This window comes from Myotis yumanensis, unplaced genomic scaffold (genome assembly GCF_028538775.1).
Source record: "Myotis yumanensis isolate MYYU_CA2020_CCGP unplaced genomic scaffold, mMyoYum1.0.hap1 SCAF_13, whole genome shotgun sequence".
Lineage (NCBI taxonomy): Eukaryota > Metazoa > Chordata > Mammalia > Chiroptera > Vespertilionidae > Myotis > Myotis yumanensis.
The window spans coordinates 55552859-56129574 of record NW_027223764.1 but is presented as its reverse complement, the minus strand read 5'-3'; the positions used below and the strand labels follow the sequence as shown (position 1 = coordinate 56129574).

General features: G+C 44.5%; 8 protein-coding genes, 1 non-coding gene and 4 pseudogenes across 14 annotated transcripts; 7 read left to right on the top strand and 6 right to left on the bottom strand.

Annotated features, from left to right (window-relative positions):
- Positions 1-32123: 32123 nt before the first annotated feature.
- ERCC6 (ERCC excision repair 6, chromatin remodeling factor) lies at positions 32124-114710 on the bottom strand. 2 transcript variants are annotated; one of them, XM_070433176.1, is made up of 21 exons: positions 114655-114710; positions 110398-110833; positions 108458-108578; positions 106510-106621; positions 99483-100194; positions 78684-78812; positions 73247-73405; positions 64730-64865; positions 51739-51909; positions 51096-51272; positions 47064-47180; positions 44866-44961; positions 41545-41760; positions 40985-41095; positions 40470-40589; positions 39760-39854; positions 38342-38487; positions 37556-38257; positions 35461-35665; positions 34804-34882; positions 32124-33786 (listed from the first exon to the last, which is right to left on the bottom strand). In XM_070433176.1, the coding sequence occupies exons 2-21, from the start codon at positions 110817-110819 to the stop codon at positions 33364-33366; spliced, it is 4449 nt and encodes a 1482-aa protein (XP_070289277.1). In that variant the 5' UTR covers positions 110820-110833; positions 114655-114710; the 3' UTR covers positions 32124-33363. The 2 variants fall into 2 exon arrangements, with proteins under 2 accessions (XP_070289277.1, XP_070289278.1); XM_070433177.1 differs by lacking the exons at positions 108458-108578; positions 114655-114710 and having other exon boundaries at positions 32125-33786; positions 110398-110483.
- Positions 114711-160475: 45765 nt separating this feature from the next.
- SLC18A3 (solute carrier family 18 member A3) lies at positions 160476-162818 on the top strand. The gene has a single exon (XM_070431975.1). The coding sequence runs from the start codon at positions 160882-160884 to the stop codon at positions 162472-162474; it is 1593 nt and encodes a 530-aa protein (XP_070288076.1). The 5' UTR covers positions 160476-160881; the 3' UTR covers positions 162475-162818.
- Positions 162819-164015: 1197 nt separating this feature from the next.
- Positions 164016-219621, top strand: CHAT (choline O-acetyltransferase). Its single transcript, XM_070431939.1, has 16 exons — positions 164016-164075; positions 164390-164457; positions 166568-166670; positions 169811-170002; positions 170668-170786; positions 172366-172419; positions 178138-178318; positions 179336-179513; positions 203345-203514; positions 205753-205853; positions 206652-206777; positions 209010-209132; positions 211900-212041; positions 212150-212212; positions 215430-215567; positions 217273-219621. The coding sequence occupies exons 1-16, from the start codon at positions 164016-164018 to the stop codon at positions 217516-217518; spliced, it is 2064 nt and encodes a 687-aa protein (XP_070288040.1). The 3' UTR covers positions 217519-219621.
- A 6028-nt stretch (positions 219622-225649) lies between these two features.
- On the top strand, positions 225650-243319 carry CUNH10orf53 (chromosome unknown C10orf53 homolog). The gene is made up of 3 exons (XM_070431974.1): positions 225650-225746; positions 242450-242569; positions 243255-243319. Exons 1-3 carry the CDS (start codon positions 225650-225652, stop codon positions 243317-243319), a joined length of 282 nt encoding a protein of 93 aa, XP_070288075.1.
- Positions 243320-276918: 33599 nt separating this feature from the next.
- On the bottom strand, positions 276919-304599 carry OGDHL (oxoglutarate dehydrogenase L). Its single transcript, XM_070433175.1, has 24 exons — positions 304495-304599; positions 302235-302307; positions 300569-300773; positions 298310-298480; positions 292367-292469; positions 291874-291989; positions 291594-291748; positions 290678-290824; positions 288959-289049; positions 287633-287812; positions 287377-287505; positions 286416-286595; positions 286008-286160; positions 285426-285528; positions 284857-284985; positions 283733-283883; positions 282637-282764; positions 281591-281769; positions 280152-280223; positions 279950-280075; positions 279780-279852; positions 278338-278501; positions 278042-278196; positions 276919-277594 (listed from the first exon to the last, which is right to left on the bottom strand). Exons 3-24 carry the CDS (start codon positions 300770-300772, stop codon positions 277471-277473), a joined length of 3033 nt encoding a protein of 1010 aa, XP_070289276.1. The 5' UTR covers position 300773; positions 302235-302307; positions 304495-304599; the 3' UTR covers positions 276919-277470.
- Positions 304600-334112: 29513 nt separating this feature from the next.
- PARG (poly(ADP-ribose) glycohydrolase) lies at positions 334113-519773 on the bottom strand. Of its 2 annotated transcripts, none has more exons than XM_070433168.1 (18): positions 519575-519773; positions 514106-514172; positions 510029-511012; positions 508989-509172; positions 498919-499041; positions 498711-498794; positions 487043-487117; positions 434065-434157; positions 428123-428280; positions 405607-405686; positions 399124-399184; positions 391321-391396; positions 381061-381208; positions 369003-369081; positions 362944-363052; positions 350734-350839; positions 336082-336210; positions 334113-335305 (listed from the first exon to the last, which is right to left on the bottom strand). In XM_070433168.1, exons 1-18 carry the CDS (start codon positions 519618-519620, stop codon positions 335151-335153), a joined length of 2757 nt encoding a protein of 918 aa, XP_070289269.1. In that variant the 5' UTR covers positions 519621-519773; the 3' UTR covers positions 334113-335150. The 2 variants fall into 2 exon arrangements, with proteins under 2 accessions (XP_070289269.1, XP_070289268.1); XM_070433167.1 differs by lacking the exon at positions 519575-519773 and adding an exon at positions 519296-519553.
- On the bottom strand, positions 401963-403690 carry LOC139022152 (calcium/calmodulin-dependent protein kinase type II subunit gamma pseudogene; annotated as a pseudogene).
- LOC139021600 (protein SET-like) lies at positions 423686-425514 on the bottom strand (annotated as a pseudogene).
- Positions 494697-496169, top strand: LOC139022151 (RNA-splicing ligase RtcB homolog pseudogene; annotated as a pseudogene).
- A 74-nt stretch (positions 519774-519847) lies between the features above and the next one.
- LOC139022104 (mitochondrial import inner membrane translocase subunit Tim23) lies at positions 519848-546154 on the top strand. Its single transcript, XM_070433174.1, has 7 exons — positions 519848-520092; positions 522532-522590; positions 530328-530421; positions 530612-530696; positions 533840-533898; positions 534834-534944; positions 545652-546154. Exons 1-7 carry the CDS (start codon positions 519987-519989, stop codon positions 545765-545767), a joined length of 630 nt encoding a protein of 209 aa, XP_070289275.1. The 5' UTR covers positions 519848-519986; the 3' UTR covers positions 545768-546154.
- LOC139022288 (small nucleolar RNA SNORA74) lies at positions 533103-533305 on the top strand. The gene has a single exon (XR_011473663.1). It is a non-coding gene; the product is annotated as a small nucleolar RNA SNORA74 (small nucleolar RNA).
- Positions 546155-546880: 726 nt separating the features above from the next.
- LOC139022103 (nuclear receptor coactivator 4-like) lies at positions 546881-574735 on the bottom strand. Of its 4 annotated transcripts, none has more exons than XM_070433172.1 (10): positions 574488-574735; positions 557324-557472; positions 554774-554914; positions 554546-554634; positions 554146-554254; positions 553527-553616; positions 552057-552203; positions 549324-550322; positions 548776-548919; positions 546881-548432 (listed from the first exon to the last, which is right to left on the bottom strand). In XM_070433172.1, exons 2-10 carry the CDS (start codon positions 557459-557461, stop codon positions 548427-548429), a joined length of 1863 nt encoding a protein of 620 aa, XP_070289273.1. In that variant the 5' UTR covers positions 557462-557472; positions 574488-574735; the 3' UTR covers positions 546881-548426. The 4 variants fall into 4 exon arrangements, with proteins under 4 accessions (XP_070289273.1, XP_070289274.1, XP_070289270.1 ...); XM_070433173.1 differs by lacking the exon at positions 574488-574735 and adding an exon at positions 564423-564479; XM_070433169.1 differs by lacking the exon at positions 574488-574735 and adding an exon at positions 563583-563689.
- Positions 567312-568160, top strand: LOC139021599 (ADP-ribosylation factor 1 pseudogene; annotated as a pseudogene).
- Positions 574736-576716: the final 1981 nt, after the last annotated feature.

The following is a 576716-nucleotide window of genomic DNA, read 5'->3' as shown; positions in this document are numbered from 1 at the left end:
CTTCACATAATTCCCAGGTTCCCTCCGGTGAGCATGTGTTGCGTCTCCTTCGAACCTGGGGAGTGAACTCCAGCTCCCTCCTCGCCCGCCTCCTGGGTCACTCCAGCCACCAGCACTCATGCTCCAGCACAGCCTCCCGTCCCTCCTGACACCGTCCGCTCCCTGCCCAGCCTCGCCCTGGGCGGCACAGGTGGCAGCCGCCTTCCTGGGACAGGCCTGGCCTGCAGTGGGTGCCAGGGTGCATGGGTGAATCCTGCCAGGCGCCTTCCCCCTCCTCCCGGCACCCCTGTGAGAACCGCCTGCTGCGGCCCCTGGTTCGCTGAGAGCCTGTCCCAGGAAGGGATGCCCCGGTCTCCTGAGAACCTGGCCTTTGCCCTCTGGAACCTCGAGGATGACTAATGGTCCAGCAGGTGTGACCGAGTGCAGCGGGGAGGGGAGGGAGGTGCATTTGGGGGCGGGCCCCTTTCTCCCAGAAACACAGATGTGAGCCGGTGCCGCCTCAGTGCGGAGGCCTCTCCCGCCACGGCCTCCCCACGGCCTCCCCAGTCCCTGAGAGCGACCTCCTCCGCCGGCGCCAGGCTGGGACAGAGACCCAGGGGCAGCGTCCCCCACCCCCACCCCCGCTGGGGGAGCGAGAGCTCAGGGAAAGGCACGTGAACCCGCCCAGGCTGGTTGGCCCCTCCCAGACTCCACCCGGGCTCCACTGGGCCTCCGCCTCCGGGTGCTCCCCTCGCGGCCGCTCACCCGCAGACGTGGCGGCCTGTGGTGAGCAGGGCCCGGGGCGCGGGGAGCACCTGGAGCCGGTGCAGCTCAGCTCCCAGGACCTGCTAGTCTCGTGCCTGCTCACCCAGGTGAAGAAGACAGGACGGCCTCATGCCCTGCCCGTGGGGGTGGAGGGTGAAAGGGGGGCAGCGGCCGCTGACCCTGCTCTCAGCCTGGCGTGGGGCGGGGGACAGGCAGGAGACACAGGGGCTGGGCCAGCGGAGGACCAGCCAGGGGTCCGGGCTGCTCAGTGCCCCCAACGGGAAGGCAAGGCGGCTGCCTCGCTCCACCGCCCTTCCCCCACCGGCTCTCCTCTTGCCCCCTCACCCCCCACCCTCCACTCTACCTCCAGCCTTCCTTTCCTTCCCCCCGCCCTCCCCCGCACCCTCTACCTCCAGCCTTCCCTGCCTGCTCCCCCTACCTCCAGCCTTCGCTGCCTGCTCCCCCCACCCCCTACCTCCAGCCTTCCCTGCCTGCTCCCCCTACCTCCAGCCTTCCCTGCCTGCCCCCCCCACCTCCAGCCTTCCCTGCCTGCCCCCCCAACCTCTACCTCCAGCCTTCCCTGCCTGCCCCCCCAACCTCTACCTCCAGCCTTCCCTGCCTGCCCCCCTCCACCTCCAGCCTTCCCTGCCTGCCCCCCCCACCCCTCTATCTCCAGCCTTCCCTGCCTGCCACCCCAACCTCTACCTCCAGCCTTCCCTGCCTGCCCCCCTCCACCTCCAGCCTTCCCTGCCTGCCCCCCCCACCCCTCTATCTCCAGCCTTCCCTGCCTGCCCCCCCCCACCCCTCTATCTCCAGCCTTCCCTGCCTGCTCCTCTGCCCACCCCCACCCCTGATCACCCCTGTCCCAGCCCCCAGGCAGCTCAGCTCTCCCTCTGGAAGCCCTGCGCCACACTGCCAGGGAGGGTTCGGGGTCCTTGGTGACCTGGTTGGGTTGGCGCCTCTGGGAACGGCAGCGGCAGCGTGAAGCCCGGCAGACCTGGAGCGGCCCCTCAAGGGCGAGTACTCCATCTCCACCAGCTGCTACCCCCTGCGGGCCCTGCCCTGGCCCGCTGGCCCACCCCCGTGCTGAGCAGCGCCCGGCAGCCACTCTCTGGGCTGAATGCTCCCTGGGCCCTGGGACAGGCTGCCTGGAGGGTGGGCCCCCTCTGCTCTGTGTGACCCCCGGGGACTGTAAGATGGAGGGTGCTGGCCAAGGGGGAGGGGGAGCCAGCCTCAGTTTCCCCATTGGCAAGGAGCTGCTGAGACGCTTACAGGGACCCAAAAGATAGTGTGAGGCTGAGCGGGGCGCCAGCAAATATTAACTAGTGTAAAGGGTCCCCCCCTGGATTCCTCAACGGGAAACCCCAGTGAAGAGAAAGCAACCAGTGCTTGGCGGCGGGCCTCCCGTGTTTCAGGTCAGATGGTGTTTCTCTGAGGTTAATGGTAGGGAAGGAGCACCGGGCCTCTAGTTTAAAGATAAATGCTTGGAGATGTGTTTTTTATGCACATAATTGTGAGGAATAGAAACCTAGACTTGCAATTGCTGGGCCAAAGGGTATGCTTGCTTTTCATTTAAGTCAGGGGTGGGGGACGTCTGGCCTGAGGGCCCGTGAAATCATTTGGACTGGCCCTGCCAAGGCACTAGGGGTGAGTAATTAACTGTGTGACCAAACAGAGCAGCTGATGTTTAAGTTGATAATTTTGCGTGGCTCGCGAATGATGTTATAAGTAGCCAAATGGCTCTTGGCAGAGAAAAAGTTTCCCACTGATTAAGTGACCAATCCTGAGAGGCACATCAGCCTACACTTTTCTCACCAGATGGGGACGTTGTGCATTTTTTGGTATTTTTTTGCACAAACAGTTAACACGTGCAGGTCCCTGGTGGTGGGTGTGGCTGTTTGGTTCCGATCTTACTGGAATCGCACCTCTTCCCTGCTCCTGGACTGGCAATCTGCTGTTCCTCTGTTGGCTGGTTCCGCAGGCGGATCTGTTTGTCGTGGAGTGAGACTCTGTGTTCTAGAAGCCACAGATATGCCAGGCCCATCTTTTATTTTTGCATACAGTGTCTGCTGTGGCTCAAAAGTTTTCACCTTTTTTTAAAAATATATTTTATTGATTTCTTACAGAGAGGAAGGGAGAGATAGAGAGTTAGAAACATCAATGAGAGAGGACCATCGATCAGCTGCCTCCTGCACATCTCCTACTGGGGATGTGCCCGCAACCCAGGTACGTGCCCTTGACAGGAATCGAACCTGGGACCCTTCAGTCCGCAGGCCGACGCTCTATCCACTGAGCCAAACCGGTTTCGGCTCTTCTGTGTTTTTGTATTTTCTTGTGTGTGTGTCGGCGGGGGGTGGGGGGGGGGGGTTGTTTTGCTTTTGAAGGTCATTCCCATTCTAACTTGATAGACAAAATATTCAATAATTTCTCAAAATGCTTTTATAGTTATTTTTAGTTCTTTAATTTAAAATTTATTTTTACATGATCATCTAACAACTATCCACAGTATTTTAAATGTATATTTAGGTTTCCAGTACCATTTCTTAAATAATTCAGCCTCTTTTTCCTGGTCCCATCAATCATATACTGATTTCCCATGTATACTTGGGCTATTCCCGGATTCCATTCCAGCTTATTGATATATCTGTGTTTTTCCTGCACCAATGACATTATTATTATTATTATTATTATTATTATTATTATTATGGCTTTGTGCTCTGTTTTTGTGTCTGGTGGGCCTGGTCCACTCTCTCTGGCCTTCTTTCTCGAAGTGCTCTTGGCTACCTCCTCCTGTCCTGAGGGTCTGGCCGCCTTCTCACTGTGGCTCAGGCCGCCCAGCCCTGTGGTGGGATCCCCTTGCCATCCCTGGGTCTCAGCGGATCAGTGGGTAAGTGCTAATTAGCATAATTCCACTTAATCCCCAGGAGCCTGAATTGGTCCTCACCCCGAGGAAGCATCCCCAAGCCAGGCAGCCTCTCCCAGGTGGGGAAGGAAGCGGAACATCTTTCCTCAAACAGGAAAATGTTGCCAAAACCTGTAACATTGAATCTTTGTTTTATAGAGTCTGAGAGCAGAGAGGAGAGGGACTGGCCAGGCCACCCAGTGAGGGGCCCCTGCCCCCCAGCAGGACCCCTCTGGTCCCTCCAGCTGACAGGCGCCCGGGGCCCCCCTGAGCCAGGCAGGGTCCTCCTCACTGACTTGGGGGGACCCAGAGGGCCCCTCCAGCCAGGGCTCTACTCAGTGCTTGCTCCTCACACCATTGGCTACTCCTGGGCCACACTCCTTTGTGAGGAAACCCTCACTGGTCCCCTCCGCCAGCCCTAGCAGCTACACAAGGGGGACCCTGGAAGTCAGCCTGGGCCCCTTCCACGTCCTCCCTCACAATCCAATCTGTTACCCAATTACTTTGGTTCTCATCACAGCTCTGACTCGGACAAGGCAAGTTCTGAGGTCTCTGTGCCTCAGTTTCTTTGCCTGTCAAATGGGACAGCAGTCATACCCAGCTCCTGAGATGCTCTGGCTATTAAATAGGCATGTTTGGAACATGTTGAAGCAGCACCTGCCATGTGCTAAGACTTGCAAACTGTCCTTGTCACAGCTTCCTCTCATCACCCTCATTGTCATCGTCGTCCTGAGTGTGTCACTGCCTCTCCCAACCCGGGGCTGGGCCACCACAGCCTGGCTTCCTCCTAAATGGCCTCCTCACAGACAGGGCAACCCCAGTCGTGGCTCCTTGGTCTCTGGGTTCCTTCCAAATGCAAAGCTGACCCCTCTTCTCTCAGGATGAACACTGGAGTCTTGGCGGTGGCCCACAGTTCGGTACGGCCCCGGTGCCCTATAGCAAAGAGTGTCCCCTGCCTCCTCTCATCCAGCCACTGCCCTCCTTCCTGATCTTGCCAACACCACCTGCCTTTTTCTTCTGGCCCCATCCCCAGTCCCTCCAACTGCAGGGGCTGGGCCCCTGGTGTGACCCCCTCCAGGCCTTCTTCCCGCAGGACCTCAGAGAAGACTCCAGAATGCAGAGGCTACGCCCCTGCGGGAGCTCGGAGGCGCTCGGGCCTCGGATTGCCCACCACCAGCCCCGGGTGGGAGACATGCCCGCCCAGAGGGCCCAGGGCAGGTCCTGCTCACAGCAGTCGAAGCAGAAGGGCTGCTGAGGAGAAAGACAAGTGGCCCAGGGACCCTTCCGTTCACTCCTCTGGGGGGTTCCCGGGTTCTCCACCTGTACCCAGCCTTTACTTGGGACTAAAACCAAACCAACAACCCCACTGCCCCCGGGCCCTGGGCTTCCCTTACCGCCCACACACGGCCCAGCCAGTCCTGAGACCGCAGACCCACAGGCTCTCCTCATCCTCCAACACACCCAGCTCATCCCACAGCCCGCGGGGGTGGGAGACCAGGGAGTCGGTGTTGGGGGGAGGAGATGAGAGAGTTCCTCAGAGGAACTTTCTTTAACTTTAATTTTTAACAAAGAATACATGTATATGTTTAAAAAATCAACTACTGCTCCAAAGCTGATAATCAGCTTTAGCACCGACGCCTGGATTGGGGTAGGAGTGCCCAGCTGTGCACGCGACTTCAAACAGCAGAGCCCGCCCTTATCGCAGTGAGAGGAGACATCAAGAGTGGAAGCTGTGTGTGCAAGGGAGGAGCTGGCTGGCTGGGGGGCGCAGCAGGCGCCTGCCATTTGGAGCCCCCGCCTTGGAGGACCTGAACAGTGAGGTCTTTTCCCTGAGCCATCTGGTTTTTCAGAGGAGACTCTGTCAATTTCCTGCACACCATGCATACAGATCAGTTCCAGCTCGGGCAAGTACTTAAACAGCAAAAGCAACATTTTTAGTAAAAAATATAAGTAAATATCTTTCTGAATTGACAGTAGGAAAAGATTTTTCAAACAGCACATGGCAAGCACTAGCATTAAATTAAGAGATTGATAATTTGACTATGTCAAAACTAAGAATTCATATTCATCAATAAGCACCTTAAAGAGAAAGCAAAAAATGTTACAAACTGGGAGAAACTACTTGAAAAATATATACCCTACACGAGATTGGTATCAAGAATATGAGAAGGAAAACAACCCAATAAAAATGAACAGGAGAGACCCAAGAAGGACTCCTCCCAGCGCCAAACGGGAATTCAACTACGTTATAGAGCAATCCACCTGAATAACCAACTGAAGACTAGCTGGAGAGAAGTCTTATAACCAAGAAGAAGCCACGTGGAGACTGGGAGGAGGGGTAAGACGTGAAAGGGTCTGGTTCTGCTCCCACAGGCTGAGGCTAAGGTTCTGGAGGGATAGCTCAGCTGAGGGGTCCCCCTGAGAAGTGTGGGGTCTAAACCCCAGGGTGAGCTCCAAGCCCAGAGTACAAGAGCCGGGAGGAGGTGCCCACATAATATCTGGCTGTGAAAAACAGCGGGGTTTCTGTCTGCCAGGGGAGACAAGAGTCCCCTAGAACACAGGCACCCTCTTAAAGGGCCAATGCACAATATTTCATTTGCAGCCTCTCATCCTGGGCTCTGGCAAAGGGAGGATAGATTGGACTAGAGTTGCATGAGGATAGACTGGGGTTGTGGCTCTGGGCAGAGAGCTGAACAGAGAGCCGCTAGGATTCTGTGCTGAGTCACCCTCTGGCACTGCAGGCACCATCTCTCTTGGGTAGAGCATTCCCCTCCAAGAGGCATCAGCCTGGAAGAAACCAATAGCCCCACCCTCTGGACTCACTCTCACCCCACCCTGTGGAGCTTACACGCTGCTGAGGAGCCAGGTGCCTATCTGCAGAATCAAGAAAAATCTCAAATAAACTATACACTTAAAGGAACTTCAAAAAGAACAACAAAGGAAATAATAAAGATCAGAGAAGAAATAAATTAAATAGAATTTAGTGAACAATACAAAAGATCAATGAAAACAAGAACTGGTTCTCTGAAAAATAAACAAGATCGACAAACTTTTAACCAGATTCATCAAAAGAGAAAGAGTGAAGGACAGAGAGAGAGAAAGGAGACATAAATAAAATCAGAAATGAAGGAGGAGAAGTAATAACCAAAGAAATACAAAAAATTATAAAAAAATGTTACCAAGAAGAATCAGAAAATCTAAATAGACAGATTGCATCTAGTGAAATTGAAGTAGGAATGAAAAAATCTCCCAGTGAACAAAAGTCCTGGACCGGACGGTTTTACAGGTGAAATTTACCAAATGTTCAAAGAAGAGCTAAAACCTATTCTTAAACTATCCCAAAATATTCAAGAGCAGGGAAGACACCCAAGCTCATTTTGAGGCCAGCATTATCCTAATTCCAGAATCAGATAAAAACATAACAAAGAAAGAAAAGTATAGACCAATATCCCTGATGAACATAGATGCTAAAATCCTCAACAAAATATTAGCAAACCAAATCCAGTAATACATTAAAAAGATCAGACACCATGATCAAGTGGGATTTATTCTTGAGATGCAATGTTGGTACAATATCAGCAAATCAATAAATGTATACACCATGTAAACAGAACAAAAGATAAAAAAACATGATCATATCAATAGATACAGAAAAAGCATTTGATGGAATCTAGCACCAATTTATAATCAAAACTCTCAGGAAAGTGGGAATAGAGCAGGGGTCCTCAAACTTTTTAAACGGGGCCAGTTCACTGTCCCTCAGACCGTTGGAGGACCGGACTATAGTTTTAAAAAAAACTATGAACAAATTCCTGTGCACACTGCACATATCTTATTTTGAAGTAAAAAAACAAAACGGGAACAAATACAATATTTGTATTTGCATGTGGCCCGCAGGCCGTAGTTTGAGGAAACCTGGAATAGAGGGAACATACCTCAATGTAATAAAGGCAATTTATGACAAACCCAGAGCCAACATCATACTCAATAGACAGGAACTACAAGCATTTCCCTTAAGATCAAGAACAAGTCAGGGATGCCCGCTTTCACCACTCTTATTCGCCATAGGACTAGCAGTCCTACCCAACAATCAGATAAGAAAAAGAAATAAAAAGCACCCAAGTTGGAAAGGGAGAAGTAACACTGTCATTATTTGCAGATGACATGATACTGCATATATAGAATCCTAAAGATTCCACAAAAAAACTACTAGAACTGATTAACGAATTCAGGAAAGTAGCAAGATACAAAATAAATATCCAGGAATCAGTTGCAGTTTTATATACAAGTAGTGAACTAGCAGAAAGGGAAACTAAGAAAACCACACCATTCACAACCACTTCAAAAATAATACAATATATAAGAATAAATTTAACCAAGAATATAAACGACCTGTACACAGAAAATTATAAGACACCGAAGAAAGAAATTGAAGAAGATAAAAATAAGTGGAAGCACATATCGCATTTCATGGATAGGAAGAATTAACACCTTTAAAATGTCCATACTACAAAGAGTAATCTATAGATTCAACACAATCCCTATCAAGTTACCAATCGCATATTTCACAGAACTGGAACAAATATTTCAGAAATTTATATGGAACCACAAAATACCCCAAATAGCCTCAGTAATCTTGAGAAAGAACAAAGTTGGAGGTATTATGCTACCTGATACCAAACTATACTACAAGGTCATAGTAATCAAAACAGCATGGTACTGGCATAAAAACAGACATATAGATCAATGGAACAGAATAGAGAGCCCAGAAATAAACTCACAACTTTATAGTCAATTAATATTTGACAAAGGACAAAAATATACAATGTGATAAACATAGTCTTTTTAATAAATGTTGCTGGAAAAATTGGACAGATAAATGCCAAAAATTGAGACTAAAACTACTAGTTTTAGCACCATACACAAGAATAAACTCAAAATGGATTAAAGACATAAATGTTAGATTTGAAACCATAAAAATCCTAGAAGAAAACATAAGCAGCAAAATCTTGGACAGCTCTGCTGTGGGAATCCTGACCTGTGACACCTTCTACAGAAACGCTCTGCACAGGTGCCTCATCCTCTGCCTCACGCCAACAACCCAAGGAGGTTATAAGTGCCAAATTCTCCAGCATCACATCCTGGTACAGGCGTCTCTGAGCCTCATCACGGAGATCCCATTCCTCCAGGAGAAGTACACGGCCACATCATCAAAGGTCACACTCAGCCGGCCGTCTTCAGACTCTGTGGGCGGAGCAGTTGGGGGCTGCGGGTGAGGTGGGAACCCTGTCCCAGGCCTGGTGCAGGTCACCTGGGCGAGGTCGCCCAGCCTCACCCCCACATCTGTGTGGCGGAGACCAGGACTCCCCCGTATTCTTGGTCTTGTTACCTCAGCCTGGACCCAGCAATCAGAAGCCAGAACAGAGGCAGAGGAGCCAGAAAGGCTGCCATACTGAGGAAGCTGGAAGTCTGCTCACTAGTGATTTTAAACATTTCTTTATGTATGATTCCTTTCCTCTTCATATTTTTCCTGTTTTATTTTATTTTACCCCCATGCCCTCTTCTACCCACATCCATCTCCCCACAGTAATTCCCACTGTTGTCCCTATCCGTGAGTGTTTCTTTTTTTCTCAATCCCTCCCCAACCACCCGGACCCCAACACCTCCCCCACCCCCTACAGCTGTAAGCCTGCTGTCTATGGTTCTGTCTCTATTTTGCTTGTTAGTTCATTTTGTTCATTAGATTGCACATATAAGTGAAATCACTTGGTATTTTTTCTAATGGATGAGCAGCATTCCATTGTGTAAATGTACCACAGCTTTTACAATTATTCATCTACTGATGGGCACTTGGGCTGCTTCCAAATCTTGGCTATTGTAAATAACACTGCAATGAACATAGGGGTGCATATATTCTTTCAAATCTGTGTTTTGTGTTTCTTCAGGTATTCCGCCCAGAAGTAGAATTGCTGGGTTGTAGGCAGTTCCATTTTTAATTTTTGGAGGAACAACTCCATACTGCTTTCCACACAAGCTGCACCGGTCTGCATTCCCACCAACAGTGGCTTCTCTTTTCTCCACATTCTCACCAACACTTGTTTGTTGATTTATTGATGACAGCCATTCTGAAGGTGTGAGGTGATACCTCATTGTTGTTTTTTGTTTTTTTTAATAACAGTGATGAAAGCAGATATGCTTGTCTTTATATATATATATATATATATATATATATATATATATAATTGATTTTTTACAGAGAGAAAGGGAGAGAGATAGAGAGTTAGAAACATCAATCAGCTGCCTCCTGCACACCCCCTACTGGGTATGTGCCCACAACCAAGGTGCATGCCCTTGACCGGAATCGAACCTGGGACCTTTCAGTCCGCAGGCTGATGCTCTATCCACTGAGCCAAACCAGCTAAGGCCCTCATTATGGTTTTAATTTGCATTTCTCTAATGATTAGTGACAGTGAGCATCTTTTCATGTTTCTATAGGCCATCTGTATGCCCTCTTTGGAGAAGTGTTTATTCACGTCCTCTGCCCATTTTTAAATCAGATTGTTTGTTTGTTTTTTTGGTGTTGGGTTGTATGAATTCTTTATAAATTTTGGATATTAATCCCTTATATATTCTCCCACTCAGTGGGTTGTTTTTTCATTTTGTTGATGCTTTCTTTTGTTATGCAAAAACTTTTTAGTTTGATGTATTTTTTTATTTTTTATTTTGTATCCTTTGCCTGGGGCAATATACCAGAAAAAATATTGCTACAAGAAATGTCTTCCAAGAGGGCCCACCCATGTGAGAGGTATACCCTGGTGTTGAAAGGTATTTTGCTCTCAGCAAATGCCTGTGTGGGAAACAATTAAATTTCAGTGCAAACTTCCCTCAGCACCAGATACAGAATATTGGACAGAAACCCTTCACAATCAATGTGAACAGAGCTCCCATTGGGAATGACTGCAAATTTCATGTGTCTGGGAAACCATTTACCTGCTGGGAGGTTGGGAAAGACTTCCTGGCCACTTCAGGATTCCTCCAAGTACAAACCACTAACACTGAAAAAAATTCAAACACCGGAACCAACTGTGTGGCAGCCTTTCACAAGTAAAAGACTCATTACAACCTTCAGAACATACGAAAGCTTTGAGGTACAAACACAAACTTGTTCATCAACAGAGAGACAGAGACAGATGTTACATATGCAGTGAATGTGGGAAATCCTTTAGCCAAAGCTACAGCTTCATTAGATACTGGAGAGTTTACACAGAAGAAAGGCCCTATGAGTGTGGGGAATGTGGAAAATCCTTCAGCAAAAGCCATACCCTCAGTAACCATCAGAGAGTTCACACTGGAGAAAGCCTTATTAATTTAGGGAATGTGGGAAAACCTTTACTCATAGCTCTAACCTCATGAACACCAGAGTTCACACTGCAGAAAGGCTATATGAGTGCAAGGAATGTGGGAAATTCTTTATCTACAAGTCTCTTCTCTCAGAACACTAAAGAGTTCACACTAGAGAAAGGCCTTACAAGTGCAGTGAATGTGGGAAGTCGTTTACCCAAAGATCTCACCTCAATAACCATGGGAGAGTTTACACTGGTGAAAGGCCATATGAATGCTGTGATTGTGGGAAATCCTTTAGTCATAGCTCCAGCCTCATTAAATACCACATAGTTCACAGTGGAGAAAGGCTTTATGAGTGTGGGGAATGTGGAAAATTATTTAATAACAAGTCCAGCCTCAATAAACATTGGAGAGTTCATACTGGAAAAAAAATAAGATAAAGTAAAATAAAATCATTAGTGAATAAGGAAAATCAAATTAAGATCAGGATGAGATTTTATACTAATTTGACCCCCCCAAATTAAAAAGTCAGCTTCAAGTGTTGATATAAATCAACAGACTTTTTTAATACTTTGCTTGAAGGAGTGATATTTGGTACAATAGGTAGAATTCCTTGTTATATGTATAAAATGTAAAAAAACAAAAAAATAGCCTTACCAGGAAGCATATGTCAGAATGTTGATAGCCACAATGCTTATAATATAAAAACAGAATGTCTTTTGTTGACCCCAAGAAGAGCATACCTGACAAAAGGATTTTTCATGGTTCCCTGGACTCAAATTTATCACCAGAGTTTAGCACCCATTTGTTCACCAATGCCGGGAGCCGGTCCATCCTTGCTGCTTGACACAGTCGCTGCAGGAAAGAAACATCTGCACAGCATATGTTTCAAGGGACCTGGCATATATAGCATATTGTTCTTAATATGTTTGCTCTCTTTAGCGCCATGTGTTTTAACCAAGGTCACCTCTCTGAGAAAGGTTGTTTCCCCAGGTGGGGATTTTTCCCTGAGGTTAGGGAGGGGATACAACCCCTTAATTAAGTGCCAGGCGGGTAGTTAAGCTACATAATCTTTACTCCCTGGAATGGAGATAAGAAACACCCTAACCTTTGTAATAGAAATTGACAGGATTAAAATCGGCTGGTATAAATACGGATGTAACAAGACAATAAACATCACATCCTCATCAGAACCTCATCAGTTCCTAACCAGAGCTCCGACCAGAACTTTGGCTGGAGATCCTGGCTATAGGTCCTGACTAGGCTGCTGATCAACTGAAGGCTGTCTTCGTGTCATTCCTTCTTCGCCAACTCCGTCCACACCTTTGGGGACCCCTGGACCCGCTGGGATTGGACCCCAGCACACCAAGCTGCCAAGCTTCCTGCCCTGTACTCTGGCTGTCTGAGTCAACCCTTACAGAAGTCCATAAATCAACCAATGGGCTGAAGACCTGCCTCAGCCAATGGGGCTGTACTGCTGTATCTTCATTTGCATCTTCACCAACCAACCAGAGTGGCTGCATTCCAACTAATCAGGACAGTGCATTTTGGATCAATAAAACTGCGAGGCTTTGGAGTCCTCATTGGAGAACGGACCAATCAGGGACCAGAGGCTGGAACTCCTCTACATAGCCAGCTTCAGCTGTGTCTCTATGAAGCCCGCTTTCAGTTTCCAGTGAAGACTGCCTTTCCCCAGCTGGAGCTGCGAGGGCAGAGCGAGGGCAGAGCGCCAGTGGGGCGCAGCTGTGCCCCCAGGGCCTCCTTCGGGGCTGCCTCCTGTTCCACTACTGACTGTCCCACTACTGAGCTGTCCCGCTGCCATGCTCTCCCACAGCTGAACTGTACACCACTGAGCACTCTCACAGCTGAGCTGTTTCACAGTTGAGCCGTTTGCTCTGAGTCAAGGCTGTCCCCCCTTCAGTGTACCCCAAATTGGGATTCCTGTAGGCACTGAATTGGTGGCAGTGGCCTTCAGTCGACACTTTCAATAACAGAACAGATCAATTGTGGAATGTTCACAAAATGACACGTTGTACCATGGCGAAAATTAAAATACAGCTACATGCAGTAGCACAGATGAAACACAGCAGTAACACTGACTTTAAAAAACGAGTCCCAGAATATAATGTACTGTAAGGAGCCCTTTGTATTAAGAACTCAAAATAAGTAATGTCCTAGAAATACACTCACACATACACAAAACAAGAGAATGAACCGCACAGGAACCAGAGTGGTGGTTGCTCAGCTGGGGAAGTGGGAAGCAGGAACTGGGGGCGGGGTTGGATAAATAGGTAGCGCTGAGCTGTTGGAGGTCCTCTCTCTGACTGAGCAGCCGGCTCCCACGTGCTTATTCTTAAGGACATACACACAATAAAGTAGGTCAGGACGGGATCATGATGGGCATCCTGAGCCAAGAATTCTCACACATCCAATTCTGAGCACCTGAGGTTCTCTAGAAAGCTAATAACGTAGTAATCAAAGAAATACTAGAGAGAATGACAAAACCAAATGCTTTCTTTAAAAGGGTCCTTTGAACCGACTAATAAAAGAGACAAACCTCCAGCATGATATGAACATGAAGAGAGAAAAGTCACAAAAACAACCTTAGAAATACAAAGGAACGATTACAGATACAGTTAAAATTTCAATAACATTGGAGAATAAGATAAACAACTTGATGCCAATAAATTTGAAAACCTAAAGTTAAACATTATCACAGAAATAGAACTTAATAAAAGTAACATGAGAAGAAACAGAAATGCAGAAGAGATTCATATTTATTTGTTTAAGAAGAATCGGTAGCTAAAACTTGCCACAAATATATGCACAGCAAAACAGGTGCATTTTCCCAGATTTCAAGGAACAAATCATCTTATGCAAATTTCTTCAAAGAGCTGAAAAGCAGGATAACTCTCCCGATGCAACATAAGTTCAAATGAGAAAAGTACACGAAAGGAAAACCACGCACCGGATTCCCGTATGAGCACAGATGCAATGAGCCTACCCCAATCAGTGGTGAGTGGAATTGAACAGTATTTTCAAAAAAGTGACAAAGTAGACTTATCACAAGATACCAATGATAGCTTCACCTTAGACAACAGAGCAGTGTGCCCCATTAAAAGATTAAAGGAAGGAATAAAACCACTAGACCCTCAATAGATGTAGAAAGAGCATTTGATAATAATAATGATTATAATAGTGATTCTTAGTAAAATAAGAGAAGGAAATTTCCTTAGTCTGGTAAGGCCAGCTATCAGAACCTAAAGCAAACAACAGACAATAGTGAAACTTTGAAATCATTACCTTTAAAAGAAGGAATACAAACTTTTTTACAAAGGAAAAAGAGGAAGGATCTACAGATAAAACTAATAGATCTTAGAGGATTTAATTACCAAATGATAAATACATAAACAAGTCATGGGGAAATGTAATTTTTAACAATAAAATTTATAGATATCTTTGAATAAATCTAACAAAAAAATGTTCATGAACTATATTGCTAAAAGTATAAAACTTCATAGATGGATTTAAAAGACATGCATAAATGGAGAATTTTAATAGACTGTTCAATATCATAAATATAATAATTCTCAAAAAATAATCTATAAATCCCATCTAATTCTAATTTATATCAAGATATTTCCTATAACCTGAATTGCTGATCTTAAAATTCCGTGAAACCAAAGAACCAAGAAAAGACAAGTCCATTCTGAAGATGGAGATGGTAGAGTTTCTACTTCACAAATCAAGCCTCATTATAATGTAACAGAAATTGAAGCAGTATTTATATATTTACATATACACATGTATGTGTATATATAACATAATATATACATATAAAACTTATCTGGCAGAAGTAAAATTATAAATCGGGGAAGAAATTGTGCTGGGTCAATCAGCTATTTATATGGGAAGAGATAAAATTAGATTCCTACCTCACATCATTCACAAAAACAAATTCCACACATACTGAAAACCTAAATATGAAAAATAGAAAAAGAACAGACTGACAGCTGTCAGAGGGAAGGGGGTTGAGGGGAAGTAGAAGAGGCTAAAGGTGGGATAAATGGTGATGGAGGAGACTTGATTGGGGCGGTAAACATACAATACAATACATAGCTGATGTATTGTAGCATTGTGTACCTGAAACCTATATAATTTTATTAACCAATAAATTCAATTAAAAGCATTTTAATGAAGATATAGATGATTTTTATGACATTAGGGAGAAGGAATGATTTCAGAAACATCACATAATATGCTCAAACCATAAATAAAAAGGCTGACAACTGAAAACTTCTCTGATAAATAAATGTTATATAAAGTAAAAACACAAGCCACTCAGAGACATTTGTAAATACAGATGAAAAGATTGGTATCTAGAATATATGAGTCAGAATATCAGTAAGAAAAGGGTAATACAAATGAGCAAATAATATAAACAGGTAATTCACAAAAAAAGAACATGAATGATTTCTTGAGCAAATGAACAAACACTGAACCTTACTAATGATCAGAGAAATAAAACAAGGAGATACAATTTCACTATTTATTCATTTAAAATACATTTTAAAATGTGAATGTTTTGCCCTAACTGGTTTGGCTAAGTGGATAGAGCATCGGCCTGCGGACTAAAGAGTCCCACGTTCTTGGGTCCCAGCCAAGAGCAAATGCCCAGGTTGCGGGCTCGATCCCTGCCCCCTGCCCCTCGCCCCAGTAGGAGGCGTGCAGGAGGCAGCCAATCAATGATTCTCTCTCATCATTGATGTTTCTCTCTCTTTCCCTTCCTCTCTGAAATCAATGAAAAAAATATATATTAAAGATATATATTTTTTAAATATTAAAGATATATATTTTTTAAATAAGAGGTTTCTCTGAGGTTGACAGATACAAGATCAATGCATAAAAATAGTAGCATATTTTTACAATAACAATAAATATAAAATATAACTAAAAATTAACCACAAACAATAACAATAAAAGTATGAAATGTCTAGAAATTCTTAAATAATTCATAAATCCTTAAATAGAAAAAAATTTAAATCTATTGAAGGACTAAAAGAAGATAGAATTGATGAACAGTTATACTCTTGGTTGAGAATAGTTAAAATTAAGAAGAAATGAATCTTCCCCTAAAGAAACTAAAATTTAATGCAACTAAAATTAGAATTCCAGATGAATTTTTGGTGGATTTTGATGAATTCAATCTAAAACTTATTTTAGAATTTCAATAAAGTTTCAGTAATAGCCAGTTAAACACTGCAAAATAAATTTAAAAAATGTGAATGGATTTTAAATCTAATAACAAGTGTTGGCAAGGGTATAGCTCCCATGAATGGCAGGTGAGGTGCATCAGTACAGCTGTGCAGAGCACTACCAGTCCCTAGAGAAGATGAGAGTGCGCCCCCACATCCAGATGTCCATTGGGAGCAGCCCTTGCACATGTGCACTGGGGAGCAGGGAAAGCTGGTGAAGCATCATTCTTGGTAATAGCACAAAAATGTAGACCCCGTCTCTCAGGAGGGAATTGGAGCACAATGAACTCTTATACAGCAGTTAAAATGAACTTGCATTACCAACATGGAATAAATCTCAAAAGCATAATGTGTGGCCCAGCCGGCATGGCTCAGTGGTTGAGCATTGACCTGTGAACCAGGAGATGAATCCAAAAATGCCCACACCAAGACACAAAATAATTAAAAGGCCAAGGTTAAAGACAGAGAGAATCTTAAAAGCAGCAAGAGAAAAGCAGTCAGTTGCCTACAGGAGACCTCCCATAAGACAGCTGATTTACCAACAGAAACTTTGCAGGCCAGAAAGGATTGGCATCAAATATTCAGTGATCAAAAGCAGGGACCTACAACCATTATTTAGAATCAAAGGATAGATAAAGAGCTTCCCAGACAAGAAAAAGTTAAGCAGGTTTGTACCACCAAGCCAGTATTACAACAAATGTTAAAAGGAGTTCTTTAAGAAGAAGACAAAACGGTAAAAAATATGAATCATCAAATGGCAATAACTACATATCTATCAACAATTACTTTAAAGGTGAATGGATTAAATGCTCCAGTCAAAAGACATAATGTGACTGAATGGATAAGAAAGCAAGTCCCTTACTTTACATATGATGTCTACAAGAGACTTACTTCAGATTGAAAGACACAGACAGACTGAAAGTAAGTGGGGTGGGAAAAGATATTTCATGAAAATGGAGACAACAAAAAAGCTGGGGTAACAATACTTATACCAGACAAAATAGACTTTAAAATAGGGGCTATAACAAAAGACAAAGGAGGACCCAGCAATTACAACTCTGAGTATTTATCCCAAGAAATCCAAAACACTAATTTGAAAAGACGTATGCATCCATATGTTTATAGCAGCACTATTTACAATGCTAAGCAACCTACGTGTCCATCAATAGATAAAAGGATAAAGAACTGGTGCATACATACAATGGAATATGATTCAGCCATAAAAAAGAATGAAATCTTGCCATCTGCAACAATATAAAGAGTATTGTGCTGAGTGAAATAAGTCAGACAGAGAAAGGCAAAGGTCATAGATGTCATATGTGGAATCTAAAAGAACAAGATAAGTGAACAAATAAAACATAAAGAAACTTGTAGATATAGTTCATTTTGACAGTTGTCAGATGGGACGGGGGTTGGAGGAATGGGTGAAAAAGGTTAAGGGATTAATAAGCACAAATTGGCAGTTACAAAGTAGCCATGGGCATGTAAAGTATAGCACAGGACATATAGTAAATAATATTGTAATAACTATATATGGTGTCAGATGGGTACTAGATTTATTGGGGTGATCACTTCATAAGTTATATAAATATCTAATCACTATGTTGTACACATGAAACTAATATAATATTGTATGTCAACTGTAATTGAAAAATAAAAATTATTTAAAAAGAGAGGTGATTTTGAAGAATATGTTTTCACAGTGAAAGTATGCCTGTGCAATAATCTACACTAATAAAAGAGAAACATGGTAATTAGCGTACGACCGCTACCCTTTTCATTGGCTAATCAGTGAGTATATGCAAATTAACTGTCAGCCAAGATGGCGGCCGGCAGCCAGGCAGCTGGAAGCGAACATGAGGCTCGCTTGCTGCAGTGACTACGGACTCCAACGTTCCCCGCCTCACTTTCCGGCCTCTGAGTTGCAACTCTAAGCAACTATCTACTATGTTGCAAATAAGAAGATAAACAAAAGCCCAGAAACTGGCTTTCAGTCAGCCGGGCTTTAGCAACATTGTATCGATGTTTTCAGCGGCGAGGCCTCAGAGCTAAAGCTGGCCCAGAATAAAGAAAACAAGGAGCGGTTGGGAGCTTCAGTCACTCGCTTCCGGAAAACAGCCCTCAGCCCCTCACCCAGGCTGGCCAGGCACCCCAGTGGGGACCCCCACCCTGATCCAGGACACCCTTCAGGGCAAACCAGCCGGCCCCTACCCGTGTACCAGGCCTCTGTTCTATATAGTAAAAGGGTAATATGCCTCCCGGCACCGGGATCAGTGTGACAGGGGGCAGCGCCCAAACCCCCTGATCAGCCCTGCTCTGTGCCTGATAGGGGGGAGCTCCCCAATCCCCTGATTGCCCTGCGGCTCTGTGTTTGACAGGGTGCAGCGCACCAACCCCCTGATCCGCCCTGCTCTGTGTGTGACAGGGTAGAGCCATACCTCTCCATCAGCCCTGCCTCGAGTGTGACAGTGGTGGCGCCCCAACCCCCTGATCGGCCCTGCTCTGTGGGTGATAGAGGGTGGCGCCCCAACCCCCCTCCACGGGCCTTGCTCTGTGTGTGACAGGGTAGAGCCATAACCTCCCCATTGGCCCTGCCTCGAGTGTGACAGTGGTGGCGCCCCAACCCCCTGATCGGCCCTGCTCTGTGGGTGATAGAGGGTGGCGCCCCAACCCCCCTCCACGGGCCTTGCTCTGTGTGTGACAGGGTAGAGCCATAACCTCCCCATTGGCCCTGCCCTGAGTGTGACAGGGTGCAGCGCCCCAACCCCCTGATCTGCCCTGCTCTGTGTGTGACAGGGGGCAGCACCCCAACCCCCTGATGGGCCCTGCTCTGTGCGTGACAGGGGGTGGTGCCACAACCTCCCCATCGACCCTGCCTTGAGTGTGACAGGGGGCGGTGCCCCAACCCCCCAATCGGCCCTACCCTGAGCGTGACTGAGGGTGGCATTGCAACCTCCCGATCCGCCCTGCTCTGTGCATGACGGGGCGGTGCCCCAACTCCCCAATCGGCCCTGCTCTGAGCCTGACCAGGGCTGCACTTAGGAATTGGGCCTGCCCTCTGCCACCCGGGAGCAGGCCTAAGCCAGCAGGTCGTTATCTCCCGAGGGGTCCCAGACTTCGAGAGGGCACAGGCCGGGCTGGGGGACACCCCCTCCCCCCCCCCCCCCCCCCCCCCGCCGCCCCGAGTGCACAAATTTTTGTGCACCGGGCCTCTAGTAATAATAATAATAATAATAAAAAGATCCTCCCTAACCGGTTTGGCTCAGTGGATAGAGCGTCGGCCTGTGGACTGAAGGGTCCCAGGTTCGATTCCGGTCAAGGGCATGTACCTTGGTTGCGGGCACGTACCTTGGTTGCGGGCACCTCCCCAGTAGGGGGTGTGCAGGAGGCAGCTGATCGATGTTTCTCTCTCATCGATGTTTCTAACTCTCTATCCCTCTCCCTTCCCCTCCGTAAAAAAATCAATAAAAAAATATATATATTTTTAGAAAGATCCACTATGAGGCAAATCCAACAGACATAACAAAGAACAGCATGAATACCAAGAATGTCACTCAACACAATAATTGGATTGGAGATTCTAAAACTATTATGTTTAAAATTTTAGCCATAAAAGAAAAATTCGATAAGAAAAAGAAAAGTATGTGAAATAAAGACAGGAAGGTTAGGGTGAGGGGAATAAGCAGCTTTAGAAATAAATATCATAGTTATAAAACTCAAAACTTGATGGAGCTTAAACAGAAGATTAGAAAGAAAGGGTTCCAGAAAGCGGGGGCGGGGAGGAGTAGAGAAAACTGGGAAGAGGCAATATTCAAAGAAATAATTCCTACAGTTTTCTGGGGTTGTTTAAAGACATGGATCCTTAAATTCAGAAAGCAAAAGGTCCATATAGGATAAAATAAATTCACACAAATCAGAGCAAAAATGCAGAATGCTGAAGACAAAGAGACGATATCCACAAAGGAACCATTTTGAAAATTTAGACAAATGGACAATTTTCTAGGAAAAAAACTTACCAAAATTGACTAAGAGGATTATTGAACACCTGAAAAATTTTAGTGTACAATTCAGTGGCCTTTAGTGTATTCACAATATTGTGCAACCACCAACTCTATGTAATTTCAAAGCACTTTAGTCAAAGTGCTCCCCAAAGAGAACTGTGTACCTATTAAACAGTCCCTCTGTATCCACCACCCAGCTCCCAGCCTCTGGGAACCTACAATCTACTTTCTGTCTCCATGGATTTGTCTTTCTGGATATTTTATACAAATGGAATCATACAATATGTAGTCTTTTATGCCTGGTTTCTGCCACTTAGATTATTTTCTGAGGTTTCTTGATTTTGTAGTATGTATCAGTACTTCATACCTTTTCGTGGCTAATTAATATCCCATTGTTTGGATATACTATTTTTTTATCTATTCATCTGTCAATGGACACTTCAGTTACTCCCAACTTTGGCTATTGTGAATAGTGCTTCTATGAACATGAATGTACAAATATCTCTTTGAGACCCTGCTTTCAATTCTTATGGGTATACTAGAGGCCTGGTGCACAAAATTCATGCATGGTAGGGTCCCTAGGCCTCGCTGGCGATTGGGGCCGATCAGAGTCTTCCGGCTGCCGGCCAAGGCTTTTCTTCTGGCTGCTGGCTGCTGGCTGGGGCCTTCCTTCATTCCGCGCCACCCCCTGGTGGTCAGTGCACGTCATAGTGAGCAATCAAATTCCTGGTCTCCCAGTCAAACTCCCAAGGGGACACTTTGCATGTTAGCTATATATATATATATATATATATATATATATATATATATATACACACACACACTAGGGGCCCGGTGCATGAAATTCGTGCACTGGGGGGGGGGGGGGCGGGAATGTCCCTCAGCCCAGCCTGCACCCTCTCACATACTGGGAGCCCTCAGGCGTTGACCCCCATCACCCTCCAATCGCCTGATCGGCCCCTTGCCCAGGCCTGACGCCTCCGCCAGAGGTGTCAGGCTTGGACAGGGGACCCCCATCTCCCCCCGATCACTGGCTCTGACCCCCGCCCAGGCCTGATGCCTCTGGCCCAGGAATTATGCCTGGGCAGGGGACCCCCATCTCCCTCTGATCGCTCGCTCCACCCCCCCGCCCAAGCCTGATGCCTCTGACTCAGGCTTCAGGCCTGGTCAAGGGGACCCTCATATCCCCGCCAATCACCGGCTCCGCCCCCAACCCAGGCCTGATGCCTCTGGCCCAGGCATCAGGCCTGGACAGGGGACCCCCAGCCCCCTCCGATTGCTGGCTCCGCCCCCCGCCCAGGCCATATGCCTCGGCCAGAGGAGTTGACCCTCATCACCCTCTGATCACTGATCACCGGATTGGCCCCTTGCCCAGGCCTGAGGCCTCTGGCGGAGGTGTCAGGCCTGGGCAGGGGACCCCCAGCTCCTACCATTCCCGGCTCCGCCCCTGCCAAGACCTAAGGCCTCTGGTGGAGGCATTAGTCCTGGGCAGGAGACCCCCAGCTCCTCACGATCTCCCGCTCTACCCCTGCCCATGCCTAACGCCTCTGGCTGAGGCCTTAGGCCTGGGCAGGGGACCCCCAGCTCCAGGCAATTGCAGGCTCCGCCCCTGCCCAGGCCTAACACAGGGAACCCCCAGCTCCCCGCGATCTCCTGCTCTGCCCCTGCCCAGGCCTAACGCCTCTGGCCGAGGCCTTAGGCCTGGGCAGGGGACCCCCAGCTCCCCGCGGTTGCAGGCTCCGCCCCTGCCCAGGCCTAACGCCTCTGGCCAAGGCCTTAGGCCTGGGCAGGGGACCCCCCAGCTTCCCAGGATCACTGATTCCGCCCCTGCTCCCTGCGATGGCTGGTTCCACCCCTGCCCAGGCCTAACGCCTCTGGCCAAGGCGTTAGGTCTGTGTAGGGGACCCCCAGCTCCCCACGATTGCAGGCTCCACCCCTGCCCAGGCCTAATGTCTTTGGCCAAGGCTTTAGGCCTCGGCAAGGGATCCCTAGCTCCCCGGACTGCCGGCTCCGTCCCTGCCCAGCTCCCATTGCTGGCTCCACCCCTGCTTCCCGCTATCACTGGCCGGGGCGGCAAAGGCGCCTGGTTCTCTGATCAAAGCTGGGGGGCAGGGCAAAGGCGGCCCCCAGGGCCGCCTTTGCCCTGTCCCTGGCTCTTAGCTCCCCCCTGGGTTTCCGATCACCATCAGTGGCAGGGGGCTTCTTCCGCCCTTTCCCTTTCACCTCCCAGCATTGTGCCTACATATTGAAAATTAGTTGCCATCTTTGTTGGTGGTTAACCGCCATCTTGGCTGGCAGTTAATTTGCATATCGCCCTGATTAGCCAATGGGAAGGGTAGCGGTTGTATGCTAATTACCATGTTTCTCTTTTATTAGATAGGATATGTATATATGTGTGTGTGTGTGTGTATATATATATATATATATATATATATATATATATATATATATATAAGGCCCAATGCACTAAACCAGCAGTCAGACATCCCTCTTGCAATCTGGGACCACTGGCTACTAACCGCTCACCTGCCTGCCAGCCTGATCACCCCTAACCACCCTGCCTGCCAGCCTGATGCCCTCAACTGCTCCCTTGCCAGCCTGATTGCCCCTAACTGCTCTCCCCTGCTGGCCTGATCGCCCCTAACCACCATGGCTTTGTCCGGAAGGACGTCTGGAAGACGTCCAGTCTAATAAGCCTATTACCCTTTTATTAGTATAGACTAGAGACCCGGTGCACAAATTTGTTCACAGGTGGGGTGTGGGAGTCCTGCCTGATGGGGGCCCATTGGGTTGGGCTGGCGGGAAGGCGGGGGGAGGGAGGAGACATGGTTGGCCGGCTGGCCCCACCCACGTTCGGGGTGTTGGGGGCCAATCGGGGCCCAGATCAGGCTGGTTGGCTGCTGCAGTGCACGTCATAGCCACTGGTCATTCTGGTCATTTTGCCGTTCCAGTCACTGGGCTTTTATATATAGAGAGGCCCAATGCATGAAATTCATGCAAGGGGCTCGGCCCTCGCAGCCGAAGTGGCTTGCCTCGGCCCTTGCAGCCCTGGCTTCATCTGAAAGGTTGTCCAGAGGACGTCCAGAAGGTTGTTTGGCTGTCTGGTCTAATTAGCATATTATGCTTTTATTATTATAGATACCCAAAAGTGGAATTGCTGAATTATAGTGATTCTATTTTTAAATTTTTAAGGAATTGCCATACTGTTTTCCACAGTGGTGCTACCATTTTACATTCTCACCAACAGTGCATAAAAGTTTCAATTGTTTTGCATCTCTATAGACTGTTAGGTTCGGTTAGCTTACAGTGTTGGTCAAATCTTGTTTCATTGTTGAACGTCTACCTACTTGCTCCATCCATTACTGAGGATGGGGCACTGAAGTCTACAACTATTGTTTACTTCTCCCTTTATTTCCGCCAGTTTTTGCTTCATGTGTTTCGGTGCTCTCTTATTAGGGGCATACATAATCGTTATATGTTCTCTATGGGTTGACCCTTTACTATTATAAAATGTCTCTCTTTATCTCTAGTAAACATTTCTTAAATTTTGAAGTCTATATTGTCTGATATTAGTAATAGCACTTCAGCTTTCCTGTGGTTGCATGATCTTTTTCCATTCCTTTTGTCTTTGAATTTAAAGTTTTCTGTAGACAAGTTAGATTTTTCTTTTGCACAGAATGGTTTATAATGTAGTATTTTAATTTACCAATGATTTCTTCACTATGTTTTGAGTTGTTTTCTTAGTAATTGCTCTAGGGTTTACCATACATTTCTTAGCTTATCAGATTTATACTAGTTTAATTCCAATCCTGTATAGGCATTACTACCATAGAGCTCTATTGCCTTTCCTGTTTTCTGCCTCATTTTTTGCCTGATTATACATATTGTTAGAAATCCACATTATTGTTGTAACTATTACTTTACCATCTGTGATCATTTCATTAGCCCATTGCAGCCTTGCTTGCTCCCACCCACCTCCTTGCTGTTATTGGCAAATGTTACATTCTGTATGTGATAGTCCTCCCAGCAATATATTATATACATATTATTTTATATAATTGCTTTTGGAGTCAGTTTAGAGGTGAAACATATTTATAATGATATCTTTACTATAAAAATCTACTTTTACTGTAGCTCTTTGTTTACGTGGATATGCATTACTATCTGAAGTCACTGGCTTTCAGTCTAAGGAACTTTCTTTAGTAATCCTGTGAGGCAGGTCTGCTAGTAACACCTTTTCTGTTTTTATCTCAGGAAGTCTTCATTTCACCTTCATTTTGTAATACCTTTGCTGGATACAGGACTATTGGTTTATAGTTTTTTCCTTTGAGCACTTTGAGTGTTATCCTTGACTTCTGGCCTCCATTACTTCTTCTGAGATATTAACTGTTAATCATGAAGTTCCCTTGTAAATGATGCATAATTTGTCACTTTCTGCTTTCAAGATATTTTTTGTCTTTGATCTCAGCATTTTTACTATGATGTGCCTGTAGGTCTCTTTGTATTTATCCTCTTTGGAGTTCATTTAGCTTCAAGGATGTTTTTTAATGCATTTGGGATGTTTTCAGTCATTATTTGTTTGAATATTTTTTCTTCTCCTTTCTCACTCCCCTCCTTCTGGCACTCCCATTATATGCACATTGGTGCACTTAATGGTACATCACGTTTCTCCGAGGCTTGGTACATTTTTCTCCGTTATTTCTCTTCTACCTTTGGATAGCATCTCTATCAATCTATCTGCAAGTTGGCTGAATCTCCTGCCATTTCAGATCTACTGCTGAGCCTGCCTAGTAAATGTTTAATTTGTTGCTACACTTTTTAACTATATAAATTTAGCCCCTGAACCTTGAAGCTGGAGAGGATGAGAAATGCTGGCAGCATGCCCCTCCCAGTGAGATACTGTTCCCTTGATTGGGAACTGAGGGAGGGAACCCAATTTTCTGAGCTAAACATACCTGAATTATAGCATCTCGCAACACTGAGATGGGGACGAGTAAGTTGTGGTTCAAGGTGATGGACTCTCACTGTAGATTTCTTGACTAAGTGTTTCTTTGTTTGCAGTATTTCCTTAGGACTATTTCTGGAAATGTTAACTTTTGAAGTGGTGGTGGTGTTTGTCTTTTGAAATTTTGTCGTTATAGTTGCATTCTGAATAGCAAGTCCAAAGGGTCCCTCACACTGCCATTCTGGAGGTGGAAATCTAAAAGATGGTCTAATGTTGGAAAATGTACCTGTGTATTTTATAATACTATGAGAGATATTTAAAGGAGAAAAATCACACAATCAAATGAACAGATGCAGAAAAAGCATTTAATACAATTCAGCACTGTATTCTGGGCTGCAAGGAGCATTTCCTTAACCTAGTAAAGGCCATCAACTAGAAAAAAATAGCAACTGTATACTGGGTGTCTCCAAAATGTATACATACTTAAGAGCTAATAGCTCAGTTTTGAAAATGAAATCTATTTTAATAAACACTGCCTTTATAATTATCCAAGTGTGTATATACATTTTGGGGGACACCGTATATTAAACGGTAAAAACCTAGAAGCTTATCTTCAATGTCAGGAATAAGAGAAGGATGCCAAATGTTGTTTACATTCATTGTCATATAGGAAATATATAAAATATAAGTATTGGAATGGAAGAAACATAATTGTCATTATTTGCAGCTGATGTAACTGTCACATACAGGATAATTTATAGACTATCAGAACTAATAAAAGTTCAGGAAGATTGTTAGATATGACCAATATATAAGTCAACAATAAAACTAGAAAATACTTTTTAAATGTTACTGTAGCAACCAAAAGTATAGGATTATTAGGAATAAATGTAAGATGTGCATAATCTTATAAAATATCAGTGAAAGACAAAACGGAATTATATCTTCACAATAAATACGCATTATAAATGCCCTATTCATAAATGAAACTCAATATTATAAATAATCATTCCCAAGCAATCTGTGCAGTCATTACAATTTCAAAAACAACAAAATCCAAATATGATGAGGTGATCCCAAAATTTATATGAAACAAAGGTCCAAGAATACAGCATTTCTAGAGGATGACAGAGTTCATTCTATCATATACTGATAGCCAATTATACAGCTACAATGATTAAAACAGTGGGTTATTGGCAGTTAGATATGTGGACCAATTTAATGGAACACAGAGCCTAGAAACATTCCCATAATACCTGAAAATTGAATATAATGTAGAGGAGGAGAAAATGGCGGCCAAATAGGCAGACCTATCGGGCACCTCATCCCAGGGTCAAGCTGGAAATACAACTAAATTGGAGAACATTCACCTGGAATTTCCAACTGTGGTTCGGCTGAGGAGGTGACCTATATCAAGGAAGAACAGGAGGGACCTGGAGATTGGCAGGAAGGGCAAGATAATGAGAGGTGGGAGCCTGGAGAGGAGGGACCTGAGCTACAGGGAGAACTATTCCAGGAGCACAGGCAGGGCTCCACACACCTGCCCACAGCAGTGGCAGCAGCAGCAACCCAATGGGCAGTGCTTCCCGACCGACTACAGTGCCACCTGCAGTGCCCATATCATCTAAGCAGCTGCAAAAGACAGCAGGCCTGCTGGCAGCAGCAGAGTCTAGACCCGGCAGGCCAGAGCCAGTGGGGGAGAGAGGCACAGTTTCAATTGCCTTTTTTTTTTTTAAATCTCTAAACCCAGAGCACAAGTTTTCCTTTGTAACTACACACCTGAGGCACTGGCACAGGGAGGGATGCATGGGTTAAGGTGCCTGAAGACAGGAGTGGGTGGGGAGCAGGTCAGGCAGACTTGGAAAAGCAGTAGCCAGGAGTCCTGCATTGGGTCATTCATATGCTTGCAAACCAAACGGCCATTTTCCCTGGGAGGAGCTTCCTGCTCCTAACACCCAGAGGCAGGTCAATGAAAAACCCACCCGAGGTGGTGCAGCTGCCACACCTGCATTGTGAGCTTCACTGAGGAAACAAAGGCAGAGGCCAAGCTTACAGGTCTGAACAGTGACTGGAGTGGAGGAGGGGCCACCTGCCCACTATTCTAGGAACCAGCCTGATGAAACTCCAGGGTCCCAGCTGACCCCATGGGTCTCCATACAAGGATCTCTGTCCAACAAGGGCAAGTGTTGGTGAGGCTGTGGAGAAAAGGAAACCTAGTACACAGCTGGTGGGAATGCAGACTGGTGCAGCCGCTGTGGAAAACAGCATGGAGTTTCCTCAAAAAATTAAAAATGGAACTGCCTTATGACCCAGTGATCCCACTTCTAGGAATATATCTTAAGAACCCAAAACACCAATCAGAAAGAACATATGCACCCCTATGTTCATAGCAGCACAATTTACAATAGCTAAGTCTTGGAAACAGTGCCCATCAGCAGATGAATGAATGAATAAAAAAACTGTGGCACATTTACACAATGGAATACTGTGCAGCAATAAAAAAGAAAGAACTCTTACCATTTGCAACAGTATGGAGTGACCTGGAGAGCATTATGCTGAGCGAAATAAGCCAGTCAGAGAAAGATAACTATCACATGATCTCATTCATATGTGGAATCTAATGAAGCAGATAAACTGATGAACAAAAATAGACCCAGAGGCATAGAAACATGAACAGATTGTTGAGCCTCGAAGGTAAGGCCAGGGAGGGTGGGTGGGAAGAGATCAACCAATGAACTTGTATGCATATATGCATAACCCATGGACACAGACAATGGGGTGGTGAGGATCTCGGAGGTAGGAGGACAGGAGTGGGCTGGAAGAGGTTAATGGGGGACATATGTAATACATTCAACAATAACGATTAAAAAAAAGAATATAATGTAGAAGTGGCCTTATGAATTAGGAAGGAAAGGATGAATTTTTTTTTAAAGGCATTAGGAAAAATAACTATCTTTATGGACTTTACAAGAGAATTTGTGAGAATGTAATCATGACTTTAGGTCATTAAAGAGGTTATTAAATAAGTAAACAAAACAAAGTATGGATAGACTAAATTTTACTGTATTTAAATTAAAAATTTCTGTATAATAAATGACAGCATAAACAAAGTAGATACCTGGATGTTCTAATTTCTCAGATTTTTATGTAAAATTTAAAAATTCTCACCCCAAACTAAAAATCTATAAAATACCTAGAAATAAGCTTAATATAAAATGTGCAAGATCTTTATGAAAAAGTTATTTAAATGTCATCCAAGAGCATAAAATATTTTAATTAATAAAGAGACCTTATCATGATACTAATGGGAAAAATTATATTAATTATAAATAAATCTATTCTCCACAATTTTAGTGGAACTTAATAAATTGATTCTAAAATTCACCCAGAACAGAATATGTACAAGAATAAGACAATGGAAGAGGAGGGGGAGGGAGAACTTGCCTATAGACCAGGGGTGGGCAAACTTTTTGACTCGAGGGCCACAATGGGTTCTTAAACTGGACCGGAGGCCGGAACAAAAGCATGGATGGAGTGTTCGTGTGAACCAATATAAATTCAAAGTAAAAATCATTACATAAAAGGCTACGGTCTTTTTTTTTTTTTAGTTTTATTCATTTCAAACGGGCCGGATCCGGCCCACGGGCCGTAGTTTGCCACGGCTGATGTAGACAATAAGACGCATATGAAGTCAAATGACAGTGAAGAGCATGGTTGGTAGGATAGACATCTAGATCTATTGTCCAGAAACAAGCAACTTATCATATGATAAACTTGGTATTTCAAATAAATGAAGAAAGAAATGGACTAGTTAATACTAGTTGGGACAATTGCCGTTTCATTTTTGCTTGGAGGGGGGAGGAACCCTTACAGATAAATAACCAATAGTAAAACTAGGCAAATACGACATAAACAGGCAATACAATAGAGGATCTATAAATGACAGGGAATATGAAATGTTTAGTTTTAAAAGTAATCAGGGAAATTCAAGTTAAAGCAAGATTATTTCCAACCACAAGATTGGTCAAAAAAAAAAAAAAGACACTATTATCTACTGTTGTCAAGGGTGTAGAGTATGGTCCTTTGAATAGAAGAAACCAATTTTATTATGCTATGTAATAAAAGCCTAATATGCTAAGTGTCCGGTCGTCCATTCAACCAATCAAAGCATAATATGCTAATGATATGCTAAGGCCGCTCAACCACTCGCTATGACATGCACTGACCACCAGGGGGCAGACGGTCCAACCAGGAGGTTAGCTTGCTGCTGGGGTCTGGCCGATTGAGACTGAGTGAGATGGGCTGGACATGCCCTGGAGCCCTCCTGCGGTCCCTCCCCGACTGGCCAACCTCCCGCCTCCCTCCCCAGTCCTGATCGTACACCAGTGGGGTCCCTTGGCCTGACCTGCACCCTCTTGCAATCCGGGACCCCTCGGGGGGGCACATTGACTGTCAGGTAGTTCCATCTATATAATAAAAGCCTAAGTGACCGTTATGGCAGAATGACCAGTCACTATGATGCGCACTGACCATTAGGGGGCAGACGCTCAATGCAGGAACTGCCCCCTCCTGGACAGTGCACTCCCATAGGGGGAGTGCTGCTCAGCCAGAAACCAGGCTCACGGCTGGCGAGCATAGTGGTGGTGGCAGGAGCCTCTCCCACCTCTGCAGCAGCGCTAAGGAGCAGCAAGCAGAGCAGTAAGGAGCGAGCAGGTGGGCGGTAAGGAGTGAGGGGTCCCAGATTGTAAGAGAGATCCTAGACTACGAGAGGGCACAGGCTAGGCTGAGCCCCCACCCCCACCCCAGTGCATGAATTTTGTGCACCGGGCCTCTAGTCTCCATTAAAATTAAAAATATACATGATTTTTAATCCAGCAATTCTATGAAGGTAGAGGTGTCATTATAGGAATGAAAAGACATCTTGCATATAATGTTAAAGAAAAAGTTAATTGCAAAATAAGAATATAATCCCACTTACGTAAATCACATGCATTGAAAAAAACAAAACTAGCCGCTGTAATAGACTCCAAAGGACAGTGGTTTAAGCAAGTCAGGAATTAATTTCACTCTAAGTTACAGGTGAAAGGAGTTTTCCCATCCTTAACACGTGACTTCTGCCCATCCCATGCCACTGCTTAAGCTCGCACTGGCATCTCAGCCAGCAAGGAAGGGGCATGACAGGATTGTACACCCAACTCTTTAGTTAAGGACCTCATCTGGAAGGGCTACTCACATCCATTGCCTGGTCATGTGGCCACAATTACTATAAGAGGCTTGGAAACAGCCTTTAGCTGGGCAGCATCTGTCCAGATACAACTTTATCAGTAAAGGAAGGAGAACACAGGCATCATAGCAGCAGTCTCTGCCACATGTATTGTAAATAGGCTGGACGAAAACACACCAAATACAGTGCTTATCTTCGGAACAGGAGCAAGAGTGGTGGGGAGGTGGAGTATTTCTGAAATTTTATAAACAGTATTAGCATATTTATAGATCAACTAAGGAATTTTTAAAATTCACATTTTAAAATCTTTTACTTGGGGCTTGAAACTATTGTTAAACACACTAAATCTATCAACACTGTAGAAAGCATTTAAAGTTCCAAAAATTAGATTTTAATCTAAATGAGAAAGTTACTCTGTATTATTGAAACCATTTTACTTAGAGCATTTTTCTCCGAGCTGCTCACCCGGGAAGCGTGATGGCATTGTCTGTAGACAGTCACACGGAGGCCCAGGCAGGGCGGCGACCCAGCCGAGGTCACAGCATGCCAGTGGCCGGGACAACTGTGGTGTGGGCCACCCTGCCTTCTCTGCATCACGACTCTGCTAGTTTCCTACTTGTTGAGAGGCTGCCACTCCTCCAGCCCCGGACAGTGTAGCTTTCAGACAGCGCATGATGCCCACACACTTCCACTCACTAACTGCATCACCACTTCAATCTCTGAACAAGGGGACACAGTTCTCGTATAGGCTAATGATTACAACAATGAAAATACCAGAGGACTTTTCAGAAACTAAACAGTCATGAGCTGGACTGACTCCCTTCTGAGCCAAGTACTCAAGTTCAGGATTTCCTCATCTGTTTAAAAATCCCTTCCACGACTTCTAGATAATGATGGTGAATGAGGAAAATATAGAACCTTTCTCCTCTGATATATAATGGATCACTCTATAAATATGAAAAAAAAAATGAACAAGCCAGAATCCCCCAGAACAGCAGAAAACCCTTGTGGTAATCGCGACTCGACATCTCCTGCCAGAGGGGAGGGTCCTGGCCCCGCCTCCTGTCCAGAATCTCAGAGTAACTGATATCACACATCCGCCCCCAGAGCTGCCTGCTGCCTCTGGGGCGGCAGGGAGGAGCTTACAGACCTGGACACAGCTGCTCTTTCAGCAGGCGTAGAAGTAAAAGCAATGGAACAGGAGGAAGGCCAGCATAATACAGGAAATGAGAGGACCAACAGCAAGCCGGAGAAAACAAACCCAAGAAACAAACATGTGGCACTGAATAGTCTAGGGCAGTGATGGCGAACCTTTTCAGCTTGGCGTGTCGGCATTTTGAAAAACCCTAACTTAACTCTGGTGCCGTGTCACATATAGAAATTTTTTTGATATTTGCAACCATAGTAAATCAAAGACTTATATTTTTGATATTTATTTTATATATTTAAATGCCATTTAACAAAGAAAAATCAACCAAAAAAATGAGTTCACGTGTCAGAGGTGACATAGGTTCGCCATCACTGGTCTAGAACAAAAAAATCAAGGAATACAATGACTTTAAGAAAAGACTTCAGGCAGTTGTTGCTCAGTGTGAGAGCGCTGGCCCATGCACTGAAGGGCCCGGTTGGGGTATGTGCAGGAGGCAACCATCAGATGTTTCTCTCTTCCCCCTCCCTCCCTCCCTTCCACTCTCTCTAACAAACAAACAAACAAACAAACAAACGACTTCAGAGCTGAGATCTTATACATAATAATGAGAAGGAAACAAGGAAAAACAGACTAAGAAAACAAACTGAGGTTCAAAACAGCACCATCACAGAACTACAAACACATAAATACCAGCCAGAAAGAGCAGCTGAAAACCAACTCTTAAACAGGAGAGTCATCAGGAAGGCACAGGAAGCGATGGAAACAGGACAGACGACAACACCTAAGGAGAGCAGTGCTGCCTGACAGCCACCAGCACCACTAGGAGAGTGACCGACCACTGAAAGGAATCCGTGAGGTCACCTCCCATCGCAGGCGCAGGGCTGGGATGCGGGCAGATCTGGCTGGGCTCTGGAGTGATGTTTGTGAGCATGTGTGTGTTGGCTGTGTTATCTGCACTTTTGGTTCTGCTTGCTTTTTTGTTTTTGTTTTTGAGGATAACATTTCATTTTCCTAAAACCAACAGTCATCATAGGGACTTTGCTTGTTATAAAACTGAGTACACTACAACTTTCTAAAACATGTCTTATTTATCCCAGGCTACCTCATGCTTTACTAACAAAACTAACTGCCAATTCAACAGTACCTTAAAAGAAAGACTATTTATAGGCAATTAAGATGATTCAAAAGACAAATCTGATCTCTTTTGGGGTGGCAAATGATGAATTTAAACATTGTAAAAATTTAAGCACCGAAAATAATGCTGTTGTCAGATATTGCTGAATTAATTTATTGAACAGGTCTCACTGAATAGAAGACATGTTTTAGTGCAATAAAAAGAATTGTTGCGATTCCAGGTCCGCAGACTTCTCAATGAGCAGTAGCGTCTCTGGGACTGAAGTCCACAGACTTCTCAATGAGCAGTAGCATCTCCGGGACTGAAGTCCACAGACTTCTCAATGAGCAGTAGCGTCTCCGGGACTGAAGTCCACAGACTTCTCAATGAGCAGTAGCGAGCTCCAGGAAAGTGGCTTTTGGGAAAAGGAACAAATGTGTCCAAGGACTGTCAGGCCCCTGGTTTTATAACATAATTCAGAGCATCAAAAAAATCAACCCATGTGTTTATAAAACTTTTAAGTCCCAAAGAATTTCTTCTTCCTTAAAGTTTTAATTATGAGGTAGCTATCATTCAAAGTAAACATCAAATGCAGCCAACCTCTGCTGACAGACATGAGCCCTAATCATAATTATTGGAAATTGCCACTGGAAAGTCAATTAAAAGTTTAGAAATTAATGTTAATCAGCAGTATTCTGGCTTGAGTTTCCAAATTCCTTCCCCACCAGAAGTTCTATGAAAAGTGCAGAGGTTTCTCAACAGTTCTCGAAAGACACAAGACTGGGAAACTGTTAACTTGGACTCGAACTCCTGCAGAATCTCCTGCGTGCTGGCCTGGCCGTCCACGCGGGCCTGAAAGGCGATGAAGTTCCTCATTTCCACCAGGAGGTCGTCGTGCTCCGCGCTGGAGGGCGGCGGGGCGCAAGCCTCGGGAGGGTGCACGTTTTCACTTTCCAGCCGCTCCGGCAAAATCAGGTGGTTCCTGGCTCTCATTTTAGCCAACAGTGAGGACGAAGCGAGGGCCCCGGATGAGGACTCTGCAGCTTCCACGTTTCCACTAAAATGCTCAGAAATGTGATCTTTTCCATCCTTTTTCACGATGCCATCCTGCAGAAGCAAGAGCACTGCATTGATACGTATGGTCCACTAATCTCCCCAAAGCTTTGAGGGGCTATACAGTAACATGGGTGCCCGGGCCAGGGTGTCAAGTTCGTGGGGGAGAAGGAAACACCAGATACCACAAAGGGAAAGGAGAGTCGGCCATCCAAATCCACCCGTATTAAAACCAACAACAAAAAGACACCCAAAACTACACTATTCACTTGGTGGCCATTCTGCGTGATGAGGATGGAGGGAGAGCAGAGGGGCTGGGGAGCAGGCGCCAGGAAACTGCCTCTAGGAAGCTTGAGTTCTGTGGGCTTCTGCTCTTCCTTCCAAATTTATCCTGGTCTAGGTTGGCACTGTGAGCTAAGGAACAATATTGAGCTGTACTTCTTTTTCTTTATATATTTTATTCTTTACTACTTTATACCTCATATGTGTTTCCTAAAAAACAACAAAGTTTCTCTAGTCATATTCATCTAAAATAGGAGTCTGAACCTGGCAGTTCCAAAGGTTATCAGTAGCAGAGCCCTTAACCAGAAAAGACCAGAGAGAGCACTGAGTGACCGAGGCCCGAGGGAGCCAGGCCCGGCTGCTCTCGTGGAGCATTCGGACATTCGTTACAGGACAGGAGAGACCGTGCAGAGCACTGGCAGCTGGTGAATGACAAGCATCTCAGGCCTTTGCTCTAGGGCAGTGGTCTTTGGAACCACTGAACCTGGTACTGCTGCGGGGGCCATGCCTCCCACCTGTCACCCGTCCCTGTATGAACCCCCTCCCCCCACGCACATTAACTTTCTAAGGGCAAAATAGAGAATTTGCTCCAGATCGTGAGTTAAAGACTTTCTGTTAGGAAGTTAGCTGGCCTTTTAGATTCGAATAAAGTGGTTCATAAATCAGAGCAGGCAGCACAAATCGCAGGTGGCGTTAGCCAGTGACTTTTTTCACATCCAAATCGGGTTACATTTTCCTGGGAATCCAATCAAGTCTCCCAGGTGAAAAGCGGAAAGGCTATCACATTACCTGGCGTTTCTGCTTTGGGGACGTCGAAGAAGGATGCTGCACAGAGAAGCTGGAATTCCTTTTCTGACCAAATCTACTCCTAAATAAGGAAAAGAATCACAGATAAAATGGTTGTTTTTGTGACTAAGAGATGAAAATGCCTTTTCAACAACTAAACTCTTCCTGGAAAACTTTTGTTCTGCGTGATTCTTCTTTCACAGCCATGGCCCCGCCCTTCCTCTACTTTATTCCCCTGGGAAGAACTGTTGCATCTCGAGCAAGAACCACTCAATGTCCGTGTTAAGCATACGGGGGCCACTGCCTCCCCCCGGGGAGGAAAACCCTTCCAGGAGAGTGCACTGAGCAGCACAGCCACGCCCACTGAGGGAGCTGGCGAGATGTCTTATGAAGGCTTAACCGTGATTCTGCACCTCTTCCTGGTTTTAACAAGACAGCTCTCCTTCCCCCTGAAAGCTTGTCTTTGGAAAGTAGGGACCAAAGCGAAGAAGAAGGTAAGGTTACAAACGTGTTTCGCTGAGTCCCATAAGTTGGCTGCCCGTCCCTCCCTGAGGTTTCCCACTGCAGAAGAGCAGGGGGAGCGCCCACGCCTGCCCTGACCGTGCCCAGTGGGACGGCCTGGCCTTCTCGCAGCACGGCAGGAAGGGCAGCATTTCTTACTTTGTTCCCGCCGGTGCACCAGAAACGCCCCTGTGGCCGGTCCAGGTGGGAACACCAGACGCCACTCCCAGACACCTCTGCCGCGAGAGCCTCAGTGCCTTCAGGGCGTCCTGGGCCACTCGGTTGGCCTCTGCCTCCACCAGCACATAATCGGGGCTGGCTCCATCCATGATGGCGTCGTGCTTCATGACACTGTGCACGCCAACTAGCAGGAACACAGGAAACAGGAAACGTGTTATTTCAGGTTGGAAACAATTGCAGTTCTTCTTCCGTACAGTCTAGCATGTCACAGGTAGAGGAAAACGATGACTATTTACTTACCGAGGCCCAGCCACTTACATGCTGTGGCTACTTACCTTCACCACACGGTCCGAGGTACAGACTATTACTGTCCCTGTTTTACAACAATGGAAGCATGATGCTTCGATCGTAACTTCAACATCACCTCTTCCCCCCCTATCTGGGAATTTTAAAATCTTCTATGGTATGGTATGTGAATTATATCTCAATAAAGCTATCTTTCTGAATCAATCAAGAGAAAAAAATTCTTTACTGAAGGGAAAACTATAAACCAGAATTATAGAATTTCTACATGTAATGACCATGAAAATATTACATATTAGACTAATTTAATGCAGTTATTAATGGAAAATTCATAGCCTTAAATACTTATATCAATAAAAATAAACGAATATAAGAACTACATTACCAAGTCTAATGGTTTTATAAAAAGACAAAAAAATTCACCAAAACACAATAAAAACAAAAGCATAAGGAAGAAAGTAATGAAGATAAAAGCAAAAATTATGAAGTAGAGAACAATCATGGATCTAATTAATAAATCAAAATCTTGGTTTACTAAAAAGAAATTCACAAAATAGACAAACCACTAGCTTAACTTGATCAAGAAAAAAATGGTGTCTGTCGGGGGGACATAGAATATTAGAAATGACAAGGGGGAAATTGTCTTGAAGAAGAAGTAAATTAAAAAGAAACATTTCAAGAGTATTTTCTCTGTCTCTATGCAAATGAACTTGAAAACTTGACAAAACAGATAATTTGCTAGGAAAACAGACCAGTAACTGCAGAAAAGGCTGAGTTAACCAGTTACAGGAAAGCATCAGGCCCAAATGGTTTCTCTCTGAAATGCCATCCCAAGCTGCCTCCTTGAACAGAGAACCATCCCAGCGACCTGTTGAGGCCTGAACAGGACCACGCCCCACGGATGAGGAAGCTGGGCAGGACTGCCGTCCCCGGTCCTGACCCATTGCTGAGACTCCTTCCTAGTTGTTCTCCCTTGAGGTTAGCCACCAGCTTTCCTGCTTCCAGAGTGCCTGCCTCTAGCCATACCCCTGCCCTGGCTCCCCTCCCCTGCTGTTACTGCAATCTCCTGTGGTTGGAAAATCAGATAAATATAGCATGTAGGGAAATTTCCTATTAACATTCAGACAGCACAAATCCATTGAAAGCATTGCACCCCTCCCGTAAGTGGTCATGTCAAGTACTATTGTTCTCCAAAGTTTCAAATCCTAGGTCTTCAAAAGGGAGAGGTGAATAAAATTTTCAAAAATGTCAATAAATTTCAAATCTTAATTTTAGAAGAAAAAATTACTTCCAGTAGATAGCACTGTCAGCAGAGGCTGCTACTGCTAGAAACGGCCTACTCATGTCTGTCCCCAGCACACCTGAGGCAAATTCAGCAAAGGATTGCCTGACTTTTTTTGTTTGTTTATTTGTTTATCTTCACCCAAGGATATTTTTTTTCCATTGATTTTTAGATAGTGTGAGAGGAGGGAGAGAGGAGGAGTGTATATATGTATGTGTGTGGGGAGGGAGGGAGGGAAGGAGGGAGGGGGAGGGGGAGAGAGAGAGAGAGAGAGAGAGAGAGAGAGAGAGAGAGAGAGAGAGACAGCGCGTGCAAGAAACATCGATGTGAGAGAGACACATCTATTGGTTGCCTCCCGCACACGCCCCAACCAGGGCCAGGGATTGAACCTGCAACCCAGGCACATGCCCTTGACCAGGAATGGCACTCGGGACCCTATGGTGCACGGTTTGACACTAACCACTGAGAACACGGGCCAGGGTGGATTACCTGATTTTTTGAAGAGCTTTTCTAAAACATAGTCATCATTGTCCTGCTGCTTGCTCTCCTGCTCGTTTTCACTGTCCTGCTTCTGGTACTTTCTTTTCTTCACAAGGTGTGGAATTCGAGTTCCTTCAAACTTGGCGTCTCTACAGCACTTGGAGCTCTTGGGCTTTTGCTTTGGCCTCAGAAGCGTCTCCTGGGTCTCTTCTTCTGCCACACTATGTTTTGTTTTCGACTTGTGCTTATAGAAGTTACTGGGCATTTGTCCATTCTCCCAAAGAGGTTCAGTTTGGACCTGGCAGCTTTCTCTTTTATCAGAAAGACCTTGCTTTTCACTGATTCTTTCCCCACCAGGTGTCCTGGCCGTGTCACTGATTCCTGGAGAACGTGAACACTGCCCCTCTGCACTCGGCACTGGCCCGTCCTCCAGTCTAATCACTGCGTCTGTCTCCTCGGCAAGTCTGTCACCACGAGCTCCAGTGCCAGGTGTCCGAGGGGCCTCTCGCAAAGGGTCACCTTGATTAGAAGGCGCTGCATTTACTGCAGCTCCTACAGCTGAGGATTTCTCTGCCGATGCTGTGCCATCGCTGGCGGATGCATCAGAATCAGGGAACTTTTTGCCTATTGGAATGTTATGGTCTGCTCCGAAGGCCAGCTGAAGTTTTCTTTTTAAATGGCGTTTGGGTGTCTGAACATCTGAGCCAGTTCCTGTAAAAGGAAAAACACACTAATGTTACATTTTGTAATTCTTGTATCATTTATTCCGTCAAGTTAAACGAGCTTCTGTAATACCTGCAAAAATAGCACTTGTTTCCGTGCCCTGGGATGCATCAGGACTAGTCAGAGTGAACAGCTCATAAAGGTCATTGGACTTGAAGAACCTCCGTTGCTTCGGATCCTTTAACACTCTATTTGTCAGAAACTGCTTGAAGATTTGTCTAAAGATAGAAAGTAACTGGTATGAAACAAGTTAGCTCTACCTCAAAATCCTAATTATAAAACAATACAAGAGAGACATGATAACTGCAGCTGTACAGGTGTCTAAATAATTCCTAAAACTTCTAGCCTTGGAAATTACAATTCAAGAAGTACACAAAACATCAGGTGGTCTCCCATGTTTTACAGAATTTAAGTTAGAAATAATGCCTTGTTATTATTTATACCCCATGGGTTTCTGCAATTTCCAAGATTCATCACATTTCAAGAAACACCTTTTTCCACACAATTAAGTGGCGCACAGCCTATCTAAACTGCAAAGAGCCAGCCCCTGACTCCTGGACCAGGCCCCGTACCATGACGGGCTCCACAAACCCCGACCTGGGCTTTGCAAAGTTTCCACCTGGAGCTATCTCACCAGCTTCCACCTCCTGAGCCACACCCCAAACTAAAGCACCATGCCATCGTCACTCTTGCCCAGATCCCCCCATAAAGGAGCCCTGCCCCGCCCAGCGGCTCATTCCTCAGGCTAAGGCGTGTGTTTCTAAGTGGAGAGCTCTCCCTCAGGACTCGACTGGCCTCCAGCCCTCACACCAGGCCCCTGAAGAACACGCACAGCCCCACAGTGGCCCAGCACATGGTGGAGAGCAGGGGCCGCCCTTTAGAGCTGAGATGTGGCTCAATAAAGTCTCCAGCACGGGAGGGGCGGAACTGGCCATCTCTCCATTCCACTGCTGAAGTGCTCCTTGCTCAAATCCCTCCTCTTCACAGAGAGAAAGATGGAGGAAGACACAGGTATCCTGGTCAACCTTCCTCTGTGGGGCACCTGAGCCACAGCGAACAGAACACCCACGCCAGTCACACCCACATGCCATGTGTAAATACCAATACTGTTAGCATTTTAATTCTGTCACGTCCTACAGTTTTTCTGAAAAAAGATGGCACACTATAGTAGGTAGGAAAATTTCTCTCAAATAACAGAATGAAGTTTAAACAGAAGCAGTCCTTGAAGTTTAATAAAGCAGAACAATGACCATGTTCAAAGACATCTTTTAAAAACCTCACAATAAGCCATTTCAAAAAACTAAAATAAGGCTTATTTTAGAAAAATAAAATATAAAAACACAACAAAAATTTCAAAAACCACATTTTCCCTCAGGTTATAGCAACCATTGCTTTACAAAAGACGCCTGCCTGCCCGGGCGGTGGGTTCTGTCACACACACACACACACACACACACACACGGCGGGAGAGCGGGCCCAGCCGCACTGACCGGTGGTAGATCTTCTCCTCGATGGTGCCCGCAGTGAGGAGCCGGTACACCGTCACCTGCTTCCTCTGGCCGATCCTCCACGCGCGCTCCCGGGCCTGCGGCAGAGAGCACGCGTCAGCAGGGCCCTCCCAACGACAAGCACTGACAAAGGGACAGGTGGCTGGGTGCTGCCCTCCACTCCCACAGTCAGAGTGCTGGCTAATGAGGCTAACACACCTCAAGCCTGTTAGGAAGATAAACAGGCAAGTGACAGAGAGACCGCTATTTCTACCTGAAAAACAGTGAGTCTGTAGCATCCCTTTATCAGACCTGGTGATGAGGCTGTGAACAAACAGAAGCGCGTCCCCCTCAGGCCGAAGCCCGTCAGCAACACGGAGCCCTGCGGATACCCAGGTGCGGCCCATAACTGACTGCTGACCCGCACAAAAACCCGAGGTAACCTCACTCCACAACTTAACTACTGACAGCCTACTGCTGAGCTGACCCGTAATATAAACAGTCGGTAAACACATACTGTGTATGTCATATGTACTATATGCTGCAGTCTCACAATAAAGTAAGCTAGAGAAAAGAAATCAGAAAGAAGACAAAGGACATTTACTGTACTTATTTTTAAAAAGCCTCAGATAAATGGACTCATGCAGTTCAAACCCGTGTTGTTCAAGGGCCAACTATGTCACCAACAAACTCCTTTTAAAAAATAAACAGACCTGCGTGTCGGTGCTTGGGTTCCAGTCGGGGTCGTAGATGATGACTCTGTTGGCCCCCGTCAGGTTGACTCCGAGGCCACCCACCCGAGTGGTCAGAAGAAACACAAATATGGACGTGTCCTAGAGTAAGACACACAACACTGAGTGTGCACGTTTAGGACCAGAGAGAATCGTCACCTCTACCGCCCGTACTCCACCCACGGAACATGGCCCTGATATAAGGAATGGGCTGTGGACTAGAGACCCTGGTCAGTCAAAGATGCCATCTCACCACTCCTGCTCTTAATAGCAATATTAGTTGATATGTAAAAGTTGGGTTTTCAAGAAAAAATACACACACATTAATCATGTTACATGCACATAGACACACACATCAATAATACAGAAATGCAGAGTTAAAAGCAAAAACTCCCCTTCCCCCTGCTGCCCACCCGACCCCGCACGCTCAGGCGGTGCGGGCACGCCTGCCTCTGCACGCAGCAGCAGCTCCGGCATCACTGCCAGTCACTGGTCACCTCATTGTATCTTGTGATCAGCGGCTGTCTTGAAGCTATGGTCGTGGTGCCATCCATTTTGAGATAGGAATACTTCTGGGCTCTAAGAAAGACTTCAAGTATGTCCAACATCTGTTTGGGAGAGAGGATGGGGGGTAAGAGTTTAAAAATTAAACGCACAACCCCGTGAGTGCTTTCACATTTGTGTGAACAGTCACACCTTCCCAACGGTCACATTAAAAGGGTTTCTTGCTTTGAGGGACATAAATTGCTACGAGTATTTTGGGGATTTCTCTGCTGTTAATTTTTACAAGTTTTGTAAATAGCTGGGCATTTATTTGAGTTCAGGCCCAAACTCGCCCTGACCCAGAATCACATGGTAACTAAGCCTTTTTAAAAAGCCAACTTCTGAGCGCCAAATCTAGAGAGAGATCTAAGCTCCCAAAAAGATTAGCAGGCTGCCACCCCAGTATCAGCAGGTGGAGCTGCTGAGGGGATCATTACTCTAGATTATACCCCCTATTGTGAATTATAAGCCGTAAGGAACCAACTTGTCTCCTGCGTGAGCGCTGTCTGCTCACCTGCCTTGACTGGGAAAACAGCAGTACTCGCTGGCCCTGCTTGTGCCATATCTTCAACAAGGACTCAACAACGATCATCTTCCCAGAACGTCTCCAGTGTCCAAACTGGTCTTCCTCTGGTTCATTATTGGAAATGCCTCCGGGAGTCTTGGGGCCTCCAGAAAAGAGGTCAGGGTGGTTGCAGATTTTCCTCAGGGCGACCAGGCCAGAGAAAACCTAGGCATAAGAGAACATGTGCGCTCCAGACGACTTGGTGTAAACTCCGTCATGCAGGAAGGAGGGGAGGAGGCCGTTCGATATGGAACGCAGATTAAGAAGGAATTCTTCATTCGCTTCTTAGCTTCCTCCCTAATCACAGCATATGAGGAGCTAGAAGAAATCAACCTTCACTCATCTTCTTTTCCTGACAGGACAAGTTCTCCAGAAACAAAAAAAATTCTACTGGACCAAACATGTCTGTGGGGGTCATATTCAATTCCTGATTATCTATCTCCCTCACTAGGAGAAAAGGTGGGCAGCTCACAGCATCAGAAAAAACATGATATATAAAACTGACTCATCTTTTACGTACAAATAAAAAACGTCACGCCCATCTCAACTGGCAGAAATCAGTCACGTAACTTAGCAAATGCACTAAATAGTACACTTCTGAGGACTCACTAAAAGTTCTATAATTTAATATGAGTCAGAGGTTTCCACTAGAAAACCTATCAGAAATGGTATGTGCACGGGAAACACACAAATGGGAAAGACGTGCGGTGGTTCACTCTGCAGGACACACAGCAGGAGAGCGCTGCCTCCATGCCTGGCAGGAGGGCCTTCGTCAGTTTTCAGAGTGCGACTCACATCGAGCTCCCCAGTATAAAAGCTCAAGCAGCGCCCTAACTAGTTTGGCTCAGTGGATAGAGTGTCGGCCTACAGACTGAAGGGTCCCAGGTTCGATTCCGGTCAAGGGCATGTACCTTGGTTGCGGGCACATCCCCAATAGGGGCGTGCAGGAGGCAGCTGATCGATGTTTCTAGCTCTCTATCTCTCTCCCTTCCTCTCTGTAAAAAGTCAATAATATATATATATATATATATATATATATATATATATATATATATATATTTTTTTTTTTTTTAAAAAAAAAAGCTCAAGCAGGAAAAGATAAAGTCATAAACTGAGTCAGGAGTCAAAGACTATGATAGTTCTGACCAGTAAATAAGTTGAACAAATACACTATAAAGAATCTGCATAAATCAGGAACATTGTCAAAATACCCCAGAGTCACCTAATTCATCTTTCTTCCCCAGCCCTTGCCTCCAACACAGCAGTCACAGCCATGTGTGGCCACAGCACAGGAAGTGCGGCTGGTCCAAACTGAGAGGAGCCACAGTGTAAATACACTGACCCTTTCAACTGAAGGCAAACTTTTTTCAATAAATCAGTCAGCCCTCCGTATCCACAGGCTTAGCATCCTTGGATTCAACCAACCACTGACGGAAACAGTGTTTCTGATCCAAGACTGGAAATCATGCATGCAGAGGGCCGACTGTATGGATTGTTCTACGCCATTTTATATAAGGTACGTGAGCATCTTTGGATTTTGGTATCTACAGGAGTCCTTGAACCAATTTCCTCGGATACCAAGGGACAACTACAGTTGAGTTTTTTAGGAGTCAAAAGTTAAAAGCAGATTTTTGTGTGGGGTGGGGTACCGGCACCCCAACCCGAGTTAAAGGTCAACGATCCAATTTTGAAGACTTAACTACAAAAAAAAGAGTAAAATATCTCAATAACTATTGATTACATATTAAAGCATTTGGATATATCAGGTTCAATGAATGTACCATTAAAACTGATTTTGCCATCTTTCTTTGCCTTTTTTTAAGTGACTACTGGAACACTTTGATCACACATGTGGCTTCTATCCTGTATCTACTGAATAGTGAGAATCTAGACCATCTAAAGCTTCAAGACTTGAAGGCACCTGAAGATAAGGGGAGATTTAGGAGAGATAATAAATGTGATTGATTTAACAAACCTCCAATAGGAGACAAAGTAAGAAATTATGAGCCCTGGCCAGTGTTCTCAGTGGTTAGAGCACCAGTCCCTGCACTGAAGGGTGGCGGGTTCAATTCCAGGTCAAGGGCATGGGTACCTGGATTGCAGGTTCCATCACCGGCCCCAGTCAGGGTGTGTGCAGGAGGCAATCAATTGGTGTGTCTCTCTCACATCGATGCTTCTCTCTCTTTCTCTCTCTCTCTCTCAAACACACTCTCCTTCCCTCCCTTATATTCTCTCTAAAAATATCAATGGAAAAAACTTCCTTGGATGAGGATTAACAAAAATAAAATAAAAAAACAACTGAAATGACTTAACCTGGAGGAAAAGCATGCAGATGGCACGGACACAGGTAGCCCTGTCCCTGCACTCATCTCTGTCTACCCACGGATAAGCAGGACAGTGTGCACCTGGGAGCATACCGTGCTACTCCAGTGACATCAGGTCAAGGTTTACGAAAGTCTTACATGTCAAATAAAGCACAACTCACAATGTAAGATTCTGAAACACAAACGCGTTGAATAGTTTACATGAAGCTTGAGACTTAAATGCTGATTATAAACCTACTACATACACTTACTGAACAGACATTTCCTCACAGACTGCCGTGTATTACCAAAAACTAAAATGTTATCACGGAAAAATGGATAATGGTAATTCTTCCTCCAGGCGCCTGGTAACCCCAGCAGGCCAAGACTGCCCCCCCACCCCATCCTGTATGGATCTGCACCCCCAAAGGACTCACCATCAGATCTGTCATCTAGAGCTGCTCTCCCATTAGACCCCCCACTGCTGGGTTCAAGTCTAACAGTACTCCGCACAACCAAAGGGAGCGTGCCGGGGTATAGCGTGGTCTCTTACTTCTGGTAAAGGTTCTAAATGAAGTGAAGGCTTGCACCAAAATGTTTTGAAGAGCGTTAACAGTGGTGCCCTGGCAGTCAGCTCAGTGGTTAGCGTGTCGTCCTGTGCACTAAAGGGCCACGGGTTCAATTCCCGGTAAAGGGCATGTCCCTGGGTTGCAGGTTCACTCCCCATGCCCAGGTCAGTATGTGTGCAGGGGTCTCTCACATCGATGTTTCTCTCTCTCTCTCTCTCCCTCCCTCCTTCTCTCTCGCTCCCCTTTCCTTCTCTCCCTGGAAAAAATATCCTCAGGTGAGGATTAAACAAACAAAAATTAAAAAAGAGAGAGAGTGAGGGACAGTGAACCCTGATTGGTGCTGGTATCCGTTCCTTCCCGTTTCCCTTCCTTTCTCCAGCTTCTCTCACTTAACTGACCTGCATCTCTCCATTGAGAATTCTGTAAACTTCTTTGGAATCAATGAAATTTTGGTAGACTTTATGTTGCTCATCTGTAAGACGACAAAATAAGACCTACGGGGGAGAACATAAAACAAAAAAACTATAATTTCAAAAAACATTTTAACGGAATAAAATAATTACAATATCAATGAAATTTCCTAATCCAACAGCACAATGTATGCAATTTTAACAATGTATCTCTTGTTTAAAAAACAAAATGAAACCACATCTCAGAACTGAGCGATGAGTCCAGTTCCCTCCTCTCATCAACCCCTATTTCTGTCCTCTGTGCACCTCCTGGTCCCCACCCACTGTCCTGAGAGTCCCTGAAGACTGGCCTCCTGCTCACAGGAGAGCTCAGGACCAGGTGCTCAGGGCTTGCTCCATCCTAGCCACCACATGCTGGGAGGCTCACCTCCCATGATGCCCCCTTGCCTCAGGTCAGGCCCACACCTCTGCTCCCACAGACTCTGCAGGCTGACTCATCCCCTTCCTCCATTTTCTTTCCTCTTCAATGTTTGCAAACACCACTTGAGTAATCCTTCTAAAACAGAACCCGAGTGTTTATAATTCTTAATTTCTTAAATTCACGTTTCAGTCCTTTAAAAATGGCAACAGAAAAGCCTCCCCTCTCAATCGCAACAAGTTATTCACCAGGTACCTAGCGTCTGCAAATCACTGTTCTGGGTGCCATGCGGAACCCGAAGATGGGAAAGACAAAATCCCGATCTCGGAGTCCAGCCTAGGAGAGGCTCCAGCGGAGCCTAGTGAGGTCCCCAAGTGGAACCTCTGTGTGTGTGCGCTTGCAGAGGGGTGGGAACACCTTCAGGCAGAGGGGCCTCAGGTGCAAATGGGAGGAAAAGTGGGGCGTTTTTAAAAAATCGGAAGCAATTTGCCTTGGCTACTGCAAGGAATACAAGAAGTAGCATTCTAGGATTCCATAGTAAAAATAAAGTGTTGCAAATAAGCTAAATCGGTATTGCTGTTGGGGAGAGGGATATCGAAGGTATCCAGCAACACTGCAATACTGAGAGGACTGGGGAGTGCCGACGAGCAGGCCATCGGACGACCCCACTGACTTATGAGGATGTGAAGCAGAGAAGGAGAGAATGAATCACCATAGCAACTGGTTGATGGGGACTCAGAGGCAGTCAGAGGGCTGTGGCCTGAGCAGCCAGCAGGGGTGGGTGACCTGTGGGGAGTGCTAAAGCTGGAGATGAGTTCTGCTGGGAAGGGAAGAGGCAGCCATGAAGGTAGCCTTGATGACCAATCTCCCAGATCCGTTAGAGTTTCAACACTCAACATCTACAAGGGATTTATTTTTAGATGCTGAACAGAAGGGTGGTCATCTATTCAGAGAACAGGACACTAGGATGAAATTTAAAAGGATGATCCCTCAAAAGCCTGAGTCAGATGATGTCACTCCCCGCTCAGTATCTTCCTGTGAATTTCCTCTCAAGTCTTCCCCATGCCCAGTGGCCCTGGTGACCTGGCCAGCAATCTGACTTCTTCCACTGAACGCTCTCCTTGCTCCTGCCCGCCAGCTACACGGGCCTCCTTGAACGTACCCCCACTTTCCATCTGCCCAGAATGCTCTTCCTCCCAGATCCCCTCTAAGTCCCCCTTCACCTTCTTTAGGCCTCTGTTCAAATGACACTTTACTAGAGGTCTTCTCCACTTCCCTTATAAAAGTCGGCTTCCCCAAATCCTTGCTCTCATCACCCTACCCCCCTACCCTGCCTCACCTTTATCTCCACACTTATTAGCACCTGCCACCTGATGTGTGTCTTTGTGGCTGTCTCTCCTCAAGATGAATGTGAGTTCCGTGAGAACAAGTGTTTGCTTCGTTCACTGCTAACTCCCAGGTATGTGACTGGCACCGAACACAATTTATAGCACGAATGAATTGAGGACTTGGGAAATAGAGAAGTTTAGAAAAAGTAGCTGCAGGAATCCATGGCTTAATAAGAGATCTAAAACTGTGGACCACAGGAGGAGTCCTGCTGAGGGCAGATGCCACTGCAGACTCACCTGCCACACACCTGTACATACAGCCCGCCCACAGCCCCTGCGACCACGCCTATTACCCTCACCAATTCCGCACCTGAAACAGAGAGTGACGGACAGGTACACCGAGCTTTAGGAATATTTTGGCAACTCCTGGATTTACAGACCTGCTCATTTTTATCCGGTAAAGAAAGACTCATCTTGACATCTGACTTCATTCTCCGCAGAAGGTATGGATTTATGGTATCTCGTAAGACACACGCACACTTATAAGCAGTTTTAACCTTTAGTAAGACAAAAGAAGACACAATTACTGTATGTTTAAGGAATGTATTTGTTTCTAACTCTTGATTCCAATGCTTGAAAAAAGAATTTTCAAAAGAATGACTAATGATTATACAATATGTTCCAGGAGGTAGGAGCTTTCATAATATCAGTAAAAAACACATCTTATTAACCAAAATGTGCAAGCAAAAGAACAGCTGGTAATTTTGTACCCTATTTCTTTTCTATACTTTGCTTTAATTATTACTGTATAGTTAAACCCTAAAATGGAGATTTATTTGGTTCCCAACCATCCTCTAGGGAAAAAACTGCTTGCAAACAAATCTCTACTTACAATCTCATATTCTCCAAAAGCTACAAGAGAACGGCTACTCTGCAAGCTGAAGATCAAAAGGCAACCAAGGGGGAAGCTGCAGCAGTGGAGGCAGCCAGATAATCAGCAGAGATTACTGCCCTTTGGAGACTTCAGAGTGAGTTCAAGACAAGCCCTGATCCCAGAAATGAAAGGTCGCTCAGGTCTACCACGGAGCATATGGCTCTGTAACGGAGCAGCCACATGAGATGGTATTAACTACGTAGAAAAACAAAGACCCACAGCACAGAAACCACTCTGCATTTCATTTAAAGGCAAACAAAGAATTCAATAAATTATTGATATTAAAAAAATTTACATAGGCTTAACAACCTAGTGAATTACTATTTAATGGAAAAAAAATTCTAACTAAGTTTAAATTTAAGAAAGTTAGCTGCAAAATGAATGAGGTTGATCATAATACAGAAAAATTCATGTTACAAACTTAACATGGTAAAAAAGAAAAAATTTAAAAGACCCTAAGAACACCTCAAGTATGTATATATGTATGTGCATGTATGTGTGTTTATCTTCTGTGATATTTTTGCCAAAAATGCAAAACCTGAATCCAATCACAAAGAATGGAAGACAAACCCAAAGTGAGGCACATTCTATAAAATAACAGGCCTGTGGTCTTCAAAAATGTCAAGGTCATCGAAAGGCATAAGAAAAGTTAGAGAAACTGTACAAAATTAAAGAAGACTAAAGAGACACAGATACTACCAGAACTGGCAAAATGTAAATGACATACACATTAGATAACAAAATTCTATCAATATTATATTTCCTCCTCTAATGTTTATGCTGTGGTTCTGTTAAGAAAATGTCCTTGTTCTTAAAAAATACACACTGAAGGGTTTAGAGGAAAGAGCATCATCTGCAACTTGCTCTCAGATGATTCAGAAACTAACCTAATCTGTGCAGACAGAGGCGGGGGGAGGAAGGGAAGATCGAGAAAATATGGCAAAACGTTAGCTAAATATGAACAACTAGTGAATCTAGGTGAAGAGCATGTAATTCTTTCTAATTTCTGTTAAACTTGAAATTATTTCTAGCCCAGCCAGTGTGGCTCAATGGTGAGCACCTACCCATGAACCAGGAGGTCACGGTTTGATTCTAGGTCATGGCACATGCCTGGATTGCAGGCTCAATCCCCAGTAGGGGGTGTGCAAGAGGCAGCCAATCAATGATTTCTTCTCATCATTGATGGTTCTATCTCTCTCCCCGTCTCCCTTCCTCTCTCTCTGAAATCAATAAAGACATATTTTTTAGAAGAAATTATTTCTAAATAAAAAACCACTATAAATGAAGAACAATAGGGATTCAGTGGAGGAAGAGAGCCCTTACAAAAGTTAATTAAAAATCATTCAATCTCAAGATGTAAAAGGTATTAAAATTGTTGTTGACAATCCTCTAATTGTAAAGGTCTAAAATTCTATTTCTAATCTCAAGTATTTCAAACATGTGAACGTCGTTCGGTGAAAGGCTTTCTGTCGAGGCTCAGGCCGTCCCTGAGGGCTGTGCAGAAGCTCTGCCTCTCACCCAGGATGGAGCCTGCCCTCAGGTCGGCTTCCCGTCCTGCTGTCCTTGCCTGTGACAACCCCATTCTCCCAGTCACCCAGGCCTAAAATCTCAGGGCTCAGCAGCAAGCTCACCACCACCTATCCAATTTCCTTTATCTTAGCAGCCTCCACATCTCATTCGTTCTGCCTAAAAAACTGCCACCAGGAGCCCTGCTCACCACTTTCTTTCTCAGCATTACCACCCAGGTCCAGGTCCAGGTCCAGGCCCAAGTCCTCATTGCCCTCACCCCCAGGGGTCCTGCAGGGCCCTCAATGCAGCCTGAGTACCCACCTGCAGCCTGAGTACACCACCTGCAGCCTGAGTACCCACCTGCAGCCTGAGAACCCACCTGCAGCCTGAATACCCACCTGCAGCCTGAGAACCCACCTGCAGCCTGAGAACCCACCTGCAGCCTGAATACCCACCTGCAGCCTGAGTACCCACCTGCAGCCTGAGAACCCACCTGCAGCCTGAGTACCCACCTGCAGCCTGAGTACCCACCTGCAGCCTGAGTACCCACCTGCAGCCTGAGTACACCACCTGCAGCCTGAGTACCCATCTGCAGCCTGAGTACACCACCTGCAGTCTGAGTACCCACCTGCAGCCTGAGTACACCACCTGCAGCCTGAGTACCCATCTGCAGCCTGAATACCCACCTGCAGCCTGAGTACCCACCTGCAGCCTGAGTACCCACCTGCAGCCTGAGAACCCACCTGCAGCCTGAGAACCCACCTGCAGCCTGAATACCCACATGCAGCCTGAGTACCCACCTGCAGCCTGAGAACCCACCTGCAGCCTGAGAACCCACCTGCAGCCTGAGTACCCACCTGCAGCCTGAGAACCCACCTGCAGCCTGAATACCCACCTGCAGCCTGAATATCCACCTGCAGCCTGAGTACACCACCTGCAGCCTGAGTACCCACCTGCAGCCTGAGTATCCACCTGCAGCCTGAGTATCCACCTGCAGCCTGAGAACCCACCTGCAGCCTGAGAACCCACCTGCAGCCTGAGTACCCACCTGCAGCCTGAGTATCCACCTGCAGCCTGAGAACCCACCTGCAGCCTGAATATCCACCTGCAGCCTGAGTACACCACCTGCAGCCTGAGAACCCACCTGCAGCCTGAGAACCCACCTGCAGCCTGAGTACCCACCTGCAGCCTGAGAACCCACCTGCAGCCTGAGTACACGACCTGCAGCCTGAATACCCACCTGCAGCCTGAGTACCCACCTGCAGCCTGAGACCCCACCTGCAGCCTGAGAACCCACCTGCAGCCTGAGAACCCACCTGCAGCCTGAATACCCACCTGCAGCCTGAGTACCCACCTACAGCCTGAGAACCCACCTGCAGCCTGGTACCTGGGAGAACAGCCCTCTCCCATCTCCACTCAGACAGCCTCGGTGGCTCTTCCTTGCCTGAGCGCCTCTGCCTCCCTTTCAAGGCTCCCCTTTCTGGAACCCACAGCTTCCTGGTGCTTCCCCACAAGCATTTCCAGTCCAGCGAAGTGTGTCTCTTCACTCCCCATGGTCACATAAGGTGGCTGTTGCCTTGTTCTCGGGCCTGCTTTCCCAGAATCAGGATAAGGGATACCTTGTCTCATTAAGTCTTCCCTGAACAGTTCTCTCTGGTTTCCCCTTCCTAAGACTTTATACTACTTTATAATATGTACTACCCCAATTTGCACTAAATTATATGCTGTCCAGAACTGATTCACTCGTTTCATAATTTGACTGCTCTCAAATATTTCACAAGGGTCATTCCCTCCCTTCCCCGCCTTCACCTTCCCTCCCCTCCTCACCCTCCCTTCCCTCGCCGAAATTAAAAATATATATATTTTACATGATTTTTAAAAAATCATCTGGAAAAATATGAGCTATTAAGCAAACATAATTTTGTGATTTTTATCAGATACCAATTTATAGGCTTGGCTCTTTCCCTTATTTCTAAACAGCGTGGGTACAAAGTATAATAATGAAATCTAGAAATACTAACACTGTTACCTGTACTGGGGAGGCATTTGAATATCCCCCCATGGTGATGGGGACCGAGAACTGCTCCATAAACACAGGTAATGTGCCCAACTTCCCTGGGAAGACAAAGTCAAAGAGCGACCACAGCTCACGGAGGTTATTTTGCATCGGAGAGCCAGACAAGATGATGCGATGAGGGGTGCGGAACTATTTTGAGGAAGAAAATATTTTCTTATTAAATTCAGCTTTTAACAGATGATCACCGACCCTACCCCAAAACACTCCCACTCTATTTTGTTATTTAACACATTTACATATCATTTTGGTCTTTCCAAAACACAGAAGACATTTTATATAATTTTAATTCTTCAATTACATAAGGGGAGAATTATTTCTTATTGTTCTACCTGAATACTATGGATTTGAGTTAGATTTGGTTACATTCTAACAACTGATCCCTATAAGGATATTAATATGAACAATTAGAATTCTTTAAAAAACATGACTAAGAGCAAGAAGAATTGTCTGTATTAAAGCTAAATGTGTATTTCAAATCCCGTATGCAAAGGCACAAGGAAAGATTTAGTAAATGCGTTACTAAAATCGGGGAGTTTATTCTCTGTTAAATATTTATTACCCACCTGGCAATCCCCCTTGTTCCAAGAGGTCATACCTGTTTGCAAGCAAGGGTGATGGCAGCATTTGGATTTCGAATTTTGTGTCCCTCATCCAAGATCACGTAGTGCCAGTCATGCCTACTAATATCATCTTGCCTCAGTCGAATGTAGGAGTAGGAAGTGATCAAAATTCCATGACAATGAGCAATATCTCGAATTAGTTTCTCCTAAAATAATAATAAAATGGAAAAGCAAGTTTTAAATAAAAAGTTAAATTATATAAGCATGACTCTTAAAATGACAATCTTCCAATCATTGTGCAATCTAGAGAACTTTATAAATATGTATACAAACACAATACAGACAACTGTAGTTCTACATTAGCAGCAATGGAAGGTTACTGCATGTTTCATTCATCTGTAAGTAGCAAGCACTAACATAGCCATTACTGGGGGAAGGGGCTCAAAAGAAGACTACAAAAAATTATAACATACACTTACTCAATTTTTATTTTTCCAAAACCTCCTTTGTATCAATCTTTGTTAAACTTAAAATAACAAGGTAGATGGAAAATGATTTATTTTAATACAAAAGCTAGAAAATGAGAGAAAAGCCAACGAGACAAGATAAACAAATCCAGGAGTTCTAACAATTTATGGCATGAATTCCAGGAGAATAGAGTCGAAAGGATATAAAAGTAATCATTTTTTTTAAAGGTAGGAGAAAATCTGAGGAGAGACTTGGGTCTAGAAAGCAAAACATCCAAGAGTGTCAGGTAGAAGGAAACACTAAAAAAAGACATAGACCTACGCAAATACCTACTAGATGTCTGGATTCCAAAAATAAAGAAAAATAAGAGAAACTACTGTAGTTTTTAGTTAGAACAAAAAAGAGAAAAGATTTCCTTCAGAGGAAAGACTAACTGTGGTATCTTTTATGCAACATTAAAATTTTCAGAAAACAGCCCGGCCAGCGTGGCTCAGTGGTTGAGCATTGACCACCTATGAACCAGGAGGTCACGGTTCGATTCCAGGTTGGGGGCACATGCCTGGGTTGCGGGCTCCAACCCCAATGTGGGGCATGCTGGAGGCAGCTGATCAATAATTCTCTCTCATCATTTATGTTTCTATCTCTCTCACCCACTCCCTTCTTCTCTGAAATCAATAAAAATGTATTTTTAAAAAAAATTTTTTTTTTTCAGAAAACTGGAAAATCTTTCCATATTTCTAGGGGAAAGCAGTGACCTGGGAATTCTGCACTGATCCAAAGTAGCAGTCATGCTTGAGGGGAAAAGAAATTCCACCTCAGACAGGCAGGGGCAGAGCATAAAGCAGCAGGAGGTGGGCCTGGTACAGTGGGCCAGCGCAGGGCTGCAGTCACCCAGACAACACGGTGAGCCCGCAGACCTCGGGCCGGAAAGCTCATCACAGACAGCATGCTCCAGGCAACCCTGAGAGAGGACAGAGACCCCAGTACTAACCCCCACTTCACAGATGAGGAAACTGTAGCTTAGAGACAGTAAATAACACATCAGGTCACACAGCTCAGAAGTGGTGGGGTCAGGGTTTGAATACAGAAAGGCAGCCAACTCTAAAGCTAATTAAATGAATGTTACACAACATTGCCTCTTACTTTACCATAAAAGTAAAAGAATTTTAAGGGAAAATTACATGTAATATACATTCTAGTTCTTAAAATAAATTACTAAAACAATAATTAAGTAAATATTAACACTGTTAAATACTAATGAAACTGTTAAAAAAGGATTTAAAATATAAAAAGGGATATATTAAATGTTATTATAATTCCAATTTAGTTTACCAAAACCTAGAGTGACAATAAGGGAAAATAAAAGTGTACTAAAAATCTTACCCTGCCCAAGGGTAGAATGGGGCTTAGGTGATCGATATAGTTTAATTTCTTAACCGCAAGAGAAAAATACATTTGTAAACAATTTATGCCCACTTACTGATTCATATTTGCTACTCTGGCATGAATACGAAAAAAAGAAATAAGATTATAGAACTAGCAAACCACTGTAGGGGAAACAAGACGAAACATGCCAGGGGTCTCCATATGACAGTGGGTAATTAGCAGCTACACTTGCCACTGGGTAAATACAGCAAAAACATTATGGGACTTATCGAAGATATACCAAGGAAATGCAAACAAAAACAGGGCAGGATAAGAAAGATAAATATCAAACAAAAAGAAGTGAACAGAAAAAAAGAGGGATATTTTCTATTTTAAAGGAAACAACATAAAGAAAGAAGAGCCATGAACCTTTACCTACCAAAAAAGCACCACGAGACAGGAAAGCAAAGCCCTGAGCGCTACAGTGACAAAGTGGCCTAGCCACAGCCTTCAGGGGACCTGACCACTGCCTCTCAGAGTGTGACAGATCTGAAGAGAAAAAACATTAAAGAAAACAAAAATTTTAAAATTAAGATACAAGGGATCTGAGTGCACCATGGCTCTCAGCAGTGCTCAGATCACACGAGGAACACCCCTCTTCACACCTCAGAAGGGCTGGGATCAAACCCAGCAGTCACGCAATCTGCTGAATCAGGAAAATGGGAGGATGGATAACACAAAAACAAAAATTAGTGACTCTTAAAGAAAAAACCTGACAGAAATGATAAAGCAAAAAACTAAACAATTCTTTGAAAAGACAAAACAAAAGAGATGAACCTCTAAAAAGTTAACCCAAGAACACACAGACGCGGATGCACAGCACAAGAACTGGCAAAGCAGTGTCACCGCAGATGCAGAGAAGACAAAATGCTAGCCAACGCTGCGTGCAGTCTAATGTCAAAAGATCATCTGTCAGGAGATGACTGTTGACAAAATCAATCACCAAACTGGACTCAAGAAAAATGAGACAAACCAATCAGTCTACCACACCCAAAGGTTTCATGAGTGAAGTAAGAATCCATCCTGTTAAACTGTCCCAAAACACAAAAAAGATAGAATAAATTCCAAGTCATGAATATAAAGCTAGCAAAACTCTGTTTTCAAAACTGACAGACATACACATTAGAGATCCATTACTTTATAAATAAAATTTAGCAATTTATTAACCTAATCATGCTATTACAGGAACATAAGAATAGATAAATATCAGGAAACCTAATACAATAATTCATGTAATCACAATCATATAAATTTTTAAAAATTCAACATCTTCAAAAATGATATTATCTTAATAAACTATGCTTAGAATATTTTTAATTAGAGTACAAAAGGGTATAACAAGGGCCAAGAAATTTATGAAATAAAAATAAAGAGGAGTTTAATAAAATAAACATCCAGCGAACGAAAGCCCTGGGCCAGACAGCTTCACAGGGGAGTTCCACCAAGCATTCAAAGAAGAACTAAAACCTATCCTTCTCAGACTATTCCAAAAAATTCAAGAGGAAGGAACACTTCCAAGCTCTTTCTATGAAGCCAGCATCACCCTAATTCCAAAAACAGATAAAGACACTACAAGGAAAGAGAATGACAGGCCAATATCTCTGATGAACATAGATGCTAAAATCTTCAACAAAATTCTAGCAAATTAATCCAGCATTACATTAGAAAGATCATACACCATGACCAAGTGGGATTTATTCCAGGGATGCAGACTGGTACAATATCCGCAAATCCATAAATGTGACATATCATATAAACAAACTGAGAGATAAAAATCACATAATTATATCAATTGATGGAGAAAAAGCATTTGACAAAATCCAACATCCTTTCCTGATAAAAACTCTCAAAGTAGGAATAGAGGGATCATATCTCAATATAATAAAACTAGAGGCTCAGTGCACGGATTCGTGCACCAGTGGGGTCCCTTGGCCTGGCCTGTGCCCTCTCCTAATCCAGGACCCCTCAGGGGATGTATGACTGCCAGTTTCAGCCCAATTCCTGCAGCCAGGCCAAGGGACCCCACCAGTGCACAAATTCACGCACCAGGCCTCTAGTATGCATATAAGATCTTTGGTTAATCTCTTCCTGTCCTCCTCCCTGCCCCCTTCCCTCTGAGATTCATCAGTCTGTTTCCATGCCTGTGTGTTGAGCATCTGCCCCCTGGTGGTTAGTGCACGTCATAGCTACCAGTCGAACGGTCTCTTAGGCTTTTATATATATATAGATCTTTATATGACAATCCTACCGCCAACATCATACTTATGGGCAAAAGCTAAAACCATTTCCCCTAAGAACAGGAACAAGACAGGGATGCTCACTCTCACCACTCCTGTTTGACATAGTACTGGAAGTGCTAGCCATAGCGATCAGACAAGAAGAAGAAATAAAAAGCATCCAAATTGGAAAAGAAGAACTAAAACTATCATTATTCACAGATGACATGATATTGTACATAGAAAACCATAAAGACTCCATAAGAAAACTACTAGATTTAACAAATGAATTTGGCAATGTAGCTGGATACAAAATTAACACCCAGATATCTACGGCTTTTTTATACACCAATAATGAACTCACAGAAAGAGAAATAAACAAACAAAAAAATCCCTTTTATCACTGCACCAAAAAAATTAAGATACCTAGGAATAAAAGCTTAACTAAGGAAGTAAAAGACCTGTACTCAGAAAACTACAGGACATTGAAAAAAGAGATAGAGAAAGACAAACAAATGGAAGAATATCCCATGTTCATGGATTGGTAGAATCAACATCATTAAAATGTCCATACTACCCAAAGCAATCTATAGATTCAATGCACTCCCCATTAAAATACCAATTTTAATGCACTCCCCATTAAAATTCACAGACCTAGAACAAACTCTCCAAAAATTCATATGGAATAAAAAAAGACCCTGAATAGCCACAGCAATCTTGAGAAAGAAGAACAAAGTTGGAGGGATCACAATACCAGATATCAAGCTATATTACAAAGCCACTGTTCTCAAAACTGCCTGGTACTGGCACAAGAACAGACATATAGACCAGTGGTCGGCAAACTGCAGCCCCTTGAGTGTGGCTCTTCCACAAAATACCACTTGTAGGCGCGCACGTACAGTGTGATTGAAACTTTGTAGCCACACTCAAGGGGCCAAAGAGCCGCACGTGGCTCGCGAGCTACAGTTTGCCAACCACTGATATAGACCAATGGAACAGAACAGAGAACCCAGAAATCGACACAAGCCATTATGCTCAATATTTGACAAAGGAGGCAAGAGCATACAATGGATCAAGACAGTCTCTTCAATAAATGGTGTTGGGAAAATTTAACAGATACTTGCAAAAAAATGAAACTAGACTACCAACTTACACCATACACAAAAATAAACTCAAAATGGATAAAGGACAGGAAACCATAAAAATTTTAGAAGAATCAATAGGCAGCAAAATAGCAGACATTTGTCGTAGCAATAGCTTTATCGATACAGCTCCTAGGACAATGAAAACTAAGGAGAAAATAAACAAATGGGACTACATCAAAATAAAAAGCTTCTGCACAGCAAAAGAAATCATCAAAAACAACAAGAAAGCCCACTTCATGGGAGAACATATTTGCCAATGTTACATGTGATAAGGGCCTAATCTCTAAAATGTATAGGGAACTCATACTTCTTAACAAAAGGAAGATAAACAATCCAATCAAAAAAATGGGCAAAGGACTTGAACAGACACTTTTCGAAAGTGGACATACAGAAGGCCAACAGACATGTGAAAACATGCTCAAAGTCACTAATCATCCGAGAGATGCAAATCAAAACGACAATGAGGTACCATCTCACACCTGTCAGAATGGCTATGACAAGTGCTGGCGAGGATGTGGAGAAAAAGGAACCCTTGTGCACTGCTGGTGGGAATGCAGACTGGTGGAGCCACTGTGGAAAACAGTATGGAGTTTCCTAAAAAATTTAAAAATGGAACTCCCATTTGACCCAGTAATCCCACTTCTAGGACTATATCCTAAGAAATCAGAAACACCATTCAGAAAGGATATATGTACCTCTATGTTAATAGCAGCACAATTTACAATAGCTAAGATTTGGAAACAGCCTAAGTGCCCATCAGCAGGTGAGTGGATTAAAAACCTGTGGTACATCTACACAATGGAATACTATGCTGCTGTAAAAAAGAAGGAATTCTTACCATTTGCAACAGCATGGATGGAATTGGAGAGCATTATGCTAAGCGAAATAAGCCAGTCGGAGAAAGACAAATATCACATGATCTCACTCATTTGTGGACTATAATGAACAACATAAACTGATGAACAAAAATAGATCCAGAGACAGAGAACCATCAAACAGACTGTCAAACTTCAGAGGGAAGGCAAGGGAGGGTGGGAGGAGGAAGGGTAAGAGATCACCCAAAGGACTTGTATGCATGCATATAAGCATAACCAATGGTCACAGGCACCAGGGGGGTGAGGGCATGTGCTGGGGGTGGGAGTGGCTGGGAAGAGGTCAATGGGGAAAAAGGAGACATACGCAATACATGTAATACTTTAAACAATAAAGAATTAAAAAATAAATAAAGAGGAGGAAATTGTCTTCTCATCTGTCACAATAAACTTAACATTTCAGAGCCAATAACACTGCTTTAGAGAATAACTGTAACACCTGTACCTATTAAAGGTTCGACAGGTGAGAGCTATAACATTATGATTGGTATTTTGCCATCTTCCTATTCACCATTTTCAGTGCCCGCACAATACTACATTGAAGGCCACCCTGACTTAACCATTTCCTGACTTCCTACTTATGATGAATGCAGCAGTAAATACCTCCGGGCTCACACTCCTTCATTGCTTCCCCCTGACTACACCACTATTCTGCTGGCACCGCCATCAGCTGCTATTGAAAGATGCAGCGTTCCACCTCGAAGAACCACAGCCCACCTCCCAAGACTTCTAGAAGCAGTGATGATTTCAACAGTTCCTCCACATCTAGATTTTCCATGGAGGCTCTGGCTGCTAGAAGTCATGAAGCAGGTTGGGCATGAGACAGACAATAGCAAACGGAGACCTGGACTGTTCCAGGCCGCCTTTTAGTCCAGGCACAAAGCTGTGTGCATGCACAGACAGAAAAGGAAATGAAGACAACCACAACTGTTTGGGGCCTAAAATACACTGAAAGTTAAATCACCACTGTCACTTATACAATTGCCACTGGATCATGGCCCAGCCCTGCAAACATGGACCCTGCGACCCCGACTGCTGGACGAAGAATCCCCAGGATCACTCTGGACAGCACTTCACCAAGTTACACAAATGAGATTCCAACCTCTCAAATACCATGTTTAGCTTCTTTTGTATGTTTAAGGGTTAAAGTTTATTTTTTAAATTCTGTAATGTTAGCTATAAATGTATAATGAGTAAGGATTAAGAAGACACTTTTAGAAAAAGAATAAGTAAAATTTAAAAATGCCCCCATTGAAAAGATAACCGCCACACACAATAGCTACTGGCAAAAACACATGCAAGACTATTCGCTTTCACCTGATTCAATCACAGAATTCTGTAACTGCTAAGACTGGAGTTTCAATAATGGTGAATTGTTGAATATTACCGATGTCTCTATCCAAATACTTAAGACAAATTATCTCGGGCGGTTTCAAATTAAAAGCTTGTAAAATATGTAACCTCTCTCCTAGTTTTTGCAATTAATAGGGTACGTCTGCAATTAGCCTGACTTACTGAACGCAGTGCTGCTGTCATTAAAAGATGTCTGTGCAAGAGCTGCTGTTATAACGGAGGCTCAGGAGACCAATCGCTCCTAGAGGGCAAACAGTGGACTAGTAGGAAACAAGAGCCATAAATCACACTGTCAGGCGCCGAGAGCGGAGGGGAGCACCGGCACATGAAGGCCATTCGCTGCAAGCACAGCATGGCAGCTTCCCAGGCAGGATTTACTGCACCTGTAATTAATTAAAATTTCCTTCAAGCTAAATCTTTAATAAACAAGGATTTGTGCTGACAATGAAGAAAAAAAGCTCCAGCAACGTAATTTTACAATACACCTCACAGAACAAGCATAGCATCTATCATTCCTTGTATCAGGTGAACATACCATCTCTGAAGTTAATAGGAATTACATCACTTTGCGTAATAATCTGTGTACTTGGAATGGGTCTGAAATATTTAGGATGCTGGAGGCATGCACGGAGGCATGTGGCCCTTTTCTTTTATTTGTTATGGTTTCACTCTCTTCCAGCTTTTTAAAAAGCCACGTCTTTTTACTCTAATGTTTTAGAAAACAGGACTTTTAAAAGAACACACGATAACAGTTTTATCAGATGCCCATGTTTTGTGTGGTTTGTCCTTTAATTACACATTGTAGTTCTCAAAAAGCATTTTAACATTCTATTTCATTGTTTCCATTTGGGGCCAAGTGTCTGGACTCGAGGAAAGAAGGTCTATCCATGAATGACCATGAACATTTTTGATGCATTTATATGGAATCATCAGATATGCCACAATGTATTTTCTTTCTCAACAACTAAGATAGAGACCTACAATATTCTTTGTTTCTAATAGTAAAAATTCCCGGAGTAAATGTAAGCTTTGCACATCCCATTTCACAGGAATCAAACTGGGCTCATAGAGGCTAAGTGACTTGCCCAAGATCACAAAGTGATCAAATGATAGATCCAAGATTCAAACCCTGGTCTGATAATTGCAAAAATCTATGCTTTACACCAGGGGTCCTCAAACTTTTTAAGCAGGGGGCCAGTTCACTGTCTCTCAGACCGTTGGAGGGCCGGACTATAGTTTAAAAAAAAACTATGAACAAATTCCTGTGCACACTGCACATATCTTATTTTGAAGTAAAAAAAACAAAATGGGAACAAATACAATATTTGTATTTGCATGTGGCCCTCGGGCCGTAGTTTGAGGACCCCTGCTTTACACCTTTAAGCCATTGTATTTCTCACTCTTAAGCCTCTAAATGCCATGAATTGATCAAAATAAGGTAAAACTCTTAGAATTATCTAAAGTATTCCACAGAATTACTATATCCTACATAGAAGCATAAGGTGAGACATAAAGTGACAACTGTTTCAGAATATAAGCAAGAAACTTCTCGCTATACATCTTCAAACTGAAAGAAAGGTCCTTAATAATTAAGTAAACGTTTCAACAGAGTGTTAAAGATATTGCCACCCACTGTGAGTTATGGCAGAAGTATCACAAAACTACCTTCTTTTATTATCTTTTCATATATTTTCTTTCCCCAACAAAATGGTTACCTTTTCAAGGCCAGTTAAAACTATATACCCATTTTGGGAAGCCCTAACAGCATCAAAAACCTGGAACATCATGTTCATAATTATACAACAAATAAATACTAATTGACTGACACATTAGGTTTCTCTATAACAGAAAAAAAGGACCACAAAACATGAGAAAGGGAAAATGTTTGACTCCTATTAAATAAGATTTTAACTGACCATTGAAGGAGATTCAAAAGACTAGAAATGAATTCATCTGGTTGGACAATTTGGTTGAATATATTAGTCACACATTTTTTTTGTTTTTATGGTAGCTGGGTTTTTATTTGCTATCAAAGAGAATATTAACAAAGATAATATAAGAAGGTGATGGAGGTGGGAAGCTAACAGGCTATTCAGAGAAGAAGAAAAATAGATGCACCCCATTTAGAAATCGTTTGATCATTTAAATATGTTCTCTAAATGCAAAAATTTCAAAATTTTATGTCATACCAACTACAACAAATCATTATGAAAATAAAGATAATCTATTTGAATGGTAAACAGAACAATTCTGGCATGATTACTCTATTTAGTATTTTTAAGAGAAATTCTCTTCTCTTCCCCATTTTCCTCACCCTGAATGTTCCTATGCCAAAGCACCACTGTGACATTTAGACAGGACAACCAGTGGGCATAGAAAGCTCCCCCTGGAGAAAAGGAGTCTTAGCCAATAAGTATGGAAAGGAGGGCAGACAATAGATGCAGGGTGAGAAGCTGGACCGGCATTGACACAATGTTTGAAATGTGATTAAGAAACATAAATTCTATTGCAATTGAACACACCTCTAGACCAATAGGTGTGCATGTGATGGCAAAGATCTGTACATACAAGTATGAAAGAACAGAGCAGAGGGATCAAACACCACTTGGGTGCCTGAATCCAAAAGCCAGAGTTCTGATCTCGGCAGTGTTACTAACAGGCCTGGGTAAGGAATTAACACATTTTGATGTATCATCATCACAAATAACAAAGTGACATAAGCATTCAAAATAAATGGATTGTGTTTCTAAGTCGTATGGTTTGAAAGAGAACATCATTTTGATCTTTCGCTTGACAGCTTATATCTTTAGAGATCTGAGATACGTTTTCGTTTGTTTGTTTTTTAAAGAAACCTGAAGTGATCTGCTTTCCTACATAATCTCCAGGTTATACATATACTAGAGGCCCAGTGCACGAAATCATGCATGGGTAGGGTCCCTAGCCCTAGCCTGTGATCCGGGCCATCTTCCACCTGCTCGCCAGTCCCCAGTTCCCACCGCCCACCCCAGTTCCCCGTGGTTCCCTGTTCACCATCCAGCGATCGGAGCCTGCAGGCCAGAGGGAGGGACCGAGAGGTCTGCCTTCCACCTGCTTGCCAGCCCCCAGTCTCGCCGCCACCCACCCCGGTTCCCTGTGGTTTCCCATTGGCCATCCAGTGATCGGACCCTGCGTGATGGGGGAGGGACCCAGAGGTGGTCAATGCACCTCATAGCGACTGATTGATTGGTTGTTCTGTTCGTTACGCCATTATGGTCGCTGGCCTTTTATTATATAGGATATTTTTAAAATATATTTTTTACTGATTTTTACAGACAGGAAGGGAGAGGGATAGAGAGTTAGAAACATCGAGTAGAAAGAAACATTGATCAACTGCCTTCTGCACATCCCCTACTGGGGATCAAGCCTGCAACCAAGGTACATGCCCTTGACCAGAATTGAACCTGGGACCCTTCAGTCCGCAGGCCAACGCTCTATCCACTGAGCCAAACCAGTTAGGGCAGATCTGAGATATTCTATAACAAAAAAGGAACAGTAGAGTTAAGGGTCAGAATAAAAACACAAGTCTACTGCTTTTCCTAAAAAGTTTAGTAAGGAAGTTCAAGTTAAACTCCTTGGTGAACTGTAAAGCACTGAGAAAATTATGAACAATCACTTCGGCATGTGTCTGTGTACGCAAAACAACCTCAGAAGCTAGAATCACTGTAAACAGAAGTGAGATATCTGTCCTTAAGCTTTTGTCCTCTGAACAAGTTAACACATTGTATGCAGGAAACGTATTTATAAATGTGTTAAGGAAGCAAGCCTTACCAAGAAACACTGCCCAATGTCAATGCTACTTCCATTAATGAGTCAATGTATTTCATTTACATGCAGGTAGCTCTTCAGGTTACAATTACAGAAGAAACACAGGTAAGCCGTGATCCAGGTGAAGGTGTGAAATATACACACTTCACTAGCCCAAAGAAAAGCATAAAGATGGACATAGAAAAAATTGTCTTTTAAAGACAAACATCAACTAATGGATCTTTCCACAGAATTTTGTGAAACAAAACATGAAGAGATGTCAATAGACAATGGAAGTGAAAAAAGGAATACCCAGGCTTACAAGGGTGGTGACAGGATGGTTATAATTTATTTTGACTAGAAAAACAATAGCAACTCTTATTTTTGCCCTGGTGGGTTTGGTTCAGTGGTTAGAGCATCAACCCTCAGACCAAAGGATTGAGGGACCGATTCCCAGTCAAGGAAGCGGTTGCAGGTTTGCCAGCCCTGGTAGAGGTGTGTGTGTGGGAGGCAACCAATAGAGTGTCTCTCTCACATCCATCTTTCTCTCTCTCTCTCTTCCTCCCTTCCACTCTCTCTAGAAATCAATGGAAAAATATCCTCAGGTGAGGATTTAAAAAAAACCAAAACTGTTATTTCCATGCTGCTAAAATATCACTTTTTAAAATCACAGCATTATATTTTAACTCGGTTTGTTTTCCATTTATCATTTAAAATTCAAGGCAAAGTTGGTTGGTTTTAACAACAGCTAGTATAAGTAAGACTCCATCTCACCAAACTTGAGCTACCAAACTATGGATAGTACTGATTCACTTCCATCAAAAGATCTGCTTACTCATGATCACAATAAGTTGGGAATGTAGAAGAAAGGGGTATTGGCAAAATTACAGAAACCCTGGGGTCTAGTGGCTCATGTGTGTCTCCCTCAGAAAGGCCAACATTCACCAGCTCTTTCATGGTCCATGAGAGCTCGCTCAAGGGCTCTGACACTCAGGAAAGAAAGAACTCAGAATAAACTGCCATTTCCCGTCAATAAAACAACCTGCGAAACCACAGTGAAAACGTGTAATTATTATTTATTCCGCAAATGCTTATAGGGCACTTGGGATACAAAAATGCGGAACACACAGTCCCTACTCTACGCAACTTATAGTCTAGATGGTGAGACAGATGATAATAAAAAAAGCATAACAGAACACATCTATGCTACCCCTAGGAATACAGATAAACCTCCTTTTAGATAATGTGGTTAAAATTAGAAATAAGTGAGGAAACACACTATCCAAATACAGTGATTATAATTATATGACAATCAAGGATTCAGAGAACAAAAAACTAAAAAGCAACAATGCAAACTGCAAAATTCTCAAAATGGCATATTATTCTTTTGTTCATTGAAAACATGTTTTAAAAGCATATTAACAAATGGTTTTGCCAATTAAAAATTATGACCTTTAGTACCCACTTTCCTAAAACCGTTTGAAGCCACCAATGCCTTACGGCCCCTCGTGCTCCCAGGCTGAGCCCTGTCTGTGCCCAGCAGGGCAACCAACAGTCTCATCACCACTAGGGGCTGGAATGATAAGCCTTCGTTCACAATTGTTTTCAAAATACACAGCTCAAATTAAATCAGTAGCAGTTTAACGGCATGAGGACAAACACAGAAACACCCACTTGATATACATGGGTCAAAGAAAACAAGCATGTAAAATGGAAGGCTTTAAGATGAAACAAACAAAAAGGTGCTGACGTGGGTACTGTTACCTTTCTGTGGGTGTAGGAGCCAGTTTCGTGTAGAACTGCCACTCTGAACGGAGGCCACCATGTGTGAAATTCCTTCACCCACTGATGCATCACTGTCGTAGGGCAGACAATGATTGTCGGACCCAACCCCTCAAACCTGCACCAAAATGTCCAAGAAGAAAATACATAAATGACAGCGCAAAGATGATCAACTGCCAAAAAATAAAAAAAGAAACGAACAAAACGTAACAGTTCAAAAAAGAAAATCCAAAAAACAAAAAAACAAAACAAAAGGAAAATCCTAGCTATGGGATTTGATATTTCCTATAAAGAAAAAGCTGCTAAGGTTAAAACCCAGTCAGTGAAATCCCCACCATCCCATTCATCAATTGGTGAATGCAGGTATTAAGGGAAAGCACTAGCTAGCACATTGGAAGATAACATCTATGCCCAGCTGGTGTTGCTCAGTGGTTGGGTGTTGACCTATGAACCAGGAGGTCACGGTTTGATTCCTGGTCAGGGCACATGCCCGGGTTGCAGGCTTGATCCCCAGTGGGGGGGTGTGCAGGAGGCAGCCGATCAATGATTCTCTCTCATCATTGATGTTTCTATCTCTCTCCCTCTCTCTTCCTCTCTGAAATCAATAAAAATAATTTTTTTAAGAAAAGATAACATCTAAAGTAAAGGAAAATCAAACAAAAATCATTTCATAAAAATACTTTTCTCTCCTCCTCTATTCCAGATTAATGAAGAGATTATTATCAATGTATCTCAAACTAAGGGAACACAAGAGTGCCTTCCATTTGTTTGACCCTTTATAATTTACCACAAGTTTTCACCCACAAAATTCCAGCCAGCCTCACAGCCCTGGAAATAAGCAGGACAGAAATGCCCAGGGGTTCAGAGCCCAGAAGGCTGACGTGCCAGGGCCACATGGTCACAGGAGATGGGCACCATCTGGAAGTCAGTCTTCTGAGCGCTGCAGCCCGCTCTTCCACATGCTGCTCACTTCCCATGTGATAAACACCCGGAGGAGCAGCGTAGTGGCCGTCACTAGTGGTAAGCCCACGGCCATCGAGCGCAAGCGCCTGCTCCAGTGGAAACAACTGAGCACCACGAGCAAGAGCCTTATCAACAGCCCATGTCCACCAGCAATCCCACAGAAGCATATGTACACGGTGGGAAAAGGGAGCCTATTTTTCCTACTTACTTCCTCTTTGTACTTACACACCCACAAATAAAGGGAGGGTGGACTAAAGCATCCTGTTCTTTAATGTAGCATAGGTCAGTGGTTAGGACTGCCTGCATCTGAATCCCAGCTCTGGACACACTAATTCTGTCATCTTGGGTACATTACTTAATCTCTCTGAACCTCAGTTTCTCATCTTAAAGTGGGAATAACAGTACTGATCACAGGGTTTACATAAAGATTGAATCAGTCAATATCTGTAAAGTGCTTACAGTCAATATTGTACCACACAGTAAATACTATAAGTGCTTGTTAAAAAAGATGGAATATCATATAACCATTAATATTCTTTCTGAAGAATATTTTAAAATCTGGAAAAATGTTCATAGTAAGTCTTTTAAAAAAAGACTTACACATAGGTAGCTGATAGATGGCTCGTGACCACTATCCCAGCAAGCCTTTCTCCTAGCTCCTCCCTAACAGAACCAGTGCTGTGCAGCATCCACGCTTCCTTCCCAGGGGCGTCCCTGCTGGGACTCAGCACTGTCTGGCTGTAGTGAAGACGGGAGGAGCAGGAGTCCCGATTCATCTCAGATTGTCAGCACACACCACGCCGCTGGCAATGCTCACTAGTCCACTAAGGGGCCTGGGAACACTGGCTCACCCAGTGATGGTAGTCCCCCCTTATCTGCGGTTTCACCTTCTGCATTTTCAGTCCAAAAATGTTAAATGGAAAAGTCCAGAAATAAACAATTCTAAAGTTTTAAACTGGTCTGAGTAGCCGGACTGTGATGAAACCTCACATCCAGCTTCAGCCGTGCGTCGCCCCTTCGGCCAGTGTACCTGCGCTGTATACACTCCCACCCATTAGTCACTGAGCAGCCATCTGGGCTCTCGGACTGACTGTCGTGGTACCACAGGGCTTGTGTTCAGTCACCCTTACAGCAGCCTGCGCTATGGCACCCTGCCCACGCCACTCACCTCCTCTCCTCCTCAGCTACACACCGCACCATCCCACATCATCACAAGGAAAAGAGGGTGAGGACAGTAAAACAAGACGTTTTAGAGAGAGGTCACATTCACACATCTTTATTGTAGCACATGGTTATAACTGTTTGATTTTGTTATTAGTTACTATTGTTCATTGCTTACTGTGCCTAATTTATAAATTGAACTTTACCATAGGTGTCAGGTATTCACTGGGGATCTTGGAACACACCTTCTCAGCTGGGGAAGTGTTTCCTCTGTTGGTCTCCTGCTGCATGTGCACAAGGAACTAGCCCAGTGGCCACAGGGCAGCTGGGTACAGTGCAAAATCTTATGACACAAGGAGAAATGTGAGCACCTGGGTCCCTGACGACATCCCAGCCTACTGGTCGGGCAGTGTTACTGCCCACTCCTGCAATTTTCAAGGGATAGCACACGTACTGGGAGAGTTTAACCTATTTTGAAACCGGGCTTTATTTACTTACACTCAAACTATCCTGATGCACTGTAAACCACAGGTACCTGAGTCTACCCGTCCTGCCCGCCCTACCCTCCTGTGACAATAGAACAGTGTTCTTTCTCTCATCAGAGATCAGCCTCTGGGCCTTGCTATGAGCCGGTGCCCCACCACAGCCGCCCGCCATTGCTGGCTGCTTCATCTGCAGTCCTGCAGGGAGTCGGGTGCTAGTAAGTGCATAGTGAATATTAAGCAACTTGGGGGGATCTCTTAACACTAGACTCACGCAGCTCCTGCTACAAGAGGAGCCAACACTGTCCAGACCAGGGGTGGGCAAACTTTTTGACTCGAGGGCCACAGTGGGTTCTTAAACTGGACCGGAGGGCTGGAACAAAAGCATGGATAGAGTGTTTGTGTGAACTAATATAAATTCAAAGTAAACATCATTACATAAAAGGGTACGGTCTTTTCTTTTTTTTAGTTTTATTCATTTCAAATGGGCCGGATCCGGCCCGCGGGCCGTAGTTTGCCCACGGCTGGTCCAGACACTGCTGACCTCCACTGGCTCCCTCATTCTGGAGCCGTCTCGGGTACTTTTTAAACTGCCCTTCTTCCCCTCCCTTACCTTTTTCTGCCCGACACAGTGTAGACTACAGTTAGATGTACACTGCACATTCCTGCCCCATGCTATCTAATTAATTCCCATTGTTTCAATTACTCCCTCTAAACGGATGACGCCAAATCTAGGTCTCCAGCCCAGATCTCCTTCCTGAACTCCCAAAGTACCATATGCTTGGATGTCTAATGCTGTATCTCCACTCAGATGTCCCCACGGCATCTTCCCCCCCACACCTTGCCCTCTGCATGACTCCTAATCCAACGGAAAGAACTGTCACCTACTCTCCAGGTGCCCAATTTGGAAATCCAGCCCTCACCCCTGGTTAGCCCCTCTTGCTCTCCACCATATCCAACCTAACAAGTTCACGTCACGTCTGGCTCCTCAATCCCTCCACAAGCCACCTGCCTGTGCATCTACATGCTGATGCTCAGTTCTGGCCACTGTCATCTGACCCGGTTACTGTGTGTACTAGCATGATCAGTTCAAAAAAGCAAAATCTGAATGCTTCATCCCTTTGCTTAAAAAAGCCTTTTAACGTCTGCCTGTTGTTCCTGAAACAGTTTAAACACCTAATCTGGCCTATGAAACCACAAGAATCTGAGCTCTGCTCCCCTCATCAGCCTCACCTCTCATGACCCCATCCCAACATCTGCCCTGAGGCTCAGCACTCCACCTGCCCCCACTGTCTTCAGTTCCTACCAAGAGCACAACTTGGGCCTCTCACTCTTTGCCTCATCCCTTCCTATCCTTTTATCCTCGCTACCTCTATTTGTCCTTCAGACCTCAGCTGCTTCGGTAGCTTCTCCCTGTCCTTTCCTCTCCAGAAGGGCTAAGGACCTTTCCACGGTGCAGCACCCCAGTGAGACCTGGTACTAACTAATCATTCCTAAGTTCCTTCCTTCAAATCACCTCAATGCCTAAGGCACAGGAAGGAATTAATGAATATTGGCTTTATTAAATAAAAATATTTTTAAGGGTTGGCAGAAAATATATTGAAATAAAAGAGATAATTTCTGAGTTGGGGGAACATGCGTAATTTTTATTTTCTTGCTACAGCTCAATAAATGATACCTGAACTAAAAGAAAATTATAAATCAGAGTAAATCAAACAGTGCTTAAAATATTAAAAACAATATTGTGCAAAACTGAAAAATACCTTGTAGCTCTAATAGAAAAACAAGCCATAACCTAAACGAGGCTTACTCTTATACTCCAACGTGACAGAGTCTCCACCTGCTTCCAAACCCTTTCAACCTGCAGCTACAGCCCCTGCCCTGCCCTCTGCTCTGCACAAGGGCTGGGACTACAGAAGTCAGAGGCTGCAATCGACTCTGGCACTTCCTGCAGAATTCCCCAAACGTCTCTGCTTCTCACCAAGGCAGGTCCTGGGAGAGCGTGCCTCTGCCCTGGCCCCTTCCGAGACAATACTCCTTTCTAAAAGGATTAAATGCACCGGCTTCTATGCTCCAAGGGAAACAAGAGTTATCATCAATATGTACTTAGCAGGAATTAGGAAACAGCCATTCAAAATCTGTCTAAAATAGTTGAAAACAAATTCACTTTCAAATAAGCATAAATACACACATACGGGGTTTTTATTAGGTTCTACTGCAGTTTCTCTCTTTCAGCAAACTGCTACAATGATGACTCACATTTTGTCATTTAAGGTCAATATTACATTCTGGCTGAACATCTGTGTGAATTATTACACCCTTCAATTTCTGTCATTCTTCCTTTATTTGAAGACTATGGAGGTTTAGAGGCTGAGTAGACAGCTAGGAGCAATACCAACCTTGTTCCTGAACCAAAGAAGGCGCAATCAAATCCATTAACAGTCACATCTACTACCCTACCCTTTTCCAGCCCTCAACACCGGTGAGATGACCACTAGAAGTGCTTAAATATCCTAGAGCCGTGGTTGGCAAACCGAGGCTCGCAAGCCACATGCGGCTCTTTGGCCCCTTCAGTGTGGCTCTTCCACAAAATACCATGTGCAGGCACGCACGTACAATGCGATTGAAACTTCGTGGCCCATGCGCAGAAGTCGGTATTTTGTGGAAGAGCCACACTGAAGGGGCCAAAGAGCCGCATGTGGCTCACGAGCCACGGTTTGCCGCGTCGCAGTTTGCTGACCACTGTCCTAGAGGATTAGCATCAATTACCAAACTGGCTACAGTTCCTTTCATCCTCGATTATCATTGATTATGACCGCACAAATTTAAGACAAGCCAATAGTGTCAGGGTCAAATATGTCAACCTGCAGGATGGAAATCTGCTACTCACAGCCTAGAACTTACCAGAAATTACAAAGTAAAATATTTACCTTGAAAAGTTTATTAACTTTTTCAAGCCATTTATTTGTAACTAGAAATTTACTCAATGATAGCTAAGACTTTAAAATATTATCTGAAGTTTGAAAGATAATTTCTTTCCTCTCCATCATAAAATTTGGGGTGTGTCTATCATAATATGAATGGCAAAGTGAAAATAAGATAGTATGTGCATTATGAACTGGGAACACAGTGACCAGCATAGATTTTTATTAACCACATGCCATGTTTCTCCTTCTTATAAACAAACACACATACACAACACATTAAAATAAACCACCCAAAACATCTTTTGCCACAAAGTTTCTTCTTGCTATCACAGAGACCCACACTATTTTAACGATCATGGGACTCAAAACTACAACACTAAGACCACCTCAAGTTAGGGCCTCAAACTGCACAACTTGTAGGAGTTCGGGGGAAATGTGCACAGCCAATAAAGCAAGGCAGACTCATAGCACTTGACAACTCAATTTCATTTGAACTTCATTTGACTATTCATTTGACTCATTTCCTTAGGACATGAACACAGAGGAAAACTCTAAATTCATTCTGTTTCAGAGGAGGACATGTTATAATGCTGTTACATACCAGTAGTTTGCTCTGGCACACGGGAGTAGGGTGACCCTCAGTGCACCTCTATTCATACAGAGCCTCATTGTTCTGATGATATACAACCACATTCTGGGAAGCACTTGTACCAATACTATTTCAGTGAAGACGATCTGGGCTATAGTCCAACACGTCACACGATTTCATTATGGAAAAGAGGATATGCGCACCGATAGCTAATTGATTACAGCTGTTCTATCATTAGCCCTGACTTCACTCCTACAATTGTCACTGCTCGGGAGGCATGTTTTAATTTTTAGATCAAAATTACACTGCAGGGATGACTTTAGGTTTCCTAGGCCCAGAGGATGAGGTTCCATACAGGTTTCATGATAATAGGGAAGGGAAGGAGGAAAAGACATGGGAAATAAGAAAATCCCAGAAATCATTTAAGGAAAGAAAGACAGTCCTAGAAAATATCTGGGGCAGCTTAGGGCATTCTAGTTATCAAAACAACAACAACAACAACAACAACAACCCAAGTGGAGTTATAGAGCCAAGCCCACCTAAGAGCTATTTAGAACAGAGAAAGCATTTTACAAATCTGAACTAATGACAGTCTTAGAAAAGAAAACATTAAGTTCAACTCTGCCTTTTCCCTGGGCTGGAATGTCTTCACTTGATTCCAGGCAAAATGTAACAGACTTCTAATATATGAAGAAAAACCTCTTCTTCCTTGTAATAACAACAAAATATTTAGTATTTTAAAATCACCAAGTGATTTTCCCTTTCCCGCATTTACATAAATATTTCTAAAACTTTAAATACTCCTCATGAGAAGTGTTGACCTGGTAAATTAATAAGAGAGTAAGGGATAAAAACAAAGCACTATGAAGATAAAAAGCTCTTCACGCAGCAGAGTAGCCTATGGTTTGTATTTGGCTCTCTGCTATACACTGTCTGTGAAGAATTGGAGGACAGCACAACACAGGGACTTTCTGCAGTTGTGACTTCAGACACAGTGATATGATTTTAAAGGCGTCTCCAAATCATATCTAGAGCATGCCCGAGGTTTCTACCATATAACCATCCGGTAAATAGCTTGCTTTTACTCCTTAGATAAGCCTATTGTAATCTAAAAAGCTCTCAGTATTATGCTAAGTGAAATAAGCCCATCAGAGAAAGACAAGTATCACATGATCTCACTCATATGTGGAATCTAATGAACAAAATAAACTGATGAACATAATAGTTCCAGAGACATAGAAGCAAAGAAAAGACTGATGAATCTCAGAGGGAAGGTGGGGGAGGGTGGGTGGGTGGGAAGTGATCAACCAAAGAGCTTGTATGCATATATGCATAACCCGTGGACACAGACAATAGGGTGGTGAAGGCTGGGGGGTGGGGGAGGCAGGGAGGTAGACTAGAAAGGGTTAATGGGGGGAAGAGGGGACATAAGTAATACTTTCAACAATAAAGATTTTAAAAAATAATACGAAGCTCTAAAATTAACTGGCTTCAAGAATAACCCACATAATTTACCTAGCATTATTGTTCCCAGTACTAAACTATACAAAGCAAATTTACAACTTAAGTATGGAAACAGTCACCACACTTATTTTAAAATAAAATATTTCAGTCTTACTATACCAAACTAACACTTTAAAATTCTTATTCTTTCAGAGTACTAAAGCTTTAATAGTATTTAAATTCCTAAAGAAAATAAAGACTAAAATCTAAACAGTTTTCTATCATTTTAGCATTTCAGATAGTCACTTAGGCTGTGGCCTTAGAATTTCTATGAAGTCTTGGAAGAGGGGGTAGAAAGCAATAGTGAGCAGACAAGCAATGTCATTTTAAGAAATCACTGTCTATAAATGCTCTCATGCTCAACAACTATAAAAGAAATTCGGGAGAATTGCTTTTCCAAAGCTCAAACTTTCCCCATGAATAGACTTTGTACTTACTGTAATGCTTACCTGGTCTCATGCCAAAACAAATATTTTAATATAAAATTTAATAAATGGAACTAAAAGTATCATGTCTAATTTAATATTCCATATTGTGTAAACTATTGATATTAACATAATTGAGTTTGTAAACAATCCATTTGTAGAAGCTAACCTTAGACAACTGTATTGACCCAAAACATCTAGTGGGGCTCATCTGCAAAATGAAGCCTCAATGCCTAGAATTCATTAAAAGTGTTACATGTTTAATTTCTCCTGCCCTACAGCTCCATTGTCTCGTAAAAATTTTCCTTTGATCTCCCCCACTAAAAGAATTAAAGGAATATTGTAATTGAAATGTCATCAATAATTCACAAGACCCTCCTCCACAGCAATACATCTGATAAAATATTAATTGAGCTCCACAGACTGACAGTCTGCAGAGGAGCACTTGCCTGTAATTTGAACCACGAGTTCTGATCTTGCTGTAGCTCAGACCTGCCAAGAAGGCAATTATCTGGATGGTCTTGCCCAATCCCATTTCGTCTCCCAGAATTCCTCCTGCCTGCTGGCAGTGCAATTCCCACAGCCACCTAACACCTGTCTGCTGGTACCTACAACAACAAACACCAACAAGAAAAAGAAAATGGCAAATGGTGGATAATACAGATCATAACACAAAGTACTCATGAATTAATCATTTCGCTAAGTTCTAGTACCAGTTAGAGAAACATGCCGGATGTGTTTTACATAAGTATTATATTTATAAAGTCATACATTTTTTATTACATAGGCCTAAAATCACAAATTTTTCTTTACAGAACATTAACACATTTCTAATTAAACTGATAGATGGCATAATTAGGGACTATTTTATTTCCTTTACAACATTAAAAATAGCTTGGTAGATAAACATAAACTCATTATCTTTTTCAGTATCTTTCTGGAGGGGGAAATCTCAAATACTTTTAGTTTTTTAAGTTTCAATAATTTTCTATCAACAACAAGCATGAACAGCATCAAAAGCAGGCCATAGATTACCAATTTACAGCATATATTACTGAAAAGTCACTTGGTAATAATATTTCTTTTTTTTTGTTGTTAATCCTCACCTGAAGATATTTTTTCCATTGATTTTTAGAGAGAGTGGAAGGTAGGGGGAGAGACAGAGAGAAACATTGGCCGGGGATTGAGCCTGCCACCAAGGTACATGCCATTGACCAGAATCGAACCTGGGACCCTTTAGTCCAGTGGTTCCCAAACTTATTTGCCCTACCGCCCCCTTTCCAGAAAAAATATTACTCAGCGCCCCCTGGAAATTAATTTTTTTTAAATTTTAATAGCAATTAAACAGAAAGATATATGTATTAATGTTTCTACCTTTTTCGTAAAATATAGTAAAGAAAGGTGTAAATTAAAAACATTGAAGTTTGAAATTATGAAACTATTTATTGAACTCAGAATAGAAAGGTAATACAAAAAAAGTTAAAACAAATGCATCTGTGGCCATCACCGCCCCCCTGGATCGCTGCAGCGCCCACTGGGGGGTGGTAGCGCCCACTTTGGGAATCACTGCTTTAGTCCATGGGTGGACGCTCTATCCACTGAGCCAAATCAGCTAGGTTCATATTTTCTTTTTGTAAGAAAAATTAAATTAAATTGTAAGGTGATAAACAAGTCTGAATAATAGAGTTCCTCACAAAATTAATACATAACAGATGATTCTGCCATATTACTAGCATATGCAAAAAAAAAAAACAGTTTAAAAAATCAATAATACAAAAAAACTTTTTAATATTTTAAAGCAGAACTTGATTCAGGGACTTTTTCATAGATACAAAAACATCAGAGCTCTTGAAATTTTAAATAAGGAGTACAGGTCAAAGGTAATAATAACACAGTCCCCTCTACAAAAAAAAAAAAAGAAAGAAAAATGTTGGTATTTTCCTTTCTCAATAGCATATTTATTTAATCTATAGTCTAAAAATAAAGTTTAAAAAAAGGAATAATGCAAAAAGAATTTTTAAGAGTTAACATCATGGAAGAGTATAAAGATTCCATGCCAAGTTTAAAAAAAAGTTAAAAAGAAATCTAAAAAAAAAACAACAAAAAAACACAAAACACCTAAGTTAAAAGACAATGAAATCCAAAAGATTTTTTTTTCTTTCAGGAAAATACCAAGACTAATGAGCTTCCCACCTTAAAAGAAAATGATTTTATTTTACTGCCCAAATGTATTTGGTACATGACATGTCTACCTAAAATCTCATTATGAATTGCAGTCCTTGTTGAACTAGTTTTACTTAATCTTCTCTCATGTCATAATTAACTTTCCCCCAGTATTTTGCAAATCAATTCCAAAATTTGACTCCAGCTGTTGCCATTATTATCTATCACATAAGGAAAACTTAGAATGAGAATTTTACTGCTTTCTAAGTTTGCTAATCTATACTAATAAAAGGGTAATATGCTAATTAGGGCGGATGTCCTTCCAGATGTCCTTCTGGACAAAGCCACAGTGGCTGCCCGAGGCTCAGGCAGGCCATGGATGGCGGCTGCTGCTGACAGGGCCAAGGCTCAGGCAATGAGGGCCAGGCTGAGGCTCCAGGCAAGCCTCAGCCTGGCCCTCAGCTTAGGCGGGAGCGGGCCTAAGCTGTCAGTAGGACATCCCCTGAGGGTTCCTGGACTGTGAGAGGGGGCAGGCCGGGCTGAGGGACCCCTCTACCCCCACCCAGTGCACAAATTTTTGTGCACCGGGCCCCTAGTCGTAATATACAATTTGAATATGCACCCTGGAAAAAAAGGATTAAAAATCAAGACATAAAAAGTGCACTATGAATAAAAGATCATTTAATTTGGGAAGGACAAGTTCTACTTGCAAGTGGTATGCAATCAGAGAATAATGGCAACTACTTTGGGAGCCTAGAGCCTACTGCCAGGGAGGCACCAGGCCAGGTTGTTGGATGTAGCCTCAAAACCACCATGCAGGGAGATTGGCCGGCCTGTTTTATAGTTAGGAAATGAAGGCACGGAGAGGTTAAGTAACTTGCCAAAGGTCACACTGTTAGAAAAAAATGAGCAAGGCAAAACTGAAAATCCAGAACCTCTGATTCCAACCACTTGAGAGATAATCCTGACCAGCAGTTCTCAAGGAGGGGTCGCTCTGCTTCCTCGGGAACATCTGGCACTACCTATAGGCAAATGCCATTGTTCTCTAGTCGTGAAAGTCCGAGATGCTATCAGCATCCTACAAGGCAAAGGAACAGTTCCTACAACAAAGAATTATTCAGCCCAAAATATCATTGTGCTAAAGATGAGAAACCCAGATCTAGAATAAAAGCTGGCTGTGAACTGGCTAATAAACTAATTCCAGCTTTGGAAAAGGATGTATTCAAAAAACTCGCCAAAAAACTGATGTACAGAACTAACCCTTTATTTGTGGTTTCACTTTCTACAGTCCAAAAATATTAAAGAGAAATTCCAGAAATAAACGTAAGTTTTAAGTTTGCACACCATTCTGAGTAGCATGATGAAATCTCAAGCCTTCCCACTTCGTCCTGCTGGGACATAAGTCACCCCTTTGTCCAGCATTACCCCCGCTGTACACGCTCCCTGCCCATTAGTCACTTAGTAGCTCTTTCAGTTATCACATCCACTGTTGAGGTATTACAGTGCTTGTATTCAAGTAACCCTTAATTTTACTTAAAAATGGCCCAGGCACAAGAGTGGTGCTGGCAATTCAGACTATGCCAAAGAGAAGTGAAAAGAAAAGTTTGGTACTATCCACAGTTTCAGGCATCTATTGGGAGTCATTAGGGAAGGTTAAATATTTTTACAAATTACTGTACTATAGTAAATAAGTTATTATACTCTGCTTCTCCCATGAGACTAAAACATCACAAAATTATCATAGATAATTGGTATATTTTGGCATTGTCACACTAATCCAAAATTGCATTAACTAGTGTAGCTAAAAGTAAGGTCAAAAGGGTGAAGCTTGCCATTCGATTGCTAAATTATACAGATGAATGCATTTGCTGGGCAAACTTTCAAAACAGAATTTTAAAAGTTAAACATGACCTTACAGAAAATATCACTTAAATGGATAATTGTACCTTCTGACTCCCTTGTGTACAATTCCCTGTTAATCTAAATCCACAGAGTGTAGTAAAAACAGGAAAAATACATATCTATAGTTTAAAATTAAATTGCCTTACCTGAAATTTAATCATAAAATAAAAATGGAGACTATCAATCGTATTACTCTTTTTCATATAGCAGAAGAAAAGGAACAGAAGTTTTATAACATTTGTGAAGTATTTAAAACCCTGTTTTGAATGATGAAAAACAAATAAACAAAAAATACTTTCCAGGAATGTGCAATTAAGATAAATTTAAAAAAAAACAAAACGTGCTAACATTAACTACAATAAGGTAAATAGTCAATACAATAAATCATATACTTTCTTAGTAAGCAAAGTTTGGTTGTATTAACTGTGAAATTTTTTTGCTAGAAAATTTCACATTTTTTAAAAATGCAGATTCAACTTGAGTCTTGAGGATATTTGCCAAATCACTATACGTGTAGAAGTATCTTATCTTTGATAAGTCAACGTAATCTATAATTTGGCCTATTACTTAATAAGCAATCGCTTCAGAGACGATGAAAAGTTGCCAATAAACATCTTTATTTATCTTTCCATAGTTAATTTTCATTTTGGGAAAGCAATAAACAAAGTTGCCACCTCTCCAAGCTATAAAATCTACAAAAATTACTACAGAGATTCAGATTTTAATTTCTTTGCAGTTTTTTCTGTCTAGTTATGGTAACCCAACCAAGATACTTCAACACATCTTTAGGATTCAGCTTTTCTATATGTTTAGTGAGATAAAATAATTCTTCCTGTTCTTGTTTTCTCCCACACACTCCAAGAAAAATTAAAACTATAAATAAAAACTCTTTGAGATGAAATATAAAAAGCATGCTATTTTTAAATAGACATCTTGCAGAAGTTTGAAGCATGGCTGACAGGCAAATCTATGAAGATTAAACATAACCATTTCAAAGAAAGAAGTTTGCACCCAACTACCAACTGATGATGAGAGACAGAAAGAAGCTATTTAATGGTTTAACTTCCTATATGCATCTAAGAAGCCTCCTAAAGTACCTTGTTAAGCAAGTCCCAAGAGTGATGAGACTGAAAATGTGCCTCAGTATTCACATTCATCACGGGAGACTGCCCAGGCCTTGCAGGCTTTCTGTATGTGCCAGCCATGCAGCATCCGGTTCTAACACTGAGGCCACTTCACATATGAAACATAGTCAGTTTCAAAGAGCAACTCAATCCTGAAGGTGTTTTGCCTATATCTTCTTTTCTGACATTAGGACATCTACATAAAATATTTAGATGCACATTTGGTCAGCTCAAAAGTATTACACCCTTAGGTACAATATAGGGCACTCAGAAAATAATCTAAACAGTTTTTTTATTCTACATAGAAGTAAAAAACCTTCCCAATATTGATTTTAATATAAAACTCTTCTTAATTAATCTGATTTAAGAAATTAGAGGTTTGGTTCCTAAAAATTACTAAGAACAATAAAATAACTCAATGTAGATGGTTTTTAAATGTGCTGCTTTTAGTCTGCTAAGACGGGTCCATATAGATTCATCAGTTTACAAACATACCCAATGCGCACTTCAGTCAATTTATTATCATCTAATTTTAATGAACAGCATGTGGCTAAAATTTCACTTGACAGCATCTATTTGCAATAAATTGCTGCCAGTACCTAAGGGCCCACAGGTAACTGCTGGGTAATTCCTAAAATATTAATCTGCACACAATGGCTTGATGACAGAATAAAAGGAAAAAACACACGGCACATACTTGAAAAGCTTTTTGAACAGAAAACCTGGTACTTTAAAACCTTCGTCAAATTCAGCATCACTTTCCTCAGAATCATCTTCAAGCTTCAGACACTTCTCTTTGTCCTGCAGTCTCAGCTTATTCCATTTCCTACCATGAAAAGAAAAATCATATTTCCATTATTTTGATTATAAGACAGATTAAAATAGATCGGTCTAGATAATGCACAGGAAAAAAAAGGCAAATTAGAATGATCTTTTTTCACCCAAAACACCAATATTCAAAGAAGAAAAACAACTAATTCTCCTTTCCTTCCTTCTCAATTCAATTCTTATTTGAATTATTGTTGCTGTGCTAGAAATATTTTTGTAAGGTCCCAATTCATTATCAAAACTACCTGCTCCTCTTCTGGAATACACCCTGAGGGAAAATTTCTCTGCTAGTTCCTAAGATATGTGAACTTAATTTTACGAAAGAGTCAGTGAAAATTTCAATGTGGCTAAGTATCTCCAAAACAGCAGTATAACAAAAAATATTTTATTTATAATTACTATTTCTGTGCTAAAAATATGCTACTAATAGCACAAAACAGCACAATATCTTCAATATAAAGCAAATTTTTGGTCAATATGACTATAATTGGATCCACACATAGATTACTTAATGGGGGGCATCAATAATATAAAAGTACTGATAATTATACCACTGAGAAAAAAAGTGTGTTCACTAAATAAAATCTAAATTACAAATTTAGTACATAATGCTTTTCAAATATAAAATAAAAGGAATATTTATATTTCAGAAGGGTAATGCCATCTACTCTATCTAATAATAGACAAACATGGTAATTGACCATACCTTCGCTACGCCTCCCATTAGCTAATCAGCACAATATGCAAATTAACTGCCAACAAAGATGGCGGCTAATTTGCATACTGCAGGCAGGGCAGGACAGTGCGAGCCGCCAGCGCGCCACCATCCAGGGCAGGCCCGGCCCCGCCTTGCCGCCCGGAACCCCATCGGCAGGTCCCGGGCAGCAAGGAAGGCGGAACCCAGAAGCCCCAGAAGTCGGTCTGCCTTGCCCCAGAAGCCAAGACAGATTATGAGGGTGAATCAAAAAGAAAACCCACTTTAAGTATAAAGACACATATAGATTAAAAGTAAATGAATTAAGCTGCAGCCTGTTTTTCTCAGTGGATAGAGCATTAGCCCGTGGACTGAAGGGTCCCAGGTTCGATTCCAGTCAAGGGCATGTACCTCAGTTGCTGGCTTGATCCCCAGTCCCTATCAAAGCATGTGCCGGAGGCAACCAATCAATGTGTCTCTCCCTTTCCCTTCACTCTCTCTAAAATTCAATGGAAAAATATCCTTGGATGAAGATTAACAAAAACAAAGTAAATGGATTAAGTAACATTAAAGAGATTATAAGAAAAATATATTCCAAACTTTGTTAGTTGCATAATGGTTATGTTTAAATTATTAACACCTAAGAAATTGGGTGAAGGGTACATATAATATGCTGTAGTATTTTTATAGTTTTTTTTACATATATGAGATTATTTCAAATTAAAATATTAAAAAATTAAAAATTAATAAAATATTAATTGAAATGTATCTGCATTACATAAAAAATCTCCTAATTGCTTCTAGCATAATTTATTAAATTGTGCTAAAATTTACAAGGGTTCAATTAAAAAATATCTTAATTCTAAATGATATAATAGAAAATATATAATAGTGCAGTTATAAGCACTTATCTGAAAATAAAAATTTGAAGAAGTGAATTTAAAGAAGGGATTAGCCAAAGAAAATATATGCACAACCCATGGACACAGACAACAGTATGGTGATGGCCAGAGAGAGGTGGGGGGCAAGAGCTGGGTAGAGGGGGCAAAGGGGGGGAAATAGGGACATCCTATATAATAATAATAATAAAAGGCTAATATGCACATTGACTGAACGGCAGAATGACCGGTTGCTATGATGCGCAATGGCCACCAGGGGGCAGATGCTCAATGCAGGAGCTGCCCCCTGGTGGTCAGTGCACTTCCATATGGGGAGTGCCACTTAGCCAGAAGCTGGCTCATGGCTGGCCAGCACAGTAGTGGTGGCAGGAGCTTCTCCCACCTCTGTGGCAGCACTAAGAATGTCCAACTAATGGTTTAGACCTGATCCCTTGGGGGCCTAAGCCTTTAGTCGGACGTCCCCCGAGGGCTCCCTGGCTGCCAGAAGGATGTCTGACTGCAAGCTTAGGCCTGATCCCCCGGGGAGTGGGCCTAAGTTGACAGGTGGACATCCCCCAAGGGGTCCTGGACTGTGAATGGGTGCAGGCCAGGTTGAGGGACCCCCCCCCCCCCCGAGTGCACAAATTTTTGTGCACCAGGCCTCTAGTCTATATAATAAAAGCCTAAGCGACTGTTACAGGTGAATGACCAGAACAACTGGACGCTATGATGCGCACTGACCACCAAGGGGCAGCCGCTCAACGCAGGAGCTGTCCCCTGGTGGTCAGTGCGCTCCCACAGGGGGAGCACTGCTCTGCCAGAAGAGGGGCTCACAACTGGCAAGTGCAGCAGCGGTGACAGGAGCCTCTACGGCCCCCGTGGCAGCACTAAGGAGCAGCGAGCCAAGCGGTAAGGAGCGAGCAGGTGGGTGGTAAGGAGCAAGGGATCCCGGACTGTGAGAGGAATGTTCGAGGGGTCCCAGACTGCAAGAGGGCACAGGCCGGGCTGAGGGACCCTGCACCCCAGTGCACAAATTTCGTGCACCGGAACTCTAGTCCTATCTAATAATAGGCAAATAGGGTAATTAACCATACCTCCACTACGCTTCCCATTGGCTAATCAGGACGATATGCAAATTAACTGCCAATCAACATGGCAGCTGGCAGCCACGCAGCTGAAGCGAACATGAGGCTTGCTTGCCGCAACCCGGCTCTGAGCTCCTGAAGCAGCAGCTCCAAAAGCAACAATGTTTCAGTTATAGAAGCTAAACAAACCCCAGATACCTGCTTTCGGCCTCAGAGCTGGAGCCAGCAGGACAGCAACAATGTTTCAATTATAGAAGCCAAACAAATCCCAGATACCTGCTTTCAGCCAGCCGGGCCTCAGAGCTGGAGCCGGCTCTCAGCTCCAGTGACAGATATAGAAGGTAAATAAATCCCAGAATAAAAAGAAAAAGAAAAAAAGGAGAGGCTGGGAGCTTCAGTCGCCCGCCAGCCTGAAAACGGCCCTCAGCCCCTCACCCAGACTGGCCAGGCACCCTAGTGGGGACCTCCACCCTAAAGGGGGTGTGACCAGCTGCAAACAGCCCTCAGCCCCTCACCCAGACTGGCCAGGCACCCCAGTGGGGACCCCCACCCTGAAGGGGGTGTGACCAGCTGCAAACAGCCATCAGCCTCTCACCCAGGCTGGCCAGGCACCCAAGCGGGACCCCCCACCCTGATCCAGGACACCCTTCAGGGCAAACCAGCTGCCCCCCACCCGTGCACCAGGCCTCTATCCTATATAGTAAAAGGGTAATATGCAAACTGACCCTAACAGCAGAAAGCCTGGGAATGACTGGTCACTATGACACACACTGACCACCAGGGGGCAGACGCTCAATGCAGGAGCTGCCCTCTTGTGGTCAGTGCGCTCTCACAGGGGGGAGCTCTGCTCAGCCACAAGCCAGGGTGATGGCTGCCAGCACAGCAGTAGTGGTGGGAGCCTCTCCTGCCTCCTCAGCAGTGCTAAGGATGTCCGACTGCAGCTTAGGTCTGCTCCCCGCTGGCAAGTGGACATCCCCCAAGGGCTGCCAGGCTGCCAGAGGGATGTCTGATTGCCATCTTAGGCCCAATCCCCCAGGGAGCGGGGCTAAGTCAGCAAGTAGTCATCCCTTGAGGGGTCCCAGACTGCAAGAGGGCACAGGCCAGGCTGAGAGACCCCCGCCCGAGTGCACAAATTTTTGTGCACCGGGCCTCTAGTATATACATAAAAGAACAAAATGTGTAAGATCTAAAAGTCTCAGCAATACGCCAAGGTTGTTGAGAAGTTGTAGCCATTTAGCCAGACTAATTCTGTATTCATATAACTACAATGGACACTGGTGTCACAAGTTAAAAAAAAGTCAATAGCCTCACATTTTATTCACTTCCATTAATAAAAGGATGACTTTTTCAGTATGCTTGCAAGTGACATTTTGAATTTCACAAAATGGTAGAAATAAAGCACTGATACAGATAAATGCCTTCCAAATAAAAAGCTCACAGCAACAAATGTAAGAAGGCATTTATCTGCCACTCATGCAAGAAAAACATCACACATCTAAAGGAAGGTAAAGGAGAAAAGGGAAGAATGATATTGCACACGGTGGATTCTCCAGTATCAATTACCAAACCAGCACGGAGGCCAAACAGAGCAACAGGCGGGTGACCCCATCAAGGGAGCTGCTTAAAGTACCTCCTCTGATGAATTCTTGCCTTGATGAAAATTTCACGTCTTCAAAGTAGCAAAAGGAAGGGTTAGCTGAAGTTTAACTGAAACCACTGAGGAAGACTAGCTGGTGACCTGAAACTGCTTCTCAGGGTACTGAGAGAACCTATAAATCAGCATTATTGGTAAATTCCAGAGAACAGCAAATGGAAGAGGCAGTACATGGCCAAGTCTAAGGAAATAGCTGTTATGTAAGATTTAGTATGTGATAGTCTTTTTATGTAAAAAATTAATGACCTTTTTGTGCTTCACTTCTAAAGGCAATCTCTTCCTCTCTTTTATTTGTATTTTTCTTCCTTAATTTCCAGGTAACTGATTAAATGAAGAGTGATGTGGTGGGCTACAATAGTCTCTGCTATTCTGAGTTTCACTTCATCTATAAACTTAGTCACATGCAATGGCATCCAGCAGTGGTTCTCAACTGACTGTCCTCCATCGCCCCCTTGTCACAGGGGGATTTGACAATGCCTGGAGACATATGTGGTTGCTACAACTGCTGGAGGAGAGAGAGGAGATATACGACTAGCACTGAGGTAGCCAGGCCAGGGATGCTAAGCATCCTACAACGTACAGGACAGTCCTCTACAACAAAATATTATCTGGTCTCAAAGGTCCATAGTGCCAAGGCTGAAAAGCCTGGCTATCTAGGTATCCTTTACTAGTGGAACTTAAATATTCACACATTTTCTTGACATACATATATGAGTTCTTGCTACTCACTACCTGAAATTTAGCAAGCAAGCAAATTCAAACGAGGTATCTAAACTCTTACTATCAGAGCTCAAAACCAAACATCCGCATAACAAAGGACACTGTACTTAGAAAATCTGTGGATAATATAAAATTTGTGGAAAAATCACAAAAACTATCACAGTCACTGAAAAAGTACTTCATTTGCAAATACTCACAGATAATCTTATAAGAAAAAAAGAAAACACCAGAAGTTACTGGCTTTTTAAATCTGGTACAACAGGTCATTAAATACTTTATATACAAGAAATTCACATATTAAACTTCACTGACAGATGATCGCCATTTCCTTAGACTCAGCCAGTACATTTTTGTGGCTGTTAAATTTCCCACCGCATCACTTTGTACCAACAGGGAATCAGCTTCCTCCTCCCGCCCTGCTTCCCTCTTAAAATGCAGGCATCATGTCAGCACAGAACACACAGCACCTAGGAAACCACAGAAGCCACCATAGAAATGATTGCATCCCAGCATCATCCGCTTCATAAAGAAAGATGAAAAGAAAGAAACATTTATTCAGCTTGGCTAAAGGATGACTGAAGGTGGTGGAGAAAAATCATTATTACCTATAAATATTTGTATCATTGTGGAGACAAATCACCCAGTAGAATCATATACACATTATTAAAGACAGAAAACACCAGTTATAAAACCACATGCCCATGTGGCTCAAGCTAAGAGAGTCTTCTGTTACACAAAGCAGCAATTCCTAGGTGGCTTGTAGCCAAAACAGGCCTGCCCATGTCACTAGTGCCTACACAGAGCAGCGCCAAGCGCGGGTTGACAACAAGTACAAGGCACACTGTGGAGGTGGAGGAGAGCCGGAGCCATCTGAACCCTGAGAGAAACAGGTGCGTTTCCCATCCTCACTGCCCTCAGGGGCCTCATGCTCTTTTTCGTGTGCTCATCCACTTCTCCCAGCCTGGAAGGCTGAGGGATCTGTCCAGCCAGCAGATGTCGAGGGGACTCTGTGCTGTGAACAAACTGGGTTAGACATGCCGTCAGCACAGGCCCAAACACAGTCCTGGTCTCTGGTGGTCCAGAACCACATCCTGACTGCCATTTATTAGCTCCTTAAACCACAGCAAGTAAATTAATCTGTTTAGCATCTAAGTTGCCTCAACCGTGAGATGGGGAGAACAACAGCGTCCACTTCCCTGGATTTGGGGGAGAATTAAATGAGGTGTCACATGTAAAGCACTTATTAGCATAAGCCTAAAATAAGATAAATGCTAAATAAATTAATCTACCATTATATATAATGCTACCTATATGTGTGAAACCCTCCACAACCCTGAGGCAGGAGCCATTACTATGCCCAGAGGGGAATAAAGGAATCTGTAGTCCAATACAATTGCACACAATACTGAAAAAACACCACCAAATTTCACAGAACTTCTGAACAAGTCCATTTGAACTAAAATGAAACTGGTTCATCAAATGGATGCTAAGTAAATTATTACGAGTAACATGATCAGCATGAATAAAGGCAGTAGCCATCAGAGGGTACCTGCTAGAATACCTCAATTTAAAAATTCTGTAACAGGCTATTACAGTGAACTGTCGTGAAGTAGGTCCATCTTTTATAGAACAAAATGACTTTTACATAACACAGAATGACTTAAAATTAGTTGATGGCAGAAAAATAAGATCTGGACCCAAGTAATCTGAAATCTTAAAAATTAGAAATGGCTCCAAAATGTCTAAATTCTGTTACGAAGTAGTCCAATATTTACATTTTTGGAAAAGAAATAACTTTTTCCTGTTTTCTATTCTCTCACTTTAAAAAATCTACACATGTAATAGTCACAGCTGCAACCACATAAAACGAAGTGGGCCTGGTGTTTCTGGCAGTGTCTCTAGCTCCTCACACAACGACCACAGTCAGCCCGCTGTTGACTCCACTGGCAGCCACTTAGAAGAGAACCTAGCAATAAACATAAACTTCAATTCCAAGCAGATGCAAGCAGAGAAAACACTCCCTGGCTCCCCCACACTCACGCAGGAGTGAGAACCTGGCCCAGGCCGTGAGGCCCGGGGCTGATACCACAATAACCATCTATCAGAAGCAGCTCGAACCCAGAGCCATACTGCTAGCAATGACGACACTACATGACCAGTTGAACTGCACCAGGAACAATACTTCCTCCAGTTGTAACTTACTGGGGTACCTTGTCAATGAAACCCTAACGATACACTGGAGAGCTAGTTGCCACCACTTAAAGTTAATTTACTTCCAAAAGAGAAATTTCCAGCATGTCAAGAGTGTTCCATATACACAAGCGGAAAACACAGAGAGGTGGCAGAATGACATCCCTGTGGCCTCCTCATATCTGTGCATCTGCATTCCTGCACTGTCCCAACCTCCCCGCCCCAACACACATCCCACATCCGTGGGCCCGTTAGACCTCTGCCCGACTAGTGCCTCCGGAGAAGGACGCCTTTCCTCGCCAGCCAGTCAGCCATCGTGTCCCCCAGGTGCTCTCTCAGCCCCTTGGGACCTCAGGCATGCCCGGTGTCTCTGCTAGCATCTTTTGAAATCCGTATCTGTCTCCCCCTAAGGCTGGAGCCACTTGAGAATAGAGACTGTCTTAGTCATTTTTATATCCCCACAGACTAGTATAAATGCCCACCTCACCACAGACACTCAATAAATGCTGAATGATGAATGAGGTTCGGAATTGGGCTAGGAATAAGGAAAACATCAGGGTTGGAAAATGATCTGAGTGGGTCACTCAGAAATGGGTTCAAGAAACTTCCAGTTCCATCTCATTTACAGCCTCCCTCCCGCTGCATTTCCTTCTCCCACACACGTGACCTAAGGAACTCCTCCTGGCTGTAGCCACGGGATAACAGGGGTAAGGTCCACTGTGAAGAATCAGCCAGGGCAAACAGCAACTGCAAGGTCAGAGAAATTCTAATTTAGAATTTTATAACCAAAAATGTTATATTGAATATAAAAATGTTGTAAGTCATCTTCAAGTCCTGAATTCTGTTTTTTGGGTCTCCCAGGGGATGCACTTTGCAGCTAGGTTCTGCATAGGGGCTGATGGGAAGAATCAGAAGCTCCAAGGTAAAGCCCAAGCTTCCCTAGGGCCAGATGGAACAGCTGGGCAAAAGATTAAACTTTTTATGAAAGACTTTGTCTTCTGATAGAGGAAGAAAGGTGTTAACTAGCCCTAAAGTATATTTACATTAGCAGGAAGGAAATGCTTTTTATGTTCCCACCTACATCTTTTCCTTTAATCCAGACATATAATAGTCACAGCTGCAAGCAAATAAAATGAGGGGGTGTATTATTCACTTGGGGGGTGGTTCTAAGTCCTACAGTCCCCCTCCCTCCAATGGCAGCCACCAGAGGAGAACTCAGTAAAAAAAAAGATTTAAGACATCCAGTGAGAACTGGATATTGGCAGAGAGCTGCATTATAGATCTGCAACAGGTACGGAGAGGTCTGAACTTTAAAAACATCACTTAACCATTACTGCATTTGTCTCCTTGACCACAAAGTGAACAAATATTAGGTTTTTACAGAACTAAATGAGATTATATATGTATTATACCCTTTGAATTAAAACTGCATGTTTTGTTTCGTTTTTTACACAGCATACATGTCAGATGCTTTTATAATTATTGGCAGATTACACACAAAAAAAGGTAAAACTGAGAAATTTTAGTTAATTGCAGGTTAAAGGTGAATAAACAATGAAACACATATAGCAATACTGAGCAGGCAGGAGGCAAGTAGCCCCCAGACTAAAGGCCATCCTGCTAGCCTATCCCTACTGCCAGCCAAGATCAAGATCACTGTAGTCCCTAGGACAGCAAGAGTGTGTCAGTCAAGCCTTACGTGGCACAACAGAAGGACCTGGAACACTAACCTTAGAACAAAGAGATCTGTGAGGAAGCAAAGTGTCATCTTGACATACCCACACTTAGAACCAATGAAGTTTGAAGAGTACTCCCTAGGCAAATGTCTAGTGCCCCCTAGTGTGTTCAGAGGAGATATCATTTTTTATTTTTCCCCAAAACTACAGAAAATGTACTTATATTTGTCACTAAGTGATACTTTATCACTAAGTGGAGTCTTAATCATATCAATAAAAAATGTATGAAAGGTAAGAAAAGCCTAAAATTAAAAAAAAACTAAGTTTATAACAGCTAATGATTTGGCTAAGCATATTAATACCAATTGTGAAACTGCCTTTGACTTTAGAGAGAAGTCACCTTTTCGTATATGTCAATATTTATGATTCTCATGGACCCCTTACTGGCTTGATGGGATCTTTGTAGTAATGTTTTACCTAGTGGGCATGCAAATAACAAAAACAGCTAATATTTACTGAGTGCCTAACATATGCCAAATATCTTGGATATATTATCGTTCATAATCCTCATAATGCCCTTGAAATAGGTGCTGTTATGATTCCCATTTTATGGATGAGGATATGTACAAAATCTCAGAGCTACTAGATGAGACTTTGGCATTCTGATTTCATGGCCTGTGATTTCTAACCTCTATGCCAAATATCACTTCCTTAAGTAATGTCAGCTAGCTCTGGTCAAGCTGTGTTTTAGCCAGTTTGGCTCAGTGGACCGAAGGGCACCGGGTTCGATTCCATTCAAGGACATGTATCTCGGTTGCAGGCTCCTCCCCGGCCCGGACCCTCGTCAGGGCACATGCAGGAGGCAACCAATCAATGTGTTTCTCCCACATCGATATTTCTCTCTGTCGTTCCCTCTCTCTTCCACTTTCTCTAAAAATCAATGGAAAAATATCCTTGGGTGAGGATTAATAAAATAAATTAAAAAAGAAATTATACATACTTACATACATACACACCATAGTAGCCTGCCCAAGATCTGTAATGTGAAGATTCAAACCCAGATCATCGGCTCCAGAGTCTGCACTCCTTATTCTTACATAACCTTGCCTCTCAAAAAGTATTTTTCAAAATCCCCAAAACCACCTCTTTTCTCCTAAGTACCAAGCCAAGAGTAAATAATCATTTCTTTAATTGCTATACAATGCAAACAATTATACAAGAGCAAATCAAATTCTACTAAACTTCAATGCAAATTTGTCTCAAAAAATGTCAATGCTAAAGTTTAAGGAGGAGAAAGATGGCTTTCATTTTCGTGCAATAATGTGATTTCTTCCCGACCTCAACACTATGCACAGTGAGTCCAAACTCACTTTTCACTGGGCACCCGCGATCTTTCCAAGGAGCAGTAAAACCAGTTTAGTTCTTTTGACTACAGATAATCTGGGGTGAACAGATGCATAAGACACATTTAATGTTAGACAATCCAATATACTCAACTGCCTATACAACCCACAAAAATGCAAAATATACCTATTAATAGGATCTGTCAAATTATTAGTAACTTGAGAGCATATATTAACAAAATGAACATGCTCTCCCTGAAATGAAGTCACATACTGAGCTGCTTGATATCCAAATTTTACCTTACTGCTCCGTCTTCATTTTTACATTGAAGGCCACCAAGGCCAGAGCAGTTTGGATCCACACAAACTGTGCAGAAGTCACACATGATACAGTTAAATCACTCTTAATACAGGGTGCAATTTCAATCTGAGGATCATTCTCCACTGACTGCAATATCCATGAAAGAAATTCTACAACAGAAGCACAATAAGTACAATTTGATTTTTAAAAGTAGATTCAAGGCACCAAGCTGGGTATTTAATATAGTTTGCATTTCTGCAGCGCACTGGGTTCTCTATTTCAGACAGTTCAGAATCCCTTACAGATTACTCTAATTTGCTAAATTGAGATACTCGGTGTTTTACTTTTCTTATCTGCCTTTTTATGGTCTTTCTGGGTGGACTTAATTGGCACATCTAAGCAGATGAAATAGCCTCAGTTAGGAGTCCAGATCTCACAGAGTAAATTAAGACTGATGCAGACAATTATGCACTGGAGCTGAGAATGAGAGGTGTGTGCAGAGCACAAAGCTAAATTAGTCTTCATTTGTGTCTTAGCTTTATCATTTAAAAGAAGGCAAGATGCACCATAAAAAAATTCTTTAAGGCAGTAATTTTTGCTTCTCTTCAAAACACAGACTTTTTGGCCCTAGCTGGTTTGGCTCAGTGGATAGAGCAGGCTGAAGGGTCCCTGGTTCGATTCCAGTCAAGGGCACATGCCCAGGTTGTGGGCTCGATCCCCAGTGGGGGGCGTGCAAGAGGCAGCCGATCAATGATTCTCTCTCACCATTGATGTTTCTATATCTCTCTCCCTCTCCCTTCCTCTCTGAAATGAATAAAAATATATTTTAAAAAAACACAGACTTTCTGGTTGCTCTCTTACACCCCCCCCTCCCCTGCATGTGCTGGGGGGTGGGAGTGGCAAGGGAGAGGTCAATGGGGGAAAAAGGAGATATATGTAATACTTTAAACAACAAAGAATAAATAAAATAAAATAAATTTTTAAAAAATCACAGACCCTTAGAAGAAAATTAAAAAAGGACATAGTTTTATTTCTTGAGAAAGAAATTAAGTCCCAGAAACTGATTATATTAGGTTTCTAGATCAAGTCCATATTAAACTTTTACTAAATTCAGATTTTTAGGAATCAAATGATGTTGGTTATTTTTGTATGTTTTTTTAAATTGGGATATAATTGGCATATAATTGACATATAACACTGTATTAGTTTCAGATATACAACATAATGATTTGATACTTGTGTATATTGCAAAGTGATCCCCACAGTAAGTCTAATAAACATCTGCCACCACACATAATTACAAATTGTTTTTCTTGGGATGAGAATATTTAAAATTTACTCTCTTAGCAACTTTCAAATATGCAATACAGTGTTACTAACTTAACTACAGTCACCACACTGGTTTGTGTTTTTTGTGTTTTTAAATCAAGCTTTACAAGGTAATTTGGCCTTTGTGTAATTGCCACCTGAAGGTGCTGAATCTTCACCCAGGGCAAACCAAGATCCAAATGATGGACCACAGGGGACAATCCCAGCGCAAAGGGAGACATCTCTAGACCTCTCCAGTGCACTGCAGAAATGCAAACGATATGAAACACACAATAAAATGGAGACAGAGCACCTGGGAGAGTGGGGCTGGGGGCGCGGCCTCCAGCAGCATTTCGGGGGAGCAGTGGAAAGCCTGCAGGCAGGCCTCCATGGAGCAACGGGAGGAGCTAGTTGCTAAGGCCAGACTCTTTCAAGTCCACTGCACCAGACCAAGCACCTGACCCACAACTCAGGCCCCAAATTACTTCAGCTTTTTGAGCTCAGGTTCCGGTCTCCTAAGGGGTTGTGAGGTTTAAACCAACGAACCCACATAATATGAAGCACTGCAAAGTAGTAAGCATTCAGTAACATTAGCTATTATTGTTCTCATATAATCTCCTCCCATCCCTGCTCAGGCCACGGAGGCCTCCAAATTTCCAAATCCAAAAGTTTTTCAACGTTTATCCTACTTAGCTTGACGCCTCTCAGCAACTGAACATGCTGAGTTCTGAACACCCTTGTAGAATTATGTGTGTATACAGCCAAACCTTCTGAACAAGACTCAACTCACTCCTGGTCTCAAAGGGGAGGACAATGAAACAGTTTTCCCAAAAGATTAAGCCTTGCAGAGCATTGGAAGATATTCCTTAAAATTTACATAATGAATGGAGTCATCAGTCCTTTTAAGCTCAAAGTTATTCATGTAAAATAAAGTAAAAAATCAGTCAGAAGAAAAAAGTCTTTAAGGTAAAAAATGTATTAAAAACCAGTCACATCAACAGGCATCATGCTATGGATTCAGGTTATACCAGATCATAAGGCAAATTCTAAATACATGGCCAGCGTGGCTCAGTTGGTTGGAGCGTCTTCCTATGCAGCAAAGGGTTGCAGGTTTGATTTCCAGTTGGGTACATGCCTGGATTTCAGTTCGATTCCCAGTTGGGGCGCATATGAGAAGCAGGCTATTAATGCCTCTCTCACATTGAGGCTTCGCTCTATTTCTCTGTCTTTCTTTCTCCCTCTCTCTCTCTTTCTGCCTTTCTCTCTCGCTCTAAAATCAGTAGAACATATCCTTGAGTGAGGATAAAAAAAATTCTATCCACACCATACTTGTCAGGTCTGGACTCCCTAGCAATCTCCTCAAATCCCCATCCAACTGGCTTTTTTGGTTTGGTTTCTATCAGGGAGGTGGAGGCAGCTATGTGCTGATTCTTGGCACCACCTTGTGGTCACATCTAGATATTACACATTCCACATCATTCCACAAATGGAAGGAAACTGATATTTACACAACCCTGTCCTGGCTCCCATTCCCAGTTCTACCTCTTAAGAAACGGTTAAAACTGCAAAGACTGGAGAGACCAAGATGGCGGCGTAGGTAAACACCAGAGACCGCTGCCGCAAACAACCATTTCAAAAATACAACTAAAAGACTGAACGGACATCACCCAGAACCACAGGAAGGCTGGCTGAAGAGAGACTCTACAACTAGAAGGAAAGAGAACAGCAAATCGAGGCTCAGAGGCGGCGCAGTGTGGAAAATACAAAGGTACCGAGGTGCGCGCGCAAAGCGGGCTGGTGGCTGAGGGCGCGGTTGTCGTTTTCTGCCGGGAGTGAGTCTCAGACTCTGGGCTCCAGATCCGGGCGAGTCTCTAGGGACCCAGACTCAAACGGGAGAAGCGGGATTATCCGGCATCAGTTGGGACCTGAGGGCAGCTTTCTCTCCGAGGTTTGCAGCGGCTGCCGGGGTTTGAGAAGCAGAGCCTCTGGGAACGGGACTGAGCGTGGCCATAACTGCTCCCTCCGCCCGCCCTGTTGATCCCGCCCCGCCCAGGCCCTGCGCACAGCCATTTGCCGATCGCCTCAGGCAAAGGCTGGATTAGCACCTCCCCAGAAGGCAGACGTTTTCCACACAGCTGATTTCCACAGCCAGCCGGCCTGGTGGTCAAACCCCTCTAGTGTTAACTACAACAATTAAGGCTTGGCTAGAACAAGACTGCGCACAGAGACCACAAGGGGGTGCACCAAGAAAGCATAAAAGATGCGGAGACAAAAAAACATGACAGAAATGGAGGATATGGAGCTAAGAATCGCAATTTTGAGGGCTTGCCATAAATTTGTGCAGAGCCTCACGAAAACTAATGAGACCCTCGATGCTACGATAAAGAAATTAGAAAGTAAGCATACACGGACTGAAATAAAGAATATTATACCCAATAGCAGACCAGAGGAGTACAATAATCAAACCAAAGATTCGACAAAAAACACCCAATTGGAAAAGCAAAATGAAAAAAGAATCCGAAAGTGTGAAGATAGTGTAAGGAGCCTCTGGGACAGCTTTAAGCGGTCTAATATCAGAGTCATTGGAGTGCCAGAAGATGAGAGACAGCAAGATATTGAAAACCTATTTCAAGAAATAATGGCAGAAAACTTCCCCCACCTGGTGAAAGAAATGGACTTACAGGTCCAAGAAGCGCAGAGAACCCCAAACAAAAGGAATCCAAAGAGGACCACACCAAGACACATCATCATTAAAATGCCAAGAGCAAAAGACAAAGAGAAAATCTTAAAAGCAGCAAGAGAAAGAGGCTCAATTACCTACAAGGGAATACCCATACGACTGTCAGCTGATTTCTCAACAGAAACTTTGCAGGCCAGAAGGGAATGGCAAGAAATATTCAAAGTGCTGAATACCAAGAACCTACAACCAAGATTACTTTATCCAGCAAAGCTATCATTCAGAATTGAAGGTCAGATAAAGAGCTTCACAGATAAGGAAAAGCTAAAGGAGTTCATCACCGCCAAACCAGTATTATATGAAATGCTGAAAGGTATCCTTTAAGAAGAGGAAGAAGAAGAAAAAGGTAAAGATACAAATTATGAACAACAAACATGCATCTATCAACAAATGAATCTAAGAATCAAGTGAATAAATAACCTGATGTACAGAATGAACTGGTGATTATAATAGAATCAGGGACATAGAAAGGGAATAGACTGACTATTCTTGGGGGAAAAAGGGGTGTGGGAGATGCGGGAAGTGACTGGACAAAAATCATGCACCTATGGATGAACACAGTGGGTGGGGAGTGAGGGTGGAGGGTGGGGTGGGAGCTGGAAGGAGGGGAGTTATGGGGGGAAAAAAGAGGAACAAATGTAATAATCTGAACAATAAAGATTTAATTTAAAAAAAAAAAACTCTAAAAAAAAAACTCTAAAAAAAAAAAAAAAAAAAAAAAACTGCAAAGACTGACTTGAGGTCCTGGATTAAATCAGAAAGTAGGATCACAGTGCTATTATCCAGCCCCAGGAAAGGTTAAGCTGTAGAGGAGACTTGGTAGGAAAGCCCCACTAAGCATCAGCTTAAAAAGAAAAAAAAAAAAGATACCTAGTTAGAACTGATCTTGAGCTAATGAGAGACTTATGGCACAAGCTGAAAGCTTAAAGGATATGAGACGTCTAAGAGTCACCCACTTTCACGAATTTAAAAGAGCTTTATAATTAACATGACTATAATACAGACTTACATTCAAAAAATGTGCCTAGACTTTGGCACATAATGGGACGGGGTGGGGGGGGTGGAGGTGGGGGGTTAGGTCATGGAGCAGGGTCAGCTGGTTTGAACAAGACCAAGACAGAACTACAGCCCGGCACTACAGCTTAACAGAGAATGCTTTAATAAATAAGTGCCTTAAGAGTATTTAAAATATGCTTCCATATTTCAAAACATAAAAGGTTAACCTGACAGGAGAGCTTGTGTGTTTGACCTGGGTCCGGGAAGAAAGGGCCAGACCTTGGAAGCTGCTATTGACGGGCCTTGCAGGGCTGCTTGAATCTTCACAGGCCTTGCCTGGGCCTGGCCCTGGGCCCAGAAGAAGTTTAAAGCTTGCTCTGGAAGCCAGTTGGTGTCCTTGACCAACTGCATCCCTAAGAAGAGGCACTGCTGCCTGAATGAACTGAGGGTTTCAGATCTGAGATGTTTAGTTGAATAGACTGATTTTCATTGAGCATTTCTGACGATTCTTCCAATTACTCCTGAAATTTCTATCTACTATGTTTTGTTTTGTTTCTTCACTATGGGACCTGAATAAGGGTTGTGTCCCATTTTACTGTCTTTTAAGTTTAAATTTAGCCATGGCTGGCCCTGGTTTAGCCATGCTCAGTGGTTAGAACATTGGCCCATGCACCGAAGAGTCTCAGGTTTGATTCCCAGTCAAAGGTACGTACCTGGGTTGCAGGTTCATTCCCTGGTCCCAGTTGGGGCACATGCAGAAGGCAAAAAATTGATGTGTCTCTCTCACATCCATGTTCTCCCTCCCTCCCCCACCCTCGACTCACCTGCTTCCCTTCCACTCTCTAAAATATCAATGGAAAAAATATCCTCGGGTAAAGATTAACAACAACAAAATGTATATTTAACATGTTTCTCTTTTCTGCTCCCCTTGCCCACAGGGGATTCCACTTTGGCTCCTTAAAGTTTGCTGCTTAAGTCAGCTCAAAGAAGAAAGCAGGGACCCCCTCCCCCCACAACAAGGGGTTAAAAGGACCCTAGCCCACACTCAAAGGCAGAGCCTCCCACTCAAAACTTTCTTTCAAGGGTACTTTTGCTTTGCTTGCTGAATAAACCTTCTCTCGTGAGTTTGAATCTTGGCTCTGAATTCTTTTCAAAGCCAGAACTCAAGCACTGAGGTCTGCTTTCACTGTTTACATCTTGGTGCAGTGACTCGAATTGTCCTACTCACTTGCTGTGGTAAGTCATCCTCTCCGACTCACTCCTACCTCTATGCTCTCGGTCTCCTTTCTCAGGACCCGCAGCCTGGTAAACAGTAAATACTAGCAGTTTGTTAGTTACCTTCTGGGAGTCCGAACTAAACCTTTTGCTGGAAAAATGAGAGCCTGAACTTGTTCGGCTCCAAAGATAAGGGGCACTTCCTCCCTCCAGCTCCAATCTCAGGTATGCTGAGGTGACTAAGAAACTATGTGGCAGTCTCAGCAGGCATCCCTGTGATGTGCAAGAGCCCCACAGGAAATTCCAACTCAACTGTAACTAAATAACTGATTCCTCTGCGGATGCGCACATAGAGGCTGGTTACCTAGCGCTCCCAGTCCTTGCGGCTAAATTAGACAGCCGAGGAGAGAAGCAGAGACAGAGTGTTTGAGATGACTCAGGGGGAACAGCCCCTTGGAGCTCCACACACAACAGCACACTTCCACCCCCACACAATATCCCTGGAAATGTTGCTCAGACTCTACAGCTCTTACCAGTAAATTAAAACTGAAATTAATAGGAGAGCTTACATCAGTGATGAGAGAGAACCATTGATCGGCTGCCTCCTGCATGCCCCACACTGGGAATTGAGCTCACAGCCCAAGCATGTGCCCTGACCAGGAATCAAACCGTGACCTCCTGGTTCATAGGGTCCATGCTCAGCCACTGAGCCACACCTCCCGAGCAAGGTCCCGGTCTTTTAAAACAGCTTTCTGCATACTCTTTAAGGTCCCCGAAACAGGGGAATAGGACCACCCTCAATTCCTTCTACACTCTTCTAACGACCTTTTCTTTATTTCCAACTTCTATAAGAGCCCCAGGAATAACTTAACAGGGACTCTCACTTCCCTTCGAGAGGTGGCTGCTCTCTCTCTCCAAGGCCTCCACAAGGACCAGAGATCTTGGGAACATGAGCGACAAGGCAACAGGTCCCTAGCCCAACTACTGAAGACCAGAGTTACAGGAGGAGTTTTCCACCCCAGGTGATGACGGTACTAGGCACTCCTTGGATGGACAGACGTGATGGGGAGGGGGAAGAGGGCCTCCGGTAAGACTAGCTAAGGTTGGAGGCCAAGAAGCAGGGATGCCTGGCTTCGAACAGGAGCACTCCACACCTGGTGGCACCCAGACAGCAGGGTATCCTGCCCTATTGTGGCTCTCAGACCACAGGGCGGCTCAATATAGCCCAGATATTAGCAGGGATGCCTCTAACTGTTGGTTCAGAGTGCACCTGTCTCTCTGTAGATGGGGAACCAGTCCACAGTGCCTCGAGATACCCCTCTGGAATATATACCAACTGGGAGAAATTTGACCCTGAATCCTTAAAAAAAAAAAAAAAAAAAGGCTAATATTCTTTTACAACACGCTCTGGCCCCAATACAAGTTGGGCGACAGAGATGTTTGGCCAGTCAATGGCACCATTACTTTTAATACTATTTTACAGCTAGACCTGTTTGCAATTCTCAAGAGAAATAGACGAAAGTCCCATACATCCAAGCCTTTATGGCTCAGGGATGACCCCAGGCTATGCATTACCTGTAAACTAGATCCCTCCAGAACTGCTATACTGAACTCACAGCCCCTGCCTCCCTTGCCTCCCCAGGTAACATCTCTCCTTCTCCTTGCTCTCCTGTGACCCCAAAGGATGAAGAAAGAACTACCTGTCAGGCTCCAGTCCCTCTTCCCCCATATCTGGGGCCTTCTGAAGCTACTTTAACTGGTCCTTTACAAGAGGTAGCAGGACTGACTGGGATCCCTATGACAGTACATGCCCCTTTCTCTATGAAAGACTTACACACCAAATCCAACAGGACTTAGGAAAATTCTCAGAAGACCAAAAGCTTTGATCTGACCTGGAGAGACATTACTATAATCCTTGCTAAATCCCTAAATAAGGAAGAAAAGGTAAGATCATAAAGGATGCCATCCAGCTTGGGAATGGCATGCATATGATCAATACCCTCTAGGAGTGATGGCTGTACAGGTCACTGATCCTTTATGGGACTATTAACAGCCCCAGAGGACCTGGAACTGGGACCATTTCCTAAAAAGCCTTCTAGAGGGAATGAAACAAAGCTGATCTAAGCCTATTAATTAGCAACTATAAGCCAGGAACCTCAGCAAACTACCACAGCCTTCTTAGAGAGATTGAGGGAGGCCATCATGAAATATACTAACCTAGACCTTGATTTGGAAGCAGGCCAACGGTCTTATGAGACTGTTTTCTAACCTAGGCTGCCCCCGATATTCTGAGAAAACTTCAAAAGCTCTCTTAGGACCACATACCCCTACCCCAGGCCTACTTATGGCAGCTTCATCCGTCTTCCATAACAGGGATCTGGAGGAGGAGGAGAGGCTCCAATCAAGGGAGAGGCCTAAAGATCAGAGATAGGCTCAGTTACTAGCCATGCTCCGCCGTCACTACTCAGGTTGAGCAGATCCAGGGTGCCCTGGAAGAACACCTCCTCCCAGAAACGACTATATCTACATAAGATCTGGATATTGGCAGAACAACCGCCCCCAGCAAGGAAGACCCAGGGTCAGGGTGAGCCACCTGGCTGCTGTTCACTCTGCCATGAGCATGGGCACTGGAGGTGGAACTGCCCCAGGAACTGCAGGGATCCTGGGTCCAACTTGTCTCTCCCCATATGGTCTTAGACTAAAGGGGCCTTGGATACCATCTGGCTCCCAAATCCAACATCAACATCATGGGATGGAGCCCAGGGAAACCTTGGAAGTCAAAGGTGAGACAGTTAAGTTTTTACTTGATATGGAAGCTGCATTCTTGGTCTTGACAACCTTCTCTGGGTCACTCTGCTCTGCCTCTCACCTGGTGGCAGGTGTGGATGGTAAGCTGACCCATCGATGGCTCAAGCTAAATCTGCTGCCACTGGAAGGGTCGCTTATTTTCCTACCAATTTATAGTTATCCCTGGTGCCCCAGCCCCTTCCAGGTTGAGATCTTTTAGAAAACTAGGAGCCCAATTAATTTTCCAAGGGAGATAGGCATCTTCATTAAATTTTATAGCCATCGGTCCCCCTCAAGACCCCAAAAATTCTAAGAAAGAGAATGAGCTAGTTAGTTAATTTCCTGGACAAACCCTGAAGCTTGGGCAGCTAAAACACCTGGACGAGCTAAAACTGCCAGCCCAATTTAATAACCTGAAGGGAAGCCAACCTCCTCCACTAGCCCCTCTGGTCCAACATCAATAAACTTACCCAGGAGAAGAATGGCTACGAGACATCACCCAAATGCCAAGATAGAAGGGACTAAAACACCTTTTAGCTTTTATTGACACCTTCCCGGGATGGATTAAAGCATATCCCACTAGGACAGAAAGGGCCTCCGAAGTAACTGAGGCATTACGTAAGGAACTAATCCCCAGACTTGGCCTACCCCGGTCTCCACAGAGCAACAATGGGCCATCTTTGTATTCCAGGGCACCAACAACTAGCTATTTCCCTAGAAATTTAATATCACCTCCACTCCTCTGGAGGCCCCAAGCATCAGGAAAAACAGAAAGGACTAATCTTACTTTAGAGTCCATCATTAGAAAACTAAGCCAGGAAACGGCTCTCCCATGGGTTGCAAACAGTGTTGCTGCAAGTTTCTCAACCATAAAGTGACCGGGGGCGCAGAGGATGGGCTGAGCCCCGCCCCTGTGCCCACTGCAGCCTTGCGGCACACAGTTCCTTTCAAAGTGCACAAATTCGTGCATGGGCCCTTAGTCTAATATATTAAGCTGGATCTAGAATTCTTATTTATTCATAAACCTGCTGCCTAAGATAAAGCAAGCAGTACAACCTGTTTATAATAATCTCCCCAGACTGACCTTAATCGCTGTTTATAATAATCTTCATCTCCATCGTCTCGGCATCTCACTACTTTCCGACCTCCTCCTCCTTTGACAGCTTCAGCTTCTTCCCCAAAACTCTCGTCATCAATCTCCTGCACTGTGATTTTCTTCTGCCATTTCCGTCGCTTGAGCACAGGCCCCAGTTCAGAGTCAGTGCCTTCTGCAGACAGGTCCACCTCTGCTGCCGCCTCCCGCTCCTCCTCCTCGGTGGGTAAGTACTCGGACTCCTCACCCTCAGAATCTCCCTCTGCCTCTGGCCTCACATCAGACTCCAAGTGTTTCTTTCCCTTCGGCAATCCCACTTTCCCCTGGAACTGAAGAGCCCTCTTCTGGAGTTTCTTGATGTGCTTTTTCAAGCGCTTGTCGGTTTTCGAAAGAACTTTGCTTCTCTTGTTTGGTTTGTTTTCACCGAGTGTTGGGCTCAGCTCAGAAGTGACCAAGGCTGAAGTTTTCCTAGACGCCCTTTTATTACAAGCTTGCTTTTTCCTTTCAAAAGACAGTTTTGCTTGATCTGCCAAATACTTTTCAAAGCCTGATGCTTCATTAAGCATTAGTTTCCTAGGCTTTTTCTCCTGTTTCTGAGGGATCTGGGTACCAAAAGGTGTCATCTGGCCAGTGCGGATGAGCTCTTCCCAAGCAGTCTCCTGAGCAGGCATGAGCATGCTGCCGAGACAGGACGGCCCCGCTTCTGAAAGAGGAACAACAATGCTTGGGCACTAGCGTAAAACTCACCAGGAGTACAAGGGATATACTCAGCCATTCAATAAACAGTAGGCTCCTACAATTAGGGTTCATATTAAAAATACTGTATTCATATTAAAAATACAGTGGGGCCTTGACTTACGAGTGTCCCGACTAACGAGTTTTTCGAGATACGAGCCGTCTCTCGGCCGATTTTTTGCTTTGAGTTGCAAGCTAAAATTGGGGTTATGAGCCAGCTTCAGATACCCCACCGCTAGTTGGCGCAGCGAACGTCACAGTGAACACCACAACATCAGCCCAGCATCACGTGTCTCACTCATTCACTTTTTGATTTGACATACGAGTAATTTGAGTTACGAGCTCCGTCACGGAATGAATTAAACTCATAAGTCAAGGCCCCACTGTATATCATTAATCATTAATACCTAGCTAATGTGACTCAGTGGTTGAGTGTTGACCCATGAACCAGGCCATGGGTTCGATTCCCGGTCAGGGCACATGCCTGGGTTGCAGGCTCGATCCCCAGTAGGGGCTGTACAGGAGGCAGCCAATCAATGTTTCTAACTCTCTCTCCCTTCCTCTTTCTCTAAAATCAGTAAGAACATATTTTTTAAAAGTGTGTATATATATATATATATATATATATATATATATATATATACATACACACACATACACAATAAAAGGGTAATATGCAAATTGGTCACAACGCCCTCACAGTCACGACCGGATATGCTAATTAGTCACGACTGGGCATGCTAATTAGTCACCACTGGTATGCAAATTGATCATCACTCCAACACACAAGATGGCCACCCCCATGTGGCCACAAGATGGCCTGCAGGGGAAGGCAATTGGGGACGACCGGGCTGGCAGGGGAGGGCAGTTGGGGGTGATCGGGCCGGCAGGGGAACAGTTAGGTGTCGATCAGCTGGCAAGGGAGTGGTTTGAGGGTGATCAGGCTGGCAGGTAGGCAAGCGGTTGGGAGCCAGCAGTCCTGGATTGTGAGAGGGATGTCTGACTGCCCGTTTAGGCCCGATCCAGGGATTTCTCGAGGGGTCCCAGATTGGAGAGGGTACAGGCTGGGCTGAGGGACACTCCCCTCCCCCAGTGCACAAATTTCATGCACTGGGCCTCTAGTATATACATATATTTATATAGAGATATATATAGATATATAAATACATACACACACACACACACACATACTAGTATATATATCATTAGTATACTAAAGCATATGAAGAATAGAGTAAAATTTATCATGCCACTTTTAATATATTCCTGTTCAAAAAGGTGATTTCTCAATAACTTTTTCTAAAATATGGCATTATAAATACACTCTCATGCATCCAAAGACAGACCTAGTCATATGTAACATAACGATAGACAGGTAAATTTAGCTATGCTTCCTTACCAATTAAAGAGTAACTGGGAGGAAGCACTCTCCCCAGTTTCCATGTCACTGCTAATACCAGCATTCAGGCTGACTTAAATTCAAGAGACAGTAAAACTGAAAACAGACATCTAAAGAATCAGCATGCACTGAAATAGGTAAACATACATGTCAGATCTGCACTATCCAATAGTCACCATGTGGCGATTTAAATTTGAGTTGAAAATTCAGTTCCTCAGTTGCACCTGCTCAATGTGCTCAATAGCACATGTGGCTGGACAACACAGACAGACATGTCCATCACTGGATAGCACTATGCTAGGTGTGTGAAGTTAACTGGCCGAGGGATGGACTAAAATTGGCAGCTATGCCATAATAACATAAAGTAACCTAGAAATCATCCTTCTTTCATTTGTTGAAATTAATAATCTCTAACAAGATTACTTCAGCCATGTAGTAGTATTACTTTATGGTATAAGTTTTATTTCCCTGATGACTAATGAACTATGGTACCTTTTCATAGATTTATTGATATTTTGGATTGCCTCTTTTGAAGAAAATATTCAAATCCTTTGCCCAAAATATCCAAAGAAGACTCGACAGGAAGAAATTCAGATTCTAAACTCTATGTTTCTTGTAGGCCAATAATACCACAGCCAGTTTCTCAGTAAACCTGAACTAAAAACAAAAATCACTGAAGTGCACAGATCCTAATGTAGAGCTCAGTGAAATTTCAAAAAAACATACCCATACACCAGTATCCAGATGGAGAAACAGAAATTACTAGCATCTCAGATGTGCCCTTCTTGGTACCCCCAAGCCTCTAACCACCTCCCACCCCCTAGGATGACTATCAACAGTAAAGACAAGTTGTACCTGAAATTTGAACTTTATGTAAATGGAAATGTTCATACTCTTGTGTCTGGCTTCTTTTTCTCAATATTACACTTGTAGGATTCACACTTGCTGAATATAGCTGCAGTTTGTTGATTCTCATTGCTGTTAGTGTTCAATTATATAACTACACTGCAATCTTTCCATTCCACAATTCATGGACATTTGGGTAGTTTCCAGTTTGGGCTACTAGGAATAATGTTGCTAATACTATTCTGGTGCACATCCTTTGGATATGTTTATAATTCTTTGGGTTTGTTAAGCTTTAGTAGGCAGTGCCAAACAGTTTTCCAAAATGGTCCTATCCATTTTAAGTTTCACCAACAGTGTTTGAAAATTCCAATTGGTCCACATTTCTGTCATTCTATTTTAGCTACTATTAGGCATGTAGTAGTATTACTTTATGGTATAAGTTTTATTTCCCTGATGACTAATGAACTATGATACCTTTTCATAGATTTACTGATATTTTGGATAGTCTCTTTTGAAGAAAATGTTCAAATCCTTTGCCCATTTTTCCTATAGTTTGCCTTTTAAAAAAAGATTTCTAGCCCTAACCAGTTTTCTTAGTGCATAGAGCGTCAGCCCATGCACCAAAGGGCCACAGGTTCGATTCCCGGTCAAGGGCACGTACCTCAGTTGCAGACTCAATCCCCAGTCAAGGTCGGGCGCCTGCGGGAAGCAACCAACCAACTTGTCTTTCTTCCACACACACACACACCCGCCCCCGCCCCTTTCCATTCTTTCTGAAAATCAATGGAAAAATATCCTCCGGTGAGGATTTAACAATTTAAATAAATAAATAAATAAACAAAAATAAATAAATAAAAGATTTCTAGTTCTCTATACATTCTGGATTCAAGTCTTCTGATTGATATATGTACTGGCAATAGCTTCTCCTACTCTGCCGATTTTCATTCTCTTAACACTATCTTTTAACATACAGAAGTTCTTAGTTGTAATATAGTTCATTTATCAGAACTTCTCATTTTTTGGTCTCATTATGTCTTTGCCCCAAAGTCATAAAAAGTATTTTCCTATATTATACTGTAAAAGCTGTTCCACCAATCACATTTAGATATACAACTCATTTGGAATTTGTTTTTGTATATGTGGATTAACTCAGCACACATACTGAAAACGTGATTCTTCTCCACAGTATTACATTACCACATCTGTCATAAATCAAGTGACCATATGTGGGTGGGTCTGTTTGCTGGACCCTCTATTCTGTCCCATTGGTCTACTTGTCTATATTTGTGCCACTACTGCAGTGACTTAATTACTATAGCTAGATAGCTGGTCTTGATATTTTGTTCTTCTTCAATGTTGCCTTAACTATTCTTGACCCAATGAATTTTTACATGAATTTTAGAGTCAGTTTGTTAATGCCTTACCCTACACTTTCCACCCCACAATCTCTTCCTCAAAGACCCCTGAAAACATATATTGGGGTTGCACTGAAGCTATAAATGGATAGAACTGACATCATTACAATACCACATCTTCCAATCCATTATCACAGTGTGCCTCCCCATTTATTTAAGTCTTCTTTTTGAACAACATTTTCTATTTTTAAACATTTTTCTACTTATTTTAAAATATATTTTTATTGATTTCAGAGAGGAAGGGAGAGGGAGAGGGAGATAGAAACATCAATGATGAGAGAAAATCTCTGATCAGTTGCTTCCTGCATACCCCCTACTGGGAACTGAGTCCACAACCTGGGTATGTGCTCTAACCTGGCATCGAACCGTGACCTTCTGGTTCATAGGTTGACGTTCAACCACTGAGCCATGCCAGTTGGGGAACATTTTCTATTTTTTAATGTAGAAAGCATTGCAGGAAACTATATTTTTTGTTAAGATTATTTTTAGGTATTTGATTTTTATAATTGGCATCTTTATTAAATTTTACTTTTTGTTTTTGCTGGTACAAAGAAATATCTATATGAGTCCGGTCGCTATGATGCGCACTGACCACCAGGGGGCAGATGCTCAACACAGGAGCTGCCCCCTAGCGGTCAGTGTGCTCCCACAGCGGGAGCACCACTCAGCTAACCAACAGGCGCCAGATGCAGGGCTCACCTCTCCCGATCAGGACTGACTGGATGTGAGCCTGCAGCAGGCACAACAAGGCTGGGATGAGCCGCAGTAGCAGGCAGAAGTGGCAGGTGGCGTTGGACTGCTGGTTTTGGCCCAATCCGGCAGGCCATGCTGAAGGACCCCCTGGTGCATGAATCTGTGTACCGGGCCTCTAGTTTTTATATATCAGCCCTATATTCAATGGTATTGCTAAATTCACATATTAATTCCAATAGATTGTCCATTGATTCTTTTGGATTTTCTACATAAACAATCATGTATCCTATGAATAGTCATAGTTTTATTTCTTCATTTCAATCTTATGCTTTTTATTTCTTTTTCCAATACTACATTGTCCAGTACAATGTTTAACAGAAAAAGAGGCAGTGAGTACTTCATCTCCTCCAAATGAGGAGCAAAGCCTACTTCTAGGAATGGATTCTTTATCAGATAATTCCCACAACAACCTCTGAAATGGATCACTATGTGGAGAACAGGGGAAAGAAACCTCAGGTAAGCACGTGAGCAGAGAAATGAAGGTCTACCATACGTATGCCTAGCTCATAAGTTCAAAACAGGATTGCCAAGGTTCAGGAATGAGGTCAAGGTCTGTGCCCAGGCAATGCAGAGCTGGGTGGCACAAAGAGTCCTTCACACTCTGTTTTACTGCCTCTCCAAACTGGGCACTAGTGACCAAGAAAGGGCAGAGGAGGGAGGTCAATAAGAGAGACCAGGAATCTGAAGTGCTGGCTGGTGCCCCAATGGAGAGATATAATAGGAACCAAGAGCTCAGAAAAAAGGCAAGGCCATAGGTCTACAAATGTGTAAGATTCTAGAACCTAGGTGCCCGCAAAAGCCAAGGGGAGTTGGATGAGATTATTAGGGAAGAGGCTCGGCAAAAAATCCTGAGAACAATTAACATTTAAGATAAGGCCAGAATAGTTGGCCAAAAATAACTAAACAGGAATGGTCTGAGGGCCGAAAGGAAAGCCAGTTGAAAGACAGGAATCCTGGGGGACACAGAAGTATCCGTTGCTAATGTAGGGTGAAAAGAATCTTTTGGATTTGGGGAAGTAACTATTAATCCATGGCAAAGTTTTATCAAATAGGAGGTGAAAGATACCAGCAAGTTTTAGGCAGCCAGACAAGAACAAAAACTTGTTACCAGTGAGAACTATGGTGCCTCAGCAGCAGAAAGCTTGGCTTTAAAAGCACACATCTCTAATATTTTTTCTGTTGCCTCAATGAATTCTTCATAATTCTCTTGTCTTACTGAATACATTTCTGGAGCTAGTAGAAAATATTTGCTTGAAGAGCTTAAATGCTAAGAAGCCTTAATCTTTATTTCAAGTAATAAATGAATGACCAGCTACCAACAAGTTCTAAACATACATACATACATACACACTGACTACAGAGGTATTTCATTTCAAAGCTTATGCATTTTCTCAAAAGGTTTTCCAAAAGACGCCCATCTAAGACAGTGATACAAACAAAATCATGGCCATGGTATACCTGGAATGAAGGAATCTTTCCTTAAACAACAAAACTGATGTTTGGAAAGCCTATCAAATATGCCTCAAAAATATATGTGAAATCAATTCTATGAATGCTGATGATGTTGGGCTTACAAAATGTACCTCAATTAAGATGTTAGTTGTCTTTAAAAAATTAACTATACAAAAATGTAAGAGTTCTAATTTATTAAAATAATGTTAAATGTGGACCAGCAGCCAACAGTAGACTGAGTTAAAATTTCACTTTCACTCTCTAACTTTGGTTCTGCAGGTGTAGAGAATAAAATTTTCCTACATCAGTTTTGACACTAAGGCAAAGAAACATATTTTTCAGAAAACCTAGGCCAGGGCTCACTATTGGCATCAAGTATCAATTCAAGAACACAGAGACACTGTTCTCAGGCCCTCACCTGCATCCTCCTCCTCCACACTGGCATGACCTAGTTCAGCTCTCACCGCCACTCCTCCAAGGAGGGCCTGCAGACGTTTCTGTTTTGCTGTGATCTTCTTTAGTTGTTGTTCCTTAAATGGTAAACAGTGAATACAGAAAACATCAATGCAGTGATTTATTGTTACAAATACAAAAGACAGCATTACAAAATTTTTAAGCTTTAATCAAGAGAAAAATAAAACAGAAATTCCATATATTACTATTACCATAGAGAACCTTATCTGAGCCACTGCCATATTTCCAGCAGGAAGTAGGGCTCCAAGCATTTCCATCAGGCAGGTATCCCTGTCCCCACCCACACTCCCAGCATAGCTTTCTACATGCTCAGAACTGATGTCCACATGTACTGACTCTCCGCTGGTGTGGGGGTGGCACTACTCTACTTGGTTCCCCCATGACAACTGGGTCAATCACCACACTCCTCTGTGTTCGGACCTTAACAGCCAATGGGCTATGAGGTCAATAGGTTGTAAGGATAAGAAACATAAACGTGAATGTTCAAAAGTGGAAACAGTCAGTCCCCTCTGATAACTTACCATATTTATAATTGTCCTTTATAGAATTCTACACAATCACAAAATTTTAAAAGGAAAATATATTTTGATATACCCTTTTACCCCGATCACAACAGACTCCTCTTGGTCTTGTCACCCTCTATACCACCAAAGCTCAGATATGGGGATATTCCCACAGCCTCCTCAATTGACTAGGCCTGTGCTACTCGGTTCTTCCCAAGGTCAAGAATGTTTAAATACCAAATATGAATGTGGGGCAAGGGAAATCCTGAATATAAAGGCCATATTAGAATGACCTGTAATTTGTTTGCAGTTTTTCTCACCAAAATCTTATTTAAAACAGCCTTTCTCTCTGAATAGTCTATCTCTAAACATCAAAGAGCTATAAGGAAAGACAGGGATATATAATTGAGTGGGACTATAATCTAAAATGGTCTAAAAGTTGATCCTCTCCTCTCCTTGAAACTCCAGCCCACCGAAGCTCAAGGTCAGAGAAGGTCTCTGCACATTAAACCACATGCTCCCACAAGAGGCCAGATGCTGCTTTTCTGATTTGGGAAGACCAACAGCAGCTTCAAGCCACTACTAGCTGTGACTCTGGGGCTACTATTCTGGAGGTGAGAGAAGATGGGGTGGTGAAGACAATGGACTGGTGAGTGGAAAGCAAAAGGAGGAACTGAATCTACACACATCCCCACTAGCACAGCTTAAGTGAAAGATGCAGATTCTACTCGTTGCAATGAATCAATTGCAAGCACAAGGGTATCTATTAGTCACTTTGGATGGCAGAAGTAAAATGATCAAAACTAGTCATTCCTATCTTCTGCAATGTATTTCCATAAAGTGTACATAATTCTAAAAAGTGTTTCAAATCTCACCAAAAAAATGTCATAAGTAACAGATAGTCCCTATCCTTAAGTTCTACGACTCTAAATGCAGACGCAGTGTGGCTGGATGATGACTGTAATACCTGAGGCCAGCCTGTATCACAGGAAACAGTGCAAACAATCAGTGCAAGCAGGAGCTAAGCAGGAAAAAAGAAGTTCATACAAAACAAGGAGACTGAGTAGAGGCCTGCACACCAAGCAGGAGCCTAAGTTGGGTAAAAGAAAATAGTGAGGCAAGGAAGGCTATGGAAGTACACCAGTAAGAAGGCATGCAAAGCCAAAAAACCTTTTTCTCAAACATGTGTGTGTGTATGTCTGTATGTATTTTTAAAAATACTCTAACAAAGGATATTAAAGGGAAACAGATGAAAAATTAAACATACATAAAAACTCAAAGTTTTCTATTATAAATATTTGCTTCAAATCTTAGAAGTACTTTTCAGAATCCTTCCTAAACATTAAATGAGTCTAAATGATGACTTTTTCAAGTGTCATTTGAAATCACCTTGTTATATTTTTGCCGTTTTACAGAATCTAGTTTCCTGTTGATGTCTCTGTTGGTGGCAGCTTGAGGGCTAAGTTGTTCAATAATTTTATTGATTTGCCTTAGGGATGTCGTACATGACCTGAAAAATAAGATAAAACGTATATTTTCCACCCTGATAACATTTCTAATAGTATAATATAAAGATTGAAATACTAAAAACATGGCTCTCTTATTTATTATTAACTAAGATAAAAGAAACTAGACTAAAATGCATAGTCTTCTTGACCATAAACAGAACTTGAAGGGTTGTTAGACGTTTAAGATGACTAGTGTTTTCTTTTATCTGGCTTCTTTAAATCAGCTCATTCCACTTTGTAAGCTGATTAATTTATCTATAAGCATTTTAAGTGACTAGTTTATTCAAGAGACTACTAAAACAATGAGCAATAAGTTGTCCTTTTATATGAGAAGATGAGTACATTTTTTAAGACTACTTTTTATAGAAGTTTTAGGTTCACAGCAAAATTGAGAGGAAGGTGCAGAGATTTCCCATATACCCCCTGCTTCCCCTATTGTCAACCACCCCATAGATGGATTTTAAAAGCCCATTATGAAAGTCTCTCTAAGCTTGGAAAAGTACTAAAAATCTTAAACATTTTCTTGTATAAGTCAGACATCTGTGGCAATATTTTTCTTTCACATGACCAGAAAACACATTTGCTGTAGTATTACGAAGGGGGAAAAAAATCAATTTGTAATACATTGCTTCTAAAATAAACACCACAGAATTATAGCTCCCAATTTTCAAAACACAAATTCAGTCTTGACATTTGTGTAATTTGCTGTTGTATGCTTTCTGGATTTTAGCATAAGAAGATGTTATCAATGCAAGTGACTGGCAAGCTGAGGACCACATGCCACCACCCATCTGGTGCTAACCTGCCTGTGGCTCTGCAGCACTCTGCTCTGCCACCTCTGTAAGCAGTGGACACATTTCTAAGGTCAAATGTAAAAGGTGTGTTCATTACAAAGAGTTGAGGTGCTCACACCTGAAGGTCAGACTACAACTATTCGAGAACATCTGCAACTCAAGAGGCCTAAAGAACACACCAGGAAACTTAACAGAAAACATGTCCTTTCAGTGCCAATAGCCAGCTGTACTACAGGCCTCCCCAGTGGGTAACCAACAGCTCCATGTTCCTCCTTCTCCCCTCCCACAACCACCCCCAGCTAACACTGCACCACCCCTCCATCCAGCCCTCCCCTTCTCTTTCTTGCTTGCCTGACACTGCCTGGAACACTGGCCAAGGCAGAGAAGACTAGCAATGGAGTGTGAGCTCAATCCTGCACCCCCCCTAGCCCAGCCCAGAGCCTCTTCCTTCTCTACCAATGTGTTAATGTGTTATGCTCAAGAGGGCCCAAGTCTCTCTAAAACACAAATGAAATCTCCATGGGACTTCATCTTCCCTTACAGTCAAAAGTAGGACAGAAGAAAGGAAGAGCAGAGAGATATTTTCCCTTATTTCTAGAAATGCAAAATCTGAAAAATTACCAAAAGACATACTCATTTTAAGGGAAAGCAACTACAAGATAGAGAAAAATGTGAGAGGGCAGGTGTGTTCCTGGTTTCTCGAGCAGGACACCTAAGAACTGTGAGTACACTTCTCCTGAGAATGATTCTGTGCACATGCTTGTGAGTTCCGGGTCACTCCTCTCCATAATGCACAAACAGGCTGTTGTGAGCTGGACTGAAACTTTAACTACCATGTGCACGCTGCTCCAGAGGGAAGGGCTGAGGTTCGAACACAAGGTCGATGTGCACCCTTTTGATTCTATCCTCCATATGAGAAATGCTATGAATCTCCTAATATTTCTGGGATACTACAGCTAGTACCTGAATCTCTCCATCCCTTGTAAACACAAACTCTGCAATTAGAGAGAAGATGGTCCACACTCACGTGAGGTCATCCAGGACTGACTGATACTCCTTCTCTGCATCAAGGAGCTGGGCAGCATGGCTGGCCTCATGGATGGCACTGTCCACCTGCTGAAGCACCCCTTGCTCCAGCACGTCCTGGTCATAGACGTCCACACCCAACCCCTGCAGTTCAAGCGCCTGCGCACTGGGCTCCACCGCCTGGATCTGATGTCTGTCGATGTGCAGCAGTGCAGGCCTTCTCCTCGGAACTTCCCACGGACACCTCTCCATGGAGATGGATGGCCCATCGGCAGAGGAACAAGAGGGGAGGCTTTCCTCCATCTCTGCATCACCATCATTTTCTTGCTTAACTGTCATTTTTTCACCACCACTGACACACTGACTCTGTAAACAGTCTTGCTCCTCAGTTTGACTTGAGTCGGGAATTCTCTCATTCGGCATCCTTTATAGACCACCTAAAAGTAAAAAAAAACAAAACAACTTTCAATAAGCCTTTTCTGTTATATAGAAAGGATAGCTAGTTTCTTGAATATTTTATGAAGCAGACTGATTTTTCAAAAGATCAAGTAATAATCCTCCAATTACACAAACATGTTTCCAAGTATTACTTTTCTTAAAAGCTATATATCTTCTTGAGTTCTGATAATAAATAAGAAAAAATAACCAAAAGAAAAAAAATGCAGTGTCATTGACAAAGGACATTTGGGTAGCCAGCTAAAAAAGCTGACAACCAAAGCCCTGAGTAACAGCGAAGAGTCTTCTCCATCCAGCTGGCGCTTCCTACATTAGCCTCTTCACTATGTCATGGCATAAATGACTTACATTATAGTGGCATGATCAACTGTGATGTATAGATTTAGATTTAGTGATGTAAGGAGAGAGCTTCTATATGAATCTGACACTAGAAACTTTGAGGTTGAACATTTATTTACTCCAATAAAACAGAAACAAAAGATCATCATAACACCACTCAAATCAGAATCTGAGAAAAATTAAAATATTCTCAAAAATAACTCTATTTCAATGTGTGATATAATTTCTCACCCACTGGGTAGGCAAAAACATAAAGCCAGATAATATCCGTATAGACCAGGAAGATACACCCTCACACAATGCTGGTGAGAATATAAATTAGTAAAGCTCCTTTGGAAGGCAATTAGCAATATCTATTAAGATTTAAAATGCACCCGACTAGGTATTTATTCCAGAGAAATAATATGTGCAGGTATGTTTATTGTAGCATGTTTTAACAGTTTAATGTAGGCATTAGGCATATTCAGTGGTACTGGTATAAGTCTTGTAAAGTGAAAAGAGCCACAGTATAAACACATTTATGGAAAAAGCTGCATCTGCATTTGTGTGTATGGAATGCACAGATGGAGATAACACTACACCTACAATAGTTGGAAGGGGAAGCAGAAGGGGCAGGGAGGAATTACAGAAGTTTCACCTTTCCAAGTAGTCAGGAATTCCTTGAATAAAAATATATTCACTATATTGCCTGCATAACTCTAATAACTAGATTATAAAGCAACACACTGACCAAGAAACAGCTTGCTTTTCATTTAACTGTGAATAAACTAAGGTTTTTCAGCACTGAAACTTATTTCGATGAAATGACCACAAGTACCCCCAATAAGCCCCACTCATTCCTCATTAGATAAAAAGATCCCAGAGGCCAAGCACTGAGATACAGAGATGCCAGGAACTTGGCATCACCCTGCCCTGAGCGGCTCACTCTCTAGTGGGAAAGAGTGTCAAAAACAAGACAGCAGGACAGATCCATAGAAGAGACATGAACAAGAGGCCACGTGGACACAGAGGAAGTGACGATGAATTGGGTGATGATGTTCAAAAAACATGTACAAGATTTGAACACCTGGCCCAGGGTCTGATACAGAGGAGGTGCTCAATATATGCTGAAAGTCAGGTTCGGAGAGGAGTCTTAAATAACAAGTCTGGTCTGGACTACTGAGTCACCAGTGAATTCAGTCACAAAAATGAAATCTCTGAAAGGAAGCAGATGGAAGCAGGCGGAGGGGCTGGTGGGAAGTTATAAATGCCAGGTACGGGTGAGGGTGCAGTCAGAATGCAAATCTGGGCTCAAGAGAAAGAGATGACAGGTACCAGAGATTCTAACTCTGTGAACAACAGAGTAAGAAAGTCCCTCCTTTCTTTGGCCTTCTGATTATTTTCAGGAGAATTAGTTTAGTGCTCCATCATTAACTAGTTTCCACTTTCGACAGAGGCAGGATCCTTAATACTGGCTGAAATTTAACAATTGTTTTCATTTTTCTTACTTGTATGTATGCAAAGATTTGTTTTCCAGTTAAAAAACACATAAATCCAAATATATTAAGTAATAATATTGTAGAATAATATATGAAGTAATAATGTTAGATAATAAAGACAAGGTTAAATAATGTTTGCAGAAAACTTCTAATAGAAAAGAAGAGGGAATAGTTAAAAGTGGGAAATGAGATGACAAGTTCACATAAGGAAACTAGAAAGAATCCAGTGAATTTGGAAATTAGCAGGTCACTGGTTATCTTAGTTTAAAAAAAGTTTCAGTGGAGCAATGGGGACAAACACCAGACTATAGGGAGTTAAGAAGTGAGTAGCCACCAATGGGTAGCCTACCCTCTAAGCCTTAGAGTCTAAGGAGCTTGCCTATGTAAGGTTGACAGCTGGAATGATCCTATATGATAAAAGCCTAATATGCTAAGTCCGGTCAGCTGTTCAACCAATCAAAGCATAATATGCTAATGACATGCTAAGGGCACTCAACCGCTCACTATGACATGCACTGACCACCAGGGCAGAAGCTCCAACTGGTAGGTTAGCTTGCTGCTGGGTCCTGCCTATCTGGACTGAGCGAGATAAGCTGGACATGCCCTGGAGCCATCCGAGGTCCCTCCCAGCCTGATTGTGCACCCATGGGGTCCCTTGGCCTGATCTGCACCCTCTAGAAATCTGGACCCCTCGGGGGATGTCGGAGAGCTGGTTTCGGCCGATCCCGAAGGCCAGGATGAGGGACCACACTGTTGCAGGAATTTGTGCACTGGGCCTCTAGTAAAGTAATAATGAATTGGGAGAGGAAAACTAGGTCAAGAAAAACTATAACATGCAATAGCTGGAAAGGGAGCAGGGAGATAACCTACAAAGAACACTGTACAAGGGACGTATTTGTATATGTACATATAAAATATATATAGTATACACACACACACACCAATGTCACTGTGGTAACTGCTGTAAGAGGAAAGCACAGGATTCTGTATGACCAAATAACAGAGGGACCTAAGTGACACTGTGGAGGGCAGGGAGGCCTCTCTGATAAAGCGATGTTTAAGCCAGTATCTGAAGAACGAATGAGTTAATCGGCCACAAGTGGAGTGAGCGTTTTTTTGCAAAGAAACAGGATGTGTAATTCCTAAGGCTGGTAAAGGCTGGTGCACTTGGAAAATGGGAGTGGGCACAGTGAGCATTTACTTTACATTCATTGTGCAAATCTAGCGCTCTGCACGGCTTAAGGGGAAACAGTATCTTCGTTGTCCTCCCCTCACAGCACGGGTTCTGCGGGGCTCGGGGCTCGGGGCTGGAGTCTGGTTGCACGCACACAGGCTGAAGGCGGGGAAGCGAAGAGGAGGGTGGGCGAGGCTCAGACCGCGCGGCCTGGGTAAAGCGAGCGTGGACTTCACTCCAAGCGCAAGGGTCCGACTCTTCCGAGTTCTGCACACGGAGGTGATGGCATGATCATGATGGCTGTGCCATCGCAGACCCGAGGAAGCAGCGCGACGAGGAGACGGGAGGCACACGGTGAAGGGACGCCGCGTGGAACGGGCGACAGCAGGGCGAGGGCGCTCCGTGGGAAACCACCTGACAGGCTTCGCGCAGCCGGCTCTGCCCTCCCCACGCCAGGGACCCAACGCCCCAAGTGCCGACGTGCATTCAGCCCGATCCTCTCGGTCAAACAACAAACTGCTCTGATACTTAACCGACATCAAACTGGGCCGAGCTGACCCTGCGCGCGGGGCCGGCCACAGGGCCAAGAAGTGGGGCTCGGTCGCTGGCTCACCCGCCCGGGCCGGCCAGTTTGGGGACCCGCCACCCCCGGAGCGCGCGCCGCGGCGTCACTTCCGACCGCAGGTGGGCGGCCCGGGAGGCGCGCCTGGGGTCCGGGGCCAGGGGTCCGAGGGGCCCCGGCTGCCGGGCAGCACGAGCGAGGCCCAGTCACGACCCGCCCGACGCTCAGCCCGGCCGCGCCAACACTCACCCGGGGCCGCGAGGCCGCCAGCAGGGACACGCAGACGCCGCCGCAGCGTGCAGCCAGGACGCCGACTGGAAGCGGCCACGGCGCATGCGTGGGGACCCGCCCCCAGCACCGCCCCCAACGGTGACCGCCGGCCTGCGTGGGCGGGGCCAGCGGCGGCGCCGGGCGGACTTGGCCTGCGGTCGGGGCCCAGTGGTTGGAGGGCTGGTGCAGCTCCGCCTTTCCACCTTTGACCCGGATGTGAATGAGGATCGGCGTGTACCTAGTTGCGAGCGCTTCATTCTTGGTAAAAATGCCTCCAAAGTCAGATGGAGATGTGCATTAAAGGACATGTATACACACACACACACACACACACACACACACACACACACACACACACACACACCCCTGGGCGGGGGCGGTGTGTGCTCACAGCCTGCAGGAATGTCTTGATTGCATTAGTGATTCATTAATTTAATATCTGCCCTCAGATCAAAGATGAGGATTTTGAGCCAGATGAGAATTTCAGGTTGGAGCATTTGAAGAAACAAAATGCCAACACGTAGGTTCAGAACAAACGGAGGAAACTGAAATTCACCTGAGGAAGGAGTCGCCCCCGGGCGGGAGCGGAAGCGAGCGGCAGGGTCCGCCCAGGGTTCCAGGCCCGGAGTGGACTTCCCAGGGGCCAATGAGAGAGCCCCAGGGGGAGGGCCGGAACGATCGGGCCTGTGGGCCTGGTGGGAAGTGCCCCGCTCGCTTAGGGACTAAGGGACCAAGGGACAGGGGGTCGGGAATATCACCAAGCCCTCCTGTTAGCGACGTCATCCCACATACAAATGTAACTTGCTTTTTTAAGAGGGAATAGAGAATTGTATTGGTCTCCTGAATAAAGTATTGAGAATAGAAAGGCATTTGGTAAAATAGTAGTTTTCACGCTTGAATCTGAAAGCAGAATTTTCCCCAGATCTATAGTGGTCCCCAAGCATTTTAAGAATGAGGCCCCCTTTTTAATATGTACTATTTTGGAGAGTCCCTATATATCAGTCAGAATTTAGACAGGTGGTACATCAAACTGGGTAGTTAAGGAGAATTAATGACTTTAAAATATATATATTTTTATTGATTTCAGGGAGGAAGGAAGAGAGAGAGCGAGAGAGAAGCATCAGTGATGAGAGAGTATCATTGATTGGCTGCCTCCTGCACAACCGCCACCGGGGATGGAGCTCACAACCCAGGCCTGTGCCCTGAACAGGAATCAAACTGTGACCTGGTTCATAGATCGATGCTCAGCCACTGAGCCACGCCAGCTGGGTAAGAATTAATAACTTAGAAAGCTGTGGGCAGGGGTTAGGAAAACAACTCGGGATGGCACAGTACTCCTATGGCTAAAAGAGACAAGAAGCTGTTCCCATCTGTGATGGGCTAGATTGCATTCCCCCCAAATTCAATTGAATCCTAACCCCCAGTAACTCAGAATGTGACTGTATTTGGAGATAGGGTCTTTAAAGACCTTAAACACTTTTAGTTACATTAAAATGGTATCATTAGGGTGAACTTTAATCAAATATCACTAGTGCACTTCTACATATGTAATCAAGAGAATTGAAAGCATAGATACACACACACACAAAAAATGTACACAAAGAGTCATAGTAGTGTTATTTGTAATAGCCAAAAGGTGGAAAAATCCAAAAGTCCATCAGCGGATGAGTGGATAAACAAAAGGTTGCATATCAATACAATGGGAAATTATTCAGTCATTAAAAGAATGAAGGACTGATACATGCTACAACATGAAAACATCATGCTGTGTGAAAGCCAAACACAGAGAACCACATACTATATTATTCCATTTATATGAAATGTCCAGAATAGACAAATGCATAGAGACAGAAAGTAGATAAGTAATTGCCAGGGCATGGGGAAAAGGGGAGTTGGAGAGTGGCTGTTAAAGAGTATAGGGTTTTTTGGGGGGTGATGAAAATATTCTGGAATTAGTGACAATGGTTACACAATTTTGCAAGTATCCTAATAGCCACTGAATTTTACTCTTTAAAAGAGAATTTTATGGTGTGTGAATTATATCTCAGAAAAACAACTTGAAAAAAAATTCCTTAATGCCCACCCAGTAGAGACCCTTCACCCAGAGTCAGGCTCAGACCTGTGACTCCAGAAGACATATCAATAGCACATCAGACACACCAAAATGCACCATGACCTCCAGCAACTACTAGGCAGCACCATATAGAATCACTGATATTTGACTATTTTTTCCTATAAAAATGACAATACTATATGATTCTACTGAACATTTACTTTGCTGTAAAACCTGAAAGGATTTTTACCAATTTAACTTCAAAATCGTTTGGCAAATGGTAACTCATTAATGTACAATTGGTTAAGATATCTTGGCAATTATCATACATACTTAGAAATTCTTTTAAGTAAAACTAAGAAATAATAAATAAAAAATGCTGGAATGCCTTGGGGCTTGAACTGTTGTTTCTCTTGGAAATCTTGTGACAGCTGCCATGCAAATAAGCTCAGTGGACAGCAGGCCAACTTCAGAGGTGTGAAAGGCCGTCCTATACCATCCAATGTCAACAGAAAACTGAGCCTCCAGCTGACTGCAGGGGTCAGTGGAGCTGATGCAGACCAGAGAAATTACTTGCTGACTGACCCAAAGAATTATGAGAACGAATAAATCTATATTTATAAAAGCTGTGCCGAGCCAGCTCAGCCAAGGGTTCGCAAACCTGAGTGAGGGCGGTGAAGGATGAAGAAATGACAGACAAAGAGAATATGCTGGGTCTAGGTCGGGTGGGGGCAAACTTTTTGACTCGAGGGCCACAATGGGTTCTTAAACTGGACCGGAGGGCCGGAACAAAAGCATGGATGGAGTGTTTGTGTGAACTAATATAAATTCAAAGTAAACATCATTACATAAAAGGGTACGGTCTTTTTTTTTTTAGTTTTATTCATTTCAAATGGGCCGTAGTTTGCCCACGGCTGGTCTAGGTGGATCTTTCTGTGCCTGGCTTAGGCCACAGAGAGAGATCCAGAGGCAAGCTGAGCCTTTATTTTATAGCCAGAGGTAAACAAGGTAGTGGTCACCATAGTTACAATGTTCTTGTGAGTTTCACTTGTTTTGGCAGCACTTGCTGCACCTCCCTCAGCCCATTAGCTACCCAGAGAAGATCTAGGGAGCTTCATAAGGTCAAGCCTAATTATGCTAAGAGGACTGTGCCCTCTAAGCTGGGACTTGTTTGTGGCTTTGCCTACAGGTCAGTCCGAGGCTTAACCCTATAGCCACGCCCTACAAAAGCCTAATATGCAAAGTGTCCCCTTGGGAGTTCGACCAACCAGGAGTTCCATCGCTCGCAATAACATGTGCTGACCACCAGGGGGCAGTGCAAAATGAAGGAAGGCCCCGGCTGGCAGCTGGCAGCCGCTAGGGACCCTACCGTGCACGAATTTTGTGCACCGGGCCTCTAGTATTGGTTATATAAAGCACTGTGTTCTGGAGTACTTTGTTATACAGTAAAAGTTGACTGATATGGAAGGTGATCCAAATGGCTATACCAGAGATGGGGAAGACAACAAGATGAGGACCTGCCATTTACACAAAGACAATGGCAGCCAGCAGTCACTGCACCGTTACCCATGGAGCATGCAGGTCCACGGAGTCCACACACATTGCCAGCATTCAAAGGAGATGCAGAAGTGAAGCAAAAGAGACTCATTCCTGCTTCCACCAAGAGCAGGTGATCCCTAAGTGGGACCTTCTTCATACTGTCCCAGGGCACTGCCCTTATGGGCACAGAACCTGGGGCAGGGAGGGCAGGCTGGGATGGAGGGCAGGCCAAATGCTCTCCTCTGCCAGCAGCTCATGCTTCTGAAGGCCTGGGCAGAGGATCATAACACCCAGATAAGCTGAATATTTACCTGAAAGGACACAGGTTTTAATCCTGGATTCAAATACTAGCCAAGCTTACTAATATTTTGGGTAATATTTTCTGGCAAGAGATCAAGTTTTCTTTCCAGAAACAGAAAAAGGACCTGAAAGAGCAATGTTGGTAGCAGTGGTTATTAGGGAGGATCACATTTGCACATTGCTGGATTAAAACACCCCAATTTGGCCTGTTACGTTCTCATTCGTTTTTCTCACCCTCCTGTTTGGAGCTAGCAATGCATCTAGCCCTTGGAAAGTAAAGGAATGAATGTTTGAGTCTTTGCTCATGCCTTCACTTCAGGTGGTCAGCATGGTGATAGTCTATGAGCCCTTTGTGGGTCAGCTCCAGCTCCACCTTTTCATAAGCTTCCCAGCACTCTTCTTCATGGTGCAAGAAGTCCTCCTTGCTCTCTGTCCGTAACTCCAGCACAGCACTCACTGTTTTGTAGCTGCTGGGAATGAGATCTCTGCTGCACCCCCCCCCCCCCCAGCCCCAGGGCCCTGGCCCGTTCCCTCCAGGTACACAGAATGCCACTCCCAGGCCCTCTCCCACAGCCACTAGGACTGCCAGGCACTGCAGCTAGAGAGATGTGGCCACTGCAAGATCTCAGAGCCACTGGCTATTCCAAGGTTGTGTGAAGTGGTGAAGCTTCAAAGATTTGCCCCCGCTGGCCTAGCAGGAGCCCTGCCCGCAGCCCACCTCATTTTAGAGAGGTCCGTAGAGACCCTCGAACTCCTGGAGGTGCTTTTTAATACTTCCTGTTCTTTGCTGGCAACATGTTAATCCATTTGTGGCAGCATAAATAACATTAGAGAGTTTAATTACAACTAACGCATGAGTGAGTGGAGAGCAGCCTGGCCGCTTTGCTCTCAGCCCAGTAGTAGTAAATAATGAAAAGGTCGCACAGAGAGTGACAGGGTTAGCAGAAGTGTAGGGCAGCCAATAGGGCCCCAGAGAGCCCCTCCACCTGGTGCAGTTTGCCAGTTGGTGGAGTCGCCATTGGGTGTGTCTTATGAACTAATTCCACACGAACTGTTCCAGTTTCCTGGCCCTTCCCAAAAAAGGGAAGAAATGAGTAGCATGCCGGCTGCGCATTCTCTGCTTATCCTCTCTGCTTTCACAGGCTCCCCTTGGCGTCCTCATCTCGTGGAGCGAGCAGAGTAGTGGGCACAGTGAGGAGGCCGCTTGAGAGGTATTGAATGGGCAGCTGCCTCAGTGTGTAGAATACAAAAGGGAGAACTGTCCTACAGCCCTCCTGACTTCCAAGTGCTTTCCTAGACGGTCACATAGGTAAAGCCGGTCCGTAATTATTTGGGCTGAGATCTGAAATCATGTAAACATAAAGTTCTTTTTGCAGTTTTACTAAGGTATTTTCCAGATACGGAACGGAAAGGGGACAGAAATAGAATGTTGGGGAACCAGCTAGAATAGTAAGAAATATTGATCATGCTCTGTTAACCATTGTTTTATTCTGATTAAAGAAGGCACATTCTCACCTGGCTGGCAGCCGCACTTGGGACCTGAGAGCTCACCTGGAAATGCAGCCCCCTCCCCGTTTGGAGCTGCCGATTATCATGGAAAGATTAACTTTGCTGCAGAAACCAGAATCGCCAGCCCTTTGTGCACACCTGCAGGCCTTTGCAAATCTCCAGCCTGCTCACCTGTTAACTGCCCACCTGGCCCATCCTTTGGCTATTTTCCCTGGTAACCCCAGGCCTTGCATATCACTAAGCCCTTTGAACATCCCAGTCCTTTTGCATATCTGTAAACTGCCCATTTGCCCTTTTGCCTACTTTCCTTTGTACTTCTACTGATATAAACATCTGGCTTACGGGGGGAGGGGGAGAGAGCAGATTTTTGTGGATGACCTGCTGCCCTCCCACACTGCCAGCGATATTGGGGTAAACACTCATATATGATTCAACCCTGTCTCTGCTTAATTGGCTTGAGTAGTGACAGGCAGCACAGACCCATTGTTTGTCCGGTTACACAACTGCTGTGTGAGCAAGGTAAGCTGGGACTTTGGCTTCAACTCCTTACAGGTACTACTTCTCTGGTCACTCGAAACACCTCGCATTTATTCTAATATTGCCAGCAGTATGGGAGAGCAGCGGGTGGTCCTAACGAAATAGAAATTTATCTCTCACACATCTGGGTTGGGAAATCCAAGGCCAAGTGCCAGCATGGTAGATCTCATTCTGAGGCCTCTTCTCTTGGCTTGGGCATGGCTGCCATTTCACTGAGCTCACATGACCCCTTTGTGCACATCAGGGGAGAGAGAGGAGCCAAGCTCTCTGTGTCTCTTCTTGTAGCATCATTAATCCCATCATGGGGGCCCCACTGTCAGGACCTCATCTACTAGTAATCACCTCCCGAAGGCCTCATCTTTAAATTTCCTCACGTTGGGGGTTAAGGGTTCAACATACAAATTGGGTGAAGACACAAACATTCAGCTCATAATGTAATCCTTTGCCCAGTTTCTGGACTGGAGCCAGTTTGGTAATCTGATGCCCATTGACTGAAGGAGAGGCCGGGTCCAGTAGGAGGGACCCGGCAGCCCTAGGATGATTTCCCAGCCCGGAGGGAGCATTTCCTTGGGTGCTCTACCTTATCCCTAGAAGCAGTGGCAGTTCCTCATACTCACTATTCCTGTGTTCTTTAAAGGGATCTTTATTTTTTACTATCCAATCTCTTATTACTCCATTCCCCTGTTAGTGTTTGTAATTCTTTATATTAAACTCTCTGTATTCAAATTAATATGTCATTTCTCTTTCTTGATTGAACCCTGACTGATACAAAGTTGGTGCCAAGAATGATTTCATCTTCCACCCTCTGCTATATCTCATATTTGTTTAGATGTTACTAAGACACCTAAGAAATTTATTACTTCATGCTCATCAGACCTGATCAGCATAATATTGTCAATGTAGTGGACCACTGTGATGTTTTGTCAAATGTCAAGATGACCCAAAATCTCTGTAGACAATATTATGGTAGAGAGCAGGAGATTGGCAAAGCTCCGAGGTAAGTGTAAAGCTATACTAACTGTACTTATTGTGCAAGGTAAAAGGAAATAAATCCTAGTGATCTTTATAAATTAGTATGGAGAAAAAGTACTAGCTAGTCAATAGCTGCAGGCCAAGTGCCAGGAACTGTGTTTGTTTTTTCTAGTAAAGTTATCTGGGATAGCAGCTAAAATTGGAGTCACCATTTGATTAAGTTTACAATAGTCTACAGTCGTTCTCCAAGATCCTTCTGACCTTCACACAGACAAAACTGGTGAGTCATATGGGGATGTGATAGTCTTCATCACTCCTGTTTATTTCAAGTCTTTTTTGGTAAAATGAATGTGTAATTCTCCCAGGCATGTAGTACTGCTTCTGGTTTACTGTCTTGGGGAAAGTGGAAGTTAGTCCTTAGCCATTCGTATCATAATGGCCCTCACCTCATAGGTCAGAGGGAACATCTGGTATCCCACCAGTTGCCAAGTATGTCTAAGTCAAATATACATTACAAAACTTGAAAAATTACCTCAGAGTTGATCTATGGACCAAGAGGGCCCACTGTAATTCAGACTCCAGCTACAATTCCATCTATCACCTGACCACCATCTGGTGCGCCATCAGAGTCAGTATCTGCTCATCTTGGAGAGATGCGGCAATTTCCTGTCCCCAAATGCACAGTCACTCCAGTAAACAGCAATAGATATCTTTGGAGAAGGCTGGAGTAATATTTACAACATTTATTTGTGGAAATGATGCAGGGTTTTTCTCAAAAGACTTCCTCATTCAAGGGGCTGAGTGTGGGAATCACCTTAAATCAAAAAACAGCTTGAAAAGCCACAACTCCAGTCAGATTTTAGTTACCAGACCAAGAATTTTTTCTTATATAGATCAAGGAATACTGTAGTAGACTGTTGATGTATTTCATTCTTAAGAACAGTAACTAATTGGCCACAGCCAAAGACCTCTGTGGGTAAAGGCATTCTGATCGTCTGTGCATCCCTGCTGTCCTTTGCAGCAGATGTGTCTTTGGCCTTTAAGTGCTGCTTCTTGGCCTCCACTATTCTTAAATCTCATCCTTATTGCAACCAGAGAGCCCATCTCAATGCCTGCGTTCCCTGCAGTCATAGCTGACCTACAAAAGAAAGCAACCACAGAGCTGCTCAAAGGTGCAGCTGTTCTGATCACTAATGTATTTCTCGATGCCGCAGCGAAGGGAGCGTCTCTTGGGCCTTCTCCAGAACATGGGTGGAGGTAGAAGTAAAGGTACATGATAAATCCAGTCTGTAATTCCTCTCTGTCTAGCCTTTAAATTCTGGTCTCTGCATCATGCCAGGGCAGCTCTAGCACTGCAGCCTCATTACCAGTAAATGTAGGCCAGGTTGAATCCAAGTTTCAGTCAACCAACCAAATAGGCTGTTAGAATCACCTCTAGCTGCATGAACTAACACATTAAATAAAGATATATATACAAATATATGTACATATGCCTTATATACACAAACATATTATAGCAAAATAAAGAAGGAAATGCACATAATAATTGTAGTCCTCATACTAAGAGACACCCAAAGGGGTCTTCTACATTCCAGACATACTCTTCCTTACCTCCACTGGGGCAGTAGTCCAATTCCCCTTTGGTAGTCATGATCAATCACCCCAGCCAACACCATAACAGCCTATTTGCCTGCTGATTCAGAGGCATAAGGAGTCCAAAGTGGCCAGAAGACGATTTTTCCTTTTTATTGAATTTATTGGGGTGACACAGGTTAACAAAATTATACAGGTTTCAGGTGCACAATTCCAAACATCATCTGTACACTGTATTATATGTTTACCACACCAAGTCAAATCATTTTTTTATTTTTTAATAATATTTTTTTAAGAGTTGAGGTACATTATAGTTTCAGGTGCACAACCCAGTGATTAGACATTTATATAACTTACAAAGTGATTATCCCAATAAATCTAGTACCATCTATCACCATACATAGTTATTATAATATTATTGACTATATTTCCTATGCTATATTTTACATCCCCATGACTATTCTGTACCTGCTAATTTGTACTTCTTTTTTAATTCTTATTATTGAAAGTATTACATATGTCCCCTTTATCCCCCACTGTCCTCTCCCAGTCTCCCCACTTCCCAGCCCAGGCCTTCACCTCCTATTGTCTGTGTCCATTGGTTATGCTTATATACATACAAGTTCTTTGGTTAATCTCTTACCTCCCCCCCCCTGCCCCACAACCCCTTCCACCCTCCCTTTTCTTCCCTTCCCTCTGAGGTTGGACGGTCTGATGATGATCTTAACTTCCCGTTCAATGGAATTATTATTGTGTCTCCTGATGGAGGTGTTCCTTCCTTTGGGACCAAGACCTCTCCAACAGCAGAACATAAAGTCACAGGAACAGGAAGAAAAGTGGGTCACAGGGTCAAAGTGCGTGGTGCCGCTCTCATTTCCATCCCTTGATTCCTGAACCAGTCAATCCTGGCTATTGGAGACACAACACCAGAGTCTTCTGGAAGACCTACTCCAGCCCTGCAAACTATTGTCACCCAGCCGGCGCTGTAACCTCATCTTCGAAAGGCCATTCCAACATTCTCTCAAGCCAGTTGCTTCAGGATGGTGAGGAACATGGGAAGACCAATGAATTCCGTGAGCCTGGGCCCATTGCCTCACTCGCCGTGCTGTGCAGTGAGTTCCCTGATCAGAAGCCGTGCTCTGTGGAATAACAGGATGGTGAAGAAGGCATTCTGCAAAACCACAGGTGGTGGTTTTGTCAGAAACATTGCATGCAGAGAAAACAAATCCATATTCAGGTTGTTTATTCCAGTAAGGATAAAATGCTGCCCCCTCCACGATGGAAGTAGTAATCCTATGTAATCAACTTGCCACTAGGTATCTAGCTGGTCACCCCAGGAAATGGTTCCACACTGGGGACTCAGGGCTGATCTGTGCTGCTGGCAGATTGTGTTCTCAGTGGTGGCCTAGGACCGTGGTCGGCAAACTGCGGCTCGCGAGCCACATGCAGCTCTTTGGCCCCTTGGGTGTGGCTCTTCCTAAGCCTTAGGAGTACCCTCATTAAGTTAATAACAATGTACCTACCTATACAGTTTAAGTTTAAAAAATTTGGCTCTCAAAAGAAATTTCAATCGTTGTACTGTTGATATTTGGCTCTGTTGACTAATGAGTTTGCCGACCACTGGCCTAGGAGAGCAGAAGTTCTCATTGCTGATCCCATCCCTGCCTCCATGGCCAGTATGTGCATGGGCCACTGGAACTGACAGGGGTGGCTGAGAAAAGAGGCTGAGTGGGATCCACAGGAGGGGCCACCCATCAACTTGTTCATTAAAATCCTCCTCTGCCAAGATCACCCTTTGGTGAGCATTTACATGGGACACAAACATATTCACACGTTCTGCCCATTCAGAGAGTTCTATCTACATACCTCTTCCCCAAATTTCTTTGTCACTTGTTATTCAAACACGTGCTTTCCAAGTCCCGGACAACACAGTCAAACCATTAGCGACAGCTCATGAACCAGCATATAATCATGTCTGGACATTTCTCCTTCCAAGCAAAGTGGACAACCAGCGCATTCCTCAAAATTCTGCCCACTGCAATGCTTTCCCTTCGTGAGTATTCTTTGGGAATATCCCAGGAAGGACAAATTGTTGCAGCTGTCCACTTCGGGGTGGTGCCTGCATATCATGTGAAGCATCTGCAAACCAGACCTCAGTCTTTCCTTCCTCTGTCAATTGGTCATAAGGAACTCCTCCTGAGGCCATCGGAGCAGCAGGAGGGGGGGGGGGGGGGGCTGTGGGCATGTGGGCCACTTCTTCCTGTCACTTCCTTGTACCTTCAGAGGCTGGTCAGGCCTAATAATGTACATACCACTCCCATTTGATGTTGGGATGTTGTCATGCACACCCAGCTTCATGGCTTGGTGAATCAGATATTCCCAGTTCATGATGGGCAGCTCAAGTCAGATGGTAACTTGGTGACCTATGGTGAAGTGTTCCATCTTTACAGAGACCCGGTAACAGGCCAAGAGCTATTTCTCAGAAGAATAGTTATCTGTGGAACATGGCAGGGCTTCACTCCAAAATCCTAAGGGCCTGCACTGAGAATCACCTAGAAATGCCTGCTGAAGTCTCTAAACCACACCCCTATCTGCCACTGATGCTCAGTTATTTGAAAGACTAACACAATTTTAAGAAACATAAAGTAGGTAAGTATGGCACTTATTTTTCCACTTGAGTAGTAGCTTCTCCCATGCTCCATGAATAATATTTTTAAAATACAGCATCACACTGTGTTATAAGGCCCGAGTATGTGTTCCGCCCTTAACACAGCCCCAGGGCAGGGTGACAATGTGCCCGCTGTGTCTGTGTCCTCCCCGCCTAACACAACTCCTGAGATGTGGTTCTTTTTGGTGTCTATGGAATGAGTGAAAGGCTGGCATTGAGGCCTTGGGAGGATCTGCCAGAAAGTCTCTTTCTACTTCCAGAGTCCTGAACACCCTTGTAACTTGGTTCTCAGAGGGTGGATGGAGGCGCCTGCCCCAGCATCGTGAGTGTACTGGTTAAACACAGGTTCCGTGTCCCCTCAGACCACCAGGACTGAATCCTCAGGGTGGGCCAGGAACAGAGCTGTCGCCCCACTTCCCTGGGGACTGACACGTGTAGAGCAGAGCCTCTGGGACCTCCAGGCCAGGGGGAGGCATTTCTGACTCCTCCCGCCTCAGGGAAACGCTTCTCCTTCATTCTTATCCTCAGAGCGGCCTGTAGGGACAGTTTCCCTATGTTTACCTCCACCTCCTGGTTATTTCTCTTCCAACAGTCTGGCCTACCTCGTACACCAGAATACCAATCGTGGGGTCCAGTGGTAATATTTTTCATAGACTTACGCTGTTTCACACTTCCCACTCAAGAAATGGGGAATTTTCTCTGTAATCGGCTGTTCTAGCCCAGTCAGCACGAAGAATTGATACAGGTAGGGAATGAGAAGCAAAGGTACAGAAATCAACACAGGTCCCAGGAAGAATCCCAACTTAAAGCAATATTCAAGAAAACAATGCACCACACTCTCAAGCAATTAATGCCTTAGCGTCAAGCTTTAATTTTTCAAAAGCTAAAATCCTTATTGAGGATGAAGGTTGGGATTCATAGCCAGTGTGGTGTGAGCTGATGAAAGAATTGAGGCCCTTGGTCCAGGGGAGAAAATGGCAGGCTCAGCAAGATTCCAAAGTGGAAGCAATTTGGAAATGGTTGGGAGATCAATTCCCAGCCCAAAAGGTCCGAACAAACCCAAACCAGAGCTTTTTACACAGATGATTAGAAATGAAAGCGAAATTTTTGTCAAAACAAAGATGTGTGTGCAACATATTGGCCCCTTGGTGTCATTTGAAGGAAATTAATGTGGAGACCAAAGAAACAGAGTCTGCAGTATGCGGCGCCCTAGAGACCCGCCTGCTATTTTGTTCCTGGTGTAGCAGAAACGCACGCTCCCAGCAAGCCTTCAGGGAGAAATAAGACATGTGCATAAGTAAGATTAATCAGCAAAGCAGGCGGCAACCTAATGAGTCATCTTTGACATCACAGAGCTGGAAAAGTATGAGGTTGTGGCCTGTCAGGTCTGTGCACACTCAGCAGAAGCAGGTGGGCTGCCCAGGACACAGCTGGGTGGCTCTTGAGCGCTTTGGGCCCAGGAAACGGCTGCATGGGGTTATTGACTTATGTGAGTCTGCTTCTGTGAGGAGACTTAGGGTGAGGTCTGGGGCGGGGAAACCAAAGGTTTGGGGCTCGTGCTCCTTTCCCGCTCAGGAGCCCCCCTTCCTTCTATGCAAATGAAGCTCCCAGGAGGCTGTGTTTCCAAACCATCCATCCACCGGGCTTTCCTGAGACGCAGACCCCACTCTGGGAGACTAGAAAGCAGGGGCGCAGCGTGAACCCAGGACCAGCCTCCATGAGGCAGGGCCTTCCGGGCCTGGCAGAAGAGTGTTTGCAGTGGCCTGTGTCCCACAAGCGGCCAATTCTCCACCCCATTTGTCACCAGCCCCTGCGGGCCAGCCTCATCCAGCATTAGCCCTCCTTCCCACTGTGCACCCGCACCTGCTCACACTCAGCCCTTACTTCCCTTGAGTCTGAAAACTCTTCATGTCCCTCCCCTCCCAACCTGGGTTACCCCCAAACTCAACCAAGGCAAGGCCAGGGGCCATGGTGCTGTCCTCACAAAGTCACAGTCCTTGCAGGAGGGGGCCCACTTTATTCAGCGCCTCGGATGTCTCCAGCCCCCCACCCTTTGCTGGCAGATGCCAAATCTCTTCCTTGGGGAATTATGGTGACATGGAAGCCGGAGCACAGCTTCCCCTGGTACTTCCTGGTTCTAAAAGCTTTCTTTAATCACCCCACAAGCTGAAACCCATCTTTCCTTTGCTGACTGATTCCATCTAGATGGAATATCCAAGAGGCCTAGAAAGTTCCTCGTGGTTAGAGCCTCCTAAAAGAACAGGCAGGGCCCTCCACGGAGCACAGTCACCTTCTGTGGGGGCAGTTCTCCCTGCAGAGCTCACACCACATCATGGCAGTTGCACCCAGCCACACCCGGAGCTCTCCACCCACTGCACGCACTGCAAGTCCTGCTGCGTGCGCTGCCTGTCTGGCTAATTCCACAGGAACCAGCTACAGCATCCAATGTCGTGGGCACACAGACCCCTCCCCCAAGTGGCTGATTCCAGAAGTCCTTGGCCAAGGCCTCGGATCTGGCCCTCTTCCCTGGACCACGTGCTCCTTGTTCATGAGCACAACTGGAGCAGAGGTCTCTGGGCCTCTTCCTCACGACAGCCACCGAGAGTAGGAAAGGGCATGACTTTGGAGCAATGCGGCCGCGCACCAGCGGTGTCCCGGCTCAGTCACTGCTGTGCATCTTGACAAGTGGGGTTGCCCCTCAGAGCCTTGGTTTCCTCATCTTTCTCTAAGTCAAGAAATAGTTTCTATTCTACTCTGTGCCTGAACTCTTCTAGTCACTGAGGCTACAGCAGTAAATAGCAAAGGTACAATCTCCACTCTCCTGGGCTTCTATTTTTGTAGAAAAAACAAAAGACAAACAATGAACAAATGAACAAGTAAATAAGTACCGCAGCGCCATTCAGTGCTGAATGCCACGCAGGATGTGCTCACGACACAGGGCCTGTGGCTGAACAGCTGGGGGGACTTGGACAGAGTGGTCAGGAAAGGCCTCTCCCAGGGGGCGATCTTTGAGATGAGGCCTGATAACCAAGAGGGAGCCAGCCATGGGCAGCCAGTGAAGGAAGCGAGCGGAGACAGGGGGTGATATGGATCCAAGCTGTGGGCGGGGGCTAGATCATGTAGGGCAAGCATGTCAAACTCTCGGCCTGCGGGCCGCATGCGGTCCATAGCAAATATTTTTGCGGTCCAGTCAATATAACGGTATGTAAGAAATGTTTTAATAAAAATTTTGTAACTTAATTTTTACAATATCCTGTTATACATAATTATTAACGAACTACAAAGTTCGCTAATGACTGATTACTATAATCGTGTTGCATTCATGTCCCTTACACGCCTTACACACAGGCACACCATTTCTCTCCACTAATACTAGCAGCGAATATTTTGCAGCCGATTGCCATGTCATTAGTCTTGGACTGACTTGTTTGGTGTGCGCAACAGAAAATAATTCGCTTTCGGAGAACAAGAAAAATAGGTTTATTTGTGTTACGCTTATTAATTTGTGCAGTTATTCAGTGTCTGGTAAGTTAATGTTCAAGAAAAATATTAATTTTTATTAAAATGATCTATTATTTTATGTTAACGATGACTCATTTATTTCAGCCCTTTGTATTCAGCATGTCTCTATCAAAATAAACCTACGTTTCTATGAAAATAGAAGCTTTTGGGTTTTTTGCAGCCACATCAACTTACACCTTGTTTATTTGGCCCATGTTAGCCTTTGAGTTTGACATGCTTGATGTAAGGCCTTGTGAGTTACAGGGTACTCCCTGCTTCAATTTTATTCGAGATGTAATAGAAAACCATTGGATGGTTTTTGGTAAGAGAATGATACTAGGTTTCAGTTCCCAGAACTTGACTCTGTCTGCCTGCCTCCTGATGGGTAGAGGGTAGCAGGGGCAAGGGGTGGGAGTGGGTGGAGTAGAAGCAGTGACTACTAGGCAGCTTCTGCAGTTGTCCAAAAGAGAGAGTAGGATGGAAGTAGTGGAGACAGAGAGCAGGGACAGATTTAGATTACACTTTCGAATAAACCCGGCAGGTCTTGCTGAAGGATTTGATGTGAGGGTTAAGGAAGAAAGAATTAGGAATTAGTTACGAACTTTTGCCTGAGTCATTAGTTGGGTGGTGGTACCATTTACTGAGAAGGGGAAGCCTGGGAGTGAAGCAGAAGTGTGCAGGGGGGAGCAAGACAGGAGCAATGCTTTGGCCGGGTTATGTTTGAGAGACTTCCTAGACCTCTGAATGAAAATTCCAAGTATACAGTTGGATATATGGGCCTAGAGATAGGGAAGAGGTCCAGGGTAGAAAGGTAAGTTTAGAAGTCCTCAGTGCATGGATGGACTGTTAAGTCATGAGATCAGATGAAAGCACCTCGAGGCATGTGTAAACAGGAAAGGTGGACCAAGCTCTGGAGCCTCCAACATGTGAAAATGAAGATGATAAACCAGCAAAGGAGACTGAGAAACTGGGGTAGGAGAAGCATTGGGAAAGAAAGAATATCATGAAAGTCAAAAAAGGAGACTACTTCATGAAGCAGCGAGTGGTCCATTGTGTTTGTGCCACTCCTTTCACGTGACCACTTAAAGGACTAAACAATATGCAAAGATCCCTGTGGGCCATCCCAGAAATGTGCACAACGATTACTATTACTTAAAAGGCCCGTCTGCTTCCAGGGCCTGCTGTTCTCATAAGACGCCTCTGTGCCACTGTGAGCCATTATGCTCCAAATTGCCAATGACCTGTATAAAAGGGAGAGCAGTCACAGCGCCGTTTTCCTCATGAAATCCGATAGAAATTGCAGTGATCACTAGGTATTTAGCAGAATATGTTTGTGTACGGAAATTACCCAGGTCTGGGAAAAGAGCCATCCAAAACTATTAGAGGAAACAATGCCCAGCGCTCGCACAGTTGCTGAAATAGTGCCTGTTCCGACTGGGCAGACTGGGCAAACTCATAATAAACAATAGAAGTACTCAGGAAATGCTCCTCAACAATGCAAAATAATTAGCCTGAGACTGGGCACTGCCCCAATCCCACCAAACAAATAATAAATCAACATTTAAAGGCTCAAACTGTCTCCAAGCAAATTAACTGCATCCCAGGACAAAGCTCAAGATTTATAATAATAAAAATATACTTCACACCCAACAAAGTAAGCTCACAATCCAATCAAAGATCACCAAACATTCAAAGAGGCAGGAAAATTTGATCCATAACAAGGACAACAAAGTTATAAAAAATGACCCTTGTTAAATTCCTGAATTGAAAACTACAATATATAAAATGAAAAATACCCTGAATGGGATTCATGGCAGAATAGACATTGCAGAAGAAAAGGTTAGTGAACTTGTAAACATTGTGATAAAAACTGTCCATAATGAAACACAGAGAAAAAATGTTTTAAAAAATGAAAAAGCATCAGTGATTTGGAGGACAACTTTAAGCATCCTGGTATGTGCGTGATTGGAGTCCCTGAAAGGGGAGAGGGACAGAAAATGCAGTCCTCTCTTCTTGTCCATGGGTTTCCTTCCAGAATCCCCCCACACCCCAGAGATACCAAAATCCACAGGTGCTCAAGTCCCTTATATAAAATGCATAGTATTCATAGATAACCTACACACATAATCCCATATACTTTAAATCATTTCTATATTACTTATAATACGTAATATCATGTAACTGCTATGTAAATAATTGTTACACCTTATTGTTTAGGGAATAATGACAAGAAAAAAAGTCTGTATGTGTTCACTACAGACATAACCATTGTAGGCCTAACTACACAGTAGATGTCAGCAGCAATGTAATATTTTTTCTCTAATATTTTTGGTCTGTGGTTAGTTGAATCCATGGTTTCAGAGCTAACTGTGTTTGAAAAATAATGTTTGAAAATTTCCAAACTTGATCAAAACAATCTACCCACATATCCATGAAGCGTAACGAATTCTAAGCAATGAAATATGAAGAAAACTACACCAAGGCATATATAATCAAATTGCTCAAAACCAGTGGGAAAGAGAAAATCCTGAAAGCAGTCAGAAGAACAAGACATGCTACAGACAGAAGAACAAAGATCAAGATAACTGACCATTTCTCTTTGGAAACAATTTAAGCAGGAACACAGTGGAGGCAGAATCTTTAAAGCACTGATAGAAAAAAAAATCAATCTAGATTTTTATACCCAACAAAAATATCTTTCAAAAACAAAGGTGAAATAAAGACTTTTTCTGACATATGAAAAGCTGAATGAATTCATCATGAGCAAACTACCTGAAATACAAGAAATGTTAAGGAATATCCTTCAAACAAAGTAAAATAGTGTCAGATAGAAATCTGGATCAATACAAACAAAAAATACCAGAAATGGTGACTATATAGGTAAGTGTATAAGTCCTTTTTCATTATTTAAATTAATTAAAGGATAACATGTTTTAAATAATAAAATGACAATGTATTTTAATACTTATAAGACAAGTAAAAATAAAATGTATGACAAAAATAGCATAAGTACTAGGAAAAAGAGTAAGTATGCTATTACTTATTCTTATTCTTACTTATTTTTATACTGAATGCCAGGTTTTCTCAACCACACCACTATTGACATTTTGGACTAAGTAACTTTTTACTGGGGGGCTGTTCTGTGCATTGTAGGGATTTTAGCAGCATCCCTGTCTTCTGCTCACTGGACGATCCCAGTCTCTAGACATTGCCCACAGTTCTCCGGAGGACAAAATTGTCTCCAATTGAAAACCACTACTGTATGTGAAAATGCTTCATGTCACTTGAAGGTAGACATGATAAGTTAAAGATATATACTATAAACCTTAGAGCAAGCACTAAAATTACAAAACAGGGAACTAATAGGCCAAGAAAGAAGATAAAATTAAATGTTAGAAAACATTCAATTCAAAGAAAGTATAAAAATAATTTAAAAGGGAACAAAGAACAGACAGGATATATAGACACAATAAAATGATATAGTTGAACTTAACCATATCAAAAAATCCTATTAAATGTGGTTTAAACATTCAATTGAAAGGCAGAGATTGTCAGACTGGATAAAAAAAGCAATACCAAAACTATATTCTGCCTAAAAGAAATGTACTTTAAATATAAAGACAGAAATAGATGAAACCTCAAGATGGAAGAAAATCATATACCATACTGATCAAAAGAAAGCTGCAGTGGCTATATCAATATCAGACAAAGAGAATTTCAGAGCAAAAGGTAATATCAAGGATGAAGATCATTTCATAAAGATAAAGGAGTCAATTTATCAAGAAGATGTAATAATCATAAACATTTATGACCCTAATAAGGTAGTTTCAAATATATAAAGAAACATTGATAGAACTGTGATGAGAAATCAACAAAGCCATATTGTACTCTGAAGTTTAAATACTCCTTCAAAAATTAAAGAACAAGCACACAGAAAAGCAACAAAGATATAGTAGACTTGAGCACTCTCAACCAACTTGACCTGTTTGACATTATAAAATGCTCCACAGCCAAGTACTCATTCTGCTCAAGTGCACATGGAACATTTTCCAAAATATTCCAGGCTAGAAAATAAGTTGCAATACATTAAAAAAGATTGCAGTCAGAAAAGGTATGTTCTCTAACCACAGTGGAATTAGGTAAGGAATGCATAGCAGAAAGATATCTGGAAAATACCCAAGTATTTTGAAACTAAATAACATACTTCTGTGCCATCCATGGATCAAAAAAGAAATCCAATGGGAAACTAGAGAGTATTTTGAACTGAATGAAAATGAAGATGCATATATAGTATTGGGGGAGTGGAAGAGAATTATTGCACTAAAAACCTATATTAGAAAAAAAAAAAAAGAGAAAAATCTCAAATCAATGACCATAGTTTGCATCTTAAGAAATTAGAAAAGGAAGATCAAATTTGAAGATGAAGGAGAAAAAAGAAAATAATAAATCTCAATAAAGAAATCAATACAAGCCGAAACCGGTTTGGCTTGGTGGATAGAGCGTCAGCCTGCGGACTGAAGGGTCCCAGGTTCGATTCCGGTCAAGGGCATGTATCTGGGTTGCGGGCACATCCCCAGTGGGAGATGTGCAGGAGGCAGCTGATCGATGTTTCTCTCTCATCGATGTTTCTAACTTTCTATCTCTCTCCCTTCCTCTCTGTAAAAAATCAATAAAATATATTTAAAAAAAAGAAAAGAAATCAATACAATTGAATAAAAAGGAAAAAAATTCATGAAACCAAAAGCTGGTGTTCTGAGGAGATCAACAAAATTTGATAAACTAGCGGAACTAATGAGGGGGAAACTGCCAATATCAGAAATAAGAGAGGTGGTTTTAAAAGGATAATAAGGAGATATTATGAGCAACTTTATGCCAATAAATTTACAATTTAGATGAAATGGACACATTCTGAATAAATTTTGGCCACATTTTTGCTGGCTGTCTCCTTATCCTCTTTTGACTTCTAAATGTTGGAGTGCTCAAGAGCCCAGTATTTGGCAATCTTTTCTTTTCAGTCTACTTTTATTTTCAATGTGATCTCAATTATCCTATATCACTAAACACCATCTAAATGCTGATCACTCCCTGTTTTTTGTTTTGTTTTGTTTTGTCTTTTTCCTTTCAGGCTGATCTGTCTCCCACACCTCAAACATGTGTATTCAGCTTTCTACTCAACAGCTCTATTATGCTATCCCATAGGCATTTCAAATTTATTTATTTATTTATTATTTTTTAATCCTCACCGAAGGATATTTTTCCATTGATTTTTAGAGAGAGTGGAAGAGAGAAGAAAAGACAGAGAGAAACATTGATTGTGAGAGAAATACATCGATTGGTTGCCTCCTGCATGAGCCCCGAGCAGGGCTGGGGCAGGGGAAGAGCCTGCAACCAAGGTATGTGCCCTTGACTGGAATTGAACATAGGATCTTTCGGCCTATGGTCTAGCCACTGAGCCAAATCAGCTAGGGCAGCATTTCAAATTTAAATGTCCAAAATGAATATGCTGATTTCCTCCTGCTCACACACAAATTAGTCCCTCTCTCCGGCTTCTCCATCTCAATAAATGCAGCCATCATTCCTCCAATATCTTGGCCTAAAACCCAAGGAGTTCAGTTCCAATCCAACAACAAATCCTCTCTACTTTCAAAACATATATCCACTCTAATCTCTTCACCATCTTCACCACTACTACTCTGGCACAATCTACCATATCTTGTCCGGACATCTGCAATAGGCTCTTAACTAAAATTTCTACCTCTACTCTTATTCAATTCCTGCCATCTATCCTAGAGGCATAGATATTCAATGTCCACAGATTACCTGAGTGCTCCTTCACACTCTCCTGCACCCTTGCAGTTGAGCTGTACTGTAAGCAGAAGAGACGAAGGTAAAGCTGAAATAGGAACAGCCCCTATCTAACTCCTCCAGCCCAGAGGCCACATATTGAGACGGTAAGTTAAGGATGAAACCAGCCTGCTTCGGTCCTCAGTTTGTAAGGGTGTTGCCCTAGAGAACTACCAGACTTTGCAGGAACATGAGATTAATGTTATGCATCTAGACGCTGAGATTTTGGGTTTTGTTTGTTACTGCATCAAGCACATTCTATCCTGTCTAACCCAATCTTACAGCATAGTAAAAGGTGAATCTTTTTGAACATTTATAATCACATTTTTAAAACTTCTTTTGTTAAAATGTGATTCACATAACATAAAAGTAACCATTTTATAATAGAATTTAGTATATTCACAATGTTGTGTAACTACCACACTTATAAAATGCTAAAACATTTTCATTACTCCAGAAAAAAACTGTTTCATTAAACTATTATTCTTCATTTTCCCTTCTCCCAACCCCCAACAACCACCAATCTGCCTTCTGTCTCTATAGATTTATCTATACTAATTACATATATACTAGAGGCCTGTTGCACAAAGAGATTCGTGCAATAGGCCTTTCCTTCCCCTGGCTGCTGGCACTGGTTTTCCTCCAGCACCTGGGACCCAGGCCTTCGCTCTGGACGGAGCCTTCAGTCTTCGCTCCACCGCTTCACCCCTATGTATGCAAAATAGCCGCCATGTTTGTTGGGTTAATTTGCATACTCTCCTGATTGGCTTGTGAGTGTAGCAGAGGGACAGTTAATTTACATGTTTGTCTATTATTAGGTAAGATATATAAAAGCTGAAGTAACAATTACCACTGAACAACCTGAACTACTGGAACAACCAGTCACTTTGATATGCACTGACCACCAGAGGACAGACGCTCAACGCAGGAGCTGCCCCCTGGTGGTCAGTGTGCTCCCACAGCGGGAGCTCCACTCAGCTGACTGACCCATCCCTGCGGCCCACCAGCCCAGCCAGGCACCGATGGACCAGAGCTGTCAGCACGATCATGACACTGCTACCGGCCTCCTGGAAGTCAGCCTCGGGCACTGCAGCCGCTTTCCCTCCCTAGATGCCCTGCAAGGAAGAAAGGATATAAAAGCAGCCTCGAGGTGGCTCCTGACAACCGGCACAAACATCAGCGGGATGAATCTGGATCCTGGCCAGCAAAGGCATCCCACCACCCTCACAGAGGGCCGATCGCGCCCCAGGTCCCCCTCCCCCCACTCTCCTCGGGACCCCACCCATGCATGAATTTGTGCACCGGGCCTCTAGTTTCATATAAATGGGATCATAACTATGTGAACTTTTTGTCTGACTTTTTTCACTTAGCATAACTCTTTCAAGGTTTGTCCATATTCTGGCATGTATCAGTTCTTCATTCCTTTTATGGTGAATAATATTCCATTGCATAGAATTTTGTTGTATCCATTTATCCACTGATGAACATTTGGGTTGTTTCCACCATTTGGTTATTGTGATTAATGTTATTATGAACATTTGTGCACAAATATTTGAATACCTTTTTCAATTCTTTTTGGTCTATACATAAGAATGGAGTTTCTTGGTCATATGGTAATTCTGTAATTAACTTTTGGAGTAATCACCAAACTGTTTTCCATGGTGTCTGTACCATTGTACATTCCCACCAGAAATGCACTCCACACCATTACCAACACTTACATTCTGTTTTGGGTTTGTTTGTTTTTATTGTAGTCATCCTAAAGAGCCTGAAGTAGCATCTCTATATGGGATGTAATTTGCATTTCCCTAATGAATGATGATGTTGAACATCTTTTCATCTGCTTGTTGCCCATTTGTATATATATTTTGGAGAAATATGTATTCAAATCTTTGCCCATTTTTAAATTGGATTGTTTGTCTTTTTGCTGTTGAATTATAAAAGTTCTTTACATATTCTGGATACTATACTAGTTTCCTTTGTCATGCAAACCTTTTTATTTGGATATAGTCCTGTTTATTTGTTTTTCTTTTGTTTCCCTTGCCTGAAGAGATATATCAGAAAAAAAATTCTAAGAAAAATTTCATAGATTTTACTGTCTGTGTTTTCTTCCAGGAGTTTTATGATTTTGAGTCTTGCATTGAAGTCTTTAATCCATTTTGAGTTTATATGGTTTAAGAGGGTGGTCTTCTTTCCTGTATCTGTTCAATTTTTTCAAACACCATTTATTAAATAGACTGTCTTTACCTCATAATATGCTATTACCTCCTTTGTCATTTATTAACCGACCATATAGGTGTGGTTTTATTTCTGGGCTCTCTATTCTGCTCTGCTGATCTATATGTCTGGTTTTATGACAGTACATGCTTTTTTGATGACTATGGCCTTGTAGTATTGGTTAATATCAGGTAGTGTAATACCTCCAACTTTGTTCTTCTCTCTGAAAACTGCTGTTGCTATTCAGGGTCTTTTGTGGTTTCATATAAATTTTTGGAATGTTTGTTCTAGTTCTTTGAAATACACCATTGGTATCTTGATAGAAGTTGGGTTGAATCTACGGATTGCTTTAGGCAGTATAGAAATTTTAATGATGTTAATTCTTTCTATCCATGGGCATGGTATATACTTCCATTTATTTGTATCTTCTTCAATTTCTTTCTTCAGTGTCTTATAATTTTTTGAGTGCAGGTCTTTTACCTCCTTTGTTAAATTTATTCATTGGTAGTTTATTTTTTTTATGCAACTGTAAATAGGAATGTTTTCTTAGTTTTCCTTTCTGATAGTTCATTCTTCTATATAATAAAAGGCTAATATGCAAATCGACCAAACGGTGGAACGACCCATCACTATGACACACACTGACCACCAGGGGGCAGAAGCTCAACACAGGAGCTGCCCCTGTTGGTCAGTATGCTCCCACAGGGGGAGCGCTGCTCATCTAGAAGCCACACGCTGGCGAGCGCAGCAGTGGTAGCAGGAGCCTCTCCCGCCTCCAGGACAATGCTAAGGATGTCCGACTGCCAGCTTAGGCCTGCTCCCGCTGTCAGTCGGACATCCCCCAAGGGCTCCTGGACTGCGAGAGGGTGCAGACTGGGCTGGGGAACACCCCTGGGTGCATGAATCTTGTACACTGGGCCTCTAGTTGGTGTATAAAAATGCAACTGATTTCTGAATATTAATTTTGTCTCTTGCTACTTTCCTGCTTTCACTTATCAGCTCTAGTAGTTTTTTGGTGGAATATTTAGGGTTCTCTATATACAGTGTCATGTCATCTGCAAATAATTACAATTTACTTCTTCCTTTCCAATTTAGATGCCTTTTATTTTTTCTTTGTGTCTTATTTTTATGGCTAGGACTTTGAGTACTATGTTGAATAAGAGAGACGAAAGCAGAAATCTCTGTCTTGTTCCTGATCTTAAGGAAAATACTTTTAGTTTTTGCCTGTTGAGTATATGATGTTGGCTATGAGTTTGCATATATGGCCTTTATTATGTTGAAGTATGTTTTTGCTATTTCCACTTTGCTGAGTTTTTATCATAAATGGATGCTGTATTTTGTCAAATGTGTCTGTAGCTATTAATATGATTGTATAATTTTTATCTTTCATTTTGTTTATGTGGTATATCATGTTAATTGACCTGTGGATATTGTACCAACCTTGCATCCTCAGAATAATACCCATTTGATCATGGTGTATGATCTTTTAAATATAAGACTGCATTCAGTTTGCTAATATTTTGTTGAGGATTTTAGCATCTTTGTTCATCAGTGATATTGGCCTACACTTTTCTTTCTTTGTAGTGTCTTTGTTTTTTAAATTAGGATAATGCTATTCTCAGAAAATGAGCTTGGGGGTCTTCCCTCCTCTTGAATTTTTTTGTAATAGTTTAATTGCATGTTTTAGTTCTTCTTTTAATGTTTGGTAAAATTCAGCTGTAAAGTCATCCAGTAAAGGACTTTTGCTTGCTGAGAGTTTCGGGATTACTGCTACAATTTCATTAGTTGTAATCAGATTTCTGTTTCTTCTTGACTGAATTTTAGAAGATTTAATTTTTAAGTCATTTATCCATTTCTCCCAGGTTGTCCAATTTTTTTTGGCATATAATGTTTGTAATATTTTCTTATAATACTTTGTATTTCTGTGATGTCAGTTGTTACTTCTCTTTTATTTTTGATTTTTTTTATTTGGGTCCTCTCTTTCCTTTTTCTTGATAAGTCTGGTAAAAGGTTTATCAATCTTATCTTTACAAAGAACCAGCTCCTGGTTTCATTAATCTTTTGTATATTTTAATAGACTCTTTTTCATTTATTTCTTTTCTAATATTTATTATGTCCTTCTTTCTACTCACTTCAGTCTCTTTTTAATTATTATTCTAGTTCCTCTAGGTGTAAGTTTGGATTTTTGTTTTGTTTTGTTTTTAGATTTTTCTTCTTTCTTGGAGTAGGTCTGTATTGCTATGAATTTTCCTCTTAGGACTATTTTCACTGCTTTCCATAAATTTGGGGTCATTGTGTTTTCATGTTCATTTGTTTTAAGGTATCATTTGATTTCTTGCTTGACCTCATTGTTAGCCCATTCATTGTGTAGTAATATGTTACTTAGCCTCTATGTGTTCTTGTTTTTAAGTTTTCTTCTTTTAACTGATTTCTAGTTTCATACCATTATGATCAGAGGAGATTCTTGGTATGATTTCAATCTTCATAAATTTATTGAGACTTACTTTGTCGCTTAACATGTGGTCTAACCTGAAAAATTTTCTATGTACGCTTGGAAAGAATATATTCTACTACAGTATATTAGTATATGTTTTACTAAAGTATATTCTACTACATTGGTGTAGAGAGCACCTGGGAAGGCACATGGGCATTTCTTTAATTATTGTCAGCTGAATCCTGTGGCATTGGTAGAGCCACATCCTGGAAACACACCTTGCCAGAGGCAGGAGTGTTGTCAGCCTGACCATCAGCACAGGTGCCAGGGGGTGGGTTTTGTTATTTAAATCCAGCCAAGCACCAGGAATGAATATGACTCGGGCCCACCTAAGAATGCACATACTCTCCTTTGTCTTAACTTTTAGTAAAACTTCCTGTTTTTTTGCTGTATAAAATAAACAGGCTGCAGGTCACTATTTCTGTCCCTGTCCGGGTCAGAGGACAATGTTCCCACCCGGCCCCAGCTTTTTCTTTCCATCTCTGTGTCTGTCTCTTTCTTTCATTTTCTCAAACCCCAGCCGCCCCTACTCAGGAACCAGACCGCTCTCTAGCTGCGCTGGATGAGGAGAGGAGAGACATATTTACACATTGGGATGAAATATTCTAAAAATATCAATTAAATTTGTCTGGATTTAATTGTCTTTTAAGGCTATTGTTTCCTTGTTGATTTTCAGTCTGGATGATCCATCCATCGATCTAAATGGGGTATTAAAAATCCCCTACTATCAACACCTGGATTTTTAAATCTCCTCTAGTGATTTTAACTAAAGTCAAGTTTGAGAACCATTTACTTGCAAGATGATGGAGGAAAAGGATGAAAAGAAGCTAGATCTCTGAATGAACACATAGAGCAGAACCTCCTGCTGACTTGTAATATTTATTTGGGGCCTTAGTGTGAGAGAGAAAATTCTCTGTTCTTTAAGCCATACAATTGATGATTTTCCTGTTAGAGCAATTTTAGCTTATTAATAAGAACATGAGCCAGAGTTAGTGGTTCACCCTGCTCTGCCCAGCATTTCCTATCTTGGTCACCTTAGATATATTGCCCCACTTCAACTTAATCATGGGGTGTAAACTCTAGTGCAAGTCTAACTGATCCACCTCAGTCACCATGGAAGGCCTTCTAACTAAGGGAGCAACAGACACACTAGAAGAAAAGGGGCTGTACAGGTCTAAGTGAGTGAAAAGCAAATGAAATAAGAAGTAGGATAGCTTAAGAAATTGGAGTTCCTGGTCAGAGCGTGAGAGACAGATTATACTCCCAGGAGTGGAATAGGACCAGTTGGTGCAAGCTCATGGCAACAGCCATGGGTTTGAGCAGCCACCAGGTAGTGCAGGTGAGAGCTTGGGGTCTAGGGAATCAAAGTGCCGTGAGGCGGTAGGAGGATAACATTTCCCCCTGACTATTTCTGCCTCACTTTGCCCAGAGCTTTACCCTTATGCGCTCTTAGCCCCCCAGAAGGAGGGACAACCACAAGCAGATTATAATAAAAAGGGGCCTTTCCCTGACTTTAAATTTCAAAAGCTAAGAAGGCCCTTAGATGACATAGGCAATGAATTTAGGATAAAAACATGAATAAGAAAGAGTAGGATTCCACCCTTCCTTAGGCTATCAGGGGACAATAAGAGTAGATTTGGGTGGGTCTTAAAGAGAGTGATCCCGCATGTTGCTCTCAGGCATCAGAATCCAGAGAAGTCTGTGAGGTCTGTGAGCAGAGACAAGCTACGCATACCTCCTAGTACAGACCTTGGAGAAGCAGCAGGGGCAGCCCTACAATGAGTGGCTAATTTAGATGTCTAAGCAGAGGGGATCTTGGGCAGCCTCTCAACCCTGTGGGTGGGGGTAGAGATGAAGGACAGAGGTAGGGAACCAGCCTCTTAGCCCAGCAGCAGTAGGGAGAGGAAACCCATAGAGCAGAGACTACCCTCTGATCCTAAGGGTAAACCAGAGTTAACCAGACCAAAAAGGAGGGCAATGACATCCCAGGAGGAGGAACAGCCCTGGGGAAAGGGAGCCAGCTGTTCAGACACCCACAAGAAGTTGGGCAGGGCTGGAGCGACTGATTCCTGAAAGTCAAGGTCATCACAGAAGGAGACAGGAAGGCAGCCGGACCCTAAGAGGCCACCCAACAGGGATGAAGGATGCAGGATGCTTTTCTCCCCACCCTTCTGACCTGCATTCATAAATGACACCAAGGACCAGAATCTCTGTCTTCACCAAATTTTAGCCTCAGCCATAAGGAAAGGGAGTGGGATCTGTGTTGGCTGAGGTTAGGATTCCCTCACTGCTGCAGAGTGGGGGCTGGAATTAGAATAAAGAACATTCGTATTTCTTGTACGCCTGAGTGGTGGACTGTAACCTACCCGTTTGCAGGAAAGCACAGGGTGGTAGGAGAGGCAGAGGGCAGAGGGTGGAGGCAGGCTGGGCACTGGAGGGAAAGACAGGGACGGGGTGGACGTCACCAGGTCTTCCTACTCCACAGCCAGTGGCCTTGCTCTTCTGGAGACATGTAGTTCCCAAACCCTCCTGGAGCCGGTCAGGGTGGGTGCGGTGGGCAGGGGGGCAGCCTAGGATCTGGCAGGCTGGCAGCTGGTCTCTGCTCTAGGCTGCAAAAGGAGATTCAATTGCTACCAAGATCCCTTTTTGCTCCTTTCTTTTTTTTTTTTTCTTTTTGACTCTCATGACCCAATAGTAAGTCAATGGATCAGCTCAGTGAAATAACCAGGAAGTGACCACCGCTGTCTAGTCCAGTGATGGCGAACCTATGACAAGCGTGTCAGAGGTGATAGGCGAACTCATTTTTTGGTTGATTTTTCTTTGTTAAATGACATTTAAATATATAAAATAAATATCAAAAATATAAATCTTTGTTTTATTATGGTTGCAAATATCAAAAAATGTCTATATGTGACACGTCACCAGAGTTAATTTAGGGTTTTTCAAAATGCTGACACGCCGAGCTCAAAAGGTTCACCATCACTGGTCTAGTCCATTCATTCATTCAACTGACTTCTTTCCCAAGCAGCAGCAAAGGGAGCTACTGATGCTGCCGTGTCCGTGGGGAGATCACAGAGGAGGATGTCACTGAAAGGTGAGCCTCGAGAGGCGAGTATGATCGTGGACAAGAGGGGAAGGTGAGTGATTTCATCACCACGACATACGAGGGAAGGCTGTTGGATCTGGAACCTGGAGAGCAGGAGCCCTCGCTGCTTTCCTCTGTGTCCCCATCACTCAGAGGAACAGGCAAACACACAGGACGACGGAGGGGTGGACTAGTCCATGGAGGGATGAAGGTACTGAGGCCATTTCAAGCCAGGCAGAGAAGACGCGGGGAACCCAACAGGATAAAATAAAATAAGAAGCAAATTCAAATCCATACTAGAGGCAGCTGATCCCGCAGCTACCCTTGCTTCATGCTGTCCCCTCTGCTTGGGATGCTGCCTCTGAGGGGATGAGCTCCAGTGCAGGCTGAGAGCTGCGAGACGACGGATACGCAGGCTCCCTTCCACCCTCCCTCACCACCCGGCCATCGCACCCCAGCCTTGCCCAGCTCCTTGTGGGTGTGTGAATGTTCCTAATCCTGGGTGACCCAGTCAAAGCAAGATATTTGACTGCCATTTTAACTCCACCGACACTTTGACCAAATTGCCTGGGTGGGGGGAGAAATTTGTGAAAAATAGTCAATATGAAGTACAATAGTTAAAATAGCACAGGTAAGCATTTTAATGAACTAAAGAAATGGATGCATAAATAGCAACAGTGACGCCTAAAGAAAACGCACAGAGGTAGACGTTATAGTGGCAAAGTTTGTTGACTTTAAAAGCCCAATGCATAAGCCAAATCTTCACTGAGAAACTTACAAGGAAAATGATTTATCCCAGTGAAGGTGCTTTTAGTGAAATAAAATTAGAATAAAGAGGCAGATGGAACTGCCACGTTGGAGGGACAGCATGTCATTCTGCAGAGTGGCCAGACAGTGGCAGCAGAGACCACAATGGACTCATCCAGGACAGTGGCAGCCGCCTGCTGGGGGAAGGTAGGAGATACTTCCAGGAAAGGGCCAAGGAAGCCCTGCTGGGGACTTGGTAGAAATACAAATCCAAACCCACGGAGGCGAGGCTGCGGGTGCTGCAGCCCCTACTGTGCACTTTAACAAGCCCTTTAGGTGACGCCGCTGCCCACGCAGGAACCCGCAGCCAAGCCCTGGCCAGTTTCCTCCAAAGCCCTGGTCGGCAAACCGCGGCTCGCGAGCCACACGCAGCTCTTTGGCTCCTTCAGTGTGGCTCTTCCACAAAACACCACGTGGGGGCGCGCACGTAGAGTGCGATTGAAACTTCGTGGCCCATGTGCAGAAGTCGGTATTTTGTGGAAGAGCCACACTGAAGGGGCCAAAGAGCCGCATGTGGCTCTCGAGCCGCGGTTTGCCGAGCCGCAGTTTGCAGAGCACTGCTCCAAAGGGAGCGGGCTCTGCTGTAGGCATTGCTTGTTTCCTTAGTTCACCAAACAGCTCCTGCCTAGCCCCTGCACTGCGCTTCTGAAAGCAACGAGGCACAGCTGGTTCTGTCAGATGGAGGACCTGCTGCTTTAAACCTCTGTCCAGCTCGGATCAGGGATGGGGTCAGAGTCCTGTGTCTGTAAGAACAGCGCCCAGGCTGGCCACCTCGTCCCCACTGTCCTGGCCTGGCCACCGGCTGCCCTGTCTCAGGCCCGCCCTCCGCCCCTGCCTCAATGCTTCTCACACTGATCACGTGGAGGTGGCATTTTCCTGTCTGTCTCGGGTCTCCTCTTGGAAAGGAACCCTGTGGTCAACCCGGGGAGCAGGCCCTGCAGCCTGAGCCCTCACCCCGCCCTGGCTCCAGAGGTGAGACGTTACAGGCCCCGGAGCTCTCTTCCCATAGTTCTTCACTGGGTAAGTCAGAGGGAAAAGCCGGCCCCGCCCCACCGTCCACAGGTCTGCCCTGGCTTCTCCCGTGAAACCCTGGGCTGTGCCCACGTCACACTCCCTGCCGCATCCCTGCAGCAATGCCTGGAGGCAGGTGGTTCGATGGAGATGCTGTTGCCCGCAGGAGCCTTGGAACGAGGTCTGGGCACAGCAGTGGACAGAGCAGGCTCCGGCAGAAGACAGACCCGATCCAGGCAAGGCGCTGCCCCTTTCCGCAGGTTGGCACAAGTAAGTCACCAAGCCTGGCCGAGCCTCGATGTCCATACCTGTACGATGGCGCTAAAACCACCTTCCTCACGGGTCCGCTAATTCCGGCACCTGCAGCACCTGGCAGGCTGTCCGCACATGGAGATGCTCTCCCTTCCCTCCGAAAGCAGCGAGCCTGTGCCTGGCCGCGAGCCCAGATCACTGCCCCCTCGTCAGACACCGTAGAACAGAGGTTACAGCTCAGATTCCTACAGGGACAAGGACGCAGGAGACAGGAGTGAGTGTGGGAGCTCCATGGGCCTGTGAGAAGCTGCTGACCGTGTGTTCCGTCCGAGCTGCTCTACAGCCCAGCGAGCTGTCGTCAGGTGGACAAGAGGGTCCTGGCTTGTCAGGCTTGTTTTTCAGTAGAAATCGAGATGCTTCCATGAAGCCCGGCTACAGCCTGCCGCCTGAGGACCACAGCCGATGGGGTCCAGGCCCGGGCCTCTCAGGGCGTGACAAGCTGAAACGGTCACCTGTGCCGCCTTCCGGAGGCCACAGAAGGGGGAGTAGGCCTGGCTTTGCATCTGGGCTTGAGCACTCACCGGCTGCGAGGCCTTCCACCACGACTGCCACCGCGAGCCTCTTCTCCATCAGGCACACAGGCCAGCGATCACCCTCCGGTGCCGGCCTTCCCAGGGGTTAGGGAAACCGAGTGAAAGGGCTTTGGGACTTGGACGTGAGGTATCCTATTCATCAGCGACAGCAAACCCCGTTTGACAAAGACCACGAGGGCCACGCCATTAGAGTTGGGCTTGAACCTGCTGCGGGGGGGGGGGGGGGGGGGGGGGGGGAGGCTGCACCTGGGCAGCGGTGGCCTCCTGCCAGGGGGGTGCCGAGCCAGCTGAGGATTTGGGGTAAGGGCAGGATGTAGGAACAAGTTTGGATGGAGTGTTGGACACAGTTAAGACAGAGCAAGGCCGTAGGCAAAGGCGGTCTGTGCTGAGAGATGGGCCCAGGTCCTGTTTCCTTAGAAACCACAAAGGTAAGACAGAGTGGGATGTTGTGACTGAAAACCCCTTACCCAGAGCTCTGCCCTGGGGGGAGCTAGGGACCGGTTCTCCGAGCCACCGGGAGCCCTGGCTGGGGTTCTCCCGTGGTGACTGGAACGTCTCGTTTCTGGCCATCTTTGATTTGAGGGCCCGTCTCTCAGCACCGTACCCTGGCTGTTTCTACAGACGGCTGTCCTGCAGCATGGGTGCCCTCCAGCGCCGCACAGGCCGAGCCGTGGCTGGAACCAGAAAGCCCGGCCCCGAGCCCCGGCTCTGCCACCTCCTGGCTCTGTGATCTTTGCTCACCTACCCTCTCAGAACCTGTTTGGGGACAAGTACAGATCCGAAATCCCTAATCAGCAACTTCAAAATCCCAAAAGCAGTGAACGCCAAAGATTTTTGTAACTAATGTGGCTGTAAACCTGTCTTGACCTAATTCATTTGGTGGCAAAACCTGCCTGAACTGCCATGAGTCAATTTTTGTCTCCATTAATTCCACAAGTGTGAATATTTGCATATTTCCCTGCAGAAAACACTAAAGCAGTTGACTATGGGGCTCTCCCCCAGACCCTGCTGGGAAATCATAGAAGATGCAGTATATGCACCATCTTCTTTTTAGGAAAAGATGTTCAGTTCCCAGAACCACAAGGCCCCGGGTTTCGGGGAAGCATTTGCAGGCCTTTGGAGGCTGGCTCTCCAGGTGCCTGGGGAGATGTGGTGCCACATGGCAAGGTGCTCCGTGCAGGACTGGCTGTCTGCCGTGAGGCCCTCCTCCTTCCCCGGGATTCCGGGCGCTCTGCCCTCTCCCAGCCTCCGTGCCTCCTCTGGGCATCGCCAACTGTGGAGCTGTCCTCGGAGGGTAAGCCCCTCTTCCCAGGACAGCCTTGTTACCAGCTATGGCCCTCCCGTCCTCGGGGCACCCTCAGACCCCGCCCTGCAGCTCACCTCCGAGCCCTCAGCTGCCCTCCTGGATTCGGGAGCAAGGCCATACCTACTCTTAGCTTGGCAGCATTCTCCTTCCCACCCAGATCTCCACACCAGGCTCCTGGTGCTGCAGGACTGGTTACAGGGAGGGCCGAGTGTGGGGCCTAATCGCTCGGCATCTCTCCCATCACTCACCACTCAGTGGCAGCACCTGCTGGCCTGGCACCACGGAACCTGATCCGTGGGTAACTCAGCACATGGGAGGCCTCCTGAGCGAGCCATCCGGGGACCCTCTGCGCCTCCTCACACCAGCGTGACTGCCAAGGACACATGCATGAAGCTGAGACGGTTCGTTCAGAAAGCCGGGCCAGCTGCTGGGGGAGCAGGAGGGGTCTTTACCCAGGGGCTGTGGTTTCAGATTTTCATCAAATCAGAGCCCACCCAGGCTTCACCCCTGGCAGCGCTCAGTCCCGCTGGGCCAGGCACGGACCAGCGCCCTCGGAGGGTGTGGCTGGCTCTCTGCTGACGGGGTCTTCAGTGTGGGGGGAGCTGGGGAGTGGAGGGGAGCCACAAGCCCTAGGAAAGAAGGGCGCAGACCCCGAGGCAGGGTGCCTGGGGACAGTCTCGGGGAGCGGCTTGATTGAGATCCTGGACAAGCTGAGCAAGGCCTGGGAGACCAATGGGGTCAGAGGTCAGTCTCCCTGGGCTGAGGTCACGGCTCAGGTCACTGGGGTCATGTCCTGGCACATTCACGGTCCCACAGAGGGTAGATGTCGTCAGTCCTCCCCCTTCCTGTTTCCATTCTGAGTTGCACATCATCCGCTCAGCCTGCCACTTCCTCCCTACCTGGTTTCCCCACGTCCTCACCCCACCTCCACCTCTGGGCTTTCCTGCATCTTCACTTTCTCCACTCTTCACCCCCATCCCTCTGGTTATTTCAACAGCCCCTCAAGGGCCTTGGAGTACCAGCCCTTGCCACCTCCAGGACGCCCTCCCCAGGACTCCTCAGGACCCCCCATCAAAGGGACCTTGTATTTAGCTTTTGCTGCATGTCATGCATTGAGAGAAAGAATGGCCCAGAGGTCTTCCTGCATTAACATGCTGCTGGGCTAGGTGGGGGGGGGGGGGGGCGCGCGGGATGAGGGGGGGAGATCCTCCCTCCCAGCCCTCCCGGGAGCAGCAGGGGTCAGACCAGGAGGCACCCCATTCCTCCCCATCCTCTTCGCAGTGTCCTCGGCCCCCCTGTACACTCCAGCCCACCAGCCAGTGCTGGCTTCTCCCCTCAACTCTGCACCCTGACCCGTTCCCCTTTCCGTGTGCCCTCCTAGGACATCCATTCCAGGGAGGGGACAGGCAGTAAACTCACTCTATGACTCTGCTACGGGGACACACACACTGGAAAATAGTAACAGCCAAGGGGAATGAGAGGTGCGGGGGCCATTGTAAGCGAGGTGGTCTGGGAAACTTTATACCAGAGAGATGAGATGAGAGGGGGTGAGGGAACGAGACCTGCAGGTTGACTCCTTTCCTGGCAGAGGGGAGAGCATGTGCAAAGGGCCAGTGGGTGGAGCGGGCGTGCCAGGACCTGCCCAGGGACAGTGGGGGTGGGGTCTAGACCAGAGCACCCCGAGGCTGGTGGATGGGGTGTCACACTGACTTCTAATCATTAAACAAGGTGGCGCTGCCCCGGGTGGCTGGTTGAGTGTGGTGTGTGTGTTTAAGGTAATGGCCCTGGTGCTGCTGTGGGCGAGGGGGAGAGAAGCATTCATGGTTGGCGGGATTGGAATCTGGCGTCATGCTTTTGCAAAGCCACAGGCTCTATGCATTAAGAGCTGTGAAATGACCCTGCCCTTTGGACCAGTCTTTCTACATCTGGGACTCTAGCCTTTAAAAAATCCCAAACATGGGGATCCTATGGTTCCCTTCAGTTCTCCATGGACAGCTATTGGCTGCCCAGGGCCGGGCACACGGCCCCTCCGGTCCCAGGACTCTGCACGCACTGCCCCACCCACACCCGTCCTCTGGCCCAGCACCTGCCACAGTATGTGACCTCCATCTTCTCTCTCCTCCAGCTTCTGGCCATGCACAGCTCAGCCAGGCCCTGCCCCCTGCTCAGGAAAAAGTCCTCGTCCTCTACCTTTCGAGAAACAGCCAGGACTGGTCCTGTGCCAGGAGCCTCTCTCCATCCCTCCTACTGGGGTCTGAAGCTGGGCCAGCCTTCACTCCCGCCATGAATACAGGGTGTCGCCGGGTGGTGCTCCATGCGGGGTACAGCTGGGCTTTTCCTGGGCCCCAGGGGTGCTCAGTGGATCCCACCCCTCACCAGGGAGGCTAAGAAGGGCTCCTCAGGGTAAGTCTTGGCCCTGCTGTTCTCCCTGCTCCCAGCCACAGGGATGGGCAGGGGCCCTTTGAGCCCATCAGCCATGCAGACCAAACTCTCCACGAGGGAGGCTGGGACTGGAAATACCTGGGTCAGTAGAAAGGATGTCCCCGATCATGCAGTTTGCCACCAGATCGCATCCACGAGGTTCAGGTGAGAACATGGAGCTGCCCACCTGTCGCTTGTTCATCTACACACCCAGGACGGTCCGCCCTGTGCCAGCCTGGGCAGGCGCAGAGCCCCCGCAGATGCCAGGCACCGCTGGGGCCTCACAGCCCATGGGAGACAGACATTCCTCGGAGGGAGGCAGACATGTGCCATCAAGTGTTAGTTTGAAACCAGCTTTAAGTGAAGTTTAATTAATGGCATCTTCATTACCTGGGGAAACAATGCTTTGGTTAATCTGCTTACACTGAAGCTGATCATGTTTTCAACCCAAAGTGCCGGGCCACTGCCCTCCCACAGCCGCCGCCCCGCAGCTGGGCCCACACCTGTGAGAGGGGACCACCCTGGGCTCAGTCCCGGGTAGGAAGTCTCTGCGTCCCCGCCGCCTCACCGTTGGAGCTCCAGGACTCTTCAGGGGTTACCCACACCCCCCAGACAGCCTCGAGCTGGGCGTCTGTAGAGCCGGACTCAGGTGGCCAGTACCGCCAGAGTTGGGGCCAGTCAGGGGGTCCTGGGCCACCTGACCATGCCCCAAGGGACAGCGCTTCCCATCAATGTAGGCGTTTTCTCCAGAACCTTCCTCATCACCAGGAGTGAGGGGGTCCAAGTCCCCACCTTGTTGGCCCAGAATTTCTCCCTGAGACCCCTTCTCAGGGCTCACCTGGCCACACAGCCACGTAAGCCCGGGCTCCTCTATGTGTTTCAACATTGTTTTACCTCAACAAGAGTCAGAGCTCCAGTCGCCTGCCTCCCGGAGAACATGCACAAAGAGCGCCTTCTATCTGTTTGTTCCACACGTGCCAGGCACAGGCTGGGTGCTGGGACACGGAGGCGACAGGTCTGAGAGGGTCATAGCTCATGTATGTGCCGCACTGGCCATTGTCAGCACGGTCACCGGCAGGAGCGGGGCGTCGCTGTCCTGCGGTGCTCAGTCCTGCCTGCACCTCTACTGGCCTCCCAGGCACCCCACTGGGCCTGGTCCAGCCTCACTCCCTGAGAGGGACTCAGGGGAGGAGGGACCCCGCACTTCAGCACAAGCGAACTGCCCCATCTGGGTCCGAGCCTCCACCCACTGCAGCCAGGCCCCTTTCTTTCCTGCTGGCCACTTCCCAGGGCGTGTAGGGAGCTGGGAGCTGGCCCTGCAGTGGCTCAGCATGGCCTCCTGACCCCCCAGCACTGACCCATCATCAAAGCCACATTGGCGGGTATGGGGCGCCGGCTCTGCAGCCACTCGCCAGGTGCGAACCCCAGCTCTGCTGCTTGCTAGCTGCGTTACCCGAATGAATTACTTCGTATTTCTGTCTCATCGATACAAATGGCAGAGGACAACAGACTGGACACGATCAGGCTGTGTGAGGAATAAGTAAGCCAGTGCCAAGCTTTTCAAGCTGCAGGTGACCAACCATTTGTTGTTTATAAAATCAAGTTAGTGGGTTGTGACCAGCATTGAACATAAATACAGTGGAACCAGGCATATGCCTTGCTTCAGGGGTTGGTACACACATCCATATGTGTACGTGGCACAAACTGTTCCCAGATGCTTCTCCGCCTGTGAGGCCCACTGTGGCCTGGAAAATGTTAGTGGGATTGAATGTAGCCCAGGCGGGGAGAAGACATACAGTCAGGCCTGAGAGCCCTCCTCAGTGCCAGGGGGAGGCCTGTGCACGTGGACCAGGGTGCCCCCTGGGGAAGCAGTCTGCAGCCGGAAAGAGAACATGGGCAGCAGTGGGCACGGGCACCACAGGGCCCAGGGACCCTGACAGCTGTGCACTGCAGGGCGCTGGGAGGGCCAGCGTGGGCCTGGACCCTGGCAGCGGGAATTGAAAGCAGAGGATGACTAATTTAACAAATGCCCTTTGAGTGCTTACGATGGGAAGATTTATGTTTCCAAAAGTTGACCATGAGGGCAGTTTAGGGGTGAAGAGCTGGTGGCAACAGTGGAGGCAGGGATCTACCGAGAGGGCAATAGCGTTGGCCAGGGGCAGAGCAAGGACAGAGGTCAGAATAGAAGGCAGAAACGGGTACCACACGGCCTCCGTCCCTGGGGCTGGGTGGTCCCCGGCACCCAGCAGGGGTGGCATCTCAGGGGGTGGGGGGGAAAGAGCAGGGCTGTGACCGCCACAGGGAACGTGACTGCCACATGGTCCAGTGGGAAAACCAATGGGCACACAGTGTGCCTGTGGCACAAACTGTTCCCAGCTGCTGCAGCCAGACAGACAGGTGACTTGGCTGTTCCTCAGCCTCTGTGCTGCCAGTTTATGAGACAGGGCCCGAGGAGGACTTGGCTCAGAGGAGCGTCTGAGACTGGAAGCTAATAACGGTAAAAGCCTTCTTCCGGGTCTGGCCTAGGGCCAGGGCTCACACGAGGACGGCCTTCTCACCCCTCTCTCCTCACGGGTGTACCTGGAGCAGGCGGCCTGGGAAGGGGCCGACCCCCAGCCACCGGGACAGGTCAGGGACACTGGCTGCCCTCGCAGTGCCCTCCACCCTCCAGGCCCAGGTTCACAGCGCAGACCCGTCCACAGGCCTTGGAGCCGAGGACTGGCAAGGGCAGTGCAGGTGCCTCGAAGGCCAGCCCTGTCACCAAATGGGCCTCCTCCTCGACCTCCACCATCCAAACGGGCCCCTCTGAGAGGGAATCTATCCTCAGAGGCCTCAGGACAGATGACCTCGAACCTGTGGCCACATTACCCAGCACAGAGGGTTCCCACAGCTCTCAGAGAGGTGGTCACTACATCCCCTTCAGAAGGAGCGTCTGCCTTGGGCTTGCACTGAGCCCTGCCATGTGCAGAGGAGGGTGGAGCTGGGCGGCCTGACCAGCCTGATGCTGCAGCCCGAGCAGCCCGCACCTGCAGGGGCAGCGTCCCGAGGGCCGTCCTCTGCCTTCCCTCTGTGCTGGTCTCCGAGATGTCCCTGCCCCAAACTTACACTTTTCAAGTCTAACAGTGGAAGTGGCTCTGACTGGCTAGTGCTTGCTTTCCCGACCAAGACAAGCTTCCCAGACCAGCAGAGATGCCTGGCAGCCTTCATCTGTCTTCTTCCCCACAGAGCCAACCTGACCGTAAAGTGCAGCGTTTCCCTTAAGTATCGCTCTACCCACCCAACGAGTCAATGGGGGCGCTTTCCCTTGAGGCTGCAGTGTCAGCGGGCCTTAGCGAAATCTGTGTCGCTCTCCCCAGGGTGCATCTGGGAGACTTGTCAGGAACACTTTAATTTTCCTCTGAGTGTCCCTCCGTCCACTCCTGGCTCAAAAGGGTTTTGGCACGATGAGGAAGCTTATTCCTTCCAAAGTGACAGACTCCTTCCGTTGCACAGTGTTCTGCTGGGCCTGTTGTGTCCCAGGCACTGAGCATACCCCGCCACCTCAGCCCCCGTCTGCAGGGCGCACGCTCTGGAAGAGGAAACAGACATGTGCCCTCACCCTCGTAATAAACTGAGACAGTGCAGTCGTAGATGCATGGTCTTGGCACAAAGGAGAGAGAGACCAGCTTTATTGGGGGAGAGGGAGTGACACAAAGAAGCATGATTTGGTTATAAAAGGTGAATAGTGGTCATTCAGGCAGACAGGAGGGGTTAAATTAACAACCACATCAACTCATGTACTTCAACACCAAACCCTGTGAGGCATTGTCAGTGCACCTACTTTACAGATGTAAGCAAGGTTTAGAGAAATTAAGTAACTTGCACAAGGTCAGAGACTTAGAAGACTTGCAAAGAAGGAGCAATTCTGTACACCTTTTAAATGAAAAACATAGACCCATAGCATTTAAGTAAATTGGCTCAAGGTTGGACAGGTGGAAGGTGTTGGAATCAGGAATCAAATATGGGTATCATGCCCTAGCCAGTTTGGCTCAGTGGATAGAGCATTGGCCTGTGGACTGAAGGGTCCCAGGTTTGATTCCGGTTAGGGGCATGTGCCTGGGTTGCAGGGTCGATCCCCAGTGGGGGGCGTGCAGGAGGCGGCCTATCAATGGTTCTCTCTCATCATTGATGTTTTTATCTCTCTCTCTCTCTCCCTTCCTCTCTGAAATCAATAAAAATATATTTTTTAAAAATCTGGGAATTATGTTGAGACCACAGAGGTAAATGGATTACAGAAGCCCTTTTATATCCAGCTAAAGAGTCTGGATACTTCCCCGTTGATGCCAAGAGGCACTGAGGGGTCTCACTTGGTATAGCAGCTTCATGTCACCTCTAATTTATCCTGCCCAACAAGTGTAAACCACAAATTCTAGTAGTGAAAAAATAGCAACAGTTTTTAGCTGGACATGTCCAGGGCAAAAATATTTTCTTTAATGGTGTTATCCTGTTTAATGATGGTATTTTATCTAACAAGACTTCCTACAACTCAGAAAGAAAAAGACAATCTAATAAAAAATGTTGAAAGAAAGTAATGGGCAATTTACAAAAAAATACAAATGGCCATCTATAATGATAAAAGCATAATATGCTAATTAGACCGGACGTCCTTCCTGACCACTTTCTAGACAAAGCCAGGGCTGTGAGGGACGAGGTAGAGGCAGCCATGGTGGCTGCAGGGGGCTGAGCCCCTTGCATGAATTTCGTGCATGGGGCCTCTAGTTAAACATACAATGAAACATGCAATGAAAACAACAATGAATACCATTTTTCTCCCATCAGATTGACAAAGGGGATTAAGAAAGACGCGATCAAGAGTTGGCAAGGCATGGTGCTGGGTAGCGTGTCCTCTCGCCCTCGGATTGACGGGTATATATTTATGCAGCCACTTTGGGAGGCAATTTGGACATTTCTTTTAAAACTGAAAACGTGCCAAAACCGGTTTGGCTCAGTGGATAGAGCGTCAGCCTGCGGACTGAGGGGTCCCGGGTTCGATTCCAGTCAAGGGCATGTACCTGGGTTGCGGGCACATCCCCGGTGGGAGATGTGCAGGAGGCAGCTGATCAATGTTTCTCTCTCATCGATGTTTCTGACTCTCTGTCTCTCTCCCTTCCTCTCTGTAAAAAAATCAATAAAATATATAAAAAATAAAAATAAAACTGAAAACGTGCACAGATTGCTGGGATCAACCCCGCTGTTGGTGTGTCTCCTGGGGAAGCATGTCCACAAGCGCACGGAGACCCACCGCAACAACCTCACTCCTGAAAATTACAAACCACCTGAGTGTCCATCACAGGAAAATAACCGCAAGCGCGGCAGTGTGTTCATAACAAAAACACTATGTGGCGGCTAAGAAAGCTGAGCCATTTCTGCATCAGCTAAAGTGGATACGTTGCTGAGTGGAAAAGGAAAGAACCACAGAATGACACAGTTATAACACATGTTGGAATATATTTATTTAAACACAAAGGCTGTTTATCTTACATTTTATGTGGGTTCATTGATATGTTTAAAACACCCATAAAAACAGTAACAGTGGTGGTTTCTTTTCTTTTCTTTCCTCCCTCCCCTCTCCCCCAGTGAAGAAAGATTGGTTATTTTCTCGAAAGTCCCGTGATAGCTTCTGAGAGGTGGCAGAGGAGACGAGGCTTTGAGGCCACAAATGAACATTCATAATGTCCTAATTTCCATGAGCATCTCTATAAACAATGTCTGTGTGTGCATTACTTACGTGATTCATTTTCACGTAAAGTATTTAACAACCACTGACACATCCGTGCCTATGGAAGGCGCTGTGGCCAGTGCTCTGCATAGCAAGTCAAGCAGACACAGAGGCAGCTCTGGCTTCAGGGAGCTCCCAGGCTGGTGCAGAGAACATGCCATCACCAGGAAGAACGAAGTCCTGAAGGGGAGTCGACAATGCATGGGATTCATGGTGAGGGAGGAGGTTGTTCACAGTGTTTCAGGAACCAAGCAATGTGATCACAAGGAGAGCAGAGCTGGGCATGGGCTGGGCGCACTCCGGGTCCTGGGGGGCTGTTAGGAGGACAGGGAAGATTGGGGCACACTGTAAAAAACTGCGATTCTGGGACTCCAGTCCCAGGCAGCCAGGAGTCCTGTGAGGTCTGTGAGCATGTGGGAACTGGCCGCCTCTTTACAGAGGTGTGAGGGGGTTGGCTGGGTCTGGGATCGAGGGACAAGTAGGAGGTGACTGACTGCCACTGTGGGAGACGGTTGGGGTTGGGGGCTGATTGAGGGCAGGAATGGTGTCCATGGAGGAGGTAGATGACCCGGAGAGACTCATTGGATTGGGATGGGAAGTGAGCAGAGGGAGTGAGAAAACAAGATTTTGAGGCCCCGCTGCTCCACAATAATTCACAGAAATGTCAGGAGTCAGAAGGTGAGCAGGGAGGGACAGCCCCTTCTTGGACCCACAGAGAGGAAGGAGCTCCGCGGCCCATCCGCAGTGCAGGAGCTGCTGTCCTTTCTTTTCCCTTCATAGCTCAGCTACACTCAGGAGGCAGGTCTGGGCCCTGAGGACGGACTGGCCAAGGGCGGGCAGGCACGTAGTCCTGGCTTCCAGCCACCAGACTCACAGGCTTCCGGGAAAGGCTGACGGGGAGGCTCTGTTCCTTTGAGTCTGAGAATCTGTGGCTGGGGAAGCCTAAATTAATTAAGTGATGCTGCAGCCCCGAGGCGCTCCAAGGAAGCGCACAGGGTGGGTAACAGGGGAGGCCAGCCAGCTGCACGCCCTCCCCCCAGCACTGGAATCCAGAGAGGCTCATGAGCTTTGTTGGAACTAAGCCTGCACTTAAGTGCTTCCAGGGAAACAAAGAGATAATAAATCAGGAGCAGGTGCCCCGCCCACATGCTGCCGCCACCATCAACCTGCTTTTCGACGGAAACATAGTCATTTTGCTTCTCAGGGACCAGATGTCTCAGTGAAGCAACAATTGACAAGGCCCTGGAATCGACTTGGCCCATGACCTTCTCAGGACCAGCTGATGCCTTCCTCCAAAGTAGCACCCCCTCACACACAATCCCCCAAGAGCCCCCCCCACACACACACACACAAACCAGACCTCGCCCCAGCACAGATGCAGGAAGGTGATCCTTCCATCCCCTCCCCACGCTCCCATATCCCAGGAACCCCGAGTCCTCCACTAGCCCACTCCACAGGCACCGTCCAGCGTGGAAAGGACTTTGCCCCAGCAGACTGAAGCCACAACTATGTCCAGTGGATAAAGTGAAAAGCAGTCACCCAGAAATCACCAAGGTGCCTACCCCTTCAAGAGCAAAATTGAGCCTCGTAAAGTGCCAGGCATCGAGCTAGACGCTCTCAGTAAGTCAGCGCGTGTTCCTCAGCCATCCTGGAGCAGGGCGGCGTGGTGGCTGAGCGTGAATGCTGGGCTAGGCAGCCTGCATTGGAATCCTGTCTCCACCACTCGTGAGCAATCTGGGCACGGCTAAATGATCACACCTCAGTGTCCCTGCCTGCAAAAAGATAATATGAAGGTTGGTAAGATGATTAAATGAGTTAATGTTTGTAAAATATTTACAACTGTGCCTGGCACATTGTAAACACTTCTATGTGTCTAATAAGTAAAGTCTTTCCTTTATTCATTTGAATTACTTTGCATACCAGATAGGCTCTTTGCAGCAACAGTCCCTAAATCTGGCTGAGAAAGGAGAGGAAAAAATGCTTCCATTTTCCCCAACAGGATGGGAAGGGAAAGTCTCTTATGCCTATAAGTTATGCTCAGAAAAAGGAGTCTCCAGAAAGGAACTCACCAAGAGTTCTGTTGGAGAGGAAGCCACAGGCACAGGAAAACCTAGCGGCAGGGCCCTTGTGGGAGGCTGGTTGGCAAGTGCAGTCAGGGCCAGCACCCTGGACAACGCCCCAGAGGCCAGCGCAGGAAGAGGCGTTCCCCATGTCCTGCCAAGGCTCAGGCCCTATCCTTTTGCTGAAACAGAGGGTCCCCCCCCCCCCCCGACTCCCCTCCCCTGTAACTCCTGCACCCTAGCTCTTGGGGCTGCTGAAGGATGGGGGTCGGAAGCTGTCTTCTGATCTTGAAGTTGGAGGGTAAAGGAGTTTAGTGTCCCTGGGGCCTCAGGGAGCCAGGCAGGACCTGCTTCCTCCCACGATCTTCATCTGGCCTCTCCCCTACCCTTCCAGGCTGCCACCTTGCAGATGGAGGAGCAGAAGCACAAGGAGGTACAGGGTATAGGGCGGCCGTGTGAGGACCACGAGGTGAGTCATGCAGCCTGAGTTCAAATCCAGGCTCTACTGCTGGGACCGTGGGCCAGTGAGCAGCTTCTCTGTGCCCAGTTTCCCATCAGTAAGGCAGGAGGGATGGCACCAGGACGGAGTGAGGATTAAATAAAACAGCACACCTAACACCCCTGGCCCAGAGTGTGTCATAACTGAGTCTGCTTCCTGCCACTAGGGAATGGAGGACTGGAGAGTTAGGAGGAGCCCGGAGATAGCGTGGCTCCATGCTCAAGGACAGCCTGAGTTATGTGGGCCAGAGGGCTGGGAGAAGGGTCTGTGCCTTGAAGACCTGGGAAAGTTTCTCTTCTCTAAGATTCCACTAAATTCTAAATTCTTCAGTCACTGGACAGAACACATCTGCTTTAATCCCCCCCGTCCCTCCCCCCCCCGCCTTCTAATCAGACAGGGCAAACAGTATATGCATAAGCCACAACTGGTCTGCAGGCTGCCTCTTTCAGAGCCTCATAATGGGAGAGTCAGAAGAGGCCTGAGGTTTCAAACTAAATGACTGAACAGCCAGGTGACATATGTGTGCAGAGCCAGTTGGAGGGAGCCTGCCATGAGCCAGAGAGTGTGTGTGTACTGACTAAAGACCCTCAAATAAAGTATATAATAATAAAAGTGTAACATGATAATGAGACCTGACAGCCAAATGACCTTCCAGACATCCTTCTGGACAACCTTCCGGACGAAGCCAGGGCTGTGAGGGCCGAGCCCCTTGCACATATTTTGTGCATTGGGCCTCTAGTGTAAAACAATTCTGTCACCCCAATGGAGCCCTTCTACAGCCCCCATTTCTGCTCAAGGACTCGGGTGCGAGGGCTCCCCTCTAACGCCTTCCTTAACAGAGACCAGGCTGGAACCCAGGGAGAAGCTGTGACTTGTCGGTGATCACGCAGAGCCAGGCCTCTCCCTCCCTCCGACAGGGAGCAGCTCCACAGCTCCGAGCAGGCCAGCAGGTGCTGGCAGCTCCTTCCCTGGAAGAATGTCTCCTTCCCCAGGGCCTGGGCGAGTGGAGAGATGAGACAATAGGCCGCTCCTCTCACCGGATGCTCTGTCTCCATCACCTCATCCCACAGCCATCTCAGGGGCAGAGCCAACTTTCTGATGCCCCCAGCCCTCCACCAGCCAGGACAGAGCCTGGAGCCACAAAGCTCACCCACCGGAGGGTCTAGCCAGGAAGCCAGGCTGCCCCTGTACCCTTTCTCTGCTCTTTGCAAGACCTACACTGTGAAATGAAGACAAAACACCAATTTTACAGATGATAATAGTAACAATAGCAAGCACTTCCATTGCTCTTACGAGATCAGACACCCGTCAGTGGCACTATTACCCCATATTACAGATGGAGAAACAGACACAGAGAGGGAAGTAACTGTCCAGCACCCTGACTAGCAAGTGAGCGGAGACCCGCCTCAGCCGCCTGGCTGTGAAGCCGTCTCGGGGCATCGGGTGCTTCCCTGGGTGAGGAGCGCGCAGGGGAAGAAGGGAGACCTAACGCTAGTTTGCTTTTGAGGTGAGGACAGGAAGATGCTCTCGGACTCTGGAAGGGAGAGACGAACTGGGATCTCAACCTCGCAAGTCTCCCAACCTCCGCCGCCTCGGAGCCCCTCTCCTGCCAGCCCGCAGACCTGAACGCGGACTCGAGGTGCCACCCAGGGTCCACGCTCTTATGAGGACCCACTGGATCCAGCGCACAGCCAGGGCGTCTCAGTGGGTGCGGCCCTTTTGGGAGGTAAGGGAGCAAAGTGGCTGTGTCCAGCCCAGGAGGCGGGGGGAGGGGTGTGGGGAGGAGGAGGGGCAGGGGGTGCTGGGCGTGGAGCCTCAAAGGTCTTTCTTACAGAGAGGACTCAGGCCGCACCACTCCCGGAGCCCACCAGGGACTTGGAGGCAGCTCTGGAGATTAGGGGGTGCGGTGGAGCTGGGGGTAGGGAAAGGGCGGGACTCGCCGGAGCGCAGAAAGGGACCCTCCCGGGAGCACACTGCCCGAGGGGAAGGGGTGAGGGGCGGGGAGGGAGAAGAGGCGGAGCTGGGGGGCCAGGACAGTCACTGAGGAGAGGGGAATACTGGCTGGGAGAGGGTGGCGAGGGAGTGCGGGGTGTGGGAGCGGCAGGGCTAGCGCTCCGGGCCGGTGGGGGCAATGCCACTCCCCCCGCCCCCCCATCTCCAGACGCTCAGTCAGGAATCTCTGCGGGGACATTCTCCCGAAGGGCAGGTCATCGGAACCCGCCCGGCAGTCTCTGCGCCTCACCCTCCCTCTCCGGGGGCAGAAGGGGCCAGGGGGCGTGGCCATGGGAAGGCTCGGGGTCTCGGTACCCTGCGCCCCTCGGGTCCCCGCCCCACAATCCAGCTGCTAGAACAACTGGACACTCCGCGGCTCACCTCGGGGGCTCCCTGCGGGCTGCGCGCGGAGATCCGGGCTGAGGTGGAGGTCCGAGCCCCCGGCGCACCCTCTCCCGCGGGGCGGGCAACAGCTGGTGCTGCGCGCCCTCCCCGGGGGAGCGGAGGGAGCAGAGGGGCTTGGTCCTGACCGGGTAGGGGGGAGCAGAAAGCCGGGTCTTCGCACGGAGCACCCGTTACCCGCAGAGGCTGGGCCAGGACTCTTGACGCACCGAGACCCCTTTCTGAGGTTTCCAGCGGGTGCCGCTGGGAAGGAGACCCCCACAGGCCGCGCCCCGCCCCCGCCCCCGCCCAGCCGACGTCGCATTAGCATGAACGACGCAAGTGGCCGGGGCACCACTCGGGGGCCGAGACTCATAGCGTCACAGCCCCGAGTGGAAAGGGAAAAAAGAGGAGGCGAAGGAGGAGGAGGCAGGAGCCGGCGCTCAGGGAGGGGAGAGCGGCGGCAGGGCGAGCAGCCGGCGCGGGCGGCCTCTCCGCGGCTGGGGAGGCTCCGGGGGTACCGGAGGGCAGCGCGCTCCGCTCCGGCCCGGACCCCTCTGCGTGCTGCCTGCCTGGTCACCCCTGCACAGCGGCGGCGGGTCTGGGGTTCCGCTCGGAACAGCGGCGGCGCGTCCCCGAACAGGGTCCTTGCCTTCCCCGGGGCGCAAAGCCATGAGCCTGGCCGCCACCTGAGGCACAGGGGGCGCCGCGGGGCGCGGACCGCACCCCCGAAGTCCGAGCTCTCTTCTCTGCCGGCAAGGCGCCCGCGTCCGACCCCTGCGGAGGTGTCCTCGCTAGAGCGGCCGGTGGGGCGATGGAACCCGCAGGCCCGGCCCGGGAGGCGGCTGCCAAGCTGTCGGAGGCGGTGGGCTCGGCGCTCCGGGAGCCCCGCAGGCAGCGCCGCCTCTTGCTGGTCATCGTGTGCGTGGCGCTTTTCCTGGACAACATGCTGTACATGGTCATCGTGCCCATCGTGCCAGACTACATCGCCCACATGCGTGGGGGCAGCGAGAACCCCACCCCGACCCCGGAGGTGTGGGTGCCCACCCTGCCGCCGCCCACTCCAGCCAATGCCAGTGCCGGCTCCACGGCCAACAGCTCAGGGTCCCCGACGGCTGCGCAGCCCGCCGGGTCTGCCCTGAGGCCTCGCTACCCCACGGAGAGCGAGGATGTGAAGATCGGGGTGCTGTTCGCCTCCAAGGCCATCCTGCAGCTTCTGGTGAACCCGCTAAGCGGGCCCTTCATCGACCGCATGAGCTACGACGTGCCGCTGCTCATTGGCCTGGGCGTCATGTTCGCCTCCACCGTCCTGTTCGCCTTCGCCGAGGACTACGCCACGCTTTTCACGGCGCGCAGCCTGCAGGGCCTGGGCTCCGCCTTCGCCGACACGTCCGGCATCGCCATGATCGCGGACAAGTACCCCGAGGAGCCGGAGCGCAGCCGCGCGCTGGGCGTGGCGCTGGCCTTCATCAGCTTCGGCAGCCTCGTGGCGCCGCCCTTCGGGGGCATCCTCTACGAGTTCGCGGGCAAGCGCGTGCCCTTCCTGGTGCTCGCCGCCGTGTCGCTGTTCGACGCGATCCTGCTGCTGGTGGTGGCCAAGCCCTTCTCGGCCGCGGCGCGGGCGCGGGCCAACCTGCCGGTGGGGACGCCCATCCACCGCCTCATGCTGGATCCGTATATCGCCGTGGTGGCCGGCGCGCTCACCACTTGTAACATCCCCCTCGCTTTCCTGGAACCCACCATCGCCACGTGGATGAAGCACACGATGGCGGCGTCGGAGTGGGAGATGGGCATGGTCTGGCTGCCGGCCTTCGCGCCTCACGTGCTGGGCGTCTACCTCACGGTGCGCCTGGCGGCGCGCTACCCTCACCTGCAGTGGCTCTACGGCGCACTGGGGCTGGCGGTGATCGGTGCCAGCTCGTGCGTGGTGCCCGTCTGCCGCTCCTTCGCGCCGCTGGTGGTCTCGCTCTGCGGCCTCTGCTTCGGCATTGCGCTGGTCGACACGGCCCTGCTGCCCACGCTCGCCTTTCTCGTGGACGTGCGCCACGTTTCCGTCTACGGAAGCGTCTATGCCATCGCCGACATCTCCTATTCCGTGGCCTACGCGCTCGGGCCCATCGTGGCGGGCCACATCGTGCATTCGCTCGGCTTCGGGCCGCTCAGCCTTGGCATGGGCCTGGCCAACCTGCTCTACGCGCCTGTGCTGCTCCTGCTGCGCAAGGTGGGCCTCCTGACGCGCTCCCGCTCCGAGCGCGAGGTGCTGCTGGACGAGCCGCCGCAGGGTCTGTACGATGCGGTGCGCCTGCGGGAGTGCCCGGTGTCCGACCCGGACGGCGCGCCTCGCAGCCCGCCGGGCCCGTTCGCCGAGCGCGAGAGCGACTACACCGACTACTGCCCCCGCAGCTAGCAGCCCCTCCTCACCCCGCCGCCACCGCCAGCGGCTGCTCTGCGAGCGCACCGGCCAGCGCAGCCTCAGGGCCCTCCCCTCCAGCGAGTTCCCCGGCGCAGGTCCCCGTCTTGACTTCCTTGGCCGCGATCCCTCTCCATGGCCTTTTGTGTGTCCCCCTCCCGCTCATCCAGTGGAGTGTGGAGCACTGCGGCATGTGAAGCGATGCGCTTCTTGCACAGAAGAGGCGTGCGGGCCTCTACCTCCGGGCCGCCCTGTGTAGGGCTGTGTGTCTGTCTGTCCTCCCTTCCGCTCCTTGGCCCGTTGCACAGCGGTGCCTCCCGCCCAGATCAATAAACCAGATGTGTCCCAGACTGAGTCTCTTCACTGACGGGGTGGGCGGCCAGGCACAGGGCCCGAGGGGAGGGTGACTGTGGTCCGGCCCCAACCCAAGTCTCAGCGGGGAACACGCGGAAGCCCGTGTGGCTCTTTCACTACCTAGACAGGGAGATACAGACGGAAGAAGCACCCCAACAAGGGCTCTCACCCACGACCCCCATTCATGTCCCCTCAGCCTGTGACAGCTCCGCCTTCCTAGGCCCAGCTCAGCGCCCAGGGTGCCAACCCGGGAAGCCCGAGGACCCGCTCCCGCCCCGCATAGGCCCCTCCCCTCTAGGACACGCCCGGCGTCAGACACCGGCCTCGGAGGCACTAGGGAGGGGCTTCCCTTTGAGCTGGGCATCCTACCTGGTCTAGGTTCTCCAGAAACGGAGTAGGGCGGAGCTGTTCTGGGCAGAAGTCCCATGTCTGGAAACTCCCATGTTAGAGAGCCAGGCTCTATCCTAAGAGGAGTGGGACTTGCTGTGTCCTTGCCACGCGGGTCCGAGTGGGACCAGATAGGGTGCCAGTGCGGGATCTGATGCTAACCCCCACCCCTCCCCACCCCTTCCTGAGTGGAAACTGCCGTCCAGGGTTGTCAAAGAGGTCTCCCCACCTTGAGTGCGGGTCCCCAGGAGCCCCGGGCATGCGTCTGTGTGCCACTCCCAGTCCTAGAGCCGGTGGACTGCTTAAGGCGGCAGAGTGACCCCCGGGGTCCAGCACCTGTGGTCAGACACGGCCTGTGGGGACCTGCAGGGCTGTGTGTGCAGGGCTGTCCGGTGCTGCCTGGCTGGGTGTCGTCTGGGCAGGGTCTGTCTTTGTGGGTCAGTCTCTGAGGACCTACCTGGAGGCGGGGGAGCGCTTCGCCTGGAGGAGTGTTTGCCTCTGGCTGCCTGTCTCTCGCACCCCCAGGTCGGTGTCTCCCCCACCCCAACAGTGGCAGCAGGGAGGGGGACCTGCAGTGATGAACAAACAGGCCGCTACTATTATTATTATTATTATTTTTATTTTTTGCTACTATTATTTTAAAAGGAGTTGTATGTGGTAGGGCTTGAGCCTGGCCTAGACCGTGGGGAGGACGCAGATTTCTCCAGACTCACCCTCCCCAGAGCTTTGCAGACGCAGTGGCGGCTAGGATAATGGGGGGGTGGGGCTCGGGGCCAGGGGATGGCTGGGCTGGGGCCATGGGCATGGGTGGGGCAGTGTTCTGCACGCCCTTCGCAGCTGTGGATGCTGCTACCCTTGTACGAACTGGTCCGGGCTGGGCGGGGAGCTGGGAGGTGGGATCCCGGAAGGCTGCGGGGAGTGGGGAGGTGGGGGACAGAGGACAGAGAAGGAGGGAGGGAGGAAGGGAGGGAGGGAGGGGTGGGGCTCGGGGAGGGAGGAAAAGAAGGAAGGGCGGGAGGAGGAACAGGAGGAGAGGACCGGCGTGGCCGGATCGCTGGCAGCCGGCAGGTTGGGAGCCGCGGGAACCCGACCACGTCGTCGGAGGCTCTACCTCCGACAGAGGCAGCAGCCCCCACCCCCGCTCTGCTGACGCGCCCCCAGATCCCTCCAGCTCCCCTTCCGGCCCCCAGTGCTGCTCAGTGCGGCGAAGCTGGGCCGAGCGGCCGCCGAGGAGAGCAGGTGAGAGGGCTGGGCTGGCGCGCGGGGAGCGGAGGGAGGTTCGGTCCAGAGGCCGCGCCAGGACCTCACGCCTGGGACCCTCGAGTCCCACAGGTCCCGAACGGCAGCGGCCGTCGTGGGCTCGCCCGGAGACTGAGGGGTTCCTCCCGAGTGGGGGCAGGGGACGGGGAGCAGGACGATGAGACGTGGGGGGCAAGGGCTTGGAGAGGCTTGGCCATCGGAGCTTCGGGCTCCACAGGCATGTTCTCGCTTCTCCTGGACTCCAGCTGCTGCGTGCCAAGGGCTGCCCTTTCGGTGCCAGTAGGAGGGTCTGCAGGTCTCAGCCTGCCACCCTGAAGGACCCTCCGGCGCTCGCCTCTCTCCCATCCTAGAAGAGGCAGGAGGTGGGGAAAGGGCGACGGTAGCTAGCGGGAGCCCTGTGGGGGCTGGGGGAGGGGGGAGTCGCTGGAGCGCAGGTGCCGGCAGAGCTGGGGTGGGGTCCCTAGGGCAGAGCCGAGATCTCTGCGGGAAGCCTTTGGAAGCCAGGAGGGCACCAGACAGACACCTATGCCCTCTAGATGCCGGCCCAAGCCCAGGAGGAAGGGCAGCAGGCTCAGGGCAGGGACCTCCCCGCGGGCCCCCAGGGAACCACACTGCTGTGACCCGTGAGCCTCTCTGACCAGGGTCTCTGAGGTGTGGCTAGTACCTTCCAGCTCCGGCGCTGGCCTGGGGCTAGGGCAAGAGGAAGCATGGGTTGCACTGGCTCTAGAGCCTTTACCAACCCGACCTTCCCCTGTTGCCCCCTCAGAACCTTGCTGTGCTGGGGGTGGACCCTCGCCTGGATACTGCTGCTTCCTGGGTAGGCAGGGCCGCCCCTAAGCTTCATGGGCTGGCGGGTGGGTGACCACCTAGCCCGGAGCAGGCTGCTGCAGTGCTCTGAGGACTCTGCATGGAACTTCCAGGCGCCCCGGGCTCCTCCACACTGTACCGGAGTCATCCATCTTCCTGGAGGCTCTGTCCTCGGGTCAACTGTGCCCATGCCCAGCCCCCACCTGGACTGAACCTGGGGAGGGCGGTGCGGGGAGGGGGTTGGGGGGATGGGTGAGTAGAAAGCATGGGGGTCTCTACAGGCTTACCTTAGCGCAATGGTTCTCAACCTTCCTAATGCCGCGACCCTTTAATACAGTTCCTCATGTTGTGGTGACCCCCAATTTCATTGTTACAAATTGAACACAATTAAAGCATAGTGATTAATCACAAAAACAATATGTAATTATATATGTGTTTTCCAATGGTCTTAGGCGACCCCTGTGAAAGGGTCGTTCAACCCCCAGAGGTTGAGAACCGCTGGCTTAGAGGGATCTCTGAGGGTAGAGGTTGGGTCCTACTAGCCTTAAAACCTGGCCTTTGCTCCGCCTTGGTCTGGCTCCCTCCTGCTGCCCCTTCAAAATTAATCTCCAGACTATTAGGTGGCCCCAGGGGACGGGGCTGCACAACTTCCCTGGACCACCCCCTTAGCGCTCCTATGCCACCTACACTGGGAACCTACTGGCACAGCCCACCCCACGGCGCCAGGGCTTTGCATTCACTGAGGTGTGCACACGTGCACAAGGGCGTTGATTTCACTCAGCTCCCCAACATGCATTCTACTCATGCACCTGCTAGGTCCCAGAGATGAAGCATTGAGCATGCCGCCCTGGAAAAACTCAAAGTCTAGTGAGAAAGAGAGATTTTAATCTGCAAAGCACACAGCTATTGGGCCCCACGCAAGAATAAAGCAAGCACTCTGCCAATACCCCTTGTGGATCAGGAGTGGGCAAGCCCAGTCCTGCTCCATCCCACACTGCCCTGGCGGAATCAGTTGGGCCTGGTGACAGCAGTCTGATGGAGGAGGTAGCAGCTGGAGGCAAACTTCACGCCCCGCCCTCTCTTATTTGGGGGCTCAGAGAGGACACTGTGCAGGGCGGTTGGTCTGGAGGCGAGGAGATTGGGGCCAGGCCAACAATGAGACCCGTGCACACTACTGTCCAGCTCTGGCTCCTCACAGGTGCAGGTGGGTGTCAGGCTGCGGGAGGGGAAAGGCCCAGCAGGTCTATGTGGCTGCTGTGTTGATGCCTCTCTGCTCCAACAGATCTGCACCTCTGTTTCTTCAGCCAGAAGTCACGAAGATGCCCATCCTGGAGAAAGCGCCCCAGAAGATGGCAGCAAAATCTCTCAGCAGTGAGGAGGAGACTGTGAGTAACTTTTGGAGCTCTCTCTGTTATCGCTACTCTCCCCACTCACATGCCCTTGGCTTCCAGAATAGTCCTGAATGGGATTTGCCCTCAGCACTTGCCTGATCCCAGCCCGCCCCTCTCCTGGCAGGAGGCCCAGCTGCATCCCTGCCTGAGTCTGGAGGGCTTGGCGGCTCTAGGAACAGCTTCAAGGTGCCACAACCTTTTGCAGCGGGGGTTCAGGATCTGAAGAAGGGGCTGGCACACAAATGAAAACACTGGACAAGAAATATGCATTTAGAAGGCAGGGGGGCCAGGGGGAGACTCTCCCCCTCGGAGAGGCACACTGAAACCTGGCCTTACTCAATTTTAGATACACATCTTACCCTCAGTAAAGCACGGCAAACGGGTAGCATAGACCGTCTCTAAGGTCAATAAAGATCAGTAAAGATCAGTCAGGTTCAGTAAACATTTACTTTGAGGCTATTAGGTAAGGAAATTGCTTCGAGTCACCACTATCTCAACAGAACAATGGTGCTTGGCATTAGTCCTGCTGACAACCAAGGTCCATCGGCCTTCCGAGTGCCTTGATGCACTCTCATGATAGTATGGGCAGTGGTGGCTTCCCGCATCAACGGAAGTGCTCATAGGCACACTCCCTAACCCCACAGTGCAGGGAGAGCCCTTGACCTGGGCCAGATACTTTTATCTCTCAGGACTTCCCCCACCCCAAGTTCCACTTCCAATGGCTCTGAGCCCAGGGGAGCTGCCTTAAGTAAGCCGTGCCACATCCCAGCCCTGGCTATTGTCACTAGTTCAGCCCTGGAGCTGTAGGCACCATCTTCCCCACTGACTTGAGACAAGACACCCTCCCTGGGAAGGCCTCCTCCCTCCCTTCCCACTGACCTCCAGAGTGATAGAGCACATCTGATCCCCACAGTGTCACACATGTGTGTCCCTCTGCAACACTTGTCTTCTTGACATCTCCTTGACAACCACACCCCTCTCCACCCTCCCGTCCACCCCACCCCCCTTGCTTCATTTGAAACCCTGATCAGATCAGAACCTCCTGGCTTCTCCCTGTGAAGTGGCTCACCACATCGTCCTGTTTGCTACTGCCGACAACTCTTTTGCTGCTTCTGCTCCATGGCATGTCCCTCCCGTTGGACTGTGGCTGCCTTGTCTCTCACTGAGCCTGAGTCCAGCCCAGGGCCTGGCCCACGTGAACTGCCCAGGAAACTTGCATTGACCTGAGACCCCAGGGTCCAAAGACCCTCATTAGTGCTAGTCCCTGCCTCTGTTCCCACTGTGGGCCAGAAGCCCATGAGCTTCTAGAAGGAGCTGCAAGGGGCTGAGACATCCAAGCAGAGATTTCCTGCCCAGCTCCTTTTTACACATCACCAATTTCCCCTTTACCCAGGCTGAGTCCCAGGGCACTGACAGGGCTCAGGGAAGGGAGGCTTATTTTTAGTATGGGCAAGGGTCAGACATGCTGGCATCTTGGCGAGGCCACCAACTAGGCTGGGCTTTCTGTGGGTACTTACCCACTCACCCACCGCACAGATCCACGGCCCCAATAGAAGGAAGAGGGAACCAGAGCAGCTGGGGGCGGGGGAGGCCTGCACCTGGTTCTCTGGAGTGGACTAGAGAACCTGTCCTCACGAGGTCCCCGGGTAGCAACAGCACAGAGCACCCGCAGCCTCCTTCCTCCCCCTAGGCCAGTGAGCTCTAGGCACAGGGTCAGGCAGGTGGAGGATCCCCATTCATTCCTCAGCGCATGCTCAGTCCCATCTGCCTGGGCAGCCGTGGGGACTCCGGCCTGTGCAGCGGGAAGAGCAGAGTGGAGGAAAGCTTTCAACAGGCCCCTTCACTCCACCGCCTGCTGGGGCAGAAGGTCACCGCTCCCCCACCCTAGAGAGGAGAAACTCCTGAAAGAAGGCAGCCAACTTTGTAAAATTTAAGCGATAATATGAAAATTCCTGGTTTCCAAACTGTGACCAGCTAAGTGAGGAAGGAAGGGGGCAGAAAAGAGAGCAAGGGAGCCAGAAGAGAACAGCTGAGGAAGGAGTAGAATGAATATGGGATGAAGACTGACTTCAGGTCTCAGCTCTGCCACCAAATTGCTGGATGACCTGGGACTATCCACTCCCTGGGCCTGAGTTTCCTCCTCTGACTGCGAAGCTAAGCCATGACATGTGAGGTCCCAGTTGAACACAGTTGGTAAACTGGGAAGCATGGGGCCCATACTCCCTCCACACTTTGGGGCCCCCAGAGATTATGAGATTCCTCTTGGGAATTCCTCTGGAAGGATAAGGACAGTGACATTGTAACATTTAATGATGTGCCTGTTTAATGAAATGCTTCTCTCATTTCATTCTCTGCGGGCCCCTCTCAGGAAGGAATTGTCATTTATGTCCTATGGATGAGGAAGCTGAAACTGAGAAAGATTAGGAGAGGAAGGACTTCCACCTCACCCCACTCCCGTACCCACAGGGAGCAGAACCCCCTCTCTGGATTTCATAACTGCGAGGGATTTAATAAGGAGCCCAGGGCATGAGTCACCTTCCCAGGACACATCTTGCAGAATTCTGGTCATTAGGACAAGAATGAACGATGTCTCCCACCCTCTTCTGCCTGTCCACAGCTCTCCATTAGAGTCAATTGGATTCTAGAGCCCCAGCTGGGAACAGTTCCTAAATTAAGAATGACCAGCAATCACTATCAATTACAGGGCTATTTCATTAGACCCATTCACTAGAGTTGATGGGTCTTTCACATCAATGATCTCTTATCCTATAAGAGATAAAGGTTATTAACGCCATCTGACAGGGAAGGAAACTGAGGCACCGAGATAGGGGTGACTTGCTTAAGATCAAACAGCTAGTCAGCAGCGAGGTCAGGGATGAATCCAGGTCTGTGTGGGATCACATCAAGGTCTTTTCCTCTGCACTTTATTCCTTTGGGTCAGGGCTGGGGTGTGGGAGAGAGCAAACAGGAACCTCCCAAGGTCACAATTCTGCTGAGCTGAGCCCTGGAAACAGACGAGTCTCAGGATAGGGAACAAGGATGGTAGCAGATGGAGACAGACACTAGGCATCAACTTGGACAGGCCTGGGCCACACATGACAGGCACCGCAAGTACCTGTGACCCTCTTTTCCAGGAGCTGCCCAAACTCCCAGTGCCCCCCCTGCAGCAGACGCTGGCCACTTACTTGCGGTGCATGCAGCACCTGGTGCCCAGGGAGCAGTTCCGGAGGAGTCAGGCCATCGTGCAGCAGTTTGGGGCCCCTGGGGGCCTGGGTGAGACCCTGCAGCAGAAGCTCCTGGAGCGGCAGGAGAAGACTGCCAACTGGGTAAGCTTGGCTGGGAGAGGGCTGACTGGGGGGAGGGGGAGCAGGCAAGGGACCCATGGAGCAGGAGGCAGACTTGGAGAAAGAGGGATTTGGGTGAGAGGCAGGTAGGTGACAAAGACAGGGCAGATGGGGCACAAGGATGGGGGAGAGACGAGGAGAGCAAGGGGCAAGAGTGAGGAACAGACAAAATGTGGAATGTGAAGTAGGTATGGCTGGCAGATAGGGGAAAGCGATGGGGGGCAGATGGGGACAAGTTTGAGCAACAATGGGTGACAGGGATGGGGCAGCAGAAGATATTGATGAGGTCAGGGAAGCTGAGAGAGTTAAAGGCAAGAATGGGCCCTCATAAGGAGGGCAGGGGACATGGACGAAGCACCAGACACCAGGACGGGAACCTGGGATGGGAGAGGAGAGAGTACAGGGCAAGGCTGAAGGGCAGGCTCGTGGGCTGCGAAACATGGCCCTAGCACATAATGGCGCAGCGTATGTTTGTGGAATGAATGAATGAATGAATGAATGAAATGCATGATCCAGTGAAGTGTCCCGACTGGCCCGCAGGGCTGCCAGGATGGGATCAGTGCGCTCCACAGGCAAGGTGCCCTTTCTGGGAGGGGGTGTATGTGGCCCTTGTGGGTAATGGCTCCCCTTCCCTGCTCCTCCTGCAGGTGTCTGAGTACTGGCTGAACGACATGTATCTCAATAACCGCCTAGCCCTGCCTGTCAACTCCAGCCCAGCGGTGATCTTTTCCCGGCAGCACTTCCAAGACACCAATGACCAGCTCAGGTGAGGCCACCGGCTCCGGCTCAGAGCTGGGGAGCAGCCGGAGGAAGGGTCCTGGCCCCGGCACCAGGAAGGAAAGGCTGAAGCTCGCGTCCTGGCGGAGCTTTCTGAGGCCACGTGGCGCTGAGACAGGGGCCGTCCAGGCCATGAGGTCAGCAAGGAGGTTTGGTGAGGCTGCACCTGAGGAACAAACACAAGGCCTGCCTCCGATGCATTTGTAGGGGGCGGGGGGGGGGGGACTAGTGGAGGGCATGGGCGCCCAGGTGTCCTCATAGCCGTCTTGGCCTGGCTGAGGCCTGGGAGAAGGTGGGTCCCTTCTGATCCTGCCAGTACTTGAGGCTGGGACTTGTCTGTGGGACACACTGCCCCGGGTGATCTGAGAGGCCCCTGCAGCCCCCAGCTCTGAACAGAGGCTCCGAGGGGTTGGCAAAGGTTTCTTCCTGCCAGCCGCTTTCGCCAGAGCCTGTGCCATCTGTTGCAATCTCACAGCTCACTGAGCCACTGCAATGGCCTCTGGGTCTGCTGATGACGGTAGAGGGACCATTCACGCAAGGATGGGGCAGGAATGAAGGATCTCCCTGAAGGAATCACTGAGCTCCAAATCCCGTCTCTGGTTTTAAGACCTGAATGGGACACAGTGTGGGACAGTTCAGGGGGAGGACAAGAACAGAAGGCAGGGCCCGTCGCCTAGAGACGGGGCTCAGCTATGGTTGGGAGACCCCCCAGCCGGTCCTTCCTCACCAGGACCAGTCCAAAGGTCTGGGAGCACCTTCCCCCTCCCCTGCAGCCAGGGCCTCCCCTTGGCCAAAGGAAGCGAGTGAATGGATGAACAACTTCTGGGAACAGTTCTCAAAATTGCACCAGAGTGGGCATTTTCCTCCGGATGCAGTAAGCCGGGCTCAACATCCAGGAACAGTAACGGTGACACCACTCCGTGGCATGGTTCTCTGGTGTGTTTTCCTTCAGCACCCACTTTCCTTTTCATTAGCACTTAGGGGACCAAATTACTGACTTTTCCCAGGAGACTGAATTGCCCAAAACTCACGGTGCTGGCCCAGTCCAGCCAAGCAGGATCCTTTCCTGGGAAGAACCCCTGCTCTTCCAGCCCTTTCCTGTGGCTCTGTGGCCTCTCCTGGCTTCCTCTCCTCCTCCTTTGCCTCCTCATTCATATTCTAGTTCCCTCTCCTCCCCAAAGTTCTTTCCAGGGCACCATTTTTAATCCAAAGCTTGCCAAGTACTGACAGCATAGAGGTGGGTAGGGGGTAGCAGGTAGCTCATCTTATTAGGGCACCACTCAGACCTGGCATATGATGGGTGGTCATTGAGTTTGGGAGAGATAGAAAGAGGGAGGGGGAAAGGGAGGGATGGAGGTGGGGAGAAGAAAAAAAGAAAGAAAGAAAGTGAGAAAGAAAGGAAGAAAGAAAGAAAGAAAGAAAGAAAGAAAGAAAGAAAGAAAGAAAGAAAGAAAGAAAGAAAGAAAGAAAGAAAGAAAGGAAGGAAGAAAGGAGAGAGAAGGAGGTTGGAGACAGAAGGGAGCTTGGGCCCCATAGAGGAGAGGCTAAGGCCTCATCTCTCTCTGCAGGTTTGCCGCCAACCTCATCTCGGGAGTGCTCAGCTACAAGACCATGCTGGACAGGTAGGACTGGGCCCAGCCTGCGGAAGGCAGAGCCTTTGGTTCCCCTCTCTCCCGGCTACAATAGACAAGGAGCTCTAGAGGGCAGTGACCCTGACATTGTTCAGCTCTGTGTTCCTGGCTCCTGTCGGAGTAGGTGGGACCACACCCACCTCAGCATCAGGATGACCTTTACCCCAGCTGGCCCAACCACCAATAGCTCCTTTTCCTGATGTAAGCACTATCCTACCTGGATCCCTTTAAAATGCCCCTTCCTCCATGCCTTATGTGTACATGCGAGCATGTGCACCAGGAATCTAGGGCACACACGAGAAGTGGAGAAGAGAGAGTTGTAGGAGCAAGGCAGGTGAGTCAGCCTTGCCACCTGCTACTCGAGGGGCAGGTTCTCCTCAGTCCAAGCCTGTTTACTTGGCTTCAACCCCACTTTCCTTTCTGCCTCAATCAAACGATCTCTGGTGTGTGTAAATATTATGAAATGTTTGTAAAACACTACAAAAATTAATTAGTAAAAAGTGGTACAAAGTATGAGATCACTTTTTGTTAATTCGAGTCTTAATTTTATTTTTTAATTACAGTTTACATTCAATATTATTTTGTATTAGTTTCAAGTGTAAAGATGAGTGTTTAGACAATCATATACTTTACAAAGTGTTCCTCCTGATATTTCCAGTAGTCAACTGGTACCGTATATAGTTATTACAATATTACATCCCCATGACTATTTTGAACTACCAATCTGTACTTCTCAATCCCTTCACGCTTTTCCCCAACGCCTACCTCTCCTTTGACAACTATCAGTCTACTGTCTGCATCTATGAGTATGTTTCTGTTTTGTTTATTCATTTCTGTTGTTCTTTAGATTCCACATATAACTGAAATAATATACTATTTGTTTTTCTCTGATTGACTTATTTCACTTAGCATAATACTCTGTAGGTCCAACCATGCTGTAGCAAATGGTAAGATTACATTCTTCTTCATGGTAGAGTAAAATTCCATTGTATATATGTACCAACACTTTTACATCCATTTGTCTATTGATGGGCATTTGGGTTGCTTCCATATCTTGGCAATTATACATATGCTACAATGAACATGGGGGTGCATATATTCATTTGAATTAGTGTTTTGTGTTTCTTCAGATATATTCCCAGAAGTAGAATGATGAGGTCATAAGGCAGTTAAGTTTTTAATTTTTCAAGGAACTTCTGTATTGTTTTTTTTTTATAAGGCTGTACCAATTTTAAATCCAACAACAGTGAAAAAAAGTTTCCCTTTTCTCCACATTCTCATCAACACTTTTTTTGTTGATTTAGTGATGATAACCATTCTGACAGGTGTGAAGTGATATCTCACTGTGGTTTTAATGTGCATTTCTCTGATGATTAGTGATGTTAAGCATCTTTTCATATGTCTATAGGCCCTCTGTATGTCCTCTTTGGAGAAGTGTCTATTTAGGTCCTTCACCCATTTTTAAAATGGATTGTTTGTTTTTTTGGTGTTGAGTTGTATATGCTCTTTATACATTTTGGATATTAACCCCTTATCAGATGTATTGTTGGCGAATATGTTCTCCATTCAGTGGGTTGTCTGCTCATTTTGTTGATGGCTTCCTTTGCTGGGCAAAAACTTTTTAGTTTGAGATAGTCCCATTTATTTTTTCTTTTGTTGCCCTTGCCCAAGGAGATATATGTGAAAAAAATATTGCTATAAGAAATACCCAAGATTTTACTGCCTATCTTTTCTTCTAGGATTTTAATGGTTTCGAGTCTTACATTTAAGTCTAATCCATTTTGAGTTTATTCCTGTATATGGTGTAAGAAAGTGGGCTAGTTTCATTTATTTTTTGCTTATATCTTGTTCAATTTTTTTCAATATTATTTATTGAATAGACTGCCTTTAACCCATTATATATTCTTGCCTCCTTTGCCATGTATTAATTGACCATATGGGCATGGGTTTATTTTTGAGATCTTTATTCTGTTCCATTGATCTAAATGTCTGTTTTTATGCCAATACCATGGTGTCTTGATTACTATGGCATTGTAGTATAGTTTGATATCAGGTAGCGTGATTCCTCCAACTTTGTTCTTCTTTCTCAAGATTGCTATGTCTATGTGGGGTCTTTTGTGATTCCACATAAATTTTAGGATTATTTGTTCTAGTTCTGTGAAATACACCATTGCTATTTTAATAGGAATTGTGTTGAATCTATGGATTGCTTTGGGTAGTATGGACATTTTTACAATGTTATTATTATTTTTCTTAATCCATGAGCATGGTATATGTTTGGTTTAATTTTTATTTTCTCTTCAGTGTTTTATAATTTTCCAAGTATAAATTTACCTCCTTGGTTAAATTTATTCCTACATATTTTATTTTGTTTGATATGATTGTAAGTGGGATTCCTTTCCTAGTTTCCCTTTCTGATAGTTCATTTTTGATATATAAAAATGCAACCAATTTTTGAATATTTATTTTGTATCCTGCTTCTTTACTGAATGCATACAATAGTTTTAGTAGTTTTTGGTGGAGTCTTTAGGGTTTTCTACAGTATTATATCATCTGCAAATAATGACACTGTTACTTCTTTTTCCAATTCAGATGCCTCTTATCTTTATTTTTCTTGTCTGATTGTTGTGACTAGGACTTGTAATACTATGTTGAATAAGAGTGGTGAAAGCAGACATCCTTGTCTTGATCCTGAATTTAAGCTAAACACTTGTAATTTTTGCCTGTTGAGTATGATTGTTGGCTGTGGGTTTGTCACATATGGCTTCTATTACGTTGTGGTATGTACCCTCTGTTAGAAATAAGGCGAGCCCCCAAATTCAGGGGTCCTGGTAGAACACAAAGCACACTGGGAAGCCAGGCAGCAGGCAAACATCTTTCTTCCTGCAGGAAGGTGCGCAGCACATGGTTGGGGAACATGCACACTGAGCAGGAGGTCTGTTCAGCTTTTTAATCCTGATGCACGTGACCTGTCCCTCACTCTTGATTGGAGCTCAGGCACACAGTCTTTCACGATTGGCTAATTCAAAGAAAAGGGTGGGCCTTCGCTGTTTCAAGATGGTAACTCCCAGGGAGCTGCAAGTCATGCAGCTGACATGGCAGCTGCCAAGTCGCATGAGCCAAAATGGTGGCTGTCTAAACTGTTCTTTGACAGAAAAGATTACTTGTTTATTCTCACACCTCTATTCCCACTATACTGAGAGTTTTTATCATAAATGGGTGCTGGACTTCATTAAATGTTTTTTTTCTGCATCTATTGACATGGTTATATGGTTTATTTTTCATTTTGTTTATGTGGTATATCACATTTATTGATTTGCATATGTTGTACCAATCTTGCATCCCTAGAATAAGTCCTACTTAATCATGGTATATAATATTTTTAATGTATTGCTGGATCTGGTTTGCTAATATTTTGTTAAGGACTTCAGTATCTATGTTCATTAGGGATATTGGCCTATAATTTTCTTTTTCTTTTTAATCCTCACCTGAGGATATTTTTCCATTGATTTTTAGAGAGAGTGGAAGAGAGAGGGAAAGACAGAGGGAAATAATCGATGTGAGAGAAACACATTAATTGTTTGCCTCCTGTACAAGCCCCAAGGAGCCTGAAAACGAGGTACGTGCCCTTGACTGGAATCAAACCCAGGACCCTTTTGTCTGTAAGCCAACACTCTGTCCACTGAGCCAAACTGGCTAAGGCTGGCCTATAATTTTATTTCTTTGTAGTGTCCTTACCTGGTTTTGGAATTAGGAGAATGCTGGCCTTATAAAATGAGTTTGGAAGTCTTCCCTCCTCTGGATTTCTTTGGGATCATTTGAGAAGGTTAGGTGTTGTTTCTTCTTTGAGTGTTTGGTACAATTCACCTGTGAAGCCATCCATCTGGTCCAGGACTCAGGTTTGTTGGAAGTGTGTGAGTCCTGCTTCAATTTCATTAGTTGTAATTGGTCTATTCAGATCTTCTGATTCTTCCTGATTCAGTATAGGAAGATTGTATGTTTATGGGAATTTATCCATTTTTTCCACTTTGTCCAATTGGTTGACATATAGTAGTAGTTGTTCATAATATTTTCTTATAATCCTTTGTATTTCTGTGGTGTCAGTTGTTACTTCTTGGTTTTCATTTCTGATTTTATTTATTTGGGCCCTCTATCTTTTTTCCTTGAAGAGTCTGATTAACGGTTTGTCAATCTTGTTTATTTTTTCAAAAGAACCAGCTCTCAGTTTCATTGAGAATCTTAAAGATTCCACCAAAACATTACTATTAACTGATAAATAAATTCAGTTAAATAACAGAAAACAAAATAAATATTCAGAAATCGGTTGCATTGTTTTGTATATTTTAGGCTGTATTTCATATATTTCCACTCTGATCTTTATTGTTTTATTTCTTTTACTGTCTTTGGGCTTTTTTCCTTGTTCTTTTAGGTGTAAGGTTTGGTTGTTTATTTTATATTTTTTCCTGTTGTTTTGAGATAGTCCTGTAATGCTATGGTTTTTCCTCTGACGTAGGTTTGCTTTTGCTATGTCCCTTAGATTTTGTGTTGTTGTGTTCCCATTTTCATTTGTTTTAAGGTATTTTTTTAATTTCTTCCTTGATCTCATTGTTAACTCATTCATTGTTTAATAACATGTTATTTAACCTCCATGTGTTGTGTGTTTTTCACTTTTTTTAAATTGATTTCTCATTTCAAAACATTGTGGTCCGAGAAGATGTCTGACATAATCAATCTTCTTAAATGTATTGACTTGTTTTGTGTTCTAACATGTGATGAGACCACTTTTATTATTAGATTCAAAGACATAAGATTCCTGCTACAAATGTTTCTGTAAGCGCCCCCTGTTGTGGGTTGGTCTTTACAGTTCAGTTTAATACTCACACTTGGAGCAGCAGGGTGGTGGGACACCCACCCAGTCACCTTGATTGGCCCCAGCTCTTCTCATGGCTGCCTCTTACCCTCATGGCTCAGCTCACATGTCCCGTCATCAGCAAGCCTGTCCCTGGCCATGCCTCCTTGTCACCCTGGCTCACTACCTGAAACCCTCCCATTTACCAGTTTGCTGCTTGTTATCTGTGCCCCACTCCCATGTTCTAGGACCTGTACCCCTTAGAACAGGAAACTCATCTCTTGGTTGCTGCCATATCCTCCCAGATCCCAGAATGGTGCCTAGCACAGAGGAGTGGGCAATAACATTTGTTGTCTGAAAGATTAGAGGGAAGGAAGGGGAGAGAAACATGGGGAAAGAAAGAGAATGAGGAGGGAGAGGAAGAGGGAAAGGGAGGGAGGAAGGACACAAGACAGGCTGAGGCCACAGGGAAAAGAGAATATTCTGCCTTGAACTCAGAGGAGGCGTCTAGAAGAGGTGATGGAGTAGAAGGGGTTTTCTAAACAAATTAGCTGAGCACAAGGAGGGGGTGAAGGCATGCTAAGCAAAGATCAGCATAAGCAAAGGCAAAGGGGACTAAAACAGTAAGATCTGCACTGAAGTGCATGAGTCAGGGATGAGGGAGACTAATGAAGGTGCGGGACATCCCTGAGGATCTTCTTGGCCGTGGAAATGGGCATTCCACTCCTTTAAAAAGTGGAGATTTAAGCTCCTTGACTGCCATCACAGTGCCGTTCTCGTTTCTGTGCCCCCTTTGCCTAATCAAGTTGCAGTAGAACCAATTCTGACTTCCTGCCTCGCTCCCCACTCTCCCCCTGCAGTCACTCCATCCCCACTGACTGTGCCAAGGGCCAGCTGTCAGGGCAGCAGCTCTGTATGAAGCAATACTATGGCCTCTTCTCTTCCTACCGCCTCCCTGGCCACATCCAGGACACGCTGGTGGCCCAGAAGAGCAGCGTCATGCCTGAGCCGGAGCACGTCATTGTGGCCTGCTGCAACCAGGTAAGCGGCCCCCGCTGCGGCAGCCTCTTGGGCTCGGGGAGGACACATGTGTGCTCAGGCATTCCTGCTTTTCCAAGGGTGCTCACCCCCTCCCAGAGCCACACAGTGAGCTGGGGCAGAGTGGCCCCAAAGTGGGACCTCCGGACTCCCTGTCAGTTCCATTTCTCTCCACTGGTTAGATTTTCAGAATGAGGAGAGTCATCGATTAAGAACACCTTCAGTGGGCTGCCATTCCAGCCTGACCCTCCAGGTCAGGTCAAAGAGCTGCCTGGATAATGGACTCAGGGTCATTAATGAGACCCTGCAAGGCCTCAGAACTCCACATGCAGTGACCGAGGCCATGACCTTCCCAGAAACTATACCCAGACAGCTTTGCAGATGTTGGGACCTCCTTGCCTTTTTATCTGCACTCACTAGTGTGTTTGAGATCTATCCCTATATCTGTATATGCAACTAGTTTGTTCTTTTTCACTGCTGGGTAGGCATACACTGGACAAGTACATACATTTTACTCAGCCGTCTCCTACTGGAGACCTTTAGGTTCTCTCTGCCATTTTGCTGATGCAAACTGCTCATATGTACATTCCCGTATACATGTTTCGGGGCACAAGGGTATATGTTTCTCTAAGCCTTAGGCTAAAATGTGTATTTGTAAGAGCAATTGCTGAGTCATAGAGTATGCACATTTTCGTTTTAATAGACACTGTCCCCCAACAGTGGTTGTGCCAATTATACTCAATTGCCCGTAAAAGCAGTGCTTTTATAAGAACTAACAACCACAAAAGCAAGTGTTCATTTAGCTAAGTTTAATGTGAACTTCTTTGGATTGGAGCAGCTTGGAGTCCCGCACAGTTAACAAAGTTGAGGTGGTCCCCAAATTGTGACTACTCGGAGCCATGACTACATGGGAACCTTGGGCCTGAACATCTCCATCCATTCTCAGATCTGAAGGTTCAGTGAAGGCCTGGCACCTGGCCCGGCTGCCGTGAGTGATGTGTTTGACCTGTTTCCCCACAGTTCTTTGTCTTGGATGTTGTCATTAATTTCCGCCGTCTCAGTGAGGGGGATCTGTTCACTCAGTTGAGAAAGATAGTCAAAATGGCTTCCAACGAGGACGAACGCTTGCCTCCAATCGGCCTGCTGACATCAGACGGGAGGAGCCAGTGGGCTGAGGCCAGGACAGTCCTCGTGAAAGGTCAGCCGCAGTGCCCAGCGCATCTCCACGCCCATCTCATCCTCACGTCCATCGGCTTTCCCTCCACCAGGGTCGGGAACCATGCCTCATCCCCATCTGCCATCGCACTGGAGCTGAGGCCTCCCTCCAACTCAGGACCCGGTGGCAAGTCTTGCTGTCAGCTGAGGTTCCTTGACGCTGAAGGCACCTTTGGTACCTTTTATTTCATCTGACCATGCTCCAGCTCTCTGGGTGACACTGGCTGGAATCCTGGGATTTCTGGGAACACTGGGGGTGGGGTGGGGGGAGATTTTGAACTGGAGGAAGGCTGGCAGCAATTAAGCAGTTGTGCTTTACTTGTTGGCAGGGGTGGTTCTCATTTGAGAGGTCTGAGTTGCTGGGAGAGCCGTCAGATGAGGATTTGGGATGGAGCCCACCTCTGGGAGGGTAGTTGGCTGCCTTCTTTATATGAATTTTTGGTCCTAAACTTTTCATAGTTAAGCTGAGAGTTTCCAAGCACCCCTATAAGAAATCCAGTTATAGTCTTAACATTTTAAAATCATCCTTCTGGAAACTACTTTTCAAATCCAAAGCCAGCTCTATTCCCAGGAACTGGGAGAGCCTTCCTTTCTTGCCCATGTTAGAGACTCCTGGATGAGAGGTGAGACTTCCATAAGCCTCCATCTGTCCCCAGGTTTTTATCTGGCCCGGTTTCTATCTAGACTCCCCAAGTGTCTGCAAGCTGAGGACTTGTGCTAGGCCTGGGGAGTGTAAGAGATAGAGAGGATGAAGTGCCCTCCAGCCCACCAGATAAGAACAGGGGAAGAGAGGGCATGGGGGAGCAGGTTCAAATACACAGTAATGCGATATTTACCCACGTAAGGTAACAGAGACAGCAGTGCCAAATAAGTGCATCAGGACTTCAGAGTGGGAAGCCCTTCTAATTGGGAAGATTTCAAAAGGCTTTGTTGGAAGAGGTGGAAATTGTGCAAATCCCTGTGACATGAGTGAGAGCTGCAGGAGAGATAGGTGGCATACAAGCTGGCAGACTGGGGGTGGGCAAAGCGGACTGCCCATCAGGGACATCTGCTCTGCCCAGTACCATGAGGAGAGCAGCCAGGCTGGCAAAGTGACCATGCTGACCATACTGGTAGAGTGAGGAGGTAGCAGGCCTGGATCTCTGGCAATAGGCACTGCATTTTCTGGTCCCCTCCCTAGAACGTTCATCCCACAGGGCTGGCCGGCTCTTTGCACTACTCAGAGCTCAGCTCAGCTTCAACACCTCAGGACTTCCTTGAGCATTTATCCCCAATTATATTCTGCCCCTTGGTCCTGTTTTCTCCTCTTGATTGCATGTTTCACCCCCCAAAGTCAGTTTTTCATTTGCTTGATTCCTGCTGATTATCTGCTGCCCTCCCCCAGTCAATAAGGTCCAGGAGAACAGTAAGGGCCCAGTTGTATTTGTTAAATAAAAGAAGGAAGGGTTATTAGGAGTACTGGGGCCCAGACTTATTTCCCACTTACCAATGAACTATTCTTTCATTCAATTATTGGGCACCTGTGAATGCTTGGTTCTAAATCGGGGTTGCACAGGCCACAGGGAAGTTGGAGAGCTGAGCCTGTTCTCATGAACCTAGCCGCCAAATTGGAGAATTAATAACATCATTTGAAAGTGAGTTCATTCCCTCAGTAGACCATGGTCTAATCAAATCCCACTCTTCTCCCCTCCGGGGACAGTGACAGGCATCAAAATAATCACTTTTGCTTCCAGTACGGTTTCCACTTTATTAGCAGGCCAGGCCAAGCCATCTCGCTGCAGGACTGCCAGGGATTGCCTGGAGGTCTCAGTGCTTGGGCTGCCCTAATTGGAATTAATTTGTTAATGGCACTTGATCTGGTTTTCTGAATGGAAGTACTGTTTCTGTGGGAAACGTGACAGAAAGGAGGGGGTGCACACGCCTTCCCTTTGGAAATCCAATTAATCCAGTTAGCACTGACTGTGTCGTCTGTGTGGCAGGAAACCATTTCTTCCCAGAGCCCTCTTCTCTGGAGCAGCCCTTTCCCACAGAAGGCAAATGGGGAGACCATTTAGAAAACAATTTCAGTGTAAAAGTAAAAGATTATGACAGCTTGGGCTAGGATTAAGAGGGAGAATAGAAAGACATGGGTGGGGTCTAGATATATTTCAAAGTAGAAGAAGAAGGACAAAAGAAGTGAGAAGTGTTTCCAGGTCTTTTATTTGAGCAACTGAATAGATGGTGGTCCTATTCGCTGAGATGGGAATCAGGTTGAGAAAGTGGCTATGAAATGGAGAAGTCCTTTCCAAGTATGTCAGGTCTGAGATGCCTTGAGTCATCTAAGTGGAGACATCAAATTAGATCTATGTGTCTGGAACTCAAGAGAGAGGTCAACATGGAGATATAAATTTGAGAGCCATCAGCACATAAGTGATATTTAGTCATGGACTTGAGTGAGATCATCTAGAAGCAGAAGAATGGGGCGTCAGAGGTCAGATAGAGAAAGACGCTGAGGGCATTGAGAAAGCAGCCCTGAAATCAAGAGAAAACCAGATGAGTCACAAAGATCCAAGATGGAAGGAAGAAGTGGCCAGCCACACCGAATGCTGCAGAGAGCTCAAGGAAGAGTCACCAGTGACCTTCACAAAGGCCAGACTGGAGTAGTGGGAAGAATGAATGGTCATATGCTGATGGAAGTGATCCAACAGCAGGAGGAAATTGTGTTTGAGGTCAATGAGTAGAATTAGTAAGTGTGGATGACTCTTTTCAGACATTATGGGATTAAAAGGAGCAGAAAAATGAGGGAGTTGCTGGAAGAGGGTTGGGGTCAAAGGAAGTGTTTTTATTAGTAAACGCAAGGGCATGATAGTATGTAGACAAATACGTGGACATAATCCCATAGGATAATTGTTAATGAGAAGAGAGGTGATAAATAAAGGGGTAAAATGATTGCAAAGAAAGAAGAAGATGGAACCCAGATAATAGAGACCTTTGGTTGGTGCCAGGAAAATGGAGACCAGAGGTCCATAAGACTGTGCTGTGGTAGTGGAAGTATGAGGAGGTTTCCAACTGGTAACTTCTGGTCTCAGATTAGCAGAGCATGGCCATGAGCTGAGTGGCAGAGGATGGTATTCTGAAGACAAAAGAGAATGCATGAGTCCTAACCAGCTTGACTCAGTGGATGGAACATCAGGCATAGACTGAAGGGTCCTAGGTTTGATTTGGGTCAAGAGCATGAATCTCAGTTGCAGGCTCGATCCATGGCCCTGGTCAGGGTGCATGTGAGAGACAACCAATCAATGTGTCTCTCCCACATCTCTCTCTCTCTCTCTCTCTCTCTCTTTCTCACCCTCCCTTCCATTCTCTCTAAAAGTCAATGGAAAAATATCCTCAGATGAGGAGAGAGAGAGAGAGAGAGAGAGAGAGAGAGAGAATGCATGAAATAGCCTCTTGGAAAGTAGGAAAGAGAGCTTACTCATGAAACTTGATAAGATTTATGGACTGTGTCAAGCTCATATTTGAGAATTTGGGGTCATACATTTAGGAAAAACTAATTAGCATTGTTTTGCAGTTTCCCTCCACAATGTTCAGCTCCTCCGGTTCAGGCAAGGAGAAGGTATATCACCAGGTTTAGCCAAGTTTGGTGAATAAGACCTAGAGAAAGGGGGAAGGTGTGGGAAGGGAATGGTTATAATGTTGGAATCTAAACTGAGTCTGCTAGGGCTACCATAAAAAAGTACCACATTCTGAGTGCTAACCCAACAGAAATGTATTTTCTCACAAATATGGAAGCTGCAGGTCTGAGATCGAGGTATCGGGTCAGTTTCTTCTGAGGTCCCTCCCCTTGGCTTGCGGATGGCTGTCTTTCCTTGTGTCTTCACCTGGTCTTTACACTGTGTCCTAATTTCCTCTTCTTATAAGGACACCAGTCAAGTTGGATTAGGTCCCATCCTGATGACTTCATTTTACTTAATTACCTCAATAAAGACTCCATGTCCAAACACAGTCTCATTCTGAGAAACTGGGGGTTAGGACTTCATCTTAGGAATTTTGGGAGAACACAATTTATCTCATGATGGGAGGGAAGTGAAAGACAGAGGTGCATAATGGATAATGGAAATAGGTAGTGCAGTTCATGGTTTGTGGGATGTCATTGACACGAGTCATGTTGCAATGGGGGTAACCGACTGTGTGAATCAAAAGGTGACGAGTATGGTCAGAAGTTTGGATGCTTGAAACTGAGACTTCAGGAGATGTCCCTGGTCCTGAATTCCAAGATGTGATTATGGGAGTGGGGACTGATGTTGGACTGCCACTGTTGGGAGGTTGAGAGTCTGAGAGAAGAGGATGTGAATTGGGTATCCACATGGACATTGAAACTACCGGGACGGTGATTGGAGTAGTGATGGGGAGGAGGAAGCTGAACCAGGAGCCCAGATCTGCACGCTGATGAGTTGTGAGAAGGTTGGTGGAACACAGCAATTAAGGGAGTGTTGGCTGTGATGGGAGGGTGAACGTCTAGCAGGTGCAACTCCAAGGGAAAGGGAGGAGGAGGAGTCATTTGGGAGTGGGAACAGGGAGAATAAAGCCACCTACCTGACCTGGCCCTTGGGGACATGAGTGTCAAGGAAAAGAGTCTTTGAAAGGGCACAGGGATGTGTAACCCTGAGGGGATACCACCTTCATGTGAGGCAGAAGGTGAACAGAGAATGCGTTCGGAAGAAGTTAATGATGCAAGGGGACCAGCCATCACTAGTCAGGCATCATGAAGGGTTCAGCAGGGAGGAAAGGCGAGGGCAACAGACCCAAGAACAGCGGCCGTCATTGCAAACAATACTCCCCAATTCCTAACTCCTGGGAAGCTACTCTCTCCTGGTTCCAGGCAGGCCTGTCTGGTGGTTATGGGGCTGGGACATCTTTCCAGCCCATAGCGGCATCACAATTAACACCATGGGGTGAGTGCTCTTCAGGCCATCTCTGCTGAAGGCCCAAGGTCTCCACCTCCCTTCTGGGAATAGGGCAGAGACCAGTGCTGATGGTAGTGGGCCCAGGCAGGTGCTGTCCTGCACAAGGCCTGTGCTCAAATGAAATCTGCCCTTAAATTCTCATGGGGTCAACTGAGGCCCAGCGAGGCTATTGATTTCATTAACCCTCTCTCCTCAACAGAAGAGGCGGTCCACCCACCCCCAGGCAGGCTGGCTCCCTCTGTGAGGTCCCAGGTTCCTCAGCCCAACCTCCCTGCGATGCCATTGAGAGGGTGGAGGTCACAGAAGTCCAGTGGCGCCACTGTGGCACAGCCCACAAGCAGTAGGGCCAGATGTCTGCTATGAAGTCCATGCCCTCCCTATGTGCTCAGTGTCCCCACACCTCCACAGCCCCTCACACAGTGCTTCTCATACAGCGCTCACTGACAACGTGGTGCAGGAAGTGTGTGTATTGTCGTCTCCATTGGCAGCCCGGTCATCCACAGCCAATGCCAAGAGACCTCCTGGGAGAGTCAAGGCTACCAGCCCCACCAGGACAATCACTGGTCTTTATTGGGGAGACTGGAATAAGCAGGATTATTAGGACACAAATAGGATAAAACCAAAGGAGTATCTCCAAAAGGAGTCCGGAGGGCATTTGTGGACCTCACCCCTCTGCCTGTCCTAGCCCAGGAGGGCTTCCTGTGCCAACTAGGACTTGAGGCTTATGCCAACTGCTGTCCTTGTGACTGGGGCTGGCCAATGACATCAGGGTTCTCTAATGAACCCCTTAAAACACACACACACACACACACACACACACACACATACAACCAGATTCCTCAGGTCCAGTGCTTTCCCAGTAGGTCAGGGGGAGGCCGGGGATCTCCATTTTTAAGCACCACCTGGTGCAGCCAAGGTTGGGACCCCATTGTTAGTGGCCTCTGTGCATGGCGGTCCCCCTTGATGCTGGGCCCTGTCCTGGGCACTTCGTTGCTTTAGGTCTTCATTTATATCCCCGAGGGGAATCTCATCCCCAAGGAATGGAGGAGGCTGTGTCTCCCACGGGTTGAGGGAACCCCACCCTTAGAGGTGTCAGCTGCAGAGCTGGGCCTAACCCAACAGCAGGGCTTGGCAGGCGCCCATAATTTAGGGACCCCCGGAGGGATGTTCATATCCTCTCAGGACCTTCCTCCCCAGCGAGCTGTGGCTTTCTGAACCCAGAAGGAGCCAACACTGTTATCCTGGTCTGGAAATTTAATTATACATTCGGCCCTGAGTCTGGAAGACTACAGCGCCTGTCAATTTATAGGAAAAGGATAGCCAGCTCGGAGAGCCCCCACCCACCCCACCGCAGCCTGCTGGCTTTCCTGGGTGCTGCTGTGGAGATCCAGCCAACAGGCCTGGAGGCAGATGCCTCCGTTTACACAGTCCCGTAAATATTTATCCCCAGCAGCCAATCAGAGCTGGGACACTGCTGTCAAGGAGGGAGCTGACAGAAGGCGGCTGCCTCTGCAGAAGGCCTCGGTCATGGTTTACAACCACCACTCAGGATGGGACGTTTGGCTATTTAAATATTGTCAACCAGAGATAGGCAAGTCTGCTGATTTTAAAACCAATTACACATTAGCAGCCTCTCTGATTTAATTGGCCCAGAAATACCGCCTGGGCTCTTGAGGCTGAATGCTGTTTTCCGTCTTGCGGGGAGGTGAGGTTTAATCCAATGCTCCCTCCCACAGGGAACGCATGAAGGCCAGAGCACCCACACAAGCAGAGGCACGTGGTCTAGGGCAAGAGGGCTGGCCTTGACCCGACATCCCTGCTGTGCCCCGGAACCCGGCTCCCGAGGCTAGGGCATGAGGACAGCAGCCCTCCCTGTGGTTAGGACCATGGCGATGCAGAGGGCCAGCAAGCAGTGGTCTGGTGCCTGGCACACAGAGGATGTTCACTAAGTGAAAGCTTTATTAGATTTGGGGAAATACTCTGGGGACACAGCCTCTCTGGAAAAATCTGGTGAGCTGAAAATCGGCACCTGTTGAATGGGCACTGTCCATGCAGCAGTGACAGTGGCCTGTGGCCACAGACTGAATGGTCTGTACTCCTTGCCTGGAACCCCAACCCTCGTTAACTCTGGGATGCTCTCCTGCTTCCCTCAGGTCCGCCACGTACCACATGCCCCGTGTGCATAGGTTATAGACACCTCTCTTTCATTTCCCCCTGGTTGCCATGCCCTCACTTCCATGAAATCGTGGGCAGCACAGTGGTATTTGGGGTACAAGGCAGCTGGGAGGTGGTTTGGGTATCTCCTGCTTTTCTTCACTCACCACCCCTCCCCTGATCCCAGAAGTATGGTAGCTCTTCACATCTGCCTTTGTGGGAAGCATGGTTAGAGCACAGAGGGAGAAGCAATTCTTGGCTCTTGAGTCTGTTTTTTAAATTAAATTACTGTAAACATATTTGGGGGTAATTGTAGGTGCATATGAACTTGTAAGAAATAATCTTGACTCTCCCCTTTCCCTACCCAATGCTAACATCTCGCCAAACTCTAGTACAACATCACAACCAGGATGTCGCCACTGAGATAGATAAAATGCAGAACTTCTCCATCCCTTTATAGCTACACCCACTTCCTCCTGCCCCCACCTTTCTCAACCCCTGGCAACCACTAATCTGTATTATTTCAAGGATGTTATATAAATGGAATTATGTAGTATGAATCTTCAGAGGTTGGCCTCCCTCCCACCCCACTCAGTGTAATTCTCTAGATTCATCCATGGTGTTGCATGTGCCGGAAGTTCATTCCTTTTATGTAGTCCATCGCACGCCTGCATCACAACAGGTGATGTAGCCATTCACTCATCGAAGGACGTTTGACTTTTTCCCCCTTCATTTTGGCTATTACAGATAAAGCTACTATGAACATATATGTATAGGTTTTTGTGTAATTGTAATTTTCATTTCAGGAAAAATGCCCAGAAATGAAATTGCTAGGTCATGTGATATCTGCATGTTTAACTTTTTGAAGAGACTACATTCCCATCAACAATGTCTGAGCGATCTACTTTTTATGCATCCTCATCAGCATTTGGTTTGTCACTATTTTTTATTTTAGTCATTCTGATAGGTCTGTATTGATACCTTATTATAGTTTTAATTTGCATTTCTCTTTATGATTGATGTTGCTGAATATCTCTTCACCTGTTAATTTGCCATCTCTATATCCTTTTTGATGGAATAGTGGCTGTTTGGGTTTTTGTTATTGTTTTCTGTTGTCTGGTGAGTTCTAAGAGTTGTTCATGTTCCTTATTAGCCCTTTATTGGATATGTGGTTTTATATTTCCTCCCAATCTGTAGCTTATCTTCTCATCTTCCTAATAGGATGTTTCACTGAGTAAATGTTTTAGTTTTGATAAGAAGTCTAACTTATCAAATTTCCTTTTTATGGATTCTCCATTTGGTGTCAAGTTTAAGAATTCTTTGCTAGCTTTAGGTCCCAAAGATTACCTTTTTAATTTTTTCTAAAAGTTTTTAAATATTACATTATACATTTAAATTGATGATCCATTTTATTTTTTTTAAATATATTTTATTGGTTTTTCATAGAGAGGAAGGGAGAGGGATAGAGAGTTAGAAACATTGATGAGGGGGGGGGGGAGAAAAAAAAAAAGAAACATTGATGAGAGAGAAAGATCCATCAGCTGCCTCCTGCACACCCCCCACCGGGGATGCACCCACAACCAAGGTACATGACCTTGACCAGAATCGAACCTGGGACCCTTCAGTCCGCAGTCCAATGCTCTATCCACTGAGCCAAACTGGTTTGGCAATGATCCATTTTAAATTGGTTTTTTATAAGGTGTGAGATTTATGTCCAGGATTTTTATTTATTAATTTACTAGAGGCTCGGTGCACAAAAATTTGTGCACTCAGGGGGGAGGGGGGGTCCCCTCAGCCTGGCCTGTGCACTCTTGCAGTCTGGGACCCCTCAGGGGATGACCACCTGCTGGCTTAGGCAGATTGGGCCTAGGATGGCAATCAGACATCCCTCTGGCAGCCCGGCAGCCCTCGGGGGATGTCCACTTGCCAGCGGGAAGCAGGCCTAAACTGCAGTAGGACATCCTTGGCGCTGCTGAGGAGGCAGGAGAGGCTCCCACCACCACCGCTGTACTGGCAGCCATCAGCCTGGCTTGTGGCTGAGCAGAGCTCCTCCCATGTGAGAGTGCCCTGACCACCAGAGGGCAGCTCCTGCATTGAGCGTCTGCCCCCTGGTGGTCAGTGTGTGTCATAGTGACCAGTCATTCCCAGTCCTTCTGCTGTTAGGGTCAGTTTGCATATTACCCTTTTACTATATAGGATAGAGGCCTGGTGCACGGGTGGGGGCCGACTGTTTTGCCCTGAAGGGTGTCCCGGATCAGGGTGGGGGTCCCGCTTGGGTGCCTGGCCAGCCTGGATGATGGGCTGATGGCTGTTTGCAGCTGGTCACACCCCCTTCAGGGTGGGGGTCCCCACTGGGGTGCCTGGCCAGTCTGGGTGAGGGGCTGAGGGCCGTTTTCAGGCTGGCGGGTGACTGGAGCTCCCAACCTCTCCTTTTTTTTCTTTTTCTTTTTTTATTCTGGGATTTATTTACCTTCTATGGCTGTCACTGGAGCTGAGAACCGGCTTTAGCTCTGAGGCTCGGCTCCAGCTCTGAGACCTCGGCTGCTGAAAGCAGGTATCTGGGTTTGTTTGGCTTCTATAACTGAAACACTGTTGCAGCTCCAGCTCCGAGGCCGGCTGGCTAAAAGCAGGTTTCTGGGGTTTGTTTAGCTTCTATAATTGCAACATTGTTTCTTAGAGTGCAGCTCAGAGGCCGGCAGCAGCAGGCAGGGAACCTTGGCTTCCTCCATCACTGGAGCAAGCAAGCCTCCTGTTCACTTCAGCTGCCTGGCTGCCGGCCGCCATCTTGGTTGGCAGTTAATTTGCATATCGCCCTGATTAGCCAATGGAAAGCATGTCGGAGGTACGGTTAATTACCATGTTTGTCTATTATTAGATAGGATTTATTTTTGCCTATCGGTGTCCAATTGCTCTAGCAACATTTGTTGAAAAAGCCCTCCTTCCTCCTTTACTTTTACACCTTTGTCAAAATCAGTTGGGCATATTTATGTGGGTCTATTTGCAGGTTTTCTATTCTCTTTCATTGGTCTATGTGTTGATCTCTTTGCCAATACCACACATTCTTGGTTATGTGGCTGTATAATGTCTTGAAATTGGGTATACTGATTTCTCCAACTTTATTCTTTTTCAAAATTGTTTTAACTATTCTATCTCCTTTGCCTTTTCACACAGACTTTAGAAAATCTTGTCTATATGCACAAAAAGTCTTGCAGGGATTTTGATGGGAGCTGTATTGAATCTGTATATAAATTTTGGAGAATTGATATCTTTGCTGTGCTGAGTCTTCTGATGCTTGAACATAGTGTATCTCTCCATTTACTTAGACCTTTTTGATTTATTTCATCAATGTTTGTAGTTTCAGCACACAACTCCTATACCTTTTTGCTAGATTTACACAGAAGTGTTTCATTTGTTTTGCATGATAGTAAATGGTATTGTATTTTTAATTTTGGTGTTCGTGTGCTTGCTACTGAGATACAGAAAAACAATTGATTGCCGTATGTTTATCTTATATCCTGCAAACTTGTTGAACTCATTTATTAGTTCTAGGAGAGTTAGGTTTTTTCCTTGGGATTTTCTACATAAACAATCATGTTGTGAAAATAGGGGCAGTTTTTTCCCTCTCTGATCTGTATCCCTTCTACCCCTTTTCTTGACTGTTGCACTGGCCAGAGCGCCTGGTACTATGTGGAACAGCATTGGCAAGACTGGGTGGTATCTTTTCTTGTTCCTGATTTAGGTGAAAAGCATGTAATCTTTCACCTTTAAGTATGATGTTAGCTATAGGCTGTCTTGTAGATGGTCTTTATGAAGTTGAGGAAGTTTCCATCTGTTCTTAATTTTTTGAGATTTCATTATGAGTAGATGTTGAATTCTGTCAAATACTTTCACTGCATCAATTGATATAATGAAATTTTTTGCAGCCTGTCAATATGATGGATTACATTGATGGATTTTCTTGTATCTCTGAAAGAAGGCCCACTTAGTCATGGAGCATAACTCTTTTTATATGTTGCTTAATTCCATTTGTTTATGTATTGCTTACTACTTTCATATCTATATTCATTAGGATTATTGGTCTATAGTTGTGTGTGTGTGTGTGTGTGTGTGATGTTTTGGTGTCAGGGTAACACTGGGTTCATGAACTGAATTGCAAAGTGTTGCCTCCTCTTATAATATCTGAATAAATTGTGTACACTTGTGTTAAGTCTTCCTTAAATGTTTGGTAGAATTCTCCAGTGCAACTATCTGTGTCTGAAATTTTCTTTTTTGGAAGTTTTAAACTTACAAATTCAATTTCCTTAATAGTTATAAATTATGAAATTTTTATATTTTATGTTTGGTGTATTATAGTAGTTTATACTTTTGAAGGGATTGGTCCATTTCAGTTAAGTTGTCAAATTTATGTCTGTAGAGTCGTTCATAGTATTTCCTGATTATCTTCGATGTGTGCAAGGTCTGTAACGATAGCTGTTTCATCCTGATGGCGTGTCTTTCCTCTCTTGGATTTTGTTGTTGTTGTTAGACTTGCTAGAGATTTGATTGATCTTTTAAAAGAACCAGCTTTCTTCTCATTGATTTTCTATTTTTTGTTTGTTTTGGTTTCAATTTCACTGACTTCCTTCCTCCTGTTTGACCTGTGTTTATTTTGTCTTCTTTTCCTGGTTCTTGAGGTGAGAGCTTATATTATTCATCTGAGACTTTTCTCCTTTCCTAATGTCAGCATCTGTGCTGTACATTTTTTCTCAGCGATGCTTTAGCTGTGCTCACAAATTTTGATATGGTGCATTTTTATTTTCATTCATTTCCATTTTTAGAACATTTCCTTTAAGACTTCCTCTTTGACCCACGGGACTGTTCATGAGTATTTAAATATTTGAAACTTTTTCTGATACTTATTTCTACTTTGATTCCAGTGGTCAGAGAACACATTTTGTAAGATTTCAATTCTTTTCAGTTTGTTAAGGGTGTTTTATGGCTTAGAATATTGTCTACGCTAGCATATGTGTTCCATGGGAACGTGAAAAGAATGTGCAATCTGCTGTTGGTGTGTGGGGTGTTCTATAAATGTCAATTAGATCCTGGCGATTGATTGTGCTGTTGAGTTTTGCTATGTACTTGCTGACTTCCTATCCAGTTTTCTATCAATTATTGAGGGAGGGATGCTGGAGCCTCCAAATGCAATTGTGGGTTTGTCTATTTCTCCTTCAGTTCTGTCAGTTTTTACTTCACATGTTTTATCTTGTTTTGTGATATGTTTAATATATACACATTTAGAATTGTTATGTCTTCTTAGTATTGTTTGTTTTACATGTAATGTCTCTTGTCATTTTCTTTGCTCTGAAGTTTATTTTATCTGATATTAATATAGCCACTCCTGCTTTTTTTAAAATTAATGTTTGCTTAATATATCTTTTTTCCTCTTTTTTACTTTCAACCAACCTATATAATTATATTTGGTATGAGTTTCTTGTAGGTAGCATATATCTGGGACATGTTTTTAATTTACATTGTCAATTTCTGTCAATGTAATAATTGATATTCTGGGGTTTAATTCTGGCATTTTTTTTCTTTTTAAGTTCTTGCTTTCTTTTTCTTGCCTTCCTATGGGATACTTGAACATTTTCTAGAATTCAATTTAAATTTATCTGCAGTGTTTCAGTGTATCTGTTTGTATAGCTTTTCCTGGTGGTTTCTATAGGTATTACATAATTTATCATAGTCTACTTCTGTTAAAATTTTGCTACTCTGGTGAAGTGTAGAAGGTTTAACACCCTTTACATCTCTTTACTCTTCTCCATTTACAATATAATTGTCTTAAAATATTTTCTCTAATATAAATTTAAAACCACATCAGGCAGTGTTATAATTTTTGCTTCAACAGTGAAATATAATTGAAAAAAAACTCAAAAAGAAAATGAAAATTTGTTTATAAGATTGCTGGAGACAAATTCTCTTTGAGTTTTCTGACCTGAGAATGTTTTGATTTCCCTTTATTCCTGGAGGATATTTTGCTGGATGTAGAATTCTGGGGTGACAGTCCTTTTCCTTTAGCGCAGAGAAAGGTCACACCACCTCCCGCCAGCCATAAGGCTTCTGATGAGAAATATGCTGCAATTTCTATTGCTTTTATACTTCTGCATAGGTAAACCGTCATCTCTCTCTCTCTCTCTCTCTCTCTCTCTCTCTCTCTCTCTCTCCTCGACTTTCTTTTCTTTGTCTTTAGTTTTCATGAGTTTGACTATATTATGCCATGGTGTGCATTCCTTTGAATTTATTCTGTTTGAGATTAGCTGAGCTTCAATCTTTAGGTTTGTGTCTTTTGCCCAAGTTGGGAAGTTTCTAGCCATTATTTCTATTAGTGAGATCCTAATCTTTCCTGCCCTGTGAGATCTTTTGTTTCACAGATCCCTTAGGCTCTGTTCTTTTTCTTAATAGTCTATTTTCTCTCTGTTCAAATTGGCTAATTTCTATTGCTTTATCTCCAAGTTCACTGATTTTTTTTTTCTCTGCCCACGACATTCTGCTGTTGAGCCCATCGACTGACTTTTTTATATTGGCTTATATATTTCTTAGTTCTAAAATTATCATTTTTTTTATCTTTTAAAAATTTTATTGAATTTATTGAGGTGACATTGGTTAATAAAACTATACAGGATTCAAGTGTATACCATATGTTTATTGTATTGTGTGTTCATTGCCCCAAGTCAAGTCTCCTTCCACCACCATTTGTCCTCCCTTAACCCTCTCCTACCTGGTCCTGTTACTGCACTGGAGCCTGGTGATGTAGTGGTAAGTTTCAGAGAGGAGGGCATTCTATAAACTTATGATTAAATCTCAGTCTTTTAATGGGCCTATGTCCCAGTGTTTGTACTAAGCTGGAAAACTGTTGCTATTTTATTTTAACATGTTCAGCTTTATTGAGGTATCACTGACAAATTAGATCAATTAATTAAAGTGATGATTTACTATAGACTTACATTGTGAAAGGATTCCCCATCTAGTTAAAATACCACATCCATCACCTTATGTATTTTATTTTTTTGTGTGTGAGAACACATAAGTTCTACTCTTAACAAATTTTAGTTACACAATAGAGTGTTATCAACCAAGGTCACCATGTGATACAGTAGATCCTCAGACCTTATTCTTCTCATAGCTCAAAGTTACCAATCTCCCCTTCTTTCCCCTACCCCTTAGCCCATAGCAATCACTTTTACACTCTATTTCTATGAGTTTGCCTTTTTTAAAAATATTGCACATATAAGTGATACCATGCAGTGTTTGTCTTTCTATGTCTGACTTATTTCACCCAGCATAATGCCCTGAAAGACCATCCATGTTATTCCAAACAGTAGGATTTTCTTCTTTTTCATGGCTGAGTAATATTTCATTGTATGTAGACACCACATCTTCTTTATTCAGTCATCTGTTGATGGGCACTTAGGTTGTTTCCATATCTTGGCTGTTGTGAGTAATGTTGCTGTGAATATGGAGTGTAGATATCTCTTTAATATTCTGTGTTTGTTTTCTTTATATGTACCCAGAAGTCATAGGTTTATTTTTAATTTTTGGAGGAACTCCATACTGTTTTCCACAGTGGCTGAACCAATGACCATTTTCATCAACAGTGCATAAGGGTGCTTTTCTCCTCCACTTTCTAGACAACATTCAAGTGTCTCAGAAACCTCTGTGATTGTCCAAGCTGCCTTCTTTGTTCTTCTAGTGGCTCCCAGTACATAGTTGAGGGTGTCCAAGGCCTGTCAGTGCACATAGATGCAGACTGATTGGAAGCTGGATCCCTGGGCAGATGGGAAAGGGTGCAGTTAGGCCTGTTTCAGGGGGAAACTGGAGATGGACTTTTTGCCGGCGCCCTCCACACTGGGTTGATGGGAGGTGTGTGTATATGTGTGTGTGTGTGGGGGGGGGGGGGGGGGGGGGGGTGTACTCCTGCACCTTTTTAGACTGTTTATTTGTTTACTATGGTCCTTTGGGTCTCATGAATACAAGCCCTGGTGGCTTTCGGAGAATGTGATCCAGGGCCTGTCTCTTGCACAGAAGCCGAAAAAGCTGGGGTGCCCTTCTTGTATGTAAGCTCCTTCCAGGGAGATCCTGGTGACTGGGGGCCGGGGGGGAGCTTCAGGGAGAAGGCAGAGTGGTCCTTCTGTCTTCCCTGGTTTCCAGGGAGCACTGCGTTAGCCCTAGGTGAGTGCTGACAGATGCCTGGCCCTCAGGAAGTAGCAGACTCCCCCTAATGGTTTCCACAGCCAGATGTTATATGGATGCCTCTTCCCACCTCTGGTGCTCTGGGCTGGGGAGCCCGATGAGACCCATGCTCCTCAGGGAGAATTTTGCAGCTGAGATATTCCTCCCAAATCTCAGCAGCCACCCGAGGGAGCAGGGCCAGCCTTCCTTGCATCTCTGCCCTTCCTATCTGTCTGTGTGTGACTTCTTCTGTAAATCCTTCCTTGTAAAACTTCTGGTCAGCTAGTCTTCAGCTGGTTATTCAGGTTGAGTATTGTGTATTTTGGTTGTATTTCCCGTTTAATCCTGGGAGTAGGTGAGTGTAACTTCCATCTGCGCCACCACCACCTTGGATCACCTTCATATTTTTTACTAGAGGCCCAGCGCACCAAATTCGTGCACGGGTAGGGTCCCTAGGCCTGGCCTGCGATCAGGGCCCATCTTCCCCGGCTGCCAGTAGCCAACCCTACCCCCCACCACCACTGGTCGCCCTCTGTGTGTGGGGCAACTGGCAGGGTGATGGTTGGCGCCGCCCACGTCTGCCACCACTCAACCCCAGTCCCCAGTTCCCCTTGGAAGATCGGGTCCTGCGGGTTGGGGGCCGCACCTGCGTTGAGTGTGCTGGTGGTCAGTGTGCATCATATCCAACTGGTCATATATATATTCTTTGCTGAAACTCTGAGTTCTTTTTTCATTTTTCTCAAATGTGCTCATAAATGCTCTTTCAAGCACTGTTTATGAGGGCTAATTTAAAAATATTTGTTAAATAAGTCTAACATTTCTGTCATCTCAGTGTTGGCACCTACTGATTGTCTTTTTAAATTCAATTTGAGGTTCCCCTTGTTCTTGGTGTGACAAGTGATGTCCTATTGTATATATTATGCTCTGAGACCTGGATCTTATTTAAACCTCTTGTTTTAGGTGGCTTCTTCCAGTACTGCTCTGACAGGGGCAGGGGTGGGCTGCCTTGCTACAGTCAGGTGGGGTAGAAGTTCAGGGTCTTCACGTAGTCTATATTGACAAGCCATGGGAGGTGTTCTTTGCTACTGGTAGGGAGTTATGAATTTAACCGCCCCCCACATGGTCTCTACTGATGCTGTGTTGGGGATAACTGTGGTGGCAGTTACTGCCCAATGGAGATGGAAGTCCCAGCTTCCATCTGAGACCAGGCCTTCTCTGAAACCACCGAGATGAGATGCCTCATTACAGACCGGTGATGCTAGAAGTCTAGGCTCTCCACTTTCTCTTTGCTGGGGGGAGTAAGTTACGATCTAAAAGTTTTCTGTCTTGCAAGACTCTCTTACCTGGTCCTTTGGCTAAAGAGAGCAGGCTTTTATCAGGCTGCTGTTGTGTTTGTTTATTCTTTGTGCACTCTTGTTTGTATTTTTATGTTGCTGGCTACTTCAGCTCCAAGTCTGAAATTTTCTAAAACAGAAAACCTAAAGACTCAGTGGCTTGAACAACAGACATCTATTTCTCACAGTTTTGGAGGCTAGAAGTACAAGATCAAGGTGCTGGCAGGGTTGGTTTCTCCCGAGGCCACTCTCTCTGGCTTGCGGATGATTACCATCTCAGTGCACCCTCCCATGGCCTTTACTCTTTGCAAATCCATCCCTGGTGTCTCTTCCTCTTCTTATCAGGACAACAGGGATGTTGGTTTAGGGCTCCACCCTCGTGACTTCACTTAACCTTAATGAGCTCTTTAAAGGCCCTGCCTCAAAATACAGTCACATTGGGGGTAGGGTTTCAATATATAAATTCGAGGGCAGAGGGAGGGGACATAATTCAGTCCATAACAGCCAGGTAACACACTATCATGTGTTCCTGTGTCCTGAGGTTCTTAGTCATTCTGATTTCCTCTTTCCATCTTTCAGTCTTCTATGTTTGTTTTAAATATAGTGGGAGGAGTAGGGAAAAGTCCACTTGCTCTTCCTAGAAGTAGAAGTCCCTCCTTGTTGAGCTTCTAAAGAGCCTTTGTAACTCAAGTCAAAGCAGTTCTGATTTGCAAAGACCAAGTTTAATTGTGCAAGAGACAGATTTCTTAGAATTCTCATAACCTCCTGGGGTGGGGAGCATAAAGATTGCCCCATAAGCCATAGAATAGAGAAGTATATGGTATGTGTGATGGCGGGTTTCCCTCTCAAGGGAGGTACGACCCCTTCATCTGGGGAGGAAGGATGCTCAGATGGGGTTCACAATGATTTAGAACAGTGGTTCTCGGGTCGCGGCCCCTTAGGGGGTCGAACGACCCTTTCACAGGGGTTGCCTAAGACCATCAGAAAACACATATATAATTACCTATTGTTTTTGTGATTAATCACTATGCTTTAATTATTTTCAATTTGTAACAATGAAATTGGGGGTCACCACAACATGAGGAACTGTAGTAAAGGGTCGAGGCATTAGGAAGGTTGAGAACCACTGGTTTAGAAGCTAAAGCCTCTTAGGAGGTGCTAGGTGCCTCCATCTCCCTAGACCAGCCGTGGGCAAACTACGGCCCGCGGGCCGGATCCGGCCCATTTGAAATGAATAAAACTAAAAAAAAAAAAAAAAAAGACCGTACCCTTTTATGTAATGATGTTTACTTTGAATTTATATTAGTTCACACAAACACTCCATCCATGCTTTTGTTCCGGCCCTCCGGTCCAGTTTAAGAACCCGCTGTGGCCCTCGAGTCACCCCTGCGCTAGACCATGTGAAGCTGACCCAGGCCAACTTCCCAGAGCAAACAAGTGTCGCAGCGAAGGCTGTGTGTGTGTGTGTGTGTGTGTGTGTGTGTGTGTGTACAGCACCTGAGAGTTCTGCAGGCTTCCAAAGGCAGAGGTGCCATGCTGGTTTTCTCTTTGCTCACCTTAGTCACAGCCTGTAAGCTTTCCTCCGCTAACAGAAGCTCCAGGGCCCTCCAAGCCCCGGTGGCCTCTGGAATGTCTGCATCCCCAAAGCTGTCAACTCCCCATGCGTGAGTGGCAGGACAAGCTCCTCCTATTAGTCAAGTCCGGCTTCTCACTATTAAGCAGGGGCTCCTTGAGGAAGATTGATTTATCGCATTAAATGAGCCTCCGTGCGCTCGATGGCGATGTCACAAGACAAACGGCCCCTGCCGTGTGCCTCAGTCCTCGGCTCCGCGTTTCCAGCACATTTGAGCCAGAGTCATGGTGGATGAGTTTGGCTGGAGTTTATTTTCTGCCTCCCACGATAAACTTGTCAGCATTTGACCGATCAGCTCCTTGTATGCAGGGAGTTCATTTGCAAGGCCACCTGGCATCCCCATTCGGCTGTCCTGCTCCCATTTCACTCTGTCTAATGAGCCAGGACCTGGTTCCTGTTGGCTGGCGCTGAGTTCCAGGGCCCTGCACAACCAGCATGCCAGGAGTGATGGCTCAGCCCTCCCAGGAGTCCCCCTCTCCTGTCTGGAGGGGGGCGGGGCACCGATGCCTGGGAAGCTATCCTTTTTTCCTGCCCAGCTGGGAAGGAGTGTGCCAAGCCTCCACTTTCCTACTCAGAGGCTCTGTCAGGCCTGCTCCCTATCCTCTGACTGGACTCCTGTGGGGTTCCTGGGGAGCTGCAGCCTTCCCACCCACCTTGGCCTTGGAGCTGTTCCTAGGGTAACCTTGGTGTAGGCAGACACCAAACCTGGGTTCTCAGAGCTCACTGAGACATGGCCAACAGGGCCAAGGTGGGCAGCATTGGGGCTGTTCATGGCCCTGTCTGGGTCCAGGCCCGTGCCCTTTCCAAGGGTCCTTCCCAAGCTGTTGGCAACCTAGACTCTCTCTGACCACATCAGCCTCTGCCCAGACCTGCCAGTGGCTCCCTGCTGTGCTAGATGAAGTCCATCTTCCCAATGCTGCTATTCATCCTTGATGCTCCGTGACCGCCTTGGCATTAGGTGTGATCAAGGGCAGCTCCCTTCATGTCCTGGGTGACTTCAGGTAAGACATGCAGCTCCTCTGTGCCTCACTGGGGGTGGGATGGTAACAGTGCTCGTTCAATATTCACCTGTGTGAGAGCTTAGACTGATGCCTGGCACATAGCAGGAGCTCAGCAAGGTTAGCCAACAGCACCACTGTACTGGGTCCTGCCAGCCTCACCTGCACCCTGCACGCCTTAACCACAGCCTGCTCTCTGCCTCCCAGCCCTCAGAGCCTGTTCTCATACTGTTGTCCCCTTCCTGACATGCTTCTCCCTTCTTCTCTGTGTACCTGAATCTGACCCAGGCCTCTCCATGCTCTGAAGTCATTAGCCAGCCTGGGAGCCCAAAGGAACCCCCAGAACGGCACATGGTGCAGGACCAGACAACATGGTAACTGGTCAGGACTCCTACTGGAGCAGAGAGGGGTAGAGCTTGGAGCCTTGCAAAGCATCATCATTCCCTTCCCATCTCCTTTCCATGCCCCACTCCCCCATGAAGCTCCATGCCCCCCAAGGTAGTGGTTTTCTGACCGTCCAGCAGCCATGGCCTTTCCTGTTGGCCAGCTGGGCTCCTCTGGGCTCCCACTCTAAGCTGTGCACATAGATCTCACCCCTATCTGCCCATACACTATCAAGTCCATTGCCAGCCATAGACATTGCCTGCCTGAGCTTGGGGCCCAGATCACGCCCTCTGCAAGCTCATAGATGGGGGGAGGGGACCAGATCAGGGCTTCTGGGGCTGGACTGGCAGTGTCTGCTTGAGGCATGGATATCGGGGCAGGATGCACTGGAGGGTATGTGCAGTTGTGTAGAGGGAATCGGACCAGTCCTGGCTCAGGTGCTGTGTGAGGCTGGCCTGGTGGACAGAGCATGGGCTCCTCATCTGCACTGAGCAGGTGGCTCCAGGTGTGAGGAGTCCTGGAGGGCAGGAACTCTGTCTGGGCTCCTCCCCCTGTGCCTGGACACAGGGCCAGCACTGTTAGAGGACTGGGGGCTTGAGAGGGTCCTGGAAGAATGGCTTTGGTAGGCAGCCTGGGAGAAGGGCGCCCATCCTGGGGACAGCCTGCGCAGTGGTGAGGGGCTATGTGTGCACAGGTGTCCAGGGAGTGGCAGGAGGCTGGTGTGCGGTCCATGCAAAGAGCAAGGGGAGTTGAGCCCTGAGGGCAGCAGAGGCTAGCTCTGGACCCAGGAGTTGTGTTGAGAATTTCGGATTCTACCTGGTGGGCAGGAGGAGCTCTTTCAGGTTGAAGGGGTGACATGGCGACTCCACCACACTTAAGGAGCAGAGGGAAGGCAGGGCCACAGGTCTCATTTCTCTTTAGCTCCTCAGCTTCGTGTTCACGAGATTGAGGAGGAGAGCCTAGGCCATGTGGAAGGTGATTTGTCATCCTAGCCCCATAGGGATCAAGAGGCATCCTGAAAGTACGGTGCTTCCCAAACCCTCATTATTCTAGGAGGGAGAGGGTGGATGGCAGAGAATGGCTGGTCACCCTCCTTCCCAGAGTGGAAGTTCTACTCTGGGTGATGGCTCCTTCCCCAAGAATTTTCAAAAAGTGGGAGGATGGGGATGGTTAGAGACGGGAAACACCTTTCACAGGAAGATATGTGGAAACTTCTCATGAACCTGGAGGAACCGCCTGGGCAGGATAGGGGACAGCACAGGTAGCCTTAGCGTGGTGTGCCCAGCAGGTGCTGAGGAGACCTGGGGAGGGCCTCAGGGATTACCTCACTCGAGGCCCACAGCACCAGCAGGGGGGACTTTCCACAAGCCTGAGAGAGTGAGCAGCCAGAGAGGCTAGGGCAAGGCCAAGGGTAAGGAGGAGCAGACAGGACCTCACCTAGGACCACTCCAGGGCCCAGCTGGACAGAAGAAAGGACAGGCACCTTCTTGATGTGGTCCTCCACTGGCTTCATCGGCCATGCCTGGACTCAGCCCCCCACTTCTTGGGGACGGTGCTGTGTGCTTGCTGCGACCCACAGGCAGGGCCAGGCTGGTGGGCAGAGCCTGCGAGGAGACCTCGAGCCTGAGAGTGGGAGCTGCGTCTGCTCCCACACGTTCCCTTCAGGAGGCGATTCCAGGTGTCTGTGAGATGGTGGGCGTAATTCTTGGCTTGAGGCTCTGGAAGAAGACAAGGCTCCAAAGCCAGGCCCTGAAAGGGGGAGTCCCGACTCAGCAGGACCCCAGTGGGGAAGGGAAGGCACAGGAGCCAAGAGTGCAAGTGGCTGCACGTGCAGAGGGCTGTGCACCTGGGCTCAGAACCAAGGGGCACAGGAGATGGGAGGCCAGTGCTCAGGACCAGGGCCACCCAAGTGGGAGAAGGGAGGGACTTAGCTGTCATCTTGGAGCCCCCCATATTCCACAAAGACAACAGCCTTCTGGACAAGGACCTTGAATTTAAATACCTGCAGACTCCAGGGGGCTCTATTATGAGCAGAAACTATGTAAAGCAAGGGTGCACCTTCTCAGCTGCAGCTAATCCCTGCAATGTAGGAATGTGAGCCCAATGCACGAGGCAGTGCACATTAGGTTAAACATGGCCACAGGTGACAGAAAACCCACAATAACAGTGGTTTAAAAATACTGGGGCCCTTCTCCCTTTCACATGTGCCAGAAGTGAGCCAGCGCTGACGCAGGCGGCTGGGGCTCTTCCATCTCGCTGCGAGGGCATGGCCCTCACCCCCCTGGTCCCTGGTGGAGGCTAGAGCTCCAGTGATTACACCTGTGTTCCGGGCAGCAGGATGGAGAAAGGCGGGAAGAAGGGCAAAGAGCACATGTCAGTCATCTCCAAGGAGGTTTCTTAGAAGCTGTCAGGTAGTGCTTCAATCTAGATCCTGCTGGAAGGGCTTAGACCAGGGGTGGGCAAACTTTTTGACTCGAGGGCCACAATGGGTTCTTAAACTGGACCGGAGGGCCGGAACAAAAGCATGGATGGAGTGTTTGTGTGAACTAATATAAATTCAAAGTAAACATCATTACATAAAAGGGTACGGTCTTTTTTTTTTTTTTTTTTAGTTTTATTCATTTCAAACGGGCCGCATCCGGCCCGCGGGCCGTAGTTTGCCCACGGCTGGCTTAGACACATGGTTACCCTAGCTTAAGGGAGGCTGGGCAGTGCAGCTGTACATCTGGTTGCCGCTGTGCCAGCTGAAAACCAGGTGTCCTGCGGCTGAAGGCAGCATGGACATTGCAATATGCAGCCAGCAATCACACACTCGCTGCCCGTCTGCCTCAAACACCACCCCCACCTTCCCTGCAGGCAATATCCTGGGACTCGGGGTGGTGAGGGCAGCCCTCTTCCTGGTACAGCAGCCAGTCCGGAAGTCTGGCTCTCTGGGTGATGTGCAGCCTCTCCAGCGGTCCTGGTGCCACACCCCGTGTGGGTGGTGGAGAGGGACACAGCCGCCACCAGGAAGACTCCTGACTGGAGAAGGGCCAGGCAGACCAGCCCTGGTGCCCCGGGCAGGCTTTGTGGTGGAGGAAGCTGCCGGCAGCCCATCTGGCTGGCCTAGCTCTGCTCTGGGAGGAACCCCATGCCCAGTGTCCCTGGGGAGGGTTCCAGCTCCCTTGGCAACAGGCCTCCTACACAACTCGGTGGCTTTTAATCTGTTTGTCGTGATGAGTCCATTGGCTTGAAAGGGCCCCATGGGCTCATCTGGTCACAAATTTAGGGCAGCCTGGCCCTTCCATCTGCCCCTGCATGGACATAGCTGCGGAGGGGGCAGGGTGCGGGGAGCAGGAGGGCGGGAGAGCAGTACCCTGGCTCTCTTACTTCTGACTTCCATGTGAAACAGACTAATTTTAAAATTCTGGAATCTAATGTTTGAAAAGCATAGTTCAGGACAAATAAATATGCCTGTGTGGCAGATTGGGGTTGTGGTGTGGAGCGAGGTGCTGTGGGTGGGGAATTGGCGCTGTGGGTGGGGAATTGGCGCTGTGGGTGGGGAATTGGCGCTGTGGGTGGGGATTGGCGCTGTGGATGGGGAATTGGCGCTGCGGGTGGGGATTGGCGCTGCGGGTGGGGATTGGCGCTGTGGGTGGGGAATTGGCGCTGCGGGTGGGGGATTGGCGCTGCGGATGGGGCATTGGCGCTGTGGGTAGGGGATTGGCGCTGTGGGTGGGGGATTGGCGCTGTGGGTGGGGGATTGGCGCTGCGGATGGGGCATTGGCGCTGTGGGTAGGGGATTGGCGCTGTGGGTGGGGCATTGGCGCTGTGGGTGGGGAATTGGCGCTGTGGGTGGGGGATTGGCGCTCCTCCTCTGCGTAGAGTCTAGTGTCCATGCACAAAGCTCTGCACCAGCTCCTTTCACTTAGACAGGCAGAGCAGTGGCCACACATCTGGAGGCAGAACTGGCCACAGCTGGGGGGACACTCAGGCTAGTACAGAAGCTCAGACAGTCTGGCTGACTTCACAGCCCACCCACTGGGATAGGGGAGGGGTCAGGACTGGCTCAAGATCTGGGTGTCTGGGTGTGTGTCTGCCTGTGGAGTGTGAGGCGGTGCAGAGGGGGCCCCAGGCCCCGAGTGGGACAGGTGATGAGTCCTTGCTTGCCCGCCCTGCAGACTCCACCAACCGGGATTCGCTGGACATGATCGAGCGCTGCATCTGCCTGGTGTGCCTGGATGCTCCGGGGGGCTTGGAGCTCAGTGACACCAACAGGGCGCTCCAGCTCCTTCACGGCGGAGGCTGCAGCAAGAACGGGGCGAACCGCTGGTACGACAAGTCCCTGCAGGTGAGTCGCCCCTGCCGCGTGGCCAGTGGCCCGAGCCAGCACTGCTCACGTGGGGCTGACCCGCTCTCTGGCCTCTGCTGGCCAGGATGCTGCATGCGGGGCCCAGGGAGCTGGAGGGGTTGGAGATGTGGCCTTCGTGTCAGCCCAGGAGCAGGTGGCCAAACCCCACTCAAGCTCAGTAACCTTCCTGCAGCCGGTGCCGTGCTGGGTCCTCTGGGTCGGCCCTGGGCTCACTCCCCATCTCCCACCGCACACTGTAAGGAGAGGGCCTGCCAGGGCCCCCACCGAACACGTCCTCAACACGTTCAGCAAGAATCACATCTGACGCCCAGAGATGTTCCGTGTTTCTGAGTTTCTGTCACCCTGGCTGGCCGTTGGACACACCTCCCTTCATCCCTGGGAGGTAGGGCAGCCCAGCATCTCCACAGAAGAAAAATCATAAAGCAATTCATTTTTTTTTTTTCATTCGTATGACGTTAGCTCAGAAACAAGGCACTTGCCTTGGCCTGGAGAAAACACTCATGCACGTGGGGAGAGGGCGGGGGGCCACTCATTCCCGTTCTTACATCCTTTTTGCCCCAGCATGCCCACCCTAAATCTAATCTTGTTTGTTTTTAAAGCCACCGCACTGTCACAGTGACCCAATTAAACAGCAGAACGATCTCTGGCTTCGGGTTGGCATCGCTCACACGTAATGAGCGTTTAGGCTTATTTTGTCCTCCTCTGCCCTGCGTCCTGCAGTTACCCTCTCGTCGGGGTGCATATTGCTGCTGCTACTTCCGATGCGTCCTCGCTGCTGCACTGGCTGTCAGCCTTCGCGGCGATGCTAATGGCTTACCTTCCACGGAGCAGCTGTGGGAGGGAAATGATATAATGGAGGTACAGGACATGAAGCATAGTAAGGCTTGGCAGCCGTCGTTAAAAGGCCCTGTTTGCCTGCCTTTCTTTTAGTGGCAGGGACAGAAAAACATCAGTGTGTGAGTGGGCACCGTCCTCCCCTCCCTGCCTCATGTGGGGACTGTACCCACCTCTGCGTTCTGTTGGAGGTGGGGCAGGTTACCAGGCGAGCTGGAGAAGCCCGCTGGCTTCATGGACAGGAATTGGAAGAACAGAGAGCATCCTGGGACAGAAGGCAGGGGCACTGGGGGAGGGGCTAGAAAAGGGGGGAGCTCTGAGAGACTCTCTGTAGGAAGTTTGAAGAATGGGAGCGAAGACTGGGGCAGCTGGCAGCTGTGGGCCCCTGGGGGAGAGTGGAGACAGTGGGCCCGGTGTGTGCTGTGTGCCGTGTGCCCGGCAGGCTTCAGTAGCTCTCAGTAGCTCGTTCGCTCGCCTGGTTGGTTACGGCTGGTGGGCTAGTGTCTCCTGAGTGTGGCGAGCTGGCTGGGCTCCCGGTGGCCCTGCTTTACTTGGGTGATGCTGTAAGAGTCGATGCTCATTTTCATTCTTTTCTCCCAGTGTTTCTGTGCAGAGTGTGTCCCTTTTCCGTGCCAGCTGACTACAGCCTCTGTAAGATCATGAAAACCCATAAGTACCCATCCCAGTTCCCATGGTCCTTCCATGTGCCTTCTCTGGAGCCCTCAGATCAGTGCTGTGAGACAGCCCTGTCGGAGGCATGTCCGCCAAGAGCGAGCGGAAGCCAGAGGAGGTGCCTGTGGGCCTCTCCCAGCCGCGGCCCCAGCCAGGGTGGAGTCGGGTCCCCGATGCACCTTTTCCTCGCTCCCATCAGGGGAGGTTTTGTTTCTCCCGAGGAATCTGTGTGCCGTCCAGGTTGGAGTGTTATCTTTCATTCGGTCATCCAACAAAATCATTGAGCACCTGCCATGGGATGGACACTGGTCTAGATCCTGGGAATAAAACCAGTGGTGCCCAATCACACAGGGGCCACCAGGCACCCCCTCACACAGTGCAGTAAGGATGGTGGCCCTGCCACCCCCTGTGAAGGGGACTCAGGGCTCACAGACACCTAGGGAACGGGCCCACGACTGACGGAGAGTGTGACCAGCTGTTCAGGGGTCACTGGACCCTCGGCTGCGCCTGCCCTGCCCAGAGCATTTCTGGGAGGGCGCGCGGGGCCTTGCTGAGCGCGATGCCCACAGGCCCGGCCCTGGCAGCGGCGTGCAGTGTTCTTTTCGGGAGATAACGTGCTTCGGTGGCCTCAAGAAGGGGTCCCCTCCGGTGGCCAGGGGCAGGTGTGAAATGCTGACTCCAGAGGCCTGCTCACATCTCTTCTACTTGCAGTTTGTGGTGGGCAGGGACGGCACCTGCGGCGTGGTTTGCGAGCACTCCCCGTTCGACGGCATCGTCCTGGTGCAGTGCGTGGAGCACCTCCTCAAGCACATGTGAGTCTGGGGGCAGCACCTCCCAGCAGCCAAGCGGCCCACGAAACCGGGAGGCCACATGGGGCTGCGCCAGCCTGGAAAGTGTCAGCAAAATTGGATTTGCAAACCAGCTTGAAAGGGACATTTTACACCTTACCTGCCACGGCCAGCGGGTGTAGAGCAGGCAGGGAGAGGCGTGGCAGCGCTTGGCTAACCAGAATCATCTCTTCAGCCCAGGGAGGCTCCCATCCACCCTACTGTGTGCCCGGAGCCTGGGATGGCGGCCTGAAGACCCAGCACAGAGGGAAGGGCTGTAGCTACACCTCCTTCCGTCCATCGGCTGGGCCTCCCTCCCTCGCTTTCGAGCTGGCCAGACTAAGGGCTTCGCTGGCCTTTAAACACATCGCGTTCCTGCTTCATTTACGACTTTGCTCATGCTCTCCTTCTAGAACCTTCTCCCTGAATCTAAGTTCTAAACCTCTTCCATGATGTGGGAGCTCTTTAGGCTCACTGAAAACCCAACCAACCCTTGCAAACAGAACAGCACAGTTTGCTTCAATTTTTCTCCAAATGTTTTATAATTGTTAGTGGTATATGTAGTTGAACAGGAAAATTATTATTAATATTGGCTTTGGAGTCGGGTGGAACTGGAGGGACCCTGGCCTGCCCCTTGCTAGTCTGGGTGGCCTCTGAGCCTCAGGGCAGTGGCTGGGCAGCTCCTGCCCACTGACCCTCCAGCCGCTGGGACGGCTGCGGAGGCCCCGAAGCTGCTGCCCGCAGCCCCAGCACAGGCTGCAGGAGGGCCCTCTTTGCCTGCAGGATGAGCAGCAAGAAGCTGGTCCGAGCTGACTCCGTCAGTGAGCTGCCGGCCCCCCGGAGGCTGAGGTGGAAATGCTCCCCCGTAATTCAAGGCTTCCTAGCTTCCTCCGCAGAAAAACTTCAACGGTAAGGAAAAGCCCGTCTCCTTTGGGGTGATGCTCTGGGGTTACCCCGTGTCCTCCTTCCTGACCTGGCTGCTGAGGCTCCCTGAAGCGTTCCGCCCCCACCCCACATGGAAATGTAGGCAAAGTGAAGGGGGGTTATAAATTGGGGGAAATGGCCTTGCTGAAGGACCCATCATTTCCATAAAATGCAAACGCGCAGCTATTTTTTTCCCAAGGGTTCCACCTGACTGAGCAGAGTCGAGGCGGGGAAACCATCCTGTTGGAGGAGTAATAAACAACTGTTTTGAATAGTTCATTTGAATCCAAGCTACTTCAATTTGCTTGAGTTTACACTGCAACTTGATAAGGGAACTTTTATTCCCAAGGGCAGTTCAGGCCCTAATGGGACCCCAGCAGGGGGGCCAGGGACAGGTGTGGGCCCCTCTGGGGGTGGGGTGCAAGGTGTGGAGAGAGCCGTGGGCTGACAACTGAATCTGGACCTTGGTTAGTCATTCCCTTGTTCAGTGAGTGTGAGTGCATTCATTCGACCAACATATGCAGACTCCAGTCTATGCCAGGCCTGTGCTAAGACTCTGCGGACACAGAGGTGATGTGTCAGGGGCCTGCCCTCCGTACTTTAGTGGGGGAAGTGGACCCCACAGCAAAGGTATGTGATGCAGTAACCCAGACCCACAGAGAACACAGGAGCTGGGTTCTGTGAGGAGCCCTGGAGGACTTTGTGCAGGGGTTTTGAGAGCCAGGAGGAGCCTGTGGGAACAGGGTAGGTGAGCTGGATAGAGTGTGACTGGGCTTGGAGGCCGAGGGGTAGGGAGGACAAGGTCACTGGGAGCTGCTGGAGAGGTTGGAGGGCCTTTGTGGAGGAGGGGTGTCCGCTGTTCATCTCTAAGGTGGTGCTGATATCTCAACCTTGGGCAGCTGTGTGGGGATAAGCCGAGCACTAGGAGGGTGAGCTGGTCGCTGAGCCCAGGGCGAGGGGAGAAGCCTGCTCACTTTTAGGGGTTGGAGCAGGCCTACTTGATCCTGAGGCCCCTAGCTGCTTTCTGGAGGACTGGGAGCAGCCAGAGAGGCCTGTGGGTGGGGAAACAGAGGGTCCTGAGCTGCACATGGAAAAGGGTGGGGTCCGAATGGGCAGAGTCTGGGCAAAAGGTTTCCAGGGGGCCGTGGTGACCGTGAGCTCAGCCTGTGTGGGGCCGGTGAGTCAACGGGCCAGGCGTTCCCATGGGAACGGGCTCTCTGCGTTCTGAGGCCCCAGACCTGGCATGGCCCCACCGAGAGCTGAGGCCACGAGAGCTGAGGCCACGTGTGTGCGGCAGGAGAAACAGTTCCGGGGTGGGGAGGGGGGAGGACGAAGGCAGGGAGCGCCAAGACCAGAGGGAGCGAGTGTGTGAGTGGGGCCAAGGTTGCCCCTAGGGTTCTGCTAGCACATGGCTGGTGGGTGTGTGGTGTGGCACTGCTCCAGTGGGCAGTCAGCCCAGACCCAAAGCTCATTATGAAGGAGGAGATTGGTCATTATTGGGGGGCAGGAAGGGAGAATCCCATGGCCACTATTGGGGGGCAGGAAGGGAAAGACCTGTGGCCACATTGGGGGGCAGGGAGAGGCCAGTGCTCAGGGTTCAGTGTAGATTCGGGGAACCTTCCTGCTACTCTGACAATGACTCACGGGCAGCAAGGGCCTGGGTGTGGCATGGAGCAGCAGCAGCAGTTTCTGGGTAAAATGGATTTTAGGCACCGGCAGGCAGCCTTCGCTGAGTGCAACAGGGATGAGTCTCAGAGAGAAGTGCTACTCGCAGCCATCTGAGAACTGGGCTTTTCCCTGGACAAAGAGGGTTTGCGGATCTGGCAGAATGGCCCGGGTGCCAAAGGAATCCACAGGGAAGCTGGACACACCTTCCAAACAGGCCAATGAACGGCCTCTCCCAGGCTCACTTCTGCAGGGCTGCTAAGATTTGGTTTGTTGGCCGTGTTCTCCCTGCCATGCAAATACCTCTCCTGCCCTCCCTGCAGCCAGGCCCATCTCCCTCGAGCCAGGCAGGCCACCATCCACCCAGCCACGCCCCACCTTCAGTCAAGAGTGAGCCTGGCCCAGCATGCCCTGTGCCACGCTCCGTTCCTGCAGGGCAGGCACCGTCCTGGACCTCTGAGTGCTGGCACCGTGCAGGCTCAAGAGACTTGGTTAGACTCGGATGTGTGCATTCTTTTGCATGAAATCAAACATCTTCTCTTTTTTCCACAGAATAGTAAAGAATCTCGACTTCGTGGTTTATAAGTTTGACCACTACGGGAAAACGTTCATCAAACAGCAGAAGTGCAGCCCCGACGCCTTCATTCAGGTGGCCCTCCAGCTGGCCTTCTACAGGTGAGCGGAGCCGCCCGGGGCTGCGACAAGCTGCTCTGACTCCAGAGTCTAGAAGCACCGGAGGGAGGAAGGCCTCTGTGGGCTGGGGTGCGGGTGGAGAACCAGGGCGGCCTGCTTGGAAGGAGGTGCCACCTCACAGGGTTTCAAGGTGTAAAACCTTCTCAGAAGGGAGAAGGCGTCTCAGTCAGGCAGGTGCCTGAGCAACAGCCAGGGGCACAGAGCACAAAGGCAGGAACGAGCTAACCAAGGCCAGGCCGGCGGTGGGGACATCGGGTTGAGAAGGTGCACCTCCTCCTGAGCTCATCCAGTCCACCTGGTCCCTGTAGCTGCAGCACAACCTCCTGTTTTTCTGGCCTCAATAGTGAAATGGAACTAGCGTCCCTCAGTGGGTCAGGTCAAAGGTTTAGGACTCATCCTTGATTCGTCCTTATCTCTTGGCCCCCACCAACTCAGTTATTTTCCACGTGTCTCTTTGCCTTTCATCCCCATCCACCTCCCTCCCCCTCCGTTGGCCCCTCCAGAGCCCCTGCCACCTCATGCTTGGCCAACCACAGCATGCTCCCCGGGGTCTCTGCCTCCCACCTGGCTCAGTAGATCCTGTCTTCATAAAGCGTGAAGTTGGAAATACGCAAATGAGATTCTCATTTACCACCTTGGACCTCCCAGAGTCCAGGCTTAGCAAGCTCCTATGAGCTGGCTCACCTGGGGTCTCCCCGAAGCTCTCCCGTCTCTGGACCTTTGCTCTGGCTGCGCCTCTGCCGATTCACCTGTCACCACCACTCTTCTCCTGCCAGCTCCTTCCCACGACTCAAGGCCTTTCGTGACCCCTTATCTAAGGCAGGCACCTCAGGCCCCTTGCCACCCAGCCCTCTGTCAGACCATTGTGTCTCTTCCTTTTGTGGCGGTTGTGATTCATGGGAACTACCTTGTCCATTGATTTGTTGACTTTGCTTTCTAGACTGTCCTTCCCAAGCATGACACTCAGGGTACCTTGCACACCTGGCACAGAGTAGGCCTCAGGCACTGAGTCAAATGTGAGAAGACACAACGTGAGTGTCAGCTAGGGGTGGCACGGCCAGGTCTGTGATTTAGAAAAACCTCTATAGTGGTAGGGGGTAAGGGTTGAAGGCAGAGTGTAGACGCTAAGACTAACATGCAAAGTAGATCTTCCTCAAGATAGGGCGCTCCAGGGCTCAGGGCTCCAGGGGCGACAGCTCACAGGCTGGCATGACGGCAAATTGCAGTCGTCCACCAGATCTGCTTTCGGTTTGCAACATCCAGGGACACGAAGTGACCTTGTCTAAAGCTGAGCAAGGCAGTCTCCGCAATGAGCAGGCAGCACGTGTGGGTCCTAGTGGCCTGTGGGGCCATGACTCCTGGGAAAGGGAGCAGCCACTCTGACAATCTGTCTTCTTAACTCATTGGGGAAGTCTGGCGTCACCCCGCATTGCCAGGACACAGACCTTGTCACCATAGAACTGCGGCAGGACCTGTGTCTGGAACTGCAGTCAGTGTCATTCTGATACATAAAAATTGGCTGAAATGGGTCGTGAGGCCAGGGTCCTGCTGGAGCCATGACTGCCCGCCCTCCCCCCTCAGTGAGCACTTCAGAGCTTCAGATCCAAAGCCAAGAGGAACCTACACAGAGCACCCCCTCCGCATGCGATCGTTGCTGTCACTGGACCTGGGCAGGAATGGACGTGGCCAGAGGCTCAGGGGCTCATGAATAGCTAAAACATGGAGAACATTCTCCAGAGTCTAAGCTTTAACAAATTAAAAAACAAAAAAATATCTGCTCCTAGATTCAGTAAGAACCTGGAAGCTGCCTACAGGGAGGTTGACCAGTACCCAGCCAGTGAGGGCGTCTGTTTGCCTCCAGGGACATGGAGACACAGGGAAGGAGCTCCCTGCCAGTGTCCTGGGGAAATGAGATAGAAGGGTAATGGAAGCGTAGTCACTTGTACACCAAGCAAACAGCGCCAAGCACTGTGTCCAGTCGACTTGGCCTTCCGCCCTCCTGGAGGCCACCCAACGTGGGAGAGACAGACCTGAGGAGGCCGAGACCCAGGGCTGTCACTGCTCTTCTTCTCAGTTCTGTGTCTTTCCCTCCCCCAACCCCCAAACCAAGGACTTTACTGACTGGTAAAGAAAGGTGTGTGCCAGCCAGGTCTGCAAGCGCAAGCCTAGGGTGCTGGTCTGGTTCGTGCCTAAGGAAGAGAGGGCCCCTGGCTGTTGGGGGGAGTGGCCTGCTGTCCTGTCGCGGCTTTCCAGAGGAAAGGCGCACCCAGGGGTGCCCAGGGTTCTGTGGGGAGCCCAGGTGCTTCTGGACTTCACACCCATGACCACTGAGGCCCCTCCTTGCCTCCATCCATAGTCCATGCGTGAATTGTTTTAAATAAAACAGGATTCTCTCGGGGGCGTGAATGATTAATTACACAATTATTCTATTCTGTGCTATTAATCAAAGATTCATCAGGTCTTGCAGAAAATTCTAGGTTTCCCACTAGGTTGGTATTATTTACAGCTACTTTGTATTTTGCTTTATACCTGTGCAGTGTCACTACTGTATGGAAATGAACATAGCTCTTAATATTAGCGACTCCGGCATTCATCTTGGGAAGCCTCCTAGAGCTCTATTACCGTTAAAATGAAATACTCTGCCAAGCAAAGCCAGGACTGTAAAACTAAAGCCGCCCGGGCTATCTTTCTCCCTGTTTCTGAGTCCCTGAGGATGCATCACCTTTGCACTCATCCCTCATCTGTGCAGGCTCCATCGCAGACTCGTGCCCACCTATGAGAGCGCATCCATCCGTCGCTTCCGGGAGGGACGGGTGGACAACATTCGATCGGCCACTCCAGAAGCACTGAGGTTTGTGAAAGCTGTCACAGACCACGAGGCTGCTGTGCCGGTAAGCCCCGCTCCATCTGAGGGGTCTCCAGGGAGCCGCCCCTTCGGCCTGCTCGTCACTGAGCAGCCTCTTAACACCCCACATGCTTCAAGTCTGGTCTGTTTGCAGGATTCCGAAAAGCTGCTGCTCCTGAAGAGTGCCATCCGCGCCCAGACGGAGTACACAGTCATGGTGAGTGCCAGTGCACAGGCCGGGTGAGTGCCCAGGCTCTGCCACGCCTGAGCACATGACCGTGGGCTATGCCAGGACAGGCCCCCAGCACAGGCTGGGTGGCAGCTGAGCCACCAACTGTCCAGCTACTTGGCAAGGCCACCTGGCTCTCAGAACCTCCTCCCTCTTATTTTTAGAGCCTAGGTAACACACCACTCCTGCCTTCTACAGGGATTTCATGAGAATACAATGAATGGGCTTTGAAACAAGAACAATAATAATAGCACCAACTATGCATAGAAATTTTCACTTTATACAAGAGAAGTCAAATGCGAGGGGATTGCACCTGGGCCTGGTAAGCTGCAGTGGCCTGCACACCACGCACAGTCACAGGCCAGGCAGCGTCAATCCCACCCAGGCCTGATTTTGCCTTCTTATTCTCCATGCTTTTATTTATGCTGCCTATACTGGTAAATATAAAGTCAGTGAAAATTAATAGTGACATTAAAATTGTAAGGGAAATGTTTCCTTAGTTTAGAGAAATGATTTATTTTTTTAGCACTGCAAGCCAGCATACAAACAATAGAGAATAAGCTAGGGCTGGTGATCAATATATTAATTGCAAATCATTCTGATACAGCCTTTGAAAAGAAGTTGACCAGATTTCACTCTATATAGTTGAAAGCAAGTACAATGCAAATCTGGGTTTTAGAACTAGCCAATGTAGATGTTTCTCCTTTTCAGGGCACGGATCCTCTAGAATAGGTCCCTAATTCCTCTGAAGAGTGAAGTGTTTGTTCTGTTTGGGGAAAAGCAAGCTCACTCTCATGTATCCAATAGGTATTTTTTGGTTTCTGCTTTATGCCAGATAAAGTGCTGGGTGTTAGGAAATAAAAAATGCAGTCCGTAAATCCTGTCATTAGGGAGTTTCCTGAAGACTTCCTGGAGGAGGAGGTGCTTAATATGAGACTTGAAAGATGAGGAGGTTCTTGTAACAGACATAGAACAAGAGGATGGCCCAGAAGGGATCAGCATGTGCAAAGATTAAGTCTTGAGGGAACAAGACACATTGGAGGAAAAGCAATAGCTCAGTGTGTGCACGTTGGCAAGCACATTCTCACTCTTCTCATCTTTTCAGGGCTTTATTCTCAAATATAAACAGGCAGCCATAAAGCAGAACTAAGAAAGTCAATGCCAAGTGTTCTGAGTGGTTGCCTCTGGGGAGTGGGAAACAGTGCTGGCAAGGTGACATAAGCCTTTGGTTTATTTGGGTTATTAAACTATATAAATATATGACTTTGATAATAATTTCAACTTTTAGGAAAAATTTTAGAAAACTATCCTCCAAAGCATTACCATAGGGTTACTTTGTGTTAACTATTTTAAGTTGATGGGAACAACTAAAGAGAGAGATAGGGGATGGGGAGAGGAGAGCTATGAAGATGCTTTGTGGGTAAGTCTGGTGCCTGATTGGCCATGCCCGGGAAGGGACAGGGGAAGGCACCAAGGAGCCCTCAAAATATCTGGCAAGTATATTCGGCAGTGGCGGTGGAGAAAGGAAATTCCAGTGAAGGAGCAAATGTGGTCCAGGCCCCCATCCCATGTTTTCACAGCACCTATCGTTTCCTTCATAGCACTGACCTCGGTTGTTAATCACAGTTTATTTGAATGGTTGCTTAATATCTGCCTCCCACCACACATAAGGCTCCATGAAGGTTGAGTCTAGGACTGCCTTGTTCTCTCTTGTCACTCCAGTGCCCAGCCACATCAGGCACATAGTAGGCACTCAATTAAGATTCTCTGAATGAATGAAAGACTGTATGGTGAGTCATTGTACTCATTATTGCTCATGGCTCTAATCCAAATAATCTGTTAAATCAACACCAGTTGCTAAGTTCAGAGATGGTGAAAACAGGGGTGGGCTGGCTGTTGCACAGAGTAGCTGCTTCTATCAATCTACAGAAGTCAGCGATTACACAGAGAAGCCAGAAGTGCACTCTACTTCCTAGAGGGGCTCCGTCCTTCCCCTGTCCTACTGGGGCACGTCTAATGTGAGCTGTGGTTGTATAACATGTCTTTTCAGCCTGTAATTAGGTGCATTTGGAGACTGGGGCCTCTGAGTCATCTTTATGCTTTCATTCCCAACTGAAAGAGAATAGCTGTCAAATCCAAGCGTGCCTTGTAAACCGGAACAAAGTTCACTGTGATGGGAGGTTTCCTCTTATGTGGGGCTTAACAGCTAAGTGACCAACTTACGTAACTGTGACCGCGCTCCCCCCCCCCCCCCCCCCCGCCCCACGCCAAGAGTTATTCACAATTGCCTTGATGTTGACCCAGAAGTTTTCACTGTCCGTCAGAGGTGGCTCCCACCAAATTGTCCCAAACAGACATGTAATTCAGGCAAAACCAGTGTGTGTGCTACACATGCAGCCTCGAGTGGGAAAGCTGTAGAATGAGTGGGCCCTGGCCCACTGCCCACTCCCAGCCACACCATCACCCTGAGCGCCTCCGACAGAGCATCTTATCCTTTGATAAGAACTCAAATACCTTGTGATGATAAAAAGAAAAAACGTTTCTTCATTCAACAAACTTTCCCCTTGAAAATGTCAGCTGAGCCTCTGATAAGATGTCCACTTTCTGTCTCAAAATGACTTCTTGGATTTTTAATCATTGAGTTGAATTGGTCCTGGGCCCATGAAATAGCTGCCAAGATTCAGGAACAGATCTTAACACACTCTGTCCTCATTCCTCGGGCTCCCGCTGGAGGCTAAGGTGTTGGTTGTGGTGAGAGTCTGCGCAGTGACAGCCTGGGCATCCCTCGCCAGGCCTGCATGGGGCTGGGCGGTCCCTGGGCCCTGCACTAGGCTTCTTCTTCCCAGACTCCTTCCCTTCCCTACCCGAGAAGGAGTGGGATGGCCAGGCCAGCCTGCTCCTTTCACTCAGAGCCCCAAGTGGCTGTGATGGCACATGTCAGCAGGACCACGGGAGGGGACTCAGACGCACATGAGAAAGCAGCCAGGTCTGCACTCATCCTGGGGACGTAAAGTGCACAAGGGCCCGAGGAGCAGAGGCCACACGGTAAAGCGGTCAGCCGGGGCCGCCGCCCACACACTGCCCGCAGCAAGCACTGCGGTTACTGTGGCCATTGGAGTCCCGCTTAGCACTGCGGACGGAGAGGAGGGGAAAAGGCACGTGGGAGCCACGTCTCGTTTCCTATTCTTTGTTCCCTGCTGCCCAGGCCATCACAGGGATGGCCATCGACAACCACCTGCTGGGGCTGCGGGAGCTGGCCCGGGACGTGTGCAAGGAGCTGCCGGAGATGTTCACGGATGAGACATACTTGACGAGCAACCGATTCATCCTCTCCACCAGCCAGGTAAAGCCCCGTGGTGCCCGTCGCCCAACAAGCCACTCAGTGTCACGAGTGGGCTTTCTAAAGAGCTTGGTGAATAGGGCCCTGGCTGAAGTCAGGCAAGACCGTATCTCAACCTCACGAGCTTTGTGACTTTCTGCAAAATGACCTAAATGATCAGAGTGCTGGGTGTCATCTTCTAAGTGGGGGTAATGACAGACGCCCCCTTAGCAGAGGTGGACAGGACAGGCAGCACCCAGTCTGGTGCCCTAACCATCACACTACTGTCTTTCAGTCTGCTACCCCCCCAAGCCCGACAGGCCCAGAGTGAAGCTCTGGCCCAGCGAGGTGCGATGAGGGAGGTGGAAAGCCCAGCCCAGGGCCCGGCCGACAGGGCCCTCCAAGCAGGACACAGCTATTGTTATAAAGGCCGTGCAACCCGCAGCAGGTGTGAGCTGCCAGCCGGCGGCTCCTAACCAGCACCGCAGGTTATCCTGTGGAGGATCACTGTCACAGAGGCAGGATGAAATCATTCGAGAAAGGCAGCCGTTAGGAGAGAAAGCACCCCCTCCCCCAATACATCAATTTACTAAAAGTCCACCTCATCTGTGAAAGGCTGGACATGGGCAATAAAAGGAGCTCATAGCACGTGTTTGAGGATAAAAGCCCACGCAGTAATTTGATTTTCTCATTACTGCAGTGAGCTCAATGACGTGGTTAAACGAGGGCAGAAAGAACATAAATTCTTCAGGAAGCCATCCGTGGGCGAGAAGTGCTTTGGCATGGCTTTCTGGCCTGCGGCTGACGCATGGCAAATTTATCTGACAAGGCGGGGACTCTATTAGCAAGACTAATGGTTTGTTCTGCCCGTTAAAAAAAAAAACAACAACACAAAAAAACAGTGTCATTTCTGAAGGCCCGAGTACATGGTGCCCAGACCTATGGGTTTAAAACAGACCGCCCTGCACCTGCCCCCGAATGTGGTCCATTTCCCCCCAAGACACGCTAATAAAGTCAAGGGGGTACGGTGGGTTTTTTCCATGGAAATGAACATTTATGACTTGAATGCCTTCAGAAACACATTTTCTGGGTTTGTGATCCGGATTACAAAATCTCGACGCTCTGAATTAAAAACATATTAGGTGCATAACTAAGTGTCCAATTGATGGCAAACTTTGAAACACCAGAGCTGAGTAACTGTGCGTGCCAGGCCATGGGGAGAAAAATCAGACCAGCCAAGCAGTGCTGACAGTAATTACGGATGTGGGGGGATCGACAGAGGCGACGGGCCAGATTTCCTCCAGTTCATCAATTACCCCCTCTGGGAAGCCACTGAGCCGGTGGGTGTCACCAGGGTGCCATTTAGTAAATTACCCTGATTGCCTCGGTGCCTCGAACGGCCCCCAGGTGAGAGAGAGACTCAGCCGAGACCCAGCGGCAGGTGCATCTGGTAGCTCCTGACTCCACACGCAGAGCAGATTTCACACCAGGGAGTGGCTGATGGCCCCTCTTCTCCTGACGTCGTGCGGTGAGATGGGCTTGTTATGACTCTGGCCGTGGCCATCATGCTGACGCAGTCGGTTGGTTTGGTTAATTCAGTCAAACGCCCGGGTGGAAAATAGTCCGAGAAGCAAATATTCCATGGAGGCCACCGTGCCAGACGCCCTTCACTCCAGCGGGCTGCGGGTGGTATTTGGGAGCCAGGGCTGCTGACCTGTCCTCTCCCCAGGTGCCCACCACCATGGAGATGTTTTGCTGCTATGGGCCTGTGGTGCCCGACGGGTACGGCGCCTGCTACAACCCCCAGCCCGAGAGCATCCTTTTCTGCGTCTCTAGCTTCCACAGCTGCCCGGAGACCTCTTCCACCAAGTTTGCGAAGGCCGTGGAAGACAGCCTCGCGGAGATGGGCGGCCTCTGCAGCCCGCCCCCATCCGCTGCCAGCAAGCCGCTGGTGACAAAGGAAAAGTGCCACTAACTGAGACTCCCACAGCCTAGCATTCTGCAGCTGCCAGACCCTTGCTGAACCCCTCTCCCAACCCTCGCCCCAGCTTTCTGCAGCTCCCCTGTCCTCGGGGCCCCATGCCAGCACAGTGAGATCCCCCAGAGCGGAGTGTCTGCAGGAGAGTGTCCCTGTGCGCAGGAGTGTCCTCAGCTACAGAAGGCGGCTGGCCGGGCACTGATAACATTGCACAGGAGAGAAGAGCAGCCTGGCTCAGAAGGGGTCAGGTGAGGTGGGACGGGCACACTGACTTCCCTCACTTGCTGCCAGCAGGACCTAGCACGGCTGGGTCATGTTTTGCCCAACGGAAGGAAGAATGAGTTGCCTTATTAAGTGCAATGTACCTAGTGAATCATGAGGGAAGAGGCTAATCCAGGTCATTGCCTCTTTTCTTTTGGGGAGAAGTAGGGGCTTTGTTTTTGGATTCAAAGCAGCCTAATCATTCACAGGGCCTGCGCTGAGCTCACATTTAGCTGGGTAAGCACCCCTCCCCGCCTCCCCTCCCCTGACACACACGTACACAGCCCAAGTTAATGTAAAATAGGGACCTGGGCCCACGAAAACATTGCCCCTTTGCCTCCCAGGGGCAGCCTTCCATGGAGCTCAGCTTCTGATCTGGCTACTCTGGAGGGAACAACTCCCTGACCCTGCCCCTGCCCCGGGGACCTGCTGCTCGCTGCCTCCCAGGGCCTCGTGCAGTCCCGGGTGAGGAAACACTCAGGCCGGGGCAAGCACGGAGGGAGAGAGGGCCCTCCGCTGCCCACAGGCCCTGCACTGGCGTTTCCTCTGGTTGCTTCCTCACTCCCCTTCACTCAGAACAGGCCCCGCTATGGGATCTGCCTTTTAGAGGAGATGAGAGAGGGTTGCGTTGGGAGTTTTCTGTTGTTTACTTGTTTGTTTTATTCATCCTTAGAGAGGCTTTTAAGAGCACTGCTGTGGCATCCATTTCAAGAAATGATCGTAGTGGCCCCAGCAGGGCATCCTTGGAGGATGCTGTCCGGGGATTCTGACTAAACCCATGTGGAGGTCCCTGGGCAGGGCTCTCTGCCGGTCTCGGGGCTGAGGGGCCAGCGGGCCAGGAGGGGGACCTGCCACGTCCAGAGCCAACCCTGATGGAGGGGCAGACAGTCCACAGAACCTGAGTACAGACTGTCCTGGAGGCTGTGATCAGCGAGGAGGTCTCCCCACCGGGGCACATTTTTATGGGAAATCTAAAAGGCACTGAGCAGGGAGAACAATCAAACTGCACGTCGCTGAGGCAGCTGCCTCTGTCCAGAGGAGGCTCTCGCCACTGCGGGTTCCTGGGTGGGGCGGGTCCTGAGAAGTCACCCCGAACCCCACCTGCCCATCCTGCTGTGCTCTGTGCCGTTCTGAGCACCCACTCTGGCCCCTTTATGGGCCGCTGTGCGTGCTGCCTGCACTCAGCCCGTGCTGAAGCGGGCAGGGCAGGGAGGGGGCAGGCATTTTGACCTTTGCTCAGCTCGTTGAAAACAAGCAGCCACAAGCAGTCAAGTCCTTGAGGCCCAGGTTTTGGATTGAGAACTTGGGTGGGAGATTCCGGGACTGCCCATTGAAGTCATGGGTCTGTAGGTGCTCGCTCCTGCCCTCAGACATCACCTTCCTGCTCCCCTTGGACGTGGCAGCCAAGAGTCCAGGGCACACCGGGGAGCTGCTGCCCCTCTGTAAACGGACCCAGAGCCACTGGTCTGTTCTCACCGAGGACCACCGTGCAGACCTGCCTTCTCTTCTGGTTTCCCTCCGAGGGTTTCTGGGCAGACAGAGATCTCCAGTCTGGGGCCCAGGGAGCCTCCTCACAGGGGAACGAGAATGTGCCAACCTTGTGAGGCTGTGAGGATGGTAGATGGTGTGTGTGAAGAAGGGCTTACACAGCAGGTGGGCACTGGTGCCCACTGTCAGGATGGGGTTCCCCAGTGGGCACTGTGAGAGGGATTTTTATTTCAAACTTCTTATACTGATTTGACAGAATCAAACTCACACCTGCCATTCTTTGAGCTGAGGAAGGAAACCGACTCAGGTATCAGGTATCAGCCATGTGCTGCGGGGGCTTCGAGAAGTGTGAAGGGCCATGGGGGGGGGGGAGGGATCCCTCCGCTTGGGGAGGGGCTGGGAGCTGGTCTTCCGCCTCCAAGCACAGGTGGGTGCACAGAGTCTTTATGCAAAGGTGACAGTGAGCCATGGTCACGGGCATCTCTGTGGGGACCCTGGTAAAGGAGACCTCCCCAGAAAGAAGGCAAATGAAACCTGGAGACAGTCATTTGGGGGGCAGTGCTGCATCATAAAAGTGCATTTGGCCACCTTACAATATGCTATGTTGCCAAAACATGTCATTATTTGAGTTCTATTTTTATAAGATAGTTTTAGATTTATGGCAATAATCATATGTGCATTTATAGCCTTTCCATTCTGAATTATAGTTTTGTGCTTTAAATAAATCTATATATGACTAAAGAACTGTATATTTAAAACACTATATTCAAATTACTTAAAGACTATAAGTCTGTATTCAATAAAAAGTAATGCCAAGAAAGATGGTGTTGGCCGTTGTTTCTTCCCAGAAATGCTATTAAAATTTTGGCATAAATCTTGTGAGCTGGGTCAGCAATTCATTTGCCTTTGTCTGAGGTCTGTCCGCAGCAGCGGTGGGTGTCCCAGGTACGGGGACTGAGAAAGGGGAGGGAGGAGCTTTGTCTTCCCTGGTGTGTGGGTGTGGCACGCCACCCTGGGGCTGCTGAGGGGCAGGGAAGCTTCATTGGGTGTTTGTGATAAGGTTGGCAGCAAGCTGGTGTCGAGTTGGGTGCCTCCATTTGGGCTCGCACAACATGCAGAGGTACAATGGAGTGGAGGGAAAGCACCAGGCACAGAGGTGGGATGCCTGAAATAGGAACCCAGCTCTGTCTCTAACTTACCATGGGCTTTGGGGATATCATTTCATCTATCTAACCCTCAGCTTCCCAATCTGTAAAATGGGCATGTTGATATCAGCACTACCCACTCCCAGGGTTGTGATGCGATGACATAAGATGGTTATTGTATGAAAGCTTCCTACAGGTCCCTGTGCACACAGGTGCCCTCAGCCTGCAAAACCCCAAGATACATTCCGAGCTGCAAGACCTCTGTAATCCTCAAAACCAGAACAGAAATTCCTCCAAACAGAAGCCCCAGCGCTTCCCAATCAGAGCCTAAAAAGAACCTCAAAGTGTATGATTTATGTGATTGGGATGAGGAAAAGGCATTATCCAAAAAGATGCGGGCTAGGATGTTCCACAGCGAATGGAAGATAGGAAGGCCCAGGATCTAAGAAACCTGGGTTTGCTCTTATCACATATATCACAACTGGACCAGAAATAATCAGCTGTAGACAGCAGAGAAGGGTGTGACGGTCAACATACAAAATGCTGCCACCCGCTCCTTGTTGTCTCTGCAGGTCCTGTGGGGTGGATGTTGGTCAATTCAGGTTGAAATGCAGGGAAGAGTCCTTCCCAGTTTCACAAGAGGAACCAGAAGTTTCCAAATTACTCCTAAGCAGTTCTCCTTGGGGGTCAGGTGAGAATCAGGGTCAGGTTTCCTTTATAGATTCAGCCCATTCCCTGGTTGTGTTTCTCTGCGTTGTCCTTCTAACGTGAGCAGGATGGGCCATATGCCACCCCAGGGGGCCTCCCACCGCATAAGAGGACCTTTCTCGAAGCTCTGGTCTTCTCTGCTGCCCAGGACCAGCTCTCTCCTTGTTTTTTGGGTTTTTTTCCTACTGCTTCTCCCATCTCCTTGTGGGATTTCACTTCCTATTTCTGTACCTTATGTCATTGGGACCCAGGATTCTGTTTGGTCTCTAATTTCTTATATTAAAGGAGCAGGAAAACAGCCAGCTGAGCTGATGCAGACAGGCCCCCTACCCCTACAAAAAAAAACATACAAATAAAGAGAAAATTCTTTTAAACACAGAGATCACTTCGAGAAAGAAATCCTCACATGCCAGGAAAAAAAGAAGGATGTGCAACACAGAGCAGTGAGCAGGAGCTAAAGGTAAATACAACCAGATACAGACCTCAGAGGCTGACGCCCTGCAAGTTTAAAAGGGCATAACCTCAGCCCATGCAAGGTGGGAAATACAGCCCAACTCCCCAGGTAAAACTGTAACCTCAGAGAGGCATCCCAGCCCTACAGAAAGGACCAGAGACCTCTTCCCACCAACCCAGGGGAGCACCGGGAAACCACGCCGTTCACTCAGAGCTGTAGGTAATGGAAAAAATGCATCAATGAGAAATTTAACTATAAACTGTGTCATATGTGGATGTGGAGTCTGAATTTATACAAGTTAAATGTAAAGCTGGAATTACAAGCCAATAATTTGTTTTAATTGCCCGGGTCAATAAGACCCGAAGGGTCTCAGAAGAAGCAAATGCAAAACCACTTTCCACAGCCACGAACACCACAAACACCCACAGGGGGAAAGTCCTCCATTAAAGATGAGCTCACAATCAAACAATACAAATGGCATAAGAATGGCTCACTAGAGGGAAAGTGGCAGATAAAACAAACAGGAAAATTAACATCATAAAGACTGGAGATAATAGATGACTCAAAAAAATGCTATAAAATCAATGTCTAACATTAAAAATAAATAAAAATAGAGAGAAGATACATGTAGGAGTTCAAAGGGGAAACAGTAGAGAGAATGGGGGCAGGGGGAATGGAGGAGTACTGTTCAAAGAGAAAATGGCTAAGAATATTCCAGTCAGAGAAACACATCTTTCTAAAACTCATGGTTCAAAGAAAAACTAACACAATTTTAAAATTTAGAGCAGAATGATAATAAAGATACTGCATATCAAAACCTCTGGGATATAACAAAAGTCATGTTTTCAGAGAAATTTATATGTTAAAATACTTACATCAGAAAAGAAGTCTGAAAATTGATGAACTAAGTGTAACTTAGAAAGTAAAAATTTTCCCTGCTGGCTTGGCTCTGTGGTTGAGTGTCAACCTATGAACCAGGATGTCACGGTTCAATTCCTGGTTAGAGCACATGCCCAGGTTGTGGGCTCGATCCCCAGTGTGGGGCGTGCAGGAGGCAGCCAATCGATGATTCTCTCTCATCACTGATGTTCCTATCTCTCTTCCTCTCTGAAGTCAATAAATATATTTTTAAAGTAAAAATTTTTTAAAGGAGTCAAACAATAAACTCAAAGAAAGCAGAAGAAACAGTAAACTCAAATAAAGTAATAAAGATTAAACAGCTATCAATACAGAATTAGAATATTCCAAAAATTCATATGGAACCACAAGAGAACCTGAATAGCCACAGCAATCTTGAGAAAGAAGAGCAAAGTTGGAGGAATCATGTTACCTGATATCAAACTATACTACAAGGCCAAAGTGATCAAAACACCATGTACTGGCAATAAAACAGACATATAGTCAGTGATGGCGAACCTATGACACGCGTGTCAGAGGTGACATGCGAACTCATTTTTTTGGTTGATTTTTCTTTGTTAAATGGCATTTAAATATATAAAATAAATATCAAAAATATAAATCTTTGTTTTACTATGGTTGCAAATATCAAAAAATTTCTATATGTGACACGGCACCAGAGTTAAGTTAGGGTTTTTCAAAATGCTGACACGCCGAGCTCAAAAGGTTCGCCATCACTGATAGATATATGGAACAGAATAGAGAGCCCAGAAATAAGCTCACAATTTTATGGTCAATTAATATTTGACAAAGGAGGCAAAAAAAATACAATGGGGTAAAGACAGTCAATTTAATAAATGGTGTTAGGAAAATTGGACAGATACAGGCAAAAAAAAAAAAGAAAAAGAAAAAGAAACCATTATCTTACACCATACCCAAGAATAAACTCAAAATAGATAAAAGATTTAAATATTAAACTCAAAACCATAAAAATCCTAGAAGAAAACATAGGCAGTAAAATCTCAGACATTTCTCATAGTAATATTTTTTTTCTGATATATCTCCTTGGGCAAAAGTAACAAAGGGAAAAATAAGCAACTAGGACCACATCAAACTGAAATATTTTTGCCTAGCAAGAGAAACGATCAGCAAAATGAAAAGACAGCCCACTAAATGGGAAAACATATTCGTCAATGATACATCTGATAAGGGGTTAATAACCAAAATTTATAAAGAACTCATACAACTCAATGCCAGAAAAACAAACAATCCAATTAAAAAATGGCAAAGGACCTGAATGAACAAAAGTAAAAAACAAAATAGAAACCGACTGAGAACAGACTGACAGCTGTCATAGGAGAGGGGTGTTGGGGGGCTGGGTGGAAAAGGTGAAAGGATTAAGAAAAAAAACATAAAACTCATAGGCACATACAACAGTGTGGTGATTACCAGAGGGAAAGAGGAGTAGAGGGAGGTAGAAGAGGGTAAAGGGGATAAATGGTGATGGACGGAGACCTGTCTTTGGGTGGCGAACACACAGTACAATATACAGATGATGTATAATTCTAGTACACCTGAAACTGTATAATTTTATTAATTAATGTCACCCCAATAAATTCAATAACAAAAATTTTAAAAGCAGCTATCAATGAAGGAGAAAACAAAAAACAATAGAGAAGCTAGACGAAGTAAAAGTTGGTTCTTTAAAAAGACTAACAATATGCACCCCTATGTTCATAGCAGCCCAATCTACAATAGCTAAGATAAACACCCTAAGTGCCCATCAGCAGGTGAGTGGATTAGAAAACTATGGTACACCTACACAATGGAAGACTATGCTGCTATTAAAAGGAAAGAACTCCTACCATTTGCAACAGCATGGATGGACCTGGAGAGCATTATGCTAAGCGAAATAAGCCAGTCAGAGAAAGATAAATATCACATGATCTCACTCATTCGTGGAATATAAAGAACATCATAAACCAATGAATAAAAATAGATCTATATAGAGAGAAACATCAAACATACTGTCAAACTTCAGCGGGAAGGCAGGAGAAGGGAGTGGATGGGGGTAAAAGATCAACCAAAGGACTTGTATGCATGCATATAAGCATAACCAATGGACACAGACACTAGGGGGGTGAGGGCATGTGCCAGGGGGTGGGGGGTGGAGGAGGCCGGGAGAGGTAAATGGGGGGAAGAAGGAGACATATGTACTACTATTTGTAATACATTAGACAATAGTAAAATAAAATAACTAACAAAATAGACGTTTCTGGTAAAACAAACTTAAAAATGAAAGTCAGAAATAAATAATACTATAAATCAAAAGTTGACATAACCACAATAAAGTAGACATTTAAAATAAGAGAATCCATCAACCACTGTATGCCAATAAATTTGAAAACTTACATAAAAATAGAAAAATTATTAGGAAAATATAATTTGTTGAAAGTGATGCAAGAATAAAATTTCTGTATATTTTTATAAATCTTAAATAAACTAAAGAAGTAGTTTAAAATCTTCCACTCAGTGAAAAGGTGGGGAGGGGAATAAAATTTTATACAGATGTGCTACCAAACATTCGAAGAAGTGATCAACAAGTCGCAGGCAAGATAAATAAGGAGAAATCTATACATAGACACCTCACCAGGGTTTCCAATCCGTGCTGCACCCCTGAATCATCTGCGAAGGTTACTTGGCCCCTCTGAGCCCCCGTTTGATAAATACTAAATAACAAAGTACAACCTATTTTATAAGAATGGTAAAATGATTACATGAGCTAACATATGGGAAGTGCTTCGTATGTTGCCTGATGCATACTTTCTGTAATTGTAAATACTGGCTATTGTTATTGATCAACACTTTCCATACCAGATTAAAATCCCGTGTTTACCTGACTATGAGCGTTGCTGGAGCAAATCATCTCTGACCACCACCACACCTTTTTGCACCCAGCAGTGGGCGCACAGTAGGTGGTGCAGGCATCCAGGAGGGAAACTCCTCACTCTCACCCATTACACCAGGCACCGCTGGGTGGGGGTGGGAGGAGAATCCTCAAGCCCCACCCTCCTGACCACGCCCAGCTGCGCATGGCCACGCCCACTCCTAAGGGCATAAAGAGCAGTTGCCCAGCAGTGTGTGCTGTGCGGTAGCCCGGGCAGGAGGCCCAGCCATGCCCAAGAACGCAGTGGTCACCTTGCGCTATGGTCCATACAGCGCAGTCGGCCTGTCCGTGGAGCACCGCACCTTCCGCCTGGAGGGCCTGCAAGGTGGGCAGCCGAGCGCTGGAGGGCCGGCAACACGCGTGTGCCCAGGTATTGCGAGCCTCTGAGCATCCAGGAAGGTTGTGCTTTCTGTCTAGACCTCCTTCCTTCCTCCGATCCAGACCGAGTTCCACCTCCTCTGGAGAGTCTTCCCTGCACCCCCAACACCCTGGGATGCGTTAGCATCGTCCTCCGCCTTCCCCTGCTTCAGTAGAAGGATGGGACCAGTGAGCATGCTCTGTGCGCCCAGGAGGTGCCAGGCAGTGCGCACGCTACCGGGATAAACAGAATTGCAGACCCCGTTTTACGCAGTGGAGCCTGCGGATCAGGGATGGTAAGTGACTTCTCCAAGGTCATATGGCTGACTGGAAAAGGCGGGGACGCTATCCCCTGATCATCCATTCATGCAGCAGACCTTAATTGAGCACCTAATATGTGTGGACACGCTTGTAGGTACCCGGGACACGCTGGGGAACAAAGACATATGTCCTTGAAGTGATGTATGTCCTTCTCATTGATGACTACTAGCTGACCGTAGTGCTAAGGCTGTGACAGAGGAACGTAATCATAGTGGGCCCTGCCACTGCCAGAATTGGAGGGGAGAGGGGAAATGTCTGGAAAGGTTTACTTGCTGCAATTACATTTGAGTTCAGCTTTAAAGAATGAAAAACTAATTAGGTAAAGAGAAGAAAGTTCATTCTCAATGGAGGAGCTAATATCTGTAAAGACTGGAAGCATGAACAAATGATGTATTTGTTCAACTTATGGGAAGATGTGGTTGGAGAGGTAGGCAGGGTCGTGTGAAAGTTCTAGGCAGGGGGATAAAACACTGGCTGCTGTGCAGACAGATGAAAGGGGTCTAGGATGGAAGCATGGAGACAAGTCGGGGGCCATTGGAGTGCCCGTGGGAGCGATGACAGTAGCTTGTACCAGGACAGCCAGAAAGGGGTGGTAGATGAAAGTAAAAGCAATGGTACTCCCTAAGAAATTGTAGATGGGAGGCAAGGGTGAAGAGGCTGCCCTCTGGATCCAGTCTGTTCTGACTTGAACCAAGTGCGGATGGATGGAAGTGCTCTACATTGAAGTGACAACACCAAAGATATTCAATTGGAGGAACATGCTTTATTTTGGACATTATTGAACTTAGTGTGCTTTCAGCTATGTAAGCAGAGATTCTGAGTCAGCTCTGCAGTTCTGGAGTTCAGAGAAAAAGTCTGTTTTCTGGAGAGAGAAAAGTATGAGTCGTTGGCTTAGGGAGAACACATAGAATGAGAAGAAAGCCTGAGACTGAGTCTTCATGAACTATATCATATGACCCAAACCCAGAATCTTCCAGGCAAAATGCTATGGGAGTCCAGGGGACACAAAGTCAGCAATCATGGAAGGCCTCCTGGAAGAGGTGGCACTTGCATTCTAGTTTAGAGTGTGGGGAGAATTTCAGTGATCAGAGAAAACCACTTTCTCAGAGAGAAGAGTTGATTGAGAAATTTCTGTTGTAAATAACCCAGTATTGCTTGGTAATGCTTAAAATGTTTGTAGTCTTGGCTAAGGACACTGCCTAAATAATTGAATTTTTGCTTCCTCCCCATCTGATGAACTGGGCCCACTCACCAACTCTTCACCTCATAACCCACTTTTAGTTTTTCGTTTAATAAATAATGAGACTAAGCAACTACAGCATTTCCTTAAAAATAAGGTAGATCTGGCTTCTGATCAAGATGGCAGTATACTTGGATTGTGGTACTTGGAAACTCCCACAACCACATTGAAATTACAACCAAACTACAGAAGAACCATCATTCAGAACTGTCTGAAATCTAGCTGAACAGAAGACCTCTAACTAAGGTATAAAGAAGAAGCCACATCAAGACTGGTGGGAGGGGTGGAGACACAGAATAGGCTGGTCCCACACCCACATATACGTGGTTAAAAATTGGGAGGAATATCTTGGCTGCCAAGGTTCCCCCTAAAAAGCCAGAGGTCCCAGCCCCACACCAGAATCCTCAGTCCAGGGTTCCAGTGGCTGGAAGAGAAATATTCAAAACTTCTGACTGTAAAAACCAGCGGAGATTGTGGCCGAGCGAGACAAAGGGCCCACACGTAGACCGACTCCGTTCCACTGGCTCTGAGCTCAGCACTGGGGCAGCAGCTTGAAAGACACCAGGGGCGTGTGGGAGGAACTGAACTGTCCGGCTTCAGGATGAGTTCTGGAGGAGCAGCTTTCTCCCAGGCAGAAGTGCTGACAGAGGCCATGGTTCCTTTGCTGAGCCCTCCCCGCACAGAGCCAGCAGGCAGGCACCATATTTGAGTCTCCATCAACCTGGCTGACACCATTTCCCTGACCCTGGTAATTCCCAGAGGTCTCCCCCCATCCCACCACCCAAGCCCTTTCCAGTGTCTTTCCATACAAATAGCCTGTCTTGGCTCATGCTGCCAACTTTCCTAATAGCTCTCAAACAAGCAACATCTGGCCTCTGTGTACCCTGTACCTCTTGCTAAGTGGCCCCAGGCCTGGCACTAGTGGCAGCTGGCCATGGTCCTCAGCTTGGGCTCTCCCAGGCACCTCCAAGCCCAGCACAAGTAGCAGCCATCTGTGGATTGCTTTGTAGCTCATGCTGTGTGGCCCTGGGCAGGACACAGGTGGCAGCTGGCCTTGGCCCACACCTCCCAGAGGGCCCCAGAGCCAGCCATGTGGTATTAGCTTCAGAACAAACTGAAGCACCACCCAGTCACCTCAACAAGCAACACATTCAAGGTGTGGACTCAGTGGGTACCTGAGACTTAGTAAAGTGAGTTCTGCTCTCTGGGGTTGGCCTCTGCACTGCTGATTCTCCACGGTGGTCACAGCCAATATTTGCAGCTGATTGGCCTGGAGGTAAATCCACCCCATTGACTTGCCAATAGCAATCAAAGCTCAACTATTACAGGAGGATGCACACAGCCCAAATGGGAGGCACACCTGGAGCGCCAGTTTGGGTGACTGGGGAGGCTGTGTGAGACCTACAGTGGAACCTGGGTTCTCAAACTTAGCTCATTCCAGAAGACTGTTTGAGAAGCAATTTGTAAGAAAACTGAAGCATTTTTTCCCATTAGAAATAATGTAAATTTAATTATGGTTCCAGAACCCCAAATGATTCCCTGTTTTAACCTTTCTTGTATACAGTGCATGTCTAATGTACTGTTTAACCTATAAATAAACACATTTAAAACAAAAAGGAGATGAAATATAAATGAAAATTTTTTTAAAAGGGAATGAAATGTACAGTAAAAAATGAAAATTGATGTCAACACTAGAACTTAACTTTAATGTTGAGAGCTCTTGCCTCTGAAGTGCTTTCACTGGCTAACTGCTTTTCATTTATCCAAATCAATAATTTTTCTACCTCTTCAGCATGTGATCATTGTTTTATGAGCACTTTTACACCCTTAACATCAGCACTCTTGATGGCTTCTTTATGTTTTAAAATTCAGCTAATCAGCAATTTCTCCATGCCATACTAGGTAACCAGATTAGACACATGAATACCTTGATTATACTTTGCAATTATTTCTTTTGTAAGCTCTATTGTTGCTCTCACAACTTTCCTTTTCACTTTGCTGCTATCACAAACCTTCTTAGGACCCATGGTGACTTACTGTACATATTTAATAATAAGCAGCAACAAAAGCAAAAAAAAAAAAAAAACACAAAAATATTCACAGCACAATTTCCTGAGGGTTTAACAATGCCAAATTTAGCAGTAAGCTGACTCATATAGTACATTCTCTCCTTTGTTTGTCACCTGAGAGGTATCATGCAGGTATCAGCATGAAAGGGTTGTTGGGTGGGGAACCAAAGTTTTATTCAACAACCAGGAGATTTTTCCATTGATAAACTTGGTTGAAAACAAAATTGTTTGAGATAGGAGACGTTCAAGAACCAAGGTTTGACTGTACTCCATAAGGTCACTCTACCAAGACTAGGAGAGGTAGCAACTCTAACCTTATACATAGAAACAAACACAGGAAGGCAGCCAAAATAAGGCAACAAAGAAACATGTCCCAAAGGAAAGAACACAGAAAAACTCCAGAAAAATAACTAAACAAAATGGAGACAAGCAATTTACCAGATTCAGAGTTCAAAACACTGGTTAGAAGGATGCTCAATGAACTTAGGGGAAGAGTAGAAGAACTTAGTGAGAACTTTAACAAGATAGAAAACATAAAAAAGAACCAGTCAGAAATGAAGACTACATTACAAGGAATCAACAGTAGAGTAGATAAATCAGAGGATCAATCAGTGATTTGAAGGAAGCAGAAAATACCCAATCAGAATAGCAACAACAACAAAAATTATTTTTTATAAAATGAGAATAGTGTAAGGAACTTCTGGGACAACTTTAAGTATACCAAAATTCACATCATGGATGTGCTAGAAGGAGAAGAGAGAGCGCAAGAAATTAAAAACCTATTTTAAAAATAATGATGGGAAATTTACCTAACCCTGTGAAGGATATAGATCAGGGGTCCTCAAACTACGGCCCACGGGCCACATGCAAATACAAATATTGTATTTGTTCCCATTTTGGTTTTTTACTTCAAAATAAGATATGTGCAGTGTGCATAGGAATTTGCTCATAGTTTTTTTAAACTATAGTTCAGCCCTCCAACGGTCTGAGGGACAGTGAACTGGTCCCCTGTTTAAAAAGTTTGAGGACCCCTGATATAGACATACAAATCAAAGAAGCACAGAGAGACCCAAACAATATAAACCCAAAGAGACTCACATCAAGACACATCATAATCAAAGTGTCAACGGTTAAAGACAAAAAGAGAATTTTAAAAGCAGAAAGAGAAAAGCAGTTAGTTACCTACAAGGAAACTCCCATAAGACTGTCAACTGATTATTCAACAGAAACTTTATAGACCAGAAGATAATGGCATGAAATATTCAAAGTGATGAAAGGCAAGGACCTACAGCCAAGATTATGCTATCATTTAGAATTTAAGAACAGATAAAGAGCTTCCCAGCAAGAACAGCTAAAGAAGTTCATCACCACCAAACCAGTAGTATAAGACATGTTAAAGGTCTTTAAGAAGAACAAGGAAAAAAAGATTAAAAATCTGAATAATAAAATGGCAATAAAGACATATCTATTAACAATCACTTTAAATTTAAATGGATTAATTGCTCCAATCAAAAGATAGAGAGTGGCTGAATGGAGAAGAAAACAAGACCCATAAATATGCTACCTACAGGAGACTCACCTCAGACTAAAAGTACACAGAGACTAAAAGTAAAGGGGTTGCCCTAACCAGTTTGGCTCAGTGGATAGGGCGTCGGCCTGTGGACTGAAGGGTCCCAGGTTCGATTCCAAACAAGGGCATGTACCTTGGTTGCGGGCACATCCCCAATAGGGAGTGTGCAGGAGGCAGCTGATCGATGTTTCTCTCTCATTGATGTTTCTAACTCTCTATCTCTCTCCCTTCCTCTCTGTAAAAAATCAATAAGATATATTTTTTAAAAAATAAATAAAAGTAAAGAGATGGAAAAATACATTTTATGCAAATATATATTTAAAAAGCTGGGGTAGCAATACTTATACCAGGCAACATATTCTTTAAAACAAAGGTTATCTCTGGCTGGTTTTGTTCAGTGAATAGAGCATCAGCCTATGGACTCGATTCCGGTAAAGGGCAAATGCCTGGGTTGCAGGCTCAATCCCCAGTGTGGGGACATGCAGGAGGCAGCTGATCGATGATTATCTTTCATCATTGATGTTTCTGTCTCTCTCCCCCTCTCCCTTCCTCTCTGAAATAAATAAAAATGTATTTTTTAAATGTTATGCAATTATCATCTCTATGTACTTCCAGAATTATTTAATACCCCAAACAGAAACTCTGTATCCACTGATCAATAATTCCCTGTCCCGCCCTCAACTCCTGCTAACTTCTAACCTACTTTCTGTCTTTATAACTTTGTCCAATATAGATACTTTATGTAAGTAAAACCATACAATATTTGTCTTTTGTGCCTGGCTTATTTCACTTAGCATACTATTTTGAAGTTTCATCCATGTTGTAACATGAATTAGTATTTTCTTTCTTTTTATGGCCAAATAATAGTCTATTATATGTATATATCACTTTTTTTTATCCATTCATCTGTTGATGAACTCTTTGCTTGTTTCTATTTTTTGGTTATTGTGAATAAGCTGCTATAAATATAGGTGTGTAAGTATCTGAGTTCCTGTTTATAATGTTTTGTGGGCATGTAACTAGGAGTGGAATTGCTGAGTCATATGGTAATTCTATGTTTAACTTTTTGAGGAACTACCAAATTGTTTTTACAGCACCTGCATCATTTTACATTCCACTAGCAATGTATAAGGATTCCAATTTCTTCTTATTATCTCCAACAATTTATATATTCTGGGTACCAGAACCTTTTCAGATAAATGACTTGCAAATACTTTCTCCCATTCTATAAGTCACTTCCTTAATATTGTCCCTTGATGCACAAAAAGTTTTAAATTTCATGAAGTTAGGTTTTTCTGTTTTCCTTTTGTTGCCTCACCTTTCATGTTTAAGAAATCATTGCAAAAATCTAAGGTCATGCAGAATACTGTTTTCTTCTAAAAGCTTTATAATTTCTAAATTTAGATTTTTGACCCATTTTGAGTTAACTTTTATATATGATCCTAATAAAGAGGGAATATGCTAATTGACCCTCACACCATCACAAAGATGGCGGTGCCCACAGCCAATAAGGAGGAAATATGCTAATTGACTGTCACACCCTCAAAGATGGCAGCAGCCACAAGATGGCCTGCAGGGGAGGGCAGTTGGAGGCAACCAGGCCAGCAGGGGAGGGCAGTTGGGGGCGATCAGGCCAGCAGGGGAGCAGTTAGGCATTGATCAGGTTGGCAGGGGAGTGGTTAGGGGGTGATCAGGCTGGCAGGCAGGAGAGTAGTTGGGAGACAGCAGTCCTGAATTGTGAGAGGGATGTCCGACTGCCAGTTTAGGCCCAATACCCTGTGGGGTCCCAAATTGGAGAGGGTGCAGGCTGGGCTGAGGGCTTCCCCCCCCCCCCCCCCCCAGGTGCACGAATTTTGTGCACCAGGCCTCTAGTATAAGATAAGAGTTCAATTTCATTGAAAAGATGTTCATTTGGGAACTTCTGGTAAAGATGGCAGAATAGGTAAATGCTGTACTCACCTCCTCCCATGACAACATAAAAATCACAACTAAATTATAGAAGAATCTCACTTCATAACCACCTGAAGATTAACTGAATTTCTATAACTAAGAATATAATAAAGATGTCACAATGAGACTGGTAAGAGGGACAGATACATGGAACAAGAAGTCCTACCCACATCCATGGCATGACAATTAAGAGAGAATTGGAAGGGGTACACCAGGTTCCCCAGCCCAGGGCACCACTGCTGGGAAGAGAAGTCCCTATAACATCTGACTGTGAAAACCAGTGGTGTGTACAGCCAAGTGAGATGGAGGGCTGCTGGAATCCTAGACATTCCTCTTGAGGAGCCTGTCTATGGACTCACTCAAAAACTCACTGTAGGATCCAGTGCAGGGAAAACAGCTCAAAATGTGCCAGGGACCTACAAAGAGGAACTAAATTGACTAGCTTCAGGGTGAGGGCTGGAGGGGCTGGGCTCAGGGCAGCTCTCTCCCTAAAAGTGCTGGTAGGTGCCATTGTTTCTTTGTTGAGCCCTCCCAGTATTCAGCTGGCCCTGGTGCAGGCAGGTGCCAAATCTGTTCTCTCCATTAATGTAACTAACACTGTTCCCCCGATGGTTCCCTGAGACCCAGCTCCACCCAAGTTGTGTGCCCAACCTGCACTGCTTCCAGTGGCTTTTGAACACAGTGGTCTGCCTCAGCTCATGCTGGGATTGTCCTAAAATCTTTCAGAGGTCTACACACCCCACATAAGCAGCAGGCAGCTGCACCTCTTGCTGAGTAGCCTTAAGCCTGGCACAAGCACTGACAGATCTCAACTTGCATTATAACACCATGAGGTTGGCCCCAAGGCTGGCAAAGCTGTGGCCAGTGGTGGCTTGGAAAGTAGCCTTAATTAAATGACCACAAGCTGGGCCCAAATGCAGCTGACCTCAGCTCACATGTCCTGGAATTAGGTGCAGCTGGCCTCAGTCCACATCATGGCTTTGCCCAAGCACCTCCAAGCCCAACACAACTGGCAACCGAATGCATATTACTTTGTAGCTCCCACCAGGTGACTCCAAGCTGGCACAAATGACTATTCCCCTGGCCTGTACTATAACCCTTCCAAAGAGGCTGCAGAACCAATATACTTACTGGCTATCTTCAGACCTCACCAGAGCACCACCCAAACAGCTCCACAAGCAAAGCACCTGAAGGATGAATTCAATTGACACCAGAGCCCTACAAAAGTAACCCCTGCTCTATGAGTGTCAGCCTCCATACAACAGCTTTCTTGCTATAGTTACAGCCAGCTTTTGTAGTCAGTAAGCCTTGGGGTCAGTCCCACCCACTGATGTACCAACAGTAGTCAAGCTCAGCTAGAATAAGAGGGCACACACGGCACACAAGAAATACCCTACATGGTCAGGGAGAGTGCACAAATATGCCACACAGAACACCTACTACATAGGGCCACTCTGCCAACACTTGGAGATACAGCAGATCTATGTAACACAAAGAGGCAAACACAGAAAGGCGGCCAAAATTGGAAGATGGAGAATCATAACACAAATGGAGCAATAAGACAAAATTCCAGAAAAAGAACTAAACAAAATGGATACAAGTAATCGACTAAATACAGTGTTTAAAACACTGGTTATAAGGATGCTCAATGAACTTAGGGGAAGAATAGATGAACTTTGTGAGAACTCAACAAAGAGATAAAAAAATTACAAAAGAATCAGAAGTAAAGACTACAATAACTAAAATGAAGAATACATTAGAAAAAATCTACAACAGATTAGATGAAGCAGAGGATCAAATCAGTGATCTGGATAACAGGGTAATAGAAAAACATCAATTGGATCAGCCAAAAGGAAAAAGAAATTTTAAAATGAGACAGTTTAAGGGACATTTTGGACAATATTAAGCAAGATAACATATCATAGGGGTACCAGAAGGAGAAGAAAGAAGAAAGAAGACCTATAGGGAGAGATAATGACCAAAAACTTTCCTAACCTGGTGAAATAAGTGGACATACAAGTCCAGGAAGCACAGAGAGTCTCAAACAAGATCCAAAGAGGCCCACGCTAATACACATCATAATTAAAATGCCAAAGGTGAAAGACAAAGAGAGAATCTTAAAAGTAGCAAGAAATAAAAGCAGTTTCCTACAAGGGAGCTCTCATAAGACTGTCAGCTGACTTCTCAACAGAAGCTTTGCAGGCCAGAAGGGATTGGCATGAACTATTCAAAGTGATGAAAGGCTAAGACCTACAACCAAGATTGCTCCACCCAGCAAGGCTATCATTTAGAATCAAAGGAGAGATAAAGAGTTTCCCAGACATTAAATAATGTAAGTAGTTCATCACCACTAAATAAATATTACAAGAAATGATAAACGAAATTCTTTAAGAAGGAAAGAAAAGATAGTGAAATATGAATACAAAATTACAGGAAAAAGATAGTCATGGGGCTGGGGGAGTTCTAAAACGGCGGTGGATTAAGTAGAAGCCACATTGACACTCTCCCAGGACCAAAGTGGAATTACAACTACAATACAGAAAAAACATCCTGAATAATCAACTGAAGAGTAGCTGGAGAAAACCCTGATAACAAGGACTGAAAGTGGAGACCACAAAGAGACTGATAGAAAGTGCTGAGGCTCAAGAGGACTGGCCGGGCTCCCACAGACAGCAGCTGGAGTTCTGGAGGGTTATCTCAGCTATCAGAGGTTCCCATTGAGAACTCTGGAGTCTAAACCCCAAGCTTGGCTCCAGAGCTGAGAAACCACCAGAACTGAGAAAGGTACCCACATAAGATCTGGCTGTGGAAAGCAGCAGGGTTGCTGTCTGCTAAGGAGAGATGGCTGGGAAAGCAGCAGCTCACCTTGGGCTCTGGCAGAGGGAGGGCAGAGGGGACTGGAGCTGTCTGCGGAGAACCCCAGGGTTCAGGGCTCTGGGGTTAGAGCTTGGGAGGCAGCCACCCCGGTTTCCTGTGCTGAGTCATTCCCTCACACTGCAGAGGACATCTTTCTCAAGACATTTTCCATCCAGGCAGCTTTTGCCTGGGAGGGAAGCAATTGCCCCTCCCTGTTGGAAAACCTCTCACCCACCCTGTAGTAGAGTCTATGCCTTGCTGTGGCCTGTAGCCTGAGACAAATGAAGACTGAAAATAACAATCAATCAGACCACAGGCAGAGGTTGATCTCCGGAGGCTTTGAGCCTTTGCCTGATCTCTTTTTGGACCTGGGGGTTGGAAAAACAGAGTTTGGTGCACATCTTGGTCCTTTCCAAAGGCACCCAGCCCAGCAGAGGGAGGCACAAGCTGTGGACTCCGGATAGCTCCACACACTGCTCAGGGCCAGCCACAGTGTCTGACATTGTCCTGCACCAGAGACTGGGACTCCTAGCTGATCTACCTAATACAGAGACTCAAACCCAAACAGGCAGCCAAAACGGGGAGATTAAAAAATGAGCCCAACATGAAAGAACAAGAAAATTCTCCAGAAGAAGAGCTAAATGAAATGAAGATAAGAAATTTATCAGATATTTTCAGTTTTTTTATTGTAATTGATTTCTAGTTTCTTACTGTTGTGGTCAGAGAAGATGCTTGATATTATTTCAATCCTCTTAAACTTACTAAGCCTTCTTTTGTGTCCTAATGTGTGGTCTATCCTTGAAAATGTTCTATGTGTATTTGAAAAGAATGTATTTTTGCAGCTTTGGGGTGAAATGCCCTGAATATATCAATTAAGTCCATCTGGTCTAGTGTGTCATTTAAGGCTGCTGTTTCCTTGTTGATTTTCTGTTCAAAAGATCTTTCCATTGATATCAATGGTTTGTTAAAATTCCCTACTACGACTGTATTACTCTTGATCTCTAAGGGAGCAGGGATTCTTCTCTGTTCTGTTCTCTGCTATGTCCCAGTGTCTGGAATTGTGCCAGGCATGTTTTAAGGATTGAGAAATATTAGTTAAAATGAACCTACATGGAGCTGAATGCTGGAGCCACCAGAGGTGAGACTGCAGGGGAAGCAAGGAAATACAGAACCGGGCAGAAAGTAGGACATGACAGTGGTCCCTCAGGTGGGTGCTGATGTAGGAGAGAACCTGGAGGCACAGGAGGCAAATGAGATGAGAATTGCAAGAAGAAAATGGCCAATGGGCACCAAACTGTTAAGTAGGAATTATCTTTAGAAAAAAGTGAATTCATAGTTGATGAAGGACCTGGGGAAAAGGTGTTCTCAAAGACTTGAGGAGGGAGGGTATACTGGAGGGCAACTTGGCAGTATCTTAAAATTTAACATATGCTGTGGAATCCAGCTATGCCATTTCTCAATTTTACACACACACACACACAAACTTGCACATGTACATGGAGGCATCCTCTTCCTTTACATTTCTCGATTTCTTGACTGAAAAATGGGAAACAATCAGGAAAAGGAATGGCTGAATAAATTGCAGTACATTTGTCACATGACATGCAAAGTAGCTGATCTATGTATATTGGCAGGACTGGATCACCACACCACAGTGCTCAAGGAATAAAGTCTGTTCCTGAATCCCATATGCATTGTGATCCCAACTCTCCTGAAAAAAGACAAAGAGCAGGAGGTGGAAGAATTATGTGTAATTTAAAATTTTTGTCCATTTCTATACATGTAAGGATTTTTTTAAGTCATGGGTCTGCATCATAACCTGTAAAATTTTAGCGTAAAAGTATTTTATTTTATTTTATTTTTTCTTATTTTTTACAGGCAATAATAAAAAGGCTATTTATTATACAACAGTTCAGTGAATTTTACCTAGTTTCAAGAATAATGCAAGCAATTACAAATGAGAGGTAGAAACACTGTATTAAAGACCTAAGAATACAAACATCATATAAATAAGTGTTCAAATTAACTGCTGGAATTTCATGCAGATAAATAAGGTAAATTACATTACTTTGTCAAAGTAAAGGGAAGCCTTGTTTATGTTTTTATCATGTCACTGAATTAGATTAATGCCAAAGAGCTTCTGTGCAATTTGTCAGTTCAAATTTATTATCTAAAAGGATTAAAATAAAAGGACTAAAACTGGAGAGTGGTTTATTCAAGTATTCAAGCAGGTAAATAAAAGAAACCAAATAATGTACAAGGTAGGAACCATTTCTGGAGAAATGTTACCTGCCCACCTTCTCCATAACCAGCTATTTGGTAAACTGTCAGGATTCACATGAAAAACACGTATTAGGCTACAGAGCTGCTGTTTTCCTGAGAGAAAGCAAACCTCACTTCTCACTAATTTCATGTAGGCACTCCCCATCATTAACAAGCCTTAGATCCCCAACATGACTTGGCCCTATTAGAATTCTAGAGGGTATCCCTTGATTGACATTTTTTTCTAATACTGCCCAAATAAACCAGCTGTTAAGAAGCCAAGAAGTCCCGGCCATCAATGCACATCCACATGCACAATAAAGAATGCAACCAAAGGCCAACAGCTGCAGCTCAAAAACTTCGCTGAGAAAACCTGGGGATGCAGATTAAGAGGTTAGACAAACGGCAAAGGGTCACCTGAACACAGGCTCTTACCACTGAAAAGTCTACTAGCGACTACGTGTGATGCTGGAAAGGGTGTGTGTAGACAATCAAGTAAAGTATTTTTCAAAAAAAAGTATTTTAAAGCAATAACGGAGATGGGTCTGAGCGTTCATCTCCTGAGGGGTAGGAGAGACGGGGTGAGCCCTTGACTGTGCGGGCGGTTCTTCACCTCCGAGAGCGCAGGGTCAGAGCGGGCAGAGGAAGCAGAGGGCACAGGCAGCTCATCCGCCAGCAGGGGAGCAGAGGAGTGTTCTGAGAAGATCAAGGGGAGAGTTTTCATGGTTGAAGGAGACTTGAGTATTGCAAGGTATCAGCAGGTGGTTGATTTTTAAAGTTAGCTTTGTATATTCCTGAATGATGATTCGTATTACACTGGCAGCCAACATTCACTGAGGGCCAGTGACACATGCCAGAGTGTCAACCGAAGCCAGGCTGGCAGCATCTGCTCCTCCTCCCTCCCGGACCCACCCTCCCCGACCACTGTAGCCTCAACACTAACACCAGAGCAGGCACAGAGCGGTGCACTTGCAGACCCCCTTCTGTAAAGTCTGCATCGCAATTCTGTGTGTTTCTTTAAAAATCATAGCTCTTTATCACTTCCTGAAGCCTGCTGGCTTTGGTAATACATTTGATCTTTCCTGAACTTACTATGCCTTAAGCAATCTGAACCTTTTTGTTCTTTCTTTATTATAATAGCTCAGCAAAAATGTCTGCACTATGGCTTCAATCCTGATGAAACTAAACTAACTAATGCTTAACAAAAAGTTCTAAGTAAGTCCCCTGGCCATGTTGCTCCTTGCCTGGGTACTTAAGTTTGCCAAGTGACCCACTGAAGGGAACTAGAAGGAAGTGAAACTGACCCATACAAACCAGTCTGCCTTATTTAGTTAGGATGCTGTGTGACATCCACCGCCCCTCGCTCTGCATTAGCTACACACACTAACGGCTCATCAGCATTGCATCTGCATAAGTAGAGAAGGGGGACAGGCCTGTCGTCTGTTTGCCTTGACTTCCTAACCAGCGTGTTTAAATCATTCACAGATGGTGCACGCTCCCCCAGCACCAAGAAGAGGGGGGGCTTTTCGTGTCCCTTCCGTTACCCAGATCCCACTTGAAGAATGAGGTGCCACTTCAAAGAAGCAGGCATTCTGCGGGCGGCCTTACAGCTTCTGGCTGATTTATGCTGGAGGTTCACCACTGCCTTTGCAGAGACTTTGTTGCATGGAGTATATTTATCTGACCTTTCTTTGAATAGACAACCCATGGCAGTTCACAGAACAAATGCATCCTCCATGTAGAGAAGTTGGCATTTGCATGAGCTGCAGGAATTCTGGTGCTGCTTCGAGTTTTATCCCTTAAGCCTGCACTGGCCGCCCTCCCACTGGGCTCAGCACATCCTGGCCTGAGGAGAAGGGATGGGTGTCCTGAGAGTAATTTACGACCCAGACTCAGATGGCTTATCGCTTTAATAAGTCAGACTCGGGTCACTCAGGGTCCAAAACAGACCTTGGAGGTGCCCAGCGCCATTGTGAGCGTGTTTATTCCTTGAGTTTCATTAACACCAGGCACCTGGGGGCGGTGGGGAGGGGGTAGGAGGCTGCTGTGGTCAGTGAGGGAGAGGCATGCTTTGCGACCATATAGAAGGTAAAGCGAGGAGTTATTGCTCTCTTAGGATTTCTTCTTGTTGGACTTCAGTCACTTAGACCCCATTAGTCGGCACCCCCACTTCCACAGGTGGCTTGACTATCTGATGGTTCGAATCCAGAGTCTTAGCTGCACCCTGCCGTGAAGTGTGCGCTGTTCTCATAAAACAAACCCCAAGCTCACATGCTGCACGAGGCTTGGTCAGCGGGGCCCCGAGGCAAAGGGTCGAGGCAGCTGCAGGGTGCACAGCTTTCCGGGTCGCCCCTGCAGCGCCCTCCTCACTTACACTGTGTTCGCTGTGACCAGCCCCAGAGCCTGCAGCCCCCTCCCCGAAACCCCAGGCCTTAGCTCCTAGCCCCAGAAGGGGGTTGGGAGTGGGAGCGGAGAAGCTGCATTGTTCCCGATTTTTCTATCATGTTGAACTCCATTTTCCAGCTACATCTTCAGACAAGGGACAGTCAAGGTCACAGAGGCTGAATTGCCTCCTATCTACCCCCTGGGAGCTCTTCCTTCCCTCTCCAGCTACACCCCGCCTCCTCCTCCCCCGACTCAAGAGGGTATGGTCCCCAGAAACCTGTAGAGATCTATGCTTTCTAGACGACCCACTGACCATTCCAGACCGGGTGGTCTGCTTCATTTAAACCAGTCCTGGGTCCAAGCTGAGTGCCTTCCTCCAAAGATATTTAAGAACAAGACCTTTGACCAGGATACAATAACATAAACATGCCGAAGAAAACGATGCGGTGTCTGCAGAGATGCGGTTGGCCGACACAAAGTCAATTAGGACCGCCACTGGGTGCCCGCGGAGCGCTGTCTTGTTAATGGAGATCCTCGCTGAGTTACTTTCTGAAGTTCCTTTCCAGAAGTGAAATTAAAATCACGCAATTAAAATGCTCACAGTCGGGGCTTGCTGTTCTTGAACTGATTGAAAGATGAAGTGGGCATGCCAACATTCTGAAAAAGCAATTGTCTCTGTGATTAAATACAATTAGCTGACATAACTGTCTGCTTTTCGCCACGTAAGACTGATTGAAATGCTAAGGCTTTAAAAAAAATGGTCCCAACTGATTTCTCTTTCCAACCTCACCCAACTTCTCGCCGGCTCTAACCCCAAGGTTAGAGGGGAACACATCGAAAAATCGGGGAGAAACGTGTGGGAAACAACAGAGCTCCAGGCTGTTCCGGCACTGTTTCTGCTAAGCCCACACGCTCTTGCGTTTCTACAACAGAGAATAAACCTAACAATGTTTCTGTAGCTGATCTCTAAGGAAGGAGCCATTGAATGTGATAACCAACAGGCAGGTTCCGAAGGTGAGAATAAAAGTTTAGTCCATTAGCTTTATTAAAATATTTTAGCCGAAACCGGTTTGGCTCAGTGGATAGAGCGTTGGCCTGTGGACTGAAAGGTCCCAGGTTCGATTCCGGTCAAGGGCATGTACCTGGGTTGCGGGCACAGCCCCAGTGAGGGGTGTGCAGGAGGCAGCTGATCGATGTTTCTCTCTCATCAATGTTTCTGACTCTCTATCTCTCTCCCTTGCTCTCTGTAAAAAATCAATAAAATATATTTTAAAAAAAGATTTTAATCTGAAAACATGATAAAAGAATAAAGAGAAAAAAACTTCTCATAATCTCACCAGAGAAAGATAATCACTGGGTATTTTTTTTCTATTACATATACATTTTAATTAATGTGGAATATGTAGTTTATCTGTAGGCTCATTTTTGCTTATATTACAAATATTCTTGCAATTAAAAATTCATAGTATTGGGCATGTTAGTTACTCACAGTATTTTGCTATTATAAAACTACAGAATGAAATATCTTGTTGCCAAAAATTTGATATTTTCCTCAGGAAGACTTCTTATAAGTGCAATTTCCTTGGCCAGAGATAAGAATTATTTTTTAATTCTAATTTTTTGAGGCTTTTAAGGTTTTTGTCATGTACTGTCAAGTTGCCCCCCAGACAGGTTCCATCAGCAAGGTCAGAAGTTACCTAATTTCACAAATTCTCTGAAACACTGAGTGTTGTCTCTATAAAAAACTCAAAAGCTCTTCCTAGAGAAAGCTCATATTTTCACAATCATGTGGGTCTGGATTAAATCACAACCGATCCTGAAACGCTCGGGCCTAGGACTATGCCTCTCAGAGAAGGAGGGAGCATCTGGGGCCAGCGCCAGGCAGGTGCCCACCGGGACGGCGGAGTTACAGCCATGAGCAACTGGAGAGCAGACCAGCTGCTGTGACCGTGAGGACATCTGCATGCCATGGCAGTCGGCAGTCTGCCCGCCACCACACCCCTTTCTCTCTTTTGCAGCTGTGCTGGCTGCAGATGGACACCAGGTCACTCTAGAGAAGATGGAGGACTGGAATGTGGTGGAGCTCAAGGTGAACGAAGAAGTTGTCTTCCACTGCAACATCAAAGACTTGGAATTCGGTAACCGCCCCCCCCCCCCCCCCCCCCCCGCCCCAGCCCACCCGCCCCGCAGCGTGGCCTTCTCTCAAGTGCCCTCAGCTTCCAGCTGAAGGGGTCCGTGTGTCGTGCCCAGATCCAACCCGGGTTTCTTTCCGAGTCGCACACTCTTACTGAAAGCCCCGTGCCCTGTGGCACTGAATGAGCGCATCCTAAACCACATACAGTGAAGTGCTTCTCGGCTTCTTCCCAGAACACTGGGAACACAGAGAGGCAGAAAGAAAATGAAGTTTTAGCTCTAGGCTTCAAATACATGGTGGGAATTTAGGGGTAATCGGTTGTTGGGGGTGCATTTTAACAATGTGTGTTTTATTATGTTATCTTCAAAACAAATTTTGTTTCATTTGACTGTTCTGTCTAGGCTTCGTAAGACAGAGTTGATATGCCAGTCGTACAGTTTGTCAGCGATATTCTAAGGATGTCTTTGCACTGGTGAGCTGCTGGCCTGGCAGGCTGACATCAGGCATACCTCACTCTGCTCAGAAGTAAACGCTTTTGCAATCCACGAATGCTCTATTAAAGACCAACTAAGCAGTGCCGTGCCTGTGCACTTAGAAAATGCTCTCCTAGTGGAAGCCATACGTGTGTCTTATGTGACATTAAATTGCATATAAAGCTGGTCACAAGAAAAGTCTATCTGTTTCCCTAGGAGGTGATGGTAAACTAGACCCTCTGTGCCAAGAGGCCAGGATAGCCGTGCTAAATGCCTACTGATCTCCTGGAAACTGGCACCTCAAGCCAAACAGCAACTGCCTCAGGCGTTCGGTGATGCAAACAAAAGCAGCAATTTGGGCCATGGACGCCAGCACTACCTTCAGAACGAGGCCACTCCAAACTGTCCTTCCGCCTGCACAGGGCTGCGCACCTGGCTGCAGGGAAACGGGTCCACACCGCAATCAAACCACACCATTTGCTGTGTGTCTCAATCCGAATCCATAGGGAGGCCCTCCAATATCAGGTACATGTCGAGCTGAAGGAAATAATAAAATGCAATCTCATACCAAAGCGCCGTCTCTTACTAATAAAGCACAGCCGCCGGAAGCACCAGGGATTCCATCCTATAGTTAGCGAAGCGCTAGGAACAGGCGAAATTAAAGACGGACGGGGGTGGGGAGGGAAAATAGTGGCCTTTGAAAATCTGAACTAACAGTCAATTTCAATATTTGGAAACCTGGCTAATCCTACAGGTTTATTTCTTGTTCCCAATGGAATCCTACATAAAATGCTAATAGACAATTACCTGAAGCCAAATCTTTGGTTATTCGCCTGGCCAGCATGGCTCAGTGATTGAGTGTTGACCCAGGAACCAGGAGGTCATGGTTTGATTCCCGGTCAGGGTACATGCCCAGGTTGCAGGCTCAATCCTGTGTAGGGCCTGCAAAAGGCAGCTAATCAATGATTCTCTCTCATCATTGATATTTCTTTCTTTTTTAATATATTTTTATTGATTTCAGAGAGGACAGGAGAGGGAAGAGAGAGATAGAAACATCAATGATGAGAGAGAATCATTGATTGGCTGCCTCCTGCACGCCTCCCGCTGGGGATCAAGCCTGCAACCCGGGCATGTGCCCTTAACCGGAATTGAACCTGGGACCCTTCAGTCAGGAGGCTGATGCTTTATCCACCGAGCGAAACCAGCTAGGGCCATCATTGATATTTCTATTTCTCCCTCTCCCTTCTTCTCTGAAATCAATAAAGAATATATGTTTTAAAATCTTCAGTTATTCTCCTCTCACACAAGAAAATGACCTGCCTCCTTTTGCATTAGACAGTCCACAGGCTGTTCTGAGGGCCCAGTGGAGGCAGGGCCCGAGGGGAAAGGGGCTCCCGGCCCTCTGGAGGAAAAGACAGCCCTCGGAGCTAAAGAGGGGTTTCCTTACATCAGTGTAAAGATCTATCATGTCAAAATGACGCTCCTTTTCCTGTCAGGCCCATGCACCAAGCCGCAGCCATATTCCTAGCTATAGAGCAGAGAAGAGGGAGAGCTGCAGATACTGATCTAATGGTGCTAATGTGAGGTCCCGGGAAGAAAGCAGCGCGCCTTGGAGAAGACGCACAGGAGCCTGGGCGTGTGGTGACAGAGCGGCTCTCAGGCTTCTGGCGCTGCTGCGCTGGGCTCACCCCGCCCCTCGGGAGTGGCCGCCCCGCCCTGGGCTTCCCCTGGGCTTCCCCGCACCCTGGGAGCTACCCTTCCCTTTGCTCCAGGCAGCCCAAACCTCACTTATCAGATTGTACTCGGAGCTGAGGACTCACTTAGGGCTCTTTGGAAATAGTTCATTATCCTTCCTGGGAACCTGAAGCTAAAGCATTCTTCCTGGCATCCGGCGCCTGCTTTCCCACGGTTAGTAGCCCTAGAATTAACCCTCTTTCCAAAAGACCAGCAAGTTATCTCAGTATAGCCTTCTATCTTTGTCTTCATATAAACATATTATTACCAAAGAAGTGCATTTTCACTGCAGTAAATGGAAAAATATAGGTAAAAGTAAAGTGTAAATTTGCTAACATTTTGGTATATTTCAATTTGGGTTTCTTCTATTTATGACTGAATACTTACCAAGAAATAGGCATGTATAGAAGCTGAATTCAACAGTTTGGGATCTTGTTGCATGTACCAATTATGTATCTTTTTTTTAACTTAAGATGTTTATGTTGAGCTTCTCCCGTGTGACTAAAACAGTTGTTGCCTACGAATTCCATCTTAAATCAGGAAATTTCTTCCTCCTCGAACAGTGACCCCTATTTTCTGCTGAGAAATGCAATGGCCGCTTTCCCATCTGCACCTGGTGCTGAAACTTCGGCTCCCAGGACGGTGGACCCGCCCAGGACCCTGGGACAACAATGTTGAACTGGTGAAAGCGCTCCCTTCAGCCCCCTTGCCCTCCTCCTACACGGCCCCTCCACCTGTACTGGAGCCTCAGGGCAGCCTCCCGCGTCCACCAGGGCCTGCTCTCCGCTCCATGACCAGAGCGGAAGGGCAGTGAGACGAGATTGCACTCAGATTCCACGGAAAACCCAGGCGCAGATAGCTTCTGAGAGATGCCTGTGCACAGGGCACCGTGTTCCAGTTTAAATGAGTTAAATGATGTGTAAATCAGCATCACCAGGAGAGGTTACAGGGTTAACTCTGGGTGGTCCTTGGAGAGATGGACGGGTGGGGAGAGGGGGGAGGCCTGCAAGACCATCATTTCTTCCATACTAGAAATATTTTTTAAAATACGTTTTTATTTATTTCAGAGAGGAAGAGAGAGAGAGAGAAACGTCAATGATGACAATCATTGATCAGCTGCCTCTAGCACACCCCCTACTGGGGGTCAAATCCTCAAACCAGGCATGTGCCCTGACCGGGAATCCAACCATGACCCCTGGTTCTTACGTAGGCGCTCAACCACTGAACCACGCTGGGCTGGGCATACTAGAAGTATTTTCAGGGATGGAATTGATTTTATTTTGCATGATGTTCAAACATTTAAAATAAAATCAATTAAGCCAAAAATAAAGCAAAACTTTGACATCGAGGTCATCTGTCTATATGACCCAACCCTTCTCTGTCTTGGATTAGGAAGAGCTTTGTCTGAAAATGTAATCATTTTTAGCCTAAAGAAATGTGCGCTCACCTCCTCTGCCTTCCTGTCTTCTGTCTGCTTGCTCGCGTCCCTGCCAAGAAACAGGAAACACGCTTGCTCCCAACTAAAGACAAAACACAGACATTCAGTGCCTTTTAATGCTCTTAAAATACCACTTAATTAGATCACATTTTAAGTTTTGTAAGATGCCAAGCAATTTTATTGTTATTGGATCAGGTAAAGGAAGTCTTTTTAGAATAATGCTATCTTAGTTTTTATTCTGAAAATTTGGAATCTCTAAGCTTGTTCATATAGTTTTAAAATTTTTAAATAATGGAGATTTTTAGGGGCCTCCCTGGGCTTGCTGCCTGGGGCGCACTGGCTGCACCTGCTCTCTTGGTAAGCTCACCTTTAAAACAGTAAGAAACAATACTCGTGCCCGGCTGGTGTGGCTCACTGGTTGAGCGTCGACTTACAAACCAGGAGGTCATGGTTGGATTCCAGGTCAGGGCACATGCCTGGTTTATGGGCTCGATCCCCATTGTGGGGCAGCCGATCAATGCTTCTCTCTCAGCATTGGTGTTTCTCTCTCTCTCTCCCTCTCCCTTCCTCTCTGAAATCAATAAAAATATATTTTTTAAAAGAAACAACACTTGTGACAAGACAAGGCCATCTATAGAAGAAAACTGTGTTAAAAAATCAGTTCCCAGTGTACGCTGCTGGGACATTTGAACACTGGGGGATGGAGAGGACCCCGGAGAACACTGGGAACTGATTTTTTAACACGGTTTTCTTCTATAGATGGCCTTGGGGGCAAACGCTACGCCTGTGGACACATCCCCCAGGCAAAGTAGTACTGGGTCTTGGTGCTCAAGTTCACCTGTGTCAGACGCTCAGCCCCAGCTTGTGGGGTTGTGGGCACCATGGGGAGAACATCCCCTGTGGGTGCCAAGCTTCCAGGGGAAACACAGTTGGCAAATACAGATGAAAGACAAGAAACTGCTAGCCGAGGTCCCTGGCATAGGCACGGAGAAAGTTTCTTCCCAAATGGCACGACCATTCCTTGGGAAAGAGTGGTTAATTGGATAGCAGTGTGATCAGGTGCTCCTGTCCTGGCTCTGAGCTGAGGTTCTGGCTCAGGAGGGGGCCAGCGTCCTCTCCTCACCCCTGAGGTTTCAGACTCAGGACAGGGCAGGCTGATGGCCTAAACTGGGGAAGGGGAACAGCATGTTGACTACCCATGGACACGCCTGCCAGGTGCCGGGGGGGGGAGGGGGGGGGGGTGATGGCCCCGCCGGGCAGGCACCCCGCGACACTGCCACTGTGAGACAGGACTGGTAGTAGTAATCTCCTGAATTTTTCCAGAAGATCCAGAAATCTGGATTTTTATTTGAAATGTTTGGTTTTATAGTGTTGGCTCAGTTTTTCTTTTTCTTTTTTTTTTTAATTAAATCTTTATTGTTCAGATTACATTTGTTCCTCTTTTTTTTCCCCATAACTCCCCTTCTCCCAGTTCCCGCCCCACCCTCCACCCTCACTTCCCACCCACTGTCCTCATCCATAGGTGCACGATTTTTGTCCAGTCTCTTCCCACATCTCCCACTCCCCTTTCCCCCTCAAGAATAGTCAGTCCATTCCCTTTCTATGTCCCTGATTCATTGTAATCACCAGTTCATTCTGTACATCAGATTATTTATTCACTTGATTCTTAGATTCACTTATTGATAGATGCATGTTTGTTGTTCATAATTTGTATCTTTACCTTTTTCTTCTTCCTCTTCTTAAAGGATACCTTTCAGCATTTTGTACAATACTGGTTTAATGGTGATGAACTCTTTTAGCTTTTCCTTATCTGTGAAGCTCTTTATCTGACCTTCAATTCTGAATGATAGCTTTGCTGGATAAAGTAATCTTGGTTGTAGGTTCTTGGTATTCAGTACTTTGAATATTTCTTGCCATTCCCTTCTGGCCTGCAAAGTTTCTGTTGAGAAATCAGCTGACAGTCGTATGGGTATTCCCTTGTAGGTAATTGAGTCTCTTTCTCTTGCTGCTTTTAAGATTCTCTCTTTGTCTTTTGCTCTTGGCATTTTAATGATGATGTGTCTTGGTGTGGTCCTCTTTGGGTTCCTTTTGTTTGGGGTTCTCTGCGCTTCTTGGACCTGTAAGTCCATTTCTTTCACCAGGTAGGGGAAGTTTTCTGCCATTATTTCTTCAAATAGGTTTTCAATATCTTGCTCTCTCTCATCTTCTGGCACCCCTATTATTCTGATATTAGTACACTTGAAGCTGTCCCAGAGGATCCTTACACTATCTTCGTATTTTCGGATTCTTTTTTCATTTTGCTTTTCTGGTTGGGTGTTTTTTGCTTCTTCGCATTTCAAATTTTTGACTTGATTCTTGAGCTCCTCTGGTCTGCTATTGGGTATAATATTCTTTATTTCAGTCTGTGTATGCTTAATTTCTAGTTTCTTTATCGTAGCATCGAGGGTCTCATTAGTTTTCGTGAGGCTCTCCTCAAGTTTATTGCAAGCCCTCAAAATTGCGTTTTTTAGCTCCATATCCTCCATTTCTGTCATGTTTTTTTGTCTCCGCATTTTTTATGCCTTCTTGGTGCACCCCCTTGTGGTCTTTGTGCGCAGTCTTGTTCTAGTTAAGCCTTGATTATTGTAGTTAATACTAGAGGGATTTGACCACCAGGCCGACTGGCTGTGAGAATCAGCTGTGTGGAAAACTTCTGTCCTCTGGGGAGGTGCTAATCTAGCCTTTGCCTGAGGCGATCTGGCAAATGGCTCTGCACAGGGCTTGGGCGGGGCAGGATCAACAGGGCAGGCGGGGGGAGCGGTTATGGCTGCTCTCAGTCCCGTTCCCAGAGGCTCTGCTTCTCAGAACCCCAGCAACCGCTGCAAACCTTGGAGAGAAAGCTGCCCTCAGGTTTCAACTGATGCCGGATAATCCCGCTTCTCCCGTTTGAGTCTGAGTCCCTAGAGACTCGCCCGGATCTGGAGCTCAGAGTCTGAGACTCCCTCCTGATTGAAAACGACAACCGCGCCCTCAGCCACCAGCCCGCTTTGGCGCGCACCTCCGCACCTTTAAATTTTCTACACTGCGCCTCCTCTGAGCCTCGGTATGCGTTGTATTTCCTTTTAGTTGAAGAGTCTCTCCTCAGCCAGCCTTCCTGTGGTTCTGGGTGATGTCCATTCCGTCTTTTAGTTGTATTTTTGAAATGGTTGTTTGCGGCAGCAGTCTCCATGTTTACCTATGCCACCATCTTGGTCTCCTCCAGGGCCTTGTCTCTTGGCACAGTGCCTCACACTGTAGTGAACACTGGGATGGAGGGTAGCAGAAATCTGAGCCAGACACTGCAGAGCCTGTGAAGCGTTCTCAGTCTGGTGGGGAGGTGGACATCAATCTTGGCTCAGTTTTTCGAAGAACACAATGACAACCACAAAACAAAAAGCAAAACACACTACATCTGGCCTATTAGCAGGACAATCGTCTGTTCCTGTGGGCCCGGGACCCCCCTGCTTACACCTGTGGCCTGGGTGTAATTGTCCCCATAAATGGCAGGGCCACCCTCTCACCAGGCCCATAACCCTCCTGCCCACAACGCTGGTGTGTGTCCACTGCTCTGTCCCAGCGGAACCACTTGTTTATGCAAATGAAAAGCAGAAGCTGTCTGCAGATCTGTGAGATGAAGACACTTGGGAAGCTGAGCCCCTATAGAGGCCAATTGTTCTCTGTGATGAAGTACCAGGGGCCCAGGTGGAGGCAAAGCTGTGTCCCCTGACCCCATTTCCTGATAGGAATGGTCCTTCTCTAAGTGAGGGTTCGGGCTGCCTTTACCTGCCCAAATGGTTACAAACCTCTTGAATGTGTGTTGCTGTTTGAGTTGTTACAGAAGACCGGAGAAAAACCAAGCCACGCTTAGAGAAAGGGAAATTATTGTTAAATTCTGCGCAGGCCCAGAGAAAAATGTGTCTTTCAAATTCTGGGCCCCCCAACATGAAGGAAATTCTCTTTATTTATACTTTTTCCAGTCCTTTGTCTCCCAAATTTGGAATGAGACTTCCGGGCCTTCTGAGAAAGAAGGCCTGCGTGCTGGGAAGGGGCCATGAGACCATATCTCAAGGCCTGGCCTGGCGCCAGCACTGACAGCTCTGTCCGGGGCTAGTTTACGGCCTCTCTGGAATTGGAGTAGTCTTATTTTCCTTATTATTTAAGCCAGCAAGCATTTACAGAAGCCATACTATCAGGGTTAAAATTTCAAACAGCAGTTTTTATATAAGATGGATGCTTCAGAGTGGCTGTTCAGAAGAGAGCAAGAGCTAAGGCCCAGAGGACGAAGGAAGAATGGTGAGCCCCAGGACCCTCCTCACACAGGAGCAGCAGGTGGGAGATGCTCAGGCCTGTCTGTGTGACCGATGCCCCTATATAGAGCATTCAAGACCCAAAATGTCTGACTCCAAGGAATGATGTTGCAGTCTCTTCTAGCAAATTCTGGGTCCCAGGCCCAGGCATCTGCATGCTATACGTGCTTCAGCTGATTCCCATCATGTAGCGCATCTTACTCTGAGAAAAGTGACATTGGGATGTTAGGGCAAGACCACATTCCTATAGAGCAGTGGTTCTCAACCTTCTGGCCCTTTAAATACAGTTCCTGATATTGTGACCCAACCATAAAATTATTTTCGTTGCTACTTCATAACTGTAATGTTGCTACTGTTATGAATCATAATGTAAATATCCGATATGCAGATGGTCTTAGGCGACCCCTGTGAAAGGGTTGTTCGACCGCCAAAGGGGTCGCGACCCACAGGTTGAGAACCGCTGATCTAGAGAGAGGTGAGGGTTGCCCCATGAAGGAGATGGAGTTGCCCCCTCAGTCATCCTGGGCAGGCTAGGAAGGCTGCCCCTAACAGGTGAGATGGACTGTTTCCTCCTTCTGGGCCCCCTGTTCTGGATCTCAATTCAAGGAACGTAGGAGGCCTGGAAACCCCCGTAGGCTGTGAGAGAAGCTGGTCTCGGAAGCAGGGACGGGGGCTGGGGATTAGGCCTGGGAGTGTCTTGTGGCTGGTACCCCAGGAGTGTGACCAGCTATCCCAGAGGTTCCAGAAAGCTCTTGGCATCTGGACAGTGGGGTGGGGACTTAGGGACTTAAGGGACTCTTCTTCTAGATCTACGCCTGCTCTGGGGCTTGAGGGAAGGACGGGGGAGGGAACATATCCACAGGTGAGCACCCAGCAGCAGAGGCCTTCAGGAGCGTGGTCCTGGAACATGCTGGAGGTGACTCCGGGCAACACGGACAAAAACTTCCCAGAGGCCAGAGAAGTGTGGGAGACCATGGAGGTGCCCCTGCCCCCACAACCTGTGCAGAGAAGGGGCACACGGAAGAGTGCCGTCTTGTCCGTAACCACGCGGCCGACACTGCTGAGCAAACTCGGGCTTTTGTTGCTAAGCTTTCATTTGTACCCACGACCCCAGAAGGGGCAGGTAGCATTGGGTTATGCATGTTAAACTATTTGCCTGCCTATAAACATCTATCAAAATCTGCACTCACATTACTAGGTCTTACACTTTGGATAAAAATTAATCCTTCTCACAGCAGAATAGGCCGGCTACGGCCAAGAGCAGTGATCCGAAAGTGGGGGTGGCTGAGACGGGGGGCAGCCTCCCCAAGGACGGTCCAATTCCCGGCGTGTTGGATCCACAGACACCTTCTGTGGAGACTGAGAGGAGGCGTTGCCCCTCCCAGGAGCGAGCCTGCGGCTACATGAACCACGATCACTGATGGGAGCATATGTTGAGAGAGGAAAACCAGGTTGAGAAACACACTATAAAGTGCTTCTTTTACCGTTAATTCTATGTTAAATTAGGAGTCTATGTCTAACCGACTGTAAGTACGGTGCTACAAGTTGGTCCCCAAGTATATTATGGCTTCGCGTTTCTTTTAAGTCCTACCACTGACCTAGACTTTTATCCTATGTACAGTCAACCTGGATGCCCCACATTTCTCACAGTTCTCAACAGAAGCCCCGCCTTTCTTTTCTCTGCCTGTCTCGTGCTGCTGTCTCCTCCTGGAGTGTCCGTGCTGTGTCCTCTGCTGACAAACTCTTGCGTAGACTTCAGGTCTCTGGTCACCTACCAGGCCCTCCTCACAGTGTTTGAAGCCAGTTAGAAACGGGAAGCTGTAATGGTTACTTTTATGTGTCAACTTGACTGGGACACGGGCTGCCCAGATGTTTGCTCGGCCGTTCTTCTGGGTGTCTATGCGGGTTTGTGGGTGGGATTAACATTTACATCTGAGGACGGAGGGAAGCACTGGCTCTCCCCGGTGGGGTGGCCTCATCCCCTGGTCCGGGCCTCAGTGCACAGGGCAGGGGAAGGGAGAACGTACTCCCGCCGCCCGACTCGTTCTGAGCTGGGGTGGTGGTCACCTCCTGCCCTCAGACTGGACCTTACGCCATCAATCGGGTCTCCTGGTCCTCACGCCTTCGCACTCGGACTGGAAGCCACACGCTGGCTCTCCTGAGTCTCCGCTTGTGGACGGCAGGTTGTGGGACTTCTCAGCCTCCAAAGTCACGTGAGCCAATCTTTAATAATAAATTTATATACACATACATGTAACATACATACTAGTATATCACACATAAAATACACATGTAATACCCTGTATATGTGTACACATACATTTATAATATTTGTGTTTAGTGTGTGTAGATATATCTATATCTGCAGATTAAAAACATAAATGTATTATGAGGACTGGGCTCACGTTATTATGGAGGCTCAGCAGTCCCACGACCTGCGGTTTGCAGGCTGGAGACAGATACAGTGGGGCCTTGACCTACCAGTGTCCCGACTAACGAGTTTTTTGAGATACCAGCTGTCTCTCGGCTGATTTTTTGCATTGAGTTGACAGAGTAATTTGAGTTAACGAGCTCCTTAACGAGCTCCTTAACGAGCTCGGTCTCCAAACGAATTAAACTCGTAAGTCAAGGCCCCACTGTATGTGCCTCCTGTTGGGTCGGCTTCCTTGGAGCATCCTGACTAACACAGACCCTACACCGTGTCCGCTCTCATTCCCCAGCAACCCCGCCTCCACTACTTCACTGCTCCATCTGCTTAGCACAGAGCCTCCTGGTCCATAATGGCTAGGCTGCAGCCATCGGGTTTGCGTTGCAAGCCGCCAGGAGGAGGAAGGGGCAAAAAAAAGGGGGGTTCCCCTTCCCTTTCAGAAGAATTCTCAGAGCCCTAATCAGTTTGGCTCAGTGGCTAGAGCGTCAGCCTGCAGACTGAAGGGCCCCAGGTTCAATTCTGGTCAAGGGCATGTACCTTGGTTGCGGGCACATCCCCAGTAGGGGGTGTGCAGAAGGCAGCTGATCGATGTTTCTAACTCTCTATCCCTCTCCCTTCCTCTCTGTAAAAAAATCAATAAAGTATATTTTTTTTAAAAAAAAAAACGCCATTGTTAACATGTAAAGTGTATTTCCTCCCTTCTCATGCAATAAAATGCCATCTATTAAAAAAAAGAGAGAGAATTCTCAGAAACCCCACATGACCCTCCATTTACATGGCCAAACTTCGCTACAAGGACTGGGAAATAAGGATGTTTAGCCCAGTAGATGTGTGCACTAAAACTCTTATCACTAAAAAAGACGGGAGGCATGGCTCATGGGAGGCGATTAGAAGCCTCAGCCACATGCTGGCAAAAAGTAGGTGCTCACGGGATGGCTGCTAGATGTGTGTATTAAAGGGGGACCAGTCATCACTGAAGGCTCATGATGCCTGATCTTGTGATATGTTGAGTGTTGTAGGTCTGGGAACATTTCTATTCATCGTACCTCCTTCCTCCGCCAAGGCAGGCTCATGATAAATTATCACGTCCCCTAAATTAACCTATATAGGTAATGTTAACCCAATTAAGATGTCAACAGGATTTTCCAAAACAAGAAAACTGATGATCAAGTTTATATTGAAATATAAACTAACTATAGCAGTAAAATAATAATAATAATGGTAATCTGTAATATAGGACATAATAAAAAGCTTTTCAAATTAGTAGGAAGAGTCATTCTAAAAAAGTTGTTAAACAACTGGATTGCCATCTGGAGGAAAGCTGGATTCCAATTCTACCTTATTCTAGAATAAATTCCAGATGGATCAAATATTTAAACATAGTAAATAAAATCACAAACTTGAAATCTTTTTTAAAACTCTGAGTGGAGAAGGCCTTTCTAGGTACAACTCAAAACCCAAAGACATAGTAGAACAAATGGATAAATTCAACTCCATAGGAATAAAAATGATTTTGTATTTGAAAACTGTAAATAACCTCAAAAGTTAAAATACAGATAAGAAAAAGCATTTTCTGCGCATATCTTTAATCTACACAGTGCTCTCACAATCAATATGAAAAGAACAGAAAAAAGGCAAGGGATCTGAAGAGACAATTTATAGGAAAGGAAATATAAGTGTTCCTTAAACATAGGAAAAGGTATTTAACTTCACTCTTAGTAAGATCAATGCAAATGGAAACTGAGGTAATAATTCAAAAACGGAGAAAAAAATGGCGGAGGCTTAGACGGACGTGTTGGTCCTTCGTCCCGGAGCAGATAGGGGCGAGCAGCTGAAACGGGTAACAACCAGCCCGATCAAGCTGGGGAGGTTCAGCTGAGAGACAGTCTGCAGCCAGGAAAGACAGAGAACTCCTGAAAAATGCGGATGGTTAGAGATTGAGGCTGAAACTTCCCCCTGGGCGCCAGCGCAGCGGCGAGACCACGCCATCTTGGGAAGCGGTTACCTACCGGCATCCAGAGATCGGCTACTAACCCAGCGGCTACTAACCCGGAGGCGGCGACTTGCGGGCGGCGTGACTGCGGGAGCCCAGAGGAGGCCTGCGCCCCTCCACGGAAGGGCGGCCACTCCTGGGCGGCCAGCAGAGGCACAGCGACCACGCCATCTTGGGAAACAGAGCTGCTTGAGACTAGGATCCTGGCCTCAGCACCACCCAGTCTGATCTCAGACGCATACCAGGACCCTGCAGCCACTGGGGACAGAGACCTGTGACCACAGCTACAGACCTGCAGACACGGAAAGTTCGGAGATCCCTGCTGCAGATCCGTGAGTAGCAGAGCCCATCCCCCCTTCCCCCAGGATCGCGGGCAGTGCCAGAGTAACTAACTGATAGACCTACCCCTTGCCGGGGCCTCAGCGCTGCAGAAACTTTGGCCTGAAAGTGCGCGAGCACCTTAGAACTGATCCTATGCGCACTTCGGGCTTCAGAGCCCTGGGCTGGGAGCAAAAACGCGCACAGCACCAGGAACTAATCCTGTGCGCACTGCTGGCATCAGAGCCCTGGGCTGGGAGCAAAAACGCGCACAGCACCAGGAACTAATCCTGTGCGCACTGCTGGCATCAGAGCCCTGGGCTGGGAGCAAAAACGCGCACAGCACCAGGAACTAATCCTGTGCGCACTGCTGGCATCAGAGCCCTGGGCTGGGAGCAAAAACGCGCACAGCACCAGGAACTAATCCTGTGCGCACTGCTGGCATCAGAGCCCTGGGCTGGGAGCAAAAACGCGCACAGCACCAGGAACTAATCCTGCGCGCACTGCTGGCATCAGAGCCCTGGGCTGAGAGCAATCGAGCGAACGGGAGTTTGTCCGCCTAGCACAGGCCCAGGAACCCCGTTTCTCAGGGCAGGAGGCAGCACCAAGCACCAGTGACTTGACTGTGTTTCTTATCACCTGCGCCTGAGATCCTGATTTCCTGTGCATTCATACTAAGAGCCAGTGAATCCAATTCCTGGTGCAAGGGCACACAGGGACCCTGATTCTCAAGGTGAGGTTGCGCGAAGCAACAGAGACTCTGATACTGAACTCTTGGGGAACTCTGACTCCTGGCGCAAGCTAGGGGGCTCTGCTCTGGTGCTAAACACGCGTCAGGGGGGCCTCTATTTCAGCACAGTGCAGGCAGGGTCCCTAATTCTAAGGGCACGCGCGAGGCCACATTGAGTGTTGGCAACACTGACACAGAGCGAGCCTGGTTCCCACCAACCAACAACAACCACACATCTTAGTGTCAGAGCTCTTCAGTGACACTAGGGTGGTGGGAGCCTCCCACTGCGCACGGCCCAGGCCCACGCAACTCAACCTTTGAACCATCAGGAGATAATCAGAATGAAGAGACGACACAATACCCAGAGGAAAGACAATGAAGAATCACCAAGAAAGGAAATTAATGAAGCTGAAGCGTGCAACATGACAGAAAAAGAATTCAGAATGATGGTTGTACAATTCATTCACCGGATGGATGAGAAAATCAACAACCTATGCAAGAATCAGGAAGAAATGAAAAGTGATATAGCTACAATCAAAAACACCATGGAAAGTTTCAACAGCAGACTAGAAGAAGCAGAAGACCGAATTAGTGAGTTAGAAGATAAGGCAGAGAAACAAGCTCAATCTGAACAGCAACTGGAGAAAAGAATTAAAAAACAGGAGGAGAGCCTAAGGGAGCTTCAGGACAACATGAAACGAAGTAACATACGCATAATAGGGCTGTAAGAAGGACAAGAAGAGCAGCAAGGATTAGAAAATCTATTTGAAGAAATAATGACAGAAAACTTCCCAGATATGGGGAAGAAAAAAGTTACACAAATACAGAGAGTCCCAGGCAAGATGAACCCCAAAAGACCGACACCAAGACACGTCATAATAACGATGGCAAATGTACAAGACAAAGAGAGAATCTTAAAGGCTGCAAGAGAGAAACAGAGAGTTACCTACAAAGGGTCCCCCATCAGATTATCAAACGATTTCTCAACAGAAACACATCAGGCCAGAAAAGAATGGACGGAAATCTACAAAGTGATGCAAAGCAAAGGACTGAATCCAAGAATACTCTATCCAGCAAGGCTATCATTCAAAATTGAAGGGGAAATAAGAAGCTTCACAGACAAAAAAAGGCTAAGGGAGTTCATCACCACCAAGCCAGCAATGCAAGAAATGCTAAAGGGACTGGTGTAAAAAGAAGAAATAAAAAGCCCAGAAAGAAAGCAGCCACAAAAAAATAGAAATGGCTACAAACAAGTACCTTTCAATAATAACTTTAAATGTAAATGGACTAAATGGTCCAATCAAAAGATATCGAGTGGCTGAATGGATAAAAAAACATGACCCATACATTTGCTGTCTACAAGAGACCCACCTCATTAGAAGGGACTCACACAGACTGAAAGTGAAGGGATGGAAAAATATCTTTCAGGCAAATGGAAATGAAAAAAAAGCTGGGGTAGCAATACTTATATCCGACAAAATAGACCTCAAAGTGAAGGCCATAACCAGAGATAAGGAAGGCCACTTCATAATACTAAAGGGATCAATACAACAAGAGGATATAACCCTGATAAACATATATGCACCCAATGCAGGAGCACCCACATACATAAGAAAACTCCTGGAAGGTATCAGGGGAGAGATCGACAACAATACAATCATAGTAGGGGACTTTAATACACCACTAACATCACTGGATAAATCCGCTAGACAAAAACTCAGCAAAGAAACAGCAATCCTAAATGACTCACTAGATCAGATGGACTTAATTGACATCTTCAGAACACTTCACCCCACAGCTGCGGAATATACATTCCTCTCAGGTGCTCATGGGACATATTCAAAAATAGACCACATATTGGGTCACAAGCAAAGTCTCCACAAATTCAAGAAGATTGAAATCATAAAAAGCATCTTCTCAGACCACGATGGCATAATGTTAGAAATAAACCACAATAAAAACAACCCAAAATACTCAAACACTTGGAAGCTGAATAGCATGTTATTAAATATTGATTGGGTTACCGATGACATCAAAGAAGAAATTAAAAACATCCTGGACACTAATGACAATGAAAACACAACAATCCAAAACCTCTGGGACACAATGAAAGCAGTCCTGAGAGGGAAGTTTATAGCTCTACAGGCCTACCTCAAAAAACAAGAAAAAATGGTAGTTAATCATCTAACTCTACAACTCAAAGAATTAGAAAGAGAGCAACAAGAAAAGCCCAGAGTGAGCAGAAGGAAGGAGATAATAAAGATTAGAGCAGAAATCAATGAAATAGAGACCAAAAAAACAATACAGAAAATCAATGAAACCAAGAGCTGGTTCTTTGAAAGGATAAACAAGATTGACAAACCCCTAGCCAGGCTCACCAAGAAGCAAAGAGAGAGGTCCCAAATAAACCAAATCAGAAATGATAGAGGCGAAATAACAACAGACCCCAAAGAAATACAAATGATTGTTAAACAATACTACGGACAACTCTACTCCAACAAACTAGACAACCTGGAGGAAATGGACAAATTCCTAGAAAAATACAACATTATAAAACTCAATCAGGAAGAATCTAAAAATCTCAATAGGCCAATAACGATGGAAGAAATTGAAGCAGTCATCAAAAAGCTTCCAGCAAACAAAAGCCCAGGACCAGACGGCTTCTCAGGGGAGTTTTACCAAACTTTTAAGGAAGAACTGAAACCTATCCTCCTCAGATTACTACAAAAAGTCCAAGAGGATGGAACACTTCCAAACACATTTTATGAAGCTAGCATCACCCTAATACCAAAACCAGGTAAAGATAACACAATGAAAGAGAATTACAGGCCAATATCCCTCATGAACATAGATGCCAAAATCCTCAACAAAATCTTAGCAAATCGGATCCAGCAGTACATCAGAAGGATCATACACCATGACCAAGTAGGATTTATCCCAGGGATGCAAGGATGGTACAACATCCGTAAATCAATAAACGTGATACATCACATAAACAAATTGAAAGAAAAAAACCACATGGTCATATCAATTGATGCAGAAAAAGCATTCGACAAAATCCAACACCCATTTTTGATAAAAAAAAACTCTCAGCAAGGTGGGAATAGAAGGATCATACCTCAACATAATAAAAGCCATATATGACAGGCCCACAGCCAACATCATACTCAATGGACAAAAACTAACACCATTTCCCCTAAGAACAGGAACAAGACAGGGATGTCCACTCTCTCCACTCCTGTTCAACATAGTCCTGGAAGTATTAGCCATTGCAATTAGACAAGAAGAAGAAATAAAAGGCATCCAAATTGGAAAAGAGGAAGTAAAACTGTCCTTATTTGCAGATGACATGATATTATACATACAGAACCCTAGAGACTCCATCAAAAAACTACTAGACTTAATACATGAATTTGGCAATGTAGCAGGATACAAAATTAACCCCAAGAAATCCGAGGCATTTCTATATACCAATAGTGAACTTTCAGAAAGAGAGATTATAAAAACAATCCCATTTACCATCGCACCCCAAAAATTAAGATACCTAGGAATAAACTTAACTAAAGAGGTAAAAGACCTCTACTCAGAAAACTATAGGACGTTGAAAAAAGAGATAGAGGAAGACATAAACAGATGGAAGAACATACCATGTTCTTGGATTGGTAGAATCAACATCATTAAAATGTCCATATTACCCAAAGCAATCTATACATTCAACGCACTTCCCATTAAAATACCAATGGCCTTCTTCAAGGATCTAGAACGAACTCTCCAAAAATTCATCTAGAATAAAAAAAGACCCCGAATAGCTGCAGAGATCCTGAGAAAAAACAAAGTAGGTGGGATCTCAATGCCAGATATCAAGCTGTATTACAAAGCCACTGTTCTCAAAACTGCCTGGTACTGGCACAAGAACAGACATATAGATCAGTGGAATAGAATAGAGAGTCCAGAAATTAGCCCGAACCAATATGCTCAATTAATTTTTGACAAAGGAGGCATGAACATACAATGGAGCCAAGATAGTCTCTTCAATAAATGGTGTTGGGAAAATTGGACAGATATATGCAAGAAAATGAAACTAGACCACCAACTTACACCATACACAAGAATAAACTCAAAATGGATAAAGGACTTAAATGTACGACAGGAAACCATAAAAATTCTAGAAGAATACAAAGGCAGCAAAATCTCAGACATATGCCAAAACAATTTCTTCACTGATACAGCTCCTAGGGCAGTTGAAACTAAAGAGAAACTGAACAAATGGGACTACATCAAAATAAAAAGCTTCTGCACAGCAAAAGAAACCATCAACAAAACAACAAGAAAACCCACCTCGTGGGAAAACATATTTGCCAACGTCATATCTGATAAGGGCTTAATCTCCAAAATTTATAGGGAACTCATACAACTTAACAAAAAGAAGATAAACAATCCAATCAAAAAATGGGCCAAGGATCTAAATAGACACCTTTCAAAAGAGGACATTCAGAAAGCCAAGAGACATATGAAAACATGCTCAAAGTCACTAATCATCCGAGAGATGCAAATCAAAACAACAATGAGGTACCATCTCACACCTGTCAGAATGGCCATCATCAACAAATCAACAAACGACAAGTGCTGGAGAGGATGTGGAGAAAAAGGAACACTTGTGCACTGCTGGTGGGAATGCAGACTGGTGCAGCCACTATGGAAGGCAGTATGGAGGTTCCTCAAAAAATTGGAAATGGAACTCCCATTTGACCCTGTGATCCCACTTCTAGGAATATATCCCAAGAAACCAGAAACACCAATCAGAAAGGATATATGCACCCCGATGTTCATAGCAGCACAATTCACCATAGCTAAGATCTGGAAACAGCCTAAGTGCCCATCAGTAGATGAATGGATTAGAAAGCTGTGGTACATCTACACTATGGAATACTATGCTGCTGTAAAAAAGAAGGAATTCTTACCATTTGCAACAGCATGGATGGAACTGGAGAGCATTATGCTAAGTGAAATAAGCCAGTCAATGAAGGAAAAATACCACATGATCTCACTCATTCATGGATAATAAAGACCATTACAAACTTTTGAACAATAATAGATACAGAGGCAGAGCTGCCTCAAACTGATTGTCAAACTGCAGTGGGAAGGCCAGGGAGGGTTGGGGGGGAGGAGGGAGGGGATTAAGAGATCAACCGAAGGACTGGTATGCATCCATATAACCATAACTAATGGACATAAGACACTGGGGGGTAAGGGAGGGCAGGGGTCTGTCAAGGGCGGGGGGGAAAAAAGGACACTTATGTAATACACTTTGTAATACTTTTAGCGAAAAATAAAAAAATAAAAAAATAAAAAAAATAATTCAAAAACTGAGATAACCTTAGCCCAGGGGTGGGCAAACTTTTTGACTCGAGAGACACAATGGGTTCTTAAACTGGACCTGAGGGCCGGAACAAAAGCATGGATGGAGTGTTTGTGTGAACTAATATAAATTCAAAGTAAACATCATTACATAAAAGGGTACGGTTTTGTTTTTTTTTAGTTTTATTCATTTCAAACGGGCCGGATCCGGCCCGCGGGCCGTAGTTTGCCCACGGCTGCCTTAGCCGGTGTGACTTAGTTGGTTTGGTATTGTCCCATGCACTGAAAGGTTGCCAGTTCGATTCCCAGTCAGGGCACATGCCTGGGTTGTGGGTTCGGTCCCTAGTAGGAGGCATGTGGGAGGCAACCGATTGATGTTTCACTCTAACATTGATGTTTCTCTCTCTCCCTCTTCCTTCCTCTTTCTAAAAATCAATAAAAATATATATTTTTAAAAACTGAGATAGCATTCTGTGTTGGCAAAGCTGTGAGGAATGGGCACTCATGCGTTGCTGGCAGCAGTATAAATTGACTACATGTCTGCAGAGCAACATGGCAATATCTGTTAAATATTGAAAGCATCTAGATTCAATAGATTCCTCTTATCATAAAGATTTATATCCATACATATAAATTTCCATATGTACAAAAAGTCTGTACATCATGGCTTGTAATCAAAGATTAGGAAATGCCCCATAACTGCTAACATAAGACTGATTAAATGAACCACAATTCCTTCATCAATAGAGCCCTGTGTCCTGTAAAGAGACTGAGAGAGGTTTTTGGAGTACTGTTCTGGAACAATCTCCAAGATATATTGCTTAAGTCAAAAAAGCACAAAAAGCATGCTATAGAAGGTATATATGTTACAATTTGTGAAAAAAGGAGAAAGAACATATGTATATACACTGAAAAACAAGAATCAAATGAAAGACTGTACTAAGGAGAGATTCCAGTATGTGGAGAAAGGTCCAAAAGTCTGTCTCCTCAAGAAATGGTGCTGGGAGAGCTAGGCAGCCACATGTAGAAGGAAGTTTGATCCTTACCTCACCCCAGATTCAAAATGGATGAAAGACCTGTATGTAAGACCAAAACTATGACACTTTTAGAAGAAAGTATAGGGGCAAGTCTTCATGGCCCTGGATAGCAATGGTTTCTTAGCTATGACACCAAAACTATTTAGTTGCTTATGCAACTAAAGAACAAAATAAATTGGGCTCCATCAAAATTAAAAACATCTATCCTTCAAAGGATTCCATGAAGAAAGTGAAAACACAACCTACAGAATAAAAAAAGCCATAAATCTGTTAAAGGATTTCTATCTAGCATACATAAAGAATTCTTATGACTCAATAATCAAGATTGAGTTCATATTAAAATAGACAAAGGATTTGAATACACATTTCTCCAAAAAAATATATACAAATGGCCAAGAAGCATATGAAAAGACTAGAGGCCCGGTGCACAAACATTTGTGCATTTGGAGGTGTCCCTCAGCCCGGCCTGTGCCCTTTCACAGTCTGGGACCCCTCGGGGGATGTCCACCTGCTGGCTTAGGCCCGCTCCCCAGGGGATCAGGCCTAAGCTGGCAGTCAGACATCCTTCTGGCAGCCTGGGAGCCCTCAGGGGATGTCCACTTGCCAGCAGGGAGCAGGCCTAAGCTGCAGTAGGACATCCTTAGCAACATGGCAATATCTAGTGTGGTGTTCTTGCCTAATAACCCAATTCCTTTATAACCCAAACCAGCCAGAGTTGGCTCTGCTGCTCACGGCTTGCAGGCAGTGTGGTGTTCTTGCCTAATAAAGCATGCTGGAAAGTGCTTCAATGCCTTGGAGAAAAGTGCTCATGTGAACGTAGTGTCTCCCTTTAGGAATCGGTTGACCTGCTGGAGAAAAGTGTCTTAGTGCTGGCAGAGCTGTTCTAGGGAGGGAGAGGGAAGGCAGAACAAAGAGGCCAAGGCGGGGGGGGGTAGGTGGGAAAGTCCTGCTCAAGCACAGCCCATTCCAAACTGGTCACGTGCAGTCTGCTGTGAATCGTCCTGGTTCCACGTCATCCTGGCTTTACAGTTGAAGGCCAGCCAATCTCCCAGAACAGGGATGACTGAAGGTTGGAGTCTGTATCTTCTGAAGTTAGTTCCTGGGATTCTTATAAAACACTAGTGCCCCAGTGCACAGATTCGTGCACTGGGAGAGGCTCCCGCCACCACCACTGTGCTGGCAACAATTAGCCTGGCTTGTGGCTGAACAGAGCTCCCCCTGTGGGAGCGCACTGACCACCAGGGGGCATCTCCTGCATTGAGTGTCTGCCCCCTGGTGGTCAGTGTGTGTCATAGTGACCAGTCATTCCCAGTTGTTCTGCTGTTAGGGTCAATTTGCATATTACCCTTTTATTATATAGGATAGAGGCCTGGAGCATGGGTGGGGGCCAGCTGGTTTGCCCTGAAGGGTGTCCCGGATCAGGGTGGAGGTCCCGCTGGGGTGCCTGGCCAGCCTGGGTGAGGGGCTGAGGGCCGTTTTCAGACTGGCCACACCCCCTTCAGGGTGGGGGTTCCCGTCTTTCATCCAGCCTGCTTCTCCAGCCTTCCTGGCAGCTCTTTGACTTCCCTGGTTTCTCTTCAGACAATTCCTTTATAACCCAAACCAGCCAGAGTTGGCTCTGCTGCTCACGGCTATGACCTTAACTGAGAACCCCGCGCCCCCAACACACACACACACACACACACACACACACACACACAGCCTCAGGATAAAGTAAACTCTTCAGCCAGGCCTCTGAAACCCTTTGTGATCAGGGCAGCAGTGAGTAGGTGATTCAAGTCCCAGGCTGGAGCAGGTATGCTGGGGACCGCCCACTGTCTCCTCCACGGCCCTAAGTGACCATGCCAGGTTCCCTCCTGTCATACCCTACTTCCCCTGGTAAAACGGCACACAACTCAAGTGGCTCCTCTTGACATAATCTTTCCTCATCCCTTCTCTCCCATCCTCTGGTCCAACGGTTCTCAACCTGTGGGTCGTGACCCCTTTGGTGGTCGAACGACCCTTTCACAGGGGTCGCCTAAGACCATCCTGCATATCAGATATTTATATTACGATTCACAACAGTACCAACATTACAGTTATGAAGTAGAAATGAAAATAACTTTATGGTTGGGTCACAACATGAGGAACTGTATTTAAAGGGCCAGAAGGTTGAGAACCACTGCTCTAGTCTCCTGCAGCCGTCACTCCCCTGAAGGCTTTGGACCTGTGTCCACATGCCTCTGTCCTGAGAGGCCCATGCAGCTCCTCAAAGCAGCAGCAGGTCATCTTTTACATCCTGGTGCCTCCCTGCAGAGCCGAGCAAAGGAGGCTTCACACAGTGAGCCCTCAGCAAACAACCGAGGGCTGAGAAACCAGCCATCACTGCCCCAGCCTACCCTTGCTTGCGGGCAGTGTGGTGTTCTTGCCTAATAAAGCATGCTGGAAAGTGCCTCAATGCCTTGGAGAAAAGTGCTCATATGAACGTAGTGTCTCCCTTTAGGAATCGGTTGACCTGCTGGAGAAAAGTGTCTTAGTGCCGGCAGGGCTGTTCTAGGGAGGGAGAGGGAAGGCAGAACAAAGAGGCCAAGGGGGGGGGGGGGGGGGGGAGTCCTGCTCAAGCACAGCCCATTCCAAACTGGCCATGTGCAGTCTGCTGTGAATCGTCCTGGTTCCACGTCATCCTGGCTTTACAGTTGAAGGCCAGCAAATCTCCCGGAACAGGGATGACTGAAGGTTGGAGTCTGTATCTTCTGAAGTTAGTTCCTGGGATTCTTATAAAACACTAGTGCCCCAGTGCACAGATTCTTGCATATTAAAGGAAATTAATAAGAAGATGGCTGATGGGCGAGATGGGCCCGACAAATCCTGGAGCCAACCGCCCATGGTCCCTCCCTGGCCGGCCACACCTGGGGTGGCCTGTGGCTTGAAGGGCATCTGTGGAGTGAGTGGGGCCCCTCCGGCAGGTGGGGCCTCTCAGCCTGGCCTGCGGGGATCAGGCCGAAACCGGCTCTCCGACATCCCCCCGAGGGGTCCCGGAGTGCGAGAGGGCACTCTGCAAAGTTGCTGTCGTACAGGGTGTGGAACGCAAGCACAAGTGTGCAGTAAACCAGATTCGGGCCGACAGTGCCCCAGCAACAACATAACCCACAGCTGAAGGTGGAATCACATGGCCCCGGGAGGAATCAGGCTCCTTCCTCTCTGGTTCTGGGGTGCATCACCCGAGAACCTCTGCTGCCAAGTCACTGCAGCTCAGTAGCTCCTGCATTGAGCATCTTCCCCCTGGTGGTCAGTGCATGTCATAGCTACCAGTCGGATGGACACTTAGCATATTAGCCTTTCATATATATAGATGCGATTCATCTACAAGCTACACATTAGTCAGACTCAACATTTACAGAAACAGTGTCAAAGGAATGGTAGGTGGGTTACAAGCCCCACTGTGACACCATTCCCCAACTCTGTTTAGCTGTCACCACGGTTGTCACCGTTTTCCAGACAGTGTGACTTGCTCCAAACATGAGCTGTGCCCATCCTGGACTCAGTCACAGGCAGATGGAGACTTTGTTGTTCGAAGCACATGCCCCTTTCCTAAACAAGACAACATTGTGCATATGAGTTCGAGAAAATGCTTTACAGGCTACTCAAATAGAAGCACGTGTGTCATTTTATGGATGGGGCCATAGCAAACAAAAACCAAAAAAACGGTGGGGTGTTTCCTTTGTCAGCAACGCAATGTGCACAGCCCAGGGTGGAGATTTGGAGCTGGGTTAGCCCCCACCCCACCACGATCTGTATGGCCTGAAAAATTAACCTCCCAATTCTCAATGTTCTCATCTGTAAAACAGGGTGGTAAGACGACCTTCCTCGTGGCAGTGTTCTGAGGATAAACACGCAGCAATGTGATGCGCAGGGCCCAGCTCCTGGCACACTGTTAAGCCACCGATAACTGTTGGTGATTATTATGCTTTATTGTTATGCTGAGTGTCTCGTTTTCACTCACATGACATATGTTACATTGCTCCTCTGAAAAAACATAACTTCCGGCTTTTCTGATCCTCCCAATCAGCAGCAGCTGTTCCGTGGCCTTTCCTCGGGCCCAGCAGTTCTGAGGAGAGGACCACAGGCTGTTCCATTGGCAGCAAGCAGCTCAGGAGGCAGACGATTTGTCACCCAGTTCAACTCTGGCCTCTATTGCTGAGAATCCCCTCTCATTCCGGAAGTCCCCTTGGGTGTTCAAAGAGAAAACTGTTCACATCATCTCCTCTCACTCCCCACATACAGAGAAAACCCAATGAGCCCCAGTCGGATCCACATGGACCAACCTGGTCAGACACTGAGAGATCCCAGGGCCTGGCACTGTGTCAGGGGCTCGCTGCACTGTCCCGCTTAATGCTCCGTCACCTGGTAACGAAGCACCGAGTCCCGAGGCAGTGTGGCTCCGGGGCTCAGGGTGAGGACCCCGCCCGCAGGACCTGAATCCCAGCTATGTGACCTATAAAAGTCGCTCAGCCTTTCTGAGCCTCAGCATCTTAACCAGTAACATGAAAGCAATGCATGTCTCATGGGGTATGGTAAGGATTAGAGGTGTTATTAGATGGGAGAGACCAAGAGCAGGGACTGACACATAATAAGTACTTGATAAATATTGTTATATTGTTCTCACACCTGCTTAGTGACAGAGCACCTAAAATGGGCATATGTAGTTTTTTCTGCCCAACATGCATATTCCCATCTTCTGAAAACAACACCCCAACTTTATTTTGGGGTTTCTTCTCCATTCATCACAATAGTCTTGGATAGGCTATCAATCAAATTATTCCAATAAAAATATGAATGGCCCAAGAAATGCCAATCAGACATTCTTTCATGAAATTTGACTCTTGAAGATAGTAACAGAATGACTGAACATGATTCTAATCATGTTCTAGGAATTAGATCCAGGGACAGCATGAAGCAGGCTCTCCATTATTTCCTGCTGCCCAGATCCCTGGATCTACTCATGGGCCTCCCTCCGCCCCATGTGCCACCTCCCAGGCTCCCATGTGCAAATTCCAGAGATCATTTCTGTGGCTCGAGATCAAAGAACTCTAAGATACCGTTCAAGAAATCTTCCCACTTCAGCACAACCCTCTGCTCCAAATACATAACAATGACAGAAGAAAACTTTAAAAGAGGAGCACTCTAAGATACAGTCATCTCCAAAAAAAAAAAAAAAAAATGTTTGGAGCCAGAAACAGGATAGCAATACAACATTGTAGATGGCACAGAAGCCGCAAGGCTGCTGAGCACTGTAGCCCAGAACAGCAGAACAGGCAATATTCCTGGGAGTTTGGCTTTTTCAGAGGAAAAGAGACCAAACATTTCCATGTGAGGTGGAGGATGGGCTCCACTTTCTCTGCTTAGAGTCGGGTGTTGGGATTTGGATTTCCAGGTAGGAAACAGGCTGAAACAAACTCAGCTCCACTGCCTGGACCACCCATTTATTTGAGGTTCTGGATCTCAAGGGAAGGACGAACAGAGAACTGAGGATTAATCAAAGCTGCCTGCTGGCTTCTTGTCTGAGCTGAGGATTTCTCTAGCATCACCAAATAACAGGATCTGTAAAACCCCATCACAATGCTCAGTCCTAGACGGGAGTAGATGTGGCTTAGTGAAAGACAACTATAAAAATGAAAAACTGATGGTGAAGGAGGAAAAGAGAAGAGAGGAAAAAAAACCAAAGCAAAACACGAGCCCTAAAACATTTTACTCAAAATAAACTAGCAAATTAATATTGCAAGAAATAAGGGAGATCCCAGACCCCCCCCCCCCCCCCCCGCCCCAAAAAACACTGAAGGAGTTCATTACCACCAAACCAGTGGTACAAGAAATGTTAAAAAGTTTTCTTTAAGAAAAAGAAAAAATGCCGAAACCAGTTTGGCTCAGTGGATAGAGCGTTGGCCTGCAGACTGAAAGGTCCCAGGTTCGATTCCGGTCAAGGGCATGTACCTGGGTTGCGGGCACATCCCCAGTGGGAGATGTGCAGGAGGCAGCTGATCGATGTTTCTCTCTCATCGATGTTTCTAACTCTCTATCTCTCTCCCTTCCTCTCTGTAAAAAAATCAATAAAATATATCTTTTTAAAAAAAGAAAGAAAAAGAAAAAATATAAAAATCTGAATAACAAAATGTCAATAACTACATACATATCAATAATTACTTTAACTGTAAATGGATTAAAAGATCCAATCAAAAGACATAGAGTGGTTGAATGGAGAAGAAAACAAGACCCATACATATGCTGCCTACAAGAGACCCACTTCAGATAGAAAGACACACAGAGACTAAAAGTAAAGGGATGGAAAAAACATTTCATGCAAATAAAAATGGGGGAAAAGCTGGGGTAACAATACTTATGCCAGACAAAATAGGCTATAAAACAAGAGACAAAGAAGGACCCAGTATTTCCACTTCTGAGTATTTATTCAAAGAAACCCAAGCACTAAATCAAAAAGACATATACAACCATATGTTCATTGCAGTGTTATTACAATAGCCAAGATATGGAAGAAACCTAAGTGTCCATCAGTAGCTGAATGGATTAATAAAAGTGGTGCATATATATAATGGAATATGACTCAGCCATAAAAAAGAAATGTTGCCATCTGCAACAACCTGTATGGACCTAGAGGGTACTGTGCTAAGTGAAATAAGTCAGGCAGAGAAAGACAAATACTATATGACGTCCCTTACATGTGGATTCTAAAACAAAATAAACAAACAAGTGCAACCAAAATAGACTCATAGATACAGAGAACATTTTGAAGTTTTCCAGATGGGGGGAGGGGGCCCAGGGAAGGTAGGTAGGGTGGGTGGAAAAGGTGAAGGGATTAAGAAGTAAAATTTGTAGTTACAGAATAGTCATGGGAATTTAAAGTACAGCATAAGGAGTATAGTCAGTAATCTATATATACAAAAGCCAAGCAACTGGAACGACAGAATGACCAGAACAACCAGTCACTGTGACACACACTGCAGCAGCCAACCAACCCGATTGGGGCCCCAATCGACCCCCCCCAACCTCCCATGGCCCCTCCCCCTGGCCGGCCCTGTCCTCAATCAGCCCCCCCCCCCCCGTCCCCCCAAACCCCATCATGCAGGCCAACAGGACCTCACCTGTGCATGAATTCATGCACTGGGCCTCTAGTATTGTAATAACTATGTATGGTGTCAGATGGGTACTGGAGTTATCAGGGTGATCACTTAGTAAGTTATATAACATCTAATCACTGGGTTGTACATCTGAAACTAATATAATGTAGTATATCAACTGCAATTGAAAAACTTTTTAAAAAATTAACTAAGAAAAAAGGAATTGCATCCAGTAGAGAGGGTATATTTTAGTACCTGATCCCAGAGAGACCCTAGACTTTCCTCCTTGACAACTGATCTCCTTCCTAGATAAAAGGTGGGGGGAAATGACCAAATCAGCACAAAGAATAAAAGGGGGGAGTGGAAGTATACTATAGTAAGATAACTAAACTATGTATGATGTGTTACAATAATACCATCTGATGGTAGATTGGTGAAATAACGGTGTATATGGTAAATCCTAAAGGCACTACTCAGAAAAATCAAAACAAAAACTAGTAAGTGAATATAACTAGTAAGTGAAGATAAAATAGAATATTAAAAAATACTTAATTCGAAGTAAGGCAGAATAAGAGGAAAGGGAGAAGAATGGATTAAACAGGGGGAAATAGCAAGATGATGAGTTTGAACTTAACCACATCAATAGCCACATTAAATATGACTGGCTTACATATAGAACTTACCTATAGACTGGCTTACCAGTGCTGCCCTATAGAACTTTCTATGTTGATGAAAATGTTCTGAACCAGTTCCATCCAATACAATAGCCACTACCCAAATGTGGCTACTGAGCACTTGAAATGTGGCTGGTATAACTGAGGAATGGACTTTTCATTTTGTTTACTTTTAATTATTTTAAATTTAAATAGCTACATGTGGCTACTGGCTACTCTATTGGATGAAGATCTAAACAATCCAATGAATAGGCAGAGAAAATCAGATTAGAAAAAATATAAAGGTCCAACTATATGCTGTCTACAAGAAAAATCACTCTAAATACATAATGATACAAGACAAGTTAAAAATAAAAGACTAGAAAATATATATCACACACACAAAGCAAAAGATAGCTGGAGTAGCTTTATTAGTATCACACAAAGCAGAATTCAGAGAAAGGAATATTAGCAAGAATAAAGAAAGATGCCATGACAAAGTGATCCATTGATCAAAAAGATAACAAATCTAAATGTGCAGGCATCTAAGAACAAAGCCTCAAAACAAATAAAGGAAAAACTGATAGAACTGGGAGGATTAAATAGACAGAACCATAAAAAAGAAGGCTCTCTTACCCTTTGAGACAGCATGGAGGGACCTGAAGAGTATTATACTAAGTGAAATAAGTCAGTCAGAGAAAGACAAGTATCACATGATCTCATGCATATGTGGGATCTAATAAACAAAATAAACGGTTGAACAAAATAGGTCCAGAGACATAGAAGCATAGAAAAGACTATGGAATCTCAGAGGAAAGCCGGGGTGGGTGGGTGGGAAGAGGTCAACCAAAGAACTTGTCTGCATATATGCATAACCCATGGACACAGACAATAGGATGGTGAAGGCCTGGGTGTGTGTGGCTGGATGGGGGGTGGGGTGGAGGAGGGTTAGAAGAAGTCAATGAGGGGAAAAGGGGACATATGTAATACTTTCAACAATAAAGATTCTTAAAATAAAATTTAAATTTAAAAAAATAGACTGAACCATAATTATATTTGGACATGCTGACACTCATTTTTAGTAGAATAGACTCAAAAAATCAGTAAGAATTTGTCTTAAACAGCATTATCAACCAACCTGTCCTAATTGGTATTTGTGAAAAAGTCCACACAACAGCAAAATAAACATTCAAGTTTACAGGGAACATCACCAAGATAGACTACATTTGACGAATAGAACAAATCTCAGTAAATTTGAAAAGGATGGAAATAGAGACATGTTCTCTAATCAAAACAGAACTAAACTAAATACCAATAACAGAAAGATATGAAAAAAGACCCAAATATTTGGAAATTAAACCATACTAGTATGTTCCTAAATAACTATGGGTCAAATAAGAAATCACAAGGGAAACTAGAGAATATTTTGCACGAAATGAAAATACAATGTATTAAGATTTGTGGGATGTAATGAAAGCATTCCTTAGAGGGAAGTGTATATAATTAAATATTTATATTAGAAAACAATAAAGGTTTAAATATCAGTGATCCAAACATCTACCTGAAGAAACTTTTAAAAAGAGCAAATTAACCTTAAAATAAGAAAATAAAGATGAGAACAGACATCATTGACATAGAAAGTGAAAAAAAATAGAGAAAAGTCAATAAAACCAAATAAGTTTCTTTGAAAAATTTTTTTAATTGAACAACTTTAGTCAGAATTATTGGGGGGGCGGGGGGAGAAGACACAAATTGCCATAATCAGGAAATTTGAAGACAATACTTCAGAGGCTACAAATATTATAGGAATAAAGAAAACACTGTGGACAATCTTTTATTGTGTATAATACACATAAAACTATCTTGACCTTTTTTAAGTGTACAGTTCAGTGGTATTACATTTGTAATATTGTACATCACTACCATCCAGCTACAAAATCTTTTCATCTTGCAAATCTGAAACTATACCCATTAAACAATAACGTTCCATCCCCCCCTCCCTCTGCACCCTGGCAACCACCATTCTCCTTCTGTCTCTGTTATTTCAACTGCTCTAAGTATCGCATAAGTGGAATCATACAGTATTTATATTGTTGTGAATGGTTTATTTTACTTAGCATAATGTCCTCAAGGTTCACATTAAAACATACATCAGAATTTCCTTCCTTTTTAAGGTTGAATATTCCCTTGCATTTATAGACAGCATTTTTCTTATTCATTCACCCATTAATGGACACTTGGGTTACTGTCACATTTTAGCTATTATAAATAGTGCTCCGTCCCAGCTGGTTTGGCTCAGTGGATAGAGCATTGGCCTGCAGACTAAAGGGTCCCGGGTTCAATTCCAGTCAAGGGCATATGCCCAGATTGGGAGCTCAATCTTCAGTAGGGGGCGTGCAGGAGGCAGCTGATCAATGATTCTCTCTCATTATTGATGTTTCTATCTCTCTCTCCCTCTCCCTTCCTCTCTGAAATCAATAAAATATATTTTAAAAATTAATAAATAAATAATGTTCCTACAAAAATGGGTATACAAATATCTCTTTGACACCCACATGTCTATTGTTTTGCATATATACCCAGAAGTGGAATTGCTGGTTAATTCTATTTTTAATTTTCTGAAGAACTGACATACTGCTTTCCACAGTGGCTGTACCATTTTACAATTCCCATAAGAAGTGCACAAAAGTTCCCATTTCTCCACATTCCCATCAACATTTGTCGTTTATTTTTTATTTTTTTATAGTAGCCACCCTAATGAGTGTGAGATGGAATGTCTTGTAATTTTGACTTGCATTTCCAATGCAATTTTATGTTACAAAATTCAACATCTTAGTGAAATGGGCCAATTCTTTGAAAGATTGTATTACTTCACTAGGGCTGACATAACAAAGCACCACAAACAAGGTGGCTTAATCAATAGAATTTTTTCCCTCACAATTCTGTAAGCTAGAATCTGAGGTCACGGTGTGGACAAGGTTGATTTCTTGAGGCCTCTTCCTGGCCTGTAGCTGACCAACTTCTTCCTGTGTCTCCATATGCCCTTTCTGTGTGCACGTCCGTGTCCTCATCTCCTCGTTTTAGAAGGGCACCAGGCTTATTGGATTAGGACCCAATCTCTGAACTCAGTCACATTGTGAAGAACTGAGGGTTAGGACTTCAACATTAGAATTTGGGGGGGACAATATTCAGCCCATAACAAGCTACCAAACCTCACTCAAGAGGAAGTAGGTACAATATCTAGCCCTGAATTTATTACAGAAATTGAATTCATCGTTTAAAACCTTCCCATAAAGAAAACTCCAAGCCCACATATCTTCACTGGTTAACTCCACCAAACATTTAAAAAAGACAAAAAAAAAAGCAGTACCATGCCTACACAAACTCCTCCAGAAAACGGAGATGGTGGAACACTTCTCAACTGATAATCAAAACCTGACAAGAAAAACGCTACAGAACAATATCCCTCATACCTAGATGCAAACATCTTAACCAAAATCTTAACAAATTAAGTCCATCAATATACAAATGGGTAACACATCATGACCAAGTGGGTTTATCCTAGGAATGCAGAGTTGGCTTAATATTCAAAAGTCAAGCAATATAATCTATCATATTAATAGACTAAGAAAACTATATGATCATATCAATATCTTTGATGCTATATAATTTACTACATATACAGAAGGTGTCAAATTTATTCAATGAATAAAGGATAGTCTTTTCAATAAATGGTATGGGATCAATTTGGTGTCATATGGAAAATAACTCAAAGTTATTTTACTCGAGAGTTAGAACTATAAACTAGTAAAGAGCAGAAAGTACAGGAGAAAATCTTTGTAACATTAGGTTAAGCAACAATTTTTATAATAGTTTTACTGATTTTTAGAGAGGAAAGGAGAGGGAGAGTGAGAAACATCGATCAGCTGCCTCCTCCATGGCCCCTACCGGGATTGAACCCACAACCCAGGCATGTATCCTGACTGGATATTGAACTGGCAATCTTTCAGTGCATGGGTAGACGTCCAACCAACTGAACCACATTGGCCAGGACAAGCAACAATTTTTTTACTTAAGATTCAAAAAAATGCAAACTATTAAAAATGATGACTTGGACTTCATTAAAATAAAAACCTTTTTTGCTCTTAGAGAAAATTAAAATATAAGCCACAGACAATATTTATAAAACATATCTAATATAATAATAGAGGAATATGCAAATTAACCAGGATGCCATAACGTCATAACCTATCTACAAGCGGTCGAGAGCTATAGGAGGGCAGAGCAGGGGTGGAGAGCTACAGGAGGGCGGGGCAGCAAGCTATGAGCAGCAGATAGCTACCAGTGGCAGTGGGCGGTGTGGCCAGCTTAGGCAAGCAGCAGCGAGCTACTCTCGCACGGATTCGTGCACTGGGCTACTAGTATCTAATAAAAGATTTGTATCCACATTATATAAGGAGCTCTTATAACTCACTAACAGGGAGCAAACAATTCAGTTTTAATTAAACTTTATTTGACTTAATTGTATATTTGCATGCAGTTGTAAGAACTATAACCCACATGGCCTTATCCAGTTTCCCCGAATGACAATGTCTTATAAAACTATATTACAAGGTCAAACCAGGATGTTCACATGGGTACAGTCAAAAGAGAACATTTCCGTCGCAAGAATCCTGTTTTCTCCTCCTGGGACCCTGTTAAGATGCATTCAGAATTGTGGGATCGATGTTCATTCCATGTCGCCTTAAACAAATTCAAAAAGTACATTTTTGCCCTTTGTTCTACTTTCTTAGAAGAATTCCCAGGCCTTGTGTCCAAACTTATTACTTTACATTTCAGCTGTGTCCATTCTGCTATTCAGCCCATTTTTGAGGTTTTATATAAGCAATATTTGGTATTTTCTAAATATCTGATTTTTATTTTATTTTATTGTTTAAAGTATTACAGATAGTAGTACATATCTTTTTTTTCCCCCATTGACCTACCCCTGGCCTCCCCTACCCCCTGGCACATGCCATCACCCCCCCCCCCCTTCAGTGTCTTGTATCCATTGATTATGCTTATATGCATGCATACAAGTCCTTTGGTTGATCTCTTACCTCCCCCCCGCCCCCCTGCAACACTCTGATTTTTTTAGTTTGTTACTGTATCACAGTAGCAATAGCCCCCTTGCCCTCTTAAAGTTATTCGTTTAAAGTCTTTGTTTGGCCCATGAGCTCCATTTTACGTTCAGTGTCAGTTCTTACATTTGTAGTTTGCAGCTCTTTTCATGTGGTTGGTTTTCCTGTTGGATCACAGCAGATGGTCCCAAGCAGTCATCTGCAGCCTTCCTGCATGCGCGAGTGAAGAGGCAGTGTGTGCCTGGGACAGGAGGTGCCCACCTCCCACTGCAGGGCATGAGGGCACCCTGCGCAGCCCAGACGCCTGTGTCCCACCCACTGCACAGCCCAACAGCGGGGAGAGCCCAGACGGCTGGATCTCTATGGCCAAGGATGCATGATACAGGAAAAGCTTGCTTCCCAAGGGAAGCAGTGTGGGCTTAGGGATAGAGGTCAAGGTCAGCTGGCAAGTGACCCTAGACAAATAACTTCATGTGAACCTTAATTTCCTCATCTGAAAAAATGGGGATATTCCCAGCATGCAAAGCCACAGTGAAGGTTAAATAGTATTTCGTAACTAGAGGCCCGGTGCACGAATTTATGCACCAGTGGGGTCCTTCGGCCTGGCCTGCAGGATCGGGCCAAACATCTCCCAAGGGGTCGCAGATTGTGAGAGGTCTCAGGCCAGGCCGAGGGACCCTACCAGTGTATGATTGGGGTTGGGGAAGGACATGGGAGTTTGGCCAGCTGGGGAGGGACCGTGGAGGGCTCCAGGGCATATCCGGCCCATCTTGCTCAGTCCCAATTGGCCAGACCCCAGCAGCAAGCTAACCTACTGGTCAGAGTGTCTGCCCCCCTGGTGGTCAGTGCATGTCATAGTGAGTGGTTGAGCGGCCTTAGCATATTATTAGCATATTATGCTTTGATTGGTTGAACGGATGACTGGACGACTGGACACTTAGCATATTAGGCTTTTATTATATAGGATGTCTGCAAGATGCCCAGCAGAGGACCCAGGACACAACAAACACACTATAGGCAGCTGTAATTACTTTTACTTTGTCACTTAAACACTCCTGCTGTGTGATTCAAAGTGTGCTCCAGCAGGCTGTGCTTGAGACTAATGGACGGTAACACTGTTCTCCAACTGTCGACTGATTTTTCTTTAGGTTGCCTCACCATGGCCAGTATTTCTGGGTCTGCTCCGTGGAAGGCTCATGTCTCCTGTTACTCTCCTGTAAGACTCTTCTTCCTTCAAACAACACCTCCTCCTGCTCCCACAGCCCTCTGCACTAACGTGTAACTCAGTGAATAAACTGTTTGCAGGTCTCCCAGCTGGATGCCTGACCTGGAAGAGCCAGCGGCAGGCAGATGCGCCTCTTCACCCCGGGCCCAGCATCTAGCACCGAGGAGGCACTCTGAGACGGGCATAGGTGCATAAATGATTTGCAGAAAACAAATCATCCCTCCTGTGCCACTGCTCCCCCAGCAAAACCAACAGAAGGCTGACGGGTGGAGGTACCAACAGATCTGCACGCTCAGTGAAGGGCTAGTTTACCCTCTACAGTTTAGCTTTTCCTCTTCTCAGCTCATGCCTTCTCTAAACCATCTGACTTTCCCCTCGATTTTACAACAGGAAATGAAAACAGACAATCTCTCTCAAGCATTTTTTATTTCTGTCATTTGGTGTTCTGGTTTGGTACACATGCGCTGTGGCTGTATCTCACACTCATCATGACACACTCCATAAATCAGCACAAGATAAATCACCAGGCATGGTTTTGCTTCACCTGGTTGTCACACTGAAGTCTCTATTTCTAAGAGCACAAAAGATAGCAGTCCTTGAATCTACAGATGAACAAGGACAGGGTGAGTGGCAGCCAGATCTACCAGGAAGTGGGAGACCAAAGTCAGGCACCGGGGTGCTGTCTGCAGACAGAGGTGGGAAAAGCTACACAGAATCTCCAGGAAGGCCAGGGCAGCTGGGGAAACACTCCTGATGCATCCCACCTGTCACCTCCTCTGCTTTCTCAGTCCTAACAGATTCTGGAATAAACACGAGGGCCCATGGAGGCATAAGACCAAAGCCAGTGGTGCCTGCTCTACGGCCTCAATCGCTGCGTCAGTGTATTTTACCCTGGGGCCTGACAGACCCTCCCCAGCCCCAGCCAGCCCCGTGGGAAGACCCAGGCAGGCCCTGCCCAGCGCTAAAATGTCTTGCCCTCAAAGGCCTTCAGATTGAAGGCAGTATCCAGAAACTTCTTCAGAGACACCAGGTGAGCGTTCCTGTTTCCCGTGGCCGGTGCAGCCGCTGGGTCACGGCCAACATACCTAGGGGAGGAGAGACAGTGAGGGGAGGGCTGGGCTGGGCTGGGCTGGGCTGGCCTGGCCACTAGCCCAGGGCTGCATGGGGTCTGATGCCTCTCGTCCTGCTATAGAGATGAAGAGCCCGAGGCACCATGAGGCAAAGTTACTGGCCTAAGGCCAAAGGCAGGAGAGCTGAGAGCGTGGGAGGTGCCCTGTGTCAGTTCTGGCTGCAGAAGGTTTTGCTCCGTGAGGTGGTGCTGATGGGGGTCCCTGATGGGGAAGCTGACCTGTCCCCAGCGGTCACAGAGCCAACAGGTACTATGGTTCCCAATGTGGCCAGAGAAGGGCAGCGGCCAGTTCTCAGTGACACACCAAACGAGCCAGGCAAAGCCAGGACGGGCCTCAGGCCCCCACCCCGCAGGCCCCGCAGTGAAGGGTAGGTGGCTGGCTTCCCTGCACCCAGCCTTGTACCATATGGGCCGTGTCCGTTTCAGGATGGTCATGAAGCGTGGATTGATGTAGTCATAGTAGCCCATGTTCTTGTGCTCCTCCTGGCACCACACCAGCTCTGCGCCTGGGTACTTCTCCGCCTCTCTCTTGATCAGGTCGAAGGGGAATGGGGAGATCTGGGGCAGACAGGAAGAAAGGGCAGCGTAGCCCGGGGGAATGAGACAACACAGCTCCCTCGGGCCCAGATCTGACCAGGCCAGGCACACTGCCCAGGGGGCTGGCTATTTGACCTCGTCCATCTCTCCAAGGAGGTGTACCTGCTCCAGGCGCGTAATGGCCACTTGGTCATCCAGGCACTGGTTGCTCCGCTCCTTCACCAGGTCGTAGTACACCTTTCCCGTGCAGAAGATGAGCCGCCGTACCTTCTCAGGGGCCCGAGCCGCGACCCCATCCTCAGGAATGACCCGCTGGAAGCTGGTCCCTGGAGACCGACAGGGCATGGAAGAGGCATCAGCTTCTGGAGGGGCTGGAGCAGCTGGGGAACCAGGCCTGCGGCCCCAGCACCCGCAGGCTCCCCTTGGCCATTAACACTAGCCCATGTTTAGATCTGCGGCTGCACTGGGTACCTCTTGAGCCAAATGATGGAGAAAATGACAAATGAAACCTGAGATGTCACAGGGAAAGAAGTGGAGATGGGAGCCTGAGCCAAGGGCAGAGCCCGGGAGCATCACCATTCAGGGGCAAGCGGGGTCCAAGGGGAAAGCCCCTGGCGGGGAAATGAAGGTAACATCGTGCCCCTCTCATGAGCTCGGTCCCTGAAGCGGAGCTGCTCCCCATCCAGCCCCGCCCATCGCTGTGTGCACTGTAGTTACCCATCACCTAGCTGAAGGTGAGCAGCTGTCTCCAGAGACCACCACACATCCCTCCCTCCCTTAGCCCCGCAACCAAGCCCCCAAGTCCTAAGTGCTGTCCGTCTTCCTTCCTGAGCTCACGTCACGTGCCCGGCAGCAGGCCAAGCTCGCTGCAAAGATCTCTGGGAAAGCTGCCGTGTCCTGGCATCCCAGGGAGCACAGTGAGCAGAGAGGGAACAGGCTGCCAGGTCCCACCAGAGAAGAGCCAGCACCGGGCATCAGCCCAGCCAGCCCAGCCCAAGGCCAGAGCTCGGAACTGCCGGCTCAGACCTGCCCTCACCACGGGGACACCCAAACACACGCTGCCCACACTGCGGACACCCTTCCTGGCCAGACCGCTTTCCGGGCAGCTCTACTCTGCAGCCTCAGGGCCCCACGCCTGCACTCCCTGACCCTCCACTGGCTCACATCTCAGTTCCGACACCTGGTCCTTCAGGCGCTTTATTAGACTGACCCCTGACTCCAGGTGATGAGGCTGAGAGCTCAGGAGGGGACACTGCATCCCCAGGGACAGTCATGTCTGTTTGGCTCATGAGTGGGGAAAAAAGTATTAATGAATCAGTGATATTTACTTTCCTGCAAACGAGGCAGACCTCTACCCGGCCTCCTGCCTCTCAGCTCCCCCAGCACAGCCAGGCCAGCCCTGCTGGGACCAGTGCACCCCTGCCCCTGGTACTGAGCCGTCCAGCTGGCCACCCGCCACCTCCCCACCCAGCCACAGGTGGGGACCAAGAGGGAGTTGCTGCAGAGCTCACAGAGCCACAGACTGCGTGAGCACAGAGTCCCAGGAGCAGAGGCCGCACCGGGCCCCAGCCTCCCCTCGCTGCCCAGCATGCCCCGGCACCTACCAGATACCATTTGGTCAAAGCTGGACTTGGCCTTCGGGTGCCTCAGCAGAGATTTGGGAGTGAAGATGATCAGCTGGAAGGGAAACACGTGCCGAGCTGCCAGCTGCCCCCGGGACAGGCTCCGGGTCTGCCCCGCGTGGCTGCGGCCGCGACCAGGGCAGGCGGCTCACCGGCTTGCGGAAGGGCAGCAGGATCTGCCGGCGCAGCACGTGGAAGTAGTTGGCCGGCGTGGAGCAGTTGACCACGATCCAGTTGCAGTCGTAGAGCTGCCTCACCTCGAAGTCCTCTGAGAACGCCTGGGGGGACAGGGTGTGGCTGGGAGGTGGCCCCTGGTGCCCAGGCCCTGTCCCGGGGGAAGGCAGGTGCACTCACGGGGTAGGCATCCGAGTCATCATTGCTCATCTGCAGGAACCTCTCGGGCCTCGCTGAGGAGTGCTCCGGCCCCTAAAAGCAAATGCCAGGCGTCCAGGTTGGCCGAGGGGAGGGGGACGTCACACAGGACAGAAGTTTGGCCGTGCAGGGACCCGGGTCTCGGGAAAGAGAGTGGACGGCTCTGGGAGAAGGTGCCCTCACTCTGGAGCCCAGACGACAGGAAAGACCCAGGAAGCGGGAGCGGGGTTGGGAAGGCATCCTCAGAGGGGCCCGGGGAGCCAGCACGTGTGGGTGGGCGTGAGGGCCAGGCCGAGGCCTGTCCCTAGCACATCCGACCCAGGCACAGCTCCGCGGCCCACAGGTTAGCCACTGGCCCTGAACCGAGCCCCATGATGCAGACACTCGTTTCCTCACTTTACAGATGAAGATGGTGAGGGGCAAAGAGATTAAGAAACAACCCCAAGATCTGTCAGCCAGAAGGACAGATGTGACCCAGAGCTGACTCCCCGCCCACCAGGGCCCAGGGGCTGCTCTGCTTCACGAGAGCAGACAGCTCAGGGACCTCCAAACTCGCTCCCGTGCAACAGGGGTGACCTGCCCCACGGCTGCCACCCGCCGCTCCCTTAGTGGGGACTCACCGAGGACCCAGTGCCACAGGCTCCAGCCAGGCCACCCCAACCCTCCCCACCCAGCCTGGCTCAAGCTCCACCAGGAAGAAGCCCTGGCAGCTGGTGACCCTGCGCAGGCCACGCCCCTTCTCCCCTCAGGTGTGAAATGGAAACAGGACTGAGGCAGGTCCTTAGTGAGGACTCTGGCAGGGTTTACAGGGCATGAAAGTGCTCAGCACAGTGAGTCCTGGCTCTACACAGCCACGCGGCGGTGCCAGTAGTGACCAGCTCCTTACTGGACCCGAGCCGAGTGGGCCCTCAGCACAGCCCCGCCCGCCCTGCTCAGCACTCCACTGCTCAGCCTGCACATCTGCCCTCCTCCCCTGGGAGGGGACCGGAAGGCAGGCAATGCTGCACAGATCGGGTTCAAGTCCAAGCTACTATCTGAGTGACCTTGGACAAGCTAGTCCACACCTTTGTGCCTCAGTTTATCTGAAAAATGGGAACAGGACTCACTTCGTTACATTGTTGGAACGAAGAGTTGTGAGACTGGAAGAGTTAATACACAGAGAGGGTTTGAAACAGCCTGGCTCATAGCAGGCTCAGAGGTGTCAGCTACTTCCACCGCTAGTGACTAGTGTCATCATTTCAGCCACAGCCACCCAGACCTATGCAGCCCCCCCTAAGCAGACCCCCATGTTCCATGGGCCCAGAAGGTGCATACACTCCAACGATGCATGTGGCCAAGGCCCCCCCCGCCCCCCCGCCCCCCCCCCCCCCCCCCCCCGTCCCCCGCAGGCCTGTCAGAGCCCCGGCCCCGGCAGCACTCACCATGCCCTCCATGCCATGGGGCAGCAGAAGCACAATGCCATTGTGTCGAACCCACTTGGCCTGGCCGGTGCTGATGAACTGGTCGATGATGCACTGGGCCGTGTTGTGAAAGTCGCCAAACTGAGCCTCCCAGAGGACCAGGGCGTTGGGGCTGGCCATGGCATAGCCCAGCTCGAAGCCTAAACGGAAGAAACCAAGACAGCCTGCCACACACTGTCCCCCGTGCCAGTGGCTCCGGTCAAGCCCAGCCCTTTCTCACACACCCTCCCTGCCCCACCACCCCTCCCGCCAGGCCAGGGGGAGCGGGACTCCTTGGGGCCCACGATCTTGCGTCCTGGGAACGGAGGACACGCGAGGGGCGCCCTCAGCCGTAGCTGCACGTGGCTAGCTCAGCCTCATCGAGCCAAGTCCAAAGATTCCCTGGGGAGGCACCAGGGGCCATCTACCAAGAGGAGCCCCCAAAACAGGTGCAGGGCTGCTGAGGGGGAGGGGCAGGAACTGGCCCCTGGGGGTCCTGCCTCTAGGAGGAGGCAGTGAGGGAAGAGACCAGCTCAAGATCAAGCCGAGGGAGAGAATTCTGGGTCTACAGTCTGGGGAGCCCTGAGCCCAGGGAGGGGAACTTGAGACAGGGCTGCGGGGTGCAGTGTTGAGGGGAAATGACGGTCAGGAAAGTGGGCGGGCCAGGCCAGGCTCAGGGCCAGCCGGTGGCTATGCCCACAGTGGACTCTATTGGGTTTTCTGGTCCCACTGGGCTCAGGAACAGGGCTCTGGTAGCCAAAGAACCCCACCCCCCATATCCCCAGGCAAGCAGGAGCCTCCTGCTGGACTTCAAGTCCCATGTGGCCTCAGCATCCCCATGACTGTGCCAGGACCCAGATCCACCCCACGAGCCTCTGAGCCTCTCAGTCCCTCCTGGGCCCAGACCCTGCCCTCTCAGCCACAGGCCCCGTCCATGGTCACAGCGACAGGGCACCTCAGGATGCAAGCCCCTCTTTGGTCCCCAGGCATCCCAGCCCCGCCTGACCTGCCTGGAGAGTCTGACCCACCCAGGACGCCATACTCCGAGAGGGAGCTGTTGCACACGGTATACGGGGCCTGGTCAGGCCAAAGGTGGTTCATGGGGACACATGTCCTCCGGTCAACTTCCTGGTCGTGGAGAACGTGGTGCCGGTGACTGGAGAGAAACAGAGCAGGAAGGATGGGGAGCAGGAGGCGGGCAAGCCCTCGTCACTGTGCCCGGAAACCTGAGAGTCCCACAGGACAGTGACACCGAGGCCTGGAGAGCCAGGGCGACCGGTCCCCTCCTCCAGGCAGCCCCCCAGCAGTGCCCCACACCTCACAGGCCTGACTCTCAGCTTCTACCTCAGAAAGGTCCCCGAGAGACCGGCCTCAATGACCTCCCCAACCAAGTGCTGGGTGGAGCCCGAGACCCCGAGACCCCAAGACAGTGCCACACCCCTGGGGCACTCTCCCTGCCCAGGTCCACAGGAGGTACTACCTACACAATGAGGGGACCGCCTGGCTGACCCCCACTCCCAAGGAGGACTAACACGCAGCTCAGGGGGCAATGGAGCTGGACCAGGGCCAGCACTGACGAGCCCCTGGGACCCAAGAAAGCCGCTCATCGCATCCCGGACGCCACGGTTCCATGACTCACCAGCATGGCAGTGACCACATCGGGTCCAGAACCTCTGGGCCCAAAGAGGAAATGAGGTGGGGACACTGACAAGTGCAGTCCTGTCCCTGGACTCAAAAACTCAAGGAAAAAAGCAAATGGGGAGGCTGGCTGGACAGCAGTTCACACGCACCATGAGGCCACAGATGACCCAGGCCTAGGCCAGGCGGTCTGCTCTGCATGCTTCTCCCCTGGGGTCAGAGAGGTGGCCCAGGGTCCCCTGATGACCTGGCCCAAGGGCAGGGGCTGGGGTGCTGATGGGGTTACCAGTGATGCCCCCGCCAGACAAGGGCCCTCCCTGGGCTCCTCAGAAAAGGCCCAAGAAGAGGAGGAAGGGCCAGCTCCACCCCAGAGCTCCCACGATGACGCTGGGGTCCCCAAGCACGGCTGGCCCCTCAGCTGCCCCACAGGCTCAGTGCTGACAAGGCCAATGCGCACGAGGCCTGGGTCGGAGCCCCTGCCCTCACCTGAACGTGCCCCTCTCCACGTCCTGCCCGCTGAGCCGCACGTGGATGCCCTCCTTGAGCAGGGAGCCGAAGGCCATGTACTCCGCCAGCGCCCAGTCTACCTCCCGCTTCTTGGTCATGTCCGCACGGCCCCACAAGATTCGAGAGAGGCCTACAGGAGGAAAGGGCCAGCCTGAGGTAGCCAGGACTGGGCCACCCTGCCCAAAACAGCCAGAGCCCAAGGGGCCAGGGCCAGGTGTGTGTGTACTCAGTGCACACGTCTCCCACTGAGCCGGCCCTGGCAGGGCCCTCCTCCAGCACAGCCCTCCAGCCAGTACAGTGGGCGGCCTCCCTCCCGTGGAAGGAGCAGGTATCAGTGGGCGGGCACCGGCACTGCGCACATCTGAACGCCTGGGGTCGGGTGCGTCCTCCACCGCCCATGGGTGGACGGTCCCAACTCTCCAGGTGGAGACAGGAGCCATAGAGGGAAGTCATTTACCCACAGTCACAGCTATAAGATACTTGAATTTGAGCCCCGGTGACCAGGCCAAGCTGGGCTCCTGGGGGCTCTACAGCTGCACAGACCCCGTGACATGCACACAGAGTGGTGCCTCAGGACACCTGGGCCTCCGGCACACTGTGGAGGAAACCCTCGGAGCACCCACAGGCTGGTCAGAAGGGGCGCAGGTGCCCACCACCTCCAGGGGGCTCTCCAGGGGCCCCAAGTAGAGGCCACAGCCACAATTTACAGCCAGCGACCACCCCCTAGCCCAGGCTCACCAGGAGCAGCAGGGTCACTCTGTCATCCATGCAGGCTGCTGGCAAGCCCAGCGTTCCTGCCCGGTAGGCCAGGCCCAGCGCTCCTTCCACAGGAAACCCTGCTCCCCTGCTCTCCCGCCTGCCCCAGGGATCGACATCAGTCTGGTCTCTAGAACCCACCGGGAGTGTGGCACCACCTCAGCCCACCCTGAGAGGAGCTAGCATCAAGGGCACCTCCCGGGGTGCAGACAAGGCTCCAAGAGCCCAGCCGACCCACCAGGGACAGCGGGGATGCTGGCCAGGCCTCCCGGACCCGCGATGCCATCGCTCTTGGGGCAAGACAGCGGGGACCGTGGCCCACGCTGCAGCCCGCACAGCAACCTCACCCGTGTGGATTTTAAAGTCCTCCAGGGGCACAGAGCTCGCCACGTTGCCAATGTGGGTCAGCACGTCCTCAGGAATGCCCGTGGTTGGACAGGTCATGCTCTTGGGCTCCCCGTCCACGGTGAAGAAGCCTGAGAAGCAGAGACTCTGTGCACTTCGGGAGGCGGTGGGGCCTCAGATCCCCGCCAGCCTGTGCCCCCAGCCCAGTCTTCCTGGGCCCACCTGCTACCTGAAGACTGAGCCCAACCTCAGGACTGTGGCAGCTGACGTCACAGCTCCAGCTCCTACACCTGCTACCATCCTTCCCTGGGCCCTTGCGAGAGCCACCCCAAGCCCAGGGCCATCTAGCTCTAGGGAGCCGCTGACCATCCCTCTGTCCCCAGCTCTCTCTACTTTGGCGTCCACCAGCCCTGCTCAGCCCTTTCTCTCCAGAGGTTGCTGGTCACGGGTACTTTGAGGGCGGTGCCTCCCAGCCTTCAGGAATCAGCCCCACAGCCTTGGGGCCTCGGGGCAGAGTCGCTCAGTCCTGGCCTAGTGCCAGGAGCAGTGTCAGCCCACACCCGCCACTCACCGGGCCAGGGGGAGTCCAGCCAGTGCTTTATATGCAGGATCTTTTTATCTTTGGACCTGCCGTACGCCTCCTCACAGATCCGGTCGTATTTGGCGATTTCTTCCTGGAATCAGAGAGAAGGCAGGGACGCTGTGAGCAGCCAGAGCCTGGGTCAAACTGGACTCGAAAGTCAGTCCCCCATCACCACGTTCTAGAACTCTCTCTGCTGGCCTGCAGGGGCCTTGTGGCCAGAGACCAAAGTCTCAGAGTTCAGGGGGGTCCCATTCAGCAAGGGACTTGGGGGAAACTCGGGAGACTGACAGTCCTTGCTCTCAGAGCCCCCTCGAGGCGGGAGGACCAACACATCCACAGATAACTGAGGGGACAAGCCCGTCTCAGGGGGTTGCTGCATCCCGCCAAGCTGTGTATGTCTTGGGCCCTCTGTCCCCCTTGTAACTGGAGGCTGTTTGGGACAAGGGCCATATTGGCTGCTTCTGTAAATCACCAGGTCCCAGCACTGGGCCAGCAACATCAGCGACTTCCCCAGGGTCCCGGCTCTGAGGCGGCGGACCCCAGGTGCTCACGAGGCCCGCCACCACGCACCTCGAACTCCTGCAGGGTGACCGTGTCCTCGGCGATGAGCTTGTCCGCGTACCTCTTCAGCACGGGCACCTGCTTGTGGATCTGCTTGTACATGAGCGGCTGCGTGAACATGGGCTCATCCATCTCGTTGTGGCCGCGCCGGCGGTAACACACCTGCAGGGACAGCGAGGGAAGGGGGCTTGGTCCCTGTGCCCAGGCAGTGCAGGCTTAGTCACTGCACAGCTGGGGCACATCTGCAGGGCACACCCTTCCAGGCCCCTGAATGCCCCCCGACCCCCCTCACTGACTGTCCCACGTTTTGCTCTTGGTAGCACTGAATCTTCTGTCTCCCAGGACTCCCAGCCCCGACTGCTTGGCACAGCCAGGACAGGCTGCACACCCCGGCCCCGGCCTCAGCCCCAGACCCACCAGGTCCACAACCACGTCTTTATTGAAGGTGTTCCTCCACTCGGCCGCCACGCTGCACACGTATATCACAGCCTCTGGGTCATCCGCGTTCACGTGGAAGATGGGCGCATTGACCACACGGGCCACATCGGTGGGGTACGGTGAGGAGCGGGCCATCCGAGGGTCCGTGGTGAAGCCAATCTGCAGGAGCAGGAGGAAGCGGCAGTGCCGTTTACCTAGAGCTAGACCCGTGGTCCAGGAGGCCGGGAGGTCTTTGCCTCGAGGTCCATCAGGTGTGCCCAGGAGGCATGTGGGACGGGAAGGGATCGCTGGTGAGCAGCCCCAAGAGCAAACAGCAGCGGGTGCCATGGGGGTGCCCGCTCTTCTCTGCCATCATTTCATACCGTGGCAGTGAGGAGCACGGGCCGGGTAAACCCGTCCCACCAGTTACTAACTGTACAACCTCGGCAAGGCACTTAAATTCCCAAACGCTGCTTCCTCGTCTATGTAAAGGTCTCCTTAATCCCTACATCACAGGGTTATTCTGTGAAGATTAGGTGACTGAGTGCAAATACTGCAGCTAACCCTGGGCTGCCCAGGCTCAGGGAAGAGCTGCTATCACAGCTACCGGAAGCAAAGGCTGTGAGAGCTGCGCGCTAAGGTTGACTGCCACATGGAGCTAAAGGCAGCATCTCACCATGTGTCCAGCCTCTGTGCTCGTTACCCTGTGCTCCTTTGTCCTGACAACTTTCTCCAGAATGACAGACAGACAGACAGACACAGTACATAGATAGATGGATGGATCTCCCGGTTTCACAGACAGGCACCCAAGGCTGGGAGAGCCGGCAGTCTGCCTGAGGTCGCACCCTGGGACACGCGGCAGTGGGATCAGAACCAGGATGGTCTCACTCTTCCCCTCAAAGTGCTGCCTGGATTCAGGGATGGGATGCTGACGAGGCCGGGCATGCAGCCAGACCCTCACCTGGTTGTTGACAACCACATGCACGGTGCCGTTGGTGGTGTAAGAGGGCAGGTCACTCAGGTGGAAGGTCTCATAGACCACACCCTGGCCGGCGAAGGCAGCATCCCCATGGACCAGGATGGACATGACCTGCAGAGCAGAGGGCGAGCTGAGAGGAGCCCCAGGCCTCAGCCTGTGGACCCCAGCCCTGCCCCCTGCACTGCAGACTCAGGGCCCAGCCCTCAGAGCTCACCCCTCAGGACCCAGGGGAGCTTACCTTCTTGCCCTGGGCGTCCCCGCGGTAGAACTGCTCGGCCTTGGTCTTCCCCTGCACCACAGGGTCCACGGCCTCCAGGTGGGAGGGGTTGGCCACCAGGGAGAGAGTGATGTTTCTGTTCGTGACCCGGTTGATCCGCTCATGGTACATGCCCAGGTGATATTTGACGTCTCCAGAGCCCTGGGGTTGAGGTGGACCATGATGAACCCAGCCCTCCCGCCTCAGACAGGGAGACAGACGGACGGACAGACAGATGCAAGGCCAGTGTGGCTGAAACAGTCCCTGGATTCTGCTCTAGAAAGGCTTGTGCTGGGCCTGACCTACACCCTCTTGCTGCCGCCTTCCTGCCCTGCACCCTGCCCCTCCTGCCATCAGGGTGGCCCTGCATTTCAACCACCGTCCTCTTTTCACAGATGATGGCAGGGTGGACAGGGAGGCCTCAGTAGGAGGCGGCCGGCCAGCGGCAGTGACAGCAAAGACGTGCAAGATGGCTCACTCACGGGGTGGAGACCGCTCGGCAAACACCAGGCTGGGCCCACTAACTTCCCCGCCACGTGACGGAGCCACAGTATCAGGAAAGCGTGGCATATTTGATGATCCTGGAGCAGGGAACATCTTTCTACACAATCTACAAACCTCGGAAGCTATGAATGATGAGAGAGCTAAAACCTAATACATTTGTCATGGGGGCAGCAAATCCTGCACAACATTAGGGGAAAATCAAGCTGAAAGAATAGTCATAAGACAAATGCAGGCAAAGGGCTAAGTGCTCCCATATGTAAAGCACTTTTTACAAATCAGGGATATACAGCCCAAAGCCCCACAGAAAAATGTGCAAAAGCCATGAAGAGAAATTTATAGGGAAAAAAACCCATACCATACATGGCTTAAAAACATGAAAAGATACTCAAATTCATAATAAAGAAATATGGTAGAATGCAATCATTTTACACCAATATATTGTCCAAGAGGGAAGGTCAATGAGTAAGGGAGCATGGGGCCCTCCCACACGCCGGGGTGGGCTCCCTAATGTCTGCAACCCTCTGAGCTCCGGCCACGCATCTGCAACGCACTCAGGCCCATGTCCCCCTGGAAACAGGGCGGCTGGCCGCATATCCCAGGGTTTTCACCACCAGGGGCCTCCTGCCAACACCCAGCCTCTCTCCCACTCCTCTGTGTGTCTGTCCAGCCTCTCTCCCACTCCTCTGTGTGTCTGTCCATTTCAAGGTCTGTCCAAGCCTGGAAACTCCTGGCCGGATTTCTCCCCAGTCCACCTCCCAAACACCCAGCTCTCCAGGGGCCCTGAGACCTGGGCTTGGTACCCACCTCATCCGCTGCCTCCAGCTTGGGATCAAATTGGCAGAAGATCTGCTCCAGGTCCTTGCGGATGACGTTCGCCAGCACGTTCAGCCTGCCCCTGGAGCCAGAGGGGTGGGCTCTCACCTGGCTCAGAGGCCTTCCCTGACGGGCCCTGCTCCCTGCCCACCGGGGACCTATCAGAATCAGCATGCAGTCTGGGGCCCACCCCCTCTCCAGGGAGCCCAAAGGAGGCCCAGCCCTCTCATCCTGACTCAGTCTACAAGGCATGTGAGTATCCTGGCCAGCCAGTCCCCCCTCCTCCTCCCAGACACACCTATACGTCTCTGATTCAGGAGGCCCTCATGAGCAGGGAGCCACCAGCCTCATGCAATGCCCACCCTCCCCACCCAAAAGTTGAACCCAACCCAGTTCCTTGGTCCCAATCTGCTGATGCATCCCAGTGGCTCAAACTACCCCCCACCCCAGCCCAGCAGCATGTTGGAGCAGGACAGAGAAGGAACCGGACGGACCCTAAGCCAGGAGTTACCAGAGGACCTGTCCAGAGGAGCTGAGGGAGGTCTGAGAGGTGGGGGTCAGGAGAACAGCCAGGGACCAGGGTTCTCCAGTCCAGCCTGGCCCCCAGCAAGGGGCAGTTTACCCAGGGGTGGGCACCAGCCCATGGGGGTACAGTGCATGATTCACCCCAAAGCTCATCAACAGATGCCAGCCCGACACACACATGCCCCGTCCAACCTCTGGCCCCACTGGCCTGTGGCAGGGCGGCCCTCGTCCAGGTGGGCCTCTCTCCTGTTCTGTGGGTCCTGGGAGCCAGGGAGCCATAGGCAAAGCCCTGCAGCCTCAAAGGGGCCTCAGCGACTATGGAGCCTCGACCAGAACACCCTCAGCTCCCAGGGCCTCCGCAGGTCAGAGTCTACCCAGCACCACACAGAGCCTGACCTGACCACCCAGTCCATCCCCTTCCACAGGGCCAGCCACTCAGACCCGGGTCCAGCTCTGCCTGACCCTCTGACCGGACACTGGGCACTTCCAGGCCCTCAGAGCAGGAAGCCTGTGGCAGGCAGGCCCCCGGCTCCTGGCAGCCAGCCCACCGGAGGGGCCTCCACACTCATCGGGACTGCTGAACACCCCACCTGCTGGCGCAGCCCGGCCTGGCCCAACCGAGAGCAACCGGAAGTGGTCAAGGAAATGCTGGGGCTCTGCCCCCGACTGTTCAGCCCATTCAGCATGAACCCACCACCTTCATTTGTCCGGGGCTGCATTCCTGTCAGACCATAGGCTCCAGCCCAGAAGTAACTACCCGACTGCCAAGCCAGTCTCCCGTCTGTATCGAGGTCAGCGGGCAGTCAGCCTGCAGCCAGAAGAGACCTCCAGATCCAGCCAGGGCCGCCTGCCCAGGCCCCGCCCACACTTCCCTAGGACTGGCCCCTGCAGGGCTCCTTAGCCACAGGAACCTCAAGAACAACACAACCCTTTCCCGGGATCCTGACCCTCCTAGGAACAGCAGCAACCTGGTGAGACACTGATCTGGGAGCCCCGTCAGGCCCTGGCTCCATGCGCTGTGACCATGTGCTTGGCTCTGTCTGTGATGAGCAGGGATCTGAGAATGTTCCAGGCCACTCTGCCCCTACCCTCGTGTCCCACTAACAGCCCTGCTGATTCCCATCCCTGCCTCCACCTCGGTGCCCGGCCCCGAGAAGGAACAGGCGGGGGAGGAAGGAGGCCCACCTGTGTGGCATCCCCAGGATGACATTCTCAATCCCCATCTCACTGGATTTGTCAATGATGGTCTTGAGGGCAGGGATCATGACCTCACAGCCCTCCAGGCCAAAGCGCTTCTCAGAGGACCACTTCCGGGCCAGGAAGTCTTCGAACCTGTGTGGAGAGAGGAGGGAAAGAATGGAGAGGCTGCGGCTCATGGGCCATCCCTGGTGGCTTGGAGCAGGGCGCCCAGAACAGGGGAAGGTACAGAATCGCCTCCCTCCACATAGTCCGGCACCTGCCTCAGACAGCACCAGCCAGGAGCACAGGTCTGAGGGAGGCGAGGGGTCCTCCCAGCTTAACCAGAAACCTCTGCCTGCACCCTCCTGATCCCAGCTACCACCCTCTCCCCTCTTCCAGGCAAACTGCTCCGGCCCGCTGCCCTCCTGCGCACACATGCACTGCACATGCCCTCACCACACCCAGACCTCCTCATGGCTCCACTCAAATTCCAGCCCCCACACACTGCTCAGGGCGCCGCGGTGTGCCCAGTGGCTGGGGAGCTGCTCCTCCAGGCCTGGGCACACCCAGCCTCAGAGAAGCCAGCAGCAGAGCCAGGTGGTGCCCCACCAGGGAGGCCCTGCTGTACGCACGCCACACAGGACATCTTTCGGCCCAAACATTCCCACAGCCACTTTCTGCCACTTGTGCCCTCGCTCGGCATGCCTCCTGGAGCCCCTCCTGGCCACCTGCCCAGCTCTGCCTGAGCACCTGGCCCAATGCTCCTGCTGAGGGCCTCTCCCCAGCGAGGGGCGAGGCCCATGCAGTCCTGCCTTCCCTTGCCAGGCATCCTCCTGGTTGCTCAGTCAGGGCCTGGGCAAGTCGAACAGCCCTGGGCAGGCCCCTCCAGCCACTCAGCTGCGCGGTGGTCTGAGCGCCTGACCTCATGGAGCGCACCAGCCGGGCCAACAGCCTCCGCTTCTCCTCACTGGAGAACTGCATCACGCCAGGGGTCTCGAACTTCTGCCGAATCCACTGGCACTGCTCCACGTCGTTGATGAACATGAACTCCAGGCCGATGTGCTGGCAGTAGGTGCTCTGGGGGGACAGCCAGGAAGAGGGACAAATGCCCCGGCATCTGGAACAGAAAAGGCAGCACCTCCCGCCCCCTGGCAGGCTTGAGAGCTCCATCAGGCGTGGCCCCCACACCTGCCTGTGCTCACCTCCAGGCGCTGAATGATCTCCCGCAGGGAGAGGGTGTGCTCGGAGCCTCCGATGAAGGTGGTCGTGGGCAACTGGAACTCCTTATCCAGGTCAGCCTCCCGCAGGTCATAAAAGGCTGGGCAGAGCCCAGGAGGCACAGAGGAAAGAGGGATCAGGCCCAGGTGGGGCCCAGCAGTATCCCTCCTGCCAGGTCCCGCCTAGGCCCAGGGAACCTGCTGCAGGGACCGGGGAGTGAGAGTCAGAGCCCAGCTGCCACCACGGGAGTGAGCCCAGCAATGTCTCCCAAGCTTGCCGAGCACGGTGCGCCCCTAGGGAAGACGGGAGACGCCCTCGCAGGGACACTGTGCAGTAGATGGGCAAGGGTCTGAGAAAAGCTTCCTGGGCTGCTTGTGGGGCCCCAGGGCCCACTGTGGTCCCACAGCCCCTCACTGCGCACAGGCACCAGCTGGCTCTGGCCTCACCGGGGCGACAGAGAAGGGTACCAACTCTCACCCAATTTATCGATGCTTGTGATTAAGTCTGAGGGTACAAAGGAGTCCAGGTCTGCATCCAGGATGCCCAGGGGGTCCAGCTGCGCCACATGGTGGCCCCGGATCTGGGAGAAGGGAAAATGTCAGGGCAGGGCTAGGACACAGCTGGACAGACCCTCCCCAAGAGCAGGGTTCTGGGACCTGGCCCCCCACCTCGCACTTGAGAAATTCAAGTTTCCACATGTCTCCAGCACCCAGCACCGTGCAGGTGCCTCTAAGCCACTGAGGTGGCAGGAGCTCAACTCCACTCCAAGGACAACACGCAGCTTCGAAACCAGGAAAGGATGCATACACCAAGGCAGTCACTACAGCACTGTTAGGAGCTGCGAAATCCTAGCGATTTCCCAAGTGTCCGTCACCAGGAGACTGGCACACGCTATGGGAAATCCACAGGGAGGGCTCGAGGCATGAAGAAAACCCCACCAGCTGCAAGGAGGGATCCCCACAAACAAATCGCAGAAAAGTGTGTGCCCTAAGCGCCCATTGCCTATGAAAGGGGAGCTGCAGTGAGTGTTTGCATTTGCATATATTTGTATATATTTATAAATGTATACATGCATCAGAATAAATTATAAAATAAGAAAACTATGAAGCCTGAAAAATTATTATCTATGGGGAAAGGACGAAAAAGGGTAGAGTGGCTGGGCTAGAAGCTAGACTTTTAAGGATATCTTGCTTTGAAGACTTGAGCTTGGAATCTTGTGAATATTTTATATCACTATAAAACAAAATTAATTTTTAAAATTGAAAGTAAAACAAAACAAATGAATTAATGCATCCATTTGGTGGCATGACTCACAGAAAGGAACTATTCCAATTGACTGATAGACTATTCCCTAATGACACACAGAACTGCGGGGAAAGGCTCAGAAATTCATTTCTACTATCAATCAGTGGGGTGGTGATAGAATTGTATTCTAAGGCTGTTGTATGGGGGTTGTAAGAAAATCAAATAAGTCATTGTATTGCTTGCTGTCTTGGAGAACCTCTGTTTTTGTCAACTTTAAAAAGAAATGATGGGCCCTGGCCGGTTTGGCTCAGTAGACAGAGTGTCGGCCTGTGGACTGAAGGGTCCCGGGTTCTATTCCAGTCAAGGGCACATGCCAGGGTTGCGGGCTCGATCTCGAGTAGGGGGCGTGCAGGAGGTAGCCAATCAATGATTCTCTCTTATCATTGATGTTTCTATTTCTCTCTCTCCCTTCCTCTCTGAAATCAATAAAAATATATATATTTTTTTTAAAAAGAAATGGTGGCATAAGGTTGATAAGGTCAAGGGTAAACCCTAAGTCCCACATTTGACACATACAGAAGCATCAATATAAACCCATAAGTATGTTATGTTTTTTAAAAAATACATACTTCCTGGCTACAACCATGGAAAGGCCCAGAAGTCATGACCAAAGCAATGGCAGTGACCTGCCAGCACTCCCTGAACGGCTGGTACCAGGGCTGAGCAGAAATGCACAAGGTGAGCTCGGGGCACTTTGCTATGATAGGTAGCAGAGAGGAGCTCAAACACCGCGGGCTGAGAGCAAGGACACTCTGAGCATGATAAGCATAATAGCTGCAGCAGGCAGAAAGCGAGCAAGTACATTTAAATCTATGCATTCACATCATACTAAAAAGATGGAAACCTTCACTGGACATTTTTGAAGGATGCCAGGGAACCACCTCATAATTTTGAAAATTTATCAATAAAAAGAAAAATCAGACATTGATCTTGTCTTTTCTATACAATTTGTGCCTCAGAAATAAATGGAGTTACAAAAGGCCATTTCTCTTGATAGCAGTATTCCAGGTAATAAACAGAGAAAGACTGAATTAGAATATCACCATTTTTACCACCCCTAATGAATCAATGCGTCCAGGAAGTAACCATCCATAGCTGCTGTCCGATAAAATGCCATCAGCACCAGGAAGCTGATTTTGAAATAAAAATAGAGTCAGATCTATACTGAATAAAGCTTCTAGAGCTAACTACCGATGTACAGAAATTACATAGGACAAAGGGACCAATGGAGTGACACCAGGGTATGTAATCAGTAGAACCCAGACTCCGGATAATTCTAGAGGACAAACAACCTGGTTTCTAAAGAAAGACAGAAAGGAAGGAAGGAAGGAAGGAAGGAAGGAAGGAAGGAAGGAAAGAAGGAAGGAAGGGAGGAAAGAAAGGAGGAGGAGGCGGAGGTGGCGGCAGGGAACACACACAAAAAAAATAGTGAGCCTCGCCCTAACCGATTTGGCTCAGTGAATAGAGCATCAGCCTGCGGACTGAAAGGTCCCAGGTTCGATTCCGGCCAAGGGCATGTACCTTGGTTGCGGGCACATCCCCAGTGGGGGGTGTGCAGGAGGCAGCTGATTGATGTTTCTCTCTCATCGATGTTTCCAACTCTCTATCCCTCTTTCTTCCTCTCTGTAAAAAATCAATAAAATATCTATCTATATATATAAAGAAATAGTGAGCCTTAACCAGTTTGGCTCAGTAATAGAGGGTCGGCCTGCGGACTGAAGGGTCCCAGGTTCAATTCCGGTCAAGGGCATGTACCTTGGTTGCGGGCACATCCCCAGTAGGAGGCAGCTTATCGATGTTTCTCTCTCATCGATGTTTCTAACTCTCTATCCCTCTCCCTTCCTCTCTGTAAAAAATCAATTTTATATATATATATATATATATATATATATATATATATATATATATTTTTTTTTTTTTTTTTAAGAAATAGTGAGGAACCCACAGAGTACAAGAGACTTAAGGGCCACATCACCACATCAACTTATCACAACCTCTGGCTTTATTTGGATCCTGATCCAAAGAAGCAGTAGAAAGAAATCATAAGACAAACAGGCAACATCAATAGCACCTGAATACTTGATAGTGGAAGGAGTTTAAAGACAGGAGGCAGTGTTAGGGAAGGGGGCCCATGGGAGAGGAATGCATCCGTGATGGGCAGAGACGCTCCAAGCCGTCAGGTTGTTTATCTCACACACACAGAGGATGGAGGAATGTTACAAGAGAAGGGGAAGAAGAAGAGGGGGCACTGGTGAGCTTTGAACTTTGAAACTGATACCATACAGGGGAAAGGGGGAAAGTGGCCAATTAGGAAAGCACGGGGACATGGATTAAGGAAGGGTCCAATTAGAAAGTGGAATGAACGGACAAAGAGCCGTGAGCATTTATAAACCCATAGACAAAGAGGCTCACTAGATTGGTTTTTTCCCATTTTAGAGAGCGAGCAGGTTCTTTTCCTTTGGGGACCCCTTCCCAGAGGGAGTTTGTATATGCTTGCAATAAACTTCTACACCGTTGCTTAAAAATCTTTTAGTCCGAGAATTTATTCTTCAACGTCGTGAGACAAGAACCCACAAGGAGAGTCCATTTGCAATTCCACATATCAATAGCATTAAGAATTACTGTTATTATTTTTAGGTGTGATAATGCTATCGTGGCATAATTCTTTTTAATATATATTTTATTGATTTTTTTACAGAGAGGAAGGGATAGGGATAGAGAGTTAGAAACACCGATGAGAGAGAAACATCGATCAGCTGCCTCCTGCACACTCCCCACCGGGGATGTGTCCGCAACCAAGGTACACGCCCTTGACCGGAATCGAACCCGGGACCCTTGAGTCCGCAGGCTGACGCTCTATCCACTGAGCCAAACCAGTTAGGGCAATGTGGCATAATTTTTAAAGAGCCTTTATCTTTAGAAATATATGCTGAAATGTTCAATTAAGGAAATATGACATCTGGGATTTGCTTCAAAATAATCGGTGGCCAGTGGGTGGAGCCAGAGGTGAGTAATAGGTGAATCAAGGCTGGCACTGTGTTGTGTGGGGTTCGGTACACAATTCTCTACCTTCCAGGTTTGAAAATGTCCATAATAATAAGTTTGGGGGTTTTCAGGACTGTGTGCAGGTGAGTCAAATCAGAATTCTGCCTCCTACTTGTGGCCCCTCCCCCGGGTGCTCACCATCAGGCCCAACCTTGGGCAGGTACAGAGTAGGTGCCTGAATCCAGAGACTAGTCTTGGCTAAAGAACAAAGCGCAGCTGGAAACTTTGCCTAGAAGAAAAGGCCCTTAGGCAGCACTCTGTTACTTTGTGTGTAATATAGTTTTACGTTCCTTGCTCTTTGTTTTCAAAATCAATGGTTAAGATCATTTTCTGCTTCTTTCACCCAGTCAAAACCACAATTACAAATACTGCTGTTTGCTCCAAGGTGTCCCACGATCCACTAGTCCTCAGGCCAGCTAGGGAACCCAGTGCTAGTTCCCTTCCCTCTCCTGCACACAGGCATGCAGCTGCCATCCCACACAGAGTGCTTCCTTCAGAGGCAAGGCCCTATCCCCATTGGCCAGGGCCTCCCACCACCAGCTTCTGCACCAGCCTGCTGCTCCCTCCCATAGAGTACCTGCCAAAGGCCCCAGGATGCCCCTGCCCTTCCTTCTGCATGTCTGTAAGACGTCTTTCGTAGCCAACACATTCGGCCACTGATTCCCAGAGAGATCCCAAACAGTAACACTGGTTTTGCAGTTAACACCCAGAGCAGCCCTCCAATTAGTCCTGTTCAGTCATGACTGGGAATATGGACTGTCATCAGGGCTCTTTGGCAGGGCAGGGGCCCAACCTGGGGACCCACGGGGTGAGCATAAGTCTCCAGAGCAGAGCAGCTGGTAGAGGGAGAGTTGTTTACTGAACTATTCATTCATTCCATAAACACTAAGCAACTGCTTTATACCAGCCCCTTTAAAATGAAAGAAAAGGCCTTTCTTTTTCTTTGCTGTGACCATCCACAGTTTGAGAAGCACCTGGTAATTAAACCCCAAGATTGTTAGCTCCTCAGCTCCTCTGTTCAAACTGCAAGACAAGTTACTCTCGAGGCTAAATTCTTACATACATCTCCTCCCTGCTGGTTTTACAACCCAGGGATAGTTAATAGAAAGTTCCCTTCTGCCCTCCTCTTCAAATAAGCCTCTTTAAACTCTTCCTAACTTTTGCTCTAAGAATGTGTTACAGGCTTGGGAAAACTACTGATAAGACACCTCCCTAGGACATCTGCCCGGACCATGTCCTGCAGAACTAACAAAGACAATCCCTCTGATAGCTGCTCAATTTCACCTAGCAACAGCAGCCACTGGAAAATCCCCCTCCCTCCCTTGTATGGTTTTTGTTCTTTGCCTTTTGTATTGATTAGCAACTCACTGGCCCTTTTCCTTCGGGGAAAGTAAAGTAAACTATCTCTCCTCTCAGTTGTGAATTCTTTCACAGCCTGCGGTCACCAGCCAAAATCCTGACACCTGCCCTCTAGAAATGTTCAAGAGAAGATAATAGACATTAACAAAAGCCAATCTAGTCAACTTTCTTCTTTTTTTTAAATATATTTTTATTTACTTCAGAGAGGAAGAGAGAGGGAGAAATAGAAACATCAATGATGACAATCATTGACCAGCTGCCTCCTGCACGCCCCCTACTGGGGATCAAGCCCACAACCCAGGCATGTGCCCTTGACCGGAATCAAACCTGGCACCCTTCAGTCTGCAGGCCAACGCTCTATCCACTGAGCCAAACCAGCTAGGGCTACTCAACTTTCATTCAACATTTACTGAAACGGATTTTTTTACTAAGTCCTTCCCTATACTTGGGGCACAATGGTGTGTGAGACAGATAACATTCCATAGAAAGACCACAAACAAACAAATCAGTAGGCACAAGCAAGGCCAGGGGGTGGTAAGTGACCTGGTAATGTGACGAGTAGCAGCAGGAGTGAGGGCCATCGGACAGAGGGCTTAGAAAAAGGTTCTCTGAAGAGATGCCATCGGAGCTGAGCGCATTCCCTTCCCTCAGCACCTGGCCACGCCCCAGGACCAGTCCAATGTCGCAGCCAGTGCCCTCCCAGCCACTCACCTGGTAGGCCCGAATCAGGGACTGCACAGCCAGGTGGTCCTCCACCAGCTTGCTGGTCTTGGTCCGGCTTGAGGCGGCTGGCCTGCTCTCAGGTACAACAGAGGGGGCCTGTGGCTGAGGCGGGCCACACGACGCGTCCTTGTTGACATTCCGGAAGAAGCTGTCCCAGGACTGGGCAGGGATAGAAGCAAGGAAACAGCCAGGTCAGGGCCTGGGAGGAGTGGGGTGGCCCTGGTTTGGGCTCTGGGGACCTTGGGTGTCCTTCACCATCACAGCTGTCAGAGCCCTCCCAGGACTGTGCCAAGAAGACCCCTCAAAACCAGGCCAGGCCCTCCACCCAGAGCCAAGAGCCCTCCGGGACCCAGGCTGGCAGAGGGATGGGGGCTAAAACTTGTAGGCCAGAGGCTTCCGATGTGAAAGGAGCTTCTAGTCCTGGGGTGGGTCAGAGGAGGCCTTTGCAGGGGGCAACTAGGCAGCAGGCCCTCCACATTGCCAATGTATCTAGCTTTCGAGCTAGCAACCACTGCTGGTAGTTTACTCTACAGATGTACTTGTACAGGTGTGCCTAGATGTATGGACAGGATGTTCCCTGCAGGACTGTTCATAAAAATGACGACATAAAAACAATCCCAGTGGTAAGCAACAGCAAACTGGTTAAATAAATGATGATACGTTTAGATGCTGGGAGATTATGCAGTCCTCACAGAATCTTTGCTACTTTATTTATGCAGAAGCAAAAAACAGATATGCATACGCACAAGCACCTCCGTGTTCTAGCCCAGTGATCTGCAACCTTCATCTCACGGCACATAAACCAATTACTAAAATTCTGCAGCATACCAAAAAATATATTTTTTGCCAATCTGACAAAAAAATACATATAATTTTGATTCATTCACATAGGATGGCGATTGTTTTGTTGGCTGTTGTCATTTTTTTATTTGACAATCTAAGGGAAAAGAGGTCATTGCCCCTGACTAATCAGGTACTGTACGTTTTAAAAATTCTTGCAGCACACTGGTTAAAAATCACTGTTCTAGCAGAACACATAAAAGAGCATACAGTGTGGGAGAACAGGGTAGTACAAGCCCTATCGGAAGCAATTTGTCAAAACCCATCAGTATTACATAGACAGATAATCTGTGGCCCAACAATTCCACTTTGGGGAACTTCAACAGATAGCTGCACACGTGCAAGAGGGGAATGTTCAAGATTATACACTGCAGCACTGATCGCGACAACCAGAGAAAGGGAAAGAGCCAGATGTCTGTCAGTGGGTGGGGGTGGCATAGCCATACAATGGGACAGTACGCAGCTGGGAAGAAAGGAGAATGAGGCTCTGGATGCACTGACATGGAAAGAGCTTGGACATGTATGCTAAGTGAAAAAAGCCCGGAGCAAACAGCGCCTGTTGCATGTACCTTTGTACACAGAGGAAAGCTAAAATTATGCTGCAGTAAGTTTAGCTGAAGAAATTCTCTGCAAGACAACAGAAGAAGCTAAGACTAAACTGAAACTGACGAGGGGGAGCTGAGCAGATGGATGGACTGGGAGGGAGCCTTACTATCTAGGGCAGCCGTGGGCAAACTACAGCCCGCGGGCCGGATCTGGCCCGTTTGAAATGAATAAAACTAAAAAAAAAAAGACCGTGCCCTTTTATGTAATGATGTTTACTTTGAATTTATATTAGTCACACAAACACTCCATCCATGCTTTTGCTCCGGCCTCCGGTCCAGTGTAAGAACCCATGTGGCCCTCGAGTCAGAAAGTTTGCCCACCCCTGGCCTGGGGTCTAACTCCTTGTTTCCGGACCACGTGAGTCTGAGTAAAGAGAAGGAAGAGGAGCTTCACTTTTCAGGTTCACCTGTCATCTGATTTTTTGTTTTTTTAACAATAAACAGCTATTTATTTTGTCGGCTCAATACATACCTAAACACGTGTACCCCTAACTACATAACAAGGGGCCCTGTGCAGACAGCCCAGCCTGACGGAGGGGCAGGGGCAGGTCTCGGGCCAGGCGTGGCTGAGCAGGACATTCTCGGGACTTCCAGGTCAGCCCACCCCCCACTAGTTGGTTCCACAACAGGAAGGAAGCGAATTTCCTCACCAAAGAAGGACAAGGCTTTCACACACAGGGATGACGAAGGACCCGGAAGACAACGAAACCTGCCCGAGATCACACAGCTGGCAAGTTGCTTCTCCCCACTCCCCTCCGGCCCCAGGAGCTGCCCTCCCACCGCGGGCAGGGTGGGTGCCAACCTTGTGGACACTCTGGGGGTTTTCCAACCAGGCGAAGTACATCTCCTCCATGTAGCTGGAGCCTCCTCCATCTCTGCTGCCTGGGAAGGTGGTCTGTGGCCCAGACGACCTGCTGCGCCAGCTGGATATCTGGACGTCATGTTGGGCCAGAAGCCTCGCAGCCTGTACCCCCAGCCGGGATGTCAGCAACCTCAGCTGACTCATTCTGGACACAGGCGATGAGGGAGAGGCATAAACCACAGGCCAGGGCAAAGGGGGCTCTGGCAGCCACTCTCACTCATCTGGCATTTGTTGGTCCTACTAGGCAGGGGGCCCTGCGGCCAGCTATAGAGAAGGAGAACGCTGCCAGCCCTCCTGGGTTCACTGCCAGTGGAGATCCCAGCACAATAAATCCACCAACAGCTTCCAGCATCCCTGAGCCCTGGTCCTGCTGTGCCCACCCACCCCAACCTTGCTCCCTCCCGGCCGTCCCCCCAGCCTGGTGCAAAGACAAGTACGACCCAGGCCCTGCCTCAGGGAGCACCCAGACCAGATCCTGAAGCCCATGAAAAGGCATAAGGCACGTGCATGCAGAACCCCCAATAAGGAGTAAGCCACGAAGCTGGACCCTGGAGCTTAAGCAGGGGAGTCCTCCAGCAGGGTGTGCTACGTCTGGTCAGTAAAAAGCCAGAAAAAAGGGGTCTGGCTGCGCTGCACTATATCAGGAGGCCCATGGCACATATGGATCTCCAGTCATTAAACCCAAAAGTCACCAGTGACTTCCTGTAACTGCAGTGCTGACTCAGCGCACCATCCCAGGCCAGAAGGCCAATGACATGGGCCTGAACTGCCCCACTTCACAGCAGGGAGGACTGAGGCTCAGAGAAGGGAAGGGCATGGAACCAGTGGAGGGTAGACCAGCAGGCCCCACGCCCATCTTAGCTAGAGCCACTCTCTGGCTCTTGTATCCTTCCCAGAGCTTACACTCAGTACCAATGTCACTCAAAACATCTAACAGCTCAGAGGGTCATAAAGGCCAGAAGCCCACCCCGATGGAGAGGAACGAGTACCTGGAACGCATCTCACCCCTATTATGTCACCTGCCCTTTCCCAGGGGAAATTCCTGAGTAACAGTGGGAACTTCTTCTACCCTCAGAGGACAGAAGTTCTAAGAGCTTCCTCTGACCCTGAAGAGCCTCAGGGGTCCCTACCAAAGCAAGCCGAGGGTGGACAAGGCCCACTGAGGCTCCTGCTGTCCCTGACCTCCTGTCCCCCCACCCCAACAACTATGAGCAGAGCTGCTCCCCTGCCCCAGCCCAGCACTGCCTGGACATAGAACAGCTTCCCCTGAACACTTGCTAATGCTCTTCTGCCCAGAGCACCCCAACCTGTGAGCAGGGCCCAGCACTAGAGCCACCCCACCAGAGACAGTGTAAGCAGGAAGGGCCAGGCTCCCATGTTCAACTCAGGCCCCAAAAATGTGCCTTCTGAGCATAACTGGCTCCCATTCTGCCTGAGCATGGCCCTGAGCCAATAGGCCTTTGGTCTGGTGTGCTCTCCTGCTCCATCAGCTTAACCAAGTCACCAGAACCATCAGGCTGGGCCCTTCTACAAAGAGTCAGGCCCCAAGGCAGGACCGGGTACAGCCCTCCCAGCCTGCTTCCTCCACCTCTCCCTCCAAACTCACATGAGCCAAAGAGAAGGGGAGATGGTCTCCTCAAGCAAGGGAAAGTGGGCTCCTCAGGCAACCAGCAGTCAGTCTAAACAGAAGAAAATTAAAAAGCAAAAATATATTCCAGGAAGGAGGTGAGATCAATTGGGACCTGAGCACCAAGTGCCCCAAACTTCCTTCCCACGTGCTCAGCCCCTGAAGCTTCGGACCAGATGCCCAGCCCCACCAGCCAGTGATGCCAGCCTACACGAAGGCCACTAGGGGCTGGCTCTCCCTGGAGCAGCACCTCTTCAAGTGCAGAGGAGAGCTCAAGGTCCAGGGTCCCAACCACTGCTCTATTTCTGACCCCCCCTGGGGCCTGAGCAAACAGTGCTGCCCCGGCCCAGGAGCCACTGGCCCAGGAGCTGCTGGCCTGGGATGTTTGAGAATCTAAACAACCCACGAAGCTCTACCATCCCAAACCAAGACCATCCATCACGGGAATAAAAATAAGAGCACACAATAAGCACTGATTCTGGAGCAGGCACTCTGCCCATTTAACCCTCTCAACAATCTCATAAAGTGGGCACCAGGATTAGCCCCCTTTTATAAACAGGGAAACTGAGGCACAGAGAGGCTAAGCTGGTGAGTGATAGGGCTCTGTGTGGTTCCAGAGCCTGCACCCTCCTCACTGTGGAGTCAAGATATAAACCCTGATTTTGTTGGGACAATGCATTTTCCGCAGGCTGCAGCCCGGGGCATTCTGCCAGCACAGGGGAATGGGACGGCTCCAGGGAACAGTGACAAAGCCTGGCTGTACCCAGCCAGCTCGGCTCAGGAACACTGTGTTTTACAAACAATGAACTGTCTGGGCCAGCCACTGGACACTGCTGTGGCCTTCACCCGCCTGGCAGGAGGGCATTCAGCCAGCCACCCCTGCTCATCCCAGCAGGGCTTGAGGACCCAGGAGCCCGGAAGGACAGAACAAAGGTAACCTCAGTATCTGGAGCCAGAGCCCCCTGCCAGTCCTGCCAGGTTCTACCTACACAGGTGAAAGCAGGAGTAGTCGGTCAGCCCCCTGCACATCCCCACCCTGCCCAGCTCCCAGGGCACTACCAGCAGGTTGCTCTGGGCAGCTCCTGGAATAGGGGGTGGGGGGTACCAGGTCTCTTCTCTAGGGAAAAGGTCAGTACCATCCCCACTCCCAGCCCCAGAACAATCACAACTGCAGACTTCCTCAACCACTAGCCTTCACACACTAGGCCCTGACTGCACTGCCCAGGTGAGGACTGCTCTGCCATTCTCCGTAGAAATCTGTTAACAGGATCCCAAGAGGGGAAGGGCCCTCCCCCAGACATTGACTCTGGGCAGCAGAGCCTGCACTCACATTCCGAGAACCGGGTGGGCTTTTCACAGGAATAAACCCCAACACTAGTTTGCTGAAACCAAAAGAAGGCCCGGGAGGCAGACTCCAAGGTGGGAAGGCAGGGTATGCTTATTTACTTGGCAGAGATGAAGGGCCGGGGCTAAAGCCCAGAGTTGGGCAAAGTACAAAAATAGATGGGCCAGTTCCAGTGAGCTAAGGCCAGCGTGGGGAGGAGCTGCAGGGCAGTCCGCAGCGGAGGGGTGTCAGGTGGGGCCCTTGGGGTCTAGTTAATTAATGCCCATTGCACCCTGCAGGGACCTCTGAGTAAACCCATCCCCCTCCTCCTCCATCTCCCTGAGAGTGGTTGAATCACTTCCCAGGTTAGCTGTGACGTCAGGCCAGTCTTGCCTCTCTCAGGGCCTCAGTTTCCCCATCTGTGAACGGACAACAGTGGTTAAAACCGTCTGTAAGGCCTCTGCTCCCACGAGATCCAGAGGCTATGAAGCCGACACCGGATCACCTAGCACAAAAGGCGGGCCCCTCCCCATTTTAGTGTGGCTCCGCAGTTCCGGCCTTTGAAGGGACTAAGAGTAGCAGGCCCTGCACCGACCACAGGACAGTCTGTAGTTTTCGAGCTGGAGAACCCCAGCTGATGCCTGAAACCCCACCATTAGTGCGTCACTCCTGCACGCAAAACACTGCACTCGCAGGGTCGGACCTGCGCAGAGGGCTGGGAGTCCTAGGGAGCCGCGATCAGCCAAGGGCGAAGCCAAGGTCACGCTCCTTCCCCCTCCCTGGTTCCCCCGCGGGGCCCCGTAAGACTGCGGGCAGCAGCTCCCAAGGACCCGGGAACGGGGAGCAGAGTGGCCGCCCCCAAGACGGCGGGAGAAGGGGCAAAAGGACCCAGAAGGGAGGGGCCGCCGCGCTCACCCGGCCGGCGGGTTCCGCGCGGCAGAGTGGTTGGTCCGGCGCCTGCAGGTGAAGAGTGAGCGCAGGAGGTGCGCAGCCTGGACAACTACCTGGATCACGTGACGCGGCGGCGCCAGCGGCCCGCGAGCGCGCCCGGGAGACTCCGGCGCGTGGTGACGTCTCCATGGACACCACGCCCCGCCCCTGCCCCGGCGGCGCTGTCCTCGGTGCTGACCGCCCGGGCCCGAGGCCGCCCGGGCCGGGAAGAGAGAAGATCCTGCCAACCACAAGGCAGGGCGATCCCATGGGGCTGGCCGTCTGCTGAGCCCCGGACCTCAGTGTCCTTGTCCAAACACTAAGAAGTGTGTACCAGGAAATAAGCAGCCGTGTGTGTGTACGGGAGAATGGTTTCCATACACACCGTGCTATTTAAAAGTGGGGATTTCACAAAGCCTAATACACATTTTTCCCAGTTCTTGGCCTTCACTTCCCTGTTGCTACAAACAATGCTACAATAAATATCTTTCTTCACATTCTCCATGAACGTGTGTGGAAATTTCTCTGGAACATATATAACCAGGAGCTGAATTGCTAGGTCAGGGGTATGTGCATACAGGACTTGACTAAGGGTGTCACATTGCTGCTCGATTCTACATTTCCATAAATGGAGCAAGAGGATGTTTAAGTCTTCACAACTCAGCTAATAGTTGGCAGTGTCCAGCTTTCTAATATTTGCCAGAATAACAGATGCAATGTCATGTTATTGTTTTAATACACATTTATCTGATTATCAATAGATTGCATCTCATTTTCTTTTTAATTTGGGGGTTTTCTTGTGTTATTTCTCTTGGGCTTTTGTTTGTTTACATACAGGATTTCCTGCCTTAGCCGAGTTTTCTCAGTGGTTAAAGCGTTGGCCAGCAGACCAAGGGTAATGGGTTCAGTTCCCAGTCAAGGGCACGTACCTCAGTTGCAGGTTCAATCCCTGGCTGGGTCAGGGCATGTGTGGGAGGCAACCAAACAATGTATCTCTCTCACATAGATGTTTCTCTCTTTCTTTCTCTCTCTCTCCCCCCTCCTTCCTCTCTTCCACTCTCTCTAAAAAAATCAATGAAAAAATATTCTTGGGGGAGGATTAAAAAATAATAATAACATTTACAGGAGTTCCTCATGTAGGAACATATACATTTGTGGTTCAAACCACCATCAACCCTCCATGATTATTGCAACAGCCCCCTAACCAGCCTCCATGCTTCCACACTTGCACCCCTGAATTTTAATCTCAACACAGCAGGCAGACTTTCCCTTGTAAAACACTGATTCAAATCATGTTTCCCCTCTGCTCAAAACCCTCAAATGACTTCTCATTTCACACACAGTAAATGCCAAAATTCTTACATTTGCTTCTAAGGCCCTTTATCTCATCTCAAATACTTCAGGCATGCAACCATGCTGAATGAAGAAAATTAGGAAACCAAAAGAAATAAGCCATGTAATACTCTTCGTGTTAATTAAAAGCACATGCCTACAAAACTACAATATACATTTCACAATAAAACATTAAAATATATATCAAACACATCAATATGGTTGCCTATGGGGAGGGGGAAAGTTGGGGGAGATAGAGGTAATTAATTGATTACCCATACCAATACTGACAGGGTGCCATGGATGGAGAGATATGATTAACTCTGTCCTTTGCACCTAAAGTCTCTCCCCAAAAGTTGTTTATTTGGAGACATTTTAAAGTCCATATGGCAAAACCATATTTATTTAATTTATAATTATATCCCCAGCACTTTTCATAGTGCCCAAATCATAGTATGTTTTCAGTAAATATTTATTGAATGAATAATTGAATGAGTAAATGGACATTTAACTTGGATCTTGGAAGATAAGCATAAATAAGAGTTTCTCTGGTGCAGAAAGATGGGGTTCATTGGGAGTTATTTCATTAAAAGCACAGTAAGAAAATTACCTGGCTATTCATAGGAAGGGTGTCTATAGCACAGCTTACAGCATCAGAGGAAAACTGAAGAATTACTCTTGGAAAGCAGGACTGAGCCAGAAATGGACTATCTCTTCAAAGCTCTTATGATGTTCAAAATTCAAAAAAGAAGCTAAATGATCTGGCTTGGCCTAAAATGGGGGAGAAGGGGCCTGGAGCCACCCATCTGAAACACATGGATTGAGAAGCAAGGTAGATGGTTCATGGGATGCTGGTACCACAAGAAATAGAAGTGATTGTCAGGGAGGAAAAATCAACACATGTGCACTGAAGACCTCCAGCAGAAAAGCACTGTATGCAAAGGCAGAGTTGTATGAAGGTCTAGGAGATGAAAATTGCCTGAATGTGGACAAGGGGTTAGGGGCAAAAATAGAATATTGGGGACTAGCTGTGATTATGGAAAATATTAATCATGCTCTGTTAACCATGTTCTGGTTAAACAAAGGACATTCTAATTTGGCTGGGGGTTGTATGCCACCAAGACCTGAGAGTCAACTTTGGACTTGGGAGTCAACCTTGGAATGCAGTTCACTCTCATTCAAGAAGGCGGGGGAAAGGTGAGTAGGTGGGAGGTAATCAACCAAGGACCTTGTATGCATATATGCATATATGCATGGCCCATGGACACAGACAATGGGGCAGTGAGGGCCTGGGACCAGGGATGAGAGTGGGGGTGGGCTGGAGGGGGTCAATGGGGGGAAAGGGGGACATATGTAATACTTTCAACAATAAATAATAATTTTTTTAAATGTGGAGATTGGAATGTGCTTTCAAGTTTGCGAATGTAATATGACAATATTAATGAAAATACCACCCCCCTGACCCAGCAATCCACAGTGGGGGATATCTCCCATAGAAATAAGAACTGGAGGGGAGGAATATGTAAGGATGTTTATTGAAGCTTCATTTGTTATGTTGAACTGGAAACAACCCAAGTGTCCATCAAAAGAGAAAAGACTCTGGGGCCAGCGGAGAGGGGACAGGGGTGTCGGGGGAATCAGGAGGGCTGGCTAGAAGGGGTCAATGGGGAAAAAAGGGAATGTCTGTAATACTTTCAACAAAACTAAGGATAATTTTTTTTAAACTGCCTATTATCAAGGAAAGATTAACAACCTTGTTGTCCAAACAATGGAGTACCACTACAGCCTGCACAGCCTGCTTCCCCATACTTGTTCCCTACTTCCCCATGTAATCTTTGTCCTACCTATATAAGCAGCGGGCTTATGGTGAGCAGATTTTTGTGGATGACCTGCTGCTCTCCCATACTGCCGGCAGGATTGGAATAAACGCTCATATATGATTCAACCCCGTCTCTGCTTAATTGGCTCAAGTAGCGACAGGCAGCCTGGACCCACTGGTTGTCCAGTTTCAAAAGGACTGGTAACTTAGTCCAGGGGGGGACCCAGTTTTGTATACCATATCAAGTTTGAACTTTATTCAGTAAGCATGGGACACCAGCAACATTTTAATCGCTGAAGAATATGATCAAATTTGCTTTTTAGAAAGCTTTTCCTGGTACCCGGAGGAAGGACATATCCACATATAAGTGAGATCACGTGATACTTGTCTTTCTCTGACTGGCTTATTTTCCTTAGCATAATACTCTCCAGGTCCCTCCATGCTGTCTCAAAGGGTAAGAGATCCTTCTTTTTTTCATCTGCATAGTATTCCATAGTATAAATGTACCACAGCTTTTTATCCACTCATCTACTGAGGGGCACTTGGGCTGTTTCCAGATCTTAGCTATTGTAAATAGCACTGTTAGGAACATAGGGGATGCATATATCCTTTCTGATTGGTGTTTTGGGATTTTTAGGATATATTCCTAGAAGTGGGGTCAAATGGAAGTTCCATTTTTAATTTTTTGAGGAAACTCCATACTGTTTTCCATAGTGACTGCACCAGTCTGCATTCCCACCAACAGTGTCACATGATCTCACTCATATGTAAAATCTAATGAACAAAATAAACTGAAGAACAAAATAGATCCAGAAACAAAGACGCATGGAAAAGACTGACAAATCTCAGAGGGAAACGGGGAGGGGGAGGCGGAAAGAGAGTAACCAAATAATTTATATGCATCTAATCTAATAAAAGAGAAACAAGCAAATTGGATCTAGCCCAAAGGGGCGGGGGGGTGGCCGGGTTTGGGCCTCACACGATTTTGAGGCGCACATGAGTGGGCGAGTACTTGACTCTGGGTCCCATGGTGCACCCCAGACTCTGACAGGAGAAAGATTTTCATATACATTTTACTAATTTTCTTTCATCCCTGACACTTCTATTATAGAGAAAGGGCAAATAGCAATATTAAAATATTTCCTCTAATAATCCCCTTTTAATATGCACGAATTTCATGCACTGGGCCACTAGTATAGTTATAATTGTTCTATTAGTTATTGTTGTTAATCTCTTACTGTGCTAACTTATACATTAAATTTCATCATAGGTATGTATGATCTGTCAACTGAAAGTCATCACCACCACAACAGCAGTCCCCAATGTGGAGTGCAGTGAAGGGGGAGAATTTATTCACTACAAACAGCTCCATGTGATGCCGCATGGCTATAGAGCAGCATGGCTGTGAAACAGCCTGGGCAGGGCAGCCTGGCCCAGGTGGCCCAGGTACAGCCTCAGTGCTGCTCTACCCTGGTTACAGCTCCAGCTCCAATGTTTAGGTCCTGCTGTGGAAGCACAGTCTTCAATGGAAACTGAAAGTGCGCTCTAGTGAGGCAGAAGAGAAAGCTGGCTTATACAGAGAGTAGTGCCCGCCCCCACTTCCTGATTGGTCTGGTTTTATGCAAATGAAGACTTCAAATCCTCAGAGTTAGAGCCAAAAAAACACTGTCCTGATGGTTGAAATGGAGGAGCTCTGATTGGTTGGTGAAGATGCAAATGAGGCTATAGCTGTGAGCTCTGATTGGATGGGGAAAGCCTGGGTCCTATTGGTTAAAATAGATCCTAGGAGCTCTCTTATAAGGGTCTACTAAGCCAACAGAACACAGGGCAGGCTTGGCAGCCCAGTCTGTAGCTCCTCACTGAAATGCAGCCTGCATGAGGGACCTCTGCAAACAATGACTGCTAGACTCTGCTATGAATTTGAGTCCAATTAACCCTGAGGTGTCCTTTTTGGCAGGTATATTCTTCTTGAGGTCAACAGAATGTAGGAAAAACAGTAGTATCTTTAGGGACTGGTACTATCCATGGTTTCAGGCAACTATTGGGGGTCTTGGAAGGTATCCCCTGTGAATAAGGGGGGGGGGGGGACTACTCTATTATCTGCACAACTTGCAGAGTTCCTTTCACTTCAAAATATCTCAAAAGCACTTCCTGTTATGTAACAACCTCTCCCCATCACTTTGAACGTTGCAGTGTTGAACAGCTCACCCCATCCTGGCCTGCCAGGTTCAGCTTAACCCCTAATCCTCAGATTCCAGTGACTCTACCAATTTTCAATGCAAATGCCACTTGGTTTACTTGTCTTTTGCATTATTACCAAAGTTAAGAAACCTGGCTTCCTGATTATTAATTTTTTTTTCTGAAAAAAATTTAGGCAATTATAAGTACAGTGACTTAGAAACTACAAAAAAGAGAAAGAATTCATGGATGCAGACAACAGTGTGGTGATTTGGGGGAGAAGGGATATGGGCGGAACTAGAGGAGGATATAGGGGGGATTAATGGTGGTGGAAAAAAACAAACAAACATATACTAAAAAATTATAAACCAAAAACACCAATAAACACATTTAGTCCATACAGCTGATTCCTACAGCCAGTCGGCCTGGTGGTCAAAGCCCTCTAGTGTTAACTACAACAATTAAGGCTTGGCTAGAACAAGACTGTGCACAGAGACCACAAGGGGGTGCACCAAGAAAGCATAAAAGATGCGGAGACAAAAAAACATGACAGAAATGGAGGATATGGAGCTAAGAATCGCAATTTTGAGGGCTTGCCATAAATTTGTGCAGAGCCTCACGAAAACTAATGAGACCCTCGATGCTACGATAAAGAAATTAGAAAGTAAGCATACACGGACTGAAATAAAGAATATTATACCCAATAGCAGACCAGAGGAGCTCAAGAATCAAACCAAAGATTCGACAAAAAACACCCAATTGGAAAAGCAAAATGAAAAAAGAATCCGAAAGTGTGAAGATAGTGTAAGGAGCCTCTGGGACAGCTTTAAGCGGTCTAATATCAGAATTATTGGAGTGCCAGAAGATGAGAGACAGCAAGATATTGAAAACCTATTTCAAGAAATAATGGCAGAAAACTTCCCCCACCTGGAGAAAGAAATGGACTTACAGGTTCAAGAAGCGCAGAGAACCCCAAACAAAAGGAATCCAAAGAGGACCACACCAAGACACATCATCATTAAAATGCCAAGAGCAAAAGACAAAGAGAAAATCTTAAAAGCAGCAAGAGAAAGAGGCTCAATTACCTACAAGGGAATACCCATACGACTGTCAGCTGATTTCTCAACAGAAACTTTGCAGGCCAGAAGGGAATGGCAAGAAATATTCAAAGTGCTGAATACCAAGAACCTACAACCAAGATTACTTTATCCAGCAAAGCTATCATTCAGAATTGAAGGTCAGATAAAGAGCTTTACAGATAAGGAAAAGCTAAAGGAGTTCATCACCGCCAAACCAGTATTATATGAAATGCTGAAAGGTATCCTTTAAGAAGAGGAAGAAGAAGAAAAAGGTAAAGATACAAATTATGAACAACAAACATGCATCTATCAACAAATGAATCTAAGAATCAAGTGAATAAATAACCTGATGTACAGAATGAACTGGTGATTATAATAGAATCAGGGACATAGAAAGGGAATAGAATGACTATTCTTGGGGGGAAAAGGGGTGTGGGAGATGCGGGAAGTGACTGGACAAAAATCATGCACCTATGGATGAACACAGTGGGTGGGGAGTGAGGGTGGAGGGTGGGGTGGGAGCTGGAAGGAGGGGAGTTATGGGGGGAAAAAAGAGGAACAAATGTAATAATCTGAACAATAAAGATTTAATTAAAAAAAAAAGAAAAAAAAAAAAAAACACATTTAAAAGGGGAAAAAATACATGAAACTACACCATCTAATTACTATCAGTGGAAGCAAGGAGGAAGTGTGGGCCGAGGTTAGTTACTAAGATTGGGATTGTCTCCTCTATTACGTGGAGCATGTGGGCTAGAGGTGGCAGCCTTGGGGGTATCCAATACCATTTTTGGTTGGGTTCAGATTCATTTTGTAAGGAAAAACTGAGCTATTGAAACATCAGATAGAGACGTTGCCTCATTATTTAAACTCCACCAAAAAGAAAAGAAAGAGTTTGCAATATATTCTCAGTGGATAACCCCGGAGAGGGAAGGCGATATTTGTTGTTGTTCACACTGTGAGTCACAGTCTGGAAGAGGGCCTCTAGGGAACAGGCCTATGTTTTGAGCTCAGAAAACCAGAAGCACAAGTACATCTCCTAGGAACTGGGCTCCATCCTCATGGTCGTTCTCACTCCTCTGGTCGGGTCTATAAACTAGAAGCCTGGGCACCCCCCGGGGCTTGTTGGCAGGCCTCACCCCACACCTACTGCGTCAGACTCTGTATTTAAACAGCATCCCCAAGTGATATGACCTTAAGTGTGAGAAGCGCTGCTCTCTGTCACATCAAGAATCCTTCAGTCCTTTACCTTCAGAAAAGTTGACTATATGTTCAAAAATTCCAATCTTTGAGAATATCTTTCCTTTCCCTCTTTCCAGGATGTTACTTTTCTACCCAGTGCCTCGGAGAGGGGAGATGGGAGGCGAGTGAAATGTGAGGTCTTGCCTGTGTGTGACGTGTCTTCTTAGGAAGATTTGCATCGACTTTTTCTGGATTGAAAGGCAACCAACAGCTTTGGTTGCCTAAAAGCATAGTGACCCTGGAATGAACCCCAGTTGATCGTGAGGTATTATTTTTTTGAGTTACTGTTGTATTCGATTTGCTAGTATTTTGTTTAGGATTTTTGCATCTGTATTCATCAGAGATATTGGTCTGTAGTTTTCTTTTTTCGTGTTATCTTTTCCAGGTTTTGGTGTCAGGATATTAGGTCTCATAGAATGTGTTAGGAAGTATTGCCTCTTCTTCATTTTTTTAGAGTTTGAGAAGGATAGGTTTTAAACTTTCTTTAAATGTTTGGTAGAATTCACTGGTGAAACCATCTGGTCCTGAATTTCTATTTTGGGGGAGTTTTGTTTTAATTTGATAGGAATGTTCTATTTTATTTTTTTTTAAATATATCTTTATTATTGATTTCAGAGAGAGGAAGGGAGAGGAAGAGAGAGATAGAAACATCAATGATGAGAGAGAATCATTGGTTGGCTACCTCCTGCACACCCCCCCAATGGGGATTGAGCCCGAAATCTGGGCATGTGCCCTTGGCCGGAGTGGATCCTGGGACTCTTTAGTCCACAGGCTGATGCTCTATCCACTGAGCCAAACTAGCTAAGGCATTTTGAGAGGTTTTTGATGGTTGTTTAAATTTCTTCACTGCTGATTGATCTATTAGATTTTCCAATTCTTCATGATTTAGTCTAGGGACATATCCATTTCTTCTAGGTTATTGAATTTGTTGGCATATAGTCTTTCATAATATTCTAGTATGGTCCTTTGTATATCTGTAATGTCTGTGGTGACTTCCACTTTCTCATTTCTGATTTTGTTTATATGTCTTTTTTTCCTTTCTTCCTTAGTGAGTCTAGCCAGAAGTTTTCAACAAGGATGGTTCAACATACACAAGTCAATCAATGTAATACACAACATAAAAATCACATGATCTTATCAATAGATGCAGAAAAAGCATTTGATAAGATACAACAGCCATTTACTAGTACTAGTATGATTAAAACACTAAATAAAATAGGAATAGAAGGAAAGTACCACAACATAAAGGCCATCTATATATACAAAAGGCTAATATGCTAAGTGTCCCTCCCACCATCTGACCAGTCTCTATGATGCACACTGACCACCAGGGGGCAGACGCTCAATGCAGGAGCTGCTGAGCTGCAGTGACTTGGCAGCAGTGGTTCTCGGGTGGCGCACCCTGAAACCAGAGAGGAGGGAGCCCGATTCCTCGCAGGGCTGCGCAATTCCACCTTCGGCCGTGGGTTATGTTGTTGCTGGGCCACTTTCGGCCCTGAATCTGGTTTACCACACACTTGCATTTTTGTTCCACACCCTGCATGACAGCAGCTCTGTAGAGTGCCCTCTCGCACCCCAGGACCCCTTGGGGGATCTCGGAGAGCCGTTTTCAACCCAATCCCTGCAGGCCAGGCCAAGGGACCCCACCTGCCAGAGGGACCCTGCTCCCTCCGCAGATGCCAGGGAGAAACTCTGGGAGGTTGGCTCCAGGGCATGTCCTGCCCATCTCGCCCAGTCTCTCCCTGCCGGCCACCTTCTAATCAATTTCCTTTCAATGTGCATGAATCCGTGCACTGGGTCACTAGTATATGATAAACCCTCAGTTAATATCATACTCAATGATGAAAAACTAACAGCTTTTCCTCTAAAATCAGGAACAAGACAAGGATACCCACTCTCGCCACTCTCATTCAACATGGTGCTGTGTGTCCTAGTCCGAGCAATAAGACAAGACAAAGAAAGAGAGGCATCCAAACAGGGAAGAAAGAAGTCAATCTGTCACTTTTTGTGGATGACATGATGCTGTTTATAGAAAACCCTAAACATTTCACCAAAAAACTATTAGAAACAATAAACAAATACAGTCAAGTTTTAGGATATAAAGTCAATGTGCAAAAATCCATTGCCTTCCTGTACACTAACAACAAAACTGCAGAAAAAGAAATTTTAAAAACCCACAATTCCTTTTGCAATTGCAACCAAAATAATAAAATACCTAGGAATAAACTTAACAAAGAACATGAAAGACCTATATACTGAAAATTACAAAGCATTATTAAAAGAAAATGAAAAATATTCGATGCTCATGGATTTGAAGAGTCAACATAGTTAAAATGGCCATATTACCGAAAGCAATATACAGAATTAATGCAACCTCCATAAAAATCCCAATGTTGTTTTTTAAAGAAATAGAACAAGAAATCATCAGATTTGTATGAAACCGCAAAAGACCCTGAGTGGTCAAAGCAATCCTGAGGGGGGGAAAAACAAGCTGGAGGTATCATGCGACCTGATTGAAAATTATACTACAGAGCTACAATGGTATTGGCAGAGAAACAGACACACAGATCAATGAAACAGATTAGAAAGCCCAGCTATAAAACACATGTATACGGACAGATAATTTTCGACAAAAGAGCCAGAAACACACAATGGAGTAAAGATAGTCTCTTCAATAAATGATGCTGGGAAAACTGGAAAGCCATATGCAAATGAATGAAACTGGATTACAGTTTTCCCCCCAAACAAAAATTAATTCAAAATAGATCAAAGACCTAAATATAACACCCAAAACATTGGGGGATGGGAGAGGCTGGGGAGGTCAATGGAGGGGAAAGGAGACTTATGTAATATTTAAACAGTAAAGAATTAAGGGGAAAAAAAGACCCAAAACAAGAAGTTACATAGAAGAAAATATTGGTACCAAACTTATGGACCTGGGTCATAGAGAACATTTTATGAACTTGACCCCAAAGGCAAGGGAAGTAAAGACAAAAATAAATGAATGGGACTAATCAACCTAAAAAGCTTCTGCGCAGCAAAAGAAACTGCCAACAAAACGAAGAGGCAGCCAACCAAATGGCGGGTGATATTCGCAAATAGTAGCTCTGACAAAGGTTTCATTTCCAAAATATATAAAGAACTCATAAAACTCAACAACAAACAATCTAATAAAAAAGAGGGCAGCGGACCTGAAAATACACCTCTCCCTAGAAGACATACAAACAGCCAATAGATACTAGTATATGAAAAGATATTCATCTCACTGGCAATTAGGGAAATACAAATCAAAACTGTGATGAGATACCACCTCACACCTGTTAGAGTGCCCATTATCAACAAGATAAGCACTAAGAAGTGTTGGAGAGGTTGTAGGGAAAAGGGAAGTTTCATTCACTGCTGGTGGGAATGTGGACTGGTACACCGCTATGGAAGGCAGTCTGGCGATTCCTCAAAAAATGAAGAAAATAGGGGCGCTGGAGAGCATTATGCTAAGAGAAATAAGTCAGAGAAAGATAAATCTCACATGATCTCACTCATTTGTGGATTATAATGAACAACATAAACTGATGAACAAAAACAAATCCAGAGACAGAGAAGCATCCATCAGACTGTCAAACCTCAGAGGGAAGGTAGGGGAGGGTGGGGTAAGGGGGAGAGATCAACCAAAGGACTTGTATGCATGCATGTAAGCATAACCAATGGACACAGACAACAGTGGGGTGAGGGCATGAGTGTGTGTGGGGTAATGAGGGGATAAGGACACATATGTAATACCTTAATCAATAAAGAAAAAAAAAAAGAATAGAGCTACCATACAACCCAGCATTCCCACTCCTGGGTATATCCCTGAAAAACTCAAAATCATGTATTCCAAAGATACATGCACCCCCATGTTCACTGAGCATTATTCACAGTAGCCAAGACATGGGTAAAAACGAAGTGTCCTGCGACAGAAGACTGGGTAAAGAAGATGTGCTATGTTTACACAATGGAATACTATTCAGCCATAAGAAAGGATGAAATAGCACCATTTGCAACAACACGGATGTGCCTTGAGAACATTATGCTAAGTGAAATATACCAGTCAGGAAAAGCTAAGAACTATATGATTTCACTCATGTATGGGATAGAAAACTGAAACTCGTGAACACAAACAGGAGTGTGGTGGTTGCCAGAATGAAGGGGTGAGGGAAGAAGGGGAGTCCCAAAATATAGTGACAGGAGAAGATTTTACATTGGGTGATAGGCACATGGTACAATATACAGAAACGCACACCTGAAACCTATATGATCATGTTGACCAATGTCATCCCAATAAATTTAATAAATAAATATATAATAAATACATACATACATAAATAAAAAAGTGAATACACATACAAAAAATAAATAAATATAAGACCTACCATAAAGAAAAAGGAAGAAGACAATGGCATATGAAGTGTTTGTAAAGATGGAGGAGAAGCTGATGTTAGAAAGTGTGAGGGGGAGGAGTCCTCATTCAGCAAATATTCAGAACGGTGCTGTGAGTTCTGCCCGCAGTGCTGAGCACTCAGAGGTGAAACAGCCAGTGGCTGCCCCGCTGAAGCAGCAAGAAGACACACACACACACACACACACACACACACACACACACACACAAGAACCAAACCCTGTTCAATGTGTTGCCATGGACCACCAGCTTCAGAGCCGGTGGGATGTTATTAGAAATGCTCCAGGATCAGAGCCTGCAGGTGTGGGGAGCCTTGCTTGATGTGAGGGTTTGTGGGTAGCATGGTTTAGGGAGGAGGGCTGACTCTGGCTGGGGGTCAGGGCGGCTTCCTCGACATAGTCACGTCTGGGCTGGATCTTCAAAGGTGGGCGGGAACTTGGGAAGCCAAGTCGGGGAAGGGAGAGGATAAAAAGGCAGCCGACTGAGAAGGTGAAGCAGAACCAGAAACACTGGCTGGGATCTGATTTTGAAGAGACTCATCTGCCGTGTTAGGAAATGTAAGTTGTTTTCTTTCCTAAGGACGGGAACAGAGGCTCCCCGCACCGTGCTGTTGTTGCTCAGCTCAGGTACTGAGACCTTGTTCACCGGGGAGGTATGTTTTCAGGGGAGAAACCAGGACAGACCATTGCCCTCCAGGTTTACTCACAGGTAGTGCAGAACGTCCGCAAATTTGAAAGGAAACAGAAAAGAACATTTCCATCTAAGAACATTTTTTTTCTGAGGGCAATAAATGCAAGGAAGTTATTGATTCCTCTAAATAATATTAAACAAACACAGTGCCAAAGGACTGGAAATTAATTTTCCTTAGAGGCAAAGTAGCAACTGTTTAATCTTTTAAACAACCTCATGAAAAGCCAAAGATATAGAGAATTCTTACCTCACTTTAGCTGAAACTTAGTTCCAACTCAGGACTCAAAAGTCTGGTGTTCTGATAAGGATGGTTGATCAATACGCCAGATCAATCAGATGTTGAATGGTGGCCCAGAATCTTGCCTCTGGGTGTGATTGCCATCCCCCAGCAGGCCCAGGCCTTCCTTCATGATCCAGTGGGCTAGATTATCTCAGCGATGAGCCAGAGAAAGGCATGGGGCTTTAAATGTGCAGAAGACATTTGTTCCACTCTCCTATTATACTGATTATTGATTTCTTAAGTGGTCCTATGAGTGTGGAATAAGATAGTACGTCAGATCTAGCATGGACAATTCAGGCAGCTTCTGCCTTTAGAGATAAATGTATTCTGGCATCTGACGGTGACTTATTGTAGCAGAAATCCTGGGGCCATTGGGGCTGTTAAGAGGAGAATAAAGCGTGTGAGAAGTAAAAGTCATGCTGCAATGTATAGACGTGAAAGCTTCTAGCACTAGCACTGCTAGCTGCTGGCACACTGACGGGTGCCCTACAGTGCTCACCTCTAATTCATTCTGGAACCCTACAGGACAGCTGTCATCAGCCCCAATTCCAAATTAGGAACCTGGCACTCAGTAAAGGTGGTGGTTACTTTAGGTCTTTGAGTTTGCAAGACTGCCACGCAGGCCTTCCCATGGGATGGGCAGCGCTGTGATGCAAGTGCAGGTTAGACTTTTATTGACAATGGCCCCACTACCCCAATTCTAGAGTGTACTGCATAGCCACTCAGAAGTCCAGAGTCCACAGGTTTGCTGCAAGTTTGTCTGGCCTTCAGAAAATTCACCAAAATGGCAGAACAACATGCAGAATCCACATAGCTAAAACAGATTAGTAAGCAGTGATCTTTAAATGATATAAAATGTGTAAATTATATGTAATCATCCTATCTAATAAAGAGGGAATATGCTAATTGACCCTCATGCCATGGCAAAATGGCAGCGCCCACAGCCAATAAGGAGGGAATATGCTAATTGACTGCCCCGCCCTCAAAGATGTCAGTGCCCAGTCCCCTCAGCCCCACCGGGACAGCAGGCGCACAGCAAGGCCAGGCCTGCCTCCTGAGTCCCCCAAGCCCCTCAGCCACCCAGCCACCCAGGGCCAGCCCAAGGTGCAGGCAAGCCTTGGATGGTGGCTGCCCAGCCTCCCAGGGCTGCTTGAGGCTCAGGTAACCAGGGCCAGCCGAGGCTTGCGCTGCTGGCAGTGGCAGCAGCAGAGGTGTGAAGGGGCGTCGCCTTCCCCTGATCGCTGGGTCACCTCCTGCCCTTGAGGGCTCTCGGACTGTGAGGGGGGCAGGCTGGGCTGAGGAATGCCCCCCCTCCAGTGCATGAATTTTCATGCACCGGGCCTCTAGTCTACACTAATAAAAGAGAAACATGGTAATTAGCGTACGACCACTACCCTTCCCATTGGCTAATCAGCATATCCTTATGCAAATTAACTGTCAGACAAGATGGCGGCCGGCAGCCATGCACTGAAGCAAGCAGGGAGGCTTGTTTGCTCCAGTGACTGGCGAACTCCAACTTTCCCTGCCTAACTTGCCGGCCTCTCAGCTGCAACTCTAAGCAACTATGTTGCAAATATAGAAACTAAACAAAACCCCAGAAACCTGCGTTAGTCAGCTGGGCTTCAGCCAGCCGGACCGCAACATTGTATCAAATACAGAAGGTAAAGGCCAGAAACCTGCTTTCAGCAGCAAGGCCTCAGAGCTAAAGCTGGCCCAGAATAAAAAAAGAAAAAGAAAAAAAGGAGCGGTTGGGAGCTTTAGTCACCCGCCAGCAGGAAAACGGCCCTCAGCCCCTCAGCCAGACTGGCCAGGCACCTCAGTGGGGACCCCCACCCTGATCCAGGACACCCTTCAGGGCAAACCAGCCGGCCCCCACCCGTGCACCAGGCCTCTATCCTATATAGTAAAAGGGTAATATGCCTCCTGGCACTGGGATCAGTGGAGCCGCGAGGCTCCCGGCACCGGGATCAGCGTGACAGGGGGCAGCGCCCAAACCCCCTGATCGCCCTGAGGCTCTGTGAGTGACAGGGGGCAGGGACAAAACCTCCCTATCTGCCCTGCTCTGTTTGTGACAGGGGAAGGCGCCCCAACCCCCTGATCAGCCCTGCTCTGTGCCTGATAGGGGGGAGCTCCCCAATCCCCTGATCACCCTGCGGCTCTGTGTTTGACAGGGTGCGGTGCATCAACCCCCTGATCGGCCCTGCTCTGTGTGTGACAGGGTGCGGCGCCCCAACCCCCCCACCGCCCCCCCCATGGGCCCTGCTCTGTGTGTGACAGGGTAGAGCCATAACCTCTCCATTGGCCCTGCCCTGAGTGTGACAGTGGCGGCGCCCCAACCCCCTGATCTGCCCTGCTCTGTGGGTGATAGAGGGTGGCGCCCCAACCACCCCCCCCCCACGGGCCCTGCTCTGTGTGTGACAGGGTAGAGCCATAACCTCTCCATTGGCCCTGTCCTGAGTGTGACAGTGGCGGCGCCCCAACCCCCTGATCTGCCCTGCTCTGTGGGTGGTAGAGGGTGGCGCCCCAACTCCCTTATCGGCCCTACTCTGTGAGTGACAGGGGGGGAGCTCCTCAACCCCCTGATGGGCCCTGCTCTGTGCGTGACAAGGGGGGAGCTCCCCAACCCCCTGATCGACCCTGCTCTGTGTGTGACAGGGTACGAAGCCCCAACCCCCCTTGATGGGCCCTGCTCTGTGAGTGACAGGGGGCAGCGCCCCAACCCCCTGATCGGCCCTGCTTTATGAGTGACAGGGGGCAGCGCCCCAACCCCCTGATTGGCCCTGCTCTGTGAGTGACAGGGGGCAGCGCCCCAACCCCCTGATCGGCCCTGCTCTGTGCGTGATGGGGATGGCACCACAACCTCCCCATCGACCCTGCCTTGAGTGTGACAGGGGGCAGTGCCCCAACACCCCAATCGGCCCTACCCTGAGCATGACTGAGGGTGGCATAGCAACCTTCCGATCCGCTCTGCTCTGTGCATGACAGGGGGCGGCACCCCAACATCCCAATCGGCCCTGCTCTGGCCCGACCAGGGGCTGCACCTAGGGATTGGGCCTGCCCTCTGCCACCCGGGAGCAGGCCTAAGCCAGCAGGTCGTTATCTCCCGAGGGGTTCCAGACTGCGAGAGGGCACAGGCCAGGCTGGGGGACCCCCCTACCCCCCCGAGTGCACAAATTTTTGTGCACTGGGCCTCTAGTACATATATAATAACAATAGCTTTACTTTTAAAAGCCTCACTATATAAAAGGCTTTGGGATAGGATTTCTTTTTTTAAAAATATGTTTTATTGATTTCAGAGAGAGGAAGGGAGAGAGATGGAAACATCAATGATGAGTATCATCGATTGGCTGCCTTCTGCACAACCCCTACTGGGGATCGAGCCTGCAACCTGGGCATGTACCCTTGACCAGAATCCAACCTGGGACATTTCAGTCTGCAGGCAGACGCTCTATCCACTGAGCCAAACCAGCCAGGGCTATAGTTTATTTCTGAAACAGTTTCAGTAGTCTGTATTTATTCAGAAATTTGTCCATTTCATGAAAGATAATTGAGTCTTCTCTCCTTTCTCTTTGTCAAAGTAACTAAAGGTTTGTCAATTATGTCAGCCTTTCAAAAAGTCAGCTTTTTGTTTCATTGATGTTCTCTAGTGTTTGTTTAATGCTCTATTTCTTTTTGTTTCTGCTCTAATCTTTATTATTCTCTTCCTTCTATGTGTAGCTTTAGTTTGTTCTGCTTTTTTCCAGTGTCTTTCAGGAGTAAGTGTAGGTTATTGATTTAAGATATTTTTCTTTATTGTAGGCATTTAGAGATATAACTCCATCTCTACGTACTGCTTTAGCAGCACCTACGTTTTTGTATATTGTGCCTTGATTTTTACCACAAAGTATTTTCTGATTTTCCATTTGATTTGTTCTTTGACCCATTGGTTATTTAGGATCATCAATTATTTAGATTATAAATATTTATATATCTTTATTCTTTGAATGATTTCTCATAAAATTTTTAACATCCATAGTAGACATTTATATTTAACAATGTCTCATACCTCCACTTGAAAAATACATATTATTTTGTATCACTCCCCTCCAAAATTCCATGATATTGCTATCCAGTACTTTAGTTCTTATTTTTAACCTCACAAATTAGGCATTAATGATATTCTTGTTATACCAACATTGTTTTTAAAAATTATATTTACTTACACATTACTATGATATTTGTTCATCACTTCTTCTGAAATCATTTACCATCTTTCTAAGTATATTCTTTTAGAATTTGCTTTAATAAAAGCATAACAGGTAAACACTTAATTTTTGTTTTATCTAACAATGTATTTCCATTCTTCAAAGATGGTCAACTAGGTTAACAATTGTTCTTTCAGCATTTAAAAGTATTATTTCATTAATTTTAATTCAATAATATATTATTTTACTCATTATTATTAATTACTATATAATTTGCAACAAATAAAAATCAACACACAATATTCCATAACTTATTACCATTATATTACTAGAGACCCAGTGCACGGATTTGTGCACCAGTGGGGTCCCTTGGCCTGGCCTGTGGGGATAGGCCAAAACTGGCTCTCTGACATCCAAGGGACCCCACCGGTGCACCATCGGGCCCAGGGAGGGGCTGTGGGAGGGCTCCAGGGCATGTCTGGTCAATCCCAATCAGCTGGACCCCAGCAGCAAGCTAACCTACCAGTTGGAGCATCTGTCCCCTGGTGGCCAGTGCATGTCTTAGCGACTGGTCGAAAGGTGGAATGGTTGGACACTTAGCATATTAAGCTTTTATTATCTATACTAATAATAGAGGAATATGTAAATTGTCCAGGACACCATCACAGTAACTACCGAACAGCAGGCTGTGTGCGGCAACAAGGCCGGCAGGGGGGTTAGTGAGGGACGACCAAATGACTGAACAGCAGGCTGTGTGGGGAGACTGGGCCAGAATGGAGGGAAGTTGGGGGCGACCAGGCTGGCAGGGGGGGCAGTGAGGGGTGACCAGGCCAGCGGGGGGGGGGGGGGCAGTTAGGGTTGATCAGGCAGGCAGTTAGGCCCAATCCCTGGGATCAGGTGAGCAGTTAGGAGCCAGTGGTCCCAGATTGTGAGAGGGATGTCCAACGGCTGGTTTAAGCCTGATCCCCAGGATTGGGCCTAAACTGGCAGTCAGACATCCCCTGAAGGGCCCCAGTTTGGAGAGGGTACAGGCTGGGATGAGGGGAGCCCCCCCCCCCCCACACATGAATTTTATGCACCAGGTCTCTAGTATAGGATAATCCTAATATACAAAAACCCTGGGTCATAATGACCGGTAACGACCGTAGCTCAACCAACCGGAAGTCAGTCCTGCAGCCATAGCAACGCAGCACTGACTGCTTCCACTGCAAGCGCAGTGCCCCAGCACTGACTGCTGAGGGGGCTGTGAATCAGGGCCAGAGAGAGGCCTGAAGAGAGAAGCAGGGACTGATCCGTTGCCTCTATGGCAGCTTTTGATTAGCACTTGCCTTTCTCTTTCTCTCCCAGTCTGGCCAGCAGCCGCGCCTCCATTTCTCTACAGGCCTCCACCGGGGCTGCTGATCAGACCCACCTTTCTGATCAGGCCCGTTAATAATCCCAGAGATGCTGACTGGCATAGAAACTGACCAATCAGAACCAAATCTGGGTGAAGTGTGAAGAGCCAATGGCTGGCGAGGAGGCGGAGCTTTTGATGCTGACTGGAATAGAAACCGACCAATCAGAACCAAATTGGCCAGCAGAGGAGGGCAGTTGGGGCAAGATCAGGCCTGCATGGGAGGGCAGTTGGGGGCAAGATCAGGCTGTTAGGGGAGAGAGCAGTTGGGGGTGAGATCAGGCCCGCATGGGAGGGCAGTTAGGGGCGATCAGGCAGGCAGGCAGAGGCAGTTAGGGGTGATAAGGATGGCAGGCAGAGGCTGTTATGGGCGATCAGGCAGGCAGGCAGGTGAGCAGTTAGAACCAGCAGTCCCAGATTGCGAGAGGGATGCCCAACTGCTGGTTAAACCGGCAGTTGGATATCCCCCAAGGGGTCTCTGATTGGAGAGGGTGCAGGCTGGGCTGAGGGAACCCCCCGTCCCCCCACCGTGCATGAATGTCGTGCACTGGTTAATTATATTGTGTTCATGTAAAAACATTCAAACCTGTAAAGAATTTTTGTTAGTTTATTTGAGCCAAACTGCTAACAATTGCTGGGAGCAGAATCTTAGCATATTGGGATAATGCTATTCTGGAGCATATTCCAGAGAATGGCAGTTTTTCATCTTATTTTATACATTACAATCAAAAGGAGATACAAGTGGGCTACATGAAATCCATGGTGATAGATTAGGGAGTCCAGAGAAAGCAAAGCAGGAAACCTCTGGGATTGTATAAAAAGTAAAATGATAGGCACATACTTCTTTTATTCAGCTGGATGCACGATAGTTAACAGTCAACAATTAACATGGTAACAATAACAATGAAGGAATTTATGGTCTCCTGGGCATTTGGTTGTGCCCCACGGGGTCCAGAAAGAGGGAAGTTACAAGTTACTCAGACATCTCATAGGTAGGTTATCTTAGATGCAAAAAGACAATAGACTCAGTTAAAGTAAAGATTGACCTTGTCAGGGAAGATACCGGCCTAGGACATGACTGCCCTCTATAACTGCTTTTAGTTAAAGTTTGATTTCAGACCATCCTTTGTGGTTTCTTTTTTTTTTTTTAATAATTTTTTTAAAAATATATTTTATTGATTTTTTACAGAGAAGAAGGGAGAGGGATAGAGAGCCAGAAACATCGATGAGAGAGATCGATCAGCTGCCTCCTGCACGCCCCCCAGTGGGGATGTGCCCGCAACTAAGGTACATGCCCTTGACCAGAATCAAACCTGGGACCCCTGAGTCCACAGGCCGATGCTCTATCCACTGAGCCAAACTGGTTCAGCCTTTGTGGTTTCTTTAGGTCTCTGAGTTTGCAAGACAGCCATGCAGACCTCCCCTGAGCTTGTCGGGTTATCACGTGGCTCCTTTTGTCCACAAATCTTTAATAATAAAAGGGTAATATGCAAATTAACCACCACTCCGCAATAAAGATGGCAGCACCCGTAGCCACAAAGATGGTGGCACCAGCCGGAGCCACGGAGCTGGCTGGAGCAGGCGGGGGGGCAGCTCCGGCCCAGAGTGAAGGCAGGAGGCGGCTCCAGCCTGGAGCCAAGGCGGGAGGCCGCAGCCAGAGCAAAGGCCCAGGTCCCAGGTGCCAGAGGGAAGCCGGTGCCAGCAGCCAGGGAAGGAAGGCCTATTCTTGCACGAATCTTCGTGCATCGGGCCTCTAGTGTTATAATAATATTTTATCTCATTAATTGTATTTCTTTACAGAGTATCGCTCTTTTCTACCTTGCTGCTTTTAAGATCTGCTTTCAGGCTCTGCTGTTCTGTGAGTTCACACTAATATGTTTAGGTATGTATTCCATTAGTTCTAGGAAATTTCTGTCAAATATTTTCTCTCCTCCATTTCCCCTGTTCTTTTATGGTACTCTGGATAAATCTACTTTACATATATTCTGTCGTCCACTTATCTTAATTAAATTTAAAATGTTTTTCCGCATTAAAAAAATGTTATGGTTTCCACCTGTTCCACAGCTTGGAATAATGTCTGGGGAGTGTGTAAGCAACTGCCCTGGGGATGAGGGCAGAAGTTCAGGTGGAATTCCCAAGGCCTAGGGACTGCAACAGCACCCCCTCATGGCCACTGATTTAAGGAGGCCTCTAATCATGCCCAAGAGTGAGCCTTTTGAAGAGGTCCTACCCAAGCTTGGCCTGTGGAGGCTGGTGAGGTAGAAGCCCATCTTCTTGATGAGTTTCACTTCCTGCCCTAGGTAGTGGATTCAAGAAGTCACAGTCATGAGGGGCTGAGCTAGCAGAGCCCAGAGGGTGCAGATCTGGCAGGGTCAGCTTCAGATTCTTTCCTAGAACCAGGAAGGCCTCCAAGGCATCCGACGTGTGACCTGATTCACCTTGAGAAAGCTTCTGGTTATCTTTTGAGAAGGCACTGTCGCCACTCAAGATTTCCAGAGACACTTGGTACCCTTGTATTTCTGCCTTGCCAAGTCAAAGAAGTGGCACACACCCTTTAGAGCCATGCATGTAATCCCAAGAGAGTTAGATGTTGGAGCTTCACAAATACAGATTGTCCAGGTAGTGAATGGTGGCCTGGGCTTCATTTGAGTAATTCTGAAGGCTCTGGGAGCTTTTGCTGGAAACAAGGCTCTAACCACAAAAGACAGAATTAGCTGGTCTTACATGCATGTGCTATCTGAGAGGTAGCCTAGACGCTGAGGTTGGACAGGAGATTGCAGGGTGATCAGAGCCTAGAAGTAGCATATGCCTGAGGTATCTTCCATCCAAACACTGTTGAATCAAGAGACAGATCTGTGGGGGCCTTCAAATGCACCATCTCTTAGTTATTTTACATTTTGATCTACTGACTTGCCTCTCTGTATCTCACTTTTAGTAATTTCTTCAGATATATCAACCAGATCTCAATTATTTAACCAATTTTATATTCCATTTCTTTAGGTTTTAGTAGATCCTTTTCCTAATCTTCCTAATTATTCCCAATTATTCCTTATTGGTCCAAAATTTACTAATGCAAATTATATTGCAGTTATCGGCCCCTGCCCTTAGGATAACCTTGTCTCCCCCATTTGCTTACTATTTGCTATTTGGGAGATGGAATGTTTCAAGAACAAAAAAGCCATAAAACTATGTTATACCTATATAGTTTTTTTCAACTATATGTTCACCATATAGTTGTTTTGAGCATTTACTCCACCTTATTATTAGAAGAATTCTCTGGGTCCCTTCATATCCCCAATGTCAGTAAACTAAAAATCCAGTATATGGAGATGTTTATTGAATTGAGGCTTATTACTTTTGAAAAAGGAATAGAGGAGCTGCTATTTTCATAGATCCATAAAGGTGTAGAGAATTACATTTCAATAGACTAAGGAAAAAGTCTCATGACCGTCATCATCATTAAAAGGCCCCAAAATACAGGTGTTCAATAACAGAACCTTAACAAGGGGCACTTAAGGCCTACCAATGTCTCCTAGTTGTTCTTAGAGACGGAAATCTTCACTGCATTTCAAAGCCATGCCAAGTCTGGCCCTGTAATCAATTCATACTATTCTCGCTCTCTTTTCTAAAAGACTTTATTTTCTAGAGTAGTTTAACATTTACAAAAAGCTAAGCAGATAGTACACAGTTAGTTCCCTTCCCCTAGAGTTTCCACTATTCTTGACATCTTGCATTAGTGTGGTATATTTGTAACTGATAAGCCAATACTGATACATAATTATTAATTAAAGTCTATATTTATGTTAGTTTCTCTGTGTTGTACAGTTTGACAGGTTTGACAAATGCATGTCATGTATCCACCATCACATTATCATAAGGTTATAGTCTAAATACCCTAACAATCCCATTCTCCAACTTTTCACCTCTTCCTACTCTAGATTCCTGGCAACAACTGATCTTTCCACTATCTCTACAGTCATATATATGGAATCATACCATATGGAGCAATGTGCATTTAAGGGTATTCCATGTGTTTTTGTGATTTAATAGCTTATTTGTTTTTGTCACTGAAGAATATTCCAATATATGGATGTACCACAGTTTGTCCACTCACCTACTGAAGGACTGTGAATATTTCTCTCTTTTCTGCACCCAGTGCGGCTAGAGAGCAATCAGGTTCCTGAGTAGGGGCTGCTGGGGATTAAGAAAATGAAAGAAAGAGACAGACTCAGAGATGGAAGGAAAAAGCTGGGGCCGGGTGGGACCACTGTCCTCTGATGGAGAGACAGGGACCCAGAGCCAATACAGCATGTTTATTTTATACAGCAAAACGCCAGGAAGTTTTACCAAAGGTCAAGACAAAGATTATGCGCATTCTTGGGTGGGCGCGAGTCGTATTCATTCCTGGTTCTTGGCTGGATTTAGATAACAAAACCCACCCCCTGGCACCTGGGCTGAAGGTCAAACTGACAACACTCCTGCCTTTTGGCAAAGTGTGTTTCCAGGACGTGGCTTTGCCAATGCCACTGGATTGAGCTGACAATAATTAAAGAAATGCTCATATGCCTTCCCAGGTGCTCTCTACAAAGGACATCTTGGTTGCTTCCAGTCTGGGCAATAATGGATGAAGCTGCTATACCATTCATGTGCAGGGTTTTCTGTGGACATACGTTTTCAAATCATTTGGGGAAATACGTAGGAATGCAATGACTGGATCAATGACAAGACTATGTCTACCTTTGTAAGAAACTGCTAAACTGTCTTCCAAAGTGGCTGTACCATTTTCATTCTTACCAGCAATTAATGAGAGGGCTTGTATATCCACATCCTCACCAGCATTTGGCATTGTCAGTGTGGATTCTAGCCATTCGAATACATGTGTAGCAGTGTCTCGTTTATTTTCAATTTTATTTTTTTAATTAAAAAATTCAATTACATTTGACATACAATATGATGTTTCAGGTGTATAGCTTAGTGATTAGACATTTATGTAACTTATGAAGTGATCACCTGATAAACTAGGTACCCATCTGACACCATACATTTCACTGTTGTTTTAATTTGCAATTTCCTAATGATATATATAACATTGAGCATTTTTCCTTTTTTAATTTATATTTTACTAGTAGCCTGGTGCACAAAATTCGTGCACTGGGGTAGGTGGGGAGAAGGGGCCCCTCAGTCTGGCCTTCACCCTCTCCAATCTGAGACCCCACAGGGAATGTCCAACTACCTATTTGTGCCCACACTTTTAACAGATAACAGCTCCATTGTTGTTCCTTTCTTATGCTTAAAACCATTGGAATTAGTAGGTATTCAAAGTGTGTATATGTTTTGGGGGGACACCCTGTATATCTCTAGTCAGTGGTGAAAGAAACCAACAGCAGATTTGGAACCCCCAGACAGGAAACCTTGCTCATTCCCCACATGTCTCCCCACTTCACTTTCCACCTTCGTGGGCAACAGGAGAATCAATGTTTTCTCTCATTAATTCGGAAAAGCACGTCCTGTCAACCGTTGCCCGGCAGGAGTGCGCTAGGCCCCAAGCAAGCGAGGCTCAGTCAGGGCAGCCTTCGCTCATGGGTGCTGGCACCCAAAGTGCACATTCCTCCTCTACAGTCGCCCCGACTATCCCACTGTTTCACTGAGAGGACGGAATTCCTCTCTGCCTCTGGGCTCTTGATCTTGAATGCTGATCGAAGGCACCTCAGAGAGGGCCGCCCGCGCCCACCAGGTGTGTCTATCTGCACCTGCTCCTGCCTCAGCACCTGCATTAACTCCCCAGAGGTGATCTCGTAGCTGCACTGGCCTCTGTGGGAACAGGGCATCACCACTCCGCCCTCTCACTGTCATCTCAAGGTGCCCACTCTCAGCACCCAGAACACCCAGACACTCTCCAAAGGACGTGAGCGCATCAGAGGGGATGTGTGCACATCCTGTGGGGGTGTTAGGCATGCCGGGTTGATGGAAGTGCGGTGAAGAGGCGGGGGGAACTTGTGCAAGCCTTGGTTTGCAACTGTTGCAGGCGTGGGAGGGTGACAGTGTGCTGGGGGATGTTCGCATGCCAGGGGGGTATGTGCACACCGGAGGCCTCTGGCTTTGCAGATCCGCAAACCCCCGTGGTGCGGCCAGGAGGACGTCAGTCTGGCCCGCCACGGTGGCTGTCCCTGCGATCCTGCACCTTCTGGGCCAGGAGGCGGATCTTGCGCAGTCACTCCTGGGCACTGATGGCTGCCTCCCCGCCGTGAAGGGTCACGGACCGGGACCGTGCACAGCCTCAAGCGCTGCCCCCCCACCCAGCAGGGTCACAGATCCGTGTCTTGGTCCCGTGGACAGCCTCAAGCACTGCCGCCCCCCTTGGGAGGACATGGATCCAGGTCCCAGACGGCGAACAGTCTCAAGCACTGCCCCCCGCCCGACAGGGTCACGGATCTGGGTCCCGGGACAGTGGACAGCCTCAAGCACTGCCGCCCCCCTTGGGAGGACATGGATCCAGGTCCCAGACGGCGAACAGTCTCAAGCACTGCCCCCCGCCCGACAGGGTCACGGATCTGGGTCCCGGGACAGTGGACAGCCTCAAGCACTGCCGCCCAGCCCGACAGGGTCACAGATCCGAGTCCTGGACTGCGGACAGCCTCCCGCAGTGCCCCCCTTCTGGCAAGGTCACAGATCGGGGTCCTGGGAACGCGGACAGCCTCAAGCACTGCCGCCCCACCCACGAGGACATGGATCCAGGTCCCAGACCGCGGACAGCCTCAAGCACTGGCCCCCGCCTGGCAGGGTCACAGATCTGGGTCCCAGACCACAGACAGCCTTGCCTGCTGCTGCCTGCCTTCAGTATGCAAATTAGCCGCCATCTTGTTGCTTCAGGGTAGGGGTCCCCACTGGGGTGCCTGGCCAGTCTGGGTGAGGGGCTGAGGGCTGTTTTCAGGCTGGCAGGCGACTGAAGCTCCAAACCTCTTTTTTTTTTTTTATTCTGGCATTTATTTACATTCTATGCCTGTCACTGGAGCAGAGAGCCGGCTTTCTCTCTGAGGCTCGGCTGCTGAAAGCAGGTTTCTGGCCTTTGTTTACCTTCTGTATTTGAAACAATGTTTCGGTCTTGCTGGCTGAAGCCTGGCTGACTGAAAGTGGTTTCTGGGGTTTTGTTTAGCTTCTATATTTGTTACAATGTTTCAAACTGCAAGCTCAGAGGCCGGCAAGGCAGGCGGGGAAGCTTGGCTTCCTCCGTCACTGAAGCAAGCAAGCCTCCCTGTTCGCTTCAAGCTGCCTGGCTGCCGGCCGCCATCTTGATTGGCAGTTAATTTGCACATCTCCCTGATTAGCCAATGGGAAGGGTAGCGGCCATACGGCTAATTACCATGTTTCTCTTTTATTAGATAGGATTTTAATTTTTATTTATATATTATTTTTGATCCTCACTCGAGGATATGTTTTATTTATTTTTTGGAGAGAAAGGGAGAGGGAGAGGTGGAGAGAGAGAGAGAGCATGAGAGAGAAACATTGATCAGTTGCTTCTCTTAGGCACCCCAACTGGGAATCTGAACCTACAACCTTGGTATGTGCTCTGATCGGGAATCAAACCCGCAACCTTTTTGGTGTACAGGATGACACTACAACCTGAGCCAGGGTGAGGAGTATTTTTTAAAAACACAAGTTTTTAGAGCAGTTAGTCTTACAGCAAAATTGAACAAAAGGTAGAGATTTCCCATATATCCCCAGTCTCCATATATGCACAGCCTCCCCCTCTAGCAACATCCTGCACCAGAAAGGGACATTTATTATAACTGCAAAACTGACATGGACACACAATAATCACCCAGAGCCCGTGGTTTACATTAGGGCTCACTCTTAGTGTTATAGCTACTCCAATCTATAATAATAAAAGCATAATATGCAAATCGATCGAACAGCCGAACAGCAGACGACCTTACCGATGACCTTCCAGACAAAGCCGGGGCGGGGCTGTGAAGGCCAAGGCAGCCAGGGCTTGGAAGGCCTACTCTTGCACGAATTTCGTGCATCGGGCCTCTAGTAAATTTAATAAAATGTAAAAAAAAAAGAAAGATGCTCAATGTTATATATCATTAGGAAACTGAAAATTAAAACAAGTGATATGTACAGAGGTGGGCAAAAGTAGGCTTACAGTTGTGAGTACATGAAACAGTTTATTCTTAATTATTATATTACTAGAGGCCCGATGCACGAAGATTCATGCAAGAATGGGCCTTCCTTCCCCTGCTGCTGTCACCGCCTTCGCTATGGCCCGGAACTGCCTTTCCACCTTCCCACACTGCCCAGAGGCCCAGAGCAGCTGGGGCGGTGCGGAGCGCCCCCGGCTGCTCAGTGCCTGCAAATGCAAATTAACCCATCTTTGTTGGGTTAATTTGCATACTCACTCCTGTTTGGCTGGTGGGCATCACGGAGGTGAGGTCAATTTGCATCTTTCTCTTTTATTAGTGTAGATTTTCCATGTGAACAACTGTAAACTTATTTTTGCCCACTCCTGTGTGGTGTCAGATAAGTGCTAGATTTATCAGGGTGATCACTTTGTAAGTTATGTAAATGTCTAATCACTATGGTGTGCTCCTGAAACTAATCTAATATTGTATGTCAACTGAAATTGAAGTTTTTACGTTCTATGGGTTTTGACAAATGTATAATGGATACATACATCTCCTTTACTGGTATACTAAGAAGTGTGATTGCTGGATTGTATAATAAGAGTATATTTAGTTTTATATGAAATCACCAAACTATTTTCCAAAGTGGCTGTACCATTTTATATTTCCACCAGCAATGAAAGAGAGTTCTTGTTGCTCCAATTTGGAGCATTTGGTGTTGTCAATGTTTTGGATTTTCACCATTCTAATCGGTGTGTAGTGGTTCTTCTTTTTAACTAGAGGCCTGGTGCACAAAAAATTGTGCACTCGAGGGGGTCCCTCAGCTCGGCCTGTGCCCTCTCACAGTCTGGGACCCCTCGGGGGGATGTCCACCTGCTGGCTTAGGCCCGCTCCCTGGGGGATTGGGCCTAAGCTGGCAGTCAGACATCCCTCTGGCAGCCCGGGAGCCCTCGGGGGATGTCCACTTGCCAGTGGGAAGCAGGCCTAAGCTGCAGTCGGACATCCTTAGCGCTGCTGAGGAGGCAGGAGAGGCTCCCACCACCACCGCTGTACTGGCAGCCGTCAGCCTGGCATGTGGCTGAGCAGAGCTCCCCCTGTGGGAGCGCACTGACCACCAGGGAGCAGTTCCTGCATTGAGCGTCTGCCCCCTGGTGGTCAGTGTGTGTCATAGTGACCAGTCATTCCCAGTTGTTCTGCTGTTAGGGTCAGTTTGCATATTACCCTTTTATTATATAGGATTGGATTGTTTTCTTATTGTTGAGTTTAAGAGTTCTTTGTACATTTTGGATTCAGATCTCTTATCAGATAAATGTCTTGCAAATATAGCTTGCCTTTTCATTTCCTTAATAGTGTCTTTTGCAAAGTTATTCATTTTAATTAGGTCTAACCTATCTATTTTTTCTTTCATGAATGGTGTTTTTGGTGTTGTATCTAAAAACTCATCACCAAGCCAAAGTCACCTAGGTTTTGGCTTGTTATCTTCAAGAAATTTTATAGTTTTGTATTTTACATTAGTTTATGATCTATTTTTAGTTAATTCTGTGAAAGGTATAAGGTCAGTGTCTAGATTAATATTTTTTTGCATGTGGATGTCGTTTAAACATTTGTTGAAAAGACTATCCTTTCTCCATTGAATTGCCTTTGCTCCTTTGTCAAATATCAGAAGGTTTCTTGTTTTAGCTGGAATTACATTGTCTTAGTCTGAACACTGCACATTTAATTGATTAAAAATGAAAACAATTAGCTTAACAAATGAATTTTACTTGATATCAAAGTATTTCAAAATATGGGGACTTTGAGAACAAAACAATAAAAGGGGTCCTTGGTGAGAAGGTGGAGACCATCATGTCTGAGTGTTGTAATTTCTATTAAGGTTTGTGAGAGTAATCTATAAACTTAGACATAAAAATTCAGTATTTAGGAAGAAAAATAATCTCTCTAGAATTGGTAGTAGCCTAAAATATACTCTAATCTGCTGCTGAACATGTATGAAGCACAGTATTTCAGAGTATACATTTATTCCACAGATACCATATTTCATTAATTCCAAAATGAACTTTTTCTTCATATTGTGGCATCTGAAATCCAAATACTTACAAAATTAATGGAATATCATATTCCAATTTGCAGTAATTTTTAAAAATGGTACATAAAAGAAAGGTTTTATAATCTATGGGAGGACTTCTTAGCTGGATATAACGGCTTAGCTCCCACATAAATCATCCTATACTTTTCACAGTGCTTTAAAGAACTTTTCACTTAGTCTTGGGGCTGGGTAAGAAGGGAAAAATATGGAGCTAGAATAAAGAAATAAAATATAACTATGAATGTTTACCAAAGCACAGAATGGGTTAGAGAGGAAAGAGGAAACTTTAGTATCAACAGAAATACAGCCAGACACTTCGGATCTAGGGAGATGAATAAAAATCTTAGTTACTATGGCAAAAAACTTGGTTAATGGTAAGTGGCTGCCTTTAGGTTCCAAATCCATTAACCTCTCAATCTATGCAAACAAAAAAGTTACAGACATTGGCCAAGCCCCCTTTTTTCCCTGCCAATGCTGACACCAGGAGTTTGGACCATCTACTCAAACTCCTCATTATTAGGATTTGACCTCCAATAGCTTTTCCTGACACTGACTATAAACCAGAACTTCTACGGTATGGTTTACAATTATTTTAGAAACTGAAATAAATGCTTTTGTGATTAAACTCTACTCTCCATTAACACAGAATTGGTATTGGTTTTTACTTGAAACCTTCAAAAGACATTATTAGTTTGTTGCCAGTTTTAAAGGGACACAACTGTAAATAAGATTTGAAACAGAGGCCCTGATAAAGCTTAAACGGAATCCTTTTCCACAACTCCAGTTTTATTTAGACTTTATGTGGTTGCACAGACACGCTTAGAGAAGATATATTTATATTACATATAAATATAGATAATGAGTTTCTGACAAATGATTGTTAATGAAAATTTATTAACTATATAACCTTGAATACCAGAGAAACTTCAATATGAACAAATCAACACTAAGTTCCCAGTTCATAAACTTTGGTTGTATGATGATGCCTTAAGCACCAAGGAACAAACAATAATCCTAATTTAAAAAGAAAAAAAAAATCCCAAGAAACAAAAAATCCTTCAACTCTCTTGAATCTAGTTTTTTTTAAACATCATTTGGGGAAATTCTCTCTTATTCTACCTTTTTTTCCATCTTGGTCAGTTTCTATAACCATTATCAATAAAAATTGATGAGGGAAAAAAGGACAGAAAAACTATAACAGATAAAGGTGATGTCTCAAAATAGGTATTTCTGGAAATTATTCTGTCTTAAATACAAAATTGTTTTAACTTAGGAGATTTGAATTATATAACATGAATGAAAAAAGCCCAGCTCTTAGTTTTCTAAATTCAAAATCTCAGACAATGTAATCTTAACAAGAGCTGGGATGAGAGGCCCCTGGAGAGAGCTTTAGCAGACCCAGTTGAAGAGATTCGTGGACTGCAACTTCTTCCCTGGCGCTACTGGGTCTGTGGTACAGAGGCCATTGGTATAATACACAGGCATCAAAAAAGAGACCTGATGGGATGAGCCCAACCTTTCATGGGACTTCCCAAGACATCTGATGGGCAAAAGGAAGAACAATCAGAGTGGAGATTGAAACAGGAAAAGTGAAAAAAATATATATCTAAGTTTACACAAGTCCAGATGGAGGGGACGTGGATGTACAAACTGACAACTGCTTACTCGGAGAAGGGATGGCATCCTCGCACACGAGTGTGGATTATACACACATTCTATTAAGTCAGGTCATATATTACACCTGACAATTCACACAGGATGTTTCTGCAAGGAGGTGGAAGGAGGTTCTAGTCACTCTGCTCCTCAGGCCCCAGTCCTTTGTCCTGGCTGGTTGGTGGTCTCCGCACAGGACTCCGCGGCCTGGTATATGAAGGGGTAAAGCTTCATGTCTGGTCCGGGGGTGGAACAGTTTCTACATTCTTCATTGTAATAGCGTAGCAACAGCTTATATACTTCTCCTGGGGAGTAAAGGGCAAGACCAATTTGCACATTAAGGTATATAGATGGATGAAACTACTAAACAACACTCAGTTTTATCTTAATCTAAATAACATGTTTAAATCTGAAAATAGAGTATGAATTTCATATGCCTGGAAGGCTTTCCTGACATAAAGATAAAAATTTAAAAAATACCTTAAAGAAACTATTTATTAGCTCATGATTCCAACAGGCTATATACAGGGTGGGGCAAAAGTAAGTTTACAGTTGTGGGTACATGAAACAGAGTTCATTCTTGTATTATTATGCATTCATTACTGTACTATTTTCCATCCGAACAACTGTAAACTACTTTGCCTCTGTGTGTCGCACATTATCCACGCATCCTTTGGGAGGCTGCAGCAGCTCTGATTCTGCACTGGGCTCTCCTGTCCAGTGGAAACACTAGGTGAGCAAGCTGGCATGTCTGCTAAGCAGAGCTCAGAATGAGGCTTCTTAGGATTGAACTTGCCCCCTACGCTTCCTTCCTTTAGTTTTCTGTATACACAAACATAAAAGTGGACACTAAGCCCAGCTTCTTAGCCTTTACTTTAATAAGATGATATACCCTTTCAAAACTGTGAATGACACTTTGCCAGAAAACAATGATCCTACCAATGACGCCTCTCTAAAACTTTGCCTCCCCTCCTCAAAAATCACACTTGATTTTTTTCTTATTCACTGTGATCCATCCAGATGTGGCAGGTGCCCCTCCTAAATCCACTGGACAGCAGTGTCAAGACTGTCTCCTACTTACCAACAGTCAGTTTCCTTTCGGTAAGAAAAGTGTGCATGCTGTAAATGTCTCTCATCAATTCCGAGTCCCCAAAGGTGAAATAAACCACATCCCGCTCAGCTACAGCAGCTGCCAGTATCTGTATTAAGGCTGCGGCAAGAGAGAAAACACAGCTATATTATGACACTTCCATGAAGACACTGTTAGTTCTTTCAACCAGCTAAATTATAGCTGGTGTGCCTGAGAGGAATCCTGCATTGAAAGATTTATAAACCCGATAGACACATTAGAAATGGCAAATACAGGGTGGGCATAAATCATCTACTTGTGTGACTGTTCAGACCTGCTGCCGAGACTAGCATTAAGCCACAGAATTCCCATCAAGCTCCTTTGTGGGAAGACAAAGGAAGAGGCATTTTGAGGCAGCAGAGCTAAGGCACTAAGGTGGTATTTCTTCTTGCTTATACTAATCTGGAACTAAATTTTTTGTGTTTGCTTACCTGATTATTTTGTCTCATTACACAGCCACTGGTCTTTGTACCACAGGAGTCTCTGTGATCTTCCTTGACCAGTATTCTTGGGAGGCTGCAATGCTCTCATTAACCCTCAGCAAGCATCTCACCCCTCCTGCACTCCCACCCCTACCCAATCACCACAGCCTGGAGTGATTGCTACTGAGAACACTGGACATAACTCTGCGTGCTGGGATGGGAAATCACTCAGAACCACTGTCTCCAGGAATCAAAGTTACAAATCACTGAGACTCAAGGATGTTTTCAAAAATTAAGTTTCTTGTAATCTTTATCTCAATAGACAAAATTTAATTTAAATAACAACAAAACTGAACACAGGTATAATAAATGCCCTTTTCTAGTTATATATCTTTTTCCTTAAAAAAAAAAAAGGTGGAAATAAAACTAAAAGTTTTAGTATGGTTTTGAATTTTGAGAGCATGTTAATATTATACACTTCAAAAAATAAAATTAAAACATAAGAATGGGGCCCTAGATGGTTTTCTCAGTGGTTAGAGCATCGGCCTGTGAACTGAAGGGTCCCTAGTTCTATTCCAGTCAATGGCACATGCCCAGGTTGTGGGCTCAATCCCCAGTGGGGGTGGGGGAGGGCGCACACGTGTGGGAGGCAGCCGATCAATGATTCTCTCTCCTCAGTGATGTTTCTAACTCTCTCTCCCTCTCCCTTCCTCTCTGAAATCAATAAAAATAATTTAAAAAAATCAAACCCAGAAAAAATGGGAATGATGCCCTAGCCAGTTTGTCTCAATGGTTAGAGCGCTGGCCTGTGGAGTGAAGGGTCTTGGGTTCTACTCTGGTCAAGGGCACGTCATACCTCGGTTGCAGGCTCACCAACGGGTGCCAGATGCCGAGCTCACAGGTGGCCAACGCAGCTGCAGCGGCGCAAGACTCTCCCACAGACACTCCCCCTGTGCGTTCCTCCCCCATCAGGACTGGGATCAGGACTGGGATTGGGACTGGGATTGGGACGGATAGGGACTGACTGGGGTGTGTGTGTGGGAGGCGATCAACCAATGTGCCCCTCCCACATCAATGTTTCTCTCTCTCTGTCTCTCCCTTCCATTTTCTCTAAAAAACCAATGGAAAAAATATCCTCGGGTGAGGATTAACAAACAAAAAGAATGGGAATGAGGAGAAACCTATAATGGAAAGCAAATGAAAACAAATGAGCCAAATTTTATTTCAAAAGAATAACATAACTACACCGAAGGGAAAGGAAAAAGGAAGGATGAAAGAAAGAACAAATGTAACTTATGAACACAATATTTGACTACTATACCCTCAGTATTGGGCATGAAGGAAAGAATTACAAACTCCCCACTCTTTTTACTAGGTTTGCTTACCATAGTAGTACAGACAAAGCAATTCTGAAAGTATTTTAGATACATTTCAGGATTGAGCAAATGAGTAAATGTTGATACTGTTGGGAGCTGGGGTTCTCTCTAATGGGAAAAGACAAATAACTCTGAAAAAGTCTAAAAGCGGACATCCCAGTAGCAATGAGCATACCTAGTGCCCAGATCTTGGTATCTAATACCATTCCCCCTAAAAGGAGCAGGACTCCTCAGGGAAATGCCTGATTCCAGAATAGGGACAGGACAGGTACAAGATGAGTTCAAAATATTTTTCTACACCAGAAAGTAAGGATATGTTAAAAAAAAAAATGGTGGGAGAAAAAATTGGTGGGAATGTGTCACATGGATACAGGGACCAATTTGAAGAAGCTCTCACTAGCCAAATCTGGAAGCTAAGTACCAAAATATTAAGTACAGTAATAAATTACAAACTACTGAAAAAATATGAATTGCTGAGTCCACACTGATAATACATAATAAACAGAGAAGAGGAAGGAGAGCTCTTGCTCAGGAGAAAGCCAAAGACTAATAATCAGTAAGTTGGAGAGACCACTAGAATGAGATAATCCTCTTTTTGCAACCATCATGGCAAAGATTGGATCCAGCAAAAATCATTAAAGGATGCTAAATCTACAGTAAATTTTGTCTTCAAGTGTCTTATTAGCTACAAGAAAGGAAAAAAATCCAAAACCTACACAGTGGAGAGATTAGACAACATCTTTACTGGATGATCAAAATTAACATCACCAGTGGGGTCAGATGGCCATCATGTGCCTTAGACACTATCACCTGTGCAATGCTCTGAGCATGCAGAGACTCAAGCTAATCAAGAGCAAACAGCAAACAAACCCAAGGAACACTGTATTCTTAAAACATGTCGATGACAGAGAAGACAAAGAGAGCTGTGGAAACGCTCCATATTCAAAAGGAGGCTACAAGTCATGACAATTAAATGTAATATCTGTCTCTAGACCCTGTACTGAAGGGCAAAAAGGCTATCCATGATTTTATTAGGCCACTTGACAAAACTGGAACATTGATGATACAGTAGATAAAAATATTCAATCAAGGCATAATTATGAAATTAATCACTATAATGTGTTTTATATAAAAACTAGAGGCCCGGTGCACGAAATTCGTGCACTTGGGGGGGGGGGGGTGGGGGGGGGAGTCCCTCAGCCTCGCCTGTGCCCGCTCACAGTCTGGGAGCCCTCAGGGGATGTTCGACTGCTGGCTTAGGCCCACAAGGAGCGGGCCTAAGCCGGCAGTCAGACATCCTTAGCACTACTGCAGAGGTGGGAGAGACTCCCGCCACCACTGCTGCGCTGGCCAGCCATGAGCCCACATCTGGCTGAGTGGCGCACCCCCTGTGGGAGTGTACTGACCACCAAAGGGCAGTTCCTGCATTGAACGTCTGCCCCCTGGTGTCAGTGCGCGTCTTAGCGACCAGTCGCTCGGCCGTTTGGTTGATTTGCATATTAGCCTTTTATTATATAGGATGTTTTATTCTTTTCTTTTTAAAAAATATATTTTATTGATTTTTTACAGAGAGGAAGGGAGAGGGATAGAGTTAGAAACATCGATGAGAGAGAAACATTGATCAGCTGCCTCCTGCACACCCCCTACTGGGGATGTGCCCGCAACCCAGGTACATGCCCTTGATCGGAATCAAACCTGGGACCTTTTAGTCCGCAGGCCAACACTCTATCCACTGAGCCAAACCGGTTAGGGCAGGATATTTTATTCTTTTAAATATGTATATATATATATATATATATATATATATATATATTGATTTCAGAGAGGAAGAAGAAGAAGGAGAGAGAGAGATAGAAACATCAATGATGAGAGAGAATCATTGTTTGGCTGCCTCTTGCACACCCCACCCTGGGGATTGAGCCTGCAACCTGGGCATGTGCCCTTGACCGGAACTGAACCCAAGACCCTTCAGTCTGCAGGCTGACGATCTATCCACTGAGCAAACTGGCTAGGACAGAAAATATTTTATTCTTGGGAAGCACAAACTAAATATTTAGGAAAAGGGGCACAATGTACATAACAAGCTCAAATGATTCAGAAAAAAATTATATGTGTGTACATATATGCATACATATATACATACACGTATGTATATACACACACAGAGAGAAGTGTGTGTGTATAATTTTACTTTTTGTAACTTTTATGAATTCAAAATTATTTTCAAGTAAAAAATTTTAAAAATTAAATAGGAAGGAAAATATTTTTAAATTAAACTAGTAAATTTGATATATTGAGTTTCCCCAGATTTGAGAAAGAATATAAGACACTATACTACAGGCGAGATTCTAAAATACCAAAGTATTTTCTAATTTCCAAACTAATATTTATTGAGTATCCACAACATGACCAGGCCTCATTAATCTCACAGTACTGAAAGCAATTAATCTCAAAATAGAAATGTTTTAATTAAAACTGCTCAACCAACTTGTGCATACATTAAAGCTTCAATACACTCAATTTCAAAAGGGTCCTAATTAACCTTAACTACACATAAAAATGGAAACTAATGAATCGTCATCTTCCTCTACCAAGAGGTATCACTTGTTACCTCTTAGTTTGAGAATTTAGCTTTAAGTATTTCCTATTTAAAATAGAGAGAGGCTGGCCGGTGTGGCTCAGTGATTGAGCATCAACCTATGGACCAGGAGGTCACGCTTCAATTCCTGGTCAGGCCATATACCCAGGTTGCAGGCTCCATCCCCAGTAGGGGGCGTGCAGGAGGCAGCCAATCAATGTTTCTCTCTCACACTGATGTCTCTCTCTCTCTCTCTCTCTCTCTCTTTCTCTCCTTTCCCCTCCTCTCGCTCTAAAATCAATTAAAAAAATGCTTCACAGGCCATTTTTCCCCAGTGGACAGGCTCTTAGAGATAAGCCTGACAGAGCTACCAAAAGGAGGCCAGTTTCTAAAAGAGACACCAAGTCACATTATGTTCTTGAATTCACATCTATTTCTATTTGGGTGCCCACTGTGACATAAACATGTGTTAGACAAGTTGGGTCTGGAGATAGGAGCCCTAGTTCAGCCCTCACCCTTCTCTACCGATCAGCTCTATGACTTTCACCAAGTCAACTCTCTTTCCAGCATTTTCCCCAGCTATGCAATGGAGGGCAGATCCCTAAAGACTCTGAGTGTAGAATTCCATAATCTCTGCTACAATTTTTCTCCTTTCATTGGCTATTAGACTATAAATTCACAAATAAATTTTTCAGAAATATACATTACTCTTGACCTGAGATGCATCAGTAATCACTAACAAAATATTATTTTAACAGAATTGTCTTTAGGCCCCACTAGGCACAACATCCCCAAGGCCTTGTAAATTGAGAGAATTGTGTTCTCGGAGTGAAGTGAACTCTCTTGCATCACAAGTCTAATAGGATATGTGGACTGACTCCAAGTGTGATATAAAAGCATCAAATTTTAACTTCAAGCACAAGTAGGTGCCAAAATAATCACTTAAATTAACCTGCAGGGAGCTTGGTTTTAATTTTCTTTTTGGCATCGATGTTAAGCTATGAAAGAAGTTCAAATAAATATAACATAAAAAAACCACAATTCACAGTGTCCTCCTGCATCAGATGAACCAAATAAAAATTGAGTAAAATGATGGATATTCGTACCTAGGTGTGGGTTGTAATATCAGCATGCAATTATTAGTAACAACTGTTAACACTGAGCTCCTATCTCATAGCATGTTGGACGGTAAGCACAAACTCAAGATTTACAAAGATTAACTCACTTAATCCTTACAAAAACCAAATAAGGTAAATATCAGTATTATCTCCATTTTGAAAATAAGGAAATATAGCCACCAAAGGTTAAGTAATTTGCTTAAAGTCATAGAGCCAAAAAGGAGTGGACTGAGAGTCGACCCTGGCAGTCTGACTGAAAACCTCCCGCCCTCACTCACTATGCTGCAAAGCTGCCCCGTCATTCTGGTCTACTCCAAGCAAATTTACCAAATGTCAGTCAGGAGAATTGCCTCAAATTGTTTATTTACATTATTTAAATGCATGCTGGCAAGCAGGCTGAAATAGTATCGATGTGCAAGTACTACTGACGTCCTTCTTCATTAACCCCAGCTGTTTTGTTAGCTCACGTGCTCGCTTATCTGAAAAGCTACCAGCCCACAGGCTTTGGCTTACTCTTCCAGGCCAGCTCCTACTCTCTAATTGGTCTTGTCCTCTGGTGCGGTTCTTAAGACTTTTAATCTTGACACCACCTGCCCCCCGCACCCAAGCCCCCAAAGGACATAACTAAAGGCTCAATTGTTGGTCCTTTCATCTGCTTTAAAAGCTCTCTCTCTACAAGAACTCAACCACCATCTCTAGAATGCCATCTCCAAATCTAGATCCAGATACAGAGTTTGGCCAATAAAGTAATAGCGAGAGCACAGACACTGGGCTCTTGGGCATCAATCCTGCTTTGAATCTCAGCACTGCCACTTGGTATCTTTGTGACCACAGGCTAGTTACTTACTTCTCTATTCCTTAGTTATCACACCTCTAAAGCGACAAATAAACCTACTGAATAGGCTGTTATGAGCTAATGTAAGAAAAGCGCTTAGTACAATTCCTGGAACACAAAATACATTCAACATGTTTAAGAACAACAACAACATATTCTGGTTTTTGAGGATGACAGGCCAAATCTGAATGTGGCTCTGACATTTACTAGCTGTCTCTCTTTGAACAGTTTATTAGCCTCTCTAAAAACCTTGGTTTCCTCATCTTAAAAATGAGGCTACAAACTGAAGGGTAACTATTCAAATTAAAGAACAGAACGCAGCATTTCTTAAACCTGCCTGATTGTCAGCAACTCCCAGAGTGAAAAAAAAAATCCAAAAGGCATTTTCCAGATTCACTAACTCAGTGGCATCTTCCAGGTGCTCATAATAACTATTCCGCTACTTCTAGTCACTTTGAATGCAGTTATCATACAAGACCCCATTCTAGGCCCGGATCCATAGAAGAGAGCAATGCAGAAAGATTAAGAAAGGAATATCTATCAAGTGTGTAGGTGCAAGGCTGTGAGATAAATGGAGAGTATGATGCGTTCTGACAAAAGATAACAAAGAGAAGAGGAACCTGTGGCAGACAAACTGGGGTGACCTGGCCCATAATTCTATTTTTCTACCTTCCATTTCTAAGTAGGCACCCCTTTCCCACTTCCGCAACCAGACCTCCCACAAACGCCAGCCAAAGGGATAGGCAGGCCAACCACAGCATGGTAGCAAATGATTTATCAGCACTGTCCTGGTTCCAACCTTTTCTAGAATATTGGTTTTTCTGGAGTTTAGCTAGCTTGATTCCAAAATAGCAAAATAACTAGTAAAAATATCATTTAGGTTTGATATAAATGGGATATAAATTATGAAAGAAAACAAATTTATATACATTTCTATAATCTCAGAAAACTTTTTGTTTAATGTAAATATATATGTATGTATATATATATATATACACACACACACACATATATATATATATATATATATATATATATGTGTGTGTGTATATATATATATATATATGAAAACCCAACTAGATGTCCTCTTAACATCATTAGGGGATGTGTTCAGTGTTTAATGACTCCCTGATTACAATGATTTGGTCCAAGGGAGGGGAAGCTGATCCAAGTTGGTCAAACTAGAATATTTCCAGAGAATTTTTAATTAAAGGAGTCCCCTTTACCTTAGGGACTCAACTGCAATACTGTAGGCCTGGAACTATTCGGTCCCGGCTTCTGCCATGTGGAGATGACCAATGAAAGAAGAGAACGAGGTCCATCATCTTTAAACAACACACACGAAAGGAAGCATCTGATCTCAGGATGCCAACTCTACACTGCCTCTCAGCCACATCAGCTAATAAAATTCCCTCTCATACTTAAGTGATAAGGTACACGAGTGTCTTTTGTAACTGAAAGAATCCTAACACAGAACTATTTTGCAGGGTGGGGGAGTGGGGTGGGTAAGAAAGGGAGATTTTTGTGGAATAGTTAGCACTAGAGTGGAGTCTTAAAGAAAAAGAAGAAATTAGCCAGATATAGACAGTTTAAAAATATGCAAAATGGAAAAAAATGGGCAAAACTGTAATCTAACGAAAGGCACACAGAGGTTGTTGAGTAAGTTTGTTAAATAGAAATTCTTCGAGCATATTATATTTGCAAGTCACTTTTGGGTAGTGAAAGTCAACATGAAGATACATTTTAATTATGCTAAACTAGCAAAGGCATAGTCTCCCACAAGTTAGGTAATACAATATGGAGACATAAAAAATAAACACTGAAGGAAATGCAAAAAGAAATAGACAAAAACACAATAAAACAAAAAGAACTTTAGTCACCACTCTACTGTTCTTGCTGCACTCAATCCCTTCACAAAGCAAAGCAACAAAATTAGAATGACAAAGGTCTGATCTAATGGTGTAGAATCTAATAGACATAGAATAAGTGCTACACCATTCAGAGGCAACTTTCAACTGCCAACATAGTATCTGCAACAACTGACTATGTTAGGCCACAAAGAGAAGCTCAAAACTCTGCAAAAAGTAGAAATAATATTACCTACATCTTTGAATACCATGCAATAAAATCCAAAATAAGGGATAAAAGAAACATTAAAAAACACAACCACCATTTAGGAATGGTTTTAAACTACCTCCTAAATATCTCATGGGTGCCAGGTGGTACACTTAGGGCAGGAGCCCTCTCCACAGTCTCCACTGAGATGAGATAAATAAAGCATCAAAAAACCACATTGCTTCCACCTTAATAATGAGAAAAGGCCAAGTGAGCTACAGAATCCTAACTTTTCCTGAGTCTAGCAGGGAGCCGAGTTTGCAAAGTAACTGAAGTATGACAAGCTCTTTTCAAGACAAGATGAGACACAGATAGTATTATTTCTGAAAGAGCACAGAAAAAAAGAGGTGGCCACCATAGAAATGGGTAAGAATAAATCAGTTAAAACTAACAAAATGTTAAAAGTCTAGTATGGACTGAGGGGTCACTTTGGAACAGCTAGGAGCCCCCAAAATAAGAAGAGTTCATGGTCACTCAGAAGCGTTTCTGCAGGGTGCTCAGAAAGATGGGGGATCAGGCGGGAGGACAGAGTGCCCCTTTGGTTGCACCGGTGTGCAGGAGGTCACTGGCTGCTGCCGGGGGACAGGCACCAAGCCTTTATTCTTGTATTATTATTTATTAATTATTGTATTCAAGCAAATGATTCAATGATTATTCAAGCAAATAAAGGGGAGGGAATGATCAAAAATTCGCTCCAGCCCTAGCTGGTTTGGCCCAGTGGATAGAGCATCGGCCTACGGACAGAAGGGTCCTGGGTTCGATTCCAGACAAGGAATCTCTCTTCCCCATGTCCCTTTTTTCCTATCCTCTGGTTGCCTGGGGCAGAAAGTTGTTAATAAGTGCTTGTTGAATGAGTAAATCTGTGAAAAATATTCTCTTATTAGCTGTAAACATAATATACGACAGCAGTTCAAAATTAAGTTTTTATAAATTGCAAAACTCATATACAATTGGACAACACACATATTAAAAACACTTTTGCCTTATTTCTAAGAGAAATACAAGTTTAAGGATTTACATATCCCCCCCGTTTTCCCTCCTTTCTCTTGTAAGGTAGGGAGAGCACCTGATAGGTCAGAAGAGACTTCATGAGAGGGTGAGTGAGACCTAGGGACAGCTAAGGATGGCAGTAGAGAATGTTAACATTGGCCCCGTGTTTAACTGCTCTCAGGGGGTTTTAGCTCCCCAAATTTGTGTCATCTATCAATACTCTGAATTGGATAAGAACCTCTAATTCTTTATGTATCTGCTCTATCTCCCTAACATGAGTTCATTAGCAAACATCTTTCTTGGTGCTCTCCTCCCTTGGAGATTAATCTAGGATTTAAATGTCCCCTTGCTCATGTCTGTGATGTGACCAATGAGAAGGTGGGCTTATAAAAGAGGAGCTTATACTATTCTGATGGCTGACTTGTAAAAATTGTAATATGACTGACCTATAACATTATATTAGTTTTAGGTATACAACATAATGTTTCGATATTTGTATATATTGAGAAATAAATGATCACCACTGTAAGGATAGTTAACATTCACCTCCATACATAGTCACAAAAATTTATTTTCTTGTGATGAGAACTTTCAAAATCTACTCTTTTAGCAACTTTGAAATATACAATACAGTATTATTAACTATAATTGTTATGCTGTACATTGTAGCTCCATAGTTTATTTTATAACTGAAAGTTGGTACCCTTTTAAAAAAATACATATTTTATTGATTTCAGAGAGGAAGGGAGAGGGAGAGAGAGATAGAAACATCAATGATGTGAGAGAATCACTGATCAGCTGCCTCCTGAACATCCCCTACTGGGGATCCAGCCCACAACCCATGTGCCCTGACCGTGAATTGAACCATGACCTCCTAGTTCATAGGTCGATGCTCAACCACTGAGCGACACTGGCCAGGCATGAAAGTTGGTACCTTTTGACCCTCTTTAGCAGTTTCAACCCCCACTCCCACTTCTGGCAACCACCAATCTATTCTTTGTATGTATGAATCTATGAGTGTGGTTTTTTTGTTTTGTTTTTAGATTCCACATATAAGATCATATGCCATTTGTTTTTTTCTATCTCATTTATTTCACTTAGCATAATGCCCTCAAGACCCATCTATGCTGTCAGAAATTTTTTTGTTACAAAACTGGTGTATAGGAGAGGCAAAAGTAGGTTTATAATTGTTTGTATGGAAAAGAATACAATAATTAATAAATAATAATACAAGAATAAACTATGTTTTGCATCCCCATAATTATAAACCTACTTTTGGCCCACCCTATATGCTCACAACAGAAAAATACAGATTGAAAAGAAAAATAACATCTATATCACACAGCTAGAGACACTTAAGTTAATCTTTTTAAAAAAAAAATTTGTTGATTATTTTACAGAGAGGAAGGGAGAGGGATAGAGAGTTAGAAACATCGATGAGAGAGAAACATCGATCAGCTGCCTCCTGCACACCTCCCACTGGGGATGTGCCCGTAACCAAGGTACGTGCCCTTGACCAGAATCGAACCTGGGACCTTTCAGTCCGCAGGCCAACGCTCTATCCACTGAGCAAAACTGGTTAGGGCTAATTAAGTTAATCTTTACATACAGATAAACATAGAGAATCTCAAATTTGTGTATCATACTTGATGCTCATAGTTTGATTTAAAAAGTGATTTATATTACATATATAGTACATTTCCCCCCAATTTGGCAGATTCCAAAAGAATCCTTCCATGTCATCAGTTATATTTCAGCAATAGATAATAATGGCTGCATAATATTTCATTACATAGATGTACCATAATTTCTTTCTTTTCAAAATTAGTTTTAGTAAATAATCCCTCACTGAAGGACACTATGATTACTTCTAATTTTTTTAATGATTATTCAAGCAAATAAAGGGGAGGGAATGATCAAAAAATCGCTCCAGCCCTAGCTGGTTTGGCTCAGTGGATAGAGCATCAGCTTGCGGACAGAAGGGTCCTAGGTTCGATTCCAGACAAGGGCACATGCCTGGGTTGCAGGCTCGATCCCCAATAGGAGGTGTGTAGGAGGCAGGCAATCAATGATTCTCTCTCATCATTGATGTTTCTATCTCTCTCTCCCTTCCTCTCTGAAATCAATAAAAATATATTTTTTAAAAAGTCACTCCAAAGTTTTAAATCTCGATAATTGAGAAAATGAATTACATAATGAAAGTCTTTAAATACTATACTTGATAGTCACCAGCAGAAGCAATCTGCAGTCTGAAAAGCTTTATGCCATAAAGAAAGAAATGGAAGAAACACATTTATAAAGCTTCCTAAATGGTCCAGCACAAACGACCAAGGCTTATGGCAGACGTGGCTTCTGGATTGATGATACAAATGCACTCATTCATTTCACTTCAAAGAAAAACAGAAAAAAGTGTCTGTCATAAGATCAATAAGTCCAGAGTGAAAAACAGGTTTCCTCAAATTCAGGATGATAAAGAATTTCATAAAATAAAACCCAGAAATTTTTTTCTATAGACTTCAAAACACTGAAAATAACATGAAATTTTTGAGTTGAAGAAAATGTGGGCAAAAGTCTTTAGAATAAAAAAATAGAGAAGATTTTTCTAAATACATCACAAAACTGCAAACATGTACAAATTAACTTCATATGACAACAACCCAACAGGCTGAAAATAAGTGGAAAAAAACTAAGAAAAATACCTGCAACATATGACAGTCAAATAATTAATATTTCTTAATATAGAAAGAGCAAATGAAAAATCAAAATAACTCCTTACAAGCTAAATGGGCAGAAGACATGAAAAAGCAATTCACAAAATAAATAAAAATGGCCAATAAACACATGAAATATGTTGAATTTCAGAGAAATTAAAATGATTGACAATCTCATCTTTGTGAGCATGCCTGTGCAAAGGAAGACAAAGTAATTCAGAAGGAAATTTGCAATAAGTATAAAAATACAAACATCTTTTGAGTCATTAATCTTACTTCTAGGAATTAACCATAATAAAACAATTATATGTATATACTGCAGTATTGCTTTTCATATAAGATAAAGAAAAAAAATCAACTGTGTACAATGGAGAATTGATGAAATAAATTAAGGTATATAGGTACATACAACAGACAAGCATTTAGCTATAAAAAATGTCAACAGCAGGTCTACATTTGTTGGTGTTGAAAGCCATCCATGAGACTGTAATGTTTTTTAAATGAGGCAGTTTAGAGCATAGACTATATGATGTGGTCTTATTAATGTCAAATGGTTACATAGATTATTACATAGAAATATCTGAAAGGGTGGTCACCAAAATGTTAACAGTAAACCCTGGTGATTTTCACAAACATCAGGATAATTTTCTGAATTTAAAATATAATAATAAGTGTTTTTTTTTTAAAGTATATTTTTATTGATATCAGAGAGGAAGGGAGAGGGAGAGAGAGAGATAGAAACATCAATGATGAAGAGAGAATCATTGATTGGCTGCCTCCTGCATGCCCCCTACTGCAGATGCAGCCCACAACTCTGGCATGTGCCCTTGACTGGAATCAAACCCGGGACCCTCCAGTCAACAGGCTGACACTCTATCCACTGAGCCAAACCAGCTAGGGCATAAATGTGTTATTTTTTATAAAAATAAGAGATTCATTTATGACAGCTCAACTCTTTTACTCCCAACAAGATGGATTTTGTCTATCTCTCCTTTGGCCATCAAGGCCAGCTGGCCATTTAGTGTTTGCTTTGTTTTCTTGTTAACTTGATAAATGTAGTAGAACAAAGACTCTGTCTGGTCTTGGTCCTGGGTTCGTAGCAGAAGCTTCAGAAGCCCTGGGAATTTCCTGAGTGACAGTATCTTTGTTAGGTGACTCCTATTGGCCCCGAGATAGCTTCAGCATTGGTACTTTCAGCCTTTGAACTTCAGGGAGTAAACAGAGGGTTGAAAATGATGTGACCAATGTTCCAATCAATGATGCCCATGGAGGAAGCCTCAATAAAAACTTTGGACACCAAAGGTCCGTGGAGCTTGCTGGTTGGCAAACACCTTGATGTGCTGGGAGAGTGCCCTGACACCACAGGGAGCGGGCATGGGAGCTGTGTTCTCTCCCAGATCTCACCATCATGTACCCTTTCTAATAAAGTTGTACTAGTGCCCTCCTGGCTCTGTGAGTCACTCTAGTGAATTGTTACACGAGGGGAATCGTGGACACCTCTCAGAGCCAATTGGTCAGAATTGTGTGTGGCCTGGAGGACACCCACCCCCACCTCAGACATTTGACTACAGTCTGAGGTAGGGGTGGTCTTGTGGAGGACTTTGCCCTTATCCTGTGAGGTCTGCACTAACTCCAGGTATTTAGTGTCAGGATTGCATTGCAGCACACCCAGTTGGTTTTGGTGTCAGACCAGTTGAGTTGACAAGACCAGTAACCATCCTAAGTAATGATATAATACTATTTTCTATAACTGATACTTTTGAGAGTAGAGGACATGTCATAATCTGGTAAATGGCCAAAAGCTTTGTTGATCACGTTTTGTGATTTTTATACACAAACAATAAAATTCAGGAATTGTTTATCTTTCTTGGGTACTCAAATGCCTCCTTATCTCTGCCATTCATGCAGCTCTCCCAAGCATTATTCCCATACACTGTGCACCCCTAGTAAAGCACGTATCACTGTGTGCTGCATTTGTCTATGCCTCTCTCATATGCTAAACTGTGAATTCCAAAGCAGGAACCACATATTACCCACCTTTATATTCTCAGAGCCAGCCAGTGCCTGGTCTTGAGCATGGTTTTGAGGCCAGAAACCTCAGTATCTACCTTCCTGTCTGTCTGGGTGATGCCCAATCTTGCTGGGCCAAGAGCACAGCAAATGCCCCATAAGTTTGGTAAATGAATGACTGAGTCAACAAAACAGCTCTGAACACACACAAAAATCACTTCCGTGAAAGAACATGGTAGATCAGAGAAATAAGTAACCTCTGAAGGGAAACAGTAAATAAAAATAAGATTCCTTTAAACACAATAAGAAAAAAGGGGATAGTGTCAAGTATTCTTTTTCTCTTCTCTTAGATCTTTGTGGTCTTTTATTATGATAGAAAATCAGTTTGAAGGACTAACTTTTCTCCCTAGTCAGAATGCTATTATCCTTCTTACAACGTGTCCACTCACCTTTTAATCTCGCATCGCCCCCAAAGGCACCGCAGCCCCAGTTTCCCGTGGCCACTGCAGAAAGATTCTCTGAAGAAATCCCAGGACGGAGAAATCCACAGTAAGCCTGCAGGATTAAACAAGTATCAAAGCGCATGAGTGACTGGACACTGGCAGTCTTTCTAACTAGATGGACTGGAGCAGTATCCATTAGCAAGCTTATGTTATCTCTCTATTTTTCCTTAGGGGACAAAATAAAGGGAAAAACAAAAAGTTGTGGGATTATACAAGAAAGAGAGTAAGAAATGATTAATTCTAATACTTATTTGCTTTGATGCTGGGCAAATCAAAGCCCTAAAGCCAGGGGTGAGGGACGTCCAACCTGCGGGCCTTACCAGCCCTGCGACACCATGTGCTCGGCCCTCCATGGCATGAGGGGTGAGTTAATTAAATGTTTGACCCAACAGAGCAGGCTAATTTTTAAGTTGATAATTTTGTATGGCCTGAGAATGATGTTATAAATATCCAAATGGCCCTCGGCAGAAAAATAGGTTCCCCACCCCTGCCTTAACCCAACATGGGCCTCAGTTTCTTTTTTCAATTCAAAGACATAGAAATGAAAATATCAGCGACATTTCAAGAGCTGATAGCATCACAATGACACACTACCAGGAACTAACTTAAGATAGGAAAGGCACGTGAAACACTGCTTTATTTGAAGGCTTTTGATCACCATTTTTTCATTAAGGTAAAGAGCAATTACTATTATGTTTTCTTAGCACTCTCTCTGAATTATTGGAACTAGATTAATAACTGTGAATAGCTTTTTAATGTGCCTCCTGCCACTAAAATGCTTAACAATGAGAAAGCAGCTATATTATAAAAGGGATTCCTACACCTGGTTACAAAATAATCCTAAGAACCATTCCAGCTCCAAGATTCTCTAGTTTCAAGCTGTTTTAAACGAGAATATTTTAAAATGTATTTCTCAGTAACCTGAGAAAAGAACAACATATCCCAAGGATGCTGACTAAGTATTAATTACATGAACAGTTCATTTTGTATGAGAAGACTGCAGTTTAAGGTCCCAGAGTTTCTGATGTCCATTTTTTTTCCTATCAGCCTGGTTGGTCTCCCTGCTTCCTAAGGGTTCTTAGTTTTCTAAAACTATCAAACTCTATTAAGAGGTTGAGTACAATAGCAAAGCAAATCTTCCTGGGTTTTCTCAAGTAAGAATCAAAGTAAAAAATATAGCTTATGCATAATCATAAATAAAATAAAAATGACCTGTGACAGATGTTCCCAGAGAAAAACCAAGTATAAAGAAAGATGCTCTATGAAATCCACACACAGATATACAGTCAATTGTTCTGTGAAATTTCCACAAAGGTATAAAAATTTTACCCACTGTCTGGATGGATTAACAAGGCAGTTCCTTCCACCCCTCCTAGGCTGTAAATCCTGACAGATACTAATTATAAGCTGCCACCACACCATTATTCAATGATGCGGTGCAGAGCTTACACCAGAACTCACAAATGACCTGTAAAATTAGATGCATGGAGCTTCTGAAAATCCCTTTCAGGTAAAACATATCAAAAAGCTCGATTTTTTTTTTTTTTTTAGCAGATTCTTGAGAGATATTCTCTCCCTCCCTTTATGCCAACAAGAAAGGGAGCACTCTCTGTCAGAGTAGATGTAAGTTTGGTTGCCTGTCAAGTTCTCCTACCATGCCTCGCTGAAGAGGGAGACCTCTTAGCTTCCTTGTTCATGCCATTTCTGTTCTATATGTCAGACTGGCTTTAGTCTCTTCTCACTACTATCTCTACATATCTAAGCTAACTTTTCTTTAAGGAACAAAAATAGCTTCCTGAAACAAAAGCCTAATAACAGAATTTTAAATATTTAGATTAGAAGCAAAATCTAATATAAAGTATTAACCAATTTTACCAAAAAAATCCTATCCTAAAAAATAGCCACAACTAAAACAAACTATATGACTGAAATTAACCTGCATTTGGTGTTTTTATCAAATAAAACTTTAAAAAGATAATCAGAAATTAAATGATATAAAACAATTACATGATAATTAGATATAAAAATAACTGTTTGTAATAATTAATTATAAAATTCTTTTATTCTGTTAGAGCCAAACATTTCCAAGGTCAGAAAGAGGAGAGAAGCAGCAAGCCCCTCTGAAGAGGGACAACCATGCTCCTTCTCCAGCGAGGACAGGGTCCCTCAAACGCTAGAACCAGGGCAGCGTCACTGTCAGGGAGTTCTTTCCTTTCACAGGAGTAATTGAGCTACTTCAGTAAGAAAAACCATCGGGTAAGGATAGAGACCTTAAAACAGGGGTCCTCAAACTTTTTAAACAGGGGGCCAGTTCACTGTCCCTCAGACCGTTGGAGGGCCGGACTATAGTTTAAAAAAAGAACTATGAACAAATTCCTATGCACACTGCACATATCTTATTTTGAAGTAAAAAAAAACAAAAAAAAAACGGGAACAAATACAATATTTGTATTTGCATGTGGCCCGCGGGCTGTAGTTTGAGGACCTCTGCCTTAAAAGAACTGCCAAGTTCTTACTTCATGGGGAAAGGTACCAGGAGTTCTCAAGAGCTCCACACTGGCAACAAATACTTTATATTTTCCCCACCCAGAGCCACTTGAGGAGAGTAATCAGTACAGTAAGAGTAATAGAAATCCAGCTTAAATTTAATCACATCCTGATATGACCTTCACCAATGACAGAGCTACTTATTTTTTATTTTTATTTTTATTTTTTTTACTAATAAACAACTTTAAACTTGGAAAAAGGGGAAGCATTTATATCTCAGGACAGTAAGTAGAAGATATCAATGAACACTTTAAGAAACAAGAGGCAGGAGGAAAATACTGGTATCTAGAGTAAAAACCTAGAGCCCAACCAGGAAGTGGTAAAGATAGAGATGTAGGAAGGAAATAAAGAAAACTGAAGTGATGCCTGGCCCACATGGCTCAGTGGTTCCGTGTTGACCTATGAACCAGGAGGTCACAGTTTGATTCCTGGTCAGGGCACATGCCCTGGTTGCAGGCTCGATCCCCAGTAGGGGGCGTGCAGGAGGCAGCAGATCAATGATTCTCTCTCATCATTGGTGTTTCTATCTCTCTTTCCCTTTCCCTTCCTCTCTGAAATCAATAAAAATATATTAAGAAAAAAAGAAAACTGATGTGAGAACCTACAGGCCCAGAAATGAGTCCAGGAAATAGATGATCCTCAGGAACAGTGTACCACAAATATCCATGCACCCATGTGCAGAAGCACACACACACTTTTGTAAAAACTCAGTCTGCAACATTAATTTTAGCAGGCTCAAGTAGATATAATTAAACTATGTCTTTCACTATACTATAAACATATTATTTTACTTGCTAGATTAATAATTTAATTAGGAATAATAATTATTTAACTTAAAGTAATATAGTTGGTACTGATACTGATTTTCTGAGGTTTTAGAATACTGTGATTTCTTAAAAACAAATACAACAACAAAAATTAAAAAGGAAAGAAAAAACAACAAACATAACATAAAAAATCCCTTAAGAATCATGGGAACATATGTGTTAAGTTTGCACAGTGACAGATGATTACTAAATTTAATGGGGTGATCACACTGTAAGATATAAAAATGTTGAATCACTATATTATACACCTGAAAGTATTACAACTAATATAATACTGTATACCAACTATACTTAAGAGAATCTTTTGGAAGATAATCAAATAATATTAATTAATAGTCTTAAAACTATCCTTAGATTCAGTTAATCAATTTTATAAACTTCTTTTGCTACTTTATTAAATAGCAACTGTGTAAAGTTGTTTATTACCATAGTATGTATATGTACAATAGAGAAAAACTTGGTACCACTTAATTGTTCAAAAAGTAGTTAAGTCACAGTATATCAATCCCACAGATTTTATGCCTATTAAACGTATTATTATGAAGATTATTAGAAAGTATGAAAAATATCTATAATATAGGGCTAAAATAAATAGGTAAAATACAAAATTATAGGTACTTTTTGAACAGATATATATGAAGCTAAATATTCATGTAGAAAGACCTATACAAATGAAAACATTTAGATGATTTTTTATCTTTAAAATAACTGTAAGATTGCCCTAACTGGTTTGGCTTAGTGATAGAGCGTCAGCCTGCGGACTGAAAAGGGTCCCAGATTCGATTCTGGTCAAGGGCATGTACCTTGGTTGCGGGCACATCCCAGTAGTGGGTGTGCAGGAGGCAGCTGATCGATGTTTCTCTCTCATCGATGTTTCTAACTCTCTATCCCTCTCCCTTCCTCTCTGTAAAAAGTCAATAAAATATATATTTAAAAAATAAATAAAATAACTGTAAGATTAATAAATTGATTTTGCTTTTTAAAAAATGCAATATAAGCCCTTGCTAGTGTGCTCAGTGGTTAGAGAGTCGCCCCAAGCATCAGAAGGGTCTTTGGTTCAATTCCCGGTAAAGGGCAGGTACCTGGTTTCAGGTTCAATCCTTGGTCTGGTCAGGGTGCATACGGGAGGCAACCAATCAGTGTATCACTCTCACATCTATCTCTCTCACATCTCTCTCTCTCTCTCTCTCTCTCCCCCCCCACCTCGTTCCCTCCCCCTCTCTCTCTGCCCCCTCCCCCCACCTCCTTCCCTCCCTTTCACTCTCTCTCTAAAAAAAAATCAATGGAAAAAAAATATCCTTGGGTGTGGATTAAGAACAACAAAAAAAGCAATATAAAATGAAAGAATTATGCAGACTGTAGTTTTCTTTCTTATGTGTAAAACAGAAGATTAGAATAGGTATCTGTTTGGTTATTCTGATTCTATATATTGAGAAACTTAGGGGAAAACTCACTTGAACTAATATTTCTGAAAAGTAGTGATACATTTCAAGAAAAGATTATAAATGATCAGATGTTGAACTTCCTAGACATATCAGCAGCAAGTATTGATTGGTTTTGTTAATCAAGCTCTGGGTTAATAACAAGCCCCTTCTAAATTTGGTGATAAGCAATAAAAAAAATCAATAAATGAATCAATTTTTAAAAAGTTAAATGGTAGTGATTTCCTGCTGGGGTGGTCTCTTCACTTTGTTAAATTTCTGACCCCGAAGCCTCCACAAAATACATTCATTACTTAATCTTACCTGAATGAGTCTAACCATGGCTAAATGCAGCTTTCACAGATGATCTCTCTCTTCCCTTGCTGAGCTATTTGCCACTTTTGCAAGCTGGAGTCGTAAATCTTCCCAATCACAAAAATAACTCTTCTCTAGAATGTCACCCAGCTGATCTCTCAGGGGATTAAACACTGCTTCACAGCATCAGTTAGCTAAAAGGAGACTGACTTTTCCTTTTAAAAACCAACTCTACTTACAGGCCACATGTCGTCCAATAATACGAGTGGAGCCTAGATGAAGCAGACTGTTTCCAGAAGTAATCAAGCACTTTGTGGGATTGCCCTTCAATTATTATCTGGTGACAATGCCCCAAAGTAGCAGATAGGCCTCTAGAGTTCAAAGATCCACACTGAATTCTGATGGTGAAAACTGGTCTTATGTTTGTTGCTTCATTTAGAAAAATAGAGTTTTTCTATTCATTCCTACTTTCTCTCTGGCATGCAAAAAAAAAAAAAAAAGAAAGAAAGAAAAAGAAAGTAGAATTGTGCAAGTCATCTCTAAAGTGATTTAATATAGACTTCTGCTTTAAACCCAAGTTGACAAAACACAATGAGATGTAAAACATTTAATACCCTCTCCAAGTTGTGCTGTCAGTTTCTGGAAAACTTCCTGTTGCATCTACTGAAATTTATTATTAACTCTCTTTTAATAGCTAAGTGTACCTAATAAGTTATGAAATGCTTTAATTTAGAAAGCCCAAAGTTATTTGGATTAGTTTTCTAATTAAGTTATTAGTAACATTTAACAAAACCACTTACTGCTTTCTTATTTGTCAATGAAAGAATTAGAAAACTGATTCTTTGCTAAAAGGGCAAATGTTTATGAAAATAGTAGTAAATAAAAAGCCACACATTTATTAAATGATTTCCCGCGTGCCAGGCCCTAAGTGCTTTCTCAATGTTAGCCCATGTGGTGATGGGCTAACTTTACGCTTGTGGTATTTCCTTGTCTCATGGGAATTTAATAAAATTAAATTGTCAGGGGAAGCAAGGAGGAATCCTCAAATTTTCTTTAAAAAGTGTATCAAACAGAAAGGGATACTGAGAAAGGTATTCACTGGAAGCTTGCTTACAGTATAGGATTATGACTAAAAAAGAAGAGGTAAGCCAGGTGCACATGCTTGTAGATCATATTTTAACAAGTGCAGGATATACTCTTTTTTTAAAAAAAATACATATATTTATTGACTTCAGAGAGGAAGGGAGAGGGAGAGAGAGATAGAAACATCAATGATGAAAGAGAATCATTGATCAGCTGTCTCCTGCACACCCCCTACTGGGGATTGAGCCCACAACTCAAGCATGTGCCCTTGACCGGAATCGAACCCGGGACCGTTCAGTTCGCAGCCTATCCACTGAGCCAAACTGGCCAGGGCAGGAAATATTCTTAATGATTTAAGATTGAAACAGGTAAAAAGTCTGGAAAGACAGATTTAGTTATAGTAATCTTTATGTATGAGGAGTTAGATTTTTAAAAAGTAATTAAGGTAAAATTTTATTTTATCAGTTGCCCTAACCACATTTCAAATGCTCACTAGTCACAATACCATCATCACAGTAAGTTGTATTGGACTTTAGGCCTTAGATTCTTTAGCTGAGTGCTACTCAGTTCATGATTAGTGACTAAATTAACCCGAGGCCAGAAAAGGATCACTACAAAGCAGTACATAGAACAGTCCCTGTTATACAGGGCCATATATACCTTGTGTTTCCACTCGCTAAAGTAGAAACAGTGCCTCAATAATGGCGTCAAATTAGCCCTGGTCTAAAGGATTTACCTAACAAAGCATAAAAGCAAGCCTCCGAAGGATTAAGTTGTCCAAGTCACTTATTTCTAAAACAAGCTCAAAATTAAAGAACATTTTAAAAAATTCCAGCAAGAAATGCAAAATTTACATTTGCATCCGATCATAAATTATCAGGTATACAAAGCACAGAATACAATGCATATTGAGGAGAACAACCAGTCACTAGAAATAGGCCTAGAAATGACACAGATGACAAAATTAGTAGACAAGGACATTGTAATAGTTGTAGCTATTTCATAAGTTAAAAGCTAGCTTAAAGACTGAGCATATTAAATAGAGACATGGGCCCTGGTTGGTGTGGCTCAATTGGCTGGAGTGTCGTCCCATGCACAGAAGGGTCACGGGTTTGATTCCTGGTTAGGGCACATACCTGGGTTGTGGGTTTGGGGGTGTGTATGGGAGGCAATTGATCAATGTTTCTGCCTCTCTGTTTCCCCCTTTCCCTCTTCCTCTCTCTAAAAATCAATAAAAACATATTATTGGGTGAGGATTAAAAAAATAAATAGAGACACAGAAGATAAAAACAATGATCCAATTAAAACTTCTAAAGATGCAAATTATAATTTCTGAAGTGAAAAATATAGTAGACAGGATTAGCAGTAGACAGGCATTGCAGAAGAAAAAAATCATGAACTTGAAGACATAGCAATAGAAACACCCAAAATAAAACAGAAGAAAAAAATCATAAATATAAATATACTATGATAAATGAATGATGAATGAGCAGTGGGACAACATTAGGCACTCAAGAATACAGGTAATTGGAGTCTCAGGAATGTGGGGGTGGGGATAGAAAAAGTTTGGCTCAGTGAATAGCAGTGCATAGAGCAGGGGTCCTCAAACTTTTTAAATAGGGGGCTAGTTCACTGTCCCTCAGACTGTTGGAGGGCCGGACTATAGTTTAAAAAAAAACAAACTATAAACAAATTCCTATGCACACTGCACATATCTTATTTTGAAGTAAAAAAACAAAACGGGAACAAATACAATATTTGTATTTGCATGTGGCCCGCGGGCAGTAGTTTGAGGACCCCTGGCATAGAGTGTCGGCCTGGGACTGAAGGGTACTGGGTTCAGTTCTGGTCAAGGGCACGTACCTTGGTTGTGGCTCGATTCAGGCCCCACTGGGAGGCCTAGGCCTGGGAGGCTGGGAGGCAAGCAGTCAATGTGTCTCTCTCACATCAATTTTCTCTGTCTCTCCCCCTCCCTTCCACTCCTCTAAAAATAGATGGGGGAAAAATATCCTCAGGTGAGGCTTAACAAACAAATAAACAAAAACTAAGATACGGAAATCTGGACACACATAAGGACACCAGGGGCATGCTTGCATAGAAGGACAGTGAAAAGGTTGCCACAGCAAGCCAAGGAGAAAGGCCTCAGGAGAAACCAAACCTATGGATGCTTTGATATGAGACTTCTAACTTCTAGCCTCCAGAACTGTGAGAAAATGAACATTTAAGCCAGTGGTTCTCAACCTTCTGGCCCTTTAAAACAGTTCCTCATGTTGTGACCCAACCATAAAATTATTTTCGTTGCTACTTCATAACTGTAATTTTGCTACTGTTATGAATCGTAATGTAAATATCTGATATGCAGGATGGTCTTAGGCGACCCCTGTGAAAGAGTTGTTCGACTGCCAAAGGGGTCGAGACCCACAGGTTAAGAACCGCTGAAAGTGATAAAAAGAAAAAAAGAAAGTCCTTTGAAGGAAGGGCAACCTGGCTTCTTTACTGCCTATCTCTTTGGCCTGGGGCATGTTAGTCAACTTCCTGAGGCTCAGTTCACTGTCTCTAAACTGGAGATAAGAACAGTGTCTACACTGTGAGGTTAGGATTAAATCAGACATAGCTTTTTAAGTGTGAAGTAGAATGCCTAGCACATATGCAATCATTTAACATTAATGATCAATTTTACTACTGTTACTTGTATAATTTTTTTAAAGTTTCTACATGCATTTGGCTTAAGCTTTTATGAAATATAAATTAGGCTGACCTGCATACTGACATAAGTAATGGCAGGTTGAAAACAAATAGAGAACTGCAACACTATACATTAAAAACCAACCCATCTGCTTCATGTAGTTTCATCTGTGTCACACTTCCATTTACACTGGGATTTACTGGGCTTTAGTTACTTTATTTAGCATTTATATTTAAGAAATATCCATAAATATGTAACATTTTGAGTGATTTGAGATAATTTATTTATATCTAAACGTTTATCTTTAAAAACTGTATTAATAATATATAAGAAGTTTAATTAATCATTGACTAACTCATTTAACAAATATTTTTGAGAAGTTCCCTTAAGCAAGGCAGTGTGCTAGGCACTCTTTTCTTTTGGTATGAAGTTTATCTTATAAGGTCTCTATAAAATGTTTTTCTATGTTGGTAACACAACTAACAACTTATTCACATATACCAAGGCTTCACATTTTTAAAATTTCTGGTGTTTTTGAGGATGGGTAAACTGAAGGTTAGTGCTATATAAGTAAATTTATAGAACATCAATTGGCCATGGGAAATTAAAAAAAGAGTTATGTATGCTCAGAGTTATCTTTTAAAAGATAATATTTGTTGTCTGGCCAGAGTGGCTCGGTTGGTTGCAGTATCATCCTGTGCACCGAAAGGTTGCTGGTTCAATTCCCAGTCAGGGCAAATGCCTGGGTTATGGGTTTGATCCCTGGTCGGGGGTGTGCAGGAAGCAGCAGATCAATGTTATGCTCTTGCATTGATGTTTCTATCCCTCTTCCTCTCCCTCCCCACCCTCTCAAAATCAATGATATATATAACTCTAGAATAGAAATGTAATGGGAAGATGATAATGCAGTTTTTCTAGCAGATACCCTTCGTCCAGCTGATTTATGTTTCTCACACCTCTCTCTCTCTCTCTCTCCCTCTCTCTCTCTCTCTCCCTCTCCTTTCCTCTTTCTCTCTCTTAGTATGTCCTCTGGTGAGGTTTGAAAAAAAAAAATCATACTTGTTGATAATTTCTAAAAGTTAATTATCTACCTCCTTCATAAGGAATGTGAAAATATGGACTTTATCCATTAAAAACTGAACATTTAAATCTGTGTTAATTAATACATGATTGTGCTTAAATACATTTCCTTTTTATATATTTCTCTCCACACTTTCTACTGCTTATATAAAGGACTTCTAGTATCAATGAACATGTGAAAAATTCACATATACATGTTTAATAAGGTACATCTAAATATAAAATGAAAATCTAAATGATGAAAATCTAAATATAAATTTTCTTATCCTATTGATATACTAAAAACATTGTCTTGGAAACAACTGCTACAAGGCAAGAGCTTAGAACAGCAAAACAGGCTTACATTTTAAAACATAGTTAATAAAAGATATCCTTCAGGCAAATTCTGACTTTCAGAGTCAGGTAAGAGAAAGTATAGCTGCTAATATAACAAAAAACAGTCTTTCTGGATAGTGAAATTACTTTTTTATTTTTATTTATTTATTTATTTATTTTTTAAATATATTTTATTGATTTTTTACAGAGAGGAAGGGAGAGAGATAGAGAGTTAGAAACATTGATGAGAGAGAAACATCGATCAGCTGCCTCCTGCACATCTCCTACTGGGGATGTGCCCGCAACCCAGGTACATGCCCCTGACGGGAATCGAACCTGAGACCTTTCAGTCCGCAGGCCGACGCTCTATCCACTGAGCCAAACCGGTTTCGGCTGAAATTACTTTTTTAAAAAGGTAAACAGCCCTAGCCGGTTTGGCTCAGTGGATAGAGCGTCGGCCTGTGAACTGAAGGGTCCCGGGTTCGATTCTGGTCAAGGGCACATGCCTGGGTTGCGGGCTCAATCCCCAGTGGGGGGCATGCAGAAGGCAGCCAATCAATGATTCGTTCTCATCATTGATGTTTCTATCTCTCTCTCCCTCTCCCTTCCTCTCTGAAATCAATAAAATAAATAAATAAATAAATAAATTTTAAAAAAGGTAAACAAACAATATCTATATAAATTCAACTTTGGGAAACAGTGCATTTAATCTTCAAACTTTTTATGAGATTCCTTTGAGAATGTTAAACATTAAAACAACCTAATAAATTATATATAAGAAAACATGTGCAATAAGTTAGATTCTCATGTAGATTAGGATATAAGATAATAAATGTAATAATTACATTTACAATGGCTACTAAGTTGTTAAGATTATTTGGTTGTTTATTTTACTAATAATCTGAAAGGCAAGGTGGTTCAGCTGGGATAAGAAGACCACCACAAGGAGGGACCATTCCTGTGGGGAGACCCAGAAAGATGTGAAGATGACACACTGAATGCCGACATGCCAATCCAAAGCACTCCAACCCCTGCAGAGACACACCCAGCCTGTTCCCATTCTCGGAAGTCGGTGCAGGGAATGGCACATCTGTAACCATGCAGAACCACAAACCTCATAATCTTCATAAACAATCTCATACTAAATCCTACCGTAGGAGTTAAACCATGGTTTTCAGAATTGGGCCAGTGTTCTTAGCTGTGAGAGTAGGTTGAGGAACTAAAGAAAAAGCCAACTGTTATGGTAAGACCCTAAAGCTAGAGAATAGTATCAGCAACCCTATATAATAGTACATTTATTATGGTTAACAGTGGTGAAAACGTAAACTAACAAGAGGAATGGCTCATTTTTATATTTCTGTAATACAATTTAAAAGAAAATGATTATAGTAGACAGCACTAAGCATCATAGAAAATCATAGATTCCACAATAAATATGTCTAATTGCCAAAATCAGTAAATAATTCACAGGAATCTTATGCACAATAGAACAATTTTAACTGGACTTTTATGGTTTACCTGTTTTAATTCTGCAAGTATACCTGTGGAGAAAAATGTCATTGGGTAGGTCTAAAAAATGTTAAGGGTTCATTCACATCTCTATAGTTTTGCAATAATGTTCCAAAGCAGCTACCAGTACTTGGTGAGATAAATGCACATGTGGGGCTTCATGTCAAGCAACAGTTTATCTGGCATCAGTAATCAAACAATTACGAAATGGAAAGTACATCTTGTACAAGCTGACAGATCCATTAAATCAGGAGAGCTATGGGCAGACATACTGACACTGCAAGAATTACCAGAAAGCATTAATTTCAGCATTAATAAAATGACAGTAAATAGATGACAGCTGCCAGATGAACTAAGAAATAAGGTTGCTGGCCTTGTTAAGCTCACGTCTGATTTTCTCAGGCACAAACTGGTCGAGGTAGCGTCTGAAGTGAAGGGCATCGATGGCGACAATTTCAGTGCTGCGCCGCTGCCAGTCGTCCCTGGGCAGGACAGGAGGGAAAGATGAGGGGCAGCGAAAAGCACTCACAAAGTAAAACCCTCAGGTTTCCTAAGACACTGGGAGAGTTAAAATATTAAAAACAAACCCATGTCATAGATCTCAGAAAAACAGGAAGGCAAAAAACACTATTTTATTTTAGACTCCAAGGTACACATTGTGGACTGTCAGGCATTATACAGCAAAATGAAAAATTATGGAGAGACAAAAAATATGATATATTGTAAACGGGTACATCATTTACAGTGAGTCTCAGAGGTTAAAGGATTTGGGGGAAAACAAAAAAAACCTTAGGTCTTTGTTTTCCTCTAATATTAAAGATATGGCATTTGTATTTTGACAAGAACTCATTCCTCCTGTGTTTTGAAAGATCTCCTCTAGGTCACTGGGTCTGTAACATCACCGTACATCACCCAAGAAATAATCCCAAGAAGTCAAGTGTTACAACATGTGTAACGATTCAGTACAACATTCTACCTACTGTGCTCAATCGCTGACTGTGGAAATATTTTTAAAAAGACAAAAACAGCAAAGCAGACAATAACACAAAGCAGCACAAATAACACGTTGCCTGTGGAAATATGAAGGAAGCGCTGAGATGATTTTGAAAACATAAAATTCCAAATATTTCATCTCATAAATTTGCACATATTGATATGCCAAGCAACTTTCCACTCTGAAGAACAGCAATAAAAACCTTCATGTTAGTCTGTAAATAACTATCATAAGTTAAGCATCCACACAGATAACTACTGTAACCACATGGTTTAACCAAAACAAAGGGAGAGGCCAGGGGCTGGCCTGAGATGACAAAGACTAAACCTGCACTGCTGCAGCGGCCATGACCACAGGGGCGGTAGCTGGTGATTTCTGCCACTTGGCTTTTTTTTTTTCTTAATTCTTTCTCCTTTTTCACCCAGTCCCACAATGCTCTTCTCTTCTGACAGCTGTCAGCTTGTTCTCCATCTATGAGTCTGTTTCTATTTTGTTTGTTAGTTTATTTTGTTCATTAGATTCCACATGAGTAAGATAGTCTTTCTCTGACTGGCTTATTTCACTTTGCATTAATACTCTCCAGGTCCATCTATGCTCTCACAAAGGGTAAGCTTTCCTTCTTTTTTAAGGCCCAGTAGTATTCCATTGTATAAATGTACCACAGCTTTTTATCCACTCATCTACTGACACTTGCATGCTTCCATATCTTGGTACTGTAATGCTGCAACAAACATAAGGTTGCATATATTCTTTTGAATTAGTGATTCAGGTTTCTTAGGATATATTCCTAGAAGTGGAATCTCTGGGTCAAAAGGCAGTTCCGTTTTTAATTTTTTGAGGAAACTCCATACTGCTTTCCACACTGGCTGCTCCAATTTGCATTCCCACCAATCCCTTTTCCCCACATCCTTGCCAGCACTTGGTATATGACAGCCATTCTGACAGGTGTGAGGTGATATCTCATTGTGGTTTTAATTTGCATTTCTCTGATGTTTAGTAGTGTTGAGCATCTTTTCATATGTCTATTGGCCATCTGTATGTCTTCTTTGGAGATGTGTCTATTCAGATCGTCCGCTCACTTTTTTTTTTTTTTTAAATATATTTTATTGATTTTTTACAGAGAGGAAGGGAGAGAGATAGAGAGTTAGAAACATCGATGAGAGAGAGACATCGATCAGCTGCCTCCTGCACATCTCCTACTGGGGATGTGCCTGCAACCCAGATACATCCCCTTGACCGGAATCGAACCTGGGACCTTTCAGTCCGCAGGTCGACGCTCTATCCACTGAGCCAAACCGGTTTTGGCTCGTCCGCTCACTTTTTATTTGGGTTGTTTGGTGTTTGTTTTGGCATTGGGTTGTTGGATATTAATCCCTTATCAGATGTATCATTGGGGAATATGGTCTCCCATTCAGTGGTTTGTCTTTTCATTTTGTTGATGGTTTCCTTTGCTGTGCAAAACCTTTTTAGTTTGATGTAGTCTCATTTGTTCATTTTTTCATTTGTTTCCCTTGCCCAAGGAGATCTATTAGAAAAAATATTACTATGAGAAGTGTATAAGATTTTACTCCCTGTTTTCTTCTAGGAGTTTTATGATTTTCGGTCTAACATTTAAGTCTTTAATCCATTTGAGTTTATTCTCATGTATGATGTAAAAAGGTGGTCTAGGTTCATTTTTTTACATGTATCTGTCCAATTTCCCCAACACCATTTATTGAATAGACTATCTTAATCTGATTGTATGTTTTTGCCCCCTGTGCCATAATTGTCCATAAAGTGGGCTCATTTCTAGCCTCTCTATTCTGTTCCATTGACCTATATGCCTGTTTTTATGCCAGTAACACACTGTTGTGATTACTATAGCCTTGTAATATAGTTTGGTATCAGGTAGCCTGATATGTCCAATTTTGTTCTTCTGTCACAAGGTTGCTGTGCTATTTGGGATCTTGTATGTTACCATATACATTTTTGGAATATTTGTTCTAGTTCTGTGAAATATGCTATTGGTATCTTCTTAGAAATTGCACTGAAATCTATGGATTGCTTTTGGTAGTATAAGCATTTTAATGATGTTAATTCTGCCTATCCAAATGAACATGGTATATGCTTCTACTTATATCTATCTTCATCAATATCTTTCATTAGTGTCTTATAATTTTCCAAGTACAGGTCTTTTACAGCATTGGCTAAACTTATTACTAGGTTTTTTCTATTTTTCTTGATGCAATTGTAAATGGGACTGTTTTCTTAGTTTCCCATTATGATAGTTCATTATCCTATATAATAAAAGCCTAATATGCTAAGTGTCCAGTCGTCCAATCAACCAATCAAAGCATAATATGCTAATGATATGCTAAGGCCACTCAACTGCTCGCTATGACGTTCACTGACCACCAAGGGGCAGACAGTCAAACAGTCGATCAGTTGCTATGATGTGCTCTGATCACAGGGGGCAGACACTCCGACCAGTAGGTTAGCTTGCTGCTGGGTTCCAGCTGATAGGGACTGAGTGAGATGAGCCAGACATTCCCTGGGGCCCTCCTGTGGTCCTTCCCAGGCTGGCCAACCTTCCACATCACTCCCCAGCCCCGATCATGCACTGGTGGGGTCCCATGGCCTGGCTTACGCTCTCTCGCAAACCGGGCTGAGTGGCGCCCACCCCTCCACCCTCCGAGTGCATGAATTTCGTGCAGCAGGCCTCTAGTTGGTGTATAAAAATGCAACTGAATTCTGGTATTTATTTTGTATCCTGCTACTTCACTGAATTCATTTACCAGTTCTAGTAGTTTTTTGTGTGGAATCTTTAGGGTTCTCTATATACAGTATTATGTCATCTGCAAATAATGGCAGTTTTACTTCTTCCTTTCCAATTTGAATGCCTTTTATTTCTTCTTCTTGTCTGACTGCTGTGGCTAGGACTTTCAGTACTATGTTGAATAAAAGTGATAAAAGCAGACATCCTTTGTCATGTTTGCAATCCTAAGGGAAATGTTTATAGTTTTTACCCACTGAGTATGATGTTGGCTGTGGGATTGTCATAGATGACCTTTATTATGTTCCCTCTATTCTGCCTTTGCTGAGAGTTTTTAACATAAATTGGTGCCAGATTTTATCAAATGCCTTTTCTGTATTATTGGTATGATTATGTGGTTTTTATCCATTTTATGTATTTGGTATATCCCATTTATTGATTTGTGAATATTGTACAACCTTATCCCTGGAATAAATCCCACTTGATCATGCTGTATGATCTTTTTAATGTATTGCTGGATACGGTACGCTAGTATTTGGTTGAGGATTTTACCAACTATGTTGACCAGGCATATTGGCCTACAATGTTCTTTCTTTGTGGCACCTTTATCTGGTTTTGGAATTAGGATAATGCTGGCGTTGTAAAATGACTTTGGAAGTCTTCCCTCATCTTGAGTTTCTTAGAATAGTTTGAGAAGACTAGGTGTTAATTCTTCTTTGAATGTGTGGTAAAATTCACCTGTGAAGCCATCTGGTCCAGTACTTCTGCTTGTTGGGAGTTTTTTTATTACTGTTTCAATTTCACTAGTTGTAATCTGTCTTTGTTCAGACTCTCTGATTCTTCCTGATTCGGTTTGGAAGATTGTATGTTTCTAGGAATTTACTCATTTTGCCCAGATTGTCCAATTTGTTGGCATATGGTTGTTTATAATATTTTCTTATAATCCTTTCTATTTCTTTGGTGTCAGTTGTTACTTCTTCTCTTTAATTTCTGATTTTATTTATTTTGACCCTCTTTTTTTCTTGATGAGTCTGGTTAAAGGTTTGTCAATCTTGTTTATCTTTAAAAAAAACAGGTGTTGGTTTTATTTATCTTTTGAATTTCATTTTAGATTCTATTTTATTTCTACTCTGCTCTTCATTATTTCCTTTCTTCTATTCACTTTGGGCTTTGTTTGCTGCTCTTTTTCTAGTTTTTCTAAGTATAAAGTTAGAATGTTTATTTAGTGATTTTTCTTATTTCTTGAGGTAGGCCTGTAGTGCTATGAATTTCCCTCTTAAGACTGCTTTTTCTGTGTCCCATAGATTTTGGGTTGCTGAGTTCTCATTTTTATTTGTGTCAAGGTCTCTTCTGATTTATTCCTTGATCTCACTGTTAACCCATTCATTGTTTAGTAACATGCTAGTTAGAGTCAATATCTTTGTGTGTTTTTCAGTTTTTTTTTCTTTTGATTTATTTCTAGTTTCAAAACCATTCTGGTCAAAGAAGATACTTGTATGATTTTAATTTTCTAAATGTATTGAGACTTATTTTGTGTCCTAACATGTGGTCTATCCTAGAAATGTTCCATATGCACTCAAAAAAAATGTATATTCTGCAGCTTTGGAGTGAAATGCTCTGAAGATATCAATTAAATCCTTGTGATCTAGTGTATCATTTAAGGCTACCATTTCCTTGTTGATTTTCTGTTAGGAAGATCTATCCATTGATGTCAATGGGGTGTTAAAATCCCTTACTATGACTGTATTACAGCTAATCTCTTCCATGATGTATGTCCATCTAGTTTGCTTTACAGATTTAGGTGCTCCTATGTTGAGTGCATAAATGTTTACAAGGGTTATATCCTCTTGTTGGATTGTTCCCTTTATCATTATGTAGTGTCCTTCTTTGCCTCTTATTATATACTTTGTTTTAAAGTCTATTTTGTCAGACATAAGTATTGCTACCCCTGTTTTTCTTTCCTTTCCATTTGCATGAAATATCTTCTTCCATCCCTTTACTTATAGTCTGTGTGTATCTTTTGTTCTGAGGTGAATCTCTTGTATACAGCATATATTTGGTTCTTGTTTTCTTATCCATTCAGCTACCCTTTTGATTGGAGCATTTAAGCCCACACTGGCTCTTCTTCATTAGAACACACACACAAGCATCCAGGTTCCAGTTGCATAAAAATTCACCTCTGTTAAACCAACTTATTGGGGAAGCAATATCATGTAAAAATATATTTCAATAAAAATAGAAGATAGCAGCAGCAAAGTTCACTGTAATTTCTGCTGTCAATTGTTTGTAGCAGTAGGCAAATTGTCTGAACATAGATTCCTTCACCTACCTAGCCTCCCAGAAAACGTAAGGATAACTACTTATGCTGTTTAAAGGTTTTAAGCTATAACTATAACCAAGTCTAAATAAGTCTGTCCTTGGAAGTTAACCTCCATTGACTGCTTAGAATTGGCAGCTAAGATGCAAAAACTGTAAAGAGCTCTGCTCGCCCTGTTCTTGATTTAGACTTTTGGCTTTCATTTCTTTTTGATATATGGTAATGCTGTTTTAACTACTAATGAAGCTGTAATACTGAATTTTAGAAGAAAGTTAAATTTCTGAAATAAGAATAGATGGCAGACAGAACATACGAGGCCACATTCTTTAGCTTCTGGCCATGCGATAATCAAGTCAGAAATGAACTCACCTTTCATTCCCATCTTCATGGCTCCGGGCCCAGCGATAAGTTTCAGCATAGCCTGTGTATTCACTGTACTGTTCAGTACCTGAAAAAAAGAAGCTTCCAATACTATTTTTCAGAAATATTTTCTTAAAAGCTTCACCTTCTAAAAAAAAAGCCAACAATAAAAAAATTACTGGTCTTAATGATTTATTATTTTTCATGAAGAAATAATAGAATGCCTCCAAAAATCGCTACAATGTTTATCACACGGTGACTAAATGTCTCAACCAAATACAGTAAACAAAACATGTTTTCAAATTTATTTCCTTCTTTTAAGAGGAGTGCATAAAGACTGTGTTTTATACAAGTCCACTGTTTTGAATGTCAGTAATCTCATAATACTTACTTTGTATTGTTGAGAAAAGAAATTTTACATAAAGACATTCCCTGCTTCCTCAACAAAATCCTAGCAAATTGGATCCAGCAGTACATCAGAAAGATCATACACCATGACCAAGCAGGATTTATCCCAGGGATGCAAGGATGGTACAATATTCGCAAATCAATAAACGTAATACATCACATAAACAAATTAAGAGAAAAAAAACACATAGTCCTATCAATTGATGCAGAAAAAGCATTTGACAAAATCCAACACCCATTTTTGATAAAAACTCTCAGCAAGGTGGGAATAGAAGGATCATACCTCAACATAATAAAAGCCATATATGACAAACCCACAGCCAACATCATACTCAATGGGCAAAAATTAAAATCATTTCCCTTAAGAACAGGAACAAGACAGGGATGCCCACTCTCACCACTCCTGTTCGACATAGTACTGCAAGTATTAGCCATTGTGATTAGACAAGAAGAAGAAATAAAAGGCATCCAAATTAGAAAAGAAGAAGTAAAACTGTCCTTATTCGCAGATGACATGATATTGTACATAAAAAACCCTAAGGACTCCATCAAAAACTATTAGACTTAATAAATGAATTCGGCAATGTAGCAGGATACAAAATTAATGCCAAGAAATCTATGGCATTTCTATACACCAATAGTGAAATTACAGAAAGAGAGACTAAAAAAGCAATCCCATTTACCATCACACCAAAAAAATTAAGATAGCTAAGAATAAAGTTAACTAAAGAGGTAAAAGACCTCTATTCAGAAAACTACAGGACGTTGAAAAAAGAGATAGAGGACGACATAAACAGATGGAAGAACATACCATGTTCATGGATTGGTAGAATCAACATCATTAAAATGTACGATGGGAAACCATAAAAATACTAGAAGAATCCAAAGGCAACAAAATCTCAGACATATGCCGAAGCAATTTCTTCACCAATACAGCTCCTAGGGCATTGGAAACTAAAGAGAAAATAAACAAGTGGGACTACATCAAAATAAAAAAGCTTCTGCACAGCAAAAGAAACCATCAACAAAACAACAAGAAACCCACTGCATGGGAGAACATATTTGCTAATGTTATTACCGATAAGGGTTTAATCTCCAACATTTATAGGGAACTCATACAACTTAACAAAAGGAAGATAAACAATCCAATCAAAAAATGGGCAAAGGACCTAAATAGACACTTTTCAAAAGAGGACATTCAGAAGGCCAAGAGACATATGAAAACATGCTCACAGTCACTAATCATCTGAGAGATGCAAATCAAAACAACAATGAGGTACCATCTCACACCTGTCAGAATGGCTATCATCAACAAATCAACAAACGACAAGTGCTGGAGAGGATGTGGAGAAAAAGGAACACTCATGCACTGCTGGTGAGAATGCAGACTGGTGCAGCCACTATGGAAGACAGTATGGAGTTTCCTCAAAAAACTAAAAATGGAACTCCCATTTGACTCTGTGATCCCACTTCTAGGAATATATCCCAAGAAACCAGAAACACCAATCAGAAAGGATATATGCACCCATATGTTCATAGCAGCACAATTTACCATAGCTAAGATTTGGAAACAGCCTAAGTGCCCATCAGCAGATGAATGGATTAGAAAACTGTGGTACATCTACACTCAAGCACTGCCGCCCCGCCCTCGAGGACATGGATCCAGGTCCCAGACCGCGGACAGCCTCAAGCACTGCCCCCCGCCTGGCAGGGTCACAGATCCGGGTCCTGGGACCACGGACAGCCTCAAGCACTGTCCCCCGCCTGGCAGGGTCACAGAGCCGGGTCCTGGGACCGCGGACAGCCTCAAGCACTGCCCCCCGCCTGGCAGGGTCACAGATCCAGGTCCCAGACCGCGGACAGCCTCAAGCGCTGCCCTCCACCTGGCAGGGTCACGGATCTGGGTCCCAGGACCGCGGACAGCCTCAATCACTGCCCCCCGCCCGGCAGGGTCACAGATTCGGGTCCTGGGACCGCGGACAGCCTCAAGCACTGCCGCCCCGCCTGCAAGGACATGGATCCAGGTCCCAGATCATGGACAGCCTCAAGCACTGCCCCCCGCCCGGCAGGGTCACAGATCCGGGTCCTGGGACCGCGGACAGCCTCAAGCACTGCCGCCCTGCCTGCGAGGACATGGATCCAGGTCCCAGACCGCGGACAGCCTCAAGCACTGCCCCCCGCCTGGCAGGGTCACAGATCCGAGTCCCGGGACCACAGACAGCCTTTCCCACTGCCGCCTGCCTTCAGTATGCAAATTAGCCACCATCTTGTTGCTTCAGGGTGGGGGTCCCCACTGGGGTGCCTGGCCAGTCTGGGTGAGGGGCTGAGGGCCGTTTTCAGGCTGGCGGGCGACTGAAGCTCCCAACCTCTCCTTTTTTTCTTTTTGTTTATTCTGGGATTTATTTACCTTCTATGGCTGTCACTGGAGCTGAGAGCTGCCTTTAGCTCTGAGGCTCGGCTCCAGCTCTGAGACCTCGGCTACTGAAAGCAGGTACTGGGTTTGTTTGGCTTCTATAATTGAAACACTGTTGCAGTCCTGCTGGCTGAAGCCCTGCTGGCTGAAAGCAGGTTTCTGGAGTTTGTTTAGCTTCTATACTTGCAACATTGTTTCTTAAACTGCAAGCTCAGAGGCCGGCAAGGCAGGCGGGGAACATTGGCTTCCTCCGTCACTGGAGCAAGCAAGCCTCCTGTTCGCTTCAAGTTGCCTGGCTGCCGGCCGCCATCATGGTTGGCAGTTAATTTGCATATCGCCCTGATTAGCCAATGGGAAGGGTAGCGGCTGTACAGCTAATTACCATGTTTCTCTATTATTAGATAGGATAAAGCAGTTTAAAAATGTAATCTAACTCCCTCACTAGACTGTCGGCTTCTTGAGGGTAGGGATTATAAATTATTAACATTTGTGTCTACATTAACAGCTAGTAACACAAGAATATAGAAGCAGATGATTAAGTACTTTCCATAGAAACATGATAATTAATGAGAAAAACAGGAAAAAATTGTATTAACTGAGGTTAAAATAATGAATCCAGAAATACTTAATTCACATTTACACAACGTGTGGCAGGCTAAAAAGAGTACCACACTGAGATTAGGAGATATGAGGAACCCAAAGTGAATCCTTAAGTGACCAAATCTCATTAGACTTCATTTCCTCATCTAAAAATCAGACTTGTTAATAATTCTTGTTTGTCTAATAGAATTGCTTGGAAAACCAAATGAGATTAAAATCCTTCAAAACCATAAAGGAGTTAGTACTGGTGTCTAGACTTAACTTTGTAAGGCGGTAGAAAAATCAAAGATACATGATTCCAGGTATGTGGGGTTTGAAAGCAACCTGGTCTACTGGCCCGGCTGGGAATAAAGACAGCAGAACAATTGTGTTCTTGTCTATTTTCTGCCTTGCAATGGCCGTGCCTTATTTTTCAAACAAACAAGTCTACTCTGATCTCTTAACTATGGAAAGAAATAACTCTTCTGTCTTTTGAAAAGTGGTTGAAAATTTTATATCAATTATATTTCTATTTCAAGTTAGATCGGTTTCAGTCTTCTTTCCTAAGACAAACAAGGTTAGATTCATTTCCTTCGGTAATGGGAAGTTAAAAAATCACATGTAGATGCTTTTACTCTAAACAAATTAAATCCTGGGTTTTCTAAATAGACTCAAAATTATGTAGACTATTCTGAAAAATGAATACCTATAACTTGTTTTAGAATAAAATGTATTGATAAACTATGATGAAAATACAAAGGTAAGCAGTGATAACAGCAAACAACAATCAGAAGCCTGAATGAACTTTATGGCAAGCTCTCTCCACCTTCATTTAGGGAAATAGCTAGAAGGAACCCACTAAAATCTTTTCAAGAGTTCCAGTTTTTGGATTTAGCAGTAAGAAACATTCTTATTTTCTCTTACTAGTAATGAAAGTTTGTGATGAACATAGAAAAAATATTTGGAGATTAAAAATATTCTACTTAACAATAGGTGTCCCCTTAGAAAGAAAGATTATATGAAAGTCACTGACTCTGCTTTTATTAATATCATTCATATAGAGGTAATTATGTGGCAGATAAAACAATCTTGCCTTACATTCCCATGATTAACACGAATTAAGAAAAGCCAAACTCCAAATGAATTTGGATCTTTCCCAGTGACCTTGTATCACTGAGTTAGCAATGGACTGTTTTTGTAGTAATGGGCTCCTCTAGTGCTGTTATTAAAAGCACCAGTACTATAGGCAATGGTTTCCACTTTTGTTCTATCAGTTCTGCTGACACTCATAAAAGATATAAGGATCTGTGATGTCTGGAACAATTTGATTCAGTAGAGTGCAGGTTTTATGTTAAATGTACTACCATTCTGCTAAGTTTCACAGCTAGGCATCTTCATATGCTCACCACACAGAAACAAAACAATCTCCTAGAACTCTTTAGTATTGAAGCTATTAGCTGCTGGTTGTTGTAGAGCAGTGGTTCTCAACCTTCCTAATACCGCGACCCTTTAATACAGTTCCTCATGTGTGGTGACCCCCAACCATAAAATTATTTTCATTGCTACTTCATAACTGTAATTTTGCTACTGTTATGAATCGTCATGTAAATATCTGATATACAGGATGTATTTTCATTGTTACAAATTGAACATAATTAAAGCATAGTGATTAATCACAAAAACAATATGTAATTATATATGTGTTTTCCGATGGTCTTAGGCAAACCCTGTGAAAGGGTCGTTCGACCCCCAAAGGGGTTGCGACCCACAGGTTGAGAACCTCTGTAGAGGACCATGAGAGAGGGAAAAAAGGAAAAAAGAAAAGGAAAGATTGGAGTTTTAATTCTTTCCCTCTATCTATACTTACTGAAAGGTTTTAACTCATGGCTGCCCTATGGATCATAGAGAATAGAGGAATAACACTGTCTGGATAAAAGGATTTGGCTGTTTGCATGACCTGTTTCATATTCATTAAAAGTCTGATACCAACCAGATGCCCCACAATGATGATAAATTTAATTTATTTCCAATTTCTCAAACTCATCTACAGATTCAGGCAGCACAGTCACAGCCATTAGCTAGTCACAGCCACTGAGCCTAGATGAATCATTGAAGGAATGGAATTGATCCGGCAGATAGATTGCAGTGCCCAGTTAAGAGTCTCCTAAGAAGGGAGATGGCAGAAATCCAACATCAAATAGATGATGAAATGGCCATTTCCATTAAGGGAACATCACATCACAGATATTAATTAGGAGGCTCTATAATAGAGTTAAGAGGATGGGGGGGGGGGGGAGGGAATGCTGAGTTAAAAGTCACCCCGGATGTCCTTAGCCTGAAGCAATTATAGATATGAAGGTGAGTCATGGATCTGCAATTTTCCATCTATTTTACCGTGCCTGTAGATAAGTTAGAGACCAGACATAGTTCCAGAGTGATGGAATTTTTCAGATTGGAGACAAACTATCTTTTTTAAAATTGATTTGAGAGGGAGAGCGGAAAGGAGAGGGAGAGGGGGAGAGAGAGAGAGAGAGAGAGAAAGAGAGGAAGAGAAATATCGATGTGAGAGAGAAACATCCACCAGTTGCCTGCCGTCATGCCCATATGTGCCCTGGGGATGGAACCCGCAACCGGGGTATGTGCCCTAACCAGGAATCGAACCCACCACTTTCTGGTGTAGGAGATGATGCTCCAACCAACAGAGCCACACCGGCCAGGGCTGGGGACAAACTATCTTTAAAAAGAGGAAAAGAGCCGAAACTGGTTTGGCTCAGTGGATAGAGCGTCGGCCTGCGGACTGGAAGGTCCCAGGTTCGGTTCCGGTCAAGGGCATGTACCTAGGTTGCAGGCGCATCCCCGGTGGGGGATGTGCAGGAGGCGGCTGATCGATGTTTCTCTCTCATCGATGTTTCTGACTCTCTATCTCTCTCCTTTCCTCTCTGTAAAAAATCAATAAAATATATTTAAAAAAAAAAAAAGAGAAAAAGAAAAATCTACTGTTTTCCTTGTACATGGAAATTACATCCTTTATTTACAGCAACATTAATATAGGTGGCAAGAGACTTACTTCTTTCCCAGTATAAGAGAAATGAAGGAAATAAAACAAATTAGCTTTGAGCTTAAATGCCCAGCATTCTACCAACTTTTTTTATTTCATGTACAGCTGACCTTTGAACAACATGGGGATTAGAGATACCAACTCCCCCACATGGTTATAACTCTTGACTCCCTAAAAACTTAACTACTAATAGCCTGTTGACTGGAAGCCTTGTCGATAACATAAACAGTTGGTTAACATATATTTTGTATATTATATACTGTATTCTTATAATAATGTAAGATAGAGAAAAAATGTTACTAAGAAAATACATAAGGAAGAGAAAATACATTTACAGGACTGTACTATATTTATTGGTGTCATAAGTTTATAGTCTGTTTACAAAATGAATCATCTGTCAGTACCTACATCGCATTGTCTCGTATGATATAAAACACTGTAGATATTATATGTATTACTAACACTAGGCATCAAAAATGAAAAGAGGGAGACATGTAATACTTTCAACAATAAACAATTATTAAAAAAGATAACATGAAAAGATTCATGCATTAATAACAAAGAAGCAGCAAATATGATTGTTTTATGGTAGCCTTGTGCAACTGATACAATTGCTTCACAATAGTAAGGAAATCTCCACAAAATTTTGATATATTTATGTTTTAAAATCCATGTATAAGTGGACCAGTGTAGTTGAAACCTGTATTGTTCAAGGATCAACTATAGATTCATCTAAAGTATTGATGAAATATTGTTTTCTGAATCTTCAGTTCAAATCTAGCTTATCTGCTTAAACTTCTTTTAAAGTATTAATTAATACATCTAAATGTTGGAGATGATCACATTCCATACCTTCAGAGCTCTCTAAAACATTGTAAGACCAATATTCAAAGTATTTATTAGCCCAGCAATGGAATGAAGACAGTTTAAATTTTTGTTCTGTAATTCCTTGTACTCTCTTCTCTCCTCATGCCTTTCAACTACATTCTTTGTATCTGCATGTGTAATAAACAACATATAAATATAGCTAAATCAATGAGACAACACAGAATAAAAGGGTTTCATATCTTTCCATTCCATTACAATTGGATCACAACCTCAATCCAAGAAGAAATTCCTTTGCCAAGGTTCAATTTTTATTTCTTACACACACTCAGACAATTAATAGTTGTTATTTTTTGCCTTACCACATCAAAACAGCAGACTCACAATTCCTATATAATAAAAGCCTAATACGCAAATTGACCGACCGGCAGAATAACCAGTCGCTATGATGCGCACTGACCACTAGGGGGCAGACGATCAACACAGGAGCTGCCCCCAGCCTGCAGGCCAGCCAATGTGGGTGCCAGTGGGGGACCCGATTGCCCCGCTGGTCGCCCCACAGATTGGCCCTGATTGCTGGCCAGGCCTAGGGACCCTACCCGTGCATGAATTTCGTGCACCGGGCCTCTAGTGATATTATAAAAAAATAGCATAGGAATTCTAAATGATGTGGAATAACTTGTTGAAAGCCTTTTTACAAACAAGTACTTGTGAAAGATAACATATCAGCAAAAATGATGGTGTGAAACTTCTGAAAATTCTCCCCTCTGTAATTTTTACACTGGTAAAAATTGTGAGGATCAACAATTTCTGAACTGTGGGAGTTAATCAAAGGCTAAAAGCAATCCAAGTAATGTTTATTAAAAGAAAATTGGCTAAATCTTGGTAAAAAGAGTGGGTTTTGTGGTGTTTTTTAACTTGCCCTCCCACTCTCCGAAGCTCTGTGGTAGCCTTAGAACCCAACAGCCTATAATCACAGTGAAAACCAGCAGCCTGGTAGCCACGAGAGGTGGTAGAAGAGGGCTGATGCTCCTTCAAAGCCCCATTCTCAGAGAATTGCCATCATATAACCTGTCTGGTGGTTCCCTGGACGACCTCACTCACAAGACTATCTTTATTTGACCTGAATTAGAGCTTGCCCAGTAGAAAAAGCCTAATACAGACAGTCCTCGGGTTACGTCGGACTGGACATACGTTGTTTCGTGGTTATGTCGCCATCTCCCATTTATTTATTAAAAAAAAAGTTCCATCATTTCGAAGTATGTACATATGTGCTTTATGTTTTTTACTATTTATTTACCATAAGCAAAGGTCAGGAATTATCTTTCTTTTAAATTTTTTTTGCTGTTTGACTTCATTACTGCTATGTATGTGCTCCATGTGAGTGACTTAGGTGCTTATGTAGGTGGGTTCCGACTTACGGCGAAAATCACCTTACGTTGCATCGTAGGAATGGGTCTCCAAGGTAACCTGAAAACCTACTGTATCTAGGGATGTTTGTTGAAAACAATTATAAGCAATTGTTTAACATTGTGGTTCTCCCTGAGGCAGTAAATAATAATTGGGGCAAACAATAGGCTAACTAAAAAGTTTCAAAGAAAAAGCTGAGGAATAAGATAGATGTCCATAGGGGCTTTAAAAAGTTCTAAGTATCCCCAGGAATGTAAAAGGTTACACACATGGCCATGGCTATCCACATGCTCAAGAAAAGAACTGAGAAGGTCCTGGGATCTCTTCTCAGTTTGACCTTGGGCTCTGTGGAAGCAGGAAGTGAAGTGTCAAGTACAAGCAGGAAGTGTCAACTGCCTGGTGGAATATTAGGTGAGACACAACAGCAGAAAGAGCCCTTCAGCAAAGACTGACTTATTGGTTCTAGGCACTTAAGGAAATCTCTGCTCAATCATTAGCTGACCACTAATCTAACTAAGCAGAGACTTCAGTGGCCACTTATAAAAAAAATATAGACTTCAGAGAATTAGTTTAGAAAAGTGAAAAAGCAAATAACACCAAACAGCAACAAAAACACACTCTGATTTCAAGTTACCACATTATTTAAAATGTCCAATTTTCAACAAAAAATTGAGACATGCAAAAAATTAGAAAGTAGTTTTTTCCATACTCAGAAAAAAAAAAAAGTAGATAATATAGTACCTGTCCCCAAGGAAATCAGATGTTGGACTTACTACAAAAAGGTATTAAGTCAGCTACTTTAAATATGTCAAAGAAATAAAAAAAATTATGTCTACAGAACTAAATGGAAGTATGAGAATAATGCCTCACAAATAGAAACTCTCCACAAAAAGATAGAAATTAACTGAAATAAAAATTTCAAGCGCAGATTGGAGCAGGCAGAAGAAAGAATTAGCAGACTTTAGGTACCCAGTCTGAGGAATCCTATATAATAAAAGGCTAATATGCAAATCAACCAAATGGTGGATGGACCCGTCACTTTGATGCGCACTGACCACCATGGGGCAGATGCTCAATGTAGGAGCTGCACCCTGGTGGTCAGTGTACTCACACAGGGGGAGCGCCGCTCAGCCAGAAGCCGGGCTCATGGCTGGCGAGAGCAGTGGTGGTGGTGGGAGCCTCTCCCACCTCCATGGCAGCGCTAAGGATGTCCGACTGCTAGCTTAGGCCTGCTCCCGAGAGGGCCTAAGCCATCAGTCGGACATCCTCCGAGGGCTCCCTGACTGTGAGAGGGCACAGGCCAGGCTGAGGGACCTCCCCCTCCCCCAAGTGAATGAATTTCGTGCACCAGGCCTCTAATAGGAAAAATAAAGAATAAAGAAAAATGAACAGAGTTTTAGAGAGCAATGGGATACCATCAAATGTGCATAATGAGAGCTCCAGAGGGAGCGGAGACAAAGAGGCAGAAAGAATATTTGAAGAAATGATGACCAAATATTTACCAAATTTATCAAAACATTCAAAAAGCTCAATGAACTCCAAAGTGGCTAGTCAAATGGACCCATACCTAAAAACATCATAATCAAGCGATAGAAAGACAGAGAAAAAGAATCTTGAAAGCAAAACAAAATTTAGATACTCTCCTGAAGGTTGCCTACAAATGTATCTGAGGGAAATAGTGTGGTTTTAAGATGAGACTTCCGAGTCTTAGTTCTGTCTTGTACCCCTTTGGAGGTGAATCAGTTGAATATATATTTTTTTGTTTTCTTTTTAAATACATTTGTATTGTTTTAGAGAGAAAGGGAGATGAGAAACATCGATGATAAAGAAACATCGATCGGCTGCCTCCTGCACTCCCCCTACTGGGGATCGAGCCTGAACCTGGGCATGTACCCTGATCAGGAATCAAACCTGCGACTACTTGGTGCATGGTATGATATGCTCAACCAACTGAGCCACACTGGCCAGAGAGTTAAGTATAAATTTGATATAACTCATAGGGGATGTTTTTTCTCCCTTTATAATCTTTGGGGCTAACAATCAACCAAATTCTCCAATGCAGTTGAATGTTTGGTCTCCTACATTACTCTCAAAGCAGCAACAGATTAAAAAATAAAGTAACAAATTCTCTTTTGCAGGAAAAAAAAAGTATCATCAATTGATGAGTGATGTGAGAATATTCTTTCAGGTACTTGAATTAAAGGCTTAACTTACCTAAGGTAACTAATTAAGAGTTTCTTAAAGAGCTATTACTTTTTGTAGCTCACTCACAAGAAAATACTAAGACATAGTGATATTTCAATTTTAAAAAAAGTAAATAAAGATAAAAATTTTAATCTCAATAATAGACCTAAAGTATAAATTTGACTTTCTTTTTCATTAAATTAAATCAAGGATAGGTACTAAGAGAGTCATACTTTTTCTCTTAGTATTAGAAATGAGGGTAACCATAAGGTTCCTGATTTATTTCTCTTCTTTATAGCTCACTGGTATACTAACTCTCTCCAAACACTGTAACTTTGCTTTCTGCATTTATATATTGTCATCATATTGAATTATAACAAATCACTTTGGAAATACAATGGAAGAATAATAATAGAATACATGCTCAAAGTCCTATCATTTTCTTATTTTTAGGGCATTACATCATAAAAATTCAAACTGGAAGATAATTGAATAGTTTTTATCCTTGTTCCTCAGATAATGATGCCTAGGGGAAAAAAGGTGAGGATAAAATATCTTACTCAAGATTAGGCAAATAAAACTACAGTTGATGGTGGGGGCTTGCCTGGGCTGGGGAGGGATGAGGGAGGGGATCAATTGGGGGAAAAGGAAACATATGTAAAACTTTAGACAATAAAAAAAATAAAATAATAATAATAATGAAAATAAATAAATAAATAAAATATTCAAAAACAAAACAAACAAAAAAACTACAGTTGACTATTGAACCACAAGTTTGAACTGCCTGGTGCCACTTAATAGTATATGTGGATTTTTTTCAGTAAATACCTGTACTGTTTTTGACCCCCGTTTGGGATTCTGCAGATGCAGAGGGCCGACTGTATGCATTGATCTATGCCATTTTCATAGGGGACTTGAGTATCCTCAGATTTTGGTATGTGCAGGGGGTCCTGGAACCAATACTGAGGAACAACTTAAATTTTGGGGAAATAAAAATTATACGTGAATTTTTGACTGCATGGAGTTGGGAGTGTGGGTTGGTATTCAAGGGCCAACTGTATAACAATTTCAAAACACCAAATATAAATTAATGAATAACAATATTGGGACTAATGCCCATGGCAGAGAAAAGCTTATCTGAGTGGCCTCTAGTTTTCATGATATATATTCATAGATTATCCCAAACTAACCTGTGATGATAAGACATTCATTGTGATCCAGCACCTCAGTAAAGAGCCGGGAAACAATCAACTCGGGGTTGATTAAAAAGCGAATTTCTTCTTGCACAAGTCCAGCACTGGTTACACCACCTCCAACAAAACGGTTTGCAAAATCCACCTATTTGGAAAAATGTGGCATGTTAAATGATGATCTAAATTACCTACGTTAAATGATACACAAGTATACCACCTCTAATCTCTAATCTTGCTTTCCTTTCCTATATAAATCAACCCCAAGTTAGTAATCTTTTCAGGAAGAATAGGTTGTGGTTGGCTGCACTCTTTCCATCTCACTGCACTTAACATCTCTGCATATTTCTTTAGATCCAAAACCTTAGAAGGAACCTAGAAAATGGAGCTTTTAGGCAAAAGACTCAATGTAATTATATGGATTTTCGTTTATAAACCTTTTGTGTTCCAAGGACCACAAATCAAGAAAGGCTTTATCTGGAAAGTTCTCAAGATCATTTCCCCACCATTCACTACTCAATTTCCATTTATGTATTTCATAGACTTTAATATAACTATACCTTTCTTATATAATATGGCAATCAAAAACTTGTTCTTAAAGAACTTTAAAGTTCGGTAATTGACCTTTTTTGGGGTAAACTTTCCTTCTATGGAAGAATAAAGGGGTAGGAACTTTGTCCTTCTAAATTCAGTTGCAAACTCCCAACTACATGAACATTACAAACTATTTTTTAAAAATCTACCTAAGGAAATAAATGAAGAATAAAACCTAGTTTAACGATAAAGATTCAACAAAATATTTCCAATTTAGTTTAAAACTATACATAAGCTTCCTGTGGAATACTAAGATTGGATCCCCAAGCTCCTATTAATAATGATGATTATACAATCCTCAAGAGAATGCAAACTCAACTTGCCATCATTATTTGTTTGTCTTAGACTTACTAAGCACTCCAAGATGTCACACAACGCTAGGAATGAGGAAATATGTAAGAAATGGTTTCCAACTTTGTGTTAGGTTACTCTATTTGAGGAGTTATATTACACACTTATATACAACTGTGCATACACATAACCATACCCATACAAAAAAAAACCCAGAATTCAGTTAAGTAGTGTTAAGAGAGGCTTATATACTGTGTAGGAAAACCACATTCCTGTATCTCCCCTTTAACTTCACACTGCTACCAAACTCACTACACTCTGACACCAAATGTGTGGTATTTGACACATCAAGCAATTCTGCGACACCACCTAGGTGTCCTATAATTCAATTCAGTTCTGACACTATCTGCCTGGCGTCAGCATTGGATTTCAAAAGCTAAGGGTTCAGTCCTACAAGACTGCCCAACGTCAGATGCCAATTGTAAGTCCTAACTTCTAGTTGATTGGTTAATAGGGGTTTCCATGACCCCCTCCTGGGGTTTGATAATTTGCCAGAGCAGCTCACAGAACTCAAGATAATGCTCACTTACATTTACTGGTTTATTACAAGGTTATAATAAAGGACACAGATGAACAGCAAGATGAAGAGATACACAGGGCAAGGTATTTGGGAAGGGGCACAGAATTTCTAGGCAAGTCATTCTTCCCACAAGTCACTCACTCTCCTAGTACCTCCACATGTTCACCAACCTGGAAGCTCTCTGAATTCCAGACTTTTGGGATTTTTATGGAAGCTACAGAATGTAGGCGTGATTGATCATGAACTCAGTTTCCAGTACCATTCCCTTTCCCAGAGGACGAGAGGTCAGGTAGAGAGTTCCAAACTTCTAAGCATGGCTTTGGCTTTCTGGTGACCAGCCCCGTTCCTGAAGCTATTCAGGAGTCCACCAAGAATCACCTCATTACAACAAAAGACACTCACTCCTGTGACACAAAAAATTCCAAGGGATTTAGGAGCTCTGTGTCAAAACCAAAGACCAAATCCTATATAATAAAAGTGTAGTATGCAAATTGTCCCCTCTACCGGGAGTTAGTCCAGGAGTTTGACCAGGGGGTGGGCCAGCTGTGGGAAAGGAGGGAGGCCCTGGCAGCAGCAGGCAGCCAGGGGAAAGGAGGGAGTATCCAGGCAGCAGCCGGCAGCCACTAGGGACCCTACCAGTGCATGAATTTCGTGCACTGGGCCTCTAGTATTAGAATAAAAGATGCTCCTTGTGCTCTCATTACTTACATAGCTACCCGGGTTTTAGGAGCTCTATGCCAAAAGCTGGGGCAGATATATATATATATATATATATATATATATATATATATATATATTTATTTTATTTTACATATCTTTTCAAATATAAGATTTCTTAAAATTTGTTTATGTTCTCTAAAGCAATTATGACATTATATGATCATCTGAAACCTATTTTACAAAAGAGTAAAACAAGAATATGAATCTTTTGATATGGAAAAATATGAGAAAAGACAGAAATTAACAGAAGGCAAAGTATTATTTAAGTATAGAACTTGGAAAACACTGAAAATTACAATTAGACAAGTTCTTGAAATGAGTTACCACAGAGAATCATATACATTTGGATTTATATTCTGGCATACTAAGTCAATGCTAAAAAACAGTTACTCTTTAGCTATCATAGAAAAACTAGAGGCCTGGTGCACAGATTCATGCACACTAAAAGCAAATTAATTAGAAGGTGGCTGGCGGGGTGGGACTGAGCGAGACGATCCAGACACACCCTGGAGCCAACCTCCCGCGGCCCCTCCCTGGCCCGCCGCACCTGAGGCCATCTTCTTCTTCTTTTTAAAAATATTTTATTGATTTTTTTACAGAGAGGAAGAGAGAGGGATAGAGAGTTAGAAACATTGATGAGAAAGAAAATCGACCAGCTGCTTCCTGCACACCTCCTACTGGGGATGTGCCCGCAACCAAGGTACATGCCCTTGACCAGAATCGAACCTGGTACCTTTCAGTCCACAGGCCGAGGTTCTCTCCACTGAGCTAAACCGGTTAGGGCACCACCTTCTAATTAGTAGCAAGTGCCACCTGTGGCTTGAAGGTCATCTGTGGAGTGCGCGGGGTCCCTCTGGCAGGTGGGGTCCCTCGGTCTGGCCTGTGGGGATCGGGCCGGAACCAGCAGCCCAACATCCCCTGAGGGGTCCCTGAGTGCAAGAGGGCACCCTGCAAAGTTGCTGTTACTCATCAGCTCCTGCATTGAGCGTCTGCCCCCTGGTGGTCATTGCATGTCATAGCTACCAGTCAGAGTGTCTGCCCCCTGGTGGTCATTGCGCATCATAGCTATCGGTCGGATGGTCGAACAGTCAGACCAGCAGTCGCCAACCAGTGGTCCCTGGACTACTGGTGGTCCGTGATGTCCAAAAGGTTGGTGACTGCTGGTTTAGACAGTCACTTAGGCTTTTATATATATAGATAATTTTTGTTAAACTAGTCCATTGATTAGAATTAGTTACCTACTACATAATGAGGTCTTTATGCACTGGGTGATTTATGGCTTAAACTGTTCAATTCAACAAATATTGACTGAATCTTGTGCTGGGAATCATAGGATGCAAAGATGAGTAAGACAGTTTCAAAGCATTTACAATCTAGCCAGGACAGGAGTCAGGCACATAAGCAGAATGATAGAATACTTATTAAAGAACTTATTAGCACTAAATTGATACTGCCTAAATAATATATCCTATCTAATAATAGGCAAACATGGTAATTAACCGTACCTCCGACATGCTTCCCATTGGCTAATCAGGGCGATATGCAAATTAACTGCCAACCAAGATGGTGGCCGGCAGCCAGGCAGTTAAAGCGAACAGGAGACTTGCTTGCTCCAGTGATGGAGGAAGCCAAGGTTCCCCGCCTGCCGCTGCCGGCCTCTGAGCTGCACTCTAAGAAACAATGTTGCAATTATAGAAGCTAAACAAACCCCAGAAACCTGCTTTCAGCCAGCCGGGCCTCAGGGCTGGAGCTGCAACAGTGTTTCAATTATAGAAGCCAAACAAACCCAGATACCTGCTTTCAGCAGCCGAGGTCTCAGAGCTGGAGCCAAGCCTCAGAGCTAAAGCCGGCTCTCAGCTCCAGTGACAGCCATAGAAGGTAAATAAATCCCAGAAAAAAAAAATAGAAAAAAAGGAGAGGTTGGGAGCTCCAGTCACCTGCCAGCCTGAAAATGGCCCTCAGCCCCTCACCCAGACTGGCCAGGCACCCCAGTGGGGAGCCCCACCCTGAAGGGGGTGTGACCAGCTGCAAACAGCCATCAGCCCGTCATCCAGGCTGGCCAGGCACCCCAGCGGGACCCCCACCCTGATCCGGGACACCCTTCAGGGCAAACCAGCTGGCCCCCACCCGTGCACCAGGCCTCTATCCTATATAGTAAAAGGGTAATATGCAAACTGACCCTAACAGCAGAAAGACTGGGAATGACCGGTCACTATGACACACACTGACCACCAGGGGGCAGACGCTCAATGCAGGAGCTCCTCTCTGGTTTTCAGGGCGCTCTCACATGGGAGGAGCTCTGCTCAGCCACAAGCCAGGCTGATGGCTGCCAGTACAGCGGTGCCTCTCCCACCTCCTCAGCAGCACTAAGGATGTCCGACTGCAGTTTAGGCCTGCTCCCCGCTGGCAAGTGGACATCCCCCGAAGGCTGCCGGGCTGCCAGAGGGATGTCTGATTGCCATCTTAGGCCAAATCCCCCGGGGAGCGGGCCTAAGCCAGCAGGTGGACATCCCCTGAGGGGTCCCAGACTGCGAGAGGTCACAGGCCGGGCTGAGGGACCCCCTCTCCCCCCTGAGTGCACAAATTTTTGTGCACCAGGCCTCTAGTATATATATAAAAGCCTAAGTGACCATTACGATTGAACGACCAAAATGACCAGTCACTATGATGTGTACTGACCACCAGGGGGCAGATGCTCAATGCAGGAGCTGCCCCCCTGGTGGTCAGTGCACTCCCACAGCAGGAGCGCCGCTCAGCCAGAAGCCGGGCTCATGGCTGGCAAGCACAGCTGTGGCAGCGGGAGCCTCTCCCGCCTCTGCGGCAGCACTACCAAGTGGCAGCACGGCAGGGGCAGTGGGGCGGGATGAGCGGCAGCAGAGCTGTGTCCAGCCCCAGCTGGGGCTCCTCCCAGCCGCCTGCTGCTTGGCACTGCTACATCCCTCGGACTGCTGGGTTTTGGCACGATTGCAAGAGGGCACAGACCAGGCCGAGGGACCCAACTGGTGCATGATCCCATGCACCGGGCCTCTAGTACAATGTAATAAAATAAGCATGGGAAGGAGAATAGAGAGCATTACAAGAGGACATGTCATTCAATCTGGATTTTGCTGATTTTCAGGATGCGGGACATAGGAGAAACCAAAAGTAAGGAGCTGTCTGAGGAGAATGGAAGCAGACTCCTCATGCGTGTTTGTAATGTAGAGTATGGGGAGGGTTATATTGGTGATGAAGTGATCTGGGGTCCAGGAAATTTTTACTTAATTCTGAAGGTTCTAGAAAAGATTCTAAAAAGAAAAGTAACAACAAAGAACCTGGACTTTAGGGAGATAATTCAGGGTAAAGTTTAAAGAATAAACCGAAAAAGTATAAAATTAAAAGTGGAGGCTGATTAGGTGACTACTGGATAGTTTATACAAGCTATATTAGTTCCTCAAATAGGTCAGTGGGAAGGAAAGTGAAGGAAAGAGAGATGCAGCAAAGAAATAAAATGGACAGCACTTAAAAATTGAGAAACTGACTAAGTATAATGGTATTATAAATAAAAATAAAAAACAAAGAAGGTTTGAGATTAGCAAAACTTAATTTTTACTGTTAATTTTTACTGGAACAAGGTAAATAATCAAAATAGAAAGATAAGCTCTACCCAACTTATGTACTACTTGGTAATGATAAATGAAATATATTCCGTGTACATGCTATAATAAAAGGCCAACATTTATTACTTGATAGTTATTCACACAAATAAATACACTAAACTCAATATGCCTGAAAGCAGGAGGAGTCTTTTAGAAAATCAAAGTTTCTACTACATAAAAAGTTCCTAATAAAAGGCTACTACAGGTGAGAAAATGGTTCCAGTACATGAAAACAGCATGTGAGTGCTTCTTTATTTTTAGCTAGTCATTTTCCAACTCACTTTAAAGCTACTTGTTCAGATTACTCAGTTTCTGAATTATAACTTGATGAAAAGAGAGAAATGATAACACTCCTTAGAGGTTTTGTTGTTGTTGCCATTCAGCATAATGTAATTAGTATGCTACACAAGAAGCTTTGTGGCACTGCAATACAATATTCCTTGACCTCCTGGGGATACATGGCATGAGGAGGGAGCACAATTAATAGAAGCCTTTATGGTATTCTCTTAATCTACTGAGGTTTCATATTTCTTCTATAATATGTTCCAGGAAAGTGGGGAGAATCTCAACTTTGAATGTTGTTAAGTAATTCCTTGTTGAATTGTACTGTAATGAAAGGTCAGCATTCCTGCAGTGCTAACTAGCAGTAGCTTTGTTAATTTTTGTGTGTATTAAGACTCCCTCAGTTAATATAAGACTTTAATGTAGGAAAGAATGTCATCAAGATGAAAATGTGGGAAAAAGTGATATTCATTTGAAACAAATTTTACCCATATTTTAAAATTATTGTTTTAAATAGAAAGGTACTGATTAAATACAAATTTAAAACAAATTTTAAGTATAGGACAAATATTAATTCAGTTTCCTAAGCATTTTCATTATCTCAAACTAGAGGCCCAGTGAATGAATTCGTGCACGGGTGGTCCTTGGCTTGGCCAGTGATCGGGGCCGATAGGGGCCATCTCGCCCAGTCCTGATTGGGGCAAGCCAGCTGGGGGGAGGGACCATGGGAGGTTGGCCGGCGAAGGGAAAGGGGGGGAGGGGGACCGAGGGAGGTTGGCTGTGGGAGTGCACTGACCACCAGGGGGCAGCTCCTGCGTTGAGCATCTGCTGCGTTGAGCATCTGCCCCCTGGTGGTCAGTGTGCGCCATAGTGACCAGTCGTTTAGGCTTTTATATATATAGACTAGTGGCCCGGTGCACGGAATTCGTGCAGGGAATGGAGGGCTCCTCAGCCTGGCCTGCACCCTCTACAATCTGGGACCCCTCGAGGGATGTCCGACTGCCGGTTTAGGCCCATAGGGATCGGGCCTAAACTGGCAGTCAGACATCCCTCTCACAATCTGGGACTGCTGACTCCCAACCACTCGCCTGCCTGCCTGCCTGATTACCCCTAACTGCCCTCCCCTGCTGGCCTGATCGCCCCCAACTGCCCTCCCCTGCCGACCGGTCACCCCCAACTGCCCTCCCCTGCCAACCTGGTCGCCCTCAACTGCCCTCCCCTGCAGGCCTGGTCGTTCCCAACTGACCTCCCCTGCCAGCCTGGTTGCCCCTAACTGTCCTCCCCTGCAGGCCTGTTCTCCCCCAACTGCCCGCCCCTGCAGGCCTGTTCCCCCCCACAACTGCCCTCCCCTGCCGGCCTGGTCGCCCCCAACTACCCTCCCCTGCTGGCCTGGTCGCCCCTAACTGCCCTCCCCTGCCAGCCATCTTGTGATGGTCAATTTGCATATTACCTCTTTATTATATAGGATTATTGTATTATTTTCCATACAAACTGCAAACCTACTTTTGCCCCACTCTGTAAATGCAACAAATAAGGATTGAAGAAGAAAAATCAGCCATTCCCACTATGAGATGATATACAAAATTCTTTCAGAGAAAATTGATATTACAATGCTCTTATAAATGGAATAAGAACAAAAGTCACTAACATTTTCTCTTATTAGTGATTGTAAGTAAAAATCACTTTAAAGCAAAGGAAAACAGGTATTCAGGTTAGGTTATATCAATTTAAAGCTAGATACACAGGGTGTTTTACTTGTTGACACCTTTTCCCAAAAATATTTTTTTTTTTTAAATATATTTTTATTGATTTCAGAGAGGGAGAGGGAGATAGAGACATCAATGATGAGAGAGAACCATCGATTGGCTGCCTCCTGCACGCCCCCCACTGGAGATCAAGCCAGCAACCCGAGCATGTGCCTTGACTGGAATCCAGCCCAGGATCCTCCAGTCTGCAGGCCAACGCTCTACCCTCTGAGCCAAACCAGCCAGGGCATTTCTTATATCTTTATAATCTAACTCTGCCATTTCCCTCTACCCACCCAGTTGCTAGACTTCAGGATTTCAAATTAAAGTAAAAATCCATTTTTTCATGAGAATTTGTTGTTGTTGTGCCAAACCAAACATGCACATGGGTTGGATTTGATCAGTTTGCGGATGTTCCAGTAGTTACGAAGACGGACTCTGGAGTCTTGGGTTTGAATCCTGACTTCAACTCATCCATTCTCAGCCTCAGTTTTCTCATCTACAAAATGGAATTCTACCTCACAGCATTCTTACGAGGATCAAATGAGATGCTGGAAGCACTTAACGTGAGGTGGATTTCTCATGAAACTTATAATCCAGCAGAAGAGTCAATAAGAGAATCTCAAATGGGAATTACAGGAAGCTTCGTTGGGACAGTGGCATTTAAACAGAGACCTGAGGGTAATTATTTGGGTGGAGAAGTGGAACAGGAGGAGGGGAAGGGCCTAACAGGCAGAGGGAACCGTTCCCAAGCTTTCCTGAAGTAATCGTGCAAGCCGAAGCTAAAACAATGAGGACACAGAGACAATCCTTCTGACAGCATGACTTCCTGACTGATAAACGTGAGCTAGGAGGAGCCTCTCAGTTCAGCCCCTGCAAACTTAGGGTTTCACACCTTACTGGCCAGCGCCAGACCCATCGAGTCTTTCGAAGGACCCTTTCCCAGGTAGAAAAGGCAGGCAAGAAGGCAGAGAGGTGGAAAGCAGTTCCGTTTGCTTTGGCAGCTGAGGTTAGGAGGATCCCTCCAAAGCTGGCAGGAGAGGAGAGGAGGCTGGGCAGTAGGCAGCGCCTACAACCTCAGATTGAAGTGGAGAATGGGCGCCCCCTAGGAGCAGTGCTCGGTAGTGGACGCTGGAGGACCAGACCGAGCGGGGTGCGGGGAGAGAAGGAGGTTCAACTGGGGATAGATAGCCTGCCCGCCAGGAGCGCACTTCCAGCATGATGGACTCCTGGGAGCCCAGAACAACTGGGCTAAGACGGAGCTTGAAACTGGGACCACCACTACGTGCCCCATGGCAGGCCCTGAGCTGGGAACTCTCGTAACCATTGTCTTTACACTCCTAGCTCTGCTTGGAGGTGGGTAGCATTATCCCCATTTTTCAGATGTGAAAACTGAGAGTTGGTGACTTCCGAAGGCGGGGCGGGGGTTTTGCATGACCTCAGGGCCTTCTCCCTGGAACCCTCACGACTTGAAAGATACCGATTCCCTCATGAGATCGGCTACTAGTCAGGTTGTACGCCCCTCTGCAGCCATCTTGTTTGTAGTCCTCGTTCCTTTTCACCTTTCCATTGTTCCTGAGAAGTAGAAATGGCAGCGGGAAGGCAGCAGACGGACTGCGACTCCCGTCAGGTACCACACACGCGGAGGGTTGTGGACAGGAGGGCGTGTGAGTGCCTGGGAAGGAGGTCGGGTCGGGGAAGAAGGCCATCTTGTTTGTAGTCATCGTTCCCCCTCCATCTGTATGCTCTGCAACGGGGAGCCTCCGGGCAACCGGACTATCCAAAAATATTTTTTTAAATAAAGGCAGTAACACAAATTAATAACAAAGATTGAGAGATGGACAAAATTACCTGCTCTACAACTGGGAAAAGACAGCAGATCTACAACAGAGAAAAGTCAGCAAGCATAGTTGGTTCACGTGCCTATAATGATTACATATGGGAGAAAGGACTTTCTTATCAATCAGTTTTAGACGTCTGTCTCCTAAACCTAAACAAGGTTGGTGGCAGAAAAACATCTCAAGCTGGTCATCATTTAGGGCAGAGCAAGAGCCTTTAAAGAAAAAGAACAAAACCATCCTGTGACAGCTTGTCAAGACCATACCCTGGGAACTTCATCCACTGTCAATCCACAATCTATGTCTGAACCAAGAGGTCTGATGTTGTCCAGATCTTGAGATTTACTGTCAAAGGCTTTTTTAAAAAGAGGCTCATGTAAGAAACAGAGAATGTACGCTGGCAAGCAACAATATTACCACAGCTGTCAAGATGATCTGTTTGGTGTTTTTCTCCATTCTGCTATCGTGCTTTTTTGCATTAAATTAGAAGATAAATAAACAGCTTTCAAACGCTTTTTGCTGTCAAAAGCTTGACAAAAGTCCCAAACACAAGCATGCTGCTGGGATTCACCCACCTGTAGCATGCCTTGACCATTTCCTTCTATGGTACCTTCATAAGTGACATGCAGTCGAGTCAGGGGTTTTTCACACCTATAAGGAAAAAAAAATTCCCTTATTTATTTTTTTAATGACAGGGATTCACTACTGAAGAATTTTAAAATATAAATTATCTACTAAAAAATTTGAAAGCACTCCAAATTTCAAAAACCAGAAACAGATGTCTACTGTTAGAGTTGACAACCTAATAAAAAATAAAGAAAAAGTTGGTAATAAATCACATATGATTCTCAGATGGGCTCTATTTTCACTAGTTTGATAACTGTGTGTGTGTGGGGGGGGATATGTCTTGATGAAAATATATGCCACAGAAATTCTGATCTATAGTATTTTTATATTAATAAAATTGACAGATGAACCTACTACTGGTAAGTCACAATTATTTTCTTTCATTTCCATACACCATGGTCACTGAGGTGTTTATGAAGTTCAGGACACGCTACACCTTAGCATATTCAATATTTTAAGCGGAAGAGGTTTGAGAAAACAGCAGAAGAAGGTCACTTGAACCTCCCTTCTTCCCTGAAACAGGCTATGAACCCTCATGTGAGAGGTACCCTCCTTATACCCAGAGGAAAACAGCATCCTTATCTTCAAACACAAATGGGTTCCCAAAAAGAATCCTAACAAAGACAAAGGGGCCATGGTATCTCCACCAGTTTACTATAATTGCCTCCTATCCCTCAATCCATCCGCAACTGTCTACTCTCCATCAAACCTAGCCTAAAAGTACAGACGTCTATTTCTTTAGGTCTTCCTTTCCTTATGAAGGCTCCCATGTCATGTAAACTTATCTACACTAATAAAAGATAAACATGGTAATTGGCGTACGACCGCTACCCTTCCCATTGGCTAATCAGCGTATCCTTATGCAAATTAACTGTCAGCCAAGATGGCGGCCGGCAGCCAGGCAGCTGGAAGCTAACAGGAGGCTTGCTGTGGACTCCAACGTTCCCCCCGGCCTCTGAGCTTCAGTTGGAAACATAGTAACATTTACAGAAGATAAACAAAACTCCAGAAAGCTCCTGTCAGTCAGCCGGGATCTCAGAGCTGGAGTCGCAACATTGTTTCGAATACAGAAAACAAAGGCCAGAAACCTGCTTTCAGCCGAGCCTCAGAGAGAAAGCCGGCTCTCAGCTCCAGTGACAGCCATAGAAGGTAAATAAATGCCAGAATAAAAAAAAAAGAAAAAAAGGAGAGGTTTGGAGCTTCAGTTGCCCACCAGCCTGAAAACGGCCCTCAGCCCCTCACCCAGACTGGCCAGGCACCCCAGTGGGGACCCCCACCCTGAAGCAACAAGATGGCGGCTAATTTGCATACTGAAGGCAGGCGGCAGCAGGCAAGGCTGTCTGCGGTCTGGGACCCGGATCTGTGACCCTGCCGGGTGGGATCAGCGGAGCCGCGAGGCCTCCCGGCACCGGGATCAGCGTGACAGGGGGCAACGCCCAAACGCCCTGATTGCCCTGCGGCTCTGTGTGTGACAGGGGGCAGCGCCCCAACCCTGATCAGCCCTGCTCTGTGGGTGATAGAGGGCGGCGCCCCAACCCCCTGATTGCCCTGCAGCTCTGTGTGTGACAGGGGGCAGTGCCCCAACCCCCTGATCAGCCCTGCGGCTCTGTGTGTGACAGGGGGCAGCGCCCCAACCCCCTGATCAGCCCTGCTCTGTGGGTGATAGAGGGCGGCGCCCCAACCCCGATTGCCCTGCGGCTCTGTGTGTGACAGTGGCGGCGCCCCAACCCCCCCACCGGCCCTGCTCTATGTGAGACGGGGTAGAGCCATACCTCCCCATCGGCCCTGCCCCGCGTGTGACAGGGTGTGGCGCCTCAACTACCACCCCCCCCCCACGGGCCCTGCTCTGTGTGTGACAGGGGGCGGTGCCCCAGCTCCCCTATTGGCCCTACTCTGTGTGTGACAGGGGGGAGCTCCTCAACCCCCTGATTGGCCCTGCTCTGTGTGTGACAGGGGGCAGCTCCCCAACCCCCTGATCAGCCCTGCTCTGTGCATGACAGGGGGGAGCTCCCAAAACCCCTGATTGACCCTGCTCTGTGCATGACAAGGGGCAGCGCCCCAACCCCCGATGGTCCCTGATCTGTGTGTGACAGGGGGCAGCGCCCCAACCCCCTGATCGGCCCTGCTCTGTGCATGACAGGGGGTGGCGCCGCAACTTCCCTATCGACCCTGCCTTGAGTGTGACAGAGGGCGGTGCCCCAACCCCCCAATCGGCCCTACCCTGAGCGTGACTAGGGGTGGCATCACAACCTCCCCATCCGCCCTGCTCTGTGCATGACAGGGGGTGGCGCCCCAACTCCCCAATCGGCCCTGCTCTGAGCCCGACCAGGGGCTGCACCTAGGGATTGGGCCTGCCCTCTGCCACCCAGGAGCAGGCCTAAGCCAGCAGGTCGTTATCTCCTGAGGGGTCCCAGACTGCAAGAGGGCACAGGCCGGGCTGAGGGACCCCCTCTTCCCCCCGAGTGCACAAATTTTTGTGCACCGGGCCTCTAGTATAAAATAAATTTGTATGCTTTTCTCCTGTTAATCTGTTTGGTCAGTTTAATTTTCAGACCCAGCTAGGGATCTTAAGAGATTCAAGGAAAAACTTTTTTCTTCATTAGAGTGTTTATCAGGCTTACATTATATTAAAAAGCCAATTCCCTTTGATTAGTTTCATGATGACATTTTTCCTTAGATTTTTCCCTATTAGTTATTATATAAAAATATAAATTATAACAGAATGTAAAAGATGAAATCCAAACCCCTAACTTTTATAAGGGTGGCATTAATTTGGGAGGGGGATAAGGGAATTATATATATATATATATAAACACACACACACACACACACACACACACACACACACACACTCTACAGGCCGTTGCAGGAAGATTCCTGCAAGAATAGGGCTTCCTCGGGCCTATTCCTGCAAGAATATGGCTTCCTGCGGCCAGAGCGAAGCCGAGAAGGGAGCGAAGCCCGCCCTTCTCCGCTGCCTCGGCTCTGCTCCCGTGTCCGCTGCCTTGGGACACTCCATCGGCGGCGGAGTGGCGAGGCTGGATCGGCCGCCAGAGTGGGCGGACCGTGCCTCGCTGCTCGGCCCTGCGGCCCCTGGCCAGGTGACAGGCCCAAACACTCCAGAGGCCCTCTGGCAGCCCAGGAGCCCTCGGGGGATGTCCACTTGCCAGTGGGAAGCAGGCCTAAGCTGCAGCTGGACATCCTTAGCGCTGCTGAGGAGGCGGGAGAAGCTCCTGCCACCACCGCTGTGCTGGCAGCCGTCAGCCTGGCTTATGGCTGAGCAGAGCTGCCCCTGTGGGAGCACACTGACCACCAGGGGGCAGCTCCTGCATTGAGCGTCTGCCCCCTGGTGGTCAGTGTGTGTCATAGTGACCAGTCATTCCCAGTCATTCTGCCGTTAGGGTCAATTTGCATATTACCCCTTTACTATATAGGATAGAGACCTGGTGCACGGGTGGGGGCCAGCTGGTTTGCCCTGAAGGGTGTCCTGGATCAGGGTGGGGGTCCTGCTGGGGTGCCTGGCCAGCCTGGGTGAGGGGCTGATGACCGTTTTCAGGCTGGCCACGGCCCCCGGTTACCCAAGCTCCCAGCCTCTCCTTTTTTTCTTTTTCTGGGTTTTATTTATCTTCTATAATTGAAACTTTGTACCCTTGAGCATAGCCCAGGGCTGGCCAGGGCAGGTGGGAAGCTTGGCTTCCTCCATCGCCTCCTGTTCACTCCAGCTCCATGGCTGCCGCCATCTTAGTTGGGTTAATTTGCATACTCACTCCCAACTGGCTGGTGGGCGTGGCTTGAGCGTAGCAGAGGGATGGTTAATTTGCATGTTTCTCTTTTATTATATAGGGTGTGTGTGTGTGTGTGTGTGTGTGTGTAATTGTTGCCAATCCTCACCTGAGGATAATTTTTCCTATTGATTTTTAGAGAGAGAAAGGGAAGTAGGGAGGGGGAATGGAGAGAGAGAGAGAGAGATAAAGGACGATAGAGATAGAGAGAGAGAAACATTGATGTGAGAGAGACACATTGGTTGGTTGCCTCCTGCATGTGTCTGGACTGGGTCAGGAATCGAACCTGCAACTCAGGTATGTGCCCTTGAGTGGGAATCGAACCCACGACCCTTGGGTGTGCAGGCCAATATTCTAAGCCACACTGGCCAAGGCAACAATTATATATTTTTAAAAACAGTTTAGCTGAGGAAGCACTATTTACTTACTGTGACTTGCTTTTTTCTTGGTTTCAATGAGTCTAAATACATTTCAGACTGATAGCCTTAAACTCAGAAGGTAAGTCAATATATGTTCTGTTATAAGAGTCTAATTTGTATTAACTCATTTAATCCTCACAACCCTATCACTCCCTCCTTTCACAGATGGGAAAACAAGGCACAGAAAGCAGTCAAGTTACCTGCCCAAGGCTAGTAAATGAAGCAATAAAGATTTAAACCCAGGTAGCCTAAATCAATGGTTCAAGCTCTTAACCAGTATGCAATACTTTTAGAATAAATTACATTATAAATCTCTCGTAAAAATTGTATTATAAGTTTGACTTTTTAACTTCCTTTTAGGGGGGAGTCCCCATTTTCCTAGTCATTTTATTCCAGAGGAGACCACCTTTGAGGATACTACTGAAAAGCTAAAAAAGCATGATCCAGAAACCTCTGGTTTGTCAATCAGGATTTCAAAACAGAAATCTCAACTGTTGTCAATGATTCTCTATGACTGAAGTTGTCAACTTACAGCACAGTTCTCAATAAAATTATGAAATAGCTAAAAACGGGGCAGAGATTTTGTTTTTTTTAATATGTATATTTTTTTATTTTAGAGAGGAAGAGAGAGAGAGAGAGAGAGCAATAGAAACATCAATGATGAGAGAGAATCATTGATTGGCTGCCTCCTGCATGCCTCCTACTGGGGATCGAACCCACAATCTGGGCATGTGCCCTGACCGAAAATCGAATCATGACTTCCTGGTTCATAGGATAATGCTCAAACACTGAGCAATGCCAGCCAGGCAGGTTTTTGTTTTTTTTAAGCATCCTTCTAGCTTTTTAAAGCAGGTCTCTCCTTCTAGCCCTAGAAAATTCTCCATTTCACTGTTCCAGGAATCAAAGACACAGCCTATTCTGGCTGTTGGTGATTAACTAAGCCTGGCTAAGGGATTTACTGATAATCAAAAGGTTAACTATAAGATGTCAGAAACTTGGTCATCAGAAAGCCTCTAACTTCCTGGCACCCATTTAGCCCCTTACTCTTGAAACACCAAGAATCCTCATCTCCTCTTCATCCTTCCTCTATAAGTGAATGCATGTTTCTGGTTCTGTGGAGTCTGGGAGATGGATATTAATTATATTCTCTAACTCACTTATAAAGCAACTAAAACAAAACAGAGAACAAAAAGCTAGAAAGGCTACCAAGTTAAATTCTGTCTATCAAAGTTAAGGGGAGTATCTTGATCGTATTTAGGGGCAAAATTATCTCACTGACACAACACCTTGCAGATTTCTGCATTTTGACCTATCCCTTCACTCCCAGATGGCAATGTGTAAACGAGTGTACTTTCACATTAGAATCAAATAAATGACGAATGCAGAGGCGATCCTGAGCTGAACTGAAAACAAGCCCTCTGAATGACCTATAAAATCTACATGGAAGTGACATGAACAAAACATCTGTATTCCTATTACAGACTAATTGAAGATCTAAGAAGAGCAATCCTCTGTACCCTGACCTGGGCAGAGAACATAGCAGATTGTTACTTTTAGATCTAGGCACCATATTTTAAGAGGGACCAATGGTCTGGGGTATGTAAATAGCAGAAATAAAGCATTTAGAATTCACATTATATGTGAAATAGAAGAAATGAATAAGGTTTGTATGTACCTGTGTGCATTGTTATAGGTGTGGTGAGTCAAGAAAGCATTAAGATACATGAAGGAAGGCTGAACGTTAAAGAAAATTAAATTTACTTATTGTAGCTCTAGAAGAACCAGGAATGGGAAGAGAGGGATTATTGGAAAGACAGACTTTTTTAGTGAATGACAGTATTGGATAATAACACAAGCAGCCGAGTGAGGTGAAGTTGTGTACTTCCCACCACTGAAGCTGCCTAGTCTCCACCTGTCACAGGTAGTATAGAGCTGACAATATTTTTAGTAGGCCCCGGACCCAATGATTTCCTGGGATAACTTTAATCTCTAATATGCCATGACTCCAAAATGCTGTTCATGCTCTCTTCCTTTTTGGCTCAATTTTGCTTCTGTTTTTCTTCAGGTGTTTGGTCTTTTATCCATTTCCCCCTATTAATAATCATCTCAGCCATGCAGTCAGCCTCCTAAAGTAAGTTTATTTTTCTTTCACCTCACAAATAAACATGTTTGATGAACGAAGACACCATGGGAGAGCCACCTAAGCAGATGTGCCTTCTTAAGTTAACTCCCTTAAGAGTGAGTCTCTTTCATCACTTACTCCAAACAAAACAATTCAAAACTACAATAAAAATTATTAGACCTGCTAGTGTGGCTCAGCTGGTTGGAGCATAGTCCCGTGCACCAAAGGGTTGCAGATTTGATTCCCAGTCAGGGCACATACCCAGGTTGTGGGTTTGATCCCTGTCTGAGCTCGTATGGGAAGCAAGAGATTCTCTCTCTCTCTCTCTCTTCCTCTCCCTTCTCCCTCTCAAAAATCAATAAAAACATTTCCTCGGGTGAGGATTAAAATAAATTTTATTAGAATGTGAAAATGAGAAGCACTGGTTAACCAGAATGCACTCAAAATATGCATTTAGTATGTCTAGTCATGTCCTCACATGCATTGAAAAAGTCGATCCATTCTACTTTAAGTGCTTTGGAGATTTGCTCTAGACTAGGAAATGTGTTAACTATTCCAGGACACTAAAAATGTACAAATCTGATGAACTCAGATTGGTTATTATTCTCCTCAGTATTTACAGATAAATAATAAGAACAAAACAATAAATTAGCAACTTCCACAAAATTTGCCAATAGTACACATGGACAGGCAAACCTCAAAATTCTTATCAGGCAAATTCTAGGTAACTACTATTTATATTTTAGTTTAATAAAAATTTTTTTCCCACCCTGGCCGGTTTGGCTCAGTGGATAGAGTGTCGGCCCACAGACTGAAGGGTCCCAGGTTCGATTCTGGTCAAGGGCATGTACCTCGGTTACACGCTCGATCTCAGGGTCCTGGTCATGGCGCGTGCAGGAGGCAACCAGCCAATGAGTCTCACATCGATGTTTCTCTCTCTCTGACTCTCCCCCTCCTTTCCACTTTCTCTAAAAATCAATGGGAAAAAATCCTCAGGTGAGGATTAACAAACAAACAAACAAACAAAAAATTTCTCAATCTTGTTCTCCAGGAAGAAAAGCCATAAAATATAAATACTAACCAAAAAAGGAGCATATGAAGGAACAACAAATATTGGTGTTCCATTTAATATCAGTGTCTTCATGCACAAAACTCCTTACCTCTAAACAGGACTTTGTTTCAGAAGACAAAACTAAGGCAAAACAGTAGAAGAAGTCAAAGGGTTGCAGACTTTGATTCAAAAGGCATAACCTTTCTAACAATGAGAGCTATCAATGGATTTTGTTAGGTTCTTATGAGAAGAAACTGCCTAGCAAAACAGCAATTAAGAGTTTGGAAAACATCTTTCCAGGGGCTGTAAAATAAAATCCTCTCATGGTAAAAACAGTTCTTCTAATTCTAAGATTGCAGCATTGTTTTTATCATTACCTTTCCCACTCTGGAAAATCTTCAAGACTCTGTCTTGTAAATGTCACCAACCCAGTAGGTTCTACAAAAGCAATAAAAGAAAAACAAGTTTTGATTTTGAAAAGATTATACATATATTCAGTAAAAGAATGGGTCTAACAATGGCTATAAAACTAGTTTTGGAATACAACAGAAGATTGATTTAAAATAATATTATCCTTACAGTAGGAACTCTGTAAGTTGAAACTCTACAGTATGAAATAGCATGTCCTCACTAAAACAAAAAACTACACAAACAGCAGCACAACAGGAGGATGTGAGTGCTGGTACTTTTTAAATGTCATTTTCTAAACTGCAAACACTTTTAAGAAATAATTTGGGGAAAAAGATGCAAATGGGTGTAGCTTACACAATAAAGACAAAAGTGGATTTTAATCTGTAGATGGACTCTTTCTCAAAGAAGAACTTTAACCCTACATCTAAAAACTGGTGAATGTATACATACTTATGTTTTATAATGAAAAAAAAAATGTCTAGGATTAAAAAAAGAAAATTGTTGGCAAGCCTTTGGAGGTGACATAGCCAAATCCAGGGCTTAGATGATATGCAATTGCTCTTTTTATAAGGTGCCTTAGGCGGAAGGAGGAATTACTGTGTTCTAAATGATTAGAGAAGAAAGATGACATAGTTTTCAAGTAGCAATACATATAAGATCAAAACACAGTAAATTTTAAAGGATATGATCCTTTTTTGTTAGGTTTATTTTTTAACTAGTAGCAAAAGCAACAAATAAATCAGCTGGCCAAAAGTAATTTGTTTGATTCGATCAAAGAATAAACTAAAAAATCCAGGCCATTTTTGTTTTCTCCTTTTGTTGTTGTTTGTTTTGTTAAGCTCTTAAGCAAAGAGAAATGTCAGGAACTATTAGGGATAATGGTGGTAGAGTTCCAATGAAAGCTTAGCAATCGTTTCATTCCTTTGGATGATTCTACATTTCTGTACTTTCAGTCACAAGCATTAATAACTCAAAAATCATATGGAGTATTTATATTAAAAAACAGAATTTTGTTAACATGAGTTATAAAATATTTAGATGTCTATCTTTAAGACAAATGGATAGCATATTTAAAACTCACAAGAAGTCAAACAATTCAAATACTAGAGAAGTAATTCTATTAATAGAAAACTAATGTTAGTATTATCAGTCACGAACATCAGTCAGTAAGAGAAGTAAGAACATTAAATGTCCTTCATATACACTAGGAAAGATCAAAAGAAATTCATAAATGAACACTACTGGCAAAGCAAAAGTAAAAGCATATAAACATGGTTCTTAAGATATCTATACTAATAAAAGGGTAATATGCTGATCTCTTCCGGACAAAGCCACGGTGGCGGGGGCCAAGGCAAAGGCGGTTAGGGGTGATCAGGCCGGCAGGGGAGAGCAGTTAGAGGTGATCATGCCAGCACGGGAGGGCAGTTAGGGCCGATCAGGCCGGCAGGAGAGGGCAGTTAGGGGGTGATCAGGCCAGCAGGGGAGCAGTTAGGGAGCCATCAGGCTAGCAGGGGAGCAGTTAGGGAGCAATCAGGCTGGCAGGCAAGTGGTTAGGGGCGACCAGGCAAGCAAACAGAGTGGTTAGGGTCAATCAGGCAGGCCAGCAGTTAGGAGCCAGCGGTCCAAGATTGTGAGAGGGATGTCCAACTGCCGGTGGGATCGGGCCTAAACCAGCAGTCGGACATCCCCCAAGGGGTCCCAGATTGCAAGAGGGTGCAGGTTGGGCTGAGGGACCTCCCTCTCCCATACACGAATTTCGTGCACCAGGCCTCAATTAATAACAAAAACACCTTGAGAGCATGCCTATTACCTTTCTTCTATAAAAAGGCACCTTTCATGCCAGAATAAGTTACTTTGGTTGATTAAATGTTTTCCTTAATAATTCAAAATATATACTGCATATGAATCATTAATTTTTAAATACTCCACCTATAAGATACTTCATTTAAAACTATATTGAAAATAATTTAATTCAGAAAGCCCTTTAAAATCTTTCAGTCTCAAGATTCTCATTACAAATATTGATGTTTGGCAACACTCAAAAGTTGGTACTGATGGAATTGTATTTTATCAATTCTAAAAGCACATTTTTTCATGTATTAAATTTCTGAAAATGAAATACATCTTTCATAGTCCAAGGTATCTATCCATCGCATTTGGTCTGGATTAAAGTCAAACCTTTCCAGAGAAGATGTGCATCTGCTTCTGCCATCATCTAAGAGCACCACCAACCTCAGATCAGTCTGAAGTAAGCCCTCTGTTGCAGGCTTTTGTGGATCACACTGGTAATATGACTTTGGACCCCAAACTTGATTCACATTCTCAGAGGATATTTTTCCCCCTCTCTACCCAGTGCCAACACTGGCAGTGGTTTGCTTACTGTCCCTTTTCTGCACAGCCAGGTTAACTCCTCATGTATCCTTAGACTAAGGGTGTAGACTTTTGGTGTGCCAGCTTTATCAGAGAGGTCTCCAACGATTCCCCACCTTGAGTGTTTTTTCCTTCTTAGTGGTACATAACATAATGGCACTTCCTACCATCTATAATATCCTAGATTTGATGAAATATATGGTACTTTAAATACATTTCTTTTTCCATCTTTTTAAAAACAATCTTTTCTCCTTAAATGTAAAACACTTCAGTTACAGCAGAGACAGACACAAAGGGCAAGTGGGTGGGTTTGTAATTTAATTGTTTTAAACCTCAAATGAACAGGACTGCTGCTGTCGCTCGGGATCCTCTAGAGACACTGGCTGCAAAGGTTCGACCTCCAGCTGGGATCTCCTAATGACCCTGTGGCTGAGCTCACTGCAGTGGTGGGGCAGGGGCCCCTGAGCAGTGACAGTGGACAATGAGCCCTTGCCATCCCAGCGGTGCCAGACCTGGGTCTCCTCTGACTGGCTGGTGGGAGGTGGACCCTGCCCATCGATGTATTGAGGTGGATGTAGGCTATTCAAGCTGTGTCCTCTCTGATCACATGGACATGTGGGTTCAGGATGATGGCATGAATGCACTTGCTGTTCTTGGACAGAAGATTCTCAAAGCAAAACTTACGGAAATTCATTCCCTCCACAAGGTTACCAAGGCCTTCAGGCTCAAAGGAAGTGAGTCCTGGATTACAAATCTTTGTGCAGGCCTCAAAATCTCCATTGTTGATGGCCCCAATCAGTTGTTCTGTGATTTGGATGATCTCCTGTTTTCCCATATTGAGATCCTTATCTTCAGTGGTGGTGTTGCAGTTCTCTGTGGAGTCCTTGATCCCATCTGTAATGTTACCCACCATAGTGCTTTATGGCGCCTTGTCACCGCCACCCGACCTCTTGCTCAATAGGCTTTAGGCAGCTGAAAAGTTCCTGGAGACAAGTAATGGTCTTGAGGATGCCACCCTTCAGTTTCCTCCGGGCACCAAACTTACGCAAGCACTCCGTAGTCTCCTGATGATGTATCATGGATACCACCGTGGACCATTAGCAGAACCATGGATGCTTGAGAGCCTAGTCAGCTGAGATATGTTTTGCAGGGTTGTGGTTAGCATCTGGTTGATCAGTTCTTGGCTTCAGGGGTCACTGTCCCACTCTGGATGGGAAATCATAGACTCCAGCCTTGATCTGCTGATAGAGCTTCTGTTGATCCTCATCCTGAAAGAGAGGATATCCCACCAGCAGAATATACAAGATGACTCCACAGGCTCTGAAATCCACTGGTTTTCTATAAGGATCTTTCCTCAAGACTTCAGGGGACAGCTCTAGCTTGTTTGCTCAGTGGATAGAACATCGGCCCACAGACTGAAGAGTCATGGGTTCAATTCTGGTCCAGGGCATATACCTCAGTTGCAGGCTCAGTCCCCAGCCCTGGTCAGGGCACATGTGAGAGGCAATCAATCGATGTGTTTCTCTCACATAGATGTTTCTCTCTCTGTGTCTCTTCCCTTCCCTTCCACTCTCTCTAAAAATCAACGGAAAAAATATCCTCAGGTGAGGATTAACAACAAAAAAGGCTTCAGGAGACAAGTAAGCTGAGGTGCCAGCAAAACCAAAGTAAGCCTGCTGTTCTCACTATACTTGGATGGCTAGGCCAAAATCAGCCAGCTGCCCGCAGCATCCTTGCGTTTACACACCAGCAGCAGTTTCTCGGGCTTCTGGTCCCGGTGGACAATGTCATGCTGGTGGATGTAGTTAACGCTCTCCAAAATCTGATGTAAATAGTGGCTGGCATCAGCTTCATCGTAGGATTCTTTGGATATGATGTCTACAAACAGCTCTCCACCAGTAACAAGGTCAAACACAAGGTAGTGAAACCCTTTTTCTGAAATACTGTGATGGGAATGCACAATGGATGTCTCCAAAGTCAATATATCCAGGCCTCACGTTCTAGTTTCTGGTGATCCCGGGCAGACCAACTTCTTGGTATAGATTTTTGCTGCATACTGCTGCATGGAGGTTTTCTTCACACACCTGTGGACCACAGGAAGGCACCTTTGCCAAGCTCCTTGAAGAGCTGGTAGTTGTCGGTGAGTGTAGCCCATGCTGACATTGGTGCACAGTCACCATCACCCCACCAAGGGAGCAAGAGGAGGAGACCTAAATACATTCCTACAGTTCCTATTCAGTAGACTCTAGAACTTCTATATAAGGTAATTATTAAACTGCAAACCTCTTTTATTCCACTTAGTATTTCTTCCTTAAGCCTGTAGCTTTACATCCTGAAAACCTATAGCATGTTTCTCTATATTTCTACAAAGAACTACATTACCATATATAGTAAAAAAGCCAGAACATAAAATGTCTAATTACAACTTATTTTTTCAGTGTGATTAATTTCTAACACTTAGGATGGTTTATAAATTTCTAGTTGAAAAAAAGAAAAACACACAAAACTTTAGCCTGGCCAATGTGGCTCAGTGGTTGAGCATCGACCTATGAACCAGGAGGTCATGGTTTGATTCCTGGTCAGGGCACATGCCTTGGTTGTGGGCTCGATCCACAGTAGGGGGCGTGCCAGAGGCAGCCGATTAATGCTTCTCTCTCATCATTGATGCATCTCTCTCTCTGAAATCAATAAAAATATATTTAAAGAAAAACAAAACTTTAGCTTTTTTTCCTCAAATTATTTAAAATCCTAAAATGTAGAAAGGCAAGTTAGCTTTTCTACAGGAGACATAGAGAAGCCTAGAGAAGATATACATGATTTGACTCCAAGGACAGAAAAGTAAACACTGAATTACCTAAGTATAATAATGAAACTCATTCTATTTAGATTTAGAATAGCAAAAAAGTACTTTTTTCTAACGAGTTATTACAAATTTTAATTTGGTGTTATGTATCATAGCCTGAATGAGCCTTCATTTTCCTTAATATTTTATTCTGTACTGAGCACAAAACTAAAAATTGATAAGCTAAGAAATAAATAAACCCGTCAAAGAAGCATATAAAAATTTTCCCTTAAATTCCCAAATCCTAATAATTGATTCCTAAAAAAAAAGGGGGGGGGGGGACAATGTCCAATAGCAATACACTGGGGGTGGGGGGTGGGGGAGAGGTGCCAATTAAATATACTATAATGAGAGATACTTACAAAAGGAAAAAATGACCTTAAAATGATTCAATGATATGTTTCAAGATAATCCCACAACCTGTATGACCAGAACTAAAAAGAATTCATTACTCATTTCACTTGACCAGAGTTAGCAAAAGCAAGCTTTTGAGAAGTTTTGGTTTGCTTTAAAACCAACTTGTAAGAAAAGCCACCCACCGGTAAAAGCTAATATTTATTAAGCATGTAACTTCATTTAATATTTACAACTAGCCTATGAGATAATTATCATCATTCTATTAAGATGAAGAAATTGAGGCTTAGAGATGTTAACAAAGTGTCTGTAGCTACCCAGCTCCTAGGACAGAAGTGACAATAGCAATCTAAAGTCAGTGGTTACTAAGAGCACTGGTTAGATATTTACCACCACTGCCTTAGGAGCTGCAATTAGCCTCTGGGGAAACAAGATGGTTGAGGTTCAACAGAGGAAGACAGACATGTGAACACTAAGTGAAACACTGCTTTATAAGAACCCTGCAAAGGGTTTAAAGGGGACACAAAAGAGAGGGACCTGCAGGAAGACAATGAATTGCTTGACTTCTACAAATAAACTAATTATAAAAGTCAATGCTTCTTTAAATAAAGAACACCAAAAAATGCATTTCCTGGTCAACATACTTCCTTTTGAAAATATTAATTTGTTTTTATTCATGAAAACACATTATGGTATGTTACGCTGCTCTAATTTTAGAACATATAAGACCCACACACACTCATGGCACACATGTATATAAAATCTAGATTATAATGAATTATTTGGTTTGGGCAGGAAGGTGTACTTTGAGCACAAAATGTTCTTGATCTGAACTGTCCCCCATCAGTGATAAAAGTTATAGTTAAGAATGAAAGGAATTTACTTTTCTCTGTGACTCTTCTGAAGTAGCAGAAGAGCGTTTTAAGCTTCTCTGGTTTTCTTGAGGAACGTCCTTCAAACAACCTGAAAGAGACCAAAAACAAAGATTCACAAAGAACTAAATCTATATTACTACCCAGTAATAAAATAATTAATTCTTTCAGAAAGCAATTCTGTAATAATAGAGAACTGAAAACTGTTTGGATTCAAAAGGACTGAAAGCAACTAGAACCAGGCTTCTTAAAAGTTGTTCAAGTCAGATGGTACTCTAACAACTCGTCTCTCCAGTCTACCTTCCTCCAGGGAGAAGGCACCACCTGGTCCCCCAAAGACAATTAAGCCAGTGAATTAATACTTGTTTTTTTCCCAATGGCAAATATATTTATAATTCCCAATATTACTAGGCAGTTAAATGACTGAACAAAGACAGTATCTGAAAAAGACTGCACATGACTGTTTGTGTTGGGGAGGCAAGAACAATAAGGACAATGACATGCAGTATAACAAGATGTTAGATTAGAGGAATGACCAATCCTTGGTAATTAAACAAATATACTCTTTGCGTGGTGACCTGTTAAATAGCGCTATCCACCCGCCATCTGGTTTCCAGAAACCTAGACTTGTACTACTTTAGTTTTCTTTGAAATGATGTGGCGTTGTTATTGGTAACACATTATACAATTTATCCCGAGGGAAAGAAAAGAAGGGCTTTAGAAGCATTTGACCTGAGTAAGTAGTTCACTAAAAGATTTCAATCACAAAAGCATGCTTTTAGGCACAAGATCTACTTTTCCAAAAGCACTGAAAAATTAGAGAAATTCTGTGACTATAAATAAGGAGCTATTATTTATCTGCCTCTGGTCATATATCCTGGCTTTAAAACCAGAAATACTTCAAGTAAAAGTTCACTTTAACAAGCGTCAAAATGGATAAAATTTTTCATCAGAAAAGCACGTTTATATAACTATGCAGAAAGGAAAAAGTTAATTTCATGAGAAAATCCTATTGAGTAAATAAAATGAATCAGAAAAAGGGAAGGAAATACAGATTTCAAATGACCTGTTTTCAGTGATCTGAAATTCTGTATTCAGAGTCAATTTCTGAGAAAACAATTTATCTGAATACTTATCTCCTAAAAAGAATACTAATAATAGAAAGCATTTTAACCAAATCTAAAATCTAACCGATTTTTTAAAAGAATTGTGCCTATGTAATAATTTTTACTCGCCTAACTTATTTTTCTAAAATGTTTATTACAAATATTCTTAAAAATCCAGCTGCCTGCCCCCGAAAAAAGGATATCTGACAGTGCAGGTTTCAGCTTAGTTTCTTCTGCAGTGTCAACCAGAATAGAGTTTGTTTAAATCAAAATGATGGTCAGAATGAAGAAGAAGCCACTTGGCAGTTTAATTAAACATCCTGTATGAAATAAATATGATTTACTAAATGAATACCTTGGAATCCATTGCAAAATCCTTTTCTAGGTTTACTACTTAGTAGAGGGAAGCAGTATTAATATAAAGGCAGCCACCACCTTTCTCAGAGATGAACTGAGGACTATACAATTCAATTAAGGAGGAAAAAGTTCCACTTCCACAGAACTGTTGCACTACGAGAAGAAAATGGCTGCTGAACTTAAAAAATAATTTCCCAAAACATAAAAAATATCCCTAATTTCTACATGAGATCAGCTATCTGCAAAATCACATACAATGTCACATATTTCATAACCATGATGACAAATTATTAACCTTAGGAGCCTCTTGGGACTGCAGATTTATTAACCTAAGGATATGACTTCCCTGAAAGATGATGTGGCTATTACCACCAACTACAAATGAGCACCACTGTTGATTTTGCAGGTCCAAACCTCAGAGGTACAAATCAAGCAGAATCTCAATGTATTCTGATTAATCATTGTGTGTGAGTTTCACAGCCTGATTTCAAATCACTATGTAACCAAATATGCTTTGCCATCTTCCTTGTGGAGCAAGGACGTATGTGGGGGTTGGAGGCACAGAGGAAAGGGGGAGGTGGAAAGAAAGTCCGGGAAGATGAAGCAGGTTTAAAACTTATGCCAATTCTCAGACTTCACTGCTGTGAATTTTTATAGTACTATGTATAGCCACCCAGATAAAATGAATTACCCTGGTATGGAAGCAAGTGAAAAATAACACAAAAACACAGGCAAACAGCATTAGTGAAAGTTATCAGAAGAGTGATGTATTATCTGAGGAACAGTTCTGGGGAGAAAGAAGGAAGACAAAGGAACTGAGAATGGAGCCAGAAAAAGGAGAGCGACAGAAAGATGCTAGTACAGCAGGGAAGACTAAGGGAAGAAAGGGATAGACAGAATGGGGCTGGAGACCAAGGGAGAGTTTGAGAAACAGAAACTCACATGCAAAGACACTCAGAGAGACAAACACAGAGCCTTCAAGAGAGACAAGAGACTGGAGACAATTAGATTTCTCATACTAATCAAGCACCATCCAATTTTTTCTTTTTTTACTTCCTAACACCAATTTTTTTTTTTAATTTAGATTTCCAGGTCCTGGGTACGTATATTTGAAGGCATATTTTGAGTCAGCAGGCATGCATGTAAACATGAACATAAACTATGCCAGAATAACCCCTCTGCATATAGGGAAGACATTTTGGCATTTAACTGAATAATTACAGATTATTAAAGAAAGCAAACAGGAAAAGTTAGTCAGGCAACCTCACCTTTGTTCTAAAAATACTTTTTATTTTCAAGGGAGTAAGTCAATCAGAGTTGATACTTATTAACTGGTATTTTTCTTTCCATACATAGAAACATCTGTAATAATAAAGAGCTAATATGCTAATTAGACCAAATGGTGGAACGACCTTCCGGAATGACCAGTGAGCAGGGCAGCAGAGCTGTGGGGCCACAAGGCAGCCAGGGCCAGGAGGGCCGAGGTAGCCAGGGCTGTGAGGACCGAGCCTCTTGCACAAATTTTGTGCATCAGGCCTCTAAAATCTTTCCCTGAATGACATATTGATAACATTACTGGAATTGGATTATACACACACACACACACACACACACACACACACACACGTGATTTAAAGTTAAGGATTAATTCCATTAGTACACAGTAAATCAAACCCAAAGCACTATAACCTCCACTATAAAATGGAAGCAAATGATAATCTGAAACCTAGCCAGAAAGTCCTTTCTGCCATATGGCCCCAGCAGCATTTTCAATCCAGAAGAGGCAGATGTAAAAGCCTCCTGGGCTGACCACTGCTGCAGCACACAATTAATCTCTGACCATCAGTTTCTAAGCAATCTTAGAAGCATCAATGTTAATCACATTGGGAGCCTTTATATGAATGTTTAGGCCCTGAAAGGCAAGCAGGAGAAAAGGTCACGGACATTTAACATAACTAAGCAGGGCTGGAAGAACACAACAATAATTTAAAAAGGAAGACTTATTCAATTTATTGACGTCAGCCTCCCACCACAAACTCTTAACCATTTTTCTTATTCAATCAACTAGTGAGGCATATCTCTTTTGAGACTAAATATGCATGAGTGCTCACACACACATAGATTCCAACTGCCAGAAACTATAATCATAAATAGCAACTATGCAAAAATGAAAACACAACAACATGTTCCATAATCAGCTTACCAAATGGCTCATCAAATTAGGTACTTGATCTTTCATAAGCCACATAAAAAAGGGGAACTTTGGGTTGTGTTCTGTTTCAGGAGCACACTCAGAGCATTTTGTTCTTGAGAGGAAGCAAGACATAATGAAAGAGCACTGAGTTTGAACAGAAGACAATATTCAAGTCCCAGTTCTGCTGACAAGTCATTTACTCAAACTGAGCCTATTAGGATAAAGCTTCCCCACCTAGAAAAGTGCATCGATAGAATCAAAGTGAGCTGCTGTCAATAGACTGCATCAATGATCATGTATAATCCAGGTTCTTGTTGATTGCTAGTTTAGGCTTATAAAAACCCCTGCCATCCCAGTGAGAGGCAAGTGCAGACATCCTGGCTACTGAAGAGTCCCTAAAACGACTATATAGACTACCACGGGCTTAACCTGCCATAGTTAATTTTCAATGTTCTGGTGACCAAAAGAACAACTGTCAGCCAGGAAGACAAGAGTATGCCTGTTTCAAATCATCAGCAGACCTGCTTAAATTCTAATTTGGTAAAAATGCTACTTGGATACTGTGAGTTTCAATTTCTCATGGTCACTTTGGATTGACAGATGGCTTTGGTTCATTTTACAGATCAATAATTATTTCTAAGGGTAGTTCTAATTTCTTATTAGCTCTGAGGTAAGAAGTATTAATACAGTTCATTGAAAGGAGGCTATATAGTAGAGTGATTAAGGTAGTGGTTCTCAAACTTCCTAATGCCGAGACCCTTTAATACAGTTCCTCATGTTGTGGTGACCCCAATTTCATTGTTACAAATTGAACATAATTAAAGCATAGTGATTAATCACAAAAACAATATGTAATTATATATGTGTTTTCCGATGGTCTTAGGCGACCCCTGTGAAAGGATCGTTCGACCCCCAAAGGGGTCGCGACCCACAGGTTGAGAACCGCTGGATTAAGGGCTACAGCTTCTAGAGGCTGCCTATGTACTCCTGAGTTTGAATCCCAATTATACCAGCTAGCTCTAAGCCTTCATCTCCTCATATGAAAAAATGAGAAAAATACCTAACTTATAAGAGTAACACAAAGGTTAAACTAAAAATAGCACAGTAATTGGTAAATGGAAAGTACTTAATATTAGCTATAATAAAGAGATCATCTCATGCAGAAAAATTTTCAGATAATGTTAAGTAAGCCAAGGGATCTGTGCTAGAGGTAAGGCATTCTATAATAGCCAGCAAAAACACACAAGTCATTTACATAAAATGCTCACATTGTTCTAGTCCATATTCCCTTCATTAAGAAAAGTGGCTCAGCCCTGGCCGATTTGGCTCAGTGGTTAAAGGGTTGTGGGTTCCATTTCTGGTCAAGGGCATGTACCTCGGTTGCAGGTTCCTCAGCTCGGGTAGGAGTGCATGCAGGAGGCAACCAATTGATGTGTCTCTCTCTCCTGTCAATGTTTCTCTCTCTCTCTTCTCTTTCCTCCCTTCCATCTCTCTCTCCCCTCCTCCCTTCTGCTCTCCCTTCCACTCTCTGGAAATCAATGAAAAAATTTCTTCGTGTGAGGATTAAAAAAGAAAAGAAAAGTGGCTCAGCTTCTTTTCTCATCAAAGCCTAGCATGCTGACACTCAGAACCAACCAGCTTAATCTTTAGATAAATGACCATGCACAATGAAAAAGATAAAGATGCTGTTTCCAAGAAGTCCCAACATTCCTGTTCAGAAGTTTAGCTGAAAAACAAACCTGTGGTTCATTTTACTGTTGAGAGAAGAAGGCTGTCAGTGTGGCAGGTGCTTAACCCTCAGAGGGCCCCTGTGTTTCTTTTACATGCTAAAACAGAAAAATTAGGGTAAAAGGGAGGTAATGATACTGTGTCTATGGGGCGGTAATTAGGAAGGAATAAACTACCCACACTAGCTGTTTAAGAAAGGCTCAAAAAAATCTGTGGGATGAAGCATCTGAGAGAGAAGGTGAGAGGGTCGGAGTGGGGGGAGAGGGGTGAAATTAGGGAATATATATATATAGAGAGAGAGAGAGCCCATGGACACAGACAGTAGTGTGGTGAAGGCCTGGGAGGGGTGGGTGCAGGGTAGAGGGGGTCAATGGGGATTAAAAAAGGGGGGGGAATATCTACAATATTTTCAACAATAAAGATACATTTTTTTAAAAATCTGTAAGATTCCACTCTCAAAATCAAATTATAAAAATTGTCCATTCTTTTTAGTAACTGTGTGTCTTCAGTTCCATTTCTGATGATTGACTTGTTCCTCCTCTTAAGTAACTATTTTTCTTCTAATTATAAAAGTAATATATGCTCACCTGGCCGGTGTAGCTCAATAGTTGGTTGATCGTCGACACATGCACTAAGAGGTCACTGGTTAGATTCCCGGTCAGGGCATATGCCTGGGTTGCAGGCTCGATCCCCAATAGGGGGCGTGCAGGAGGCAGCCAATTAAACTGTCTCTCTGATCAATGTTTCTATCTCTCTCTCCCTTCTCCCTTTCCCTTCCTCACTCTCTAAAAATCAATGAAAATATATTTTTTTAAAAAGTAATAAATAGGAGAACCAAGATGGTGGAGTAGGTAAACACCTGTACTCGCCACCTCCCACAACTACATCAAAATTACAACTAAGGGTAAGGATTAAAAAAGGATAGAGAAGCTGTATAGCCTCAGAGGCCAACCCAAAAACACTGCCACCCAGAGGCTGAGCCACAAACTGACTCTTAGGGGAATACAAATTAAGGCAGACTGGATCACAAATACGGCCTGCTTTAAAATCAGGACTGTGATTTACAACACGGAGGAACAGTGTAATGCAGGGAAATTCAACACTCTCCTAAATACCTGGCAGGACTAAGGCGAACCAGGCTGAAGAGTAGAAGAACCGAAAGACCATCACTACTGCAAATTTTTTCTTTTTCTTTTTTTTTTATTTTCTTTATTTTTTCGCCTTTTTACTAAGAAACCAATTTTTTTTTTCTTCTTTTTCCATCACCTGATTTTACCCTTTCAATTACCACATTTTTATTTTTAACCAGTATTATTACTGCTACCATTTTACCATTTTTTAAAGTGCCATTTTATTTTCTCTTTATTTTCTTTTGGGATTAGTGTTCTCCATTCTATTTTCATCGTTCCTTTAGCATTAATTTTCCCTATCTCAATTTCACCTCTTTGCTAAAACCCTCTTCCTTACTTTTCCCCTTTTGGTGTCCTGTTTCTCTTACCCTATTCCTGCTTCAGATTTTCCCAATTCCTTCTTTTTACCCCCTGTCTAATTCCACCCTACTTATATATCCTATTTCCAATCTACTGCTCTAAATCCTTATACACCTATTCTTTATCCTTCTTCACTTTCCAAACATTTTTTCTCTTATCTTTCTATTGTTTTCTTGATTGTTGAATATATTGGGCTTTGTTTTTTTTTTTATTTGTTTGTTTGTTTTGTTTTGTGTTTTTTCTTCTTTTTTAGGACTGGTTGTGAGGTTCTTTTTCTTTTTCTTTTTCTTTTTTTTTTCTGCTGGTTTTTCCTTTCCCTCCCCCATTCCACCCCGGTTATTTTTGTGCTTCTGTTTTCCCTTACCCCTCTTGATATTATTGGTGGTTTGTAGTTTGCTTTCATCTCCAGGGATCTGTTGCTGGAATTTGTTGAGATTAGTGGCAGTTCTATTGGAGTTTGCTCCTCATACAAATAGTCTCTTCTCCGCTTCTACTTCATTCTCTTTTTTCGCTCTCTTTTTTCCCAATTCTATTTTTGCACTCCTTTTTTGTTTGTTTTTTTCTTATTTTTCTTTTCTTTTCTCTCTTTTATCTTCTTCTCTTCTTTCTCCCTTATCCCCTAATTCTCTTAATTCGGGTGGTCACCTTTATTTGGGGTTATTAATATTGTGAATATACTTGTGTTCAGTGCCTGGTACTTTGTGCCTTGCTCTGTTGTATTTTGTGCCTTTAAATCAACGCAGCAGATCCAAGCAACAGCAGCCCCCTGATCACCGCAGCCTCCTGATCACCACAGCCTCCTGATCACCACAACCTCTGTCTGTGGAACAGCAGCTGTATGTGAAGCCTCCCCCCACCAGCTAGAAGAGCCAACACAGCTGTGAACAACACCCACCAGAGGAGCTGCTGCCAACTGGAAAGCAGCTGCCACCGCAACCGTCTGAGCAGCAACCACAACCCAAGGAGCCCCTGCCACCCAGGGAGCAGCCACTGAACATCTCAACATCTACATATGTCAGCGAGATCAAACATGGGTAGGCAAAGAAACCCCCAAAGGAAAGAAAAGGAGGACTCGCCAGAAAAGGAGCTAAGTGAGACAGAGGCATGCAACATGACAGAAATAGAATTCAGAATAAGGGTCCTAGCATGCATAAACCGGATGGAGGAAAAAATCAACTACTTATACAAGAAGCAAGAAGAAACAGATGAAAAAATCAATAACTTATGCAAGACCCAAGAAGAAATGAAGAGCGATATAGCTACAATAAAAAACACCATTGAAAGCATCAACAGTAGACTAGGAGAAGCGGAGGACCGAATTAGTGAATTAGAAGACAAGGAAGCAAAACACTCCCAAACTGTACTGCAATTGGAGAAAAAAATTAAAAGACAGGAGGAGAGCCTAAGGGAGCTTTGGGACAACATGAAGCGAAACAACATACGAATAATAGGGGTGCTAGAACAACAGAAAGAGGAACAAGGATTAGAAAACCTATTTGAAGAAATAATATCAGAAAACTTCCCTGAGGTGGGGAAGAAAAAAGTCACACAAGCACAGAGAGTCCCAAACAAGGTGAACCGGAAAAGACCCACACCAAGACACATCATAATTACCATGGCAAGTGTTCAGGACAAAGAGAGAATCTTAAAGGCTGCAAGAGAGAGACGGAAAGTTACATACAAGGGATCTCCCATTAGACTATCAAATGATTTCTCAACAGAAACACATCAGGCCAGAAAAGAATGGACGGAAATCTACAAAGTGATGCAAAGCAAAGGACTGAATCCAAGAATACTCTATCCAGCAAGGCTATCATTCAAATTTGAAGGGGAAATAAGAAGCTTCACAGACAAAAAAAGTCTAAGGGAGTTTAGCACCACCAAACCAGCAATGCAAGAAATGTTAAAGGGACTGGTGTAAAAAGAAGAAATAAAAAGCTCAGAAAGAAAACACCCACACACAAAAAAAGAAATGGCTACAAACAAGTACCTTTCAATAATAACTTTAAACGTAAACGGACTAAATGCTCCAACCAAAAGACATCGAGTGGCTGAATGGATAAAAAATCATGACCCATACATTTGCTGTCTACAAGAGACCCACCTCATTAAAAGGGACTCACACAGACTGAAAGTGAAGGGATGGAAAAATATCTTCCAGGCAAATGGAAAGGAAAAGAAAGCTGGGGTAGCAATACTTATATCAGACAAAATAGACCTCAAAGTGAAGGCCATAACCAGAGATAAGGAAGGCCACTTCATAATACTAAAGGGATCAATACAACAAGAAGATGTAACCCTGGTAAACATTTATGCACCCAATGCAGGAGCATCCAAATACATAAAAAAACTCCTGGAAGATATCAAAGGAGAGATCAACAACAATACAATCATAGTAGGGGACTTTAATACACCACTGACATCTCTCGATAAATCCTCTAGACAAACTATCAGCAAAGAAACAGCAACCCTAAATGACTCACTTGATCAGATGGACTTAATTGACATCTACAGAACACTTCACCCCAAAGCCACGGAATATACATTCTACTCAAGGGCTCATAAGACACATTCAAAAATAGACCACATATTGGGTCACAAGCAAAGTCTACCCAAATTCAAGAAGATTGAAATCATACCAAGCATCTTCTCAGATCACGATGGCATAATATTAGAAATGAACTACAGAAAAAACAACCCAAAATACTCAAACACTTGGAAGCTGAATAGCATGTTATTAAATATTGATTGGGTGACCAATGAGATCAAAGAAGAAATTAAAAGCATCCTGGAAACTAATGACAATGAAAACACAACAATCCAAAACCTATGGGACGCAATGAAAGCAGTCCTGAGAGGGAAGTTTATAGCTCTACAGGCCTATCTCAAAAAGCAAGAAAAAATGGTAGTAAATCATCTAACTCTACAACTCAAAGAATTAGAAAGAGAGCAACAAGAAAACCCCAGAGTGAGCAGAAGGAAGGAGATAATAAAGATTAGAGCAGAAATCAATGAAATAGAGACCAAAAAAACAATACAGAAAATCAATGAAACCAAGAGCTGGTTCTTTGAAAGGATAAACAAGATTGACAAACCTCTAGCCAGGCTCACCAAGAAGCAAAGAGAGAGGACCCAAATAAACAAAATCAGAAATGATAGAGGCGAAATAACAACAGACCCCACAGAAATACAAAAGACTGTTAAAAAATACTATGGACAGCTCTACTCCAACAAACTAGACAACCTGGAGGAAATGGACAAATTCCTAGAAAAATACAACATTCCTTTATGGGCCCAGCACGCTTCCGCTGCGCCACTCTGCTCAGACATAGGAGTATCATGTTTTAAAGAGCCCTGTCTGAGCTCTAAAGACTTGAAGCCAGTAAAAATGCCACGAAGAAAATCTGGTATCCTGCTTGGGAGCCCTGAAGATGGCTGGCGCTGGAGTGTCAGGCCCATGCCCTACCATCACTGGCGGTTGGTAAGAGTAGAAGGGGAGCAATAAGGATGCCTCTGCATCCCTGTGGAACCCCCACACACTCTGGGCCGCAACGAGTAGGAGGGCTACTGAGATGGGCCTTAAAGCCTGGAGCGTGGGCTCAGGTGGAGTTGCTACAGGTGAAGGATTCACCTAATTCAGCAGATACTACAGGGAGGCCTGATGGCAACTGGATGGCTTGGCTTCCTGGCCCTATGGGGCACATTAAGATTCAACCATGAGATTCCAGCAAAGGTGGTCGGTTACCATTCTTGTTGTGTTTATGCAAACATCAGGCCAAATTGAATACAGTAGATAAATTAATCTTGATTTGGTTTTTTTGATAGCCATGGAGGAATTTTAAGAAGAAAAATCCTATTTCAATAGAAGTTGTTAAAGCTAAAATGGTTTCTTTCCCTTCCACCAGACCATATAGGGATAGTTCAGTTGATAGTTCTGTGTGCCCAGTTCGGGCCTCTAGCAACGGTGGAATAGAAATGCAGTCCGTCTCATGATTGAGCCGGAAGTTCCAAGACAAAGGGGGGAATGAAAGGGCGAGGGCTAGGCCCTCCACCTTGCCCCAGGGTAAAGGCTACGCCCTCCACCTTGCCCCAGGGTAAGGGCTACACCCTCCACCTTGCCCCAGGGTAAGGGCTACGCCCTCCATCTTGCCCCAGGGTAAGGGCTACGCCCTCCATCTTGCCCCAGGGTAAGTGCTCCATCTTACCTTGGCCACGTGGTTGGCAAGGAGCTTCTTCCCGGAAGTCTAAGCCTCTGCTAGCCACACCCAGGAACAAGACACTGACTTGTGCCTGGCCAATCGGCAGAGCACAGTCCTTTCTCCTCCCCTTACTCCAACTCCCCCTATATAACCCGTCTCCACACAGAGTTATCTCTCTCTGCTTCCTGCTGCTGTGTTGGCAAGGTGGGGGAGCCGAGCTAGCTCGAATAAAGACTCTTATGCTTTTGCATCGGACATGGCTGGCTCCCTGATGTGGTTTCTTGGGGATCCTGAAATCTGGGCATAACAATATGACACTCAAGAAACAATTTCTGAATAAGTAAGAGGTAAGTGGGAATTGGGTCATGTAGAGGCGAGTATGACAAACATGGAACTTGGGACTTAATTCTCAAGCATATATAGCATGACAATCAAGGATTTCCGGTGGTGGAATGAAATAAGACCTGTCTTGAAAAGAATCTATGTTGGAAGTAAAGTGATAGGTTTCAATGGTTGTAGCAGGCCCCGAAATGGGAAATGGGGCTGGAGTTAAATTTGTGTTAGTTCCTGCTCTTTTTGTAAATTCTTCAGTGTAAACCAGGTTAGTTCTCAGCTTTCCCCACTGCTGGTTTGGGATTTGGCTCCCATGGCCTGGCTAGTGAATTATCCTTGTTCATGTGTTTTCTATCTTCCAATATGTTGCTGCTATTATTTTATTTCCTGTTTTTGTTGATTTACTTTTTAAATCCCTTTTGTTTTCATTATGAAAATTCTTTGTTTATGGCAATAAAATTGCTTTGTACATTGGCAAAAAAAAAACAAAACAGAAAAATACAACATTCCAAAACTCAATCAGGAAGAATCTAAAAATCTCAATAGGCCAATAACTATGGAAGAAATTGAAGCAGTCATCAGAAAGCTTCCAGCAAACAAAAGCCCAGGGCCAGACGGCTTCACAGGGGAGTTTTACCAAACATTCAGGGGAGAACTAAAACCTACCCTCCTCAGACTACTACAAAAAATTCAAGAGGAAGGAACACTTCCAAGCTCATTCTATGAAGCCAGCATCACCCTAATACCAAAACCAGGTAAAGACAACACAATGAAAGAGAATTACAGGCCAATATCCCTCATGAACATAGATGCCAAAATCCTCAACAAAATCTTAGCAAATCGGATCCAGCAGTACATCAGAAAGATCATACACCATGACCAAGTAGGATTTATCCCAGGGATGCAAGGATGGTATAATATACGCAAATCAATAAACGTGATACATCACATAAACAAATTGAAAGAAAAAAACCACATGGTCATATCAATAGATGCAGAAAAAGCATTCGACAAAATCCAACACCCATTTTTGATAAAAACTCTCAGCATGGTGGGAGTAGAAGGATCATATCTCAACATAATAAAAGCCATATATGACAGGCCCACAGCCAACATCATACTCAATGGACAAAAACTAACACCATTTCCCCTAAGAACAGGAACAAGACAAGGATGCCCACTCTCACCACTCCTGTTCAACATAGTCCTGGAAGTATTAGCCATTGCAATTAGACAAGAAGAAGAAATAAAAGGCATCCAAATTGGAAAAGAGGAAGTAAAACTGTCCTTATTTGCAGATGACATGATATTATACATACAAAACCCTAGAGACTCCGTCAAAAAACTACTAGACTTAATACATGAATTTGGCAAAGTAGCAGGATACAAAATTAATGCCAAGAAATCTGAGGCATTTCTATACACCAATAGTGAACTTGCAGAAAGAGAGATTAGAAAAACAATCCCATTTACCATCGCACCAAAAAAATTAAGCTACCTAGGAATAAACTTAACTAAAGAGGTAAAAGACCTCTACTCAGAAAACTACAGGACGTTGAAAAAAGAGATAGAGGAAGACATAAACAGATGGAAGAACATACCGTGTTCATGGATTGGTAGAATCAACATCATTAAAATGTCCATACTACCCAAAGCAATCTATAAATTCAACGCACTTCCCATTAAAATACCAACGGCATACTTCACAGATCTAGAACGAACTCTCCAAAAATTCATCTGGAATAAAAAAAGACCCCGAATAGCTGCAGCAATCCTGAGAAAGAACAAAGTAGGTGGGATCTCAATACCAGATATCAAGCTGTATTACAAAGCCACTGTTCTCAAAACTGCCTGGTACTGGCACAAGAACAGACATATAGATCAGTGGAATAGAATAGAGACCCCAGAAATCGGCACGAACCAATATGCTCAATTAATATTTGACAAAGGAGGCAAGAACATACAATGGAGCCAAGATAGTCTCTTCAACAAATGGTGTTGGGAAAATTGGACAGATATATGCAAGAAAATGAAACTAGGCCACCAACTTACACCATACACAAAAATAAACTCAAAATGGATAAAGGACTTAAATGTACGACAGGAAACCATAAAAATTCTAGAAGAATCCAAGGGCAACAAAATCTCAGACATATGCCGAAGCAATTTCTTCACTGATACAGCTCCTAGAGCAGTTGAAACTAAAGAGAAAATGAACAAATGGGACTACATCAAAATAAAAAGCTTCTGCACAACAAAAGAAACCATCAACAAAACAACAAGAAAACCCACTGCGTGGGAAAACATATTTGCCAACGTCATATCTGATAAGGGCCTAATCTCCAAAATTTATAGGGAACTCTTACAACTTAAGAAAAAGAAGATAAACAATCCAATCAAAAAATGGGCAAAGGATCTAAATAGACACCTTTCAAAAGAGGACATTCAGAAAGCCAAGAGACATATGAAAACATGCTCAAAGTCACTAATCATCCGAGAAATGCAAATCAAAACAACAATGAGGTACCATCTCACACCTGTCAGAATGGCTATCATCAACAAATCAACAAACAACAAGTGCTGGAGAGGATGTGGAGAAAAAGGAACACTTGTGCACTGCTGGTGGGAATGTAGTCTGGTGCAGCCACTATGGAGGACAGTATGAAGTTTCCTCAAAAAACTGGAAATGGAACTCCCATTTGACCCTGTGATCCCACTTCTAGGAATTTATCCCAAGAAACCAGAAACACCAATCAGAAAGGATATATGCACCTATATGTTCATAGCAGCACAATTCACCATAGCTAAGATCTGGAAACAGCCTAAATGCCCATCAGTAGATGAATGGATTAGAAAACTGTGGTACATCTACACGATGGAATACTATGCTGCTGTAAGAAAGAAGGTACTCTTACCATTTGCAACGGCATGGATGGAGCTGGAGAGCATTATGCTAAGTGAAATAAGCCAGTCAATGAAGGAAAAATACCACATGATCTCACTCATTCATGGATAATAGAGACCATTATAAACTTTTGAACAATAATAGATACAGAGGCAGAGCTGCCTCACACAGATTGTCAAACTGCAGCGGGAAGGCCGGGGAGGGTTGGGGGGCAGGAGGGAGTGGGTTAAGAGATCAACTGAAGGGCTTGTATGCATGCATATGAGCATAACCAATGGACATAAGACACTGGGGGGTAGGGGAAGCCTGGGTATTGTCAAGGGCGGGGGGAAAAAAAAAAGGACACATATGTAATACCTTTTGTAATGCTTTAAGCAATAAAAAAATAAATAAATAAATAAATAAATAAATAAATAAAAATTACAACTAAAATACAGAACCACCATCATTCAGAACCACCTGAAAGCTGGCTGAATGGAAGTCCTACAACTAGAGAAGTAAAGAAAAAAGCACAGGGAGACTGGTAGGAGGGGCAGAGGCACGGAAATTGCTGGTCTAACACCAATTTATGCTGTTTTTTAATACCCCAACCCAGGGTTCCAGAGCTGGAATGAGAAGTCCCCGTAACTTTGGGCTGTGAAAGCCAGCAGGGATTGGGGCTGAGTGACATGGAGGCTGCTAGAGACACAGGTGTTCCTTATAAAGGGCCGGCACACAAACTGACAAGCTCCTGCTTCCTCTGAGCTCCAGAGCTGGGTGCCGGGTGGTGGCTCTGGGAGACCCAGACACATACAGGGAGGAACTGGATTATCTGGCATCAGGGCAGGAACTTGGAGGCGGCTTTCTCCCAGACAGGGGTGCTCCCAGGGGTCACTGTTCCTGGGCTGGGACCTCCCCAGTGGCAGGGCTGACTGGCAGGTATATCTGTTTGCTCTGCCCTGGTGATTCCCTGAGACCCCGCCCCATCCAATTTGCAGCCCCACCCAAACGGTTTCCAGCAGCTTTTCCATATGAATGGCCTGTACTTGCTCAGGCTTCAGACTTTGCTGAAATATCTCAAACAAGCTGCAACTGGTTCAGCATGCCCCAAACCTATCAATAAAAGGTCCAAGACCCTGCACTAGCACCAGCCTGCTTTGCTTCACAGCTTGCCTGGTCACCTCCAAATTCAATACAAATAGCTCCTGCAGGGTGTCCCCAGGCAGTGGCTGACTTTGCACCTCCCTGGAGGTGCTAGAGCCAGTGCACCTGGTGGAAAGCTTCAAACCATAGCAGGTTACAACTCTACATATCCATAAGCAACACACTCAACAGGCAGACTCAGTGAGCACCAAAGCCCCACTGAAGCAAGTCCTGCTCCATAGGGGTGTTTCTTGCACAACAGCTCTCCCACTGTAGTTGCTGCTGGTCCTCACAGCCAATTGGAATGGAGGTCAATTCCTCCCAGAGACATGAAGAGCAATCAAGGCTAAAATATAAAACTGAGTACACAGGCCACACAGGGCTGCACTTACTACACAAGGCCATTCTACCAACTCAAGGAGACATAGTAGCTCTGTCTAATATGTAGAAACAAACACAGGAAAGCAGTCAAAATGCAGAGACAAAGAAACATGTCACATATGAAAGAAATGGAAGCAAGCAAACTACTAGATACAGAGTTCAAAACCATGGTTATAAGGTTACTCAAGGATCATCATGATAGCTTCAAGGGACTTAGTAAGTTATTCAAGGATCTGACTAAGGTCCAGTCAGATATTAAGCATACACTCACTGAAATATATATAAAAAATAAAAATGGCAGCAGAGTAGGAGGATGCTACACAGATGTGCTCTCAGGAACAAGCTGGAATTACAACTGAAATATGGAAAGGCTTCCTGAATAATCAATGGAAAACTCACAGGAGAGAACCCTGATACCCAAGGACCGAAGGTGGAGATGGCATAGAGGCTGATAGGAGGGGCGGAGGCACGAAAGGGCTGGCTGGGCACCCACAGACAGCAACTGAAGTCCCGGAGAGATATCTCAGCTGTGGGGGGGTGCCACTGAGAACTCTAGGATCTAATCCTGAAGCTGGGCTCCCCAGCAGAAAGCACCAAACTGAGGAGGGTACCCACAGGAAGTGGCAGCTTAAAGTTCGGGCATCCTTTTAAAGGGCCAATGCACAAAAATTCCCTGTGGAGTCACCCACCTTGTGCTCTGGCAGAGGGAGGATGAAGTGGACCGAAGCTGTAAGAGCGAACCCAGGCCTGGGGTCTCGGGGGATAGAGCTCAGAAGGCAGACACGCCAGGTTTCCTGGGCTGAGTTATTCCCTCACACAGCGGAGGACATCTTTCCCACATAGACATCTGCCTTGACTGGGGGAAAGATGGTTGACACACCCTATTGGAAAACACCTTGCCCTGAGGCCACTTATGAGATTAAAAGTGACAATTAGCTCCCAGGCAGAAGCAACTGCCTCACCCTGTTGGAAAAAAAACTCTCACCACACCTGTGGACGATTGCCTGGGGCAATTCAAACCAGAATCCTATTAGTCTGTAGACAGAGGCGGTCTCTGGAGGCTTTGAGTCTTTGCCTGACCCAATTAGTCAGAAACAGCCTTTAATACTGCCCTGCACTAGAGATTGAGAGTATAGAGGATCTACCTAAAACACAGTCACAAACCCAAACAGACGACCAAAATGAGGAAACAAAGAAACAACCCCCAAATGAAAAAACTAGTGAATTCTCCAGAAAAAAAGATAAATGAAGCAGAGATAAGAACTTTATTTGAAACAGAGTTCAGAGTAATGATGGTAAAGTTGCTCAACAGCATGAAAAAAGATATAGTAATTATGAAAAAAGAACACTCTGAGATAAAGAATGACATAACACAAATAAAGAACACATTGGAAGGAATACACAACAGATTAGGGGAAGCTGAGGATCGAATCAGTGAATTAGAAGACAGAGTAGAAAACATCACTCAATTAGAGAACCAAAAAGAAAAAAACAATTAAGAAACAGGAGGACAGCTTAAGGGAGCTGTGGGACAATGTGAAACGTAACAATATTAGAAAATGAAATATCAGAAGAAGCAGAAAGGGAGAAAAGAATAGAGAAGGTGTTTGAAGAAATAATGGTAGAAAACTTCCCTAACCTGGTAAAGGAAAAAGTCACACAAGTTCAGAAGGCACAGAGAACCCCAAACAAGAAGAACCCAAACAGACCCACACCCAGACACATCATAATTAAAATGCCAAAAATTAAAGACAGAGAGAATCTTAAAAGCAGCAAGAGAAAAGAAAACTGTTACCTACAAAGGCGTTCCCATAAGGCTGACACCTGATTTCTCATCAGAAACTCTACAGGCCAAAAGGGAATGGCATAAAGTACTCAAGGTAATGGAAAACAAGGACCTGGGACCAAGATTACTATATCCAGCAAGACTATCATTCAAAATCGACAGTCAAATAAAGAGCTTCCCAGACAAAAAAAGGCTAAAGGAGTTCATCACCACCAAGCCAGCATTATAAGAAATGCTAAAGGGATTGCTGTAAGAGATTGCTGAGAAGAAGAAACAGAGAGAGAAACCTAGCCACACAGAATTAAAATGGCTATAAATAAGTACCTCTCAATAACAGCCCTAAATGTAAATGGATTAAATGCTCTAATCAAAAGGTGTAGGGTAGCTGAATGGATACAAAAACATGACCCAACTATATGCTGTCTACAAGACACACCTCAAAACAAAAGACACATACAAGATGAAAGTGAAGAGATGGAAAAATTTTTCCAAGCAAATGGAAAAGGAAAAAAAGCTGGAGTAGCAATACTTATATCTGACAAAATAGACTTTTTTTTTAAATCTTTATGTTCCTTTATTGGAGCAAGATTCCTGACCAGTATACAGTGATGTATTCACTAAACAGAGACCTGGACAGAAATTACATACTATCCATCTAGATAGGTTTTATTATACTTTGCCTATTGATGGAATAGTTCCACTTACAAAAATTACAATAGAGAAATGTCAATTCTGAATAAGATCCTACAGGTTCTGCTGATTCTTCCATCGAGTGGCAGGGCTCAAGTCATCATTAGGAGAGAATTTTATTTTTAAAGTGTCATCTTAGACTGCAGGGATGTCCATTAAACAACACAATTAACATGCCAAAGGACAAGCCATGTTGTCAAAATGCCCACTTAACCCACCCAAACATGACAAACCCTTTGCTGACCTTCTATAACCCTTCTTTTTTTAAGTTTTTTTTTTCTTTTTTTAAACAAGAGAAAGTAGACAGATACATGTTGGTAAATGCTAACTGTCCATATTCACATAGAGACAGTGTAATCTCTGAGCCCAATATACAAAGAAAGGAGGAAAAAAAGCTAGAATTCTATGCACTAGTACACAGGGGACTAGCATCCTCCAGCTCCCAGCAGAGCTAAAGGAGCAGAAAGTTTTTCTTTTTTCCCACAGAGCATGGTGGTGTTGACTCCATTAAGTTTTTCTTGAGACAGGAAGGGATAAAAATGAATTTGGAACAGAAAGCGGCAAAGATTCTTTTCCCACTGTATTCTGCTCAAGGTACATCCACCCCAAATAAGGTGAGAACCATGGTGTAAAGGAGAGAAAAGAGACCTCAAAAACAGGGCGACTGAGCACAAGAGGGAGAAAAAAAGACAAAGAAAAAAAAGTCTACAACTTGCTCCCAGGGACTGGAGAAAATTAAAAAAGGTTGGAATCCATCAGTGTTCATTAGTCATCTTCTCCTTCATCTTCCTCTCCTTCTTCCCCCTCATCATCATCTTCATCTTCTTCACCTTCATCCACATCACCTTCTTCATCAATATCTTCATCATCATCGTCATCATCTTCTTCTTCTTCTTCTTCCCCTTCCCCTTCATCATCCATGTCAGGAACCAAGTAGTACTGTAATGGATTTGGCCAAATGTCATCTTTAATGACTTCTTCTGACTCATCTGCACCTGCATCAGAATGGTCAGTAAACCAGGTAAAGAAGCTTTCTGGTTCCTCATGCTGTCTCTTCCTGCTGGCTTTATTCTGTGTTTGACTTGAACGTTTCGTCAAATCCTTTCCAGATTTCCATTTGATTTCAGTGGCCTTTGAAGATGGATCACCACTCTCATTCAGATAAAACTCTTTGGAAAGAACTTTATTTTCAAAGTAAGGATTTTCATCAAAATAAAAATCTATTCTGTAACCTGATTTAATATCTTCAAACTCTGTCTCTTCGACTCTTGTCAAATAATGCAGCACCTCTTCATCCTCTTCGCCTGGCAGTGCAGACACTTGTGGATGGTTGACAAATGTTGTTACCCAAAAATTTGGGATTTTGGCAATTAATTCTGACCTCTTCTAAAAAAAATGGTTGGCAGAGTTTGTTATATTTCTGTTCTACTTTCAAAAATCTCCTCACTGGCTTATTTAAGTCTGTCTATTTCATTTTGTACTTCATCAATATGTTCAATCGCTTCTTGGTGTTCTTTTTCTCCCTTTGGCACGTCCTGAGGGGTCGGCTTCTTCTCCAGCTTGGGGGCTGGAGGCAGTTTCAGTTTCTTCATTTGAGGTGGGAGTGAGGACTGGTGTTTGGGGGCCATGCTGTGAGGAAAGTCGGAGGATCTGATCGCTGGGAAGTCGCCGGGCTCAAAGGCATGCTGAGCACTCCAAAATAGACTTTAAAAGTATCATGCTAAGCAAAATAACCCAGTCGGGGAAAGATAAATATCATAGGATCTCACTCATTTCTTTAATATAATGAACATAAACTGATGAACAAAAATAGAGCTGGGGGGGGGGGGGGGCGGAATATACTAGAATATAATAGAAATAATTTTGTTATTTGCAGATTTTTAATATTTCCTACAACCTTTGTGATATCATACTGTATTAGTATAGTTTTGGTAATATTATACTTAAAATCCTTTTACTCTTGAAATATTAATGTTTATTGCATGTAATATTTTTTAAAAAAGAATAATATACAGGGATTCAACAGTAGAGTAAAGGGTTCTGTGAATCAAGTTAACAATTTGTAATATGAGGAAGCAAAAAATACCCAATCAGAAGAGCAAAAAGTATGAAGATAGTTTAAAAAGCCTCTGAGACAACTTCAAACATACCAACACTCACATTTTGGGAGTGCCAGAAGGAGAAGAGAGAGAGCAAGATATAGAAAACCTATTTGAATTAATAATGACAAAAACTTCCCCTACCTGGTGAAAGAGATAGACTTACAAGTCCAGGAAGCACAGAGAGTCCCTAACAAGAGGACCCCAAAGAGGTCCACACCAAGACACATCATAATTAAAATGCCAAAGATTAAAGACAAAGAGAGAATCTTATAAGCAGCAAGAGAAAAGCCATTAGTTACCTATAAGGGAGTGCCCATATGACTGTCAGCTGATTTCTCAACAGAAACTTTGCAGGCCAGAAGGCAGTGTCAAGAAATATTCAAAGTGATGAATAGCAAGGACCTACAACCAAGATTACTCTACCCAGCAAAGCTATCATTTAGAATTGAAGGTCAGATAAAGAGTTTCACAAATAAGAAAAAGCTAAAGGAGTTCGTCACCACCAAACCAATATTACATGAAATGTTGAAGGGTATTCTTTAAGAAGACAAAGAAGAAGGGAAAAAAAGATAAAAAAATATGCAAGAAAATGGTAATAAATACATATCAACAACTGAATCTAAAAATCAAAATAAACAAACAAGAAATCTAAGGAACAAAATAAACTGGTGAATGAAATAGTATCAGAGACATGGAAACATGGAACAGACTGATGAATCTCAGAGGGAAGAGGTTGGGAGGTTGGAAGAGATTAACCAAAGATCTTACCTATGGACACAGAAAGTAGGGTGGTGAAGGCCTAGGGCAGGGTGGGAACCAGATAGAGGGAAGCAATGAGGGGCAAAAAAAGGGAGACATCTATAATAATCTCAACAACAAAAATTTAAATATATATATGTATATATGTACATTAAAAACAGTTTGAAAAACAGAAAAAAAGCAAAAGTGTTAAATGTTTTTATCTCAACACCCAGTGGTATTTTTAAATGTTGCAACAAGCTGCATTTTTTTAAAAATATATATTTTATTGATTTTTTACAGAGAGGAAGGGAAGAGGGATAGAGAGTTAGAAACATCGATGAGACAGAAGCATCGATCAGCTGCCTCCTGCACACCCCCTAGTGGGGATGTGCCTGCAACCAAGGTACATGCCCTTGACTGGAACCGAACCTGGGACCCTTCAGTCCACAGGCTGACGCTCTATCCACTGAGCCAAACCGTTTAGGGAAAACTGCATTTTTTTTTTAATCCTTACCCAAGGATATGTTTTTATTGATTTTAGAGAGAGAGGGAGAGGGAGAGGAAGAGAGAGAGAGAGAGAGAGAGAGAGAGGAAAAAAAACCATTGATGAGAAAATCATTGATCAGCTGCCTCCTGCACACCCCCACAGGATCAAGTCAGCAACCTGGGCATGTACCCTGACCAGTAATTGGTTCATAGGTCAATGCTCAACCACTGAGCCACTCTGGCCAGGCAAAATGTTTTTGGTTTTTTGTATAGATGATGGAAACAGTAATCATTTGGGAAAATGGTTAGAATTTAAAACTATCAATACCTTCACAATGTATTATTTAATCAAATTATATAAACATTCTTTTATCTTCCTTTTTAAAACTATTCCACTGATAAAATAATCATGTCTATACGAAGTCAATTTTCACTTTTGCTTTTCATGTTTTTTAAGTTTCACAAGATAATCAGCCTCATGTCTTTAAACTCAGACTTCACAAAAAGGAGGACTTTGCACTCCAGCTCTACCATTTTAAGCACACAAAGGATACAATGTACAATGAATGTCCCTGTGACTATCACACTGAAGAGGCATAGAGTTCAGGCACTCAAAGAGGAGGAGGACAATCTGACAGGCTGTAAATAACATGGACCATGGAGTAAGACCATCTGAGATCAAGCCTCAGCTCTGTGACTTCTTGGCTCCTGGACCCTAATCAAGTTCTAGAAACTTTACTTACATTGTTTGCAAAATGGCAAAAATATCACTCAACTCACTTTATTGTAAGCAATAAGTTAAGTAAGTATACAGAAAATGTTTGGCCTGAGGCAAATCCATAAATACTATTGGTTCTCTCCATCCTTCTCTATTTCATTGTTAAAGAGATGTTCTCTGAAAACATACCGATTGAAGTTAATGTCTGGGTAACTGGAATACTCTGATTTCATCTTCGCATTTCGACGTGGAAATGTGCAGAAGAACGCATTAGCTAAAAGACTGGCAATCTGTTCCTGCGACATTGTGATGGAATGATTCATCTTCTGTCTCAGGAGTGGTATTGGCTGATTGAGGAAACAAAAAATACAGACAAGAAGTGCAATAATTAGCTTAGCAATTTCAAAAGCAGAGGCACCAAATGACATTTACTAAATTAAGGTAGGAAAAATTACAGGCCATTCTTGAATTCTTAAATCAACAGTAATACCATTAGAAATATATACTTGTTTGACTGGAGATTTTTAATCAATAATAATGATAGTGAAGAGAACACAAAAGTCATTACTTATTAGTGAAAAACAAGATTGCTTTGGCAAGAAATAAAAACACACTGACCATGTAATTAAAAATTAAAACAGCCCTTGCCGGTTTGGCTCAGTGGATAGAGCACTGGCCCATAAAGGGTCCCAGGTTCGATTCTGGTTAAGGGCACGGTCAAGAGCACGTACTTCAATTACAGGCTGGATCCCAGCCCTGGTCAGGACATGTGTGGGAAGCAACAAATTGATGTGTCACTCTCACATCAATGTTCCACTCTCTAAAAATTAATGGTCCAGCTGGTGTGGCTCAACAGTTGAGTCTCGACCCAGGAACCAAGAGGTTGCTGGTTCGATTCCCAGTAGTGGGCGTGCAGGAGGCAGCCAATTGATGATGTTCCTCTCTCATCAATATTTCTATCTCTCTATCCCTCTCCCTTCCTCTCTCTCTAAAAATCAATAAAAACATGTTAAAAAAAATAAATGAATAATAAAAAAAAAACAATGGCAGAATATCCTTGGGTAAGGATTAACAAAAAAAATTTTTAAAAACAATGAAACGGAAAAATGCAATTTTGACTTTAACTATTAATGCAGATGCAAAATTTTGTTCTCATTTATATTAAAGATTGCTGGACAAAGCAATTTTTCTCTTTTAGTCCAAAATAAAATAATCGAAAAAAATAATTCAATAAGTAAGTCTTTTCCTTCTAATTCTGAATCACACTTCACATTGACAATCTTTATAAGGCTCAAATCTAATTTTATGATAGCAATTAATACACTATATGTATACAAACTTACATATAACTTGTAAGAAGATAGACATTTATCTAATCATTCCAAATCAAGGAAGAAACAGGACATTTTACCTTCAAAATTTTGATGTCTGAACTGCCTTCCAGTTGTACCAAACTCAAATTTATTGATCTTTTAATTCCAGTATAATATACGGGACCTGATTATTGTATCCAATAGGATTTATTCTATTCTAAATATTTAAACGATGTGTTTAAAGACATAATGGTAAAACCAAAGACCAATTGCCAACATCTCTTTTACGTATCAACTGTTAAATTCAAAATATTCCAGGGGATGCTTTTCCTTCTCCGTTCAGTCAGAGCCAGAACTAAGAATCCTGGATGCCTGCATTAACCACAAACCAATATGCACGGAAAACTATTTATCACGTCTCATAATAAACATCAGAAATGATACTGAGGAAAGTCAGGCAAGACAAAACTGCAATACTATAAGAATTAACTTTACAGAAAATACCTATCATTGCTAGAATAAGAGTTTGCTAGAAAAAGAAAAGGTTACACTTGTAGCTCAACTATTTCTTAAGAAAAAACACAAAAAATAAACAAGAGAAACATAAAGAATTTATTTTCACTTCAGTATCCAAAATTCTCTCTCCTTTTAGGCCTTAGCAATCACTATATCTAAGAAAGAGGAAATAGCGCATATTGATCTCCATTTCCCAGCCTATACATTTATTTACAATCCAGCAATAAGTTTAGAAAAGGTAACAATGTGTCAATGGTTTAAAGCAAACTGGTACTTGTTTTTAGTAAAAAATGAGATTTTAACTACCATTTAAGAAGTTACTCACAAATACTATTTTAAAAATTAATGGTAATATTTTAGGCTTAACAAACACAACCATTTCTTGTTCTCCTAGTAACCAAACAGTATAATTTTAAATAGAATAGATGGTTTCTGCTCTTTTGGTGAGGAGAAATGCCTGAAAGCTCATTTGGGGAAAACCAGAGGATGTAAGTCTTACTGTCAAGCTCTCAGCTAAGTAAGAGACTGATTAACATAAAGATCTTTCCCAAAGTGCATGTCTAAAATTTGTTTCTTTTAATTTTCTTTTTATAAATATAATGTACCATTTAGATTTGGTCCAGAGAGTGTTAATGTGATATAAATAATTAAATAACAACATATGCAACTTAACATGTTAACTTTTACCGCAGAGATTTACATTTCAGTAGACAGGGCACAGAATTGAAGTGTTCTCCCCATTAACACAGTTATTTTAAATCAGGACAAAAAGTTGGGAACCACAAGTCTGGTTTTGGTCTACCAAGTGATTTGTAATAGCTTATATATATTTGAATATATATATTCAAAGGCATATAAAAATATGAAAACGATCTCTCCTGAAGCATGAGGGGAAGAGAAGTTTAAGTGATTTATGTCTAAAGGCTATATACTGTCAATTCTGAACTAAACACTGAATTCAAAAAGCATTTAATTATGTGGAATCTAAAGAACAATATAAAAGAACAAACAAAACAAAACAGACTCATAGATACAGAGAACAGACTGATGGTTGCCAATGGGAAGGAGGTTTGGGGAACTGGGTGAAAAAGGTGAAGGGATTAACAAGTACAACTTGGTAGTTACAAAATAGTCACGGTGCCGAAACCGGTTTGGTTCAGTGGATAGAGCGTCAGCCTGCGGACTGAAAGGTCCCAGGTTCGATTCCGGTCAAGGACATGTACCTGGGTTGCGGGCACATTCCCAGTAGGGGGTGTGCAGGAGGCAGCTAATCGATGTTTCTCTCTCTCTCATCGATGTTTCTAACTCTCTATCTCTCTCCTTTACTCTCTGTAAAAAATCAATAAAATATATTTTAAAAAACAAACAAACAAACAAAAAAAAACAAAATAGTCACAATAATGTAAAGTACAGCATAGGGAATATAGACAATAATACTGTAATAACTATGTATGGGGCCAAGTGGGTATTGGAAATATCGGGGGGAGGGCAACACTTTGTAAAGTATATGATTGTCTAACAACAATGTTGTACACTAGAAACTAAATCAAAATAATACTGAATGTAATCTGTAATTAAAAAATAAAAAATAGTCCTGGCTGGTATGACTAGTTGGTTAGAGTGTTGGCCAGCACACAGAAGGGTCTCAGGTTTGATTCCTGGTTAAGGGCACATACTTGGATTACTGCTTCGATGGCCGCCCCAGTTGGGGTGTATGCGGGAGGCAACCAATTAATGTGTCTCTCTCACATCAATGTTTCTCTCTCTATCTCTTCCCTCCCTCTCTCCCTTCCACTCTCTCTAAAAATCAATAAAAAAAATGCCCTTGGGTGAGAATTAACAAAAATAATTATAAAATTTAAAAATTAAAACAATAAAAAATAAAACCACATTTAATTAAGCACCATGTTAAACTTGGGGACACCAAGAACATCTCCATGGAAGAACATAAATTACAAACGCATGTGCTATAAATATGATTTGCGTGCTACAGAGGGATTAGATTTGGCTGGGAGAGGTAGAGAAGGTTTTGCAGGGGAAGTAAAAACTAGAGCGTAGAGGTAGTGAAATTTTACTAGGTAAGGAAAAAAGCAAGGAGGGAAAGAAAAAAGAGTAAACATGAAACATAAGCAAGCAAATACAGGCATACCTTGTTTTATTGAGTTTTGCTTTATTGAACTTTACAGATACCTTGTTTTTTATAAATTGAAGGTTTGTGGAAACCCTGTGTTGAGCAAGTCTATTGGTACCATTTTTCCAATAGACTCATATAATGGTTAGCATTTTTTAGCAATAAAGTATTTTATAAATAAGGTATGCACATTGTTTCCTTAGACATACTACTATTGCACATTTAATAGACTACAATATAGTGTAAACATAACTTTTATATGCACTAGAAATCCAAAAAGTTCATGTGACTCACTTTATTGCGATACTAGAGGCCCTTTAGCAGTCTGGGAGCCCTCGGGGGATGTTCCAACAAATGGCTTACAGATGGTTTTAGCCCACGGAGCGGGGCCTAAGCTGTCTGTCAGAAATCCTTAGCGCTGCCACGGAGGCAGGAGAAGCTCCTGCTGCTGCGCTTGCCAGCCATCAGCCCAGCTTGTGGCTGAGCAGTGTGAGAGCACACTGACCACCAGGGGGCAGCTCCTGCGTTGAACGTCTGCCCCCTGGTGGTCAATGCATGTCATAGCAACCGGTTGTTCCGCCGTTAGGTCGATTTGCATATTACCATTTATTATATAGGATTTGTTTTATTGCAGTGGTCTGTAACCAAACGTAATATCTCCAAGGTATGCCCAAAACTTCCAATATAAACAACCAGATGAGTTTTACAATATATTTATCCTGTCCAATAGAAAAACTTATTTTAGACACAATGCATTAATGAGGTAAAATTAAAGTTACATAAAATTGGAAATATCACAGTGAAATGCTAACAAATACAGCACATTCAATGGATCTCAACTGAAGGTGGCAGCATGGCCCACAGGCATCTGGACATACTTGTGTTTTGGGTTGTTGTATTTTGTGTCCCAATGACTATACTTATAGTTTTTGGGGTACCCCAATGACAGAATGAAATGTGTGAGACCATCCTACACATTCAGAAACTGTTTCACCCAAAATGTCCCCAGGGCCTCTGTGGAGCAACAGTGTTCAGCATCCAGGCAGAAAGGGGGCTAGCCCTAGGAGTAAAAGACAAAGGCAAATGCAAACCACTGCTGGGGGAAATATGCGGAGAAAATCATGAAGACTAACCAACAACCTCTTGTGAAGGTTTGAAAATATGTTTGCAAATTCTTTGACAAATCCTTCTTTTTTTTTTTTTTTTAAATATATTTTATTGATTTTTCACAGATAAGAAGGGAGAGGGATAGAGAGCTAGAAACATCGATGAGAAAGATCAATCAGCTGCCTCCTGCACGCCCCCACTGGGGATGTGCCCGCAACCAGGGTACATGCCCTTGACCGGAATCGAACCCGGGACCCTTGAGTCCGCAGGCCGACGCTCTATCCACTGAGCCAAACCGGTTCGGCGATCCTTCTTTAAAGAAGTAGAGTTTAATTACCATCTCCTTGAGTGTGGGCTGGATTTAGCAACTAATTTCTACTGAATAGAAAAGTAGCAGAAGTGGTATTAGGTGCCTTTAAAAAACTAAGTCATAAAAGGCACTGACACTTCCTTGCACTCTCCTTTGAGTAGCTTGTTCTGGGGAAGTTAGCAACCATGTCATGAGGACACCCAATCAGCTTATGGAGAGGCAGCCCCATAAGGCACTAAATTTTAAAGCAATTTGTTACATAGCAATAAACAATTACTAGTAAAAAACTCCAGACAAAATAGAATATTACCAGATTATTTCTTCTATTTTTAAAAGTTAAGAAAATACCATGGCTCATTTGTTATGAAACATGCCACTTTGGGGTGGGGGAGAAATGAGTGAGGAGAAAGCCATTTGGAAGATAAAATGTTCTAAATCCATTAGTATGTTTTGAAATAATAACTACTGGGTTGTTGTGTGTTTTTTTAAGTTAGAGACAATTTAAAGAAAAAGGTAAATAGAAGTATGAGTAAGCAAACTTCAACAGTGTAAACTGAAGCTCAGAAATTGAATGCTGCATTTTTAATGTCCTTTTGTAGCATTCTCCTTAGCCTCTAACCTTTTCTAGCAAAAGCATCATACTCTTTGGCAAAAACTATTTCCCATCTTTCTCTTTTGCCTCTTTGACTTTGGCCATTAGAGTTTAATTGTGAGTCACAAGAAAGCTACTAGGAAAGACGTTATTTCCACTAACCTGGGTGCAAATATTTGGCAGACAGAGTGCAATTTTCACCATATCGGGCAAAATGGACTGATATAAATGTTGGGCTTCTGCTTCTTCAAGTACCTGAAAACCAATGAAATATGTTATCAGTGATGTTTGTTAAGAACTTAAATTATATACCTGCTTTTCAGAGGATCTCACAATAAGGCACATTATTAGTACCAACAAATGCACAAAGGTGAACTTATAAATTCATTTTCAAAATGTATGTAATTCACTATAATGCCCTCTGAAAACTAATATCCCAAATATCAAATATCTCTCATATCAAAATTCACAATCAAATAAAACACAAATAAAAAAACAGTACAGCCAAAACCGGTTTGGCTCAGTGGATAGAGCGTCGGCCTGCGGACTGAAAGGTCCCAGGTTCAATTCCGGTCAAGGGCATGTACCTGGGTTGCGGGCACATCCCCAGTAGGAGATGTGCAGGAGGCAGCTGATCGATGTTTCTCTCTCATCGATGTTTCTAACTCTCTATCTCTCTCCCTTCCTCTCTGTAAAAAAATCAATAAAATATATTTTTAAAAAAATATCTAGGCATTTCAGAAAAATACGTTGAAAACTGCCTACTAATTTTTTTAAAAAAAAACAACAACAACAAAAAAAAACAGTACATTCTGCCCCTGGTTACGTCAATAAGAAACTGATTGACCATCAAGAACTCTCTCAGAAACCCTCAAGGACCCATCTAGCTTCAATAGTGTAGAACTTAAAACCATCATAAAAGTCACACTCATTATTTCAGAGCATATTATATGTGTCAAATCTAACCTATTAGATAGTAAACAGTGAAGTTTTTGATGACCTTAGAATTTTCCTTTTTCAGGTACCCTTGGGAAGTTAAAACCATAATTTCCATATCATAATTTAAAGTACAACAAAGATGACAATCATGGCCTATTGTTATCTTTTATAATTTGCCATCTCTAATAACTTTTAGAAATTACTTTAGGCCTTTTGACACAATTTCACTCTAAATACCAGGATACTTCTTTAAAAGTACTGAAGATAACAATACCTTTAATTTAGAGATATAGTCAAGATTAAAGTAAATTATTTATCTACTTGAAATGACACTTGAACTAGAAGCCACCTTTATAATCCAGTCTGATCCTGTCATTATTACAAAGAAAACTGAGGGGAATGAAGTCACCTGATCATCCTAGATTGTGAAGATCAATTAAGCAACTAGTCAGAACTATTGTTTTTGCCTGTATTCAACAGCTCTCCTCACTTCCCTGTGAGACCAATGTTTGGGATTGATGAGATCATAAATATCTATGAATTTTCTCAGCTATCAAAATATAGATGTTCACAAATATCTATAGATTTCCTTTGCTATGAGCTGAAATTAAAAATATCCATTCATCTAGTCAGGGTTTGTGTGTAAATAGAAAAAGTAACAAAGATCATTTATATTCACTCCAGTTTTACAAGGAGTTTCTAACATTAAGAAATGTCTTTATACCAAGACTCTAAAATTTAACCTATACTTACCCCCTCTTTAAATTAGGATAATGGGAAAACTGAAATTCCAAATGAAAAGAAAGATATTTGCAACTCAGGGATATTTTATTTAATAAAGAGAAGATCTGCAAATTGACCGCCATGCTGTAACAGTCAAGATGGCTGCGCCCACAGCAGAGGCAGGGATTCCATAACACAAGATGGCTGCACCCAAAGTGGAAGCCGAGTTCCTATAACGAGCCTTAACAAGCAATCAGCAGGGACCTGAGGTTGCATGGTGCTGGGCCGGGGCAGGGGACCTGAGGCTGCACCCCCCACCCGGCAGGGCTTGTCAGGGGACCTTATGCCGTGTCCCCTGCCGGCAGGGCTTGACAGAGACCTCAGGCCATGTCCACTGCCCGGCAGGGCTTAACAGGGGACCTCAGGCCGCATCCCTCCCCCCAGTGGAGCTTGACGGTGGACCTCAGGCCGTACCCCCCCACCCCCCAGCGCCGGGCTGGAGGACCTGAGGCCGCACCCCCCGCCAGGCCAGGGGACCTGAGGCTGTGCACCCCTCCTGGTGGGGCTTGACAGGGGACCTCAGGCTGCGTCCCCCGCCCAGCAGGACTTGATAGGGGACCTCAGGCCATACCTCCCGCTCCAGCGCCAGGCTGGAGGACCTGAGGCCGCGCCCGCCAGGCCGGGGAACCTGAGGCTGCGCCACCCACCATGCCAGGCTTGACAGGGGAACTGAGGCCACGCCCCTCGCCCATAGGGCTTGACGGGGAACCTAAGGCGCGCCCCCCACCTGGGGGACCTCAGGCCGCGCACCCCGCCCTAGGCCGGGGGACCTAAGGCTGTGCCCCCTGCCTGGTAGGGCTTGACAGGGACCTCAAGGTGTGCCCCCGCCTGGCGGGGCTTGACAGGGGACCTCAGGCCACGCCCTCCCATCCCGGCGCCGGGCCAGGTGACCTGAGGCCATGCCCCCCACCCGGTGGGGCTTGACGGGGGTGGGGCGGCCGGGTCTGGACCTAGCCCAATGGGGGTGGGCTCGCCAGATCTGGGCCTCGCACTATTTTGAGGTGCACGTGGGTGGGGGAGGGGGGGACTTGACTCTGGGTCCCGTGATGCGCCCCAGACTTTGACAGGAGGAAGATTTTTATATACATTTTACTAATTTTCTTTCATCTCCGACATTTCTATTATAGAGAAAGGGCAAATAACAATATTAAAATATTTCCTCTAATTAATTCCCTTTTAATGTGCACGAATTTCGTGCACCGGTCACTAGTATAGATAAATCTATTAATCACAGATATACAGAAAACTAAGCAAGTGAACAATACAAGACAATTATTAATTCTGGAGAAAACAAAAAGATGTAGAAGAGTGGAAATGCAATCATATCTTAAATACAGTGTTTTTACCATCCTACTAAAAAAATAGACTATTAATCTAACTACAGTGGGAAAATATAAATAAGCCTTGTGTTATTGGTGATGGGGAAAGTGAATGATAGCTAAATCCTAATCTATAACGGAAAGTTAATAGATGTTAAAAATTAGCTTGCCCTGGCTGGTGTTTTCCAATGGTTAGAGCGTTGGCCTGCACACCAAAGGGTTTCAGGTTGGATTCTCAGTCAAGGACATGCAGGTTCAATCCCAGGCCTCCAGTCTGGGCACATGCGGCTCCCCGCATTCCTTCCTTTTTTCCTTCCTGATGTTTCAAGATTCCATCTTTTATCATTTCCTTTCTGTTTCAAGAAGTTCCTTTAAACATTATTTTAGGAGATTCTAATGATAAATTCCCTTCCTTTCCCTTCATCTGAGAATGTCATAAAGAAAGTTTCACTGGGCACTCTCCCTCCAGGGAGCATGCCCATGCCATTCCCTTCTCCCTCTCCTTCCCCCACAGGCATGTATCCCCTAGCCTCTAAGGGAACCCTATGAGACTTGCAACCAGGGGAGCAATGGGCAGCAGCAGCTTGTCCCAGGCTAACCCCCTGAACCTGTTCCAACGCCTTTTTCCCTGACTTCCCAGTGAACCAAAGGAGAACAGCCTAGCCTCTCCAGTTGCTTCTTCTATGCCCTTCCTTTCACTTTTCAAAGTATATTTTTTTCCTGTGGTCTATAAATACTTGTATTTTTCACACTCTGTGTCTCGATTGAAATCTCTCCCTCAAGAAGACAAGAACTGAGGTCTCCTTGTCTCACCAGTAACATCTCTTTGGTGCTGTGACTCGGATTGCACCAACCAAAGTCTGTAAAGTGGATTTGGAGCTGATGAATGTCTTGTGCTTTCTGGAGGTTGTTTCTTGAAAGAATATATCTCCTAAACTCCAGGGGACCCCACGAAATGTGCAACCAAGAGAGCAATGGGCAGTGGCAGCTTGTCTCGGGCTAACCCCCGAACCTGTCTCCAATGCCCTGTTTCTAGTGAGCCAAAGCATCCCAGCCTAGACCCTCCTATTGCTTCTTCTATTCCCTTCCTTATTTCACTGTCCTAAGTATATTTTTGCTGCAGTCAATAAATTTTTTACCAAAAAAAAAGAGAAAGAAGAAAAAAAAAAAGTTTCATTGGATATAAAATTCTATGCTGGCAATTTTTCTCTTTCTGGCCTACATGTCTTCTGATGAGAAATCCACTGTCATTTATATTGCTTTTCCCTATAAGCAATGTCATTTCTCTTTGAATGCTTTCATTTCCTTGCCTTTAGTTTTAAGAAGTTTGGGTATGATGTGTCTTGGCATAAATTGCTTTGTGTTTATACTGTTTGGGGTTTGTTAAACTTCTTGAAACTGCAGGTTTATGTCTTTCATCTAATTTGGGGAAATTTCAGCTATTATTTCTATTTTACAGCTGCTTTTTCTTTGAGGTGTTGTTTTTTTTTTTTTCAGCTCTGCCCTCTTTTTCCTCTCCTTCCAGTATTAAATGACATAAACGTTAGATCTTTTGTTATAGTCCCATATGTCCCTAAACTGTTCTCTTTTTTTAGTCTATTTCTTTCTGCTATTCAGACTGAGTAATTCTGTTCTTTTTTCAAGCTCACTGATTTCTTTCTTCTGTCATCCCATTTCCAATTGCATTTTTCAAAAGTTTCAGTTATTATGTTTTCCAGTTCTAAGATTTCTATTTGGTTCTTCTTTGTAACTTCTATTGCTCTACTGGGATAATTTTTTCATTTGTTTCAAGCAGCTCTATAATTAGTCATTGAAGCCTTTCTGTGATGGCTGCTTCAAAACTTTGTCAAATTATGCTAACACTAGAGGCCCAATGCCTGAGATTCGTGCATGGGTAGGGTCCCTATGCCTTACCAGCATCAGGTCCGATCGGGGACTGCCAGCTGCCAGTTGGGGCCTTCCTTCATTCCGCACCACCCCTTGGTGGTCAGCACACATCATAGCAAGCAATTGAACTCCTGGTCTCCCAGTTGAACTCCAGAGGGGACACTATGCACATTAGCCTTTTATATATATTGATCTGTATTTTCTCAGGGAGGGTGTCGTCTTTTTTCATTTCAGTTAAAATTTTCCTGGTTCTTTGTGATGAATGATTTTTTTTAATTGAAATCTGGACATTTTGGGTATTATGTTACGAGTTGCTGGATCTTATTTAAATCTTGTTTTCGGAGGACTTCTGTGACAGGGGAAGGGATAGCCACTTCAGTGGCTTACTGCCAGTTGGGAATAGAAACTCAGGTTCTCTACTCAGCCTTTATTGACTCCTACAGCAAGGAGGAAGAGAGGCATCTTCTTATTTGTTTGTTAATCCTTACCCAAGGATATTTTTTCCCATTGATTTATTTTTTTAGAGTGAAAGGAGGGAGGGAGGAAGAGAAAAAGAGAGAGAGAGGAAGAGAGAGAGAAGAGACATCGATTGGTTGCCTGCTGCACATGCTCGGACCAGGGCCAGGGATCAAACCTACAACCCAGGTATGTGCTCTTGATCAGGAATTGAACCGGCAACCCTTCGGTTCTTGGGCTGATGCTCTAGCCACTTAGCCACACCGGCCCAGGCAGGGGAGAGGCATCTTGATACCACTGGTTAGGGGTGAGAGTTCAGGCTTACCACTAGGCCTCTGCTGATACCACCCTGGTGTTGTATCTTTTCTAGGGCCCCATAGACCCATGCTAGTTAGTCTTCTCTGCATCTTTCAGTGCCCTATGTTTATACCAGTGCATGAAATTCGTGCACTTGGGGAGGGTCCCTCAGCCTGGCCTGTGCCCTCTCGCAGTCCAGGAGCCCTTAGTGCTGCCGCAGAGCGGTGGTGGCTTCTGGCTGAGCGGTGCTCCCCCGTGGGAGTGCACTGACCACCAGGAGGCAGATCCTGTGTTGAGCATCTGCACCCTGGTGGTCAGTGCACGTCATAGCGACTGGTTGTTTCATCATCTGGCCGAAATCGGCTATTTGACATCCCCCAAGGGGTCCGGGATTGTGAGAGGGCACAGGCCAGGCTGAGGGACCCCACTGGTGCACGATCAGGGCCGGGGAGGGATGCGGGAGGTTGGCCAGCCAGGGAGGGACCGCAGGAGTGCTCCAGAGCATGTCTGGCCCATATCGTTGAGTCCCGATCAGCCAGACACCAGCAGCAAGCTAACCTACTGTTCAGAGCGTCTGCCCCCTGATGGTCAGTGCATGTCATAGCGACTGGTCAACCGATCGACTGTCTGCCCCTGGTGGTCAGTGCACATCATAGTGAGCAGTTGAGAGCCTTAGCATATCATTAGCATAATATGCTTTGATTGGTTGAACAGCTGACTGAACAACTGGACACTTAGCATATTAGGCTTTTATTATAGAGGATACTGCCCAGGATTTTAGCTATATTTTGCAAGATGCATAGGAAAAGGTGTCTATCCAAACATTTTTAACCCAAAGACATTTAACCTTAAAATGTCTAAAAATTGGCAGACAGGGCTTTCTCCTTTGGGTGCCTGTCCTTGTCTTTTAAAATTGACATATGAGTAGCTGCTGCCATGCTTTACTGACAGTCACAAGCTTGAAAATATCACTTATTTATCTGATAGAGCATTATTGTACTGGACTTCTTCAAAACTGTCAACACTTCAGACCTATGTCTAATGCTGCTTTGGAAACACTAATAAAATAACATGAAAAACACTATTTCATAACATAACCAACCCATGTTTGAAATGAAATGCACAATTTAAAAAAACTAGCATGATCTTATCCCTTCTCATATATCATTTTATCTTTATGCAAATCTAACTTATACAAATTATTATTTAATAGTTATTAATCTATACAATGCAACCAAGATATAAGTAGTAAAAAGTTTTTAAAATGTAAGTCATTTTAACTTCAAGAGTAGCAAAAAAAACCTTAAATAATAAACATTTATTTATAATATGTCATATATTATAATATTACATTGTTTATTTACAATAATGATTATAGTGAAGATAAGCATTTACATTATGGTAAAAGAAAAGCTTCATTAAATTCTCCCATAAGTAAAGCCCGGCTCCCAATTGGATAGTCTGTATAGATAATTATATGTAGTAAGTATTTCTACATATGTATTTATCTTTTTATTCTAGTATTACAAATTGATTATATGTCTCATTCATAAGTAATACAGTAAGTTTCAAAATTGTAATGCTATTTTTGCCCATCTCTTCCCTTTAGACTATAGATCTGTTTGTTCCTTCAATTGGCCAACAAACAAATATTTAAGTATTTATTATGTGCAAGACACTGTGCCAGGAATAAAGATAGAACCAGAAACAGTAACAGACATGAATCACTGACTCATTAATCTCACAGCAGAAAGCCCTATGCTCTTTTGGTGACCCCTCAATACGTCAGCCCTAACCTTGAAGTATAGTGATTACTACAACCTCTCCATAGTGACCGTGGACAGGCTATCTTTCTTTCTTCCTTCAGCAGATAGAAACATGGGCAAACTACTAAAAGACTAATGAAATTTGCCAAGTGTCAAAAAAACTATAAATTATTTAAATCGGTGTGTGTGTGTATATATATATATATATATATATATATATATATATATATATACACATACATACACACACACACACAAAGAGAAGTGATTTTTGCTTATTTCTTTTTTCTTAGAATAGTACTTGATCAACTAAAAATAAATCTGTGAACAGTGCTCTAACATTAAAGACATATAATGACTAAGTACAGTGTCTGGCAAACAAAGTACTAAATTAAAAAATGACTACTGAACTTGGCATGAATAAGTGAAATTGTAGCTGATAAAATCAGAAAACTAGTATCATTTTACTAAAGAAAATTTCCATTGATCTACTTCTTCAAACAGTTCATAGCAAACAGCTTTTAAAAAGTGACCAATTACAAATCAATCAATGTGATAAACACCTCAAGTTAATCCATTTTACCTACTGATCTAACCTAGTTAGATCCTAGTAACGTTTTAAAAGGTTACTAATCATCTTCTTCAATGAAAATTCTCTGAAAACATTTATTTAAGAGGTGTAAAACATTAAATTTTTAAAAATTGATTTTAGAGAGGGAGCAAGGTAGAGAGACAGAGTAACATCAATGTGAGAGAGACATATACATGCCTCGACCTGGGATTAAACCCACAACCTACGTAGGTAGGTAGGTGCCCCAACAGAAATCCAACCCGAGAGCTTCCGGTGCACAGGATGACGCTCCGACCAACTAAGCCACCCTGGCCAGAGTTAAAACATAAAATTATTAAACAATTTTTCATTATAGCCCTAGCTGGTTTGGCTGAGTGGATAGAGGGTCAGCCTGTAGACTGAAGGGTCCAGGTTCGGTTCCAGTCAGGGGCACATGCCCGGGTTGCAGGCTCAATTCCCAGTGGGAGGTGTACAGGAGGCAGCCGAACAGTGACTCTCTCTCATCATTGATGTTTCTATCTCTCTCTCTCCCTTCCTCTCTGAAATCAATACAAAATATATATTTAAAATAAAAATAAACAAGTACCCGAGCTGGCGTGACTCAGTAGTTGAGCACTGACCTATGAACCAGGAGGTCACAGTTGGATTTCTGGTCAGGGCATATGCCCAGATTGCAGGTTTGATCCCTGGTGTGGGGCATGCAGGAAGCAGCCGATCAATAATTCTCTCTCATCACTGATGCTTCTCTCTCTCCTTCTCCCTTGCTCTCTGAAAGCAATCAACCAACATACATACATATATATATATATATATATATATATATATATATGTATATATATATATGTAAACACACACACACACACACACACACACACACACTAGAGGCCCGATGCACGAAATTTGTGCAAAGGCCTTGACCCTGGCCCCGGCCCACTGCCGTGGCCTCTGCTGCCTCAGCCATGCCCCCGCCCACTATGGCTTTGTCCGAAGGGCATTCGGTCTAATTAGCATATTACCATTTTATTATTATATTATTATATATATGTGTATGTGTGTGTGTGTGTGTGTGTGTGTGTGTGTGTGTATCGTATGTCATCCAAAACCTACACAGAGGAAAAAACTCATAATTCTATGATACTGAAATAGTAAGTAACCACTTAAGTGCTTGTTATGTTTTCCTTCTTACACATATGAAATCACTTAAAATCATGTTGGTCAAACAATCCTATCTAATAAAGAGGGAATATGCTAATTGACCCTCACACCATAGCAAAGATGGCGGTGTCCACAGCCAAAAAGGAGGGAATATGCTAATTGACTGTCCCACCCTCAAAGATGGTGGCACCCACAGCCAATAAGGAGGGAATATGCTAATTGACTGTCCCACCCTCAAAGATGGCAGTACCCACAGCCAATAAGGAGGGAATATGCTAATTGACTGCCCCACCATCAAAGATGGTGGCACCCACAGCCAATAAGCAGGGAATATGCTAATTGATTACCACGCCCTCAAAGATGGTGGTGCCCACAGCCACAAGATGGCGGCGCCCAGCCCCCTCAGCCCCGCTGGGATGGTAGGCGCATGCCAAGGCCGGGCCCACCCCCAGGCGGGCCCAGCCGCTCTGTGTGCCTGCCTCCTGAGGCCCCCAGTCCCCTCAGCCTGCCAGCCACCCAGGGCTGCCCAAGGCTCAGGTAACCAGGGACAACAGGGCTGGCCAAGGCTTGTGCTGCCGGCAGTGACAGCAGCAGAGGTGTGATGGGGCGTCACCTTCCCCTGATCGCCTGGTCACCTCCAACCCCTGAGGGCTCCCAGTCTGTGAGAGGGGGCAGGCTGGGCTGAGGGACCCCCACTCCAGTGCATGAATTTTCATGCACCGGTCCTCTAGTTTAATATATATTTTTCATCTAATATGACAACAAAATAATTTTCTACTTTGCTATATAGTCTTCATAAACATCAATAGAAACAAAATGTTTTTTAAAACAAGTTGCGCATTTTCACTATAAAAAATTAACATAAACAACAATGATCTCTCCCTTTTTCTTCCTCTCTGAAATAAATAAAAATATATACATTTTTAAAATGTGCACTTGAAACCTATATTATCCTATTAACCAATGTCACCCCAATAAATTTAATAAAATTGAAAAATATTTAACATTAAAAAAATCACTCATAAACCCACTATTAAGATATCTACTAATAACATTTTGGGATATATCCTTCCACATTACTATTAAAGTCTGTATTTTGTTTTCATTTATGTAGTGGATATTTCCCATGTAAATAAATACGACTCTATATGACCATTCTTTTTATTTTTTTTTAATTTTTCTATATCACCATTTAAAATATATATATATCTTTACTAGAGGCCTGGTGCACAAGGGGGGGCAGGGGTCCCTCAGCCTGGCCTGCGCCCTTGCAGTCCGGGAGCCTTTGGGGGATGTCTGACTGCTGCAGAGGCAGGAGAGCCTCCCACCACCACCACTGCGCTCGCTCCTGGAATCGAACCCAGGATCCTTGAGTCCACAGGCCAATGCTCTATCAACTGAGCCAAACCGGTTAGGGCAATTAATTCCCTTTTAATGTGCACGAATTTTGTGCACCAGGCTGCTAGTCACTAATAATGTTAATAACAGTCCCAAGGTGGACAGGGGATATAATATTTACGAAATTAAGAAGCTACCAAGAGGTAGCGACATGAAATCTGTAGAGAATTCTAAGGAATTTCTTGGAGTTCTTAACAAAACACACAAACACAAAACAAGTGTTAAGGAAAAGAGATAAAAGTGGACATAACAAAACAGACATCAATAAATTTGCTGAAGAACAACATGAAACCAAGATAAAATTAAACTTAAAAATTTTTTTAATAATAATATTGCTGAAAACTCCTAGGGTTAATACTGGATAAAACTTTAAGTGACAGTACAAATAACTGTAACTTTGGAACTGTAATTTTAGAAATCTGTTTTCCAAGAACATGAAAGTAACCTTGGTTCGGTTCCCTACACAGCCAGTTCTTATATTCCTTGGACTGCATACATGCTACAGAAAGACTAATGGGCCACAGCCAAAGTGATTAAACTTCAACTTGGGTTATAAAGCATTGACTTGATGGGCTTTTCTTGCTCAGAATTGACATATCAGCTTAAGCTCAAAAACCAAAGCCCCCAGTGGGAAGTTGTGTTCAATTTGCTGGACCTTGAGGTCATCTCTGATCAAATTAGCATTAACCAGTCATGAAGGAAGGGACTCTCCCCAAGATCTGATTTCCTACAGCCACATCTAGAGGAGGTCTCACGGGTAAACAATTCACATCCCTTGGAAAAAGAGAACAGGCATTGGTTGTGTCCAATGAAAAGAAACACTGACCAGGACACTTTTTTTGAAATTTCAGGGTCCAGCATCATTTGTTGAAAGGTGTTTCTTTCTCCCACTGGATTGTTTTGGCACCTTGATACAACCAAAGTATCCTTTGATGGATGACTGATTAGAGAAAATGTGGCATATATATATACAGAGTAATGGAATACTACTCAGCCATAGGAAAAGATAAAATACTGCCATTTTGTGACAACATGGATGGAACTTGAGAATACGATGCTAAGCAAAATAAATCAGACAGAAAATGTTAAGAACTATATGTGGGACATAAAACTAAAAGCAAAAATGAATACACTGCGGTAAAAAAGAAGGAATTCTTACCATTTGCAACAGCATGGATGGAACTGGAGAGCATTATGCTAAGCGGAATAAGCCAGTCAGAGAAAGATAAATATCACATGATCTCATTCATTTATGGAATATAATGAACAACATAAACTGATGAACAAAAACCAATCCAGAGACAGAGTAGCATCAATCAGACTGTCAAACCTCAGAGGGAAAGTAGGGGAGGGTGGGGTAAGAGGGGGAGATCAACCAAAGGACTTGTATGCATGCATATAAGCCTAACCAATGGACACAGACAACGGGGGTGGGGGAGGGCATGTGTAGGGGGGGTGGGAGAGGGCAATGGGGCGATAAGGACACATATGTAATACCGTAATTAATAAAGAAAAAAAAAAAAGAAAAAAAAAAACTCACAGACACAGACAACAGTATGATGGTTACCAGAGGGAAAGGGGGTGAGTAGTAAAGGGTAATGGGGATGCAATATATGATGATGGAAGATTATTTGACTTTGGGTGGTGGGCACACAATGCAATAAATCAATCATGATCACAGAAATATACACTTGAAATATATATAATCTTTTTTTGTTGTTAATCCTCACCTGAGGACATTTTTTCCATTGCTTTTTCAGAGAGAGTGGAAGGGAAGGGGGGGAGAGAGGAAAGAGGGGGGGACGGAGGGAAGGAGGGAGGAAAGGAGAGAGAGAGAGAGAGAGAGAGAGAGAGAGAGGAACATTCATATGAGACTCATTGATTTGTTGCCTCTGGCACATGCCCCAAACAGGGCAGGGAGCAAACCCGAAACCAAGGTACCTTGACCAGTAATTGAACCCACGACCCTTTGGTATAGAGGCTGACGCTCTAACCACTGAGCACACCAACCATGGCAAAACCTATATAAATCTTATTAACCAATGTCACCACAACAAATTTAATTTTTAAAAAATAAAATGTGTAATCGTGGGTCTATTTCTGGGGTTTCTATTGATTAATTTGATTCGTATGCCACTACCAAACTATATTTGTTTCCTTAGGCTGCTATAACTAAGCACCACAAATAGGTGGCTTAAAACAACAAAAATTTATTTTCTCACAGGTTTGAAGGCTGGAAGTCTGAAATCAAGGTGTTGGCAGAATCATGCTCGCTCTGAAGGCTTTAGAGAAGAACCTTTCCTTGCCTCTTCCTAGCTTGTGGTGACTACCAGAATCCTTGGGGTTCCTTGGCTTGTAGGAGCTTTCAACAAATAGTAGCTAATATGAAGATGATGATGATGATGATGATGATGATGTATATTTTATCCTCTGCCCTGTTTAACATTTTACTACAGTTAAGCCACTAATTATACGTCAAAACTTAGTTCACATCTCCCTGTGAAGCCTTCCCTGATTTTCCTAATTTCTCCCTCCTTCTTCCACTTACTATGGTTTTATTATAACTATAATTATTTATATGTTTTTCTACTCTAATCTATGAAACACTACAAAAGCAGGGATTGTGTCTTATGCATCTTGCATCCCAGTATCAAGCTGAGTAAAGAGTTAATAAAAATAAAAAACATTACATTTTATCTGGACAGTATCCCTTGCAAAGAAAAAAGCATAAGGAAGGATATGTGGAGAAACTGAAGCTTGAAGAGGTAAAGCAATCTCCCACATTCAATCTAGTGGCACACACTGGGGCTAGATGCCAGGAAGGGCATTTTAGAAAACAGAGCACTGGCCAGGACACCCGAAGACTAGTCAGAGGCCTGGGTCTGCATTAACTCATATTAACAGAAAAATCCCTGACTTCTTCATCTCTTCATCCATAAAGATGATTCTAACTCCGTTGAACGTACAGAGTTATGAAGGCTCAGCTATTACTGTGTTTTATAAATTCTAAAGCTCCATATACAAATGCAAAGTATTATTATCTAATGGGCCAGTAATTCACTGCCTATCTGGAGCCTCCTCCTTCTTTCATCACCCCCACATCAATTAACTACCAAGTCCCACTGATTGACCCAGCAGGGCCTTACATATTCATTACCTCTTTTTAATCACTACTAAACTACCCTGACTCAGCTCCTCATCCAATTGCACCAAGATTAACTTCATAATCGAACTGCTGCCCTGCTGCTAGCCCACCTTCCGTTTCTGCCAGGACACCTGGTGTGTCCCAGCTCCACTTGAAAGCTTTCAATGGCCTTTCATTGTATTTTCAATACAGTACAAACTCAGAGAACTAATAATCAAGCTATCTGGCTCTCTAGATGCTTGTCTGGTCGTACTAAGCACGCATGCGCACACACACAACTTCTGTGCGTTTTATATACTAGGCAACTTAGCAATTTACTCTTTTCTAGCACCTGTGGTTCCAAAGATAAAATTTGCACCACACCAGGAATAGCTTTCCTACTCAGCTCTAAAACTTACCTAACCTTTTAATGTTTTGCTCAAAAATAAGTTTCTTCAAAGTCTATCTAAAATGACTTACCACCAGAAGGTAACTCTCCCTCTTGTACTTTATCTGTACTTCTTTACACAGACACTTAAGACCTCCTGCTTTATGATGTAGTTATTTATGGATGTGCCTTCTAGTGCTTACTAGAAGTTCCTTTGAGACAAGATTTATGTACACCTAGAACAGTGATGTTCACAGGTAACATTCATAATAAGAATAAAATTAATTAACACTCTATCACATTTAGATAATTTTATAAAGCTCCTTTCTTGTCCTCCTCCCTACTGCCTATCAGAATCTCCACTTCTTAGGATAAATACTAGAGTTGTTTGTTTTTAAAGAAAGGTAAATTAAACTGCATATGGATTGAGCTTTCTATAATATACCTTAAATTTAATGGAGCTATGTCTAGAGCTTCCAAAGTCCAACAAACAGGTTCATATTTCTGAAATTAAAAAGAAATAAGCCAGACTATTCAGATCTTCCAGATTCACCTGTTCTTCAGGCATGTTTTTAGGCTATAAAAATTAAACAGAGGAAACAAACAATTATAGTACTAAATTATGTAAGGGTAAAATATCAACTGGAGAAGATGAATGTTTCTAGCATTTATCTGTTCACAACTGACACTTTGAAGAGAATGTGACAGCTTACAAGACAACAAACTTACTCATTCCCTGTAATTTCTGAAAATTCATGCAAGTCTGACAGGCCAACCACAGAGTGATCTCTCATGTGTATCAGCCATGACAATTATGGTTGCAATAAAAATATTCTCCAAATTTTAAGAGTCCAAATGGTTTTCAGGAAATAGCTAGCCTAATATTTTCATATTTAAGAAGACATATTTCACAAATTATTGAACTAATTTGTGGACCTAAATAAAATTGTCCAAAAAGTTTATCTTATGGAATAAAAAATGGTCCAAATGAATATGGTAAGAGGTCAAGGTGGCATGAAAGGCTAAGTGCTAACAAGGGTCAGCAGTGGTGACACAAGAAAAAGGACCTCTGGGAAGCCATCCGACCTCTCCATCCTCTTTTGGTGAGTTCAATTTTTGCCTTCACATAGCTATTGAGTTGCCCTATGAATTTCAAAGTCCTATGACTCAAATCTGGGAAGCAATGATAAAAATCAAAGTTCATTATAAGCATCTGAAATAATTTTAAAGAAAATACAAAAGAACCTTTAAAGTATTTGTCTGGTAACTTACACTGGAAATAATCTTTATCACTATATTAATTTCATAGTTATTTAATCTAGGATAAATCAGGTTCCTATATACATGTCCCCATCACTGGTTCCCAGTAGAAGGAGAAAAAAAGAGCACTGTGATGGAATCTCCTTTTATTCTTAATTTCCTATCCCATAGCCAAGCTCTATTAGCCAGTACAGGAAAAAGCAAGGAGGAATGAATGAAGTGAGAAAGTTCTCCAGCTAATCCTCACCACAATTCCATATCCAATCCCTCCCAATCACTGTTGTTTCTCATGACATAACTCTGCGTTAGTTTCTCACTTTACTCAGAAAACAAGCTATCAGTGGTTTAACATGTAAAGGCTTTTGTAGATAGATGTAGAAATTTTACCATCATGTACTCCTGAAACCAAATAATTAACAACTAATCTGAGAACACAAGCAATTTAGAAAGAATATCTTCCTCCAATTCTTGAAACAAAATATGCATCTAATAATATGCATCTAATAAAAATCAACCACACTGTTTCCTACACAAATTTCATTAGATTATACAGAATGGTATAGGTTTATGAAACATGAAGGCAGCTCTTCTCTAAACAGTATTCACTGATAATCACTCTCTCTTTTTCATGCTAATAATAAAATTCACAGAGCATTCTTACCTTGGAAAGGACAAAACATAATAATACACCCTCATTATCTGATGTCTCCAAAGAAGAAATTATTTCTCAATACTTTATTTTTATTTTTTATTAAATCTTTATTATTCAGATTATTACATTTGTTCCTCTTTTTTCCCCCCACAACTCCCCTCCTTCCAGCTCCCACCCCACCCTCTGCCCTCACTCCCCACCCACTGTCCTCATCCATAGGTGCACGATTTTTGTCCAGTCTCTTCCCGCATCTCCCACACCCCTTTCCCCCCAAGAATAGTCAGTCCATTCCCTTTCTATGTCCCTGATTCTATTATAATCACCAGTTCATTCTGTACATCAGGTTATTTATTCACTTGATTCTTAGATTCATTTGTTGATAGATGCATATTTGTTGTTCATAATTTGTATCTTTACCTTTTTCTTCTTCTTCCTCTTCTTAAAGGATACCTTTCAGCATTTCATATAATACTGGTTTGGTGGTGATGAACTCCTTTAGCTTTTCCTTATCTGTGAAGCTCTTTATCTGACCTTCAATTCTGAATGATAGCTTTGCTGGATAAAGTAATCTTGGTTGTAGGTTCTTGCTATTCATCACTTTGAATATTTCTTGCCACTCCCTTCTAGCCTGCAAAGTTTCTGTTGAGAAATCAGCTGACAGTCTTATGGGTATTCCCTTGTAGGTAACTGAGTTTCTTTCTCTTGCTGCTTTTAAGATTCTCTCTTTGTCTTTTGCTCTTGGCGTTTTAATTATGATGTGTCTTGGTGTGGTCCTCTTTGGATTCCTTTTGTTTGGGGTTCTCTGCGCTTCCTGGACCGGTAAGTCTATTTCTTTTACCAGGTGGGGGAAGTTTTCTGTCATTATTTCTTCAAATAGGTTTTCAACATCTTGCTCTCTCTCATCTTCTGGTACCCCTATAATTCTGATGTTGGTACGTTTGAAGCTGTCCCAGAGGCTCCTTACACTATCTTCGTATTTTTGGGTTCTTTTTACATTTTGCTTTTCCGGTTGGGTGTTTCTCGCTTCTTCGCATTTCAAATCTTTGACTTGATTCTTGCGCTCCTCTGGTCTGCTGTTGGGAGTCTGTATAATATTCTTTATTTCAGTCAGTGTATGCTTACTTTCTAGATGGTCCTTTATCACACCATCGAGGGTCTCATTAGATTTCCTGTACATCTCATCAAGTTTATCGACAGACTCTAGAAGCCTCTTGAGAGACCTCAAAAGTGTGGTTCTGAACTCAATATCCTCCCTTGATAGTTTTGTCCTGTTTCTTTGTCTCCGAATTTTTTTACGCTTTCTTGGTACACCCCCTAGTGGTCTTTGTGCGCAGTCTTGATGTAGTTAAGCCTTGATTGTTATAGTTAATACTAGAGGGATTTGACCTCCAGGCCAACTGGCTGTGATAATCAGCTGTGTTTGCAGTGGAAGAACTTGTGTCCTCTAGGGAGGTGCTAATCTAGCCTTTGCCTGAGGCTATCCGGCAAATGCCTTTGTGCAGGGCTTGGGCGGGGCGGGTCCCACAGGATCAACAGGGCGGAGGAGGGAGCAGTTATGGCTGCTCTCAGTCCGGCTCTGCCTCTCTGTCCCAGTGACAGCTGCAAACCTCGGAGGGACCGTAGCCAGACAGTCCTGCTTCTCCCGTTTGAGTCTGGGTCCCTAGAGACTCGCCTGGATCTGGAGCTCAGAGTCTGAGGCTCCCTCCGGATTGAAACAGACAACCACGCCCTCAGCCACCAGCCCGCGCCGCACGCACTCTGCACCTTAGTATTTTACTTCAGCACTGCGCCTCCTCTGATTCTCGGTTCCTCCTAGTTGTAGAACTTCCATTCAGCCAGCCTTCCTGTGGTTCTGGATGATGTCCATTCCGTCTTTTAGTTGTATTTTTGAAGTGGTTGTTCGAGGCAGCAAACTCCGGCGTTAACCTATGCCACCATCTTGGTTTCTCCTTTTCTCAATACTGTTATGGTAAATGATCATCTTTAGGAAATAATCCCACACTAGCACAAGATGCTTTGACAAGTCTTTCTCATCTTTCATTTCTATTACTGTGACTCATGGCCATATCCATCAATCATTTTAGCAAACACCACGAAATCACAATGCTATTACATACAAGCCAACAGATATTTTCAAAACCATACAGGCACACTATTATTCATCTTTTATAGACAGACAATCAAACTCAACATGACAAGATTTCAGAGAAATAGATAACGGTAAGGTAACTTTTCTAGTCCTAGAAGTAAAATAGACTTAATTTGTCCAAAAAAATTTAAGAGTGAGCAACAACTTTAATCTTTTGTTATAGTTTATACTTTTAAATTTAATAAGGATATTTTTTGAACTATAAAAATACTTTTAAATTACTTATTTTTACTTTAAGTGATTTTTAAGATAATTTAATGATAGCTTCTCACATTTATATAATTAGGAAAATAATCTGCATACAAATCAAGTAATATGCACACATATATATTACAGTGCTTAATTCTTAATTTAATTATTAAATGATCCTGTATAAATGAATAATCAATATTATTCATTCTTCACTCTTATTAAAGTTGAAACATCATTTTCCCAAAAGGTTGAGGGCACCCCCTGGTGGCAGATTCTTTGGAGAAAAAAATACAAATGGATCAGTAGTTAAGTGAAATGCTATTACAATGAAAATATCTTTTGTTAAAATTGACCAAGTTCTGCTCAACCACTCAATGATTTCAGGTAATATCCAACCTAGAAAAATTCAAAATGTGACCAAAGAATATTGATAAGTCTTGGAAGTTCCCCATGAAGAGGTCTGACATGCAGCAGTTTCCAGGTAGCAAGAGCAGCAATGTCAGAAACAGAAGGGATCTCAGAGATGACCTAGCCCAGTGCACTGTCCAATATGGTAACCACCAGCCAACTGTGTTGATTGAGCATCTGAAATGTTGCTAGCGTGACTAAGCAACTGAATTTCAATTTTTATTTTACTTTATTTCAATTTAAATAGCCATATCTGGCTATTTGCTACTGTTTGGACAACACAGATTTAGTACTCCATTCTGTTAGCTGAGAGAATGGCACCAGGTGTTACACCAGTGGTGTCAGACCAGGCCTCAGTACTTGAGTTCTGGCTAGGAAAAAATTCAGAGCCAAGATTCAAACTATAAGAGAAAGTTTATTTAGAAAATCACAGAAATCTAAGTGAGTGGTAGAAGAAATGGGCTCAGGAAATAAGTTACTGAGGCAAAAGAAGGGCCCCTGAAGTTTAGGAAAGAGAAAGCAAGGAAAATGTGCTGGGTGGCAGGGTGGGATGGAGTGGGGGTGAGGGTGGTGGAGGGCATGCTCCCAGGAGGGAGAGCTCTGTTAAGGGCTTTTAAGGGCAGGGATTTTAGGGGAGATCCCAGGGGAGGATCTCAATAGAATATTCATCAGGGTTCCAGGTGATTGGTCGGTGGCAGGGAGTCATTGGTCAATGCAACTGGTCCTAAGGTCAGCCATGGCATTCCTTGTCTGGTTTTGCTGCTTTTCTGGGCCTGGAGCTGAAACACAACTAAGGGCTAGCCCTGGTGACCTCCTATACCTGGTCCATGGTCCTTACTCTGCTCATGTCTGTCTAACTGCCTATCACACATGGAGGCATGCACAGGTACTACTGTGAGCACACAGAGTTTTTAGTAGAGGCTAAAAGGACAGAAAAGGGTTCTGGAAGACAAAGATTGAGCTGAATCTGAAAGTATGAATTAAGAGCAAGCAAACAGCATGCCAAAGAACCACAAGCAATTCTGAGTCATTAGAATATCAGACTTGGAGCAGGAAATTGACAAGAAATGATGCTAGAGAAGTGGGCAGAGGCAAAGCCATGGAATACCATAAATATCATCTAATAGAGCTGAAAATAGATAAGGTATCACAGAAGGTTTAAACAAATAAGCTTCAAACAGACTGATGAATCTCACAGGGAAGGCAGGTGGGAAGAGATTAACCAAAGAACTTATATGCATATATGCATAACCCATGGACACAGACAATAGTGTGGTGAAGGCCTGGGCAGGTGGAGGGAGTGGGCTAGAAGGGGTCAACGGGGAAAAAAGTGGTACATCTGTATAACTTTCAACAACAAAGATAAGTTTTTAAAAATAAAATGAAGTGCACGCACACGCGCGCGTGCACATACACACACACACAGATATATGCTTCAGATAGCTCACTGAGGGTGAGCAGCATAAAGGATGGATTTGAAGGGAGCAACATTGAACACGGGGGTCAGTTGGGTGACTGTTGCAATATACCATCTGAGTCATGATGATGGCATGAATTGGACAAGTGTAATAGAAACACAGGTGAGGCTTGAGAAGTGTTTAGGAAGTAAAATTATCCTGTCTTTATGTAAGCAGACAGAAAGAAAGAGCTGAAGATGAAAGATTTGAATGTGCCCAGCAGTGACTGGTAAAGAGATGGACAAGGAAAAAGTCAATAGCAGCAGTGACAGCTATGCTGAACACAAAAGGACAAGGAAATGTTAACCTTTCTTTCTTTCTGGGGAAAGAAGGATGAGGTCAGAAAACATACAGTAACATCTATATCCTAAAGTATAATTCTGTTTTGGACATGCTGAGTTTGAGGAATGGAATAAGACTGGCTTTTCCTTTGAGATACAAGAAAAGGGATGAAAACCTAAAATGAAGAAACTGAAAGAATTTACCTCAAATCTCTCAATGTGGTGTGAAATAGGAGCAGATGGATAGTAGAGTTTAGGCAAAGATTAGAGAAGAACGAAAAGGTTCAGAATCATAGAATAAATAGATAAATAAAAGATGACAAAAAAAAACCAAAGGCCAAGTTAAAAATTCAATAACATGAACTCTCAGTAAGGCTATCAATAAAATGTATGCCTTATTTCCTGTCTTTTTCCTTTCCTCCCTCCTTTCCTCTTTTAATAAGTATAACCTACTTTGTAAGAGCAAAGGAAGCAAGTAGTTGGATGCTATCAGAGCTGGAAACTAGTAGATACCAAAGGTCAAGGAGGATCTAGATGAAAAAGTAGAGTACGCATACCAGGTTGGGCAGTTAGAAAGGCAGAGGGGAACCAATAACTGTTTTTGCAAGGTGTGTTCCATGAAATACTAGCTACAACGGAAATGGTAAGCTGTTACACAGAAAGGGATTCTGCTTATAAATAAGTTCGGGAAAAATGTTTAGTTAATCAAAACTAAGAAGGTTTCTTTATTATAAGACTCCTCAGAATTATTCCCAGTAGGAGGATATAATCTAATCTAATAAAAGATAAACAGGGTAATTAACCGTACCTCCGACACGCTTCCCATTGGATAATCAGGGCGATATGCAAATTAACTGCCAACCAAGATGTCGGCCAGCAGCCAGGCAGCTGAAGCGAACAGGAGGCTTGGTTGCCCCGGCGATGGAGGAAGCCAAGATTCCCCGCCTGCCACGCCGGGCTCTGAGCTGCACTCTAAGCAACTATGTTGCAATTATAGAAGCTAAACAAACTCCAGATACCTGCTTTCAGCCAGCCGGGCCTCAGAGCTGGAGCTGCAACAGTGTTTCAATTACAGAAGCTAAACAAACCTCAGATACCTGCTTTCAGCAGCTGAGGCCTCAAGCTGGAGCCAGCTCTCAGCTCCAATGACAGCCATAGAAGGTAAATAAATCCCAGAATAAATAAAAAAAAAAGAAAAAAAGGAGAGGTTGGGAGCTTCAGTTACCTGCCAGCCTGAAAACGGCCCTCAGCCCCTCACCCAGACTGGCCAGGCACCCCAGTGGGGACCCCCACCCTGAAGGGAGTGTGACCAGCTGCAAACAGCCATCATCCCCTCATCCAGGCTGGCCAGGCACCCCAGCGGGACCCCCACCCTGATCTGGGACACCCTTCAGGGCAAACCAGCTGGCCCCCACCCGTGCACCAGGCCTCTATCCTATATAGTAAAAGGGTAATATGCAAACTGACCCTAACAGCAGAAAGACTGGGAATGACTGGTCACTATGACACTGACCACCAGGGGGCAGACGCTCAATGCAGGAGCTGCCCTCTGGTGGTCAGGGTGCTCTCACATGGGAGGAGCTCTGCTCAGCCACAAGCCAGGCTGATGGCTGCCAGTACAGCGGTGCCTCTCCTGCCTCCTCAGCAGCGATAAGGATGTCCGACTGCAGTTTAGGCCTGCTCCCCACTGGCAAGTGGACATCCCCCGAGGGCTGCCGGGCTGCCAGAGGGATGTCTGACTGCCATCTTAGGCCCAACCCCCCGGGAAGCGGGCCTAAGCCAGCAGGTGGTCATCCCCTGAGGGGTCCCAGACTGTGAGAGGGCACAGGCCGGGCTGAGGGACGCCCCCCCCAAGTGCACAAATTTTTGTGCACCAGGCCTCTAGTCTACACTAATAATAGATAAATATGTAAATTGACCATACCTCTGCAAGACCCCACAGCCAATCAGGAGGGAATATGCAAATTAGCAAGATAAAGATGGCAGCAGCCAAGGAGCCAGCCAGCCAGAGAGGTCTGGAGGCTTGGGTCGCTCCAGGCAATGGAGGAAGCCAAGCTTCCCGCTCGCCCAGCCGGCCTCCAAAGGAGAGGCCTGTGGGCCCCGGCCACAGAGCAGGCTAGAGCGAGCAGGAGGCTTGGGTCGCTGGGCCAGCCGCCGAGGGAGGAGCCTGCAAACGGTCCTCAGCTCCTCACCCAGGCTGGACACGCCCCCATGGGGAGAGGGTCCCCACTGGGGGGCGTGGCCAGCCTGCAAACAGCCATCAGCCCCTCACCCAGACTGGACATGTCCCCCCAGGGGGACCCTCACCCCATGGGGGCGTGGCTGGTCTGCAAACTGCCCCAGCCCCTCGCTCAGTCTGACACTGTCCCCAGTGGGGACCCCCACCCCAATGGGGGCATGGCCGGCCTGCAAACCACCACAGGCCCCCTCGCCCAGGCCGCCCTGCCCCCCAAGGCAACTCCCACCCTGATCTGGGACACCCTTCAGGGCAAACCAGCTGGCCCCCACCCATGCACCAGGCCTCTATCTATACTAATAAAAAGGTAATATGATAATTAGACTGGGAGACCTTCCAGGAGACCTTCAGACATTCTTCTGGACAAAGCCATGGTGGTGAGGCCGAGGAAGAGGTGGTTAGGGGCCAAGAGGGGAGGGCAGTTGTGGGTGATCAGGCCGATGTGGGGGTGCATTGGGGATGATCAGGCTGGCAGGGGTGGCAGTTGGGGGTGAGCAGGCCAGCAGGGGGGGCCAGTTGGGGGCAAGCAGGCCATCAGTGGGGGTCAGTTGGGGGCAATCAGGCCTGCAGGGGGGCAGTTGGGGGTGAGCAGGCTGGCGGGGAGGGCAGGTGGGGGTGAGCAGGCCGGCAGTGGGGACAGTTGGGGGCTAGCGGGCCAGTAGGGAGGGCAGTTGGGGGTGAGCAGGCTGGCAGGGGAGCAGTTGGGGGTGATCAGGCTGGCGGGGGGGCAGTTGGGGGCAAGTAGGCAGAGTGGTTAGGGGCAATCAGGCAGGCAGGCAGGTGAGCGGTTAAAAGCCAACAATCCCAGACTGTGAGAGGGATCCCAGATTGGAGAGGGTGCAGGCCAGGCTAAGGGACACACCCTCCCCCGGGGCATGAATTTCTGCACCGGGCCACGAGTACACAACATAATAACCTAAGCATTCAACCCTTTATTTACAAAGTATTTGAGCAGCACAATCTGGGAAACAGTGGCCCAAAAGAAAAGGGATAGAAGCAGCAGCCTTAAAAAACAAAGTGGAAAAAGAATGAGAAAGTAGAAAACTAGGAGGCTATGGTAGGAAATTCAGAACTCATAATCTTAGAGAAGGAATTGGCCCAGTGAATAACCAAGTACAATTTGTGACCATACGCTGTCATACAGGTAATACAGTAGAGGGCCTCACATACAGATTTGAATCATATTAGCACACGGGTCATTAATATGAATACCAACCAAAATTCCCCAAGTTGATATCACATGCAAGTTACTTAAACTCTCTAAGCCTTGGTATTTAGCTCATTTGTAAAATGGAAATATTAATAGTGTCTGCCTAATGGGATAGTTGTGAGAATTAAATGATAAAACACACTGTATTTAGTACATAGTAAACCTCCAGTAACAAGCATCACCACAGTCTCTACCACAAATAATCAAATAGGATGTTTCAGCACACTTAAATACCTACAGGGTAGAAGAAGTCTGGAAGGAAATAGAGCTAAGCCCTTAATGAATAAGAGTTTGCAAGTGAATTGAAGCCGAAATGGTCTGCAACTTAACACTTGGAGTGGGGGAAACGAGTTAAGTCGGCTCGCGTGAATTGCGCGTACTCCGCGGGAGCCGTCTTAACTCGGTTCATATAGATTTGCGGTGGAGTGCGGGAAACGTGTAAACTCGGGCCGATTGTAACTGCGTATTACCAAATATTTGTTTGTTTGCCGTTCACAAAGATACCTACCTGCGTATGCGAACCGTTTCATACCCATTGGGGTAATAGGTATCATAAAAATCCCTGATTTTGCGCGGGAAACCTAAATAATTGCCCGCGCCATCTTATATTTTGGCGGGAAATTCACCCCACACCGGAGTGTTAAGCAGCAGGCCAGGAAGAAGGAAAAGTTTGTAAAGGGAGTCAGAAGTCAACTCTGGGGAAAGAACCCGTTTAAGGCTGCTCAATCCAGTGAACTATGACAGTAAGTACTTTTAACATTCCACTCCCAATGAAAGCGCCCTTGTGCTGCAGCCTGAATGATTGTGTCCCTCGCAACATTCATATGTTGAAACCTAATCCCTAATGGGAGGCTATTAGGAGGTGGGTCCTCTGGGAGGTGATTAGGTCATGAGCATGGAGTCCTCATGATTGAGATTAGTGCCCTTCTAAAAGAGACCAGAGACTGAATCTGCCAAGGCCTTGATCTTGGACTTTGCCATCCTCCAGAACTATAAGAAATAAATTTCTGTTGTTTCTTTATCACGCAGTCTATTGTATTCTGTTACAACAGCCTGAAGGGATTAACACATTTTGTGTATCTTTGAGCTGGGCTTCCCAGGGCTGAGACAGATTAGACCAACAGCATCACTTGTGAGTTCATTTAAAAATATTCCATATTTCACTATGCTGGAAGTGGTTCTCGTTGCAGCAAATGTCTTTTTATAGCACTTTTCATGTGTCAAAGAGCATCTGAGACAACAAGGTACTATGCCACTCAGCTTATTAAAAACTTCTTCAGCCCAGCCAGCATGGCTCAGTGGCTGAGCGTTGACCTATGAACCAGGAAGTCACGGTTTGATTCCCCATCAGGGCACATGCCTGAGTTGTGGGCTCCATTCCCAGTGGGGGGAGGGGTGGGATGCAGGAGGCAGCCAATCAATGATTCTCTCTCATCATTGATGTTTCTATCTCTCTCTCCCTCTCCCTTCTTCTCTGAAATCAATAAAAATATATTTAAACACACACACACACACACACACACACACACACACAAATAACTTCTTCAGCCCTAACTGGTTTAGCTCAGTGGATAGAGCGTCGGCCTGCGGACTCAAGGGTCCCAGGTTCGATTCCGGTCAAGGGCATGTACCTTGGTTGCAGGCACATCCCCAGTAGGGGGTGTGCAGGAGGCAGCTGATCGATGTTTCTCTCTCATCGGTGTTTCTAATTCTCTATCCCTCTCCCTTTCTCTCTGTAAAAAAAATCAATAAAATATATATTAAAAAAAATAACTTCTTCAACAAAGAAATTATGTAAAGAAAAATTGCTCACACAGCTTAGAGTCTGACTGCCTTGTGCAGTTAATTAATCATTACCATGGCTAGGAAATTTCATGACTAGTACCAACAATAAAATATGGAGAAGACTTTTGGCTCAGTCCTCAGTAGATTCAGCTATCATGACACTGATGGTGTACTCTCTGCATCAAGAGGACAATAAAGAACGTTCAGTCTTTATGAGCACGTTTACTGTATTGTTTATATAGGCTACATACTAAAACAGTATATAAATTTGAAAGACAGATTTATATTGTCTTTATTTCCTCTTATTATTTTTATCTTGTACTGTTAAATGAGATCTTACAAATAGATGAAAGCATTAGAGCTTTCCCAAAAGGAATACAGAACTTATTTTTAATGAGTAGGAGCATAAGAAGAATAAATGTAAATTAATGTAGCAGGAATTATAAATCAAGGTATCATGTCAAATTGGGAAGAAAAAAAAAAGACCACCTCAGTTGACAGAGATATAAATCATGGGAAAGATTAAACATGAAATTACTATCACCCCTCTAACAAAACAGACTTCTGGATAATCAATGCCACAGCAGTATTTTAAAGTAATGACTTCATAACTATCTGAACCAAATGAATAAGGTTGGAGTTAAAAAACATTAATGTATCACCTTAATTTCATTATTAAAATATAGGAGGAATTATACTGAGTGGACTTCCACTTTGGGGTACTTGTAATTTCTATCCTCCTTATCCTCCAATACATAAATACAACTCAGACAGTGTTTCACAAACAAAAAATAACAACTCTACTTTCATCAATGACCTAGTGCATAAAGAAGTCAACTAACATTGGTCATCCATAATAACTTAGCAAGTTTATCAAGCAGGTGCCTACTTCCAATTGGAGCAATTAGTCCTATGGGATGTGCACTATTTACAATAAATCATGAACATGAGACCCTCAACACAAGCTCCAATTTGAAAACATACATTAACCAAACCGGGTGAGTGGAGGATCCACATATCTCATATGAATCTATAATTTAACATTTTAGTGACCCTGATGCATTCTCTTTTGGCTCCTATAGTTCTCATGAATTAAGTTAAGTCAGGCTGTAAAGCAATGCAGACCTTATGATTCCAGAGACTGTGAGTCACCAATGGAAAGATTCACAAACATTTAAATTTCCACTGACCTCCAAACCAGAGGTTCAAAATCTAGAGAGATAAAGACATTAGCTGCAGCCTTATGAAACATTCAAGGCTGCTAGGCTGCTTTCATTTTATTAGGAATTTGCTACAAGCTCCTTATGACAAATTTAACAAGGATACTTTAAATCTTTTAAGCTTTGGAGAAAGATCCAGCAAACAGATTAGCTATGAAGAAATTCAATTTGGAACTGGAAGCTATGGAGTAATTTGTTTATATACATTTAGTATTACCAAAGAAAACAAAAGGCTATTATGGAAGATCACAATCTTTACAGGTTATTAGTTAAAGAAATATGTTCTGATTTCAAACAATGGTTACAACAACTTCTTACCTTACATTAGCTTTTGCCAAACTCTTCTAAAAAACACTAATGTGCCCTGGCCAGCTTGGCTCAGTGGATAGAGTGTCAGCCTGCGGACTGAAAGGTCCCAGGTTCGATTCCGGCCAAGGGCACATGCCTGGGTTGCGGGCTAGATCCCCAGTAGGGGGTGTGCAGGAAGCAGCCGATCAATGATTCTCTCTCATCATTGATGTTTCTATCTCTCTTTCCTTCTCCCTTCCTCTCTGAAATCAATAAAAATATATTTTAAAAAAATTAAAAAATAAAAAACACTAATGTTTCATGAAATGTTTACAGAGATTATGGTGGGGGGGGGGAGGGAGATTTGAGAGAGAGAGAGAAAACAGAAATAACCCTCTAAAAATTTTGTTTAAAAATTTTTAATACACAAAAAACTATATTTGATACAGTTATTGGATAAGCTGCCCATAATAGTATGCCTCTCTCCAAGGCCAGAAAGTCCACAGACACCACTTATGTATGAAAACACTGATGATCAAGTGTGCATAAACATACAATTAGAGTGTTTTACACTATTTAATGACATGATTTATGCTAGAATTTTTGCCTAGTAATTTCAACATATTATGTTTTAACTTTTATCACATAATAAAGATATGAGCCAAAACTTGAAAATTTTGCTATAGCTGGTTTTGCTCAGTGGATACAGCATCAGCCTGCAGACTGAAGGGTCCCAGGTTCAATTCCGGTCAAGGGCACATGCCGGGGTTGCAGTCTTGATTTCCCAGTAGGGGAGGTGCAGGAGGCAGCCGATCAATGATTCTTTTTCATCACTGATGTTTCTATCTCTCTCTCCCTCTTCCTTCCTCTCTGAAATCAATAAATATATATTTTTAAAAAAGAACCAGCAGCTCTTCCTTTAAAAAAAACTTGAAAATTTATTCTAGCCATTACTTTATATGTGTGAAATTATTTTTTCAGGAATCTAATACAAGCTTATATTTGGTTTTTTTTCTGAGTTTTACTGATGTTCTGTCAATAATGATAATTTTTTTAAATTTCTCATGAGTTTAAAAAATGTTATTTTAGTCAAAAACATGTATACATTACACACCTCAATTTTGGAGGCAATAAATTCTGATGTAACTGTTTTTAAAATTCAAAACTTCACATGAACTCTGAAGGAAAAGATGACGTAAGTATAATTTGCTGTACTTAGCTTGAATCCTTCAAAACTCAGTATGACCTGCATTTACCTTTTAAAATTTACTAGTACAGGAGAAACCAAGATGGCGGCATAGGTAAACACCGGAGATCGCTGCCACAAACAACCACTTCAAAAATACAACTAAAAGACGGAACGGACATCACCCAGAACCACAGGAAGGCTGGCTGAGGAGAGATTCTTCAACTAGAAGGAAAAAGAACAGCATACCCAGGCTCAGAGGAGGCGCAGTGTGGAAAATACAAAGGTACGGAGGTGCGCGTGGAGCCGGCTGGTGGCCTGAGGGCGCAGTTGTCATTTTCTATCAGGAGGGAGTCTCAGACTATGAGCCCCAGATCCGGGTGAGTCTCTAGGGACTCAGACTCAAATGGGAGAAGCGGGATTGTCTGGCATCAGTTGGAACGTGAGGGCAGCTTTCTCTCCGAGGTTTGCAGCCGTTGCTGGGGTTCTGAGAAGCAGAGCCTCTGGGAACGGGACTGAGAGCAGCCATAACTGCTCCTTCCACCCGCCCTGTTGATCCCGCCCCGCCCAAGCCCTGCGCAGAGCCATTTACCGGATAGCCTCAGGCAAAGGCTAGATTAGCACCTCTCCAGAGGACAGAAGTTTTCCCACTGCAGATACAGCTGATTCTCACAGCCAGTCGGCCTGGTGGTCAAATCCCTCTAGTATTAACTACAACAATCAAGGCTTAACTAGAACATGACTGCCCACAAAGACCACAAGGGGGTGCACCAAGAAAGCATAAAAAATGCAGAGACAAAAAAACATGACAGAAATGGAGGATATAGAGCGAAAAAACGCACTTTTGAGGGCTTTCAATAATGTGCTAGAAGCTGCCAATAAACTTGATGAGAGCCTCACGAAATCTAATGAGACTCTCGATGTTGTGATAAAGAATCAACTAGAAATTAAGCATACACTGACTGAAATAAAGAATATTATACAGACACCCAACAGCAGACCAGAGGAGCGCAAGAATCAAGTCAAAGATTTGAAATGCGAAGAAGCAAGAAACACCCAACCGGAAAAGCAAAATGTAAAAAGAACCCGAAAATACGAAGATAGTGTAAGGAGCCTCTGGGACAGCTTCAAGCGCACCAATATCAGAATTATAGGGGTGCCAGAAAATGAGAGACAGCAAGATGTTGAAAACCTATTTGAAGAAATAATGACAGAAAACTTCCCCCACCTGGTGAAAGAAATGGACTTACAGGTCCAAGAAGCGCAGAGAACCCCAAACAAAAGGAATCCAAAGAGGACCACACCAAGACACATCATAATTAAAATGCCAAGAGCGCCGAAACTGGTTTGGCTCAGTAGATAGAGCGTCGGCCTGCGGACTGAAAGGTCCCAGGTTCGATTCCGGTCAAGGGCATGTACCTGGGTTGCGGGCACATCCCCAGTAGGAGATGTGCAGGAGGCAGCTGGTCGATGTTTCTCTCTCATCGATGTTTCTAACTCTCTATCTCTCTCCCTTCCTCTCTGTAAACAATCAATAAAATATATTTTAAAAAATAAATAAATAAATAAAATGCCAAGAGCAAAAGACAAAGAGAGCATCTTAAAAGCAGCAAGAGAAAGAGACTCAATTACCTACAAGGGAATACCCATATGACTGTCAGCTGATTTCTCAACAGAAACTTTGCAGGCCAGAAGGGAATGGCAAGAAATATTCAAAGTGATGAATACCAAGAACCTACAACCAAGATTACTTTATCCAGCAAAGCTATCATTCAGAATTGAAGGTCAGATAAAGAGCTTCACAGATAAGGAAAAGCTAAAGGAGTTCATCACCACTAAACCAGTATTATACGAAATGCTGAAAGGTATCCTTTAAGAAGAGGAAGAAGAAGAAAAAGGTAAAGATACAAATTATGAACAACAAACATGCATCTATCAACAAGTGAATCTAAGAATCAAGTGAATAAATAATCTGATGTACAGATTGAACTGGTGATTATAATGAATCAGGGACATAGAAAGGGAATGGACTGACTATTCTTGTGGGGGAAAGGGGAGTGGGAGATGCGGGAAGAGACTGGACAAAAATCGTGCACCTATGGATGAGGACAGTGGGTGGGGAGTGAGGGCAGAAGGTAGGGCGGGAACTGGGAGGAGGGGAGTTTTGGGGGGAAAAAAAAGAGGAACAAATGTAATCTGAACAATAAAGATTTAATTAAAAAAATAAATAAATAAAATTTACTAGTACATAAGCAAGAATGTAAGTTCATTACAAATAGATGTATACACCCTCGTTTATAGGGGGGGAAAAATTTTACACAACCTTTCTTGTTAAGTCATAGGACAACATATACTAAGTACTTTAGTAAAATACTGCACAATTTATAAGTTGCAATAAAGAATATTGTTGCTGCGAAGCTGGGCGAGTGCAGCTGCAGCTAATGTGTAGCAGGTCGGGGTTCCAGTCCCCCCTCATCTTTGGTGGTGAGAGCCGACCCCAGACCAACCTTGGGCATATGAAGTTTATCTTCAACGGCTGTAGTGGTGCAGTGACCTGATTTCTAAGTGCAGGCCTGTATCTCCCAGGTCGGCCCCAGAGCCAGTGCACCTGGTAGACAGCGTCAAACCACATCATAACATCACCCAACCACCTCCACAGCAACACAATCAAGGGGGCAGACTCAATGGGTACCACAACCCTAATGAAGCAAGCCCTGCTCTGTGGGGAGGACCCCTGCACAGAGGATCATCCACAGTGGTCAGTGGTGGCAGCCAGTCCTTGCAGCAGATTGGCCTGGGAGTTAAATCCCTCCCATTGATGTGCTAAGAGCAATCAAGGCTCAACTACAACAGGAGGATCTACACAGCCCATAGGAGGAGTGGTTGCACAACTGGAGTGCCCAGCTTGGGTAATCAGGGAGGCTGAGCCACTGGACTCTATGGGACACCTACCATAATAGGTCACTCTACCAAGCTCAGGAGACATACCAGCTCTACCTAATACACAGAAACAAACACATGGAATCTGCCAAAATGAGGAGACGAAGAAACACATCCAAAAACAGAACAAAACAGAACAACAGAACAAAACTAGAAAAAGAACCAAAGCAGAGATAGCAATCTGTCAGATGCAGAGTTCAAAACACTGTTATAAGGATGCTCAAGGAACTCAGTGAGAACCTCAACATCATAAAAAAGAACCAGTCAGAAATGAAGGATGCACCAACTGAAATAAAGAATAATTTACAGGGAACAAACAGAAGGGTAGGTAAGGCCAATAATCAAACCAATGATTTGGAATACAAGGAAGCAAAAAACACCCAATCAGAAGAGCAAAAAGAAAAAAGAATCCAAAAAAATGAGGATGCTATAAGGAGCTTCTGGTACTATGTCAAGCATACCAACATTTGCATCATGGGGATGCCAGAAGGAGAAGAGAGAGCAAGAAATTAAAAACCTATTTGAAAAAGTAATGACAGAAAAATTCCCTAACTTGGTGAAAGAAACAGACATACAAGACTAGGAAGTGAGGAGAGTCCCAAGCAAGATGAACTCAAAGAGGCCCACACCATAACACATTATAATTAAAATGTGGAAGGTTAAAGTCAAATAGAGAATCTTAAAAGCAGCAAGAGAAAAGCACTTAGTTACCTACAAGGGAGCTCCCATAAGACTGTCAACTGATTTCTCAACAAGAACTTTGCAGGCCAGAAAGGAGTGGCAACAAATATTCAAAGTGATAAAAAGCATGGACCTACACCTAAGATTACTCTACCCTGCAAAGCTATCATTTAGAATAGAAGGACATGAAGTTTCCCAAACATGAAAAAGCCAAAGGAGTTCATCACTACCAAGCCAGTATTATATGAAATGTTAAAGGATCTTCTTTAAGAAGATAAAAAATATGAACAAAAAAGGCAATAAATACGTATCTGTCAACAAATGAATCTTTAAAAACAAAGCAGCAGAACAGAAACAGACTCATAGATGGAAAGAACATTTTGATGGTTGCCAGATGGGAGGGGGGTTGGGAGGAATGGGTGGAAAAGGTGAAGGGATTAAGAACTACAAATTGGTTGTTAAGAATTGCCATGGGGATCTCAAGTACAGCATAGGGAATATAGTCAATAATATTGCAATAACTATGCTTGGTGTTAGATTGGTGGATTTATTGGGGTGACCACTTAGTAAGTTATATAATGTCTAATCACTGGGGTGTATACCTGAAACTAATATAATATTGCATGGCAACTGTAATTGAAAATTTTAAATGATTTAAATTTAAAAAATTTAAGTAAAAAAAATATTGTTTATATATAATTTGAGGTATAGATGTCATGCTCTATGTACAAAAAAAACTTTGTGGCTTCCAAAGAAGAATATATTAATAGCCTCACAATGGCAGCAAAACTTTCTACTTTAAACTATAAATGTTTCCATGTTTTATTTTTAAATGCCCTCTCATTCCTGTACTCCCAAATCTCACTCTGCACTTGTGTCAGCCACAAAATGTAATTTTTAAAAAATATTTTACAATTGATTTCAGAGAGAGAGAGAGCGAGAGAAACATCAATGATGACAGAGAATCATTAATCGGCTGCCTCCTGCATGGCCCACACTGGGGATCAAGCCCACAACCCAGCATATGCCCTGACCAGGAATTGAACCATGACCTCTTGGTTCATAGGTTGATGCTCAACCACTGAGTCACACCAACTGGGCACACAGATGTAATTTAAAAATGAAACAAACAACAACAAAGAAACACCCTCCCTTTGTTATTTATGGCAGCCTTATAGATAAATCAACAGAAATTAGGAAATAAAAGGCCTATTCATTCCTATCTTTTCTATTCCAGACATAAAACTAAACATGGAAAGAAAAATAACACAGTCATTAAAAACGTTGTTTCCTTTGACCAACTAACACTTTGCTGTAAAATCTTGCCATATAAATAAATTTTAGCATTTAAGGATCTCTACATTGAACAAATTAATATTTACATTTATTGTGAACTATATATTCAAAAAGTACATAAAATCTACATGTATGACCTAATGAATAATTATAAAGCAAACATCTATTTTTAAGCTACCATCCAAGTCCAGCAATAAAAGCCAAGATCAGAGAAATAGAGGTCATCTCTCTTAAACATACTCCCACACCCATCTTTAATCACTGTGGCTTCAATGTGCTCTGTAAATTCCAGAAGTTCATTCACCAAAAATAAAAATAGTGCCACAGATGCTGTAAGGTGGAAGTATTTAAAATACCCATAAAATACATTAATAGAAAACATTTTCTAATATATAGAACATTTTGTTAAACTTTCCTATGGAAAATGCCAGCAATAAGTGTATCGATCTATTTAGAATTCAAATTATTGAAGTGTTTGAATTTAATTTTGTGGAACACCACACAGGAGAGCCATAAAACACAGATTATTTGTTCCTAGCACTTCCAACAGCTGGCAGTAAAAACCAATGTCAGCACTCAAGATGGGAAAAAACACTAAATAATGGCCATTTCGACTCAGTAGCACCTAAATATTTAACTATAAATTACAAAATAACACACTGATCTTTGTGATCTTCGCTGGGCTCTGACAACATAATAAAAGCTTAGGCAATACTCCTCAGTTCAATCCCAAATAAGAATGCTCACATAGCAGGATTATCAGGATTCTGATCTCTGACTTCTTACTAGATACTAGTGTATAGGTAATAACTGTAACATGGAATCACACTAAATGTTTATATTAATGCTTCTCATTTTAGGTAGTTCAAGTTACAAAACCTATTACTCACAGAATTAGCCAAAGCAAGGTTTTAAGGAGATAAATATTAACAGCTCCAAAAATAAACCTAACTGTAAAATATTTAAATTGATGTCTAATTTAACTTCCTTTTTTTTTCTTTAGCAAAGCAAGCCACTCAGAGCTCAATGTGACTTTTCCAAATACTGTTAATAAACAACATTTAAGAACCCCTTTTGAAGAAGTACTCTGACTCCAAAATGTGGACATAGATAATGCAAAACAATTATGATTCATTTGTAACTTAAAATCTAGCCAAATAAACTGTTTCCCTTGCACTAAAGATATTTCCTTCCTCTCCTTCCAACATATATGTCTAATACTTACTTCTCACTAACCACAGCTGCCTGGGCAATGTTATTTCTGTGGGCCATGAGATAGTAAGCTCTATATAATACCTTTGGTGATTTGATGGAAGGGAAAACAAACAACTGTATTACACACTCAAGGTCTTCTGTTACGGACAGTGACAATGATAGAATTAAAAAGTTACAGGGAGGAAAATCCTTGAATTTCTAGGTATTCTTTCACAAATAGATTTCCTTAAATCTCTAACACTGGAATGGCTGAGCAAATGATACAACAATTTGATGGAATATTATGCAACCATTAAGAAAAAAAATAAAACTATGTAATATAGATTTTATAAAATATCATAAAATATTTAAAAATACTTTTACATCTGGGTGTAACTATGAAATATTATATATTTGAGCAAAACATAAATGAAGTTAATAACAAGTGAGTAAATTACATTGTGGGGACTCCTCCAACTGTCCATATGTTTACAAAATAAATAGAAATTAGAAGGTCAAAAATGCAATGACTCCACTCTCTGAAAACTATAAAACTATCATCAGCACCTTAGTAGTCACCTCATATTTACGACCTACACGAAACATACCAAACTTGCCATGTATTACCCTTCAGAATGCTTCTGTGCAAGGTCACCAGACAAGGGAGAAACAAGGACCTGTCTGAATAGTCTGATTAAAAAAGTGGGGGGCCGGGGAGGGGAATGACTACTTTATCTCAGAGCAAGGTAACAGAAGTATTTTAACCAATGGCATGTTGTACTGCCATTACATGATATCAAATTTAACATTACTTCATACCAAAATTAATGACTGTCAAATTTAATCCCAGAAAATTACAAAATGCAAATAGAACACTTATATTTTATAATTTAAGTGGAAGATTATATCAGTTTGGTCAACTTTTCATTGCATCAAAAATTACATCTCTTTTAAGAGAGATACCTAGAGTCGAGGATATTCTGATACAGGCATAGCTTCTATTACTTACTTTAGGCCTGCCTGTAAACATCACATGGGTCAAAAGTTGAATTAGGTGCCTTGAAATCACCGGTCCTATCTCAAGATGCAGAGTTACCATAATTTGGATTCTATGTATATGATAGTTAAAATTGCTCTTCACAATGAACTTTTTGCAGAAATGAACTGACCCTAAAATTCATATGGAAATGCCAAAGATCCCAAGTTACCACTATAAACTAGAAAAAGAACAAAGTTAGAGGACTCACACTTCCCAATTTAAAACTTACTATAAAGCACCTGGCCAGCGTGGCTCAGTGGTTGAGCATCAACCTATGAACCAGGAGGTCACGGTTTGATTCCCGGTCAGGGCACATGCGTGGGTTGCGGGCTTGATCCCCAGGAGGGGGGATGCAGGAGGTAGCTGATCAATGATTCTCTCTCATCATTGATGTTTCTATCTCTCTCTCCCTCTCCTTTCCTCTCTGAAATCAATAAAAACATATTTTAAAAAACTTACTATAAAGCTATAGTAATTAAGACTGTGCAGTAGTGATACCATTGTAATAATCTGGTTATTATTTAACAAAAAGGAAAAAGGGAAGACTAGATAATATAGGCATGCCATTTATACAGCTTTGCTAATTTAACACTCTCCAAGTATTTTCGTAAGAGGATATACAAATGGCCAATCAGCACAGATTGATGGGGGAAGGTACTGGACAAAGGCAGTATAGACTCATGCCCAGTAATGGTTTGAGTGACCTGGGAAGGTGCCTACCTGTCTGCCACTCACACCTGGGAATAAATTAGTGGCCAAAATAGGCATGGCCACTGCAAGGGTGTGAAACCTGAATATTTAAACTCCTGGACAAAGGAACACGCTCTCTTAACTCTTGCCTCTCCTGCTTGCCTGTGCTCCTCTTGCAGCGGGCATGCTCCACTGCATACTACCAGTGACTCATACTGAAGTGTAACCCAAACAATGGACTGATGGACTTTAATTAACCTGAATGCTGAACTAGACCTGGTTGCAACATGCAACGGAAGCTCTGGACACTGGCCTTGCTTTTGGCTCGAGGACTGCACCTTTTTCAGGACTGGTTTAAGGGGCATGGGACTTAGCAACCCGAGAAATATGACTCCATGCAAATAAAGCCTTTTACCACAGCTCATTCTCCCATGGGGGCTTCTTAAAGTGCTCATTTCAGTGGTAGCCCAAGAGCCACCCCACTCCTCTAGCATTTAAGGATCGAATGGGAGAAATTTTATTCCCCATTAACAGTAGTGACATAAACATAGACACACAGATCACTGGACCTAAAACTGAGAGGCCAGATATAAACCCTTATGTTTATGGTCAATTTAAAAAGGTGCCAAGGCAATCAATAGGGATAGAATAGTCATTTCAATAAATGGTGTTGGGACAATCAGAGATCCACATGCAAAATAATGAAATTGAACCTCTGCCTCACACCATACATGAAAATGAACACAAAATGACTATTCACATGAAAAACAATAAAACTGGATCTCTAATTTACCTTAATGTGGTGTTGGGAGAAGAACAGATAAACCAAAGAACTTATATACTTACTAGTGGTCCGGTGCACGAAATTCCCTGCACCCTCTCCAATCAGGGACCCCCTTAGGCGATGTCCGACTCACAATCTGGGACCACTGGCTCCTAACCGCTCACCTGCCTGCCTGCCTGATCTCCCCTAACTGCCTCTGCCTGCCTGCCTGATTGCTCCTAACCCCTCTGCCTGCCAGCCTGATCTCACCCCCAACTGCCCTCTCCTGCCGGCCTGACCTCGCTCCTAACTGCTCTCCCCTGCTGGCCTTATCGCCCCTAACTGCCCTCCCCTGTCGCCCTGATCTCACCTCCAACTGCCCTCCCCTGCAGGCCTGATTGCCCCTAACCCCCTGCCAGCCTGATCTCACCCCCAACTGCCCTCCCCTGCTGGCCTAATCACCCCTAACTGCCTCTGCCTCGGCCCCCACCACCATGGCTTTGTTGAGAAGGAAGTTGGATGTCTGGAAGATGGCCAGTTGACCTCGTCTAACTAGCATAATTAGCATATTATCCTTTTATTAGTATAGATAGATTATATAGGATAGGATTGCTTAAATGCGGGGGGGGGGGGGGGCTTTTTCAGCAGGAGGAGATGCTCTTGGCAGACAGAAATATATAATCCCTATATCTGGACAGATAGCCAGCCATATGCACTATACTGCCAAACTGGTCATTAAAAAATTGAACCGCTTTCTTACACCTTACACCAAACAGCTGTTGCCCTTAAAACCCCTCCTCAGCCCCCAACTTAGGTTCTGCCTTCGCAGTTCACCCAGATTAGGTTCTAATTGGTTGGCTTCTATGCCAGTCAGCGTCAAAAGCTTCGCCTCCTAGGCAGCCATTGGCTCCTCACAGTACACCCAGATTTGGTTCTGAATGGTTGGTTTCTATGCCAGTCAGCGACTCCGGGCCTATCTCCGGGCCTATCTCCGGGCCTGATCAGAGAGGCGGGGCTGATCAGCAGCGTCTGAGGCTGCTGGCGAGGCCCAGAGAGAAAGAGGCACCAGAGAGAGAGAGAGGCAAGGGCTGATCAACAGCTGCATGGAGGCTGCAAATCAGACCTTGCTTCTGTCTCCAGGCCTGATCCACAGCCCCCTCGGCAGTCAGTGCGGGGTCAAGGCATCTAAAGCGGCGGCAGTCAGTGCTGGGTCGCCACGGTGACCCAGCACTGACTGCAGGACTGACTTCCAGTGTTCAGTCGTCCGTTCAGTCATTTTGAACATTACAGACCCTGGCTCTTTATATATAGGCTAGAGGCCCGGTGCACAAAATGTGTGCATGGGTAGGGTCCCTAGGCCTGGCTGGCGATCAGGTTCTCCGCCTCCCCGCCTCTCCCCTGCTCCTTCCCTCGCCAGCAATTGGGGCCTGCCAGCCAGAGGGAAGGGCTGTGGGAGGTTTCGATCGCCAATTTGGAACATGCAGGAGGCAGCTGATCAATAATTCTCTATCATCATTGATGGTTCTATATTTATTTCCCTCTCTGAAATCAATCAAATATATATTTTTAAAATGCGAGGTTTTTAGAGGGAGAAAGGTAGGGCAAGGGAGCTATTGAAAAAAAAGGGCAGGAGAGCATTTGAGATCTTGCTCACATTTCAAATAGGGTAACATAAGGTGGTCCTCTGGGGGTGACAGGTGAGGAGTGGCAGTGGGTAGAGCAGGGCACTGCGGGCTGAGGAACGGGCTGTAATGACTGGGAATGTCTGTGACAGTGACACTGAGCGTGTATTGGGACCATCGCTGGGATCATTCATCCCCAAGAGGCTTTGATTCCGGACGGGAGGAGAAACAGAGAGATCAGTGGGGCTTTCTTGGCAGGAGCGGGTTGCCCTGCTTCCCTACAAATGTAAACAGTGTAACTGAACATGGACATCAGTCATGCAGCCAAATCAATGGCCAGCCAGTCCTGGTGGCTGTGTCCTGCCATTCTCTAGCTGTGCTGCGGCGCTATTAGCTGGGGAGACCAAAGCCACACCCCCAAGTGCACACAGTATATAAAAGGGCGGGCAGGAAGTCGGAAGCCAGAAGCTGGAGCTGACGTAGCACAGCCCAGCAGTGCTGCATCTGCCAGGGAGCGGGACAGGGAGCAGCTGTCTGCACGACTGGCTTTGGAGTCGTAGGGGTTGCACTTCCTGCACGTCACCGGTGAGTCGTCGTGAGCCACGGGACCATGGGGCAGCGAGGTAGGGGGCCCCGTCATGGTCGGTGTGTGGTCCTTTGTGATGCACCAGCCGGGCCGGGCAGGGCCTGGGGAGGCTCTTCCCTCCTGGAGCCGCTCTTTCCAGGTTGGCAGCATCCGGCCACTTTTTTTTTCCCCCCAATTTTTTTTTATTGGAAAGCCAGCTCTGGGTTTGCGGTTCCTGGGATCCCTGGGCCATAGTGTGCACCTCCAGGCCTCGCTGTGCCCCCCTCCCTCTCTTCCTGCATTGAGCATCAGCCCAGCCTGCACCCTCAAACAATCCAGGGGGGATGTAGCAGTGCAACAAGTGGCAGGCAGCGAGGAAGGATCCCGAACAGGGGCCAGGTGCCTCATGGCTCATGCTCATCCAGGCTGTTGCACCTGCTACCGCTGCTTGGTAGTGCTGCCGCGGATCACCAGCCATGAGCCCAGCTTCTGGTTGAGCGGTGCTCCCCCTGTGCCTGGTGCAGGGATTCGTGCACTGGTGGGGGGCATGACCTGCAGGGATCGGTCCAATGTGGGAGCACTGCTCATCTCGGTCAGCCAAATGACACTCCCACTGTGGGAGTGCACTGACCACCAGGGGGCAGCTCCTGCATTGCGCATCTGCCCCCTGGTGGTCAGTGCGCATCATAGTGGCAGGTCAACTGGTCATTCTGGTCGTGCCGTCGTTTGGTTGCTGGGCTTTTATAATATAGACTAGAGGCCCAGTGCACAAAAATTTGTGCACTCGGGGGGGCAGGTGGGGTCCCCCAGCCCAGCCTGTGCCCTCTCGCAGTCTGGGACCCCTCGGGAGATAACAACCTGCTGGCTTAGGCCTGCTCCCGGGTGGCAGAGGGCACGCCCAATCCCTAGGTGCAGCCCCTGGTCGGGCTCAGAGCAGGGCCAATTGGGGAGTTGGGGCGCCGCCCCCTGTCATGCACAGAGAAGGGCAGATTGGGAGGTTGCGATGCCACCCTCAGTCACGCTCAGGGTAGGGCCGATTGGGGGGTTGGGGCACCGCCCCCGTCACACTCAAGGCAGGGTCGATGGGGAGGTTGCGGTGCCACCCCCTGTCACGCACAGAGCAGGGCCGATCAGGGGTTTGGGGCACTGCCCCCTGTCACTCACAGAGCAGGACCCATCAGGGGGTTGGGGCGCTGCCCCCTGTCACTCACAGAGCAGGGCCAATCAGGGGGTTGGGGCGCTGCCCCCTGTCACTCACAGAGCAGGGCCGATCAGGGGGTTGGGGCGCTGCACCCTGTCACACTCAGGGCAGGGCCAATGGGGAGGTTATGGCTCTACGCTGTCACACACTGAGCAAGGCCCGTGGAGGGGGGTTGGGGCGCCACCCTCTATCACCGACAGAGCAGGGCCAATCAAGGGGTTGGGGAGCTCCCCCCTGTCACTCACAGAGCAGGGCCCATCAGGGGGTTGAGGAGCTCCCCCCTGTCATGCAGAGCAGGGCCGATCAGGGGGTTGAGGAGCTCCCCCCTGTCACTCACAGAGCCGCAGGGCGATCAGGGGGTTGGGGAGCTTCCCCCTGTCACACACAGAGCAGGGCGGATCAGGGGGTTGGGGCGCTGCACCCTGTCACACTCAGGGCAGGGCCAATGGGGAGGTTATGGCTCTACCCTGTCACACACAGAGCAAGGCCCGTGGAGGGGGGTTGGGGCGCCGCACCCTGTCACACACAGAGCAGGGCCGATCAGGGGGTTGGGGCGCCGCCCTCTATCACCCACAGAGCAGGGCTGATCAGGGGGTTGGGGCGCCGCCACTGTCACACTCAGGGCAGGGCCGATGGAGAGGTTATGGCTCTACCCTGTCACACACAAAGCAGGACCCGTGGGGGGGGGGGGGGGGGGGGGGTTGGGGCGCCGCACCCTGTCACACACAGAGCAGCGCCGATCAGGGGATTGGGGAGCTCCCCCCTATCAGGCACAGAGCAGGGCTGATCAGGGGGTTGGGGCGCCTTCCCCTGTCATGAACAGAGCAGGGCAGATAGGGAGGTTGTGGCTCCACCCCCTGTCACACAAAGAGCCGCAGGGCGATCATGGGATTGGGGAGCTCCCCCCTATCAGGCACAGAGCAGGGCTGATCAGGGGGTTGGGGCACCTTCCCCTGTCATGAACAGAGCAGGGAGGACAGGGAGGTTGTGGCCCCGCCCCCTGTCACACACAGCGCCGCAGGGCGATCAGGGGGTTTGGGCGCTGCTCCCTGTCACACTGATCCTGGTGCCGGGAGGCCTCGCGGCTCCGCTGATCCGGTGCCGGGAGGCATATTACCCTTTTACTATATAGGATAGAGGCCTGGTGCACGGGTGCAGGCCGGCTGCTTGCCCTGAAGGGTGTCCTGGATCAGGGTGGGGGTCCCCACTGGGGTGCCTGGCCAGCCTGGCTGAGGGGCTGAGGGCCGTTTTCCGGCTGGCAGGTGACTGAAGCTCCCAACAGCTCCTTTTTTTCTTTTTTCTTTTTCTATTCTGGGCCAGCTTTAGCTCTGAGGCCTCTGCTGCTGAAAACATTGATATAATGTTGCAGTCCGGCTGGCTGAAGCCCAGCTAACTGAAAGCCGGTTTCTGGGGTTTTGTTTAGCTTCTATATTTGCAACATAGTTGCTTAGAGTTGCAGCTGAGAGGCCGGCAACTCAGGCAGGGAATGTTGGAGTCTGCAGTCACTGGAGCAAGCAAGCCTCCCTGTTCGCTTCAGTGCATGGCTGCAGGCTGCCATCTTGGCTGACAGTTAATTTGCATAAGGATATGCTGATTAGCCAATGGGAAGGGTAGCAGAGTGACACCAATTTGCATGTTTCTCTTTTATTAGTGTAGACTAGAGGCCCGGTGTGCGAAATTCGTCCACGGGTGGGGTCCCTAGGCCTGACCAGTGATCAGGGCTGATAAGGTTACCCGCCTCCCCGCCTCCTCCTTCCCTCACCGCCCACGTCCACCACCACCCACTCCCGGTTCCCTGTCCTGGCCCCCTGCTGGCCGGGGGGGAGGGGCCAACCGCCACCATGGAGGGCAGGTGGGCAGCGGGCTAATCGGGGCCTGCCGGATGGGGGGAGGGAGCGACTGGCTTTGGAGTCAGAGGGGTTGTGCTTGGCGCCCCCAGGAAAGGGGCTGTGTCTGCTGCCACCCACTCTCAGTTCCCTGTCCCAGCCTCGGGGCCCAAACCTGATCAGGCAATCGGGGCCTGCCGGCCAGGGGGAGGGACCGGGAGGTTGGCCTGCAGGCTGGGGGCAGCTCCTGTGTTGAGCATCTTCCCCAATGGTCAGTGCACGTCATAGCAACCGGTCATTCTGTCATAACAGTTGCTTAGGCTTTTATACTAGTATATATAGATATGCATAGCCCATGGGCATGAGCAATAGGGTAGTGAAGAACTGGGCGGGAGGGGTTGGTTAGGGGCTGGGAGCAAAGGGATAAAGGGGAGAATGGAAGTTATCTGTAATATTATCAACAGTAAAAAAATGTATTTAAAAAGAAAAACTAACTCAAAATGGGCCATAGACCTAAGTGTAAGAGCTAAAACCATAAAATTATTAGAAGAAAACATAGAAGTAAATCTTTGCAATCTTGGATTAGGTTCTTAGATATAACACCAAAAACAGAAACAAAAGAAAAAACTAGATAAATTAGGTTTCATCCACATTAAAAACTTTTGTGCTTCAAAGGCCACCACCAAGAAAATGAAAAGATAACCCAAAAAATGGGAGAACATATCTGAAAATCATACATATAAGAAACTATAAACATAGCATCCAGAACATATAAGTCAATAATAAAAGACACATAAATTTGTTAAAAGAACAAGGTATTTGAATGGATATTTCTTGTAAGAAGATACACAAAGGGCCAATAAGCACATGAAAAGTGCTCATCATTTGGCATTTGAAATGCAATTCAAATCACAATGAGATACTATTTCACACCAACTAGGATGGCTAAAATAAAAAGGACACATTAAAAAAATGATGGGGTGAGAAACTGGAACCATTGTGCATTGCTGATAGGATTGTAAAATGATGCATCCACTTCGGAAAACAGTTTGGCAGGTTATTAAAATGTTAAACAAAATTACTGCATAACTCAGTAATTCCTAAGTACATATATCCAAGAGAACTGAAAACATGGAAGCAATCCAAATGTCCACTAACTGATAAAAGGAAACAAATGAGTATATTCACCAAATGGAATATTACTAAGCAATAAAAAGGTATGAAGGAGAACCAAGATGGCAGTGTAGGTAAACACTGGTACACGCCGCCTCCCACAACGACATCAAAATTACAACTACAATAAAGGACCAACCAACATTCAGAAAGGCCTGAAAGCTGGCTGAATGGAAGTCCTACAACTAGAGAAGTAAAGAAGAAAGAACATTGAGACAGGTAGGAGGGCGGAGGCATGGAACAGGCTGTTCTGACAACCATGTATGGAGTTTTTTTAATCAGGAGGGATATTTTGGCTACAGAGGCCTCCCATGAATCCCAGCCCCAGATCAGACCCCAGCCCAAGGTTCCAAAGCTGAGAAGAGAAGTCCTCATAACTTTGGGCTGTAAAAACCAGTGGGGACTGTGACACAGAGGCCGCAGAAGACCCAGGCAGTTTGTATTAAAGGGCCAGCATACGAACTAACATGGACTCGATCCCTCTGAGTTCCAACACTGGGGCAGCGGTTTGGGTGGATCCAGGGACATACAGGGAGGAACTGGATTGTTTAGTATCGGAGCAAGAACTTGGGGTGGCTTTCTGCCAGACAGGGGTCTCACATGAGTCACTGTTTCTATGCTGAGAACTTCCCTATCACAGAGCTGACTGGCAGCCATATCTGAGTTTCCATCAGTGTGGTTCACACTGTTTGCTCTAACCTGGTGATTGTCTGAGACCCCAACCCATCCAATTTGCAGCCCCACCCAAGCTGTTTGCAGCTGCTTTCCATATGAATGACCTGTCCTGGCTTAGGCTTCAGACTTTCCTAAAATCTCTCAAACAAGCAGCAGCTGGTGTCAACGTGCCCCTTACCTATCAATAAGAGGCCCAAGACCCGCTACTTGGAGCAGCCTGCCTTGATTCCAAGCTTGGCCTCTGCTGGGCACTTCTAAGCACAACACAAGTAGCAGCCATCTGCAGATCTCTCTTTAGCTCCTGCCAGATGGTCCCAGGCAGTGACTGACTTTGCACCTCCTGGGAGGCCCCAGAGCCAGTGAACCCGGTGGAAAGCTTCAAACCCTAGCAGATTACAACTCTACACATCCACGAGCGACATACTCAAGGGGCAGACTCAGTGAGTACAAAATTCTCCCTGAAGGAAGTCCTGCAACATACGAGTGTCTCCTATACAGCAGCTCTTCCACTGTAGTTGCAGATGGTCCTCACAGCCAATTGGACTGGAGGTCAATTCCTCCCAGTGATGCCAACAGCAATCAAGTCTCAACTACAACAATACTGTTCACACAGCCCACAAAGGGGCACACCTAAGAGTGCCCAGCTCAAGTAATTGGAGAGGCTGAGCCACTAGGCCCTACAGGACACCTACTACACAAGACCACTCTACCAATTGCAAGAGACATAGCAGCTCTACCTGATACACAGAAACAAACACAGGGAAGCAGCCAAAATGCAGAGAAATGTAACAAATGAAAGAAATGGAACCAAGCAAACTACCAGATACAGAGTTGAAAACAATGGTTATAAGGTTGCTCAAGGATCTTAATGAGAGCTTCAAGAGACTTAGTGAGACTTTCAAAGACATGAATAAGGACCAGTCAGAAATTAAGCATATACTAACTGAAATAAAAAATAATTTACAGGGATTCAACAGCAGAGTAGAGGATTCCAAGAAACAAATCAATGGTCTGAAATATGAGGAAGCAAAAAACACCAAATCAGAAGAGCAAAAAGATAAAAGAATCCAAAAATATGAAGGTAGTGTAAGAAGCCTCTGGGATAACTTCAAGTGTACCAAAATTCACATCATGGGGGTGCCAGAAGGAGATGATAGAGCAAGATATTGAAAACCTATTTGAAGAAATAATGACAAAAAACTTCCCCTACTTGGTGAAAGAAACAGACTTACAAGTCCAGGAAGGGCAGAGAGTCCCAAACAAGAGGAGCCTAAAGAGGCCCATACCAAGACACATCATAATTAAAATGCCAAGGATTAAAGACAAAAAAAAAAAAAAAGAATGTTAAAAGCAGCAAGAGAAAAGCAGTTAGTTACCTACAAGGGAGTGCTCATATGACTGTCAGCTGATTTCTCAACAGAAACTTAGCATGCCAGAAGGGAATGGCAAGAAATATTCAAATTGATGAATAGTAAGGATCTATAACCAAGAATACTCTACCTAGCAAAGCTCTCATTTAGAATTGAAGGCCAGATAAAGAACTTCACAAACAAGAAGAAGCTAAAGAAATTCATCACCACCAAACCAGTATTACATGAAATGTTGAAAGGTATTCTTTAAGAGGAAAAGGAAGGAAGGAGGGAGGGAGGGAGGGGAAGAGGATGAAAAATGTGAGCAATAAAATGGTAATAAATACATATCTATCAACAATTGAATCTAAAAATCAAAATAAACAAACAAGGAATCTAATGAACAAAATTAATTGATGAATAAAATAGAATCAGCTGCTAAAAAGAAGTGTTTCTTTAGTTTTCCAGTAGGTGGCGATGAAGCACAAGTTTTTGTTTCTTTTGAACTGTTCTGGCTTCTCAGATCTCTCCTGAGCTGTGGAAAATATGGTGCCCTGTATTCTCTGGGCAGGTGGGCATCTCCTCTGTGAACAGTTCTCCTCTGTCTCAGGGCACCACCCCTGCGGGAGAATGTGGAGGGGGCAAGGGGAGCGATGGAAACATGGAAAAGACTGATGAATGTCATAGGGGAGGGGGAAGAGATTAACCAAAGATCTTATATGCATATAGGCATTACCTATGGACACAGACAATAGGGTGGTGTAGGCCTGGGGTAGGTTGGGAACTGGGTCCAGGAGGGCAATAGGAGGGGAAAAGTGGGATATCTGAAATTCTCTCAACAATAAAGATTTACCTAAATAAATAAGAACCTAAGATTCCCATTTCTATATGCTCTTTTCTCCACCAGAAGTTTGCAAAGTGTGGTCCCCGGACCAGAAACAGCAGCAGGAGCAGCAGCAGCATCCAGGAACCCATTAGAATGTAAAGTCTCACACAGCCCAGCCCTAAATTTACTGTGGATCTCTTTATGGAGTTACCTTCTGCATTCCCTGCAGCCCCAAGGAGCAGAGAGATACAGTGAGCGTGAGCCTTCCTGCCTGAGTGTTTGGTACATTCTGCAGATAAGCCCAGTGACCGAGGTAAAGACGTAGGGCAGAGATTCAGCCCTGGTTGTCTGGTGGTGGTCATTGCCAAATGCAAGGTAAAAAAACAAAACAAAGTGTGGGTGAGGGTGTCCTGGCCACCTTCCCTTACCCTTCCAGAGTTCACCTCCCTTCACCCTCCCAAAACCAGAAGCGGGCCCCAGAAGAAGCGGGTAGCAGTGAGTGCCCGGCAACAGGGCATATTATCTGCAATGCAGTCCTGAGAACTGGAGAGGCAGAAGCACTTTTCCCTGAGCACAGGGGCAGCATGCCGCAGCTAATCCGGTGGCAGGGGTGGAAATACAGAAGTGAGGCAGCTGAGGTCTGACAGTCACCATTACTGGGAAGAAAACAATGCCAGAAATGCACCAGCTGGCTTCACCCACCTCACCCAGCCACCACCCATCTGGGCTGAGCCCAGTGGGGGCACCTGGGATACCACTGGCAGCATCTGGTTGCAGGGGAGAGTGCTGGAATTTCTTGGGCTAGGAACCCCATCACCACCTGCTCCCACATTCTTCCGCAGGGGTGGTGCCCTGAGACAGAGGAGAACTGGTCACAGAGGAGATGCCCACCTGCCCAGAGAATACAGGGCACCATATTTTCCACAGCTCAGGAGAGATCTGAGAAGCCAGAACAGTTCAAAAGAAACAAAAACTTGTGCTTCATTGTCACCTACCGGAAAACAGAAAAAACACTTCTTTTTAGCAACCTACTAAATAAAGAATGCCATTCTTAAAAAAAAAAAAAAGCACAGATATCATTCCCATAGATGTGTAGGCAGAGAAAGAATTCATCAAATACAATGAGTAACCAAGGTAATGAGGCAGCTCAAAAAAAAAAAAAAAATCTCCAGAAAGTAAGCTTAAAGACATAGAGATATGTGTTACTTATTTATTATTATTGTTATTGTTAATTCTCACCCAAGGATATTTTTTCCAATGATTTTTAGAGAGAGTGGAAAGGAGAGAAAGAGAAATATCAATGTGAAAGACACATTAATTGGTTGCCTCCCGCACACACCTGACTGGAAGCCAGGGTTTGAACCTACAACCCAGGTATGTGCCCTTGACTGGGAATTAAACCTGTGACCCCTCAGGTATAGACCAATGCTCTAACCACTTAGCTTACCATCCAGGGCTATTTAATTATTTTTTTAATCCTCAACCAATGACATGTTTTTATTGATTTGAGAGAGAGAGAGAAACATTCATGACAGAAACATTGATCAGTTGCCTCCTATACACTCCCTCACTGGGATCTAACCAAAACCTAGGTAGGTGCCCTGACCCGGTATCGAACCCTCAACCTTTTGGTGTACAGATGACAGTCCAACTAACTGAGCAAGCTGGTCAGGGCAAAAAAACATGATTTAATTAACAGAGAATTGAAGAGTGCAATTCTGAAAAATCTAAACAAGATACAAGAAAACTCAAAAATAAAATCAACAAAAAAACGAATACTTTACTAAAGAGAGTGAAACTTTAAAAAAGAACCAAATAGGTAAAGATCTCAATAAAAGAGATGAAGAATGAACTAGTGAGCATAGGAAACAGAGTTGACCAGATGGAAGAAAGAATTAGTGATACAGTAGAAATCTAGACATAATGCAGATTTAAGAAGAGAGAGACTTGGGGGTAAAATCAAAACAAAAAGAGAAAACTCAAGAAGTGACTCCATCAAAAAGAGCAATACAAAGAAGAGGAACCCAAAAAAACCAAGACATATCATATTTAAAATGCCAAGGGCAAAAGACAATGAGAGAATCTTAAAAGCAGCAAGAGAAAGAGACTCAATTACCTACAAGGGAGTACCCATAAGGCTGTCAGCTGATTTCTCAACAGAAACTATGCAGGCCAGAAGGGAGTGGCAAGAAATATTCAAAGTGATGAATACCAAGAACCTACAACCAAGAATACTCTACTCAGCAAAGCTCTCATTTAGATTTGAGGGTCAGATAACGAGCTTCACAAATAAGAAAAAGCTAAAAGAGTTCATCACCACCAAACCAGCATTACATGGAATGTTGAAGGATATTCTTAAGAAGAAGAAGAAAAAAGAAAGAAGGAAGAAGGAAGAAGAAAGAAGAAGGATGAGGAGGAGAGAGAAGGAAGAGGAGGAAGAAGAGGAGGAGGGATAAAAAATATGAACAATAAAATGGTAATAAATACATATCTATCAACAATTGAATCTAAAAGTCAAAATAAATTAACAAGAAATCTAATAAGGAGAGAACCAAAATGGCAACATAAAGTATATACCTGTACGTGCTGCCTCCTACAACCACATTAAAACTATAACTAAAAGACAAAACGGCTATCATCCAGAACCATGGAAAAGCTGGCTGAGTGGAAGTTCTACAACTAGGAGGAAAGAAAAAAGTGCATTGAGACTGGGTAAAAGGTGCAGAGGCGCCAAGAGCAGAGGTATGAAGGCGCGCAAAATGGGCTGCAACTGGGTGTGCGGTTTTTTCAATCGGAAGGGAGATACAAGCTCCCGACTGCTCTGAACTCATTTCCGGCGATACTCTGGGGACCCAGACTCCTACGGGGAGAAACTGGACTGTCTGGCATCGGGTCAAAAAGCGAGGGTGGCTTTCTCGCAGAGCTGCTCACAGGGATCATTGTTGCTGTGGGGGCGTGGGACTCGGGGACGTGGGGACGGCTGACAGACAGCCATCGCTGTTTGCTCCGCCCTAGTGATTCTCTGAGACCCCGCCCCACCCAATTTACAACCCCACCCCAGCTGTGCGCAGCGGCGCAAATGAATCACCTGTCCTTTCACAGCCTAACCTAACAAACTGCAGTTGGGTCAGAGAGCTCCAAAACTTCAAACCCCAAAAAAGAAGGGAAATCTGCAGATCTCACTGTAGCTCCTACTGGGTGGACTCACACAGTGGCTGATTTTGCACCTCCTTGGAGATCCAGGAGCCAGTATACCCAGTGGTCAGATATCAGATTACAACTCCTCACATCCATAAGTGACACACTCAAGAGGCAGACTCAGTGAGCACCAAAGCCCCAATGAAGCAAGTCCTGCCCCATAAGGATGTCTCCAGCACAGCAGTTCTTCCACTATAGACACAGCAGGTCCTCGCAGTCAATTGGCCTGGGGGTCATTTCCTCTCAGGGATACCAAAAGCAATCAAGGCTTAACTACAACAAGACTGTGCACCCAGCCCACAAAGGGGTGCACCAAGAGTGTCCACCTCAGGTGATTGGGGAGGCTGAGCCACTGGGGCCCAATGGACACCTACCACACAAAGCCACTCTATCAACACAGAGAAGCAGTCAAAATGTGGAGACAAAGAAACAGGTCACAAATGAAAGAAATGGAATAAAGCAAAATACTTAATATAGAGTTCAAAACCACAGTTATAATGTTACTTAAGAATCTTCTAGAAACCTCTGGGGAACTTAGTGAGACCTTCAAGGATCTTAATGAGAATGCCAAAAAAAATGGAAAAGGACCAGTCAGAAATTAAGCATACATTGACTGAAATAAAGAATAATATACAGACTCCCAACAGCAGACTAGAGGATCCCAAGAATCAAGTCAAAGATTTGAAATACGAGGAAGCAAAAAACACTCATCCTAAAAAGAAAAAAAAATCCAAAAATATGAAGATAGTGTAAGAAGCCTCTGGGACAGTTTCAAGCGTACCAACATCCGAATTATGGGGGTGCCAGGAGAAGAGAGAGAGCAAGATATTGAAAACCTATTTAAAGAAATAATGACAGAAAACTTCCCCTACCTGGTGAAAAAAAATAGACTTACAAGTCCAGGAAGCACAGAGAACCCCAAACAAGAGAAATCCAAAGAGGACCACACCAAGACACATCATAATTAAAATGCCAAGGGCAAAAGACAAAGAGAGAATCTTAAAAGCCGCAAGAGAAAAACAGTTAGTTACAATTCTCCCTGTGTAACCAAGGTTGCTGTCATATTCAGAAACAAAGATGGAGAACCTCCTTTTGAAAGGGATTTGCTCATTCATTATAAACCAGATCCCAATAATCCAACTGCCACTAAAATGAAACAAATCAATATCCTGTTTCCTACATTAGATGCAATGACATATCCTATTCTTTTTCCACATGGTGAAAAAGGCTGGGGAACAGATATTGCATTAAGACTCAGAGACAACAGTGTAATCAACAATAATACTAGACAAAATATAAGGACACGAGTCACACAAATGCAGTATTATGGATTTCATCTCTCTGTGTGGGACACATTTAATCCTATTTTAAATGCAGGAAAATTAACTCAACAGTTTATCATGGATTCATATTCAAAAATGGAGGCCTGCCGAACCGGTTTGGCTCAGTGGACAGAGCGTCGGCCTGCAGACTGAAGGGTACCAGGTTCGATTCCGGTCAAGGGCATGTACCTTGGTTGTGGGCGCATCCCCGGTGGGGGGGGCGTGCAGGAGGCAGCTAATCGATCTCTCTCATCAATGTTTCTAACTCTCTCTCCCTCTCCCTTCTTCTCTGTAAAAAAATCAATAAAATATTTTTTTAAAAAAATGGAGGCCAATCGGATAAATTTCATCAAAGCAAACCAATCTAAGTTGAGAGTTGAAAAATACAGTGGTTTGATGGATTATCTCAAATCTAGATCTGAAAATGACAATGTGCCGATTGGTAAAATGATAATACTTCCATCATCTTCTGAGGGTAGTCCCAGAAATATGCAGCAGCAATATCAGGATGCTATGGCAACTGTAACAAACTATGGCAAACCCGATTTATTCATAACCATGACATGCAACCCCAAATGGGCAGATATTGCAAACAATTTACAACGCTGGCAAAAAGTTAAAACAGACCTGACTTGGTAGCCAGAGTTTTTAATATTAAGCTGAGAGCTCTTTTAAATGATATCTGTAAATTCCCTTTATTTGGCAAAGTAATAGCTAAAATTCATGTCACTGAATTTCAGAAACGCGGACTGCCTCATGCTCACATATTATTGATATTAGATAGTGAGTCCAAATTCCATTCCTCTAATTAATTCCCTTTCAACGTGCACAGATTTCATGCACCGGGCTACTAGTGTATGTATGTATGTATTTAATACATAAATAAAAGCCTAAGTGACTGACCAGTTGCTATGATGTGCACTGACCACCAGGGGGCAGACGTTCAACACAGGAGCTGCCCCCTCATGGTCAGTGCACTCCCACAGTGGGAATGCTGCTCAGCTGACCACCGGGCGCCAGACACGGGGCTCACGGCTGGCGAGTGCCGCTGCAGCAGCACGAGCCTCTCCCTGTTGGGACTGATTGGACGTGAGCCAGTGGCAGGCACAGCGGGGCTGGGATGAGTGGGAGTGGCAGGCAGGAGCAGCAGGTGGCATTGGACTGCCAGTTTCAGCCCAATCCCCACAGGCCATGCCGAGGGACCCCACCAGTGCACGAATTCGTGCACTGGGCCTTTAGTATAAAAATATAGGACATATTCAAAGTTCAATAATTACTCTCTATTAGGTAAATCAAAGTTATGTAATATTTGAATATACTTCAATTCAAAATGTTTCCATTTCAAAAATTACTATTTCTATTATTTGTAAATGAAACATACATAATATGAATGAATCTGAGAAAAAAATTTTAAAAAATTTTTCAAGATTGTATATAAAGTATCTTTCTTTGGGAGACTTACCTAGCAAAAGTATACTGGCAGTTTCTTCTAAAACTGAAAATACACTTATCAATTTGACAAACACATTCTTGGGCATTTATCTCAGAGAAATAAAAATGTATGTTCATGTAAAAACCTGCACACAACAGTACATGGTAGATCTGTTGTAACAGCCAAAAACTGGAAACAACACAAATGTCCTGAAATGTGACTATGATTAAACAAATTATGATATATCTATGTCATGGAATACTACTCAACAATAAAAAAGGGTAACAAAATTACAGAGATGGAGAAGATTAGTGGTTGCCAGAAGTTAGGAGGGTGTTGGTGTGAGCACTGTGGTGATGGATCTTGTATGTGATTTAATCTCATGCTGTTTTATTTTGTACAGTAACATGTTGCACAGGCTTGTAGCCTAAGAACAATAGGCTATAAGAAATAGCCTAGATGTATAGTAGGTTATATCATCTAGGTTTGTGTAAGTATAAAACATCTATGATGTTCATACGACAACAAAATCACCTAAAGATTCATTGCTCAGAATGTATCCCATTTGTTAAGTGGCACATAACTGTATATGTATCTGTGTGTGTGGGGGGGGGGGGGGGCGGTGTATGTATGTGTGCGTGTGTACATCAACTAAATACAACCTAGATGTCTGAGAATATGGGAATCATTAAATTCTCAAAAACTAGTTATAAAATATGCAGTCACTGATAATGTTGATAATGGTACAAAATTATAAAAGAAAAAGAGAATAAAGCAGAATTCAAAATTAGTTCCTATAAATGCATATAAAATAACAGGAAATATTTTTCACAAAAATAAAAGATAATTGTGTTAGTGTGACAGAATTCCAGATATTTTTCTTAAACTTTTTTATAGTTGTCATATTATTTTCACAGTTAAAGAAATAAGCATACTCTTACCTTATCCCAGAAATCAACCAAAGCTGTAAAGTCCCATTTCTTAGAATATGCCACATTGTATTTCAGAATAGCATCCTATGGAAAAAGCATAAAGAAAAACCTCATCATAGAGTCAAGTGAATTATCTATGAATAGACTGTCTCCTTAATGAACTACTTCCAGTAAATTTCTTAATGCTGGACAAACTTCCTCCTACCATTAACTATTCCACATAAGTAGCTATGAACCAATAAATGCATACTAACTTATTATTTTCTTAAGAAATATGAGATTAGATAAGTCAAGGATTAAGGGGAAAACATAATTATTCTAAAGCATACCTTCTAAATAGAGGTAATTAATACAAATTAAGTAGACAAAAATTAGATATTGGGGATTAAAAAATAAAATATTATGATTTCTAGACATTAAAAGGGTCACACTATGTATACAGACATACAGTATATTTACAGTATTAAAATTTCAGTCCGGCCTGTGTGGCTCAGTGGTTAGTGTCGACCTATGAACCAAGAGGTCACGGTTAGATTCCCGGTCAGGGCACATGCCCAGGTTGCAGGCTCGATCCCCAGTATGGGGTGTGCAGGTGGCAGCCAATCAATGATTCTCTCTCATCATTGATATTCCTATCTCTCTCTCCCTCTCCCTTCCTCTCTGAATTCAATATATATATATATAACATATATATATATATATATATATATATAACATAAGGTCATGGGGACAGTAAATTAGGAAACAAATATGAGAAAAGGATCCCTGATGGAAAGGGCAATAATAAAAAAATAATTGAGAGATATTGCCACAAAGCACAAAATGGTATTTTTCCTTTATTATCCACTATTTTTATAAGCTACATATTAATAGTTATCTTCCCCCAGCAGTTCACACAAACTAAGGATTTATGTAGAATGAAAAGTTAAAATAGTTCGCCATCTACTGGTATAACATTTAACTGTCGGAATAGGCAGTACTTTATATAACTGGTTAGTCGTATTAAAAATAAGACAATAGGCCCAAAACAGAGACACATGCTGAACCCCACGTCACCAAACCAAACTTAATTACAGTTTTGGCTCTCCCACAAACAGAATCTTAAACCAGTCAATCAGGAATCACCTGGATGGCACTAGTGAGGTTATCTGCCTGATAGACCCTTGCCATTCCCTGGAGGAAAGTGACCTTGCAACAACCAATCCATTTTGCTACTATAACTTCCTTGTTCCCGCTCCCTTCTTTTTTATAAGCCTTTATTTTGCACAGCTCCTTGGAGCTCCTTTCTATCTGTTGCCCAAATTCATGAATTGTTGAATAAAGCTGTTAAGATCTTTAAAATGTACTCAGTTGAATTTTGTTTTTTTAATCCTAGAGTGGGTTATGCATAAGATAATCCATTTTGCAGAAAGAACTGTTATTTACAATTATGTTTTATTTCATTTCTTTTAAATTTCCATTTTGATTATATTTTATAATGTGTATATCTCAATAAAGTAATAAATATGTAGAATTTATAAATAACTGTTAATACTTATAATACATACCCCCAAATTTATTTTACTTTAAGTGTAGGTAAACCTGAAAATCACGGTTAGATCATTACTATAAATCTTCCGAATTTCTTCATCACTAAAGAAGTTTTAAAAAATTAACTCTGCCAAAGAGCATCCTAAAAAATACTTCATGCCATATAAATAATCACCAAGCATCTATCTAGGTTAAAAAGTGAGCCAACAAAGTGTGTATTATTTACTTGGAATCAGGGGATATTCATGTTCTTTCAAAAAGAAGATGGGGGTATCAACCATAAAATAACATGGCCAAAAAAATTTTTTATTTTTCTCTCACAGCCATAATATAAGATTTTCCATTAGGAAGAGAAAAAAAAAAGATTTGAAGAATTTTTTTTTTCTAATCGCTTGTAACTGGTTTCAGAACCTCAAAGTATTAAATAGCAGTGTCTATCAACAGGTGAATGGACAAACAATGCACATACTGGGACAAACAGCTGATACACAAAACAACATGGTTAAATCTCAAAAATCTTCATTCTACATACTATGTGAATCCTTTCATGTAAAAATGTAAACAAACTGAAAAAAGCAGATCAATAGTTGCCTGGCACCAGTGCAGAAAGAAGAATCAACCACAAAGGGGTAAAAGGAATCTTTAGTGGTGACAGGAATATTCTGTATCTTGACTGCAGTGGGGACTTAACAGATGTATGCAAACCTCATCAGATTACATATTTTAAAAACATGCACTTTCTTATATGTAAATTATGCCTCAAAGTTGGTAAGAAAAAACACTTTAAGTAGCGTTTAGAGTCTTAAACTGGACCGGAGGGCCGGAACAAAAGCATGGATGGAGTGTTTGTGTGAACTAATATAAATTCAAAGTAAACATCATTACATAAAAGGGTACGGTCTTTTTTTTTTTTTTTTTTTAGTTTTATTCATTTCAAACTGGCCGGATCCGGCCCGCGGGCCGTAGTTTGCCCACGGCTGGTTTAGACTCTTATTTAATGGGGTTTTATAATTAGTATTAACTTCTAACATCTACTTTTACTTCAGTCTTCAGGTCTCAAAAGTAGTCTACTATGAGGTCTCCTATCATTCTCTATTCAAGCTATCAATTTCTAAGTGAGTTTTTGGTTCATAAATCATGATAGCACAATTCAGTAAAGCACAAAGAAGTCCACCCTTGCAAATTATCCGACACTTCACTTACAGAAATATTACTATGTAGATCAACTTTTGAGGACATTGCTCCTTTTTTATAAATTTTAACATCTCTAAGCTCTCTTAAATCAACACCAAATGCATAAAAACAGCAAAAAGAGTATATTTACAGGGTGGGACAAAAGTAGGCTTACTGTTGTTCATATGGAAAATACAATCTACTTATATAAAAACCTTTGGTGTCACATCACGGCCAGAAGCGTGACCAACCAGAAGGAAGTCAGTCCTGTAGGGGTCGTCTTGGAAACAGCTGTGCCTTCCCCCAGCTGTTTCCCGGGAGGGCGAGGTTTCAGGCAGGAACCCGCCCCCACAGCCAAGGGCTTCACCCTCCCCGAGCTGTTTCCCACGAGGCCTGAGGGAACAACCCACCCTCGGAGCGCCAGGAGCACCCAGCAGCAGTCAGTCCTGGGTTGCTGAGGCGGAGGCCACAGCGTGGTAGAACTCTGGGTCTGGCCCAACAGGGGGCGTGGTTGGCCTTCAAAACAGACCCTGACAGTAGGGAGGAGGGAGCCCCATTCCTCACAGAATCGACAGGTGGCCAGCTTGCTCTCAGGGGCCTGCCAGCTAGGAATCCTATTCACCTGCATATCTGTATAAAGTTTTAATACATTATATTAGAGGTTGTGGTGGTACTGTTTTACCCACAGCGTCTACAGGAATTGCTGCAAATTTACTTCTCGGTGGAAGCACCTTTCATTCCCAATATAAATTACCGATTCCATTAAATGAAACTTCAATTTCTAGACTCGATATAAACAATGAAGTTGCTAAAACTATTAAAAAGGCCCAACTTCTCATTACTGATGAATGCACCATGGCATCCAGTCATGCTATAAACGCCATAGACAGATTACTAAGAGAAATTTGAATGTAGTATTTGGTGGGAAAGTTCTCCTTCTTGGAGGAGATTTTCGACAATGTCTCAATGTGATCAGCCATAGTACAAACGAGTTTAAAGTACTGCAATGTTTGGGGATGTTTCAGAAAGTTTTCTCTTACAACAAATATGAGATCAGAGGACTCTGCTTATAGTGGATGGTTAATAAAACTTGGAGATGGCAAACTTGATAGCAGTTTTCATTTAGGAATGTATATTATTGAAATCCCCTGTGAAATGATTTGTAATGGATTTATTATTGAAGCTATCTTTGGAAATACTATATCTATAGATAATATTAAAAATATATCTAAACGTGCAATTCTTTGTCCAAAAAATGAGCATGTTCAAAAATTAAATGAAGAAAATTTGGATATACTCGATGGAGATTTTCACATATATTTGAGTGATGATTCCACTGATTCCACAGATGATGCTGAAAAGGAAAATTTTCCCATCGAATTTCTTAATAGTATTACTCCTTCGGGAATGCCATGTCATAAATTAAAATTGAAAGTGGGTGCAATCATCATGCTATTGAGAAATCTCAATAGTAAACGGGGGTCTTTGTAATGGTACCAGATTTACTATCAAAAGATTACGACCTAACATTATCGTAGCTGAAGTATTAACAGGATCTGCAGAGGGAGAGGTTATTCTGTTTCCAAGAATTAATTTGTCCCCATCTGACACTGGCCTCCCATTTAAATTGATTCGATGACGGTTTCCTGTGATGCCAGCATTTGTGATGACTATTAATAAATCACAAGGACAAACTCTAGACAGAGTAGGCATATTCCTACCTGAACCCATTTTCGCACATGGTCAGTTATATGTTGCTTTCTCTCGAGTTTGAAGAGCATGTGACGTTACAGTTAAAGTTCTAAAAACTTCATCACAAGGGAAATAAGTCAAGCACTCTGAAAGTGTTTTGACTCTTAATGTGGTGTAAAGGGAGATATTAGAATAAGTTTAATCACTTTATCAGTCATGGTTTGCATCACTGTTGTTTTTATATCATGTTTTTGTTGTTTTTATATCATGTTTTCATTGTTTTCATATTATGTTTTTGTCGTTTTTATATCATGCCTCTGTTGTTATATCCTTTTGTTACTGTTTATTTATTAATAAATTTATATATTATTTTCATGTACATTTTGCTAATTTCCTTTCATCTCTCACACTTCTATTATAGAGAAAGGGCAAACAGCAATATTAAACTATCTCCGCTAATTAATTCCCTTTTAATGTGCACAAATTTCGTGCACTGGGCTCCTAATAGTAAATAACAATACAAGAATAAACTCTGTGTTTCACGTACTCACAACTGTAAATCTACTTTTGCCCAGCCCTCATTGTTCTTTCAACAAAGGAAACAATTATAGAAGAATATCTCAATAGATTACTCTGTTCTGCTGAATCTACTGTAAAATAAACAAGGGAAATTCAGATTAAAGCAGTTATCCTTCCTAAAGTAATCATGAAACACTAAGGAATTGCTAAAAAGGTGAGTGGACAATGTAATTTAAAATACTATGATTATTCTGCATTTAAGCTTAAAAAAAAAATAGGAAAATTCTTCAATAATCCTGTTTTTAGGCCATAAAGGCACTAAGACAGTTTTTCTCAAAAAGAGTTTAGATCAGGGGTCCTCAAACTACGGCCCACGGGCCACATGCAAATACAAATATTGTATTTGTTCCCGTTTTGTTTTTTTACTTATGTGCAGTGTGCATAGGAATTTGTTCATAGTTTTTTTTTAAACTATAGTCCGGCCCTCCAACGGTCTGAGGGACAGTGAACTGGCCCCCTGTTTAAAAAGTTTGAGGACCCCTGGTTTAGATAGTACTCATGGATGGCCTGTTTTGGTGTTTTTGAGTTTATATTATTAAACTGTGATTTTAGAATACAAAAGCCAAAAGACAACACACTGTAGGAACGAAAGCTGGTACTTTAAATAAATAAAAATGATCAGAAGATTGAGCCATTCTAAGATCCATTGTAGTACAGGATGTCAAACCAAAGAATATCTACCACTATCATATTTACTAGGTGTACCAGTTAATAATGGAGGATTTTGTAATAAAAAAAAACATGATAATTTCAAGAGAAACATTAGAAGTGCTTTATTCAGAGTAATGTCCATCACTAGCTACACATTCCCCCCATCTTTCAGGTAATCTGTGGATACCGTCCCAATAGAACTTTTCCTGTTTTGAGACAAACCATTCAGAGACCCAATTTTCCACTTCTTCGTACGTTTTGAAGTGCTGCTCAGAAAGTGCATGTGCCACAGATCGGAACAAGTGGTAATCTGAAGGAGCAAGGTCTGGTGAATACGGTGTGTGGGTTAATACTTCCCAGGCAAGATCTTTTAACATGTCTTTAACTGGTTTTGAAGTGTGTGATGGTGCATTATCATGAAGCAAAATTACTTTGCCGTGTCTTCTGGCACATTCTGGTCGTTTCACGATCAAAGTGTGGTTCAAATTGATTATTTGTTGTTGGTAGCAATTAGTATTAATGGTTTCACCTGGTTTTAGAAGCTCATAATACACCACACCTTCCTGATCCCACTAAACGCAGAGCATTGTCTTCTTTCTGAAGCGATTTGGCCTTGCAGTCGTTGTTGATGGTTGACCTGGAATAACCCATGATTTTGTGCTTTTGGGATTCTCAAAATAAATCCACTTTTCATCGCCAGTCACAATTCAATGCAATAAAGACTTTCTTTTGTGCCATTGAAACAACATTTTCCTGATGACTTTTCAGTTTTCCATTTGTCTTTCATTCAGTTGATGTGGCACCCACTTTCCTTCCTTTAAAATCTTTCCCATTGCTTGTAAACGATCGGAAATGGTTTGCTGAGCAAAGTTTACTCTTTCTGCAAGTTGTGTTTGAGTTCGACATGCATCTTCATTCAATAATGCTTGTAACTGTTGGTCTTCAAACTTTTTCAGTTGACCTGGACGTTCTTTGTCTTTCACATAGAAATCATCACTTTTAAAGCATTAAATCCAGAGTTCACAAGTATCTTGAGATGGAGTATGTTCACCATAAGTTTCCCAAAGTATACAATAATTTTTTCTTCAAAATAAAGTAATGAATTAAAACTTCCTGCAAATGCTTTTTTTGGCATAAAATTCGACATTTTTAAGCGTTAAAATATCTATGATGTTAACACCTTCAGCAAATTTGACATATGAAGTTTTGAAGCTTGCTGTCAATACAATAAAATAGCATACATATCAAATCACATATATATCAACATATGTGTAACTCCATCTAATGAAAAAAATCCGCTTTAGTAACTGGTACACCTGGTATTTGCAAGTTAATGTTCTACACACAGATCCCATCTTTGTATCTACCAACATTCACCAACTGTGCTTAGAAGGAAAAGTAACAAATACAAAATGAAAATTTTTTCTTTATACAGTATTTTTTTTTTAGTTTCTCAGCATATTACTTTGGGGTTCAAATCAGTGGTTAAAAAACTTATGTGCAGAAGGTGGCGCTTCAGGCAACGGACAGCACAGCCGTTCTCTTCAAAGGGGAGGCAGGAGTTGCTAACCTGGTGGCAGCTATGAGAGCCACAACTATAATGATGAGCTGCAGTTCTTAGAAAAAATCAATAAAGCTCAGGCCAATGTTGCTAAGTGGCTAGAGTGTTGGCCTGTACGCCGAATGGTCTCGGGTTCGATTCCCGATCAAGGGCAAATACCTTGGTTGCAGGTTCCATCTCCTTCCCTGGTCGGGTCCATGCAGGAGGCAACTAATCGAAGTGTTTCTTTCACATCAATGTTTTTCTTTCTCTTTCTCTCCCCCCTTCTCCTTCTCCTTCTCCCTCTTCCTTCCTCCCTTCTACTCTCTCTAAAAATCAATGGGAAAAATATCCTCAGGTGAGGAGTAACAAAAAAAATTCAAAAAACAAAATAAAGAAAAAATTCAAAAAACTGCTAGAGAGCCCTGGTAGGTGTGGCTCAGTTGGTTGGACATTGTCCCATACACCAAAAGATTGCCAGTTCAATTCCCAGAGTACATGCCTGGGTTTCGGGCTCGATCCCTGGTAGGGGGCGTGCGGGAAGCAGGCGACCCATGTTTCCCTCTTACAGTGATGTTTCTCTCTTTCTCTCCTTTTCCCGTCCTCTCTCTCTAAAAATCAATTTTTAATAAAAGATTAAAAAAAAAAACTGCTGGAGAATCAAGAAGGGCTTTGTGTCCAACATGTAGGTTGAAGGAGTTTTCTATTGAATGATGCTCTGGGAACGTTACTATTTGAGGAATTAAGAAAATGCCTGTCTCAGGTTATGGATTTGCTATTGTGATTATGGCAGCCTTTGATATGAATGACCCTGAAGCAGAGGTGCCCCAGGTGACATCAGATTTTACATTAACTGCGGTGTCCACTTGCTAAGAACCAATGTAGATGAAAGTGAAGTCCCACCTGTGAAGGAGCACCTTGCACAAGCTATGTTTGACCACATTCCTGTTGGGGTGAGGTTCAAAGGTATCATCCCAATGAATGCCAAAGACTTGGAAGAAGCCTTGGAGATGGGTGTGGACTGGTCAATAAGGGAAGACTATGCCTGGGCTGAAGACAAGGAGCACTGTGAGAATGCTACAAGCTGACCTCAATAAAGTCTCTGCAAGAGCTAAAAATATAGGCCTTCCTCATTGGTGACCCCGGGAGCAGGTAACCACTATGCAGAAATTCAAGCTGTGGATGAGATTTTCAATGAGTATGCTGCTACGAAGATGGGCACTGACCATAATGGATGGGTGTGTGAGATGATCCACAGTGGATGCAGAGGCTTGGACCACCCAGTAGCCCCAGATGCCCTGGTTGCTATGGAAAAAGCCAGGAAGAGAGACAAGATTATAGTCAATGATCATCTGTTGGCTTGCATTCAAATAGTTTCTCCAGAAGGTCAGGACTACCTGAAGAGAATGGCAGCGGCAGGAACTATGCTCTTCCATGACCTTCTTAACCTGTCAGGCTTTTGCTAAGGTCTTCAGTATAGCCCCTGATGACTTGGACCTACATGTGATCAATGATGTCTCTCAAAATATCACCAAAATCGAATAGCATGCGGTGGACGGAAAACAATGGACCCTGTTAGTTCACATAAAGGGATCCAGCTGAGCTTTCCTTCCTCACCATCCCCTCACTGCTGTTGATTATCAACTCACTGGACAACCAGTGCTCATTGGTGGCACCATGGGAACCCGCAGTTATATTCTTATTGGCACTGAACAGGACATGACAGAGACCTCTGGAACAACCTGCTATGCACTGTCCCCAGCAAAATCTTGACGTTAATTTAGATTTCCAGGATGTCTTAGACAAATTGGCAGATATGGGAATTGCAATTCGTGTTGCCTCACCCAAACTGTTTATGGAAGAGGCTCCGAAGTCCTATAAGAATGTGAGAGATGCTGTGAACACCTGCCAGGATGCTGGAATCAGCAGGAGGCCATTAAATTGAGACCAATTGCTGTTATCAAACGGTAGACTCCAATGACCCTTACTGAAATAGAAATGGACTGAAATGCTCTTCAGACACCAAGACTCAGAAACCTGCCCTAGCTGATTTGGCTCACTGGATAGAGCATCAGCCTGCAGGCTGAAGGGTCCCGGGTTCGATTCCGGCCCTAGTCAGGGGCACATGTGGGAGGGAACCAATCAATTGTTCCTCTCACATCGATGTTTCTCTCTGTCTCTCCTCCTCCCTTCCACTCTCTCTAAAAATCAATGAAAAGCCCTAAACGGTTTGGCTCAGTGGCTAGAGCGTCGGCCTGCAGACTGAAAGGTCCCAGGTTCAATTCCAGTCAAGGGCATGTACCTTGGTTTCGGGCACTTCCCTAGTAGGGGTGTGCCGGAGGCAGCTGATTGATGTTTCTCTCTCATCGATGTTTCTAACTCTCTATCCCTCTCCCTTCCTCTCTGTAAAAAAATAAATAAAATGTATTTTAAAAAATAAAAATCATTGAAAAAATATCCTCAGATGAGGATTAACAACAAAAAGACTCAGAGGCCTGACAGGTTCCAAAGTGTGCAGCTATAACTGCCCATTGCAAATGGCTGACGGAGGCTCCTGCGTCAGGAGCCAGTACGGTAAAATTACCTTTTGGGAGGAGTCACATGGTCCCCATTTGGAAAGGAATGTATATGCTTCCTCCCTGGTTGTCCCACAGATTTTAAGGGAAATTAGGGGGTGGGGATAGTTCAAGAAACTGCCTTACTCAGTCACACAAGTCTTTAATCATCAGAATAAATTTCTTTACACTGAGAGGTGTCATGAAGAACATTTTTATTATGAGAAGGTTTCAGAAGGTTTCCTTTTTGCCCCCTTTTGTCACGTTGTCCATTCACCCACCATCTAGCCCCTTCCCCTGCACTGAACAAAATCCTAAACACCACTCCTACTTGGAGAGTATCCATGGGTCATGTCAGGATGTTAGGTGATTGAATAAGGGACACACTGAGGAGAGAATACTGTGGCAGTGTAGGAATAGGGACCCAAAAGAAAAAATTATTGTTCATAAACTTGCTACCTTTCTCATTCTAAATATAAGGCAGAGTTTTGACTTAATCTGCAAAATGGCATCAGCTGGTATCTGTCATTAATTAGTCCTGGTCTGGGAAACTTTTCTGGAATAAAAACTTGCACAATAGCAGCAATATCTTTACATGGGTGACCGAATCATTATAAAACAGGAGGCTGCTGCATCTGTGATGCTGATGACTGCTTGTGTTGACAAGATTAATCTTGTGCTGCTAATTAGATTTCATGCTATGTACTGTACTGTGACACCTTGAAGATAAAGTTATAGGTTACTAAGGCCTCTGTTGAGCCCAAATAGCCAGTAAAATGGGAAAATCTAATAAAGCTGCAATATGTTGCTAAAAAACAAAAAACAAAAAAAATCTTTTGTGCAAAAGGAAATACTACAAATTGCTTTTACTGTGAAATGAACACAACTCAAAATGATGTTTCATAATACTTCAAATTGACATAGCTCTACACTACTTGTGTGAAGAATTTATATCTAGTTTTTTGTTTGTACATATGTAACATTATACTAAAAATAAGTAAATTCTGGCAGACCTGGAGAAATTCTTCCATTTAAAAGGAGTACATTACAAAATTGAAAACCACTGTCCCTAAGAAATAAAATTTTCAAAATACATTATGGCACAATATATCAATGTTTTTTCACCTTAAGAAAAAAAAAAACCCACAGGAGTTAAAGAAAGATATAGGAAACTTAAGAACAACTTGTAAGTATAAAAGGAAAACAGTACAAAACCCGAGAAACTATCACAACAAATTAAGTCTCTCAAAGAAAATGAAACACCCCCCAAAAAAGAAACCCAATTTCATGGAAGTATAGAAATATCTTACTGTTTAGTTATAAAACTTCAAAGTTTACATAGTGTCAAAAATAAACATATACTCACCCATATTTTACTAGTAGCTATTAGAAAAGCGATCTAATGAATGCCCCTACAGTCGTAAATGAAATATTTTAAAAAATAAATTATTGTCGAAATATTAGGTTAATAAATTATTAAACTGCTAGAAGCTATATTAAAAGCAATAAAAAACAGAATGCTTAATGTATACTTTAATCATTAGGAAACTCAGCTTCCCTTTGGGCAATACTGCTGAAGTCATAATTCTTTCCTCAGTTATTTTTGAAGACATTTCAGAAACATGATAATTCTAAAACAAAATAAAAGAGAAGCTTGAAAGGAAGGAAATTGGATGGGGAATCAAGAAACAGAAGTCCAATTCCTGGTTCTCCAAATTATTCTGTGTGGCTCCAGGCAAGTCATTTACAACTCTTTAATGTTTCTACTCAATTCTTAGTGATGGAATAGAAACCAAGAATGTCTCTAAATAGAGTTCCTCAGGAAGAAAGCACCTTGCATATAAATAATGCTGTTACCTGAGTACATTAAAGATCAAAAAATGTCTTTGAGGGAGGAGACACAGGGCCCATCACTAAGAACTGCATGTAAGAGGCAAGAATAGCAAAAAGAACATACCTTCAGGTTTTGGGGTCTTGTGAATTTGTTGAGAAGTGCAGTCTGAATGAGCTCCCACCTGCTCCCTGCAGTTCGCTCACCATTCTTTGAGGAAAAGAAAAAAACAAATGAGAAAACTAGTCTAAGTTTTTTTGCATCGTAGAAGCAAGAGTCAAACAAGAATGTACTAAACTACCAAAGAATAAAGGAATATAAGCTTTGTTTTTACCTCATCTTCCACAGGGTACAAGTTTTGTTCTGAACAAGGCATCTTTACATGCTTATTGTCCCACAAATCTTTAAAATGTGTTGGAAAAGGTTTAGGAACTTCTCCTGCCCGTAAAAGATCTACCTGGAAGAGAGAATAACAAGAAAATTATAAGTGTATAAAAACTAGGTGTATCATCTACAAAAGAAGTCAAATAAAGCAGCCAAAGCAAATGCTATAAAATACAGACTAGCTCCTAGGGAAGAGACTTTCTTAAGCTGCTTAGCTGTTTCCACTCCTTACTTCCATTTAATGAGTTGCCTGGTCACCATGCTCTGGACATCTATCTCCATCCCATTGAGGCCTCTAATCCTCATTATTCCTTGCCTGAATTTCTGCCAACAGCCTTCTATCCCTTTCCCTCACTCCAGCTGTTCCCAGAACATTCATCCCTCTTTCACATTTCATGCTCATTTGAGAATGACATTATCTTTCTCAAGTATTCCCAGGCCCGCCCCCCTTATTTTAAAAAATTAAATGTACTGTTATTGATTTCAGAGAGGAAGAGAGGGAGAGAGAGATAAAGTATCAATAATGAGAGAGGATCATTGATCGACTGCCTCCTGCACACCTCTTACTGGGGATCCAGCCTGCAACCCAGGCATGTGCCCTGATCGAGAATCGAAGTGTGACCTCCTGGTTCATAGATAGATGCTCAACTGCTGAGCCACATCAGCCAGGCTCCAGGCTTCTAATCTTATAATGACTCCTCTCTGCCTATACTCTGATTCCAAATGATATTCCCAGTTTTTAACATCTTGTCTTATCTAAATACTATCTGGTTAAACATCTATTCTGACCTTTAACACTCAGCCCAATTTTCATTTCCTCTAAGAAGTCTTCAAAAACTTTTAAATGGTAGTTCGTTTACCAGCAGTTCTCAACCTGTGGGTCACGACCCCTTTGGAGGGTCAAACGACCCTTTCACAGGGGTCGCCTAAGACCATCGGAAAACACATATATAATTACATATTGTTTACAGTAGCAAAATTACAGTTATGAAGTAGCAACATGAGGAACTGTATTAAAGGGTCATGGCATTAGGAAGGTTGAGAACCACTGGTTTACTCCCTCTTGTTTTATTAGGTCATTATCATAGTAGAGCACAATGGTTTTTCCTTACCCCACTAGACTCTAATCTTCTTGAGAATAATAATAATCATATTAACTTTGTATTCTGAATATTTACTAAAGAATAAAGCATGTATTTATATGTATAATGTATACATACATGTAAATATGCACCTTTATGTTTGTATACACATATGCTATTTATAATAAGCATTCAGTAAATGTTTGAGAAAGGAGATATTTTAAAACACAAAAGTTTTGCCCTGGCCAGTCAAAACAAAGACCATAACAAGAGACAAAGAAGGCCACTACATAATACTAAAGGGAATGATTCAACAAGAAAATATAACCCTTGTAAACATATATGCCCCCAATACTTGAGCACCCAAATATATAAAAAAAACTCTTGATGGACTTTAAGGGAGAGATCTACAGCAATACATTCTTAGTAGGGGACTTTAAAATCTCACTGGCTAGATCTTCCAGACAAAAAAATAAACAAGGAAACAGAGGCCTTAAATGACACAATAGATCAGATGGATTTAACTGATATTAACAGAACATTTCACCCCAAAACTACAGAATATACATTATTCTCAAGTACACAAGAAACATTCTCAAAGATAGACCACATGTTTGGACACAAAACAAATGTATACAAATTCAAGAAGACTGATATAATACCAAGCATCTTTCTGGATCACAATGGCATGAAGTTAGAAATCAATAAACTACAATAAAATACCTCAAAAACACGCAAATACATGGAAGCTAAATTGCATGTTATTAAACAATGAATGGGTTACCAATTAGGTCAAGAAATTCAAAACTTCCTGGAAATAAAAGAAGAAACACACACAACCACCCAAAACCTATGGGACACAGTGAAAGCAGTCCTGAGAGGGAAGTTCATAGCATTACAGGCCTTCCTCAAGAAACAAGAAAAAGCACTAATAAGCCGAAACCGGTTTGGCTCAGTGGATAGAGCGTCGGCCTGCAGACTGAAAGGTCCCAGGTTCGATTCCGGTCAAGGGCATGTACCTGGGTTGCGGGCACATCCCCAGTAGGAGATGTGCAGGAGGCAGCTGATCGATGTTTCTCTCTCATCGATGTTTCTGACTCTCTATCTCTCTCCCTTCCTCTCTGTAAAAAATCAATAAAATATATTTTAAAAAAAAAGAAAGAAAAAGAAAAAGCACTAATAAGCTATTTAACCGGGCAACTAAATGAATTAGAAAGAGGACAGCAAGAAAAGCCGAGAGGAAGTAGAAGGAAGGAAATATACAGATCAGAGCAGAAATAAATGACATAGAGACTAAAAAAAAAGTAAAAAAAAAAAACCACAATGGATCTAAGAGCTGGTTCTTTGAAAAGATAAACAAGATTGATGAACCCTTAGCCAGGCTCATCAAGAAACATAATGAAATCAGAAATGAAAGAAATGATATAACCAGAGAAATATAAAGGATTGTAAGTAAATACTATGAACAACTATATGCCAACAAATGGGATAAACTGGGCAAAATGGACAAATACCTAAACCATACAATCATCCAAAACTCAATCAGGAAGAATCAGAAAACCTGATAGGCCAGTAACAACTGATAAAATTGAAGCAGTTATTTAAAAACTCCCAGCAAGCCCGGCCGGCATGGCTCAGTGATCGAGCATTGACCTATGAACCAGGAGGTCATGGTTCGATTCCTAGTCAGGGCGTATGCCCAGGTTGCAGGTTCGATCCCCAGTGGGGAACGTGCAGAAGGCAGCCAATCAATGATTCTCTCTCATCATTGATGTTTCTAACTCTCTCTCCCTCTCCCTTCCTCTATGAAATCAATAAAAATATATTAAAACAAAAACAAAACACAAAACTCCGAGCAAACAAAAGTCCTAGGACCAGATGGATTCACAGGAGAATTTTACCAAACATTCAAAGAAGAACTAACACCTATTCTCTTCAAACTATTCCGAAAAATCAAAGAGGAAGGAACACTTCCAAGCTTTTTACAAAGCCAGCGTTATCCTAATTCCAAAACCAGATAAAGACACTACAAGTAAAGAAAATTACGTGCCAATTTCCCTGATGAAAACATGCTAAAATCCTCAACAAAATATTAGCAAATTAGATACAGCAATATATTAAAAGGATCATATGCCATGATCAAGTGGGATTTATTCTGGGGATGCAAGGCTAGTACAATATTCACAAATCAATAAATGTGATACATCACATTAATAAACTGAAAGATAAAAATTACATGATCATATCAATAGATGCAGAAAAAGCATTCGACAAAATTCAGCACCTTTTGATGAATCAGCAGCCCTAGCTGGTTTGGCTCAGTGGATAGAGCACAGGCCTGCGGACTGAAGGGTTCCAGGTTCAATTCCAGTCAAGGGCACATGCCCCGGGTTGCGGACTCAATACCCAGTAGGGGGTGTACAGGAGGCAGCCAATCAATGATTCTCTCTCATCGTTGATGTTTCTATCTCTCTCTTCCTCTCCCTTCCTCTCTGAAATCAATAATAATATTTTTAAAAAACTCTTAGCAAAGTGGGAATAGAGGGATCATACCTCAACATAATAAAGGCCATATATGACAAATCTACAGCCAACATAATATTCAACGGGCAAAAAAAGTGTTTCCCTTAAGAACAGGAACAAGACAGGGATATTTGCTTTCACCACTCTTAGTAAACATAGTACTGTAAGTCCTAGCCACAGCAATCAGGCAAGAAGAAGAGATAAAAGGAATCCATGTTGGAAAGGAGGAAGTAAAACTCTCATTACTCACAGATGACATGATACTATACATAGAAAACCCTAAAGACTCCACCAGGAAACTAATAAATGAATTCGGCAAGATAGCAAAATCAACATCCAGAAATCAATGGCATTTTTATACACTAATAATTCTCAGAAAGAGAAACTAAACAAACAATCCCATTTACCATTGAAACAACAACAAAAATAACTAGAAATAAACTTAAAGATGGAGGTAAAAGACTGTACTTAAAAAACTACAGGACATTGAAGAAAGAAACAAAGGAAGATACAAACATATGAAAATTAATACCATGTTCATGGATTAGAAGAATTAACATCATTAAAATGTCCATACTACCAAAAGTAATCTATAGATTCAACTCAATCCCTATTAAATACCAACAGCATACTTCCCGGAACTACAACAAATACTCCAAAAATTTATATGTAACCATAAGAGACCCCAAATAGCTGCAGCAATTTGAGAAAGAACAAAGTTGGAGGGATCACAATACCGAATATCCAACTATACTGCAAAGCCATTATAATCAAAACAGCCAGTACTAGAACAAGAACAGGCATACAGACAAATGGAACAGAATAGAGACCCCAGAAATTGACCCACACCATTACAGTCAATTAGTATTTGCAAAGGATACAAGAGCATACAATGGAGTAAAGAACGTCTCTTCAACAAATGGTGTTGGGAAAACTGGATGAACACATGCTAAAAGATGAAACTAGACCACCAACTTACACCATACACAAGAATAACCTCAAAATGGATAAAAGACTTAAATGTAAGCCATGAAACCATGAAAATCCTAAAAGAGAACATAGGCAGTAAAATCTCAGACATCTCACATAGCAGAATTTTTGCCGATACATCTCCTAGGGCAAGAGAAACAAAAGAAAAAAATAAAAAGCTTCTGCACAGCAAAAGAAACCACCATCAAAATGAGAAGGGGAAAAAAAAAAACAAGATGGTGGCATAGGTAAACATCGGAGATTGCTGCCTCGCAAAACCACTTCAAAAATACAACTAAAAGACGGAACGGACATCATCCAGAACCACAGGAAGGCTGGCTGAGTGGAAATTCTACAACTAGAAGGAAAGAGAAAAGCATACCGAGACTCAGAGGAGGTGCAGTGCGGAAGTAAAATACAGAGGTACGGAGGCGCATGGGGAGAGGGCTGGCGGCTGAGGACACAGTTGTCTTTTTCAATCGGGAGGGAGTCTCAAGCTCTGAGCTCCAGTTCCGGGTGAGTCTCTGGGGACCCAGACTCATACAGGAGAAACTGGACTGTCTGGCATGGGTCAGAACTCGAGGGCAGCTTTCTCTCGGAGGTGCTTGCAGCGATTGCCGGGACACTGAGAAGCAGGGCCTCTGAGGGCAGGACCGAGAGCAACCATAACTGCTCGCTCCACCCTGTTGATCCCCTGGGAACCCGCCCTGACCAAGCCCTGCACAGAGGCTTTTGCATATGAAAGACCTGGCCCTTTACAATCTGATAATTACCTAACAAATTGCAGCTGGCCCAAGGCCCCAGGGCAACTTGCACTGCATCACAGCTGGCTCCTGCTGGGTAGCCTCAGGCAAAGGCTAGATTAGCACCTCCTTAGAGATCCAGGAGCCAGTGTGCCCGGTGGTCAGAGTGGGACCATCCAGATGGCAGCTCCTCAGATCCATAAAGGACACACTCAGGGGGCAGACTCAGTGACCACCAAAGCCCCATTGAAGCAAGTCTTGCCCCGGAGGGGTGTCTCCAGCACAGAAGTTCTCCCACTGCAGACACAGCTGATTCTCACAGCCAATTGGCCTGAAGGTCAATCCCTCCCAGTGTTACCTACAACAATCAAGGCTTAACTACAACAAGACTGTGCACGAAGCCCACAAGGGGGTGCACCAAGAGCGTCTACCTCAGGTAATTGGGGAGGCTGAGCCACTGGTCCTATAGGACACCTAGCACACAAAGCCACTCTATCGACACAGTGAAGCATAGAAAAATGCGGAGACAAAGAAACAGGACACAAATGACAGAAATGGAGGAAAGCAAACTACTGGATATAGAGTTCAAAACCACACTTTTAAGGTTTTTCAAGAATTTTCTAGAAACCGCCGATAAACTTAATGAGACACTCAAGAAATCTAATGAGACCCTCGAGGTTGTGATAAAGGACCAACTAGAAATTAAGCATACACTGACTGAAATAAAGAATATTATACAGACTCCCAACAGCAGACTAGAGGATCGCAAGAATCAAGTCAAAGATTTGAAATACAAAGAAGCAAACAACACCCAACCAGAAAAGCAAAATGAAAAAAGAATCCAAAAATAGGAAGATAGTGTAAGGAGCCTCTGGGACAGTTTCAAGTGTACCAACATCCGAATTATAGGGGTGCCAGAAGATGAGAGAGAGCAAGATATTGAAAACCTATTTGAAGAAATAATGACAGAAAACTTCCCCTACCTGGTGAAAGAAATAGACTTACAAGTCCAGGAAGCGCAGAGAACCCCAAACAAAAGGAATCCAAAGAGGACCACACCAAGACACATCATAATTAAAATGCCAAGAGCAAAAGACAAAGAGAGAATCTTAAAAGCAGCAAGAGAAAGACAGTCAGTTACCTACAAGGGAGTACCCATACGACTGTCAGCTGATTTCTCAACAGAAACTTTGCAGGCCAGAAGGGAGTGGCAAGAAATATTCAAAGTCATGAAGAGCAAGAACCTACAACCAAGATTACTTTATCCAGCAAAGCTATCATTCAGAAGTGAAGGTCAGATAAAGTGCTTCACAGATAAGAAAAAGCTAAAGGAGTTCATCACCACCAAACCAGTATTATATGAAATGCTGAAAGGTATCCTTTAAGAGGAAGAAGAAGAAAAAGGTAAAGATACAAACTATGAACAACAAATACACATCTATCAACAAGTAAATCTAAAAATCAAGTGAATAAATAATCTGATGAGCAGAATAAACTGGTGATTATAATAGAATCAGGGGCATAGAAAGGGAGTGGACTGACTATTCTTGGGGGGGAAAGGGGGTGGGGGATGCGGGAAGAGACTGAACAAAAATTGTGCACCTATGGATGAGGACAGTGGGGGGGGGGGGGTGAGGGAGGGCGGGTGGGAATGGTTGGAGGGGAGCTATGGGGGGGAAAAGGGGAACAACTGTAATAATCTGAACAATAAAGATTTAATTTAAAAAAATAAAATTTAAAAAAATTTTTAAAAAAATTGGAAGGGAACCCACTGTATGAGAGAACATATTTGCCAATGATACATCTGATAAGCAGTTAATCTCCAAATATATAAACTCATACAACTCACAAACAATCCAATTAAAAAACAGGCAAAAACACTTCTCCAAAGAGGACAAATGGCCAAGAGACATATGAAAAAATACTCCAAGTCACTAATCATCAGAGAAATTAAAATTAAAACTACACACCTGTCAGAATGGCTACCATCAATAAATCCACAAACAAGTGTTGGCAAAGATGTGAAGAAAAGGGAACAAGTCCACTGCTGGTGGCAATTGGTGCAACTACCATGGAAATCAGTATGGGTTTTCCTCGAAAAATTAAAAATGAAACTCCACTGGACTCAATGATCCACTTCTGGAAATATATCCTAAAAACCCTGAAACACCAATAAGGAAGCATATATGCACCCTATGTTTATAGCAGCATTATTTACAATAGCTAAGATTTAGAATCAGCCTAAGTATCCATCAGTAGATGAATAGATAAAAAAGCTGTGGGACATTTACACAATGGAATACTATGAGCTGTTAAAAAAAAAAAAAAAAAGAGGGATCTCTTATCCTTTGGGACAGCATGGATGGACCTAGAGACTATTATGCTAAGTGAAATAAGCCAATCTGAGAAAGACAAACATCACATGTTCTCACTTATTTGTGGAATCCAATGAACAAAATGACTGACTGACCAACAAAGTAAGAGCTGAGCATGGAGGCATGGAACAGACTCACATACCTCAATGTGGTGGTGGGGGAAGGAGGAGAGATAAACCAAAGAAATTACATACTTACATACATAGCCCATGAACATGGACAATAGGGTGGTGGAGACAGGGGTTAGGGGGGCAGGGGCTGGGCAGAGGGAGATAAACGGGGAGAAAATGGGAAACATCTGTAATACTGTCAACAATAAAAAAATAATAAAAACTAAAAAAATAAAAACGTGTGTTAATATTAATATTCAAATTAAAAACAAAAAAAACTTCAAATTTCAAAAGAACCCCTGAACCACATCAATGCAGCACAATTTGATAATTACTATCTCCTTACTTTTCATCTCCTATGAATTTTACCTGTTTCCAATGCAGCCTCACTTCTATTGTTTTTTTATGTACAGCTGTTTGATTAATCTTGTTACAACCCAACTGCCGGCACAAGCAGTTTACTAGTAATGATTTCTATCATCTACCGAGTCAAGTACAGTTCCAGGCACCTGAAGCCCTCTATGATATGAACCCAGTACACTTTTCAAGTCTTTTCCTCCATCATTTCCCAGACAAATTCTAAACTCTAGTAAACCAATTGTTTTCCATTCCTAAAACAAATCTTTTTCAACTACACATCCTTTTATTATAAAGGTTATGTATCTACTGGTATTTGAGATTTTCTTGCCTTACTAACTCCACCTAAGAAATTTCTGCTCATCTTTTTGAGCTCAGCTCAAACCCCACCACCCTGCTAAACATTGCTTCCACCTCTAACCATGCTAACGAATTATGTACTTTATTTAATCACATCTAGACTAAGTTGTACCATAAAAAGGATTTTTAAAAAGTAGTTCCTATAAAATCTAGTAACAGAAACTGACTAATAACTGAGATGACTATTTAAAATTGCCCAATTAGTGATAGAAATCTTCCAATAGATAGAAATTGGATTATGGTGATGACTAACTAAGTAAATTCACTAAGTATTACTGAATTGATGACTTAAAAATGGGTCAATTTTATATACTTAAATAAAAATGTGTTATTTTTTTAAAAAGAACTCACAGGCCTGGCCAGCATGGCTCAGTGGTTGAACATCAACTTATGAACCAAGAGGTCATGTAGGGTTCGATTCCCGTTCAGGGCACATGCCCAGGTTTCAGGCTCGATCCCCAATGTGGGGCGTGCAGGAGGCAGCTGATCAGTGAATCTCTACCATCAGAGATGTTTCTATCTCTTGCTCCCTCTCCCTTCCTCTCTGAAATCAATAAAAATATATTTTTTTTAAAAATCACAGAACGTATAAAAGAGGTTACCAAGGACTTGCAAGGAATGGGATGTTATTATTTAGTAGGTACCAAGGTTAGTGTGGGATGATGAAAAATTTCTGAAAATGGATAGTGGTAATGGTTGTATAACACTGTGAATGTTCTAAATGCCAATGAAACATACATTTTAAAATGGTAAATTTTATATTATGTATATTTAACCATAATTTTTAAAATGAGGTTGGTTTTATTTTTTTATTTTATTTTCTGAAAATATATATCTTTATTGATTACAGAGAGGAAGGGAGAGGGAAAGAGAGATAGAAACATCAACAATGAGAGAGAATCATTGATCAGCTGCCTCCTGCATGCCCCCTACTGGGGATCAAGCCCACAACCCTGGCATGTGCCCTTGACCGGAATCGAACCTGGGACCCTTCAGTCCGCAGGCCAATGCTCTATCCACTGAGCCAAACCAACTAGGGCATGAGGTTGGTTTTAAACATACTGAGTTTGCGATACCTGTGGAACAATGATGGAGATGTTAGAAGAAGCTAAAGCTCAGAAAAGAGAGGAAAACTGAAGAATAATTTGAAGATACTGAACCATAACTTTGAATTTTAGGAAGTAACCCAGTACCTAACATGTAGTAGCTGCTCAATAAATACTGTCAACTAAATATTTGTTGTTAAAAAGAATCAATAAATTTTCTTAAAAATAGAAAACATTTCAATTTTCTCATCAGTTGACAATGATTCATCTTACAGATTTGTTAAGTGCCATATTAAGCTATCATTATATTTCTACATTCTATAGACTTCTCAGTACTTTATATGCACAAAAGAGAATCACTTTCTTATGCCTTGGTCTGTTTTATACATGAGTAAGTATCACAAGAAATCAAGACTTGGAATCTTCTCTCTTTATAGGTGAGAGGTAATACCTACTCGAACAGTTACTGTGTGATTGGCAGATGGTCTCAAGAGAGGCAGTTGGGTCCCACACTTAGGCATTCTTCTCATCTCCTCAATGGGAGTTCCAAGCCATTTCTTATCTGGAGAAAGGTGAGGTGGAACGTATTTAGGGATCCTCCTGTCTGTCCTTTGATGTTTGATTTCACATTGTTCTTTTCTAAGGTCAGAACAAATGTATACAGTCACGAACTACTTACTGTTTAAATTCACTTAGATACACAATACAAATCTTACCTAGAATGTTACTGTTTTAAATGTGAAAAGCTTGTCTTTCTCCTTGGTAATTAAGAAAAATAAAAAAACCAATAAAAGTTATAGTAAAACCCAAGAGTTCAGTTTCACTAGTTTGTGGAAGAAATTCCCAAACACAAGTAAATCACTTTCTGAAGAAAGGAACACGTAAGAATATGGACACTGCCAGTAATCTTCCATGAAGTGAACTTTGATAGGAAAAATAAATCACAGAAATAATAGAGAGTGGGCTTTAAGATTCCATAAGGAATATTTACAAAAACGTAACTTTCAATATATATATTTTTTTAATTAGACAGCCTGGGATATAAATCTCAGTGTTAAGACCCACAAATTACATAATTTCAGTGAATTCTCTAACCCAAATTTCAGTTTTCTCATTTTTTAAGTGAGTACAATACCACCTGCATGCCTGTCAGAGCATTAGAGAAACTGCAATATACTATGACCTAGGGAACGGCTAAATGAACAGTAGCTGCTATCAATCAAATATTTTTATGTCTTGATAATTCACATTAACTTCAAAAGGAAGTTCATTAAACTAAAAAATTGATTAACAATACTTATTTACATCTTCTTTTCTGTTTCTGGCCTTTTTAGAATTTAAAATTTGGAGTCTAGGTTCAAATTAGCATAAACGGATAGCAAGAAACACAACTGTTTCTTTGCTTCAGTGTAAACTGTATCTTTGCTAAACTCCCTTTTAAAAAATTACAAAATGCATTACACTATTGGAGATACTTCTGATAGAAAAAAATTACCTTTTGTCCTCTGCTTTAGGCATTCTCACGAAATGATCTGTGATTTTAGAACCCTTTTTCCCATGTTGCTTGGAATTTCTGCATTCTACATTCAGGCTAGAAGTACTTCCAGGCAGTCTGGCACTTAAATCGTTCATTCCAGCACAACTTTCTCCTTCAAACTGGAAATGTAATCGAATTTCACCTCCCTTAGCAGATGACTGTTTCCTCAATTCAGTGTCAGCTTCTTTGGCTTGGAACTTTGAAGGTTTATTTGCTCTTTGGGTGGAACTGCTATCTTCTTGTTCATCAAATCCTGGACTCGTTTCTTCATCTGCTTCTGAGTCCTGACAACTATTTTTGGAATTATCTACATCCATTGGTGACTCGAGTTCACTTTCTTTCTCAAATGGAGGAGAATTTCCTAGGCTACTTTCCTGCCTACTCAATTTGTTGGCATTTTTCAGTCCAGTACTGACATCCTCTGAGCCAATGTCTGACAAGGGACTCTCAGGCACTACATCTACCTCTTCCTGTTGACAATCTGCACAGTCTTCCACAAGGTGGCAAGACTTTCTGCACTTCTGGTGGCTTCTGGCTTCTCTGGCCTGTTCATCTTCTGTAGTCTGCTTTGCATTTGCAAGCTTTACAGGTATAAAAAACTGTTGATTATCTCTACTTTCCTCACTATATGTGTCACTGTAATCATCATTTTGAGGTGACTGATCAACGTTAGCATTACTGAACTGTTCTGATACCAGAGTTACTGTTGGAGGTTCACCTTCCAAAAGTTGCTCAGTGTGTTTTCCTTCATTTTGCCACTTACACATAGCTGCAGTCTGCTGCTGGTTCAAATACTGTGTACTTTTTTCAACTGGTGATTTATCAATACTTCGCTGAGAAACATTTTCTAATTTTTCCATGTTATGTTGATAAAAGTTATCTTTTTGTACAGAACTCATCATGGATTCTACTCTTGTATTGTTGTTTTCTTTACTACGCAAACTATAAGAAAATAGAAAGAACTAATGACAAAACAGAACTTACATTAGAACAGAAAGAACTTATGATGCAAAGAAACCACTTACCCAACCACATTCCAACATCACAGCAATAATTAAACTACTTGTGATTATCTAAGCACACAGCATTCTCTTTCATGACTCCATGTCTTTGCATATATGCCTATAATGCCCTTTCCCCAACTATGTGCCTAGTAAATACCTCCCAGAATGAAGCAATAAACGTCACTTCCTGTGCAGTCTTTCCTAAAGGTAAAGTGGATTGTTTGTTTTACATTCTTACTACCACTGTACCTTGTTTATACCTTTACTACTGCATTTATCACACTAAGTAATATAGCAGGTCCTTCAATAACATTGTTTCATCCAATGTCATATATCTACACTAATAAAAGAGAAACACCAAATTGGTGTCACTCTGCTACCCTTCCCATTGGCTAATCGGGGCGATATGCAAATTAACTGCCAGCCAAGATGGCGGCCGGCAGCCATGCACTGAAGCGAACAGGGAGGCTTGCTCGCTCCAGTGACGGAGGACTCCAAAGTTCCCCGCCTGCCGCTGCCGGCCTCTGACCTGGCAGTTTGAAACATTGTAACAAATATAGAAGCTAAACAAAACCCCAGAAACCAGCTTTCAGCCGCCGGGATCTCAGAGCTGGAGTTATACATTGTTTCGATTATAGAACGCAAACAAACCAGATACCAGCTTTCAGCAGCGGAAGCCTCAGAGCTAGAGCCAGAGCTAAAGCTGGCCCAGAATAAAAAAAAAGAAAGAAAAAAAGGAACAGTTGGAAGCTTCAGTCAATCATCAGCCTGAAAGCAGCCCTCAGCCCCTCACCCAGACTGGCCAGGCACCCTAGTGGGGACCCCCACCCTAAGGGTGTGTGACCAGCTGCAAACAGCCATCATCCCCTCATCCAGGCTGGCCAGGCACCCCAGTGGGGACCCCCACCCTGATCCAGGACACCCTTCAGGGCAAACCAGCCGGCCCCCAGGCCTCTATCCTATATAGTAAAAGGGTAATATGCCTCCCAGCACTGGGATCAGCGGAGCCACGAGGCCTCCTAGCACCGGATCAGCGTGACAGGGGGCAGCGCCCAAACCCCCTGATCGCCCTGTGACTCTGTGTGTGACAGGGTGCGGCGTCCCAACCTCCTGATCGGTCCTGCTCTGTGTGTGACAGGGGAAGGCGCCCGAACCGCCCCAACACACACACACAGGCCCTGCTCTGTGTGTGACAGGGTAGAGCCATAACCTCCCCATCAGCTCTGCCCTGAGTGTGACAGTGGCAGCGCCCCAACCCCCTGATTGGCCCTGCTCTATGGGTGATAGAGGGTGGCGCTCCAACCCCCTGATCCGCCCTGCTCTGTGTGTGACAGGGGGTGGTGCCCTAACTCCCCTAACGGCCCTACTCTGTGAGTGACAGAGGGGAGCTCCTCAACCCCCTGATCGGCCCTGCTCTGTGCGTGACAGGGGGGACTCCCCAAACCCCTGATGGGCCCTGCTCTGTGCATGACAGGGGGCAGCGCCCAACTCCCTGATTGGCCCTGCTCTGTGCGTGACAGGGTACAGAGCCCCAACACCCCTGATGGGCCCTGCTCTGTGCGTGACAAGGGGTGGCGCCACAACCTCCCCATCGACCCTGCCTTGAGTGTGACAGGGGGCGGTGCCCCAACCCCCCAATCGGCCCCACCCTGAGCGTGACTGAGGGTGGCATCGCAACCTCCCAATCCGCCCTGCTCTGTGCATGACGGGGTGGCGCCCCAACTCCCCAATCAGCCCTGCTCTGAGCCCGACCAGGGGCTGCACCTAGGGATTGGGCGTGCCCTCTGCCACCCGGGAGCAGGCCTAAGCCAGCAGGTCGTTATCTCCCGAGGGGTCCCAGACTGCGAGAGGGCACAGGCCGGGCTGAGGGACCCCCCCCTCCCCCCCCCCACCGAGGGCACAAATTTTTGTGCACCGGGCCTCTAGTCTATATATAAAAAGCCAGAGACCTGAATGGCGTAACGACCAGAATGACTGGTCGCTATGATGCCACTGCAGCCAGCAAACCCGCCAATAAGGGGGTGGGGCCAACCTTCCGCAGCCCTTCCCCCTGTCCGGCACTGCCCCTGATCAGCCTCTCCCACCCCGATTGAGGGTGGGGAGGCAGGCCAAACCTCCCAACAGCCCTTCCCCCGGGCCAGCCCTGCCCCTGATCGGCCCCTTCTACCCCAATAGGGGGCGGGCAGGCTGGCCGGCCAACCTCCTGCAGCCCCTCTCCCCGGCCAGCCCTACCCCCAATGGGCCCCCATTACCCCCATCAGCCCGCAGCCCCTCCCTCTGGCTGGCCCCACCCCTGGTTGCTCCCCATCCCAATAGTGGGCGGGGCCAGCTAGCCAACCTCCTGCAGCCCCTCCTCCTGCCCGGCCCCACCCCAGGACCAGCCGGCCAATCTCCCACTGCCCCTCCCCCGGCTACTGACCCCCCAATCGGCTCGCCCCACCCCAATCAGGGGCAGGGCCTGCCAGCCAACCACCCTAAGCCCCTCCCCACAGCCAGCCCGACCATGATCAGGCCCCCATCAGGGCAGGCCGACCAGGCAACCTCTCGCTGTCTCCTCCTCCCAACAGGCCCGGCCCCGATCTGCCCTGATTGGGGCCGGGGTGGCCATACCCCACCCATGCACGAATTCATGCACTGGCCTCTAGTTTTGTTATAATGTTGATAAGATGCAATAGGAACTTAACTCCTGTTTCTATCATTTAGCCTACAGCAAAACTGGTTTCATTATATGTCATTTCACTTAAAGATGTGAAACCTATTGAAACATTAAGTGAAGATTACTGTAATCATGTGTTTTGGTATCTGTTATCACCATTACAAGTATCTTAAAGAAAATTATTTCTACTTCACCTCTGTATCTCAAGTATATAGGACAATATAAAGTATATAAGAGACTCTAAAAACTATTTATAAACTGAAAATGAATAAATGTGGATTTCAAAAACTGAGAAAGCAAGGAGAGAAAATAGCAAGAAGATAAAACATCCATATATCATGCCATTCATTTCTCTATATACATATGCTTCTGTACCTTTCTGATTCAGCTGTCTTGATTCCTTTAGTGTCCATCCAACTGGTAATAGTTTTTTGTTTGAAAACTGTTAAAAAAAAAACCACATTAAATGTATATAACATTTTAGTATAAAACATCAATGTATATGAATACATACCTTCAAAGAGAAAATACTTATAACAGCATATACACATGTAAGGCATTATGCTAGGTTCTGTGGGTTGAAAAGATCAATCAATCCTTTCACACTCAAGCAATGGGAAATAATACAGGAACATAAATATAAATACATTTGTCATAGAGGAGAAAGCAACCAGCCTCTAAAAGAGTTGGTATGGCCTAATGAATAAGAGTATAGGCTCTAGAATCAGACCACCTGGAATCAAATCCTGGCTCTCCCACAGGATTCCTATGTGACTTTATGAAGGGTCCTTTCTCTGTGTCTCAGATTCCTTACCTGTAAACATGCAAATGAATAGTATCTCTCTTGGGATTACAAAAAAAAAGTGCCAAAAGTCACACTCAGAGCTGTAATTCCAGAATTCAAAACAAGGAAGTCCCAGTAATGCATGACACATGTAGCCTAGAAGGCAAACCTGAAGGGGCAAGAAGAAACCTCATTGGTAGAAACCAGCAAGAAAACTACTGATCTAGGTCAGTGGATCCCGAACCCATCTGAATCACTGGGAGGCTGCTAATAAGTGGATCCCAGAGCCACATCACACGTACTGAATCAGAGCCTGTATGCGTGATGATGGAGGCATGAGGGGAGCTAGAATCTGTATTTTTTCCAAAAAGTGATTTAGATGATCAACTAGTTTGGAGAACTACTGCCAAGGACCAGACTAATCCTTGTGAGAATAGAGAGCAAAAGTTGAGAAATGAGTCATTACAGACTTCATAATCATAGAAATCAAAGGTGACACTAAGTTTTAAGCGTAACAGACTTAAAAGATGGGACAGCATTAAATAGAAATGGGGGGGTCTGGATTTAGGGGGAAAATATAATTAGGTCAATTCTGAACATACTAAATTTGAGTTGCCAATGAGATAACTAGACAGAAAAGACGGGCAGACAGTAGCAAAAGTAGCTCAGTAGAGAGAGATGCAACATAAATAAATGCAAACCACAACTTATATAAGCATTAGAAATAAACATGCTTTCAAAAGTTAATGTACTTCATGTAGATTAAATGTATATAATATTTTAGTATAAAAAACACAAAATCTTGAACAGTCTCAACTACTGGTCTAAACTGCAATGAATCTAGGCATACTGAATCACAGACTCATTCTCATCTACGTATGGCCCTCAAATACAACATGAGCAAAACAGATGCTGTCCCAAATATATGAAAATCAACAGCTTATTTATCACTGTAATTAAGTGCCACATAATTTGAACCTTCCACAGAATACTAACAGTCTATCTAGTAAAAATGTTTAGCTTTTTCAAAATAGTTTCTTTCAAAAAAGTAATTACATATATATTTAATATTTCATGTTAAATATCACTACTTTAGTGATTTACTTAAGTACAGCAAATCAGGCTTCAGAAAAAGATTAGTTTCAGTCAGAAAGGAATAAGAGATGAAGCACTTGATTCTGGGACATTTTCTATAGTTCCACCTTCTCTGCTTAATTTCATTATATCAAATACAGCAAGTATAGAAAGTCCTCAAATCACAAACCAGCAATGAGTTCCCCCAAAACAAAATCACTTTTTGAGTCAGTGTAGAATTTAAAACATCTTTTTCCATAAATGTAAGGATTATATGGTATCCAATGGCTAGGTTCCTATGATACACATGAAACAGTACCACAATGACAAGTCTGTAGAACCGAAATACTGCCTACATTATTTCATAAAAAACTATGAAGTGTTCCAGTGCAGTTGAAGGGCAGGGCTCTTCAACCACTTGCACCATCCGTGGAGTGGGAGAGAAACTAGGTAGTTATAACAGACAGAAAAAGGGAGCTCCCATAGCAACACAACTGGACAAATCAGGCCCTATCAAAATATGAATGGCATGCTAGATTCTGACTGTATGTAGATATACAAATCTTAATCAATATAAGAAATATGCCCAGGAAAATAAATAACACAAAATTTAAAGACACTGAAAAAATACCCACTTCCTTATCCTGCCTACTTCTCCTAGGATAACTATACATAAAAATTCTAAATACCAAGTTCATAAAAAAATTCCAAAATTTGAAACAACAGTTTTTGATAGATTTAGACTTTGAACACTTTGTTAACTGGCATCCTGTGCCAGATATACTGAAAACATTTACACACATAGAGTATAGCCCAAGTATTAATTTGGTTCATCTTCTGCGGGAAATCAGAAAATCCAACCAGTGAGGACTGCCTGCCCTCTAACACTTGCAAATAACTTTTCCTCCTTTATCTGTAAACTAGAGGCCCAGTGCACGAAATTCAAGCACTGGGGGGGGGGGGGGGGGGTGTCCCCTCTGCCTGGTCTATGCCCTCTACCAGTGGGGGAGCCCTCGGGGGATGTCTGTCTGCCATGGAGGCGGGAGAGGCTCCCACCATCTCTGCTGCGCTTGCCAGCTGTGAGCCTGGCTTCTGGCTGAGCGGTGCTCCCCCTGTGGGAGTGCACTGACCACCAGGAGGCAGCTCCTGCATTGAGCACCTGCCCCCTGGTGGTCAGTGCACATCATAGTAACCAGTAGGATAATAAAAGGCTAATATACAAATTATCCCCATGGGCAGTTCTACCAACCAGGAGTTAGACGTGCGCTGACCACCAGGGGGCGGCGTGGAACATGGTGGGCATTGGCTCCCCCCACTCCCCGCCCCCAGCCAGCAGTGGCAGCAGGCAGCCGGGGGAAGGGAGGCCCCGGCCGGCAGCCTGCAGCCTCTAGGGACCCTACCCATGCACGAATTTCATGCACTGGGCCTCTAGTATAGGATAAAGTTAATGGGACCGCATATTAGCTTCTCAGTAACTCATACAATTCCTGAAGGCCACTCTCAGTTCCCTCTCCCCTATACTCTCCTCACCAAGTCCTCTGAAATCTATATCCAAAATCTTAAAGCCATCCTTTCCCCTCCATCTTCAAAACGGCACCAACATTAGAAGAACATCACAAAAATAGGTACATCACTTATTGGACAACTGCAACTGCATTTATTTCTTGCAACTGGTCTCCTGTTTATAGTCTTAACCTTCTGTGTTTTATAAACTACAAATGACCAACATTTTTAATGAAATAATTCAGATAACATAAGAATGCATCATACACAGTAAGGATAAGTATTATTTCATGAAAAACTTGTTTGTTATAAATATGGCATATTTACCAGGTTACATGTATTTCTTACTCTGTGTGCTAGGTGAAACTTAAACTGTGGGTTACAGTTAGAAAATTCCAAAGACCACAGCCTAAGCAACCTTTTCTAGAATATTAATCGACTGATATCCCCCTTCTTAAAAGCTTTCTAGTGGCTTCCCATTAACCAGAGAACAAAGTCTAAATGCATTGAAATGGCACTCGTTTGTCCGTGATAAGCTCTTGCTCCCCTTTCCCAGGTCACCTGACACTAATGTTATTCTGCGCTCCAGTCCTACCACCTCCCGCACATGCTGTTCTCGCTGCCTGTATAATTTGTTCTCTCTTTGATTTATGCAGCAAATCCTGCTTATCCTTCAGTACTTAGTTTAGGTCTGCTCCCCACTGCCTCTAAATCAGTGGTTCTCAACCTTCCTAATGCCGTGACCCTTTAATACAGTTCCTCATGCTGTGGTGACCCCCAATTTCATTGTTACAAATTGAACATAATTAAAGCATAGCGATTAATCACAAAAACAATATGTAATTATATATGTTTTCCGATGGTCTTAGGCGACCCCTGTGAAAGGGTCGTTCGACCCCCTAAGGGGTCGCGACCCGCAGGTTGAGAAACGCTGCTCTAAATCCTGATTGAAGTGTACACCACTCACCAGAGGACTGCCTGACCTCCTTTTTGAAATGCTATCTTCCCTACATGACACAACAAAAGCCCGGCTCTCCCCCTACTTCTCTGGCTGCTTCTCTTTAGTCTACTCTAAATGGTAGTTTCTGAAAGTTTCTGTCCTAGGTCACCTCTATTTCCTCTGCATGCTTTCTATGATCTAACTTCCATAGCATCAATCATGTTTATGCCAAAAACTTCCAAACCTTCATTTACAGCAGAGATACTCCTTCTGAGTACAAACCCACACACTGCATTCTCTCCTAAATGGAACCACTTCTCCCCTTCCCTACTGCCCACAGCTAAATACAAAACCATCTTATCTCCCACCTAGATTAACCTTTAATGAGTCTTGGGCCTACACTTCTGCTTTCTTCAATCCATTCATTTTCCACACACCAGGCACGGGGACCTTTAACCCAAGCCCCAAAAAGATTATACATGATCAAGCCACTCCCTTACCAAAAATCCTTTATTAGCCCCTCTTTGCCTTGTAAAGTGCAAAACCCTGCAAGTCCTAATATGATCTGGTCTTGGCCTAGCTCTTGGTCTCCTCTCTCACTACTCTCTCCCCCTTGACAGTATGCATCCGCTGCCTGTGGGGAGTGCCTGCTTACTTCCTCTTCACCTCATTCTTCAGGCCTCAGAGTAAGCATCTCATCTTCTGGGAGACTGTCCTTGATCCCAGACTGGACTAGGGATTCCTGCCATCTATCAAAACACCCATTACCCTTTATTATGTAACTGTCTCTCTCTCCTGACAAGTTTTAGGGCCTGAAGACAGAGGCCAAATGACTCTGGTTCAACCCCGCAGGCCAGAGTCGAGCACAGCACCGGCTAAAACGAACGGCTCTGCACCCCTGGAGCCAGAATCTGAATTGAGGGAAGTTGCGTTGTAGTTTCTTTCAATCTAGTGATTGAAGGTTCACATACACAATTACACCTCCTTAAAGCCTAAGACAATTTCTCACGTCAAACCCGAGTAAAGCAAACGGGTGGAGTCTCCTGTCATTTTCCGCCCTGTGACGGCTCATCAGGACTTCTCACACCACGACAGGAAAAATGTGGCCCCATCTCCCCACCGGTGGCCTTCGTGGCTCAGTAAAGGGACCTCGGAGCGGTGCACACTAGACCAGAAGGGGTGACTGGAGTCCCTGGGTCCTCACGGAGACCAAGAGGAGGTTGGGGCCGAGGCGAAGGGCAAAGATCTTTATTTCCCCACGTACCAAGCGAGGTGGTGCTGCCTCGGTGCGGTCCCGCCCACCCCGGGACGCCGCCTGGCGAGGACGGTGGGACCCTGCACTGCACAGCAGCGTCCTTGGGATCGAGGACGCGCCTCTGCCCGCCGGGGAAGCTCCGGGCGTCGGAGGCGGCCGGCGGAGAAGTTTCAGAGGCGCCCCAGCGGGGTCGCTTGATGCGGGGCTCACAGGCGGGGCCCGAACTCATGCTGGGACCCGCACCGCACAGTCCCCGGCCGGCCCGGGCGGACAGCCTCGTTCACTAACCCTGCGGGACGGACTGCGCCTCCTTCTCGGCGCCGCCGGGCACCATCCCCTCTCTGCGCTGCCTGCTTCTGCAGCTGCTGCTCCGCCGGCTGCCCCAGCCAGGCCCTCCCCAGCCGCCTGCCTTCCCTCTTCCACGGAGAACCCGCCTGCCTCAGGATGCGCCGCCCCGACTCGGGCTCCGCTCACTTTCCCACCACCGGAAAACTGCCGTCAGGCGCGGCCGGCTTCCGGGTCGTACCACGTCGCAAAGCGGAAGTATGAGGCTTAGCGGACACCGGCCCCCGGAAGGTCAGCGTGTGAAGGAGCCGGTGGTAACGCGCGTCGCCCCGCTGTTACTGAAGAGCGACGGCCGAACGGGCGACCGCGGCCTGAGGCGGTGGTGAGGGGCTGACGGGCAGTTTGCGGCGAGGCCATGGAGGGCGGCGGGGGAAGCGGCAACAAGACCACCGGGGGGTTGGCCGGCTTCTTCGGAGCCGGCGGAGCTGGTTACTCGCACGCGGATTTGGCCGGAGTCCCGCGTAAGTACCGCGCGCGGCTCGCGATCGTTTCTGCAACTCGGCCCGGCGTGCGGCTGCCTTGCCCTCTCTCACTTGTTGGTGCTCACGGTCCGCAGTGGCCGTGGTGCGGTTCGTGTGTCTCTGCCGCCCCGTCAAGACCGAGCAAATGTTGGGGGCCATGGGTCCCCGACAAGCTCTCTGGAGTTGACGAGGGCTCAGAGATGTTGCACGTTTCCCTCCTTCCGTATCCGAGCCTCGTGCCTTCTCTCTCCTCCCACACGTTTATCTCCTCGTGTGGTGGGCTGTGTGTTTGGCCCTACGTGAAGAGGAGGGCCCCGCTCTGCACGTAAATGTATTCCAAACAGGATCCCGTAGAAACCCTTTTAGCGCAAAGCCGCCTCTTCTACCCCACAAAGTCGCCGACAGGTCGGAACCTCAATAGTACAGGGAGGCGACCGAGAGAGGAGCCGGGACCCGGGAGGGGCTGGAGGTGAGCTGACCTTGCAGGTCCCCGGCGGGAAGAAAGACTTTCGGGAAAGGCGTGTGCGAGGCGGAGGTGCAGAAGCGTGAACACCGTGCCTTGGCCCCTCCTCGTTCCCGGGAATATGGACTCCAGGTCCGCCGGACGGCGTGGGATGAGGAGAACTCGGACTTAAAGATAGTAGGGACTTGGAGGATAATGGCGTGATAAAACTGTTTTCTTTTTTGATAATTCTTGTATTTCTCTAGGTCCTTTAATGCTCAAAAACAACAACAAAAATAAAACCTTTTCCAGTTCCTAGTGTCACCTGTGTCAAAACTGCGTCTAGAACACAGTTTATGTGTACATCGTAGGAGTCTGAGTGTTGGAGCACAGAGGCGAAGCGTTGTCATGTTAACTGGACTAAGGTTCAAGGCTGAACACCATTCATTGAGCACCTACAACGAGCCAGTGACTTTAATGGACTTAAGCAGTTAATTTCTTTTTTTTTTTCTTTGTAAGGCCGCTGCTTTCATGGAGTTTACATCCTACTGAAGTGAGCAAAGTAACAAATAAAAACACTTCAGTTAGAGTTAAGTGTGCGTAAAGGCAGCAATGCCAGATCATGAGATGGTGCTGGAAGCAGGAAGCCATTTGAGAGTGGGTCAGGGAAAGCAGCTCAGGGGTGTTGATATTTGGGCTGTGGCCTGAATGCAAATGCCTGGGAGGAAGCAGACCTGAAAGTGTCTAGTACCTGTGTCCTGAGAAGAAGGCATGTTGGAGGAACAACTGTTAGATGTGTCTACAAAATTGCAAGAGAGTTGGAGCGGTAGGAGATGCTGAGCAGAGGGGCAAGGAATGGCAGCTAATGTAGTGTTTGTAAGCCATGGTGAGGAGTTTGCATTTGTAAGTGTAAATGGCTGCCATACAGGCTGATTTCCGTTTCTGTAGAAGGTGAATTGAAGGGCCCTAGCCTGTTTGGCCCAGTGGATAGGGTTTGGCTCAGTGGAGAGAGCTTCGCCCTGCGAATCAAAGGTCCGGGGTTTGAGGTTTGAGTCGGTCAAGGGCGCTACCTCGGTTGGGTTGCAGGCTCCTCCCAGGCCTGAGCCCTCAGGGCGTGGGCAGGAGGTAACCAAATCAATGTGTTTCTCTCTCTTTCCCACTCTCTAAAAATCAATGGAAAAATATCCTTAGATGAGGATTTTGTTTTTTAAGTGAATTGAAGGGACTACTGTAGTGTAGTGAGATTTAATGGTTGGACTAGGATGGTGTCAATAAAGACAGTGGTAACTGACAAAATACAAGATAGCTATTGAATCGGAACTACTAGGACTTTCAGTTGATGAAAAGACCAGAGTCATAGGAAATGCATAGATTTGTGAACAATCAACTAAGATACAGAAGGATCCAAAGATTAAATTTAAAATGTGAGAAAGTTTATTTTCCCTGATAGATTTTTCTAACTTCAGTTAGTGGGATTCCAGTCTGGCCCTCTTGCTTTTCCATTTTCTCTCGTCCTAACCCCCATCCCTGTGGTAATGGCCAGAAAATTGTACCCTGCCACAGTAAATCAACTCTGTCAGCAACTGTCAACATGGAACTGCCATGAAATATTTATTCACAGCACACAGCCCAAACACTGTTTCTCCCATGGAATTATTTGGTTTCTTGTCAGTTTCATTTTGCAATTTGTACAGTTGGCAAGCACTCTTGTAGCAAAGTAGAAAGAAATTAGCTTTATAATTGACCTGGCCTGTGCTTCCTTATATGTGTGGGTGCCTGAGCCACCACTGTAATACCTGGTTTGGGATTGAAGGCAGGAGGAGGAGGTACCCCCAAAACTGCCAGACAAGAAGGATAAGCATAGAAAAGTGAGAGGAAATAGCACATTCAATGAGTCTGTGAGTCAGAATTGCAAAACATGAAACAAGAGCACAATTAAAGCTAAATTAAAGAACTTTAAACTTTTTGTTGCAATATGATGCTTTGTTTTCTTCTAGTGACTGGTATGAATCCTCTCTCTCCTTATCTAAATGTGGATCCACGGTATCTCGTGCAGGTAAGATTAAGACTAGTCCTTTTATGGTTTTACTAGTTAGGTGCTTACCATTAAAAAAATTTTAAATGTTAGGTATTTATGCTGACCTGATCTGTAATATGTATTTTTGGAGGCACCAGTTCTCTGGTATCTATTCACCCTTTTTTCTCATAAACCCTAGGGATTTGGCCTGCAACTCTCCCTGACATTAGTTGATTAAATCTCTTTAAAAGGTTTTGGGGTTTGGTTTTTTCCCCCATATTTTTTAAATTGTGGTAAAATAACACTAGCAAAATTTGCTATATAACTGTTTTTAAGTGTTATGTTCACTGTCACTAAATACATTTGTACAACCATCACCACCTACTATATCCATAACTCTTTCATCTTGTAAAAAAATGAAACTCTGTAGTCCCCCCTTTCCCGTAGTTTCACTTTCTGTGGTTTCAGTTACCCATGATTATCTTTGAAAATATTAAATTTAAAAATTCCAGAAACAAACAGTTCATAAATTTTAAATCACAGGCCATGCTGAATAATGTGATGAAATCTCCCACTTCATACAGCACAGGACATAAATCATCCCTTTGTTCAGCAGATTGACGCTATATATGCTACCCTCCTCTTAGTCCAGGGGTGGGCAAACTTTTTGACTCGAGGGCCACAATGGGTTCTTAAACTGGACCGGAGGGCCAGAACAAAAGCATGGATGGAGTGTTTGTGTGAACTAATATAAATTCAAAGTAAACATCGTTACATAAAAGGGTACGGTCTTTTTTTTTTTTTTAGTTTTATTCATTTCAAATGGGCCGGATCTGGCCCGCGGGCCGTAGTTTGCCCACGGCTGTCTTAGTCACTTAGTAGCCTTTTCTGTTATCAGAGAGAGAAAGACCCACAACATTCACATAACTTAATACAGTGTATTGTTAAAATTGTTCTGTTGTATTAGTAGTTGTTGTTAATCTCTTACTATGCCTATTTTATAAATTAAACTGTCATAAGTACAGGAAAAAACATAGCAGGTATAGAGTTCAGTACTATTCACAGTTTCAGGCATCCACTGGGGGTCTTGGAACAGATCACCCATGGATAAGGGAGGACTAGTGTACCCATTACAAAATAACTCCTCATTCTACTCTTCCCCCAACCCCTGACAATCACCCTTCCGTCTCTGATTCTGTATACTCTAAGTACCTCAAATAAATGGAATCATACAGTATTTGTCTTTTTGTGACTGGCTTATTTTATTTAGCATCTCATTCCATTGAATAATACTACATTTTGGTTATCCATTCATCTGTCCGTGACACTTGTATTGCTTCCATGTTTTAGCTATTGCAAATAATGCTGCTATAAACATGGTGTATAAATATAAATACCTCTTTCAGACCCTTCTTTTAATTTTTTTTTTATTATATAGCCAAAAGTGGAATTGCGGCATCATGTGGTAATCCGTTATTTTCTGAAAAATTGCCATATTGTGTTCCACAGCAGCTGTGCTATTTTACATTCCCACCAACAGTGTTCAAGGGCTCCAATTTCTCTATATCCTAACCAACACTTGTTATTTTCTGGGTTTGTTTTTTTATCATAGCTATCCTAATGAGTATGAGGTAGTAACTCATTGTAGTTTTGATTTGCATTTATATCTCCTGTGGAGAAATGTCTGTTCAAGTCCTTTGTCCATATTTAAATTGGGTCTTTTTTTGTTGAGTTTTCTATATATTCTGAATATTATGTCCCCTTAGCAAATGCATGATATAAAAATATTTTGTTCCATCCTAGCTGGTTTGGCTTCGTTGATAGAGCATTGGCCTGCGGACTGAAGGGTCCCGCTTTCGATTCTAATCAAGGCACATGCCTGGGTTGCAGCTTGATCCCCAGAAGGCAGCCGATCAATGATTTTCGTTCATCGTTGATGTTTCTATCTCTCTCTCCCTTTCCCTTCCTCTCTGAAATCAATAAAAATAAATTTTTAAAAAAATTAAAAATGGCCCTAGCCAGTTTGGCTCAGTGGATAGAGTGTCGGCCTATAGATCGAAGGGTCCCAGGTTCAATTCCAGTGAAGGGCACATACCTCAGTTGCAGGTTCCTGCCTGGGCCCTCATCAGGATGCATGCAAGAGGCAACCAATTGATTTGTTTCTCTCACATCGATACTCCTCTCTGTCTTTCCCTCTCTCTAAAAATTAATGGAAAAATATCCTCAGATGAGGTTTAAAAAAACAGCACAAATGGAACTGCCTTATGACCCAGCAGTTCCACATCTGGGAATTTATCTGAAGAAACCCAAAACACTAATTTGAAAGAATATATGCATCCCTATGTTCATTGCAGAGTTATTTACAATAGCCAAGATTTGGAAGCACCCCAAGTATCCATCAGTAGATGAGTGGATAAAACCACTATGGTACATTTGCACAATGGAATACTACTCGCCCGTAAAAAGGAAGAAAATTTTACCCTTTGCAACAGCATGGATGGACCTGGAGGATATCATGCTAAGTGAGATAAGCCATTCAGAAAAAGACAGGTACCATATGATTTTACTCATGTGGAATTTCATGAACAAACTGATCTAACAAGCAAAATAGAGACAGACTTAAAGATAGCAAGCAGATAGCTCTGGTGGTTAGGGGATTGAGCAAAAAGAGAACTTGTGGACATGGAAAACTGTGGTGATTGCGGTGGGAGGGAGAAGGGATGTAAGGGTATAGAAAGGACAAATGGTGATGGAAAAAATAAAAGAAAAATAAATAGCATTCCAGTAAAAATATTGGCATGATTTGTTATCCTATGTAATAAAAGGGTAGTATGAAAATTGTCCCCTCAACCGGGAGTTCGACCATAGGCAGGGCCAGCTCCGGGAAGGGAAGGAGTACCCAGCTGGCAGCCCCTAGGGACCCTACCAGTGCACGAATTTTGTGCACTGGGCCTTAGTAAAGTTATAAGAAATAATTAATAGTAAGTTAAACACAAATGAGGAAGTATAACCTGGGAATCTTTAAATGAAATCTTAAATCCTTACATATATAAAAAAGTATTTAATTACTTGAGTTTATTTTATTAGATCAGATTATTAATATTATTCATAAGTCTATGCATGAACACTTGAAATTAGGGTTATACATTTTAAGGTTTACACATTGGCCTCAGTATTCTATTGTTTTGGGTTTCGTTTTGTTCTTTTCTTTTAATCCTCACCAGAGGACATGCTTAGAAAGAGAGAAGCATTGATTGCTGCCTCCTGTATACTGCCCCCCACTGGGGATCAAGCCCACAAACCAGATATGTGCCGTGACCGGGAATCAAACCAGCAACCTTTTGCTTGGTTTTTTATTAGGATATTGGATTAAACTGATCGAGAAACTTCAAAGAGTTTTGTTAGCTATCTCAGGAATGCAAGGTTGATTTAACATTTGAAAATCATTGTACTGTGCCATATCAGCAAAGAAAAGAAACTACACGATTAGCTCAATAGATGCAGAAAAGGCATTTGACCAAATTCAACATTCCTTTGTGTTTTAAAAACACACACACACACACACACAAACAATAAACTAGGAATAAAGGGGAATGTCTTCAATCTTTTTTTTTTTTTGAAAACAGTGAAGTGTGTAGTATATATTTCACCCCAATTTTCTACAAATATATGTATTCATTGATTCAGAGAGGAAGAGGGAGGGACAGAGAAGCACCAGTGATGAGAATCATTTATGGGCTGCCTCCTGCATGCCCCCTACTTGAGATGGAGACTGCAACCCAGGCCTGGAATTGCACCATGACCTCCTGGTTCATAGGTCAACGCTCAACCACTGAGCCTCGCTCATCAGGGTCAACCCAACTTTTAAAAGTGTTACTTTTAAAGCGAAGGCTGCACAGGTGCCGTTTGAATGAGCACAGGTTGTGACTTAGTGGAGTTTTAGGCGGTTAAATGTCTTCAATCTGATACGGTTTTTTTAATCAAAATTTCCAAAGCTATGGGACTGGGTGAAGGTGGACAAAGGGATGGGAGTGGGGATGGGGACATCTGTAATAGTGTCAACAATAAAAATGGAGTTTTAAAAAAATCCAAAGAGAGAGAACTCATGTGGGGAAAAAAGCCAAAGCTAACATGGTGAAAATCTCAGTATGTTCCCACTAATAAGGAACAAGACAAGGATATCCACTCTCTTCGCTTGTCTTCAGCATTGTCTTACCAATGCAGTTAGGCAAGAGAATGAATGGCATCCAGATTGATAAAGGAAGAAGTAAAACTATCTATTTGAAGATATCATGATCTTGTGTATGGAAAATCCTAAGGGTCCGGCCGGCATCGCTCAGTTTTTGAGTGTCAACCTATTCACCAGGAAATCATGGTTGGATTCCTAGTAGGGGGCTTGCAAGAGCAGCTTATCAGTGATTCTCTCATAATTGATGTTTATCTCTCTTCCTCGCTGAAATCAATATAAATATATTTTAAAAAGAAAGAAAATCCTAAGGACACCACAAAAAACTTAGTTTTAATTTAGAATTTCAGCAATGTAGAATGACACAAGATCAGTATACCTAATTAATTATATTTCTATATAATAGCAATGGACACCACAAAAATGCAAGTGCAAAAACAATTCCATTTACAATGATATCAAAAGATAAAATATGTAGGACTAAATTCAATAAACATGCAAAATTTGTACTTTGAAAACTATAAAACATTATTGAAAAAACTTAAGACAAATAAATTGAAGGTATTCCAGTTTCTTAGAAGGTTTAATATTGTTAGAATAACAGTAATTTCCAAATCAACCTGCAGATTCAACAGCCTCTATATCAAAATCTCAGCAGGCTTTTTTGCAGAAATTGGCTGATTTTAAAATACATATGAGAATACAAAGGATACAAAATAGCCAACAATCTTGAAAAGAAGAGCAAATTGGAGCATTCACACATCCCAATTTCAAAACTGATTCCCAAGCTACAGTAATTAAGACATTGGTGCTGGCACAGGATAGCTCTATATATAGATCAACAAAATAAAATTGAAAGGCCAGAAATAAACTCTTCACATTTATAGTCAGTAGGTTTTCAACAAGGGTATGAAGACAATTAAGTAGGGAAAAATTGGTAATCATATTTTTATAGAAACCAAGAGCTTTAATTTCATGGATTCCTCCCCCAACCCAAATGTAATTTGACCAGGGTCTACTCCCTCAAAATCTTTGAAAAGCTTTGTTATATGAAACAGTACTTTTTTTTTTTTTAATCCTCACCTGAGGACATGTTTGTTTGTTTGTTTTAGAAAGAGAAGAGAGAAACGTTGATGTGAGAGAGAAACATCAGCAGTTGCCTCCTGCATGCGTCCCAAATAGGGATCAAACCAAAGACCTTTCAGTGTACAGGATGACATTCCAACCAACTGAGCCACACGGGCTAGGGTGAAACAGTACATTTTTATTAACTTTAAAAGCCCCAGTGACAAGTAACCATCACATTATTTTCAAGTCACTGTATATGAATGAAGTATATTTGCTTTCAATCCTCGTCGTCTTTTTAGTATAGTTGACCCTAACAAAGAGTAAGTTGGTAATGACATGCATTTGTACTTACTAATGTTCATCACAGCCATTTTTTAAATTAACTATTTGTAATTAATGACTCATTTTTTGATTGAAAGATACTTACCTCATCAAATCAAATGTCACATTTCTAAAAACCTCAAACCAGAAGCATAATTTAAAATTAAGTCATTAATTTGAAATTCAGGAAGCACCCAAAATTTACAAAACTGTCTAATAATCTAATAATAAAAGCATAATATGCTAATTAGACCTGATAGCCGACCGTCCTTCCAGACAAAGCCGAGGGGGCTTCGAGGACCGAGGGCAGGCCGCAGCAGCGGTGGCGGGGTGATGGGGGCAGCACCTTCCCCTGATTGGCCCTGTCGCCTCACGCAAATGGAGGCCAGACTGTGGCTTAGGCCCGCTCCCCGTGGGACCTTTGTTTAGTAAGTGCATTCCTGATTAGGAAAATCATAGCTCTGCACTGGTTTTAAGCCGTCAGTAGGACATCCCCTGATGGCTCCTGGACTGTGAGAGGGGGCAGGCCAGGCTGAGGGGACCCCCACACACACACACACCAGTGCATGAATTTTCGTTTATTGGGCCTCTAGTATATGAATATTATTCATGGTATGGCATCTATTCAGTGTGTGCTTATTGCCCAGCCAACCATTTTTGTGTGATAAGAGTAGATGTGTTTGCTTATTTGTGCAATTTTTGCTGAGAATATATGCATAAGGCAAAAATCAAAATCCAGTGCAGAGCTATGATTTTCCTAATCGGGAATGCACTTACTAAACAAAGGTCAGCATTTCACAAAGGGACCTGTTAGAGAGTTGCTAAATGTGTATGTACTGTCCTTCAAGGGCTTTTTCTAATCATTTTTGTGTGGAGAGCTTGGAAAAATGTATTGAACATGTCCTTCATAAGAATGTATTTTATTGCACAATTAATCATATAGTGTTCTTAGAGTAGCATTTCTTATCCTAGGGTTCGGTTCATACCAAATTTTGTGTATGCATTTATTGGAAAGAGGGTCTATAGCTTTCTTTGTAAGATTATCAAAGGAATAATTATTAAGGTAATTTTGCCCTTGCATAACTGATCCAAACTATTGTGCTTTTATAGTTTCTGCTCATTTTTTTTAATGATCATTTGCTCTTACACATCGTAAAATGGTGTTTGATATGGAATGAAAGTTATTTTCTCCTTTCAGACTGTTACTCTGTAAATGGTTACTTCTCATAGCTTTCACTTTACCTTTTTCTAGGGCTGTTCTTCCTAAACTCTGTTGCACTGTTGCTTCAAATTTATTATTACACCAGAGGCCCAGTGCACAAATTCGTGCATGGGGGCAGGGGACCATGGGAGGTTGGCCACTGGCCCCAAGGAGGGAGCCAGCCCTCAGCCCCCTTGGGAAAGGGGCCATGTCCACCACAACCCACCACTGGTTCCCCATCCCAGCCCAGAGCCCAAAGGCCCTGGTGGGTGGGGAGAGGAGGCAACAGTCGCCCGGCTGGGCGCAGAAAGAACGGATGCTGACATTGACACCCCACTTCTTCCCCCTCTTCCTTCCCTCGCTGCTGCACCACCACTGCGGCAGGCAGGCAGCTCCCAGGGAAGGGAGCGAGACAAATCCTTGTGTCGAGGGCTGACTTTCATTAGATTGCAGTGAGGGAGCTGCTCTGCTATGTATGAAACACCAACCCAGAAGCAGATCTCTCTGAATGGTTTAGCAACAGGGACTGATTTGGGCCGGCCGGCTGGGGGGAGGGGCCCCAAGCGGTTGGCTGTAGGAGTGCACTGACCACTAGGGGGCAGCTCCTGCTTTAAGCGTCTGCCCCCTGGTGGTCAGTGCGCGTCATAGCGACTGGTCGGTCGTTTCCGTAGTTCGGTCATAACGGTTGCTTAGGCTTTTATATGTAGAGATAAGGCAAATTACATACAATCTGTAAAATTTACATTGAGAAGCACAGTTCTGAACAAGGATCCTTCCTAAGAATGCAGGTGCATAACTATATATGTTGTATATTTCATTTCACTTTGATTTAGATGTTGCTGTTGTTGCAGAAAGTTTTATTTTTGTTTAAGTATAGTTAAGTTTTAGTTAATTTAAGATGATACTTTCTGTGAAAAACTACTTTAACAAATTAAAAAACACTCTGCAAGTACTCTGTCTTGAGAGGAGCTCAGCTTGGTTTTCATTATTACTCCTTTAGGATACAGATGAGTTTATTTTACCAACCGGAGCTAATAAAACCCGGGGCAGATTTGAACTGGCCTTTTTCACCATTGGAGGATGTTGTATGACAGGTGGGTGTAATAAATTTTTTAAGTGTTCTTAATCTAAGTGGTCAAAGATGCTTAAAATCATAAACAATTAGAATATTTTATGTTTTTCATCTTTTTCTGTTATATAAAAAATGAAAAAGAATCAAAAGTGCAGTTGTTTTTAAATATAAAGATGTATTATTTGGATGAATTGTTAACTATGATTTACTAGGGGCTGCATTTGGGGCAATGAACGGTCTACGGCTAGGATTGAAAGAAACCCAGAACATGGCCTGGTCCAAACCAAGAAACGTACAGTAAGTCTCATGTAATCATCTGATGTGGTAATGTTGACTATTAACCACTACTCTGTCGGTTTGATGAGCACTATCTTGTGATTACAAATGTTGAGAGTATTGATAAACTTTTTAGTCAGTCTTTTTTCTTAGTCAAAATAAAAGGAACTAAGAAATCGAGTTAGTGACTCTTAAGCTTTTTTTTTTTTAATATGTATTTTATTGATTTTTTACAGAGAGAAAGGGAGAGGAATAGAGTTAGAAACATCAATCAGCTGCCTCCTGCACACCCCCTACTGGGGATGTGCCAGCAACCAAGGTACATGCCCTTGGCCGGAATCGAACCTGGGACCCTTGAGTCCGCAGGCTGACGCTCTATCCACTGAGCCAAACCGGTTAGGGCGACTCTTAAGCTTTTAAAAGGAATGATTTTTGAGCCAGTGTCCCTCAGTCAGCTAGTGCTACCCCAACCTAATTTCTCAGTTACACCTGTTTCATTCTGCAGGCCTACAAAACCTGCTTTTCAAATTTTCGAATGATTAGTATATTATTTGGATTGTTCAGGGGCATCCAGAACCATAGGGTAGTGAAGAAATAAAAAGGACATAAGAGTGATTGCTAGATTCGCTATTACTTGAATTTAACTTCACTTTCCACTTCTGAAGTGGAACGCTACAGAAAATTTAAATCAAATTCCTAGAACTTAGAGGTAGTTCCAGAAGGAATAAGACAGTTTTCTAAGAAAATTAGAAGATCAGAAAGTGTATATAATATATATCTTCACCCAGCTTAAGAAATAAACATGACCAGTCCCTGTTGACATTTCCTTAATATATTGTTTAGTTTTGTATGTTTTTATACTTTATATGAGTGAAATCACAGTATACATATATTCTTTTTTTTAATGAGAGTCTTGTTGGTCTTATTTTTTATTGTTACTAATTTTTTTAGAGAGGAAGGGAAAGGAATAGAGAGAGAGAAACATGTATGAGAGAGGAACATCATCAGTCAGCTCCCTCCTGCAAAGCCCCTACCAGGGAGTGATGCCACAACCTGGGCATGTGCCTTGACAGGGAATTGAACCAGCAACTGTTGGTTCCTGGGTCTACACTCAACCGCTGAGCACACCAGCTGGGCTACATATATTCTTCAATGGCTCACATAGAACACTTGAAACTCCATCTGCACTATTTGTTGTTTAACCAGCAGGTGGCAGCAGGTGTCTGCTAGAATTAGACCTTGGGGAATTTGAAGGTAAATTCCTGTTACTGTGTTGATCGTTGCCCTTGCTTTACTAGCCCAGCTTCTTGACTATTCATATATATATACATACACACACACACACACACACACACACACACACATATGTGTATGTGTGTGTGTATATATATATCCTTAATATTTGTTCCTTACTCCGATAATTTTTTTTTTACTTTTTGTGTTGTGGAAAATTTGGAATTTATATAAAAGTAGGCAAAATAGTACAGTGAACACCAGTGAACCATAACTTATGCTCAATAGCCGTCAACCAAGACCAATTATGTCCCATCTTCTTCCCTTCCATATTATTATGAAACTAATTCCCAGTGTTCTATCATTAAATATTAATTTAGAAGATCTAGAAAAAATGACCTTTGTTTTTTAAAACAGTAATGTTATTAATTTTTAGAGAGTCAAATTAGTTTTCATTTTTTAGAAATCTTTCACACCGTTTTTTAGGTAATCATGCTGCTCTTCCTAGATGAGGAGACAGCATTTAAAAATGGAAAGAAGATAGGGTTTCAAGCTAGACAGATCTATGTATCTTCAAAGCCTAGTTCTATTATTTGTTATTTTGTAATCTTAGGTAAGCTTTCCATACTGTCTGCCTATAAAGATTGTTGAGAGATGATTAAAGTTAGAAGTAAAGGCCCAATATGTGGAGGTACGGTGCCCAGTTGCATCCCAAAGAATTTTACCAATTTGCAGTGCTATCAGCAGTACAATACTATGAAAATTAATAGTTTTTAAAGCTTGTGACAGCCCTAGTCAGTGTTGCTTAGCTGATGAGTGTTGTCCAATGCACTTTCCGGCCATCGGTTCAATTCCTGGTCAGGGCACAAACCCAAGTTGCGGGTTTGATCTCTTGTCCGGGTACATGACGAAGGCAGCCGATCAATGTTTCTCTCTCACATTGATGTTTCCATCTCTCTCTCCCCTCTCTTCCTCTGTTTAAAAATCAATCAAAAAAAGAGTGGTTTCTGTTTAACAATTTTTTTAAAAGGCTTGTGACAAATGTAAAAACAACGTGCTAAACTTTAAATATATTGGTAAATAATTGAAACAATATACTTCTCTATAAACAACCTTTTATAAGTAACACAAATTTTTATTATTGAGCATTAATATTTAGTTATTTTTTTTGTTTGCTGCTATAATTCTCTAATACCCAGCAGTAGTCAGCTGTCCAGACAGATCGTTCCTGTGATGGTGTTACACTGCTGGGAGAGAAATGTCCTGTCTTCTTCCTCCAGTTGCCTCGGTCACTGTTCTGGTGGCATCAGGCACTGGTGCAAGGCAGAACTGTGCTTCCTTGAGAGTGTGCTAAGCATCCACTTTGGCTGCTTAGTTCTAGTGTGGGAGCAGACACAGCGTGCTTTCTCTGTGGGTTCTGGTTGGTTTTTTCCTTCTCTTCGAGTACATATTTATTTTTAATTCTGCCCTATGTTCTATAATATTCCATGATTTGATTCTACTTAATATTCTCAACATATACCCCTCCCCCCAAAAAAACCTTAATTGTATGCTACTTTGTTCATTATAATGGCCATGTCAGTTTCTATAAACTTTTTTTCTTTTTGTGTTTCTGTAAACTTCTTATAAAAATACATTTCAGGCTGTCATTCAAAGCCTTTATGTGTTTGATATATATTTAATAATCTTATATATGTAAGAAATTTCCTTACTTGTTACTCACAATGGTTGACGTTTTTAACATACCTTCATTTATATTTCTATAAAGTAAAAGCCATTCTTACTGAATTCTGAGGAGGTATTAAGTTTTTTTCATGAAGAAAACTTGGAATTGGATTTATACTTTTTAAGTAGCTGCAATTATGGTTTTTCACATTACTAGAGGAAATAATGATTCTAAATGCAGATTCTTTGTCTTTCTGCCCTTGTAGGATTTTGAACATGGTGACGAGGCAAGGGGCACTTTGGGCTAATACTCTAGGTTCTCTGGGTAAGTAAAGATTTCACTTGATAATAAATTTTTTTCTTTTTTTTTTTCATTGATAATAAATTATTAATGAAAAGAAAGAATGTACACATATCATGAACAATTTGATCAACCAAAATGTTTTAAATTCTAGGAAGAACAGGAGCTACATAAAATAATCCCAAGGTGCTAATACCATCTGGTATACCATTTCTGAATGTTTTAAATCTTTTAAAACTCTAAAAAAAAAAACCCTCTAAGTACTCTCCTATCCAAGCACGACACCAAATAAAATCATGAACCTTTCCAAATACCTTCTTTGCATATCCGGAGTCATAGTCACATGCCTGGATTAGTGACTATAGCTCGTCCTCCCTTTTGTTTTAAGTGAGTATACATAGCATTCCATCATATGGAAAGTCCCTTTCTGGACCAGTCTCTTCCTGATGGGCATTTTAGTTGTTGCCAGGCTTTTGCTATTACAAACAGTGTTCAAGTGATCCTGCTGGCAGCATGGGAAAGCAGCAGGTCAGCCACAAAAATCTGCTCTGCCCTCCACCATAAGCCAGCTGCTTATATTGGGTAGGAGGACAAAGATTACATGGGAAAGTGGGCCCAGGGTAATCGTTACAGGTTACAAGTCATGCAGGCTTGGCAGAGGGGCGAGGCGGGGGCATGGGGAGTGTCACATAGGGTGGGGTGGAGGGGTCAAATGTGGCAGTTTTGAGAACGGGTAAGAAAAAGGGTTAATGCGGCAATTTTTCAACTGGTGTGCCTGGTACATGGGAACTTTGATGCTAAATCTAAGAAAGTCTGGGTAGAACAGAATGGCTGAGTGATCACTCTTTATACCTTTGAATACTTACAGAATGATGACTGCAGGATACATTTATCTAAGTATAATTTCTATACTGACTTTTAATCACCATTGTATTATTGATGTTCCATTTCCCCTGTAGCTTTGCTTTATAGTGCATTTGGTGTCATCATTGAGAAAACACGAGGTGCAGAAGATGACCTCAATACAGTAGCAGCTGGAACTATGACGGGCATGTTGTATAAATGTACAGGTAGGAGATTTTGAATAGAGAGCTCTCTAATACACTTGAAGTATGCTTTTGATGCATAGATTTCGAGGAAACTGCATCTTTTTTTTTTTTGCAGTATAATCTAGTGTTCTCAGAAACCAGAGATTGTTACGGTTTTGGTTTGTTTAGTTTTGGTAAAATACATATAAGATTAACCATCTGAACCATATTTTAAGTGTACAGTTGAGTAAAGTTAAATATATTCACATTGTTGTACAACCAATCTCCAGAACTTTTCTTCATTTTACAAAACTGAAACTACTCATTAAGCAACTCTCCTTTCTCCCTTCAGCCCCTGGCAACTACCATTTTGCTTCCTATCTATGAAATTGACTGCTTTAGGTACCTCATGAAAGTGGAATCATACAGTATTTGTCGTTCTGTGACTGGCTTATTTCATTTAGTGTAATGTCCTCAAGGTTCATCCATGTTACAGCACGTGTCACAATTTTTTTCCATTCTAAGCAGATACTTGGTTGCTTCCACCTTTGGCTACCTTGAATAATACTGTTATGAATGAACATTAGATAAACTAAATACCATTCAATTTTGAAAATAAAGTCCTAAGAGTTGATCCAAAATGGTCTGGGGAAGATCAAATATCAAATTCTCCTCTAAAATAGAAAAATAATTGACATTCACTGAACTATGATTATACTCTCAGCAATGAATACTTAATAATTTGTTTTATTTAAAACTGTGAAATGAGAATCACACTCCAGCTTTATAGATGAGCACAGTATTAAGACGACCTTTTTCAAAATGTCATATAAGCAGTGACAGCCTCAAATTTTTCATCATGTCAGTTTGTTTGTTTTTTTAATATATTTTATTTATTTTTCACAGAGAGGAAGGGAGAGGGATAGAGAGTTAGAAACATTGATGAGAGAGAAACATGGATCAGCTGCCTCCTGCACACCTCCTAGGGATGTGCCCGCAACCAAGGTACATGCCCTTGGCCGGAATCGAACCTGGGACCTTTCGTTCCGCAGGCCGGTGCTCTATCCACTGAGCCAAACCTGTTTTAAATTACTTAATTAAACTGCTTAAGTTCTTCACTCCTGTCTCTGAAGAGCACTTTCATTTGTTTGATTGCTTTATTATGTCTGAGACACTTGATTAACTGAGTAATTCTGTTTATTAGGAATTCTTTCATCACATGTATCAGGTAGTATTTTTGCTCAATTTTTACGAGAAAGAAATGTGAGAAGTCTCTCATGATTATAAAGTCCAAGTTTTCCTATCATATCTAGAGTGAGAGGCTTTTCTGTATTGAAATAGATTGCATTTGGAATTTTATTCCTAAAAGCTCACACAGCTTCTTGCACTATGTATGGTGTGTTTACATGCAAACAGTTTCCAGGTAGAATATGTCCATGAAATGTTGCCTTGGCATAGAAAAAGCTTATTAAAAACCTAAAATCACTTTCACATTGAAAATCTGTAGGGTCAGACAAAAGAATTTTAAATTTTAATTGGCAGCACAAAGGTGGCACTCAGCCAGAAAGGGTTTTTAAATAACAAATTAATATTTTAAAAAATGAAGATTTCACAAACTCTGGAATTCCAGCTTCTTTTTAATAAATGGAAGACACCAAGCTCACACTGTATGGTGGCAAATGGCTGGAGCAGAACGGGGAGCCACTTCTACCCCAGTGGGTGGGCATGGAAGCTGAGTCCCCACCATTCCCTGTTTTCTTACTCAAAGTAAGCCATTATTGGCATTTCCTGTGTTAGGAGCAGTTCTGAATATACAAATGCAAATTATCTAATTTAAGGCATTATGCATATTTAAAAAATAGAAAGGAAAAGGCTGAATACTTGATATTATCAAAAGAAATGGTAGCCAGTTTTCTGTGTCAAGGACTTCCTTGCAGTAATAGCTTGGGACAGCTTCCACATAAATTATGGAATAGAAAGCCTTTGGCTCAAAAGAGAAAAAGCAAAAAAGATTATCCATTAGTTCTGTCAGGTGATGAGTTGGTTGCAGCTCCCTTTCTGTTGGGGACCATAAAGGAAGGTAAATGATCTCCTGAACCAAAATTCCAGCATTGCTTCCCATCCCTGCCTCAACAAAGGCAGATTGGTGTCTTTTATTGATTTTGTGTGGCAGGAATGCAAATGTGTAACTTCAACTTTCAGATTTGGAAAAGAGTTTGGGCACTCTGGTCTAGAGCAGCATAAACTGTTAGGGGAGGAATTTCACATTTAGGGAATGGCTAATTCCTGCTGACCTAAAATATTTGCAATCCCCAGTGTATTCTTCAAAATATAATTTTTTTAAAAAGAAGTATAGCTCTGGGGCTGTCACTTTAGCCCTAACCAGTTTGGCTCAGTGGGTAGAGCGTCGGCCTGTGGACTGAAGGGTCCCAGGTTCTATTCTGGTCAAAGGCACATGCTCGGGTTGTGAGCTCAATCCTCAGTAGGGGGCGTGCAGGAGGCATCCAATCAAAGATTCTCTCATCATTGATGTTTCTCTCTCTCCATCTCCCTTTCTCTCTGAAATCAACCATATATATACATATATGTGCGTGTGTATGTATGTATATATATACACACACAGACACACACATATATATCTATAATAATCCTATCTAATAGTATACAAACAGGGTAATTGACCGTACCTTCGCTACGCCTCCCATTGGCTAATCGGCGTGATATGCAAATTAACCACCAACAAAGATGGTGGTTAATTTGCATACATAGGCTCCAAGCGGTGGAGCAAAGACTGAAGGCAAGCCAGAGCAGGGAAGGTGGAAGGCGGAAGGCGGCTCTAGCCGGGACCGTGAAGAGCGAAGGCCTGGGTCCCGGGTATCAGAGGAAAACCTGTGCCCGCGGCCAAGAGAAGGGAAGGCCTATTCCACGAATCTCTTCGTGCAACAGGCCTCTAGTAAAAGTATAATATGCTAATTAGACTGGACAGCCAGGCGAAGCCGGAATTTCATGCATCAGGCCTCTAGTATAAAATAATAAATGTGTTTAAAAAAATGGGGGAAGGACTTTAGAATGAAAGTAGTATGATCCAATGTAGCCACTTCAGTACAAAAGTAGTACTTTTGCAGCTACTTAGTAGAAAGAAAAATTATGAGGAAAATACTACATGACAACATGGGCTATTGTAACCAGACAACCAAGGAGTCAGGGCTGCCTGTCACTACGTGAGCCAATTAGGCAGAGACAGGGTTGAATCACACATGAGCGTTTATTCCAACCCTACTGGCAGCATGGGAGAGCAGCAGGTCATCCACAGAAATCTGCTCTGCCCTCCACCATAAGCCAGCTGCTTATATTGGGTAGGAGGACAAAGATTACATGGGAAAGTGGGCCCAGGATAAACATTACAGGTTACAAGTCATGCAGGCTTGGAGGGGTCGGGGGGGTCACATAGCGTGGATGCCCTTGGGCGCCCCAGGGCCAGATTGTAGGTAATAGGGGCTGGGGTTGTAAAGAACAGGTGCTTCCAGGATAGATTGTCTCAGCCTCGAGGTTATAAATCTCTCCATAACCATAGGCAGTTCTTGGGACAGGAGGTTGGACTGCATTCCGATGTTAGCTCCCATGTCCCAAGGCGTACAATTCCCAGCCAAGAGAAAATGTGCTTTCTAATCAGAACAGAACCATCATGGTTAACAGCATGATTAATGTGTCTCATAATTAGTTTCCAATATTCTATTTCTGCCCCTGACATTGTCACACCAGAAAGAGGCTAATTTTTTTTAATCCTCACCCAAGTATATGTTTATTGATTTGAGAGAGAGAGAGGGAGAGAGAGGGGGAGAGAGAGAGAGAGAGAGAGAGAGAGAGAGAGAGAGAGAGAGAGAGAAAGGGAGAAAGAAACATCTATCAGTTGCCTCCCATACGCACCCTGATTGGGGTTTGAACCTGCAACTTTTTTGGTGTACACTGACACTCCAACCAGCTGAGCCACCCTGCAGGGTCAAGAGGATAATTTTTAAAGTAATAATTCTGATGATACCATTTTTTAAATTTTGCCCTAGCCGGGTTAGGTTGGCCTGTGGACTGAAGGGTCCTAGGTTCGATTTTGTTCAAGGGCACATGCCTGGGTTGCGGGCTCGATCCCCTGTGTAGGGCATGCAGGAGGCAGCCGATCAATGATTCTCTCTTATCATTGATGTTTCTATCTCTCCCTCTCCCTTCCTCTCTGAAAATCAATAAAAATATGATTTTAAAACATTTTCCATTTTATTTTGTTAATCCTCACCGGAGGATATTTTTCCCATTGACTTTTAGAGGGAAGGAGGGAGAAAGAAGAACATCAATGTGAGAGAGGCATATCAATTGGTTTCCTCCCATACGTGCCCCGACCTGGGCCAGGGATCCAACCTGCAACCCAGGTATGTGCCCTTGACCAGGAGTTAAAACTGGGACCCTTTGGAGCACGAGCCGGCACTGAGTGACACCGACCAAGGCAATTTTCTTTTTTTCCGTCACCATTTATCCCTTCTATGCCTTCTTTCACCTCCCCCCATATACAAGCTGTCTTCCTGCTCTCTGTCTATGAGACTATCTCTATTTTGCTTGGTAGTTCAGTTTGTCCATATGATTTTAGTTCAGACCTAATGTTTACTTAGTGAGTTATGTAAATATTTTTCAGAAGGCGTGAAATGTCATTATTAGATTTCCTGTGGCATATGAAGGTATTTAATAATAGCCAGTATTCTATCAGAACAAGAACAGCTTTAGTTTTGCTATTATCCATAGTTTTGGAATGATTTAGAGGCTGGTCACTTACCTTCAGGAAATAAGGCCTCAGAAACCAAGACATGAGTCCCCTGTCCCACTCATAAAAAATCCCTGATCAGTTAATCCTGCTCCTTCCATAAGAAAGTCATCTATAAAAGCAAACTAAGCAGAAGTAAAAAGATACACAAATCCAGTTAATCAAAGTAAGCAATTGTTATCTGTTGTTATTAAAAGGTAATATTTATCCATGAATGCCAGGCCTTCAAAATTAAATTCTGTGTGTCAAAAGGAGGAGCCTCTTGATGACTTTTTCGTTTCTGTTACTGGTATCAGCATTGTTCCAGCAAATAAAAATGCATGTAACATAAAATAGGCAAAGGGCTAACTGCCATAATACATAAAACATTTCAACAAATCACTTAAGTAAAAAGTGGAGTAAGGATATGTCAGACTCCTCAGGGGGAAAATACAAATGACTGCTCAATGATAGAAGTGGTTTGGTCTCACAAGCAGCCAGGAAAAGTAAAAGAAAACATTAAGATAATATTTTTCACCAACTGGCTTAAATAAGGTGATGGTAGATGGCATTTAATATTGGCAAAAGATAAGCAAGTGTTTTGAAGGGAAATTTGGCATTAGTTATTATTTTAAATATGTAGATCCTTTGCTCAAGTAATCTAACATTCGGCAGTTTATTCCACAGCGAACTAAGGCATACATGCAAAACTTTATGCCCCAAGGCTTTTGAGACTCACTTCAAGGAGAAGGTGATGTTTGCACAAAGACTGACACATGAGGGAGCATGTGAGGTGGGAGTCTGGAGGGAGTGATATAGGTAAAGGCCCTGCAGCATGAGTTCAAAGGCATTGGGAGGAGTATTTGAATCTGGGGTCATAAAAATGGCAAAGGCCCAAATCGGTTTGGCTCAGTGGATAGAGCGTCGGCCTGTGGACTCAAGGGTCCCAGGTTCGATTCCGGTCAAGGGCATGTACCTTGGTTGCGGGCACGTCCCCAGTGGGGAGTGTGCAGGGGGAAGCTGATCGATGTTTCTCTCTCATCGATGTTTCTAACTCTCTATCCTTCTCCCTTCCTCTCTGTAAAAGATCAATAAAATATATATTTTTTTAAAAATGGCAAGGGACCAAATCATGGAGCAGATAGAGCTTAACAGGCCACAGGAAAGAATTTGGCTTGCCTAGACATCCGTTAATCTTACCTCCTAAATACTAGCATTTATTTTTACTTGTAAACCTTTAATTGTTTGTAACTTCCAGAGAGTGTTAAACTTTCACTCTTCTTCTGAGTACAAAGTTTATACCAGGAGATATTCACTCAGGGTTGATAAACCCTCTAAAACTTGCATAAGATTCTGAAAGAGTCTGGGACACTCCCTACCACCCACAGAAAAGCCCCCTTGAAAAAGACTAAGGATCTGTGAAAATAGTCCTAAAAGGAAGCAGTAACGTGGGGAGTCAAAAACAGCTGAGATGTGTGTAGTGTTGCACGGAAGAACTGGCACTGCATGGGGGAAAGGGGTGAGACTGTGCTGAGGGAAGCACAGCAAAGTCAGTGTCTGCTATTCAAAGTCATATATCACTTCCACTCTATAACAGCAACGAGAGAAAAAAACAGGGAAGCAGGAACCAGCCTCCAGTGACCCAGTCACCTTGATTTCTACCTTTTTCTCACTATTCCCTCATTTCATCAGTTGTGACCACCTGGTTCATAGGTCTACACTCAACCACTAAGCCACACCGGCTGGGTTCCATTGATTTTTAGAGGGCATGAAAGGGAGTGGGGGAGAGAGAGAGAGAAACATCCATGTGAGAGAGACAGATCAATTGGTTGCCTCCTGTAAGCACAACCACAAAGGCTAGGGATCAAGCCTGCAACCAAGGTACGTGCCCTTGACCAGAATAGAACCCGGGACCCTTCATTCCACAGGCCAATGCTCTATCCACTGAGCCAAATCAGCTAGGGCAGCAGTGGGCAAACTACGGCCTGCGGGCTGGATCCGGCCCGTTTGAAAAGAATAAAACTAAAAAAAAAAAAAAAAGACCGTGCCCTTTTATGTAATGATGTTTACTTTGAATTTATATTAGTTCACACAAACACTCCATCCATGCTTTTGTTCCAGCCCTCTGGTCCAGTTTAAGAACCCATTGTGGCCCTCGAGTCAAAAAGTTTGCCCACCCCTGAGCTAGGGTGATAATCATATTCTTTAGAATCATGAAGATAAAGACAATTAGGGAAGGGAACAGGGGATTAAGGTGAGGATGGGACTGCACCAGACTATTGTGCATAATGAAAGTCTTTTAGTACTATCTTGACTTTTAAATTATGTATTGGGCTACTTTGATAAAAACAAAAGTGAGTAAAGATTTAACAACATAAAAAGTAGGCATTACTTTGGGAGTGGGGTGGAGAGATACAGTGTAGTGAGTACAGAGTTTCAGTTTTGCAAGATGAAAGTTCTCTGGAGATGGATGATGATGGTAGCACAGCATTGCCAGTGTACTTAATGCTACTGAACTGGACACTTACGGTAAATAACCATGTTACATGTATTTTAAAACAATTTTTTAAAGTAATACAAAACAATTGTCAAGTTCATGCAAAATTTTGAATGTTTAGTAGCCATCTCAGTGTGTGTGCAGGTAAGGTTGTTGTTCTAAAGCAGGGGCCACCAGTTCCTGTTTGCCAGATGCCTGTCTATTCCTTATGCTTTACTTTTTTTTTTTTTTTTAGCTACATTTTAAATGCTTATATAAGTACTGCATAATAGCCTTTGGTCCCTCAGAGCCTAAAATACTTATTTTCTGTCCATTTTAAGAAAAATTTGCCAATTCCTGCTCTAAAGTAATTATCAGTTCAATATATAAGCTCTGCCATTAGCCAGCTCTCTGCCTCCCAAAAGGCATTTAAAGATTCTGGGCCTCATTTCCCGTGATTAGAAGGAATATTTGCCCTCGCTGGAAGAGTTGTGTAAGGACCCAAAAGATGGAAGGTAAATCTGTGAAACACGTCTCTTGTTTGTTGTGCTTTACAGACACCGACCGTTGGCCTTATTTGATTACTCTGTGTTCAGAACAAGTTATTTGCTAATCAACTTCCTGTGCTTAGTTAGCCAGAAGTTGATTACAGAAAGCTTAAAGCCAACGTCCTCAAACTTTTAATAGATCAACCAGTTGGAAAACTCTAAAGTTAGTGGTAAGAGTTAAAACTAAAACATGGCTGGTATGTGATAAAAGGCTACCCTAGAGTAAGGATTAACTGTGCTTAGTACATCAAACACTGCATATTTTTGGTGTTTTTTTTGCTGGAAATAATTTTTTTCTAGTCTTCAAAGTAACTTGATTTGAACTAAGTTTGTTTTATTTTGGTCAGAAAGTAGAAAGCTTTCTGGGGGATAAATTGTTAATGATTACTTAATATGCCATTGATGTCCCAAAGATCGGAAAGCCTTCCAGTTTCATTGTTACCCCAGTGCCTATGCCCAGGAGGGGTTCATCTGATGGCTGAAAACTAGTGTAAAAATCTTCCCAAAAGGGTCAAGTAGAAACTATGTTAAGATACTCAAAGCAGTGGGCCACTGGCAGGCAGTTAGCAGCTATTTCCAATCCCTCAGGCAGACTTCAGAGCTCTGGGTCTGCAATCTCCTAACCCAGTGGCCGGCAAACTGTGGCTCGCAAGCCACATGTAGCTCTTTGGCCCCTTGAGTGTGGCCATGAAGTTTCAATCGCGCTGTACATGCGCGCCCACTCGTGGTATTTTGTGGAAGAGCCACACTCAAGGGGCCGCAGTTTGCCAACAGAGCCAAATATCAACAGTACAACAATTGAAATTTGAGAGCCAAATTTTTTAAACTTAAACTGTATAGGTAGGTACGTTGTTACTAACTTAATTAGGGTACTCCTAAGGCTTAGGAAGAGCCACACTCAAGGGGCCAAAGAGCCACATATGGCTCGCGAGCTGCAGTTTGCCGACCACTGTCCTAACCTAAAGGTCCAGGGAAGTTAGTCCGAATGTTTGATCCCAGGAAAGAGTATCTGCGGAAATTATTGTGCTTTCAGTTCCTTGCCTTCCATCATTTTTCTGATCAATAGCAGTGAGGCCACCTTAGCTTTTGCTTTGTGTTGACTCAGAATGGTTAGAGTATTAAATTTTTGTAATCTGTTTATACTCATTATACTCAAACGTTTAGGTTTAGTGACTGAGCCATAGTGATCTTGCAGATAGCTTAGTTTTTATTCTCCTGAACTTTGTAGTTTTTTCCATTTTAGGAAATTGGTCTAATTATAGTTCACTTTCAGCCCATAGAACTTTTTATTGACATACTCACCAAAAATAATTCATAGGTCCTTATTAAACTGAGATTGTTTTAAATGAGCAGATTGAGTGTATATTACTTTTGTTTCAACCACATTGAATACAGTTGCAAGTTAAACTGCAATGCCTAGTCTAACTATAACAAGATGATATAGAGATCTGGACTTCAAGGAGATATCTCCTATTTAAATTTTTCTGATGTTTCTGACTCTCCCCCTCCCCATATTTGACATCTACTTATAGATGTTGTGTATGCAGTTTCTGTTTGGGTCTGTTTAAGAGAGATAATTAGGGCGTTTCATAGTGGAAGCCTAATAAGCAGCTCAGCTATCAGAACTCTTCAGACTAGAGAGGCTCCTGGAAGGAGTGGCCATTTAATCTATCAGCTGAAACCATCTGGCAGGACATTCATTGCCGAAATGGTTGAAGTGAATTTGGCAACATCACTGAATTTCACAGAATTTCCTGTCTGACCTCAATAAGGTAATCACTGGATTGCAGCTCCATTCCCTTTGCGATCCTGACACAACTTGAAAAAAATACTCCACAGGTGCAGAGGTAGCTGCCTAAAGTTTATGGTCCCTACTTGTTTACGAAACTGTAAAAAACAACAAATACTTAAGTTACTTTTGGTAACCCCCATTTGTCTTAGCAGACTTGGGGGCTATTTTCAAATAACTGGTTGAAACATTTTTGTTTCTGCATTTCAAATAAAATATCTATTGCTGATCCTTTTCAACAGGAAAACTTTTGTTGTTAAGCAGAGTCTAATCCTTGAATGTGTTGTTAAGCAAAGAGTCTAATCCTTGAATATTTTCAACTAGTGTGATGATGCTAAAAGCCTCATTGCTTTGTAGTTGTGGAAGATTGGCACATCAGTGTAGGAATGGGGGCGGGGGAGTGGTGCTTCACCAGCACCTAACTCAAACCTTCATTATAGCCACTTACTACCACTACTTGAATCTTTAAAGTTAGTATTTTCAGAACATGTGCAGAGTCCAAAGGCTGCTCACTATTTCCAAAGAGAGTGTCACCTTGTCTATATTATTGCCTTACGTCAGTTGACAGTGCCAGTGAAGTCTGTATTAGCAGGAAATACTTTATCTGGCTGAGACTTCAATGATAAGCATAAGATCTTTAAAAGTATTGTAAGAACAAGTCAGATTGAGAAAAGTCAAGAAATTATTAATACTGATTCTTATGTAAAAATTGTGACACTGAAAAATGTTTTAAATGAAATATAGTATGTATATTAAACAGATCATTTAGGGCAGCGGTTCTCAACCTGTGGGTCGCAACCCCTTTGGCGGTCAAACGACCCTTTCACAGGGGTTGCCTAAGACCATTCTGCATATCAGATATTTACATTACGATTCATAACAGTAGCAACATTACAGTTATGAAGTAGCAACAAAAATAATTTTATGGTTGGGTCACAACATGAAGAACTGTATTTAAAGGGCCAGAAGGTTGAGAACCACTGATTTAGGGCATTTATCTCCTGATTGGTTTATTGTATCACTTGTAAAACTTTTACTCTCCCCTTGGGATGGAGTATTTATAAACATGAACGCTATGTCTCCATCTTGATACTCATTTAATCCTTTGGTGCTAGGACACTATGCAAAACAAATCTCTTTCTCTCTCCCCCAGGTGGTCTTCGAGGGGTAGCACGAGGTGGTCTAGCAGGACTGACACTTACTAGCCTCTATGCACTATATAACAACTGGGAGCACATGAAGGGCTCTTTGCTCCAACAGTCACTCTGAAGATTCTGCCAACTTGTGACTAGAGGACACTTTAGTAGTCATGCAGATCAATTTATGAGTCCATCTGGAGTTCTCTTCTATACCTACAAATAGTTTGAAAAATTGTGCAGATTTCCGAATTGCTGTGATGAAGATGGTTGACTAGACTGGCTTTCCTTCCAGCCATTAGTGAGTTGAAGCCAAAACCCTTTGGTGGCTGAGTAATATGGTTCTTTTTCAAGATCTTGCACCTGTTCTCTTTGTTACCTCTTGAACTGGAAAACCACTTACTCCCATCATTCAGGTCATTCTTGTTGTCAGTACTATATCACCATGTTTGTTCATTTAATGATCCAAGACTGTAATATTGCCTTGTATTCCCAATAAAGTGTGAAAAACCAAAGTCCACTCCAACGTAAACATAGTGGGTGTTTCCATTTAAAAACATCTTTCTGATTTTAAAGTGAAATTTACTCTTAGCATTTTTTTTTTTTGCCCCAACTAGGCTAAAACATGTTTTCATGTTTGAATTGAAATGAAGGGTTACTGGCAGTATTAACAGATGGGTTAAAATTTTCCTCCAATAGAGTTGACACTAAATAACCTCAAGATACTTCAGATTAAACATTATACCATTAGTGTGCTAGAACCACCTGTCCAGTGATCATGCTCAATTATGTATATATTAACTGGTCCCCTTTCTGGGGATAGTTAGAAAAAGAGATGTAATAGATAAGAGTTTTAAGTTTTTAAGGAAGCCTTGGGAAAGTGAAAGGAAATAAAGGCAAGTTATTTCTAGTTTCTATATATGAAAAAATAAAATTGCACTGCAGATTATACATATATAATAAATTCTAAACAACTGATGGTTATGATTGGAAAAAGTGGGGCCTTTTTGGATGCATCTAGTAAGGAGGGATTTAGCAGAAAGTTTTAGCAGATTGAAAATTAAAAGGAATAACATGAAGAGTTTGTAGCAACAGACTGAAAATGGAAGTTAGTAGCAGCATACCTGTTCTTGCTATTTTATTGAATATAAAAATTTTTGTTATCAGTGTACTACTAACCAAAGGTTATCACATTTACATGTGATAGAATATTTTGTTACAAGATACTTTTACAAATACACACAACTATGGCTGTTAGACTTTTAATGGAGGGAAGTACAAAATGCATCAATGCAAAAGACTTTTACATACTAATTAGCAAAGTGATTAATGTAAATTTAGGAATACACAGTGTTAAACCTCAAAAACTACAAAGTTTCCTGCAACCTAAAATAAGGGAAAGGCTCCTTACGTTTTTACCCACCACCTTTATTAAAGTTCCAAATGGTGTCTGGGGGAGATAAAATAATACAGGGCTTTTCCCAGCCGTGGTTCAAGAATTCCAATGAAGCTGTATGGCAAACGGCACGGTTAAGACGGAAATTTCCCCAAAGGGGCTTTTAGATGGTAACATCACACACTAAGTATTTCCAATACCATATACCAGGGCAAAGTTGAGTGGCTTAATTTAGAAGCCTGGAAAGCAGTTTATCAAAGAATTTAAAAACAAATCCCATCTCTCTCCTACAGAGAAACTTTTTAAATCGTGGGCATGACTTTAAGGATTTTGAGAAAACACCAGTTTTCATAAAGCTTCAATAAACACCCCAAGGCACACGTGTTCAGAACAGCCAGCTCACTGCACTTTTAGAGGTAAAGGTACAAGGGACACTGCTTGCAGTAAGGACATTTAATTTATCCCTAGTTAAAAGCACCAAGTGTTAATGTCAAGCTCAACTTCCATTTACACAGGATACACCAATAACCAACCCTTAGGAGAATGAATAGTTCAAGTACTATATTTCCAACATGTTTTGCCTTTTGCTCTCTGATTAATCGGCACTGGGGCTCTTTTGCTTGCATTTCTTCAGAATATTTTCAAATAGGTTAGGATTACCCAGAATATCATCTTAAAGCAATTTAGAGCTTTTCTAAAAGAGCTCACTAGATAATTTAATAACACTTAAGGAAATAAATACAAAATTTGCAGTAGCTTTAATTTCTTACAAAAGAAAATGTAGAATCTGACCTGTGGGTTAAATGTTTTGTAATTAATGTCAAAAATTGCCAAGATGTTGGCACACATTTTGGTTTACCCAAAAAAAAAAAATCACTATTCTCAAGGTTAATTATTTGTGTGAAATATACTATATATTACTTAAACAGAAGAAATAATGACTTCCACCACTAATGGAAAAAACCCACAGCAAGGGAAGCATCTAAAGAAGGGTAGCCAAAAGGTTAAGAAAGTTGACTAGCTTTAAATCAACACCTTGAATATAGAACTCTTTCGATTTTAAAACTACAGTTTTAATATACTAACAACAACACAATCTAAGGAGCCATGGAGACTTGTGAAAGAAATATCCACCAAGATACTGTGTTTCTTTCTAGTGTAGGGGTGAATTGTAAGAAGAAACTGAATCACCTCAGCATCAACAAACAGCCTTTTTCTTTTACACAGTAATTCATAAGTGATGACATTTCTCTTCACTAGTTCAAAATTAGGCAGGAAAGGAACTAAACTGGCTGGTCACACCCAGAAACACAATGATTTGGCAAGCTGCAGTCACTTGGCTCATGGAAATGTGATGATCTGCAGAAAAGTTGCTTGATTCTAGTACTCCATTCCTTCACATCTGTAAAGAAAGGTCCACAGATAAACAATCACTTCACTGTAGCATGAAAACATTTCTCCCCACCTTAAAAGCTCACTCATTTCTCAATAAGCTATTTGAATCCACACAGGTTCCAAAAATTCCCAACAACTACATCATCTTGAAATGCCATTTTCAAATATGTACTAGTTTGTTCATAAAGCAAATTCAAGTGAAATACATGAAATGTTATTATCCCCCTCTCCCTTCATTTGCTTAATATTCATTCCATTAATATGAATTTGGTTTAATGGACAAAGTACGAGTATATATATAAGAAAACAAGCTGTAAAATCTAATGCGTACACTACTGGCATGTACCCACCTGTAGAGGAGTTCGATATAGCCACTTTTCTTTATCAGCTTTAAGCTGCATACAGGCAAAGAGATCACAAACTGCTGGGAGGGCATAGTTATGTTCTGGGGGGAAGTTATGTTCCTCCTGCAGGGGTGAATTAAGTAATACTTCCTGCAAGACAAAAAGATGAGTTGCTACAAATAATCTTCCCAATAATACAGTGTCAATAAGGAATAATGTAAATGTTGGACATTCTCTCTTTAAGAGTAAGGGTGACAATTGTTTCCTCTGCCCCTAAATTTTTTCCCATAAATAGCAATAAAACAGGCTGGCGTGTTTTTGTGTATTTCTCCCCCTGCAGGATGGAGATTGTGAACCTGGAAAATGTTCAAAAACTTTAGTCTGAATATTCACAAATCCTCCATTCTGTTGCTAATACTGTACCAAAATCAATACTTAAGCAAAATTTAACACTTAACATGTTTAAGGATCTGGGCCATTTGCAAGGTTTGGGATTAAGAAAGTAAAAACCTGTTAAATATATTTCAAATGGTGCTATTTTGATGTCTGCCCACCTTGGCCTTCTTTCGTAGTAGCCACTTGTCTTCTCCTGAGGATAACTGGCTGAGGTTTCCTGTCTTCTTTCCTGGCAAGACCCAGTCAGCTGTATTGAAGGGACACCAGGAAGTGGCCGCCGGACTCATAAGCTTTTGTTTGCCAGCTCTATCTTTGGGATGTGCTTCTTTGCATGAGGGTATGATGAGCCACTCTGACAAGGAACTGTTCCTTATCATTTTGAAGGAATCAGCAATTTTGGAAGCAGCCAGTGCCTTTGATATTTTAGCTTGTTCTGCTGCCTCTCTCCTGGAAGGACAGAGCCACATATTCAGGGAATCTGGATGCTTCTCTGATTCAAATTTTGGTTCCACAGGCATACCATTTTTATCCTTTCCTTCTTTCTCCAGCAGCCACTTAGACATGGCTTCCTTCTCACAATTTTCATCACACACACACTCTGCAAAGCTTGTACAGGGCTCATTGGCTTTGCAGACCTCCTCTACTTTATATGGGTCCTGATGGTTCCGGACAAGCCAATCCTCAATAACCATGCTGGGAGTGGACAAGGTTTTCTTGGCCTCACTGTGGTCATTCAGGCACTTCAGATTGCCCAGGTTTTCAATCTCCACACCTTTGGGCTGGTTGCCCCGACAATTGGTACAGGAATCGGACTTGACAAGCCAATCATTCACATTGTAGGACTCATGGAACACCTGGAACAGGCGCTTAAACTTCTCACTGGTTTCACAGCTGCCATTCCCAGGCTTCTCCAGCTTTGGAGAGTCCTGGTCAGTCAACAGCCAATCAGAAAGACTCATCTCATCTTGATCAAGAAGCTCTGGATCTTCAACCTTTTCAGTATCAATGGAGCATGAACTGGTGGTAGAACAGCTGTTACCCTTTTCGTAATTTGGTTTTTCAGGAATAACTTCTTGTTGGCTCTTGTGGAGCCAGTTTTCCAAGCCCTTTAGGTTGCCCCAGACATTACTAAAGACACTGCAGGTTCTGGAGGAAGTCTAAGCAAAAAGTACACAATATTAGTTCACCAGAATAGGATGAGTGCTTTAGGATTCAATGATAACAGTCCCATTTGCCTATTTACTACATTGCCCAGTGTTTCTAAATTTAAGTATACAGAGACAAGGGATTTCTCTGTGGCAATAATAAAATATTTGAGTACACAAAAAACATTTTCTGCAATTTAAAAAAATGGAAAATATTAAAGGCAAACTAAGAGAAAGCATTTGTAGCATAAATAGAAAAGAGAAATTAGTTCTACATAATATGCCTCTATGAATAAAGACAAAAGTGAGCAAAAGATATAATTAAGCAAATCATAGAAAAAGGCTAATAAATAGGAAAAATACTCAATTTCCTTAAAACAAAATTGTTATTTTGTGTCAAATTCACAAATAAACTTATAAGTACTCTTAGAGAAGTTTCAGGGAAGCAAATACAATCAATATTCTGCTGGGGGGAATATAAATTGATATCAATTTCCTGGAAAGCCAAGTTGGTAATATGTATCTATAACTGTAATCTAAGAATGCCATTTCTAGGTATTTTCTCCTAAGGAACTAACAAAGAATTAGCTCCTGAATGTTTAGAGGAACTTTGTTTATATTCCCCACTAAAAAAAACCTGGAGATTAAATTATAGCCAATCGATGAAACATATTCTATTAAGGATTTTATGGAAGAAATTAAGTGACAGAGAAATATATTTTTAGTGAAAAAAAAAATCTAATAGCCAAAACAGGACTTATAGTATAATTTTTTAAGTATATGTATGCATAGAAAAATCTATATATATATAAAAGCCTAAGCCCTAACCAGTTTGGCTCAGTGGATAGAGCATCGGCCTGCGAACTGAAGGGTCCCACGATCGATTCCGGTCAAGGGCATGTACCTTGGTTGTGGGCACATCCCCAGTAGGGGGTGTGCAGGAGGCAGCTGATTGATGTTTCTCTCTCATCAATGTTTTTAATTCTCTATCCCTCTCCCTCTCTGTAAAAAATCAATAAAATAAAATAAAAATAAAAAAGCCTAAACAACCAGTCAACTGAACTACTGGTAGCTATGATTGACCACCAGGGGGCAGACGCTCAACGCAGGAGCAGCCCCCGGGTGGTCAGTGTGCTCCCACAGCGGGAGAGCTGCTCAGCTGACAAATGGGCACCAGATGCCGGGCTCATGGCTGGCGAGTGTAGCTGGGGCAGCACCAGCCTCTCCCACCTCCCCGGCCTCCATGGCAGTGGTGGCAGAGGCAGGCGCAGCGCAGCTGGGATGAGCGGGAGGCAGCGGGGCGACAATCCGGGGCTCGGGCATCTCCCCGGCCGCCTGCCGCTTTGCGCACTACTACAGCCATCGGGGATGTTGGACTGCCAGTTTCGGCCCTGCTGCAGGGATCGGGCCAAAACCAGCAGTCCGACATTCCCCAAGGGGTCCTGGATTGCGAGAGGGCGCAGGCCAGGGTGAGGGACCCCACCGGTGCACGAATCCGTGCATCGGGCCTCTAGTGAAGTATATAAAAAAAAAATGTTACAGTGGTTGTCTCTGCATGTTGAGATTATTTGTATTTCTTTATATAGTTCTTTGTTTACTAAACTTTCTATGGCGAAGAAATGTCACTATTGTAATTTAAAGTTATTAAAAATACATGTTTCTAGACCAGAACTAAAAACTAAACAAAGACATACTAACGCCATCTACTACTACATTTACCTCAGAAACAAAAAAGCAACAACATACCTGACTACTCTCAAAGGTCTGCTTTTGGATGAGCCAGTCCGGGAGATTGGTGCTGGGTGTGTAAGGAGCTGGATGACCATTGGTCGGTTTGCTTCCAAGGAGCCATTCACTGAGAGGGACGGCTGTGGTGCTGGATGCTGACTTCTGCTAATCATATAACAAGGCAATGAATGTCAAATGCAGTAGAAAGTTCAGGAAAGCAGGAGACCTAAACTCTCTAATCTTGGCTTGCCACTAACTCTTCACAAATTACATGACTTCCTTAAGCCTCCATATTCACAATTATAAATGAAGGAGTGTGGCTGAGTTCCAGGGTTCTTTCTCAACTCACAATGTCTAGCAACCTATATTTGAATTGCCTTTAGAAGTAAATCAAATCTATGAATTATAAAGAAAAGGATTCCCAAGAGAGAACCAACTCAAGCAGAGAGCTAATGACAATTTTTTTGTTTGTTTGTTTGTTTGTTGGGTATTTTTTTAACAACATACAGTGCTATTGGGGGACCAAGCCATGGGACAGGTATAAAGAAATTAGCCCACTGGCTGTTACATATGCATTTGCTCTCAATAGCTGATCGCTAGTAGGACTTTTTTTTTTTTTTCCAAGGCCTGGGAGTGGGGAAAAATGTAGTTAGTGCTTAATGGGTACAGAGTTTTTGTTTGGAATGATGAAAGTGTTTTTATTTTTATTTTTTTACATTGCTTTTTTTTTTTTAATTTTTTTATTGCTTAAAGTATTACAAAGAGTATTACATATGTCTCCTTTTTTCCCCCCGCCCTTAACAATTCCCCGGCCTCCCCTACCCCCCAGTGTCTTATGTCCATGGTCATGCTTATATGCATGCATACAAGTCCTTCGGTTGATCTCTTTCCGCCCCACCCCCCACCCCCCCTGCCCACCGCCCCTCAACCCTCCCCGGCTTTCCTGCAGTAGTTTGACAGTCTGTTCGAGGCAGCTCTGCCTCTCTATCTATTTTTGTTCATAAGTTTATAATGGTCTTTAATCCTCACCCAAGGATATTTTGCCATTGATTTTGAGAGAGTGGAAGGGAAGGAGAGAGACAGAGAGAAACATCCATGTGAGAGACACACTGATTGGTTGCCTCCCGCATGCACCCCAACCACAAATGGAGATATGAAGCCTGCAACTGAGGTCCATGTCCTTGACTAAAATCGGACCCTGGACCCTTCACTACACAAGCCAATGTTCTATCCAGTGATCCAAACTGGCTAGGGCTGATGATAATTTCGTATGAACTAACTGATAACAATAACTTTCTGTTACTCAACACCTATTAAACATCTAATTTCTATTTGACAATCCATCTCAAAGGAAGAATTTAATTGCATAAACTAACCCATTACCTTTTTACAAATAAATGAAAGCAAAAAAAAAAGTGATTTACTTAAACTCAAAAGAAATATTAGCCAAGTAATAAATCAGTTATCAGAAACAAAATTACATTTTACCTGCTCTAGCAATGGGATAAATCCTCTTTTCTCCATGAAGGGCCCAATATTGGATGAGCTAGCATGAGCCATCAACTGCTCAGGAATTTGCTATAAAATAAAAGCAAAATAATCATATTTATTAATGTTAACTTTCATATCAAAAAGTGAAATTATAATTCATAATTTCAAAAGAATATTCTTTACACTAAATTCAATGATCTACAATGTAGTTATCAAATCTGAGAAATCTCTATTTACTACATAACATCATACAAGAAATTTCACCACAATTGGTAGTATTACTACTTTGAACAAGACACAAATGAGACCATGTTTGCTTCTTTATATGAAAGACCATTCAAGCAATAAATTTTATAAGAAATATGTCAAAGGTTTTAATACCAGGTGAATTCTTGAGATTATCCATGAGTCAATACCACATCCCAAGAACGACCAGCCTAATGCCCTGGACCCTGGGCAGAATGTGAAATTCTTAATCAGAATGTGAAATTTCTGAAGTTCACCAAATTCTCTAGAAAGCCAGTATTCAAAGTAAAATTGTGATGTTTTAGTACCACGTGTGAGGCCACAGACCTGAGAAGCACACTATGAACCATCTGAGATCAGTATTACTCACGATGGTCTTGAGGGACCCAAATGTGGTGATGGCCTGGCGCAGAGCAGCTGTGTCTGCTTCAAAGAGTAGGACAGTCGAATCTTCAGGTTTGAGGGTCAAATTGCCCAGTCTGGAGAAAAAAATAAATAAAATCTGGCTATTTTAAAGAAATATCTATTTCAACTTCATCCAAAGCAAAAGCCAAATTGTGAATTATCTGAAATGACTGTACTTTTCTAAGACTCTCAACCAAAGATAGATCACTTAACCAAGCACCAAGTATAATATTAAAAATATAAAACAAGATGATCTTATCACAGGAACAGAGAAGTCAAGTAAATGAGTTACAAAAGTGACTTTTTTTTTTTAATACACCAAAGTCAAAATGCCAAGAATCAAAACAAGCAAAGACAGTCTTTACCTCTCCAGGCACACGGACACTTGATTGGCTAGATCTTTGTTTTGGGTGCACTCCAGTTGATGAATAAGACAAGTGAACTGGCCCAGTAACTATAAGAAAAATGAAACCACCTTGCCACAATGATACAAAAAGCACCAAATGTATCCAAGTTAACAAACCACTTGAGATTAAACTTTTATCTGATGCCACAATACAGGAAAGACATTCTCTAGAAACCAGCCACCTTACCCAGTAGAGCTGCTGGGCCTGCTGCTGAAGTGTCTCCTCTTTAAGCTGATAGATGAGATCTACCTGTTCATACAACCACACCTCCCGGCTTCGAAGGCATTCCAAGTGACGGCTTATGCAGCTGTGAATCTGGGCTTTGATCTAGGAAACACATACATATTAATATTAGCTTCATTATTGTTACTTATTTATTTTTAAATATATCTTATTGATTTTTTACAGAGAGGAAGGGAGAGGGATAGAGGATCAGAAACATTGATGAGAGAGAAACATCGATCAGCTGCCTCCTGCATACTCCCTACTGGGGATATGCCCACAACCAAGGTACATGCCCTTGACCAGAATCGAACCTGGGACCCTTGAGTCCGCAGGCTGACGCTCTATCCACTGAGCCAACCCGGTTAGGACAGCTTCACTATTGTTATAAGCCCAAATAATTATTTCCCACTGAACAGTGAGGTTCTTAAACTTTTGGGAGTCACAAATTCTTTTGGCTATCCAATGACATCTCCCCAGAAAAATGCACATGCTAAAAATTGTACCTATAATTTCTGGGCTTAGTGTCCCCAAAGCCCGAAGGACCCATTTTAAGAATTCCAGCCAAAAAAGTATACCTAGGCTCTAAAATCCCCCCACAATACTAAGAAGCCAGGTTAATTTTGGGTGTTCTAAAATAATCAAGAGAAAATATAAGGATATGTCAGGTAATATTGATCCCCTTCAGTGTTTCATATAATTTGAAAACCTATAGTTTTATAAATTTACAAGTGTAATAAGATAAGACTATTGACTTAATAGCTAGCCTTTATCTCTTTTCTCAGGTTACAAATGAGCAACCCATTGACGACGGTAGACCAATTTGATAAAGAGATGTGCCACTATATGTCAATAACCAGAGATCACTAGGATAGACAGTTTAAGTAAAATTGTAAAGTAAATGTTTCTGGAAGCATACACAGTGATTCAAAGAGGGGTAAATATAAAATCCTAAGGAAAAAAATCAAAACAGTTATAAATTATCAATGAGAACCCCTTTTTAAAAAACTACTTTAGCCGAACCGGTTTGGCTCAGTGGATAGAGCGTCGGCCTGCGGACTCAAGGGTCCCAGGTTCGATTCCGGTCAAGGGCATGTGCCCTGGTTGTGGGCACATCCCCAGTGGGGGGCGTGCAGGAGGCAGCTGATCGATCTCTCTCATCAATGTTTCTGGCTCTCTATCCCTCTCGCTTCTTCTCTGTAAAAAATCAATAAAATATATTTAAAGAAAAAAAAAAAACTACTTTAGCCCTAGCCAGTTTGGCTGAGTGGATAGAGTACCAGCCTGGGGACTGAAGGGGCCCAGGTTCGATTCCAGTCAAGAGCACATACCTGGGTTGTGGGCTCAATCCCCAGTAGGGGGCGTGCAAGTGACAGCCAATCAATGATTCTCTCTCATCATTGATTTCTCTCTCTCTCTCTCTCTCTCTCTCTCTCTCTCTCCCTCTCGTTCCCTTCCTCTCTGAAATCAGTAAAAATATATTTTTTTACAAAATTATTTTAAAACACATTTTTCTGTGTAATAAAGTATTTCAAAGTCATGTAATACCACTTGGTCTCCTCAGTCACCAAAAGAATACTATTAAGTCAATGGAACAAACATATTTCATTCTGGCTTACTCTAACAGTCATTTACACAACCTTTGCACCACCAAAACCATGCAATCAATAAGTTAAAAAATGTTAGGGGACAGGATCTTGTGCCATCCTTTATGCATCCAGGATACAGATGAACAGTAAGTATACTGCTCATTCGTTTTTTGGGGGGTTTTTTTGGATGGCACTGCTTGGCACAGGGACCGCAAAAAAGAGCAATCAAAAATGCATGCTGGCCGAAACCGGTTTGGTTCAGTGGATAGAGCCTCGGCCTGTGGACTGAAAGGTCCCAGGTTCGATTCCGGTCAAGGGCATGTACCTGGGTTGCGGGCACATCATGTACCTGGGTTGCTTGCACATCCCCAGTAGGAGATGTGCAGGAGAGGGCTGATCGATATTCCTCTCTCATCGATGTTTCTAACTCTCTATCTCTCTCCTTTCCTCTCTGTAAAAAATCAATAAAATATATTTTTTAAAAAATGCATGCTGGCCAAAACCGGTTTGGCTCAGTGGATAGAGCGTCGGCCTGCGGACTGAAAGGTCCCAGGTTCAATTCCGGTCAAGGGCATGTACCTGGGTTGCGGGCACATCCCCAGTGGGGGATGTGCAGGAGGCAGCTGATCGATGTTTCTCTCTCATCGATGTTTCTGACTATCTCTCTCCCTTCCTCTCTGTAAAAAGTCAGTAAAATATTTTTTTAAAAAATGCATGCTGAACTAATTCTCTTGGTACAAAGTTTTCCAAACTCTTCTAACATCTGTATTTCCCTTTGGAATCAAAGACATCAACATTTCAGGCAGACCATGGAAGGCATGGGGTGAAACTTCTTGGTTGGCACTGAGAAGCCAAACCTTGGCCATGCTCTAACCATGCCTGTGCTAAGAGTCCAGACACGGCAAGAGAAAAGCACACATTATACCTCTCGCAAGTTATCTTTAATTTGCTGTTCAGCCCGGAGAACTCCACCAATGGCAAGCTCCAAGTCCCTCTGTGCATCACGACACCTCAGAAGGGGTTCTCTCTTACTGAAGCCATTCTGGTCCTGTACGGTACTCATTTTCACTGTTCCTTCAAAAAAAAAAAAACACAGAACAATTCAAACTGCACCATCATTACAACCAGAAACCACCTTTCAATCCCGAAATGATCATTCCATCCAGCTCCCAGTTACCAACTGCTTAGATTACTTCCAACACAGGACCTGGCACATAGCAAACTCTTTATACACATATACATATACACATACACATACACATACACATACACATACATATACATACATATTTTTTTCATTGATTTCAGAGCAGGAGGGAGAGATAGAAACATCAATGGTGAGAATCATTGATAGGCTGCTTCCTGCACGACCCCTATTGGGGATGGAGCCCACAATCCCAGCATGTGCCCTTGACCAGAATTTAACCTGGGACCCTTCAGTCCACAGGTCGATGCTCTATCCACTGAGCAAAATCAGCTAGGGTCACAGCAACCTCTTAATAAATACTCCCTCCTCTCCATGCCCACCCCTATTGTGTTCCTGCCACAAAATTCTATGCATCTAACTTTAGTAACACTTTACATGTGAACAGGTATTTCTGAAATAAACACAATTTTTCTGAATCAATAAGGCATTCAGCCTCCAAAAAGTTCAAAGAATATTAGAGTGTAAGTTTCTATTTATAACACACATGAAGTCAGACAGTTTAAGTCACGTGTTCTTGTTTTGCAGATTTAGAGGTGAAGATTAAAAAGATCTACAAGGATCCATAATTACAGTACTTTGAAAAACAGCTGCAAAAAAAAAGAAAAAAAAAAAGCTTAGTAACAGTTTAGAACGTTGTATAGATCTGACAAGTACCTAAATTTTTTGAGGACAGAATTTTAATTTATTCTCTCTTTATGTATATTTTTTAAATTTAGGGACAACTTAGAGATGCCATCATAGCTAGGAAGCTCTCCAGAATGTAAATCTAAAATAACAATTTCATAGGATTTTGACATAAGGGAGGTTCTTACAGCGATTAGTGTAGCAAACTACAGAGAATTCTGTATTAAGCTTGGACTCACTTGTTTGGTGTGCGCAACAGGAAATATTTTGGTTTCGGAGAACAAGAAAAATAGGTTTAGTTGCGTTACGCTTATTAATGTGTGCAGTTATTCAGTGTCTGGTAAGTTAATGTTCCAGAAGAAATACTAACTTTTATTAAAATGTTCTATTATTTTATGTTAACGATGACTCATTTATTTCAGCCCTTTGTATTCAGCATGTCTCTTTTTAAAAAAAAACCCTACGTTTCTATGAAAATTAAAGCTTTTGTTTTTTTGTGGCCACATAAACTTAAACCTTTATTTGGCCCATGTTAGCCTTTGAGTTTGACATGCTTGTTGTAGACACAACATATCTGGACAATAGTAAGACCTGTGACAAGGTTGTATGCTATCTTTGTGGACAAAGTGAATATGGGCTAAATAGAAACACAATTAAATTAAATCATAAGTTTTTTACACAGTACTCAAAGGATAATGGACTGAAGCCAGTCTGTAAAGTTTTTAGAGGTATGTCCCTGTTTTCCTCAATTGAACTTGAATTGGGGAAGAGTACAACGTTTTTGTTTTTTGTTTTTTTGGAGGGGCGAGGGGGAGTATAAATTTTTAAAAGGATGGAGATTTTTAACTGAAAGTGAGCCCTATATGAGATAGCAGTGTGCTGGGTCTGAGGGGGAGATAATCTACATACCATATGACTGATTTCATCAAAAGTATAATGTTTGTCATAGGAACATTTGTTCTATGTTTATTAGACTATATTTGAAATTTTTCTGAATAACACACTTTAGAAAGAAGCATTTAGAAAAGGGAAAGAGACCTCAAAACCATGAAAAATTTCTCCGGAAGGGAAGCTGTTTAACCTTGATAAGAGAAGTCTCTTCTCAAATATTTGGAGACATTTCAAAGAGAAGAATTACACTTACTCAAAACAACCCAAAGTGGGGGGCGGAGTATTAATAGGAGGCATTGGAGGCAATACATGAAAGAACTTCCCACCACTCCTGAAGGCAATGACCCCTGAGAAGCCAGCTTCCAACAGAACAGCAGCCTACTCAATGCAGTCCTGGGCATGGCTGCTGCTCAACTGGAACAAAGGGAACTCTGGCTTAACCTGCGTCTTCAGGCCTAGCTTAGGGCCAAGCGGCTAGCTAGAAGCAGGAAAGGGACAAACTTGTGTGATCCCCACCCTCTGAAACAAAACAGAGAGCAAGAAGCCCAACAGGCTTCCTTTTGACCTTTCAGCAAAAGATTCACATTCAGGAACTGCAGACTTCCTATAAGAAACTGAACGCTCCAGGCAACTTTCCAACTTCACCTTGCTATTTTGTTGCCTCAATCTGTTTCCCCAGGATTTGACCGGAATCCTTGAAATGTTTTCCAACCCTTGAAACACCAAGCTGGTACCTACTTTGCCGCCTTCCTTTTTCATACTGCAAGTTGCCCTGTTTTAAGTGTAGACATTAGTGCACACTTGGCACATACTGTAGGGACTTTGAAAAGCCTGCAATAAGCCCAGTGAGAGAAAGTATCACATGATCTCACTCACATGTGCAATCTGAAGAACAAAAGAAACTGATAAATAAAGCAGATCCAGAAATGTAGAAATAGGGAACAGACTGATGGCTATCAGAGGGAAGGTCCAGTGGGTAGGTGGGTGGGTGGGAAGAGATTAACCAAAGAACTTATGCATAACCAACCCATGACACAGACAATAGGGTGGTGAAGGCCTGGAGTGAGGGCAGGCTAAAAGGGGTAGGGGGTGGGGTGGGGGGAGGGTACAACTGTATTACTTTCAACAATAAAGGTAAATTTCAAACAAAAAATGAAAAAGCCTGGGTAACACAAGTGAAATGTTGCCTCAGACTTGCATCACCACGAGTTGCTTCACTTTGTACTTAGGTTATATGCAAGGCATGTTTAGCCATCTTTCAAAATGTATTAACCAAATTTCCCACTCTTAGGTCCTCAATATTTATGTGAAATGCCACAATGCCTGGCACAGTATAAAATTTAATCAATAAAATGAAATTAAAATGTTGTTTCATGATGTCAAAACCCTGAAGTTCTAGATCATATGGGAGACCAATTCAAATGCATAGAGCACTGACTGTATGTATTACTAGATCCCTAAAGTCTTCTCATGGAATCACAAACACTATACAACTGCCTAATAAGAGTAGAATATGGCAGAAGTACACAAGTTGGACTTTTCTTTTTATCACTTATAAACAAAAGGTAGGATGAGATTTAAAAGTTATAAAACTGATTTTTCCCCACATACTTATCAAGTTTTCAAATTAAAATGAGTGCTATTCTTTAAAACAGTCATCTTTTTAGGCCTGGCCGGGTGGCTCAGTGGTTGAATCAACCCATGAGCGAGGAGGTTCAGATCCTGATTGGGACATATGCCTGGATTTCAGGCTTGATCCCCGTGAGGGACTTGCGGGGAGGGAACGATCAACGATTCTCTATCATCATTTATGTTTCTATCTCTCTCTCCCTTTCCCTTCCTCTCTAAAATCAAGAAAAAAATATTTTTCTAAAAAACAGTCATCTTGTTAGAACAAGGTCTTCAGAGCCCATTTGTCAACTACTAAGAAAACCTGTTTCCTTTTTTTTTAAATATGCTTTTATTGATTTTAGAGGAGGGGGAAACATCAATTGTCTGCCTCCTGCACTCCCTCCCACCCCCCACTATACACACACACACACACACACACACACACACTGAGGATGAGCCTACAACCCAGGCATGTGCTCTGACTGGGAATCAAACCCAACTTTTGGTGCATGGGACGATGCTCATCTTACTGAGCCACACTGGCCAGGGCAACTGTTTCGTTTCTTTACAGCCAGTCCCAGGGTGCTGTCCTTTCGCTGCCCTTGGCTCTGCCACTCCTCCCTATGGGCAGTAGCTTCCACAGCCCAGATCGCAAGATAGGAGCTGTGTAATGCTTGCCCTCGTGCACTGCAGGGAGGAAGAAGCCCCTACACAGATGGACTCAAATCACAATGTGGTGAAGCCTCATTTAGTTTTATGAAATGCCACATCCAGAGAGACTTGTTCGAGGTAACTAGTTCATATAACCATTTTCAACAATTCACCATTTGTAGTGCCAGTGAAACAAGGGTAAAGGTTAATAGATTACTCTGGGGTTGGACAAACCAGACTTCCAGCTTCATTTGCAAGCTTGAAACCCATGAAGCTACTTAATTTCTCTGGCCTTAATATCCCCTGGAGGGATATTGGAGAAAATAACAGGCTACCAAGGGACACAGTAAAGTTAAAGTGAGACATTACCTGCCTATAAACACTTAACCCGGCCCCTGCATACTGTGCTTTTTAATACTGCGTTTATTGCTATTATGTGTACATGATCGGTGGGAACCTTAGGAACCTCACCTTTGGACTATAGAAAGCAGCACTGACGCTAGAACAGGCTTTGAAGTGAGGAGGCCCTGACTTATAATCATTTAGCCATTTATTAACTAAATAGCCTAAACTAAGTATGCACACTTTTGCCTGTTTTCTAACCTATAAAAAGACTGGACCAAATCAGCTCTAACTCTAAAATTCAAATCAATGAAAGACTACTAAAAAAGTCTTTTCATATTCGCCTTTATAATTCAAACTACAGCCCTACCGCCACCTTCCAAAGAGGATTGCCTTAAGCAGATATTTTTTCAAGACAGAGTTAAAATTTTAAGTGCTTCCTAAATCGTCCTTGCCTCTAGGATCCTGTCCTAAATTGTGGGGGAGGGAAGAGAGGGAGAAACACACATACCCTACAAACAAGAGAGGATTTCCACGAACTAAATATGCCCTATTTGCACAATGCTTTACACAAATCTACTTATCAAGTCCGAACGAAGATCAGGGAACCAAAACTGAGCAACTAACCACAAATGAAGCTGAGTCATTATCTTATGGTTTAACCATAAAATTTCCAGAGTTATGATCCACGTGTAACTGACACAAACCACAATTTGAGGTTGGAAAAAACATTGCCATCTCTTTAGTACACTACTGTCATTTTATAGGTGAAGGTGAAGCCACAAAGGCCCAGATAGTTTAAATGAGCCTGGGAAGGGTCACAGCCATGAAGGGGAAATATGGTTTCTTAAGGTCTAGTCCTGGATTCTCTCTCTGACCAGCTTGTTCTTCCTTTAGTGTATTATCACCCAAAAGTTATTTTTATTTACCAACACTAAAATTTAAAATTAACATTCCAAAAACACATTCCAATTACCATTCAAATAATAACATCTGGATTACTATTGGAATACTTCCATTAAGATTCTCAGTCCAAAATAAAAAAGATTCTCAGTCCGTTTTCATAGCCCTCAATAAGTTATGACAATTTTCAGAAACTTCTTCCTTAAATAATGTGAACAAAATAAACAGTACATTTGCATATCAGAATAATCCAAGCACTGCCAAACACAGTGCCAAGTGTAAAGGACAGCAGCAAGAGCCCTAGGTTCTGATCTCACATCTGTATCACAACCACTCAGAGTTCCATTTGTCTGAATAAAGGAGTGGGAGGGATCATCTCCAACTGCAGCTTCCAGCTATTTGTTTTCCCACCTATTCCTCTTCTCAAAAAAATGAAAAGGATGTCCACTTTTTATTTTCCTGGCATCTGAATCATTGCTAGAAGACCAACCCCTTAAAACATACAGCTCCTCATGTTGTGGTGACCCCCAATTTCATTGTTACAAACTGAACATAATTAAAGCATAGTGATCAATCACAAAAACAATATGTAATTATATATGTGTTTTCTGATGGTCTTAGGCGACCCCTGTGAAAGGGTTCGCGACCCACAGGTTGAGAACCGCTGCCTTAAAACATAATCCACAAGATACCTCTTGTTCTATGGATTACTAAATTCAAAAAACTGCCAATTTGATTACCTTTGATGAAGCTATATATAAACAGAGGTGGGCAAAAGTAGGTTTTTCAGTTGTGAGTACCCAAAAGTTTATTCTTCCACTATTATCTATTAATTATTGTATTACTTATTTGTATTACAACTGTAAACCTACTTTTGCCAACCATGTATTTGACCATAGATACAAATTTTCAGAAAAAAAACTATAAAACAGTAATATTCCACATTCAATTTTACCTTGAGACATTTCTTTTACTTCACACGTTCCTTCAGTTAAAAAAAAACAAAATTAAAGGTTTTTTTTTAATTTTTATTTTTTGGAGATTAATTCTATATTTTTTTATTAACCCCAACCCACTTTTTAAAATATATATATATATATATATATATATATATAATTTTTTTTTTTTTTTTACTGATTTCAGAGAGGAAGGGAGAGGGAAAGAGAGAGAAACATCAAGGATGAGAATAATTAATTGGCTGCCTCCTGCATGGCCCCTAGTGGGAACTGAGCCCGCAACCCCGGCAGGTGCCCTGACCAGGAATCCAACCATGACCTCGGAGCACTGGGCTGGCCCGCCCCAACCCATTTTTCTTTATTAAGACAAGTTGTTTATGAAATTCGGGATCTGATTCCCAGTAATTTCTTAAAACCACGCAAATAAAAGTTAATGCCTTAAACAAAAATAAATTCACAAGAGCATATTTTAAGGTTGGCACTTCCGAGATTACTGAACTCAGATTTGTCTACCTTTATACAATTATGAGCAATCAACCCCAGATAATCAACTTTCGGGAACAGTAACTGAAAACTGACCACAAAATTGGTTTTTACCATCCAATGCCAAGAAGGTTTATCTAGTTTCAAAAGCAACAGTTACTCAAGCGACTTTCCAGGTTCCCCAAAACTTCCTAGAGAGCAAGTCTCCCTACGAAGCCCTGGGTTCCAAGCAGGCTAGGTCACCGCGCAGCACGCATGCGCAGCCCCGGCGCAAGTTGCCCCACCCCCCAACCCCCCCAGGCCGTAGACCAGCCGGCCACAGGGGTCCTGCTGCGATCCAGAGCCGCCAAACGTACCTGAAGACCAGGGCCCCACAAGCTGCCAGGAGAGCCGGAGGCTGCTTTATCCAGGACCGGGGTGAGGAAGGTCTCCGCCCATGGATTACACCACGCCCCGCTGACTGATGGGAGCCAGCAGAAAAGTGTGCGGGCCGGAAGCTCCGCCCACACAGGCCGCCCACTCCGAAGGGCCTCCCCCTCCCCCAGCCTCCAGCGAGGTTAAGGCGTGGCTGCAGCAACGCCTGGGCTAGGCAACTCCATCCCTGGCCACTGCTCTGGGCAAAGCCAGTTCCAAGAGCCCCGGCGCCTCTCTGGCCTCTCCAGCCTCTCCAGCGTGTTTGTGTCTGTGGTAGTGAGAGACACCGATCAGCAGAGCAAGGAGGGTGGGCGAGGTAGAAAGCCCTGGCTGCCTAGCAAAGGACAATGGCAGGGTGGGACCTTGCACCCAGGTGACCTTTCCTCCCCTAGCAGATCACTGGTCATGCAGTCAGGACCACTGACCTTTCCTCCCTAGAGATAACTTCTAGGCCTCAGTTGTACATCAACTCCAAGCCCAGAGGAGCAGCAAAACCAGACAAGCGACACCAAGGCTGAGCTCATGACCAGTTGCATTAGATAAGGACCCCTGCCCTGGCACCCACCAATCAATCAGTGGAGACCTAGGCGCTGAAAGGACACACCTTTAAGGTCTTCCCCTGAGATGGGACCTCCCCTAAAATCTCAACCCTTAAAACCCTTAGAAAGGAAGACCCAGTGCCTCTCCCTCCCAGGAGCAGCTGGCTCCTTTCCCTTCCCCCAGGCTCGTTACCATTTCCTTCCTCACTCCCAAGCTCCAAGGGCCCTTCCTTACCTCTTTAACTTGTTTCCTAAACCCATTTCTTATACAAATTACTTCTTTTACCTCTTTTCCAAATAAATGTTCTCTTATAGTTTGAGTCATGGCTCTGAATTCTTTCCTAGGCAGGTCCAACACCTGGTGCCGTCCCACTGCCCACAACATATCCGCCCAACCCTCCACTCGCCAAATTGTCAAGACATGTATGATTTAAGGATTTTGCTGCTAATCATTACAGAGAAATAACAAACTTGGGGGTAAGTCAGAGGCTTGCCGAGTTATTAGAATGTTCCTGGTCAATAGCTTAAGATCCTCTCTGAGATTATAACAGTCAGGGGCAAAAATAGAATATTTGGGGACCAGCTATAGTTTGGGGAAATAATAATGCTCAGTTAACCACGACTGCCTTGTGTTGGTTAAAGAAAGGACATTCTAACCTGGCTAGAAGTTGTATGTCTCTGGGACCTGGGAGTCAACCTTGGAATGTGGTCCAGTCTTATTCAAGAACTATTATCATAGGAAGATTAACAACCTTGTAGCCCAAACAATGGAGTCCCACCCCAGCCCACACTGCCTACTTCCCCATGCAATCTTTGTCCTACCCTATATAAGCAACGGCTTATGAGGGGAGGCCACATAGCAGACTTTTGTGGACGATGTGCTGCTCTCACATTGGTGGCAGTATTAGAATAAACACTCATATATGATTCAACCCTGTCTTTGCTTAATTGGCTCAAGTAGTGACAGGCAGTGCAGACCCACTAATTGTCTGGTTACAAGCCCAGCTGGGGGTTCAGCCCTCAGCTTGTTTCAGGCTCTCAGACATCTCCTCACATCTCTGACACACCTGTACCTTAATTCCCCCCTTCCCACCACTGCACACACACACTACCACAAGGCCTCAGTCCAGTGCTGCTTTAACACTCATGGGATGCTTTTCACTGAACAAAAGTTGAATGAGCACCTTCCAGATGCCAAGCACTATTCTAGGTGCTGTGACTACAGAAGTGAAATTGAGAGTGCTATACAGTACAGTCGGTACAAAAATGGACCTATTTTGGCACAAAACCTGGCTCCACTTAAATGCTGTATAACCTTAGGCAAGTCACAACCAATCTGCCTCAGATCCCCCATCAGGCGTGTGTCTCTCTCTTTCTCTTTCCCTCCCTTCCTACCTCCCCCACTTCCTCTCTTTCTAAAATTCAATAAAAACATCCTCCAGTGAAGATTTTTTAAAAAGAGGTACACTAAAGACCATCATCCTCAATTAAGCATCCCTCAGATTTCAGATGAAAGAGTTTGTGGAGGAGCCTGCTTTATCTGAGATGCACAGTTTCTTGGATCCCATTTCAGGCATTCAGTACCAAAAATACTGAGAAAACAATTTCTTAGTTCAAAGTACTAGTACTTTCACTGGATAACATTTTGGTAAGATACAAAAAAAAAAAAACCTAGACATACCACTAAATGATGAAAAATTAAAATTCAATGGCTAGAAAGAAGAAATTTTTCAGTCTATCCTATATAATAAAAGCCTAATATGCTGTGTCCAGTCATCTGTTCAACCAATCAAAGCATAATATGCTAATGATAAGCTAAGGCTGCTCAACCTCTGACTATGATGTGCACTGACCATCAGGGGGCAGAAGCTCCAACTGGTAGGTTAGCTTGCTGCTGGAGTCTGGCTGATCAGGACTGAGCGAGATGGGCCGAACAGGCCCTGGAGTCCTCCCACGGTCCCTCCCCGCCTGCCTGGCCAACCTCCCATGTCCCTCCCTGGCCCCGATCATGCACCAGTGGGTTCCCTTGGCCTGGCCTGTGGGATGGGGCCGAAACCACCTCTCTGACCCTTGGCCTGGCCTGCACCTTCTCACAATCTGGAACCCCTGGGAGATGTCAGAGAGCCGGTTTTGGCCCCATCCCGCAGGCCAGGGACCTGACTGGTACACAGGCCTCTAGTTAAAATATAACTGATGCTGGTGGGAGTGAAACCAATGCCTGGCTCAGAGTAGCAGCAGCACCGCGGCTGCCGGGGGTTTCTCTGGCCAGTGTCTCTCCCTCCGGTCTACAGCATGGGGAATATCTTTGGGAACCTCTTCAAGGGCCTTTTTGGCAAAAAAAAGAAATGCGCATTCACATGGTGGGCCTAGACGCTGGGGGAAAGACCACCATCCTGTACAAACTGAAGCTGGGTGAGATCGTGACCACCATCCGCTCCATAGGTTTCAACATGCAGAATGTGGAGTATAAGAACATCAGCTTCACTGTGTGGGAGGTGGGTTGCCAGGACAAGACCCGATCTCTGTGGCACCACTACTTCCAAAACACACAAGGTCTCATCGTGGTTGACAGCAATAACCGAGAGCATGTGAACGAGGCTCGAGAAAAGCTTATGAGGATGCTGGCGGAGGATGAGCTCAGGGATGCTGTCCTGCTCAAGTTCGCAAACGAGCAGGACCTCCCCAATGCCATGAACGCAGCTGAGATCACGGACAAGCTGGGCCTCCACTCTCTGCGCCACAGGAACGGGTCCATTCAGGCTACCTGTGCCACCAGTGGGGACGGGCTCTATGAGGGACTGGACTGGCTGTCCAATCAGCTCCGGAACCAGAAGTGAGCCCAACTCCTCTCTTCCCCCTCACTCCCTCCTTCGCCCTTGCTTTCCTCTCATGTGGCAGATGTGCCCCTGTGGTGTGAGTGCCAGAAGCTGTCTCCATGGTCAGTCCTAGTGTGCTTCATCATGCTGTACATGTGCAGACACAGCCTGCAACCGGGTTTTTATTTAATGTAAATAGTTCTCGTTTCCAATGAGGCAATTTCTGGTACTCCTATGCAGTATTACTCAGCTTTTTTTTATTGTTTAAAAAAAAAAAAAAGAATCAACCCACTGTTTAGTACTGAGAAGGGATTTTAGGCACCCAGGGTGGGACCTCTAGGAGTTGCTGTGAGATCACATCAACGCTCCTCCTCTGGGCTTTAAATCTGTGTTGAGATCCATTTTGGTGGTTGGTTTTTAACCCAAACTCAGTGCATTTTCATAATATAAATACAAGGTAAGGAGACATTTTAACACAGAGAAGGGAGAAATGTGCTTAGTGTAGGTTCTGCAGTAACAGCTTGAGTCCAGTCTGCCTGTGGTCTGTCTCCCATCTGGAGCGTGCAGTGGACAGAACAAGCCACAGTACATTCTGCATGGTCACTTACGGTCCCTGATTGGCTTTGTCTTGCTGGGTCATCTGCATCCCATAACGTTTGTGCTTGTACCTGTGCTTACACCACTGCCCATGGGGGTGCGCTGGGGGCTGTGGCCACCACTCAGGCCCCTTGGAGGGACCCCAGCCTTCCCTTCGGTCAGTGTGGGTCAGCGTAGGTGCTTTGGTGGGACCACTCTGGCCAGAACGGGAGACCCCCATGGTCCCTACACACACTGACTTGCTCCAGGTTGTCTGGGTCTCACCAGTAGGAACGCAGACAGGTGACCGGTCATCTTAGAGCCTAGCTCCTCAGAGCCCCCGTCCACATGTGCTTTCACTCCCTCAGCCTGCAAGGGTCAGGTTGCCATCAAAAACAATCTCTACTTTTTTCTTTTGTATTTTGATAAACACTGAAGAAACTAAGAGCTGTAAAAATTTACCTTGGGGAAAAGCTCAGAACTGGTTTATCTGGTGTTGTGGAACCTCTTACTGCTTTCAATACACGATTAGTAATCAACTGTTTTGTATACTTGTTTTCAGTTTTCATTTCAACAAACAAGCGGTGTAATTATAGTTATTAGAATAAAATCTCTTAACTAAAAAAAATGGGTATATATATATATATATACATATATATATATATATTCTGATGCCAAGAACTTTCATCTCTTTTATGTGCCCTATAAAATGGTCCCAATGTTGACCTTCACCTACATAATCAGTGGTCTCTACTGGTATGCCCTTTCTAAAAGATCCTGACCAAAACTTCACTAAATGCTCCAGCTCTCCCTCATTTGAATTCCCACAGAGTTAACAATTACTGAGTCAGTGTCTATTCTGTCAGCTTATACCAGCTTTACTGTTACTACAACGATATGATTTTTTTAAATATTACATAAACATAAAAGGACTGGAGAAAATCATAGAAATCTATTAGAATTCTGCAATTAGACCAACTTGCAAGCACCTCCTCATTCCCTTAAATTGCATTATTTGCCCTTAGGTCTTTATAAAATTTTTAGATTCTATTAAGGAAAAATTCATAAAGCAGTTTACTTCTCTTCTGCTACAAGATTTTTATACTGTCTCATTTCCTAGCAGATCAGCTCATCTAGAGAGAGTACAAATTATAATTCTCCAATGGCTTCACACTTGCCTACAGAATAAAGTACAAATTTCTTATAAAGGCAATATAATTCTCTATTTTCTGGCTTCAGCCTGACTCTCCTGCAGTCTCCCGAGAGCAGCCCCCACACCGTGATCTGGCAGACAGCTTGTTCCATGCACAGTCCAGGCTAGTTCACCTTGTCCAACCAGGCTCTCCTATTCTCTCTGCCAGCAATGCCAGTTGCTTCCGGTCCATTTTTCTGACTAAGCTCAAGTCATAGCCACTACTAAACCTTTCCTGACCAAGTACCCCAATTCCTCAATTGCTTTGGCCAATAAAGTTAGCTGATGCTTCCTCTGTACAGGTTTACAGCATGATACCTGTAACACATGTTACCTTTATTGTTACATTGGATAATGTCTACCTCCTTAGCCTGAGAGCTCTCCAAGAGAAGGGACAATGTCTTATTTGGCTTTGTATACCCTAATGCTGAACAGATAGCCTGGTATCAGTACCTTGGCATTACCAACTCCCTCACATTCTATGTGCACTATTGAATTGACAGAAAGAGAATAATGTCCCTGGAGTTGTGAAATGCTGTGGCCCTAAACTCAACAGAGGCTTAATACATGTTTGCTAAGTGGATGGATGAATAAATGATAAACAAATGCTTAAATTCAGACCAACTACAATAAGTATGGTATAGTTCTGCTTTAAGTATAGATAATCAACTTGGTCTTCCACTAAGACTTTCATTAGTTCAGGAAGGTTTTTCAGAAGTGGAAATGTTTCTAACTATTACTTTTAGTTTGCTTTCAAACAAAATAAAACTGACAAGGGTATTGCCACTGAAACCAGGATTCTAGGACAAACACTGAGATAAAGTGTCTTTTCTGATTCCAGACCCGTCAAAGCTCAGCTAAACAGATCCACAAGCACCAGCAGGTTTGTCAGTTAAGGGGAAACATTACTGTATTTACAGCCAACTCTGGATATTTTTCTCAGATTCTGCAGTGCCAAACATGCCGGCTGACATCACAGAAGTCCTGGTAGGCTTCCAGAACTGGGCTGTGCCCTAACTTCAACTTGAAACTTCTTACCATAATATAGTCAAGGATAAGAAAACATGTTATTTATCTATCATCATAGTAATAATACTATTTTATTCCTGATTTTATATGGTAAACATCTTGTGGTTTTCCCCAGATAAGTAAACAAGTGATATAATATTTTCCTTCCTCCCTATGCCAAATAAAACTCAATGCTTTATATACCCAAGATTATGTTCTCATGCAATCTGTAATTATTCAAGTATTAAAAGACTCAACTTCTTGAAACCAAGATGGTGGCATAGGTAAACACCAGAGTTTGCTGCCTCGAACAACCACTTCAAAAATACAACTAAAAGACGGAACGGACATCACCCAGAACCACAGGAAGGCTGGCTGAGGAGAGATTCTTCAACTAGAAGGAAAGAGAACAGCACACCGAGGCTCAGAGGAGGTGCAGTGTGGAAAATACAAAGGTACAGAGGTGCACGTGGAGCGGGCTGGTGGCTGAGGGTGCGGTTGTCCTTTTCAATCAGGAGGGAGTCTCAGACTCTGAGCTCCAGATCCAGGCGAGTCTCTAGGGACTCAGACTCAAACGGGAGACACGGGATTGTCTGGCATTGGTAGGAACATGAGGGCAGCTTTCTCTCCGAGGTTTGCAGCGGTTGCTGGGGTTCTGAGAAGCAGAGCCTCTGGGAACGGGACTGAGAGCAGCCATAACTGCTCCCTCCACCCACCCTGTTGATCCCCTGTGACCCGACCCGCCCAAGCCCTGCGCAGAGCCATTTGCCGGATAGCCTCAGGCAAAGGCTAGATTAGCACCGCCCTAGAGATTCAGCACAGAAGCTCTCCCACTGCAGACACAGCTGACTCTCATAGCCAGTTAGCCTGGAGGTCAATTCACCCCTAGTGTTGCCAACAACAATTAAGGCTTAACTACAACAAGACTGCGCACAAAGACCACAAGGAGGTGCACCAAGAAAGCATAAAAAATGCAGAGACAAAAAAACATGACAGAAATGGAGGATATAGAGCTAAAAAACGCACTTTTGAGGGCTTTCAATAATTTGCTAGAAACTGCCGATAAACTTGATGAGAGCCTCAAGAAATCTAATGAGACCCCTCGAGGTTGTGATAAAGGACCAACTAGAAATTAAGCACTCACTGACTGAAATAAAGAATATTATACAGACACCCAATAGCAGACCAGAGGAGCGCAAGAATCAAGTCAAAGATTTGAAATGCAAAGAAGCAAAAAACACCCAATTGGAAAAGCAAAATGAAAAAAGAATCCGAAAATACGAAGATAGTGTAAGGAGCCTCTGGGACAGTTTCAAACGCACCAACATCAGAATTATAGGGGTACCAGAAGATGAGAGACAGCAAGATATTGAAAACCTATTTGAAGAAATAATGACAGAAAACTTTCCCCACCTGGTGAAAGAAATAGACTTACAGGTCCAGGAAGCGCAGAGAACCCCAAACAAAAGGAACCCAAAGAGGACCACACCAAGACACATCATAATTAACATGCCAAGAGCAAAAGACAAAGAGAGAATCTTAAAAGCAGCAAAAGAATTGCTGCTTTTAATTACCTCAATTACCTACAAGGGAACACCCATATGACTGTCAGCTGATTTCTCAACAGAAACTTTGCAGGCCAGAAGGGAATGGCAAGAAATATTCAAAGTGATGAATACCAAGAACCTACAACCAAGATTACTTTACCCAGCAAAGCTATCATTCAGAATTGAAGGTCAGATAAAGAGCTTCACAGATAAGGAAAAGCTAAAGGAGTTCATCACCACCAAACCACTATTATATGAAATGCTGAAAGGTATTCTTTAAGAAGAGGAAGAAGAAGAAAAAGGTAAAGATACAAATTATGAACAACAAACATGCATCTATCAACAAGTGAATCTAAGAATCAAGTGAATAAATAATCTGATGTACAGAATGAACTGGTGATTATAATGAATCAGGAACATAGAAAGGGAATGGACTGACTATTCTTGCGGGGGAAAGGGGAGTGGGAGATGCGGGAAGAGACTGGACAAAAATCGTGCACCTATGGATGAGGACAGTGGGTGGGGAGTGAGGGCGGAGGGTGGGGTGGGAACTGGAAGGAGGGGAGTTATGGGGGGGAAAAAAAGAGGAACAAATGTAATCTGAACAATAAAGATTTAATTTTAAAAAAAAGAAAGAAATGTGTCTGTGCTAGACTTTACAAATATTATCTCACTTAATTATCTTAACAAATGTGCAAGCTGGCAAACCTCGGAAAGTGCAAACCAGGTTCCTTGCCCAAGCACAAGGCACATGCACCCTGCCCACCTCCACGGAAGCACCTGGTCGTCTTCCTCTCGGGGTCTGCCACACTAGGGTGGCAATGCTGCCATGAGCCGACTCGGACTACCTGCCCTCCTCCCCGACCGTGTCCACATGACCCAGTGGGCGACCCCGTGGGCGGTGCAGGGACCCGCGGGGAGCCAGGCGGACTAGGCGGCAGCCCCAGGCGGCAGGTGCAAGAGCCCTGCCGAGACCGAGCCCGCACTGACTCCCGGGTGGGCTACTTCCTCCCGTCCCCGCGCAAGCACGCAGCTCCACGGAAGGGAGGGCCGTGTACTCGGTCACTCTATTCCCAACACCCTGACCCCCAGGAACTGGGCAAAGGCCTCCGGGTGGAACGCATCAGCGAGTGAGCGAGCCTCGCCCCGCTCCTCTGTAAGGAGACCGCCGACATCCCCCTCGGGGCTGCGGGAGAATTAGACAAGGCAGTAAGTAGCGCTGTGTTGCCACACAAAGGGCCGAAAAGTATAGCCTTCCTCACGTCTCCACCCAGCAGGCAAGAATCATGTGTTCTGGGCACTCCGGGAAAATGGGCTCTCCTCCCCCCCGCCCCTCGAGAGACAGCGGGGAGCGGGCAAACACACCCCGAGTCAACGCCAGGGCGGGGGCGGGGGCGGGAGCCAGGCGGGCGGCGAGGAGGGGGCCCGGGGGGCAGGGAGGGCAGGGGGAGGGGGCCGAGAGGGCGGGGGGGGGGGGCAGGAGGAGGGGGCCCGGGGGGCAGGGGGGAGGGAGCCGGGAGGGCAGGAGGAGGGGGCCCGGCGGGCAGGGATGGCAGGGGGGAGGGGGCCGGGAGGGCAGGAGGAGGGGGCCTGCCGGGCAGGGATGGCAGGGGGGAGGAGGCCGGGAGGGCAGGGGAAGGGGGCCCGGCGGGCAGAGATGGCAGGGGGAGGGGGCCAGGAGGGCAGGAGGAGGGGGCCCTGCGGGCAGGAGGGAGGGGGCCAGGAGGCCAGGAGGGCAGGGGGAGGGGGCCCGGCGGGCAGGGATGGCAGGGGGAGGGGGCCCGGCGGGCAGAGATGGCAGGAAGAAGGGGGCCGGGAGGGCAGGAGGAGGGGGCCTGGCGGGCAGGGGGGAGGGGGCCAGGAGGGCAGGGGGAGGGGGCCGGGAGGGCAGGAGGAGGGGGCCTGGCGGGCAGGGGGGAGGGGGCCGGGAGGGCAGGAGGGAGGGGGCCAGGAGGCCAGGAGGGCAGGGGAAGGGGGCCCGGCGGGCAGAGATGGCAGGAAGAAGGGGGCCTGGCGGGCAGGGGGGAGGGGGCCAGGAGGGCAGGGGGAGGGGGCCGGGAGGGCAGGAGGAGGGGGCCTGGCGGGCAGGGGGGAGGGGGCCGGGAGGGCAGGAGGAGGGGGCCTGGCGGGCAGGGGGGAGGGGGCCAGGAGGGAAGGGGGAGGGGGCCTGGCGGGCAGGGGGGAGGGGGCCAGGAGGGAAGGGGGAGGGGGCGCCGGGCCGTCGTGTCCCTGGCCGGGGAGCAGCAGGCAGGCCCGGGCAGGCGTGTCGAGCAGGAGGCCGGCCCCTCGGGAGGAGGCGCGCCCGCCCTCCCTGCCACTCGGTTCTTACCGACTACAAACGCGGCTCCGGACGATCCGACGGGACCTTCGGTGCAAAGACACCGCCTGACACACGCTGAGGGCCGAAAGGCAGAGTTCTCGCGATAGCACAACCTTCCCCTCCCGTCTCTCGCTGCACATCTGACAGTCTCGCGAGAGCTCTCCTCGGGCCAGCCCGTCGCCCCCGTCTGCCCTCCAGAGGGCGCAGAGCGCAGGCGCACAATCTTGCCTGTGCTCCGGGTCACAGTCCTTTCGCCCTCCCTGAATAAATTAGAACAAATGAAACAAACATTTGTTGAAGGCACGCTTTGTACCGAGTAATATCCTGAGTGATCTGGTCACATCAAATGTCCTCAAAGGCGGCTGTTACTGAGCCTTAGCGTACAGATACAATAAATGTCAGAAGACACAGAAGGACAAATGCTGTATGATTCCACTTATACGAAGTACGTAGAGTAGCCAAATTTATAGACAGAAAATAGCTCGCCACAGGCTTGGGAAAGGCGAATTATTGTTTAATGGGCACAGAGTTCCATTCGGGATGATGGGAAGTTCTGCAGTCTGGGACGGCAGTGATTGCACAAGCAATGTGAATGTAGTCAACGCCGCTCACCTGTGCACTTACCAGTGGTGAAAATGGTAAGTTTTATGTTATGTATGTTTTGCCACAATTTTTTAATTCAGTAAATAAATGTTAGAGCCCACATTCCAAGCCACATCATCTGACTAGAAAGCATATATTTGTTTGCACCATGTCTCACGGCAGCTTTCTACCTCCACAGCCCACCACTGTACAACCCCTCACAATCTGCCTCGTGTGGCATTATCCACATTGGAGTGTTTTGTTTGCTTATGTATTTATGACCAGATGTTAAAATGGGAATCCTTCTGTCCCTGTTTTGACAGATGTCCCCAATTCTAGGTGCTAACTGTGCCCCGCCTTTCCCAGAAAGATGAAGGGCTATCTAAGTAGAATTTACAAAGGAGGTGACCATGATCGGGTTTTGTGGATCCCACCCAAGGGTGAGTCCTACAGGGAGCAAGGCAATCTCAGCCAAAAGCAACAGTAAAGAGATTCATATGCAGACGCTCGTCTTTAGGTGGAAGGGAGCTGCGGAGGAGAAGGAGCAGTAGAGACTGTCAGAGAGCCTGGGAGGAAGCACTCACCTAGCACTGCCACAGCCCAGGCAGCCAAGACTGCACCGGACCCTTCACTCACCCCTTCCCCATTTCCTTTTCGATTCAGATGCAGATTAACTAAAAGTAACCAAAGCACTTTTAAAAAATTATTATCTTACGGTGGTCCTTAAAAAACTAAGGGGTCAGCCCAGGATTGCTCAACTAGTCCAATAACATGTTTCAAGAGATAGGATTAGGGTTCAGAGGAGAAATAAAGCTCTTTACCAATTGTCCACAGATTGTTCAACAGAGGACTGTTTGCCTGCTTATGCTCTGTCACATGCCCACACAAAGGACTCCAAGACCCAGGAAAGCAGGGACCTGGTCTCTCTGGTTCATTGTTGTATCCCTGGCCCATAGCACTGCCTGGCCCTGGCACTTAAGAAAGACCTGTTGAGTGAACAAATGTTCTCTAACACAGAAGCAAGAGATGATCAATATTGTCACTGTATTTTTTTAATATACATATTTTCATTGATTTCAGAGAGGAAGGAAGAGGGAGAGAGAAATAGAAACATCAATGATGAGAGAATCATTGATCGGCGGCTTCATATACACCCCTGACTGGGGATCAAGCCTGCAACCTGGGCATGTGCCCTGACGGGGAATCAAACCTCCTGGTTCATAGGTGGATGCTCAACCACTGAGCCACGCCGGCTGGGCTGTGTTTGTTTTTTTAATTTTACCTTTGTAAAGTAAGATGTTTAGTGGGGTGGGGTTTTTTTAATGTTTTTATTGATTTGAGAGAGAGGAGAAGGGGAGAGAGAGAGAGAGAGAGAGAAACATTGATAGTCTGCCTCCTGTAGGGTCACTGAAGGAGAAATGGAAGAGGCCAAAAAAAGTAAAGAATTATGAAATGATTAGGTCATCTGGAAAACCAGATGAGCTGAGCCCCAAAATGGCACTAGCACCCAGGGACGAGGAGTCAGAGATTTTAAAGGACTCTAGGCAGGCTTTTTCTGGGCAGAGAATTCTCTGGTCGGTCCTGAGGCAAAAGATGAATGGTCTTAGCAAGTGGAATGTGGTCTAAGCAAAAGGAAGTGTTGGTTGTGGTCTAAAG

What these genes read in the sequence shown, in the direction of transcription:
- ERCC6 (XM_070433176.1), bottom strand. Translation starts at nt 110,819, where the DNA reads ATGCCGAATGAGAGAATTCCCGACTCAAGTCAAACTGAGGAGCAAGAC. An exon ending in ACCCAAGCACCGACACGCAG is followed by an intron (nt 39,855 to 40,469) that starts GTCTGTTTATTT and finishes TCTCTGCCGCAG; the next exon opens with GCCCGGGAGCGCGCGTGGAG. An exon ending in GAGGAGAAGATCTACCACCG is followed by an intron (nt 38,488 to 39,759) that starts GTCAGTGCGGCT and finishes TTCTATCTTTAG; the next exon opens with ACAAATCTTCAAGCAGTTTC.
- SLC18A3 (XM_070431975.1), top strand. Translation starts at nt 160,882, where the DNA reads ATGGAACCCGCAGGCCCGGCCCGGGAGGCGGCTGCCAAGCTGTCGGAG.
- CHAT (XM_070431939.1), top strand. Translation starts at nt 164,016, where the DNA reads ATGGGCATGGGTGGGGCAGTGTTCTGCACGCCCTTCGCAGCTGTGGAT. An exon ending in AGGAGAAGACTGCCAACTGG is followed by an intron (nt 170,003 to 170,667) that starts GTAAGCTTGGCT and finishes CTCCTCCTGCAG; the next exon opens with GTGTCTGAGTACTGGCTGAA. An exon ending in GAGCACCTCCTCAAGCACAT is followed by an intron (nt 205,854 to 206,651) that starts GTGAGTCTGGGG and finishes CTTTGCCTGCAG; the next exon opens with GATGAGCAGCAAGAAGCTGG.
- CUNH10orf53 (XM_070431974.1), top strand. Translation starts at nt 225,650, where the DNA reads ATGCCCAAGAACGCAGTGGTCACCTTGCGCTATGGTCCATACAGCGCA. An exon ending in CCGCCTGGAGGGCCTGCAAG is followed by an intron (nt 225,747 to 242,449) that starts GTGGGCAGCCGA and finishes TCTCTTTTGCAG; the next exon opens with CTGTGCTGGCTGCAGATGGA. An exon ending in CATCAAAGACTTGGAATTCG is followed by an intron (nt 242,570 to 243,254) that starts GTAACCGCCCCC and finishes CTGTTTCCCTAG; the next exon opens with GAGGTGATGGTAAACTAGAC.
- OGDHL (XM_070433175.1), bottom strand. Translation starts at nt 300,772, where the DNA reads ATGAGTCAGCTGAGGTTGCTGACATCCCGGCTGGGGGTACAGGCTGCG. An exon ending in CACAAGCATCGATAAATTGG is followed by an intron (nt 291,990 to 292,366) that starts GTGAGAGTTGGT and finishes GGCTCTGCCCAG; the next exon opens with CCTTTTATGACCTGCGGGAG. An exon ending in CTTTGACCAAATGGTATCTG is followed by an intron (nt 278,502 to 279,779) that starts GTAGGTGCCGGG and finishes GTCGGTCTCCAG; the next exon opens with GGACCAGCTTCCAGCGGGTC.
- PARG (XM_070433167.1), bottom strand. Translation starts at nt 519,515, where the DNA reads ATGAGTTCGGGCCCCGCCTGTGAGCCCCGCATCAAGCGACCCCGCTGG. An exon ending in TGTACCCTGTGGAAGATGAG is followed by an intron (nt 498,795 to 498,918) that starts GTAAAAACAAAG and finishes TTTTCCTCAAAG; the next exon opens with AATGGTGAGCGAACTGCAGG. An exon ending in CAAGACCCCAAAACCTGAAG is followed by an intron (nt 487,118 to 498,710) that starts GTATGTTCTTTT and finishes CTTTTTCCATAG; the next exon opens with GATGCTATTCTGAAATACAA.
- LOC139022104 (XM_070433174.1), top strand. Translation starts at nt 519,987, where the DNA reads ATGGAGGGCGGCGGGGGAAGCGGCAACAAGACCACCGGGGGGTTGGCC. An exon ending in GGATTTGGCCGGAGTCCCGC is followed by an intron (nt 520,093 to 522,531) that starts GTAAGTACCGCG and finishes GTTTTCTTCTAG; the next exon opens with TGACTGGTATGAATCCTCTC. An exon ending in CATGTTGTATAAATGTACAG is followed by an intron (nt 534,945 to 545,651) that starts GTAGGAGATTTT and finishes TCTCTCCCCCAG; the next exon opens with GTGGTCTTCGAGGGGTAGCA.
- LOC139022103 (XM_070433169.1), bottom strand. An exon ending in AGACCTTTGAGAGTAGTCAG is followed by an intron (nt 550,323 to 552,056) that starts GTATGTTGTTGC and finishes CTTTTTGCTTAG; the next exon opens with ACTTCCTCCAGAACCTGCAG. An exon ending in TACTACGAAAGAAGGCCAAG is followed by an intron (nt 548,920 to 549,323) that starts GTGGGCAGACAT and finishes TTTGTCTTGCAG; the next exon opens with GAAGTATTACTTAATTCACC.